This window comes from Crinia signifera, chromosome 1, assembly GCF_055691185.1.
Source record: "Crinia signifera chromosome 1, ASM5569118v1, whole genome shotgun sequence".
NCBI lineage: Eukaryota > Metazoa > Chordata > Amphibia > Anura > Myobatrachidae > Crinia > Crinia signifera.
The window spans coordinates 58,180,169-58,647,668 of NC_139217.1; the positions used below are offsets into that span (position 1 = coordinate 58,180,169).

A 467,500-nucleotide genomic window follows, 5' to 3' on the forward strand; every position below is an offset into this window, starting at 1 on the left:
GTCAAATGTCGTGAAGGGGTTAAATTGGGGCTAGCTGAGCAGTCCTACTAAACAGCAGCAATAGTGGAAATACTCACACTATTTTTAGTCTTTAATAACGTCCGGATTATTTAGCGCTGGTCTCCCCTTTTTTTTCTTTTTTGTTGCAGAAGCAGCTGGAGAAATTGAAGGAGGAGATAAAGCATTGTGATTCCGCAAAGTACAGTATGTAGATCTTGTGGATGAAGCCCTTTATACGCTTTGCCAGGATAAGAGGGTGGCCAGTCTTTTAAAGTCAGAGGAATACATTCCTGCCACCATGCTCGATCCTCAATTTAAAGCATATGTTGTGTGTCTGTTTCCAGTGGACACAAGTCTACGGCGGTGCAAAAACCTGCTGGTCAGGAGATTGTCATCTGAAGTGGACCGTGACATGGGCCCTTATTCTGATCTGTGCGGCCAGATCAGAATATGCGGCCAGGACCGTGCAGGTGAATCCCCGCCTTCCATACGGATCGCCACCTCCGTCCGTACGCGGATATGTGGCGGTCCGCATGAAAGTGGACGGGGATACGCCTCCTCCATCTTGGGAGCAGCCCCTGCATTCGATGGTCGCCGACCATCGAATGCAGGGCCGCACGCTCCACCAGCTCCCGCCACCCTAGACCACACGGACACTTGTCCGTATGAAATCATGTATGGGGGCGGGCAGCTGACATCCGGCGATGTCAGATGCCCGCCCCCTACACATGCGTCACGGCTTTATTACCATGCATACGCCCAGCATTTGCATGGGAACGCCCATGAAATGCGGGGCGTATGCATAGGGTAATGAGGCTAAGTAGCCCCTCACGCCCCTCTCCGCCCCCTGTGCGGCGTCTAAAAAAAACGTACGGCGAAACCGCTTGCACATGCGCAGAGTGACCTCTGCACATGCGCAGACGAAAAACATCGGCGGTACGACCGCAAGCGGTAAACACCGCACCAACCAGAATAAGGGCCATGGTGACAGCTCCTCCTTAATTTTCTCCCATACCTGTGGCTGCGAGGAAACAGCTCAAATTTCCTGCCCGACCTGCTGGCGATGATGCAGGTCAGGCAGGAGCAATTTTGGACATCTGGTCTGGACTAAAGGACCTGCCAACAATTGCTGACATGTCTACTGTCGTTCCATACGATGCTATCACCATTGAAAAAATGGTGGAGGATTACTTTGGTGACATCATCCAAATAGACATGACAGATAGTCTGTACCTGTATTGGCATGAACAAAAGCATTTTGGACAAACTAACTATATTTTACCCCACCATTGTGTACTCTGACGTTTTTAGTGTAGCCGGGCTTCTTCCACAAAATGTGGACAAGATGATGATCATCAAAATTAATTATCACTTTTTCAACAAAGACCAGCAATTGCCTCAAGAGACTAAAGAGGGACCTGTCATGGTGGATTCCAGAGGGGACGAATTGATAATCTGTGAGGATGAGAATGTAGGTACTAAAGGGGGTGAGGAATCGGAGGAGGAGGAGGAGGACATCATCTTGCCTCTATAGAGCCGGTGTGTACAGGGAGAGATGATTTGCTTCTTTATTTGTGGGGGCCCAAACAAACCAATCATTTCAGCCACAGTCGTGTGGCAGACCCTGTCGCTGAAATTATTGGTTTGTTAAAGACAGTGTGCATGTCCTGTTCACACAACATAAGGGTGGGAGGGCCCAAGGACAATTATTTTGTGTGTTGCTTACCATAGTCATCAAGCTACCTAGGTGCAACCTATTGGCCTAAAAACAACATTGTGAGGTGTGAGGTGTTCAGGATAGACTGGAAATTAGTGGAAATTAATGTTATTGAGGTTAATAATAGCGTAGGAGCAAAAAAATAAAAAAATTCTGCGATTTTAGCGATTTTTTTGGCCAGATATACAGATCCACATTTCACTAAATGTGGCCGGTGCACATCCCTAGTTTTTATCACTTTACATCCACTGATTGCTTACGTTAACAAATGTAGACCATCCCATGTAGTACGAGCATTAGGATGTTAAATTTGGCTTTTTCATGGTCTATGTTTAAATTACTGTAATACACTATATATGAATTATTTATCTTTTTGGTTAACCATTTGAGTGGAATATCTACATAACTGATACTCATTGGAACAAGTCAAATCCATCATTCCAGCACATGGGGATCCTACGGTGATATGTTTTGCATATTGCACACACCGGGTGTTGTGGTGGCACTCATACTACATTAGGAACCTTTAGCAGCTTATCTTAGCACAAGAGTGTCTTATTTTCTATCTTTTGCAATACTCTGTTCTAACAAAACATCCCCTTGATACTATATTCTGTATTAATGTAAACACAGATTCCAAGGGAGGAAAGGAGAGGGAAAGATATACTCTGGGTGGGGGCACTCTTACCTCACAGATAGCGGTAGAGCTATTATTGCATCAGTTAAAATGTAACTTTTATTGACATTTATTAAAAATAATTTGGAACCGTAGTTTTATATCCCTGTCTCTTACAGCGCTGTGCAAAAATTATGGTAAGTAGTATCTGTCAGACATTTAGGGTGACATTCTATGGGATGAGATTTGTGTTTTTTGGCGTTAAATAGTAAACAAAATGGCGCTATCGCATTTTTCCATCAAATCGCCAATTTAATAGGATGCGCTAAGGGACTGAAATCGCATATTATGTGCGTTAACGCATGCAGACCAAAAGTGCGAGATTAATTCGCATTTATATCGCATCCAGATGTTTTCGTACAGAAAAGTATACAATTCGCTTATTTAATGCAATGCGCTTTCTCAAATCGCACTTTTTAGGTGTCTAATAATCGCACTTATTTCAGACCAGGGCCCTTATTCTGATCGGTGCGGATATTCCCGAATTCTTACGGTGCGGTCCGCACGCCACGGTGTGCTGCCGCGTGCGGCCATCGTCCGTAGAAACGCCCACGTGTCCTCCGCATTCGGACGGACTCACTCTTTAAGAACAGGGCGTGTTTACGGACGAAATACAAACCATACGTGTGCGGGTGAAACACTCCGATTCTGCACGGTATTACAGAGTATGCACGGGAATCCCGCGTCCAAACGGATGGCAAGCGGTGCTTCCGCACGGAAGCGGTGTATTTACGCCAAACTACAAACTATTATGTCTATTCTGCAATACATCACATGACCCACTTATTCAATTACCTATCCTCATACAAAAATGCCTGTTTGGAATTGGAATCAATTAGATGCCAATATATCCTTACAAGCATGCCTAACACATGCATTGCACACATTAACCCTTACAGCAATTGAAGTGCAATGGTTTGTATTAGACCCTGTGTAAAATATTATAAACAATCTACACATATACTGTTTAATGTGCAAATAAAACCAACAACTTTGACCTTGCATAAAACATTTATTGATTTGAAAATTTAACATTTAAATATAAAAGGAAAAAATTATAAATTATAACAGTAAATCTCGGAGGTCCTGTAGGTCGGCTATTAGGAGCCGCAAATGGTGGCCCATCCGCAGGAGGGCCCCACGAACCCCCTCATCTGCCGGTGTTGTGGCATCTGTGGGCATGTGAAAGGGGCAAAAATTAGTCATGATATTCATGCATACATTTCACATACTGCTACATAAATTGCAGAAATGCTAGGTGACATGTGTATATATATATATATATATATATATATATATCTATCTATCTATCTATATATATATATATATATGTAGAGAGATAGAGACACACATAGATAAATAGATATGACACATACATATATACATACATGCAAACTTATTTACTACATACTGTGTTTTTGTCCCTCTACCCTTTACTCTGCAGAAGACATAACAGTCATAGTGTTTCTTCTCATTCACAACCCACCCATGACTAACCAATGACAAGCATGTCATGGCCTCCGTCAATAAGAACTTGTCACAATCTCCTCAGTCTAAGTTCAGTGATGGTTCGTGGCATGGGAGTTATGCAAATGTCAGGAATGCACAGTACACATCCTCCAAATCATAATTCAGTCTAAACCAACCTACAATTCTGTGAGGGCAAAAAAACAATCTGAACTACAGGGGGTGTTTAGGTAGAGGAGGCTCCAGGGACACTGGCAATTTGTGACTCCATTCCAAGGTAGGCCGGCCCATACTCCATTTATAGCATACATCATATAGTTTATAAATAACATTCAACAAAAAGATACATTCCACTATATGATGGGTCTGAATCGACGCTTGCAGCAGGTGAATTTAATCCACAAATGATACACTCATCCCTTTAGTCCAGGATCCTGTTTAACTACAACGGTTATGTGGCAGTCAAAATGGAGCTCCAAGCCATCCCACAAACCTGTGTAATTCAGAGGTGTCCTGGATGAAAGGGATGCCTTGGACACCCCATCTAACCCGTACCTGTATCTGTAGCTACCCACTTTGGGTTCTGTATTAATAGTATTCTAACAAAATTTACCATCACCAGTGCTACATAACAAATACCAGTACAACTACTTCATGAATGATGCATTATGTATACATACCGATTTGTTGGGCCTCCGGCGCCTCACACGCCTCCTCCCCCTCGGATTCGGCCAACTCCGGGGCAACCGTGGCCTCCTCAGCCCCCTCCTCCGCCACCTCCTCCGCCACCATCAGCTCCTCCACCTCCTCCTCCGCCACCACCTCCTCCTCCGCCACCACCACCTCCTCCACCACCACCACCTCCTCCACCTCCTCCACCTCCTACTCCGCCACCAACACCTCCTCCACCTCCTCCTCCGCCACCAACTCCTCTTCCACCTCCTCCACCACCACCTCCTCAGGCACCTCCTCCTCCTCCACCACCTCCTCCACCACATACTCCTCCTCCACCATCTCCTCCACCTCCTCCACCATCTCCTCCACCTCCTCCACCATCTGCTCCTCCTCCTCCTCCACTTGCTCCTCCTCCACCATCGGCGGCACCTCCTCATCAGGCTCTTGCCCCTCCTCCTCGGCCTGGCCTGCCTCGGCCTGTTCACGTGCCTGTCGTGCTCTGGCTCGTGCTGTGTGGAAGAAACCAAAATCATGGTCAATGTAGGGTCATTGGGGCACATGTATTAATCCATAACAAGACATACATGGAAGGGTGATAATGTTGGCAAACGATGTTTGAAAGTAGCTCCTTACTGTTAATGGACTCCAAAGTGTGACATTTAAGTTATTATGTGATTGTTAGTAATTTGTTCAATCATTACAACCCTGGCATTTATCAATGTTTAACACATATTAGATCTGGCACATTGTATGCATCAGAATCATGAATGCTATGTAATTACATATAAAAGGCACATGACTGCATGTTAACCAGGAAGAAGCACACATAACAGTCTATGGTCTTTTAAACCCATGGACACCCACTTATCATGAGACAATTGTTATAGTTTATATATGCTATGATGTCAGTGCGAAATTTCATAGCTAAAATACTCACAATCAGCTATCTCCGTCCTAATCTGGTGGAGAAGCTGGGGCTGGCGCCTGCGGAGGTCTGACCACCGCCTCTCTAGCTGGCCGATGGTCCTCCGCACCCGAGTGCGGGCGAAAATGCGGCGCCCTGCCGCAGCATAGGCCCGCCGCTTCTGGCCATTTGTTATGAACGGCCCTGCACGGCCCAGCCTTGTCTCCATGACGGAGACCAGAGCCCTCAGTTCCGCAGGCGAAAACGGCTCTGCCCTGCGTGTCTCCGCCATGTTAACAATGGCATCAATCAACCAATCATGTGGTGGCATTGGTTTATCACAGTTATTTCTGTTAATAACTTTATTGTTCATCTTGACATGAACAGCGTCTCTGCGCCAACACAAATGGTGACAAATTCGCATGCCTTCAAAACGGTAGTGCTGATGTATGGCAATGAACAAATCTGATATATATAAAACACAGTGTGTATGCACTTTGCAAATCCAATAACGCCTCGCTCCGCCAAGCAACGCGTGCTATAGCTTAGCAACGCATAGCTGTACTTAGCATTACTTACTCTATGCATCTATGTGTATGCGTACATTTATGTTTAAAAGACACATACACATACTTGCAGGTATCCTGAGTCCAGCATTATACACCAGCGCTGGCTGCCTGCCTGCCTGCCTGCCTGCCTGGCTGCCTGGCTGCCTGCCTGCCTGCCTGCCTGGCTGCTCCTTGAAATTTTTAAACATGTTCATAAATTCCAATATCATATATATATATATATATATATATATATATATATATATATATATATATATATATATATATCTGCAAACAAATCAAACATCAACACAGAAAAAAGTCCCCACCACATTAGAGAATAAATCAATGTACTCACCAGACATCAGGGATAGTATCAACTACAATAATGAAGATATAACAAACACATAAGATCCCTTGCACAAGGTATAATAATGAGCACCTATATTGTACTTCCACCAAAACTAAGCACATATGATAAATATCTACAATTTCTTTGCCATTAGGAGGGCAGGCTGGCTAATTGTCGTTTTGTAACACTGACAACTAACACACTGTACTTATTTGAAGGGGTGATTTTTACACCAATTGGTGTGTTCTGGTCAACTATATAAAATGTACCTGAAGAATCTTTGCGCCACAGAGTCCCGCAGCTGGTATCCCCTCCGGCATTCAGGGGCGCGGGATGGGCGCATGGGCGGATCTTGCGGCTCAGATGGAACCTCCCACTCATCAAAGGGTATCTCACGCCGCACAGCAATGTTATGGAAAAATACACACAGGCCCACGATCCTCGACACCATTTCAGGCGCATACTGTAAGTCCCCACCAGTGCGGTGGAGCACTCTAAATCGACCCTTTAAAAGGCCAATTGAGCGCTCCACCACTTGCCTGGTGGCAACATGCGCCCCATTGAATGCCTCCTGTGGGCCCGGTGCTGGGGAGCTGTACGGCGTAAGTAGCCAGGGCGTACATGGGTAACCGGAGTCACCCAGAACCCACGCATCACGGCCTTCCAGCTCTTGTAGTCTTTGCCATATCCCGGTTTGTCGGATGACATGAGAGTCATGGGCACTTCCGGGAAACTTCGAGTTGAAGGCGAGAATTTCCATGGATGGGCCACATACCACCATCACGTTCAGTGAGTGGAACAATTTGCGGTTCCTATATATCTTCTCACTTCGAGATGGAGGCACAAATGGTACATGGGTGCCATCCACAGCCCCTATCACATTAGGGAAGCCAGCAATTTGATGGAAGGCCTGCTGGCTTCTGCGCAGGGTCTCGGTGGCAAATGTCATGGCCATGAAGTGCCCCTTGCGCCTGAACATGGCCAACGTCACACGCCTCAGGATTCGGCAGAAGGCCGGCTGAGATATTCCAGCAAGTACTGCCACTACTTGTTGGAATGATCCTGAGGCGCAGAAATGCAACACCGCCAGCAGCTGTGTGTGAGGCGGAATTGCTGTCGTGATCCCGTGTAGAGGTTCCAGATCACTCTCAATTAACGAGAGCAGATCCAGAATGACATGTGGCGGTAACCGGTACCTAGTAAGTACCTCATCATCGGGCATACCAAACAGAGTCACCCGTGTGCGATAGATTCTAGCACGTCCTGGCCTCCTTGGGCGACGAGTGGGGAGAGCCGCAAGTGCCCTTAGCCTCCTTTCCATGAATGCCATCATTGCTTCAGCAACCTAGAAAGAAATGAACATAAATAATGATGCACCTATGCACATAATGGCCATATCCGACAACAAATAGATTTGTAGGCTTCAATACGTACAATAGATGGCCGCCCCGTCAAATAGCGAAGATCCATTTGACTCTATAATGATGTAACAATAATATGAACTCAATACACACCGTCCTAAACACACAGATGCTTACAACATCGAACTACTAAACACTACTTGAGTATCAAAGGTGTCTGCATTTGTTGCCGACATCATGTACTCTGACACATTTCACCTATTGCTGGGACATGTTGTCCTGCAATAGATGGACACACACAGGTTTAAGACCTGTGATTGAAATAGTGAACATGTGACATGTTGCTATAATGCTACAAACACTTTGCTGGCCCAACAATCTGTAGTCAGTGAGGCAATGGTGCATACATTCATACACTTACATTGTTAATGGATATCATATCTACAAGGACCATGGAAGAGCTTACCTTAGACCCTGACAAGTACAGATCTGGAGACAAATGATTCTAGCAGCAATTCACTATTTATAGGCCTCTCACATGTGTTGTCTATAACAGTAGTGATGAGTATTGCATGACTTGTGGCCTGGATTTTCTAAGGGATTGGGCTACTTTTAGATTGCAATCAAAATCAACAATACCACAGTAGTCATGAACCAAATGTCATGTCATGCTACCAAATAGCATGTATATTGTGCGATAGTCACAGGTGTATCCGAAGATTCTATGCAATGTTAGAATTGGTGACCAATATTTCATGTAGAAGTTTCGCCAGGTTTTACACAATGGAATTTCCGCAACGTATGCGGTGCGAAAAAACCACGCCGTACGCAGGCGGCCGTTATGCTCGAGCACGGAACGCAGCTGCCGCTGATGTACGCCAAACAGGATACACAAACAGTATATAAAGGTGTATTAGAATGTGACAAAGTTGCTGCTAACATGTCTGGATCCTAATCAGAGGTGGACCAAGAGTTGCAGCTACTTTTTGACAAGATGGACTCCAGCACCTCCTATGTGCCACTGCACATGCAGGCAGTGGGAAATGCTGAGGCTGCTGGCCCTTCTCCAGCAGGGCAACCTGCACCTGGCCCTTCTCCAGCAGGGCAACCTGCACCTGGCCCTTCTCCAGCAGGGCAACCTGCACCTGGCCCTTCTCCAGCAGGGCAACCTGCACCTGGCCCTTCTACAGCAGGGCAACCTGCACCTGGCCCTTCTCCAGCAGGGCAACCTGCACCTGGCCCTTCTACAGCAGGGCAACCTGCAGCTGCCTCATATGCAGCCTCAGCAGAATCCTTTGGAACACAACCGGGGACTTCACAAGATACTACCATGGGCAGCACTTCAAGTACAGCGCCACGTGCCAGTGGGCGTGGGCATGGACGTGGCAAGGGGAAAAAGAGGCCAACAGAGGAACCAAGTTCCCGAAATAAGGCATATGAAGCACAGGAGCTTGCCATCCTGGTTCCGCGAGCACGTGATTGGATTGAGTGTCCACCGGAGAGGCTGACACACACACGCAGATGGAAGATTTGGGAAGACATAACGGCAGAGATTAATGAAGTGGCGCCACAAGTTCGTGAGGCGGAGCATGTCAAGAAGAGGCAAGTTGTTTTGTGATACATGTGCCCAGTAATAGACAAGTAATGTTTGAATTAATGCTCAGATGGATTTGGCAAATGGCCGGTGAGGTTGGTACGATACACAGACATGATTGCCATGTTATTTAGTTGAGAGTTAGAGTAGGGTGAGTGTGAATGTGTATTGTAACGGTTGATATCATAGTTGAATGTAATGTCATGTTTTTGACATGAAGCACATGTCGTAATATGTAGCACAGAGCAATGGCTGCAACATCAAACATCTTGAGTGACATGTATTAATATGTCAACTTACATTGCAGGTGGCACGACTTCAAAACCAACCTGAAGAGGAAGATGACCAAGCGGTGGGAACACAGCCAGAGATCTGGGGCCGGGCCCATGCCATCAGGGCTAGAGTTCACCCCCCTGGAGTTGATGGCCGAGAGCTGTGTAGCAGTTGAGGAGGTCAGGGGGGTGAGCACGATGGATAGCGAGGCCCCAGCTGAAGTGTTTGCGTCTTTTCTGGAAGGTAAATATTTGTCATGCCATAAGCTTGTGCAAGTAATTATCTTAGAATGTGTCCTAATTGTGTTTCTCATTTTCAACAGACACCCCACTCACTGCTTGGTGAACAGTCTTCTCAGGAGGTGGAGGAGTCCGTGCCACCTGGCCCCAGTGGTAGCCGTGTGCAGCAGCAGCCATCGGCCCAAGCCGATTATGCCAGCTTGGCCCAGATGCTTGGGGACATTAACCAGCAGGGAGAGTTGGCATCAGAACAGATGCGTAGGACCGAGGAGATCATGGCGAGCTTGGTCAGCACCCAGCAGTCCATCGCTGGGAGCATGCAGTCCATGGCTGAGGCGCATCAGGCCATGGTTCAGGCGCATCAGGCCATGGCTGCAAGTGCTCAGGTGCTGGCCGAGCAAGCCACGCGTCAAAATGATCTCCTCCTCCACCATAATGAGCTTATGGTGGAGCTAGTTAACAGCAATAGGGTCCTAATGTCATCTGTTTCTGGTGCATTACCACCTGCAACACTCCCTGCTGGCAGGAGGGGTAGACCATCCACCCCCTCACCAGCATCTGCTCCACCTGCCCCAGCATCTGGCCGTGGCCGAAGAGCTGCTGCACAGGCCAAGGAGCCTACCAAGGGCAAACGTGCTCGCAAATGAACTTGTGGCTGCATTAATCTCCACCGTTATGTGGTCCCAACTCTTTCATTGTGCTGTGTGTGTCAGCTTCTTGTGTCCAATCACGTGCTGAGGGTAACCAGATGAGCCCTTGCTTCATATGTCATTTTTGGTTCCCCTGTTGCCCTCTTTTGCCTGCCATTACTGTCAGCTGTACTTGAAGTGATGTTGCTAAGTCCCCGGTTGTGTTCCAAATGATTCTGCTGTGGCTATGAATGTGTGCAATTATTATTTTTTTGGATTATAAGTTATTTTGGTACATTCCTGCCATGGTTTTTGGTATTAATTTTTTTTTTTGTTTTTAATTGCTTCACAGTTTCATTGTGTGTGAAATGTCTTTAAATAAATTTCTTTACTTTATCAAAATTGTGTGGTTTAATTAGTACATGTAGAATACACATGTGTATTGATAGGATTAATATTCAGTGATGTCCATTCTTAGCAGTTTAAAAGTGTGGGACAAGTACAGCATATGTGTGTGTTTAGTAAAGGTTCCTTGAAGCAGCAATGGTTTCAATTAAAGCACTGACAAGCGTCCTATTAGTGAGTAATGAGTAAAGGAGTCGATTGTATTGGGTTCAGGTGTTAATGCTTGTAGTCATTAGGCGTTCCGTTCGGCTACCGCAAGACCGAGTGGTTTCCGCAAAGTAATACTTGACTTATGGACACCGCACATTTCTATCGGTTTTGGTCGCGTGCATTCGGAGTGCTATCCGAATGTACGCCCCCCAACATAAGTGTACTCCCCCGTGTCCGCCCATGTTTCCTCCCAGTTTTTCCCACTTTGAAACTACGCCCATGTCTCATTCCGCATGACGCCCATAATACGCCCATATTTCAAGACTGATTGCGGGGCACCGTTTTGTACGGGATTTGCACGAACAGGTACGGAGTCAATGCGTGGCACATGCGCGTGGCGTTCTCCACGCATGCGCAGACGCCGTAAAGACGCTATCCGAAAGTATGCGGAAAAGTACGCATCAATCAGAATAAGGGCCCAGGTTCTGTTTGGCGATTTGGCCCAGAACTCATTTTGGTCAAGTGCACACATGGTTAATTTCACCACAGGTGCCCTCATTTTCACTCACAAACACCCCTACATAAACCCCAACATGATTAAGGACACCTGTGAGGGTTTGAGACATGGAGATTTTGCAGAGTGGTTTGGAGTTGCTTATCTGTGATGTGGCCCATTTGGAGGAGCTGCGCAGGAGGGAGGAAGCTGCGTGCCAGATCCAGGTAGCCCCCCGACTACTGCGTACCCCAAGTATGTATCGTGCTCGGCTGTACCTGGACTCCCTCTCGGATCAACAGGTTGTGGGGATGTTTAGGCTGAACCGCATTAACCTGTTGGACTTATATGAGCAGGTGAGAGATGATTTGGACCCTTTGGGGGGAGGCAACTATGCAGTGTCTGGGCTGCACAAATTAATGTGTGCCCTCTACTATTTGACCACAGGCTCCACTCAGTCTGTGACCTCATGGGCCTTGGGGGTATCACAGGCCACTTTCTCTAAGCATTTTACTCAAGTGTTACTTGCTTTAAAGAAGTTGTGGCGCACATACATCAGATTCCCCAGTTCTGAGCTGGAGTGGCAGGACCACAAGTTGTCTTTCTATAGACTCTCAGCATTCCCTCACGTGCTGGGAGATATAGACTGTACACACATTGGGATTAGGGCACCGCACGTGCAGGGCCACGTCTACGTCAATAGGCGTGGGCGGCACTCCCTGAACGTGCAGGTTGTATCCAATGCTCACTTGAAAATCCTGAGTGTTGTCGCAGGCTTTCCTAGGAACTGCCATGACGCCTATATTCTGAGACACTCAGCCCTCTGGAACAGATTTACCAACCACCAAATGCCAGAGGGCTGGCTACTAGGTAAGGACCTTTTTCATATGACCCTGTCTGTCCTTATTTGTATCTGCTCTAATGTGTGTGTTTTCTGTTTCACAAGCATATTGCTCTTCTAACAGTGTGTCCTGTTTCAAAGAAACACATACCTTACCATATAAGGCAATCACTTCCTATCTGTGTTTTAGGTGACTCAGGATATGGGTGTGTTTCCAGGCTCATGACACCTTTGCGCTCCCCAGAGGGCCCTGCACAGCACCGGTATAATGAAGCCCATATTGCAACCCGCAATGTGGTGGAGCGCACATTTGGCGTTTTGAAGAGTCGATTCCGGTGTTTGGACAGGTCATCGGGTACACTGCTTTACCACCCTGCCAAAGTAGTGATGATCATCCAGGCTTGCTGCATGCTGCACAACATAGCCCTGTCCCAACCTGCCTATGTGGAGGAGGAACATGCAGCAGTCGTGCAGGAAGGCCAACCTACCACACCTCGGGTAGTGAGGGGTACGCAGAGGGGGAATCTGGTGCGCACACACATCATCAGCCGTTACTTTTCTGGTAAGCACATGTGCCCTGTACTCCAAAATGTTACTTTGCTGTAAGTGTACTCATAAACAAATTTGTGACCAATGCCATCTGTTTCCACCCACATTTAGCCTAATACACAGAGGCCAACAGATGCAGCTGGTGGTGCTGACCTATCCCTTGCTGTTATCAAGCTTGTAAGTACATTTGATACATGTATGAATGACGTTTTCAGTAAAACATGGCTCACTGGTGTTGTGGAACTACACGTGCCAGCATGCCCTGACACACTATAACCATTACAGTCCAAACCATGAGTGTCAGAGCTTGCTGGAATATGTAGTTCCACAACCTTTCACGGGCCAGGAGTTACCCCACACTACTTTAGTGCAATCCCATAGTCATATACCATTACAATATGTTATAATTCACACAATAATTGGTTTAAAAGTAATACACAAACACAATGGTATGCGGTTAGACCAGGGGTTTCCAATCTTTTTCGAATCGCGGCACCCTGGAGTATCAGAATTTTTCCACGGCACCCTTAGTCCAAAATATATGTATATATGAAACTAAGTAGATTGTGTTTATGTGATTCTTAGGTTCAGTTATGTGGTAAAGGGCAGGATTTGCTTCTGTTTGTACACATATTTTATGATTGGCAGCCACCAGCACTGGTTTTGTCCATAAATAATTGATCATAAATAATTTGAATTGGTTCTTGACAACCAACCCGTGGCACCCCTGCAAGTGTCCCGAGGCACTCCAGGGAGCCACGGCACACAGTTTGGGAACCACTGGGTTAGACATTTTACTTCAGGCTCCTTTGTCACACGCAATCTGCATTTTTGCAGGTGAAACATAAAAACTGTGGGGGCATGTTACAAGATGTTTTGGATATTACAAAAATAACAAACATATGAGCTACCTTCTCCCAGCATCAGGCAACCCTACACCACTTCTAGAACCTGCACCAAGCCCATCACGGGTCCTAATACTCCGACGGGGTGGGGAAGTGGGGGAGCCACTTATTGGGGTGCTGGATACACTGCTGAGGGTTGATGCTGCGCCACCTCCAACATTGGCTTCCAGCTGCTGTAGTTGGGCCTGCATACCTATTAAGGCATTGGTCTGCGCTGTGCATGATTGGCTTAGTGCAGCTATACTTTGCGCAAGGCTGCCAATATGGCTATTCTGTTCCCTTACAGCAGAAGTTAGATCTGCAAAACGGGTGTCAATGCTGTTAGCAATGCGCACATGAGTGCCTACACCTACCCGTACACTACGTGCAATTTTGCGTAATTGAAGAAACGTGTCACGCATGTACCCCTGGATGTTACCTATTTGCAGGCTTTGGGAGGCCATGAATTCTATCTGTTTGTCCTTGAAATTGACCAAGGAGTTAGCTACTTGGGAAGCAGAAGCTGCTGTATGGGGTGTGTTGGTGGGTGGGTTGGGAGACACCCCACTTGGGGGAAGATCACTCTGTGATGAGGTCTGTATTTCTTCCTCTGCCGCAAAGGTCTCCACGGGTTCAAGAATGATGTCCATTTCGTCTAACACCATTATTTAAGAATCTGTTTGGTCTGTCCCTAGTTGTATAGTACCTGTGCATACAGATGAAGAGGTAAGTACTGATGCATATATAGCCAAGACTGTCGTCTATACTGTTTTAGAAAGGGCTTGAGATGCTGGACGCACATACCAAGGGGTGTTATGTACTTACACATGTACCACGATACAGCATGTAACATTGACATTAATAATAAGTCACATGCCTAGCTCAGATTACATTCCTTTCCGTTGCAATGTAGCAGCAGGAGATGAATGTAGTGTGAGATATTGTTGATGTGACATGGGTGTGTGTACTGTATGTGTCATGGCGTGTTTTTTGTTCATTTACCTGCTTCCACAGATTCTGCAGCAACGGGCCTTCTTTTCTTGGATGCCGCAGCACTTCGGGATGGACAATCTGTGCAAGGAAAGATGGGCAGCCATTATGGACCTTACAATGGTTAAGCATTTTCATAAACCATGCATTCAAATGACAATAATGGACAATACTTCCTTTGGATAAGGACTACATTATTTATTCCCCCCAATTTTTTATATTTTTCACAATATTATTTTTTAAATTTATTATTAAATTAGTGGCCACATGACAACTATTAGATAATCTGTGGTATGTAGTCATGGCAGGTAAACCACCAGTACACCTCTGTGTTTTTTGCCACATACATGTTAGGCTGCAAGAAAGAATGTTACAGTGTTGATCAATATGAGCAGTTGTGGAACTACAAGGCCCAGCATTATCAGCAATTTGAAAGTAGGAGCAGGCAATTTCTTGTGCATGACCTTGCTGGGCTATGTAGTTCCACAGCAGCACTTTACTTAGCATAGCAATTCTAGTGAACATTACAGTTAGAAAGCATTTGCATGTATGTTTAAGTTTGCATGTGGTCACACTTACCAGCTATGGATGGCGTTTGCGGCCTATCGGTATCCGTCACGTGCATGCCAGGCAGCAGTAGCGCACGCAGGGGGGGTTTCTGGGTACCCAGAAACCCCCCCAGGAGTCTAAGGGCCCTCAGCTGAAAGCTGTGGGTGCCCTCTTTCCATGGGTATAAGAATTGTAAAAATCGGCCCTTGGGAACCAGAGATATCTGACTTCAAAGCAGTGGTCCCCATCCAAGTCTGTTAATTGTTATTCCGAGTCAGATATTTCAGTTTCTGTCTGACAGAGTTTTTCTGAGGGTATATTCCAAAAGCTGGGACTCTTCCCCTTTGATGAACACTAGTAGCTTGTCTCTACTGTTCCCAGAACCAGAGATATCAGCCTTCCAGCAGCTGGTTACTGCTCCAGCGCCACACACCTGGTATGTAGTATTATATACTCATTGGCGGATTGCTCTGCCTCCTGAAATCTGATCTCCTAGTCCCCAATACCATTTGGTAGGTGGGATTCTCTAGTTTTTAATTCCATTAAAATCTAAGAAATCTATTTCCGGGAATTGGAGATATCTGCAGTCAAGCAAGCTGTCCTCTCACCAGAAAATTATGAATAATAAGCCCACTCCCCTATACACCCCTCCTCTGCATATTAAATATCCTCTACCACCCTGGAAGTTATGTATCAATGCCCCTTCATTCACCCCAATGCCCCCTTCTCCCACCCCATCTCCCACCATCTGTGCAGTAAAGGGGTAATTAGTGGAAATTACTTATCCAGGCCCTACATGCTGAGCGGTTGATATAATACCCCCTACCACCCACAGGACATCAAAGCTTCCCCCACCCCTACCGCTGGAGGACCGGTAGGGGCCCCAATACATTGCTATGCCCACGGGTAATACACTGCTGTTGACGCCCCTGTATGTATGTATGTATATATAGATATTTTTTTTAATTATTTATATACATTTGGTCTATCTATAATACTTTAACTGACCCGGCATATACTGGGTCACCTAAGTGTCCATCTCCGTGCTTTGCTCCGCCCCTCTGGAAACCCCCTTCTGAAAATCCTGCGTTTGCCACTGGGCAGGACCTCAGGGGGTATGATGCGCTTCAACTTCACCTCATAGGACGTGTAGCAGACAGTGGTGGGGCTTCCTCCGCCAGTCTTGGTGGACTCCTCCAACTCCATGGCCATTTTACTTTTCAACTGCCTTTTGATGTCGTTGAATCTCTTTTTTACATTGCGGACCAGGCGCTTGTGCTGACTCACAGCGTTCACCGCCTGGGTGATGTCCTTCCACATAGCCCTTTTGCGCTGTGCAGTGGTCTTGTGGTGACTTTTCCCCAGTAACCGGTCAAACACTGGCATGATAGCCCGGACAAGTGCAGCATAGGAGAATCTGACCTTTCGGCCACTTTTGGTGCGGCCAGCTTCCACCTCCTCCTCCTCATTTTCTACTCCAGCCATGTACCCCTCCTCCTCCATGCCAGTGTCTTCCTCCTCCTCACCTCCATCTTCCTCCACCTCTGACATGTGGCCCTCCTGCAGCTGCTGTGGGGTATGGTCAAGGTCCTGGCTGTAGGATGGGGATGCCAGCGGATCCTCCACCTCCTCCTGCTGGGGCTGGACGCCCAGGGCCTGGTGTGGGGCTGCCCTTGCTGTGGCCATGCTGCCTGCCACACTGCTGGCTCTCCCACTTGTCTGGCTGTCTCCATGCTCCTTACTTCCTATCAAAGAGTGAAATGGCGCCAATGCCCCTTTATATAGGGGGTGTGATGCATAATGGAGGCGACAGAGGTGGGCCAATAGGTTGGGGGGTTCTTAGGGGCCGTACACACCAGGACGATTTGGCATAAAAACCTCCGATTTCGATGGGTCGTACGAGCGTTTGCTATAGATTGGTGCAAAATCTTTTGTTTTAAGCCCACAATTCCGATCCGATGCGCGTACCCGCCGGTCGTAGGTCGGATTGAAGATCCTACCTACTGCAGTAAAGATCTGTCAATCCGACCTCAGATTGGGGGCTGATTGTATGCAGATTGCGAGATGATCGTGTGCACTTGCCTCGTCAGACCGTCGTCAGATCCTGCTTGTTTATACTCATTTCCTGGTCACTCCCTCCGCAGCCATTTTGTGAGACTCGTGGATGGTACAGGATAGCAGTGACGGAGGATCCTGGAGCACAGCCAAATTGAAGACAGGTATTTGGACCTTCCCTACCCACCAATGCATTTGCTGCCCACCAATGCATTAGCTGCCCACCAATGCATTAGCTGCCCACCGCTGCCCACCAATGCATTAGCTGCCCACCGCTGGCCACCAATGCATTAGCTGCCCACCGCTGCCCACCAATGCATTAGCTGCCCACCGCTGCCCACCAATGCATTAGCTGCCCACCGCTGCCCACCAATGCATTAGCTGCCCACCGCTGCCCACCAATGCATTAGCTGCCCACCAATGCATTAGCTGCCCACCGCTGGCCACCAATGCATTAGCTGCCCACCGCTGGCCACCAATGCATTAGCTGCCCACCGCTGGCCACCAATGCATTAGCTGCCCACCGCTGGCCACCAATGCATTAGCTGCCCACCGCTGGCCACCAATGCATTAGCTGCCCACCGCTGCCCACCAATGCATTAGCTGCCCACCGCTGGCCACCAATGCATTAGCTGCCCACCGCTGGCCACCAATGCATTAGCTGCCCACCAATGCCCACCAATTCATTAGCTGCCCACCAATGCATTAGCTGCGCACCAATTACCCCCCAGTGCATTTGATGCCCACCAATGCAGTGCAGTGATATATCTGTGTGTGTCACTCCCTCCGCAGGCATTTTGTGAGACTCGTCGATGGTACAGGATAGCAGTGACGGAGGATCCTGGAGCACAGCCAAATTGAAGACAGGTATTTGGACCTTCCCTACCCACCAATGCATTAGCTGCCCACCAATGCATTAGCTGCCCACCAATGCATTAGCTGCCCACCACTGCCCACCAATGCATTAGCTGCCCACCAATGCATTAGCTGCCCGCCAATGCCCACCAATTCATTAGCTGCCCACCAATGCATTAGCTGCGCACCAATTCCCCCCCAGTGCATTTGATGCCCACCAATGCAGTGCAGTGATATATCTGTGTGTGTAAATGGTAAATAGCAAAACCACAGCAGGTCATGCTGGAATGTGTAGTTCAACTAAAGCAGGAGTGTCAAGGTTGGCCAACACTGGAATAGATGAAGCTGTGTACACTATCACCTTGTTTACAATAAAAAGGAAACTGGTTGGTGAAACTTAAAACTTTATTGTGATATTAACAAAAGTGAACCTGAAATAAAAGAAGTGTCTTAACAATATATAAACTATAATCATTTAATAATTTTTTTTATCTATTTTCTTATAGACATGTCTCAGGCTCTGGCAAAGGAGCGTGACTTCGTCGAAGCATTTATCGACAAATACAGGGAGTACGAATGTCTTTGGAAGACGAAGTCCAAAGACTACAGTAACAAAATAAAAAGAGCAAATGCCCTGGATGAGTTGGCCAATTTCAGCCGTTCATATCACCCTGAAGCCAATGCGGAGTGGGTGCGGAAAAAAATCCAAGATCTCCGCACTGTGTTCCTAAAAGAGCATAAGAAAATGCAGACCACCAAGAGATCTGGTGCCGGAGCCGGCGACGTGTATGAGACCTCCTTGTGGTACTACAATCTCTTAACCTTCACCCTGAGTCAGGAGGCACAGAGGACCGGACTGTACCTCATGGTGGAGAGTGAGGGGGATGAGGTGTTGCAGACTGTGGATGAAAGTTCCCAACCATTGTCGGTAAGTACAGACCCGGTATTGACACATGTCCTTCCTCATTATTTTTTTGGGCCCGGAGAATAGGTTCAGTCCACACATGTCTTAAATGTGGTTCTCCTGCCAATGGACAGCACCCACTCCATTAAAATAGTCCTTGTACTGGTCTCTAACCTGCATGGCGCGTGTAGTCCCCCTATACTGTTGCGCCGGCGTTTCCACAGAGGATATCTGCACTACCTCCTTTGGCTCCTCTGGGACCTCTGGTGGTGCTGGTCCTGTAGGCCTTTGTGGTCTTTCCTTGCGGCGCAGTAAATTGTGCAGGACACAGCACGCCATGACGACCCAGTCTATTTTGTCCACCCTCAGGTTGATGGCAGTATGGAAAATGCGGAAACGGCTTGCCAGGATACCAAACGCACTCTCCACAAGCCGCCGTGCCCTGGAAAGCCTGTAGTTGAAAATTCTTTTGTCGTGGTCCAGGCCCCTTTTGGCATATGGCTTCATGATGTGCTCATGAAGGGCAAATGCCTCGTCTGCCACGAACACAAAATTGAGCCCATGTTTGGTTTCCTGGACCGACGGCAAGTGAAGAGTGTTGGAGGTGAGCCTCTGGTAGAACTTGGTATCCTTCAAAGTTCCACCATCCGAAGCACGCCCATTCCTGCCAACATCCAGGAAGATGAACTCGTAGTTCGCATTAACCACAGCCATTAGAACGATACTAAAGTATCCCTTGTAATTGAAGTAGTAGGAACCACTCTGTGCAGGCTGGTTGATGCGGACGTGTTTGCCATCAATGGCTCCTCCACAATTTGGGAAATTCCATGTCTCTTCAAACTCTGCAGCGATGTTTTGCCAATCCTTCACGCTGGTAGGGAACTGTAGAAATAATAAATAAACTTGATTAATAAATTGAACTTTGTATTTGTTTCCACAGCAACACAGTGCAGAGACAGAACATTCACCGACCCTGGACCTGTCTGGATTGTCGGAGTCTCCAGGAACATCGCAAGGAATATCCACTACACCCACACCGCCACAACAGGCCTGTAAAAAATCGCGCCGCAAGGAAAAGAAAATAGACAACCCAGAGGAGGAATTACTGATACGGGCCGAACAGGTTCTACGTAGGCCTCCCGACCGATTTGATGCTTTCGGGAAATATTTGTCTGACGGCTTACGCCAGCTGAGTCCAACCCAGCAAATGGCCTTTGAACGCATAAGCAGCGAGCTATTGTTTTTTGGCCGTTTAGACCGCCTTACATTTGAATGCAACATAGCTGGCCTTCTTCCTTGCCAACAACCACCAGGGCCTACTCCCCCAGCACCCTTACCAGTCCCTTCCACTTTGCCAAATCAATCTCCACCTGTCCAAGCATCCTCCGCACAACCTTCAACTCCAGCCCGCTATACCCACCTGTACACCTCATTATTGCCTGAGTTCACAGGAGAGCAGGACCCTCCGGTTTTACGCGAATTGTAAAACCAATTCTTGCCCTGTTGGTATGGAGCAGTATGACACATGATGCATGAGGCGCAGATAAAGCCCATGCACACGTGGCGCATGGTGCGGAGCAATGGGGCCGGGACCACTGCTTCTGCACTATGCACCGCGTGTGCATGAAGGTACTTTGATTATCTGCGCCACAAGCACTGTGTGTTCTACTGCTCCGTACCTCTAGTGAGTGCGGCAGTAGGTTTTAAAGCTCAGTTTGTTACAAAATTTTTGACTTGTTATAGCACTTTGGTCTATTTTTATATTATGCGTACCTAATGTTTCTAAAATGACACTTTTGCCATCTGCACATGCATGGAGCAGTATGACACATGATGCTTGTGGCGCAGATAAAGCCCATGCTCACGTGGCGCATGGTGCGGAGCAATGGGGCCGGGACCACTGCTTCTGCACTATGCACCGCGTGTGCATGAAGGTACTTTGATTATCTGCGCCACAAGCACTGTGTGTTCTACTGCTCCGTACCTCTAGTGAGTGCGGCAGTAGGTTTTAAAGCTCAGTTTGTTACAAAATTTTTGACTTGTTATAGCACTTTGGTCTATTTTTATATTATGCGTACCTAATGTTTCTAAAATGACACTTTTGCCATTTGCACATGCATGGAGCAGTATGACACATGATGCTTGTGGCGCAGATAAAGCCCATGCTCACGTGGCGCATGGTGCGGAGCAATGGGGCCGGGACCACTGCTTCTGCACTATGCACCGCGTGTGCATGAAGGTACTTTGATTATCTGCGCCACAAGCACTGTGTGTTCTATTGCTCGGTACCTCTAGTGAGTGCGGCAGTAGGTTTTAAAGCTCAGTTTGTTACAAAATTTTTGACTTGTTATAGCACTTTGGTCTATTTTTATATTATGCGTACCTAATGTTTCTAAAATGACACTTTTGCCATTTGCACATGCATGGAGCAGTATGACACATGATGCTTGTGGCGCAGATAAAGCCCATGCTCACGTGGCGCATGGTGCGGAGCAATGGGGCCGGGACCACTGCTTCTGCACTATGCACCGCGTGTGCATGAAGGTACTTTGATTATCTGCGCCACAAGCACTGTGTGTTCTACTGCTCCGTACCTCAAGGCAGAAAAGTGAAATTTTTATATATTTTTGGACATGTTATTGCACTTTGGAACAGTTTGCAGTTATGCGTATCAATGGGTTCTATTTTTGTACCATTTGTATTTAATCCAAAAAGAAGGAAAACTAAAAATGTGTGGATGTCAAAGTTTGATTTATTTTAATAAAACATTATATGTTTTCACTACAAGTGTGTGGTGTATTTTTCCTTACCTTGCAATACTCGTGCTGCAGTACCTTCACGATTGCTTTGCAGGTCTCGGGGATGATGAGGCCCAAAGCTTGCGGGGAGATGAGGGATCCAAACTTCAGGTCAGCCAGAGACCGTCCTGTAGCCAGAAACCTCAGGGTCACCACTAGCCGCTCCTCAGCAGGTATAGCCATGCGATACTTGGTATCTTGCTTCTGGATGTGGGGGGTGACGAGACGCAGCAACTCATGGAAGGTGGCATCATCCAAACGTAAGAAATTCCTATAATCATTGGGATTATTCTCACGAATTTCCAGGAGCAGTGGCATGTGAGAACGAGCCTGACGGCTCAGCAGCCACTGCTTGGTCCAGCATGACCTAGCTCTTCTACGCTGGGCCCTCAGCTGCCTCACCCTGAGCACAGCATAGGAAAGCAGAAAATCTTGCTGGTAAGAATCCATCACTGCAGACTGCATAATGGACACAGGAAAAGCACACTTTGTAATGCCAGGCAAAAACAAAGCAGAGCAAACAGCTATGTACAGCGTTCAGCAGGTATACACCAAGCCTCACTAGTCACAAAGCACAAATGCACAGATCTAAAATGGCTGCTGTTATTTGTACCCCACAACTAGTCCTGCCCATTATTTAAATTTCAAAAACGACAGTCACTGTGCACACACGATTCACCAAAACGACAGTCGGACGACCATCGCAAACGACTCGCGATCGTTTGACGATCGTAAGTAAAAAAATACACCATCTTATGCAAATCGTGAGTCTGGGCCCGGGGGGGCGCTCCCGAGAAGTTCACAGCAAATCGGTTCACGATCGACGCACGATCGTGATCGTTCTGGTGTGTACGAGGCCTTAGTCATGCAGAGACAGTTTTGTAAATCGCACTCCAGTTGGTCAAAAACTCGCACATGACCGGCGGAAGAATTCGCACTTTTTTGTTACTTAAAATTGCACCACTTCGCCGCAACTCGCACCTCTTTGCACTTTTCAGCCCCCAAAGCGCATCCCATTAAATATGCAAATTATTATTAAAAAATGTGATTTGAAAAAGGGCGAATAGCGGCGATGTGGTGCGCTAAAATAACATGCGCATTTATCACATCCCATAGAATGTCACCCTTAATGTCTGGCAGCTGTGGAAAGAAAGGGTGATTTTATACATATAGACCTGTTGTGATCCTCATACATCCCAGGGTTTCTACCACTGTATGGGTAATAGCATTGGGAATAATAATCATTGGTCACATGTAAAAAATCAGACAAAAAGATGAAAAATACGATGAAATTTTTTTTTTTTTAAAACAATATGAATTTCTTTCCTAGACAGGTATGACCGATTGTGCAGGCGGGTCTTGTGGTAAATTAACAGTGTATGGGCACCTTTTCCATTTAATTGGACACTATGGTAAATTAAACATTATGTGGTAATTAAAGCCGGGCTAGGTGCAATACAATTGGAGGAAACGTGATCACATGATAACACGGTGATCCTTTAAAGATCTTCTACAGAGGAGAGTGGCTTATCTTGAAAAAAGGGTGCAGTCGGCACCAGAAACGCGTTGATTGAAGCTACTCTGCCGGGACCTGGCTGCTACAGAACCGCAAAGCTACGAGAGGACGGCTCACTTGTGTCTGCAGCACAACTCACCTAATCCCCGTCAGCGGCATGCTCCGGCTCCCGGCTACAGAACTTTTAAACCTTTTTTATCTTTGTTTGCTGTGCCAATAAATCCTTTGTGAAGGAGGAACAGTATGTTTGGCGTATCAAAGAAACCTTTTGAGGAACGCGAGAACGTAATTTAATGTAAGTGTCTGATTTGATTCACCTTACAAGCTGTCTGGTTACGTGTCTAGCAGTGGATAAAGAAACCTTTTAGTGCACGCGGGGCTGAACTTTAATGTAAGTTCTGCCTTTTTACATTGTGAGCTGAATGTTTTCTGAACAACTAGGAGTATCCACATCCAGAAACTACGGGGGACATTTACCAAAATGGATTCGTAGAAAAAAGGTGTATTCGTAGGGAGAAATACACCTTTTTTTTACGAATTTGTATTTTCGGGATTTACAATCCCAAAAATACAACAATTCGTAGTCCTAAAGATGGAACATTCGTATTTGTAGTTACAAATACGAATGCCCTACACCATCGATAGGATACGACAGAAATCACCATTCAAAAGAATGGTGGTTTCTGATTTACTAAGCAGCCGTACTGACAATACGGCTGCTTAGTGGTGTGAAACACCCACGCAAATACGACAGGAAAATAGAACACCATTTTCCTGTTCTATTTGCGTTTTAGCCTGCACGGATCAGTCAGATCCGTGCAGGCTACAGTGTAAAAAAATAGAAAAAATAAATAAATAAAAAAAAAAAACGGCGTGGGGTCCCCCCCACAGCCATAACCAGCACCAGGCTGAAGGAGCCGGGGCCGGTAATTAAAAATCAGGGAGCCCGACAAATAGGGGTTCCCCGATTTTTAACAACCAGCCCCAGGCTCCAGGTCCGGGGCTGGTTCCCAAAATACGGGGGACAAAATGAGTAGGGGTCCCCCGTATTTTAAGAACCAGCCCCAGGCACAACCAGCCGGCAGGGTAATGTCACAGCCGGGGGACACTTATAATATAAGGTCCCGCGGCCAAAACATTCTCCCTACCGACCAGTCAGCCTGGCCAGGGGCCCTGGGGGAGTGGGGACCCCCCCAATGAAGGGGTCCCCCCCCTCCAGGACTTACCTGACCAGGCTGAAGCCTGGTGCTGTCCTCGATGCCCCTGGGCGGTGGGCATCGAGCTGATAAATGTTGTAAAAAATAGATAAACCATTGTTTTTTACTGTGGCACTACAAGTGCCAGCAAGCCTCCCCAGCAAGCTGGGACTTGGAGAACCACAAGTCCCAGCCTGCTGGGCATTAAAGGGCCCGCTGGCACTTGTAGTTCTACAGTTAAAAAAATAGTGCACAAAACACACTGACACACTTTTAAAATAAAACTTTATTACACACAAAGCCCACACATACTAATACTTACCTATCTTCTCTCCGTAGGTAGCCCTGATGTCCTGTGTCGGCGTCTTCTGGTCCTGTGTCGTCTTCTTCCTCCATGTCGACGTCGCTGTCGGCGATGGTGTCCCCGTCCGGATCCGAAGAAATCCATTTGGGAAGCTGTGGAAGGAAACCATACTCACCTGTCCCAGCGCGACGTAGTCCAGGTAAGGGTCTTTGCAAAAAAATAAACCGAAAACCCCGAAACCAAACCGGACACGACGGAGACGCACGGTGTGTTTGTTTACATCGTGCGGCTCCGCCTCCCGAATGCCGCTATTGGCCGCCTTGCGGCCTAGCGGCCAATAGCGGCATTCGGGAGGCGGAGCCGCACGATGTAAACAAACACACCGTGCGTCTCCGTCGTGTCCGGTTTGGTTTCGGGGTTTTCGGTTTATTTTTTTGCAAAGACCCTTACCTGGACTACGTCGCGCTGGGACAGGTGAGTATGGTTTCCTTCCACAGCTTCCCAAATGGATTTCTTCGGATCCGGACGGGGACACCATCGCCGACAGCGACGTCGACATGGAGGAAGAAGACGACACAGGACCAGAAGACGCCGACACAGGACATCAGGGCTACCTACGGAGAGAAGATAGGTAAGTATTAGTATGTGTGGGCTTTGTGTGTAATAAAGTTTTATTTTAAAAGTGTGTCAGTGTGTTTTGTGCACTATTTTTTTAACTGTAGAACTACAAGTGCCAGCGGGCCCTTTAATGCCCAGCAGGCTGGGACTTGTGGTTCTCCAAGTCCCAGCTTGCTGGGGAGGCTTGCTGGCACTTGTAGTGCCACAGTAAAAAACAATGGTTTATCTATTTTTTACAACATTTATCAGCTCGATGCCCACCGCCCAGGGGCATCGAGGACAGCACCAGGCTTCAGCCTGGTCAGGTAAGTCCTGGAGGGGGGGGACCCCTTCATTGGGGGGGTCCCCACTCCCCCAGGGCCCCTGGCCAGGCTGACTGGTCGGTAGGGAGAATGTTTTGGCCGCGGGACCTTATATTATAAGTGTCCCCCGGCTGTGACATTACCCTGCCGGCTGGTTGTGCCTGGGGCTGGTTCTTAAAATACGGGGGACCCCTACTCATTTTGTCCCCCGTATTTTGGGAACCAGCCCCGGACCTGGAGCCTGGGGCTGGTTGTTAAAAATCGGGGAACCCCTATTTGTCGGGCTCCCTGATTTTTAATTACCGGCCCCGGCTCCTTCAGCCTGGTGCTGGTTATGGCTGTGGGGGGGACCCCACGCCGTTTTTTTTTTTAATTTATTTATTTTTCTATTTTTTTTTACACCTTGCAGCCTGCACGGATCTGACTTGATCCGTGCAGACTGCTAGAAATAATTCGTATTAGCGGCCGTATATACGGCTGCTAATACGAATCATTACACCATCGGAGGGTTACAAAGCAGTCGTATCTGACTGCTTTGTAAATCCCCCTCCGGAACACGACTTTGCATACGACTTAAACAGTCGTATGCAGTCGTAGGGAAACAACCAATACGAAAAACTAGGTTTTTCATATTGGTAAATTTCCCCCTACATGTGAGTTTCTGCACGGAGTTCTCTGCAGGAGAGGGATGAAGCAATTGTTATAACGTGCATCCAGCATAAAGAATTGCGGCATCATATCCCCAGGAGACCTCGAGCGCTGATATATCTCATTCTTTGTAACTTGTGGTAATCCTAGGTCTCAAAAAACCTCCGGTACTATAAACAGTCAGTAATCGCTTACATAGCAGAGACAAGCCTATAATAAATTGGTTTTATATTATAATGGTGCCCAAATGATGTGGGGACATAAGCATATTACCATAAGGAGAATACCCACAGATATCAACTGATAATTGGGACTGCTAACTAATTAATAAATGGACAATAAATGTTTCTATAACAAAAACCATTCAGAATTGCAAACAAGCGTATCCTGACTTACAAAGACTGTCACTGCGCAACTATAATGACAACAAACGGTCTGAATGTTACTGTGGACCTCCGTTCGTAAAAGCCATGTAAACACAACCCAGAGCTATAGAAAGCACTATTGGCCGATACAACCAAGCCCCCACTCCTCAATGGCTAATTACAGCAGCCCTGGCAGTGGATAGATACAGCCATCAATCAGCAGACTCAGCACCTGATAGGCTACAGAGTACCATATCTCATAGGGTTCACACAGCCACACCTCCCGTGAACAAGCGCCTAGCGAAACGTACGTCGGGGACAGGCCGATCACGTGGTGCACACAAGTGCAAATCTGTGTTTACATTAATACGGCTCATACTCAGGGGGCACCACTGGTGGTCCAAAGAACAGACACAATAAATTTAATATGTGTCTAGGACCCATGTTTCCATTATAGGATCACACACCAGCTTCTCACAGATACAAAACATTGTAATTATATCAAAGACCACAGTGGAATACAGCCACTGACCAGTGCGGACTATACTCTCAAATATCCCCTTCCCTTTCCCCCTTTGAATAAAAACCGTACTATATTCTATAACCTGAAGTAATTATGAAGGTTTCATTTCATGCACTCCATTGAGTTTGGGAAATGTAAAACACCCCATCTGAGCAGTGTATTCCCCACAGATACAGTAGCTGGGAGAACTACATCTCCCATCATTTCCTTAGCCTCCCAGCAGCCCCTGAGACCCCCCACCCCAATGGGAAGATGGAGGAGAGACCACTTTGTGCCGCAAAGACCATTGGACACAATTAAAAACCTTGCAATCAGGTGTTTTTAATTAACTACTGCAGGTATCAGGAACATGCATACACGTTGTAATCCAAAACTGCACATGACCAATGCAATGTCTTTTAATAAAGTAAGCCTTTCACACCAGCCTACATTCCCGGGTTGAGACCTGGAACAACCCGGTACTAGCGCTGGTGTAAAAGATTACTGTGCTAATTTGCCGGCAATCCAACCCTGCTACGTAGCAGGGTTGTTCCTGGGGTAGGGTGTATTTACCCGGGTTGACGGTCCTGTCCGGTCGGTAATCCACGCAGGCGGCAGGCGCAAATGATGGTACAGGCAGTAGATGATGATGACGCAGCTCTCCGGCGGCAGTGAGGGTGCCGGAGAGCTGCGTCATCTTCATCCGCCGCCTGTTCCGTCATTTGCGCCGCCGCCTGTGTGGATCCCCGGCCTGCACAGAGGACAAGCAACCGGGGTGAGTATTCTCAGCAACTCCTGCCCACCTCCGCCGCTGTCTGCCCGACACCATCCCATCGACTGCCCGCCTCCTCCCCACCTCCTGCCGGCCTCCTTCCCGCCCCCTTCACACACCAGAAAATGCAGGGACTTTTCTGGTGTAAAAGGGGCCAACCCGGGAATGGTCCGGCATGATTCCCGGGCCATATTCCCGGGTGAGTCCCTGCATTTTCTGGTGTGAAAGGGGTATAAACAAATGTGCGTGGCGTTGGAGATTGAATGCTTGATTTTTAAATAAATCATTGCGTGTTTTTTATCATACCACTGGGGCATGTCTGACTTTTTTAATAGTGTCCAATTAAATGGAAAAGGTGCCCATACACTGTACAATTATTGTATGCAATTTGGACTAGATTGCATCGCATCGCATTGCATAGGTTTTGCACTGCAATGAAATGAGATGAGATCTAATACAAAAAGTATGTGCAGCACATACTTTTTTTAACTGTGCGATGAGATGTGCGACGGGAGTGCGCATCTCATTGCACCCAACAATGTACCGTGTATGGGCACCTTTACAGTGGATGAGACCATTTTGTATGTCCAATCATTTTTGTCCCTTCAAAGAACATTAAAAGGATCTTAGGAGTGTGGGCAGGTCCGTGTCATGTCATGACGTTACGTGGTAGTCACGCAATGCACCTCTGGGAATGTTTTGGACAGCCAGGATATCTTTTTGGAACCCCTTAGGACCAGCTGGGCCCTAGCCAGATGCCTAGGTTGCATCGTGGAAAATCTGGGTAATCCAAAATTGAGTACAATGATTTTTGCAGGCAAAGCCTTGCGTCCAGTTGTATACCCTCAATTGTATTTAAGCTGATCGTTCTTGGTGTATCTATAGTTAGTTAATATATCATCTAATATATTATATAAAGGTCTGCATTTTACATTGCATTATGAGCAAGATCTACTCCAATTCTAAAACAATAATGTTCATCATCCAAATCCCTATATTCAACTGTAATGTGCTCACTTCATACAGTATTAAGCCTTCATTTACCTTTAAAGCAATGTTGTGACAGCAACATATTAGCGTAGCGAATTAAATAATAGTAATTACATCAAGCATACGGCGTAGGAAAGCCTGGCTGCTCACCTGCATGCCAGAGTATGGATATTTTCTCATCAGGACACACTTCTATAATGCAGCTGAACACATCAGCCGGTCCTGGACACAAAGCCGCTATTTATTGTGTTCATAATGTCCACATTATACTTCAGCTGCTGTAAACTGGTATTTACTGTTCCACACCGCAGCTGAAGGTTACCTTCACCTACTCAAGCTGTAATGCTAAGGGGGACATTTACTAAAGCTTCTAAAAATGAAAAGAGGTCGTGTTGCCCATAGCAACCAATCAGAATCTATCATTATCTAGGATGCAATTGAGAAATGAGAGACAGAATCGCATTGGTTGTTATAGGAAACGTCATCTCTTTTCAGTTTTAGAAGCTAGAGGGGCAGATATATTAAGCCTAAACAAGAGATAAATGCAAGGGTGATAAGGAGAAATAAATGTCCAGCCAATCAGCTCCTTGCTGACTTTTTTCTAACAAAGGTTGTAACGTGGCAGTTAGCAGGTGATTGGCTGGGCATTTATCTCTCCTTATCACCCTGGCATTTATCTCTTGTTAAAGCTTAATACATCTGTCCCTTAGTCAATTTTAGAGATGTGCAGGTTGTGATTTACTCTGATATACTCTGATTTCAAAGCAGGATCTTATTGGCTATCCCAAATCACATGAGAGTTGTTGACAGTTGATAGCCAATAAGATCCTGCTTTGAAATCAGAGTAAATCAGAGCCTGCATCCTTGGTGTCATAAACGGCTGCAAAAACTGAAATTAGCAGTTCAATACACCAGAGATGCCAATATAACTCAAAACCACCAAAAGCTGCATACATTGAAATGATTTGTGAAAGAATAGAACAATACTTTTGCATACCTCCCTGTCCCGATTTTCGCTGGGCAGTCCTCTTTTTGGGGGGATTGTTCTTCATCCCTCCCGGGGGCCGGCACTGTCCCGCGGAATGTTTTTGTGAAACATCGGGCATGATTCAGACCTGATCGCACAGCTGCAAATTCGCCAATTACAAATAGATTGCACATACTGTACGTACAGCCCGTAGAACGTTTGATAAGGATCAATGTCTAGAACAGCCATGGGGTACCTGTGGCTCTCCGGCTGTTGTGAGACGACAAGTCCCAGCATAGAAAGAAAATTGGACAGCGCTCGGATTTCACAGAGGTATAAAATAATATAAGTACGGCTAGATAAATAGGACATTTATTATAAAAATAATAAAGGGTAAAAATGCATGCATGGCTTATGTTAACTATATTGAGAATTGGTGGATAAATGAAACTCCACACATGATTTTAGAAACACACCTCAATTTTACCTGATAAGGGTCCTCACTGAGGAACAGAAGCCCCAGAATAATGTCCAGCAATAAGGAGATGCCCAGGAAGAATGAATGTTAGTATAACCGTTATTAGTAGGCAAGTTGGCATAGAAGCATACCCTCCAACATGACCCATTCCATTAGGTACAAAATGCTCTGTTCCTGGACTTCCCTGCCAGTGGCAAAGTTGGATAGTAGGGAAATGAAAAGGACCCTTTTTCCCATAGAATCCTATGTTAAAATGGACTCAGTCCATTTTAACATTGAATCCTATGGAAAAATCGGGTCCATCGCATCGCATGCGATTTGTTCGCATGCGATGGACCCGATTTTTTAATTGGGCGTCCAGATACTACATAAGTACCGAAATTTGTAAAAAAAATAGGTGTATTTGTATCCAGAAATACACTTATTTTTGACATTTACTATCCCGAAAATACGGCTATTTGTATTGATAGCACATCAATACGACTACGAATTGCCGTATCTTCGGGATAGTAAATGTAAAAAATGAGTGTATTTCTGGATACAAATACACCTATTTTTTTACAAATTTCCTTTAGTAAATTTTCCCCTTAATATGTAGTGGACATTACTGTGTGGGGCATAATATGTAATAGGCATTATGATGTGGGCATAATATGCAATGGGCATTATGGTGTGGGGTGTAATATGTAATGGGCATTACGATGTGTGGCTTAATATGTAATGGGCATTACAGTGTACTGTATAATATGTAATGGGTATTACGGTGCGTGGCATAATATGTAATGGGAATTTTGTCATGTCGTTTTTTTATTTGTTAAAAATACATTTGCTCGCGTCATACGTGTGGCCAAAATATCTGACTAAAATATTTTGTGTAACAATAGATGGTTGCGGTTGTGGGGCTTCCTATTTTGTCAGTCCCAGGCCCCACAATTTCTGATGGCAGCCCTCCCTATACTGCATGAAAACAGCACCCATTCTGGGCCATATAATTGTCTACTATAAGGCTACATGATAACAGCACTTACCAATATATCTAAGATGAGAGCCAGCCCAGAGGTGAAACTCTGGGAGACAATGGAGTCATCTGCCGCCGGGCTCCTGCTCCCAAGGGGGCACCTCTCTCTTGCGAGTTTGAGTCAGTTAACTGAAAGCCGTCGATATCGCTTCTGTGGCTGACTCCCCCTCCTTACATCCTTTTTGCAAGTGTCACACCCTATATTAGAACCCATGACACCTTACTGATTGAGCTACTTGGGGGGCACCAATATTTATCTTGCCTCTGGGCAACTGGAATGAACTTACACCATTGAGCCAGCCTGTCAGGAGTTATCCATAAATCCTTCTTGTGTCACTACAAGAACCAGCATGCCCTTCAAACGCAGGTCCCATCAAATGCCTCTTGCACATATGTAAAATAATGCCTTTTGGTTCAGTAATCTAATATGTACAATACAATTTATACACACACTGTACCGTACAGCTGCTGACTTTTACATCGAATCGTTTCACAAATTCAAGACTGCACAGAATTACTTTTCACTTTGTCAGCATCTTGGGGACCACACATCCAGAGATGCCTAAAGATGTGACAGGTCCCTGGTAAATTACAAATTACAGCCCCCAGATTTTGTCCTCGAGAAGTAGTTTGGAATATAAATTTGCTCAGAGAACGTGGCCCCAGCCAGTGCAAGAGGCTGGAAGCTACTTCGTGAAGCAATGGCTTGACATTCTTAAACTGATGAGACGGACCTCTGTGCACGCAATCTGTGCCCTGCGGCAGCCAGTCTAAAGGGAAACTCTTTTGGTCTTCAGCTGAAATAAATATAAAATATGTGGACAGGGAATGAAATTATTCTGCTTATTTCTATAAGATACCAAACCCTGACAGAAACATCTGCTAAGGCTTGTAAATGTTAATTTGCGATTCATAGGATAATATATACAGTCTAAGAAAGGAAAGGGCACCAAGACCAAGCCATAGGCAGGAACGTTTTGCTTAGTAGAAAACACAAATTAAAATATAATATATAACAGCGTATTTGATTTAAAGCTATTTCATCCGGGCGGCTCATGGGGGGGGGGGGGGTTGGAAAGCCATACACTGCTGGGATACTGTACATCACAGTAGTGTATGGCCATATAACTGAATTCTAATTATTATTACATAACGGAAGCATTTAAGAGGATGTTTAATAAAAGTTAAATATTTGTATCATATGTACAATAACACAAGAGTGTTCCAACAAGCAGAGTCTATTTTAATCTTCATTGCATTCAGTTAATCTGTTTTCGACTATGGGCAGCACCACCAACCAGAAATACATGTTGGTTGTACAATTATACCCTAACCAGTTACCAGCCCGTCAAAATGACAAAACAACATACAGTAACAGTAACATCAGTGCCTGCAGCTGTGCTCACCTGAATGGAGCAGGGCCATCTTTCCCATTGGGATTAATTGGCAGTTGCTCAGGGGCCAAAGGATTGTAGGGGCCCACCCCATTGGGGAAGATGACCCTGCCCTGGGGAACGGTGGCAGGCGGCATGGATATGGGCAGCAGGGTGGCAGGGAGCTTGATGTGGCGATCCAGGCGGTGTGTGGAGGCAGATCCGGGTGGGGCGTGTGGAGGCAGATCTGGGCCTGCTGATTTTTAAAATACTGGACGGACGCTGATTGGCCGGATGCTCTGCCATTCAGTGTTTGGCCAGTCTTTTCAAAATCTACCCGGTAAATAGCACTACATCAGGGTCTGAGTCGCTGCAGCCTGGATGGATGCCGCTGACAGCCGGTGCACGGATCTGCCTCCACACGCCGCCTGGATCTGCCTCCACACACTGCCCGGATCTGCCTCCACCCGCCCCTGCCCGGATCGCTACATCAAGCTCCCAACTCCCCGGTGCTGCTGCACATAGGCTGGTGGAGGGGGGTTGTGAGGAGGGGGGTTGTGAGGAGGGGGGGCCCTCAAATTATTTTGCCCAGGGGCCCACTGTATTGTTAAGGTGGCCCTGAATGGAGCAGCACTTAAGTTTATCCCATAGTAGTAAAGAGCAGTGTTAAGGTGTCCATACACTTTTGCCTATACACATTTAAGCCAATTTCACCCGATCCCGATAGATTGGGCCGAGAAATTGGCCCAAATCGGTTGTGTTTGACACTCCATCTTCACTGCCTCGCCAACCATTGGCTGAGAGAGAGAGAGCATTCTCTGCCAATCAGCAATTTTTTTTTTTAACTCTGCCGATGCTGTCTGCAGTGCCCGCTCAGCACATATACATCTCCCTGACACTCCTGGACCCCGACGCAGCCCAGGTTTTTTTTTTTATTCTCCTGTCCCCGCAGCTCCTCCATCCCCATGCATGGGATGAAATGCATGCGATTTATCCCATGTAAAAAATGGCCAAAATTGCCAAATCATTAATGAGCTCTACTGGGGAGCTGAGGAGAAATTAGGTATGACTTTTGGGGGCCTTTAGCCTTTTATTATATACTGTAGGATGATGGTTCTAGTTTTCCATGCAGAATATCCCCATAGCTTAGAGAAAATGCAACACACAAGTCATTTCTGCTTCTATATCCTGTGAAGAATAAACAATCTAATTGAAGGTCAGTCTTGAAGAGCTAGCCGTGTATGTTATATGCTATCTTACACCTACAGTACATATAATGTGTACTACATAATGCAGTTTAAGTCAGCGCTAGAGGTGAACTAAAACATAGCCACTGACTCGCATTGTATTATCAGCTGAAAAGAGCATTTCCGAAGGCTTTTTCTTTGTGTAGATTTAGATACATAGGCCCTTATTCTGGTCCGTTCGCATGCACCAGAATCTTCGCAAGGGCATAGATGGTTGCATATGCTCATGTGCTGGGTCATTTCTGTGCATGTGCATAAGCCAAGTGCGTGTGTCCACTGCGAACAGTATGGGGGTTGTGGGGCGAGAGGCGGGCCGGCCCATTAGCATATGGGAACACCCAGCGTTTCATGGGCGTTCCTATAAGAAAGCTGGGTATTCTCATGCGAATTGGCCGATAACGTGGGTGTGGGGGGGCGGGCATCACTGGATGTCAGCTGCCCACCCCCTTCCTCCAGAGCGTCTGCGCCTATATAAGTGACCTTCACCATTATTCGATGGTCGCCGACATTCAAATGATGTGGGAGGGCTCCAAGGCTGCGAATGGATGTTACTGTGTAACAACCATTCGCAGGTTCCATGAGCGAATTGCCCTTGTGAATAGGTAGCGGCTGGGCCACCATTCGCAAGGCGGGGTTTGGTGGTCTCGCAAGGCTACGAATTTGAATCAACCAGAATAATCCCCATAATGCACATTGCATAAAAAGTAACTGGTCATTTGCCATTGTGTAGGGGCACACACAGTTTGTCACATAACATGGGAGTTTGCACCTATGATTTTGGCCTGCATTATACAGAAAATGGCCTCTTTGTTCCGGTATGCGGTCAGAGGTTGACATTGTCTAGATTGACCACTATTGGTCAACAGGCAGAAGGTTAACATACTGTATGAAAAATGTCAATATTATGACTGTTGACACTGTGATTGTCAACAAGGTGACTGTATCCTTTCCAAATAAGGCCAGCTACCATATGGCTCATTATAATCAGTGGTCCAGCTTCATTTAGTTATTTGACAGGGAACAACAAAATAAAGTATGACATTTTCAATTCTGAAATGTTAATCAGTCGACGCACATGATGGACCAATGACAAGTCTCGTTTCAAAATGCAATGAAGTTGTGATAACAATGATAGCAGTAATTACTTTAATAGAGTGGAAACATGAAATGGCTAAATACACAAAAAAGTGCAGTTATAAACAGAACACAGATGAGTACTTTATAATTAGAAACCTTTTAGAACATTTAATATTGCATGTTATTTATTCAATGAAGCATAACCCTATTGTTATACTATAATGGTACAGTAAATAGAAAATATTTTGGGATGTACTTTCTGGAAACTGTAAAGAAAACAGCATTTGCTAAAAATCCTAACTGTGAGAACACTGGTACATGTGTTTCTTGGTGTAGGTTCAGCTCTTAATGCATCGTGTATGCGCACATTATTTTAAATGATGTCGCTCATTTTGGCTCTTCGTGATACCATTTCAAATAGAACCCAGTGTGTATGTTACAAATGGTGAACTATGTGGGCTCCTGTTTATTGTTAATGAAACACCCCTCCTCCATCATCGTCTACTATATCATCAATTTACGGAGTGGGGTCCCGATGGCATCACTGACATCACTTGTTAACAATATCATTCAGTGTATATGCATATTATCCTTCACCCAGGAGTCACAAGGATATTACTTGGTAGCAAATCACATAGGGGCAAACCACCACTGAATAATAGTCTATCATGCAAACATGAGTTTGCATGGCTAGTACTTACCCTGTAGCTGCACTCTTCTTATGTGATATCATGACACAAATATAGGGTTGGGGGTCGCCCTGTTTTGCCCTGAGGGATAGATTTATTAAGCTCGGTGAAGTGAAAAAGTGTCCGGTTTTTATCACCGGCCAATCAGCTCCCACCTGTCATTTTTCAAACCAAGCCTGCAACTTCACGGGTAGGAGCTGATAGGCAGGTGATAAATACCAGACAGTTTATCACTTCACTGAGCTTAATAAATCTGCCCCATAGTTTTACTGTTTACAAGAAAGGTCTACTGTATGCTCATCTTTACCAGTAGTATGCATTATCCAGTAGTATGTAGAAAAGGTGTATATACCCCTTTTATACCAAAATCTTGGGTTTAGCCCCAGTCAAGGAACACAGGGGGATGACATTCTCGTTGCCCGGGGGGGGGGGGGGGATTACATGCTCATTGCTGGGGGAAGGGGGAATGGAGTTTTCTGAAGAATGGTTCATCCTGCCGACAACTTATTCTGGCATTTATAATCAAAACTAGGTGATTCATCGCGCCCTCCGGGCGCTCTTCACACCGTCGTGAGGGGCTTCGCCCCATTTGAAGTGGAAATATATGTGAGTGTGAGATGTAGTGTAATTTGGTGAATAATGTTCTTGTAGTGAATTTGAGTGACAGCATAAATGTTTAGAAATGAAAGTGCATATAATTGCAAAGGTGGTGTCGTCTGTGATAGTGTTATGAATGAATATTGTTTGTTGTTGATGGAAAAGTTAACTAATGTAGATGTAGGAAATATGTATTGAAATAGAAATGTCTTATAAGATAAATGTGAGAATAGGTTGAACATTGTGAAGCATTTATTGTAAACATTGTAAAAAGAGTGGAAAGTGCATATATATAAATAAAGTTAGTAAAGTCACAACCTACTACGACATGTTACATTTGGAAAATGTCATGAAAAACCACATTTTTTGTAAATTGTCTATTGTTTAAAAGTAGTTGTCCTTGTTCTTCATTTGGAGTAATGTGGACTTTGACTTGATTTGGTTGTCTTGATCTTGATAAAGCTACGTAAAGTTGACCATGAGAGAAGACTGAAGTTTGAAGATGAATTCCAACGTGATTGAATGTTTGTCCTTGGGATTTGTTAATAGTGATTGCATAGGCTGGAATGATTGGAAATTGGCGTCGTTTTAGGATAAATGGCAATGTGGTATCTGTTGGAGCCAAATCAATGCGAGGAATAAAGACAATGTCACCTTTGTTGCAATCGGATATAATTTTAGTAGTTATGAAGTGAGGTGCTAAGTTTTCAATAATTAATCGTGTCCCATTACACAATCCTTTTTTTGGGTTAAGGTTGCGAAGTAGCATGACAATAACTCCCTTTTTTAACAGTAAGATATGTGGAGGCATTCCCGAAGGAGTTTGCTCATGTAGAAATTCCAGGGGGAAGTTTAAAGTGTCGTTGGGGTCTTCACTTACAACGGAGTCGGCGCTGTAATAAATTTGTGGAATTCCAGGTATTAAACCAATAATGTTCCGATTCATTTCAAGTGTGTGGGCATTTGTTGGAGCAAGAATGACTCTTTTAGAAAGGTCTTCTACGGACATGTTTTGTACATTGTTAAAAATGGTATTAATGAGATTGTCTGTAGTTAGCATATGTTGTGGGATTTCAATGATATTTGTTTGTGATATTTCTGGTATTGCTGGTATAGTTCCCATTCCAACTTGTAAAAGCCATGTATTATGTTCTAGTTGTCCTTCACTGCGCATGTTTGTAGTGAGAGTTAGATGCCTGAAATGTTGCCATAGGTGACTGGCTTTTATGCAGCATTCAATAATATCAGTTTGTGTTCCTCTTGGCACAACAGGAAGTGTCTGTCTAAAATCTCCTCCTAATACAATAATTTTGTTTCCAAATGGTTTGGTGTTGTTCATAATTTCCTGTAGAAGTGTGTCAATGCATCGAAGACCATGTTTGGGGAGCATAGTTATTTCATCAATGAGAATGATAACTGCTTTCCGTAATAGTTCAGCTTCTGGGGACGTTAGTCTCATGCAAGAAACGGATGTATCAAGTAGTGGGACAGGTAGCTTAAATCCACTGTGCACAGTGCGTCCACCTTTGAGTAAAGTAGCTGCAATTCCTGTGGTAGCAAACGGCAATATGATGTTACCTTGACCTCGTATATATGCAATGAGCGTAGTGTATAGGAATGTTTTTCCGGAACCTCCTGGCCCATCAACATAAAAGCAGTGGTTGTGACTGTATTCATTATGTACTGCCATGACTATGGTGTTGAAAGCAGCTAACTGTTGATTGTTAAGCATTGCAATGTTGTGATTAGCTAAATTTTGTTCTTCAAGGATATTATATGTTTGTTCTTGTGGTGCATTTCCGGTGGGAATTGGCAAGCCAAGCAGTTCACATGACAATCCATGTTGTTGTAAAATGGAGTTAATATGGTGGAGTGCTTTACTTTGGGCTATGTGTTGTGTGGTATTGTGCTGATAGTCAAGAGTGAACTGAATAAGGTGATCTTCCCACAACCGAAGTGGTTCAGCAGGCTGACAAAAGCAACATATGTAGGCGAACATTTCTCGTAACTGTTTTGGCATAATGTATGTGGCTGCATCTGTTAAAGAGTTATGCCATTCGTTATCTGAGGCCAGAAGTCCATGTGCTAAAGCAGCAGCTTTAAAGGATTCACAAACAACACCATTGACAGTTTTCAATGCTTGGAAACTGATAGCCCCAGGAACATGTAGCAGTAACATGCGAAGGTAAAAGCGCTCTTCATTTTTTATACTAACGGTAAACATGCGTGCAACAATTTTGTCTCCACCGCGTTTTCTGGGTTGCCAATTGCCATGTGTGAAAATGTAGTAATGTGGAATTTCTGAGTACAGCCATTGTTGTGCATGGTTTGAATTTGCATTTAGGTTAAACCATGCTTCAAGTTTGGTTTGTGTAGTTTGTGCAGCAGAAAGTGCTTTTATTTCCTGACCTGGTTGAAATATGATTGTTTGCTGGTTGGGGAGATGTATTGGAAGTCTGATGACTGTGTGAGAGCGATCATGCATTAATGATTCTCGTAATCGCCAAATAGCTTCTGGTGGGCTGACATAGCGACAGTCAATAAAATTGGTAATTTCATTGTAGTGAAGTTCTGCTTCGCCATTTGGTGTAATGGCCACATTAGCACAATCAAAGCCTTTAAATATGTATTTGTATATGTACTTAATAGCTGTGAGTGATGTGCATATTTCCACATTGATGTGAGCATTGTACTTGAGTGATAAGTATGGATTGTACGGTACCACATTTTGGTTTGACATAAGGTTACCTCTAACTTGTACTTGTTCGCCAGGTCGACGTTGGTAAAGAGGATAGGCATTAATGTTTAAAGTGGTTTCAGTAATAAATGGCTTAGGAAAAAGCTTTGAACATTTTCCATCTTTCATGCAGGGTGCACGTGGATATTGTGTGCCGCATGGACCATGTAGCATACAACGTGTGATAATGTTGCGCAAGACAGGATTGTCTTTTGATGGAATTTCTGCTGACACTAACTGATTGATTTTGGAGACTGTGTTAATTTTGTCCTCTGGTCTTAGTGTAAGAAGTATGTGTGCATGTGGTAGTCCCCTTTTTTGGAATTCGATGGTATATACAAAAGCTTTGGCTTGTCCAAACACTGCATGCTTTGTTATATCCTTGATAAGAGAATGTAGCTTAATTTGAAAAACACGTGCTACCAAGTCTGGTCGATCTGAAGTTTGTTCGCCGGCTCGTAAATTCTCTTTAATTTCCGTCCAAGTTGGATTAGCAGTGAAGGTAACAAAAACATCTGGAGCTCCCCACTTAGAAAAAATAGACATAGCGTCACAGCAACGCTCTCGCATGTGTCTTGGTGATCCTTCAAAGGTTGATGGCAAAATGACAGGCACACCAGGTTGCATGTCACAATTATCAGCCATGTTTGCAAGGTGATCTGCAAGTCCCTGATACTGTTCAGCTCGTAAACGTTTTTGATTAAGACGAATGTAGTTTAATCTATTTGCCTCCACTTGAAGGTATGAATCAACTAACCACTGTTGAGTCAATTTGCCAGCAGACATGATGGGACTGAATTGTTGACGAATGGCTGTTAAGGCGGCCTTGTACTGTAACATGGAAACATTTTTGTTTACTGGATTAAGTTTAGCTGTATTGTATGACTCACATTGCCAATTTGGTTGCCATCCTGGTTCTCCATAGGGGAAAAGAAGTGCATATGTCATTGGATCCATGTTTGGGCTTAAAATATTTAAATTGATAAAAGGTTGGTTTGGATTGTCTGGGTTTTTTGGATATATGCGGATATCTCGTTTGAATGGTGGCTCACCATCGTCATTGACAAAGATCATAGCTACTTCGTTGGAGGTGGGTGTGTTGTATCGTCTTGAATCAGATTGTCGATCACGTCTTAGCGCCATGCTTATTACTGGAATGGTTTCTCCTTTTTCTGCGGCAATTGTCATTTGTTGAGTTTCAACTTGACGCATTAGGTGATAACTTTGTGCAAGTCGATTGTATTGTCTAAAAAAGCGATCAATTTGGTCCATGATATTGTGTCGACAATCCTGATTGGCTGTATGAAGGTCACGAACGTTGGTTGCTTGTGTGCTGCCCAGAACGTATAGTTGTGCAAACTTTGGAGTTTCATTATTAATTGGTTGTAGGTGTGAAGTACGATGATATGTTTGTCCTTGAACTTTAAAAACATATGGTCCGTTACCTGGCAAAGTGACAATGTTGGCTCCCATAGATGCAAAGGAAAGAGCACTATTGTACGACCGAATTTTGTCTTTGAAATGAAGATAATCAGGGCAAAGTGGATTGGATAGTAAGTTGGTTAAAAAATCTGGATAGTGTAACTCTTGTCCATTAATGTCTTGTGGCGTAGGTAATTTAACTTTTCCCTTTTGGCAACAGTGAGTAAATTTTCCATCGGATGGGCGCTCAGCTATAAAATTAAAAGAACCACAAAACTGGCACATAATGTTAAATGGTCCGCAAGAATGTGGTGTCACTTGTTGTTCATGAAACATTGGTAAATGTGTGGTTGTTGTAGTATTTAGTGTGTGAAGTTGACCGGTTTCTTTGTCAGTATGTAACTGTGTTGATGTACTTGGTAATGATGTATTAGAAAGGGATGTAAGTTGATGAATATGTGTGGTTACATCTTGGTTCGGTTTGCAAGGTGGTAACTTTACAGTTGTAAGTAAATGTTGCGGACATAGGTCATTGTTAATCAGCGGAAGTTGCTCTTGTAGCATTGTCAGTTGAGGAACATTGTGTTGTTGAGATTGTGCAAGCACGTCCGTTTGAAGTACAGTTGTTCCTTCCATGTTGTGTTGGACTATGGGTATTTTGGTTTGTGCATTAACGATGTGAGTCATTTGACTGTGCTGAATAGTATTTTGTGTGCGTTTTAGTTTGCTGGAAAGAGCTTTAGCAGCTCGTAGTTTGTTTAGAGACTCTTGGCTTTGCCTAGATAACCATCTTTGGTAGCGTTGGGCACTTTTAGTTTTGTTTGTCGTTGTTGGTGATGCGAGTTGTGGATTATTTGGTGTTAAATCTTGTTTGGTTTTTGAAACTGGGAGATGTTGTGTTCCAAGTAAATTTTGTTGACATTGTACAGTAATAATGTCCGGCAGTTGCTGTTGTAGTGATGGTTGTTGAGTAAGTGTATGTGGCTGACATTGTGGATGCACAGTTTGTTGAATGTAGGTTTTTTCTGCAGTTTGGGGTTGGACTATGGGTTGGTGCACTTGTGCAGTGAACATTTCAGGCATTTGACTTTGTTGTAATTTTTGTTGTTTGCGTTTGTTTGTCATGAAAAGAGCATTAGCATCTCGCATTTTGTTTCGCGACTCTTGACTTAGCTTAGATACCCATTGTGCTTTGCGTTTTGCATTAGGTGATTTGGTAGTAGTTGTTGATGTATTGACATTGCATGTAATTGGTTGAATTTCTTCTGTTAAATGTGTGTTTGTTTCAGAAACTGGTAGCTGGTCGGTTGGAAGTAACTGTTGTTGACATTGTAGACTGATAATGTGAGGCAGTTGATGTTGTAGCTTAGTTTGTTGGGAAAGTGTATGTGGCTGACACTTTGGATGAAAGGTTTGTGGAATGGTAATTGTTTGCTCTGTTTGTGGTGGGAGTATGGCTTGGTGCCCTTGTGTATTGACGATTTCATGCGCTTCACTTTGATGTAATTTTTCTTGTGTGCGTATGCGTTTCATCGAAAGAGCATTTTCTGTTCGAATTTTGTTGCGTGACTCTTGACTTTGTCTAGCTAACCATCTTGCTTGGCGTGTTGCATTTTGTGTTGTGGTAGTATTAATTGTAGATGTATTTACATAGCATGTAAGTTGTTGAAGATTTGATGGAACATCCTGGTTAGTTAGTGAAAGTGGTTGATTTGGTGTTGGAAGTTTAGATTGGTGACATTGTGCATTGATAATTAGAGGTAGTTGATGTTGTAGTGTTGTTTGTTCAGTAGGTGTCTGACAGAGAGGATGTTCATTTGGGTCAATGGAGCCTGTGTCCTCTGTTTGGCATTGAACTCTGCGTTGCTGCACTTCTGCATTGCTGATTGTAGCTTCTTGAGTTGTATTCAAAGTTTGTTGTGTGCGTTTTCTTCTCATTGAAAGAGCTTTAGCAGCTTTAATTTTGTTAAGCGACTCTTGGCTTTGCTTAGCTAACCATCTTGCTTGGCGTTGTGCATGTTGTTGTTTTTGTTGTAATAGTGGTTTTTTTTTGGAGTCCATAGCGATGTTGTTTTCCTTGAAAAGTCATTGTGTTATTTGCAATAGTAGACAGTGATAACAGAAACTGGGTAACAACAGACAGACTTGGAGGTAGGAGGGCCCTGCTGCAAGCTTACAATCTATAGGGCTAATACAAATGAGTATTGGGAGGGCACTTGTGTATGTGTGCTAGTGCACAGCTCTTTCTATGGTTGTTTGTGGAGTTTGAAAGTAAGGGGTTAGTGATGGGTTCATAGTTTCCCGTATACAGCTTCTGTATTGCCTTGGAGTTTGACCAGCACAGTCACTGAGAGCTGGTGTGTGATAGTGTTGCAGCATTATTAGAGAAAGGAGTTGCTGCTTGATATGTTAGCAGGTGTATAGCAGCATTAGGGCGTCTGGCAGGCACTAATACCGATGGTTGAATACGGTTTATGTTGCACATAGTGTAGGATGCTAAATGCATGGAGAGAGGAGCTAGCGTTATAGCTAGCAACATGAGCACAGTAAGGTATGTGATGGCTGGTGGGAGGGATGTGAATATGTGTTTGTGGGTGGTCATTGTATTGTTGGGTGTGTGCGTAGTTGTGAGTATTGGAGACATAGATGGGTGAGTGTGTGTGTGTGTGTACTTATGAGTTTGTTAGGCATGGATGGGTGTGTGTGTGGTTGTGTGTACGTGTGAGTATTGGAGGCAGGTATGGGTGAGTGTGTGTGTGTGTGTGTACATGTGAGTATCATATGCATGGATGGGTGTGTGTGAGTGTGTTTACTTGTTAGTACTGGAGGCATGGATGTGTGAGTGTGTGTTTACTTGTGAGTATGGTAGGCATGGATAGTGTGTACGTGTGAGTATTGGAGGCATGTATGGTTGAGTGTGTGTGTGTGAGTGCACTTGTCAGAATTGTAGGCATGGATGTGTGTGTGTGTGTGTACGTGTGAGTATTGGAGGCATAGATGGGTGAGTGTGTGTTTAGTTGTGAGTATGGTAGGCATGGATGGGTGTGTGTGTGTGTAGTAGTGTGTATTGAAAGCATGGTGTGTGTAATATAGGCATGGACGTGTGTGTGTACTTGTGAGTATTGGAGGCATGGATATGTGTGTGTAGTTGTGAGAATAGTAGGCATGGATATGTGTGTGTGTGTATTTGTGAGTATTGGAGACATGGATGGGTGTGTGTGTGTGTAGTGGTGAATATTGGAGTCATGGATGTGTGTGTGTGTGGTTGTGAGTATAGGAGGCATGGATAGGTGTGTGTGTGTTTATTTGTGAGTATGGTAGTCATGGATGGGTGTGAGTGTGAGTAGTAGTGAGTATTGAAAGCATGGATGTGTGTGTAATATCGGCTTGGACGTGTGTGTGTACTTGTGAGTATTGGAGGCATGGATATGTGTGTGTGTGTGTGTGTGTGTAGTTGTGAGATTTGGAGGGATGGATATGTGTGGGTGTGTGTGTGTGTGTATTTGTGAGTATTGGAGGCATGGATGGGTGTGTGAGTGTGTAGTTGTGAGTATTGCAGGGCAGGTTGTGTGTTTGTGTAGTTGTGAGTATGGTAGGCAAGGAGGTTTTTTTTGTTTTCGGAGTATTGCAGGCATTGAGGTGTGTGTGTGTGTGTGTGTGTGTGTGTGTGTGTAATTGTGAGTATAGTAGGGAAGGATGTGTGTTTGTGTGGGTGTGTGTGCGCATGTTTGTGAGTATAGGAGGCATGTAAGGATGTGTGTGTGTGTGTGTGGATGTGAGTACTGAAGGCATGGATGTGTGTGTGTGTGTGTGTGTGTGTGTGTGTGTGTGGTAGTGTGATTTTGGGGCATGGATGTGTGTGTGAGTGTGTAGTTGTGAGTATTGTTGGCATAGGTTGGGTGTGTGTGTGGTTGTGATTATTGGATGGCTGGGTGTTTGTGTGTGGTGTAGTTGTGAGTATTGGAGTCATAGATGTGTGTGTGGTTTACAATGACGTTGCTGCAACAGTGTGCAAACATAGTGAAGTGTAGTGTGTTATAGTGTGAGTATTGAAGGGACATTAAAGGAAAATTGAAAATTATAAGACATATGTTGAAGTGTGGAAAGTATGTGTCCTGAATGTAGCCATTGATGTGTGTGTGTGTGTGTGTGTGTGTGTGTGTTTATAGTGTAATTTTGGAGGTATGGATGGGTGTGTGTATTACAGTGTGTAGTGGTGAGTATTGGACACATGGATGTGTGTGTGTGTGTGTGTGTGTGTAATTGTGAGTATTGTAGCCATGTAGGGGTGTGTGTTTGTGTGTAGTAGTATTGAGTATTACAGGCATGGATGTGTGTGTGAGTGTGTGTGTAGTTGTGAGTATTGGAGGCATGGATGTGTGTGTGAGAAGTTGTGAATATTGGAGGGATGGTTGCTTGTGTGGGTGGATGTAGATGTGAGTATTGGAAGGATGGATGTGAGTGTGATTAATTGTGGGTATTGTAGGCATGCATGTATAGGTGTGTGTGTGTGTAGTTGTGAGTATTGTAGGCATGGCTGGGTGTGTGCAGTTGTGAGTCTTGGATGAATGGATGTGTGTGTAGTTGTGAGTATTGCAGTTATGGATGGGTGTGTGTGTGTGGGTATAGTTGTGAGTATAGCAGGCATGGATGTGTGAGTGCGTAGGTGTGAGTATTGGAGGCATGGATGGGTGTGTGTGTATTTGTGAGTATAGGAGGCATGGATGGGTGTGTGTGTAGTTGTGATTTATGGAGGGATAGATGTGTGAGTATTGTAGGCATGCATAGGTGGGTGTGTGTAGTTGTGAGTATTAGGGGCATGGATGGGTGGGTGTGTGTGTAGTTGTAAGTATTAGTGGCATGGATGGGTGTGTGTGTATTGTGTATTTTTGGAGGCATGGATGGTTGTGTGTTTATGTGTGTGTAGTGGTGAGTATTGCACACATGGATGGATGTGTGTGTAATTGAGTATTGTAGCTATGTTGAGGTGGGTGGGTGTAGTTGTGAGTATTGGAGGCATGAATGGGTGTGTGTGTGTGTAGAGAGTATTGGAGGCATGTATGTGAGTGTATTTGTGAGTATTGGAGGCATGGATGGGTGTGTGAGTAGTTGTGAATATAGGAGGGATGTATGAGTGTGTGGGTGTATGTAGATGTGAGTATTGGAGGCATGGATGGGTGTGTGTGTGTGTGTGTGAAATTGTGAGTACTGTAGGCATGCATAGGTGTGTGTGTGTGTGTGTGTAGATGAGTGTGGTTGGCATGTGTGTGTGTAATTGTGTGGATTGTAGGCATGCATAGGTGGGTGTGTGTAGTTGGCATGGCTGTGTGTGTGTGTGTGTGTGTATTTGTGAGTATTGTAGGCATGGATGAGTGTGCATTTGAGTATGTAGTTGTGAGTATGGGAGGCATGGATGGTTGTGTGTAGTTGTGAGTATAGGAGGTATGGATGGGTGTGTGTGTATTTGTGAGTATTGGATAGATGTGTGTGTGTGTGTGTGTGTGTGTGTGTAGTATTGAGTATTGTAAGCATGGATGGATGTGTGTTTAGTTGTGAGTATTGGAGGTATGGATGTGTGTGTGTGTGTGTGTGTGTGTAGTGAGTATTGGAGGCATGGATGGGTGTGTGAGTAGTTGTGAGTATTGGAGGCATGGATGGTTGTGTGTGAGTGTGTGTGTGTAATTGTGAGTATTGTAGGCATGCATTGGTGGGTGTGTGTAGTTGTGAGTGTGTTAGGCATGGCTGTGTGTGTGTGTGTGTGTGTGTGTGTGTGTGTGTGTGTGTAGTAGTGAGTATTGTAGCCCTGAATGGCATTTTGTAGTATTGAGTATTACAGGGCTGGACGGGTGTTTGTATGTGTGTAGTTGTGAGTATTGGAGGGCTGGATGGGTGTGAGTGAGTGTGTGTGTGTGTGTTTGTGAGTAATGGCGGCATAGATGGGAGTGTGAGTAGTGGATGCATGGATGGGTGTCTGTAGTTGTGAGTAATCGAGGCATGGCTGGGTGTGTGTGTGTGTGTGTGTGTGTCGTGGTAGTTGTGAGTCTTGCAGGTCTGGATATGTGTGTGTGTGTGTAGTTGTGAGTATTTTAGGCACGGATGGTTGAGTGTGTAGTTGTGAGTATAGGAGGGATGGAAGGGTGTGTGTGTGGTTGTGAGTATTTGAGGGATGGATGTGTGTGTGTGTGTGTGTGTGTGCGGTTGTGAGTATTGTAGGCATGGATGGGTGTGTGTGGTTGTTAGTATTGGAGGGATGGAAGTGTTTGTGGGTGGGTGTAGATGTGAGTATTTGAAGCATGGATGTGTGTGTGTGAGTGTGTAGTTGTGACTATTGGAGGCATGGATGTGTGTGTGTGTCGTTGTGAGTATAGGAGGCATAGATGGGTGTGTGTAGTTGTGATTATTGGAGGGATGTATGGATGTGTGTGTGTGTGTTAGTATTAGTTAGTATTGTAGGCATGGATGTGTGTGTGAGTGTGTGTAGATGTGAGTATTGTAGGCATGGATGTGTGTGTATTTGTGAGTATTGTAGTCATGGATGGGTGTGTGTGTGTAGTTGTGAGTATTGGAGGGATGTGTGTGTGTTTGTTTGTAGTTGTGATTATTGTAGGGATGTGTGTGTGTGTGTAGTAGAGAGTATTGTAGGCATGGATATGTGTGTGTGTGTGTGTGTAGTAGAGAGTATTGTAGGCATGGATGGATGTGTGAGTGTGTGTAGTTGTGAGTATTGGATGGATGTGTGTGTAGTATTTTTGAGTATTGGAGGCACGGATGTGTGAGTGTGTGTAGTTGTGAGTATTGGATGGATGTGTGTGTAGTATTTTTGAGTATAGGAGGCATGGATGGGTGTGTGTGTGTGGTTGTGAGTATTTGAGTGATGGATGTGTGTGTGTGTGTGTGTGTGAGTGTAGTATTGAGTATTGTAGGCATGGATGTGTGTGAGTGTGTGTAGATGTGAGTATTGTAGGCATGGAAGTGTGTGTGTAGTTGTGAGTATTGTAGTCATGGATGGGTGTGTGTGTAGTTGTGAGTATTGGAGGGATGTGTGTGTGTTTGTGTGTAGTTGTGATTATTGGATGGATGTGTGTGTAGTAGAGAGTATTGTAGGCATGGATGTGTGTGGGTGTGTGTGTGTGTAGTAGAGAGTATTGTAGGCATGGATGGAAGTGTGAGTGTGTAGTTGTGAGTATTGGATGGGTGTTTGTGTGTATTATTTTTGACTATTTGCGGCACGTATGGGTGAGTGTGTAGTTGTGAGTATAGGAGGCATGGATGGGTGTGTGTGGTTGTGAGTATTTGAGGGATGGATGTGTGTGTGTGTGTGAGTGTAGTTGTGAGTATTGTAGGCATGGTTGTTTGTGTGTGGTTGGTAGTATTGGAGGAACGGATGGGTTTGTGTGAGTGTGTAGATGTGAGTATTGGAAGCATGGATGTGTGTGTGTGTAGTTGTTAGTTTTGTAGGCATGGATGGGTGTGTGTCATTGTGAGTAATGTAGGGATGGATGTGTGTGTGTGTGTGTGTGTGTGTGTGTAAAAAGCATGTTGTTGTGTTAGTGGTTAAAGTAACTAAAGATTACTGTGTAATACAGATTTGTGAAGGCACCTTGAAGCAAATGTCAAATGGTAAGACATACTGTATATAGAAGTGTTTAAATTGATTAGTGAGTATTGGAGGTATGGATGGGTGTGTTTGTTTGTGTGTGTGTGAGTGTGTATTTTGTAATTTTTGAGGCATGTCTGGATGGGTGTGTGTGTGTGTGTGTAGTGTTTGTTTTAGGATGCATGGATGGGGGTGTGTATGTGTATGATCAAGTGTTGTAGACATGCAGGGGTGTGTGTAGTTGTGAGTGTGGTCGGCCTGGCTGGGTGTGTGTGTGGTGTTTGCATGTTGTGTGTGTTTGTTGTTGAGAGTATTGGTGGCATAGATGTGTGTGTGTGTGTGTGTGTGTGGTTTTAAATCATGTTGGTGTGTTAGTGGTGTTGAAAGAGGTGTGACAATATAGTGTGATCTGCAATGTTTAAGGGAGGAATGTTGTATAAGAAGAGCCGTTTGTAGTGTACTGGTATGGGGTAGTTTTGAGATTTGGAGTCATGGATGGGTGTGTAGGTGTGAGTATTGGAGGCATGGATGTTTGTGTATTTGTGTGTGTGTATACGTGTGTATAGTTGAGAGTATTGTAGTTATGGATGGGTGTGTTTGTACTTGTTAGTATTGCAGGCACAGATGTGAGTGTGTGGTTGATGATGTAGGTGGTGTGTCAGTGGGCAGACCTTGTAAAGTCTGAGTTTGTAAGGGTTATGTAAGCAATTGTCAATATTGAAACTCATAACTGGAAGTGTGTAAAAGTATAGGAGTTGTGAAATGTTAATGTGAGTATAGTTTGGTTAGAAGAGATGTTGTTAGTGCAGTTGTATGGGGTGGTTGTGATTATGGTAGGCATGGATGGGTGTATGTGTGTGGACTTGAGAGTATTGTAGGCATTGGTGTGTGTGTGTGGAGGCATAGATGTGAGTGTGTATTTGACAATGACGTTGGTTTATTAGTGGGTAAATGTAGGAAAGTGTGCTGTGTTACACTGTGTGATTTGAAGGGACCTTGAATGGGAAAGTAGTTGTGAGTATTGGCGGCATGGCTGGGTGGGTGTGTGTGTGTGTGTACTTGGTAGTATTGTAGGCATGGATGGGTATATGTATGTGTGTAGTTGTGAGTATTGTATGCGGGGATGGGTGTGTGGTTGTGTGTACTTGGATGTTTGTGTGTGTGTATTTGTGAGTATTAGAGGCATGGAGGTGTGTGTGTGTGTTTTGGTTTGAGTATTGGAGGTATGGATGGGTGTGTTGTGAGTATGGTGTGTTGTGTGCCAGGAAGTAGCTCGTGCCATGAAATGGAAGTTAGTTGTGTTAGTAGATTAGTTGTTAGTGTAGTGGTATGGGGTGTTAGTTAGTACTTACAGTTGGGTGCGGTACAGTTGTGTTTGACGGCAGGCGTCAGGTGAATTTGGCAGGAGGCGGCAGCAGGTCGTACAGGGTTTAGTTTATTTGCAGCAGGTTGGTGACGTAGTTGAAGAAACCTTAAATCAAAAATAATTATTAGAAGATACAAATGGATGAGTGTGTTGTGAGTATGCAATACACAAGCAATGGGAATTTCCAAGTCTCTGGCGCAAAAGATGTTACAACTCTTCAAGTGTCTTCACAATTTTCAACCGTTTTTTTCCTCAAAAAAGGGTAAAGAAAAAGGGGAATCAATAATGTTTTTCTAACCACAATGTCAATATCACAGCATATAAGGAAATTGCATAGATGGGCGTACCCCAACTCACGGTAAGTTGGGTAATGTACAGATACGTAGCGGTTTCTTTATCCTCAAGGTTTTTCTTTCTTCTCCTTTTTCTTTTTTGCAATATTCCTTCTTTCTTCAAAATTATTCTCCGCTCAGTGAGGTGATGTATGGAAAAGATGAGGAGTCCGGGTTAGTATAGAAGCCAGAAGAATAGTATAACACCCCGTGTGGTTAGAAGAGGAAATGTGATCGTACCTTACTCACCAGAAAGTGGAGCAAGATACTCCTATAAAGGTATCTTTTCTTAATGTGACTGAATATAGTAAATGGTGCGTACCGCACTTACGTGAAGAACAGGTGAATATATGCCCGTAGCGTGTTCTTGTCTCGGTCCTGATATCGTTGTGGAAACCGGTATATTTATTCTCCGAAGTGATGTGATTAAAGTGAAGAAAAAAAGGTATTAGTGTCTCAATAATTATAAATGTCAACTATACCTCTATGAACAGGTAAGTATCAAGTGGATGGAGGGTACTAGAAGCGTACCGTGACTCACACTATGATGTGTGGGAGGATTCCCATAAAGGTATCTTTTTTAAAGAGGGAAAGATTTCTCCACCTTTAATATTGATATATATCAGTGGATAGAAGGGATGCGTACCAAAAACTTACACCAGTGTAAGCCTTGAACCACCTATCAAGGTTTCTTTCATTTCTCCCCGGATAGTGATCCGTGTGGAATGGTAAGTGACAAAACCAATAGCAATAAGTGGTGCGTACCGCACTTACTGAGGAAGTGGTTGGTATATGCCCGTAGCGTGTTCTTGTCCTGGTTCCGATGCTGATGTCGGAACCGATGTTTCTCTCACCGCGGATTTATTTTGTGAAAAAAATATATATGAAGATGTGATTAGGGCCAAGAAAATAATAAATTCAAACAATGCCCCTATGGGGGACTGGTGAGTACGGAGTGCCTTTAAGAATTGATGAAGGTACTAATAGCGTACCGTGACTCACACTGTGGTATATCAATAAATTCCCAAAAAGGTATCTTTTACACCATCTATAATGCTCATATATACCGAAGGATTGAAGATGTGCGTACCCAAACTTACACGAGTGTAAGTGATGAACCACCTATAATGGTTTCTTTTATCCAGAGGGATGATCCGTATATAGCAACAGTATCCAAGATAGATGATTTTCTTAGTAAAAAAGTTCTTTATTATACAGTAGCAAAAATCGATAAAAGATCCTCCATCCCAACAATGGAAGGATATACACAAGTCAAAAATATCCCAAAGCAATATCCACAATAGAAAAAAAATTAAAAAATATAAAAAATTGAAAAAATTATAAAAATAAAAATACATACAGTACATCCGAAGTGCATCCAGAAAAAAAGAGGTGATGGCTGCTCACTCTCCACAGAACTCGTCGACGCGTTTCGGTGTCAAAGGACACCTTTTTCAAGACATGTCTGTGGAGGGTGAGTGTCCATCTTTTATACCATGAGCAGCCAATCATGTTTAGACAGGAAGTGTGAATATTACTGATTTAACTTCCTGTTGCTAATATAACATGCATAATGTTTTATAAACATATTTGAATTGATATACATACATATCATATACAATCAGAAATAACATTTGTTAAAAACTAAGAAGAATGAATAAAAAACAGAGGAAATGTATCCATCGTCGCCATGACAACCGGCTTTGTTCTTTTCTGGGCAGCGTGTATTTTCCGGCTGGAAGATGGTTTGTAAAGTCCCCGCTTGAATGGTGACATAGTGGATAATAAGAAAACGAAGTGGATAATAAAAAACGAAGCTTTCGCTGTGTTTAAGCACATATAAATGCTCCTTCCATGCTAAATATGTGTACTTCCGGGTATGCGTTGTTTGACACGCAAACAACGGAAGCCGCAGTGGATCATACTGGACCGCATCGCTGGCTATGTATGTTACGTCACTGACCCTCTTGTCTTTAATGGTCAGACAGATTCCTACGGAAGCCCAGCGGTGTCATGCGCAGTGACTAGAAGAAGTTGGACCGCATAACGCGGAAGAGAAGGAATGATGCGGCTCACGTAGTGGAGTCCTCGCTTGACATGCGCAGTGGTTGAACCGCATAATGCAGGAATAGAGAAGTTATGCGGCTCACATACTCAGAATGGTAACCTCGTTGTCATAGCGACGTATAGATCTAGAATAGTGAACAATAATGAGCCATTATTAGTACATTATCATACATTGTTAACAAGGAACTAGCAAGGAACTCAATGAGCTTATGGAAATAATGAAATATATAGGGTATACATCGACAAAAGTGGTGTGGCCTGAACAGCAGACAACGGGGAGAGGTGGCGTTCACAGAAACCACTTCAACTCGAAGTCGCTGTTCAGACCACTAGGCAATAGAGTTTTACAATTATAAATGAGATTCATCTCAGTTTTTGCCAGGGAGGGAGTATTGTCGTTGTTTCTTATATTTTTGTTTACCACTTTCAGGCCACAAAAAGATATTATTTCTGCAGGGGAACAATTATGCACGCTTTTAAAATGGGCTGATAATGCATGACATTCTAAGCCTTTTCTGATGTTTCTAATATGTTCCCCTAGCCTTATTTTAAGTGCTCTTGTGGTCCGGCCAATATAATGTTTATTGCAGCTGCATTTAATGGTGTATACAACATTTTTTATATTGCATGTGATAAAATCTTTTATGTCCATCTTGAAACCGTTGATCTCATAATTTGTGATTTTGCTGTTACCATCACTTTTAATATTTTTACAACCAATGCAGCTGCCGCAACGAAAAAAACCTTTCGAACTGATTCTTGATATGGAGGGCTTATTAACAAAATTGCTTCTAACAAGATTAGATCGAATATTGGGAGCCTTACGATAAATGTGTTTTGGCACATTAGGTATTATATTCTTCAGGACAGGATCACCAAGTAGGACATTCCAGTGTTTTTTGAATATTTTTTCGATTTTTCTATATTCCTCCGTATATGTGGAGACAAAAGCTAATGCGTGAGTGTTATTTTGGATTTTCTTTTTCCTCATAAGTTTGTTCATGTTTGCTTTTTCTCTTAGTGGTTCAATCTCGTTTTCCAATTTCTGATTGTCATAACCACAGGTTATGAATTTAGTTTTCATTTCCATAGATTGCTCTGCAAAAATTTTATCATCGGAGCAATTACGCCTAAGGCGTTGGAACTGGCCCTTGGGTATGGATTTAAGCCATTGGCTGTGGTGACAACTAGAGGCTGGTATATAAGTACCGGAGTCAGTGGGTTTTCTGAAGTTTTTATGTTTCAAAATGCCCTCTTCAATATACACCGTAATATCAAGAAAGTTGATGCTCTTGTCATCCACTTCAAATGTTAATTTTATATTGCGGTCATTGTTGTTTAATAGATCACAAAAGATTTTGAGAGTTTCTCTATCTCCCTCCCAAATAAAGAAGATATCGTCGATGTACCTGGCGAAGGACACCAGATTCGCCTCGAATGGGTTGTTGGCCCAGATGGTGTTGAGCTCCCATGCCCCCATAAATAAATTGGCATAACTCGGGGCGAATCTGGTGCCCATCGCCGTCCCATTGCGCTGGATATAAAAATTCTCATTAAAGAGAAAGAAGTTATTCTGTAAAATGAACGCAATGCCATTCAGGATAAATTCCTTCCAAAACTTATAGGGAAGAAAATCGGGATAGGTCAAATCCCCCCATCTATAATCTTAAAAACAGATATAGTCCCTTGCCACAGGAAGATTCTCTAATGGAAAATCTGGATCCATGCTATTCCTCTTTTTTAGAGATGAGCCGAACCTCATCCCCGAACAGATAACACCGCCCCACCAACATAGAGGAAAAAGAGGGGGAGTCAGGAAAATAAAGAAATCCAAACCTTACAAAAATAAGAGAATAAAGAAATCAAAAACCCCAGCCACTATTTCTGATGTAAATGTCAGCCAGGATAATTGCAAACAGGTTACCACGAAAATTTTCAACCTGAGCTCTCATGACTTATCTCAGGATGAACTAAATCTCTTACAAAAGGGTTTGAAATATGCACCCACCAATCACGTCAATAATTTTGATCTATATATTGACTTACAGCGCTTCTCTAGGAAATTAGCTCTAAAAAAATTCTTTTATAAAAATGAAGAACTAAACGATCCCCTAGAAGAGGAAGATACCATCATCCCTAGATTTAAACCTAAATCTATTTTCTTTCCACAACACTGCAAAGGCCCATATGTAGAAACGTTTACCACGTTAATACTGGAAGACGTAAAATCCATAAAAATTGAAAAAAACAAATCCAATCTCACTTCAAAAGAAAAATTGGCTATGAAAAGTTTAAAGGAAAACAAAAAAATCATAGTAAAGCCAGCAGATAAGGGGGGGGGGATCGTAATTTTAGACATTGAAAAATATGAGGCAGAAATAATAAGACAGTTGGAAGACAAACACACATATAGAAAACTCAGAGGGGACCCTACTACTAGCACCCTCCAAAAGCTAGAAGAGCTTATTAAAGCAGCTTTGGGTAAAAATGTCATAACTCCGGGGGAAGCGAAATTTCTTCTTAACGATAAACCCACCACCCCGGTTATTTATGTCTTACCCAAGGTGCACAAAAGCCTTATTGATCCCCCCGGTAGACCTATAATCTCTGGGGTGGAATCCATCACCAGTAACCTCTCGATGTTTGTCGACCACCACCTCCAACCGCTAGTCCTTTTAAACAAGTCTCATCTAAAAGATACTGGCGATTTCCTCAAACTTATTGAATCGATTACATGGCGGGACAACTTTCTTCTCGTAACAGCCGATGTAGGTTCCCTGTATACCATAATAGAGCATGATATTGGAATACAGAGTTCCAAACACTTCCTCTCTTTAACGGATAAACCTCAAGATCTACAGGAATTTATCCTGAATGGCATTGCGTTCATTTTACAGAATAACTTCTTTCTCTTTAATGAGAATTTTTATATCCAGCGCAATGGGACGGCGATGGGCACCAGATTCGCCCCGAGTTATGCCAATTTATTTATGGGGGCATGGGAGCTCAACACCATCTGGGCCAACAACCCATTCGAGGCGAATCTGGTGTCCTTCGCCAGGTACATCGACGATATCTTCTTTATTTGGGAGGGAGATAGAGAAACTCTCAAAATCTTTTGTGATCTATTAAACAACAATGACCGCAATATAAAATTAACATTTGAAGTGGATGACAAGAGCATCAACTTTCTTGATATTACGGTGTATATTGAAGAGGGCATTTTGAAACATAAAAACTTCAGAAAACCCACTGACTCCGGTACTTATATACCAGCCTCTAGTTGTCACCACAGCCAATGGCTTAAATCCATACCCAAGGGCCAGTTCCAACGCCTTAGGCGTAATTGCTCCGATGATAAAATTTTTGCAGAGCAATCTATGGAAATGAAAACTAAATTCATAACCTGTGGTTATGACAATCAGAAATTGGAAAACGAGATTGAACCACTAAGAGAAAAAGCAAACATGAACAAACTTATGAGGAAAAAGAAAATCCAAAATAACACTCACGCATTAGCTTTTGTCTCCACATATACGGAGGAATATAGAAAAATCGAAAAAATATTCAAAAAACACTGGAAGGTCCTACTTTGTGATCCTGTCCTGAAGAATATAATACCTAATGTGCCAAAACACATTTATCGTAAGGCTCCCAATATTCGATCTAATCTTGTTAGAAGCAATTTTGTTAATAAGCCCTCCATATCAAGAATCAGTTCGAAAGGTTTTTTTCGTTGCGGCAGCTGCATTGGTTGTAAAAATATTAAAAGTGATGGTAACAGCAAAATCACAAATTATGAGATCAACGGTTTCAAGATGGACATAAAAGATTTTATCACATGCAATATAAAAAATGTTGTATACACCATTAAATGCAGCTGCAATAAACATTATATTGGCCGGACCACAAGAGCACTTAAAATAAGGCTAGGGGAACATATTAGAAACATCAGAAAAGGCTTAGAATGTCATGCATTATCAGCCCATTTTAAAAGCGTGCATAATTGTTCCCCTGCAGAAATAATATCTTTTTGTGGCCTGAAAGTGGTAAACAAAAATATAAGAAACAACGACAATACTCCCTCCCTGGCAAAAACTGAGATGAATCTCATTTATAATTGTAAAACTTTATTGCCTAGTGGTCTGAACAGCGACTTCGAGTTGAAGTGGTTTCTGTGAACGCCACCTCTCCCCGTTGTCTGCTGTTCAGGCCACACCACTTTTGTCGATGTATACCCTATATATTTCATTATTTCCATAAGCTCATTGAGTTCCTTGCTAGTTCCTTGTTAACAATGTATGATAATGTACTAATAATGGCTCATTATTGTTCACTATTCTAGATCTATACGTCGCTATGACAACGAGGTTACCATTCTGAGTATGTGAGCCGCATAACTTCTCTATTCCTGCATTATGCGGTTCAACCACTGCGCATGTCAAGCGAGGACTCCACTACGTGAGCCGCATCATTCCTTCTCTTCCGCGTTATGCGGTCCAACTTCTTCTAGTCACTGCGCATGACACCGCTGGGCTTCCGTAGGAATCTGTCTGACCATTAAAGACAAGAGGGTCAGTGACGTAACATACATAGCCAGCGATGCGGTCCAGTATGATCCACTGCGGCTTCCGTTGTTTGCGTGTCAAACAACGCATACCCGGAAGTACACATATTTAGCATGGAAGGAGCATTTATATGTGCTTAAACACAGCGAAAGCTTCGTTTTTTATTATCCACTTCGTTTTCTTATTATCCACTATGTCACCATTCAAGCGGGGACTTTACAAACCATCTTCCAGCCGGAAAATACACGCTGCCCAGAAAAGAACAAAGCCGGTTGTCATGGCGACGATGGATACATTTCCTCTGTTTTTTATTCATTCTTCTTAGTTTTTAACAAATGTTATTTCTGATTGTATATGATATGTATGTATATCAATTCAAATATGTTTATAAAACATTATGCATGTTATATTAGCAACAGGAAGTTAAATCAGTAATATTCACACTTCCTGTCTAAACATGATTGGCTGCTCATGGTATAAAAGATGGACACTCACCCTCCACAGACATGTCTTGAAAAAGGTGTCCTTTGACACCGAAACGCGTCGACGAGTTCTGTGGAGAGTGAGCAGCCATCACCTCTTTTTTTCTGGATGCACTTCGGATGTACTGTATGTATTTTTATTTTTATAATTTTTTCAATTTTTTCAATTTTTTAATTTTTTTTCTATTGTGGATATTGCTTTGGGATATTTTTGACTTGTGTATATCCTTCCATTGTTGGGATGGAGGATCTTTTATCGATTTTTGCTACTGTATAATAAAGAACTTTTTTACTAAGAAAATCATCTATCTTGGATACTGTTGCTATATACGGATCATCCCTCTGGATAAAAGAAACCATTATAGGTGGTTCATCACTTACACTCGTGTAAGTTTGGGTACGCACATCTTCAATCCTTCGGTATATATGAGCATTATAGATGGTGTAAAAGATACCTTTTTGGGAATTTATTGATATACCACAGTGTGAGTCACGGTACGCTATTAGTACCTTCATCAATTCTTAAAGGCACTCCGTACTCACCAGTCCCCCATAGGGGCATTGTTTGAATTTATTATTTTCTTGGCCCTAATCACATCTTCATATATATTTTTTTCACAAAATAAATCCGCGGTGAGAGAAACATCGGTTCCGACATCAGCATCGGAACCAGGACAAGAACACGCTACGGGCATATACCAACCACTTCCTCAGTAAGTGCGGTACGCACCACTTATTGCTATTGGTTTTGTCACTTACCATTCCACACGGATCACTATCCGGGGAGAAATGAAAGAAACCTTGATAGGTGGTTCAAGGCTTACACTGGTGTAAGTTTTTGGTACGCATCCCTTCTATCCACTGATATATATCAATATTAAAGGTGGAGAAATCTTTCCCTCTTTAAAAAAGATACCTTTATGGGAATCCTCCCACACATCATAGTGTGAGTCACGGTACGCTTCTAGTACCCTCCATCCACTTGATACTTACCTGTTCATAGAGGTATAGTTGACATTTATAATTATTGAGACACTAATACCTTTTTTTCTTCACTTTAATCACATCACTTCGGAGAATAAATATACCGGTTTCCACAACGATATCAGGACCGAGACAAGAACACGCTACGGGCATATATTCACCTGTTCTTCACGTAAGTGCGGTACGCACCATTTACTATATTCAGTCACATTAAGAAAAGATACCTTTATAGGAGTATCTTGCTCCACTTTCTGGTGAGTAAGGTACGATCACATTTCCTCTTCTAACCACACGGGGTGTTATACTATTCTTCTGGCTTCTATACTAACCCGGACTCCTCATCTTTTCCATACATCACCTCACTGAGCGGAGAATAATTTTGAAGAAAGAAGGAATATTGCAAAAAAGAAAAAGGAGAAGAAAGAAAAACCTTGAGGATAAAGAAACCGCTACGTATCTGTACATTACCCAACTTACCGTGAGTTGGGGTACGCCCATCTATGCAATTTCCTTATATGCTGTGATATTGACATTGTGGTTAGAAAAACATTATTGATTCCCCTTTTTCTTTACCCTTTTTTGAGGAAAAAAACGGTTGAAAATTGTGAAGACACTTGAAGAGTTGTAATATCTTTTGCGCCAGAGACTTGGAAATTCCCATTGCTTGTGTATTGTGTGAATTGGTGGGTTATTGGGTGATAACCAGGGAAAAGTACAGACCTCCGGGCAGCAGTGCGCCAGTTCAGGTCATATCTTAAATCTTTGTTTAGTGTTGTGAGTATGGTTTGCTGGTTGGCACGCAGCAGGAACTGGGCTAAAATGGAAGCTAGGTGTGTTTGTAGATGACGTAGTGGTGTAGTGGTATGTGGTGTTAGGTAGTACTTACAGATGGGTGGGGTAGAGTTGTGTTCTGTGGGCGGCGTCAGGTGAAATGTGCAGGAGGTCGTATAGGGTGGCGTAGGTGGCAGGCTCGGACTGGCCCGGGGGGGAGCCGGGGAATTCCCCGGTGGGCCCCTTTGATTTATGACCCCGCCCACTTTAAAAGCAGGGCGGGGCCTAATGCTAATTATCATATGCCGCAGGATAGTCAATAGCTTTCCGCTATGCTACTAGCGGATGACTCACCCATTCTGGAGCCCAAACGGTTCCACTTCCGTCCGCTGCGCTCACTTTGCCCAGCTGTCTGTCCTTTCCTGACCCGCAGTGCATCGCAGTGGCTGTCTGAGGCGGGAGTCCGGATAGAGGGTGATGCAGGTCACACATCTGCGCAATTGCCGGTCCCCAGCCGGGTCCCGTTGTCTCCCCGCCGGTTCCCCGAGTTTCTCTCTGCCAGATCTCTCTGCTGGCTGCCGCGCACTGAAGAAAGCAGCCAGTCTTTCACTGGGGCCTCAGCCCCTGTGCTGGCTGTCATCAAAGCAGCTAACAGTGTGCAGGTAATGTACGGGGCTAAAGTCCTCCAGCTGTAGACCTAGCGGTATTTCTGTGCTGGCAAGCTTTTTAATGCAGTATTGACGCTGTTTAGTTTGTAAATTTAATGAAGAGTTTGGATTATTGCAGTTGGTTTGCTTCCACCTATTCACTGACCAGAATCTGAGAGACGGGGAGACATTGCTCTGAGGAGGTCAAAATGACTACTATGGAATGGTGGCTATCTCTAGCCAATATAAAGCTCCACTATGTCATCTTGTTCAGAGCATAAATATGTACAGCAAGATTAAATTCAGGAAAAGGAAGATCCACAATGTATTGTAGGTGGATAATGTGAGATTTCAGTATGCGCCCACTTGTTATAGCCACCAAGCCTTAATCCCCAGTGGCCCCTGTGCTGGCTGTCACTAAAGCAGCTAAGAGTGTGCCCCTGCCACCCCAGGCACTAGCACGGCAATGACCGCTGTGACCCTGGGGGATTTGTACACATTGGGTATGTTTAAAATTTCTGCTGGGGTCCTCACTAGTGCAGGCAGCGTGCTCAAGCCTGAGCTTGAGCACTGAGCATGAAACCCCTGGCATAGACCATGTAACCCCTGGCACTGAGCATGTTACCCCTGGCACTGTGCATGTATCCCCTGGCACTGTGCATGTATCCGCCTGGCACTGAGTATGTAACCCCTGGCACTGTGCATGTAACTCCTGGCATCAACCATGTAACCCCTGGCAAAGCGCATGAAACCCCTGGCATCGAGCATATAAACCCTTGCAAAGAGCAAGAAAGCCCGAGCAATGAGCATGTAGGTATGCGGCACTTATGTGGCATAATATGTAATGGGCATTACAGTTGTGGCGTAATGTGTAATGAGCATTACGGTGTGTGTCATAATGTGTAATGAGCATTATGGTGTACATAAACCCCTGCCCCACAAAGCCATGCCCTAAATTTTTGTGGCGTGCCTTCGGCACGCACTGTTCAATTTCTTTGGGGTTTAGGTTGTCTTGGATTGTGGGGCATAATTTGAATTAGGGGTTATATTATATGGTCTATATTATTTTATTCATGTGTGTGGGATAGGCTGTAAATGTAAAGCTTGCAGGGGCTGCCAAACACCCTAGAACCCTGGTTTTGACATATATGGGGGAAGGGGGGGAGGCAGGGTAGTGAGTTCCACCACCTCTCCAGGACCACTTTAAGCACTGGGCATGCCTCTATGGTCAAGAGGCCACACCCCTTCAGCCAGGAGGCCACACCCCTTAAAGCAAATGACCACGCCCCTCAGTGGGCCCCTGTGAGTGCATTTCCCTGGTGGGCCCTTTATACCCCAGTCCGACACTGGTAGGTGGTAGAGGGTGGTGGTTTTAGGCAGCAGGTTGTGGAGTTTGTTGAGGGGCCCTTAAAGCAAAATCTAATATTAGAAGACACGAATCGAAGTGTTCAAAAGTAGTAAATGCTGCAGCTACCGGCGTGAGATTCATTAATGGGTGTGTGTGTGTGTGTATGTGTGTAGGCGTGAGTTTTGGAGGCATGGAGTGGTGTATGTAAGTGTAAGTGTAGCAAGCATATGTGTGTGTGTAGCTGTGATTATTGGAGGCATACATTGGTGCATGAGTGTCCAGATATCGGTTAGTGTACTGTGGTAGACCGTGATGGTTGAAAGTGGCTGATGTGTGGTACAGTTGTAAACCCTGCATGGCCGTACCAGATATGGGAGGTGTGTGATGAGAGGTGTGTTGGAAGTGGTGTACTGGGGTGCTGGTTGGCTGGGGTGAGCTGGGTTTTGATTGTGTATTAGTATCGGGTGTTGGCTAGTACTTACAGATGGTTGAAGAAAAGATGTTGTGTGTCACTGGGAGTCTGGGAAAGTTGAGTTGTACGGCATCAGGGCCCGGCGAGTGTTGCTTGTTGGGATCAGATTCTGGTGGGTGTTGTTTAACATCAGATGGTGGTGGTTGTTGTTTGGCTGCTGCATGTTTGAGAGAATGGAAATAAATGTGGGAAGGGGGTTGTGGGGGTGGGGGTTTGGATGGGGTTATTTGGCAGAGGTGTACAGTGGGCTTCCAGATGGGTGTGGTTGAGATGTGGTGTGGCAATGGTGGCCTGGTAAAGTTGAGTTGTGTGGCATTAGGTCCTGGAGGGTGTTGCTTGTTGGCATCAGATACTGGTGTGTGTTGTTTGGCTGCTGCAGGTTTGAGCGAATGTAAAGAAAAGTGTGAAGGTGGTTGGTGGGGGGAGGGGTGGGGTGTAATTGAGCTGAAGTGGACATTGGACTTCCCTGCCCTTGTCCCCGTGCCCCGCGCTGCCACTGTCAGCCTCTATGATGGTGTTAGAAGACCTGAATTGAAGTGTTCAAAGGGAATAAAGGCTGCAGCTACTGCCGTGAGATGCATTGATGGGTGTGTGTGTGTAGGTGTGAGTTTTTGAGGCATGGATGTGCGTGTGTGTAGGTGTGTTTATTGGAGGCATATGTTGGTGCATGAGTGGGCAGACATAGGTGACTGTAGTGTGTTAGACCGTGATGTGTGAAAGGGCATGAAGTGTGGTAAAGTAGTAAAAGTGGTGTACTGGGGTGCTGGGTGCCTGGGCTGAACTGGAACGGAGCTGTGTTTGGAGTTGGTGTATTGGTATGTTGTGGTGGGTAGTACTTACAGATGGGTGTGGTAGAGATGTGTTGTGGCACAGGTTGTCTTGGAACTTGGAGTTGTGTGTGCTCCGGTCCTGTAGGGTGTTGTTTGTTGGCATAAGATGCAGGTGGGTCTTGTTCGTTTGCTGCAGGTTTGAGAGAAAAAAAAAAAAATTGTGAAAGGGGTTGTGGGTGTTGGGGGTTTTGGGGGGGGGGGTGGTGTTGTGGTTATTTTGTAGAGGTGCACAGTGGACTTGTAGATGGGTGTGGTAGCGATGTGGTGTGGTCCAGGTGGTCTTTGAAAGTCGAGTTGTGTGGCATCAGTTCCAGGAGGGTGTCGGTTGTTGGCATCAGATCTTGGTGGGTGGTGTTTTGCGGCTGGAGGTTTGAGAAAAAAATATTAAAGGTGGTTGTGGGTGGGTGTAGGAAAATCTGTGTTAGGTGTGAGCGTGTGGCCCGGGATACCTTGCTGTAATGGGAATTTTTGTTGTGTGTGTGTGTGTGTGTCTCAGCTAGGAGTGGACCGCTTTAGCTGGGAGTGTGAGTCAGCGGGTACCCTGGAAAGGTTTGCTGAGAGTGGCAGGCAGCGTTGTGTGGCTGGGAGGTGGCGTGTATGTCTCAGCTAGGAGCGGACAGCTTTTGCTGGGAGGGTGAGGCAGCGTGTCCCCTGGGAGGGCTTGCTGAGAGTGGCAGGCAGCGGTGGGTGGCTGTGGGGGGGTTGTGCTTGCGTTGTGTAGACGTGGGGCTGGCTGTGTGTGGCAGGTGGTGGTGAGGGGGGTTGCGCGGTGTGTTGAGGCAGCGGGTTCCCTGGGAGGCCTAGCTGAGAGCGTTAATCACCGTCTGGGAGCCAGCGTTTGAGTGTGACCTGGGAGTGGACAACGTTAGTTAGGAGCGTGAGTCAGTGTGTCCCCTAGGCGGCAGGTAGCGTTGGGGGGGTTGGGGGGGGTGTGTGTGTGCGTTGTGTAGACATGGGTCTGGCTAGGTTGGGCGGCTGGTGGGGAGGGGGGTTGGGAGGCAGCGTTTGTGTCTTACCTGGGAGCGGACAGACTTCGGTGTGAGCGTCAGGCAGCGGGTCCCCTGGCCGGCAGGTAGCGTTGTTTGGCTGGGAGTCAGCTGGGAGTGTCAGGCAGCGGGTCCCCTGGGAGGCAGGTAGCGGTGTCCGGGTGGGATCCTTCTGGGAGCGGTAGGCAGCGGGTCTGGTGGGTGGTGTTTGGCGGCTTCAGGGTTGAGAAAAAAAAATTAAAGGTGGTTGTGGGGGGGGGTGTAGGTAAATCTGTGTTAGGTGTGAGCGTGTGGGCCGGGATCCCTTGCTGTAATGTGAATTTTTGGTGTGTGTGTGTGTGTCTCAGCTAGGAGCGGTCCGCTTTAGCTGGGAGTGTGAGGCAGCGTGTACCCTGGAAAGGTTTGCTGAGAGTGGCAGGCAGCGGTGGGTGGCTGGGAGGCAACGTGTGTGTTTAAGCTAGGAGCGGAGATTTTTTGCTGGGAGGGTGAGGCAGCGGGTCCCCTGGGAGGGCTTGCTGAGAGTGGCAGGCAGCGGTGTGTGGCTGGGAGCCAGGGTGTGTGTTGAGGGGGGGGGTGGGGGTGTGGGGGGGTTGTGCTTGCGTTGTGTAGACGTGGGGCTGGCTGTGTGTGGCAGGTGGTGGGGAGGGGGGTTGCGCGGTGTGTTGATGCAGGGGGTTCCCTGGGAGGCCTAGCTGAGAGTGTTAGTCACCGGCTGGGAGCCAGCGTTTGAGTCTGACCTGGGAGTGGACAACGTTAGTTTGGAGCATGAGTTAGTGGATCTCCTGGGCGGCAGGTAGCGTTGGGGGGGTTGGGTGGGGTGTGTGTGCGTTGTGTAGACATGGGGCTGGCTAGGTTGGGCGGCTAGTGGGGAGGGGGGTTGGGAGGCAGCGTTTGTGTCTTACCTGGGAGCGGACAGAGTTGGGTGTGAGCGTCAGGCAGCGGGTCCCCTGGGCGGCAGGTAGCGTTGTTTGGCTGGGAGTTAGCTGGGAGTGTCAGGCAGCGGGTCCCCTGTGAGGCAGGTAGCGGTGTCCGGGTGGGATCCTTCTGGGAGCGTTAGGCAGCGGGTCTGGTGGGTGGTGTTTGGCGGCTGCAGGTTTGATCAAAAAATTATTAAAGGTGGTTGTGGGGGGGTGTAGGAAAATGTGTGTTAGGTGTGAGCGTGTGCCCCGGGATCCCTTGCTGTAATGTGAATTTTTGGTGTGTGTGTGTTTCTCAGCTAGGAGCGGACTGCTTTAGCTGGGAGTGTGAGGCAGCGGGTACCCTTGAAAGGTTTGCTGAGAGTGGCAGGCAGCGGTGGGTGGCTGGGAGGCAGCGTGTGTGTCTCAGCTAGGAGCGGACAGCTTTTGGTGGGAGGGTGAGGCAGCGTGTCCCCTGGGAGGGCTTGCTGAGAGTGGCAGGCAGCGGTGTGTGGCTGGGAGCCAGGGTGTGTGTTGAGGGGGGGGGGGTGGGGGTGAGGGGGGGTTGTGCTTGCGTTGTGTAGACGTGGGGCTGGCTGTGTGTGGCAGGTGGTGTGGAGGGGGGTTGCGCGGTGTGTTGAGGCAGCGGGTTCCCTGGGAGGCCTAGCTGAGAGCGTTAGTCACCGTCTGGGAGCCAGCGTTTGAGTCTGACCTGGGAGTGTACAACGTTAGTTTGGAGCGTGAGTCAGTGGGTACCCTGGGCGGCAGGTAGTGTTGGGGGGGTTGGGTGGGGTGTGTGTGCATTGTGTAGACATGGGGCTGGCTAGGTTGGGCGGCTAGTGGGGAGGGGGGTTGGGAGGCAGCGTTTGTGTCTTACCTGGGAGCGGACAGAGTTTGGTGTGAGCGTCAGGCAGCGGGTCCCCTGGGCGGCAGGTAGCGTTGTTTGGCTGGGAGTCAGCTGGGAGTGTGAGGCAGCGGGTCCCCTGGGAGGCAGGTAGCGGTGTCCGGGTGGGATCCTTCTGGGAGCGTTAGGCAGCAGGTCCCTTGGGCGGCAGGTAGCGGTGTCTGGGTGGTAGGCAGGTGGGAGAGTCAGGCAGCGGGTCCCATGGAGCGTCTGGTAGTGAAGTCTGGCTGGGAGCCAACTCTCATCATTAGGCAGTGGGTCCCTTGGGTGGCAGGTAGGGGTTTCTGGCTAGAAGGCTGAGTGTGCTTCTCAGGTGGGCGACAGGCAGCTTCTGTTAGGCAGGCAGCGTGGCTGTAGATCCGTGCAGGTGTGTGACCTGAGTGGGATAATGGTGGGAAGGGGAGGTGACGTTGGGGGATGCGTGTGGGGCACTGGGCGCATCCCCATTGGTGGCGGGGAGGCGCTAGGCTGTTGTGTTTGCCTGGGGGGGTGGCTGCCGGACTATCTTCATGTCCTCCCCCCTCGTCGGGCGACACAGATCTGCGTGTCGTGGGGGCGTGGTTATTTTAGCTGCCGTAGCCAGTGGCAGAAGGGGGCCTGATGCTGGAGGCTTTTGTAATGAGTGCCGCAGCCGGTGTCCGGCCGTCGCCCGACACAGGTCTGCGTGTCGGGGGGCGGGCTAGCCGGTGAGCGCTGCGGCAGAAGGGGGGGCGTGCAGGTGTTGTCTGTCCGTCCGCCGCTGATGGTTGGTGATGCCTCAGCGCTGCGTGTCGGTGGGCGGGGTTAGCGTAGCCTGGGGCTAGCCGGTGAGCGCTGCGGCAGAAGGGGGGCGTGCAGGCGTTGTCTGTCCGGGCGCCGCTGAGGGTTGGTGATGCCACAGCGCTGCGTGTGGGGGGGCGGGGTTAGCGTAGCCTGGGGCTAGCCGGTGAGCGCACCGGCAGAAGGGGGGGCGTGCAGGCGTAGTCCGTTCGTCCGCCGCTGTGTCAGAAGGGTTGGTGATGCCACAGCGCTGCGTGTCGGGGGGCGGGGTTAGCGTAGCCTGGGACCGCTGTGGGTGAAGTGGGGGGTGTTGTTGTGAATGGGTTAGATGCAGAAGGGGGGCGGGCGTTGTGGTATTATTGGTGGGTTGTCAGGTGTGAGTCAGAAGGGGGTGCGGGCTAAATGTCCGGTGGGGGGGTCTATGAGGGGGAGGCTGTGTGCGCAAGGTGTGTAGATGCCCTATGGGCGGTCCGGGGATGATTGTGTTGGGGGAGGGGTTGTGGGTGGTGAGCAGCCGTGGATAGAGTTAGTGGGCAGGCATAGGGAGTGTTGGCCGAGGAGGGGTGTGTGCTTGTGGAGAGCATGTACGACGGAAGTGCCTTGCTTCTGCAGTGTGGCTGACGGTGGATGGGCCTGTCAATCACCCCTGAAACCCCGCCCACCGTTTGCCACACTGCGTTGTCTGACAGATCTGGCCAAATATATAAGAGATAGTCACTGTCCTCATGTCCATCAATGTCAAGGAAAGTAATAGTTGATAGCAGACCATGAACACTTTACCAGTAAAGAACCAATGCAGTTTATAGTCTTGGTCTATACACACTAGAAGATTTTAATTTTAAAAGACTTTGCCAAAATCTCTGAAAGATATATCTTTTACCAAAGTAGTGCGTACACACTGAGCTACTTTCCCCAAAGAGCAAGAGATTTTCAGAAAATGCTTTGCTTAAAATCTTTCATTATAAGGCTATTTACATAATGGGCAGGGTTTGAATTCCAATGTATTTATGTATTATGCTGGTATTAACCAGCAAACCACTGCCCACCAATGTATTTATGTATTATGCTGGTATTAACCAGCAAACCACTGCCCACCAATGTATTTATGTATTATGCTGGTATTAACCAGCAAACCACTGCCCACCATTGTATTTATGTATTATGCTGGTATTAACCAGCAATCCACTGCCCACCAATGTAAAAAAAAAAAAAAAGTGAGCTGGTAATGTATGCATCACTGGTATACGTTACTAGTGCCACTGCCCACCAATTTAAAATAAAAACAAGCTGGTAACGTATACATCGCTGGCCTGCACCATCAATGTATATGTTACAACTCATTTATTTACACTGGTGGGCAGTGGCACTAGTAACGTATATATCGCTGGCCTGTACCAGCGATGCATACATTACTAGCTCTTTTTTTTTTTTTTACATTGGTGGGCAGTGGTTTGCTGGTTAATACCAGCACAATACATAAATACATTGGTGGCCAGTGGTTTGCTGGTTAATACCAGCAAAATACATTGGTGGCAGTGTACTTACTTTGTAGGAGCGCAGCAGCTCTTCTCAAGGAGCGGCACTGTCAGTGGACGGACGGAGCGACCAGGAGCAGGGCGGGTGAGTTATGACTGGGGGAGGCAGCGGGGGAGTGCAGCGGCGCCTACTTGGACGGGAGAGCAGGTCAGAGGGAGGGAGCGGGGGGAGGGTGAAATTGCTGCGGCACCTTAGAAACAGCAGGGAAGGGGACGGGGCCCTCTTCTGGCGCTATCACGCACGCACACAGCCAGCACTGTCACAGGCAGCGGGGGCCCCGTCGCTATCTTTATTCAATACTCCCGCGAGCCAGGAGCTCGCGGCCGGCAGCCAATCAGGAGCGGCATTACTGGGATTGGTGGCCGCTCCTGATTGGCCGGTATTGACAGGGACGGAGCTGCTTGTTTTATACAGTGATTATACAGCCGGGCAGCGTACAGCCCTTTTCTGCCCGGCTGTCATTTCTTTAAATTGCGGCGGTCGGCGGTCTAATGGGTGGTCCGGTGCACCCCCGGACCACCCCCTATGGATACTTCTACATGTTTGAGATCATTATGTCTTCAGTACTGGAGTACACTGGAGTCTTATGCTGCCCATACATATGTGCGATTGCATTCGATTCGATCTCGGGTTCGATTTCCCTTGAAGCTCACCATTCGATAAATCGCATGAAATTTGCATTTTAGTGCATTTGATTTTGCATTAGATCATACGATTTATCGAATGTACCGTTCGATAAAAAAATTTGGTATTGGAAAGTATACAGCATATAAAGTGGGCAGTGTTTTTTTTTTTAATATTAAAAACATTGGTGGCATTGGTGTAGCCTGCCTAAAATGGGGGGCAGTATAATGGTGTGCACATGTGCCCTGTACTTGCAGTGGTGCAGCATGAAAGTATGCAGCATATAAAGTGGGCAGTGTTGTTTATTAATTAATAAAAACATTGTTGTTCAGTGGTGTAGCATGCCTACCTTTTCCCCATCAGCATGGGAGCCCAGCAGCGTGCATCCAGCCTCCTCTCCAGTCATGTGCACTCTGGGTCGAAGAGGAGTGGCCAGGAAGTGTCCAGAACTCTTCAAGAATCGCACGTCGCCATTTAGAAAAATCGCATGCGCGCAAAACAGCATTCCACCACACGTACAATTCGAGAAATATTAAGTGTAGTACATAAGACCGTGAGACGCAACATTCGAGCGGCGTGCCCGCGCATCGCGTCGAATGGTACACATTTTGTGCATACAATCATTCGATTTATCGGCCAGATGCGGTCGAAATCGAAGGATTGTATGCGATATCTAACATATGTATGGGCAGCATAACTGTATGTCTCAGTAAATCTTCAACACCTTAAGCAACTGTGAACATCGCAAAGTGAAGTAATAGTTGGGGTAGATGTATGAAACAGTGATAAGGAAGCAGAAGTGATAAAGTGCCTGGTACTTTATCACCGGCCAATCAGCTCCTTACTGTTAAGTTACAGGCTGGGTGATAAAGTACCAGGCACTTTATCACTTCTCCTCCCTTATCACTGCTACGCACATACATCTACCCCTCTGAATGTCTTGGTTGCAGAATCAGAATACAGATTTCAAAAGCGTAACCATGTATGATTAACAGTTTGTTTAAATTTTAAAAATTAAACTGCAATAAGTGCTTCATAGTTGAAATGTATCAATCTGTATATTAAGCCAATCCTTAATTATACACATGAATTGCCGTCTGTGTTTTGTTTCTAGGCATTAATAGTATAAATCAGAGATTCATGTTGCGATAAACGATGTGTTCCTTTTCTTTGGCGCAGTACCCGAGAAATTGTTCTTAGTGAAAATAACATATCTAGTACCATTATAAAATTCAAAAGGATTGTTTTATAATAGGATACAAATTATCATTGCGCATTTCATTTGTCTCCCGAGTCCTTACATGAAAATGACTAACCTACTTTTAACCATCAAGTGGAAACAGTATTATTAGTGGCCTGGAGCTGTGTTTGGCATCTTAGAACAGGGATTTTGTACACTGACGTTCTGCAAGCTTTGCTACGGGGCTTAGCTTCTGTTCCAATACTGACAGTGATATATGCTTCACCTGCACAATACGCGGCATTACAGGTCATGTACACACCAGGCAAAATGAGTCCCAGTTGTGCTATGGCTTTTGCACCCACTGAAGGACTTGATTTTTAAATGTCCTTGTTTGGAGGTGGCAGTGAAAAGGTCTTGGCTTATTTCCGGATGGGTTTCTGCCTATTTTTTCAAGAACATCTATAGGTGTAAATGGACTAATTCAGATGTCCTCTTTCTATTTTGATCTGGGACCCCATCATACAATAAAAATAATTACGGGACCCCAGCAAGTTACTGCAGAAGGTCATCACATCACATGTGTAGTCAGCACCAGCATGGTGGAGGCACAAAATGATGTGACGAGTCTAACATAACAGACAAACAGCTTTTCCAGACTCCTCGGATCACTGACTGAGATTAGAAAAGTCATCAGCCTGATGGTCAGCCACATGGAGTCGCGACCCCATGCTGAGAAGGTCGTGACCCACTTTAGGGTCAGGACCCACAGTTTGAGAACCGCTGGACTAATTTAATTAAATAATATTCGGTACTTGTGTACTTTCACGGCTCCCATCGCATACCATCGCATGCCATATGTAGTGGCATGCGATGGCATGCGATGGGATGCGATTTTTGCAGTTTTTAAGCATTTTTATTTTAAAAATTGCGATCTGTTAAAAAATGCGATTTTTAACAGAAATGCATCCAAATGCATTGAAATTAGTACCAAACATGTTCAATGGCCACCAAATGTCATTTTTGAGGCTGTACCACCCCCACTATCAACGCGAACCCGAAGCGTGGCGAGCGGCGGCGGTACGCGTCCTACGACCTTTTCATACCCCCACTATCCACCTCGGCGTGGAGTTGAGAATAGAAGCGTGGCGAGCGCAGCGAGCCCCGCCAGGGGACGCGGACACCTGTGAAGCCAGCGAGGGGACACGGACACCTGTGAAGCCCGCGAGGGGACGCGTATACCTGTGAAGGTATCCGTGTCCGCTCGCCACGCTTCGGGCTCGGTGGCTCGCTGCACTCGCCAAACTTTCTATTCTCAACTCCACGCCGACATGGATAGTGGGGGTATGAAAAGGTCGTAGGACGCGTACCGCTGCGCTCGCCACGCTTCGGGTTCGCGTTGATAGTGGGGGTGGTACAGCCTCAAAAATGACATTTGGGGGCCATTGAACATGTTTGATACTAATTTCAATGCATTTGGATGCATTTCTGTTAAAAATCGCATGCGATGCGGTTTTTTTACTATGTGATGGACATCGTTGGAGCCAGGATTGTACACAAGTACCTAATATTCATGTGTAAAAATAACACATTGAATAAAGTTACATTTTTCATCTTACTCTCAGGATTATGTTGACACATAAATGAGACCAGTGGTAGAGTTGGAGAATACTGCTAAAGTTTTTATTAATATGAGGTAGGAGGCTGGTCTTTAAGATCATGTGCAGAATATGGAGTACTAACATAGGGGGAATTAAACACTGAATTCGGCCCATTACGATGGTTGGGGGGGTCTACGCATCCCCTTATTTGTGCATGTGCAGAACCCAGTACCGAATGGCTTTGGCGAGTTACACAATCGCTGAGCCGTTCTTTGCGGGGAGGGAGCCGTGGTGGTGGAAACGGTGCTGGACCATGGGAACGCCCAGCATTTTATGGGTCGATGCCTGCCAGGGCCGTGTGGCTGACATCTCACGACGTCAGTGCCCTTCTCTTCTTCGGCGGACACAGACTGACTGACTTTTATTTCTGAAGGCAGGAGAAATTCTTTGATGGTTTGCGACCATTAAATGATTTCTCCTGCTAGCAGAGGCATGCGAGGGGATGTGTTACTGAACACATCCCTTCTCTTGGTACCAAGCAGATTCAGCAGGGGTAGGCGGGCACTTGGCGGGACAGCATTTCAGTGCTCGGTAAGCAGCGAACTTTGCTGCTTACCGTGCCAATAAGAATTAGGCCCATAGTGTGCATGGGCATCCACCCAGCAGACACAATTTGTGTGCCTAGGGGCGGCCTGACCCCTAAATTCGCCCCTGGAGGGGCCTTGTCCTTTCCTTAATAGAGAGAGAGTAATTTTGACAGATTGCAATGTGAGCAAAATGTTGGCAGATTTTTGTTCATTCTTTTAACATGTGGTCAATGATCAATCATACATCTTAATTCAATCTGGGCCCGATATTAGTGGCCAAAATCACATTTCACCATGTGATAATACTGTTTTATAGAGTACACGAAAGGAGCCAGTCCCGCTTATGTGTGCAAAGTGAATCAGGGGTCTCTCCAACTATGCAGTCTACTGACCGAGGCAGTGGCCATTCCTGGGGAGGGTTCTGGAGAAATCCTCCTCTGGTAAATTTTGAAATGTGAAGCACAGGGCCTCCAGCAGCACCATGCCTTCTTCAGATGGTGATATCTGCAGGAATCAAACTAGAGAATTCTTCACATTCCAGAGCTTGGTATATTTCACAGCATTGCATCCCCAAAAACTATGGAGGCTGCGGCTGCTGTTGGAAGTGTGTCCGATTAGTGGTGTGGAAATACAGCAAAGTGTATATTAGCTTTTGGTTTGTTAGGACATTATAAATGCAAATTCTATAATGTTTTGTACAGTCATTGGATTTCTGAAACTAAAAATGCTGTTATCTGATTTCCCTTTTTTTTTTATAGATTCAATTTAGTGTAGTGGGAACATAATCTTCCCCCATCCCAGGGCGGTTAGTTGGAGCTTATGGTTATTAAAAGTAATATGGTTTCCCAGCCAGGGGCAATTTAAGAGAGTATAAGGCCCATCTGCAGCCTCTTCCATCCGGGCCACCTCCTCTCTGCCTGCAGCGCTGTGGAATCTGAACACTACAGTGCTCAGACCCTTCTACACATATGCAGATCTCTAGAAAAATGGCGTGGCAGCCATGTTTCCGGTGATTTCCGCAGAGCTGCTGCCGGCATACTGGGACTCTGTTGGGGTTAACCCTTTGAGTGCCAGCATCTCTGTGAGAGATGCGTAAAAATGTATACTAAAAATAATAGCATTTCTCGCATTTGTTATATAAATTCAAATAATGTAGTGTAAAAAAAAGATTATATTTCCTATGTAAGATAAACATTACAGGACAATTTTTACACCTATTTCGACAAATTCAATTGGCACTCAAAGGGTTAAGTATTAAAAATAAAATGGGTGTGCAGTGTGGCGCACTGCACATACTGCATCCATTAGAAATATGCCACTGTTCCCAGAATTAACAGAGTTAAACTCAGGGAGGCCATCAGGAATTTTGGTACCCGGGACTCATTTCCAGTCCGGGCCCCCCCTCCTCACTTGACTTACCGTAACCCGGCTCCTGCTCCCACATCTCCTCTTCCGCTGAGCTGCAGCCCAGAGGTCCTGTAGTGCAGGCTTCTTCAACTCAGGATGCCGGCAGCCAATTAAAATGCAGCACCGGCTGGTGAGCCTGATTGGCTGCCGGTACACAAGCTCTGATTGGCTCAAAAGCTGTTGCAGCATTTTAATTGGTCGCCGGCATCCTGGGTTGAATAAGCATGAGCTCCAGGACCTGCTCTGTTCAGCGCACTGAGCGCAGTGCAGTGGAGGCAGTCGGGGTGGTTGCGGTCGGCAAAATGAGCTACCAACAGCACCCCCCTATTGGCAGCCCTGGTTAAACTTACAAATATTTGATCAGAGTAAGCGATAAAAGTCTGTTGTTTGTCAGACAACAACAACATTAAGCTGTTTGCTGTTTTTTTAAATTGTAATAACTAAAAGGTTTGTTTTCAACATAAATCCTAAAAATATCTTAAGAGGGGGAGGGGGGGGGGGTGTGAAAATTAGGAGAGACTTTCGTCAGCCCCTCCAATGAAGAGGCCGGCTCCAACTGTATATCCATTTAGACACAAGTGAAAGTCGTAAATAATAGTCGTCATTATACCATTGAATCAGGTCCTGTATGTTTAACAATGTCCTAAGAAGTTTTGCACCAGAATATAGGACATTTTATAGCACTGACCAGATCTAAAATAAAAACAATTCTTTTATTTAAAAAAAAAAATGACCTGGGGATTATAAGAACATCAAAAAAATATTGTCATTGCTATAATTCTTCTTGCAGGATGTAACCATCATCATCCAAACTTTACACAACTTATGGGACTTGCAATAAAGTTAATGATACCCAACGCATTTCACATCTGAGTCATTCTCTGCATCTCCAGATTGTTTTGGTCACTGCTGGGCACGCAAGAGTCATTATGCTCTAACTGTTCAACCGTCTTCTCTTTGCTTGAACGCTTCTCCAGTTCCATCGGTGCCGAAGAGGTTTTATTTATTTTGGCAAACGCTTGGTCAATTTCACTGAAAGACTTGTTCTTCGTCTCGGGCAATATGAAATAGAGATAGAGGGCACCTGCCAAGCAGATCGCAGCAAACAGCAGGAAGCAGTAGCTGTCCAAACCACTCTAGAAAGACGGGGATGAAAGCAATTTAGAACAGGGAAGGTTTTGTATGTAAAAGTATTGTCAAAAAGCTTTATTTTATTTTTTTCAAGCATACTCAACATCTACAAGAATGGCAAGTTCAGTAGGTCTATCAATGTAAAATGTAACATACTCTATACAGTGATACTGTAGGAGCTTATACAGAGTTGGATGGAAAATGGGCGTAACCGACTCCAAAACTGTGTACGCAAAAATAATGTATTTTCTCCCATATTCAGGGCTATATACTAATCAAAATACATCCTTCAGCAGTATACAGAGATAGAATAAGGTGCTGGGGGCAACTGTGGGCAAGTGCCTACAAGCCCCACTCTTTGGGGCCCCATTTCCCCAACTAGGGCGCACTGCTGCGCTGTGGCATTGTATAGTCCCTAAGTGAGGGCAGGCTGGATATGCTCAGGGGGCCAGTGCTCTGCACAAGCTATGGCACTGCTATGAGAGCTGCTGCTGATGGGCTGGCAGTGGTGGTTGGAGATGAGCAGAATCAGTCCTCAAGGTGCCCGAGACTTTTCCCTACACAGGAGTCAATCTTGTAGAACCTGCAATGCTGTGGCCTCATGGAGAAGCAGGGGGGAGTTGGTACAGTCAGGGGTGGCAGAGGAGTGACAAGAGGGAGCAGTGGGGGTGGACTTCCCTGTTTTAAATGCCCTGCCCCCCTACTCCACAAAGGCTTAATGTGCGTTTCATTACCAGGTGGCAGAAGGTCATCACATCTGTCCCTGTATAATTCCTTGACAACCTACTGGATATCCCAATCCTGGTCTACTAGATGAGGAATTATTAATACCACTCTGTAATTGGTCTTTTATTACCTCTGCCATTAGCAGCTCATTCTTTGTATTTATCAATAAACTCAACTGAAATAGAAGTTACAGCCACAATAATAAAAAAAAAAACGGTACTTGTGAGTTATCCGGGCGTCCGATTTTGTACTTACGATTTGCATGCGATTTGCATGCGATATCGCATACGATATCGCATACGATATCGGATCCGATTTGCGATTTACATGCGATTTACATGCGATTTAGCATGCGATTTGCATCAGATTTGCTATTCATTTCATTACCCCACTATCCCCAAAGTGTGTCTATCAACGTGAACCCGAAGCGTGGCGAGCGCAGCGAGCCCGCGAGGGGCGGCGGTACGCATCCTCCGACCTTTTCATGCCCTACTATCCACTAGGGCGTGGAGTGAGAATAGAATAGTGTGGCGAGCGCAGCGAGCCACCGAGCCCGAAGCGTGGCGAGCGCAGCGAGCCCCGCGAGGGGACGCGGACACCTGTGAAGCCCGCAAGGGCACGCGGATACCTGTGAAGGTGTCCGCGTCCCCTCGCGGGGCTCGCTGCGCTCGCCACGCTTCGGGCTCGGTGGCTCGCTGCGCTCGCCACACTGTTCTATTCTCACTCCACGCCCTAGTGGATAGTAGGGCATGAAAAGGTCGGAGGACGCGTACCGCCGCCCCTCGCGGGCTCGCTGCGCTCGCCACGCTTCGGGTTCACGTTGATAGACACACTTTGGGGATAGTGGGGTAATGAAATGAATAGCAAATCGGTACTTGTGAGGCTCCCGATTTTGTATTTACGATTTGCATGCGATTTGCATGCGATATCGCATACGATATCGCATACGATATCGGATCCAAAATCGGACGCCCGGATAACTCACAAGTACCAAAAAAACACTCTACACATTTACACAGTGATTGGCTCAGACAATAGTAATGTGTGAGTACAACGTGAAGAGTGATCTTGGTCAACACAGGTTTGAGATTTGTCACAGATGTCAATTAGGACACAACAAGGGCCAGCTAATGAGTGGATGAATCTCCCCAGCATGATGGGACACATCTCTGACTAATTAGATGTCCTTACACAGAGCCAGATTAAGGGTGTGTGTGAGTGTGTGTGTGTGGGGGGAGGGGGGGCCTCAGGGGGTCAGAAACTGGGCACCCCTCTATCTAGGGCCCCCTGTGGTCGACAATTGCACACATACACTACATATATATACATACCTCCAGTACATATATAAATGCATACTCACATACATACATGCATACAGTACATACTGTACATAAATACATACATACAAAAATAAAATTCTGTTTTTAAACAAGACGTAAAAATGCAGTTTACTACTTGTTGATTTTCATGTCGGTTTTTTTTTTCCACACTGTTAGTTGCATTTACACTCCATTTTTCTGTGTGGGAAGGTGAGGAATTTATTATTCTCAGGTAAAGATATCAGAACTTGCTTCAGAATCCCTCACCAAAAACATTTTGCAAAGTCTGCAAGACTTGCACCTAGGGCGTGATTCAGAGTTAGGGGGGATGCTCTAACATCCGCGCCCCCTTACAAACATAATTATTGCATATGCTCTAACATATGCGATAATTATCACAAAAGACAGCTCTTGCTGTCTTTTGCGTTGACCCGGTGATGAGCGGCGGGACCCGGCGGCTCCCCGATCCCTCTCTTACCCGGCTGCTGCCTGCTGCAGGGGGGGCTGGCTTTCCTCCTCCCTGCACCCGGAAGAGGATCATAGTGCAGGGAGGAGGAGGTCACAGGTCCGGGCAGCACAGCTCTGTGCTACCCGGACACAGGTGAGGGGGGGTCGGTAGTGGGGCGGCGGGGGTTCGGTGCGGTAACCCGGCGGGGGATGCTTAGAGCAGCCCAACATGCGGTAAAAACCCAGATAACAGGGTTTTTACCGCATTTTTAGTTGACAGAATCTCCCCCTTAATCCTTAAATGGAGAATTTGCAAATCAATCAATTATCAACGACGAATAATCAATGATGGCGGATGCATACCGGATGTATTGCACAGCACAAGAGGAAATAGCGTCAGCAAATGTGTATGGATCGTAAACACAATGTGGCCAGACTTTGGCTGACAGGAAGCCACATGTAGGGGGTGGAAACCTGCTGTTTTCTTGATGTGTTCGAAAAACCGCAGTCATGCCTATGCGTTGTCAGGGAATGTCTGTGATGATCGTCTCAGCCACAGATTAGTGAAAGTCTCTGCCCTACTCGCATTGGCACAGACTGCAGAAACCTTTCAAGGTTGTGGAACTGTGGATGGATTTGTGAGTCGATGTACCGCTGAGAATTGCCACAAAGCTTGGCTGTGCTGCATATGTATCAGTCAGTTTACAGTACCCCAGGAATCATGAGGTTGGCTGCACGCACAATTGTTGTGAGACAATTTGTGATGTGGATGAACACGATGTGTGGTATTGGAATGGCACATTGCACTGAACTGAATCACATGCTACAACATTTTGCATCGATTTCCTGCGGTGGCTCCCATTCTGCTGAGTCCCATTCCCCACCACCGGGTCCTGCTCTCCACCACAATCCAGGGACCCAGTGCCTGTAGAACGCAGTGAAAGGCATTGGGCCAGGTGCATGTATCAGTGATGGTACTGTGCATGTGCATACCCCTGACATTTAAGGGCTGCACGGCGAGGCAGGGAGTGGTTTTCTGCAGGAAGCAAACTCTCTGCCTATAGCAGCCTGGACTGGCAGTCCTGGAGGGAGGGAACACCTCTTAATGGGACTGCCTTACTGCCTTGCCAGTCACAGTGAACCCAATTCAGTCTCACGGACTGCGTCTAAATTAACTAAGGGTGAGCAAGGTGGCGGATTTTACTGAGGGTGGCTGGAGTCCTGCAGCCTATAGGTAAAAACTGCCACTGTTTATTACTTTTCAATAAAGGTTTGAGGTATCTGCAGACTTTATTGCATTTATTTTCATTGGGATATTTCATTTTTGTGTTGGGATAAAATTCCTAAATAATACGAATCTCTGCTTAAACCAATGCTCTTCCCCATAGGGGTCACAAGAAGAGTGCGAAGAGGGAGGGGTGTGACAACAAAATCTGACTCCTCCATAATGTCCAGGAACCAGGTGTTCCCATGTTCCAGTTTGACATTATTGTGTATATGGGGTTCCCAGGAGACCATGGCCACTTCCTGGGAGGCCACACCGCCTTTGCGGGTGTGGGTGGAGTGATTATTTATGTATCGGCTGTCTACACCACTGACTGCTCTTTTTATTTTCAAAAACATTCCATAATATGATGTGTAAAATTTAAAATAAAATTGACCCAATTGATCATTGTTCTGATTATAAATGTACCAACAAAAAAAAAAGGTATTTACATAAGAGAATGTCATATTAAGTAATTGCAGAGGTCATTAACACAGTATCTCAAGACAATAATTAATATGACAGTGCCTGCAGGAATTTACAAACATTTACAAACATTTGTCTGCAAAACTGAAATATCCAATCCATTGTACTTGTTCAAAAGGTCATGCGTTTTATCGGGAGGTTATAGAAGGACAGACAGTACATTTTTTTTTTTTTTGCCAAGGGCTGAAAGTGTTCTCTGAGCTATGGCATACAATGACAAATAATACCAGTACTTGGCTTTTAAATGTTGTAATCATTTCTGAAGAATCCTATCAGTAATGCACTTAGAAGACTTTCCCTGTAATTTATCCCTCCTAACAGCGCTCAATTTGTGACATTGTGCACAACTACCATTTCCTCCTGGTTTGTGAGGTCATGTATCTATTTTTAGTGTATTTTTGAATAACGCATTTCACCATATGGATTCTGGTAACTGGGAGAAAGCACTTTATAACTGTTTTCTAATGGGCGGAGCTGAGGGAAGCGGGCTGTTCTCTGCAAAATGCAATACTGACAGGGTTGCGGTTCAACCGATCTACAGTCAAAATAAAATCAAAGGGGCAAACGCAGGATTTCTAGAGGGGGATTAACATGCAATCCACAATCTCCCACTCTGCGGAACATTCTAGAAAAAGTGGTCCTCTTGTGCAGCAAAAAGAAAAACCTACATAAACCCTGACCATGTGTATATATATATATATATATATATATATATATATATATATATATATATATATGGAAGGTATGGTGAGAAACCCAGCGCCTAACTAGACTTATATGATAATTTCTATGCAATAAGTTCGTACATGTATCAAGTAATTTGATTTAAAAGAAAGGTTTTTTTTTATTTAATTAATATACAGGTCTACACAAAGGGCAGTATTCAATGAGAAAAATTCTCTGTGTTTTATGGCGAGTTTGTGCTTTTCTTGCGTTGGATGGAGACTTTTGCTCTCAAAAAGCGAGCAACCCTATTCAACGTGCACTTCTCGCCGTCTTTCTAAGTGATTTTCGCCGTGTCTCTCCGTGTAGCAATTCTCCATCTTTTCATGGAGAAGTGGAATATGAACTTTTACAATAAAAGGTTTTTTGTTTTAATTTTGGTGTAAAAAAATCAGGAATTTTAATCTGTGAAAGGGCATGCTATTTTTATTCATGTGCTTATAGCACATGAATATATATTTAATTTTAAACAATATATATATATATATATTTTTTTTTACACAGAGCAGCCAGCAGGGGGCCGAGAGCCGAGCCGCTCATTAGATATTCATATATTCACTGCATCCGATCATTACATATGCACGATCGGGTGCAGTGAATACCCGGCCCCCTGTTGGCTCTCCAGGGGGGGGGGGGCAGCCTGTGCTGCCTGGCTCCCGGGGAGCCTACCTCCCCCCCACATACGTTCTGGGGCAGGCAGGGAGACTTCCATCTCCCTGCCTGCCACCGTCCTCGGGCTCCCTGCGGCGTCACCTCATACGCCGGATTGGCTGATACTCGCCGCGAGGGGCGGCGAGTATCAGTCACATTGAATAGTGTATAAAGTGCCGTGACGGAGAGTCTCCAAACATGGAGAATCTCCGCAAAAACACGGCGAGTGCATGGCGAGTGAAAAAAAACGCTCGCCATGCACGGAGAATAATCACATTGAATACTGCCCAAAGTATACATTTTTTTTTGTAAAAAAAAAATATATACATACAGTTAATTCAGGTAGGGGGGGAGGGGCGGGTACAGGGAACAGAAGGCAGTTTGGGTAAGTATATAAAAACAACCAAAATATATGCTAATACGCTGTTACAAATAAAAACTGCAATGAGTACTTAGCTCTGTAAAAGAAAGATAGTTTTTTAGAAGACCTTTTTTACTGATTAGGAACTAGGAGGCACAGCATCAGTTCCGGGGCTAAATAGCACCTTCCTGGTAAAAGGTATTTATATCTCGTTTGTACACTGACACACTTGCTTCTGAGGAAAATTCTTAATGAATTGAAACGTTAAGCTACAAGCCCTGAGTTTGTTTCTTTCTTTTACTACCCGTGAGTGCCACCATCTATCTCCTTCTGCATACAAGCCTACACAGGGAGGCACCCGGGGCGACAAGTTGTAGTTAGGGGTGAGTGCCGATATTCTGGACTATTTTATATATATATATATATATATATATATATATATATGGGTGACAATTGTAAGATGGCGCCCTTATTATGACCTCAGCAATTGGATCAATAATGCCTTGTAAACAAACTTTAAAACAAGTCCAAAGTTTATAAACATTTATTAAAAAGTCTCTTATTCCACAACAATGTAGGTGGCTTTTCTAGACTATTAAAAGGTTCACAATATTTCTTTTATTTCAGGATAGCAAACAAAACGTACCCAACGCATTTCGTCCCTACGTGGGACTTCATCAGGGTTCGCGGATGTCATTATAATCAATTCCAACGATTTTCGTAGAGGGAGTGTCTACAATGAGTTGGTTTCTTTGTTCAAGGGTACTCTACTGCTTTTTTCACTCATAGGTCAGCGTAAGAGCCTCACAATTTTCACACATAGATACACCTTAATTAGGTTAATATATTAACAGCTCTGTTTCGTTTGAAATGGACCAGCTGGACCGTTTCTCCAAGATCTGCCGGGGTTCCCAAATAGACTGCTATGTCTGTTAGGGCAATGTTGGAAATTAATATAAAACCTCAATACAGAGTCTGGGATTAATCAGAATACAGTTCCTACTGTAGCCCACTCCTACAGAGCCTTCCCACTGAGCACATCTCCTGAAGGCGAGAACTGTACCCTGATTAATCCCAGACTCTGTATTAAAGTTTTATATTAATTTCCAACATTGCCCTAACAGACATAGCAGTCTATTTGGGAACCCCGGCAGATCTTGGAGAAATGGTACAGCTGGTCCATTTCAAACGAAACAGAGCTGTTAATATATTAACCTAATTAAGGTGTATCTATGTGTGGAAATTGTGAGGCTCTTACGCTGAACTATGAGTGAAAAAAGCGGTAGAGTACCCTTGAACAAATTCTTTATAAGGACCTAACAAAGAAACCAACTCAATGTAGACACTCCCCCTACGAAAATCATTGGAATTGATTATAATGACATCCGCGAACCCCTGATGAAGTCCCACGTAGGGAATGAAACACGTTGGGAACGTTTTGTTTGCTATCTTGAAATAAAATAAATATTGTGAACCTTTTAATAGTCTGGAAAAGCCACCTACATTGTTGTGGAATAAGAGAATTTTTAATAAATGTTTATAAACTTTGGACTTTACTTTACGTGTTTTAAAGTTTGATTACAAGGCATTATTGATCCAATTGCTGAGGTTATAATAAGGGCACCATCTTACACTTGTCACCCATACTCTCACTACTTATCCCTATCCAACTGGGGATCTTGTAAGTCAGGCAGCCCTAACATAGTAACCAAAAAACATGTGGCGCGAAACAAGAGTCTTCTCTCTCTATCTATCTATCTATCTATCTATCTATCTATCTATATATATATATATATACACATTATAGTAATAATATTTAACAATATCAATGGCCTATAGCAGTGGTTCCAAAACTGTGTGCCGTAGCACCCTGGGGTGCCTTGAGGTACTTGCAGGGGTGCCCCGAGTTGATGGTCCAGGACCAATTCAAGTTATATATGTCCAAAATAGTAGTCAAATTATGGACAAACAGAAGTGAATCATGTCCATTACCACATAACTGATCCTAAGGATGAGATATTAACACAATTTATTTAACTTAATATTTGTTTCTGAATTTCCCAAGGAGAAACCATTAGCCTAGGGGTGCCACAAAAAAAATTCAGATGCTTCGTGGTGCTGTGATTCAAAAACATTTGGGAACCTCTGGCCTATAGTATACAGTAGGCCAGAGGTGGGCAACCCTGTCCTCAAGATCTACCAACAGTTCATGTATATCAGGCAACTTGTGGATCTATAGTAGGAATGAATGCAGCAGGTTTGAAAATGTGATAGTAATGACCACAGCTGTGCACCAGCTAGGTGATTTGGGTCATGTGACAGTAATGACTACAGCTGTGCATTTGCTAGGGGATTTGGGTCATGTGACAGCAATGACCACAACTGTGCACCAACTAGGTGTTTGGGTCATGTGACAGTTAGTAATGACTAAAGCTGTGCACCATCTAGGTCAGTGGTCACCAACCCAAAAATACCAGTAGCTCGCAGCAGCGATCCAGGTGGCTCGACCACTATCCACTCTGTGCTCGCCACCGATGAGAGGCTAGTGGGACAGCGGAGCACAGCACCACAGGCTTCCCCCACCCCTCCGTCGGCTCTCGTCCAGTTCAAATGCAGTGCGGCTCCTGAACCAATCAGAGCTCGCGTACCAACAGCCATGGTGATTGGCTGCCAGTCCGCAAGTTCCGATTGGCTGACGAGTCTGCGCCATATTTGAAATGGCCGAAATAACCTGATGCATGGTGCCCTGCTCTTGCTCCACTACCACAGAGCAGATGCTGCTACAAACTAGCACCCAGTGCTGTGCGGGTGCCGCCTAACTGACTGATAACAGGATGCTCCTCCTGGAAAAGTATGGGGGCGGGGTTGTGATGTCACTCTAATGTCCAACCCATTATTCCGCCCACCCCCTGCCCATATTCAGCCTATCATCTCCTCCTGCTCATATCTGGCTGCGGCTGTCCATCTCCAATCTCCTGCCTATACCCAGCTGCCCATCTCCTCCTACCCAGCCCCTTCCTATCCCCCCTACCCATCTCATCCTGCTCATACCCAGCCTCCCATCTCCCTCCCATCCTGCCCAAACCCAGCCTCCCATCTCATGCTCATAACCAGCCTCCCATCTTCCCCTGCCCATACCCAGCCTCCCATATCCTCCTGCCCATACCCAGCCTCCCATCTTCTCCTGCCCATACCCAGCCTCCCATCTCCTGCTCCTACCCAGCCTCCCATCTACTCCTGCCCATACCCAATGACCAAGTCTGAATAACCCCCTATGACAGCTTCCTGTTTGGAGAAAAACAGGAAAATCATATACAGAGAAGGTCATCCATTGCTGAATTGTATGTGTAGTTGTGTGAAGTGAACGACCTGTCAGGGGCTCAGGAAATGCTGTTCAGGTGGAAGGAAAAATTATTTAATTAAATTTCAAGAAATTCAAGAAGTTAATGACCCAGATCGGCAAAGAAATTGAAAAAGAGAAGAGATTGGACATTACCAACAGCCAGCAAATCAAAGCCCTGCAAAAGCAAACACAAAGACGTTTTGGCATTAGTATGCACAACCCCCAGACCTGAATATTACTGAAAATCTGTTAACCAACCTCAAGCATGCAGCGCAAACCTCCGTTTCTACCCCCCCCCAATGCAGGACCCAATCACACACATGTGTAAATCACTCTTTGAAAAAGCTCACATTGGAGCGAAACGCATTAGAGGATCCTGGCACCCGTGGAGAGGAGTTACTTTTCTTTGTGAAGTCCACCATTGTTGTCCTGTGCGCTTTTACTCACGGCAAATTCCACCAGAGACATCGATTACAAGGGCGGCTATTACACGGATATTGAATTCCAGCTCTGTTGTCATCATCAACTGTGCAGCGGGTGAGAGACGCAACACAGTACGCCCCACGGACACACCGCACTAGCCGGAGGTGAGACCACCCACTGCTGCGGGTGAGAGACGCAGCAGTACCGGACTGACATCACACTGCTGGTTTTCAGGTGGTTCTCTTACCCGGCACTTCATCTTGTATTCACCGCAAAGGAGCAGGTAGCAGTACTGGGGCAGTGAAGACCTCACGGAATCGTCCCTCAGTCTCCCTGCATTTCCAATCTTGCTACAAAATAATTACTGGAGTCCGTGAGTATCATATACGTGGAAACATTATCCCTGCTTAATAGCCAAATACGCTTGAAGATTCATTAGTTTATTGGCAACTTGGTGGACAACCATACATCTGTATATGGAATTTTAATAACAAAATCCCGGGGACATTTATTTTTATCATATACATTTTTTATATATATTTTTCATATTTTTCATTTTTAGATATATTTTTTATTTTTATTTATTTCATTAATTATGTTATAGCTATCATATAAACAAACAAAAATAGGTGGCCACCTAAATTATATGAGCATTGTTTATTTATTTATTTAATATTCATCAATATCATATATCATGTGAAAATTGTTTATTGTACTTTTGATATATATTTTTTTACAAATCATTAAATAATTATTGATTAAAAACTGTGTGGAACGGTGATTCAGCCATATTGCACTCTATATAACATTAGCGCAGACACTGGGATTTTTGTTCTTTTTGAATGTGTAAATCACTATGTTGCTACAGGAGTCACAGCAGCGACCGGACCGGAAGTTGCCCAATTTTGCATACAACTGTATAAATAAATCATCTATAAACACATATCCCTGGCAGGACTATGAGGTCAACTGATGTCAAGTCCATACACAACAATACTTTTTAAATTGCAGGAAAAACTCTTTGCAAGTAATTTACTATTACCAGAGACCTCTGTCCGCCCTAGCCTAATTGGTTTTTGCACAGTGTGCGTGATCTAATGTGAGGTCAGTGACCTGGGATTTAGAAGAAGAGGATTCCATCCAGAAAAATATGAGGAAGGATGAGGAGTATATTTAACCACATCGAGCCTATAGATGTGTCCTTATACATATGTAATTAATCAGCACTGTCTCCTCGTGCATCCTACTTACAGTGGTGCTAAAAAGGGGTGGTGAGAGGTTTTTTTTTACCGGGTCCTGAGTCTGATGGAGGGGACCGGGTCCCACGCCCCCATTGTAGGGAGCTGGGCAGTGGGGAGAGAGATGACAGGCTGCCGTTGCAGCACAGCCTCTCTCCCCAGCCCAGCACACACTGCACACTTACTAGGTAAATTGATATATATATATATATATATATATATATATATTATATTAGGTGACAGTTATTGTTGCCAACTTTTGATGGATGTTTTATTTTTTATCATTGTGATGCGCTGTTCATGTGGTTGTCCGGCTGCATAACTAGGGGGAGGAGGGGTTTACCTTCTGGGTCCAGGAGGACCTGCAGGAAGGTAAGCCAGGGGGAGGGGGGTCGACGGAGGTGGCGGGTTTGCGGCGGGCGGCGATAGAAGGCCATAGGCTTTTATAGGGTATCCCCACCCAAAAGGTGGGGTTACCCTGCCCTGCGATAGGGGGGGGGGGGGGTTACCACATTTTTAGCTTAGTACATCCTGCCCAGGGTGAGGGGGATTTAGGAAGAGAGTGGGGAAGAGAAAGTGAAAGGGGTAGAGAGGAAAGAGAGAGGGGAGAGGATAGAGAGAAGGGGTAAAAGTGTGTGGTTGGTCAGAGAGATAGAAAGAGAGAGGGTGTGAACAGGCTTTTTGAAAATCCTTTGTTTTATCTTAAAACTTTAGCGCATGTAATCTAATGAGGCATGATGCGTTTTAATAATAGAACACACTCAGAGGTTTGATATCACCCACAACGTAATTATCTCCTGTTTTGTAATAGAAAATGAAGCAGATTGTGCACATAAATAACATGTGGAGAGGAGGGATGCACTAACAGGCTCTGCAGTGCCGGGGCACACCGGTCATTTCTCTATACTTGGTAACTAATAATGATTACATGTGCAGTTGTCCCCATTACTCGCCTTGATTTATTACATACTTACCTACCAGATAATTATCTCTTGCTGGTTAAAAATAGAATAAAATTCCAGAAGGGCATAGGCGCTATTAAAGAAAAAATACAATTTAAAGACAGGTTGATCCTATTAGTAACGGTGCAAAATAGCCATTCTCTCTGACAAGTGGAAGATTCTTGGGGGAATTTGTCCTTGTGTTATATTGACCATGTGTAGCCTTTCATATCTCTTGTTATCTTGTATCTGACTATCTGTACGTGCATTGTATGTTAAATTGCCCATGCAAGTTGCTGTTCTGCTGGCAATCAGGTCATTTTCACCCATTAATTGCATGAATAGGCCTAAATAGATCCCACATCCTGACCAATATCTGATACAAATTATAAATATGAACAGTTACTTAAAAATGTGATTGGATAATAGAATTATGAGTGTACAGTATGAACATTCTTATTTATGATCTCATTTGGAGTTGGACCTAAATGCAAGTTGCAACTTAAATATAGCAGCCAGACTAACAAAGGCCCTTATTCAGATCTGATCGCAGTACAAATTTGTTCTCAAAATGGCCTAAACCATTTGCACTGCAGGTGGGGCAGATGTAACATGTGCAGAAGGGAGAGTTGGATGTGTGTGAGTTATTTTTCTTCTGTGCAGGGTAAATACTGGCTGCATTATTTTTACACTGCAATTTAGATTTCAGATTCAACACACCTCACCCAAATCTAACTCTCTCTGCACATGTTTCATCTGCCCCACCTGCAGTGCACATGGTTTTGGCCATTTTGAGAACAATTTTTTACTGCGATCAGCTCTGAATAAGGGCCAAAGTGTAACCGATTTTTTTCAAAATAAATGTAATAAAATATTGGTAAGATAAGGCAGACTATGTAATTAGTAGTATAGACAGAAAAGAAGAGTAACAGTTGGTACAAATGGTGTCATCAAATTCGCAGATGACACCACTATCATCGGCCTAATCAAGGATGGTGTCTAGACCGCTTACAGGCATGCAGTGGAGAAGCTGACACAGTGGTGCAGCAGCAACAACCGTGATCTAAACCCCACCAAAACAGTTGAGATGGTGGTCGACTACAGGAAAAAAACAAATGCACTGGTCCCACTAACAATAGCCAACGCAGTGGTGTCACGGGTTGAATCCTTCAAATTCCTAGGGACAACCATGTGCAGCGACCTAAGATGGGGATTAAACATAACCACAAACATCAAAAAGGCCCAACAGCGCCTGTTCTTCCTGAGGCAACTCAGGAAATTCAACATCCCACAGGAGCTGCTGTGCGTATTCTACACCGCCATCGTGGAGTCTGTCTTATGTTCCTCGATCACAATCTGGTACGGTGGTGCAAGCGAGAACGACAAACAAAAACTGCAGAGGGTAGTGAAGGCTGCGGAAAGGATCATAGGGACCTCTCCACCACATCTACTGTGGCCCAGCTAACAAGTTCATGTTGAGGCTCTCCCAAGCCTCAAACCTCTTCTACTGTCCCAACCAGTGCCTGCTCAGTCAGCAGCAGCAAAACTTTGCATTATGGGCCTTGGCATTGTCAAATGCTTATTTAAAACTGGAACCTTAGCTTTTAGATAAGCAGCTTGCTCATATATTTGGAGAATTTACCATCAGCTATTTGTTCAAGGTGGAATATTAGAAACTCATATTACAGAGCAATAGATTAATTAAAACTTATTTACTGACAAAAAGTTTGAATAAAAGAGCTATAAACTTTTACAGAAACATACAATTTTAAACAATTATAATATCATATGTGATATAGTACATTACGTCCTTGCTTAAATGGTGCACTTAAGAGAACAAAAGCACTTTGCAGACAATTGTCAACAATAATAATTGTCTTTTACAGCTCAAAACCTTGACCCGTTCTGTAGGATGTACACTAAAGTACTGTGATGCCCTTTTGTAAGCAACAAAATGTTATGCCGATCTCTTCCAAACAAGCAACCTTGCTCGCTCAACCCTTCTTAATAAGCTTTTTCCTGTCTTTAAAATCTTAATACTGAGACCCCTAAATGAATGATGACTAGCCATACTTTGTAACTGTTAACCCCTTCCTGACACAGCATGTTTTTGCCTTCCTGACAGAGCCCTTTTTTTCAAATCTGACATGTATCACTTAAGTGGGGATAACTTTTTTTTGCTTTTACTTATCCCAGTGATTTTGAGATTGTTTTCTCGTGACACATTGTACTTCAAATTAGTGGTAAATTTGGGTCGATACAGTCTGTGTTTTTTTGTGAAAAATACCAAAATGTCGTAAAAAAATGGAAAATTTAGCAATTTGCAAAATGTAAAATTTTCTGCTTGTGAGACAAATAATCATACCACTCAAAATAGTTAATAACTAACATAGACCATATGTCTACTTTATGTTTCCATCATTATTTCAACTTCCTTTTAATTTTTTTGGACACTAGGAGGCTTACAATATGAATAGCAAATTCTCAAATTTTCAAGAAAATTTCAAACACTGATTTTTTTAGGGACCAGTTCAGTTCTGATGTGACTTTGAGGGACTTGTATGTGAGACACCCCCATAAATGATGCCATTTCAAAAACTGCACCCCTCACAGTATTCAAAACAGCATTTTGGAAGTTTGTTAACCCTTTAGGTGTTTCACAGGAATTAAAACAAAGTGTAGGTGAAATTTCAAAATTTCTTTTTTTTTTGCAGATTTGCAATTTTAATACATTTTTCTAAGGAACACCGTAGATTTTACTAGAGAAATGTGACTAAAAATTGATTCCCCCAATTCTTTTGTTTTCATAAATATCCTATATGTGGCCCTAGTGTGCACGTTGACCAAACTACAGGCTTCATAATAGAAGGAGCACCTACTTGATTTTGGAGCCTCCTTTTTATGAGATTATTTTTTAGGCACCATGTAGGTTTCTAGGCACCATAAGATGCTAAAATTTAGGAACCCCCCCACAAGTGACCCCATTTTGCAAACTACACCCCTCAGGGAATTCATCTAGGGGTATAGTGTACATTTCAAACCCCCAGGGGTTTCACCAATTGTGGTACAACTGGGCAGTGAAAATGAAAAATTAAATTTTTTACACAAAAATGCAGTTCTGGCTCAAAATTTTTCATTTTCACAAGGAATGAAGGAGACAAAGCACCCCAAAATCTGTGCCCCAATTTCTCCAGAGTACGGCAATGCCTCACATGTGACCAAAAAATACCATTTGGGTGCATGGCAGGACTCAGAAGGGAAGGAGTGATTTTGGGATTTTGCAGCTCAGATTCTGGTGGAATGTTGGTGGGTGCTATGTCGCATTAGCAAGACCCCCCAAGCACCAGTACAGTGGAACCCCCCCACAAGTGACCCCATTTTGCAAACTACACCCCTCAGGGAATTCATCTAGGGGTATAGTGTACATTTCATACCCCCAGGGGTTTCACCAATTTTGATACAACTGGGCTGTGCAAATGAAAAATTACATTTTTTACACAAAAATGCAGTTCTGGCTCAAAATTTTTCATTTTCACAAGGAATGAAGGAGACAAAGCACCTCAAAATCTGTGCCCCAATTTCTCCCGAGTACGGCAATGCCTCACATGTGACCAAAAAATACCATTTGGGTGCATGGCAGGACTCAGAAGGGAAGGAGTGATTTTGGGATTTTGCAGCTCAGATTCTGGTGGAATGTTGGTGGGTGCTATGTCGCATTAGCAAGACCCCCCAAGCACCAATACAGTGGAACCCCCCCACAAGTGACCCCATTTTGCAAACTACACCCCTCAGGGAATTCATCTAGGGGTATAGTGTACATTTCATACCCCCAGGGGTTTCACCAATTTTGATACAACTGGGCTGTGCAAATGAAAAATTACATTTTTTACACAAAAATGCAGTTCTGGTTTAAAATTTTTCATTTTCACAAGGAATGAAGGAGACAAAGCACCCCAAAATCTGTGCCCCAATTTCTCCCGAGTACGGCAATGCCTCACATGTGACCAAAAAATACCATTTGGGTGCATGGCAGGACTCAGAAGGGAAGGAGTGATTTTTGGATTTTGCAGCTCAGATTCTGGTGGAATGCTGGTGGGTGCTATGTCGCATTAGCAAGACCCCCCAAGCACCAATACAGTGGAACCCCCCCACAAGTGACCCCATTTTGCAAACTACATCCCTCAGGGAATTCATCTAGGGGTATAGTGTACATTTCATACCCCCAGGGGTTTCACCAATTTTGATACAACTGGGCTGTGCAAATGAAAAATTACATTTTTTAACACAAAAATGCAGTTCTGGCTCAAAATTTTTCATTTTCACAAGGAATGAAGGAGACAAAGCACCCCAAAATCTGTGCCCCAATTTCTCCCGAGTACGGCAATGCCTCATGTGTGACCAAAAAGTGGCAGGACTCAGAAGGGAAGGAGTGATATTTGGATTTTGCAGCACAAATTCTGGTGGAATGCTGGTGGGTGCTATGTCGCATTAGCAAGACCCCCAAAGCACCAATACAGTGGAACCCCCCCACAAGTGACCCCATTTTGCAAACTACACCCCTCAGGGAATTCATCTAGGGGTATAGTGTACATTTCATACCCCCAGGGGTTTCACCAATTTTGATACAACTGGGCTGTGCAAATGAAAAATTACATTTTTTAACACAAAAATGCAGTTCTGGCTCAAAATTTTTCATTTTCACAAGGAATGAAGGAGACAAAGCACCCCAAAATCTGTGCCCCAATTTCTCCCGAGTACGGCAATGCCTCATGTGTGACCAAAAAGTGGCAGGACTCAGAAGGGAAGAAGTGATATTTGGATTTTGCAGCACAAATTCTGGTGGAATGTTGGTGGGTGCTATGTCGCATTAGCAAGACCCCCAAAGCACCAATACAGTGGAACCCCCCCACAAGTGACCCCATTTTGCAAACTACACCCCTCAGGGAATTCATCTAGGGGTATAGTGTACATTTCAAACCCCCAGGGGTTTCACCAATTTTGATACAACTGGGCAGTGAAAATGAAAAATTACATTTTTTTACACAAAAATGCAGTTCTGGCTCAAAATTTTTCATTTTCAGAAGGTATGAAGGAGAAAAAGCACCCCTAAATCTGTGCCCCAATTTCTCCCGAGTACGGCAATGCCTCACATGTGACCAAAAAATACCAGTTGGGTGCATGGCAGGACTCAGAAGGGAAGGAGTGATTTTTGGATTTTGCGGCTCAGATTCTGGTGGAATGAATGGTGGGTGCTATGTGGCATTAGCAAGACCCCCGAAGCACGGTGAAATTATGAACCTAATAATCCATAGATGTGTGGTATATTTTAAAACACTCCTTTATACATAGGCCGGGTTTGTCGGGGCAAGTGTCACACTGGAAAATAGTTTGCTTTCTTATTCCCTTTTTATAGCAAACTTTGCACCTTTTTTGTGTCCTGCCCTTTTTTCCAGTGGAGGGGATTTCATCAGGAAAATGCTGCCCTGGTACAATACGGGGGCCAGTACTAGAAGTACTGGGGCCCTCTGCCTGCTGGTTCCCAAATATTAGGCCCTTTATGACTTCCTCTTGAAAGTGCATAAATGTCCCCCTCTGGCCGGTAGAACGGAATAGCACGTAAGCGTTATACAGTGCCATCTGGATGATATACACGGCCAGCTTCTTGTACCAGATTTTTGTTTTCCGCAGGGCACTGTACGGCTTCAGTACCTGATCTGAAAGATCCACTCCGCCCATGTACCTATTGTAATCCAGGATACAATTAGGTTTTGAGGTGTGGGTACTGGTACCTCGTACAGGGACGGAGGTGGTACTGTCTCCGTGAATTGTTGTCAGTATAAGGACATCCCTCTTGTCCTTATATTTGACCAACAACATATTTTCGGTGCATATTCCCATGCTTTCACCCCTTCTCATTACTTGGGCAATGTGCGTTTTTGGGAGGCCTCTTTGGTTCTTGCGCACAGTACCGCAAGCTGCTGTACCTCTTGAACCAAGGGCCTTAAACAGGGGGATGCTAGTGTAAAAGTTATCCACATAGAGGTGATAACCTTTATCCAGGAAGGGGTGCACTAAATCCCAGACAATTTTTCCACTAACACCTACGAGGGAGGGGGGGCATTCTGGCGGTTCAATTCTTGAATCCTTCCCTTCATATACCCTAAACATGTGGGTGTACCCTGAGGTGCTTTCACACAGCTTATACATTTTTATGCCATACCTTGCCCTCTTACTGGGAAGGTACTGGCGGAATTTAACCCTTCCTTTAAAATGTATAAGGGACTCGTCAATACAAATAAATTTTTCAGGGATGTACATCTCTGCAAATTTGGCACTGAAATGATCAATGACCGGCCTGACTTTGAATAGCCGGTCAAAGGTGGGATCATCTCTGGGTGGGCACTGTGCATTATCGTTGTAATGCAAAAATTTAAGGATCATCTCAAAACGAGCCCGAGTCATGGCCATACGGTAAAATGGGGTGCTGTACAGAACATCTGTACTCCAATATTGCCTAATTTCTGGCTTTTTTACTATGCCCATATGAAACACCAGACCCCAAAACGTCATCATCTCTACTGCATGTACAGGGGTCCACCTAGCAAATGATGACGTGGGGTTTTGAGCAATAAACTGCTGGGCATATAAATTAGTTTGGTCCACCATTAAATTTATAAAATCATCAGAGAAAAATAATTTGAAAAAGTCAATTTCTCTGAGACCTGTGGAATCAAATTGGATTCCTGGCATGGCCAAAAACTCAGGAACCTGGGGCTCAAAATTGTCTGGTGGTGGGGTCCATACGAGATCAATTATTGGGGGGGGGTCTCAGCTGCTCTACGGGGGCGTCTTTGAGGGGGTCCCTCATCACCAGAGGAGGAAGAGGAGCTTAAGACGAATCCTTCAAATTCCCCGCTTGCCTCACTGGCTGTGTCAGAGTCAGAGGCAAGCATGGCATATGCCTCCTCCGCTGAACACATTCTTCTGGATGACTGGGATGACATTTGGGATGACATTTGGGATGCCATTTTTATTTTTGTGTTACTGGTAGTGAAATGTTTCAACACGTGTATAGTGTAGGGGGGGTACAAACTTTATTTCAACCCGGGGGGTATGTAGTGTGTAGTGTGTATGTAGTGCAGAAAAAAAAATACTTTATACAATAAAAAAAAAAAAAATTGAAGGGGTTAAAAAAAAAAAATTTAAGGGGTTAAAAAAAAAAAAAAAAGGTCCTGCGCCAAAAATTTAGCACAGATGTTGGTCAGTAACGTCCGTCACTGAACAGCGATCAAAGGCAACAGGAATTTGATCAAAAAAAAAAAAATAGATCAACCCTGTGCCGAAAAAGCTGATCAGTGATGTACGTCACTGATCAGCGCACAGTGGCCACAGGACACCCACAAAATCACAGTGTGTGTAAAAAAAAAATTAAAAAAAGACCCCACAGCACCCTCAAAAAAAAAAAAGGTGATCAGTGATGCGACACTGATTACCAGTGAGGGGCAGCAGGTGCACAACCTTTGGTGCAACTGACAGTGCAACTGGCAGCAACTGACAGGTATATATATAAAAAAAAAAAACCTCTGCACCCCCAAAAAGTTGCTGATCACCTCAGATATAGTGATCAGCACAAAAGGCGGGGGCAGCAGACACAAAATATAGCACTCTCTATCACTCTCTGTCACTATCTCTCTCTATCTCTCTATCTCTCACTATCTATCACTCTATGACACTGCAGCAGCAGCACTGACAGTTATATATATGAAAAATAACCCCTGCACCCCCAAAAAGTTGCTGGGGGTGCACAAAAGGGGGGCAGCAGACACAAAATATAGCAGTCTCTATCACTCTCTGTCACTATCTCTCTCTATCTCTCTATCTCTCTATCTCTCACTATCTATCACTCTATGACACTGCAGCAGCAGCACTGACAGGTATATATATATATAAAAAAAAAACCTGCGCCCCCAAAAAGTTGCTGATCAGTTAATTTATACTGATCAGCACAAAAGGGGGGGCAGCAGTCAGTTATATAAAAAATATATAGCACAATCTGTCACTATCTCTCTATCTCTCTCTATCTCTCTCTATCTCTCTATCTATAACTCTATCACACTGCAGCAGCACAAAATATAGCACTCTCTGTCACTAGCCCTCTCTATCTCTCTCTATCTCTCTCTCTCTATCTCTCTATCTATAACTCGATGACACTGCAGCAGCACAACACAGCACAACACAGCACAGGAAGTCACAAGAAGTAGCAAGATCCAGGCAGTGATCAGGTAAGTATTTTGCAAGGTTTAGGTCAGTATACTGCGGCAGCTAGGCACGGTGACCGCACTGCACGCAATTTCAGACCGGAATGGCGTCTGCAGTGCAGTCACCGTTAGTTTAAACCCCCCTCCATGGCTGTGATTGGTTCGTCGGTCCGACGAACCAATCACGGCCTTTGGGGGCGGGCGGGGTGAGGTGGGGTGACACCAGTGTCACCCTTACACCCCGCGGTGATTGGTGCTGTACTTTACAGCACCAATCACCTCCGATCCCTGTGTCACCGGCGAACGTTATTCGCCGGTGACACAGAAAACGCTGTGAATGGCTGTTCACACTGAACAGCCAATCACAGCGATCGCCGACGGGGGGGCGGCATCGCAGCCCCCCCTGGGCATGCAGGGACATGTCTGCTGTCAGGGACAGCAGACATGTTTAAACTGTCACCGCGTCTATAGACGCGGTGGCAGTTAAATGGCATGACGTACATTTATGCCATGTGTCGGGAAGTACTTCCCGACCATGACGTAAATGTACGTCAAATGTCGGGAAGGGGTTAAAACAGAAATGAACGCATTAATAATTCTTTGATATAATTACACTCTGTTTTCTTAAATACTGTTATTATTGCTGCAGATGGCATTAGCTTGTTGCACAAGGTACTAGCCACAGCATATGAGGGCTACCCTTTGCGCTAAGCAGCAGGAGTTTGTCAGAAGCAGAAACCATTTTGTCAACTATGACTTAATATAACAATAGTGAAGCGCCCTGATATTGGGATGAATTTAAATGTTATACATCATACCATCCAATGGTGTGGAATGTCCATAAATCTCCAAAGTCCAGTTGACATAAAAAGCAAAAAAAAATACAGAATGAAAGAAATTAGTCCCACATTCAATTAGGCCCAATATTCAATTTGGGAACAAGTGTCCAAAAAAGGGGATGTCTAGATTTCCTCTTGTCTAGCCAGGTGTTCTTTTTAGCTTTAGGGTTCACCACGTGCTCTCCAAAAGATGTAGACTTACATTTGCTTACATAAAACAAATATGTGACAAAACCTATCAAGGTATCTTTTACTGTAAATACATGTCCACGTTACAAGGAAGTCTCAGAGGGGTGCTCACATGTATGCTTACTTGAATAAAGCAGGTGATCCTCTCATCAAGGTATCTTTTACATCCAACGAGGTAAAAAATGAATCTCCCATCCAGTGGTGCAGAAAAACTTTTTATTTTACACAGCAACCACACTCACAAAAAAGAATTAAAAAGAATGCCCTCCTTTGCACCTTGTCTGTCTCCGGGAGAGTGTGTTATTATTGACCCGGGCTATCTCACCAGATCTAGAACAAGGGCATCGGATAAGAACAGCTTTAAAATACAAACGGAGGTACCCCACCAACGCGTTTCGACCTGCTGGTCTTTTTCAAGGTGGTACCTCTGACATACCCAGGTCAGGTATATATACCCTCCTGGTAATCTCCTCCCTTTTCCCTCAATAAAACATGAATAGGCATTATACATTCGACATATTTAAAAAACTCCTATATCCTGGATGTAGCTACATAAATATTACTCTTCCACGTGGGCAAAATCATATTTTATATAATGTAAGATACGATTATTTGGTATTTAATTTGATTGCTACCGGAAGTCCATATATGGTACCTCTCCTACCCGGTACCTTGTATAAATAGTAAGCCATCCGTGGGTCCTGGTGTGAGGAGTATAAAACATACACTATTCCGCAACTGCCGGTGACGCTGGTTCATGACGTCACTTACATCCGGCGGTGCGGCGAGTTTCTATGTCCCTCGTCGCAAGCGGCAGCCATGGAGAGATTCCCCTGGCTGTCTTACTGCTCGGGGAAGTATAGTGACGGGTTCCTACTGATTGGAACGCACCGGGATGTTGGTTTCCGGTATTTGATACGCAAAAACAGGATGTCATGTTTGCGTTTCATAAATTTGAAACGCAAAACCCGGAAGTGTCTTGAAATCGGGGATAAATGTATGAATCCCTTTAAAACCAGCAATTCTTAAGACCTAGATAATTGCCTACAATATGAGAGCCCAAGTGACCGGTTACTAAAGGGATTTAAAATGCATATGATGATATTAAGAGAACCATAACTTGATGAACATAATAATAGTTTTAAAAAGACCATAGTTTGATAAAATCAGCATGATAATCAATATAAAACTTTTTTTTTTTTTTTTTTTTTTTTCATAAATATTTATAACAAATCTACACAAGTTTATAAAAACCACTTCATCTCAAAATCCCCGTTTAACCCCTTTGGGGTCAGGGTTCCCAGATTATAAATGAACTTCATCTCGGTTTGGGCTAGAAGAGATTCACTACCTCTCTGTCTCCAATTTCCTACCACTTTTTTGATCCCAATCACAGACTTTATCTCTCCCAATTTACAATCATGTTTATTTTTGAAGTGTTCAGATAGATGGTGGCCTACCAGGCCCTTTTTGATATTCCTCACATGTTCGCTCCATCTTTCTCTGAGGGTTCTGCTGGTTTTTCCAACATATTGGAGTCCACATTTGCATTCTATGAGGTAAATGCAATTTTTGGTATTACATGTGATGAACTCCTTTATGTTGTACTTTGTATTATTTGATGAAGATGCAAAATCTGTCACTTTCATTGGAGTCCCTTTGTGGGCTTTGCACATGGCACAGGTCCCACATCTGTGGAAGCCCTTCGTATTAATTCTCCCTGTTTTTGGTTCAGGGGCTGCACTTTTAATTATTTTGGTCCTTAGGTTGTCTGCCTTCCTGTATATAAAACGGGGACGTTCCCCTATACATTCTTTCAAAAGGGGATCTTTTTGGAGGATGTGCCAGTGGCGTCTCATTATTTTCTCTGTTTCTTTGTATTGGTTATTAAATTTTGAAATGAATGGTATGGAGGAAGTTTTTTTCTTAGTTTTCTCTTTATAGATTAACATGGTATTCCTTTCTTTTTGTTTTAGATCTTCAATTTTTTTATCTATTTTTTTCCGCTTCGTATCCCTTTTCTACAAAAAGTGTTTTCATCCTTTTAGCTTGCTCTTCAAAAACCTCAGCTTCTGAACAATTTCTTCTGATCCTGGTTAGTTGACCTGCTGGTATATTATTGAGCCATTTTGGATGGTGGTTACTATGGATTGAAATGTAGTTATTATTATCTGTTGGCTTGGTGTAATTTTTAGTTTCCAGGTGATTTTCTTTGATGTAGACACATAGATCTAAAAAGTGTATCTCTTCTTTACTTTTTGTGAATGTTAACCTTATATTATATGGATTCGTGTTCAGTAAATCACAAAAAGAATTTAAAGCCTCCTCTTCCCCTTCCTATATGAAAAAAATATCGTCTATAAAACGTTTCCAGATCTTGATGTTAGGTAGAGATGGGTTGTTGGTCCATACCGCTTGATCTTCCCACCATCCCATGAACATATTAGCGTAGGATGGTGCAAATTTTGTGCCCATAGCGGTGCCTTTTATTTGTTTATAAAATCTCTCTTTAAACCAGAAAAAATTGTGGCTAAGAATGAAGTTTATAGATTCCTTTAGGAATGCTATTTTCTCCTTATCCATTTTGGTTTTTAAAAGAAAGTATTCTACCGCCTTTATTCCTATGTCATGTTCTATTATGGAGTATAAAGAGGTCACGTCTGCAGTTACCATGAAGTAGTTATCTTTCCACTGTATTTCTTTTAGACAGTTTAACATGTCTATGGTGTCTTTTAGATATGATTTTATTTTCACTACTTCTGGTTGAAGCATATAATCCACAAATTGGGATAGGTTAGCTGTGATGGAATTGGTTCCGGCGACTATAGGTCTTCCTGGGGGATTTTCAAGATCCTTATGGATTTTTGGTAAAATGTATAAAACTGGAAAAGAGGGATTTGAATTGATGATAAAACCAGCCTCCTTCTCAGTGATGGTGCGATTTCCTTGAAACTTTCCAATAAGTAGTTTTAGATCTTTGTCAATCTTCAAACTTGGATCTCCCCGTAGGAGACTATAAGTGTTCCGGTCATTTAATTGACGCAAGACTTCCTTATCATAGTCATGTTTATTCATGACCACGACACTCCCCCCTTTGTCGGCCGGTTTTATAATTAATTCCTTGTTCTCTTGTAGTGATGTTAGGGCTTCTCTTTTCTTCTTTCCAAAGTTAGGTTTCTTTGGCCAGCTTGGTTTGATTTTTTCTAAGTCATCACACACCATTTTGTGGAAAGTTTCTACCAGGTGTCCCCTTGCAAAGGTGGGATTGAAGGTCGACTTAGATTTGAAAATACTTGTCATGTCTACTTCATCGGTTTCATCTTCATTTCCATTCTCATTTCTTTTATTGTTAAAAAATCTTTTTAGTGACAGGTTCCTAGTGAATTTATGGATGTCGACATATGTGCCGAATTTATCTATTCTATTGTCTGTGGCAAATTTGAGACCGTGATTTAGGACCGCTGTTTCTTCCAGGGTGAGTGGATGTTGGCTTAGGTTAAAAATTCTATTGTCCTTCTTTTTATTATCTGTTTCCAGAATTTCCTCATTTGATTCCCCTATATTAATGATTTTGGTTTTGGGGATGCCTCCCCTTTTGCCTCTTTTCCTCTTCTTTAAACGTTTGGTTATTCTGGTTTCCTTCTGATTCGGGTTCTTTCTAAAAAAGATCCATGTGTATTTCCTCTTGGTGTCCCGACAGATTGGTCTCTACGCCATTCATCCCTTACTATTAGATGGTTTCGGCCTTTCGGTATTCTATAATCGGTTCCTCTTTTTCTTGTCTCATTTGAGTGGCTCCAATTTTCTCCTCTGTCGATTTTTTTATTATTATTATTCCATCTCCGATTTTGATTTTCATGAAATTTATTTTTGAAATTATGATGGTATGTTTTTTCCCTATATTTGGGGATTTCCTGATGTCTTCGCCAATCCTCTAGATCTCTGAACTTTCTGTAGGGTGTTCTCTTTTCTCTATGTTCCTTCCTTTCCTTTTGCCCTTGGAAAGTTTTTCGTCCCTTCCTTTCATATCTTCCGGTTTCTCGTTTGTCCTCCTGGATATAACTTTTTCCTCTTTCACAGTCACAACTGGGTTCTCTATCCTCATCAATTTGGGATACGAAGCGGAAAAAATAGATAAAAAAAAATTGAAGATCTAAAACAAAAAGAAAGGAATACCATGTTAATCTATAAAGAGAAAACTAAGAAAAAAACTTCCTCCATACCATTCATTTCAAAATTTAATAACCAATACAAAGAAACAGAGAAAATAATGAGACGCCACTGGCACATCCTCCAAAAAGATCCCCTTTTGAAAGAATGTATAGGGGAACGTCCCCGTTTTATATACAGGAAGGCAGACAACCTAAGGACCAAAATAATTAAAAGTGCAGCCCCTGAACCAAAAACAGGGAGAATTAATACGAAGGGCTTCCACAGATGTGGGACCTGTGCCATGTGCAAAGCCCACAAAGGGACTCCAATGAAAGTGACAGATTTTGCATCTTCATCAAATAATACAAAGTACAACATAAAGGAGTTCATCACATGTAATACCAAAAATTGCATTTACCTCATAGAATGCAAATGTGGACTCCAATATGTTGGAAAAACCAGCAGAACCCTCAGAGAAAGATGGAGCGAACATGTGAGGAATATCAAAAAGGGCCTGGTAGGCCACCATCTATCTGAACACTTCAAAAATAAACATGATTGTAAATTGGGAGAGATAAAGTCTGTGATTGGGATCAAAAAAGTGGTAGGAAATTGGAGACAGAGAGGTAGTGAATCTCTTCTAGCCCAAACCGAGATGAAGTTCATTTATAATCTGGGAACCCTGACCCCAAAGGGGTTAAACGGGGATTTTGAGATGAAGTGGTTTTTATAAACTTGTGTAGATTTGTTATAAATATTTATGAAAAAAAAAAAAAAAAAAAAAAGTTTTATATTGATTATCATGCTGATTTTATCAAACTATGGTCTTTTTAAAACTATTATTATGTTCATCAAGTTATGGTTCTCTTAATATCATCATATGCATTTTAAATCCCTTTAGTAACCGGTCACTTGGGCTCTCATATTGTAGGCAATTATCTAGGTCTTAAGAATTGCTGGTTTTAAAGGGATTCATACATTTATCCCCGATTTCAAGACACTTCCGGGTTTTGCGTTTCAAATTTATGAAACGCAAACATGACATCCTGTTTTTGCGTATCAAATACCGGAAACCAACATCCCGGTGCGTTCCAATCAGTAGGAACCCGTCACTATACTTCCCCGAACAGTAAGACAGCCAGGGGAATCTCTCCATGGCTGCCGCTTGCGACGAGGGACATAGAAACTCGCCGCACCGCCGGATGTAAGTGACGTCATGAACCAGCGTCACCGGCAGTTGCGGAATAGTGTATGTTTTATACTCCTCACACCAGGACCCACGGATGGCTTACTATTTATACAAGGTACCGGGTAGGAGAGGTACCATATATGGACTTCCGGTAGCAATCAAATTAAATACCAAATAATCGTATCTTACATTATATAAAATATGATTTTGCCCACGTGGAAGAGTAATATTTATGTAGCTACATCCAGGATATAGGAGTTTTTTAAATATGTCGAATGTATAATGCCTATTCATGTTTTATTGAGGGAAAAGGGAGGAGATTACCAGGAGGGTATATATACCTGACCTGGGTATGTCAGAGGTACCACCTTGAAAAAGACCAGCAGGTCGAAACGCGTTGGTGGGGTACCTCCGTTTGTATTTTAAAGCTGTTCTTATCCGATGCCCTTGTTCTAGATCTGGTGAGATAGCCCGGGTCAATAATAACACACTCTCCCGGAGACAGACAAGGTGCAAAGGAGGGCATTCTTTTTAATTCTTTTTTGTGAGTGTGGTTGCTGTGTAAAATAAAAAGTTTTTCTGCACCACTGGATGGGAGATTCATTTTTTACCTCGTTGGATGTAAAAGATACCTTGATGAGAGGATCACCTGCTTTATTCAAGTAAGCATACATGTGAGCACCCCTCTGAGACTTCCTTGTAACGTGGACATGTATTTACAGTAAAAGATACCTTGATAGGTTTTGTCACATATTTGTTTTATGTAAGCAAATGTAAGTCTACATCTTTTGGAGAGCACGTGGTGAACCCTAAAGCTAAAAAGAACACCTGGCTAGACAAGAGGAAATCTAGACATCCCCTTTTTTGGACACTTGTTCCCAAATTGAATATTGGGCCTAATTGAATGTGGGACTAATTTCTTTCATTCTGTATTTTTTTTTGCTTTTTATGTCAACTGGACTTTGGAGATTTATGGACATTCCACACCATTGGATGGTATGATGTATAACATTTAAATTCATCCCAATATCAGGGCGCTTCACTATTATTGTCACTTTTTGTCTTTATATTGTATAGCCTGGTGGGTAATATCAGGTTATAGTGTTAAGCTGACCTATTTCTGCGCCACAACGGTATAACCCTTTTTTACATTGTATGACTTAATATAAAACCATTACAAAATGGCTGAAGATTCAGAATAGTGCTGGAAAAGTGATTTCTTATAGAAAGTTGTTTTGATTTTAAAAGTTTAAGAATGCAATGTTGACAGTACAGTGGAGGAGGGCAGACAGTCAGGGTGAGATTTAATAGGATGAGAGATTCAGAAAGTGAGAGATTTGGTGAGAAATCTCCAGTTTTTTTAAAGCTTCAATCATTTACACTACAAAACCAGTTTGATTTTGCAATGTAAATGATTGCAGCTTTAAAAAAACTGGATATTTCTCACAAAATCTCTCACTTTCTGAATCTCTCATCCCATTAAATCTCACCATCAGTCTTCACCAAGGGCATAACTACCATGGGTGCAAGTGGTGCAGCTGCTATGGGGCCCAGAGCTTAAGGGGGCCCATCTTTACTGTCTTAGTAATATGTTTTATATACATGTATCACCATCAGTTACTAAATAGGGGGCCCTTAAAAACTTTTGCTATGGGGCCTACGAATATCCAGTTACACCCCTGGTCTTCACGTTCATGTCAACAATATCAGAAACCACCTGATAAGAGGGCCACCCATGCGTAGACCCCAAGGCCACTGATTCTTTCCCTAGTAACAAGGAAGGTGGCTGAAGGGTGAATTGTGACACTATATTTGAAAGCAAAGCTTGCCAATAAGACTTAAGATTAATGAATTGATTAATGTGAGTAAAGTTTAAATATCAGAGCTAGAGAGGGAAGAGGCAGGCAGTGGAGGAAGAACAGGCAAGCACAGGGGCTGGCGATAACTACGAAAGACATTTAATGGCTGATCACTCCCCTTGATAGGTTTCCATTTTGATTTGATCTAGAATTATTGTTTAAGTACTGTATTAGCTAATCAATTTCATGTTTCTTGTGTTAGTCTGCATTTGCAAATACCTGTAATCAAGCTATCTTTCAAGTAAAGCTTTGTCATTCATTATTTTCAAGTTTGTGTTAGCGTGCAATTATTTCAGCATTTGCCGTTATATTTAAGGTTTAGAAAGTAATTATATATAATTATGGTTTATCATAACATAATATAATTAAATGGGATTCAAGGATTGGGGAACTATTCATTAACAGGGGCCGAAGCATTGAGGTGACCGAAAGATGAAAACAAAAGGAGTAGACTAGATGGGTCAAGTGGTTCTTATCTGCTGTCAAAATCTATAGGTGACATTTAATGGAATGAGATATCTCAACTTATTCAACTTTTAGTAAAAAAAAATGGCTGAAATCATACGTTTTTCTGGAATCGCAAAATTGCACTTAACCACTTTGGTTAAATCCCTAGAAATTTCCCAGGCTTGCCACTGCTTAATAGGTGTGCAACAGTGGTGCCTCCAGCTGTGCACCACTGAAGCACCACCACTAAGGCACCCCTCTGTCGCTCCCCCCCCCCCCCAGATTTTCACTTCCGACCAGTGCAGCAGGCCCCGCTCAAGAAATTTTGGGGTTGTTGGGAGTGCTCGGGAGTTAGAGCACCCGAGTCCCCCCGAGCCACCCCGAACATCCTCCTGTGCTTGGAGCCATAGACTGGGATTCAGGCACCACACATAAGGGGGTACGTCTTTGTCAATATGTGATGCTAACCTGGTTGCAGGCTACCTCGGGAACTGCCATGATGCCTATACCCTGTGTCACTCTGGCCTTTGGGACCGCTTCCAGTAGTGCACCATGCCCAAGGGCTGGCTACTTGGTAAGCACATTTTCACTTTATATTAATGTGTTTGCCTCTGTCTATAGTGTAAGCCAAAACACTAGTATACTGGTGTGCTTCTGTAGTAAGGATTGCTTTAAATCATGTACATGTCAGTTATATTCCAAGTGGCATGTTGCTAAGGGTAACCAATGTGAGTGGCCACCTTTTCAACTAGAAAATTACACCAGATATAAAAAACATTATGCTGGCTTAGCCTCTAGCAACATTCCATGTGAAACTGTAAGTAAATGAGCTATTCTTGAGCTACAGACATATTAGGGTTAATATTTAAAGTAACATTAGTTAATTAATCAGTACTTGTGTGGTTACATTAAAGGACTTTTACAAACAATAGTGTGATGTTACCTTCCAAACATATCAATACACTCTAACAGCACAATTATCAATTATGTTGTCTAGGTGACTCGGGATATGGGTGTCTCCCTTGGCTCATGACACCTCTGCGTAACCCACAAGGCCCTGCACAGCACTGTTACAATGATACACATATTGCCACCAGCAATGTTGTGGAATGCACCTTTGGCGTACTGAAACATTAATTTTGTCTATTCCTCAAAACTTTGGAAGCTCAAATAACATGGAAAACCATCATTTATTTTATTTTACAATAAAAAATATTACTATACTGAAAAACAATAGTGATGTTTCTTATTAGATGATGGTGGATACTCCCTGCTGTCAACAAGTTTCTGTCATGTGTTTTTTGTATATAATTCAGACATATAAAAGACAAATGTAGTCTGTTCATATTGTGATACGCATTGCAATCAATAAACTATGTTCAAGAAATATATATATTGCTAATTTCTACATTTACAATAGTGTGCATTGTGTTTTTTGACAATATCAGCAGTGGAACTGCATTACCAAGCATGGCCACAAAAATATTTGTAACATTATCTTTACATGAGGCTACCAGCTACCTTGCTGGGATCTGTAGTGCCACAGCAGCACTATATTGTATAAAACATACCAACAAAGCATAACACATTTTTCAATTACAATGCTTATCTGTTTGTGCAAACAGTGGCGTAACTATAGTGCTGCAGACCCCGCAATGGCAGGGAGGCGCTGGCTAAGTGTGGGCGCCAGGGGTCTGCAGGCGCTATTGTTACGCCCCCCCTCACCCGGGTACGCTGCCCGTACCTGGGCAACGTGAAGCGACACCGCTGCAGTGTCCAGGAACTGAAGCGCTGAGAGCACTGCAGACGCCGCACCAGGACCCCCAGCACCCTTCAGTTCCCATCGCCACCGTACCCAGACGCTGGGGTACCACCTCCCCTCCCCATACATATATCTGTCCCAGCAAAGGTGGTTTGGGGCACCAACATTTTCCTGGAGTGTGGGGGGGGGGGGCGCATTGCTTGTTGTTACACCACTGTGTGTAAATATGACAACACTTACCCGGTTGTGGTGGTGATGCCCAGGGGCAGATTGGAAACTAAAAGTGGCCCGGGAAAAAATTGTAGTAATAACCTCACGCGAGCAGCACCAATGTAAATAAAAGTGGAGCCAGCACATCACTATACCTGGGTGAAAGCTGTTGGTTTCAATATACTTGGCAGTTTAGTGATCCCCAGATTGTTAAAAGCCGTTGTGACAAACCACAAACCTCAACATTTCAAATCATATCCAACTCCCCCCACTGAGACAGAAAACAGACTCCAATACCTGCATCAAGCAAAAAACAACTTATCACCATAACCCCCTGAATATACTGTAATAACCATCCCCAATCCTCCCCAGTGCAGCCCAAACACACCACAGAAACTGTGACACCACCAGAAAGCAGCGACTCCTGTCCCTTTAACAGATGTCACAATGGATATAGATTGGCGCCCGCCTTAGATCAGTATGTGCAGTATCAAGTGCTCTGCTCTGAGAACTGGCAAATGTTGCGTGTGTGGAATATAGGAGTGGGACACGGCCACTACTCTGGGCAGGACCAAATCATAAAAATAAGTGACTGGCTTATAAGTGGCCTCGACGATGTGTCAGCCTACCGGGAATCTTCCCTGTAAGGTCTATGGGCAATCCGCCCCGGTGATTCTGGCCTGTCTGTGTCGGCAATGTGTAGGCCGGGAAGGACCTCTGGTGGGATGACTCTCTTCAATTTCTCCTCATACTGTAGGCTGTGTAGGTAACTTTCACAATGGTTCCGCCCCCTGGGAGACTGGCCTCTTCTTTTCTGTTGCCATTTTTGTTTTGAGGATCCTTAAAGCGCTTCTTGACATTGCGCACTTTGCGTTTATGGTTGCTAACGGCATTCATAGCCCCAGAAATCTCTTCCCACATTTGCCACTTGCGCAGCATATTAGTGTGCGCATTATCTTTCCCAAGAAGATGGTTAAAAAGGGGCACAATGGCTCTGATAAGGGCAGAATCGTCTTCATACGAAAAGCACACATTGGAAGTGAGTTCTGTGGTAGAGCCAGGGTCACCCTTCATCTCTTCCTCGCCCTCCTCCTCCTCTGTGGCCTCCACATCCTCATCCTGGCCACCATCACCCTCCTCCTCCTGCCAGTCCTCAGACATGTCTGCCTCCTCGTGCTCTTCCCCACGGTGTGTGGCAAACAGGTCCTTCTGCGTGCTGCTGTAGCTGGCTCCTCCTCCTGCTGTGGCTGCTCCTCCTGCCTTCTCCCTGGCACTGCCCATCTTGGCACCATGCTGGCTCTGTCACTGCTGGTCTCTCTCATTCGTTTTCCACCTCTCTCACTACCTTTCAAAGGTCAAAATGTCACCGGATCCCTTTATATACAGTATGTGTATCATTTTTCGTTTTTACATGAGGACCCTAGATTTAGTAACTGCCTCAGCTGAAGGGGCGTGGTTGTGTTTTTATGGGAATTAATGGGGCTGTTAATGAAGAGCAGAACAAATAAAATCATTTTATTGGTTACTGGGAATTGCATCACTTTTTTTCTGAACACAAATTTTCTCCTTTACTCCAGCATAATGGATTATTGTCATCCACATATAGATCTATGATGAATCAGATAACGTACAACACAGAACGGATTCGCTTTGTGGGTCATTTACCATTTTATTTAATGAGCTGTTCTACGTGGATCTTAGATCATTGAAATTGAACAATAGGCAAGTGTACTCTGTATACCAGTATAATACACAGGCCAGAACTGTCTTCCTAGCTGTAGTGACATAACACAAAGATGAGCCATAAACTAGTTAATGCATTTTAATGAATCTCTGTGAAGGGAATATAAATGCTTGTAAGCAAGGATGACATTACAAAGGGGAAATCGGGTGTTACTAAAGGTGGCCATACATCAGAAAGACCTGCTTACAATCATGATTGTGTCCAACTTTCCCTTCAATGCCCCGGCAGTCCTTGGTGGTTCTTGGAAACACAATGTACTCACAATCCCTCATACAATCTGTCATACAATAAAGCTGCTGCATGAGTGTATGATGGAAGCTTCGTTTAAATAGGGGGCTGGCCTACTAGGATCAAAATGATACGAGTACCAAAAATTCCTGTATTTTTTAAATTCTTTTTCATTTACAGGTTGCCAGCAACTACCAATCTGCACACATCTGCTGTGCTACTCCATGATTAAATAGCACGAATGCAGCAATCCTCTGAAAACTGTTTTCAGAGTATTGACAGAATTGAGCAAATGCACATCCACCGCTCTCTTCAGCTGCCCGCCCGTCTGCCGCTTGGAAACTTCAGAGGCTCCCAGTGTCTTCACTGCCACGGGCTGCCCGGAAGCCACACCTCTCTTCTCTGCTAGTCAAATGACCCCGGTTGTATGAGCCTCCATCCCCCCCCCCAGGGCTGGCATGGCACGATTGTGTGCACATGATGTGCACACAATCTGCATACAATCCCTTGTCATTGCATGATTGGGTGCAATGTCTTTCAGGTGTATGGGGCCTTAGGATCGCTGTATCTCCCATGAAGTTAACAGTGTAATTGCTTACACTGCAACTCAAGGCCCTCACACATTAGTCCGACTTGTCAAGGACAAGTCAGACCTGATTGTCCCGGCAGCTCCCCGGGAGGGGTCACACACGATTAGGCACTACATGTGCCAAGTTTTGCATGCGATAATTCGCATATATATATTGCACAATTTACACGGTCATTTGATGAAATCAATTAACATAGTGTATAATGATCCAATACAACAGCAGGTCCAACGCGTTTCGTCAATTACGTGACTTCAGCATGCTTGATTTCATCAAATGACCGTGTAAATTGTGTATCTTTTATATGCCGTGTTGTAGGCTTTTATTAAATATTTGATATACTGAGGAAAAGTTGTGTACTTTCACCCTTAGCGCACTCTGTTTCTGCTTTGTATCTCTATCTGTTCTGGGTCCCGGCTAACAGGGGACTCTCAGAGTTGCTGCTGTCCATTACTAAGGCACGGATTTTAGGTACCTTTTGTTCTTTCTATATATATATATATATATATATATATATATATATATATATATATATATATATATATATATATATATATATATATATATATATATATTCATGTCTAGTGTCCATTTGTTTATCTCTGAAACACTGCCATCTGTTGGCAGAGAGTGAAGCTACGTACATCCCTTTCTCTCTCACACATGCACAAGCATAGAGGCACTCACAAGGTAGCAGACTAGTTTTCGAAGCATTTGCTTTGAGCGTGGTTACTAGTCTATGATAATAATCAATGTTTTAATAAAGTCATTATTTTTATTTATCTATTATTGTAATAGGTATAGTACATAAATGAGACATCAATTAACAAAAAGTCTTGTTTATATTTATCAATTAAATGTATTTGTAAAAAAGAAGGATCAATCTGAATATTTGGATTTGGTGCTAAAAAACGGTCAAAGAATTAAACAATAAAGTATATAATCAGGCATTCACAATATACATACAAAACAAGGTATTTATCTGGCACTTGGATAATATTGCTTTCATGATTTCATCCATGACCTTCAACAGAGAAATACAATAAAAATCCAACGGCAGAATTCATGTTTAGAGCAAAGTTTCAGAACTATAATTCTAATGAAAGAATTACATTTTTGGAAGCGCTACGATGTATTTGTTCAGGTTGCAGGCTCGAGGAGAGTGCCTAACATTTATTTCCTTACTACTAAAAAACACACGGACCCTCAATCCATATATTTAATTTATTTATAAGTGCAACCTGAAAAAAAAATAATTATAACATCACTATATATATATATATATATATATATATATATATATATATATATATATATATATATATATATATATATGGCTAAATCCTCCTCACCAAGATGAAGTACCTCCAGTGACCACTAGAGCCCACTTGACGAACCAAAATTACTCCGTAACAGAAAGTGAAACCAAAATGATATGTTTCAAACTTCCTAGATATGGAGAGAGGGAGCTGTGAAGACAGAGGGCAGTATTCAATGAGAAAAATTTGCCGTGTTTTATGGCGAGTTTGTGCTATTTTCGCGTTGGAAGGAGCATTTTGCTCTCCAAAAGTGAACCACCCTATTCAATGTGATATTTTCGCCGTCTTTTTCAGTGATTTTCGCCGTGTCTCTCCGTGTAGCAATTCTCCATCTTTTCATGGAGAGCTGGAATGTGAACTTTTAAACTAAAAGTTTTTTTTTTTTTTTTTATTTTGGTGTCAAAAAATCAGGATTTTTTTCTGTGAAGGGGCATGTTATTTTTATTCATGTGCTTATAGCTTATATAAATATGTATTTAATTTAAAAAATATATTTTTTTTGTAATTTTTTTTTTTTTTACACAGAGCAGCCAGCAGGGGGGCGGAGCTCTCAATCCGCTTATTAGATATTCATATATTCACTGCACCCAATCATTACATATGCACGATCGGGTGCAGTGAATACTGGGTCCCCCGCTGGCTATAGGGGGGGGGGCAGCTTGTGCTGCCTGGGTCCCGGGGAGCCCTCCTCCCCTCCACATATGTTCTGAGGCAGCCAGGGAGACTTTTATCTCCCTGGCTGCCACCGTCCCCCGGCTCCCTGCCAGCTCCCTGCCGCGGACGCTCGTCCGCTGCAGGGGTTAAGACTCGCCGCGAGTGGCGGCGAGTCTTAACCACATTGAATAGTGGGAGCAGGAGTGGCAGCGAGCCCTCCGGAACAGGGCGAGTGCATGGCGAGAGAAAAAATCTCTCGCCATGTACGGAGAATTTTTCTCATTGAATACTGCCCAGTGATTGGAGGTAGGGCTTTTAACTAGTGGCAATAATAAAAACACAAATTAAATTATTTAATTGTGTTTATAAAAAAAAAATATGTATTCAATTGAATTATACACAATGTCATAAAATAGCTGCTCATCCAACAGCAGAGGATTTACTGTTACACAGCTAAAGTGTAATAGTGTTAAACAGTATTAATGCCAACAGTTAAAATATGTTTTAAAAATTGTAATAAAAAACAAATTAAGGTGAATTTTCCTTTTTAAACTTCAATTGTTTTAGATATTTTCAAGTGCAATCTCTTATATTGCATGCCCTTAAACTATACCTTTTTGGCAGATACAGTATCCTTTTTTTATGGCCTGTGTCTTTCTTTAGTCACCAACTGCCCATTGTAAGTATGGGAAAGGGGGGCTTGGCCTTTATCAGTGGCCATGCCCCCTTTCCAAATATGTACCAGTTTTTGCTCTTCAAATGTTGGAGGGTATAATATTGCTAACAGGGAAGGATTTAAGTAACAGGCCACCCATAGGCACAACCCCCCTGTACCTGCTGATGTATAGTCGTCACAGTACAGGTCTGGGAGAGGCACCCTGTCCTGTCCTCCTCCCCAGTGCTGGAGATGTCACTGCTGCCACTTCAGCTGGTGCTCCAGTCACTTCCACAGTGCTGCTGAGATATGGAGAAGCACCCCCCGTGTTTCACGGACGGAATTTCCTCAACCCCCCTCCTGCGATTCGCGTATCCCCCCCCCGCATTTCACGGACCCCAACGCCCCCCCCCCCCCCCCGCCCGCAACCCCTCTCCTGCGATTTACGGACCCCTGCGACCCCCCCTCCCGCAATTCGCGGACCCCCCCTCCTGCGATTCGTGGACCCCCACGAGAAGGGGGGATGCCATGCCGCACCAGCAGGTGCCAATCCGGCCCGATTGCTAATAGTAGATTTCTGAATACAGGATATTCAGGGGAAATGATAACAGCCGCAATAAATTAAATAACACTTGAGATTGAGTCTTTAGAATTATTAGGAATTAAAAGCTAAGAAATAGAATTCTTTCTTTTATTTTAGAAGATATTTAACAGCACAATGTCCTTAAGATACTGTCATGAAAATATTCTATAAATGCATGTGGTTGTAGGTCTTTTACTGACAGTTAAAATGAAGATTGTTTTTAAAAAGACAAGAAAATAATAAAATAGACTACAGTTAAAAATGGTGTTATCACATTGGAATATGACAAACTATGGTCATTCCAACTAGTAATGTCACTCAAAGAGAGTTAAGTATGCAACAATGTCTGTTTATAACTGCTGACATGACATCTCACAGTGAAAGGTAATATTATTTTAACCTAAATGTTGCAGAAAATATTAGTGGGTGGGTGAAGACATAGACAGAGAGTGATAGATAGAAAGAGAGAAAGGGAAGGGAGCTAGAGAGGGGTGGGGGGGAGGGGATGGAAGAAGAGACAGAGGGAGTGAGAGTGAGAAAGTAACAGGGTTTTTGCAGTTCCTTTGTTTTATCTTAAAATAGAGATGATAAATAGACAGATTACATCTGCTAATAGGAAGGTAATTTAACTTTAACCTAAATAATATTTGCTGGACAGAGATTTAAATAGGTAGGAATGGTATAGAAATACAGTAGAGTTAGAAAAATATACTATTTAACTGTATCTGCTAATATGACATATAAAGTAGATGATAACAAAATGTTATGTGAATGCATGCAGGTTTCATTTCATCATCTCATTAGGCTAATCATGTGACTGGTAACATCATCAAGAGCCTTTGTGATGTCACCCAGCTTTGGAAGAAATGTCACTACTTGGTACAGGAATGTCAGGTAACTACTACATCTGTTGGTATGACATCTTACAGTGAAAGAAAAGCTCATTTTACCTAAATGTTATGTGCAAAGAATGTTAGTTAGATAAATAGATAGATGATACACAAATACAGTAAAATGCAATATATTGTTCTACTCTATCATCTGATATGACATGTTACAGTGAGATCTCGCACATTTTATCGCTCCGGTGCTCGCGCCCTCTAAAATTTGTTTGGGGGGAGTGGGCATCTTGCCCCACTTTGCAACACCCCTGATGTCCAGCAAGCGAGACTTGATTCACCCAAAAAAAGAGACTGGGCTGCAGGACAAGGAGGTGGGGCCTTGAATGGAGGCAGCATGGCTAAGTGCCACACCCTCTGTTTTTGTCATTTTAGGGGCATGCCCAGCAGTGCCTGAGGAGCTGGGCAGCCCACACGTTCCTCTCCCTGCACTTATAGCATAGCATCTATTCCGTGAACACTGGTTGTCCAACCAGTGCCCTTACTAGCAGAACATTGCAACCCACAGGTGGGACAGTGTCCAAATAGCTGGGCTGTCTCGCTGTTATCAGGACAATTGGGGTGTATGGTTTATACGTGAGCCTATGTATATGAGAGGTTCCTGTATTTTAAGTGCAATTCAGTGGTGCTTACAGCATATATGGCCATGTAGGAGTTGCAGCTGGCCTACAAGTGTTAAGGTTTTGATCAAAATATGAACCAGTTACTATTTCATTTAGTTAAATACACAAATAAAAAAGTTGTTCTCCTGTAATGTATTTACATATGACAAAACTGCCCTGTGAAATAAAGGATTCCCGCACCAGGGTCATATTACCGAAAAACAATGTAAAGGAGAGATATATATACATACTTGCCTGCTTTTAAAGTCTCCTCTCCGGGAGAACCCCGGAGAGGAGAATGTCAGCAGCACTTCTGTGGGCAGGGCCTGATGTAGACATCATCAAGCCCCACCCCCAGTAATGTAAATCCTGCAATTTGCGGGTCTTCGGGGGCAGAGCTAAAGGGGCACAATTTACATATTTAGCCCTGCCCCTCCCTGAAAAGCGGCAAAGTGCAGCAATTTATCGCTGCTTCCGGAGAGATGCAAGGGGGGGGGTGTCCGGCGGTATTGGGGAGGGTTGCCCACCTTTCTGGGGTGCCGGGAGGGGGACCCGATTTTCAGGAGCCTCCCGGCCATTCCGGGAGGGTAGGCAACCCTGGTGGGCATACTTTCTACATCTATCTAGTCTCAAAGTATCAGTTGCAATTGGTGATGTCCAATGGTTTCAAATATACCAAATTAATCAAAAGAGAGCAAGGGAAACCCATTAGTACAGGACGCACTTATCCCTCCACAGAATAAGTGGTTAAAATCCATGCAAACTAACTGCCCTGCATCTGATACGATAGGGAAGAACGAGCATTGCCACATTTGTTATATATGCATACATTCATTTATAGCGAGAGAGAGAGAGAGAGAGAGTATGTTAATACATCTAATTATTCCCAGCGAACCATGCCTGCCTGTTGTTGTCACTTGTGGATAATACCCTTTTTACACCGCCGAAAAATCCGGGTCAGCGGCAGGTCAGACCCGGATCTTCGGCGGTGTAAATCCCTAACGCCGTGTCCCTTTACACGGGACTTCTATCCAGGTCCTGACCTGGGTAGAACACGGCTAGGACCTGGGTAGAGGGCGGTGTAAATGGGAACGCAGGGTCGGATGACCCGGCTCCCATTTACATGAATGGGGAATGTCCAACCTGCGGACCGCAGCGTCCGCAGGTTGGACGGGTTGTCAGCTTGACACTGACAGCCGGCGCTGCTGTCTGCTATACCCTGCAGACAGCAGCGGTGGCGGGGGAGGGAGTTGAATGGATGCCTGTGTGCGGCATCCATTCACCTCCTGTGCGACGGCGGGGGGGTGCGCGCTGGGACTGGGGTCAGCCTAGCAGCTTACCTTAGTGCTGGGCTGCCCCCAGCAGCGTTCCGGTCCGGCGGCGGCGGTGATTGGCGCTTGGAGATGACATCATCCTGTCATCTCCAAGCACCGGGAGGGGAGGAGGGGGGGTGCGGGCCGGGCTGTCCGCCCGGTGTAAATTGCACTAAACGCCGGGTCGCACCCGGCTTGAACCTGGGTCTAAAAAAGCCGGGTGCGACCCGGCGTTTTGGTGTAAAAGGGGTACAGTTCGAGTATCCCGTATCCGAATATCCGTTATCCAAATTATTCCGAAAACCATACATTCCAGAAAGTGAAAATTTTTTTTTTTTTTTGCTAAAAACTCACTGGGGACATTTGTAACAGCATCACTGGGGACATGATATGTAACTGGCACTATATATGTGCAAGACAATGATTGCTTGGCATTCAAATTCAGTGCTGAGATAGTACACACATTTTGTTTCACGTTTTGAAACCTTGTTTTTTGAACAAATAAAATATATTTGTGTGTATTTTATGTGGTAATAAAATATATTTGTGTGTATATTATGTGTTTATACAGCATAAATGCAAGATACTTCAAAATACATCATTAAAATATTAAAATATTCCGAAATACGGAATAATCAGTTATCCAAAATTCTCCTGGTCCCGAGCATTTTGGATAAGGGATACTCAACCTGTATTAGTCATCCTACGCACAAGCACAGTTAAAGTACAATACTCTGTAAAAATTACTTTCTAAAAGCTATCTTTATTTCCTATTTGCTTTCAGAACACATGAGTACAATATAGCAACCTTGAAGGTGGAAGAAACTCAGTCACACACCTTATTATCTGTAATTGAGTTGAGGACCAATATATATATATTTTTTTTTTTCGGGACATAAATTATGTTTACGTTAAACAAAAGAGATGGAGTAATGTTTTGTCCTCTAATCAGCCATTTTGTCTGAGTTACACCGATTACCTTCAGCCATTTGTCATCATAAATGTGAAAAAAGACCTTTGTTTTGTACAAAGTGAGAGCTAAAGGATTTTTATCAAATAATAGATACTGGTCTGAGCCATGTAACTGCCAGATAGAGGATCTGCAGAGGTCGCTGCTATCATTAAACAGAGGTCACACAGGATATTTACCACTCAATACAGTTCTAATGGCCTGATTTCTATCTGCTTAAAGTTGTATAAGGTACAGTACAGCAGCATACCTCCCAACAGTCCTGATTTTAGCGGGACAGTCCCGATTATCAGGGCCTGTCCCGCTGTCCCTCCCGCGGTTGGCAGCATCCCGTGGTGAGGGGGGGCTGTTGGGAGTCCCCCCTGTCGGCTGCTAAGCAGCGGGGAATAAACATGCACACAGCGTCTATTCCCGTAGGCAGGGGGCATGGCTAGAGGCTCACAGAGCCTCTGGGTCATGCCCCCATAGCGTCAAAATGGGGGCGTGGCCTCGCGGGAGAGCCACAAGTATAGGCCACGCACCCAAATTAGGCCACGCCTCCCGGATTTTCCGAGGTGCCTGCGGCGCGCAGCAGCTGCGTCACGCAGCAGCTGCGTCGCGCAGCAGCTGCGTCCCTCCTCGGACTTTTCCAAAGTTGGAAGGTATGCAGCAGGGTTTCCTTCTTCCTGGCTGCCCTCCAGTTCAGTGAGGCACCGGGGGCAGTGCCACTAACAGGGTGGGATGGGGGCAGGGCGGCTGGCGGATGATCAGTGTGGGGGCATGGCCAACTCAATTGGGTCCTCTTGGCCATGCCCCCGGGAGGCTTGCCTACCTTTCCGGGAGGGCAGGAGGTTGACCCAATTTCCAGGACCCTCCCAGGTGGCAACCCTGTGTTACAGTGACAAAACTTATGGGGCCTACACACAGGCTGACTGCTGAGCGATCTGAGCAATGTCAATAGCTCAGCACACAGCTCTGCACAGCAATCTGTCAGGGCCAGTGTTCTACGGTGAGTTTTTTTGTCTTCTTTTGGTGAGTTTTTTTGTCTTCTTTTGACCCTGATTCGATTGAACTCCCCTTGAAAAATATCCACTAAGCTGGATCGAAAAATTAGAGTTTTTTCTGACAGCTACATTTGGTATGTTTTTTCAAATTTTTTCACTTTTTCTTTCATTCCATTTCTTTGCGCTGCTGATCTCACCATGCAGGAGAGGAATAGCTGTGTGTGATGCCCCCTCTCTGCTCGACCCACTCGGCACAGAGAGGCGCCGGACCTGCCGCAAGTCCAGTGGCTCTCTCTGTGCGCCGATCGGGAGGTGGTGCTTAAACCTTATGCCATCGCCCCCCCCGCACTGACCCCCGCGGGGGGCCAATGGCATATATATCATGTATGACTTGAAAAAAGTTGTGTAAATACAACTGAAACGTTGTCGCAGTATCCAATGTTGTTGGTGTGTTACTACTATGAAGTTCTGAGTGCGGCACCTTCTATGCACTCGGTTCTAATCTCCATGTGGGCACCTGTCAAATCTGCTGTTTATCATTGGGAGTGCCGGACCTTTGAATTCTATATATATAGATATATCTATATATATCAGGGTTACCTACCCTCCCAGAATGGCCGGGAGGCTCCCGTAAATCGGGTCCTTCTTCTGGGCCCCTGGAAAAGTGGCCAACCCTCCCGAATACCGGCGGTACCCCCCAAATTACCCTGGCCGCAGTGGTAAATTACAGCGATTCAAGGCATTTCGAGGGGAAGGGGCTGGGCTAAAGATGCAAATCGCATCATTTAGCCCCGCCCCTTCCCCGAAGACCCGCAAATTGCAGGATTTGCCGTACTGGTCGGGGGGGAGGGGGGGCTTGATGACATCTACATCATGCCCCCAGAAGTGCTGCTAACAGTATTCTCTCCGGGCTTCTCCTATAGAGTAGGCCTTTAAAGTAGGCAACCCTGAACCCTAATATACATACATACTGTACATACATAAATACTGTACATACATACATGTATACATACAGAGGGGTATTAATACTTTTGCATTTCTGCGTATGTGCTTGAGCTGGGTGAGCACACCCACTGCAAACAGTGGGATTGCTGGGTGCACGCACCCAGGACAGCGGGTGGAGGGGCGGAGAGGGGCGTGGGGTGGTGGGCAGCCCCATTACCATATGGGAACGCCCAGCATTTCAGAGCTGGTTGCAGTTTTGTGAAATGTAGACGTTAGGCTGCAGGGGATACCCAGCACAGACAATTTATTTTACCATCATAGTTTGTATTGGAAAATGTCAATGTGTGCCCTGTTTAGCATAACATTAGCCATAAAACCGCATGGTACCGCTCTTTAATGAAAGATAATTACATTTCACTAGAAAAGATGGCTTTGTGTCACCCCCTCAGTAAGTCATATTTACCTGGACTAACGGAAAGAGAAGACCAACAGCAAAGTTACTGATCCAATTGACGGAGCCCGCGATCATAAATGCTGAGGGACGCTGAGACTGTTGGAAAAACTCTGCGACCAGGATGAAGGGAATCCCACCTTAAACAAGACAAAAATATGCCGTCAATAGAACTCCAAATCAGATACAACTGTGGTCATGTGGGAAATAGAGCAGAGTACCTGGAACATAGGAGGCATGAGCAAGTGCCTTATATCTAGGGGTGAATTATTTACTAAAGAGGAAGTGTTGTCCATAGCAACCAATCAGATCATCTCTATTGCATCCTAGAACATGATAGATAGTGGTTGATGGGTTGCTATCCTCTTTTTTTTATTTTGAAAAGCTTTAGTAAAATGAACTCCTAGAATCAGACTGGCTCTTAGCGGTAATGCTGGAATCCGCTGCCAGTCTGTGTTTGCCGGAATAATATATGTGGCTAACTACTCCTCGCCTCTAAAAGGGGAAGTATCGCCACTGACTATTACTCAGAAAGTGAAAGCAAGTTTTGCAGGGACACTGATCTGTTTCAAACTTGCTGGGTATGGAGAGAGGGAGCTGTAAAAACAGGGGGAGATTCTCTAAACTAAAAATGCGGTAAAAATCCTGTTATCTGTATTTTTACCGCATTTTGGGATGATCTAAGCATCCCCTGCCAGGTTACCGCGACGGGGGCATCGCCAGAAAAATCTGGCGATGCCCCATAGAAGCCTATGGGTTTCTAACACGACCCCTCCACCACCCCGCACCGACCCCCGCCGCCCCGCACCGACCCCCCCCCTCACCTGTGTCCTCCTCCTCCCTGCACTATGATCCTCTTCTGGGTGCAGGGAGGAGGAGAGCCAGCCCGCCCGCCGCCGCAGCAGCAGCACAGTGCCGGGTAAGGGGGGGGGAGCTGCCGGTTCCCGGTGGGACCCGCTGACTCACCGCAAAGGACAGCTCTTAACGCAAGAGCTGTCCTTTGCCATAATTATCGCATATGTTACAGCATATGCAATAATTATGTATGCGGTAGCCGGTGGTAGGGGTCGGTAAGGGGGCGCAGATGTTAGAGCATCCCCCCAGAGACTGGAGGTAGAAGCAGAAAGGACTGGAGGTGGGTTGGAGAGTTTTGGGGTTAAAAACTGTCACAGCTCAAACTGAAAAAAAAATTGCAGAAGCCATCATCTTTTAACTAGTATATACAGTATATGTTAGTATTATAGTTCTTATAATTCGAGCAGTTAATACAAGCAGTCTGTAAAACAAGGGTATTGTTAGTATTTTCATTTGTTTAATTAAAATACTTTATAACTATTTATTTGCAATTACAGAACAAAGTCTGGGAAGCCGATCAAAATATAGTAATGTGAAAAATATGTGATATTTTCTTTACAGTTAAGGCTCTGTATAGATGCCAACTGTCTGCAAGTTCCAGCATCTATGCCAGATTGGAAAGAACTGGCCCTTGGAAGTTTTAACATAGAATTTGATGGCAGATAAGAACCACTTGGGCCATCTTGTCCTTGGAACGACTCCACAATAATATCCCTTGTGGTACCCTCTATTTCTAGGGCTAAAGATGGTACCAAATCTGTATTCTATTGCCACATTCCGCAAACATGACATGCTGGGGGTTGTAGTGCTCCGATATCCCCTGAGACAGCCTACTTATTACCATTTCAATGTTGATAGCCTAAAAAAATAAATAACTGGATACGGTTATGCTAGCTCAAAAATAATACGTTCACTCAAATGGTAGAAATGTAATTAAAATGTAAACAAGATAAACGCACATGATACAAATCCAATCTACAGAAAGGTCACTGCTAGCACTACCAGTACTACAGTATCAATAGGGTTGACCGCCCCTCCACACCAGAAAAAATGTAGGTGTGGGTGAAAGTTTCCCCATGTAATGCCGCAAACCTGTAGAAGATTTAAAAAATATATATATTTTCACCTTTTTTTTTGTACAAATGAAACTAAAAGTTAAAATCAAAAATGTTGTTAAAATATTATGGCGATTTGTAGATATTCTATCATTGCAATAATCCTTGAGATAAAAACTACCACCTATTTTTAGTAAATTGGCCAAAAAAGAACGGTCAGAAAAATTAGATTTGTTTACATTAAAAATAAGACATCTTCAGGCCCCATACATTATGCGACTTCCTACGGGAGAAGTTGCATCCAATTCCCCATGAATTGGGACCCTCCCATATGGCAGGATCGCATGCGGCCCTTCTGCATGCAATGTATCACATGCGTTGCTCTCTGCCGCCGGGAGGGGAACAAACCCGGAGATCATACTTATTAACAGTTTCTTATATAGCGCACACATATTCCGCAGCGCTTTACAGAGAATATTTGAACATTCACATCCATCCCCGCCCCAGTGGAGCTTACAATCTATATTCCCTACCACATGTACACACACACACACATTCTAGGGTTCATTTGTTGGGAGCCAATTAGCCTACCAGTATATTTTTGGATTGTGGGAGGAAACCTGAGTACCTGGAGGAAACCCACGCAAGCACGGGGAGAATATACAAACTTTGCACAGTTAGCACCATGGTGGGAATCGAACCATTACACCATCCATACTGCCCATACTTGCAGAACATATGATCTCGTTCCATCACAACTGACACATGCTGATTTCTCATCCCGATCCACTTGAATTGGGTGGAATCAGGCCAAAATCACATAGCCTTTAGAGTTGAACTAAATAAAATATAGAATTATAAATGGGGGTATATGCAAAAGAGTCCAAGTTTGCCGGGAATCCAGGGTACCTGCCGATCATGGATGTTTCAATCGGATGCGCAATCATGTACAAGGCAAAACCAACCCTTGTAAATGATTGCCGCTTTAAAAAAAGTTCAAGCTCTGCTGGCATTCTGCACATCCGGCAAACTTGGATGCTATTACATATATGCCCCATTAGGTCTATACAAAGATATATCAATCTCCCTCTCTCTCTCTCTCTCTCTCTCTCTCTCTCTCTCTCCATAGCCATACAGAGGACAATAATTCATCAATCATTATTGCAACATGCTTTAACTGTTAGTACAGGAGGTGTTCTTTACTATAAGGCTAGACAACAAGGTTACAACAAATATGTCTGTAAGTTGAACACATAGGGTGACATTCTATGGGATGAGATTTCTGTTTTTTGGCATTAATTAGTAAACAAAATGGCGACATCGCATTTTTCCGTCAAATCGCCTATTTAATAGGATGCGCTAAGGGACTGAAATCGCATATTATGTGCGTTAAAGCATGCGGACCAAAAGTGCGTGATAAATTCGCAATTATATCGCATCCAGATGTTTTCGTACAGAAAAGTATACAAATCGCTTATTTAATGCAATGCGTTTTTGCAAATCGCACTTTTTAGGTGTCTAATAATCGCACTTATTTCAGACCAGGTTCTGTTTGGCGATTTGGCCCAGAACTCACTTTGGTCAAGTGCACACATGGTTAATTTCAGCACAGGTGCCCTCATTTTTACTCAGAAACACCCCTACATAAACCCCAACATCATTAAGGACACCTGTGAGGGTTTGAGACATGGAGATTTTGCAGAGTGGTTTGGAGTTGCTTATTTGTGATGTGACCCATTTGGAGGAGCTGCGCAGGAGGGAGGAAGCTGCGCGCCAGATCTAGGTAGCCCCCCGACTACTGTGTACCCCACGTATGTATCGTGCTCGGCTGTACCTGGACTCCCTCTCGGATCAACAGGTTGTGGGGATGTTTAGGCTGAACCGCATTAACCTGTTGGACTTATATGAGCAGGTGAGAGATGATTTGGACCCTTTTGGGGGTGGCAACTATGCAGTGTCTGGCTGCACAAATTAATGTGTGCCCTCTACTATTTGGCCACAGGCTCCACTCAGTCTGTGACCTCATGGTCCTTGGGGGTATCACAGGCCACTTTCTCTAAGCATTTTACTCAAGTGTTGCTTGCTTTAAAGAAGTTGTGGCGCACATACATCAGATTCCCCAATTCTGAGTTGGAGTGGCAGGACCACAAGTTGGCTTTCTATAGACTCTCAGCATTCCCTCACGTGCTGGGAGCTATAGACTGCACACACATTGGGATTAGGGCACCGCACGTGCGGGGCCACGTCTACGTCAATAGGCGTGGGCGGCACTCCCTGAACGTGCAGGTTGTTTCCAATGCTCACCTCAAAATCCTGAGTGTTGTTGCAGGCTTTCCTGGGAACTGCCATGACGCCTATATTCTGAGACACTCAGCCCTCTGGAACCGATTTACCGACCACCAAATGCCAGAGGGCTGGCTACTAGGTAAGTACCTTTTTACATATTACCCTGTCTGTTCTTATTTGTACCTGCTCTAATGTGTGTGTTTCCTGTTTCACAAGCATATTGTTCTTCTACCAGTGTCTCCTGTTTGCAAAAAGCACATACCTTACCATATAAGGCAATCACTTCCTATCTGTGTTTTAGGTGACTCAGGATATGGGTGTGTTTCCTGGCTCATGACACCTTTGCGCTCCCCAGAGGGCCCTGCACAGCACCGGTATAATGAAGCCCATATTGCAACCCGCAATGTGGTGGAGCGCACATTTGGCGTTTTGAAGAGTCGATTCCGGTGTTTGGACCGGTCATCGGGTACGCTGCTTTACCACCCTGCAAAAGTAGTGATGATCGTCCAGGCTTGCTGCATGTTGCACAACATAGCCCTGTCCCAACATGCCTATGTGGAGGAGGAACATGCAGCAGTCGTGCAGGAAGCCCAACCTACCACACCTCGGGTAGTGAGGGGTACGCAGAGGGGGGATCTGGTGCGCACACACATCATCAGCCGTTACTTTTCTGGTAAGCACATGTGCCCTGTATTCCAAAATGTACCTTTGCTGTAAGTGTACTCATAAACAAATTATTTACCAATACCATCTGTTTCCACCCACATTTAGCCTAATACACAGAGCCCAACGGATGCAGCTGGTGGTGCTGACCTATCCCTTGCTGGTATCAAGCTTGTAAGTACAATTGATACATGTATGAATGAAGTTTGCTGTAAAACATGGCTCACTGGTGTTGTGGAACTACACGTGCCAGCATTCCCTGACACACTATAACCATTATAGTCCAAACCATGAGTGTCAGAGCTTGCTGGAATATGTAGTTTCACAACCTTTGACGGGCCAGGAGTTACCCAACACTACTTTACAGCAATCCCATTGTCATATACCATTACACTATGTCATAATTCACACAACAATTGGTTCATAAATAATACACTGACAAAATGGGATGCGGTTAGACATTTTTACTGCAGTATACTATGTCAGAAGCAATCTGCATTTTTGTCAGTAAAACATTAAAACTGTCGGGGGATGTAACAAGATGTATTGCATATTAGATGCAAATTACAAAAGTAACAAAAATATGACCTATCTTCTCCCACCATCAGGCCACCCTACACCACTTCTTGAACCTGCACCCAGGCCACCACGGATCCTAATACTCCGACGGGGTGGGGAAGTGGGGGAGCCACTTATTGGGGTGCTAGATACACTACTGAGAGTTGATGCTGCTGCACCTACGACATTGCCTTCCAGCTGCTGTAGTTGGGCCTGCATACCTATTAAGGCATTGGTCTGCGCTGTGCATGATTGGCTTAGTGCAGCTATACTTTGCGCAAGGCTGCCAATATGGCTATTCTGTTCCCTCACAGCAGAAGTTAGATCTGCAAAACGGGTGTCAATGCTATTAGCAATGTGCACATGAGTACCTACACCTACCCGTACACTACGTGCAATTTTTCGTAATTGAAGAAACGTGTCACGCATGTACCCCTGGATGTTACCTATTTGCAGGCTTTGGGAGGCCATAAATTCTATTTGTTTCTCCTTGAAATTGACCAAGGAGTTAGCTACTTGGGATGCAGAAGCTGCTGTATGGGGTGTGTTTGTGGGTGGGGGTGGGTTGGGAGACACCCCACTTGGGGGAAGATCACTCTGTGATGAGGTCTGTATTTCCTCCTCTGCCGCAAAGGTCTCCACGGGTTCAAGAATTATGTCCATTTCGTCCAACACCATCATCGAAGAATCTGTTTGATGTGTTCCTAGTTGTATAGTACCTGTGGATACAGATGAGGAGGTAAGTACTGATGCATATATAGGCCAGACCCTCTTCAGTACTGTTTTAGAAAGGGCTTGAGATGTTGGACGCACATACCTCGGGGTCTTATGTACTTACACATGTACCCCGATACAGCATGTAACATTGACATTAATAATAAGTGAGATGGCTAGGTCAGATTACATTCATTTCCGTTGCAATGTAGCAGCAGGAGATGAATGTAGTGTGACATATTGTGGATGTGACATGGGTGTGTGTACTGTATGTGTAATGGCGTGTTTTTTGTTCATTTACCTGCTTCCACAGATTCTGCAGCAACGGGCCTTCTTGTCTTGGATGCATGAGCACTTCGGGACGGACAATCTGTGAAAGGAAAGATGGGCAGCCATTATGTACCTTGCAATGGATAAGCATTTACAGCAAACATGCATTGAAATGACATTAATGGACAATACTTCCTTTGGTTAAGGACTACATTATTTAGTCCCCACATTATTTGACATCTGTTTTTTACCTGATTATTTTGTTAGAGTATTATTAAAATATTGGACACATTACAACTGTTGGATAATCTGTGGTATGTAGGCATGGCAGCTAAACCACCAGTACACCTATGTGTTTTTGGCCACATACATGTTAGGCTGCTAGAAAGAATGTTACAGTGTTGATCAATATCAGCAGTTGTGGAACTACAAGGCCCAGCATTATGAGCAATTTGAAAGTAGGAGCAGGCAATTTATTGTGCATGACCTTGCTGGGCTATGTAGTTCCACAGCAGCAATTTACTTAGCATAACAATTCATGTGAACATTACAGTTTGAAAACATTTGCATGTATGTTTAAGATTGCATGTGGTCACACTTACCAGCTCTGGATGGCGTTTGCAGCCTATCGGTATCCGCGACGTGCATGCCAGGCAGGACCTCAGGGGGTATGGTTCTTTTGAGCTTGACCTCATAGGACGTGTAGCAGACAGTGGTGGGGCTTCCTCCGCCAGTCTTGGTGGCCTTCTCCAACTCCATGGCCATTTTACTTTTCAGCTGCCTTTTGATGTCATTGAATCTCTTCTTGACATTTCTGACCAGGTGCTTGTGCTGACTTAAAGCGTTCACCGCCTGGGTAATGTCCTTCCACATAGCCCTTTTCCGCTGTGCTGTGGTCTTGTGGTGAGTTTTCCCAAGTAACCGGTCAAACACAGGCATGATAGCCCGGACAAGCGCAGCATTTTCCTCGTAGGAAAATCTGACCTTTCGGCCAGCTTCTACCTCCTCCTCCTCCTCATTTTTTACTCCAGCCATGTACCCCTCCTCCTCCATGCCAGTGTCTTCCTCCTCCACACCTCCATCTTCCTCCACCTCTGACATGTGGCCCTCCTGCAGCTGCTGTGGGGTATGGTCAAGGTCTTGGATATAGGATGGGGATGCCAGCGGATCCTCCACCTCCTCCTGCTGGGGCTGGAGGCCCAGGGCCTGGTCTGGGGCTGGCCTTGCTGTGGAAATGCTGCCTGCCACACTGCTGGCTCTCCCACTTGGCTGGCTGCTGCCACTGCTCCCTCTGCCACTTCTCACTCTGCCACTGCTCCCTCTGCCACTCCTCACTCTGCCACTGCTCCCTCTGCCACTCCTCACTCTGCCACCAACACCTCTTCCTCTACTCACACTGCCACTGCTCCTCTCCATGCTCCTTACTTCCGATCAAAGAGTGAAATGGCGCCAGTGCCCCTTTATATAGGGGGTGTGATGCATAATAGAGGGGACAGAGGTGGGCCAATAGGTTGGGGGGTTCTTAGTCATGCGGAGACAGTTTTGTAAATCTCACTCCGGTTGGTCCAAAACTCGCACATGACCGGCGTAGTAAATCGCACTTTTTTGTGACTTAAATTCGCACCACTTCGCCGCAATTCGCACCACTTCGCACTTTTCAGCCTCCAAAGCGCATTCCATTAAATATGCGAATTAATACAAAAAAATGCGATTTGAAAAAGGGCGAATAGCGGCGATGTGGTGCGATATAAAAACATGCGCATTTATCTCAATCCATAGAATGTCACCCATACTGTAGATTCCAACTTTTTAACTGCCCCTTTTGAGAGGGGCAGCTATGTGGGTAGATAGAAGGTGCTGTGCATGTAAATGAGTGGTGTGATCGGGCTTAAAATGCGAAATTGATAAAGGTAGCTCCGCCCCATCCACATTCTGTAACATACCACACTGTCTAAACAATTCAGAATAGATTGCATCAACGCCTATCCAGAAGTCACAGTGGACAACCTCTTAGGAGAATTTCCCACTCTTCCGGATGACCAGGAAAGCCATCCAAGAAACTCCTGGACATTCCAGAGAATAGGCAAACACGGTTTAATGAGAAGAAAATGTTATTGATCTAGCAAACATAAGACAATTTCTATTGTTGTGGTCAGAACAATTGAATTTTATAAAAGATTTAATCTGAGGGAACTTTTTTTTTTATATAGTTATGAAACAATATCCAGTGGACAAAAATAAAAGTACTGTAGTAGTTTATTAAAATATCTTAATTTATATAAAAAAAAAAAGATTTATATATGTGTTTTGTGATAAAGGGTAAAGCAACTTAATTCAGACAAACCGAAATGGGGAAAAAAAGAAAAGTTTACAGTGACAACTACAGTATATATAAATTATAAAATACCTTTACCCACTTACTGAATAACCACTTATGCCCCTTTCAGACTGCACTTTGTAAACGGTATATTGCCGTTTTTTTACCGTTTTAAAACGGTAATCTGTGCGGTCTGAAAGGTGCAGATCCAATTAACCGGTTTGAAAATACCGTTTTTTCAAACCGGTTAAAATGCAGGGTCCTACCCGTTTCAGACCTGGTATTTTGGGATCAAAATCGGGTCTGAAACGGTATTTAGGACCCAGCCAATGAGCTGGGTCCTAAATTCAGAGCAGCGAATATTTAATGAGCACTCATTAAATATTTGCAGCACTGGAGCCGCCCCCCGCCGCCCCCCCGCGCGTGTCGCCCCCCCGCGCATGTGTCGACACCCCCCCACGTGGCGCGTGTGTCGACACTCGCCGTGCAGCCGGTGCCTTCGTTGTGGATCCCGGCAGTGAAGTATGGTGTATGGTGAAGAAAAGTGACTTTCGGAAAATGGCTGCCCCCATACGAAAGACAGTTTTTTAAAACTGGTTTTCCTATGGGGCAGCCATTTTCTGAAAGACGCTTTTTTTCATAAGTGCTTCCCCGACCAACTGCAGTGCCGGATCATGCAACGGAGGTACCGGCTGCACAGGGGGGGGGGGGTTGTTAGCCCTGGGGTGGGGGGGATTTGGGGGTGTTAACCCCCGGGGGAGGGGGGGCGGGGCGGCGCGCGCTGAAGACTGGCTTTGACCCTGTTTTTGGAAAGTTTCCAAAAACGGGTCTGCCAGTGTCAAAAAAACCGCACTTAAACGGTAATATACCGTTTAAGAGATGCGGTGTGAAAGGGGTTTTACCTGGCAGACCCGTTTTTGGAAACGTTTCCAAATACAGGGTCAAAGCCAGTTTTGCGGTCTGAAAGCAGCATTAGTGGTTTCCTAAATTTCACTTCCTTTTCACAAGTATTAGGACTGAGTAGAATTTTGTTAATTAGATGTGCAAAAAATTTGAATATATATTTATATATACACCACTCGTATATATACTATCTGCGTCATTGTGCCGTGTTTTATTTTTAAACCAGGTTCACTTTTTTTTTATGTCTGCAAAATATTTGTGCTGCTCAGTTTGTACTGTATGTTAATTCAGCACCGGCTGTTTTATAGAATAATAAGCAGACTCACTACAGTACTACAGTAACACAATATATTCATAGTTTGCAAAAGGTTAAAGTTGGTTATTTGTGTATTATTATTTCCTTGTGCTTAATGTGCAAACAGCACATATCCAAAAGTGATAATATATCATCTAGAAACTCATTACAAATATTCATCCCTTTGCTCCCATACTTTACTGCAGTGTTACATATTCTCCATGTGTTTAATTACATCTCTACGCAATAGTGGCAGATCTGTAATGGGTGCAGGGAATGTGGTGTAACGGGTGCTCCCCTATGCCCGTGCCAGAGGTAAGAGTGTATGTGGAGCACATGGGTCTAGGGATGGCTATCGTTGCCTTTGCCATCGATGGTTGCCATATAGATGGTGGCAATAGTGCAACTGGCCATCGATAGTGTCAGACTATGCAATAGTTTGTACATATTGATGGTCATCCATTTTCTTTGACTGAGTGGCCTGTTGGCCAATCAAAACACAGGGGTGGGGCTTCCTGGTTGTAAGAGGCAGAGCTATCCTCTGTAACCCAGGCTTCTTGGGGGAAAAGTTTTGCACTCTTCTAGAAAGTGTATCTAAATATTAAGCCTTGTGGCTATGGTAAAATAGACTCCTAAACAGAAAGAAAGAGAGAAAGAAAGAAAGAAAGAAAGAAAGAAAGAAAGAAAGAAAGAAAGAAAGATGCCCCAATGATGCAGATGTCTTTTCATCCCTTCACTGGTACTCCTGAGAATTTTCCAGGTTATTCTCCAGTGCCCAGTCTGGCAAACCTCCTGAGATCAGCTTCATCCGCTGCCCCACTCCTGCTGCCCAGCCATGCCACCTTCCTCTGACTGTGTGTGGCATGTCACGCCGCACACAGACGAGTTGCCGGGGGCAGGGCCAGGCAGGGCTGATGGAATGCTCAGTGGTGCTGCCAGGCCCCGGGAAACTCAGTGGGGGTGGGGGGGTTAGAGAGCGCTACCCCAAAAAAACTTGCCCAATAGGGAGCGCTCTTTAAAAAAAAAAACACGGTACTCTTTACCTAGAAGGGCGCCCACGATTTTGATCGTGGGCATCGTAAGGAAAAAAAAAATTGCGTCGGTCGCATCAGATGCGACCAAAAAATCGCATGCGATGCGACCGACGTGATGACCGTGATTTCCCATAGGGAACAATGTAAAATGTCCCAATTAACCCAATTTCCCATAGGGAACAATGTTAAATGTCCCAATTGACCCGATTTTCCATAGGGAAAAATGTTAAATGGCCCACAGAGGCCAAATATGCACCCTGAAGTGTGAAATTGCCCCCCCAATTGTTAACGCCACCCCACGATCAATGTCAACCTGAAGCGTGGTGAGCACAGCGAGCCCGCGAGGGGCGGCGGTACTCGTCCTCCGACCTTTTCATACCCCCACTATCCACGTCGGCGTGGAGTTGAGAATAGAAAGTGTGGTGAGCGCAGCGAGCCACCGAGCCCCGCGAGGGGACGCGGACACCTTCACAGGTATACGCAACCCCTTGCGGGCTTCACAGGTGTCCGCGTCCCCTCGCGGGGCTCGCTGCGCTCGTCACGATTCGGGCTCGGTGGCGCTTTGCGCTCGCCACACTTTCTATTCTCAACTCCACGCCGACATGGATAGTGGGGGTATGAAAAGGTCGGAGGACGCGTACCGCCGCCGCTCGCCACGCTTCGGGTTGACGTTGATCGTGGGGTGGCGTTAACAATTGGGGGGGCCATTTCACACTTCAGGGTGCCTATTTGGCCTCTGTGGGCCATTTAACATTGTTCCCTATGGACAATCGGGTCAATTGGGACATTTAACATTGTTCCCTATGGACAATCGGGTCAATTGGGACATTTTACATTGTTCCCTATGGTAAATCGCGTCGGTCGCATCGCATGCGATTTTTTAGTGCATGCGATGCCCGCGATGGGCGCCCTTCTAGGTAAAGAGTACCAAAAACACCACTGAGGGGGTTAAGTTGCATTGAAAAAAGCACAATTCATTCTATATTGTTTTGTTTTTATTGTTTAGGATAAGGAACTAAGAGGTAGATTTATTAAGCTCGGTGAAGTGATAAAGTGTCTGGTTTTTATCACCGGCCAATCAGCTCCTAACTGTGAAGTTACAGGCTTGGTTTGAAAAATGACAGGTAGGAGCTGATTGGCCGGTGATAAAAACCGGACACTTTTTCACTTCACCGAGCTTAATAAATCTATCCCTCAGGGCAAAACAAGGCGACCCCCAACCCTTGCATATTTGTGTCATCATATCAAATAAGAAGAGTGCAGCTACAAGGTACAGTAAGTACTAGCCATGTACAATCATGTTTGCATGATAGACTATTCAGTGGTGGTTTTGTCCATAGTAATAAATCAGATTATGTCTATCATCTCTCTAGTGCAGTCTAGAAAAGGATAGTTAAAATTAAATTGGTTGCTAGGGGAACCCTACCACTTGTGTGCTTTAGAAGCTTCTGTAACTCTACCTCTCTGGGTCTATCATTCATGCAGCTGTTTACTATGCGTTCACTTTGCATTCAGTAAAAATAAGACAAAGCTCAATGCCACCCGATACAGGCAAATCTAATCAATTACCCTAATTTAAGATTTCACAGTTTCCAGCCACAGAAAATAGGAAGTCCAGAAATCGTTCCTATAAAGTAACTCTTAATTAAGGCAGTTATATATTCATTGAGATCTATATACATATCCAACTAAATAGCTGGATTATCATTAACCTAATGGAATGCTATAGACGTTTTCCGTCTGATAGACTTGACAAGATGATTGCAATTGAGTGATTTCTATTTAATGTATAAGCTGAAGTTGTCAGGATTATTATAATAGACATCGCTATCAAAGTGCACATTAAGTACAGACTGGTGGTTCTGCGCCTCTCCGGAGATATTTCATCTTGACGTATTTTCTGCAATACAATCCTTTTGAAGGCACTAAGGAAGGAATTTACTAAATTCTGGCATGGTTAACAAATCAGCAGTTCAAATCTAGGCAAAATGCAAAATCTACTTATTACATGTCAATTATGAGTGCAAAGTCACATGGGTGACATGCTTGAAACGGCTGCACACTTACAACCGGCCACCTTGGGCACTAGAGCTGACTAGTGTGGATATTTACTGACGGACACGTATAACAAATGCAGTGACTATTTTGCAGTGAATGTAGTTGCTTACGCCATGTTGAAGTAGTAACCATTTTAGGCAAGAATGATACATATATTGGAATATACTGAATTGAGGATGCGGTTTGATAGTCGCATGCAAGCCTGAAATTTTCCTCTGAATTTGGTGAAATCCGTTGTTAAGAAATGAAAGCCGGCTTTGTTTTTTTAATACAACATCAGTCCGTCTCCATGGTTGCACAGGCTTATCTGGCAATACAGTACAAATAACATGCCCATACTGTACAGCGGTGCCACATACTGTATGCCAATATACCAGACTTTCCACCACCACCCCTGAATTGGTGCCAGCAACCCAGCAAGAAGTGTGAGTTGCCCTTTTTGGGGCATAAATGCCGGCCGGGGACTTTTCCGGCATCCCGCCATGTTAATACGATGTTGGCAGTGGGAAACACTATCTACAGATTGGCATTGCGCTATAGAAGCCTATGGCCTTCTATCGCGCCTCCCTGTTGTGAGGGATCTAAGCAGATCCCTCTCCAGCATCTCCTGCAGCACGTGTGTCACCCAACACTCCAGGTCCTAAACTCGGAAGTGATGTTATGGCAAAGGACGGCTTTGACAAAATATTCCGGTATACAGCTTAGCAAACGCTGATAAGCATGCGGAGAGTGGCATATTGCGATGCTTGCTGCATTCCATCCAGGGTCAAAATCTGCTGTGAAATTACAGTGCAAATAATCCAACTTTTTTTTTTAGATGCAAATATTCCAATCAAAAGTAATACAAGATGTCTAGAATCTTGGAAATAAAAAAATCATTAGATACAGTACAAGAATGATACACAGACACTGTGCAGCAGCAGCAGCAACTATTTTTATTAATATCCGTACATATTTATATAGCGTCACAAGGAGGTTCCCGCAGCACCTTACATAACATATAGGCAGAAACCGTGCAGTACAATAGGATAAAAACTATATAACCACTGTTGCACATAAGTCTCACACCCACGGCAATCCCCTTTGGATAGCACTGCCCCGCTATATCTCCCATGGGCTGCAATGTCCTACTCTACTGCAAGGCAGCACACCTTTTCTGGAGAGTAGCTCAGGCATCAGGGCCTTCATAAAAATTTGTGGGGTCCGGGACTGTCAAAATAGACAGGCCTCCCTTGATTCTGCTGCACAACTCCACCCCCTATGTGATGTTACATGTGGTAGCATCACACATAGGTGAAGCATTGCAGACCTGCAGGAACAAGGGCTTGTTTTAAGAAGTCCTCCCTGCGTTTTGACCCACTATTGTTGTGCACCCTGGTGCAGCTCTCCAGGTAGGAGTCAAGGGTGGGCCTGCCTCACTGTCTGGGCCTGGGACTCTCTGCAGAGAACCCCTGATGGTAACCATGCCAGGCATGCACAAGGGGTCCGTATTCCAATTTCACATATGTTGGCTTGGGGTGCAAAAAGCCTATTTTGGTTAAAAGTCAGATCTGATTGCAAGTCAAATGCAAAGTTTCCCCTCAGCTTTTGAGCAAAAATGGGAAATGGCTTCTCCTTCCTATTGCTTATTTTCTGTTACTCTTACTGAAAGGCGAATGTTTAAAATTTTATAAAAAATATACAGAAATAGTTGTCTGTTCTTTTATGCGTTGTTGTATCTAGCCAGAAAAGACACATTAAATATATAGCCTGATTCAAACCCACTCGCTAGGCAGGGTAAGCACCGCCATGACGACTGACATGCCTGCATCCCCAGGGGAACGTCCAGCATTTCCATGGCGATGCCCATAAAATGTTGGGTGTTCCCCTGATGACGCCCTTCCCGGCCCCCTCCGTCCCCTCCCCTATCCGTGCAAATGCTTTGGCGAGTGTGATATGCACAGGGGGTCTACAAATGCGCAGACCCCCCACACCCAGCGGAACGGGGACGGATCGGCCCCTTCTGATCAAATCAGAATATAACCTACTATCTTGGAATCTCACTCACTTAAAAGCCTCTGTAACAACATTTGTGATATATAGCCAATAGGAAACAATAGGCTACAGAGGCCAACTGGTAAATCTGGAAGCATCTTCCCACATAGAAAATAGGAATCACAGCAAATTCAGAAGATACTTAATATTTGCAGTTAACCCCCTTAAAGGGGGTGTTTTGGGGGATTAAGCTGCAAAATATACAATGATAAATGAGCCCCACATTGTCATAGCATAATCTTTAACCCCTTCACTGGCACTCCCGAGAAATTTCTGGGCTATGCTAAAGTGCCCAGTTTGACAAACCCGGAAAATTCTTGGGGTTACCACTGTCTGTCTCTTAGTGCCAGGCAGCGACGCTGAGCTGAGCGCTAAACTCAGCTACAGCTGCTGACTGACCCCGCCTCCTCCCCCCGGTTGCGTGCTGCGTGGCTTGCTAACATCATGCCACGCACAGCTGGGTTGCCGGGGGGCCGGACTGAGCAGCGGCTGATGTAGTGCTCAGCGGCGCTGGCTGGTCCTGGGAGAGACATTGGTGGGGGTTTTTTAGGGAATGCTCCCAAAAAAATCTCACCCTCCCTAAAAAAAAAACACCACTGAAGGGGTTAATACTCTGTATTTTGGTCATGCTTCTATTATTAACATTCTGTATCCTGATGGACGTTACCATCTTTCCTCTGCAGCGCCAGTGTGTCCCTGGTACAAAATCCCATCTAGATTTCACTTCACTAGACAATCGATTCCCAGAGTGTACAGGGACATTAATAAAAGTGTCTTTAGTGTCCTGAAAAATGCTTAACCTCGAAAATGTGGACAAGTGGAACTGGGCAAACTAAGGACTACATGATTGTGACCACTGGGTCAACAGCAGCAGCACCAGCTCCGGCACCCGGTAATTTATTCAGTGTAAAAGGGTCAACGCGGGTCTTAAACCCTGGGTCGCCGACCCTGCTTTTTGCCAGGTTGGCTGCACCCTCAAAATGACCCCACACTCAAAATGCTGAGTAATTGCTGGGTCACAGGTCTAAATGGGGTATTACTTGCAGCAATAATGGCTTCTCCTTCCTATTGCTTGTTTTCTGTTGCCTCTGGATCACATTGATCTCTAGTACTACATGCAAAATATGTTTTGTTTAGTTAAAGAACCTCCACGTTTCCGTTCAGCCCAAACTCGATAGCTTTTCTTTCTTCTGTATAATGGAATTTCACTTTTGTTCACGAACCAATATATACAAAGCATTCTGAACTGTATGTACCATTACCTTAGAGAAGTATGCGCTCTGACTGAAAGGCGAATATTTCACATTTAATTAAAATAAACAGAAATAATTGTCTGTTCTTTTATGCAATGTTTGTTGGTCTCTAGCCAGAAAATACTCATTAAATACAGAGCCTGATTCAAACCCACTCGCTAGGCAGGGCCTAGCGAGCGAGTAAGCACTGCTTACACCCAGGAGAACGTCCAGCATTTTCATGGGGGCGCCCATAAAATGTTGGGTTTTCGCCTGATGACGCCCCTGCCTGCCCGTTTTTCTTTGCATTATGTGCTCTTTGGAGCCTAGTCCCTAAAACTGCCACCCTGTCTGCCACTCTTAACTAGGCCACATGTTTGTGCCACCTACTTGTGTCGCTTAGCATAATCATCCAGCTACCTTGGTACAATAGGACTATAGAACTGGACAATAGAACTAATTAGAATTATTAGAAGAGTCACGTGGTGCTACCTATGAGGATCTGCCTGGTGGATCCCAAAAATTCACCCCAAATAGTTAAAGTGGTACAAAGTGGGTAAAGGGAACTACTACTGGGCGCTCCCCTTCGATCGAACACAGGGTATTTAGAGGAAAGGGTGGAGTGGTATAAATTACTACTTTCCTTTTCTCCAGTTTTTCATTCCTCGCATATACAGTATTGGATGGTAGCCAGACACGGTTATATGAAAAAATGGAGAAGATGGAAAAAAAATTGCAATGTGAAGTACTGCAAATATTGTAGTATCCAATCAATTACGTTTAAATGAGTAATTGGTTGTGTACCAAACTCACAGATGAATGGGGTGGCATACCCGTACTCACGTCGTGATAAGATGACTGAAGCTCATCAAGGTTCTTGCTCCATTGATATTCTCTGCAGACCCATACACTGAGGCTGGTTATAGCTTCAGCTTCCTGTGACTAGCTTCCAGCTTCTTGTTCACAACTTCCAGTTACCAGTTTCTTGCTTACGGTTTCCAGCAGTCTTGTCAGTTTGGTCCATCTGGCGCCTAATGTTCCCAGCCGGCTTTCGTTTGCATGCAGCCAGCATGCAGTCAGCATCCAGCTTCCATCCTAGCTAATCTTCTGCTTTTCTTCAGGTTCCACTTGCTCATGACTTCTTTGGTTCATCTGCTTCTGGTATCGCTCATTGTCAGTCCTGGTCCAGTTCTGGGTAATCTTAAATTCTCCACGCTGGAGACCCGGTTTAATTTCTATACCATTTTATCCTGTTGTTATTTGGTGGACTGTGTTTTTCTTTATTCAGATAGTCCGTGCTGGCCCCTATCCCTCTGGGATCTCCTTAGTCCGTCGCAGGTCTGCGCCATTTGTTTATATTTACCCCAGCGGGGTGATTTCCTGTTTATGGTATTTCTCTGTATCTTTGTGTGGTTTTGCTGTGCATTTGTGTGGTGTAATATCGTGTTTTGTGTGGTTTCATTTTCTTATGTATGCAACGAGGTTGCCCATGGTATGCGACTTGGTTGCTTCTGTGTTTTGCTCCCTGGTTTGTCTGTTGTTGGCGGTGTGCCGTTAGTTTTATATTCCAGTCAGGTCCCTTTAGTTAGTTTATCCTCTTGGTCATTTCTTTCCAGATTACCAGAGTACCTTGTAAATTCGCAAGACCTGGTGGCACCAGAGTTAAGGGGGACTTAATCTGCCAAACGTGGCTATTTTAGGCGAAGTCCTAGTTTCCGCAGATATCCACCATCTTCTAAGAGGGGCCAACATAGGCAGAGTAGGGTGCACCATGGCCATCCTAAACAGCGGTTACGGCTGTGGGTTCACACCCAAACACCATAACAACATGAATCTGGTGCACATCCCTAATTTAAACCATTATACCACAATCACTCACTATTTGTATTTACAACATGTTACTGTGCTTTTATTATTTTTAAATATTCTAGTAGATTTCAGCAGCTGTTATGAGCCTGTATGAGCCATGGTATTGCATGTTTAGTTCTGGTTGGCTGAACTCATTATCACATCTCAGTTACAAGTGTGAATTCCAATAATTGTATGCTTGGTGCTTGGGGTCTGTCGAGTGCATACAGCTTCCCTGGTACTTGTGTAGTTTCACGGCGCCAGTATGGCGCCGTGCGTCTGAGTCCCCTTGCGGGGCTCGCTTTGCTCTCCCAAGCTGCGGGCTCGGTGGCTCGCTGCGCTCGCCACGCTATTTAAAATCAACTCCATGCCAACATGGATAGTGGGGGTATGAACTATCCATGTTGGCATGGAGTTAAGTTACTTTTTTTAACACAGTTTGTGGCGAGCGTAGAACCCAGAAGTAGCTGGCGCCGTGAAACTACACAAGTACCGCTTCCCTATCTGCAGGATACTGTTTGTCACATGCAGCATTGTATATATGGGCCCTGATTCTGAGCTGGGAATAAAGGGCCTGATCTCTATTTGTATGCAGTGATGATATTCACACAACTGAGTGATTATAGGAAGATTGCACATGTGATGTGATCACACTGGTACAGTACTCACGCAATGCCACTTGCAGTGAGGACATATTTGCTGAGTGACTGACAGGAAAGGACGACTTAGGTGAGGTAATGGGGAGTGCCAGCAGAAACACAGACATGCCATGGCCATTTTCCGTGTGTGTTTCTGCCTTCAGCTGCAGTCTTGTACATAGAGAAACAGAGTGCCAGTATAGCTATAGGCTGCGTGACCATAGACTCACTCAGGGAGTTGATATTACTTGTCACTGCATCGATGCTGTGTATGAGCTCGCAATTGCTGAAGAGCTTGCACTTATTTTCCAATGGGTGTCTGTAGTCATTTCTGGGTGGCCAAATCACTTAGCAAATATGTAAGTGGAAAAATGGCAGCTGCATAGGCTTTTGTGTACAAATTGGAATCAGGCCCAAAGTAATGCCCTATACATGCTATACGGTATCAGGTCCCTGGGTCAACAATGCCTAGTGCAAGTCACTAGGTCAACCACTAATGGTTGAGATTGACTAGGTAGACACCTGAAAATGGTTGACAGAAGGTTGACACAAGCTTAAGGTTGACATGGGCATGGTCGAAAAAAGTTGTTTTTTTATTTTGGTTTAGACCAACTTGGATTATACTTTACTATCCAAGTTGGTATAGAGTGAGAATATAACAGTGTGCCCAAAGCACAGAGGACACGGTACACTTATACGGTGTCCATGTCAACATAGACACACAAAAAAGGCGACAATTTTTTGTCAACCTTTTTCAGCTTCGACTATGTCCATGTCGACATTCAGCTTGTGATGACATGGTATGGTATGTTCAGGTGTCAACCTAGTCACTGTTGACCATTAGCCATCAAGATCTACGTACTCATGTACTCACCTTTTCCAAATAACCAAGTTAGTACACAGCTGCAGTCATTACTAACGGTCATGTTTTCAAACATGCTGCTGTTATGATCATGGGTGTGAACCCCAAAGCCATGATCGCTGTTAAGTATGGTCACAGCGATCTCCTATTCTACCCCAGTTGTGTTTCCCCAGGGACAACCAGATCCTGCGGTGCTAGGCTTCACCTATAATAGACACATCTAAAAGGGCGAATTAGGAACGACCCAACTCTGGTGCCACCAGGTCTTCCATGGTACAAGGATCTGGAAACCCCTGGAGGTAGGCAAGAGGAGAACTAACTAAAGGGCTACCTGCAAAAAATAAATAAACTAAATAAATAAAACTAAATGACTAGCTACCTCATTGCAAACAACCGAAAATCCTGCGACCTCATCGCAAACAACTGAATAACCGGTGACCTCGTCACAAACAACTGAATGACCTGCAACCTCATCGCAAACAACTGAGGAACCAGCAACCAGGCACGAGAAATGTGCGCTGAATAATCTCAGGGGATATAGACTCGCAATATATAAGATAAATACGCTCCACCAAAGTGCAATAATAAAATATACCAAACCATAAACACACCACACACATAATATGACAACAACCTGTGGAAAACGGGTAACTCACTGACTGATGAACAAGTCAGTGGGTGAAATCAGCAGCAGGAGGCAGAGGCGATGAAACCACAATTGGCGTGGAAAAGGCGAATGACCGGAGCCTGCAGAGGTAGCTGACAAGCAGCTATGAGCTGTAGCAGATGCTATCACCAGCATCTGCAGCCAGGCCTGACTTCCTTAAAAGGAAGTTACTGGCCAAACCATAGTGGCCAAACAGACCAGCATCCCAGCCCTCTAATAACAGCACCTGCTGTGTCTTGGCTGCTTAGTAAAAGCCGATTCCCCCCAGCATCCTCGGTCACTGGGCAACTGACTGGAGAGGAGACCCGGCGGCAGAAGTGATGCACCGGGATGGTTGCCTAGCGGACCTGGCTCCGCCTGAGCCCTCAACCGACTTCAAGATTCCGGGGACCTGGTTGCCTGAAATACATGAACTAGTAGACCTAGTAGACCTTAAGGACAGGTGTGGCCACTCCTGCCCTATAGTATAATCCACTAAACATCCCACATTGAACTACAGTAGTCAAAATTGAACTGCATGTTCCGCCGATGGAGAGGGGTGGGGGGGGGGGAGGTTTGCAAATTAGCAACCATGTGATCAGGTGTAATCAGGACTGAAGGCCTGAATTAGGACCTTATACTTAGTCAGTATTTACAAGAAACAGAATGATGTGCTGAAACAAATGATTACATGCGATGCTGTGCTGAGATCTTTGTATGTCATTAGTGATTGATTTATAATTCGTAATTGATTAAGCTAAAAAAGAAATTCTGTAAATGGTTAAATTGACAACTTGTGTGTTTAAACACGTTTGGTGATGAGTCATCTTTGAAAGGAGTCATTATAATTAATTTCACTTCTTTATAAACTTATCTTTGGCTTAGTTCAGGGGCTCACCACAAAGTGTATCAGAAATATAGATGCTGATTCAGAGGTGGAAAGAGACAGAAAGCTGTCAGTCCAAAGTTTCTTTCCATCTGTGCACTGCCTGGAGCCTGCAGATTCTCTTAGGCCTGTGGTAGCCAACTCCAGTCCTCGAGAGCTACCAACAGTTAATGTTTTCCAGATCTCCTCACAGAGGGCCTTATTTTGGTTCACTCCTTCTGGCAAATTCCTTCTTAGATGAACAAAATCATGTGCACTGCAGGTGATGCAGATGTTACTTGTGCAGAGAGAGTTAGATTTGGGTTGGGTTTTACTACAAAGTGAGATCTATATAGCAGTGTAAATATAAAGCAGTCAGTATTATCCCTGCACAGAAACAAAATAACTCACCCAAATCGAACTCTCTCTGCACATTTTACATCTACCCCCCTGCAGTGAATATGGTTTTGTTCATCTAAGAAGGAATTTGCCAGAATGTGTGAACTGGAATAAGGCCCATAATCACAAGTGAAGTAATTAGCTCCACCTTGGGACCTTTTAAAATGTGTTAGTGAATAATGAGGGCACCTTTGCATCAGCTAGGTTGTCTGGAAATTGTGAACTGTTGGCAGCTCTCGAGGACTGGAGTTGGCTACCACTGCCTTAGGCCTATGCTGGTTGCTCAGCCTGCCACAGCTTTCACCTAAGGTTCTTTCTTGCTGCACCTGGTGATGATATCATCTCTCCTGTTGGTGTTAATTCCATCTGCACAAGTGGACGATCCAGTGCTACCTCTGTCCTTTTTGGCTCTTTCCCCTGTGTCTTTTTCAAGTCATCTGGATTCAGCTATTATCATTGTTCTTCCAAAGGTAAAGCATTTCAGAGACTTCCGGTTCCGGCATGGAGATGTGAGCTAATCTTCTCCTGCAGCTCCGTTACCCACTCCGACCAGAGCGGCTGAAACCCTGTCAGAGACACGCAGATCCCACTCCCGATCTTCTCATCCACTACCCGTCGACATGGACAGATTCCTAGGCTCAGCTCCGGCGGTGAAACCCTCTCCGGCGCCGCAGGATAAACGGAGGGGTGAACACAATATGGCGCCCAATGCAGACAACGCCCAGGAAACACCTGTAGCAGAAAATGCTATTGCAGGGATAACCACAGACCTTGATGGCGCTAAAGATTGCTCAGGTGCATCACTCTTTTCCTATGACGATTTAACATCAGCTATCCAGGCCACACTGTCTCCTCAGTGTCTGACATTACCACTCAGATAGACAGATTGTCTCATCGGCTCACAGCAGCAGAGACACATATAGGGAATAACACTGATGATATTACTGCTATACAGAAGGTGGTCCAGAGGCTTGAGACTGATAATAAACATTTCACTGAAAGCCTTGAAAATATTGAGAAATTATTGAGAACAGAACACGACGTAATAGCTTGAGGCTTACAGGATTACCGGAATCGATAAAAGGTTCTCAACTCGACCATTTTATCCGAAATACACTACCCAGCCTTCTTCATATGACATCACAGTGCTCTGACATTGTGATAGACCGTGTGCACAGAATGGGTTCTTTTAATTCTCAAGTGCAGACCAAACCGAGAGTTGTCATTGCAAGATTTTGAACTATTTACACAGGAAAGCTATATGGGCTGCGTCACAGAAAAATAATCCTATTACATGGGAGGGCCATACACTCCGCATTTTTCAGGACTTTTCTATTGAAGCATCAAAAAACAGACGTGCCTTCTCCCCAATATGCTCCTCTCTGGTAAAAGCTCATTGTAAATTTCATATGCTGTTCCCTGCGTGTTTGAGAATCTTTTCAGGACCCAGCTTTCATGATTTCCATACTCCTAATTAAGCAGAAGAATTCCTTGCAAAATAATCTGTCCGTCCGACAGAAGAGGATATTGCGGATATTCCTGTTGGATGAGAATGAGTTGGTATATTCTGAAAGTCCTTGTTAGGGACAAATACTGGACTCGGACTGTCCATGTCCTTTTCGGATTTTTCTTTCTGGTTCGGGATAGTTATTCTCTTTGATGGTTGAGAAGAGTGTTTAAGTATCGCTTCTGATATTGGTCATCACAAAAAAATATATATTATCTCATTTGAATGTTTCTGACGTTATTGTTGCTGTTCCTTAAATACTCTGGTCTTGAGGGTTGATGGAGCTGAGCTGTTGTAATTTGCTTTATTTAACTTTCTGGTATCTGATGTGTGGCTCATGATGGACCGGATATCAGATTTTATTAGGAAGTCCATTTCTGCTGCTTATTGCTTAAGTTTTTTTTAATTCTTGTATTTTTGTCTGGTGTTATCCTTATGTGTCTCCCTGCTCTCCTTAGAGATTAATATGATTTACTGTCTGTTTTATGTCATAAATGTCAATTAAAGTAGGTTTGTTTAATATTAGAGGAATACATTCTCCGGGTAAGAGGAGAAAACTCCTCACATTCCCATCTGATTCCAGCTGAAGTTAAAAAACTTCAGATGATGAATTGGGTTGTCCTGGGTTCGGCCTCTCTGAACTCTAAATCATGCGGTGTAACCATTTTGGCTAAAAAGTGTTGGATGTAAAGGTGTCATCGGTTAGCTCGGATCCTAGCGGCAGGTTTCTTATCATTAAAATTGTACTTGCAGGTACCTCACTAACTCTTTGCAATGTCTATGCACCTACCCAATACAAAAAGTCATTTTTTTTGTTAAACTATTAGCAAAATTATATATGTATGACTCTACAACCTTAATAGTATGTGGCGATTTGGTATTGTCACCTGTTTTGGACAGATATCCTGTGACTAAGCGAATAACGCCACTCCCAAAATTGGAGTTCTTTACTTTGATAAATCACTTAACCTGATAGATTCATGGAGAGCCCATAACCCTATTGAAAAATAATTTACATGTTTGTCACAGAGGGCAGGATGTATTAAAATACATCGCCGCCCTTCGCCTGGCAGCTGCCCTAGCATCGGGTTGCGGTGACGGAGACCCCCACGATACCTTTGATGTGGTCTGTGGGGGTCTCCGTCACATCCCGGCGGCTGCCAGTGTCCCCCTGCGTCTCCTCCTCCCCCCTGCAGCCGGATGTCCTCCCGGCTGTGACACCTGCTGGGGGAGGAGGAGATCAGGAGGACGGGAGGGGGGGGCGCGCGGACGGCGATAGAAGCCCATAGGGGCAGACGGGTGATGGTAAATAGGAAAATGCGGTAAAACCCCCGTTTTACCACATTTTCCCTTTAATACATCCCGCCCTTAAGCTGGGTACACATCTATACAATCCCTGTTTTCTTGCGACCGTTCGACCGACCGTAGACACGTTGGACTGTCCACAAACAACAGCCGATAAGCGCGTACACACCTGTACAATTTTACTTGCGACCTCCGATGTACTCCCGTCCAAACAGTCGCAAGAAAAAGATTGTACCACTGTACACACTCTCTCGATTGTCATTGCATGATGGTGCACCCCTGTTGCACAGGTACTTGTAGTGCCACGTAAAAAGATGTAGTCAGCCGGCAGGGTGACTAGAGACAGACATACAGCAAATAGCCGGGTTGCGCGTCTAGATGTAGTCAGCCGGCAGGGTGACTAGGGATAGACATACGGCAAATAGCTGGGGTGTGCGTCTAGATGTAGTCAGCCGGCTGACTACATCTAGACGCGCACCCCGGCTATTTGCCGTATGTCTGTCTCTAGTCACCCTGCCGGCTGACTACAACTAGACATCCAGATACACCGTTCTTCAAAGCGGTTTGCCGGACTTAACTTTTTACGTGGCACTACAAGTACCTGTGCAGCAGGGGTGTTAACCATCATGCAATGACAATCGAGAGAGTGACTACAGGCTGTGCTGTAGGAGAGATCATGCAGCTATGGAATGTATGGTCGCCAGAATGTCCAGCATATCGATCGAACGTGCGTACACACTGCACTTTTGTTCTGATATGGACCTGGCCGGTCGGATGAAAATTAAACAGCAATGAACCTTCGACCGACCGAGTATGGATGGACAAGACCATTTTTTGTCCGTTTATCGCTCGTACGGGACACCGTACACACCTATACAATTGAACGGCCGTCCGACCCAGAACGGAAGAACGCCCCGACTATTGTATGTATGTGTACCCAGCTTTACTCATAATACTTGGTCCAGAATTGATTATGTCCTTGAACCTTTGTTTTCAAAAGTAATCTCTTCTTTTATTTTCTCTCCCACGTTATCAAATCATGGATGGATTTCCATTAAATTACACCTCAGGCAGTCTACTAATGTAAAACCTGTATGGAGATTCCCTTCACACTTGGCTTAGTCTCAAGACTTATGTGAAAAAATTTCCACGATGTGGAATCAATATCGTGTCGATAATGCTGAATATGAAAGGAATAATCCTGTTACATTTTGGCAGGCAGCGAAAGCTGTTCTACGAGGTGAGATCATTGCATATGTTTTGAGACTTAGGAAAAATCAGACTGCTAAGTATACTAATCTACAATCTGATTTAACCATTTCTTTTCAAAATTTAAAATTGTCTCCAACCCCAGAAAATAGAGCAACATACCAAATGGCTTAAATACAATTTAATGAATATCTTCAAATATCTGGGGATAAATATTTATTTAATGTGAATTCTAAGTTCTACAAGTTTGGTAATAGAGTGGGTAAATTGCTTATGAACCTTCTCCAAGGTTCTAGACAACGTATGACGATCCAACCTTTGCTGAGAGAAGATGGCTCTCTGACTGCTAATGATAAACAGATAGCTGATATTATGAAAAAATATTATGAGAACCTTTACTTTCCCCCACGGGCTCTCTCAAGCGAATCTACAGGAAATATTGCGAATCCCTCAACCTCTATGGACGTTCCTCCCCCTCTGTCCTACTGGGAAACTTTAGCCTTGCCTCAAGGTCCTAATTCAATCTCAGACACTTTTATTACCCCAATTACTGTTGAAGTCGAGTGGGCGATTGGGAAGCCAAAATTGGCCAAAGCTCCAGGCCCTGATGGCTACTCGAATTAATTCTTTAAATTGATGTCGTCAAATATAGCGGAACCGTTGGTTTCCCCTCTGATCACTTTTCAGAAGTCATTATAAAGGCTTTCCAAAGGCTGGCCGTAATTTGAACCTACCGGGATGTTACAGGTCAATCTCTCTTCTGAACATCGATTATACATTTTACCAACAAAGGGAATTGCGGGGCTCGCTTTGCTCGCCCATGCTGCGGGCTCGGTGGCTCGCTACGCTATCTAAAATCAACTCCATGCCAACATGGATAGTGGGGGTATGAACTATCCATGTTAGCAGGGAGTTAAGTTACTTTATATTAGATAGTTTATGGTGAGCGTAAAACCCAGTAGCAGCATTTGTTCCACATACAACCCCCCCCCTTTCCTACCTTACCTGTCTTTGTGATTATGTTCATGTTTGTTTGCCGTCTTTAGCCATATTTTGAAAAATATTCTTTTGATGAATATGCATGTGTAAGGTTACTTTACCAGTTGTATTGTATACTTAAAAAAAAAAGTCCAAGTTGTCTTTATTCTTCCAAATATTCTATCTCCGAGACTATGCTCTAAGTTTGAGCTATTATGATTAAAGTTCTAATTACGATTTTCTATTGCAAGTCAAAGGAATTGTTGCTCTAGTTCCTATTACTCCTTGTTGTTATTGATTATTCTTAGTCCTGAAGTTTAAGGCTGTTATTACTCCAAGTTCTTGCATTGTATATTTCTAAGTTGGTTTGTAATCTTTATGAACAAGCATTACATAAAACCTGCAAGCTTTAACCTCAAGTCGTCTGTCTCCATTACTCCTGCTGCATCACCAATTCCATCAAACACTACAGCTGTGACACCGCCACTCACTGTTCACTGATGAGTCACATAGTCACTGGACTGCACGATGCTTAATCATTCACCTATCCAATCAGATATTGGGGGCGGCATGGCAATAGAGACCAGTCAGTGCTGCATTTCCTTCTATACTAGAAGCAGCCATTTTCCCTGAGAGTCTTCCATAAAATGACCTCCCTGTCTCAACTCGGCACACTGGGGACAATTTGGAAAGAAGCATGTGTCATAGCTCCTGACACAATGTAGCTGATTGATCGGACAGAGGAAGAGGACTGACGGGGACAGAGGTTCCAGTTGGGGGTTAAGCAGCAGTTGCAGCAATTAATGAGCTGCTGGCCGTGAGCCGTTACAAAGAACCATTTCTTTTCTGTGAGCCGAACTGTTCAGAGCCACTCAAGGAAAAAAGCTGAGATGACCAACTCTACTTAAATTACATAAATCTAATGCCCACTATGCTTCATGTGCGTAGAACAACCTTATATAAAACCGTACACATATCAAAGACAGAGAGACACATCATTTTGGAAGTAAAATATTAGTTATTTAAAAATACATTGAAAAATGTCCAAGATCAATACAACACAAAATACACCCTATCAGTGAAGAGGTTCCTGGGTACTACACTAACCTGCCTACAGCCTCCATATTAATTCACATCCATCTCATTGAAATCTGCCAGGACAGGGTGAACTTGAGTTTCTGGCTGTGACTGTAGCGGGCAAGGGTGGGTGCAAGGAACTAGAACTTGGGTGGTGTTAAGGGCACTGAGGGCAAAGAAAGTGTGGAGGAGTTGGCAGATATCCAGAGCAGAGGCGTGGAATTTAACCCTCCGTCGGTCTTCAACAGGGATGGGATATGGACTTCACAACTGCCAACGTGTAGGTCGCAGCCCTGTCTGACTACAAATGTAAACAGACACTTCAGGAAATTAATGGTGGATAATCGGTTGGAGAACCGATGGTTCTGGAGACAGACTTGAGTATTGGCTTGGGAATCAATGGCTGGAGGTCGTTTAGAGAACCAAGGGTCTTGATGCTGGCCTGAAAACCAATGTTCATGGGATTGGCCTGAGAACCGATGTTCACAAGATGGGCTTGGGAACCGATGTTAACAGGATCGGCCTGGGAACCGATGGTTTGGAGTATTGGCCTGGGAGCCGATGGTTTGGAGTACAGGCCTGTTCTGCAGAACAGGACAGCAGATAATCCTAATGGAGCACTGGAGCTGGATTCTTATGAGCAGAATTAGTAAGCAGCAGGTGGGTATGCTGATCTGCAGGGGAAGCAGCAAGCACTGGTAACCTTACAGGGAAACAGGTAACAGAACTGGAGCCTAAACTAAAGCTTCAGGAAGCGATGAGTTTTTCAAGGCACTGGAGGATTCTGGAGCCCCCTAATATCCCACAAGTGGCAGATGATTGGACGTCCAGGCACATGACTGTAGCAGGATACAGGATTGAACCAAGGATTACACAGAGCAATAGTTTGAGGTAGGCAACTGATTGTCTCCAGCATAATGGTGCCCAGTATGCAGACAAACAGTTAGCAGTTAGTCTATGATTACTGCAGCAATCAGGAGTTCCCACTTGTGCACAATCAGCGAGGAATATGATGATTCAGTCCCAGCAGCTATGGTCCCCAAAACAACGCTGTGATACATACATGAAATAAGTCAGGTTCGTGACACAAACCTTCTGTTTTAATTAATGCTGAATGATGTATTTGTGTAAGTTAATGGTCAATCTCCTGTATCATATTGGGGGGAGTCAGGGCAGCCGAGAGGGGGGGGGGGGAGCGGGTACTAATTACCTGGGCCCAGGCTTGCTGGAGGGGCCCCGCAGGTAACCTGGTCCGACCCCTCCCTTCCCCCTCCATCCCTCCCGGGTAGCAACAGCAGCACACACTTCTACAGCATGTGCTGTGCTGACAGCAGGCTCAGCATGAGTGTCTCACTGACAGCGTGAGAGGTCATGCTGAGCCTGCTGTCAGCACAGTACATGCTGTAGGTGTGTGCTCCTCCTGAGATGACAGTTTTTATAGTTTTCTTTCACCCTCCTCTAAAAATGTTGGGATGTGGCCTAAGTGTGGGAGGTGCCCACACTTAGACCACGCCCCCAAAATTTTACCGGGGCCCATCATTCCTCTCGGCTGCCCTGGGAAGAGTGGTGACAGTTGACCCCCTGGGAGACCTGATCCCTCGTTACAATCTTGCACTAGAAGAAGTGATTATTGAATTTTGTGATTTTCCGAAAAGGAAAGAACAGAGACAAGCAACTCAACAACATTTGGACTGACTAGTGTCAGTTGTACACAGTGGCGACTCCTGCCTTTAGGCTTAAAGGGGGCTGCAATTTCCTGGGTACTGCTCATTGCAAACAGTCATTCATTATTTGCAGGTTATTAGTTTGATTTGCGCTGTACAAGTGTTTGTACGCAATTACTGTAATTAAATTATGTACTCATATGCACATAAACACAGGTACAGACTTTTATAAATACACACTTTTAATAACTTTAATATTAATTAAAGTATACTCTTAATAAAGATCTACACACAAATATTATTAAAATAAAATAAACTTCCATGCACCTCTCTTGCAATGCATACCTTCCTTCAGCTGCATCACACTGACTCACTGAAGTCTGGGCATGCTCACTGCATAGGATTTGCTTCTGCTGGGCTGCACAGGCAGCAGCCCATAGAAGCACTGTAGCTCTGGAGATGTGCACAGAATGGTTTCCTGCTAGAAAGCTATGGCTGTCATCGCTCCATGTACTGGCAGCCCAAGAAGGGGAGGAGTTTCTAGCTCTGTGGCTCTGTGTATGATGAGCAGTAGCAGCTTCCAATAGTAGGAATCTACTACATGCTGAACGCCTCCCCACAGGGTTGGGCTGTTGCTATGTCTGCAATGCTGCTTCATGGAGCCTGGTGAGAGAAGGTTACCAGCGTGTCAGACAGCCAGCAAGCACCAGCGCTCCGGAGGTGGGGGGGGGGGGGGGCAGGGAAAAGCACCGGAGCTCAGGTAATGTCTGTCTGTGTCTCTGGTGTTGGGATTTTGACTGGAGGGGCTGCAGCCCTGCAGCCCTAGAGCAGGAGCCTCCTCTGGTTGTACACATGTTTTGCGCAATATTTAATTTTCTTTTCTAGGAACTTTTTTGTCTGCATTATAATTTATCTGGAGATGATAGATATTCACGGAAAATAGATGTGACCCTCACCAGCCCTCTCTCTTTCCTATATTCTCTCTCCTTTAAGGGGCCTTTCTTTCTCACTATCCCTCTCTTTTCCTGACCACCCCTCTCACCTCTCTTTCCCCAGCACCACTTCTTCTGCCTCCCTAACTGGCATTGTAGGGACAGAAGCACAGGGAGGGGGGGTTCGCCAAATCCCAGTATGCAGGGGAGGCCTGCTAGCACTTGTAGTTCACCTGTATAAAGCAACGTGATGTATGATTGTTTTAACCCCATTAGGCTGGCGTCCAATGGCCAGGGACGCTGGTGACAGCCCCGGATTCAGCCACGGTGCTCATGATACGGCCGGGGACCTTATGTAATAAGTTTCCCCTGGCTGTGGCATGACACCGCAGGCTATGGGGAGCACGGTGCTGGTTTCAAAATATGGGGGACCCCCAGATTTTTTGTCCCCCAGATTTTTGGAACCAGGACCGGTCCAAGAGTCCGGGGATGGTTTCGGAAATACGGGGAACCCCTACACTTTTTGTCTCCCCATATTTTTGGAACCAGGTCCGGTTCAAAGAGCCCGGGGCTGGTTATGGTCAAGAGGGGGGACCTCACCACCAGCAGCAGAACACAACTTGGGACAGAGGCTTCTCGCAGCCGATACAGACCCTGTTGCTTTGCCTGAAATGCAACTATGATACACGCTGATTGAGTGCCCTGGTGATTTGAACTACCCCTGTGAGACGTGCCGCACCTGCTGACTTTCACCCTGCTTACCCCGCAACACGAACTCTACAGACAGCTGAGTGCGATACTCTTGCTTGCCCCATATCATCTTCTGTGGATGACAGGCATGGTGCAAACATGGGGAAAAGGGGAATAGGGTGGTTTTACCTATGCACTAATACCCACCAATAGTTGTTTTATAGATAAATATCATCAATAAAGTATCCACGTTTTTTGTAAATGGATGTGCCTCAGCACAGAGATAAACTGTGTGGAGGTGCTCCCCAGAGAGTAAGGTAAAGTCAGAACAGAGAAAAGCAAAGTACTCTCTTTGTTTGGGGGCACACTTTTGTTAAAACTTAACGTTTAATTATTAATCATTAAAAAGGTAATTTTTTCATGATATCGGACATACATAAAACATAATAGAGTATATTCGCTAACTCACCCACAGCATAGAGGTGTCCTCTAGTAATTTCCTTACCATTACCGCAAAAATATAACAGTCTCGCTTTATTGATATTAATCAAACCAGGGAATGTGACCAACAATATTAGTCAAACCCTGGGTAGGCAGACAATATTGTTTATATAAGGCGGGGATTTTGAACAAGGAACCCTTCTTTTATGTATATATGTTACGTGTGTCATGTATGTCCGATATCATGAAAAAATTACCTTTTTAATGATTAATAATTAAACGTTAAGTTTTAACAAAAGTGTGCCCCCAAACAAAGAGAGTACTTTGCTTTTCTCTGTGGAGACAGGCATGGACCAGTAATTGTAAAGGCTGCCACCCATCCACGCCGCATATGTTATTTAAGCCACGGACATCTTACCATCTATGAGCATACTAACGGCTACCAACAGTGCACTGACTCTAAGCCGGACATTGTCGGGACCTGAAGATAGAGTAACAGTGCTCCCACTATAAACTCTATAGTTGAAGTTCCGGCTTCTACAATTATCCATTGAGCTTTAACTATTCTGCCTTGAAGAAGGATCGTATAAGGATTTAAGCTTCATATGGGGAATTGAATCACTATACTAAAGACCTATCACCTTACATTAGCCTTCAGCAGTGGCTGTTTTATTATACATTATTTGATGTTTTATTAATGTGTTATACCCCCGGGAGGATATCATTTAAATATTATTCTGTATTTGTTTTTTTTTCCGTGTGTATTTATTGTTCTACTTTTATATTGATATAAAGGAACATATTATTATTGGTTGCGTATTTCTGGCGCCCACCTTAGATGAGCATTTGAAACATCAGGTATTCTGCTCTGGGAACCAGGAAAAGTGCATTGGCCTACCGGGAATCTTCCCTGTAAGGTCTATGGTCAATCTGCCCCTGGTTATCACTGCATACTGTACTGTACTGTACACTGTACTGTACATCTCTGTATACTGCACATCAGTGCATACTGTACTCTTCATCACTGATACTGTACATCACTACACACTTTACTGTACATCACTGTATACTGTACTGTACATCTCTGTATACTGCACATCAGTGCATACTGTACTCTTCATCACTGATACTGTACATCACTGTATACTGTACATCACTGCACACGTTATTGTACATCACTGCATACTGTACATCACTGCATACTGTACTCTTCATCACTGATACTGTACATCACTGTATACTGTACATCACTGCACATGTTATTGTACATCACTGCATACTGTACATCACTGCATACTGTACTCTTCATCACTGATACTGTACATCATTGTTTACTGTACATCACTGCACACTTTACTGTACATCACTGTATACTGTACATCAATATATACTGTACTGTACATCACTGTATACTGTACTCTTCATCACTGATACTGTACATCACTACACACTTTACTGTACATCACTGTATACTGTACTGTACATCTCTGTATACTGCACATCAGTGCATACTGTACTCTTCATCACTGATACTGTACATCACTGTATACTGTACATCACTGCACACGTTATTGTACATCACTGCATACTGTACATCACTGCATACTGTACTCTTCATCACTGTATACTGTACTGTACATCTCTGTATACTGCACATCAGTGCATACTGTACTCTTCATCACTGATACTGTACATCACTGTATACTGTACATCACTGCACACGTTATTGTACATCACTGCATACTGTACATCACTGCATACTGTACTCTTCATCACTGATACTGTACATCACTGTATACTGTACATCAATGCATACTGTCCTGTACATCACTGTCACGTGTATTAGTCATAGAGTTGACAAGAGGAAGGTCGACATGCATTAAGTTTGACATGTCTGAAGGTCAACATGGGGTAGGTCGACAGGGTCATTAGGTTAACACAAGCATTAGGTCAACATGGGCAAGGTCGACAGTTAAAAAGTCGACAAGGGGTTTTTCACTTTTTTTATCCCGAATGTCGACACAGTCGACATGGACACTAAAAAAAAGTGCACCCCATCCCCTGCGCTTGCCATGCTTTGGGCAAATATTTTATTCTCCAACTGCACCCTAGTGGATGGTAGGGCATGAAATACCACCTGTCGGCACATGTCGGCTCAAAAAAGTGAAAATACCATGTCGAACTTTTGACTGTCGACCTAGCCCATGTGTCGACCTAATGACCATGTCGACCTTCCTCTTGTTAACCTAGTGATCGTATACCCCACTGTCACTATATACTGTACCAGTGGCGGATTCAGGGGGGGGGGCACCTGGGCACGTGCCCCCCCTGTCATTTCATTGTAGCTGAGGACCAGGGCTTTCCAACGAGCCCAGCCCCGTGTCTCTAGCCCCCTGGGAACCGGAGATATCCCCTGGCAAAGCTGTAACATTTTTCCCTCATAGGATAATATGGGACCCGTCAATTCCGACCCCCACCCAGTTCTGACGGCTGCCAGTCCCCCCCCTGGCATCACAGAAGCTTGTGGCTCATTCAATTCCAAATCGCTGGGCCTTCAATATGATACCAGGCTGGTCAATCGGTTCCAGAGATATTGCGTGTAAACCAATTTTTTTTATTTTTGAAATGTAATTTCATGGCTGTTCATGTTCTTTGAGGGCAGATTACTCTGGAACCAAACATTACAGTTTCACTGGACCAAAATCATTCAAAACCCACTCAAAAGTTCTTCAATATGATACTTGTCTCATGTAAATGGGTCAGTTGGTTCCGAAGATATAGCCGGTTAAATGAGATAACTGGTTAAAGGGGGAGGGGTGGTTTTCTCTCCCGCTTACACCAGAATATGCAGGGACTAGGCTGGTGTAAAAGGGGCCAACCCGGGAATGTATTTTCTGGTGTGAAAGGGGTATTATTTCAAATAGCCGGGACCTGAATACAGCCAGACTCTGCCACTGTCAGTGGCTATCACTTCTGCCTGCGGCTGTCCCCCATTTACTGCGAGCATGTATTCCCCCTTGGCAATAAGCATGTAATCCCACAAGGCAACGAGCATGGAACCTCTGGCAATGAGCATGGAACCCTTGGCAATGAGCATGTAGATAAGCAGCACTTATGTAGCATAATTTTTAATAGGCATTATGGTGTTTGGCATAATACATAATGGACATAATGGCGTGTAACTTAACGTCTAATGGACATTATGGTGTAAATGTTTAATGCACGCCTTTGTTGGAAATGTCCATGTTTATGAAGCGTATTGTGAATTTTGGCTTAATCCATGTGGCATTATGTGAATTCTGGCTCAATCCGTGTTGCATTATGTGAATTTTGACACAATCCATGTGGCATTATGTGAATTTTGGCTCAATCCGTGTGTTATTGTGTGAATTTTGGCTCAATCCATGTGGCATTATGTGAATTTTGACTCAATCCATGTGGCATTATTTCAATTTGGCTCAATCCCTGTGGCATTATGTGAATTTTGGCTCAATCCATTTGTCATCATGTGTAAGTATAATGGGGTCTAGTATTTTGTTGCATAATGTGTAGAAGTTGTATATGGTGTTGTACACTACACTCAAGGACACACACCCTTTTCCGGAGCACGCCTTTGGCGCGCGCACAACTACATCCTTCAATTTTGTCGCCATGGTCGGCCTGTGTACTTTAAATGCCAGGGCCTATTTTTAATCCCATTCTCTCTCTCTGCCGCTCTCTTAGCATGTACACTGGCACCACTAACACCGCCCCTCCCCCACCTAAACCCTCTTTAATCATGGTGCCCCCCCTGTCATTTTATCCTGGATCCGCCCCTGTACTGTACTATACTTTTTATTACTGTATACTGTACATTGCTGTCTAATGTACTTTACAATATACTGTATACTTTATGCATCATTTCTGGATCTTGCGTCTGGTTAGTGTTCAATGTGTCAAACGCTTTTTGCAAACCGATTCCTTTAAAAAACTCTGACATTATATAAGATGCTATAAGAGCGCTGTCTTGTAGACATAAAAAGCCATATAACCATAGTGGCAACAGAGAGGTGACACAAGTTAAAGCTTCCTACTGCAGGGGGATCTCATCTTAAAAGCAAATGAACCCAGATCTCCTTGCATGGTGCCCACTTTGAAGTGTTCCTGCAAAAATATTTTCTTTCATACCTCCTAGCTATTTGCTCTTTGAAGAGAGTCTTCGGAAATAATTTATTTTGTGACATTACGCCATTCACTTTCACAGAAACTTGTGTTGTATTTATTCTCCTTCTTTGAACTCTATTTGTGACCATTATAACATTGTAAAAAAATAAAATAAAATAATTACAAGAATAAGTGCTATTAAATCCGATTTCCTGATGTCTGATTATGAACATTTCGAGCAGTGCTCTGTGGGGTTCTGCATCTCATGCTCCGTTTAAATGCACAGAACAATCCATTTATTTTATCGCGCATTCTGTGTGGCGATGGCGGCTCTGTTATGTAGTTTGGGCTGCAACTATGCAATGTAATTATTCTCTCTGTGTGTAATTGCTCTTTTTGTGAAGAGACAATTTACACAGGTGGTGAAAAAGAGCATTATTCTTATTGGCCAAACAAATGGTTTCAATGGTAGAAGCACAAAACTACAGGGGTTATTAATATTAATTCAAAGTAAAAACATAGTAGATGAAGTAAAAGTATCTCATTTTTAATTTTTAGTAGGAAATTGAGGGGGTTATTCAGACCTGATTGCGCGGCCAGATGATTATCGAATGACTGGGCATGCGTATGGCTCGCAGTATGCATGCACGATGCCATCTTGCGATAAAATCCAGCGTCTTTTTTTTTTAATCGATGACGGTATGCAAGTTGATTGACAGGAAGCCGGCGGTATAAAAGGATCCCTGTAAAAAAGCCTGGGTCCAGTGACCTGGCCTTTCAACCTTGATAGCTTGTAGGGTTGGACACGACAAGGAACCTGGTTATAGGGCAGTGTAAACAGGTAACAACTGTCATTCGACTCGGGTCCTTTTTAAAACCCAAGGAGAGCCGGCTCACTAGTGCTTGGAGATGATGAAATTGCCAAGAACCAGCAGAGGAGATAACACTTCACATGTACAGGATGCAGTGTGATCAGAGCCTATACTGGGTCCAACTCAGCTTGGAACCATGGGGCAGATGTATTAAGCTTTAACAAGATATAAATCCAAGGGTGATAAGGAGAGATAAACATCCAGCCAATCACCTGCTAACTGCCATGTTACAGGCTGTGTTTGAAAAATGTCAGTAAGGAGCTGATTGGCTAGACGTTTATCTCTCATTGGGGCCACATGTATCATGGAGAGTGATAAACAACCAGCCAATCAGCTCCTACCTGTCATTTTTCAAAACCAGACTATAACATGACAGGTAGGAGCTGATTGGCTGGCAGTTTATCACTCTTCATTTTATCACTTTGTGAAGATTGATACATCTGGCCCATTATCACCCTTGCTATTATCTCTTGTTAAGGCTTAATACATCTGCCCCCATGTTCCAAGTTCTAAGTCAGACCCAGGGTTTTGGTCAAAAAGAGATATATTTCCATTTTTCAAATATTCTCCTCCTTTCATAAATACCCCTTTCACACTAAAATCCCGGAACCAACCCAGGTTGGAACCGACATGGTTCCAACCCGGGTCAGACCTCCGTCACAGGTTTTTCCAGGGTGCATTGTTATCCATACTGCTGGCACTTTGAGATGACATCTGAAGAGCTGGGGGTCCGACCCTTCCATTGATCTAAATGGGACCCGGATACTGCTCCTTAACACAGGACTTTCCTGTGATCAGGAATGCCAATGCAGCATAAGCAAAACCAATGGGAAGGGATCCAATTTAAAAAAAAAAATTTGATCTGTAAATAAAATTCTCTATGTACAGTACTGTAAATGTAATTTTTACAGTACCTTTTTTTTCCAAAGGAAACGTATATTAGAGGCTGTAGTGGGGGAAAGTTCCCGACAACCAATGTGAGGAAGAGGTTTTGCAAACAAATAAGCTTTATTTCCAGCTGGAATGCCTAAAATTACGATATAAAGGGTGAGATTTAATAGGATGAGAGATTCAGAAAGTGAGAGATTTTGGAAGAAATCTCGAGTTTTTTTAAAGCAGCAATCATTTACACTGCAAGATCAGTTTGATTTTAAAGTGTAAATGATTGCCGCTTTAAAAAAACCCTGGAGATTTCATCCCAAATCTCTCACTTTCTGAATCTCTCATCCTATTAAATCTCACCCAAAGTATCTATAAAAAGCCATTTAACTTCAAAATGGAGGTTAAGACCCCCCCCACCCCCACCACCCCCTGGGTTCAATGTGTTAAAATCAGAAATACATTTATTTTCTTCCTGTGCTAAATTGGTTGCAAGATTTCTATTTATGATGTTGGTTGATACTCTTTAGATGACCTTTCCATTTGACCTTTTATATATCCTATTAATTTATTGTGTCAAACTAATGTGCCATGTTTCAGTAATTTTATTGGGTCATTATTTATTTCATTTTGAGGGAAATTTTTGGCCTATCTCTATATGGTCATCCACCTATCTAACCACCTAAAAAACGGAACCATATTCATTTAGGCTGTTATGAAGGAGGGAGCTGTCATGGATTACTGCTTCCGTTGGAAGTGCAAAACCCAGAAATGGGGCATCTGATTTGAAGTGCCACACATTACCGGAAGTTCGGACCAGAAGTAAGGTCTAGTAAGCACAGATGTACGGGGGCAGGATGGCAGATGATTGGAGATTGGCCATCATACCTGTCAAATGTGGACTCTGGTTGGAGGACAGAAGTACTTATACCGCAGACTTGTTAACGTGAAACACTCTCCTTGATAAAGACCACAGTGGTGGTTGAAAGGGCGTTTGGAGCAGAGACTGTGGTGTTTTGTATGGATCTGGACTTTTGACCTTCACTCCTGATGCTGACAGTGAGGGTGCCGGATGACTGCCCAACAATTGGGATCCGTACAGTCAGTATACCGATGTTGGAATCCCGACTGCCGGTGGTCCGACAGGGGGATCCCGACTGACAGGGGCTATTCTCCCTTGTGGAGGTCAGCAAGGGGCTTCTATGTCCTCGCCCCCCTGTTGGATCACCGGCACTCGGGATTCCGATGTCAGTGCACTGACTGACGGAATCCTGATTGTCGGGCAGTCATACCACACTCGACGGCGAATCTTGGGTTGTATCACCGTTATGTTAGGCGAGATTGAGAACTGAAGCTACTCCAGTTCTCCCACCTCTATGGTAATTGTCCACATTCCCTACACTCCCCAGCCTCATTGTTTTCATCCTATGTGTTTTTTATTAAATGGTATTATACTATAGACTACTTTTCCTCATTTTTTGGGTTCACCTTGAGCAACCATTTGCCCACATATCCTGGGTATGATCTCCAGACAGGACCCCTTATAACATATGGTTGTTTTCTGCGGTTATGTGAGGCGGAGAATAGGATCCATTCCTCTTCTAGGAGGAAAGTGCGGTATTCATTAAGTGTTTTTATACCACCTAGATGTTCTGACTGTGCGGTCGAAGAAGAGGGTCGTCTTATAACCACACAAGGATGTACAGTTATTGTTAAAGTGACAGTGAAGGGAACACTCTCACACACTGTCTCTTTGCATTATTTTATATGGTGCGGGGTCACCACTTTGGGTGCAGCGACCATAGGCAGCTTTTGCGCACTTTGCAGATTTTCTCTATCCTTCTGCAACCTAATTGTTGCACTTATCTGATTGGCTAGTGAAGATGCCATGTTTATTTTTTATTAACAGTTAGTTATATAGCACACACATATTCCGCAGCGCAATACAGAGTATAGTTGAACACTCACATCAGTCCCTGCCCCAGTGGAGTTTACAATCTATATTCCCTACCACATGTACACGCACACAGACATTCTAGGGTTAATTTTGTTGGAAGCCAATTGACCTACCAGTATATTTTTGGATTGTGGGAGGAAACTGGAGTACCCAGAGGAAACCCACACAAGCACGGGGAGAATATACAAACTCTGCACAGTTAGGGCCAAGGTGGGTATTGAACCCATGACCTCAGTGCTGTGATGCAGTAATGCTAACCACTACACCATCCGTGATGCCCATGTTGTACCACAGTTCCATGTGCATTGGTGGCAGTCTAAGCACACTTAAATGAAAAAACTGAAATATCATAAGCAGCGGTGGCTCTTACCTCTGAGTAGGGGGCCTGTCGTGGAACGCAGTAGCTTCTTTGGTCATGTGCATGCGCCGGCCCCCAGCTTCTATGGGCTGCTTTTGCAGCAGCTCCCAGAGGCATATTCCGGGTCCCAGGTCCGGCGCATTTGCAGTATCGTCCTCGTACTTTGCATGCACGGAACCCGTTTTTTTATGTGCTGCCGATCAGCAGCCCATGTAGAGGCATCCTGGAGGGAGGGGACACCTCCCAATTGGACTGCCTTGGGTGACTGGCAGGTCGGACTTCCAACAGGAAGTAACTGCCAGTCAGAGTGAAGCCAGAGCAGTCTCACAGACTGCATCTGGGTTCACTTAGGCAGGGAACAATGGCAGATTTTAACTGGTTTTTACCTTAGGTAAAAAACTGTGAATGATCATAAAATAATTTATAGCTGTGTCTCAATTTTTTTGACTTTTCATAAACAAACCCCAGAATATTATCAATCAACACCCAACAATGAATTCATTCATGAAATTATAAAAAATACATTACTGTACAAACCAAAATAGCAATTACCCTGTATTATCGGGGCCTTAGTAATGTATGTGATTTATTATTTATCATACACTGTGTATATATATATATATATATATATATATATATATATATATATATATAATTTTATATCATTTGTAAAGTTCCTGAAAATATTTATTTGTGCCCTTTATGGTCTAAAAAGAATGACTAATTTTTTTCTTAAAGTGAATTTAAAACCGTTTGTGTTTATTTTTTTAAAGCCCAATTCCAGGACTCAGCTTACTTTGCATAACAGGCAGATTTCCTACTCCACTTATCTTACAGTAATTTCATTACTTTTCCATTTTTTGTGCCTGAAGAAGGCATTTTGCTACTACAAAGTAATGACTGCGTGATACGTTCAGTTCAGAACTAAAATATATTGCTAGGATATTTTATTTTACTGAATTAAATGAGCTTCATCATCTGCCTTCAGAATTCTGTGATGTTTGCAGCAGTCAGCTTGAGTTAATGATGAAATTCCCCGACTCTTGCTGCTATAGTGGATGCTGAATCTGATATTCTCCCAATTGCTTCCAATCAAATTAAGCTGTTCCACTGTATATCATTTCTCCAGGCATTACCAGAGCGAGCTGAATTTTTATATTTTTAATGGGTGCACTCACAAGGACACTCAGCTTGTCCTTGCTTGCGGACCTGACCAACAATCGTCTTTCAGAGGATTTTGCCTGGGAAATAATATCATCAAGCTTCAACTTTCATTGAATTTTGATATACAGACATACGTCAATAAGATTTTGTAAATAGGGTAATATATTTTAAATCAGTAGCATTTAGTATGTAAAAGGTTGATCTCCCTATCCCTTTATTTATGTACATTGGAGATTTAACCGTGATCTACAACCCTAGAGAAAGCAGTCATTAACCCTTTTAGTGCCAAAGTCGCTGTGAGTGATCCTCAAAATATTCGCTTAAATTGCCAGCGTTTCTCACAGCGGCTGTTTTTTTTAGTATATATAAATACAGCCAAGTAGATAAATATTGCACCCAAAAAAAGACCAAGTCGCTTTGATGCCGCGGTGGCATTTTTAACGGATATTTTGAGGATCTTTCACAGTACCGTTTGCACTCTAAGGCAGGGGTGGGAAATCCTTCGGGGGCCATTTATAAAAAATTCTCTTTTTCCCAAAATACTGGTGACAAAATGAGTTGGAGTCCCCCATATTTTGTATATCAGCACTGGGCCCAAACAGCCATCAGGGTAATGGAACAACCATGGGACGCTATTTATGCAAGGTCCCGCACCCAAAGCATCAACCTGTGGCTGATCAGCCCGAGTCAGGACACTGGGGGAGTGGGGACCACCCAATAAAGGGTTCCCCCCTCCAGGGGAACCGCCCATGTTAAACTTTAACATATGGCGGAAACTATAGTTACTATAGTAAGTTTAGTAAGTTTTTCTGGGGCTGTCCTGCATCCCACCATTCTGATATCCTGTCATAGTCCTAGGGGGCATGGCCAGCAGCTCACAGCGTGATGGCCATGCGACCACAGCGGCCAAAACAGTCCCCGTGGCCACGAGGCCAAGCACTTAGAATTCAGGCGCACACCTCCGGTGCACACAGTCGTCCCTCCTTAATTCTGGGCAAATCTGGGAGGTATGCATTGTGTAATGTGTACCCACATCTCACAGAGTGTCCAGTCACTCACAAAATTAACCCCTTACATGCTTTTGTAACTTATATTAATATTCTGATACCGGGACCAGAGAAAAAAAACATTTTGTATGCAGGTACAGTCGCATTACACACAGAACATAGGCATGCTGCATATCATTTTAATCAGCAGCAGCTGTTTGTGCATCCTATGTGCATCTCATATTGAAAAATGTTCAACAATGACATGTCAACCTTTTTGTATATCAACTTTTTCCTTGTGTTGACCTGTTTGCAGTGTGCATGTCAACTTTTTGGGGTCAACCTAGAAATAGTTTACCTACACATTGTTCATCTGCTATACCACACCCCCTGTATTGCCAATGCAAAAAGGCTTGTTTTGTAATTTTAGGTACTGGGTATGCGCGAGTCAATAAGGTTGTGCATGACCAATATGCACGTTCCCTGATAGTGCATACTGTGATTATTTACAGCAGCTCATGATTTCTCCTGCCTTCGGTAATAAAAGTCAGTCTGAATGGACTTTTACTGTATTACAGCTGCCGAAAAGGGGGCGGGCACAAACGTCATGTGACATCAGATGTCCTGCCACGAGGAGGAATCGGGCCGCCTGCATTTCCAGGGGAATGTCCAGCGTTTTTATAGGGACACCCATTAAATGTTGGCCGTTCCCCTGATGCCTGACCCGGGACAGTTCACGTTTCCCAGGTCACCTAACATGGACACAGGTGTAGCCATAACTCATTTGTACATTTTAAAAGATTCTCAAGAGGGGCTAATTATTTCACTTGTGGTGTTGTGAGGAGACCTGGAAAATATGAACTGTTTCAGGTCCTGAGGATGGAGTTTGTGAATCACTGGTATGATGGGATCCTTACGTTTTGCCATCAGTCAGAATGTTATTGTAAATGCACAAACGACTCAAAACATTCTTGCCCTTCAGAGCAGTAATATTATTACAAGGCTGTTGAATTACAGTAGCATCATACAGATTACAGGGTGATACAAAGCATTAATATGTTTACTGAGCTACATAATAAAATGCAATATCAATTTATGTTTGTTTTTTGTTTGTTTCTTAGTCCATATGGACATACCCAGCACATACCCAGGATCAGGGCCACTGAGAGGCATACCAGGCCCCGGTAAAATTTTGGGGGTGTGCCCTAATCACGGGGGCTTGGTCACCTACCGTGATTAGGCCATGCCCCCAAAATATTTAGGGGGTGAAAAAAACAGTCTACAGTTGAGGGGGATTGTTGGTATTGTCTCCCCCCCCCCCCCCCCCTCAGTAGCAGCACACACCTACAGCATGTTCTGTGCTGACAGCAAGCTCACTCTGTCAGTGAGACGCTCATGCTGAGTCTACTGTCAGCACACCACATGCTGTATGTGTGTGTGTGCTGCCGACTTGGAGGGATGGAGGAGGGTAGAGACTAGTTCCCATGCAGTATTGGTTACAGGATGTGACGTTCAGTGAGGGCGGAAGTTGTTAGATGCCCTCACAACGTTTTTTAATTTATGTGTAATTCATGTAGGTCTCGGTTATTTTGTTTTATTTTTGCAGCATTGTACCCTCGCGGGTTCGCTACACTCGCACGCTTCGGGCACGGTGGCTCGCTTCGCTCGCCACAGATTTATATTCCCCCTCCAGGTATACGTGGACCCAGGGCATGATGGGAAAATTACCAAAACTGCATGGGATCTAGACACTACCGATGGGGGAGGAAGGGGTTGGACCAGGGCCCCCGTCAGGCCCCTCCAGCAAGCCCGGGCCCAGGTAAATAGTACCCCACCCTCTCTGCAGCCCTGCCCAGGACTTGTTTTCAAAGTCACAGCATGTCAGTCATTTGGGGTGAAGATAAGAACTGTTTTACAGGACATTTCATCCCACTGGGTACACGTACTGGGGCCAGGGTCCAGGGCCGTCTTTCCCATTGGGCACGATGGGCACATGCCCAGGGTCCCTAGGACCTAGGGGCCCAACCCAATGGGATAGACGTGGGGGTCTGGGCTGTGGGGTTCAGGCGCATACCCTTAGGTTCCGGACGGCTGGCTCGCCGGTCTTCCGGCAGCATGACCCATGAGGGGGAGTTGCTGGCCAAGACTACAATTCCCTAGGTGCCCTGCGGGGGGACTCAGCACCTACTGATGAGCAACCCTCCTGCTATCACGTGCAGCTGGGAGAAAGTCAAGGTAGGAATTTGCGGGGGGGATGCCGCCGCGGGGAGGCTGCTGCGGGGTTCCTCCCGGCAAACTACTTCACAGGGAGTGAAGGCTGCCAGGGGGGGGGTGTTTTCCTGGCAAACTAATTCACAGGGGGGGAAGGCTGCCGGGGGAGGCTGCAGGCGGGGTCCTCCCGGCAAACTAATTAATGGAGGGGGGGCAGTGAATAAGTTTGCCCGGGGGGCCCTCACTAATATTAAGACGGACCTGGCAGGGTCTGCATCTTGCAATTCCCGATTTTCTTTCCCAGCAAAGGAGTTCCGGCAGTCACTGTGAGAGAACTTATTCTCAGTCAGATGGGCAATTCTCATTCTAGACCTATTTTATCCTGTGTTAGTTTGTATTGTGGTGTTATCAGTACTAGAATTTCATTTGCTATTGTAAGTTGTTTAGAGAGGGGTTAATGAAAAGCATTTATTTACAAGGGTGGTAACAAATGTGTGACTTCCTCGTAATTCTCCCAAGCACCTGTTTCCATGACTATGTGCTGCATCGAGAGCCCACTTTTCTGCAAGGAAACATTGTCTGTGCCCCCTCACAATATTAATCACTACCAATGAATTCATGCATCACTTCTGCTGCTAACGTCTGATTAAATGGCGTTCTAGACTCATTTATAGCACTGAGGCTGCATGCAGAACGATAGGACAGCTCAGCCAACGTGCTGCAGAAGCTGTATGAAGTGCAGAGGTCAGACTCGTTTCACCCACAGTGTACAGTACTTCCACTGTAAGGACGACCTCAGATGCCCCCTGTAAGATAAAGGGCAAAGATTGCAAATGATTCAAGTAGATGAAAAGATTCTGATGGAAAAGTAAGGCAATGCTAGTGTGGCGTTCGGTTCCTGTGCAATAATGTGTTCCCCTCATAAGCAGGATTATGTTTTGTTCATAATAAAACACCATGATTGTTCCAGAAACATTAATACAAATTTCCGACACAACGAAGCCGCACACCGGGAGAGTAAGTCATTAAAACCGCACGGTAGGCTCTACATTTAAATAATAAAGACCAAAAATATAATAGCACGGTGAAAATAAATCAATACAACAAACCAACCTACTTATCTTGCAAGCAGCATGAGTTCAAAGGAATTATAGAAATGTTATTGCGATATTTTAGTAAAGTCACCAGTGTCTAATATGTACTGACCAGAGTAAGCTTCAACAGGAAGTTCAAAGCAGCCTTTAGCACGTATTGTATGAAGTCCTCTTACCCGACCGTGGAAGGGTCCTAGCGATAACAGTGTAACTTGGGTGATTAAACCTGTCATGGGGTTAAGCTTAGAGTGCAATCATGGGTTTAGCCATAGAGGGTATAGGGGTGCCTTTGCTGTGAGGTCGGGAGACTTAGGTGTCCACAGAAGTGGTGCAAAGAGTGGGGGTAGGTGTTACTAATAACGTGGGTCTAGGTTTGGTGGAGGGGACCAGTTGGACCAGCAGCTCTTCTCAATCCACACATGCTGTGGTGTGCTGGGCTGCCGTGTGGCCAATTTCTTTGTATTTTATTTAAAGGGTGCATTGCCACGCCTTCTGCTATTAGGTCATGCCCACTGAAAAGTACCTGGGCCCGGCCAAGCTCTCTACTGCCCTGGTCCCCAGACCTAGATTATATTGCCGTCTACTGTACCAAGTTCTTAGAAATGCCTGGTAAGTAATTGGGTCTGGCCTGTTGCCTGCCATGAAAAGGGGGCTCCTATAAATATCACCCATATAGGTGGTGGTCTCTGTCTTTACCTGACCTTACTCCTTTACACCGTCCCAAGCACAGCAGAGTAATCAGTGAGCCCGTCACCGTTAAGGCTTCCCCTTGATTACAATCCATCTTGCTATTAGGCAGATGTACTAAACCTTGGAGAGTGATGAAGTAGAAAGAAATAAAACAGCCTGTAACATGGCAGTATGAAGCTGACTAGCTTATTCTTTATCTCTCTGTACTTAGACTCTCTTTACAGCTTAGTACATCTGCCCCTATATATTATATCCATTTTATTATAGGTTATATTCATTATCATGTACATACTGTATTGTATCCATTTCACTATATACTATGGCCCTTATTCTGATCGGTGCGGCCGGATCCGATTATGCGGCCAGGACCGTGCGTGCGAAACCCCGCCTTCCATACGGATCGCCAACTCCGTCCGTACGTGGTAAGAAGCTGGCCGAACGGACCGCACGTGTATTTTACACGGAATACGCCTCCTCCATCTAAGGGAACCTCCCCCATCATTCGATGGTCGCAGACCATCGAATGCAGGACCGAGTGGTCCACCAGCTCCCGCAACCTCAGACCACACGGACATTTTTCCGTGCAAAAGCAGGGATCTGGGCGGGCAGCTGACATCCGGCGATGTCATATGTCCGCCCCCTACACGTGCGTCACGGCCGCATTACCATACGTACGCCCAGCGTTTGCATGGGAACGCCCATGAAACGCGGGGCGTATGCATATGGTAATGAGCCCAAATAGCCCTTCACGCCCCTCTCCACCCCCTGTTCGGAGTGTTCACATATCATGCGGGATTTGGCCGTACGCCCCGCTCGCACATGCGCAGAGACGTCTCTGCACATGCGCAGACACAAAACATCGGCGGGCCGAACGCACGCGGATATATCCGCACCGACCAGAATAAGGGCCTATGTTATTGTATATGACTAGTAAAATAATATACCATATGCCATTTACAAAAAAGTGGTTTTAATGAATTGCATGACCTATCCTACTATTAAACACCACAATATAGGGGTTAATCCTATTGTACGTGGAGGGTGAGAAGTGTCATTGACGCCAGGGGCGCCGGCTTACGTTTTTGCCGGTGGGTGCTCGTGGGTGCCCCCCAGTCCTGGATGGAGGTAGGCATGGGGTCCTGGCAGTGCAGCAGCAGGGTCCCAGCAGCAGATATGCCGTCAGCAGCAGGGTCCCTGCGGAAGATGGGAACTAGCAGCGGTATTAATACCGCTACTAGTTCCCATCTGCTGCAGGGACCCCCGCTGCTGACTGCATATCTGCTGCAGGGACCCCGCTGCGGCGCTGCCAGTATCCCTGACGGCGAGCAGCGGGTGAGCATCCTGCAGTGGCCCGTGGGTGCTCACTTTCCATGGGTGCTCGGGCCCCGGAGCACCCACGGTTTCGTCACCTATGATTGACGCAGCATTTAAACGCCAGCAACAGCACTCGAACTTGCACCCTTCGCAGACTGGGAAGTGTTCAGCGCAGAGAAGTAACTCTGGGAGGCAATGGAGTTATCTGCTGCCGGGCTCCTGCTCCAAAGGGGGCACCTCTCCTCTCCTGCGAGTTTGATTCAGTCAATATTGCTTCTGTGGCTGACTCCCCCTCCCAGCATCATTTTTGCAAATGCCACACCCTGTATTAGAAGCCATGACCTACTGGAGACAGACACCTTACTGAATGAGCTATTTGGGGGTGGGCACCAATATTTATCTTGCCTCCAGGCAACTGGGACGAACTTACGCCACTGGTTCAGAGTCCTATCGGAAAGTGAGCATTTTGTGGGCCGCTGTAGAAAGTGGCCACTGCCTCAGAGGCAGAACTCTGGGAGGCAATGAAGTCATCTGCCGCCGGGCTCCTGTTCCCAAGGGGGCACCTCTCCTCCCCTGCAATTTTAAATTCATTAATTGAAAGCCATTGATATCACTTCTGAGTTCTGAAATATGTGTCGTCCCCCCCTCTCTCTCTCTCTTATATATATATATATATATATATATATATATATATATATATACTAGGTGATTCATCGCGCCCTACGGGCGCTCTTCACACCGTCGTAAGGGGCTGCGCCCCCTTAATTTGTGAACGTTTGTATATGAGAAATATGGTTAGAATTGTATGAAAGATGCCCTGTATTGCAACTTAGGTGTCCGCGAATCGCGGGAGGGGGGGGTCGCGGAGGGTGCCGCGAATTGCAGGAGGGGGGTCGCGGGGGGGTGCAGCGAATTGCAGGAGGGGGGGTGGATGCTGCGAATCGCGGGAGGGGAGGGATTGCAGAGAATCGCGGGAGGGGGGTCGCGGGGTGGGTTGCCGCAAATCGCGGGAGGGGGGTTACGGGGGCGGGGGTTGCGGCGAATCATGGTAGGGGGGGTCGCGGGGGATGTGCCGTGAATCACGGGAGGGGGGGTTACGGGGTGGGGTGCCGAGAATCGCGGGGGATGTGTGTGTGCCGTGAATCGCGGGAGTGGGGGTTGCGGGGGGGGTGGGGGGGTGTGACGCGAATCGCCACAAGAAAAAATCAACACAGAAAGGTCAACACATGTAAATGTTGACATAAGTGTGGCACTTCATTGGTGTCCATGTCGACACATGAGAATGAATATGAAAACATTCAAAAAATGAAAAAAAAAACTTCAAAAACTCATGTCAACCTTTTTCATTGTCGACCATAGCCATGTCAGTGTTTTCCATGTGCAATTTAATTCTGGAGCTGCCGCGAATCACGGTGGGTGCCGCGAATTGCGGGAGGGGGGGGTCGCGGGGTTGGGTGCCGCGAATCGCGGGAGGGCGGGGTTCACAGGGGTTCCGGTGGGGGGGTTGCCGCGAATTGCGGGAGGTGGGGGGTCACGGGGGGTGCCGCGAATCGCGGGAGGGGGGTTTGCGGGGGGTGTGACGCGAATCGCCACAAGAAAAACTCAACACAGAAAGGTCAACACATGTAAATGTTGACATAACTGTGCCACTTCATTGGTGTCCATGTTGACACATGACAATGAATATGAAAACATTAAAAAAATGAAATAAATCTTCAAAAACTCATGTCAACCTTTTTCATTGTCGACCATAGCCGTGCCAGTGTTTTGCATGTGCCATTTAATCCTGGGGCTGCCGCCAATCGCGGGGGGTGCCGCGAATTGCGGGAGGGGGGGTCGCGGGGGTGGGTGCCGCGAATCACGGGAGGGCGGGGTTCACAGGGGTTCCGGTGGGGGGTTGCCGCGAATTGCGGGAGGTGGGGGGTCACGGGGGGTGCCGCGAATCGCGGGAGGGGGGGTTGCGGGGGGTGTGACGCGAATCGCCACAAGAAAAAATCAACACAGAAAGGTCAACACATGTAAATGTTGACATAAGTGTGCCACTTCATTGGTGTCCATGTCGACACATGACAATGAATATGAAAAAATTAAAAAAATTAAAAATAAATCTTCAAAAACTCATGTCAACCTTTTTCATTGTCGACCATAGCCATGTCAGTGTTTTGCATGTGCCATTTAATCCTGGGGCTGCTGCGAATTGCGGGGGGGGGGGGGGGTGCCGCGAATCGCGGGAGGGGGGTCGCAGGGGGGGTGCCGCCAATCGTGCAAGGGGGGGGTCGCGGGGGGTCCTTTTTGCCGCGAATCGCGGGAGGGAGGTCGCGGGGGGGTGTTTTTTCCGCGAATCGGGGGGGGGGGGGTCACGGGGGAGGGTTTGCCGCGATTCGCGAGAAGGGGGGGTCGCGGGGTGGTGGTTATGCCGCGAATTGTGGGAGGGGTCGTGGGGGGGTTCTTTTTGCAGCGAATCGCGGGAGGGGGGGTCGCGGGGGTGTTTTTGCTGCGAATCGCGGTGGGGGGGTCGCGGGGGAGCGGGTATTTTTGCCGCAAATCGCGGGAGGAGGCGCGGGGGGGGGGTTTGCCGCAAATCGCGGGAGGGGGGCGCTCACCTGGTGGCTGTGGAGTAGCAGTGCTGGGCAACATGGGAAGGCAGTGGGTGTCTGGCACTGTCTGTGGGCTCACTGGGCTGGTTCTCTGTCACATACCTCCCAACATGACCCTCTCCAGGAGGGACACAATGCTCTGTTTCTAGACTTCCCCTTAATGTATGATTGCCATCACCTGTTTTAAACTGGTTAATTTCTCAGAAAGGTGTTCAGCACAGATGAAGGTAATCACACATTAAGAGGAAAGTCCAGGAACAGAGCGTTATAGACACAGACACCCACTTTGAGTGACAGATGTAGCCAAATATATAGGAGATACTGTATACAGGGGGGTGGGGGGGAGCAATACACATCTTGCCTCCGGGCAACTGGGACGAACTTACGCCACTGCACTGCCACAATAATCATTCCAGACAATAGGATTGACCCTGTTCGTTTTTGTATTTAACAGTAAAGTATCTCCATTATCTGGTATGAGCCTTTGAATAGGCACCTTGATCAATGCTACTGTTTATTGCCAGACATAAAGGCTATTAGTGATAAATAGTTTTTGTACATACTGTATTTTCAAGCAATTGACGTCTACTGTTATGAAAAGCCTATTTACTGATAAACAATATGAAAGGGAATGAAGGAATAAGAGGTCTATTTTTTTTATGGGTTTCCAATGACCCTTTTACACTACTATATTACATAAAACTTCTTCATAATACACACGCTGTTTTTTCAAGGTTCTTTTTCCTTTGATATAAATGCCATCATTTTCTCGGTTAAACAGTGTACGGAATGCATATTAGCCCTATTTCCCTTCGGGGGAGGGAGGAGTGGGGAGGGAGGAGGTAATCTCTCAGGTGGAGTTGTGCAATCCTAGGTCCTATATCCTAATTCAATGAGGCTGCAACAGATCTCCAAAAAACACTATTTGGACCAGTTGCGGGACAGGACCCTGTGTCTTTTGGGAGCAGACCGCTCAGGTATGGGGGGAGGGGGGGCAGTGGCGGCTATTTGACATCATCCACAGCCGCCGCAACCTGAAACATGGCCGGCCCTGCGTCATGGAGCAGCCAGTGATGTACGAGTTCTCGGCTCTAAGATTACTGCAGACATTGGGCCAGATTCTCTAAGCTTCAAAAGTGATAAAATGGAGAGTGATAAACAGCCAGCCAATCAGCTCCTATCTTACATTTTTTAAACACAGTCTGTGGCAGGTAGGAGCTGATTGGCTGGCTGTTTATCACTCTCCATGCTACCACTTTTGAAGCTTAGAGAATCTGGCCCATTGTGTGCAGAGGTCAATGGCTAAGTGTACGTTTATGTCTCAGTAAGAATAAGCAAATAGATTATAGAAAATTGAAGTGTTGAGCAATTACCGCTATCATGGATGCTGAAAAAGATCAGCTAAACAGTTTATCCAGGGTATGTAGCATGCTAGATTTTATTTATTTATATAAAGGGGGTTATGTATAAAAACTTTTTTAAGAGTATAAGTTAAGGTATTGAGATCACTAGGATTCTGGCTTTCCTTTTATAGCATGTACTAGAACACAGGTTATCAAAGTTGGTCCTCAGGACTACACACAGTGCATGTTTTGAAGGTCTCCTCACAGAATCAAGTAAAATAATATGCTCCACCTGTGGATCTTTTAAAATGTGTCAGCCAGTAATGTATGTGCCTGTCAGATGACCTGCAAAACTGACCTGAGCTGTGTGGGGGGTCCTGAGGACCGAGTCTGGGAACCACTGTACTAGATAAATATTAGCTGGAAGATTATTGGTTGCTAAGGGCAACGTGTCCACTTGTCATCTTTAGATAAACCTCCTTCTAATAAGATAATTACTAACAGATCAGGCACAAAGTATCAATCAATTAATTAGTCTCTCTATATGTATCACAAATAATAATTAAAGAGTACTTAGGTTTGGTATAGATGTGCAGTTCTCAGAAACAATAATCAAGAAAAATAAAACTAATTAAAGAGAGTGCATATATACCAATTAATATAAATATTTTGTAAGAGTATATCAATAATTAAAAATACATTTAATATTAATATCTTTAATAAAACACATATATTGCAACTTATTGTACCCCTTGAGCATTGTCCATTTATCTAAACATTTTATTTGCAATGTCAAGAATCATATATGCATAAATGTCAGAGTTTTTTCAAAGCACAGATTATGACCAGTACTCAGTGGGTCAATATATATCCAAAGTAGCTGTATTCGTACTTGAATTGATTTGTTTCCAAAACAAGATATGTCGCCACTTGTATTTTACCCTAAAGGTTTAATTAAGTTTCTGCGGACAATATTGTAGTTGTAGTTCCACGCAGGTTTAAGTGAGTCTCGTCATTGATTACAAAGGACACTAACCCGGAGCTTATCGGGTCCTAGGGCGAACTGTCCAGCAGTGTAGATGTTCAAGGCGCCGTCTGCATAGAGTGGTCCTCAGCGGGGCACGTCAGGAGTCTGACGGGCACCAGATAAGATGTAGATCTGCGTGAGCCGCCTGCAGTGCGCAGCCCTCAGCGCCGCAAGGTCAGAAGGCCTTCTGAGGAAACCATCAGATTTTCAAGATGGAGAAACGCGTCAAGGATAGAACGTGCCCCCCTTGCGTTGTCCAGGACTGCATTTGCCACCCTTGATAATACCCACAGAAGCACGGAGTGTTAAATCCACTTGTTGCGGTACCCATGCCACACCACTGATCCGGCAGCGTGACTCCAGCGTCCATACCAGCATCCAGCGCCCGTTGGGAGACTGACGAACAGCGCTGAGGGATGCGCACTGCAGATGGCTCACGGAGATCTACATCTTATCTGGTGCCCATCAGACTTCTGACAGGTGGCGCCGAGGACCACTCTGTGCAGACGGCGCCTTGAACATCTACACTGCTGGACAGTTACCACCAGGACCCGGTTACTGTCCTTTGTAATAAGTGTTATGAGACTCACTATAACCTGCGTGGAACTACAACTACAATATTGTCCGCACAAACTTAATTAAACCTTTAGGGTAAAATACAAGTGGCAACATATCTTGTTTTGAAAACAAATCAGTTCAAGCACGAATACAGCTACCTTATACCCCATTCACACCAGCCTAAATTCCCGGGTTAATTCCGGGAACAACCCGGTACTAGCGCTGGTGTGAAAGGTTCCCGGGACAAAATCCCGGGCAAAATTTAACCCGGCTAGGTACCAGGGTTGTTCCCGGGTTCAACCCGGGGACCTGGCTGGTGTGAAAGGTACAGGGTATACTTACCCGGGTTGCCGTATCCTCCGTGTCCTGTCCGTCAGGAATTCATGCAGGCGGCGGGCGCAAATGACGAGACAGCCGGTGGATGATGATGACGCAGCTCTCCGGCGGCAGTGAGGACGCCGGAGAGCTGCGTCATCTTCATCCGCAGCCTGTCCCGTCATTTGCGCCGCCGCCTGTGTGGATCACTGGCCTGCACGGAGGACCAGCAACCGGGGTGAGTATTCTCCCCACCTCCGCCGCCATCCCGCCGACTGCCCGCCTCCTCCCCACCTCCTGCCGGCCTCCTTTCCGCCCCCTTCTCACACCAGAAAATGCAGGGACAATGGGTCCAAACCCGGGAATGTCCCTGTTTGTCCCGGGAACTGAATTCCTGGGTTTGTCCCTGCATTTCTGGTGTGAATGAGGTATAAATGGATATATTTACCCACTGAGTACTGTTCATAATCTGTGCTTTGAAAAAAAACTCAGACAAAATGTTTATATAAATGGACAATGCTCAAGGGGTACAAGAAGTTGCAATAGATGTGTTTTATTAAAGTCACTGATATTAAATGTATTTTTTAATTATTGATACTTTTACAATAAATTTATATTAATTGGTATATATGTGTTATCCTTCTAACAAGCCCTTAAACTTCATGGACATTTTAAATTTGGGTTGAGTCATTTAATTTAAATATGTGTAGTCCTTTAAATCCACTAACTAAAAGCTTTTCCCTCCCATCTCGTGGTCTGTTGCTGAGTTATAAAATATCCCCATGCGATCACTGTTTTCTGATAGGATGTGAAAATGACACAAAAACTGTTAAATCTATGTTTCTGAAAAGGGAAAACATACAAATCCACACGATAATAATTCTGATGGCAAACTAGGTCAATGTGTTGCTTTTAGCTAAACCCTTTATCCTGCAGAGATGCTGATTTAGATTTTGCCCTGTGACATACATACACAATTCTGCTCACACAAAATATCTGATGATGGAAGGAATAAACTAATCAATTATACATTTAAGAGACTAACAAATAACGATCGGAAGAGAACAATAGAATGCGAAAATTCTAAAGAACGGATTCATTATATACAGAAAGAAAGTGGCGATGAAGTAATAAACTATTATTATTCTCAAGTATTTGTATAATTTTAACAACAAAAAATGATAATTTCTTGAAATCTGCAAAAAACTGCAATTGGCGATTATCTTTGCCCCCAAGGGATGATGAAAATATTTTTGACCAAGGTGGTTGGAAAACCTGTAAATTATTCCTGCCACCTGTAGTACACATACGGTACTTATGTAATATCTGGGCTCCCGTTTTTCTTATGAGACCGCGTCCACTCGCCACGCTTCGGGCACGGTGGCTCGCTGCGCTCGCCACACTATATAAAATCAACTCCATGCGTAGTTGGATAGTAAGGGTATGAAAAAATGGGTGCATTTAACATGGGAGCCCAGATAATACATAAGTACCACACATACAAACTAGGGGTGAAATTTAATAGGATGGGAGATTCAGAAAGTGAGAGATTTGGTAAGAAATCTCCATTATTTTTTTAAAGCGGCAATCATTTTCACTGCAAAACAAGTTTGATTTTGCAGTGTAAAGGATTGTCGCTTTAAAAAAACTGGAGATATCTTACCAAATCTCTCACTTTCCAAATCTCTCATTCTATTAAATTTCACCCAAGGGATGGATCAGAGAAAGATAGTTAGCAATCATTAATGGCGTAAATCTCACAGTCCAATGGATTTCTTTACATATACTGTAAGACAATCTACCAGTCCTATAGTTATGCCCTGGAAACTGCCAAACACACATATTTCCAAACTCTCATTTCTGCTCAAGCTTCTAACCCAAAACGTATTTTTAATACATTTAAATCCCTTCTCAACCCTCCCTCAACCAAGCCACCAGCCACTATCCATGCACAAGATTTTGCTTCCTACTTCAGGGATAAGATTGACAAGATCAGAGATGAATTGGTACGCTCCAACTCAGTTGGTGATATGCTCAATTCCACACCTGAGCCCTCTGGCGCATTTACTTCATTTGATCCCATGAATGAAGATGAAGTATCAGCACTTTTCTATTCCTCCCACTCTACTACCTCTCCTCTTGATCCTATGCCCTCATAAATAAGTAAATCTGTCTCCTGTGCTCATCCCAATTTTAACTAAAATCTGTAACCTCTCTTTCTCTAGTCGTGTCTTTCCTTCATTGTTCAAACACGCAGTTATTACTCAGATTCTGAAAAGACAGAATTCTGATCCAAGCTCTCTTTCAAACTACCGTCCCATTTCTTAACTTCCATGCACCTCCAAGCTACTTGAAAGACTTGCCTACACTCACCTCACACACTTTTTTAACTCGCAGAACTTACTGGACCCGCTTCAGTCAGGCTTTCATGCCCAACACTCCACAGAGACAGCACTGACTAAAGTTGTGAATGATCTGGTTACTGCTAAGTCTAAAGGCCACTATTCACTACTAATTATTCTAGACCTCTCTGCTGCTTTTGACACTGTTGACCACACACTTCTCATACAAACACTACAATCCCTAAGTCTTTAAGACACAGCCCTCTCTTGGTTCTCATCCTACCTATCTAACCGCTCCTTCATACATACATATCTAATTCTCCTTTAGTGTTCATTTCCCTGATTCTACCTCCTCTTCGCTACCTCTTTCAGTTGGAGTACCTCAGGGTTCAGGCTCAGTTTTAGTCCTCTGCTTTTCTCAATCTATACCTCATCTCCTGGCAAACTAATCAGCTCTTTTGGATTTCAGTATCATCTGTATGCGGACCTATCCTCCCCGGACCTGTCCCCATCTGTATTGAGCCGTGTCTCTGAATGCCTTTCTGCTGTTTCATCCTGGATGTCATCTCGCCACCTCAAACTTAATATCTAAAAAACAGAATTAATTATATTTCCGCCAATAAATAGTAGTTACCAACCTGATATCTCTATTGCTGTTGAGAAGATGACAATCACTCCTACCTCTCAAGCTCGCTGCCTAGGTGTTATCCTTGACTCTGAACTTTTCTTTGTACCCCACATTCAATCTGTCTCAAAATCATGCCACATGCACCTAAAAAACATATTTAAAATTCGCCCTTACCTTACACAAGACACTGCAAAAACTCTAATCCCTGCTCTCATTATCTCACGCATTGATTATTGCAATAGTCTCCTTAATGGCCTTCCCCAATACAGACTCTCACCACTACAGTCCATTATGAATGCAGCTGCAAGGCTAATCTTCCTAGCTAGACGTTCATCATCTGCAAAGCTACTCTGTCAGTCACTCCATTGGTTACCTGTATTCTACTGTACTCAATACAAAATTATTTTACTTACACACAAAGCCATAAACCAAACTACACCAACATACATCTTCCAACACGACCTCTACGCTCCTCCGAAGATCTGCGTCTCTCATCCCCACTCATTACTCCCTCCCATTCCCGATTGCAAGACTTTCTTCGGGCTGCACCCACTCTGTGAATTGCCCTCCCAAGCACAATAAGACTCTCCCCCGTCTCCAAACCTATAAGTGTTCCCTAAAAACTCATCTCTTCAGGCAAGCTTATCAAATTCCAGAACAAGTCACAGAACCTTGCATTCTGGTGGAATCGATGCAATAAAGAATACAGTATCTATCCTAATGTATTAATACCTATTTCCCTATATATATTGTAAGCTTGTGATTGTAAATACCCTGTTTGTTGTATCACTGTCTTCTTTGTAAAGCGCAACGGAATATGAAGAAACTGTTTATAAATAATAATAAATAATAATAAATTAATTAATGTTCCCTACTCGATGATTATGGTTTTTCCATTGGATGTTGCATTTTCTACATGCGTTTTCTACATATTATAAAAAGGCTTGTTGCGATGGTTTCAACACACCACTCCTCAAGGGCCATCTTTCCTAACACAAACAAAACCATTGAGTACCCAAGTGGGCCGTGGTGCTGAAGGGGCATGGGCACGCCCCATGGTAGTGACTTCCCATGCACCCTTTAGTCTCCAAAGAGGCTCAAACTGGGCGTAGTTATGCAGTTTTCTTAATATATTTATTAAATGTATACATTTATTTACACCTAGTTATTAGCACAGTTACACAATATATTTGTGTGGTTATAATGAAGGTCGTGCTGCATGTACAGGATCTGTAGCAGTGCACTCACCTCTGATATTGGCTGTGCGTGATTCAGAGGGTGGCTGATTAGCTTCACAGGCCGAGAGGAATGAGAACCTCTTGTAATGCTTCATTTCATCGATAAATGTCCTTTTCTGCAGTAAATCAGCTTAAGGACTCATTGCAGGCTTTGTGGCTTGATCACAAGAGGCGATATTAACACTAGGATAAAAGTGGTCTACACTTCAGTCATTCTTAATTAACCTGTGTCATGACTAACGGTACAGTACTGGGAATGCAGGGATGAACTGGTTATTATCTTCTACGGAGCGGTGTAGAGGAGACGCGGTAACCGTGCACTTCTTATATCACCACTTTATCTATTACAGGGGGCATGTTTAATGGTAGTAACACTACTGCTGAGGGATTCTATGGGTTTGGATGGAATTTGGAAAGGCGATCACATAAAATACCTGTAAACTAATAAAAAAAATAACCCTTCGCCTCAGCTCATTATAAATTAACGATAATAATTGATAGTCATAATGAAATAAATCTGGTGCCCAATCACCTGCGTGGGCTAACTAATTGCGAATACCCCTTTTTTCACTAGCAAAAATAAGCTGGGATTTTGCATGGGGATGTGCATCAACCCGGGTTATTTGCTAGTAGAAACACATCCGAAAGAAAAATCCCGGGTCAAGTGTCCCGGCAATCCAACCCGGGTAAATATTTGAGTTGGACCCGGAATGCTCCCGGATCCAAGGGCAGTGGAAACAGGTGATCTGGAATGATGCGATATGGGTCCTATTCACTGCAATGTAAAAGCTGCCGATGGGAGAGGCTCGCATCTCCCAATGCTGCCCGGCCCCGCCTCCTGATGACGTCACCCGCCCAGCAATATGTCAGGTTGGGACACTAGTGGAAAAAAAGGTTTGCAAGCCAGGTCGCACCCGGGTGCAAAATCCCAGGTGCAACCCGGCTTGTTTAGTGGAAGGGTGACGGACGGCTCCCCGACAGTCGGGATTCCGACAGTCAATACTCCGACGTCGGAATCCCGACTGCTCCCTTGTGGGGGTCCACGACCCCCATAGAGGGAGAATAAAATAGGTGGCGAGCACAGCTCGCCACCGTGCCCGCAGCGTGGCGAGTGCAGCGAGCCCGCAAGGGGCTTCATTGTGCTCCCCACGCTGTGCAGTCGGGATTCCGACGTCTGACTAATGACTGTCGGAATCCCGACTGTCGGGTAATTATAACACACCCTAGTGGAAAAGGGGTATAAATAAATGACTAGATTCACCCTTTTCTATAGCTAACACTACATAGGTCCATGATTCCAGTGATAGTGTAATGCCTGGACTTTTGGTTTGGAGATATCAGGATGTAGTGACTTGGTGATTTACCATTACTTATGATTTGAACGCAGAAGGCCAATTGCCACACTTATCACTAAATTAAGCCTTTGTCTGCAAATTGCCCTTTGCGACATCTCCACCTGTAGTTTCCTTCCCCTGATGTATCATCTTAGGTACCTCGATGGCTGTGGAACACAAATTAGCTGGCAAGACAGCTTGCCAAAGCCCCCCAAACCTTGCTCTGTAGGAATACCCAGTGTCCTCCTTCACAAAGTCAGGGACAATATGTTTAGGATTCAGAACCATTACTGCTGACGTCTATGTTCACATGGAAGACCATGTAACAGGACATTGCCAACCATTTCTCCTGCATTCTCTGAAAGATACCGCAAATACTACGTAAGACGTCAATTCAGAGTTGAATGTACGGCTGTTGCAGAGTACAGTCTATTCCCACTGCATCTGGTCAAGAACTGATGATGTGCAAGCACGGACATTGATGAGATGCACTCACTTCAGTCACATTACCTCTAACTGGGCTGAAACAGGGTGTTGAAAATGCTGTGCTGTTAGGTTAATGTTCCTTTAAGAGTGATAACACCATGAGTGAATACACAAAAACAGCAACAAGACTGTTTCAGAAAAATATAACAAATTAATTAATTCGTTGAAAAAGTCCTTTTGGAGGGCGAAACGCGTTACAAGCTATCCCCCAGCGACTGGAGACATATTTCTACACCAGCCCGACAGAATAGGACGACCGGACTCATATTGCCATTTTTTTGCAAAATCTATGGTCTTTCCGAAAAATGGCTCCACAACCTAGCCGTATAAAGCCGCAGCTCAGTCATTTAATGGAGAATGCCAGCAGGAGCATTTGATCCACGTGGGTGAGAGACATGCTGTGATCGGAGTTCTAACCACCGACAGCGTAGGTGCGAGGCAGGCTGGCCGCACTTGTCTGCTAAATATTCCAACAAACTCCTCACGGCGGGACACTCCGGTACTCACAAGCAGAAGGACATTCCTGCATAGAGGTATAGGTGAGATACATAATTAGCACACACCAACCTCTAAATTATCTGCATTGATATAGAAGAACTGTCCATCTGTGAGCTATTTTCCATTTTAAAAACTCTATGTTGTGAAGTGCCGTGGCCCGGCATCACTACGGGTACAGCCCGGAAAATTTATTCTTATATATAAACACCATCTTTATTTTGAAAAAAAAAAAAAACTTTGGATGCTGGATAAGACAAAATATAGTTATTACTAACAAAGCTCATTCATATGCAAATTCCATTGTCTAATGGTCTTTAATATATGCACATTGTAATTATTTATGATTCTATTGGTATAAATTATGTGTAATTGATTTAAATTGTTTGTAGGTGGCCGCCTATTTCATTAAGATTTTTTTATATATGTCCAAATTAATTAATTTGTTTTATTTTTCTGAAACAGTCTCCATCTTTGCTGTTTATGTGTATTCACTAATGGGGTGAGATTTAATAGGATGAGAGATTCAGAAAGTGAGAGATTTTGTGAGAAATCTCCAGTTTTTTTAAAGCGGCAATCATTTACACTGCAAAACCAGTTTGATTTTGCTGTGTAAATGATTGCCGCTTTAAAAAAAACTGGAGATTTCTCACAAAATCTCTCACTTTCTGAATCTCTCATCCTATTAAATCTCACCCACGGTGTTATCACTCTTAAAGGAACATTAACCTAACAGCGCAGCATTTTCGACCCTCGGGGGTATACTTGTTTCACCTTGTGTGGAGTCCGGACCCAGAATTTCTGGTTCCGGACCCAATACAACTCATATGCTCAGACACTTGAGCATATAGAAAATCTGCAGCACACATATATTTAAAAATTAATGGTTATCCCCATTAGTGTTGTTACTATAGATATATCAGCTCCTGATCTGGTCACTGAAATTCAGTGACCAAATATTTGTTGTGAAACGGGGTGTTCTCATGTTCTGTAGGTAGAGTTCAAGCGGAAATGTGAGCTATGTAGAGTTATCCAGAAGTGTTACAGTATTTCACATGTTTATGTGTATGTTTTGCACCTGGAATATTGTGGACAATTATTGTAGTATATTTATATAGCAGCAATATATTATGTTGCACTTTGTAATTAGAGCTGGCACAAGTGTGCACTGCTGCTTTATTCCTGTGGCCACAAATCTGGAACAATTGTAGACCAAGTGGGATGTACTATGCATCAAGTGATTGCACATGTCACTAAAGGTTTCTATAAACATCATTGGTGAACTTGCAACCCAGAATGCCACATGTGCCTCTTCTAATATTGTGGGGAGGGGAACTCAAGCATGTGGTTCTTCCCCGATCCCCTTGGAGAAGTTGCACAGTGTATGGGGGGGGGGGCTTAACACTGAAAATCTCTAGTAGTGCAGAGATTATCTGCAGCAAGGGAGATTGATCCTTATGCCCCCTGACATACACATTACTGTGCTCAGAATCTGGAGGATGGGGAGGTAAGTGACACTGGAGGAAGGGTAATTCCAATATTGGAAAGTGGGACAAATCAGCTGGCACTGTGAGGAGTAATGCTATGATGGCCCAGAAAGGAGTATGGGAAATGGGAAGGATGGATAATACTTGACAGAAGGCACTAAGGGGCAGTGCCAGAATGAGACAATGGGGACTATGGACACCAGGCCACCAGAGGTGTTTTTCCACAAGGCAACCATGATGACATCACACAGACCTTCCCACAATCCCAATCCATTTGATGGACTATTTGGACACACAAAATGATCTCATCCACTGTATGTGGACAGTCAGTTTACTCCACATGTGACACAGGTAGTAAGCCAATTTCCATAAGACCTGGAGCCTGATTCAGATTTGTCGATCAGATTTGTCGATCACAGAGCTGAGCATTTATCGGTAGACTATGCAAGCACCAAGGTACTCTAACAATGCCATCTGCAATTATCAGCAAAAATATAGTGCTATGCATTGTTTTAGGGAGTATGACCCCCAAACTGGTATCTTGCTTACAGCTGGAGCCCCTGTCAACTTTGTTCCTTAGGTCGTGGCTCACCATGGCTAGCCATGGCTATCCTATTGTTCTCAGCAGCAATACAATACATAGAACAACACAGTAGGGGATTAGCATAGTAATCCTATGACTTAATCCAATTAACAGGCTCAATGAGGAGGGCTCCATCTGTAGGTCCCATTGAGGTCTATATCCACCTCTGTAGGCCACTGGTGATCTAGATCAGTGGTCAGGGAACTTGGTCCGCATTACCCCATGCAGTGCATGTTTTGCAGGTCTCCTCACAGAATCACAAGTGAAATAATTAACTCCACCTGCGGACCTTATAATATGTGTCTGTGAGTAATTAGCAAACCTGTGCACCTGCTGGGTTACCAGCAAAACATGCACTGCGTGGGGTAATGAGGACCGAGTCCCCTGACCACTGCTCTAGATGCTATTGGGGATCTTTTTTCACAGAGAAATCTATTGCCACTGACTGAGCTGATTAACAAGTTTAAAGTAAAACAGGTCTGCCTAAAGCCGTTACATACATTTAATAAATAAGTATATATCGCATTTCTGAATTTGGTTCACATGTTTTAAAATGTGTTGCAAGAATATGTTGACCTATGTTATTACGAAACACAATTTGAAGCACACATTTCAAAGCTTAATTTAACTGTTTCATATATAAGTTTTCAAAATGACAACAGAGGTATTAAGACTTTCTAACCCAGTGTGTAGTCATGGGAACAGTACCCATATACACTAATTAGGTTTGCAGAAATTCCGTTTGTCTTTAAAAAAAAAACAACTATACACTATAAACTAAATGCCGACTATAGCTTGAGACATGAGACTTTAGGAAAATCTCAAGCTTTCATCTCACAAAGCGCACCTATTGGGAATCTAAGAGACGATCAACTCGCACGGCTTTGTAGTGCTGCCTATAAGGATTGTGGGATATATCAAATGAAAAACACTTCTTTATCATCAAACCAGCAAAGGGTTAGGCTATATTGAATACTTATGGGGGATTGAGGTTTTAAAAAGAGCAATAGCATAGAAATACTGTAACAAAGAAAGTGAAATGTGGTTGAGGTGGGAAACTTTATGACTTCGAGAAACAGCAAAACAAGATTTATGTTCTACCCCTTTCATACCAAGCTTCTGACCTGGCTTGGCGTGAGAGGGTCTACCGGCGTTGTACTACTCACAAATCTGACATGGGTTTCTTCAGGGTCAAATCCAGGGGCAACCAGGTAGCTTGTAGTGTGCATGGCGTCACCTGGATTATTCAACCTGGGCCATGCTAAATGGACCAGAGACTTGGATCACAATGACATCATCTCCAAGCCCCGGCAAATCAGGCAGATTGAATTTATAGACTACAATTCATAAATGCTACCTCAAAGCAGATAGGTTGCTATGGGCATCCGATCTTCTCCACTGGTCCAAGTCTCCACTCTAGTTACTGCTTGATACATCTACCTCATTGTCTCATGAGGTTCCAAGCAATCCTGACTACACACCGGTGGTCGTCACTTTGTCAAGCATGCTTGGACAACAATAGTGTCAGTAGCAGCGACATCATTCTGCCCAAGATCCACTAAAAAACCTTTAAGCCTATATGCATCTTTTGGGGTTGAATTGGATTGGCACAGGTATTGGACAATGGATGGAATAAGGTAGTGACCAACATATACACCGTTGCTCTATTATACAATTTTAGGCAAGGGTCGATGGTTGGTGGTGCTCCCAAATGGAGTTCAAATGTTGAACTAGAAGAAAAAACTCTAGAGACGACTTAAAGGGAACCCGCCAAGGTTTTTTGGGGCCCTTTAAGTCGTCTCTAGACTTTTTTCTTCCAAGCCTATCTGCATGTAAGGATTTTTCTACTGTATATTGCCATATATGAATAAAAATTTTTTTTTTTTTCTCACCAGCCTCACAAGCAGATTGCAGATAAATGAATTTGTCTAAGGGTGCAAAAAAAGTCTAATGTGCCCTCTACTAAGTAAGATTCTCGTATACAGCCAATATAGGTTGATACATTAACAGTAAAAAGATAGATACAGTAGGTTGACCCCCAAATACATGACATGTAAAAAGTTTAACAAGTTAAAGGTAAACAGTGCTAAAGATCAAGGTTCCAAAAGTCACCAGCTTCAAATGGTCAACATGACAACGGCCAACATTTTTTTTTAATTACATTTTTTCATTATTAACCATCTACGTTGACTATGATTGGGAAGAGTAAACTGTGCCAAGCAATGCGGGAGCAGAGGGAGGCACTTTGCCTGAAGCATGGCAAGTGAAGTGACCTTTTTCATATTTACCATTTGGGGTAGACTGGTATTCGAGTACTTGTCAAAAGAACAGATGCACCAGTGAAAGATGCACCAATCTGTCCAATCCATCTTCTGCATCCTGCCTTTAATAGAACACTGGCTTGTGGTGGCACAAATAGAATGGCTTCTCAATAAGCAATACAATGAACCATAGAATAGCGTCGGCCTCTATGACATCACTAATATGTGTGTGTTGGGGGAGGTGAAAGGTCAGCACAGGTGAGTCAATATGTGTTTGTCAGCACGTGGTTATTGACTGCAAAGGGAGAGGACCCGTCTGCAGTCTCTGCTGTGGGCCCCCTCCTTTCTGACAGCAAGTAGACTCTGGCATTGTGCCAGAGTCTACAAAACTTGCGCAGGTCTCCGAGAACATTGTGCCAACACCAACTGCCATTGAGTCAGTATGGAATGGCAGTTGGTGGCCAGTGGCGTAACTATAATTTTTTCTCCCCCCTGCCAAAAAGTTTGTGGCGCCCCCCCCCCTCCAGGCTCCTCTCCAGCATGTTTCCCTAGCATGTCACGTGATGATGTCACACGCATAACGGAGAAGCTGAAGCAGGAGGGAGGCAGAGAGACCAGCAGACACTGCTGCTTCCCTTGGCTCCGAGGCATCCCAGGCCACCCCAGCACGCCAATCCGCCCGCCCATCCTGTACACAGTAGCCAATAGCCGGCTCTGTGTACAGTCAATTGAATCAGTGGGGGAATCTGTCATCTCTGCCATGGCCCCACCCGCGCTGCGGCTGACTCGCCTCCAGTGCCACCCCAGCACGCCAATCCGCCCGCCCATCCTGTACACAGTAGCCAATAGCCGGCTCTGTGTACAGTCAATTGAATCAGTGGGGGAATCTGTCATCTCTGCCATGGCCCCACCCGCGCTGCGGCTGTCTCGCCTCCAGTGCTCAGTCAGTGGGCAGTGGCAGGCAGCAGCATATCAATGCATCGAGTGGGTGCCGGAGCCCACACAGACCCTGCTGCTGCTTGCTCCCCCAAGCGGATGCTGGGGCTGCCTTACAGTAGTTACGCCACTGTTGGTGGCAGTTGTAGTTCCCTATTTGAATTTTGAACTGTGCTGCAACCCCACCTCTGGATCCTCCCCTGGGTAAGTATAATATATGGGTGCAGGGTGTGCGGTGTGGGCCCCCCTGGACCCAGGGGCCGCACGCATCGATCCATTTATAGAAACAAAAATACATTTTAGGGCAGGGCTGGGCAACACCGGCCCTCCAGATGTTTATGAACTACACATCCCAGCATGCCTTGCATCAGTTTCAGCATGGCCACATAGCAAAACTAATGCAAAGCATCCTGGGATGTGTAGTTCACTAACATCTGGAGGGCCGGTGTTGCCCAGCCCTGTTTTAGGGGAAAAGAATGAAGCTCTGCACTGAGAACAAGTGGACTGTATATAAAAGATTTATTCTGATCTGTTTCTTTGAAACATTTTTAGCAGATCTATTTGCTAACTTAAACATATAGATACATTTCTGATACAATTATAACATGTTTTGTGCTACAGAATCAATCTGCACCTCGTTTACAATGAAAGGTATTTTTTTAAAGAAAAAGCATAATAAAAGGAAGAAGAAAAAATAAGTAAATTAATTATATAATCCTAGAATGTCTGTGTGTTCGTGTACATGTGGTAGGGAATATAGATGGTAAGCTCCACTGGGGCAGGAACTGATTTGAATGTTCAAATATGCTCTGTACAGCGCTGTGGAATATGCACTATATAAATAACTGGTAATAAATAATAAATTAATGTTACAATGTAAGGGGAGCAAATATTTTGTAATATATATATATATATATATATATATATATATATTTTTTTTTTTTCCTTTGGCTGCAGGGTACATAACAGTAGACCAATGTTCCCTCTAATTTTATGAACCCTGTGTGCGGCAAAAGATTTTGGCTGTGCAACTTTGTAAGGAAATTTACATTTTTGTGCGTCACATACAATGTTCCCTCTAATTTGACAAAGGCTGTGTGCGGCAAAATATTTTGGCTGTGCAACTTTGGAAGGAAATTTCAATTTTTGTGCGTCACTTATATATCTGGAAAATGGCGTTCAGCATTTGTGTTAACTTTCAATGTTTAATATCATTTTGAAGTAAACATTCAAAACACAGCACACAATGTAGTTAATTGGTGAAACACACATTAATTGAGTCCACAACTGCAAAAATGGACCACTGCTACTTTGTGCGCTCTGTTGTAATGTCTGTGCGCACGCTCATCGAGTTGTGTGCGCGCGCACGTGCGCACAGCTTAGAGGGAACACTGGTCACATATATAACTGGAAAATGACGTTCAGCATTTGTGTAAACTTTACTCCAAAAATATATTAAACATTCAAAACACAGCGCACAATGTAGTTAATGGGTGAAACACACATTAATTGAGTCCACAACTGCAAAAATGGACCACTGCTGCTTTGTGCGCTCTGTTGTAATTTCTGTGCGCACGCTCGTCAAATTGTGTGCACGCGCGCACAGCTTAGAGGGAACACTGCAGTGGACTGTTTATTTTTCACTGCAATTTAGATATTTAGGGCCTTATTCTAGTTCACTCTGTATGACAAAATCCTTCTTAGATGGACAAAACCATGTGCACTGCAGGTGGGACAGATGTAACTTGTGCAGAGAGAATTAGATTTGGGTGGGGTTTTACTTCAAAGTGAGATCTATATTGCAGTGTAAAAATAAAGCAGTCAGTATTTTCTCTGCACAGAAACAAAATAACTCACCCAAATCTAATTATATCTGCACAATTTACATCTGCCCCCCTGCAGTGCACATGGTTTTGTCCATCTATTGTAAAGCGCAATGGGATCTGCTGCGCTATATAAGAAACTGTAAATAAATAAAATAAATAAATCTAAGAAGGATTTTGTAAGAAAGAGTGAACTAGAATAAGGCCTTTAGTCTGGACACCCCACTCTCACAGTTACTTATTTTGCTGTGGTCTCGGAACTCAGCCACAGGTACAGTGCAGTATGTAACAGTCCAAAACTGCAAATCTCCTGTTACTGTATGTCCCCGCTTCCCTTAGTCTTTCTGCCCTCAGGAGAGTAGACATTTCGGATTAAAGTGGACGCCAGCCGTATCGAAAATAATGAGGCCCTGATGGATAGAGGCCTTCCTGGATTTCCTGAGCGGAAGGCAACGCAGGTCTCCTTAATTACTCTGTTATATGCAGTTGTGTAAACCAGCTATCTTATTTGCATTGCACATGTGCAGGTGGAGTGCATTGAGTGACTGCCCACTCTAATGAGCAACTTCTAACCATGTGCAATTAGTAACAATGTCATAGTTATCGCTTCAGTATATGCAGTCACCAAACAGCAGTAACTGTCAATGCAAATAAGGAAAGTATCATTCATCTCCTGTATAGTCGTTAACAAGCCCATTATTTATTATCTTTTTCCTAAGGAGCCGTTTACTGTCTGCGCTGTAACACAATAAATATACACTCCCATTGGATGCCTGTTTCTTTAGGCTTGTTTGCATCTTGAGCATCTGAAACACTGAGCAATTAATGGTGACTTCTGGGAGTTTGTGGATTTGTACATGTTTTTATTGTATTGTTATTGTAATCATTTTTACACTATACTTTAATAATAATCGACGTAATGCTGTAGGTCACAATCATTAGCAGGAGAAAAAACGGTACAAATATATTGTATATTGTTTTCGCATCGCTATTGCTGGCTCTGACCTGGGACCGGCACTTTTGCTTAAAACACACAGATTACATGACTAGGTGAAGGGTTATATAAACCAATAGGCTGCAGCCTAGGGCGCCAGGACTGGAGGGAGGGGCTTGCAGGTACAAGCCGAAGAATGAAATTAATTTAATCCATGCTTTTTAGCTAATACCTGTCCTGATATACTGTTTGGCTAAAGTTTCTAAGGTGACTGCCAGATGGCTTTGCCAGTGTAACTTACTGATGGAACCATTCCTTTATGTATATTGTGCTACAGCACCAGCTGGGCAGCCTAAGGCCAAAGTCTCCTTCATATACCACAAGGATAAGATCACTTAGAAATGTCCTTATTTTTGACAGAAAAGCATTTTTCTTTTTCCAATGAGGATAACATTAAATTAATCAAAAATACACTCTATACATTGTTAATGTGGTAAATGACTATATTAGCTGCAAACATCTGGTTTTTAAAGGAATATCTACATAGGTGTATAGAGGCCCATTTCCAGCAACCATCACTCCTGCGTTCTAATGGTACAGATGCTTCATCTGTACCATTAGAACACAGGAGTGATGGTCTTTCATCATTGCAGGGGCTGGCAGTGAATTTGCCATGCGTCAGCCCCCGCCAGACTTCGTAAGGGGACGCGGTGCACGAGATGCGCGTGCGTCCCCTACAATGGAGCTCCCCCCGCCGCCGGTCCCCACCATGTTCCCCCACCCCCCCCCAACCTTGCCCGTCTCCCTGAAGCGGAGATGAGCAGGGTCCCCATATTATTGTGCCTAGTGGTACGGCAGCGCAATAAGTAGTACAGCTTGGTGTATGGTGTTACTGGATGAGTGCAGTACCAGCAATCATCCACCAGATGTCACTTTTTAAAATCACCAATGCGCATGCGTCAGATGTCTAATGCAAAGCTATAGCGAAAGAATCCGGAATGCGTGTGCATGCTAAGTCCGTTGAGATGCATTGTAGCACAAGAACTACTTTACTGTAAATTACTGTACTGTTCTGTATGTTACATAGACACTTTTTTCCAAACATACTATTACATAGACAAGAGTCTCATTACGCTATTTATAATAAGCTATGGGGATAAGAGAGCGAGTAAACAGTACTTTAGCAGAGAATGGGGCAGGCGTGCTTGGGAGACGCAAACACAACTGCAGATCCATACTGTAGGTTCTACTTGTGTAAGGGCACTGCTGTCAGTGCCTCTCATTACGCTACACTGGTTAAACATAGATTTATGCTACAGTAGGAATGTCATACAGTACAAGCAGGCCAGGCTCGAGCACCGAGGGGGTTAACAAAATGGCTACCGGATTCTTCATGGGAGCCCACAACTATGGAGCTAGCAATGGTATAGGCTCCACTTGTGTATGTACACTGCTCTACGTGCATCTCATTACGCATCACTGGTTAAACACAGAATTACGCTACAGCATAAATTACATACAGCTCGAGCAGGCCAGACTCATGCACTGAGCGGGTTAACAAAATGGCTGTTGAGCGTGAAGCAGGGCTTTGTGGAAGCCCACATGTATGGAGTGAGCAATGGCATAGGTTTCACATGTTTCACATGTCTAAGGGGAATGCTGAAGCTGCTCTCATGCTATTTAACACAAAGGGGCTGCTGACAAAGGCACAGATGCTGCAATGATCAACCCGCAGCTACGGTCCCCTACCCGCACCGCTGTCCAGGTTTGGGTGCACATGCTGTGCAACAGGGAGCTGAGCACCTGGCAGGAGCTGACCCATCTGAGCCAGGATTGCTCACCGTCACCTCCCTGCTGTCAGGCAATGGCGCCCTGGAAGCCAGAAGTCCCTGCAAGCTGGGTGGACAATTGGAGTGGACCCCACCCATGGTTTCTTGCCTCTTCCCTTGCCGGTGTTACACAAACTAATAATCAGTCTTTCATATGGTACCAGTCTTGGGTCTCCAGTACGAAGAAGATAACAAGTATCTGATGGTGCGCCATAGTTTCTGTGCCACGCCCATAAAAGATATGAAATAAAAAAGGGTGTGGATGACGGCGCTATGAATACTGTATATGTGACAACGTATACACACAATTTAATAATTAAACAAAATGAATAAACATAAATGAATAAATAAAAGCAATATTAAAATAGGTGACTGTGTAGCTCAGTCTTTTTGTATATTTATATAATCACCCATAGGTCATTGGACCTGTTGCAGGTATGTGTCCGTTCCTGGTGGTGCCACATGACAATAATAATGGGCAATAAAGATATATAATAAATAAAGAAAATACCATAACCGATATTGCATATATCTATATTAGTGCCGCCCTACAGATATATGCAATATCGGTTACGGTATTATCTTTATGTATTATATATTTATATAATATGTTTTTATACATTGTCACAGCGCACCCTTTTTTCTTTGAGTATCCAGGACTCCTAGAGCCGGACACATTTTTCTCATAAACTATAATGGGCCCATTAATTCAGACCCACCATGGGTTCTGATGCTTGCCGTTAGCCTTGTAGTTGACCTTTAAAATCTGTGAGAGGTTTTTTTTTCCCCACTCTGTATATACAGTAGGGATACCAGTATGTATAGGTGTGTGTGCAGGTCCTTAAGTGCAGCTTCATTACTGCCCCACCAAAGCAGCTGCAGTAGAGCTGTCTGAAGCATCCTGAAGTGCAGATCTCCCTGCCCCCTTGGTGACATCACATGCTCTGGGGTGTGTTGTCAGCACTGGATATCAAATTGCTCTGGTACAGTGTGGTGTACTGCAGATCACAAATGGAATTTTTTAGAACCGTGTTTTCAAAGAACAGAAAGCAGGAATCTCTCCTAGTGTATACTCACTGATTCCTTTTGATATACCAAAACACTGAAGAACTATAAAACTGGTGTTCCTGACTGCTTTAGCGAAGGCAAGATATGTAATAGGCAAGTCATGTTGGAGAACGCACTATGAACAATGATCAGATGTCTGGGTGGGCCTCTGACATCAGCGATGAACACTACCGGCCCGATTCTTGAGCAGATTAGTGGAAGCCCTAGACTGGCAAAAAAAACTGCTCGATGGTTTGGTTTTTGCGAATGGATCTGTGAAAATATGGTTATTTGCGATGAATTCGCAATTATTCAAGGGCCGTCTTTTTCTCTGTCCGGGCAGCGGCTTTCCGCTTGCAGTCCATCGCAAATTCTCCGATTAGCCATCCATGCTGAAACAGGCCCCATGTTATTACAGCTTTATAAAGAAACTTTTGAGCACTCTTACTTCTTGCTGAGAAATGACTAATTGCAAAAAGACTACAAGAGACAAGATGGAACTAATCTATCTCTCTGTATAATGGGAAAAGGGATTTGGGGACTGAATGAGTCACCGCTGGCTCACAGACATAGCCGATAAGACCTCACGTACATTGAAGTTCCCAGTACAAGATTTCCCCAGAAAGCAGAATATACATGTTGTTGATGCACCGATTCTAACTTTATCACGGGGGTCTGGTAAAATGTTCTCAAGCATACTTTATAGGTACATTGGCGGATTTGAAGGGTTTTCAAGATAAATTTGAACTGCCAGACTTTGATTTTAAAAATATCTACAAGGCAAACACTGGCTTCAGTCCTACGATCACAAAGCAAATTGCATGCCTGTCCCTTTTGGAGTGTTATGTGAGAAAATAAATATTGCACCAGAGTTTGGGTCTAACTACTGTGAGAAAGACGTTTACATTCCGTTTCCTGCAGTGTCAGGAGAGTGATACATTGAAATCACAAAAGCTACCGGCTGCACTAAGCTCCAAGAATCCTGGCAAGCTTACGTTACCAGCTACTGTAGGCTTAGCAGACCATGTTCTCCAGTATAAATCTGTGTCAGAGACAATGCTTCCTCCTAGCTATTAGGCATTTATTTGCTGGTCAGGCACCAGTTTCTAGCAATGGATTTAGAACTAAAATGGCTCAGGAGAACTTTCTAGAAATGGCCACACATGGGCAGTGTCAAATCAAATGTAAGAGGAACCAAAACCAAAATAGGAAGGATTAATACATCAGAAAGGGCGGGATGTTCTAACATCTGCAGCCCAGCTCCGCCACCCTTCGCCACCCATAATTATCGCATATGCTCTAAAATATGCAATAATTAATTTAATTTGCGGTGAGTAGGGTTGCCACCTCAGGCAGAGCTGCCCACAGGTGAGGGGGGGGGTGGTCGGTGCGGGGCGGCGGGGGTCGTGCGGGGCGGCCGTGGGTTGCGGTAGAAGCCCATAGGCTGCTGGCAATAACCCCCATCATGGTAACTTGGTGGGGGATGTTTAAAGCATCCCAAAATAACGGGGTTTTTACCGCATTTTAGAGAATCTAATTACCATTACTCTATACAATTCCAAGAATACAGGCATTGCACAGCAGGGAATGCTACAATGACAGACCAAATTTCCAGGAGGCTGGAGCAGTCACCCAATTTTCAGGAGTCTCCTGGAAATTGCTGAAGAGTAGGCCAGTAGGCCATGGATGGACTACACCGCGGAATACACCAATTATCTTATCGGAGCCTGTGTCCTGACAGTACAGCTTACTCTATCACTTCATTGCCAGGATCAGACCGTGTCACTCATGTGCAAATAACTTACAATGGCCTTCACAGAGGAAATAAAAGATCCTGCTCCAGCCAGGCTTTCCACATAGGCAGTGTCGGACTAGGGCAGGAAGGGCCAACCGGAGAAAACAGTTACAGGGCCCATGTTTAGGGGTGTCGACAGTCTCCAGAGGGGGTGTGGCCAGCTGGCTAACCATCAGAGCCAGATGTATCAAGCTTCATAAAATGGAGAGTGATAAACAACCAACCAATCAGCTCCTAGCTGTCATTTTTCAAACCCAGCCTGTAACATGACAGGTAGAAGCTGATTGGCTGGTTGTTTATCACTCTCGATTGTATCACTTTTTTGAAGCTTAATACATCTGGCCTTTAGAGAGCAAATAGTATAGTGAAGTAAATACTGCTAGTGCATACATGCTAATGTACCAGATTGATAATGGCAAGGCACTGTAGAAAAATGCTTGTTTCTGTATCGTCAGTCTGAAATTTACCAGTAACGACAAAATCATTCCCTCAACTGTACCGTACACCACCTTGAGTGGAGTGTAAACAGGTAGGAATGCATGGATTTCCCCTGTATCTGCCTTAGTAGTAAATATGTATACATAATTAAAATAAAAGGAAACGTTATAGTTTACAACGTTTTTATTATTATAATACATTCTGAGGGCTTACACCCAATCAATAAAAATAATTGGTACTCTTTACCTAGAACAGCGCCCATCGCGACCATCGTATGCACTAAAAAACGGGTGCGATGCGATGACCGCGATTTCCCATAGGGATCAATGTTAAAAGTCAGATTGGACGCGATTTTAGTGTTCAATGCCTCAATGCCCGCGATTTTTCCATAGGAAACAATGTTAAATGGGCCACAGAGCCCAAATAGTCACCCTAAAGTCTGAAATGGCCCCCACAATTGTTAACGCCACCCCACGATCAACGTCAACCCGAAGCGTGGCGAGCGCAGCGAGCCCACGAGGGGCGGCGGTACGCGTCCTCCGACCTTTTCATACCCCCACTATCCACGTCGGCGTGGAGTTGAGAATAGAATAGTGTGGCGAGCGCAGCGAGCCACCGAGCCCGAAGGTGGTGAGCGCAGCGAGCCCCGCGAGGGGACGCGGATACCTTCACAGGTAAACGCGTCCCTTCGCGGGCTTCACAGGTATCCGCGTCCCCTCGCCACGCTTCGGGCTCGGTGGCTCGCTGCGCTCGCCACACTATTCTATTCTCAACTCCACGCCGACGTGGATAGTGGGGGTATGAAAAGGTCGGAGGACGCGTACCGCCGCCCCTCGCGGGCTCGCTGCGCTCGCCACGCTTCGGGTTCACGTTGATCGTGGGGTGGCGTTAAAAATTGTGGGGGCCATTAAAGACTTCAGGGGGACTATTAGGGCTCTGTGGCCCATTTAACATTGTTTCCAATGTAAAAATCGCGGCCATTGAGGCATTTAACACTAAAATCGCGTCCAATCTGACTTTTAACATTGATCCCTATGGGAAAATCGCGGGCATCGCGTCGCACCCGTTTTTTATGTGCATACGATGACCACGATGCCCGCGATTTTTTACCCCCGACGCCCGCGATGCCAATCGCGGGCGCCGTTCTAGGTAAAGAGTACCAAATAATTAATATGAGCATAGGGGGCAGCCATTACTGCAGGGTTGCCTACCCTCCCGGAATGGGCAGGAGGGTCCTGGAAATCAGGCCCCCCTCCCGGCCCTCCGGAAAGAAGGGCAACCCTCCCCCGCAAAGCCGCCCGGCTCCCGCCCCCCCCAAACACACCCCCGCCGGCACCCGTGACCCCCCCCCCCTCGAAGGGGGGGGGGGGTGTTCCGCAGGTCAAATGACGCGAATTGCGACATTTTAGCCCCGCCCACTGCCATGCGATGCCTTTAAAATTGCATTGCATGGCGGTGGGCGTGGCTAAAATGACAAGTGCTCTGGCTACGCCCACAAACAAGTAGCCACAAGTGTGGCTCCGCCCGCATCCCACCCCTTTTCACTCCCCACAGCCCCGCCCCCCCCGAGCTGGCTGCCCTCTCCCGGAAAGGGCAGCCAGAAAGTAGGTAAGTATGCATTACTGTTGTGCCTGGGGGGGGGTCCAGATTCCTAAATCTGCCTTTAATCTTATAAAAACTGTATTATGCCATCTAACCACCACAAGTTCTGGGAAGCTAAGATTCCAGAACTTGTTAAATAGTTTAGTTCTGCCTCAAACATGCAGAAATAGCTGTTTTATAAATACATTCCTTAGGGGGACAAACACTATATCCAGGGGCGTAACTAGATATTCATAGGCCCCATAGCAAAAGTTTGTAAGGGCCCCCTATTTAGCAACTGATAGTGATAAATGTATGTAAAACATATTACTTAGACGGTAAAGATGGGCCGCCTTAAGCTATGGGCCCCATTGCACCTATGGTAGTTACGACCTTGACTATATCAAAGAGTGAAGACGTTGCCCATAGCAACCAAACACCTTCTACCACTGCTAGTACAAAATGATAGGTAGAACCTGATTGGATGCTGTATGTGCCTTCTCTGCCCATCCTCTTTTGGTTTGTTATATCGACCCCTAAGGAGCAGATGTACTAAGCCTTGGAAAGTGATATACTGGAGAGAGATAAAGTACCACCCAATCAGCTCATAACTACAATGATACAGGCTGTGTTTCAAAAATGACAGGAGCTGATTGGTTAACAGTTTACCACTCTCTATGGCTTAATTACATGGGTCTTCAAACTGCGGCCCTCCATATGTTGTGAAACTACAAATCCCAGCATGCTTTGCCACAGTTTTAACACTCCCTTATAGCAAAACTGTGGCAAGGCATGCTGGGATTTGTAGTTTCACAACATCTGGAGGGCCGCAGTTTGAAGACCCATGGCCTTAGTACATCTGCCCATAAATCTTTAAATGTACATCCTTATTCCTTTCTCCGACTAAGCCTTCCAGTGACCGTTTGACCCATACATCGGTGCATAGGGTTCCCAGTTACAGCTTATTAATAATTACGTTCAGCCTTACTCACAAACTATGTTAATTTTTGTCCTAATCTTACTCTGACTGCAGAACCATTCAGATAAAAATAACTCCGCCAGTATTGTAATCCCCCGTATAAAGCTGCCTGGCAGAGCCAGTCTAATCCCCAGTATTATCACTGGAAAACATAGAGCCTGATAACCCTTCATCTACTGGAGGCACTTCAAAAGAGATTGGGATTCAGCCGGCGTAAGCACCTGTTACACCATTATTACACCATGCTGTAGTCTTTCTTTGTTTGCAAGGAGGGTTTTAGCAATCAGCACAAAGGTGTGGAAACAAAATTAATTCATCTTCTACCTTCTGTGTGCAATTGGTTTCCTCAACTCTTGTACACAGAAGAACGTCTGTTAGGTACACTCTGTTATAAAGTGTATCCACCCAACAATTGCAAGGACATACAGTATCTAGAGCAGGCATGTCGAAACTACACATCCCAGCATGCCTTGCCATAGTTTTAGCATTCCCTAATAGCAAAGCTGTGGCAAGGCATGATGGGACTTGTAATTTTAGTTTCACAACAGCAGGAGGGCCATAGTTGGGACATGCCTGATCTAGACGAAGCAACACCAGTGACTACAAGAGAGGGGTGAATTGAGAGGATTTTTGGCAGTGACAAATCTTCTTGACCTAAAAATGTTATTGTTTTAATGCAGAGATGATAGGCGGAGATATATCAGGGGTATGGGTAAAAACCGGACAGGACTCCAGTGCCTGTCCGGGGGAGACCTGTCCGGGGGGGACGGGGGGGGGGACGGACAGCTCGCTCCTGGACAGGCACTCCAAAGAGAGGAGGAGGGAGAGAATAAAGCTTCCCTGTATGGTCCGGGGATGTAGCAAAACCCGGGATGGTCCGGACCACAAGGGGAGGCTGTAATTTCCCCTTCCCCATGTCCCTGGTGAAGGCTATTACAGGCATCCCCCCATGGATGGGACACCCCCGGACCGGACACAACAAGGTCTGGAATGCAGAATTTGATGTCCGGTCCGGCATGTTGGGGTCTTGTCCGGTTTCCAGTTTTCACTTAGTCCTATATATCAGCAACAAAGGGATACTGAAATCTATATATAGTATACAAAACCACATTATCAGTGCAATTATTATTATTATAATTTTATTTATAAGGCGCCACAAGTGTTTCGCAGCGCCGTACAAAGGAACAATACAGGGAGACAAAACTTGGCATAACATTGAATAAATAACAAAAATACAGTACAAATACAGAGCGCCACAGATCAGTACACATTACAGCTTAAATATAAGTAGTGAGGACTCAATCAACATACAACAAGAGGCTTGAGGCCAATGATGGAGATGGGTATGCGGATGAAGATGGTCACTGAGAGTTGGAGTATAGGAGAGCTGTGAGTGACATGTGAAAAGAAGAGGGCTTTGACAACAGGAGGGAAGAGGGCCCTGCTCGGAGGAGCTTACAATCTAGTAGGAAGGGGAGACAGACAGATTACAAGAGGTGCAAGCGAGTGGGTGGTGGTTAGATAGCAGGATGTAAAAAGGCAAGGGGTCGGTGAACCAGCTGGTTTATGCAGTGGAAGGGTACGCTTTGATGAATAGGTGAGTTTTCAGTGCCCGTTTGATGCTTTGCAAGGTCGGGGAGAGTCTAATGGAGCGAGGGAGTGCGTTCCACTGAAGGGGTGCAGCACGGGCAAAGTCCTGTACTCTAGCATGGGAAGCAGTGAACAGGGTGGAGGAGAGACGACAGTCGTCAGCCGACCGTAGAAGGCGGGAGGGTGTATGAATGAAGATGAGGTTAGAGATATATGGAGCAATGGAATTAGAGATGGCCCTGTATGTGAGTGTGAGGTGTTTGAAGAGGATTCTGTAGGGGAATGGAAGCCAGTGCAGATTTTGTTGAAGGGGAGTGGCAGAATTAGAGCGGCCAAGTGCAATACACAATAACATGTGAATGAGCCTCATGAGCTAACAATCTTAAGGAAAAACAGAGACATAAGCCACAAGGTTGGAGTTTCAAAAAGGAAACATCATTAGTTTTATGTTTTATGAAATAACCTGGAAAGAATTCATAATACAGATGTTCTACTACTGGTGCTGCTCCATTGCAGCCACTGACTGTATGATATCCCAGACTCCCCTGCTCTCCTCTGTCCCATTCTGCTCTCAGATCTTGTGTTTCAGAGCAGAGAGTACTCAGAACAGTCGCTGTAATATATGATATTGGTGACACCGATAAGGGGAATGCTGGAGGATTCAGTGATGTGTATACTGGGTACTTAAGCAGTATTTATGAACCCATCACTCACATTATTAATACTGCAATGCAATGGGGAGGATTAAGAAATGTTTAATGGTGACAGTAGTAAATCATACTGGCAGTCCACTGAAATAGAGGATTTGACGGGTTCACTTTAAAGCTACAGTACATCTCTGCCCCAAGTGATTTAAAACTTTTTAGTCAAATCACAGTGTATCGTCTAGGTCAAATATCATGTCATAACTGAAGTAGAACAGATATTAAATAGGTTCTAGATTTCAACGTATTTGATTTTCCCTTTCTCTCCCCCAAAGTAACCTATTTTCCTGGTTTACAAAGACAGTAACTTCCTAATTGTATATACATTCCAGCTATGTCAGCCACAGCGGCAGGGCTGGAATACAGAGGGAGTAGGGGGGAACAGGACACACACTGGCCCCCTATATAGCTCCTGCCAACACTGGAATGTACTACATCATATGTGGAGCTGATTTATGGCGCTGTTGGCGGTTAGCGATAGTCTGCGTATGTGTACAACCTGTAGTGCGCATGGGCGAGGCCAACCTGATTGGCTCCTGATCGCGATATTTAGGGGGAGGAGCCACAGAACATAAACAAAGCTTTCTGCGGCTCTTTTCAGTTCCTTAAGGGATCGCGACCTGCCGTTTTTTTGTTTTGGCAAGTACCCGAGAAGCCTACATGGATTGAAGAGGACGTGATCTACGCTGGAGGACCCTGGTGAGTATGGTTACCTTCCACAGGTACCCTATATGGATCACTACAGGACTAGTGGACAGAGGGATAACTACTTATGTGTCAGGATAGGTAAGTATCAGAATGTATGGGATCCCCTTCCCCGCCGCCACTGCTTTGCAGCTTACCGTGTCAATTATAATCACCCTAAAAGTCGCCATTAGCGGCGAGACATGGGGATCTGTCTGACTTTTGTCTAGTATTGTTACAATTACATTCCCTGAAATAATAAATAATTCCAGGCACGAATAATAAACATCTGGAAATCAGGGAATGTTGGACATGTAGGCAGGGCAGCCGAGAGGAATGCCAGGCCCAGAAAATTTTTTGGGGGTGTGGCCTAAATGTGGGAGATATGGCCACCTCCCGCACTTAGGCCACCCCCCCAAAATGTTTAGAGGAAGGTGAAGGATAACTCTAAACTCAGCAGCAGCAGCACCCTCTTCAGGGCCCCTCTAGCAAGCCTGGGCCCGGGTAAATAGTACCCACTCCCCCCCCCCCCTCGGCTGCCCTGCATGTAGGATACACATACACTTTCTCTGCAGTTCAAGTTTTGTCTTATTGCTGCAATTAAATTACTGTAAGTTCCTTTTAAATCACTTGGGCCCTTATTCAGATCTGTGCGGCCGGAGCCGCATACGGTGCTCCGGCCGCACAAACCAATCCCCGCCCACAATACGGATCGCCACGGCCGTCCGTACACGGACGGCTGGCGATCCGCATGAAAATGGTGGGGCGTACGCCTCCACCATGGTGGGAGCTGCCCCCTGCATTCGATGGTCTGCGACCATCGAAGGCAGGGCCGCACGCCCCACCAGCTCCCGCAAGCTGAGACCACACGGACAATGGTCCGTGTGAAAGCTTGTATGGGGGCGGAGAACTGACATCCGGCGATGTCAGCTTTCCGCCCCCATCACTGGCGTCATAGCCTCATTACCATGCATACGCCCCGCGTTTGCATGGGAACGCCCATGAAACGCGGGGCGTATGCATAGGGAAATGAGGGTATGAAGCCCCTCACGCCCCTATACGCCCCCTTTGCGGCGTAGAAACTTTATGTGCGGCGATTTCGCCTGCACATGCGCAGATTGACCTCTGCGCATGTGCAGAGTGAAAACATCGGCGGTACGGCCGCACGTGGGCCGTACCGCTCAGTTCAGAATAAGGGCCTTAATGAGAACAATTTAATTCAGCCAATTAGAACAATATATGCTCACGATTCTCAGCAACACAATGTGAATGACATTAAACAAGTTTTAACATTTCAGGTCAAAATAATAACAACATGTGGCAAAAAGAAATGTAAATCAGACAAATGCTTACAAAGCAGCATAATTAGCTGTCCTAGTAATTAACAATAGATCTGCTTACAGTATATCAGTAGTCCAAGCACAACAGTGCAAATAAGTCTTACCTGGTCCAATGCAAAACGCAGCAATTACGCCGAGAATACACACAATGCTACAGTAAGGAAGCCACGATGCGCGGTCCTGTAAGTAACACAGATCACAAATCAACTGAATAAATATTGGCGTAAGAGGAGAAAAACACAAAAGGCAATGGGCAAGATGTACTAAGCCCTAAAAAGTGATAAACCAGAGAGTGGTAAGCCTGGCATGACATGGCAGGTAGTAGCTGATTGCCTGGTGTTTTATCACTCTCTATTTTATCACTTTTCAAGCTTAGTACATCTGGCCCGATATCATAGCATGACTGCAAACTCCTACAAAGTCAAGTTACTCATACATAAACCTGCAAGGCTCATAGATTCGCTATCTCTAACCCTTTTCTGTGGATTCCGGTAGAATGGTCGACAATAATCTAAAATGTCACCCTGTGAAATGTCAACATTTGGAGGATACCGATGGTTAGGTATAGGCGCTGCCTGAATGGTTAGTGGGTAGACACTAAGGGGAAGGGATAGGCAATAGGAGGTGGGCTAGTAATTAGGCTGCCGAGGGGGGAGGTGGGGATAGGCACTAGAGGGAAGGGATAGGCACTAGGGGGGAGGGAATGTGATTAGGCTGCAGGGAGGGGGTTAGTGATAGGCACTAGGAGGAAGGTTAGGGATAGGCACTAGGGGGAAGGGATAGGCACTAGGGGGAGGGGATTAATAATAGGCACTAGGAGGAAGGTTAGGGATAGGCACTAGGGGGAAGGGATAGGCACTAGGGGGAGGGGGTTAGTTATAGGCACTAGGAGGAAGGTTAGGGATAGGCACTAGGGGGAAGGTTAGGGATATGGTTAGTGGTTAGGCTGTAGGGGTGGGAGGCTACTAGGGATCAGGGCCGGCGCCACCACTAGGCAGCTCTAGGCATTTGCCTAGGGCGCCGGCACCTGGAGGGCGGCAGTTCGCCCCTCACCCCCTGCACTGTGGTACCTGCGTAAAAAAAACTTCTGTCCCCGGCGTCCCTGCTGAGTGCTGGTGTAGGGGTGTCCGTGCCGCCGGGGGAGCCTGCGGCGCTGTTATCGTGTATACGCTTGTCGCGCCCGGCGGGGTCCCTACAGAGCATAGAAAATAACGCCGCGCGCATAGCGCTAGTTATTTTCTATGCACTGTAGGGACCCCGCCGGGCGCGACAAGCGTATACACGATAACAGCGCCGCAGGCTCCCCCGGCGGCACGGACACCCCTACACCAGCACTCAGCAGGGACGCCGGGGACAGAAGTTTTTTTTACGCAGGTACCAACCAAGACCCCCCCCCCCCCGGCACCGGGGCGCCCCCACCCCGACTCGCCTGGGGCGCTCCGGTGCCTTGCACCGGCCCTGCTAGGGATAGACACTAGGAGGAAGGTTAGGGATAGGCTCTAGGGGGAGGGAATGTGATTAGGCTGCAGGGAGGGGGTTAGTGATAGGCACTAGGGGGAGGGTTAGGGATAGTCACTAGGAGGAAGGTTAGTGATATGGTTAGTGGTTAGGCTGTAGGGGTGGGAGGCTACTAGGGATAGACACTAGGAGGAAGGTTAGGGATAGGCATTAGGGGGAGGGTTAGGGATAGGCACTAGAAAGAAGGTTAGGGATATGGTTAGTGGTTAGGCTGTAGGGGTGGGAGGCTACTAGGGATAGACACTAGGAGGAAGGTTAGGGATAGGCATTAGGGGGAGGGTTAGGGATAGGCACTAGGAAGAAGGTTAGGGATATTGTTAGTGGTTAGGCTGTAGGGGTGGGAGGCTACTAGGGATAGACACTAGGAGGAAGGTTAGGGATAGGCACTAGGGGGAGGGAATGTGGTTAGGCTGCAGGGAGGGGGTTAGTGATAGGCACTAGGGGGAAAGGATAGACACTAGGAGGTGGGCTAGTGGTTAGGCTGCAGAGGGGGGAGTTGGGAGGCACTAGGGGGGTTTAGTGATTAGGCTGTGGGGAGGAGGTTAGTGATAGGCCCTAAGGGAAGGTTAGGGATATGCACTAGGAGGAGGGTTAGTGGTTAGGCTGTTGGGGTGGGAGGCTACTAGGGATAGACCCTAGGAGGGAGGTTAGGGATAGACACTAAGGCGAAGGGATAGGCACTAGGGGGTTAGTGGTTACACTGCAGTGGGTTAGGGATATGCACTAGGGGGAGGGGTTAGACAGAAGGGTTGGGAGGTTAGAGATAGGCACTAGGGGCGGGGTTAGACAGAAGGGTGGGGAGGTTAGAGATAGCCACTAGGGGGAGGTTAGGGATAGGGACAAGGGGAAGGTTAGGCACTAGGTAGATCAGTAGAGGTATGGATTACGGATAGGTGGATAAATATTGGGACCTGGAAGCAAGTGTGCGCCAGAAGTGTCTCTCACAGCATGGCCAGGACCCAGGAAGCCCCTGCTGCCACAGGTAAGAAATCATAAGAAATTTACAAGGTCCCGACCCCTCCCCCTCGCCGCTCCGACCCCGCCTTTCTCCCTGAAGCAGAGATGGGCAGGGACCCGCTGCGCCACCGTCGAGAGACTGGGATGCGCGTTCGTGTGAGACGCACGTGCGCCCCAGTCAGATGGAGCGCCTCTCCGCTTAATGTCACCACATATTACTACACACGCGCAATACAAGAAAGTACATTATGTGGGCTATATCCAGCTGTATATCAAGCCTTAAATGTATACATATTCTAGTGGTTCATGTTTACTGGTTCTCCTATTTTTTGACCAGACTAGACTGTGCCTATTTGCCATATTTAGTAAAAGTGGTTAATAAATTAAGAATTATCTTAAGTTGTATTAAAATGCAATAAAAGAATACGTCTGTTTGAAGTCGTTCAGGACTAAATTGGGGTGTGGCGTGTGATGGGGTGAGGCAGGTGAGGCAGAACCTTTCCTGTAGAAATAAGTTGGTTTGAAAAAAAAGTTGGTTATAGGGATATTGAGTGCACTGCCATGTCTAACTTTTGCCATTGTCTATCTAATGCATGTCTAACTTTTGTCAATGTCTAATGCATGTCTAACTATTGGCAATGTCTATCTAATGCATGTCTAACTTTTGGCAATGTCTAACTAATGCATGTCTAACCTTTGATGTTGACCTATTCACTGTCTGACTAAACATTGTCTGCCAGTCATCTGGAACCCAGTATCTAAATCATTTAAGCCCCGTACACATGATGAGAATATTGGCTAATGGCCAATTTTGACTAAGCAAGTTTGGGTACTTGTTTCCTAGCACGGCCACACCGATTTACATCGGGGTGGTCGTGTCGGAAAAATCGGGCTGATCGCATCGCATGCGATTTGGTCGCATGCGATGCGATCGACGCGACCGACCGATTTTGGACCCGATTTTTTTTTTTTATGAAATGTAAATCGGGTCCCTGGGACCCGATTTTACATTGAATTCAATGTAAAATATTCCCAACCCCCCCAAATGTCCCGGCGTACACCCCACCCCACGATAGACGCCAACCCGAAGCGTGGCGAACGCAGCGAGCCCGCGAGGGGCGGCGGTGCGCGTCCTCCGACCTTTTCATTCCCCTACTATCCACGTCGGCGTGGAGTTGAGAATAGAATAGTGTGGCGAGCGCAGCGAGCCACCGAGCCCGAAGCGTGGCGAGCGCAGCGAGCCCTGCGAGGGGACGCGTATAACTTCACAGGTATACGCGTCCCCTCGCGGGGCTCGCTGCGCTCGCCACGCTTCGGGCTCGGTGGCTCGCTGCGCTCGCCACACTATTCTATTCTCACTCCACGCCGACGTGGATAGTAGGGGAATGAAAAGGTCGGAGGACGCGCACCGCCGCCCCTCGCGGGCTCGCTGCGCTCGCCACGCTTCGGGTTGGCGTCTATCGTGGGGTGACGACGGGGACATCTATAATTGGTCATATTGGCCCATTTTACATTTTTCACATTTTTTCAAGATTTCAATGTTAAAAAATATTTTAACATTGAAGGCTATGGAAAAATCGGGGGCATCGCGTCGGGACCATTGTTAATGGTCCCGACCGACGCGATGCCCCCGATATTTTACCTTTCCCGACACGATTTCAATGTTAAAATATTTTTTAACATTGAAGCCTATGGGGAAATCGGGGGCATCGCGTCGGTCGCGTCGGGACCATTGTTAATGGTCCCGACCGACGCGATGCCCCCGATATTGTGCCTAGCCGGCTAAATGGACCTGATTTCAAAGGAAATCGGGTCCATCGGGGGTAATCGTGTACCTTAAGTTAAGGTACACGATTACCCCCGATTGTGGCCGTGCTAGGAAACAAGTACCCAAGTTTGACTAGATACACAAAAGAATTTAGGTAGATGCACAGGAGATTTTGGGCGGGATGCTCTAACATCCGTGCCCGCCCTTCGCTGACATAATTATCACATATGCTCTAACATATGCGATAATTATGGCAAAGGACAGCTCTTGCGTTAAGAGCTGTCCTTTGTGGTGAGTCAGCGGGGGTCCGTGTGGGGCGGCGGTGGCTCGCGGTAGAAGCCCATAGGCTTCTAAGGGGCATCTCCAGCTTTTGATGGCGATGCCCCTCCTCGCGGTAACACGGCGGGGGATCTTTAGCGCATCCCACAATGCGGTAAAAACCCTATAGCAGGGTTTTTACCGCATTTTTAGTTCAGAGAATCCCGCTCTTTGACTGAAAGATTTTGTCTAACTAATGTTAGTCTATGATCTAGTTAAATTTCCCTTACCTGCACAATCTGCTAGGAGATACTGACTAACGCTGGGAACCAAAATCTTGCAATGTATGGGAGAAAATGTCAATCGATCAGTTGCTCCCAAACACTGGGAAATGGATAAAAAGGATTGTTTGATTTAATCTAATAAAATAAACGACTTAAACCAATGTATCTGAATTACTAGTTTATGTTTTCCTGCATTTGAGAGCAAATGATTGAGTATCATATGCTCCCATACAGATTTTTGTTCCCACCAGATAGATTGGACAGATAAATCTGTAGGTTTATACCCAGCATTAGCGTTGGTAACTAAGCAGGAGAAAAACTGGTAGATTTTGGCTAACCTTCTAGGAGATTTTGACTATCTAGTCAAAATATGCCAAAATCTCAGTGTGTGTACACCCCTTAACAAACCAACCAGATGAAGAACAGCATGGTAATTTTCCAAGTGGTAAAGATAAGTGGTTACAAATGCACTTATTTATCTGCCCCCATTCATTGGTGCATTCCCACATGAAAACACACAAGTACCCCTAGCTATGGCAATAAATGTATGTTAATATAAATATAAAATGCTCACCTGGAAAGTCAGAGATAAAGTCAATATTGTGAAAAACACCGCCATCAGCCCAAAGCCTCCAATCAGAAGAATCCTCCGGCCAAGTTTTTCCACTGTCATACCCTGGTTTACAAGAGAGACGGCACATATTACCGATAAATGATGTACAAGTACATAGTAAATAAAGACAGTTGCATCAGGGGTCAGGACACAAAGTAATCATTAGGTGCCATTGATCGGAGTAAGTAGCAAAAAATTGTTAAACACACACATACACAGAGTTATTTTTAAAAATATATCACAGAGCATATCTATCTCCTAACAGGAGAAACAAGATTGGGTTATCTAATAATAGTAATTGTTTGAAATGCGGGATGGCTGGAGCGGATCTGGTCCATCGTCTCTGGAGTTGCCTTGAGGTCTACCTTTTTTGGAAGAACGTAGAACGGTTTATCCAAACCTATATACAGAGCGACTTCCATATATCAGCGCAATGGGCCATTTTAAAGTATTGAACCTGGCGATGGGACAACCAGGAGCAGAAAGGCTAAGAATAAAGTAATGATGGCTATATCCGCCACTGCAAAAAAAAATATTCTGCAGATGTGGATTCAGCCTCAGCCCCCTTCTATGAAACTGTTTTTGGATAAATTATACAATGTATTTTTGATGGATTGGGTGGAAGCTTCCACACAAAAAGTGAGAAACCAAGAGAGGTTTCTTGAGAACTGGGGAGATTTTATACAAACTCTATCCCCCCAAGTTCAAGAGAAAATTCAGACCTGTTTCTTGCTAGTTGAATGGAGGCAACAAAAGGAGGTTGGGGGACAAATATAAATTTATACTGCTCTGAAGATTGAGAATAAGAGGATGAAATGATATTCCCGGGGACCCGGGGGCTATCTCGCCATGTCCTGTCTATAAAAATAAAATAAAAAATGTGTATAAATATCTAATCTTCTTATTTAATCTAGAAGTGAATATGTATCTTAAAATGTATTGTCCTTCCTCTTTTTTTTTTGCTATTTTTCTTTTTTCTTCGATGTATATTGATATAATATTATATATCGGCAATAAAAAATATAATAAAAAAAAAAAAACACATACGCCTATACTGTATGTATGTACCGGGCATAATGCCATTAACAAAACCTATACTTTTGTATCATATTGACAATATGTTCAAATTCTGAAAGTATAATCATGTGACTGGCCCAACATCGGATAAGATGCTACACAATGTCATGATATAATTAAGCAGATGCAGGGCCAGTGACTGGGGGGGGGGGGGGGGGCATAAAGCAACATCCATATGGGGCCATGGCCTTGTGAGGGGCCCCAAGGTTCTTAGGGATTCAGGGACTGTAAGCATGGCTGCAGCAGTGCAGTGCCTAGCAATGGTTTTAAAAAGGTACCAGCCACCCACCTGCCAGCCTGCACAGTTTTCTGGAAAGGAACTTTCTCGAACCCCCTCTCCAATAAATCCCCTGGGTCTGGTCACCTGTCTGGCTCCCTGTACTACTGAATTTGATGACATCAAGGGACACACCGCAAATTGCATTATGCTGCGCACTGCCACCTGCCCTTCCCTGTTCTGTCCCTGTATTGCCGATGATCTACCCACCTAGGGGGAGCATGACTATAAGAGAAACACAGGCAGCATGGGCTACAGCCTGAATAGTGGCATTGGTGGCACCAGGGAAGTGCATTGGAAGTGCCGTCATTCAGCCGGTCTCATAAATGAACAGACAGTTATTCAGTTTGGGCAGCATGGATGGTGTAATGGTTAGCACTACTGCCTCACAGCACTGAGGTCATGAATTTGATTCCTACCATGGCCCTAACTGTGCAGAGTTTGTATATTCTCCCGGTGCTTGCGTGGGTTTCTTTCGGGTACTCCGGTTTCCTCCCACAATCCAAAAATATACTGGTAGGTCAATTGGCTCCCAACCACATGTACATGTGTGCATGTACATGTGGTAGAGAATATAGATTGTAAGCTCCACTGGGGCAGGGACTGATGTGAATGTTCAAATATTCTCGCTGAGGAATATGTGTGTGCTATATAAGAAACTGTTAATAAATAATTAATAATAATTATAAAAAAACACAGATAAAACAAATATTCTCTATGCAATATAAATTTAATATTTAATAACAGATTTTTATTATATTGCATAGTTAATATTAATTATCAGTGTTCCTTTGTAATAATAAAAAAAAGTTTTAAATATGCAATGTAATAAAAATCATATAGCAGTGTACCCGGACCCAAGATTTCTGAGCAGGGGTCCAGCGGCACCAGTAGTATCTTGAGGATGCTAGGCTTGGCTGATCATAGATGCAGAGTGCTGTTCCAGGCCCCCTATAAGCCAGTAAGTAAGGGCTAAGGGACAGAAATAGTGTTTGCCTCGTACTGTGCAGCGGCACTGGTAGTAAACCCCTAGTTACAGACAAGCTTAATATTTACTATAAATAATTAGCCTAAATACCAGAGTGGACATTTTCATATCTGGATGAATAGGACTTCCATATTATAACACATAGAGATTATGATGTGTGCCCCCCAAACTGGGCCACACTGCATCACACCACAGAGGACCACTGAGTACCGCCAGGGTGAGGAAGTGATCGCTGGCACCCGCACCACAAGCACACTGGTGTGACCTATCGGAGCAGTAGCCAGGTGCTGTGTAATAAAATGCTGGAGCAACAAGTCTGCGGGACCAGGCATTCCAGCACCATCAACTCCAGGCAAGAAACACCAGCACCATCAACTCAAGGTCAGTTCCCCCTTCAAACTGTCTGCCTCTTCTCAAGCCCAGTTACCCCTACCGTTACTGACTCCCCCATCCCAGTGTCTCCCCTCCTGCCAGCCCAGTTTCTACCCCCTTCCCTCTCCAACCAGCCCTCTGCATAGGGTTACCAACTCATCCCTTTAATCCGGGACACATATTAATTACACAGGTTCTGTGGCTGTTTAAAACCAGGTGAAATGGAGTCTTGAGGTGTGGCAGTTTAAAACCAGGTGAAAGCCAGCCACAGAACCTTTGTAATTAATATGTGTCCCGGATTAAAAGGATGAGTTGGCAACCCTACCTCTGCACCTTGAAACTTTCCCCATATGGGTCCTGTCACAGCTTCCCCCTCTCCTATTTAGCTCAGTATCCCCCTTCTACAGCCTAGTATCCCCCTTCTCACCCCTATCTCACTGTCTGTCCCTCTTTCCAGTGACCTCACCATCTCACTGATCACCTATCCCAAAATCTCCACCCTTCCATTAAGAAATTAACACGCGGCAAGCAGTGGGCGCAGTGGCGTCAACAGGAATAATGAATAAGGTGAGAGAAAAGGATGAATGTTAGGTGTCCGCTGCAAGTTTAATCCTCACTCCATGAATTGTACTGGTGGAGCCATGGAGAGGACTGAAGGGTTCCGGACATCTGGCTTTATACATCTGAAGGTCCAAGAAATAATATAGGGCCTTATTTTGGTTCATTCTTTCTGACAAAATCCTTCTTAGATGGGCAAAACCATGTGCACTGCAGGTGGGGCAGGTGTTACTTGTGCAGAGAGAATTAGATTTGGGTGGGGTTTTACTTCAAAGTGAGATCTATATTGCAGTGTAAAAATAAAGCAGTCAGTATTTTCCCTGCACAGAAACAAAATTACTCACCCAAATCTAATTCTCTCTGCACATGTTACATCTGGCCCCCTGCAGTGCACATGGTTTTGTCCATCTAAGAAGGATTTTGTCAGAAAGAATGAACCAAAATAAGGCCCATAGTTCCGTGAAGACAAAAAGATCCCCAACTTATTAATAGAGCGGTGGCATCTACTGAGCTTGTGCTGGCTACAGTATGCTCAGCAGAGATCCTGCTATAGTGGGAGAGAGGGGGCGTGTCAATCGGCCTCTTATTCATATCCCGCCATCCACTCAGCCATACACCATTCCCCTACTGTCATATAATCCCAGCAAGCTCTGGTAGCATTTGCAGTGGCATGGGTTCCCTACCTGTGGTTTGATGTCAAGCATGCACTTGGCCTGTCACAGATGGCAATGAGCCAAATACCACAGAAAGTATGGTGTGAAACCGAACCACAGTGCATGTCTGGTAAGCAACCCATACATATCATCCTGATGGGAGGAGCTTCCAACTGAGCCCCAGCTGCCAATCCTGCCTTCAGTGACCGCGCATGCCTGGCACATAGGTATGAGACATTTGGTTTTACACTGACCTGATTCATCGTGATCAGACTCACAAAGGTACAGGACATGCGCCCACATATTTGCCCGCTTAGGGCTGTAGTTTTACTAAAGGTCAGTTTTAAATGATTATCGATTTCAAATCCATTGATCCAAAATCAATGTGTTTCCAGAGCTAAAACACGTTTGATAACATATAAATAAAAAATCTTCGTTAGTAAATGAGAGCTTTAGCCCCTGGACCGCAACATTGATTTAACCGTGTCCTATAGTATATAGCAAGAATCTAGCCATTTTTTCTTTTACATTATTTATTATTTTTCTATTACAGACAAAGATGATGACACTCCACCAGGCTCTGTTCCCATTATTGTGATGAAGTGCAGTTTTTTACATCACTTTCTGTGACAGTTGTGATTTGAAATCTCCCATGCTGAATCTTCAATTATGAATCTCTGACACAAATCTCTCTGTCTGTGGCTCATTATCTGAGAGAGAGAAATCTCTCGTGCTGAATCTCCCGTTATGAATCTCTGGCACAAATCTCTGCATATGTAGGGCCCTTAACTCTCTCTGTACATGTTACATCAGCCCCACCTGCAGTGCATATGCTTTTGTCCATTAGAAAGTGATTCTGCCTTTCCGAGTGAACCAGAATAACCCCCCAGTATACTTTTCAAGTGTGGAAAAAAACTGTAGTACCCAGATGTAAATCACAAAGGTACAGGGAGAATATATTGTACATAAATTATCAGACAGCAATTTGCGGTCTGCAAAGAAATAAAATCAGCCTTGACTGTCATTCAAATGTCATTCATCTAATTAGGATGAGGCTATAATTATATAATTTTTGTTGTACAAAGAACAATAACCACGCAAATGTCAATTTATAACAGATTGCTGAAGCTTGAATTAATTCATTGACAGTGTTACACATTTACTAGGCACTAGAGAAAGAAAAAATATTCTTGGAGATGGATGTGTAGTAGAAAATCAACGGAGCGGAAATAAGGAAACTGAATTCTATATGAATAATACATAAAGGGGCAAATCAAGACAAACATAAGGCACAGAGCAAAATGTATTTTGTTTGCTTCTTTTATGTCCACAACATACAGGATATGGTCATTTGGTCTACAGCAACTAGGTCTACAAGCATTGGGTCGACATGCAGCAATGTTGACATGGGTCTATGTCGACATGGGTCAAGGTCACCATGGGTTTAGGTCGACAGGTCATTAGGTCGAAACAAGCATTAGTTCGACATGGGCAAGATCGACTGTCAAAAGGTTGACATGGGATTTTTCACTGTTTTTTGAGCCGACATGTCGACGCTGGGATGTGTAGTTCAACAACAGCTGGAGGGCCAAATGTTCTAAAACTATAGGAGAAATTTGCTATGATCGTATTTTATACATCAGTTACTTACTATCAGTATCAGTTCACGTGTCCTTAAGTCCTGTGCTGGTCAGCTGTGTGGGATAGTAGCGGCCATCTTCAATCTAAGCTTGGAGCAAGGGAGGGTTCCGATGCTGTGGAAAACCTCGTGTGTGGTACCTGTGCCAAAGTCATCACGTCCTAAGGACTTCAATGACTACAGGCCGGTGGCGTTGACATCTCAGCTGATGAAGTCCCTGGAGAGGCTGGTCCTTGGCTATCTTCGACCTCTAGTGAGATCTTCTATGGACCCATTGCAGTTTGCTTATCAGCCTGGAATTGGTGTGGATGATGCTGTCATACATCTGATGCAGAGGGCCCTGCCTCATCTGGAGAGAGCTGGGGCCACCGTGAGAATAATGTTCTTTGACTTCTCCAGTGCTTTTAATACCATTCAGCCCATGCTCCTGGGGGAGAAAATGGTTGACTCGGGGGTGGATCATCATCTAATCACCTGGATCCTGGATTACCTTACAAACCGTCCACAGTATGTGAGGACCAAGGAGTGCCAGTCCGATACTATTATCTGTAGTACAGGGGCGCCGCAGGGAACAGTTTTGGCACCATTTCTCTTTACTCTCTATACTGCAGATTTCACATACAATTCATCAACCTGTCATCTACAGAAGTTCTCTGATGACTCTGCTATTGTGGGCCTTATCGTGGATGGGGACGATAGGGAGTACAGAGAACTTGTGCAGAACTTTGCTACCTGGTGTGTGGGGAACCATCTTCAACTCAATACGAGGAAGACTAGGGAGTTGGTAGTTGATTTCAGGAAACGTCAGCATACCCCCCCAACTCCTGTGAGCATTCAGGTAATGGATATTGAGATCGTAAGAACTTACAAGTATCTGGGTTTTCACCTTAACAATAAACTGGACTGGTCTGATAATTCTGCTGCTCTGTATAGGAAGGGGCAGAGTAGACTTTATCTGCTGAGGAGACTGAGATCCTTTGGAGTGCAGGGAGCGCTCCTGAAGACCTTCTTCAACTGTGTAGTGGCATCGGCCATATTCTATGGAGTGGTCTGCTGGGGTAGCAGTGTTTCAACAGCCGACAGTAAGAGACTAAACAGACTGGTAAGGAAGGCCAGTTCTGTCCTAGGAATGCCTTTGGATTCTGTAGAGGTTGTGGGTGAGAGGAGAATGATCAACAAGATGACATCATTATTGGATAATGCTTCACACCCGCTCAAAAACGTTTTGACAGATCTGTGTAGCACTTTCAGTGATAGGTTGCTTCACCCTCGATGCTCAACGGAGAGATATCGCAGATCGTTCCTTCCGGCTGCAATTAGAATGTACAACTGTCATGGTCTGAAGAAGACCTGCATGTTCCTAGATTCTTGAGTTATATTGTTTGGATCTTATCTTATTATGTGTGTTCTTATTATTATTATGCTACTACTCTTATCTGTACTTGAACCTTGCTGTAACACTGAAATTTCTCCATTGTGAGACGAATAAAGGGATTCTATTCTATTCTACTAATGGTGAAATGTATACGAATTCTATTTTTTACGTATGTATTTTTAGGATGTTCTACAGAATACGAATGAATACAGCCGTAAAACCCCTATTTATTTCAATGGTATTGGCAAATATTGTTAGATCTATGCAGGTTTCTCAGTGTAAAAAAAATTAAAATGGCTATAACCATCCCCGGGCCCATTGAACCAGTCCTGGTTTTAGAAATTCAGGGGTAAAAAAATTGGGTTTCCCTTGTATTTCTAAAACCAGCACCAGGCTTATGGTCCTGAGCACACCCCAAAATGACATCCAAGGCCACACCCCTTTTTCTCGGAACAGTGGCGCCTACCGCATGGAAGGTCTCACTTCTGAGAATTGCAACAGGCCCGCCATCAGGGGGGACTATGGGGACTCCAGTCCTGGGCCCAGACAAATGTGGGGGCCGCACTGGCTCCTTTTGCCAATCGCAGCGTAGTGCTGTTCACTGTCACTGCGGCAGAGGAGAAAGGCGGAGCAGATCTGCTATACGCATGGGGCGAGATGTACAATCGCATATGTACATCTCGCCGGTTTAATCATGTCTAGCATCTCTACGTAAATAGTTATTTTTCAACAGCATTACCCAAAATAGAATCATGGCAGCAAATGGATTGTTGTTGACTTGCTATTGAGACTCTGAAAGCCTATTAAAAAGTTTTCCCTTTGCACAGCTGAATCTCTTTCCGTAACTTTGGGACAGTGTGCTGATGGGATATCATACATTACGTAGGAATTTACCAATCAATGCTGCACATTTTTGTATAGCAAGAGACTCATTTACAATTTCACACGAATGCTCATGCAGGAAATCAAGTCCGCAAAAATAACTCATAAACAGGAAACACATTTTATATCCTACATAAGCGGTACGCAATGTGCGGCACTCCAACTGCTGTGGAACCGTACGTCTCAGCAGGCCCTGCCACAGTTTTAGCATACCCTAACATAAAAACTCTGGCAGGGCATGCAGTTATTTGTAGTTCGACAGCAGCTGGAGGTGAGCCAAGGGACTCGCCCATCAGAACACCCAGCGTTTCATGGCATTCCTATAAAAATGCTGGGCGTTCCCATGGAAATCAGCCGGTGATGTGGGCACCAGGGGCGGGAAGATGACATCACCGGATGCTCTGAGCAACCTTAGATGAGCACATGCCTTCCACATCATTCGATGATCGTCGACCATCGAATGATGTTGGTGTGCCCGCGCAGGCTGCGAATGGATGTCAAAAATCCATTTGCGGCCAGCAAATGGATGGCGGCCAGGCCACCATTTGCAAGGCAGGGTTTTGGTGGACCTTCCGAATCAACCAGAATAAGCCCCCAAGTCCCAGAGAGCCCGCCCTGCTGGAAAAATGCTTCCCCCGTCGGCCATAACCACTTGCAACCATGCAAGGGGATGTGTAATGAAAACACATCCCCTCGCATGTGGCCGCAGCAGGAGAAATCATTAGATGAGTAGAGTTATACTTGTGGGCTCCAGGATGAAGACATGGTGGAAGGATGATGTAATGTGTTGTCAGCCACCTGCCCCCGGCATACTGCATCATGGCCGCATTTACGTGGCAATGCCCAACACCACCACCACCCCCGTCCCACCCCCAATAGGGACGGCGGAGACAGCCTTGGCTTCAGCCCATGCATGGGTTAAGTGAGGGGGTCCACACTCCCCCAGGCAGAGGCATAACTATAGCACTGCAGCCCCCACCACCGCGGGGGGGCGCTGTGCATGTGGGGGCGCCAGGGGCTGCGGTGCTATAGTTAAACCCCCCCTCAATCCCCCGCAGACTTACCTATCGCGCTGGTCCCGGCGGCTCCGTTCTTCTGCTGAGGACCATCACAAAATGGCCGCCCCCATATAGCACACTGTTCTCTGAAACTGTCTGCTGTATGGGGGCGGCCATTTTCTGGTGGTCCTCAGCAGAAGAACGGAGCCGCTGGGACCAGCGCGATAGGTAAGGCTGTGGGGGATTTAGGGGGGTTTGCATGGGCGGCGGGGCGGTGGGGTAGGGGTGCTTGGCGGGGCGGCGACGGGGGGGGTCCCCCCTAACGGCGGGGGGGGGGGGGGGTGCCCAAAACGTAGCTACGCCACTGCCCCCAGGTATCCCGTCCAGAGCTGACCAGCTACGGTGCGCATTGTAAAGCCGGGGGATCTTACGTAAAAAGTGTCCCCCAGCTGTGGCATGACACTACAGGCTTTTGGAGCCCGGTGCTGGTTCCAAAATATGGTGGACCCCTATGCTTTTTGTCCCCTGTATTTCAGGTCTGGCTCAATTTTTTTTTTTTTTTTACTTTTACACATTTTTTTAATACAGATCTCACTGATCTGCACATGGTTCTGTCAAATTCGCAAGTCAGAACCTGGCCTATTTTTTTTGCGATTTTTGGTAACGTTTAACCAAAAATCGCACCCTATGACTGAGTTGTACAGTTTATAATGGGAAAACATCTGCATGCGAATTTAAGTGTAAAAAAAAAAATGTGATTTTCATGGCAAAAAATGTGATTTGTACCACAAGTTGCATCCTATTAAATTTTCAGAAAACGTGCAAATTCTGACTTTTTTGTGAAAAATTTAAATTCTAAAATTCGTACTGTATTATATATTGCCTTACATGTATAATGAGTAATATGATTTTAGTAATACCGTGTTTCCTCGATATCAACCAAAAACACCACAGGGCTTATTTTCGGGGTAGGGCTTATTTTAATAAACATTGACACCATGCCCCCAGTCCTCCATCTTTAACACGACCCCAGTTCTCCTTGTTAAACATGCCCCAGTCCTCCTTTAGATATCGGTAACATACCATCACAGTCACCAACAATCAAGAACTTTCCAGTTCTTCTTTGCTGCGCCCCAGCTCCGTGCTGTGCTGCAACCACGCGATGTGCGCTGTGACGTCACGCGCCGCCCCCGTAGTGCATCCCTGGGACCGGGAGCAGAAGCGGCTTCAGTAGAAGCCTGTGCAGTACAAACACTGCGGAGGTGTTAGCAAAATAACACATCAATAAATAAATATCTCAAATGCAAATTAATTGTGGACTGAGGTCTCAATAGAGACCGGAATACAGTGTTGAGTGTAACCATCAAACAAAAATCTTGATTCAGTGACTTGATACATTATTCTATTGTGTGGCCATTTGATCTGTAATGTACTATATCCAGTATCCAGCATCGTGTGTTAATAAACTTGTCAACTGTCAACATCAAAGCTGTTCAGAGCTACCTAACATCCTAAGACATTCGCAATGATTATATCATTTACATTGTCTGAGCTCTGTGGGAAAATCACCTGTCTCAAAGCGACACACTTTTCAGCTGAGGCTGTTACCGCATCAACAAACATTCTACTTCCTATTTCCTTACAGTCTGACATCAGGGTTCCTGTCAGCATGCCGCGTGTGTGGCTTCAGTTTGGATTAGTATAGCATAAACATTTAATCATTCATGAGATTACAGGACAGCCCATCATAATATGGAATGTCTAGCAGAATGTGACAGAAAAGTATGTAGCTGTGATTCTATTTGGTTATACGGGGCCTTATTTATTAATAAAAATACTATGAGATCATACAGTATATCTACTAAAGAGAATGGCAGCACCTGATTGGTTGCTCTGGGTAGCTGCACAATGGTGTAGTTTTGTATTAAATATGCCATAAAATGACTTTCCACAAAATCATTATTAATTATGTATCAGTATAAAATAGTTTGGCACTTGGAAGTTTTAGTTGTTGAAGCTTGTTCCTTCGTATTTATGGGGCCCATTTGACATTGGGTTTTAGCTATTTAAAACCCATTATGTATGATAAATGGTGTTCTAGCTAACCAGCTTCTAATGCTGGCTACACACAAGCTCGTTCTGGCCCTGTCAGGGTACTGGGGAATTCACTAGTAGGTCAAGCTGATTTATGACCCTGCCCTTTTTTTAGGGGGTGGGTTCAGACACAAACCTTCAATAAGTTTTAATGCCGCCGGGCAGTGAGTGGTGGATGACTGACGCGGCAGAGGCAGTGACAGATTAAGGTCTTAATGGGCCTGGAGCTGAATGATCAAGGGCCTATTATGCGCAATAATAGGGGTTGTGGCCAGCACCTAATAATGTGGGGGGCGTGACCAGTGTTCTGGTTGGGTGGTCTGCTCATGGGTGTGTCTATATTTGTGTAAATACTTTCAACTAATTTCAAATTCCAACACTCACAGGATGCAGGGAGCTATATTGCCGGGTGCCCATCCGCATGATGCCGATGTCCTAAGATTACTTATACTGTACATGCCTCTTACACATTATGCCACATGGAATGAGCCAAAATTCCCACTGACTGAGTCAAAATTCACATTAAGCCACACAGATTAATGCAAAATTCACATTTTGCCAAATGGATTGAGCCAAAATACACACTATACCAAATGGACTGAGCCAAAATTCACAATATGCTTCTCAAACAGGGACATTGCGCGCCACTGCTGCCATGTAATCCTACATGGCAGCAGAGAGACCCCCCCCCCTTTAACCGGCTATATTGTTTAACCGGCTATATCTTCGGAACCAACAGACCCATTTACATGGGATTAGAATCATATTGAAGAGGTGGGCTTCGAATGATTTTGGTCACATGAAACTGGGCCATTTGGTTCCAGAGAAATCTGCCCTTAGAAAACATGAACAGCCATGAAATTACATTTCATAAATAAAATAATAATATCTCTGGCACCAATTAACCTACAGTATATGAACCAGCCTGGTATCATATTGAAGGCCCAGCGATTTGGGTTCTAATGAGATCAACTTCAAGCTTCTGTGACGCCAGGGAGGGGACTGGCAGCTGTCGGAATTGGGTGCGCGTTGGAATTAGCGGGTCCCATGTTATCCTATGGTGAAATCGTTCCAGCTTTGCCCGGTGGTATCTCCGGTTCCCGGGGAGCTAACGACGCAGGGCTGGGCTCGTTGGATAGCCCCAGTCCTTATCTACAAAATGCCTATTTGGAGAGTGGGCCTGGAGCTGTAGCTCCATCAGGCCTATTGTTAATCCAGCCCTGGGCCGAGGTTGCAAGCTGGACATTCTTTGGCTCTGCTCCCAGAGGACTACATTCATCCAGTAGGCCATTACCCTCCCAGTCCGACACTGGCCATACAAATGATATATCTGCAGATGGTGGTTGTTCATACACATTGGCCAATATATAATAAGATCAAGGACTCCCGTTAGCTGGGACTACTGCCCATACCAGCTCCTGCTGCTGTGACTTCTGCTGATGGCTTCCATTAGTCACCCATGATACACCCCACCTACCCCCCCCCCCCACCCACACACACACACACACATACACACCTGCTCACACACATCAGACCAGTGACTAGTGATTGCTGCTGGTCATCTGATTCTCTTTGCACTTTGCAGCACCCCTTTACTGCACTGGGGGTCACGTAATAGTGCAGAAGGACCCAATGACCATCAGCCCTCACCAGAGCACGGTCCTTGGCTCTAGACTACTACAGTATTTTTTATTTTATTTACAGTGAGCAGATGGCCAGTCCCTGCACAGCTGTCTCTGCATTTGGCCAGAGAACCATAACATGCATTCATCTCTGGCATTAGTAATACCTGGTGATGGGAACCAGTGATGCTATGGTTAATTGTGGAGGTAGAGTAAATCAGTATAACGTACATCCATCTCTGGCATTAGTTATACTGCTGATGTTTATTGTGTAAGCAGTGTGTATCCTGAGATAAAATCTTGTTATTTATTTTTTTATCGCTGGTGGTACACAAGTTGATTGACAGAAGGCTGGCATTTGTGGGTGGTCCGCTCTCTGTCAAGAAAGTGTCAATAAAAATGTCCCACCTCTGTGCAAATACAGCCAAATTGTGGACTTTTTCCTGCAATGGGGTCGGTCCTAGTGACACAATTAGATCTTCCCCATGCACCGGAGTCTCCTCTTCGGGCGTCTCACAAAAGGAATACTGTCAATGTAAGTATGCCCAAGGCTCTCTTCCCTGCACTGTTTGGATGCCAAGAGCATGTGCATGGCATCTATTCAGTGATCGCTGCCTTACAGAGCAGCGGTAATCAAGTAAGACAGTGACTGGCAGATGAATCCTTATACAGAGAATCCCAACAGGGGTCTGGTAAGTATACTTACCTCCTCCCTCTGCCCCCTAATCCTCCCTCCCTGCAGCCTAACCCCAACCCTTTCCCCATGTAGCCCAGCCCTAATCCCCCTTTGAAGTGCATAACAATCCCTTCCTACAACCTAACCCTAACCCTCACCATCCCCGCATCCTAACCTAACAAACCCCTTAGTACCTAAACCTATCCCTGCCCAACCCCCGAGGCCTAACTCTAACCCGTACTGACAAACAGATGGATCAGCTCCCGTTGGAGCTGCTTCTAGCAATACAATCGCCATTCACCAGCCTTTGCCAGCCAACGGAAGGGGGCGCACGGACGAGATGCTCACATGCCCCGTTCTATTGGAGCCCTCCGCTGCCCTCTGCAGCTCTCCTGCAGCCCCTCCCCCCCCAGCTCCACCAATCCCTGCCTGTCTCCCTGATGCAAAGACGGGCAGGGAAAGTGCTCCCCGCCGCCGTGTTGACGGGCATCTAACTAACTGCATACTGTACCATTTTTATGTGTCATTAAAGCTAGGAAATAGACTGTTGTTAAACACGACGTTACACTGGAATAAGATGCTTGTAGGACTCTCTGGCCTTAAAGATACCAGTTTGACATCAAAATGTATTCTCTTTGTGTCTGCATGGAACTTATAATTTCTAATTTAGGAACACAATAAGGTTGCATGCTGTACTAAAAGGCATGGAGCGATTGATAAAGGTTGGCAGACATGCACTGAACTGTGTAATATGCTTTCAGGATATTGCCTTAGTTACACAAATGATGCTCACGTTAGCTTCTACCTAATCTGACAAGTTAGTAGAATTGGGAAAACATTGAATTCCATAACAGATATTTTTTGTTTAACAATGTTTAGTAATGATGAGTCCCCCTACTCCGCAGTCAGCATTCAGGCTGCACAGCCCACACTTACTCAGCGTCTCTCCACGACAGCGGGGTCTGCGGGGCCTTTGTTACGCCACTGGTAAAGATGAGTCCCCCTACTCCGCAGTCAGCATCTAGACTGCACAGTCCACAGCCATTTATAGTAAGCTAATTAGACAGGCTCCCTTCTAAATATAATAACCAAATAGTTTTACTGGTCTCCCTAGATATTGGCAATCAGAGCAATATTGCAGTTTAGTAATTGCAGTGATTGAAAGTAATGGAACTCTCAGGGTCACTTTGCAACTATAAAAGTGGAAGTTCCACACAATTAATAACACATTGTTCACACTCCACCACCACTTTCTGGGCTGGAGGAGGGAGCTTAGGGAGTTTACACTGGATAAGAAGTTCTGCATTGATTGCACAGAAGGAGGAATACTACTTGTAGAGGAAAGATTATATAATTACAGTAGGTTTAAAACTTTCTAAATTCCTCCGTGATGAAGGAGGGATCATAAATAGGTTTGCCCGAACGCATTTTAATTGACAAAACATTATTTTGTGATAGTTTAGTACATATTCTAGTTGCCAAAATTCTATCAGCCTTGTCACCAAAAACCCCAAAAAGAAAACAATACTACCAAACATCTATACAATTAGTGCACATTGTTACCTAAGACGAGAGTCAACCTCTGGCCATAAACAATAAATAGACCCTAGTAGTGCACTCCAGCTAGAAGAACCATAGGCCACCTCTGGCCGGAAACAGTATTACAGACCTTAATACCATATATAAGTCAGCTGTGATATATTAAATTAAGTGAGTACATATAACTACACATTTATATATAGTTTATATAAATACCCTTTCTTTGCAATAGCACACAAATTCTAAAGAGGGTTTCTAAATGTGTCAAATAGTAATAAAAAAAAGACATCTAAAAAACACTTGAAGAATACTTGGGAATGAGATATACTGTAGAGCAACCTCATTAGTTAGTAATAATGACAATTCATTTTTATTAGTCATGTTAAAATAGTTTTTCACAGAGAAGAAGAGTGTGAAAGCTGTGAAGAAAAATAAAAATAGTAAATGTGCTGGATGGGCCTAATTTAGGAGAAGTCATACGTACGAGATGAGAGTTGTGTCTAATAAATGGTCTCTCAGGTGGTCTGTTAAGCCAGCACACACAGAGCAATATGATTGCTGAGCAATATTGGCTTAATATAGTATATTGCTCAGCATCCCGATTCCATCAGCGACCAGAGATGGTCGCTGATGAAAACAAGAAACTCTGCCTGTGAAAGCCGCTGGTCACAGGAGCATGCTGGTGCTGGCCCCACTATTGCGCTCCCGTCGACCATTGCCCGGTAAACACGGTGATATGGTTGCTCCGCGATTATGGCTGAAATCGCCCCGTGTGTATGGGGCTTTATAGCTTCAGTTCTAAATGGCAGTCCTCTACGCTTCCAAGAATTAATGATTCTATCCTTGCTTCCTATATCACAATGGTAAGTAAATATCACTAGGTAGGTACATAGGCGCCAACAGGTCAGTTGGGCCCCGGTAAAATGAAGGGGCCTGCAAGGGGGTGTGGTCACTGGGGAGGCATGCCCCTTTGAAAGAAAAAAACGAAAACAAAAAAATTTGTTTGGATGAGTGGGCGTGGGTGAAAGTGCAGGCAGCATTGCACACCACCACAGGGAGAAAAGTCAGCCTGCCGCTGCAGCTGCATCTCTCCCCAGCTGAGCACACAGCACTGAGCAGCTTGTGCTGAGCCGGGGACAGAAGCTGTGCTGAAGCAGCATCCTGTAATCTCTCTCCCATTGTCTGGCTGCTTGCAACTGGGGAGGGGGTGAGCGGGACCCGGGCCCATCCAGCAGACCTGGACCCGGGAAAAAGTAACTACCCCCTCCCTCTCGGCGCCACTGGGTAGGTATAAGGCTACACAATGTGTAGGAGCTTATGTAACCAAGAATGAATTGTGCTTTCCTTGCTTGCAATATCTGAATCTGCATACCAAATAATGGGGCAGATGTATTAAGCCTGGGGAAGTTTTGATAAATTGTCCGGTGATATCACAGTAGCCAGTCAGACCCTAACTGTCATTTGTCAAACTTGCCATGTAACTTGGTAGTTAGGAGCCTATTGGCTGGTACATTATCACCTTCCCCTTTATAATTTCACCAAAACATCACATTCTTTATGCAGATACAGTCACACTTACAGTACATAGAATATAGATGTTTGTTACATATCATTTTAATCAGCAGAAGCTGCTTGTGCATCCAATTCACATAAAATGCATTTGATGGTAAATGCCCATAAGATGCATTTAAAGGTGCTGAAACCAATTTATTCAGTTGAAGTGGAGTTTATCAGGCCGGTATGTATGGGAACATGCTTAGTTTTTATTTTATTTTTGGGTACTTGTGTATTAGCACGGCGCCCGTTATGTAGTTAGCATAGCGGCGCTGTCAGAATCAGCGTAGTGTTCTCGCACCCAGCGTAGTTAGCGTACCTGTTAGATTCGGTGTAGTGTTCCCGCGGCCAGCATAGTCAGCGTCCCTGTCAGATTCGGCGTACTGTTCCCGCGGTCAGGGTTACGCAGTTACCGTAGTCAGTTAGAGGGGAAGGGGAAGTGACTGCGTAATGGCTGCAGAACCTGTTACAATGTTTAACCCTAACACATGTTGTCATTACTGTGTCAGAACGTACGATATGGCAAGTGTGAATGTGTTCCTGAAACACCCCCACTATCCACGCCAGCCCAAAACATGGTGAGTGCAGCGAGCCCCACAATGGGACGCGATATGCGTCCTCCCGACCTTTTCATACCTCCACTAACCACGTCGGCGTGGAGTTGATTTTCTAAAGTGTGGCGAGGGCAGTGTGCAACCAAGCCCAAAGTGTGGCGAGCTCAATGAGCCCCATGAGGGGACGCGGATTACTTCACATGTGTTCCGCGTCCCCTCGCGGGCTCACTGTGCTCGCCACACTTCGGGCTCGGTGGCTCGCAGTGCTCGCCACACTTTATAGGATCAACTCCACGCCGACGTGGATAGTGCGGGTATGAAAAGGTCGGAGGATGCGTAACGCGTCCCCTCAAGGGGCTCGCTGCGCTTGCCAACCTTCAGGCTGGCGTGGATAGTGTGGGTTTAAAAAGGAGGCATTTCTCAGTATGTAACATGGAGCACTAGCAAATGCTTCCTTTATTGTACATAAGACGCACTTGCGCCCGCATACGCCCTTTGTACAGGAGACGCACGTGCGACTGAACCCCTAACCCAGTCGGCAGGGTTGCTGTACCCTGCCGCAATAATTTCTGAGATGCAGGAGCATCTGAGATGCACCTGCATCTCAGACAGCTGGATCGCCTTTCCGCCGGCGCCCGCATAATCCCCTCTCCGCCGGCATCCACCAGCGCAGGGGATCTGGCGGTTACCGGCGCTGTGTGAGAGGTGCTCACTAGGCTTGCCATGGACAATGGAGACAGAGCCATGGACGCCAGGGACAGAGCTATGGACGCCGGGGACAGAACCGGGCTGCCGCGGAGTCCCTACGCTAACTGCGCTAGGCAGCCGTTAGGCTACGCTGACAGCGTAGCTTAGGCTACTCTGAAAACGTAGCGTAGCCGGGCACCGTACTATTACACAAGTACCTATTTTTGTGTTTACATTCTCTACATACTGTGTTTTTTCATGTCGTAACATGCCAGTCTCAGTAGTACAGCCAACAGCTGACAATAAGTATTAAGTAGCGCAGAAATGAGACATAATCGAGTTTCATATAGGCAACAGGAAGAGTATTACCGCTTATGTAATCAGGCATATAACACTTACAATAATGTAAGCACTCCTTTTTGATCACATCAAAACATGAAAGCTGCGGGTTTTCCACAGAGCTGCAAAGATGATAATTACAGTAAGAAAAGTCAAAATTAATTTTACAGACTACACTACATAAACTGTGCTTAATGAGCCCATCTAGGGAACTGGCATTATTATTTCATCTCAGACGGCTACATTAGTGCTCTCAAAATGTCTGGTAGTAATCTAAAACTTTTCTTTATGAATACTGACCAATTAAATCTCCTGAATGTAATGTACAAGAAGTTGGCAAGACAGACGAGATAATGGCTGTCACTGTAAAAACTTGCCTGAGGCGTTGTATTAATTGTATCTACAGATGTATCAATCTACTGTGGCAAATGTAACTTCAGAGATTTAAAAGAGAAAAAAAAAAAAACATTAATTTGACAATAAGTGTTATCATTTGTGTTCTGAGCAGAATTACCAGTCCCACCCCAAGCACAAAACAAAGCAGAATGAAATTGCAGTGTTGCAGCTCTGGAGAATGCAGAATACACAAGTATAGTAGCTGCAATTAGAAGCCAATGGAGTGAATTCAACTGGCGCAAAAAAACCTTGTGACCAGTTTTGGATTACCGTGGATATACTGTATACGCGCTCCCGATACCAATGCCTTTGTATTTTTATAAAATATGCAAATGGGGTTTAATATCTGGAAACTCTGCTGCGGGTTAAAAGAAAAACCACACCGGTCCAGTGGTCTCACTCGGGAGGGGGCTGTTGGGAGTAGAGGTGGCTGCTGGGAGATGTATGCACTAGGGCGGCACCTGCTGGGGGGTGGCAAGGTACCCCCCCTCACAGGTCGCAATTTGCCGGAAGGGGTTGCAAATTGCGGAAGACGGGAAGGGAAGGGCATGGCCTGGCTCCCCCGCTCAGCCTTGTACTCACCCATCCTTCCCTGCTCAGCTACCTGTCCACATTGCACAGGGGGTGTGGATAAGGGGGGTATGGGGCAGTGTAATAACACAGTGACCTACCTGAGCCAAAGCAGTATGAACGCTGGCTGCTGCTCGGTGGCCGCCCTGACTGTGCCGCAGAGCCACTCCCATGCACAATCCTCACCTCTATCATCCATATCTCGCTCCCTTTCTCTCTCTCTCTCGCTCTCCTTCCATTTCTCTCTCAGAATGGGGGGGGAGGGGCAGCAAAAATTGTGGTGCCTAGGGGTGGTCTGACACTTAAATCCGGCCCTGGATTTATGGTTAGGTCTAAATTCAAGTGGGCTAAGGGAACTTGCCCTGTGACAGGGGATGAGAGGGGTCGGAGAGAGGAGGAGCAAGATCGGAACAAGGGACCCAAAATGACCCTCGTGGGCTTGCTTCCTTTGCCGCACTTCGGGCGCGGTGGCTTGCTCCGCTTCGCTCACCACATGGTTACTAAAGGCAATCAGTGGTGGCGTAGATATTGAAGGAGTAAATCCTCTGGCCTTGCATCTCCCCTGGGGCGTGAAAGGTCCTTCAGCCCACTACAATTTAGCAACTACCCTGGATGTATGTCACACACTCCAGGCGTCAGGCGCACACTCACTCATTCATACAGACACACTCACGCTCTATCTGCCCTTTCTGACATCTTCTAGTGGTCTGCAGGAGCTCTGTGATCTCCCCACATTCAGCAGCCAATACATTTCTCTGCTCTGCTTGTAGAAATCTAAGGGCCTGACTCAGACCTGTACTCTAGGTTGGTAAATGCTGCCCGCCGCTCGTCTGACTGCCCGCCCCTCCTCCGCACTAATCCCCACAGTTGCATGCAAGGGGAGGTGTAGGCATCCCCTCGCATGCATCCACAGGGGCGAAAAATCCTTTGAAGGTTGCGGACCATTGAATGATTATTTTCCTGTTCGCAGATAAGAGATGGCCAAATTCGGGGCAGGCATCTACACACCTGCGTTCACAGGAGAACATCCAGCATTTTTATGGGCTCGCCCATAAAGCACTGAGTGTTTCCCCTACCCGTCCCCTTCACTCTCCTCACAGTACAAACACCTCAGCAAGTGTGATACCCACCGAAGGCCTTTGCACAAGGGGTTTATACATGCGCATCTTCGTGCATGTGCAGATCCCCACCACCATCTGAGGGTCAGAATCACCCCCTAAGGGTATGGATCTTTGCAGAGCATTTACTCATTCTCCTGCTGAAAGCTGTGCCGGGGAGTTGAGAATGAGGAGAGAGATCTTCACAGATCCCTTTTTCTCCCCTTCTCCACTGCCGACACCGTGACATGGGCACTTTGATAACAGCTGAGCCTGTGTCAATTTCTGGTCAGGCCAGCCTATGGAGGTAGTATTGGGAGCCAACGGCTCGTCGACTGTGACATGCATAAATGCGCATGCGCAAACCCCAAACAAACATCGGGGAAAAGGCCGAATTCAGCCTGCTTTGAGTCTGAATCAGCCCCATAGTGCTTGTAATAGAGGAAAAATTATGATTCAAGTGCACTGTATGAAACCTGACATCAGAGGAGGAGTTGGGGCCCTCAGGTACTGGGGCCCACCAGGGATTTTCCCTTTACCCCTGTTGACCAGTTAAACCCTGACAGTATGGCTATTCCAAGCCAATAATTTGTCCCTAACAGACGTTAGAATTACATACCTCCCAACAGTCCCGATTTTAGCGGGACAGTCCCGATTATCAGGGCCTGTCCCGCTGTCCCACCCGCGGGCGGCAGTGTCCCGCGGTGTGGGGTGGCTGTTGGGAGTCCCCCCCTGTCAGCTGCTAAGCAGCGGGGAATAAACGCTGTGCGCATGGGGGCTGGGGGCATGGCTAGAGGCTCACAGAGCCTCTGGGTCATGCCCCCATAGCGGCAAAATGGGGGCGTGGCCTCGCGGGAGAGCCGTGAGTATAGGCCACGCCCCGAATTAGACCACGCCCCCCCCTCAAAAATTTCGGCGCGCCCACGGCACGCAGCAGCAGCGTCCCGACTGCTGAACGCGCAAAGTTGGGAGGTATGGAATTAAGAGTTAAAAACATACAAGTTACAACAAAGAAAGAGCGTAGCTTTTCTTTATCCAAGGACCACAATGACTTTTATGAGCAAAATAGCTACAAATATTTCCTTAGAGACATAACAAGAGTTCACAGACGGCAGACTGTTCTCCTCAGAAACAATGACATGCTGTGTATTGTACGCAAGAGTAAATAAAGAATGACTTTCACGAACTTTTGCTGAGTTGTGGCAGGAAACTTCTGAGAAACCATGACACATATGTCAGTCCAGGGAAAGGAATACAATACAGTGATTCGTTTGTTGGAGTATCTTTATTTGCATTAAACATTTATTTATTACCAGTTATTTATATAGTGCACACATAGGGGGTTATTTTGGTTGATTCGCAAGGCTGCAAATGCGCAGCCTTGCGAGTCCACCAAACCCCGCCTTGCGAATGCCAGGCCGCCGACTCCCCCCCACGCAGCGTGGGTTTGCCTGCACAGGTTGCGAATGGATGTTTAGCATAAACATCAATTTGCATGTTGCAGGGAACACCCACATCTTTCAATGGTTGCCGATCATCGAAAGACGTGGAAGGTGCACGCAGTGACTTTCTAGTCACTTCTATATGTGTGTGCACGCTGGAACGGTTATAGGAGCGGGCAGCTGACATGTGTGTGCACGCTGGAACGGTTATAGGAGCGGGCATCCGGTGATGTCAGCTGCATGCCCCCTGCACCTGCGTCACGGCCTCATTACCATGAGAATGCCCAGCGTGTGGCTGCTCAGTAATGGGGCTGCCCAGCACCCCCGTCCTTCTCCACACCCCGCACAACTTGTTGGGTGCGTGCACCCAGCGAACCGAAAGTTTGCCATAGGTGCACACACCCTACGTCTGAACATGCGCAGAAACATGCACAGACCCACAACATCAGTCCTCCGTGTGAAAGCACGGAGGACCAAACGGATCAGAATAAGGGCCATATTCCGCAGCGTTGTACAGTGGAGCTTACAATCTATAGTCCCTAACACATGTCCACATGCACACATTCATTCTAGGGTAAATTTTGTTGAGAGCTAATTGACCAGTATATTTTTGGATTGTGGGAGGAAACCGGAGTACCCGGAGGAAACCCACGCAAGTACGGGGAGAATATACAAACTCCGCACAGTTAGGGCCATGAGGGGAATCAAACCCATGACCTCAGTGCTGTGAGGCAGTACAGTTTGTGCTCCTGCATAGTCGATATGTATACTCATCTGTATGCGTCTTGTAGTGTGTCCACCCCTAGCTGTATACTTGCATCAGATTGCATTTGAACCGAGCTACGTGTGGTGAAGGTCATATGCAAAGAAATATGGTTATCTGAGGATGCGGTCAATTTACCTATAATCAAAATACTCACGGTCAAAATACCGACAAGGTCAAAATACCGACAAGGTCATAATACCGAAATTATTTTTTTTCATTCAAACCGACTTGTACATACTTTACCATCCCAGTGGACATGGAGGAGGAATATAATAGCGCAGCGAAGCACCATGCCCGAAGCACGGGGTTCATGTCGACCTATGTCAACATACAGACCCCAAAAAAATGAAAAACATGTCTAATTTTTGACCTTTCTATATTTTAGAGGTAGGTATTTGGACCATGTCGGTATTATTACCTTGTTGGTATTTTGACCGTCGGGATTTTGATTGTAGGTAAATCAATCTAGATGGAAATGGTTCTCACAAGAACCCCCAATTAACGCCACTTGCCCCTTCAATAGTAAATGAAGGTGTAAATGAATTTTGTTACCTTTCAGCCATTCAGAGGTGGACTTGCTCTTGGTTCATTGTTTTGCTATAGAACATAACCCAATTAAGCTTGAGCTTCAGATGAAGATATGGTTTTCTCCCTTAAATTTTTCCGGTACAGAGCAGAATTTATGATTCCATCAATTATAGGAAATCACCCATGTCCTGAAGCCATAAAGCATCCATTCACCATTACACTACCACCACCATGTTTGTCTGTTCTTGATGTTCTTATTGTGGAATGCCTTGTTAGCTTTACACCAGATTAAACAGAACCCATTTCTTTCAAAAAGATCCATTTTTGAATCTTCTGTCCTCAGAACATTAGACCAAAAGGCTTGGGGGATATCCACATGTTTTTTATTGGCAATTGTAAGGAACAAGCCTTTATGTTCCTCTCAACCTAGCAGTGATTTTCACCTTAAAGCTCTCTCCCATGGATACCATTTTTTTCTCATTCCCTAAGTTATAGTGAAGTCATGACACTTTAACTGGGTAAGGCCTTTCGTTCCTTATATGTTCATCTGGGATCTTTTGGGTCTTCCAAGATGAGTCATCAATGTGTTCTTCGAGGAAAGTGTGTGATATTTAGATTCAACAGGACTGGCAGTAATCAAGCATAATTGAGTCTAGTCTAATTCAACCCAATGAAAATTTAATTTAGTTAATTGGTTGAATGAGAAAAGGGGAAAAACTTATTTAGACCATATATGCAAAGGGCTCGCATTTAGATCTGCATTGGATGTGTTAAAACTGATATCTAAAGTGTACAAATTAAGCTATTTAATATTAGTGGACAACATTCAAAAGCAGCTGCTATGTACCCTGCACAGAAATAATATCAATTTATTTGTTCCTGTTGCACGGCAACAGGGTTTGATACAGATACAAAGTTACTTGTTTTTGTTGCTTTACTTCCAAACAGGCCCAGAGTCACAGTACAGGTTTGGATGCACAATAGCAGAAATGAAAAAGATGTTCCTGGGCGGTGACTGGGAGGTAATAGGGGTGGTGCTTGGAGAGACTTATGGGAGTGTCTCCAGCATGTTGTAGGTGAGTTTCTGAAAGCAGTTGCATACACAGGCGCTCAACCACTCACACTGTATGCCATAGGGCTATTGCAGTTTGCGATGGTGCGAACAAGGCTGGCGTTTAAAGATAACCAACACAATTAAGAAGTGCACATTGGGACACACATATGTGCACAAGGGAAGAATTTGTAGATGCACTACCACCAGTAAGTCTGTCTCCGAATCAGGCTCTTTATGTGTTTCACTCAAGCTAGTTCAAAAATTTCAAAAGGAATCATCATCATCATCAATTTCAAGTGCAGATTTTATTATGAACACCTACTGTAGGCATAAAATAATTTTATCCTATTTTGGAATTGGGGATAAATGCAGAAGCAAGAACAACAAAGTATTTACTTGTATTTTTTTTTTTTTTAAATGCACCTTTGCCTTTCATTCAATTTATATAGTAAATTATAAAAAACTTTTTGCCCATGTTGGGCATTATTTGTCGTCTTAGAAGTAGCAAAAAATAAAACCCTCAATGTTGTGTTCAGAAAGGAGGAGGTGATATTTGTGGGGGTGTACAAATAAATGATACTTTATAGATGTTAGAATACATGAACAGCACAAAATGCAAAATCGTGGGGTGAGAAAAGCCTCAGCAAAAAACGGGTTAAACATAGTATTTAGATTAAAATACGTTTTTTTACGCTAGCGGTATTTTTAATTTGCTTTGTACAGTGAGACTGCTATAGTAAAATGAAAAACAGCATAAATGGTTTCAATGACAATCATATAGAATTATCTAAATGTCTATAAGAACCCCTGACCTCGAAACCTACTGTACAATATTAACAAAAGGGTCTGGAGTCCATTCATTGTAAATAAAATAGTCACTGCTTCTAGGTAGCAACGTCATATACACAGACACAGCCGTTATTACGCAATTATTCTATCTAGAATTGTATACTGCTTCCTGTGGGTAATACAGATAAAGAGAAGCAAATCCTTTACTATTGTTATCCTTCTACTTTACACCATGGGGTACATTATATTAGGAAGGGACACAGAAAATACTGTGATTTATACCATTTCAAAATTCTACTTACAGATACAACAGATGCCAATATCTCAATGCCCCCTGTGGACAGGGTAATGTAGGGAATTGTCTGAGGCTGGATTCCGGCTTCTTTAAAGATACTGGTGGTGTAAAACCAAATCTGAAAGGTAACAGAGTAGATGGATCAAACAGATCACTTTCTTCAGAAGCTACATTTACTAGATTACCATAATTGTTAATATGACAATGTACTATACGTCATCGTCTCAACATTTCATCCAGGTACACATGCTAAATGAGTCTGCTGTGCGTTGGGAACTCGACCCTGTCGATTTTCTTGTGTTGACCTGTTGATCTGATGATCTGTTGATCAACGACTGTTGATCTGATGGCTGTTTCCAAGTCAAACCACGCTCCATCCTAGGGCAGTGGAGATTGGGTACTGTGAAAGGGTGGCATCTATAATTAGGCACAAGAAGTTTGCACCTGCGAGTAAGTGCAGCAGTATGTTGCACTTATGGAACCGTTGGCACTCATTGAAAATCTGCAAGCCCAGCAGTACAAGAGGCCACTTGAGGTCAAGTTCCGGTGCCACTGCTGGCATGTAAGTGCCACTGAAAAAGAAACTCGCACCCACTGCAAGCAGATCACACCTAATTGCAGGCCTTAGTGGTCCTGGACAGATGGTGGAACTCATATCTCTCTGCAAAGTAGAAATATTAGGAGAGATGGCAGAAGGGGGTGCTGGACGCGTTCCCGACAGTCGGGATCCCGACAGTCATTTACCCGACGTCGGGATCCTGACTGTCAAAACGCCAACAGCCAGGTGCCCGACGGCCACCTACTATTTTCCCTCGTGGGGGTCCACGACCCCCATAGAAGGAGAATAGACTAGGTGGCTCGCGTTCGCCCTGCTGTCTGAGTCTGGACAGTCGGGATCCCGACGTTGGGCTAATGACTGTCGGGATCCTAACTGTCGGAACCCCAAACCACACCTGGCAGAAGGTACAGACTGCACTGATAGATTGAATTCCAGGGGTAAATGGAGAATTCAAAACGAGAATTGAGGAGAGAATAAAATATGGGGTCAGAAACAAATGAATTACAGAAGAAACAAATGACTGCTGGTGGGGTGGGGTGGTGGAAGAGTGGGTAAGGAATAGAGAAAGGTGGGAGGAGAACAGATATGAGCGAGAAAAATAAATAGAATTCATAACAGGCTCAGCTCCAGAACTTTGAAATATTCCGTTTCACTCAGTAATGCTTTTGGCAGAGATATGAGCAGCAATCTGTATTTGTTTTACTTCATACATACTTTAATATAACAGGTGTGAAAAAACTCAAGCTGGGCCGACAGAAGAAAAAAAACACCTTGCTCATCAAACGCCATTATAATGTAAATCATTTTGATTTGAAAGCAGAGCTGGGAGAAGGAGACAGTGCAGGATGAGGATTTCATAGAATGTGCAGAACATGAAGAATTTTAGGGGTATACTAAAGGCTGATTGTGGTCGATTTTTGGTTGATGGATTTAACCTTAATCAATTATGGACTTTAGGGGCTAGAACATATATTTACATGTTAAATGAATATACAAATTAATCTGCCAGTAAATGTGTGCTTTAGCCCTAGAAGTCCAACATCAATAAAGATCGATTTTAAATCAACCAAATTCAACCAATATCGACCAATTGTGGGGCAGATGTATTATCCGTCGTTATGGGGGAGAAGGGTATCAGCGCACGTTATGTGCACTGATACCGCTTCTCCCCCATGTGTGATAGAGCCGGGATGCGGTAATGGACAGGGGCGCTATGCTCCCCTGTCCATATCGGCGCTGCTATCAAAATGATAGCAGGCCGAATGTATGAACGGTCAGCATCGCTGCCCGTTCCGCACGAAGCCTGCTTTGGCTTCGCCAGCATCAGGCTGGCGAAGCCCTATCTAAACAGCAGGGACAGCGCTGTCCCTGCTGTTAGGTCTGGGCTGCGCTGGGGATCTCGCGTGAACAGCGAGATCCCGCGCATGCCCAGTGCGGCCGGCCGGGGGACAGGAGAGTATTAACTGATGCGCTATCTCCAGAAAGGGACATCGCCGGAGGGGGGAGTTAACGCTCCCCCGCTTCGGCAGACAAGATGTTAATACATCTTGTCGATCTCCCTTCCTGCTTCGCCTCGCTATTGAGGCGAAGCAGGAAGTATCATAGCGGCGCTTATCGCGCCGCTATGATACATCTGACCCATTGACCTTTAATAAATATACCACCTACTTTAGAAACAGTCAGTAGGGAAAGTTAGGAACAGTTCCAAAGGCATAAATCCACTAGAACAGGTCAAGCAAATCAGGGACGGATCAATGGGAAACTTAAGGTGCCCATACATTTGTCCGATTTGGGACGATTTTGCCAGATCCAGACGGATCCGGCCGAGAAATCTGCCCAAATCGGATGTGTTTGACATGTCATCCAACCCAATGCGTGAGTTCAATCTGTCATATTAGACCCATCAGCGGCACATCGCTGGTGCTTTTAAGCACCCATGATGTGTTGATCTGATCCCTAGGTGTGTGACAGCGATGAAGCACCGCCAATCAGCGTCCAGCCAGTCTTCTCAAAATGTTTTCAATATTCAGCAGCGCTTCCCGCTCCACCGCCCGGCAAATAGCGCTACTTAGTTCCCATCTGCCGCACAGACCTCGCTGACTGACTGCTCAGGGCCATAGGGATCCCGATGGCTGCCCGGCACCACACGGGGTCCTGCGCTGCACGGACCCCACTAATAAATCACATGCAATTTATTGCTTGTATTTTAGCACATCAAGTGCCAAATCATAAGCGAGCCTCCCAGGGAGCTGCCGGGGGGCACTCAAGGGCAAACTAGTGTATGGGGGCCTTAAGATCATTGATAAAATTCACGCTATACGCTACTTATCCAGAGAAGTGTCCTTCATCCCAACACTATAACAACCTAATTAAGGATCTGCCTGTAGCTGTTCCACAGAGCACCCTTATAGCTCAGCAATGCCCCCTGATCCTTCCATGAGGAAAGTGACATTTACAGTGGGTGTGGATTAGCTCACAGACAATGTATAGGTAGACGTGACATAAAAAAGTTGATAGGCACTAGGTCGAAAGTAGAAAAAGGTTGACATGGAAACGATTCACACATGAAAAGGTCAACGTGAATTTTTTCCCTTTTTTTTGGTGTCAGTGTTGACACTTGAGCACGTAGACCCCCAAGTAGTGCAGCACATACCATGCTTTGGTCATGGTGCCTCATTCCATTACCGCTGCTTTCGGCACACTTTATCGTTCCCAGTCAGATTCAAAATGGATGGAAAAACATGAAAGAGTCCAAACACTTGACCTTTTGCTTACGTAGACCTTTCGTCAATGTTAACTTAGTGGGGTACGGGTCATTGGGCCGACCCATTTTAGGTCGACATGCATTGAGTCGACCAATCAAGGTTGACATGGCTTTGGTCGACACATGAAATAAGTCAACATTGATAAGGCCGACATGAATCTTTCTTTTTTGTCCCAAATGTCGACATGGACACCGTCAAAGTGTACTGCTGAACTCACCCTGATTTATGCACAGTGCACACAACTCTATTCTCCGTCCACGTCCTAGTGGACCGCAGGGAATGAAATACCGCCTGTCGGCACATGTCGGCTCAGCAAAAAAAAAAAAACCACAAAAACCTCATTGCAATATTAATGCTTGCATCGACCTTCCAAACCTGTCTATGTATCACATTGTTACTTACAGCATTGAGGCCACAGAGCTGATAACAAGCCATTGTCACAATAACGGTTATGAGCTGCCATCTGACTGAGCGCGTCTTGAAAAGTTCAACTACAGACACCAAGTTCGTGTTCCGCTGTATCCTGGTCTCGGCCAGCACTTCTTCTATATCCTGAGAAACATCTTTTCTTCCAAGGAATGTTCGAAAAGCTGAAAAGGTAAGACAGCTCTTAACGTCAATGGCAAAAATCACAACATTGCTTTAGGGTAATATAAGTCCATGAATTGCAACATGCTGTGCAGATAACTAAGGTACAGTGTCTATTTGGGGCAGCACGAATGGTGTAATGTTTAGCATTACTGCCTCACAGCGCTGAGGTCATGGGTACGATTCTCACCATGGCTCTAACTGTGTGGAGTTTGTACATTCTCCCAGTGCTTGCGTGGGTTTACTCCGGGTACTCCGGTTTCCTCCTACAATCCAAAAATATACTGGTAGGCTACTTGGCTTCCAGCAGAAAAAATAACCCTAGAATGTCTGTGTGTGCGTGTACTTGTGGTTGGGAATATAGATTGTAAGCTCCACTGGGGCAGGGACTGATGTGATTGTTCAATGATACTCTGTAAAGCGCTGCAGAATATGTGTGCGCTATATATAAGAAACTGTTAATAAATAAATAATAATTAATACTAATAGAGATGTGTGAGTTTGGCTTTCTGAAAACCAAACATTTCTGAATTTTGGATATCCAAGTACTTCCAAGCTCAGACTTTTCCTGCCAGACTCAAATTCCAAAACGAGGCATAAACCATTTGTACTGGCATTGTGTTTTGGATTATATAAAATCCTGACCCCATTTTTGAAGGCATCAGTACAATTTGAGAGTGTAAAGTTAGTAGAGGTAGGGACATTAGCCATTTAGACACATCTCTGTAACATAATCTACAAAATCTCAAAAGTCCTGTAAAATAAGCAGTCCAGTATCAAATAACATCAGCTTAGACGTGCACATGCAATTTCCACTGTCATAACCTTCATGATCAACCTCCTTATTAATGATCGTAAGTATTCCTTCTGAAAAATCTGTTTGTGGCGTTCCAAGTAAACCAAGCACTTCAGCCACAAAAAGTGTCAATCCCTGTTGCTGAACTACTTGGTTTATAAAAATGTACATGTCCTTTTTAAATTAATATACAGATAGAACAATAATTGATAATAGTTGTGCGATTAGACCACAGTGTGACTACAATCAGTGCATATAATAAGTGGGCAAACATCCACAATACTCAAGATGATAACAGAAAGTAAACAAATATACACAAGTAGCTCTCGAATAGTGTCCAAAAAATTAGAAGTAATGAGCCCGATGCAAGGTGCTTATAAACATGGAAAATAGCAGCCAAATAGGTTTTTCTTGCAGTCCTCCAATATTGTAAATTGTGACTCCAAACAATGCAGCAATAGAGATCTATAGAAAGACAATCTCCCAAATCATATAACCCACAGGATATCATATGCAGGTAGACTTGGAGAAACAAAGGATACTGTAGTGCAGATAACCTTTGTAACAAATAAAAATGTAATATTCAATTGCACTTACAATATTGTGACATAGATAAAAGTACCGTGCTTCAGCACAATTGCTCAGCACACATTGCGGTGCACCACGATGCTCTTTGCTGAGCGATTGTTCTGAGCGGGGCTTTGCCTATTGTTTATATAGGCAAAACCCTGCATGATGTTTCGGTCCGATAATGACACGTGGGATCACACTTCGCCATAGCTCGGTGGCATACACATGAAGCAAACCATGTTCCTTTTATAAATGATCTGATAAGATCGCTTAGAAAAGGGGCTGAAATCGCTCAGTGAGTATGCCCCTTATGACAAATACTCGGGCAACACAGTAACGGGCCAGATTAAAAGCAAAGTGTCCACATCCAGGCTCCAATCCAGATGTCTGGTTCACAGAAACACCTAAACGGCTGGTATAAGTTCCACTCTGGGGGGGGGGTGGCAAATGTCCAACACAAGTCCACGCTTTTCGGTATACACCTTCATCAGAAGCACAATCGAAACACTGATCGCAAGCAGGGCTCCCCTGGTTTACCGCTGATTCCCAGGTGCCCTGCTGCACCTGGGAATCAGCTTAATGCATAAGGAGGAGAGGTCAGTGTGCTGCGTCACTTCTGTAACCTCACTCCCGCCCCCAACTGAAATCATGCTCAGAGACAGTATGTGGGATGGAATCATTGGCCATGTTTATTTACAACACATTACTCACAATTGCAAGGTAGGGACAGCTTCTGCCGAATGCTGCTTCCCCCCAGCTTTGGCAATTTAACCCCCTCACTCCCCCCTGCTCCACCCATCTGGCTGGCCGGAGCTTCAAGTGTGAAAAGGGGGTCAGGCATACCGGCCTGCCCCCTGACCTTCCCACCATCCAGACTTCACTGCCCACCCCCTATGCCTCTCTGTCGCCATCTTGGCTTCCCTGTGCTCCCTTTATACAGTTAAATAACCCCCCGCCAAATAGGAGTCCAGGGGGCAGACTTAAGTGTATAATGCATTATTTCCCAGGCCACCGTGATCAGCTCTGCAATCCCCAGGGTTTTAGAAAGTGGAGTAGTGGCTGGTAGATCAGGAAGTGGTGTATGTAGAAAGTCTGTGGCTTGTAGTTCTCTGAGCACCTTCGTGTTCTGGCAGACATCAGTATGCATGCTGGCACTTGTGGTTCTGCAATGACATTATGCCCAAGAAAGGCATCCACCGTTTATGTAAATAATGCCCCACCACCTGAAGAGGCAGTCTGCTGTACTTACACTGTATACAGTATTTAGCATACTTGCGGAGACTGTAAGCAGCACTTATAGGGTCGGAGACTGGTGAAGACATCATTAAGCCCCACCCCAAGTAATGCAAATCCCGCAATTCGCAGATTTTCGATGAGAGGGTTAGGCTAAAGGGGCACGATTTGCATATTTAGCCCCGCCTCCTCCTTCCAAAAAGCCGCAAACTGCGGTAATGTAACGCTGCTGCCGGGGAGATGCTGGGGGTCCGGCGTAATCAGGACGGTTGGGGCGGGAGGGAGACCCGGGCCATTATAGGAGGGTAGGCAACCCTGATATTTAGTTGCATTTATTTAAAAAAGGAGAAATACAAAACACACACTAGGCCGCAATTTTGTAACCTTATTTGATTGTGACCTCGTCTAATTGCCCATAATGTGCCTGTGCTGAAGCATTGAACACCAAGCAACAGTAAATATTAGGATAACTGTATATTTTATACAGTACAGTACAATTATATTTTAGCAACAAGACTTGGCAGCAAATTAACCAGAAAAATATTCTAAAGCAAAGGCAATGTCACTTGGAAAAAGTCGACTACAAAGTATTGGCCTACTTTCATTCCTAACCCCTCTGGAATTGAGCAGGATCAGAGGACACTTTAATGAAAAGTCTGCCGTAGAATTACAGCAGAGCAGGTCTGGTCTCTGTGGAGGAAATCTGTGCTGACACTGTGACATCTATAAAGAGAATCGGTAACTCCATTAAGAAGGAATCAAAATTGCCATACATTAAACATTAAGGTATAGGACAGGATTCAGTATTGCAATGCAGGAGCTATATTGGTTGCAGGGAGTCCCATTGCTATTTGACCTTAATGGTCCCCTGACCAAAGTTAAATAGTTGCATACTAGTTTCCAAGATTTATCTACTGTACCAAGCAATTGGGTCTGACCAAGCCTGTTGTGGGGTTTTTACCGCATTTCCCATTGTACTTAACCCCGCTTATTAGGGTTTTCACTGTGGAAGGAACCGGCAGCAAAAGCTGGCGATACCCTTTAGAAGCCAATGAGTGATTGGCAGCACTGTCTGTGGGACCCATCGCGGATCACTCCCAGTATTTCCGTGGCTGCCATGATCACTCTGCCTAACCCTAACATTAGTTCCCTGAAGCCTAACCCAACCCCCCCCCCTGCAGCCTAACCTTAAATCCTCCCTATAGTGCATAAATATAACCCCCCCCCCCCCTTCCCCAGCCGCATGCTAGCACTGCCTGCATACTTACCGGTCAACATCTAAGTGCCAGGACGTTAGCATTGGTATACTGACCTCTGGCATCCTGACCTTCGGGATACTGACCGCATCCCAATGAAACATTGCTGTTCTTTATCCTGCTAAACTCAGCGTGACCCTAGATGGCCATTGATATTTGAAGAACCCCAGGCAACTAGATAACATTTCATATAAAGTATCTCAGCAAATCATAACACGTATGAGTCACCAGCAGACCGTGTATGAGCATCCATTTAATCTCCAGCTCATCTCTACAGTTATTATGCTACAAACATCCAACAATGACTTCCGTTGAAAAACAGAAAGTGCTGCTGTAAATGATAAGAAAGGGATCTGTTTTGCAAATGTTTAACACAGATTAATAATCCCTGTTATCTACTGATACAGACATTTCAGGGCTGATTCTGAGTTTTTAGCAAAGCAAAAAATCAGGAGTTAAGGGGTGTACACACGGAGCCATTTTTGCTAGTGAGCGATTCTAAGCGATTTTGTCTATGGGCGATTTTGACTTTTTTTTTTTACATTAAGGGGGAAATTTACTAAAGGAAATTTGTAAAAAAATAGGTGTATTTGGGGCAGATGTATTAACATCCAGTTTACGTTTTTGAATTTTCGTTTCCCACTTCTCCTGCCTTAATGTGGAGAAGTGGGCACCCTTTTCCCCCTAATGTATTATCATGTAGTTAGTCATTACCGATAATCGTTATCACTCCTCTGATCTGTATTTTCTTTTTCTTTTACGTCTCTATTTGACGTCTGCTTCCCCCTGCACTGCGCATGTGAGGCTTTAGAAAGCTTTTGATTGGCTGTATCAGTGAGCTCAGTCAACTGTCTTAAATGCACAGTGGAGTTCATAGCGTTGGAGCATGTACGTCTTCTCATAGTAGCATTCTGCATCCTCGGGTAAGAGCAGCTCCAGCAGTCTTCGGCGGCTGCAATGCTCTTCAGTGTAGACCAGGTCCCAGAACACGATGAGGGCAGCTCCTCCGAGATGCCCTCCCAGGATGGTGCTCCGGGATATAGCAGGGGGCTTGCACAGAGACCTACTGGTGAATGTGCTCCGGGTGCTGCACAGCCTAGCTGCTCTGCTCCCCACCCACCTTCTCCTCCTACCTACGCATCCTGCACTCTGCCGAAACTTTAAAACTTCATTGTCTTTATTACGTCTATCTGCTATCAGCTTCCCCCGGCCGCTGCTGCTGCATCCCGCCCCCCCTTGCCCGCATCATCTCCTACCCTTTCCCCCTGACACGGTAGGTGTCACAGCAGCTGCCCCCATCCCCCTGCCTGCGGCAGCTGCCCCCGTCCCCCTGCCTGTGGCAGCCGCCCCCGCCCCTGTCTCGTCCCCCCCTTCCCCTGTTCCCTGTGGCAGCCGCTCTTTTTTTTATTTATTTTTTAATTAAGTTGTTTTTATTCAACAAAGTAATCAGTGCACAATTGTACAGTAAGTAGGTATTGCATTAAACAATTGTAATCATCAAGGAACCAAACAAGGGTTAATAAACGAAAGTTTTTCAACCGTGTCCATGTTTGAGTCTCTTATTGCCTCATTGTTGATATTCGCTTAAGTAGGCATTAGCACTGCACACATTATGCAAATGAGTTGTCCAGTTATTGATTTACTTTTTCCCCCTATAAACTTAACCCCATACCCTTGAGGTAGGGTAACACCCCCCCTCCCCCCCCCCCCCCCAAAAAAAAGAGAACAAAAAAATATATATATATATATATATATATATATAAGATACAATCAAAAGTATTAAGGGTGCATTACTACTAACAGGTTGTTCGCTTAAGATGTAGGCTAAACGGAGAGTTGAGCTACTCAGACCAGAGGAAGGAAAGGATGGGTCAGCAGTGGATCCGCGTGTTGCGTGAGTTAGTGTGCAGCTGGATCCTGCTGGGGATCAGTGGACAGGGCAAATCTTGAGGAAGTCCATCTATTCCACTTAGCTATATAGGGGGCAAGTGAGCCCCTAGACTTGTAAGTGAATCTCTCATGTCCTGAAACCTCGTTGACCAGAGCCCGCCAGTTGTATAGAAATTTTTACATTTATGTAGTAGAAATTGACCGGAAACAACAAGTGGAGTGATGGTATCTGCTCACTTATACAGTGTCCTCCATTTGGTGGCAAGCTGGAATTATGCCGCTGGATGTTTGGGAGTATCCACCAGACACAAGGTGGGAAGGAATTCCTGGGGGGGAGCAAAGTGAATCCGTGGGTGATGATACACCTGGAGCAAGTGGGTCCAATCAGGGTAAAAGAGTCCACACTTGGGGTCCTGGGAGTGAAGGACAAGCAGTCTTTCTGACGCGTTTCACTGCCAACTGCAGCTTTACCAAATAATTGTGTGTAAACCATTTTCTTAGCGCTGCTCACACGCCTAGGGCGTGACTGGTATTGTTGTTTTCTTTTCTGGTGGGGACTGACTATCCCCTCTATCGAGCAGCAGCTAACCCATAGAAGGACAGATCGTGTCAAGCGCCTGATTATTCCTTCGAATTATTCCTTGGAAACTTCTTTCCTTTGTTCATTGCCCAGCAATGCCGAGCATTTCATGGGCGTTCCCATGGGCTGGGGGTTCGTAGCTGACATCAGCAGATATCAGCTGCACAGCCGCTTCTTGTACAGGGACCCATAGCTCTAAGCCACCAGAGAGGTGTCATATATCTGCGAGCGATTGCAAAATCATTAGATAGTTGGTGACTATCGAATGATATTGCCCTTGAGTGCACGGCTGTAAATGGATGTTTATGCTAAACATCCATTTGCAGGCATGCAGGGAAATCGGCATGTGGGGGTGTGGGCGCAGGCGTTTGTGCGGGCACCATGTAGAGGACCCACAAAGCTGCAATTTCACAGCTTTGCAGGTCAACCCGGAATCACCCCCCATAGTGCATACACACTAGGCGATATGCACAGAAATATCTTTAAGTATATCCTTTTCCTGCATATGCGTAGGCACCTTATGATTTGATTTTACAAGCAGGACGCAAGCAAAAGTCCAAAACAGTATAGGACGAGGAAAACAGAGGTAGAAAATAGAAAGTTTGTGCTTATGGGGGGTTATTCTGGTTCATTCTTTCTGGCAAATTCCTTCTTAGATGGACAAAACCATGTGCACTGCAGGGGGCAGATGTAAAATGTGCAGAGAGAATTAGATTTGGGTGAGTTATTTTGTTTCTGTGCAGGGTAAATACTGGCTGCTTTATTTTTACACTGCAATATAGATCTCACTTTGAAGTAAAACCCCACCCAAATCTAATTCTCTCTGCACAAGTAACATCTGCCCCACCTGCATTGCACATGGTTTTGTCCATTTGAGAAGGAATTTGCCAGAAGGAGTGAACCAGAATAACCGCCTATGTTACTAATGAACTGAAACTACAGCACAACCTGGGGAGCTCATTCCAAATTCAGTCACAAATTGCACACATGTCATCAGATAATTACCGTTCAGCATTAAACAAGTGCGCTTGATGTAGAGAGAAAAACAAATAGCTCTTAAGTTTGTTATTTCTCATTGAGCGGTAGCACGCTTCACTGGATTGTCCTATAGACAGCCAATTGCAGAGGACACCGACAGAAAGAAAATAAATTGCACAGTCTAGCAGAGAACACGAGACAACAGAGAATAGGAAGACATAAAGGGAAATTCAGGTAATAACAGTAAATGATGCTCATATTCCAATGCTGGGGTAAGTGAGGAGAGCGGCTATGGTTTAGCTGCGGAGAACGATGCTGATATTTTATTCATTTTTTCCAGCAGCAACTTCAAGGGGAGTAGGACAAGGTGACTGGCACTCACTTTTCATGGGGGAATAAAAGTGTCCTGCGACTCCCGAAACATGGAAGGAGCATGGAAACGAGTGTATGCAGCACTGAAATTGCACATAACAAGATCAAAGCTGCCAAATACAAACAGAGTGTGCGTGTTAATTATTTTTTTCAATACCTTTTTCAAAGTAGGAATGTAATGAGTAGAGAAACGTATTAGCGATTTCCATGTACATGGAAGAGAGCAGGCTTTTCGTTTCTGTCATTATCTTTGAACACAGAAGAGTTACATTAATTAGGTTGTCACCAGGTGTGCTGTGCTGCAGTTTAAGGGATAAGAAATAGTTCCCTAGGAATTACAGTAGGGGCTGGAAGGGGGGGGGGGGGGACAGAGCGGAAGAAAGGTAGACAGCCCTGATTAGAATTATATTTTGCCATTGTAGGATGACAAGTGCCTTCAATAATGACAATAGCTGGTATATAATATGATCGATAGAGCTCCCACCACATCAATGTAAGGGACAAAGCAGAGCTACTGCATTTGTCATGTGGGAGCATCTTCTTCTACCAAGTTTGCTGTGTGTGTGTGGATCTGAGCCCTCAAACATTGCAATAGACCAGAGAGTAGCTGCCAGGAGGAAGAGACAGGAGCCTTAACATAAGGTGGGAGAATGTGAGCTTAGAAAGTGCAGTACTGGTTCTATTATATCTGTGTATTTATTTATATATTCATTATGGCATGTGTAACCTTCTCCTGACCACTTCTCTTATTTAAATGTTTGAAACAGCCTGAACTATAGACCATCCGTACTGTTAAATATTAGTACTGTGTTCCATACAGTATCCAGTGTATAAAAAGACCAATATTCAGGGCTTTACCACTCCCCCAAACTCCCGTACTTACTCCAATGCGAGGCAGAGTGGGAGACTTTGGATTACATTTGGAAACCCCCTTTAAAAATCTTGCTTTTCCACTGAAGACCACTAGTATAGGAGCCAATAGAGGTCAGTTATTATGCACCTTTTCAGGTTGGAGCCACTGGATCATAGTATAAAGCAGAGGTTCCTAAATATGGTTCTCAAGGCACCCGAAGGGTCCGTTGTAAGTATATCTGCGGCTCAGTACAGATTTTTTAAATCAAATTAACGGAGGTATACTTGCTGCCCCTATCAGCCTCTTCCTGTCACTCACTATTTTCCCTGTCCCACTCTGCCTCCCCCTTTCTCTCCCTTTCAACCACTGATGTGTTGGATATTGTGAACTTCGGTTGACCCAAATTAGAGTTTTGCACCTGGGCTTACCACTCACAAGTTCTGCCACTGATATTTGATTACCTACCTGGAAGGGGTGCGAACAGGAGGGAGGAGGTTCCAGCTCCTAGGAACTTAGGGGTAAATTTACTAAAGCTTCTAAAAATGAAAAGAGGTGATGTTGCCCATACAACCAATCAGAATTTATCTATTAATTTCTGGAAATGATAGACAAAGTCTGATTGGTTGCTATGGCAATATCAAAACAAACAAATCCCTAGGTCTGGACGGGATTGATCCTAGGGTTCTAATGGAATTAAGGGATGAATTAGCAAACCCTCTGTATTCCACTTTTGAGAACTAATTTTCATCTGGTAAGGTGCCTAAGGACTGGAGAATTGGAGAATAGCAGAGGTAGTACCAATATTCAAAAAAGGAAAAAAGGGATGACCCAGCAAATTATAGACCAGTGAGTTTAACAGCAATAGTGGGTAAATTATATGAGGGAATTTTAAGGGATGGTATCAAAAAACATTTAGAGCGCCATAGTATAATTAGTATTAACCAACATGGGTTTATGAAAAATCACTTGTGCCAAGCAAATGTTTTAAGCTTTCATGAGAAAGTCAGCAAAAACTTAGACAATGGAAATGCTGTAGACATGGTCTCCCTGGATTTTGCTAAGGCTTTTGATACCGTGCCACATACAGTAAGAGATTGATAAATAAAATGGAAGATTTGGAACTAGGGGTAAAGGTTTCTAGATGCGTAGGAAAGTGGTTGCGGAATAGAGACCAGAGAGTGCCACAGGGCCCCTTTTATTTAACATATTTAATGATATTGGTTGGGTATACTCAGCAAAGTTACCATCTTTGCTGATGACACAAAACTGAGCAGAGTAATTAGAACAATCACAGATGTCTCCGCACTTCAGAACGATCTTAATAAACTAAAAGAGTGGGCAAAAAAGTGGAAAATGCAGTTCAATGTGGATAAATGCAAGGTTATGCATCTTGGGAGACATAACCAGTGTGCTAGTTATAACCTAAGTGGGGTTGCTTTGGGTATATCAGAACTGGAAAAGAATCTAGGAGTCCAAATTGATAATAAACTTGGAAGTAGTGCTCAATGTCATGTAGCAACAAATAAGGTCAACAGGTACTAGCATGTACAGTATAAGAAAGGAGACTAGGGATTAAAATATAATTATGCCACTGTACAAAGCATTGGTTAGACTGCATCTAGAATATGGAGTACAAATCTGAGCATCGCTTTATAAAAAGGACATCATAGAACTGGAAAAAGTCCAAAGAAGAGCAATAAAGCTAATAAAGGTAATGAAGAATTTAAACCATGAAGACAGATTGAACAAATTGGGATTATTTACACTGGAAAAAGAGACTTTAAAGGGAAGACATGCTGTGGTGTGGGCAGACACAATTAATATGTCTAAAATAAGGTTGGACAAACATCTATTGGGTAAAAACATCCAATAACAATCATAATCTTTCTTTAAATAAATCAGAATACACAATGTATAAAAAGAGATGTAGCAAATAGATCTCACATACACTAACTAGGGTTGAACTCGATGGACACAGTCTTTATTTGGTTTTAACTACTATGTAACATCATACCTCCCAACATGACCCATTCCATTAAGGACAAAATGTTCTGTTCCTGGACTTCTTTGCCAGTGGCTATTGCAAAAATGGAGCTGTGACATAGTCCAAAATTGACATAGGGGTGTGGCACCAACTGCCACTGAGTCCTGGACTGTAATGTTTGCCAATGTTTGGAGTGGCAGTCAGACCAACTCCCCTATTTGAATTTTAGACTCCACCACAGCCCCTCCTCTGCCACTGGCAAAGAAGGCCAGGAACAGAGCATTGTGTCCCTCCTGAAATGGGTCTTGTTTGGAGGTATGTCACCTCTTTTTATTTTTAGAAACTTTAGTAAATGTACCCATTACAATCTTTATATATACTCTGAAGAGATGATGAGGTCGTCTTTCTCTTTCCACCATTGGTGAAACAGTTGGATAAAGAAGGAGAAGGCTGTGTGTGTGCTACAACAAAATGGCAGTCACTGTCCAGCGTATGGCTAGGTCAGAGATGCATGTACTATAACTGCTTTGTGGCTTAAAGTTCGATGTAAGTAAAGTTTATCACAGGCCTCTCAGTCGGAATAGTACATGACCTCTGTAGCACGGTGGACAAGGGTTTTGTTTTTACAATCTTCCTTAAATTGTTTTCCTAAAGTTGGCAAGAAAAGTGTAGATTCCAGACCCTGGGAAATTGGTGATGTATGAGCTGGGTGACACCTTTAGAGGTAGAGTATGAGTATTCACAGGCCCCCAAGATATTCCAGAAAGTAGATGACCATTGGATTCTACAGCGCGAGGTGTCATGGAGAAATATGTCGCCACCACCCTGGACCAGGCCAAACAAAGGGTTACAAAAGCCTATGAGATCACTGACAAAGTAACAATTGTCCTGGCACCAGTACAACAAGCAAATCATTGAGAAATATGAACACATCGAGGCAAAAAAGACACACAGGCATTCTAAATATATACAGTTACCTAACTAACTGAGATGGCCGTCAGCAGTTAATAATTATAGAAATAATTGCACTTCTTCAAGCGGATAAAAGAAAGAAAAAAAGCCAAGGGCCATTTTAATCCTTGTCAAATCTTATTCTTAATCAAAACTGTGGCATAGCAAATACAGTATGGCTCTTTTCTATTTCCTCCTGACTTCTGCCGCTCCTGAATGTCAAGTGAAAGATAAAAGATGAATTGAGTCTATTTCATCAATCAGGGAGAGAACTTGAAGGATGCAAATGAAGGATGAAATGGGTAAACACGGCAGAGGCTATTAGCTGCGGGTACACTAAGGACAGCTCATTTCTGGCTGGTTGACCAAACCCTTTACTGGCTTTCATCCATTACAGGGCAATACACACAGTGACTAGGTGCATGTTGTCATGTGCGATATATACCGTACATAATCCTCATTTGTTCAGCAATAGCCCACAGGCAACAACAAGAGCTTCATCCAGCCACATTCAGAGGACACAATGCGAGTGCTTGCACCGCTGAGTGATCTTTTACTACTATCCATTTGCAAATACTCCAGAACCCCACACAGCGCATGCTGTTCCCTTATTTTACGCAGAGGCCGTTCTTGCATACTAAGTCACTTGCAATAGAGGTTGCGGCGCATGACTATGGGCATTCTTTGGCAGTAACTAGGAGACACAGGTGTCACTATGGGGGTGCATGAGGTGAGCACCACACCCAGGTGTCACCATTGATAGGGGTGATACCAAAGTGCTGACTCCTCCATAGCGAGGTTTAGCCAGATGCTGCACTGTAACATTATTTGCAGCGCCAGGCGGCTGCCATTGACAATGAGCCGGCACTGCAGCCAAAGGGGGTTATTTTGGTTCACTCTTTCTGACAAAATCCTTCTTAGATGGACAAAACCATGTGCACTGCAGGGGGGCAGATGTAAAATATGCAAAGAGAATTAGATTTGGGTGACTTATTTTTTTCTGTGCAGGGAATATACTGACTGATTTATTTTTACACTGCAATATAGATCTCACTTTGAAGTAAAACCCCACCCAAATCTAATTCTCTCTGCACAAGTAACATCTGCCCCACCTGCATGGTTTTGTCCATCTAAGAAGGATTTTGTCAGAAAGAGTGAAACAATATAACCCCCATAGTCCCAAAAGGACCCCATTCCTGAAAAGCCACTCCCCGTTTTGTCATTTGCCCCACCCCAGTATGCGCCTTCTGGGAGGTGGTCTGAAGTGTTCACCAAAAAAAAAGGCCACCTCATGGCCCATTTATGGGAGTGTTATGGTTGTGTCATTGAACAAGGCTGTATTTACAAACACAAATCCGCAGCCACAGAGCCTGGTGCAAATAAAAGTCCCTAAACCAGTGGTTCCCAAACTGTGTGCCTACGCACCCTGGGGTGTCTCAGAACACTTGCAGGGGTGCCTTGGGTTGGTGGACCAAGATCAATTCATACTAGTTATGGTCAATGTACCAGGCAATACCTGTGCTGTTGGCTGCCAATCATAATATATGTGGACAAACAGAAGCAAATCCTGTCCCTCACCACATAACTGTGACATATAAACACAATGTACTTAATTTAATTTTTTTTTCTCTGAATTTCTCGATAAGAAGCATTTGGCCTAGGGGTGCCTTGAAAATATTTTGATGCTCTAGGGTGCCGTGATTCAAAACTGTTTGGGAACCACTGCCCTAAACATGCTGCTCTAAGTACCTTTTTATCATTTCAGTAAGATCCCTCCAGAAAATATACTTACCTTAGCTAAGCTACGGAAATTTGGGCGAAATGTGCACCTTTACACAATGCATTGTAATGAATGTCCTTGTAAGGCCTTCTTGCCCCTGTTGATTTCTGCTTCCTGTAATACTCTAGGGAATAATAGACACCACACTGATCCATCCAGAAACTCCTCTTTTTTTGTGTTCCACAAGGATGGCCATCCATGGTTGTCATAGATGGTACCATCGATGGGTAACCTCGATGGTGTGAAACCATCAGCAAGGGAACCATGTATGGTTTCATCCATTGATGGCCACCCCTGCTTTACAATACAGAAGGTTGTGAGCCAATAAGAGCCTAGGGGTGGAGATTAAAATAAAAAAAAAAAAACATTTTCTTCTGCATCATCTAGTTCTCCCCCATCGATGGCAAAAGTCTTCAACATTGGTCATAGTTTATCGATAATTTTGAATCACCGATGGTCATCTCTTGTATTGAGGCCACTACTAGGAAGTAAAACTCCCAAAAGGCAGGTGCCACTTAATGGAAAGGCTGCATTATATTGAATGCTGGCCTAGTTGCTCCACGTGGGAGTTTAGGTGACAAATCCACTGAAATGGTGCTAAAAAAGCATTACAAGATTATGCAAATAAAGCATTTATGATATTTTCATTGTGCAGAGAAGAATAATGCGCACTTGTCATTTCTCACAAGCGTTGCCATGACAACAGCAATAGATAAACTGGATATTTACATGTCTGTGACACATCCCATTAGTAGTGGCATACTGTACCTTTCTCTGCTTTCTCTGTGTCTTGTTTCTGTAGCAGGAGGTATCTAGGACTTTCTGGGAAGAACGGTAATAGTACTAGTTGTATCACTGAAGGGATCAGAATAAATCCAAACAAGCAGGGCCACCTGGACTCCTGAAACATGGAAAAGGCAGGTTTATGCAGCGTACAGACAACGTCTGCTATATCCCCTGTAGCCAGAACAGAGAGGTTCTAGCATATTGCAGAGACTGGGGATGGTCTAACCAATATATACAACTGCATACCTCCCAACTGTCCCGATTTTCACGGGAGCGCCCCTCCCCCCCTCCAAAGACTGTTAGTGTCCCGCGGTAGGAGCATTTGGTAGTGCCCCCTGCGCGGGGCGCAGTTCAGCAGAGCAGCTGGCCATGCCACAGTGGAGAAAACAGGGGGCGTGGACTCCTGGGAGCGCCATGAGTATAGGCCATGCCCCCAAATTTTTCAGGACTGACAAGCTGGGAGGTATGTAACTGTGCAGCATATAAAATACAAGAACATCACTTAAACATGTATAACTTATACTGATTCAGAGGTGGATGCAAAATTGGCCTCGTTAACATCAGCGTCTTTATGCATACGCAGCTACAAAGTCGTCGTCCCCCCCCCCCCTGCGTACATCTGTGTTACCAAATGTGCAAGGACACTAACTTCTGAAGTTTGAGCACACTGTAATAGCGGTTTGTTCATCTTCTTATACAGTAGGTCACCATCGGTTACACTATTTAAACTTGCACCAGGCAGGTGTAGTTTCTCCATCCATGGGGGTTATTCAGACCAAACGATATTTTAAGCGATATCACAAATGTTGCCCCTTTTGAGCGATATCATTTGTAATGTGGCTTAGAGTGTAAGCTACATGGGTGTGGTATAACACCCCGACAGTCATTAGCCCAACGTCGGAATCCCGACAGCCAAGACTCAGACAGTGGGGGGGGGGGGGGAGCACAACGAAGCTGCGGGCACAGTGGCTTTTTGCACCCGCCACCTATTTTATTCTCACTCTATGGGGGTCGTGGACCCCCACGAGGGAGAATCCCCACTGCCCATGTGTCAGGCTTTTAGCAGTTGGGATTCCGACATCAGGGTAATGACTGTCGTAATCCCAACTGCCAATGAGTCCTCCAGCACCCAGCTACATATGACATAGGATGCAACATGGCCCTCGAAATTGCTCCCGCCTCATGCATATGCACGCACCACCGTTCATCGCAGACTGCATCGCCAAGTGTGTACGAAGCTTTAGAGTAGAGAATTGCAATAGAGCTAGTTACCCACAAAACATGACTTATGCCAGTGATATATGCAGCAGCTGCAGCAGGGACCTGACGTTGTACAGGCATCAGCAAAGGAAATACACAATTACTGCATGTCCCTAATTAACTATTTGCTCCCATCTGTAATTCTGTATATGCAGGATGACGGAGGACATCGTTATCGAGCAGCAGCAGGTACCATTGACGAAATGGAGCATATACACTAAGCCAGCGGTTCTCAAACTGTGGGTCCTGACCTCAAAGTGGGTCCCGACCTTCTCAGCATGGGGTCATGACTCCATGTTGCTGACCATCAGGCTGATGACTTTTCTAATCTCAGTCAGTGATTCAGGGAGTCTGATAGATCTGCTGAATTGTCTGTAATTTAGACTCCACCCATCAGTTTGTGCCTCCACAATGCTGCAATTAGGGTGGCCAATCCCGAGATCGGGATCGACGGGATCCCGGGATTTGGCCCCAAAATGTCCGGGATTTCAATCCCGGGATTGGAGTATTCAATCCCGGGATTTTGGGATTAGACTGCGCATGCCCCCGTCCCGGCGTGCGGCCTGCGCAGCATGATTAAGTCACGCTGCGCAGGCCGAAGCACTACACCCCCACCGTCGGATCCGCTAGCCGCTGAGCCTCTCCCAGCCACCTGCCTCGTCACCGAAGCCGCCTGCTCCCCCCGCTCACCAAAAGTAAGTGTGTGGCCCCGGCACCTGCTTGCCGCCAGGCCACCCACGTCATGCACCGCTGCCACCTTCCCCCCTCCCCAAAAATGTTCTTTAAGGCATGCCAATCCCGGGATTAAGCATTTTTCAATCTGGATTCCAGGGATTGAAAAAATGCCCCGGGATTGGCATCCCTAGCTGCCATGTATGTGCTGTCTGCTGACTACACATGTGATGTGATGACCTTCTGCAGTAACTTGCTGGGGTTCTGTAATTATTTTTTTGTCTGATGGGGTCCCAGAGCAAAATAGTTTGAGGACCGCTGCACTAAGCAATATTCTAAAGAATATCGCTCAGAAGGAGTTAAAAAAGCAACATACTGTAGAAAACAGGAAAATGGGCGCTGTACAAAAAATGATGAAAAGTGACATTATTCCCTTTGTATTAACCCCTTCCTGACAGAGCCAGTTTTTGCGTTCCTGACAGAGCCCTTTTTTTCAAATCTGACATGTCTCACTTAAGTGGGGATAACTTTTTTTTGCTTTTACTTATCCCAGTGATTTTGAGATTGTTTTTTCGTGACACATTGTACTTCAAATTAGTGGTAAATTTGGGTCGATACAGTCTGTGTTTTTTTGTGAAAAATACCAAAATATCGTGAAAAAATGGAAAATTTAGCGATTTGCAAAATGTTAAATTTTCTGCTTGTGAGACAAATAATCTTACCACTCAAAATAGTGAATAACTAACATAGGCCATATGTCTACTTTATGTTGACATCATTATTTCAACTTCCTTTTAATTTTTTGGGACACTAGGAGGCTTACAATATGAATAGCAAATTCTCAAATTTTCAAGAAAATTTCAAACACTGATTTTTTTAGGGACCAGTTCAGTTCTGATGTAACTTTGAGGGACTTGTATGTGAGACACCCCCATAAATGATGCCATTTCAAAAACTGCACCCCTCACAGTATTCAAAACAGCATTTTGGAAGTTTGTTAACCCTTTAGGTGTTTCACAGGAATTAAAACAAAGTGTAGGTGAAATTTCAAAATTTCTTTTTTTTTGCAGATTTGCAATTTTAATACATTTTTATAAGGAACACAGTACATTTTACTAGAGAAATGTGACTAAAAATTGATTCCCCCAATTCTTTTGTTTTCATAAATATCCTATATGTGGCCCTAGTGTGCACGGTGACCAAACCACAGGCTTCATAATAGAAGGAGCACCTACTTGATTTTGGAGCCTCCTTTTTATGAGATTATTTTTTAGGCACCATGTAGGTTTCAAGGCACCATAAGATGCTAAAAGTTAGGAACCCCCCCACAAGTGACCCCATTTTGCAAACTACACCCCTCAGGGAATTCATCTAGGGGTATAGTGTACATTTCAAACCCCCAGGGGTTTCACCAATTGTGGTACAACTGGGCAGTGAAAATGAAAAATTATTTTTTTTACACAAAAATGCAGTTCTGGCTCCAAATTTGTCATTTTCAGAAGGTATGAAGGAGACAAAGCACCCCAAAATCTGTGCCCCAATTTCTCCCGAGTACGGCAATGCCTCACATGTGACCAAAAAATACCAGTTGGGTGCATGGCAGGACTCAGAAGGGAAGGAGTGATTTTTGGATTTTGCAGCTCAGATTCTGGTGGAATTTTGGTGGGTGCTATGTCGCATTAGCAAGACCCCCCAAGCACCAATACAGTGGAACCCCCCCACAAGTCACCCCATTTTGCAAACTACACCCCTCAGGGAATTCATCTAGGGGTATAGTGTACATTTCAAACCCCCAGGGGTTTCACCAATTTTGATACAAGTGGGCAGTGAAAATGAAAAATTACATTTTTTTACACAAAAATGCAGTTCTGGCTCAAAATTTTTCATTTTCAGAAGGTATGAAGGAGAAAAAGCACCCCAAAATCTGTGCCCCAATTTCTCCCGAGTACGGCAATGCCTCACATGTGACCAAAAAATACCAGTTGGGTGCATGGCAGGACTCAGAAGGGAAGGAGTGATTTTTGGATTTTGCAGCACAGATTCTGGTGGAATGAATGGTGGGTGCTATGTTGCACCAATACAGTGGAACCCCCCCACAAGTCACCCCATTTTGCAAAGTACACCCCTCAGGGAATTCATCTATGGGTATAGTGTACATTTCAAACCCCCAGGGGTTTCACCAATTTTGATACAAGTGGGCAGTGAAAATGAAAAATTACATTTTTTTACACAAAAATGCAGTTCTGGCTCAAAATTTTTCATTTTCAGAAGGTATGAAGGAGAAAAAGCACCCCAAAATATGTGCCCCAATTTCTCCCGAGTACGGCAATGCCTCACATGTGACCAAAAAATACCAGTTGGGTGCATGGCAGGACTCAGAACGGAAGGAGTGATTTTTGGATTTTGCGGCTCAGATTCTGGTGGAATTTTGGTGGGTGCTATGTCGCATTAGCAAGACCCCCCAAGCACCAATACAGTGGAACCCCCCCACAAGTCACCCCATTTTGAAAACTACACCCCTCAGGGAATTCATCTAGGGGTATAGTGTACATTTCAAACCCCCAGGGGTTTCACCAATTTTGATACAAGTGGGCAGTGAAAATGAAAAATTACATTTTTTTACACAAAAATGCAGTTCTGGCTCAAAATTTTTCATTTTCAGAAGGTATGAAGGAGAAAAAGCACCCCAAAATATGTGCCCCAATTTCTCCCGAGTACGGCAATGCCTCACATGTGACCAAAAAATACCAGTTGGGTGCATGGCAGGACTCAGAACGGAAGGAGTGATTTTTGGATTTTGCGGCTCAGATTCTGGTGGAATTTTGGTGGGTGCTATGTCGCATTAGCAAGACCCCCCAAGCACCAATACAGTGGAACCCCCCCACAAGTCACCCCATTTTGAAAACTACACCCCTCAGGGAATTCATCTAGGGGTATAGTGTACATTTCAAACCCCCAGGGGTTTCACCAATTTTGATACAAGTGGGCAGTGAAAATGAAAAATTACATTTTTTTACACAAAAATGCAGTTCTGGCTCAAAATTTTTCATTTTCAGAAGGTATGAAGGAGAAAAAGCACCCCAAAATCTGTGCCCCAATTTCTCCCGAGTACGGCAATGCCTCACATGTGACCAAAAAATACCAGTTGGGTGCATGGCAGGACTCAGAAGGGAAGGAGTGATTTTTGGATTTTGCAGCACAGATTCTGGTGGAATGAATGGTGGGTGCTATGTTGCACCAATACAGTGGAACCCCCCCACAAGTCACCCCATTTTGCAAAGTACACCCCTCAGGGAATTCATCTAGGGGTATAGTGTACATTTCAAACCCCCAGGGGTTTCACCAATTTTGATACAAGTGGGCAGTGAAAATGAAAAATTACATTTTTTTACACAAAAATGCAGTTCTGGCTCAAAATTTTTCATTTTCAGAAGGTATGAAGGAGAAAAAGCACCCCAAAATATGTGCCCCAATTTCTCCCGAGTACGGCAATGCCTCACATGTGACCAAAAAATACCAGTTGGGTGCATGGCAGGACTCAGAACGGAAGGAGTGATTTTTGGATTTTGCGGCTCAGATTCTGGTGGAATTTTGGTGGGTGCTATGTCGCATTAGCAAGACCCCCCAAGCACCAATACAGTGGAACCCCCCCACAAGTGACCCCATTTTGCAAACTACACCCCTCAGGGAATTCATCTAGGGGTATAGTGTACATTTCAAACCCCCAGGGGTTTCACCAATTTTGATACAAGTGGGCAGTGAACATGAAAAATTACATTTTTTACACAAAAATGCAGTTCTGGCTCAAAATTTTTCATTTTCAGAAGGTATGAAGGAGAAAAAGCACCCCAAAATCTGTGCCCCAATTTCTCCCGAGTACGGCAATGCCTCACATGTGACCAAAAAATACCAGTTGGGTGCATGGCAGGACTCAAAAGGGAAGGAGTGATTTTTGGATTTTGCAGCTCAGATTCTGGTGGAATTTTGGTGGGTGCTATGTCGCATTAGCAAGACCCCCCAAGCACCAATACAGTGGAACCCCCCCACAAGTGACCCCATTTTGCAAACTACACCCCTCAGGGAATTCATCTAGGGGTATAGTGTACATTTCAAACCCCCAGGGGTTTCACCAATTTTGATACAAGTGGGCAGTGAAAAAGAAAAATTACATTTTTTACACAAAAATGCAGTTCTGGCTCAAAATTTTTCATTTTCAGAAGGTATGAAGGAGAAAAAGCACCCCAAAATCTGTGCCCCAATTTCTCCCGAGTACGGCAATGCCTCACATGTGACCAAAAAATACCAGTTGGGTGCATGGCAGGACTCAGAAGGGAAGGAGTGATTTTTGGATTTTGCAGCACATATTCTGGTGGAATGAATGGTGGGTGCTATGTTGCACCAATACAGTGGAACCCCCCCACAAGTCACCCCATTTTGCAAACTACACCCCTCAGGGAATTCATCTAGGGGTATAGTGTACATTTAAAACCCCCAGGGGTTTCACCAATTTTGATACAAGTGGGCAGTGAAAATGAAAAATTACATTTTTTTACACAAAAATGCAGTTCTGGCTCAAAATTTTTCATTTTCAGAAGGTATGAAGGAGAAAAAGCACCCCAAAATATGTGCCCCAATTTCTCCCGAGTACGGCAATGCCTCATGTGTGACCAAAAAGTGGCAGGACTCAGAAGGGAAGGAGTGATATTTGGATTTTGCAGCACAAATTCTGGTGGAATGATGGTGGGTGCTATGTCGCATTAGCAAGACCCCCAAAGCACCAATACAGTGGAACCCCCCCACAAGTGACCCCATTTTGCAAACTACACCCCTCAGGGAATTCATCTAGGGGTATAGTGTACATTTCAAACCCCCAGGGGTTTCACCAATTTTGATACAAGTGGGCAGTGAACATGAAAAATTACATTTTTTTACACAAAAATGCAGTTCTGGCTCAAAATTTTTCATTTTCACAAGGAATGAAGGAGACAAAGCACCCCAAAATATGTGCCCCAATTTCTCCCGAGTACGGCAATGCCTCACATGTGACCAAAAAATACCAGTTGGGTGCATGGCAGGACTCAGAAGGGAAGGAGTGATTTTTGGATTTTGCGGCTCAGATTCTGGTGGAATGAATGGTGGGTGCTATGTGGCATTAGCAAGACCCCCGAAGCACGGTGAAATTATGAACCTAATATTCCATAGATGTGTGGTATATTTTAAAACACTCCTTTATACATAGGCCGGGTTTGTCGGGGCAAGTGTCACACTGGAAAATAGTTTGCTTTCTTATTCCCTTTTTATAGCAAACTTTGCACCTTTTTTGTGTCCTGCCCTTTTTTCCAGTGGAGGGGATTTCATCAGGAAAATGCTGCCCTGGTACAATACGGGGGCCAGTACTAGAAGTACTGGGGCCCTCTGCCTGCTGGTTCCCAAATATTAGGCCCTTTATGACTTCCTCTTGAAAGTGCATAAATGTCCCCCTCTGGCCGGTAGAACGGAATAGCACGTAAGCGTTATACAGTGCCATCTGGATGATATACACGGCCACCTTCTTGTACCAGATTTTTGTTTTCCGCAGGGCACTGTACGGCTTCAGTACCTGATCTGAAAGATCCACTCCGCCCATGTACCTATTGTAATCCAGGATACAATTAGGTTTTGAGGTGTGGGTACTGGTACCTCGTACAGGGACGGAGGTGGTACTGTCTCCGTGAATTGTTGTCAGTATAAGGACATCCCTCTTGTCCTTATATTTGACCAACAACATATTTTCGGTGCATATTCCCCTGCTTTCACCCCTTCTCATTACTTGGGCAATGTGCGTTTTTGGGAGGCCTCTTTGGTTCTTGCGCACAGTACCGCAAGCTGCTGTACCTCTTGAACCAAGGGCCTTAAACAGGGGGATGCTGGTGTAAAAGTTATCCACATAGAGGTGATAACCTTTATCCAGGAAGGGGTGCACTAAATCCCAGACAATTTTCCCACTAACACCTACGAGGGAGGGGGGGCATTCTGGCGGTTGAATTCTTGAATCCTTCCCTTCATAAACCCTAAACCTGTGGGTGTACCCTGAGGTGCTTTCACACAGTTTATACATTTTTATGCCATACCTTGCCCTCTTACTGGGAAGGTACTGGCGGAATTTAACCCTTCCTTTAAAATGTATAAGGGACTCGTCGATACAAATAAATTTTTCTGGGATGTACACCTCTTCAAATTTGGCACTGAAATGATCAATGACCGGCCTGACTTTGAATAGCCGGTCAAAGGTGGGATCATCTCTGGGTGGGCACTGTGCATTATCGGTGTAATGTATAAATTTAAGAATTGTCTCAAATCGAGTCCGGGGCATGGCCATACGGTAAAATGGAGTACTGTACAGAACATCTGTACTCCAATATTGCCTAATTTCTGGCTTTTTTACTATGCCCATATGAAACACCAGACCCAGAAACGTCATCATCTCTACTGCATCTACAGGGGTCCACCTAGCAAATGATGACGTGGGGTTTTGAGCAATAAACTGCTGGGCATATAAATTAGTTTGGTCCACCATTAAATTTATAAAATCATCAGAGAAAAATAATTTGAAAAAGTCAATTTCTCTGAGACCTGTGGAATCAAATTGGATTCCTGGCATGGCCAAAAACTCAGGAACCTGGGGCTCAAAATTGTCTGGTGGTGGGGTCCATACGAGATCAATTATTGGGGGGGGGGTCTCAGCTGATCTACGGGGGCGTCTTTGAGGGGGTCCCTCATCACCAGAGGAGGAAGAGGAGCTTAAGGTGAATCCTTCAAATTCCCCGCTTGCATCACTGCCTGTGTCAGAGTCAGAGGCAAGCATGGCATATGCCTCCTCCACTGAATACATTCTCCTGGATGACTGGGAGGACATTTGGGAGGACATTTGGGAGGACATTTGGGATGCCATTTTTATTTTTGTGTTACAGGTAGTGAAATGTTTCAACACGTGTATAGTGTAGGGGGGGGTACAAACTTTATTTCAACCCGGGGGGTATGTAGGTTGTAGTGTGTATGTAGTGTGCAGGAAAAAAAAATACTTTATACAAAAAAAAAAATGGAGGGGTTAAAAAAAAAAAAAAATTGAAGGGGTTAAAAAAAAAATTGAAGGGGTTAAAAAAAAAAATTGAAGGGGTTAAAAAAAAAAAAAAAAAAGGTCCTGCGCCAAAAATTGAGCACAGATGTTGGTCAGTAACGTCTGTCACTGAACAGCGCTCAAAGGCAACAGGAATTTGATCAAAAAAAAAAATATATAGATCAACCCTGTGCCGAAAAAGATGATCAGTGATGTACGTCACTGATCAGCGCACAGCGGCCACAGGACACCCACAAAATCACAGTGTGTGTAAAAAAAAAATTAAAAAAAGACCCCACAGCACACACACAAAAAAAAAAGGTGATCAGTGATGCGACACTGATTACCAGTGAGGTGCAGCAGGTGCACAACCTTTGGTGCAACTGACAGGTATATATAAAAAAAAAAAAACCTCTGTACCCCCAAAAAAGTTGCTGATCACCTCAGATATAGTGATCAGCACAAAAGGCGGGGGCAGCAGCCAAAAAATTTAGCACTCTCTATCACTCTCTGTCACTATCTCTCTCTATCTCTCTATCTCTCACTATCTATCACTCTATGACACTGCAGCAGCAGCACTGACAGGTATATCTATATATAAAAAAAAACCTGCGCCCCCAAAAAGTTGCTGATCAGTTAATTTATACTGATCAGCACAAAAGGAGGGGGCAGCAGTCAGTTATATCAAAAATATATAGCACAATCTGTCACTATCTCTCTCTATCTCTCTCTCTCTATCTCTCTCTATCTCTCTATAACTATCACACTGCAGCAGCACAAAATATAGCACTCTGTCACTAGGCCTCTCTATCTATCCCTCTCTCTCTATCTCTCTCTCTCTATCTATAACTATATCACACTGCAGCAGCACAAAATATAGCACTCTCTGACACTATCTCTCTCTCTATCTCTCTCTATCTCTCTCTATCTCTCTATAACTATCACACTGCAGCAGCACAAAATATAGCACTCTGTCACTAGGCCTCTCTATCTATCTCTCTCTCTCTATCTCTCTCTCTCTATCTATAACTAGATCACACTGCAGCAGCACAAAATATAGCACTCTCTGACACTATCTCTCTCTCTATCTCTCTCTATCTCTCTCTATCTCTCTCTATCTCTCTCTATCTCTCTCTATCTCTCTCTATCTCTCTATCTATCTCTCTCTATCTATCTCTCTCTATCTAGCTAGTACACTGCAGCAGCACAATTTCACAGGAAGGCACAAGTAGTAACAGGATCCAGGAAGCAGTGATGAAGCAGCGATCAGGTAAGTATGGAGCAAGCTATGGAGCAAGGTTCTGGTCAGTATGGCGGCAGGGAGGTACGGTGACCGCACTGCACGCTATTCCAGACCGGAATGGCGTCTGCAGTGCAGTCACCGTTAGTTTAAATCCCCCTCCTTGGCTGTGATTGGTCCGTCGGTCCGACGAACCAATCACGGCCTTTGGGGGCGGGCGGGGTGCGGTGGGGTGACACCAGTGTCACCCTTACACCCCGCGGTGATTGGTGCTGTACTTTACAGCACCAATCACCTCTGATCCCGTGTCACCGGCGAACGTTATTCGCCGGTGACACAGGAAAACGCTGTAATTGGCTGTTCACACTGAACAGCCAATCACAGCGATCGCCGACGGGGGGGCGGCATCGCAGCCCCCCCTGGGCATGCACGGACATGTCTGCTGTCAGGGACAGCAGACATGTTGAAACTGTCACCGCGTCTATAGACGCGGTGACAGTTAAATGCCATGACGTACATTTACGCCATGTGTCGGGAAGTACTTCCCGACCATGACGTAAATGTACGTCAAATGTCGGAAAGGGGTTAACAGAATATTTTGTAAAGCTTCCCTTCAATTATCCTTTCATCTGTATAGCATTTTATGCCAAGGTAAGGGCTGTTGATAGGATTTTTGCAAATGACATAATCACAAGCTGGTACTTAAGTATAAAGCAACAAGAAATTTAAATAAACGGTTGACCCAGAGATTTCTACCATGCACCAACTAGTAATTATGCTAACCGTGCTTTTATGTTTCAAAACTCTGGGTTTGTTAAATATCAACCTGAGCTTTTGAAGCATCTTTTAGGAACATGAATCTTTTTTTAAAGCGGCAACTATTTATAAGGCATAGTTTTGTCTTGTGAATGATTGTCGCTTTAAAAAAAATATCCACGTTCTTTCTGAAAGTCATATTGTGCTTGTTTTTGTATTCTATATGAACACAAATTGTACTCATTTTCTTTACATTTCCAAAAATCTTGAGATTCTGAATGTTACTACTGCAAAATCCTTTTATTTATTCACGCCTCTATAAGAATTCAGGAGGTGCTCTTTTATCTATTTCTCATCCTCAGCATCTGCTGTAAAGATACCAGATAATGGAAATTTTCTTTGCTGTAGAAAAAAATCTACAGCAAAGAAATAAAAAGCATAAAACATTTATTAAAAGCATCATGTCATTCGCAATTAAATAGGACAGCCATTCTAGATTCCCCAGTGAGATAAAATCTCTTGTTCAGTTCAATGGGCAATGCATTTCACTTGATGCATAAATTCAATTGATATGAATGGGAAAAGCTCCAGTGAATAAATATTGGGCCGGATTCAGTCCTAGACCAATCAGACTTAGACCATTCGCAGGTCCACCCCTCCCGCACAATGACCAACACAATGATATTGCAGTTTGAAACCTAAAGCTGGAAACACACTTACAGTTTTATCTGTCCATTCTGTCTGTTGGGAACAAAAATCTGGTACTGTATGGGAGCAAATGACCATTCAAACTACCAATAAACCATTCCGTCCCAAAAGCTGGAAAATGGACAAAAATGATTGCTTGGATACATTTGTTAAAATAAATGTTTTTAACCAATTTGTCTGATTAACTATTGTCTGTTTTCCAGTGTTGGGAGCAAAATTTGATTGGCAGAATGGCAACGGTTACAGAGACGAAGTGCCGATGCGCATTTCACTCTGTTGGCTTTTTCAAGGCTTAACCTAGGTATCCAGCGTGCCCAGCACTAGCTTTATTTAAGGGATACATCCTCCCGTGGGAGTTGTTTTCAGGAGCCAATGGGCACAGTGCGATGCGATTTTCCTTAGTTCATTTTTAGTGCCCGTGGATCGCATTGCATCGCATGCCATTTGCGGTATAATGTGATGCAGGCTGAGTAAATAGCATGCAATTTTGCGTGCGATGCGATTTAGCAAAACACCACTAGTGTACATGTCTATGTGATGCAATGGGATTTACCAAACCCCCACTATCCACATCACCCAGAAGTGTGGCGAGCGCAGCGAGCCCCACGTGGGGACGCGGGTATGCGTCCTCCTGACCTTTTCATACCCCCACTAACCACGTCAGCGTGGAGTTGATTTTCTAAAGTGTGGCGAGTGCAGGGGATGCAGAATACATGTAACATTGTCCACGGTCGCTCGCCACGCTTCGGGCATGGTGGCTCGCTGCACTCGCACACTTTAGAGAATCAACTCCACGCCGACATGGGCCCTTATTCTGCTTGGTGCGGTCAGAGCCGCACACGGGGCTCCGACCGCACAAACCAAGGGCCGCCCACCGGACGGATCGCCACGGCCGTCCGTACACGGACGGCTGGCGATCCGCACAAAAATGGTGGAGGCTACGCCTCCACCATGGTGGGAGCTGCCCCCTGCCTTCGATGGTCGACGACCATCGAAGGCAGGCCCGCACGCCGCGGCAGCTCCCGCAAGCTCAGACCACACGGACAATCGTCCGTGTGGGAGCTTGTAAGGGGGCTGAAAGCTGACATCCGGCGACGTCAGCTTTCCGCCCCCATGTCATGGTAATGAGGGCGTCATGCCCTCATTACCATGCATACGCCCCGCGTTTTCATGGGAACGCCCATGAAACGCGGGGCGTACACATAGGGAAATGAGGGGCTGAAGCCCCTCACGCCCCTATACGCCCCCTTTGCGGCGGACGAAATCCGTCTGCGGCGAAGGGGGCTGCACATGCGCAGAATGACCTCTGCGCATGTGCAGACCACAAACATCGGCGGTACGGCCGCACGCGGGCCGTACCGTGCCGATCTGAATAAGGGCCATGGATAGTGGGGGTATGAAAAGGTCGGGAGGATGCATAACCGCGTAGGCTCGCCACACTTCGGGGTGACGTGGATAGTGGGGGTGTGCATGGGTGCTTTTAAAATGCTTTTAAATCTCATCGCATGGGTGCTTATACAATGAAAAAACGCATCACACCGCAAGTGGCATGCGATGCGATGCGATCCGCGGGTAGGGGTTCACTAAACTTTAACTAAGGAAAATCGCATCGCATAGCACCGCAAAATTGCATGCGGTGCGATGCGATTTTACTACTCAGAAAAGCCCAGTAAGCAAATAGCTTAGCGGGCACCCTGCAAATAGACAAGTACCATTAATTTTAATAACTACTAATAAATATATTACACACTGTCATTTTAAGTCCCATGAGACTGTGTGGATGAGGAGCGCATCCTAGTAAAACTGATTTTCTTTTCTTTGCCTGTTGTATTGTATATTCTAAATCAGTAGAGAGCACCCTAAGTCAGTGGGGGAAAGTATATATAGTATTCCCCTCTGGCTGGTATTTTCCCATCCATAACCAAATAATTTCCATAAAATATATGGTGCGGGTCCTCTGCCCTCTTTTCACCTGGTGTGTAGCATAGTGTCAGGGGCATTATAGTGTGTGGTATAATGTGTAATACGCATTACGGTTTGTGGCAGTTTGTGTCAGGGGCATTGTGGTGTGTGAAATAATGTGTAATAAGCATTAGCTTTAGTTTAGCTTTAGCAATAGACTACTGCTAGGAAAAACTGGATATGTGTTTAAATGTTGAGTGACATCTTCACAATAAATGATTATATTGTTTCACAAGAAATAAATGGTGAGCATGAACTTGGAGGTGCTAGTGCCATAGGAGTTAAGAACAAAATATTTACATTAAGATTAAGATAATTCCTAAATATACATTGGAGGACAGCAGAGTCTACTTGGGAGAATGTATTAAAATAAATAAAACTATTTTATCTTTACAAGTGAGATTTATGGAGTGGGAATTAGTAAAAGATCATGTGTCTGTAAAGCAGGGAGAATATGACAGAAACATTTTTTTGTGCAGATTTATACTCAGCAAATAAAACAGAGATAAGGAGATAGACATGTTGCATGATAAGGACAAGCATACTAGTTCATATATGATGGCATTTATATTGTCCTACAGCTGGTACCATGTGTAATATGGGATTATTCAAGAACACTATTGCCTTATATACAGGACTACAGACAGAATTAGTAACCACCAGTGCTATTTTTCAGCAGGAACCAGCAGGAACTCAGTTCCTGAACCTCTAATTAAAAATGATGTCATCAGGAACTGGGTTCCTGAACCTGCTCTGGGTCAAAATGTACTTTCCATAAGATAAGTTTTATTTTAAAGTCACCTGTGAGTTCCTTTGTTTCTAAATACAATATATAAATCTTTCTTTCTCTCCCTCTTTCTTTCCTATCGTTATATTTTTATTTAATTGATCCACCCCCAGACCTGGAGTTCCTGAACCTATTTTTCCAGAAAAATAGTACTGGTAACCACCATACACTACGGACAGCATTAGTGACTCTTATACCCATAGTTGCCTACCCTCCTGCTTTTAGTGTGAGTCTCCCGCGTTTTGAATCTTTTTCCCGGTCCCCCGGAAAGCCCCGCCATCCTCCCGGTTTTTCTGCCTTCTTGCTGAAAAATTGGACTGCGCATGTGCAAGTCCCAAAGTGCCGGGGGGCGGGTGCTAGTTACCAGCGCAACGTCATTACATACCTGGCGTCATGGCAATGCTGTCCTGTGTGACGGTCACCGCGGAGACTGGCAGCATGAAGTGGAGAGTGTGAGCGGCAACGGTAGGAGCGGTGAGTGGCAGCCACTGCAGGGCTCTGTTAGACTGGCAGCACGGAGAGCGGAAGCGACAGCATTAGTGGCTGGAGCAGCAGCAGTGAGTACTGCTTGCAATCTCATTTGGTTAGTCCCACCCACGGCTCCGCCTCCTTTTGTGCAATAGCCGCTGGCCCCGCCCCCTACTTGCTGCAGCTGGCAACCCCGCTTAAACCACAAACAGCATAAGTGACTACCTTATACTACAGACAGCATTAGTAAACACCATACACTGTAGTACAGACAGCATTAGTTACCACTATATACTACTCACAGCATTAGTAAACACCATATACTACAGACAGCATCAGTGACTGTCTTATTCTACAGACAGCATTAGTAACCACCATATACTGTACTACAGACAGTTAGTATTAGTAACCACCATATACTACAGACAGCATTAGTAACCACCATATACTACAGACAGCATAAGTAACCACCATATACTACAGACAGCATAAGTAACCACCATATACTACAGACAGCATTAGTAACCACCATATACTACAGACAGCATTAGTAACCACCATATACTACAGACAGCATTAGTAACCACCATATACTACAGACAGCATTAGTAACCACCAATATATACTACAGACAGTATTAGTACTAACCACCATATACTACAGACAGCATTAGTAACCACCATATACTACAGGCAGCATTAATAACCACTATATACTACAGACAGCATTAGTAACAACCATATACTACAGACAGCATCAGTGACTGCCTTATTCTACAGACAGCATTAGTAACCACCATATACTACAGACAGCATTAGTAACCACCATATACTACAGGCAGCATTAGTAACCACCATATACTACAGACAGCATTAGTAACCACCATATACTACAGACAGCATTAGTAACCACCATATACTACAGACACCATTAGTAACCACCATATACTACAGACAGCATTAGTAACCACCATATACTACAGACAGCATAAGTAACAACCATATACTACAGACAGCATCAGTGACTGCCTTATTCTACAGACAGCATTAGTAACCACCATATACTACAGACAGCATTAGTAACCACCATATACTACAGACAGCATAAGTAACAACCATATACTACAGACAGCATCAGTGACTGCCTTATTCTACAGACAGCATTAGTAACCACCATATACTACAGACAGCATCAGTGACTGCCTTATTCTACAGACAGCATTAGTAACCACCATATACTACAGACAGTATTAGTACTAATCACCATATACTACAGACAGCATTGGTAACCACCATATACTACAGACAGCATTAGTAACCACCATATACTACAGACAGCATCAGTGACTGCCTTATTCTACAGACAGCATTAGTAACCACCATATACTACAAACAGCATTAGTAACTACCATATACTACAGACAGCATAAGTAACCACCATATACTACAGACAGCATTAGTAACCACCAATATATACTACAGACAGTATTAGTACTAACCACCATATACTACAGACAGCATTAGTAACCACCATATACTACAGGCAGCATTAATAACCACTATATACTACAGACAGCATTAGTAACAACCATATACTACAGACAGCATCAGTGACTGCCTTATTCTACAGACAGCATTAGTAACCACCATATACTACAGACAGCATTAGTAACCACCATATACTACAGGCAGCATTAGTAACCACCATATACTACAGACAGCATTAGTAACCACCATATACTACAGACAGCATTAGTAACCACCATATACTACAGACACCATTAGTAACCACCATATACTACAGACAGCATTAGTAACCACCATATACTACAGACAGCATAAGTAACAACCATATACTACAGACAGCATCAGTGACTGCCTTATTCTACAGACAGCATTAGTAACCACCATATACTACAGACAGCATTAGTAACCACCATATACTACAGACAGCATAAGTAACAACCATATACTACAGACAGCATCAGTGACTGCCTTATTCTACAGACAGCATTAGTAACCACCATATACTACAGACAGCATCAGTGACTGCCTTATTCTACAGACAGCATTAGTAACCACCATATACTACAGACAGTATTAGTACTAACCACCATATACTACAGACAGCATTGGTAACCACCATATACTACAGACAGCATTAGTAACCACCATATACTACAGACAGCATCAGTGACTGCCTTATTCTACAGACAGCATTAGTAACCACCATATACTACAAACAGCATTAGTAACTACCATATACTACAGACAGCATTAGTAACCACCATATACTACAGACAGCATTAGTAAACACCATATACTACAGACAGTATTAGTAACCAGCATATACTACAGACAGCATTGGTAACAACCATATACTACAGACAGTATTAGTAACCACCATATACTACGGACAGCATTAGTAACCACTATATACTACGGACAGCATTAGTAACCACCATATACTACAGACAGTATTAGTAACCACCATATACTACAGACAGCATTAGTAACCACCATATACTACAGACAGTATTAGTAACCACCATATACTACAGACAGTATTAGTAACCACCATATACTACAGACAGCATTAGTAACCACCATATACTACAGACAGCATTGGTAACAACCATATACTACGGACAGCATTAGTAACCACCATATACTACGGACAGCATTAGTAACCACCATATACTACAGACAGTATAAGTAACCACCATATACTACAGACAGTATTAGTAACCACCATATACTACAGACAGTTTTAGTACTAACCACCATATACTACAGACAGCATAAGTAACCACCATATACCACAGACAGTATTAGTAACCAGCATATACTACAGACAGCATTGGTAACAACCATATACTACAGACAGTATTAGTAACCACCATATACTACGGACAGCATTAGTAACCACTATATACTACGGACAGCATTAGTAACCACCATATACTACGGACAGCATTAGTAACCACCATATACTACAGACAGCATTAGTAACCACCATTTACTACAGACAGCATTAGTAACCACCATATACTACAGACAGCATTAGTAACCACCATATACTACGGACAGCATTAGTAACCACCATATACTACAGACAGCATTAGTAACCACCATATACTACAGACAGTATTAGTAACCACCATATACTACAGATAGTATTAGTAACCACCATATACTACAGACAGCATTAGTAACCACCATATACTACAGACAGCATTGGTAACAACCATATACTACAGACAGTATTAGTACCCACCATATACTATGGACAGCATCAGTAACCACCATATACTACAGACAGTATTATTAACCACCATATACTACAGACAGTATTAGTAACCAAACCACCATATACTACAGACAGCATTAGTAACCACCATATACTACAGACAGTATTAGTAACCACCATATACTACAGACAGCATTGGTAACCACCAAACATCGCTAAGCAGACTCTCCCCGTGTGTATGGGGCTTAACTCCAGTAAGCACCACTGGTAACACAGAGGTATTGCAGGCTGGATTGATAATAAGGACAGCATCCTACTAACAAGGGTGCATCTGGACCCTCAGTGACCACTAGCCAGAGGCCGACTAAGACCTCATGGCAAGATATCGGTTTGGGACCTGCCTCCGTCCAATAGCATTATATTTATGCTGATTGCCAGCAGCATTGATAGAGAACCCTCATAGAGAACCCTGCCGAAAAATTGGGTCCCCCCCCCTGGCCCCCCCAGAAAGGAGGACATCCCTCCCGGATTCTGAGAGACCCCCCGCTCCGCCCCCTGAGGAGCAGGCAGTGCTAAAATGTCATAATTGCTTCATTTTATCCCCGCAAAATGGCCAGGATATCTTTATCGGGCCTCTTGGGACTTCCCGGGCCCTATCCATGGGCCTAGGTTGCCTTGTGGAAAATCCGCCTCTGCCACCGGCTCATTGAAACATCTGGCTATGCATAGGTGCTGATTCTGTGGGTGCTCAAGGGCCCGAGCACCCACAGGAATTAATGAGCACCCACGTGACCGTAACTCGAGAGTCCCAATGCCGGGCCACTGTAGAGCCTTTCAACAGGCTTGAGCACCCACCAGCAAAAACTTAAATCGGCACCTCTGTGGCTATGTCCTCCACAATAACAAATATGTCTGACAATGATTCCAATGATTTTAGTGACATTATAAGGTACTGAAGCAATTTGGAGTTTAAAAAACAATGCATTTATGATACATGAGCTGAATATCACAGAAATTGGCTTAGACTTAGGTTGACTGCATAACTGGCCACATGATCCAGTGAGAATTGAGCATACAGTGGGAGAAATTTACTAAGATGGCAGTTCCACTTCAGATGGAATGTTGCTATGGGAATCCAATCAGAATCTACTTATTTATTTAACACCTTCTAGAAAATAATAGATAGTATATGATTGGTTGTCCATAGCAATTCCCATCTTAGTAAATTCCCCCCCATAGTTACCAACATGCCTGGCCCTAGGAGCTAATAGTGGCATCATTGTCAGTGGTTCCTGCTGCCGGCATAGTCGTTTCAGCAAGTTGCCCGTACACATAGGCAGATATATCCCGATATGCGGTATCTGCAAGATATACTGTATTAGCAATGGATGATATGATTTGTCTGTGAGCAACGTCTTTCACAGGCTTATTGGCTGTATGCCTGATCTGATGATCCAGATGATATATCGTTTGTTGTCAGTGCGAGCGATATATCAGAAAATGTTTACCCAATTTCTGTAAAGAATGGATTGATAGTAAGGTGACAATCCTCTTGCAGCGCATATTGGACCTTATTCTGGATATCCCTGCACACACGCAAATGGATGTTTAGCATAAACATCCATTCGCAGCCTTGCGTGCGGGGACAACATTATTCGATGGTCGCCGACCATCGAATGATTTTGGAAGCGCTCGCAGATCTAAGACACCTATCTTCGGTGTCTTAGATCTGCAGGCTTCCTGTATGGGAATAGGGCGGGCAGCTGACATCGCCAAATTACCATGGCAATGCCCAGCGTTTTCATGGGAACGGCCATGAAACGCTGGGCGTTCCCATGGGTTCAGCCCCTCTCCGCCGCCCCATGCTCCCCACCTGCACTGCTAGATGCAAACGGGAAGGCGAATAATCAACTTGCCATGCCCACTCGCACCAAGCGGCTGCACATGCACATACAAACCATCGATCCCCTGTGCGAACAGACTAGAATAAGGTCCATTGCCCATACTATTGTGCTTTCATCTGAGCCTGTTGCTGCTTGTCTTGTTATATATGACTGTTACCACAATGCTCAAGTACAGACAATCCCACACCGGTAGTTACAACAGACAGCGGCGTCTCAGCAGGCTGCCTCGTGGATAAGCTCACTGCCTGGGGCTGGGATGATTCCCACATTAGCATTTTTTTTATGCGCTACTAAATGACTTGTTTTCATCATGTCACAATTCTAGCACCTACTCAAGTTCCTGACATGAAGTCAATTATGGCTCAGTTTAATTTGATGTCTGGGGTGACAGACTCCATTCTAAATCAGTTATTGTCACAGTGGATGATTTAACCTTTCACATATTTTGACAAATGACTCCTACCAATTATTGCTTAATTGACAATGCAGATACGGATGTGACTTTTCTCAGAGCAGCATCATCATCATCCTGTCTATTTATGACAGCATATATGCATTGTTTTTGTATTGATAAAATCCAGTAGGTGTACAGCAAAAATACTTTGGTGGCCTATTTCATATTATAGGCTGCACTGTGAGCACCATTACTTAACACTGGTACTGTAAATGCTGATTGGCTGCAGTGCGCAACACATGACGTAACACTGGGAAACACTGATTGGCTGCACTATGTGCACTATAATAAATCCTTTTCATTTGGTAGATGTTATTACACTAAATACGCAGCGCTATAGCATGAAAGCTTTGGCATTACCATTACATTAATGTGGATAAACAGAACAATGGCTGGTTATATGACATACATAATAAATCTTATTTAGTACTGAAGTACAAAGATACAACTGTACAACAACATGTAGACACCATACCCTCCAACATGGCCCATTCCATTAGGTACAAAATGCTCTGTTTCTGGACTTCCCTGTGGCAGTTGCAGAGGTGGAGCTGCAGCACAGTCCAATATTCAAAAAAAACATCACTGTCCTGGACTCATTGACAGTTGATGTGACCCCCTCTTTGAATTTTGGTCTGTGCTGGAGTTCAACCTCTGTAACTGCCACTGGCAGGGAAGTCCAGGAACAGAGCATTTTGTACCTAATGGAATGGGTCATGTTGGAGGGTATGAGACACCCCGTGCGTTCTAGTGCAAGTTAGGTAATAAATGGAAATATCTGTGTTGGGTTGTTACACAGATAGGGGCTTATTCTTAGAATGACACAGGCATCCATGTGTGCAACTTTTGCCAGTCATTAACTCAATCCTACATTACCAGGGAAGTCCAGGAACTGAGCATTTTCTCCCTCATAGAGAGGGTCAGGTAGGCAAGTAAGGATACAGCACATCACTACAATAGTTGTGGACTCCTTCCAAGAAAAGTATTCCTCCACCAATGAAATTGCGGTAGTTTAACCCATGCCATGCGGGACTACGTTTAATCTTTAAATAACTATTATCAGTATTGAATTGGTTGCTTATACGGAGGCCATTATACTGTAGGAACGGATTAAATAGAAATACATTTCCCAGAACATAATGTTTATAATATGTGGTGACTTGATTCTAATACATTTTTATCTATGTCATTTTCCCTATTGGTTTATGCAGTCAGTGCTACTTTTTCACTTATGAACAAGGCTGAAGAAGCTACTAGATGAGCTGGCACTGCATGTAAATAAGCTCTGCAGGTAACGTGGCTGAAGTATGATTTGCACACAAACACCAGTGCACAAACACAAGCACGACCATACTTACCTACTGTTAAAAAGAGAAGCCCGGAGTGGAGACTGGCAGCAGCACTTCGGGGGGAGGGGGGGGGGGCTGCTGCAGATATCATCAAGCCTCACCCCCAGTACTGCAAATCCTGCAATTAGCAGGTCTTGGGATGCAATTTGCATCTTTAGCCCCGCCCCTTCACTGGAAAGCCATGAATTGCATCAATTTAACACTGCATACTGGAAAGATGCTGGGGGGTCCAGAGGTATCCGGGAGGGTGGCCCACCTTTCCGGCTGGGGGGGGGGGGGGTGTTGATGGGTGACCCAATTTTCGTGAGCATCCTGGCCATTCTGGGAGGGTAGGCAACCCTGGCCAAGACAAGGAGTATCAAAAGTTTGGAGAAACCCGAAGGTCAGGCCAGATAATCAATCCGGATTAAGCAGACACCCAGCGACAGCTACACCCTAATGTGATGCAAATGCCCCCTTATAAAAAGTCCCTTATAGATACTGATCACAGACAGCTGGTAAATGGTGATCCAAGAACAGAGGCGTTTTTAGAGAGGAAGAAGCCTGTGCACAGCCTCTCCGATACCTGCTGCGATCCCTCCTGCAGCACTGCCGGCCGCCTCCCCCATAGGTTTCTATGGGGGATGCAAAGCTGCCCGATGTATCAACATAGGGCAGCAGCGCATTGCATCCCCAGGCTACTGCCATTCTGAGATGGCGATAGCCCATTGTAGTCTATTAGCTACACACGGGGGACCAGCACTAACCGTGCATGCGCAGACCCCCCGGAGCACGGCTCAGCACATCACAGGGGCAGGCTCCTTTCGGATGATACATCCCGCTGTTAGGATCGCAGTTTACCATGCGATCCTAGGTGGTAATAGTACGCCCAGATCGCACTGTAAATGCGTTCATTGATAAATGGGCCCCTTAGCCAGGCAAAAAAGGAAACCTTAGGGGAGTATTCTGAGGAACTTATTATAATGCCATTATCCAGAATCAGTCTGTGGGCGGACAAGTAGGTATGACATATTTGTGACATCTGTTCTCTCACAAGGAGATATTTAGCTGGAGTTGTGTGGTTGGGGTTATTCAGACCTGATTGCACGGCTGCAAATTTGCAGCACGCAAACTTGTCGGCTGTGCATGTCTATGGTTTGTACTACGCAAGCTTGAGGCCATCCTCCGATAAAATCTTGCTTTTTTCAATCGCTGGCCGTACGAAAGTTGATGGACAGTCCTTACCTGATCGCAGGGCTCAGCAAATTAGCAGCATGGTGATCATGTCTGAATAATAACCCCCAACATGTGACACATAACACAGCCAAAAGATTATGTTCTAATAGAATGTAAATCATCTTTCTGGAAATGCTAAGTGCATTAGTCATGCTATACAAATAACCTCAGTTCTCTAATAACTTTGTTACAGTAAGTGAGATTTGCGGCATTGCTTCTTTGGGGAAGGGAGAAAGAAAACCGAGGGATGATTAAGCGGTGACATAAACTACCGAAGGAATCTGAGCTGTCTGCACATTAGGTTTGTGTGATGACAGGGTGTGATGACAAGATCAGGATAGCCAATTAGGGATCAGGGGAGGAGTTCCTTGAGCTAGGAATAGGCAGGAAGTCAGGTGATCTGCCTCTCTGGTCGGATTTTCCTCACCCTCCCTCCCTAACTTTCTAACTTTTTGGTGGCAGCAAAGAACGGTCCTTGTTTAAAAATGTCGCTAGCCCATGCCCCTTGGACAGGGGGTGGGCTGCACCATCTGCACGGGTGGGTCGCGAGGGGAGAGTTGGACACCAACGATGTATGAATGGTGTGTTGTGACCTTACCCCTCTCTCTCTTTTCTATGACCGTTCTTTAGGGCCGCCACCCCTTTTATAGTTATAGCTGTCAACTAATAAATTTGACATCATATATTTGAAACGCCAACACTCATGTCTGTCTCGTTATTTTAGTGTTAAGTTAGTTTAAGGTTTTAGATAAGTTTATTAAAGTGTGGGGCATAACGATTTCCGATGGTAAGTTTATGAGATATCATATATATCAAGCAAAAGTGTTCTTCAAGATTGAATAACAAACTATAGTTATTACCTGTCTTCATTTTAATATATTAGGACAATAATATCCATAATATCACTGATTGATGCAGAGTCATATCAGGTGACATTATACCAGTGATCTAGCAATCTGGACATTTGAGTTGAGTTAAACAAAATCATTAGTCCCATTTCTTACCTGTCCAAATATCTCTGGCAGACCCAACACTTGACCGGTGAAGACTCCCACACAAATCAGTATTGCAGTGATCTGACCCAGCGACCCACGGATTCTCTTCGGTGAAATCTCATTAAGATACATCGGGAGAGTGCTGAGCGCTATTCCTGGAACAAGATTAAATATATACATTTTTAAATTTCTCTTCTACAGTGTAAATCGTTCTAACAACAAAATGTGTCATATACTGTATGGTAATATATATATTTACAATGTGTAAGCAAATTAGGGGTATACAACAACAACAACAACAAGAGAGGCTCCAGCTGTCATTTCAATTCATATTGAAAGTAGAGATGTGCGGCGGCCACTTTTTCGGGTTTTGGTTTTGGTTTTGGATCTCCCTTCGTGTTTTGGATCTGGATTGGTTTTGGCAAAACCACCCTTGTGGGTTTTGGTTTTGGTTTTGGATCTGGATTTTTATGAAAAAATGCTAAAAATGGCTAAAATAACAGAATTTGGGCCTGTTTTTGCCCCTAAAGTATTATTAACCTCAATAACATTAGTTTCCACTTATTTCTAGTCAATTTTGATCACTTAACAGCTTACAAAATTGTTTTTATTTACTGTAGTTGGGCCAAAAGGGTATACCGAGGTAGCTGGATGACTAAGCTAAGCGACAGCAGTCGGCATCACATACATGTGAACCTTACACTTCCAACCTGGCAGAGTGGCACTGCAGGGGCAGACAGGGTGGCAGTTTAATAAACTATCCCAAAAAAAGAGAAATGCTCCAAAGAGCAAATACAAAGAGGTATCGGCCTTGTCATGACTGGTGGTAGCAGCTTCAGCACTTCTATCAGGTTGCTGATCTCCCACTATTTCCTCCTCCATCATCCTCCAAAAATGTGTTTTTATTTTATTTATTACTTTTATTTATTTTTCTTACTTTACACAGACTGTCACACTGGACACGGTCCCTTGGACACTGGACACTGCCCCTGGACACAGCCCCTGGACACTGCCCCTGGACACTGGACACAGCCCGTCACCCTGGACACAGCCTCTGGATACAGCTCTTGTACACTGGACACAGCCCGTCACCCTGGACACAGCCCCTGGACAATGGACACAGCCTCTGGACACAGCTCTTGTACACTGGACACAGCCATCACACTGGACACAGCCCCTGGACAATGGACACAGCAGTCACACTGGACACAGCCTCTGGACACAGCTCCTGTACACTGGACATAGCCTTCACACTGGACACAGCCCGTCACCCTGGACACAGCCCCTGGACAATGGACACAGCCCGTTACCCTGGACACAGCCCCTGGACAATGGACATAGCCCGTTACCCTGGACACAGCCCCTGGACACGGCCCCTGGACAAGGGACACAGCCTCTGGACACCACCCGGGACACAGCTCCTGTACACTGGACACAGCCGTCACACTGGACACTGCCCCTGGACACAGGGCACAGCTCCTGTATACTGGACACAACCCCTGTACACTGGACACAACCCCTGGACACAGCCCCTGTACACTGGACACAGCCCCTGTCACACTGGACACTGGATATATGTAGTCACACTGGTCAATGGATATATGTCACACTGGACACTGGATATATGTCGTCACACTGGACACAGGATATATGTCGTCACACTGGACACAGGATACTGTATATGTCGTCACTCTGGACACAGGATATATGTCGTCACACTGGACACAGGATATATGTCGTCACACTGGACACTGGATATATGTCACGCTGGACACAGGATATATGCCGGCACACATTACATGTCACACTGGACACAGGATATATGTTGTGACTTGTGACACTGGACACTGGATATATTGTCGTCACACTGGACACTGGAAAGATGTCGTCACACTGGACACAGGATATATGTCGTCACACTGGACACAGGATATGTCGTCAGTCGTCACACAGGACAGGACACAGGATATATGTCGTGAGTGACTCGTGACACTGGACAATGGATAAGAAATAGGCCGTCACACTGGACACAGCCCCTTGTATTACTGCAGCCCCTGTACACAGTGTACTACTCAGCAGCACTGCAGCCCCTGCGTGTGAGCACTGCAGCACTGAGTTAGTTAAATCACAAAAAACACAGGGTTCAGGGCTAAATAAATCACAACACAGGGCTTAGGGCTAAATAAATCATAACAGGGCACGGGCCACAGGACAGCCCCTGGACAGTGGACACTGCAGCCCCTGCGTGTGAGCACTGCAGCACCTAGTTAGTTAAATCACACTGTAGGGCTCAGGCCTATAAACAGTCACTGACTCTCAAGTCTACAACACAGGGCAGTGAGGGCAGGTCACGGAGCACAGCACGGAGCACAGCACAGGGCAGTGAGGGCAGGTCACGGAGCACAGCACGGAGCACATGGCACGGAGCACAGCACAGGGCAGTGAGGGCACAGGTCAGGTCACGGAGCACATGGCACAGAGCACAGCACGGAGCACACGGAGCTTCCCAACCACCCTCTTCCCTCTCCAAGATTGGAGTGAAGATCGCGGGGCGCGCGTGCGTCTTTTATAAGATCCCGCGAGAATCCGACAGCGCGATGATGACGTTCGGCCTCGTTATTGGTCCGGAATTCAGGCGGGAACTCCCGAGCCGGCTCGGATCTGGCCCGGATCCCCGATATTCGGATCTGTCGGATCTCGGGAATCCGGACCCGCTCATCTCTAATTGAAAGATATATGTCCTCAAGTACTTTTACTAAAGCTTCTAAAAATGGAAAGGGGTGATGTTGTCCATAGCAACCAATGAGAATCTGAGTATCAATTTTTTATTGCATCCTAGAAAATGATAGAATCAAAATGGTGAGGAAAACAGGAGGCATGGCTTGAGGAAGCAGCATTCCAGCAAAGCCATGCCTCCTTCATACAAGGCCACGTCCTCTTCCCGTCTCTGGTGCGGCACCGACGTGCAGGAGTTCCAACTTCAGATGCCAAAATGTGCGGCGGTATGTATTTACTATATGTTGATTTTTCATTTACTAACAGAAGTATTTTTATATTTAATTTTAAATGTTAATAAAATGTGTGATCTACCTCTGAAATCCCAACATCAATATCAAGTATCATTTTATAATCGGTCTGAAAACGATCAAAATCTACAAAAACTGCTTCTTTTTTTTACAAAAGCGGATTATAGAGTAGACTACCAGAGACCTGTGCATGCTCAGAGTCTACTGTGCAGGTACTTGGGTCAAATGCATGATCAGGGTACTATATAATTATATATCCTCCCTTATGGACCCGTGACCCGTCACATATGCCATTTTCCAGCCCCATTCCGATAATATTCAGATAATTTTGAAAAGGTTATGGAGTTTGCTTGCGAAAATCAACATAGCTTCAGATGTCACTGGTTTTCAGAGCCCCACTCATTGAAATACGAAGGAGGTTCCTTCCACACAGTGCCACCTTTGACTGTGTGCAGTAGTGTTAGGCAGGGTCACCGAGAGGGGGGGTCTGGGGGTACTTGAGTCCCGGGCCCCAGGCAGAAATGGGGCACGAGACCGAGTGCCAGCGCCCATGCAGGGCTGGACTGACTGTTACGCCGCTGGGGTTTAGATGTCACTGTGTCAACCATCAGAGGAACCTGCTGCAGGTAGGATCTGAAGAACGACCATACTCCTGGGTGCGGGCCACCATCGGAAGAAACACTGATGACCCGCTCACGATGTGCATCATCAGCGGGTCATCCTGGTGTGTACCCCACATAACTCTACTATAATACTGAGTGGCCTGTTTATCAAGAAGTTTTAGCTTTCTAAACCTCATTGCGTATGATTGGTGCTCCATCCAATCAGTTTGGAATTGATTGGCTGGAGCACCAGTTATCATGTAACGAGTTTTAAGTAGCTAAAAATCATTGAGAAACGGGCCCCTGAATGGCTTTGTGATGAATTTGTGAAGTCAGCGAGATGTGTTTTCAGATCATCTTGTGCTTTTAAAAATAAAAAAAGACCAAAAATGCTTTTCGAAAACCGTCTATTATTATATTGTGCAAAAATGATACATGTGTTTAGTTATCCACCATAAAATGGATTGAAAAGAAAATACCTCCATCAAGTCCCATTATAAAGCGACCAATTATGACCATTTCAGGAATTCCTGCGAGATTTGCTAACGACATCAATAAGGACGCTACAATTGCAAACAGATTGTTCAGGAGTAATGTTCTTTTTCTGCAATACATATAAACAGAACAATGATGAGAACATAATACCTAGCTCGATAGTCTCGAACACCTATTTATTAAAAAGTCCATATGATTACAGTCTCAGAGGCATAGCTGCAGATTCTCAGCGAGATAACTCGTCCCTTCCAAAGACATTATATTCAGCTAGAGTTTTTGGCTGAGATTATTTTATTCCCTGCTGAAAATGTCATCTTTATATAAACGCAATGGTCCAGAAGTATCAAGCTTCGAAAGTGATAACATGGAGAGTGATAAACAACCAGCCAATCAGCTCCTAACTGCCATGTCACAGGCTGGGTTTGAAAAATGAAAGGTAGGAGCTGATTGGCCGGTTGTTTATCATTCTCCATTTGATCACTTTTTGAAGCTTAGTGCATCCGGCCCAATATTACATATACAGATGGAACAGCACTCAATGGAGCTGTTCCTGGCCATATAATCGCCATTCACCGCCCCACACCAGCTGATGGAAGGTGGCGTCCCCGCCGCCGGTCCCCTGCACTTCCTCACAGCTCCCCGCAGCCCCTACCAACTGCCTACACTCCCTGCCCATCTCCCTGAAGCGGAGAAGGGCAGGGAAGCCGCACCACCACCACCTTGATGACGGGGACGCGTTCCCATGTGAGACTCTCGCGTGTCCCCTTCAAATGGAGCTCCTGTCCGCCGGCCTGAGCCAGCTCAGGATATCTGGCTATCCTGCAGGTTGGCGGACAGTCGCTCCATCTGTATAAGGAGAATTACATTTTCTAAAATGAATGATCACATTCTGAAAGAAACCCATAATGTACAGATAAAATACACAAACGCCTTTAACAAATAACTTGATTTTAACTTACGTACATGAACAATTCTTTTTCCCCAAATTCAGATTTTATGTCTAGTAAATAAATCAGAGGGCTATGGGACCTTGATGAAATTTGGGCATTTTAAGCAATCCTTTTGAACACAGATTCCTTAATTAATAGGAACAATAAAAGTTCCAATTTGATCAGCTTTGGGGCTGTGGAGCACATCCTGCCTCATAGCATAATGCGCTACAAGGCTACATCATCAGTGAGCGCACACAGTGCAAGCACCACAAGGGGGGAGAAGGAAGGGGGGGGGGCAGCGAGGTGGGTAATCAATGGGTGTTCTCATGTAAACAAAGATCAATTAGGATATTTTAAAACAAATGCAGCTCATGTGTTCAATGCAGCTCTCTAGAAGCAATTTGGAAGCATAACTTGTGCATCTGGTATAGGGCCCCTGATTCTGTGTATGCCCATTTGGCTGCCAACTCTGAATTAGCCACTATGGGGGGCAGGGCATAAAGTGGTCATGTAGAGGTGGGGGAACGCATTTCTTTATGCCACCTAATTACACCCCATCCCCTCCCCCCATTAGGCAGAGACAGGGCCAGTGGTAGGGATTTTGCCACCCGCCTGCAAACTAGAATGCTTTCCTGTAAGAATTACTGTGCAGGGCCAATGTGGAGGGTAAAATGTTCCACCTCACCATTAGAGGTGGTTCCACCCCGTTCCCCCTCACTTTTACCCCTGATTGGGGGCATTAAAACACTGCAGTCGTATATTCAATGCTGCTGTTTCCGACAGCATTGAAGGCAGTTTCCAACAAAACAAGTCGTATCTGTTTTGTCGGAAACGGGCGCGGATTGCCAAATTCATGGCAGTTTTTCCAACAATCTGCAGCCGTTTTTCGCAGATTTGTGGACAGTTGATGCATTGAATACTGACTGTCGAGTTCCTGCCACAAGGAATGAAAAACAGCCCGAAATCAGACTGTTGCATATGATATGATTTGATATGATTGAATGTAGAAAAGATGTTGCATGCTGTAGTGTGTATATATGTGTTATTAAGTGATTCATCAGTGTGACCACCCCATCCTACACTGTAATATATATGCTTTGTATGCTTTCTACCATACATTTTTGCTCACTTATGAACTGCCTAATCATTAATTAAATATACTATTGGTACTTGTGTATTTTGACGGCGCCCACGAAATCGGCCGAAAATCGGCCGAAAATCGCATGGAAAAATCGGATGCGATTTTGCGGCCGATTTTTGGCCGATTTCCGGACGATTTCCGGACGATTTGCATGCTGTTCCATCATTGCACACCCCCGATTTCCATCGTAGTGCATCGCATGCAATATAGTGGCATGTGATGCATGCCATGCGATGCATGTGAAGCGATTTGATTTGTAATTGTACAATCACCCTGATGGGTGCTTACAATGTTAAATGCACCGCCATTGTTAATGCCACCCCCACTATCAACGCCAACCCAAAGCGTGGCGAGCGTAGCGAGCCCACTAGGGGCGGCGGTACGCGTCCTCCGACCTTTTCATACCCCCACTATCCACGTCGGCGTGGAGTTGATATTAGATAGTGTGGCGAGCGCAGCGAGCCACCGAGCCCGAAGCGTGGCGAGCGCAGCGCGCCCCGCGAGGGGACGCGGAATACATGTAAAGTAGTCCGCGTCCCCTCGCAGGGCACGCTACGCTCGCCACGCTTCGGGCTCGGTGGCTCGCTGCGCTCACCACACTATCTAAAATCAACTCCACGCCGACGTGGATAGTGGGGGTATGAAAAGGTCGGAGGAAGCATACCGCCGCCCCTCACGGGCTCGCTGCGCTCGCCACGCTTTGGGTTGGCATTGATAGTGGGGGTGGCATTAACAATGGGGGTGCATTTAACATTGCGAATAACATCGCATCGCATGCCACTTGCTGGCATGCGTTGCTATGCGATATTCAATTGTACAATCAGGGGCATTTTTCCGAAAATCACATCGCATAGTACCTGGGGGTGTGCAAGGATGGAATAACATGCAAATCAGCAGGAAATGGCCGAAAATCGGCAAAAAATCGGACGCAAATCGGACGCAAATCGGACGCAAAATCGCATCGCAGATCAAATCGGCCCAAAATCGGCAGAAAATCGGCCGCAAATTTACATGAAATCGGGCGCCGTTGTAATACACAAGTACCATACTATTTCTTGATTTGGAGTTAATGAACAAAAAATGGACACCTTCAATAACCATGTCATTTCTCAGCCATGCTGTGTATGTCTCATATCTGGCCTGCACTGGATTCATTTACAAGTCAGCGTGTTCTCTACTTAACATATGGGCTCTGCTGGCTGATACTGGCACTGAGAAGCTGCTCTTACTGCAGTTTACTTGTTGCGTATGCAGAGGCGTAGGGAGGGCGGAGCCACCGGAGCTCATGCTCCGGGCGCTGATTGATGGAATGGCGCCGCCGGCCCGCCCCCCCTCCGCAAATGATCCATGGAAGTGTATACACTAACGTAACGGCGGCAGCGTGTGCCGACGCCTGCCTCCTGCCCTGCTGCTGCTGCTGCTCGGTCCGGCTTCCGGGCAGCGCAGCAGCACTCCAGAGTCACCAGCAGTGGGGTAATTAAGCTGCCAGTGCCTCAGCCCCTGCGGTGGCCTGGGGAAGGCAGTGCCAGCATGTATTGAGGGGAGCACAAGCCGTCCGACACTTGTCTGTGGCTGTGCAGGGAAGTACCTCCCTAAATCTATTCCTCTAACCTGGTTGCTGGTGCGCCCGGCTCTCACTTCTGCCGCCGGTGGAGTCCCGAGTTCCCCCTTGCCCGGCGCCTATGTGAGGTGCTCCCAGCTCCAAGTCCTGCAGCCACCGGAGTCCCGCTGCCGGCACTGCAGTCCCACTGTCTCTGCTGTCGTCTCCCTGCGAGACGCCCATGTGGTGTGCGCCCAGCTCCCAGTCCTGATGCCGCTGGAGTCCCCCTGCCCGGCGCCTATGTGGTGTGTGTCCGGCTCCAAGTCCTGCTGCCGGCACTGCAGTCCCGCTGTCTCCGCTGTCGTCTCCCTACCAGACGCCCCCAAGGGGTGCGCTCGGCTCACAGTCCCGCCGCTGCTGGAGTCCAGCATTACTGTTCCAGGGTCCAGCATCATTATCTGCAAACCCTCTTATCCTCCCTGTTATTGCTGCTAGGCCACACTCAGGAGGCCAGAGAGCAGTATAATCAGTTCTGGCTGCTCCCCTAGACATTGTACTCCTTCATCCCTGCTCCTGGTTCCACACATAGTGTGCCATTGAGTCCTTACCCTCCCCTCATGCACGCAGAGCCATCATATTTGGTGAGTAATCTGTGATTCCTCTGTGTATATATATATATATATATATATATATATATATATATATGTGTAAGCTGCATTACAGCATGTGGCGTATAGTCTAGGGTGCATTACAATGTGTGGTGTACAGTGTAAGGGGCATTATGTGTGTGGTTTATAGTGTAGAGGGCATTATGGTGTGTGGCATATAGAGAAAGGGGCATTATGAGGGGGGAGGGGGCTCCAGAAACTTTTCTGGCTGGGGGTAGTAAAATTTATAGTTACGCCACTGGTCACCAGCCTTGAGGAGAAGGATTTCTGCTGCCGCCCTGTTATCTACAGTATATATTGGTTCAAGGTGGATTTTTTTTTTTTTTTAACTTTTACAGCTAATTAATAATGTTCGTAAACATAGTAATAAACGAGGTTTGGGGGATTCGTGGGGCAAGGGGGAGGGGAGGGGTTAGATTCCATTACAGTGTCTTATAAAGTGCAGCAGATTCCGTTACATTGTCTTATATAGCGCAGCAGATTCCGTTACAGTGTCTTATATAGCGCAGCAGATTCCGTTAGTGTCTTATATAGTGCAGCAGATTCCGTTACAGCGTCTTATATAGCGCAGCAGATTCCGTTACAGTGTCTTATATAGCACAGCAGATTCCGTTACAGTGTCTTATATAGCGCAGCAGATTCCGTTACAGCATCTTATATAGCGCAGCAGATTCCGTTACAGTGTATTATATAGCGCAGCAGATTCCGTTACAGCGTCTTATATAGCGCAGCAGATCCCGTTACAGTGTATTATATAGCGCAGCAGATCCCATTACAGGGTCTTATATATTTCAAATGTAACATGCCAACACATGTTAGCCACGCCCCCAATTCATTACCGGGAGGAGGGGCGCAAAATATGCCCTTGCTCCGGGCACCATGGCACCTAGCTACACCGCTGTGCGTATGGGATCTTTCTTATCCATAACAAACCAATTTTTTTTCATAATGAAAATTGGTAAACTGGGAACCCTAAATTAAGGCATGTGTGTTTTACCAAACGATCCATTATTACGGTGGAGGTGTAATTGCAATACGTGTCCTGTTGGGGCAGGAGACACAACTAAGTCTATATGTCACAGGAAGAGGAGAGGGCTGGAGAGATGGAAGCTGTTTTTTAGATTAGATTAGATTAGATTCATTTATTGTTATTGCCCCTATTAGGACAACAAAATTCAGTTTTTACATCCAATCGTAATCCAGCACATAGACAATACATAATACATACACAGTTATACAATTCATACGTAAAAAATATAAGATAGCATACCATACACTAAGACAATACTCCCTAAAATCCATCCTCCTAAAAACCCAGCAAGTCAAGCCCATCTAACCAACCTAGCTGCTATTCAGTGCTAAAATAGCTGAAGGGAAGAAACTATTCCTTAATCTAGCGGTCCTATTCCTGAAACATCTAAAGCGTTTGCCAGACGGCAACATCGTAAATAAGCCCTGCGCAGGGTGTGTAGGATCCCTAACGATTTTATTTGCTCGACGCAAACATCGCTTCCTCTGGATTGCTTCCACCGATGGTAGCGTGGTCCCCACAATCCATTCTGCCATTTTAACAACCCGCTGCAACTTCTTGCGCTCCTGCACTGTGTGTCAGCGCAGGCGGTTTTTGTGTTCCCGGCTGTGACCGTGGTGGACCAGTGGAGGGCGCTGGATAGTTGAACGCAGGAGGTTTGATATGAGACATACACGGGGGGATCAGGGTACTGCGAACCAGAGTGTTGGCGGAGACCAGGAACAGGGGCGCGGAGTCTAACCTGCCAGCGGTATTCACCAGGGAGCCCCGCAAGGAGCTTTGGACTTAGCTGCGTCTGACAGGCAGGTCGCGGCCCCCTGCCCTGGCCCTCTGGACGCAGGCTGGCGTGATGACACTTGAACGTGGAGAGTCCCACGAGAGAGGTGCAATCGGGGAATTACTGGGAGGTGTCGACTTGTGATGTCGACCGTGGTGTCAACAGATGAGGGAAGGCCCCAGGGTACTTGCTGGAAGTATAGGACGAGATGATAAAGTCACTATGAGCACAGCAGGGAGTAGACAACCCCGGAGTCGACAGAGTCTGTCGGCAGTTTTCAGGACAAGGTGGAAAAGTCACTGATGGGCTGAAAAGCCAAATGATGTTTGTAGCGGAACACCGGCTACTCAACTGCAGGGATGGAATCGCAGGAGTCTTCTGGAGATGGAGAGAACCAGGTAAGTATCGCAGGTGCAGGTGTACGCTGGAGATTGAGACACAGGAGAACCTGGAGATCTCGGAGCCTTGGAAACTTCTCTGACACAGGAGATTCTGGGAACAGGTAAGCAATTGTTCAAGGCAAGGAATGAAGGCCCAGGGCCTGAGTTATATCCCCCTTGCCTTTCTGTGATTGGCTGCCAGCCGCAGCACTAATCAACACTGGGGAAAGACAGACACACCTGATTACTGCACAGGTGTGTGTGGGTTCAGGGATCAGGCTGCAGAACTCAGGGAAGTTCACTGGAGACTTAATCAGTGGGAATGCAGGGCAGCTGCAACAGCAGCAGCTAGGAGCAAACAGGCATAGAAACCTCAGAAACTGACTGAACCAAGTCAGGTTCATGACAGTACCCCCTCCTTTAGGGGTGGACTCCGAACACCCCAATGAACTTGGTAGGAGAGCTAAGAACTCTCAACTGAGTTTTCCACAGATTTTCTCAGTCTCCATCTTCGGAACAAGTGGACCATCCATCATCGATGGAAACTGAATTTATCGGAGTATCATCTTGGAGAAAAACATGGTCGTGAAGGATAGGACCTCCCTGGAAAGGAATTTCATGCTGTATACACTCTGGACAGGATGCCACACATTCTTTGATGTCTTCTCTAATCTGTGGACATCTATCGGAGCGTTGCAGAATCTCGAGGGTGTTTTGGGCACCGGGATGACCGGAGAACGAAGATTTATGAGCCCCTGACAACAGTCTTGAACGGAATTCAGGGGGCACAAATGTCTTTATACTCTGAGGGTCAGGACGGTACAAGATTTTATCATAGGGCTTGTTTTGTCTGAGCTGACACATAACCTCTTTTACTGGAGGACGATGGGTTTCGATGTCTCTGGGATCAATACAAGGTCGGAGACCACCTTTTTTCTTCGCAGAACAAACCCCAATACCAGCAGGAGAATTGGAAGGTTGGACGAATCTCTTTTGAAGAGTCTTTCTATTGCAAGATGGCAGGACCTGATTCTTAGGGACTGATACCGGGTAGATACGGCCTGTCGGAGGATTTTCCCTTGAGAGCAAATTGATGGAACAATCCCTCTCCCAATAAGGTGGCAAGGTATCGACAGGCTGCGCATCTATATGGTCTCTGTAGGTGTCAGGCTGACCAGGAAATGGTGCGACATGCGTGGAACAGGTTGGCAGCGCCGGAATAGTACAATGCTGATGACAAAGCTGATGACAATATGGACTCCAATGCTTCAACTGTAAAGTGGACCAGTTGATACTAGGGTTATGGAGTCGGAGCCATGGAAGCGCCAGCACAATGTCATAGGATGCTTTGGGAATCACAAAGAATTTTATTAATTCTTGATGCAAAGTACCAATTTTTAGGAGGACAGGTTCAGTACGGAAACGAACCTCACTGCCAGGAATCTTGCTGCCATCCATCGCTGTAACAGAGATAGGCGGAGATATGGGTACCAGAGGAATTTTCAGCTTGGAGACAAGGTCATAAGAGATGAAGTTTCCACCTGACCCGGAATCTGCTAGGGCAGAACTGGGTATGGGTCCGGCTGGAGTCTCGAGGGACACTGAAAGGACAAAGTCATTATCATGAGGAGATTTCACAAGTTTACCCAACCTGACTTCTCCATTACAGGTCAGGCCTTGGCGTCCTCCTGAATGCTCAGGACAGGCATCAATGAAATGATTGGAAGCAGCACAATATATACACAATCTATTGCGCTGCCTGCGGGCACGTTCGACAGGAGTCAGGCGTGATCTACCAATTTGCATGGGTTCTTCACGGTCAGGAGACACAGAACGTGATTCAGGAATCTCTCTGGGAATTAACTTCTTTTGTTTTTCAAGACCTCTCTCACGGAGGCGTAAATCAATCTTGACACATTGGGAGATAAGGTCTTCCAACCGATCTGGAAGATCCCGGGTTGCCAGCTCATCCTTGATGCGATCTGATACTCCTAACCAGAACGCAGCTGTCAAGGCTTCATTGTTCCACAGTAACTCGGATGCCAAAGTCTGAAAGTGGACCACATATTGCCCCATGGGCCGAGATCCTTGTTTGACCTGAAGGATATCTGTGGAAGCAGAGGCTGAGCGACCTGGTTTATCAAAAATACGGCGAAAAGTCTGGATAAACATGTCATAGTCTGCAAGGAGAGGATCAGACTTCTCCCACAGCGGTGATACCCACTCGAGAGCAGATCCGGAAAGCAATGAGACGATATATGCAATCTTTATTCTAGCTGTGGGGAAGTTGTGAGGTAACAGTTCAAATTGAATTTGACATGATTAATGAATCCCCTGCAGGTTTTGGAATCACCGGCGTATTTGCTTGGTACCGGCAATTGGAGACTGGAATGGGAAGCGGGTGGTAAAAAATTTTGGACAGTCGACACATGAGTTGACAATGACTGCTGCATTGTATCCAATCGACTGGATACCTCTTGAAGATATTTTATCACTCGCTGCTGAGTGGCTTCTTGAGTCTCTATCCGAGCGGTAACATTTTGGATGACCGCTGGTCCCACACTGGGGTCTTGAGCCGAGTCCATCGGCCTTGAACAAACTGTCAGCGCAGGCGGTTTTTGTGTTCCCGGCTGTGACCGTGGTGGACCAGTGGAGGGCGCTGGATAGTTGAACGCAGGAGGTTTGATATGAGACATACACGGGGGGGATCAGGGTACTGCGAACCAGAGTGTTGGCGGAGACCAGGAACAGGGGCGCGGAGTCTAACCTGCCAGCGGTATTCACCAGGGAGCCCCGCAAGGAGCTTTGGACTTAGCTGCGTCTGACAGGCAGGTCGCGGCCCCCTGCCCTGGCCCTCTGGACGCAGGCTGGCGTGATGACACTTGAACGTGGAGAGTCCCACGAGAGAGGTGCAATCGGGGAATTACTGGGAGGTGTCGACTTGTGATGTCGACCGTGGTGTCAACAGATGAGGGAAGGCCCCAGGGTACTTGCTGGAAGTATAGGACGAGATGATAAAGTCACTATGAGCACAGCAGGGAGTAGACAACCCCGGAGTCGACAGAGTCTGTCGGCAGTTTTCAGGACAAGGTGGAAAAGTCACTGATGGGCTGAAAAGCCAAATGATGTTTGTAGCGGAACACCGGCTACTCAACTGCAGGGATGGAATCGCAGGAGTCTTCTGGAGATGGAGAGAACCAGGTAAGTATCGCAGGTGCAGGTGTACGCTGGAGATTGAGACACAGGAGAACCTGGAGATCTCGGAGCCTTGGAAACTTCTCTGACACAGGAGATTCTGGGAACAGGTAAGCAATTGTTCAAGGCAAGGAATGAAGGCCCAGGGCCTGAGTTATATCCCCCTTGCCTTTCTGTGATTGGCTGCCAGCCGCAGCACTAATCAACACTGGGGAAAGACAGACACACCTGATTACTGCACAGGTGTGTGTGGGTCAGGGATCAGGCTGCAGAACTCAGGGAAGTTCACTGGAGACTTAATCAGTGGGAATGCAGGGCAGCTGCAACAGCAGCAGCTAGGAGCAAACAGGCATAGAAACCTCAGAAACTGACTGAACCAAGTCAGGTTCATGACACTGTGCAATTACCATACCAAACTGTAACACAGTTGGTACTGATACTTCCTATAGCACAGCGATAAAAATTCGTCAATATTCCTCCCGCCAATTTTTGTCTCTTTAACATTCTCAGGAAAAAGAGTCGTTGATGGGCCTTCCTCACCAAGCTCTCAGTATTAGTTGACCAAGAAAGATCCTCTGAGATGCTAGTACCCAAAAACTTAAAGCTTTTAACCCTCTCTACCTCCGACCCTTCTATCTGAATAGGCCTTGCATGCTCAGTCTTATTTTTCCTAAAATCAACAATAATCTCCTTCGTTTTTTTAGCATTAAGCAACAGATTATTGATATCGCACCAAGCGACAAGAGACCATACCTCCTCCCTATATGCTATTTCATCATTGTCAGTTATGAGACCAATTAATGTTGTATCGTCTGCAAATTTAATAATGGTATTAGACGGATGAGCTGATCTACAATCCCAAGTAAACACCGAGTACAAAAACGGACTCAATACACAGCCCTGAGGCACCCCTGTATTCAATACTAACGGTGAATCTAACAACCTGCGGTCTGTTAGTCAAAAAGTCCGCAATCCAATTACACATACAGCTATTGATGCCCAACCCGGATAATTTATTAACCAACCTGGCTGGGATCACTGTATTAAATTCTGAGACACCGTTGAGAAGATTGTTTTCTGAGATCTACTAAATAGCCAAGTAATATATGTATACCATGTCCTCTGAATGCCGACTGTAGGGTTGGGTATGGGTCATTAGGTCAACAGTGTCTAAGTCAATAATTTGGTTGACCACTACTGGTGGACAGGCATTAGATAGACCCATGAAAAACATGGTTGACATGTAAAAGGTCAACATGTGTTTTTCATATTTCTTGCGTCTGTGTCAACATAGGTCGAGAAGGACACCGTTTAAGTGTGCCGCGTCTCTTTGCATGGCAAGTGCTCGGCTCACTATTTTATTCTCACTGTATGCCTGCTGGGGTGGTTAAGTATGAACAGGTCAATTTAAAAATAAAAATCATGAGAAATTCATGTCGACCTTTTGACCATGTCAACGTTTTGACCATGTTGACTCTTTTCAAGAGTCGACCTAATGCCTGTCGACCAATAGTGTTCGACCTATTGACTGTCAACCTTCACACTTTTGACCTGATGACTGCGTACCCTATTCCTATTCAGGGTGCAGACCCTCAAATGTAAAACTATTGATGACTTTGGGGGGAGGCTTTTGCTGGTTAACTAGGTATGGGTCATTGGGTAAGACCAATATTAGGTCGACATGCATTGAGTCGACATGCAAAAAGTCAACATGGTTGGAAGGTCGACACAAGCATTAGGTCGACAACAGCTAGGTCGATAGTCAAAAGGTCAACAGGAGTTTTTTACTTTTTATCCTGAATGTCGACATGGTTGACATGGACGCCATCAAAGTGTACCTCGCAGCACTCGCCATGCTTCAGGATCACTATTCTAATCTCCCTCCACTCCCTAATGGGCGGTAGGGCATGAAATACCACCTGTCAGCACATGTCGGCTCAAAGAAGAGTGAAAAACCCATGTCAACATTTTGACGGTTGACCTAGCCATTGTCGACCTAATGCTTGTGTCAATCTTCCAACCATGTTGAATTTAGGCATGTCAACATATATCATGTGTTGACCTAAGGTACGTCAACCTTCACCGGTCAACCCAATGCATGTCGACCTTATTGACCGTATACCGTTAAACTTCCACTGTACTTTCTGTGTAGCATTTATATTTGGATATAATACAGTACACACAAGTGAAGCATTTAAAGCTTATTGCATCTGCTTTATGCCAAGCTGTGAATTGCAGTGAAGGGTAATTTGAGCGTTCTATACTGTATGACAAAACCATCTGCTCTCTTTCCAAGAGGGGGATTGTTACTTTGCACAAGCAGCAAAAATAATTTTGGTCAACCAGAATTTTTTTAAAAGAAGAGGATATGCAAAGGTCGCCATGGACACCCCACCCACGCTTATATTTTATGGATGTTTAGAATATAACATATATGGTGGTACTCCTTTAGAGTTTAGATTATATATGAGAGAACGGAAATAAAGAAACTCTTTTGCTGGGGCAGTACTTTCTTTAGATCATGAAAAAATATAAAAATATTTTATTATAATTGGATAAAAGGACATACATAACATATAACACAAAAAGACATACAGGGGTAAATTTACTAAGATGAATCCATAGAAAAAAATTTGTATTATCATAGGAAAATATGATTTTTTGTGGCGTATTCGGATTTTTGGAATTTACTATGCCAAAAATACGAATTTTCCTATTCGTATTGATGGGACATTTGTATTTGTATTTACAAATATAAATGAATACACCATCGATACAATACGACAGGAATCACCATTCAAAAGAATGGTGATTCCTGATTTACTAAGCGGCCATATTGAAAATATGCATAAAAATATGGCGTAAAACGGCCGCGAATGGCCGGCCAAATATGGCAGGAAAATACACTTAATTTTCCTGTCGTATTTGGCTTTAGCCTGCATGGATCAGTCAGATCCGTGCGGGCTTCAGTGTAAAAATAATATAGAAAAATAAATAAATAAAAAAACAGCGTGGGGTCCCCCCCCCCCATAGCCGTAACCAGCACCAGGCTGAAAGAGCCGGGCTGGTAATAAAAAAATCAGGAAACTCGGGGGGCGTGGCCAAGCTGCCGAACTGAGAGGACGCAGCTCTCCACCTCTGGGGCCAAAAATGACTACCTAGAGTCCTTCCCCTTACCTCTCGAGCCCCAGAACATCTTACCCCTTCTCTCCCCACCTGTGTAGTGGAGCTGGGGGACACTCCGGGAGTCCCTGCGGGTTGCGGCCTACACGCCGGGGTGAAGCCGGGGACTTGATTTCTGAGACGCCCGCGGCGCTGTTCCCGGGGTGACAACTGGTGGGCGGGGGTGCCTGCTGCGGTGGCGGCTCCCTCTTGAGGAGACAGACCCCCGCTAGTTGTCCGGAGGCCGGGGGCTGCCCTGAGGTCTCTCCAGGACCTGCTGTGGCGCCGCTGGAGAGCCTCTCTTTACGGGACCTTCTGCTGCAGTGGTGTGGCGGCCATCTTGACAAAGGAGCCCAAGGCCTGCTGTGACTCCATTCCTGACTCTTCGTCTTTCCATCCTGACACACAAGGGCACAGTAAGTGGATCTGGAGACCATACTGCCACTTGACTTAGTCTGTGAGAAGTGGGGGACCGGCTGGAGTCTGAGCCTAATTATTCCTGACTGGCGCTTCATTTCAATCCTAGTGAGTAGATACCCCTAATCTGCCCTGCTCCCCAAGTGTATAAACCAGACTGACTCTGGTGGTGGTGTAGAACGGTGGGGCTGCAGAATTGACGGGATCTGCCAGAGCCAGTGACAATTTTAACAAAGGGTTAACTAATTCCCTTTCTTCCTATTATAATCTTACAGCCTTTATTTTAATTCCTGTCTTGGAGCGCCACCGTAATAATACTTCAAGTTGGCAGTTTATTCCTAGTTATATACCTGTTACCTGTTCTTGGACCAAATAGTGCAGGTTGGCCCTCAGGACAAGCATGATATATTAACCACCTCTACTTGCAGGCCATGACGCCCTAGCCACCCATGCAATATGGGGAGGTGTGGATGCTGACCCCCCCTCTGGGCTCACACTACCTAGAATCCTTTGAGATGCGCTCCTAAATTGACAAGACTATTCACTCACCGCTGATCCATATTTTATTTACTGATGGGGAAGACTAAGAAGGGCCTGCAGACGCCGGTGTCCAAATATCCAAGTGTCAGCCAACCACAAACCAACATAGTCCATTACCTCAAACAAAGTACTGATACTACCGCCGAAGATACTCAAACATTTTCGGAATCATCACAGTCTCCAAAAGATCCTCACTGTATGGATCCTTCACCAAACCCCACCTCAGCATCGAATTCAGAAGTCACGCTAACTGAGGTCTTAACGTACCTTCGCACCCTGCCGACCAAAGCAGATCTCCCATCCAAAAAGGTCTTCCTTGTCCTGGAACAATCACTGCGAGAAACGATCAAGCTGGAAATATCTGCGCTTCAATCTGAACTAAACCAGACAACCCAACGAGTCTCCGAATTAGAAGACCATACCGGGGATATTGTAACCTACCAGGACAAGCTCTACGAAATTTCCTTCATGCATGCCCAGGAACTAAAACTCCTTCAACGCCGCCTCAATGACCTCGACAACAGAGGGAGGAGGGATAACCTGCGGATACGCGGCCTCTCAGAGGACATCCAGTGCCCTGGCCTAGTAGATGCCCTCACAAAAATCATTAATGAAATAACGAATGCCGCGCCTGACAACTCCATTCTCTTTGACCAAGTGCATTGCACCCTACATCCCCGAGGGCTGCAATCTGAAAAGCCCAGAGTCGTCATCCGTCGGCTACACTACCACAAAGAGCGTGAGGATATCCTGAACAAAGTTCGGAAGTTGGAGGCCATTGAACTTAATGGTGAAAGAATTCAAATATTGCCAGACCTTTCTTGGAGCACCCTGCAGCAAAGGCGTCTGCTTAAGCCCCTAACAGATCTACTGAAACACAAAACATTTGATTTAGATGGGGCTTTCCACTAAGCATTCAGGCTTCTAACGAGGGTAAACAAGTGACCCTGCAAAATTCAGACGATTTAGATCCATTCTGTACGGCACTTGGTTTAACCAAACCACATCTTGCTGATTGGATTCACCAAACATCTTGTTTGGACCCTCCTCGTCCCCCGACCGGCCACGTGCAGTGGCAAACAGTGGGTAAAAGAGCCCACTCTGCCTCATCTCAGAGCAGTCCAACCTGATACCTGCTCCCTTTTGATAGACTGCCCCACAGATAACAAAGAGGAGGGTTTGTCATAATTGTAAAAGTATTACACTGTCGGTTTTACTTGACGTTTGACGATGTTCTTTAGATTCATTTAATAATTCTGACATCCTGTGGAGTTTTTACTCCTCACATTTAAATGTTGAATTGTTATTACACTGTTTGCCCGCACTCCTAGGCCCCTAGATCCCACCTATTGTTTAGAAGGTGGCCTGAATGTCTCTGGAGATGATTAACACTAGTTTTAAAAGTATTAATTGTTGATCTCCCTTTCCTAACGAACTATTCCTGGTATTCTTATACCCCAATAGTATAGAGTTACTAGTTTATCAATCTCTGTTGGCCTTAGGCCGTAATCTGAAGATTTATTTATTTATTAACAGTTTCTTATATAGCGCAGCATATTCCGTTGCGCTTTACAAATGGGACAGTGATACAACAAAACAGTGTATTTACAGACAGTCAAAAGGTAGGAGGGCCCTGCTCGCAAGCTTACAATCTAAAGGGAAATAGGCATTGATACATAAGGGTAGATACTGTGTTCTTTATTGCATCGATTCAACCAGAATGCAAGGTTCTATGACTGGTTCTGGAATTTGATAAGCTTGCCTGAAGAGATGAGTTTTTAGGGAACGCTTATGGGTTTGGAGACTGGAGGAGAGTCTTATTGTGCTTGGGAGGGCATTCCACAGAGTGGTTGCAGCCCAAAGAAAGTCCTGCAGTCGGGAATGGGAGCGAGTAATGAGTGTGGATGAGAGACGCAGATCTTGGGAGGAGCGTAGAGGTCGTGTTGGATGATATTTTGAGATAAGAGAAGATAACAAATATCCAAGACTACATGTTTCAGTAGCTATAGAGTAAAGTTCCCTCAATACTGCCTGATTCCCCTCGTTTACTCTCACTTTACTTTATCCTCCCCAACGACTAACCTCTTGGCAGTAAGGTACACATTAGGAGTATTGCTCAAAAGAGATTTCCTCTTAAAGATTACCACAGTCTGCAGAGATGAATAGTTCTTGTAGTACGTTGCGCTTGATATAATGATTCTTCTTACCTTAATATGTATGCAAAACTTAATGGATTCATAATTTTCCTAAACCTAAACTAGAGTCCGGTTGGTGGTTGCGCGCACCAACCCCAGTTAGGGTGTACCACATATTCCTTGGATCGTGAGGCACCGTACTGGTTCCAAAAGTGGTTTAAAATTTTTCGTGTTATATGTTTGTAATTTATCTAACTTTTATGATGTCTCTTTTTTCCCCTTTCTTTTTGCTGCACCCTCCATCTTTCTTTCCTCTACACCCCCGCTTAAGGATCACCCCATTTGTGCTTGTCCTGACGTGACTTGGATGCACTTTATGCAAGTATCTTCCCAACAGCTCTGACATGACTCCGGCCAACGCCACATCCCTTAACTTATGCTCATTGAATGTAAAAGGCCTTAATATACCTGAGAAAAGGTCAACACTACTTAGGGAACTCAGGTCCAAAAAGATAGATGTGGCTCTCCTACAGGAAACACACTTCAAATTGAGAGCCTCGCCTAGATTGAGCAGCCATTATTACCCCCTAACATATTGTAGTAACAAACCGATGGGTAAAACCTTGGGGGTTGCCATATTGCTTTCTTTTAGGTTACATCCATTAGACATCTCACATCACATCTTAGTGGAAGGACTAAGTGCTTTAATGCTCATTCTTCTCTCAAAAATATACATTTGTTAACGTCTACTTCCCTAATATTAAACAACGGCAATTTTTTGGAAAGGTCTTGCACCTTATTGAGGGAGGGTTGTCTTGTGTTGGGAGAAGATTTCAACTGGTCGCTAGACCCCCTCATAGACTGCAATCCAGTCCCAAACTCCCCCCGCATACGAGATCATCGTAAAATCAAACAGCTGCTGCATGACCACCAGGGTACACCATTCCTCAGTAAAAGATTATACTTATTTCTCAGCCCCACATTCTGTATACTCATGGCTGGATTACTTCCCTATAGACCATCAGTACTTATATCACTTTATAAATAGTGAAATTGGACAGATCACCTGGTCTGACCATGCTCCTGTCTATGCCATACCTTCCTCCCCTCTACGCCGGTGGTCCTGAGATGTCCCTGCGGTCTGATCTATAAATTGTTTAATATATTGTAACTTTTGTAACAATCCACTATGTTACACAGGAGTAAGTGAGATTGGGTCTATCAAACTGGATACAAGGAAACTCAGATGTTAGGAACCATGATTAATGGTTCAGTTCTGTTTTGTGTTCTGTTCAGTTTGTGTTTAGCATTTGACTCTCTGGTGGCCTCCAGTGGTAGGTCTGTGCCATTACAGCTCAATATTCTGTGAACTTAATTTATTCACAAGTTTGAAAGGTAAAGAGCTCGTTATCACAGCTTGGAGCTGCCTGGATCTCTCCCATGTGAAACTAATCACTTGAGCCATTCTTAAGGCATTCTCTCTAGCTCTGCCCTGCCAGTGATTGCTTCAGTTCCTGAGTCCTAGCTTCCTGTTCCTTTTGCAGGTAGCTGCTAGTTCCTGTTTCCTGCTGGCCTCTGTCAGGTTACAGCTCTGGTAGGAGCTCACCAGCCATCTGCTGGTCTTTAGTTCATTTCTCCCTGCACTCAGCCCAGTGTGCAGCCTTCCTAGCCTGTGGCAGTTCCAGCCTGCTTACTTTCAGTAGCAGAATCCTGTCTCTCTGCTCCAGCCTGTCCCAGCCTGAGCCGTACCATCCTGAGCTGCTGGATGTTCCACGGTCCTCCTACACCTGTTCCAGGTCATGTAAGTGCTCCAGTGGAGCCTGGTTTTGTTCCTTTATTTATAAAGTCCTGGCAAGCTGCCATATTCCTTCCCTGAATCAGTGCCTGTCAGTGCCAGGGAATTCTTCCCTGTGGTGGTTCCCTGTCTCTTCAGCTGGTTCCTGGTCTCGTGAGTACCCCTGCTAGGTGCCTGGATTATTTCCTTATTACTTGTGGCTCTCCTGAGCATATCTTTATTTACCCACCCTCTGCTTGGTGTGCAAGGGTGTCCTTTCAACCGTATGCTGTAACCGTATTTCCTTTTGCTGGGGTGCTAACTTCTGGTGCCTTATTCTGTGTTCAGTGCGTATTGTTCGTGGTGTGCTTTTTGGTGTGGTGTAATTTATTCTTGTATGTGCAACGCGGTCGCTGGTGGTTGGTGACTATGTCGCTGGCGCAATTAGCTGCATTAGTCAGTTTGGGCAAGTTGCCTTCTTTCTTATTTTTCCAGTCAGGTGTTTTAGTCAGTTCTCCTTTTGGCTGTACCCTTGGGGGGTCGCTGACTCTTTGTCCCCACATAACACCTGGTTGCATCGGAGCTGTAGCGGGCCTAACTCGCTACTTCAAACGTGGCGACTACAGCCGAAGCCTAGCATCCACAGGAGTCAGTCACCTCACCTTGGGGGGTCAACAGAGTCAGTGTAGGACATTGCCGTGGCTGTCCTAAACAGCAGTCACGGCTGCGGGTTCACACCCGAAACCATAACATCAGAAAGAGTGAAATTATAAAGAAGACATTATTTTATCCAATTATAATAACATATTTTAATATTTTTTCATGATCTAAAGAAATAAGTAGTGCCCCAGAAAAGGAGTTTCTTTGTTTCCGTTCTCTCATTCCATAACTCCCATGTACCCATCCTAATATGAAACACACAGGACCCATTCACTTACCTCCCTAGACGGTTCACCATTGGTATCACAATCAGGGCCCCTACAAGACCTCCAATGGCAAAGATTGATACAGTAACAGACCACAGTATAGAGATAGAACCGCTGCTCATTGGCTGGTTGTATCTCGATGACCAGCTTTCATTGTAGAATTGACGTATGTACTGCAAAGAAATATAAAACATTAAATAAAGGACACATTGCCGAGGTCAGACAGGACCCGGCTCTAGAAAATCTAGGGGTGAAAATTTAACTTTTAATTTCTGTTTATCGGGGAGATATTTCAAAGCTTGGAGAGTGATAAAGCAGGGAGGGATAAAGTACCAACCAGCTCCTGTCATTTTTCAAACACAGCCTGTAACATGTCAGAAGCTGATTGTTTAGGACTTTATCTCTCTCCAAACTTTCATATATCTAACCATATATAATTTTCAGACAAATTAGAATAATATATCTATATTTCTAATTTGTTAAGAAAAAAATTAAACTGTTGTTTCCCTGAGTAGATCTTTTTTCACATGGTAACCCCTATTACACGGATTAATTAATTGAACCTGATTAGTGAGAAAACAGATAAGTGAGTCACCTCTTTTTGTAAATCCAATGTGCTATCCCTTGAGATCCCACTTAGGGACATATGTACTAAGCTTGAAAAGTGATAAGATGTTGAGGAACTACACATCCCAGGATGCTTTGCTTTAGTTTTGCTATGTGGCCATGCTGAAACTGATGCAAGGCATGCTGGGATGTGTAGTTCCTCAACATCTGGAGGGCCGCAATTGCCCAGCCCTGCACTATAGCCTAATGGGTACCGGATGACTCACCAACAGTCGGGATTCCGCTGGTGGTTTCTCCGACATCAGAATTCTGACTGTTAGAAGCCTGACAGTTGGAATCCCAACTTATATGGGCTATTTTCCCTTGTGGGAGTCCCACAGCGTGGCGAGCACAATGAGCCCTCTAGGGGCTTCAATGCGCTTGGCCGTCCCAGTCTGGCTCCTGACAGTAAGTTATACCATACCTAGCCTAATTACCTATATCTATATATGCAACCATCATGGCTCTGAGACATCATCAGTAGTGCCAGACAGTGGGCCTGGAAGGTGGTGTGGACCCGGTGGGCAGTGGCGGCAGCAGCAGCGTGGGAATCGCCAACAGGTATTTATATGTGTATTTTGTCTGTAATGTTTTTTATCTTGAAAATGGTTGATTCAACCAAAATGTCGATCAGAGATGCAGTCTCCTGAGCTTTTACCTTCATTTTCAAGCCCTGAGAGTGCCATCCTTCCAGTGCTGTGTGTGTGTATGGATGGATAGATATACTGTACATACATACATACATACATACATACATACATACATATATACAACACAGTATTGCAGGTCCCCACAGGTTCCCGGAACAAGCACGTCACTGCAGCGTAGTGTGAGCTGTTTGAGCAGTCCACAGAGAGTGATTCAAAAGAGCTCATTTTATTTCATTATAGCTATTTATGGATAAAAGCTGTTGTACACATGACAAGTCCAAATCAATGAGAGACATTGAGAAGTTTAAGAACCTCTGGGCTATAGAGATAACATATTTAGCATTTTGTTTGTTAAGCATTACAAAGTCTAGTATTGATAATGAAAATGGGCAAAGGTTCAATTGATTTCGTCACATGGGAATTGTTTTTGTGTTCGCACTTGATTGTTGGAAAAGAGTAACGAATGGCCTGCCAACAGTACTGCTAGCAATGTAGGTTTTGTAGACGCCTCTGCACGGGTATTTGAGGCACACATTGGTTCCTCCATATATGGTAACTGAATTAGTAAATAACAAAAAAGTAAATCAATGTTGAGATAAAAGATGCAATTTCTGATCTCATTGAAATAACAGAAAATATATAAATTTTATTTAAAATTTGATATTGTACTACTAAGCTACTAGGGATACATTTATACCCCTTTAACACTGCACAAACAAACTGGGTCCGACCTGGGTTATTGCTGGGCGACCCGGGTCACTGTGCAGTGTGAAAGGGCCTGTGTCCCGAAACCTGGCAATCTGGCCTGGGTTAAATGAAGGGTTTTACCCGGGTCAGACCCAGGTTACTGGGCAGTGTGAATGGGTAACCCAGGTCCCGTTCACATGATACAAAAGAGGGAGCATCAGCTCCAAGCGCTGCCTTCTCCCCCACCCCCGATGACACAGACACTCTGCCCCCCCATGACATTAGCGACCCGATTTATTGGTGGGGAACCATTGTTTTTTGATGGCAAAACTGTCTAATGGTAATGTTTAACCATTGATGATTATCACGGTATCCGGATAATAAGTCAACAGCCAATAGATCCCACCTTATGACTGACATGTATATGGTTGACAGGTTCAAATGGTAAATTTGACAAAGGTCAACATGAGTTTTGGGGATTTTTTTGTTTATATTTATTTTGCCATTCAAGTGAACTATGATTGGCAATGGTAAACTCCTTACCTGGAGCATGGAGAGTGAAGCATTTCTATAAGGGGACACACTACAATATTATCATGTGATCATACCAATAATTCGACTCTCAAATAATATATGTCGACCTTTTCATTGTGTTACTGGAAGAAAAAAAGGACTCTCTTTGTTTGGGCACTCTTAAAACATAATGAATGTTAATCTTGTATAAGAAATAAAGATTACAATAACCTGTAGTAACGTGTTAATGACTATACAACAGTAGAGGCAAAATGAAGCAAGTCCTCAAACGAGCGATAGGTTGTTATGGTGGTATTGGGGTCATCCCCAATGCTTTTGGATTATATTAAGACTTAACTTTTATTTTTATACACTTTAAAATGAGATCGCACACACACATATATAACGACACCCAGACAAACTGTAACCAAGATCTTTATTTTTGCTTTCCTGTCTTTGTATGTATTTTTTTGTCTCATGGTCTTCTCAACATAATATGGTGGTACTTATTAATAATAATAATAATAATAATGGTACTTGTTTCCTAGCACGGCCACACCGATTCAGATCGGGGTGGTCGTGTCGGAAAAATCGGGTCGATCGCATCGCATGCGATTTGGTCGCATGCGATGCGATCGACGCGACCGACCGATTTTTGACCCGATTTTTTTCATTGAATCCAATGTAAATTGGGTCCCTGGGACCCAATTTTACATTGGATTCAATGAAAAAAATTCCCAACCCCCCCAAATTTAAGCGCGTTAACCCCAGGCCACGATAGACGCCAACCCGAAGCGTGGCGAGCGCAGCGAGCCCGCGAGGGGCGGCGGTACGCGTCCTCCGACCTTTTCATGCCCTACTATCCACGTCGGCGTGGAGTGAGAATAGAATAGTGTGGCGAGCGCAGCGAGCCACCGAACCCGAAGCGTGGCGAGCGCAGCGCGCCCCGCGAGGGGACGCGGATACCTTCACAGGTAAACGCGTCCCTTCGCGGGCTTCACAGGTGTCCGCGTCGCCACGGACACCTGTGAAGCCCGCAAGGGGACGCGTATAACTGTGAAGGTATCCGCGTCCCCTCGCGGGGCTCGCTGCGCTCGCCGCGCTTCGGGCTCGGTGGCTCGCTGCGCTCGCCACACTATTCTATTCTCACTCCACGCCGACGTGGATAGTAGGGCATGAAAAGGTCGGAGGACGCGTACCGCAGCCCCTCGCGGGCTCGCTGCGCTCGCCACGCTTCGGGTTGGCGTCTATCGTGGGGTGACGACGGGGACATCTATAATGTGAAATGGGTCATATTGGCCCATTTCACATTTTTTCACATTTTTACAGCATTTCAATGTTAAAAAAATTTTTAACATTGAATCCTATGCAAAAATCGGGTGCATCGCGTCGCATCGCGTCGGGACCAATGTTAATGGTCCCGACCGACGCGATGCCCCCGATATTTTACCTTTCCCGACAAGATTTCAATGTTAAAATTTTTTTTAACATTGAAGTCTATGGAAATATCGGGGGCATCGCGTCGGTCGCGTCGGGACCAATGTTAATGGTCCCGACCGACGCGATGCCCCCGATATTGTCTCCTAGCCGGCTAAATGGACCTGATTTCAAAAGAAATCGGGTCCATCGGGGGTAATCGTGTCCCTTAATTAAGGGACACGATTACTTGAGATTGTGGCCGTGCTAGGAAACAAGTACCATAATAATAATAATAATAATCAGTGGCGTAATTAGGGCTCCGCAGCCCTAGCGGCAGTGGGGGGAGCCAGCACCACAGGAGCGCAGGAGCCCCGCCGATGCTGGCGCTCTTCTGCTGCAGCATACAGCTCTGTGTGATGTTAGGGGACTTGGGGGAGGAGAAGGTATACTTCCTGTTGCGTTATCCCCATCAGGCATCCTGTCATCCTGAGCCAGGCACGCAGTACCTCCCTTCCACAGGCCAACACCGCCAATGATCAGGTGTCCCACGGAAGGTTAGAGAAGGGGCGTGGCTTAGTGTCTGATAGAGCAGACGTGCGCCTCTGGAGCTCAAGGCTGGCCCGCTCTTTTGCAGATGTTTACATGGCTTTTGTCTGTCCACCTGCCGCCCCTACTGCTGCTAGACCCAGCAGTGCCATCCGTTTCCTGGGCACCTGTGTAGGCCTCTCCTGCAGGACCCCACGCAGGACCACATACAGCTGAGGAAGCGGTCTGGAATGCAGCAGAAGCTCTCTAACCCCTTGGGGACACTTCTGCTGCCTGGCCCTATAGAGCCCGTAGCCCCTGGCACTGTTAGTACCGCTTAGAAGCCTAACTTTAACTATAAACCCCTACAGCCTAACCTTAATTATACACTCCCAACCCCCACATCCTAGCTCTATCTATACACCCCACCACCACCCCCGCAGCCTAACTAACTATATACCCCGCACCCCCATAGCCTAACTAACTATACACCCCCCACAGCCTAACTCTAACTACACACCTCCCTGTAGCCCAACCATAACTATACGCCTGCACCCCCACAGCCTAACTAACTATACACCTCCCACAGCCTATAACTCCAGCCATTCAAGACCCACCTGCAGCCTATAACTCTAACCACACAGACCCCAAAGCCTATAACTCTAACCACACACACCGCAGCCTATAACACTAACCATACACACACACCCCACAGCCTATAACCCTAACCATACACACATCCTGCAGCCTATAACCCTAACCAGACACAGTGTAAGGACTCTGGAGGGTACCGCCAAACTTGACCCCTAACTCTATTGCCTCTCCTCGCAGATGATGGATACGTGCGGTGCTAGGCTTCACCAATAACCGCCACGTTCGACGGAGCTGGTTATGCCGGCTCCGCCCTCGATGCAGTCTGGTCTTATGTGGGACAACGTGTCCGCCAACGCGTGAAGAGTGCAAGAGAAAAAGCTAACTAAAGGGACACAAAGGATGGGGTACCCCCAGAGTCTACCCAAATGCAGAGTGACAACCCCTAAGTGTAACAATGCACAGTGGTAGTGCAATAAACAATACGGGCGCAACAATGCACAGAGGTGGTATAATATACAATACTGGTGCAACAATGCACAGAGGTGATATAATACACAGTACAGGTGCAACAATGCACAGATGTGGTATAATACACAGTACAGGCGCAACATTGCAGAAAGGTGGTATAATACACAATACTGGGGCAACAATGCACAGAGGTGGTATAATACACAATCTAAAAGTAGACTGCAGGGAGAACCCCTGACTTATATGGGAAGCAGTAGAACCACAAATGAGATCTCCAACTACAGCAGCACAGGCACTGAATCGAAGGACTGGGGAACTCGGACAGGAACCAGGAACATACCACTGAGACAAGTGCAAGGCAGGGTCCAGGACGCTCAGCAGGAGTGCTAGCTGGAGTACACCGGACTGTAGCAGGATACCAACAAGGCTGAGACAAGGCTAGCAAGAACTCCCCATAGGAAATAGGAGCTCAGACCAACATACTAGCACACAGAATAGGGAACTAGGGACTATAACTGGCGATGTGGTACAAACCAGGATGCCTTATCAAGGGCTCAGGTAATCAACACAGCTGTGACCTCCATCCCAGCAAGGTGAACAAGATCACACTAGTGCATAAATTATCCACAGACGACTGGGCTGAAATGGCACAGACACCAGAGAGTCGATTACCAACACAGACTTAAAATGATCCATGACAGACAAGACAGATATGAGTCATAAGTGATGACTCCTAACACACATACCCCACCGCCTATAACCCTAACCATACACACACACACCCCGCAGCCTATAACCCTAACCAGACACACCCCGCAGCCTATAACCCTAACCATACACACACACACACACTGCAGCCTATAACCCTAACCAGACACCCCCCCGCAGCCTAAAACCCTAACCAGACACACATACTGCAGTCTATAACCCTAACCATACACACACACCCCGCAGCCTATAACCCTAACCACACACACCCCACAGCCTATAACCCTAACCATACACACACACCCCGAAGCCTATAACCCTAAGTAGGCACAACCCCAACACCCTATAACCCTAACATACACACACACACCCCGAAGCCTATAACCCTAAGTAGGCACGCACCCCGCAGCCTATAACCCTAACCATACACCCCCCCCCCCAGCCTATAACACCCCCCCAGCCTATAACCCTAACATACACACACCCCGCAGCCTATAACCATAAGTAGGCACACACCCCGCAGCCTATAACCCTAACCACACACACGCCGCAGCCTATAACCCTAACCATACACACCCCCCAGCCTACAACCCTAACCATACACACACCCCAGCCTATAACCCTAACTATACACACACACCCCGCAGCCTATAACCCTAACCATACACACACCCAGCAGCCTGTAACCCTAACCATACACACACACCGCAGCCTATAACACTAACCATACACACACCCTGCAGCCTATAACACTAACCATACACACACCCTGCAGCCTATAACACTAACCATACACACACCCTGCAGCCTATAACACTAACCATACACACACCCTGCAGCCTATAACACTAACCATACACACACCCCGCAGCCTATAACCCTAACCATACACACACACCCCGCAGCCTATAACCCTAACCATACACACACACCCCGCAGCCTATAACCCTAACCATACACACACACCCCGCAGCCTATAACCCTAACCATACACACACACATCCCGCAGCCTATAACACTAATCATACACTCACACCCCACAGCTTATAACCCTAACCATACACACACACCCCACAGCCTATAACCCTAACCATACACACACACCCACAGCCTATAACCCTAACCACACACACACCCCGCAGCCTATAACCCTAACCATACACACACACACACACACCTCACAGCCTATAACCCTAACCACACACACACACACCTCACAGCCTATAACCCTAACCACAAAGGAAGAAAATCTTCGGTCGTACTGGAAATATATGATCATTATCAGTTGTTCAACTTACCTATTGGGAAACATGGGGACTCAGGTCCATATAATGATAAGGTGTGCTACCACTAGACAATAGAAAAGTTAATTCAGAGGGAAACAGAAGAATGTCTATGGGCGGTGCACAAAGGGATTCGGTATGAAATCCCGACAGTTAAAATCCCAACAGGGTCGAAATCCCGAATGGGTCATAATATCGACAAGGATAAAATCCCGACATTTAAAATCCCGACAAGGACAAAATCCCGACATTTAAAATCCTGACAGGGTCAAAATACCGACATATAGAATGTACAGGTGAAACAGTCAACATGACTTTCCGTTGACAGGTCGCGAGGTCGACATGGGTTTTTTCAGGTTTTTTTTTAACCAAATGTCGACACAGTCGACATGGACACAGTTGGAGGTGAACCGCAGCCCCTTGCATAGCTCGCTTTGCTCGCAATGCTTCGGGCACGGTGCCTCGCTGCACTCAGCACACTATTTTGTTCTCCCACCACGCCCTAGTGGATGGTAGGGCATAAAATACCGCCTGTCGGCACATGTCGGGTCAAAAAACAGTGAAAAAACCCATGTCGACCTCGCGACCTGTCGACAGAAAGTCATGTTGACTTTTTCACCTGTTCATTCTATATGTCGGTATTTTGACCCTGTCGGGATTTAAATGTTGGGATTTTGTCCTTGTCGGGATTTTGTGCTTGTCGGTATTATGACCCATTCGGGATTTTGACCGTCTGGATTTTGACTGCATCCCGCACAAAGAAAGGTTAATAAAATGTAACTTTTATTAATTTGACAAATTAAAATACTGCGAGAATGTAAAAGTAAACACATAACATATAAAGACTTGAAAAGGCAAATCTAAAACGGATATAACATTCCTAACGTGGCGGGGTTCATGCGTTTCTGTTCTTTTAATACAATTGAAGATTTAAAGAATGCGTGGTGCGTGAAAATGAAAGAATAACTGATGTAAACAGTGATGTATTACACTTGTTACATACACTGCCAATGAATTACAATGTCTCCAATGGTTGTGCTTTGTTGGAGATGATTATCTGTATAATGTTTGCTACTGTGGGAACCGTGTCCCTAGTTCTCAGCACTAATCGAATAAATAACTGCTGTCACCATCTTCAGCACACCTAGAAGAGACTTTATCCCTCACTATGTACATATTCACTGCCTTATCCCATTTAGATATAACATCATATATCTATCAATTCCCACTCCTCCGCACTTCATTACATCTATAAACCTTAGGTCTTATATCTAACAATTTCACATCCCCCGTAGGGTGGCCAGCATATAGGGCCGCTAGCATAAATCTAATTATACTCGTGTTTCATCATTGTAATAATCATTTTTCTCCATGATAAATTATGAGAATTGACATCTAATAATCATGTTCAACTAAGCTGCATGCCGACAATATACACCAGTATATTTATATGGAGTCCCAAGCCCCGCGTTACAAATACATTTTATGACAAAAATATTTGTCTTCCAAAACAATTATATATTTATATACTCCAAAAAGATTGAAGAGGCCATATGCCAATAGGATTAGGGGACACACCCCGACCTCATGAATATTGATGAAAGGATGGTATTTCAGCAGCTTCCAGACGTCTGCCCGGTTGGCCTTGAGAAAGCTCACTACGAAACGCGCATCTGCGTTTCACGCGAGAGCGGGGGCATTCTGGGTCAAGTTCTGATTATTTTGATTGCATTTTGAATGTTTAGCTTAACTTGCCTAGCTTCAGTGATGCGCCAATCTCTTCCCTCCAGTCACGGCAGTCCGCCGCATGCCACATAGCGATGGCAGATGCCTGCATTGATTTGATTGGGACACATAGATTGAGACACGCTGTGGTGCACACTACACCTTGAACAGCGTGACATACAGGCTACAGCTGTACGGTAGCAGTAAACCTGAGCTGATCACTTACACAGGGGAGATACAGTAGCGCCGCTCAAGGCGCAAGGCATAGCAATACATTTTAATAGCTTGGCGAATCGCAGTTGTGTCTCTGGATGAGTGCAATACCAGTGATCATCCACCAGATGTCACTTTTCGAAATCTTCACTGAGCATGTGTGAAGTGTGTGCTGCAGCGCGTGCATGACTGCAGTGACTTCAGTATTAAAAAGCTCTGTAGCGCAGGAACTACTACTGTACTGTCCAGTAATATACATAATATATCATTACTGTCTCAGATGTATGATATGGCAGTTGTGAATGGTTTCTTTAAACACCTACACTATCCACGGCAGCCGAAAGCATGGTGAGTGCAGTGAGCCCCCCGTGGGGACGTGTTTCGCGTCCTCCCAACTTGTTCATACCCCATTTTCCACGTCGGCGTTGAGTTGATTTTATAAAGTGTGGCGAGCGCAGCGAGCGGATGTGCAATACATGTAAAGTAATCCGCTCACCACGCTTCAGACTCAGAGAATCGCTGTGCTCGCCAAACTTTATAAAATCAACTCCATGCCGACGTGAATAATGGGGGTATGAACAAGTCGGCAGGACGCGTAACGCGTCCCCTCCCGAGGCTCGCTGTGCACGCCACGCTTCAGGCTGGAGTGGATAGTGGAGGTTTCAAGTGGAGGCATTTGCCAATATGTAACATGGAACACTGGCAAATGCCTCCTTTATTGTACATGAGAAGCACTTGTGGCTGCACCCCTCTTTGTGCAGGAGACGCACGTGCTACCAAACCCCCAGGGTTGCTGTACTCTGCCGCAATACTTACTGAGACGCAGGAGGGTCTCAGACAAATGGAGCGCCTCTCTGCTGGCGCCTGCATGATCCCCTCTTTGTCGGCATCCGCCAGCGGAGAGAGGATCATGTGGGCACTGTGTGAGAGGTGCTCACTAGGCTTGCCAGGGATGCTGGGGACCGAGCTGCAGCTCCCGGGGACAGTACGGTGACTACGCTAGGCAGCCGTTGGGCTACACCGACAACGTAGCTTAGGCGGCCGCCGCGAAACTACACAAGTAAGGCAGCAGGTGGGCTACGCTGATAACGTAGCTTCAAGCGTAACGTAGGCTGCCGCCGTGAAAGTACACAAGTACCATAAATCCTGCCGCCCTATAAAGCTTTCCTTGCTTCTGCACGAGCACGGACGCTAATGTGTCTAATTGTTTTGTTCAATACTGTACTGTATTGTAGGTGCTAGCATGCATCTGTGCTATACAGTACATTAAAGTCCAGTTTGCCTGAGTTTCGTATTCATAAAGGGACCATCACCGGTGATATAGATTGCTGGTATAATCAGTGGCAACCATAGCACTGTTGGAGAAACCCGAGTCTCGGGAGCATCTGGACGATTGTGATTAGCGCTGTTGGAGGTAAAGTAATATATTCAGCTCAAGTCAACCCCTGCCTCCCTTGGGGTACTGGGTACTTGTGTATTTTGGCAGCGCCCATCACATCATATACCATAACGCATGCGATGGTATGCGATGCGATTTCGTGCCATAGTGTACGATGGCATACAATTTTCAAATTGTATGCCATTGTACATGGCATACAATGCCATACGATGCGATTAAAAATTGTATAAGCACCCTAATGGGTGCTTATACAATGTTAAATGCACCCCCACGCCACCCCCCCACTATAAACGTGAACCCGAAGTGTGGCGAGCGCAGCGAGCCCACGGGGGGCGGCGGTTCGCGTCCTATGACCTTTTCATACCCCCACTATCCACGTCGGCGTGGAGTTAAGAATAGAAAGTGTGGCGAGCGCAGCGAGCCACCGAGCCCGAAGCGCGGCGAGCGAGGCGAGCCCAGCGAGGGGACGCGGATACCTTCACAGGTATCCGCGTCCCCTGGCGGGCTTCACAGGTGTCCGCATGGCGAGCCACGCGAGGGGACGCGGACACCTGTGAAGCCTGCCAGGGGACGCGGATACCTGTGAAGGTATCTGCGTCCCCTCGCGGGGCACGCTACGCTCGCCACGCTTCGGGCTGGGTGGCTCGCTGCGCTCGCCACACTTTCTATTCTCAACTCCACGCCGACGTGGATAGTGGGGGTATGAAAAGGTCGTAGGACACGTACCGCCGCCCCGCGCGGGCTCGCTGCGCTCGCCACGCTTTGGGTTCACGTTTATAGTGGGGGGGGGTGGCGTGGGGGTGCATTTAACATTGTAAGCACCCATTAGGGTGCTCAAAAGCACCCTTTAGGGTGCTTATACGATTTTTCATCGCATAGGGGTCAAAATCGTATCGCATGGTATGCGATGCGATACATTCATCGTACGATGCTGAAATCGGGCGCCGCCAAAATACACAAGTACCGATACTGTAATGCAATGAATGAGGCTGATTCAGTTCATCTGGGTCGCCATGTGTAAAATGCGTAAAAGACAGTAGGAATGGAACAAAAAAGGTTTTATGGAAACAGGTTCTTTTATGTACAGTATGTCTAGTTTTATTAGATATCACTTTCCAAAATATTTCATAAAAAAAAACACTGTAGTCGAACATGGGTTTCCAGCATACAGAGCGGCGCAGCTATCCACTACACTACACCAACCGGTGTAGAGTCTGTAGAGTGCTGGTATAATCAGAGGCAACCGTAGGGCTGTTGGAGAAACACGAGTCGTGGGAGCATCTGAGACAATTGTGATTAGTGCTGGAGGTAAAGTACTGTAATGTACAGTATTCAGCTCAAGTCGATTTCCGCCTCCCATAGTTGTTTTTTACTACACTAATGTCACAATGGCCCTTATTCTGATCGGTGCGGCCCGTTAAGAAATATGCGGTGATGTCCGTCTTGGCGAATCCCCGCCTTCCATACGGATCGCCACCTCCGTCCGTATGCGGATATGTGGCGGTCCGCATGAATGTGGACGGGGATACGCCTCCTCCATGGTGGGAGCAGCCCCTGCATTCGATGGTCGCCGAACATCGAATGCAGGGCCGCACGCTCCACCAGGTCCCGCAACACAAGACCACACGGACACTTGTCCGTGTGAAATCTTGTATGGGGGCGGGCAGCTGACATCCGGCGATGTCAGATGCCCGCCCCGTACCCACGCGTCACGGCCTCATTACCATGCATACGCCCCGTGTTTGCATGGGAACGCCCATGAAACGCGGGGCGTATGCATAGGGTAATGAGGATAAGTAGCCCCTCACGCCCCTCTACGCCCCCTGTGCGGCGTATAAAGAATCCATGCGGCGAAATCGCCTGCACATGCGCAGAGTGACCTCTGCACATGCGCAGACGATAAACATCGGCGGACCAAACGCAAGCGGGAATATCCGCACCGATCAGAATAAGGGCCAATGTTTTACACCGCTTTAATGCCCCAATGTTCAGAATATTTTATTGTAAGCATGCTCCGTTCTGCGAATGGCGGGGTTCCATCGGTACAGTATATCACCCCGATGATAGATTGATGGAACATTAGCCACCCAGTGGTGGCAGTTTGTATTGCATGGTGTGCGCCCACACCCCTTGGCGGATGTGAGAGCACAAGAAGAAAAGTGCAGTGCCAAACCTTTGCCACGGCGAGGTGGCGGCAATAATGAGAGGCGCTACATCAGTAGGATGTTTCTTACCCCTGGTGTCCGTCAGCTCAATAGGACATAGCGCCTTAGCCAGCATTTTATACTTCATGGCTTCACCACTGCCAACAGGGTGACAGGAGCAGCCAGGACGCTGCCCGCACCTAGTCTCCCTGTTCATTGTTATTTATTAGTGCTGATATGTAGGGACACAGTTCCCACAGTAGCAAATATTGGAGCCTACTCTGATTCCTTTGGTCCTCTGTGCGTTCGCACGGAGGATCGATGTTTAGTGTCTGTTCACTTGTGCAGACACAAGGTGCTTGCACCCACAGCAAACTTTCGGTTCCCCAGGTGCACGCACCCTAGACGGTGTGCGGGGTGCGGCGAATGGTCCATGGGCATTCCCATGAGAACGCTGGGCGTTTTCATGGTAATAAGGCTGTGACGGACATGTGGGGGGGTGGGCAGCTGATATCACCGGATGTCATCTGCCCGCCTTGTCCCCGCCCGCCCTGTCCTTGCACATATATTAGTCACTCTGAACTGCGTGTACGGGAGAAATCATTCGATGGTCGGCGACCATCGAATGATTTCTCCCCGCCTGCGAATGGATGATTATGTAAATCATCCATTCGCAGTCGTGCGGGGGGCATGGCGTGCGAGGGTGGGCAGCCGGCACTGCGGGTGGAGGGTGGCGTCTGATGGACTTGCAAGGCTGCAATTTTTTCTTAATAAGCTTGGAGCCTTATGTGTGCCGTCTACTTTCCTGCAACCGTATAGAATGGACTCACCCTTAAGGAGGTAACCCAGATTTGGGACACCGGAGTGCAGGGGAAGATTGTGTGTGTGTGTGTGTGTGTGTGTGTATATATATATATTTATTTATATATATATATATATATATATATATATATAGTAGGCTTGTTCAGCTCGGCACTCCTTTGTGTCAGCAGCATCTGCCTGGGTGCCCTCCGGCAAATGTATGTAGATTGCGGCGAAGGATTCAATCGGCGGCACTCCCAGGATCTTTTTAAAGTGCTTTAATAGTGCTCCAACGTTTCGGGAATAACCCCGTTTTCAAGGAAAAAACAACAGTGAATGTGTACAATGTAAGTCCTACCTTAAATACCTATGGAAGGAGTGGTGCAAGTGAAGTCCGTCCGTGTTCCGCCCCCAGCTGTATTTCCGGGCTGTGCAGTGTTTCCGGCGCTTGAATGACGCTGGTCTGCCTTGTTTACTGGTTGCTAGGTAACCGTGCGGCTCGGCATAATTCTGTCATATATTTGTAAATGCGCCCATTTGTTATGCTGGCTGGCGGCCACGGAGGGACCTATAAAATAAAACATAAAGTGTGAATAATTTGAACATAGTGCTTGTTACAGACTTAGATAATAAACTGTGACTGTGGAAAAAATTCAAATAAGTAATAAACATAGACATGAAATTTCCGCTGCCGTACACACTGTGCAATTTACATATATTTTAAATGTATTTTAAAGCAATCGCTCATTTTACTTATGAAATTTAAGGTTATTTAGTATAATACCAGCAGCGATGCTAGATGGTGAGAACTGGATATTATTATACTGTTAGATGGATTCAAGGGACAGGGTTAGATGAATATATTCCAGGTTAGTCTCTCATTTAGTCCCTTGGGGTTACATGTGTCTAACAGATATATCCATTTCATCTCTCGTTGTAGTAGGATCCCTGCTCGGTCTCCTCCTCTCAATCTGTGCGGAATATGATCTATAATCATATGCTGTAGATCAGTTACAGTATGTCCTTTTTCCAAGAAATGGCGGGCCACCGGTTGGTCAGATTTTTTCTTTGCAATTGCTGCTTTAATTGCTGATCTGTGCTGTGCCATTCTTTCACGTACTGTGCATGTGGTTTTACCCACATACATTACTTTGCACGGGCATGTTATTATATATACCACATGGGTTGACAGGCAATTTAGAACATGTCGGATTTTGTATTCCTTTTTTCCTGATGAGTCTAGAAATGAGTTGCCGGTTGTCATGTTACTACACGTCGTGCACTTTAAACATTTGTAGCAACCTGGCTTGCGCTTTAGGAAGCCAGATGCTTGTGTGGGAGATAGAAAACTGGATATGTCGGTGTGCACTAGATGGTCCTTTATATTTTTTCCTCTTGTGTAGCAAACCATTGGTATTTTATTTTTCATGATGGGTAATGTTGTGTCAGTCTTTACTATGGGCCAAAGGGCTCTTGATGCCCGTGGTAGGACGGCACTTGATGTGTTATATTTGGATACCCATGGTATGGTTTTGTCTTTAGTTTTCTTTTGATGAATAAGAAGGTCTTCACGTGTCATGTTCAACACCTCAGCCTTTTGTTCGTCCAGTCTTTTCGTGTTATATCCCCTCTCCATAAATTTGTTTGTTAATTTGTTCAGCTCGTCAGATAACTTGCTTTTATCGCTCGTTATCCGTGCCGTGCGGATCATTTGTGATCTCGGTAACCCGTTAATTAATGGTTTTGGGTGATGGCTGTTGTAACGGAGGAGGGTGTTTTTGTCGGTGGGTTTTGTGTACACCGAGGTGTGTAACTTCCCATTACATATACTAACAGTGACATCCAGATAGTTTATCGACGTGTTAGAGTATTGATGTGTAACTCGTATGGGCGATGACCTTGTATTGATGCTGGCTATTAATGCTTGCAGTTGTTCCACTCCGCCTGTCCATAAAAAGAATAGATCGTCGATGAATCTACAGTAAGCCCTGATGTTTGATGACACTGTTGGATCTGTAAAAAACATTTGGTGCTCTTCAGAAAACATAAAGGTGTTTGCAAATGATGGAGACACGTTACTACCCATGGAACATCCATTAAGCTGTAAATAAAAATTGTTGTCAAACATAAAATAGTTTCGTTTCAATGTAAGTTCCAGTAGTTTTAGGAATAATTGAATGTCCAAGCTTGAGAACTTCTCCTTGGTGAGGAAATCTTGCATGGTCAACAGGCCTGCCCCATGGGGTATGGTGGTATATAAACTGCACACATCTAAGACTACCAGGTAGGTACTATTGGGTATGGGTCCCACTTGATTTAATTTGTTTAGGAAATCCGTTGTATCTTGTATATACGTACTTTGTTTTTTTATTAACGGCTGTAATAGGCCGTCTAGAAATATGGAGACTGGCTGGTAAAGTGAATTTTGGGCCGATATTATGGGGCGCCCAGGTGGCTTGACTAGGTCCTTATGTACCTTGGGTACCGTGTATAGTATGGGTACTACCGGATTTTCCTGGCTCAGGGCTATTTTCAACTTTGTGGAAATTTGATGGTCTTCATAAGCTTGTTGCAACACTGTGTCTAATTCTCTTTTATATTGTTGCGTAGGATCTGACGGTAGTCGTTGGTAGGTGTTAGGGTCTGCGAGTTGTTGCAGGATTTCAGTGCGGTAGTATTCGATGTCCAAAACTACTATTGCCCCGCCTTTGTCTGCGGGGCGTATTACTACATCTCTGTATGTGCTCAAGTTCTTTAATGCCATCCATTCGCTTTTGGTCAGATTGTAATGATTGTTCTTTTTTGCAGTGTTGTAACGAATCACTGATTCATCCATTAGCCGGGTGTAAGTTTTTAAAGATGAGTTCTGTGAAGACGGGTCAAACTGTGATTTATGTCTGGTATTGATAAAGTGCTGATGTGGATCTGTACTAACAGGATCTGGTTGGTGTTGGAAATGTTCTTGTAATCTCAATTTTCGCGAGAAGCGATAAAGGTCCTTCTTCCACTCAAATTCATTAAATCCCGTTGTAGAGACGAATGTTAGTCCTTTATCAAGTACCCTTTGTTCAGTAGTTGTTAGTTGTCTTTTGGAGAGATTATAGATCATTGTGGCATTTTCGCCTTTCGGGCTGTGTAGTCTCTTGTTCTGGCCTCCCCTGCGGGTTGTTGGCCTTTGCCTTTTTGGGCGCGTGGGGGCTTGGCCCTTGCCCCTAAAGGGACGTCTGATACTATAGCTGCTCCTTCTGAATCTAATTGTCCATTATCTGTATCGCTGTTGGATGACATGCGTGGATTGATTCTCGTTTCACGTCGTCTTCTCCAGCCTTGTGTTGATTTCGGTGTGTAATTGCGGGTTGTGTCACTCCCCGTTAGCCAACGGTATACACTATTGTGGGCGTAGTCCTCTTTTACTGTTTGAAATTTATTTCTTTTAAATTTTATCAGATCTTTGCGATAATTATCTATTTGTGTCTTTAATTTGGCCATCCAATCCTGTGATGTGTCCTGTGCAAAGGTTGATCCATGTTCACGTTCAAATGTGGCAATTTGTTCTTTGGTTTTAGCAAGCTCCATACCGGCTTCCTCGATGACCAATATCATGAGGTCCAGACTACATTTATTGAGGATGCTTGTCCATTTTTTGCAAAATTCTGGATTATGCCGTCCTATTGTGGGGGCATTCCTAACGCGGAATCCCCTTGGTATTAGTCGCTCTCTGTAATAGTCAAAGAGCGTGATTCCGTGTAATAAATAGTCGACCTCTCTGCGCTTGTATTTATATAGCTGGCGGTATAGTTCTTCTGTACCTTCAGGTGCATCCAGAGTCGATAGGTTACCCTGAAAAAGGGCTTTATCCGCCTCCTCATCTGTGTAGCCGAAGATACTGCCACGTTCAAGCTGGATTCCACTGCACGCTGCTTGTGCGTTGAATTGGGCCAATATTGGTGACTCCATGCTGTGGGTCATTCTGTGTGTAGGCTGCGGCAAAAAGTGCAAAGCGTGATAAAGTGCTGCAGTGCTGTGTGAAGCAGAAAGTGCTATGGTGCTTCCAAGTGCTTCTGTGCAAGCTTCTGTTGATTTTAAAACTTTTCACTCACTCTGGGTAAGAAGGTGAGACTTGGTTTTAAAGTGACGGGTGCCTTAGCTCAGGAGCGGGGGTTTTGACTCCCCGCAAAATGGATAGTAGGCTTGTTCAGCTCGGCACTCCTTTGTGTCAGCAGCATCTGCCTGGGTGCCCTCCGGCAAATGTATGTAGATTGCGGCGAAGGATTCAATCGGCGGCACTCCCAGGATCTTTTTAAAGTGCTTTAATAGTGCTCCAACGTTTCGGGAATAACCCCGTTTTCAAGGAAAAAACAACAGTGAATGTGTACAATGTAAGTCCTACCTTAAATACCTATGGAAGGAGTGGTGCAAGTGAAGTCCGTCCGTGTTCCGCCCCCAGCTGTATTTCCGGGCTGTGCAGTGTTTCCGGCGCTTGAATGACGCTGGTCTGCCTTGTTTACTGGTTGCTAGGTAACCGTGCGGCTCGGCATAATTCTGTCATATATTTGTAAATGCGCCCATTTGTTATGCGCCCATTTGTTGTGTGTCAGTGTGTTTTGTGTACTATTTTTTTAACTGTGGAACTACAAGTGCCAGCGGGCCCTTTAATGCCCAGCAGGCTGGGACTTGCGGTTCTCCAAGTCCCAGCTTGCTGGGAAGGCTTGCTGGCACTTGTAGTGCCACAGTAAAAAACAATAGTTTAATCTTTTTTTTTACACCATAATCAGCCCGATGCCCACCGCCCAGGGGCATCGGGGACAGTACCAGGCTTCAGCCTGGTCAGGTAAGTCCTGGAGGGGGGGGACCCCTTCATTGGGGGGGTCCCCACTCCCCCAGGGCCCCTGGCCAGGCTGACCGGTCAGGGGGTTAATGTTTTGGCCGCGGGACCTTATATCATAAGTGTCCCCCGGCTGTGACATTACCCTGCTGGCTGGTTGTGCCTGGGACTGGTTCTTGAAATACGGGGACCCCTAGTCATTTTGTCCCCCGTATTTTGGGAACCAGCCCCGGACCTGGAGCCTGGGGCTGGTTGTTAAAAATCGGGGAACCCCTATTTGTCGGGTTCCCTGATTTTTAATTACCGGCCCCGGCTCCTTCAGCCTGGTGCTGGTTACAGCTGTGGGGGGGACCCCACGCCGTTTTTTTTTAAAAATGTATTTAATTTTTCTATTTTTTTACACCGAAGCCTGCACGGATCTGACTGATCCGTGCAGGCTAAAACGCAAATAGAACAGGAAAATGGTGTTCTATTTTTCTGTCGTATTTGCGTGGGTGTTTCACACCACTTAGCAGCCGTATTATCAGTACGGCTGCTTAGTACATCAGGAACCACCATTCTTTTGAATGGTGATTTCTGTCGTATTGTATCAATGGTGTAGGACATTCGTATTTGTAAATACAAATACAAATGTTCCATCTTTAGGAATACGAATTGTTGTATTTTTGGGATTGTAAATCCCGAAAATACAAATTCGTAAAAAAAAGGTGTATTTCTCCCTACGAATACACCTTTTTTCTACGAATCCATTTTGGTAAATGTCCCCCTGAATATAAAAATCTCTATGAAAAAGTCCCCTGGAGTGACACGTCTATCTTTCACCGTATTTCCACTCCTACTCGTTGGCACCCGGGGCAGCTGATTATTTGGAAACGTGAGTGCCGGTTCGATTTTCTCATATATATATATATATATATATATATATAGTTAATAAACTGAAACATTGTCAGATGAGGTAGTCATCTCCTTTATTCTACCTGTTTTGTTAGTCCGAGTGTCGCACCTCTATCTTGGCTATATATATATATATATATATATATATATATATATATATATATATATATATATATATATAGAAAAGGGGGGGGTACTGTATAGCGCGTCTACCCAGAATGTTCTGATTTATAATAATCCGGTAAGGATTTCTAGCGAAGTATCTTCTTCGAATACCACAGTCCTGTGTACAGGTGGCTGCTAGGTTTCTCCGTAAAATGTTTGTTGTGACGTCTCAAATGTGAACTGGAAAAGAAGGGGGGCGAGAAACAGCGCTCTCTAGTGTGATATCTGGGTCACCAAGTTTTAGGTGAATAAATTATTAAGCGTACCGTGAGGATAGTAATATAGTGCTCATCAATATGTGATGTTTAGGAACTCCTGTCCTTGGGATTACCAGGATGTTTGCCCGGAAAACAATTCAGCCTCTCAGCAATAGTGTCCCATGGGTTCATATAGGGTCCAAGTGCATCAGTGCCACGTGATAGGTATATATATAAGGAAGAAACTCCAATTATAATTCAAAAGGAGTTTATTTTTTAAAAGTGAACAAAGTGAACATAAAACAAGAAAAATAGCTTACATGAAGGTACTGTAGTAGAACACAGACCGCTCTCAACGCGTTTCGTCGCTTACTGCCTGTAAAAACGGCTGGACTTCATCAGGAGAGTATAATAACCTGTACCAAAGAAGGTGTATTTATAGTATGGCTAATTGTGGATCGCAAACACCGGTGAAACTTCCGGGTTCGGAAATACGCAGTACTGCACATGCGCGAGATTCTTATACTATCGCGCAGCTTCCTTTGTTAATGCTTGCAGTCATAGATGTTTACGTATTCCCGCAGCATCACGGCTATGGGAGTTTACCTGCGCATGTGCGAGGTTCCCACTAGCCCATGGTGCCGCGGTGATAGAGATGGGTGACGTAGGCGCGAGATTTCTCTAGGTCTCGCGAGTCTACGCATCGCGTCAGGGACCTGCGCTCCGTGCGCACGCACAGTGTAGTTCTATCTGGAATGAAGTATTTACTTCATTGGTGTGTGTTGGTACGCATATGAAAATGGTTTATCACGTCCTCTAAGAATTCTGCGCTTGCGCACTGATCATGGCTGTTATTTACCTGTGAACAGCCAATAATACTAGAAAACAGCGCTCGGATTTGTGCCAATTGCTGCATGGGATAGAGCATATCTATTACCCTCTATCAGATACAATATTAATTTAGCAATATGACACTTTCTTTTATCGTCTATATAAGTTACATATTGTAAATATAAATATATTAAAAAAGTATTAGCCAATAAAATTAACGATTAATATGTATATAATAAAATACAGTAAAAACATACCTACATATAATCGTAATGAGAATACCAGTTTTTAGGAATATATTATAGTAAAAATGGAATAAGTGAATTACACAGCAATATTCATGTTTATATATGTACAAATATACATATAAAGAATATGATAATGGGATATTATTGCACGTTGTTATAAATTGGAAGGAAGATACATATCAAGAAAACGGGGGGGTTTTACATATCAAAAGAGAGAAAAAGATGTAAAAACATATGCATATACACAGTAGTGATTGTTAAAAGGTATACATGGAGGGGATCAGGTAAAATTCTATAGAAAAGCCGTTAATTCAAATGCCTCATTTAACCCATGTGGAGCCATGGTGTTCAAAGTAAACTTAATTCACTTATTCCATTTTTACTATAACATATTCCTAAAAACTGGTATTCTCATTACGATTATATGTAGGTATGTTTTTACTGTATTTTATTATATACATATTAATCGTTAATTTTATTGGCTAATACTTTTTTAATATATTTATATTTACAATATGTAACTTATATAGACGATAAAAGAAAGTGTCATATTGCTAAATTAATATTGTATCTGATAGAGGGTAATAGATATGCTCTATCCCATGCAGCAATTGGCACAAATCCGAGCGCTGTTTTCTAGTATTATTGGCTGTTCACAGGTAAATAACAGCCATGATCAGTGCGCAAGCGCAGAATTCTTAGAGGACGTGATAAACCAATTTCATATGCGTACCAACACACACCAATGAAGTAAATACTTCATTCCAGATAGAACTACACTGTGCGTGCGCACGGAGCGCAGGTCCCTGACGCGATGCGTAGACTCGCGAGACCTAGAGAAATCTCGCGCCTACGTCACCCATCTCTATCACCGCGGCACCATGGGCTAGTGGGAACCTCGCACATGCGCAGGTAAACTCCCATAGCCGTGATGCTGCGGGAATACGTAAACATCTATGACTGCAAGCATTAACAAAGGAAGCTGCGCGATAGTATAAGAATCTCGCGCATGCGCAGTACTGCGTATTTCCGAACCCGGAAGTTTCACCGGTGTTTGCGATCCACAATTAGCCATACTATAAATACACCTTCTTTGGTACAGGTTATTATACTCTCCTGATGAAGTCCAGCCGTTTTTACAGGCAGTAAGCGACGAAACGCGTTGAGAGCGGTCTGTGTTCTACTACAGTACCTTCATGTAAGCTATTTTTCTTGTTTTATGTTCACTTTGTTTACTTTTAAAAAATAAACTCCTTTTGAATTATAATTGGAGTTTCTTCCTTATATATATACCTATCACGTGGCACTGATGCACTTGGACCCTATATGAACCCATGGGACACTATTGCTGAGAGGCTGAATTGTTTTCCGGGCAAACATCCTGGTAATCCCAAGGACAGGAGTTCCTAAACATCACATATTGATGAGCACTATATTACTATCCTCACGGTACGCTTAATAATTTATTCACCTAAAACTTGGTGACCCAGATATCACACTAGAGAGCGCTGTTTCTCGCCCCCCTTCTTTTCCAGTTCACATTTGAGACGTCACAACAAACGTTTTACGGAGAAACCTAGCAGCCACCTGTACACAGGACTGTGGTATTCGAAGAAGATACTTCGCTAGAAATCCTTACCGGATTATTATAAATCAGAACATTCTGGGTAGACGCGCTATACAGTACCCCCCCCCCTTTTCTATCTATTACTGTTGTTGTTCTGACTGTGAGCAGCTCCCCTATCCCTGTGTTGTGATATATTTTTGAAAAATGTTTAGGTCACATACACTAGGGGGTCTTAGATCTGATTTATGTTCAAAAATTTTCAATGAGGAAAATACCAAAGAAACCATCCCCACACATGGTACTTTAGATGACAGCTTCTGGGACTTAGAAAAGATCCTGACTAAAGAGATACGCACATGGTGGGATGTTGCCATCATGGAGCAATATCTCAAAGTAAACAGGATTCCCAGGGGCCTAAGAATCACTAAAAAACCAACTTTTGGTCTAAATAATGATTCTTTTATAAAGGAATGGGAGCAAATATTACACTCTTGCTCCACACGCCTCATGCAACTTATAATCGCAGAGAAGAAGGCGGAACTTATCGCCTTAGAGACCGAAATTAAACAAAGGGAGGTTAATATGGAACCCCACAAAAATAGCGCAGATTTTAAAGAAAACCTAATAGTTTTAAATAAGAAACTAGAAGTAGTAGAAACAGACGTAACCAAAACCAAAGAAAAGAAATTTTTAAGAGATAAATTAGACTACCAGAACAAAAAGATTTTTAATTGGGACAATAAAAGTGAATCCACAGCATATAAAAAACCATACAAACCCAAACAGAATGAATGGTCTAGAGTTCCATCCAGACCTAGGTATAGACAGAAACATTATACACAATCGCCTAGATACAACCCAATTCCACAGAGAAATAGATTCACAGCCCTTAATAGATTGGAATCGGATGACAATTCAGATTGTCCAACCCCTAATTTCACTCCACACCCTCGGGACAGGTACACAAAATACCTGTTCAAAGAAACAGTGAAAATAGCGTCCCCCTTAAAACGAAAAACAGGGGAAGACGGGGCACAAGAGGAGGAGGGAAACATACAGAAAAAAAGAAACCTCAAATACCAGTAGATAATACTACACTAAGAGAGAAGGGCATTTTCAACTTATCAAAACAAACCCTAACAGAGACAGATGCTAAATTACTTAGTAAAGGTATGTCATTTGCACCGACTGCTAAACACAACAATTTCCAAATGTACTTGGATCTAAATAAATTCACCAGGCAATTAACGCTTAAACGCCATTTCATAAGAAAGGATATGAATATCATTAAAAATTATGAACATGAAAAATCCAAATCAGGACTCAAACCTCCATCCAAATACTATCCCTTGGAGTCCAGGAGCACTCAGATAGAAACATTCCACGAAATGGTTAAAAAAGATCTGTGTCATTTGGATAGTCAACCAGTCAAGAATCCCAATCTAACTAATTTTGAAAGAGAATCTTTAAAAAAATGGAAAAGCAATGAAAACGTAGTCATCAAACAGGCTGATAAGGGCGGAGGCCTAGTAATACAGGACCGCCAGGACTACGAAAAAGAGGTTTTTAGACTACTGGGGGATTCTATCTCCTATAGAAAGCTAGAATCTGATCCAACTAATGAATTCGTAGAAGAACTGAGAATCATTCTAGTAGCGGCGCTACATAAAAAAATAATAGACAAGGATGAATACCAATTTTTAATAAAAAATAACCCAATTATACCCACATTTTATTGCCTGCCAAAGGTACATAAAAAACTTGATAATCCACCAGGTCGCCCCATTGTGGCGGGCATCGATTCATTATCTTCAGGATGCTCACAATACGTAGAGGTATTTTTGAATAAATATGTTAAAAACCTAAGATCTTATGTAAAAGACACCACTAAAATTTTACAAATCATTAAGGATGTTGAATGGAGAGAGGGATTTAAATGGGTGACAATTGACGTACAGTCTTTGTACACATCAATCCCACATGAAAAAGGAATAGCCAGTTGTCGTGAATTCCTTGATGAAGATCCCAACATGACCCATACCCAAAAAGAATTTATTTGCACATTAACCCAATTCATTTTAAGCAGAAATTATTTTAAATTTTTAGACACATTTTATCTGCAAGCGGTTGGTACCGCAATGGGTACAGTTTTCGCTCCCAGTTTCGCGAATCTCCATATGGGTAGCTGGGAGCATAAATATATTTATGGTGATCATGCTTTTAAATCTAATATTATCATGTTTTATAGGTATATTGATGACATTATTTTAATATGGGACGGCACCAAAGAACTGTTTTTAGATTTTATGAAATACATTGAAATCAATGAATATAATCTCTCCTTCACTTTTAAGATTGACGACACAGAAATTGAGTACCTTGATCTGGTTTTAAACAGCAGTGACACAATGGTAACTACGAGTAACTTTATAAAAACCGTAGATACAAATAGTTATGTACATTTTAATAGTGGGCACGCCAAAAGATGGAAAACAAATATTCCTCTATCTCAGTTCTCAAGAATACGTAGGAACTGTAGTTCCACAATAGAATTTGACAAACAACTAATGGTGTACACAAATAGATTTAAAGAAAGGGGTTACCCTGACGCATTACTTACTGAAGCAACTGAAAAAATCAAAACTGTAGATCGTGACAACCTCTTACAGTATAAAGATCCAAAGCCACCAACAGACAATAACTGTATATTTGTAACACAGTATAACGAAAAAGAACATCTAATAAGGAAAGTTATTTATAAACATTGGGAGATCCTTAAGACTGATCCTGTCCTGAATAGTGTCCTACCAGAAAAACCCCTTATTGCCTTTCGTAAAGCAAAGAATTTAAAAGATGAAATTGCACCTAGTCTCCTGAGGCCAACAAGTGATAGCAGTCCCAACTGGCTACAGAAGACTAAAGGTTTTTTTAAATGCACGAACTGTATTATTTGTAAATATGTGAGCCCTGTTAATCATGAATTTAAAAATTACGATGACACAAAATCTTTTAAAATCAATAACTTAATGAACTGTATGACAACCTGGGTCATTTACCAATTGGAATGCTCATGCAAATTGAAGTATATTGGTAAAACCAAACGAAACCTTAAACTAAGGATCCAAGAGCATGTTAGAGCAATCAAAAACAAACTTGAAAATCATTCTGTCCCAAAGCACTTTCTCAGAGTACATAACTCCAATCCTGCACATTTGCACTTTAAGGCGATTGAACATGTTAAATTAGGACCCAGAGGGGGAGATCTAGAAAAGTTACTCTCACAAAGAGAGATGTATTGGATGTTTACTTTGAACACCATGGCTCCACATGGGTTAAATGAGGCATTTGAATTAACGGCTTTTCTATAGAATTTTACCTGATCCCCTCCATGTATACCTTTTAACAATCACTACTGTGTATATGCATATGTTTTTACATCTTTTTCTCTCTTTTGATATGTAAAACCCCCCCGTTTTCTTGATATGTATCTTCCTTCCAATTTATAACAACGTGCAATAATATCCCATTATCATATTCTTTATATGTATATTTGTACATATATACACATGAATATTGTTGTGTAATTCACTTATTCCATTTTTACTATAACATATTCCTAAAAACTGGTATTCTCATTACGATTATATGTAGGTATGTTTTTACTGTATTTTATTATATACATATTAATCGTTAATTTTATTGGCTAATACTTTTTTAATATATTTATATTTACAATATGTAACTTATATAGACGATAAAAGAAAGTGTCATATTGCTAAATTAATATTGTATCTGATAGAGGGTAATAGATATGCTCTATCCCATGCAGCAATTGGCACAAATCCGAGCGCTGTTTTCTAGTATTATTGGCTGTTCACAGGTAAATAACAGCCATGATCAGTGCGCAAGCGCAGAATTCTTAGAGGATGTGATAAACCAAATTCATATGCGTACCAACACACACCAATGAAGTAAATACTTCATTCCAGATAGAACTACACTGTGCGTGCGCACGGAGCGCAGGTCCCTGACGCGATGCGTAGACTCGCGAGACCTAGAGAAATCTCGCGCCTACGTCACCCATCTCTATCACCGCGGCACCATGGGCTAGTGGGAACCTCGCACATGCGCAGGTAAACTCCCATAGCCGTGATGCTGCGGGAATACGTAAACATCTATGACTGCAAGCATTAACAAAGGAAGCTGCGCGATAGTATAAGAATCTCGCGCATGCGCAGTACTGCGTATTTCCGAACCCGGAAGTTTCACCGGTGTTTGCGATCCACAATTAGCCATACTATAAATACACCTTCTTTGGTACAGGTTATTATACTCTCCTGATGAAGTCCAGCCGTTTTTACAGGCAGTAAGCGACGAAACGCGTTGAGAGCGGTCTGTGTTCTACTACAGTACCTTCATGTAAGCTATTTTTCTTGTTTTATGTTCACTTTGTTCACTTTTAAAAAATAAACTCCTTTTGAATTATAATTGGAGTTTCTTCCTTATATATATACCTATCACGTGGCACTGATGCACTTGGACCCTATATGAACCCATGGGACACTATTGCTGAGAGGCTGAATTGTTTTCCGGGCAAACATCCTGGTAATCCCAAGGACAGGAGTTCCTAAACATCACATATTGATGAGCACTATATTACTATCCTCACGGTACGCTTAATAATTTATTCACCTAAAACTTGGTGACCCAGATATCACACTAGAGAGCGCTGTTTCTCGCCCCCCTTCTTTTCCATATATATATATATATATATATATATATGCCATTGCACACTTTGGCTGGAGGGAGTGTGCATATATATCATCCCATGCTCTCAGTGCTGGTGATACATGGTCCGCACTGCAGCCCAAAGTCTGCAGCCGCCGCTGGAGGGTAAGTATATCTGCAGCTTCTATTTTCTTTCTTTTCTGTGCCAGGCCCTTGCATATGCCAACCTCTTTGCCATTTTCCACCCTAAACCCCATTGCTAAACCCTTTGCATTTTTCCTATGCCAGCTCCCCTGCCTTTTCCAGGCATATATAATTAGTTAAAAGTATTAACACAAATAGAGACACACCCATGAGCAGACCACCCAACCAGAACACTGGTCACGCCCCCCACATTATTAGGTGCTGGCCACAACCCCTATTATTGCACATAATAGGCCCTTGATAATTTTCAGCTCCAGGTCCATTTAGATAGACCTTAATCTGGCACTGATTATACAGCAGTGTATGTAACAAGTATAATTTATCACTGTTTACATCAGTGAATCTTTCATTTTCACGCACCACACAATCTTTAAATCTTTAATTGTATTAAAAGAACAGAAACGCATGAACCACGTCAGGATTGTTATATCCTTTTTAGATTTATTTTTTCAAATCTTTATATGTTATGTGTTTACTTTTATATTCTCGCAGTATTTTAATTTGACAAATTAATAAAAGTTATATTTTATTAACCCTTCTTTGTGCACCACCCATAGACATTCTTCTGTTTCCCCCTGAATATAACCCTAACCAGACACACACACCTCGCAGCCTGTAACCCTAACCAGACACACACACCGCACAGACTATAACCCTAACCATACACACACACCCCGCAGCCTATAACCCTAACCAGACACACACCCCACAGCTTTACATAATGGGTAAGAGGCATTACAGTGTTGTGTGTATTCTATAAGTGGCATTATGGTGTGTGGTGCATAGTGTAAGGTACATTATGGTGTGTGGTGTGTAGTGTAGCGGCAATTCAGTATGTGTTGTATAGTGTAAGTGGCATTAAGTTGCGTTGCATAATGTATAAGGTTCAGTATAAGGGGGGGGGCAGAAAATATTTTGGCTGGGGGGAGAAAAATGTATAGTTACGCCACTAATAATAATAATAATAATAATAAAAAGGTGCATTTGTACTGAACTGTTGCACACTCTTACAGTATACTGCACTGTTGCACACTCTTACAGTATACTGCACTGTTGCACACTCTTTTATACTGCACTGTTGCACACTCTTTTATACTGCATCGTAGCACGCTCTTACAGTATACTGCACTGTTGCACACTCTTTTATTCTGCACCGTTGCACACTTTTTATACTGCATCGTAGTACACTCTTACAGTATAGTGCACTGTTGCACACTCTTATACTGCACTGTTGCACACTCTTTTATACTGCATCATAGCACGCTCTTTTATACTGCACTGTTGCACACTCTTTTATACTGCACAATATGCACACTCTTACAGTATACTGCACTGTTGCACACTCTTATACTGCACTGTTGCACACTCTTTTATACTGCATCATAGCACACTCTTACAGTATACTTCACTGTTGCACACTCTTTTATACTACACTGTTGCACACTCTTTTATACTGCATCACTGCACCATAGCACACTCTTATATACTGCCCTGTTGCACACTTTTTATACTGCATCATAGCACACTCTTTTATACTGCACAATGGCAGACTCTTTATACTGCGCATTAGCACACTCTCATACTACATCATAGCATACTCTTTATATAGCATTACTGCACACTCTTTTATACCGCACCATAGCACACTCTTTTATACTGCATCCTAGCATACTCTTTTACACTGCACTGTTGCACACTATTTTATACTGCACTGTGGCACACTGTTTATACTGCACTGTTCCAAACTATTTTATACTGCACTATGGCAGACTCTTTATACTGCAGTTGCATACCTCCCAACTGTCCCGCTTGCCGCGGGAACGGCCTGATATTCGGGGACATTCCCGCGTCCCATCTGGGGCCGCCATTGTCCCGAGCTGGGGGGGGGGGCAGTTGGGAGTTCCCCCCAGCCTGACAAGAATAGACGTCTATTCGGGGCGCGGCCGGAGACCACGTCCCCTTTTCAAAGGCCACACCCCTTTTCGGGAGCTTGCGTGGCTTCGGCGCGCGGGAGTCCCGATCCCCACCTTCAAAAAGTTGGGAGGTATGCTGTTGCACACTCTTATACTACACTGTTACACTCTTTTATACTGCATCATAGTACACTCTTTTATACGGCACTGTTACACTCTTTTATACTGCATCATAGTACACTCTTTTATACTGCACTGCGGCACACTCTTTTATACTGCACTGTGGCACACTCTTTTATACTGCACTGTGGCACACTCTTTTATACTGCACTGTGGCACACTCTTTTATACTGCATTGTTGCCTTAAAGACTACACAACATCAGTACAGAATTATCTCTTCTTATTTAATAGAAGAGCTGTTGCTTTATGATTACATGAAATATTTTCACCCCTGCTGTGCTATAAATACTGGGTACTTACTGGTGAAGGTGCATTTACAACAGATAAATTATAGCCATAGAGGAAGGAGGATCCCACCGCACCAACGAGAGACGCCATGACAAGATTTAATGTGAAATCCTAGATGAAAAGAGAATTATGTAAATGCCACAAAATAATTAAAAAAAAAACATTAGCAGCATCAGATCTACAGTAGGCTGTGAAAATATTAAAAACTAAACAAATCTAGAAAAGGCTAAAATTGAATATTACTTTAAAAAATGAAATATAATTATGAGACTTAAGCTGTGTACACATGGGGGCGATAGGGGCTGAAATCGCTGGAAATAGCAGGCGACCATATTGCCCCGGCGATAAATCGCCGGATGCGCGCTCCCGTTTCCAGCCCCATTCTAATCGCTGGTCGCAGGAACTTGCTCCTGCGACTAGCTGATTACCTCTGCGGCACCGCCGGCAGAGGTTCCCTTTCATCAGCAACCATCTCTGGTCGCTGATGAAAAGGAGAAACTGAGCAATATATCTCCCCCGTGTGTACGGGGCTTTAGGATGACATTTAATAGGATGCAATTTTTAGTAAGGTTCTAAAATCACACCACATCGCATTTTATGAAGAAATTCACTATTTAATGGAATGCGAATCGAGGCATGAAAAATGTGATGTGAATCGATAAAGGGGGTGATTCTGATTTAATCGGTTCTCCACGCGTTCGCAGCTGTGGCTGACACAGACATAGGATTATCAGTCAGCCTTGATCCAGAAGCAAAACAAAACCTTCAATGTGTCACTGCTCAGGGGGGTTTGTCCTTAACCATGGGTAGGACTCTCAAACACAGACTTAAGGGTGCGAGGGCTGTGTGCTGTGTCCCCGTGTGACCTCACTCCCAACCCCAACCGAAATCATACTCAGAGACAGTGCGTGGGATTGAATCATTGGCCACAGTTTATTTACCACACCTTAATTACCTTTGCAGGGTAGGGACAGAGAACGGTGGGCAAGGCAAGAAACCTGTCAATGACCTTCATTGACTTAAACCGCGGGGCGTGCCCCCCGCCTACGCTGTAGGCCCTTGGCTACGCCCCTTACCTGTGAGCCAGCCCCCGCGGATCACCCGTTGGCTGGCGCGCAGCCGGTTGGCCTGCCGTCGACAGCTAGAGCCTGGCGTGCGGCCCGACCGAGGGTGAATCTGCAAACCTCAGCTGGCTCCTCCTGTCCCGATGCCTTGCAAACTGCTTCTTCCCGCCCTGCGACATGCTTACAATGCTCAACTGTGACAATATTGCATAACATTAAAAACATTTCCCTTTATAGCTGGTTACCCAACCACCACTCAACACTTTCTTGAATACAATACATTCCCCTTAAAACACCAATGTATTCATACATGATCACGTTAATTCCCTTGTTACCATTATCACTTTCTTTCTTAATTTTTTTATTTTTTTTTAATTTGTATTTTTTATTATTTTTAATTTTTTTTTTTTATTTTTTTTTTTTTTTTTTTATTCAATAATACAATAATACAGTACATATCACACCATTACATATCACCTCATTACATACCACACAACTTAAATGCCTGCTCCCTTATGGGTCCCGGACCCTATAAATACTAGATGGGATGGGTGGGTGGGGTCTGTGTCCTGGCTCTGCTTGTGCTGAATGCTGCCTCCCCCACTGGCCTGACTATTTAAACCCCTCCCGGCCAGGCTCCCCCCTGCTCTCTCTGACTGGCTGGCCGGATCGCCAGGTGTGAAAGGAGGGGGTCAGGCCTACCTGCCTGCCCCCTGACCTTCCCTTCGTTCGGACTTGGTCCGCCACTGCCCCGCCCCCCTATGCCGCTCCGGGCGCCATTTTGGCTGCCTGCGCTCCCTTTAGGATACTACAGGGCTGTAACCAGGGGAGAAGGGGTAGGGGGACCCGGGCGATGGACTAGGGAGACATTTGGGCACTGGCCATCGGCACTCTTAGCCAGCCGCCCACCGTTCACCGTTCACTGCTCAAGGTCCCAGTCAGGTGCAGCAGAACTTTCCATTCTCTTCCTCTCCTCCCCATGTCACACAGTGCATGTGACACGGGAGGGGGAAGAGTCGGTGGGTGGAGTTGCTGACAGGACAGGGTCAGGGAGCGGAGGCCACTCTGTGTGCACTGAAAGGTGCCTTATGCAGTGCCGCTGCCAGTGGGTGTGATAAGTGAGTGCTACTGGTCCTTATATTATTGATATAATTATTATGTGTGTCTGTGTACTTTAACAATAATAAGGTTTGCACCAAATTACTGCAGTGTCCCGGGCACCAGGAAACCTAGTTTGGGCCCTGAATACTATACCTGCTTTTATCATTGTCATTCAATGGTAGCAGAGCATGGAGCCTATTGTTTACAATGATGCCATACCCATTGCCAAAGGGCATGCAGTCAGGAGTATTTGCATTATGGTGCCAACAATGGATGCTACATACTCTATTAAAAAAAATGTGATGCATTGGTTTCCTCCACTGACCATCGGACCAAAGTATGAGCTACATACAGTACTGTATCTGATGATGAGTACAAGCTATCGTTAGTACAAGCTATCAGGTCAGGTTAGTTTTGTCTTGCAAATGATTGCCACTTTAAAAATAGTGGCATTTTCCCACAAAGTCGCAGACCTCCAGTGTCACAAATCTAAATGATTTCAGGCATATTCCGATAACCAGCTCAGTGGCTTACATATTGTCCTGCAGTCTTCTAGAGTTTCTCTCAGTCTTCTTTTCAGTTCTATCTAGACTCCAGCTTCAAGGCTGCTTAATCCCTAGGGTTAAGTCCTGTATACACGATGGGAGCCCCATGCTGAGCGATGTGCATATATCACTCAGCACACATCGAAGGTACACATGCTATGCAGGGCCGGATTAAGCCTTCAGGGGGCCCGGGTCACTTTAGACAGGGCAAACTGCAAAGGAGAATATTACACTGACAAAACACTGAGTAAAGGCAGTATAAACTTGGTCAATGGGTAACTGAGTAGGGGGGATTAATATCTAAAATACCACATGAAAAGCCTGTGTTTGTCCCTCTGTATCTTACTCTGTAGTAGCCCTGACAGGCTCAGTCCTGCCTCTAATTAAAAACCCTCCCATGATGGGGCCGCTGCTCCTCCATGGGCCTGAGAAGCATATCATGAGCTCCACCAAGCAGAGCTCAGCACAATCTTGCATTTGTGCTTGGTTGCAAAGGTCATGCAGGCTCTCTTGTGTACAGTCCTGTTATGCTGTCACTGTCATTGCTGCTCCCCTGGGTGCAACCCACAGAGTTATCTCTGACTGCCAGTGTCATTTCTATCAAATGCCCCACAATCGCTGGTGCCATCCCAGTGTAAGTTGCCTGTACAACTGGTAATGCTCTGCATCCCAGCATTTCTGTATAGCCGGTACTGCTCTGCATCTCAGTATTCCTGTATAGCTGGTACTGCTCCTTATCCCAGCATTCCTGTATAGCTGGTACTGCTCCTTATCCCAGCATTCCTTTATAGCTGGTACTGCTCCATTGCAAGAGCTATATCAGACCTACTAGTTGTTGCCCAAGATCTCCATACCAGCCACACAGGCCTGTCCATATTCGTAAACCAGCTCATGAGTGAATAGCAAAAACGGGGATGGTTGTAAAACAACACAAATGGGCGCTGTAGGGGATTGTGATGTGGAGCAGCTACTAAACAAGGGATCGAGAGTCCCTTAGAAGGAAACAAAAAAGATATACAAAATAGTAAAGCTGACAATTAAAATATAAAAATGTAATGACAATAAAAGGTACACAATAAAACGATTATAATGATCAGCAATTATAATAATAATCAGCATGAGCACCAGCGTCTGCAATAGGTAAACTGCTTATATTGGATCCATTCCTAGTATGCCGCCAAATTCTATCCAGAGAAGGCAAACAGCGCCCATTTGTGTTGTTTTACAACCATCCCCGTTTTTGCTATTCAATCTTGAGTTTTTTTTGGGCAGCAGTTATGGGTTGTTTTGTGAAATTTGAGGAAAGAATGAACAGGAGGCAACTTTATTTTTCAAAATGGGATACCCCTCTAGAAGGGGATCCCAGAAATGTTGATTTTAATCTTAAAGATGATTTTTATGAACTTGAAGATTTGTTAAAATTGGAAATGCTACACTGGCTAGACAGTGTTAACCTTCAAAAATATGTTGATAAGAAAATGATTCCACGAGGTTTAAGACTGTTCAAACCATCAATTTTTCAGGGTGATACCCGCTATCAGGAAGAGTGGGAGAAATTATTAGACACATGCTCCCTGTGCCTTATGGAACTAGTGATTAAATTTAGAAAAGAAAAAACTAAAAAAGCTGAAACAGATATTGAGACCCTAAGAACTAAACTTGAACCCTCGACTAACACCAGGGAATTCAAAGAGAGAGATGATTTAGTAACAGATAGAGTGTCAAAGTTTGAACAAACATTGATAGAAACAAAATGTAAAAAATTTAAAAGAGATCTCGAAGATTACCAGACTGGGGCAGTGAGGACCTATAGAACTAATAATAGAAAACCCCAGATAGATAGGCCGTCCCAACCAGATAGACCGGTTAACTATAGACATGCCCCAAGAACTGAATACAATAAACCCCTTAGGTGTTCTAGTCAGAATGGGCATAGGGAAAGATCTAGACCCCAAAGAACGTCCTACTCTAATCAAACAAATAGTGATACACAATATGAAAGAGGGCCTAAGTATCACAACATCTCGGATCAAGGCGCAAGACCTAAAGAGCTGTCCTCATTAAATAGAGAAAAAGACACCCAAGATCATGAGGTTTTTTTAGATTCACAAACGAGAAGGAAACAACACAGCCCCCTCCTAAAAAGAGATCCACAATTAGGGACCCCCAAAAAGACGAAGAAATTCAAGCTACGAGGAAGAAGGGGTGGCAGACAGATACAACACAAAAGGTGGAAGATAATAAATAAAAACAAAAATAAGACCAAACAATCAACCATCTTTAACCTTTCCTCTAAAAAATTAACCAAAACAGAGATTTCTCTCCTAAATCGTGGTTTAAAATTTGCACCGTCAAAAAATCCAAATATCTTTGATCTCTTTGTAGAGCTTAATAGATATGTGAGGACTCTTCTTTCGCAAACGTTATTTTGCAAAGAAAAATCTAAATAGGAATAATGATCATGAATCCACACCCATTTTACTCGATTCTGAAGATAGACAAGCTCTAGAGGATCTTGCTGACCTTCTAGAGGAATCTCACTCTCCCAAAAAGAAAAAACTATTCGACATGAAACAACCCTTTAAATTACAATCTGAATTCTTTCCTATAAAAACTAAAGGAAGTAGTGTCGAGAGTTTCTATAGAACAACCCTCAGTGACTTCAAAAAGTTATGTGAAAAGACTCAGAAGAACCCAGATAAAACATCTAATCTCAATAGGTGGGAACTCAAAGCCCTTAAAAAACTAACTAAAGATTCCTCTTAGTAATTAAGGAAGCTGACAGGGGGGGGGGGGGGGCTTGTTATTCAGGATCGTGCTGATTATGTACTTGAGGCAAATCGACAACTGGAAAATACCAACTTCTATTCCAAATTAAACAAAGATCCGACTGCTCCCTTCCGGGTGCTGGATGGGTTCCCGACAGTCGGGATCCCGACAAGTCAGTTACCCGACGTCGGCATCCCGACTGTCAAAACGCCGGCAGCCGGGTGACCGACGGCCAACCGCTATTTTCCCTCGTGGGGGTCCACGACCCCCATAGAGGGAGAACAGAATAGGTGGCTCGCGTAGCGAGCCACCGTGCCCGCAGCGTGGCGAGCGCAGCGAGCCCGCAAGGGGCTTTTTAGCACTCGCCATGCTGTCTGACTCCGGGCAGTCGGGATCCCAATGTCGGGATAATGACTGTCGGGATCCCGACTGTCGGAGTCCCATACCACACCCCTCCCTTCCAGACTGAGTTATGCAGTTTGCTTGAGGATGCTCTAACTGATGATGTTATCTCCAAACAGGAATTTTGTTTTCTTTATAATGAGCACCCCCTTACTCCCATCTACTATCACTTACCCAAAATTCACAAGTCACTCTCCTCACCTCCTGGGCGTCCTATTATTTCAGGTATTGATTCACTTTCTTCCAACCTTTCATTTTATGTGGATTCCTACCTACAACCCAGAGTCTCCTCCCTCAGGTCTCACATTAAAGATTCTACCCACTTTTTGCAATTAATTCAGAAGATTGAATGGAAAGATTCTTATGCTTTTCTCACATTAGATGTACAAAGTCTGTACACTAATATACCTCACCAGTTGGGCGTTCAGACAATTACCAATAAACTATCTGAAGATGGAAACCTGAGGGAGAGACATCAAAAGTTTCTCACTGATTGTATTTTATTTATCCTCCAGCACAATTATTTTTTATTTAATGACACTTTTTATCTACAGGTGATGGGGACGGCCATGGGGACTAGGTTCGCGCCGAGCTATGCTAACCTCTACATGGGGGAGGTTGAGGACTCCCACATCTGGGCGGGGGCCCTTTGGTGCGAACCTGGTCCTCTATGGCCGTTATATAGACGATCTATTTATCATTTGGGAAGGGGATCACGATTCAGCACTTTTGTTTGTAGATCACCTTAATAAAAACGAATATAATTTGACTTTCACCCACACATACCACAAACATTGAATTGACTATTTGGACTTAACCCTTGAGATTCAGGATAACATGAATGTAACTAGCACATTCTTTAAAGAAGTCAGCACAAACCAATATCTTCATTTCCACAGCTCCCACCACCCCACGTGGAAAAAGAATATCCCTAAAGGACAGTTTCTCCGTTTACGGAGAAACTGTTCTAAGGATACCACCTTTAATGATCAAGCCAAAATATTGACAGATGCCTTTGATCACTATAAATATCCCAAACACATTGTAAATAAAGCCCATACAGAGGTTTCCACAGTTGAACGAACTGACCTCTTGAAAGATAAACCCAAGAAAAATGACAATGGCAATAGAGAGATTGCCTTTATCTCTAAATACAATGATTCCTGTTTTGCTATAAAAAATATCGTTAAGAAAAATCATAACATTCTGAAAGGTGATCGATGGTTATATGACATTTTACCAGAGGAACCAGTTTTCATCTTTAAGAAAAATACCTCTCTTAAAAACATATTGGCCCCGAGTTTTCTAAAACCAATTAAATCTGCAAATGAACCAAATTTGGTTTCCCAAACTTGGCTAGGACCCAAACCAAAGGGGTTCTTTCAATGTTGTCAGACTCGATGCCTTACCTGCCAATATGTTGATAGGAGAACTTTACAGATTGAAATTGAGGGCGATAAGCTCTATGATATTAGAAGCTTTATTAACTGCAATTCCAGCTACGTTATTTACGTTCTTATCTGTGAATGTGGTTTGAGATATGTGGGAAGGACCACGCGTCCTCTCAAACAAAGGTTCTTAGAGCACCGCAGAAACATATTAAATAAAGTCTATACACACAGTGTATCGAAACATTTCTTAGAGAGACACTCCAGTGATCCTAGTAAAATACGACTAATAGGTGTGGAACATGTACCCAGAACCACTAGGGGAGGAGACCGCTTTAAAACACTTTGTAAGAGAGAAGTGTTCTGGATGTACCAGATGAACTCTATCTTTCCCAGTGGCCTTAATGAGGCAGTAGAGCTGAACAGTGTGATTTGAGATCCCACATTTATATATATGGCCTCTGTTCATTTTATTCTACTCTCCTCTTTTTGATTATGCAAATTTGATAATGTCTTGAGTATACCTATTTACAATTACTTCACTAAATCAAACATCACCCAGATACAAAACAATGTTTTATTCAACAAATGATATATATTGTACATTATGCAGTATATAATTTATATTGTACATCATGCGATATATGGTTATTTCAATGATTAAAGTTCATTGTACATTGTGCAGTATGAATATTCATATAGTTATTCTTATTGTATAGATCTACAAGTTCCTACTGAATATAGATGCCGTATGATCAATTGTATTATATAGATTCCCAAAGGTTTTTTCAATGTTTTCTTCAAATGTATTCTCACTTTGGGCCACAAGATGTCACTATTTAGATACCTGACACTTCACTTTATGGAACGCATATAACTCCCAAATCACGTGAAGTCCTCACGTATTCTCCCGAGTTACTCACACTTAGAAAATCAAAGTACGCGCTATTGGTGCGCCCAAGTGCCGCGGCACTTACGCGTTCACCTAATCATGTCTAAACTAACGCGATACCTAGTACCCGGATGTCCGGATCACCACTTTCACAACGAGGCTTGACACGCACGCCGCTAATAGAGCGGCTCTGCTTAATAGTATAGCCCGTCAGATACCCCATGTGATCGCTCCGGCCCACGTGCTTACCAATCTCCACCCTGTACATACAGATAGTGGTAGATGCTCAAATTAGTTCAGTAAAACTTTTCAGGTGCATGCAAGGGAGGGGTTAATACTTAGTAAGTAACAATCTCCACCCTGATTGGATCTTGCTCTATTTGTTTATATCACTATAGTAATAGGCTCAACCACGTAATGGGGGTTTACCCCAATCTAACCAATGATAGCACAATGAACTTTGAACTATGTAACAAATGTTAACATGAATTAGAGTATTTTAAATATTTTTATGTATATTTTGACACATTATGGATACTTATTGCCTCCTTGTTCATTCTCATATACCTCTTTTGTTTTTTATGAATGATTGAAACCATTATTGTTGCTGAATCAGGTGCACTTAGTTTCTCATTATGAATAGGGTATATAAACCCTCATCCACCATTCAGTATTATCCTTTGATAAAGCTACTTTTATGTAGCGAAACGCGTCAGAGGTTACCACACCAGCCTACTACCTGCCATTTACTGCCTATCTACTAATTTGGACCCAGACCAGCCGCCACCGGAGTACTATTTCAAACTACAAATATCCGCTTGTTTGGAAATCCTGGGGAATCCCCCCTCACCAAGTGATGGACTTTGCAGAACGCAATCCTGAAAGGAATAATACCTCATTTGGACTATCACTGCGGTAAATATATTCAACATTACTCTATAAGGAGACTTTGTTTGCCTTCTCTGGATAGAATTTGGCGGCATACTAGGAATGGATCCAATATAAGCAGTTTACCTATTGCAGATGCTGGTGCTCATGCTGATTATTATTATAATTGCTGATAATTATAATTGTTTTATTGTGTACCTTTTATTGTCATTAAATTTTTATATTTTAATTGTCAGCGCTACTATTTTCTATATATCTTTTCAGCTCATGAGTGACACCCAGAAACTCGCAGGCTGTTACATGTAGCCCGTCATCTGTATCATTTTTAGCTAAACAGGACAATTACGCAAATCTTTGTTTTGACAGGAATAGATTTATTTACCGGATTTGTGTCGCCCACGAGGTGAATAGTTTTCCAAAGTAAACCTTGTATTTTGTACAAATTCTCACATGAGCAAATAGTTTCTGCAAAGTTGGAGATTCTCCTGAACTTAGCAATACAAAGTTTGCAAAACATTTTGTCCCTGTCACCCTGGAAATAAATAAAACAAAAAAAATCAATCTGCTAAGTGAACCATAAAACCTGCTCCTCTCTCTCCTCTGGTGCAAATATAGATAGGCTGATGCTGAGTGAGTTCTAGGTTTGCCTCCAGGGGCCAGTGCTACCATTAGGCAGCTTTACGCAACTGGCTAGCGTGCTGGGATTTGGGGGCGCCACCAAGTCTGCTTCTATCATACATCAATGAAGTCTATGAGGAAGACATACTTGTTGTACTTTGTGCAGGTGGGGGCTGTGGATCTTCTAAGGCACCACCTCCGTACTTTCACTTTAGGGGCTCAAAAGTGGGTATTGGTGGCAGTGTGGGGCGGGGGGTCAGTAGGTTGCAGTTTATCACCTGTACATGACCATAACAGTGTAACTTACAGTATGCCTGCTTGTGCCTAGATGGGACGAGTTTAAATGGGTGCAAGGTGTGCTGTGCACATGGGCCCATACCACACACGCTGTACCCAAATATTACTATATACTTACCCCTCCAGAGCCCCAATGTGCTGGGTGCAGCAGTAAAAAATCACCAGAAATATGGCGTAGCGGTGAATTTCCAGTGATTTGTTCTTGAGCAATAGGGATGTCCCTGGAACAAGGAGCCGGCAACCATGTTACCAGAGACCTGCACAAAGTCAGAGTCTAGAGCCCTGCCAGAGAGCAGGGAGTCTGCATAGAGACTGTACTTGGGTACTCTCTTCTCTTAGAACGCCCCAAACAATTCCCTGACTCTCATTGCTTTCTCCACAAATTAGATCTTCTTCTAATAATAATAATAACACATTTATTTAATTATTTATTATTTGCATATATAAGATGGGGAGTTGTTCCTGCTGTATGAAAAGGGTTTTTTTTTTGTACATGTTAATTAATGTCTAATAGCAAATGCAGTTTTTGCATATGAGATAAATGTGTTAACATGGTCCCAGGTGGGGTGTAATGTATGTGTCAGTGATGTGTGATGGACATTAACCGCACAAGCTACGGTTGCTGAATGGATCACATCTCTTGAACATCTTGTATCCAACACTCAATGGGCCGAACTAAGCATTGATCGCTATTAGAGAAATTGTGCATGCAAATGACAAATAAATGTCTGTAGGCACAGCAGTCACAGTTTGATTGACAGGATGTCAGTGTTTAGGGGCGGAATCATGGCATTTTCTGGGCATGTTTGTGAAAACGCAGGTGTTCCAAGGAGTTTTTAAGGGGGGCCTCTGACGTGAGCAATTGTGGCACCCCACTGCAGTGGTGCCCCCCTACTAAAGTATAGCCAGCGCTGTTTGACTGGGGCAGGAAGGGGTTAAGCAAAAGACCCAGCCGGTGCCCCAGCTCCCTTTCACGTGAAAGGAGCCTGTCATGGCCCTGATTGGCTGCCCCAGCAGCGCGAAGAGGGGAGTTCAGGGGTCAGCCCTGGAGGACGGCGTGTAAGCAGAGTCAGGAAGTGGAGGACTCATGTGTGCGTGTGAGGGAGAAGAGGAGCAGCGTCTTGAGTTTCGGGGCCCCGCACACTCGCCTATACCTCTTTAAAGGGGATAAAAACTTAGATACAGCACTGGGGTTTTTTCTGAAAATAATTTATTACGATAAATCGGAGTATATATTTAATGAATAAAAATATCACACATTGTACATATGAGAATTCTCATGGAATAAACTTGTATATAAAAAAAGAGTTAAAAAGGATCGTTGGTAAAATATGATAAAGAATATAAATATTCCAGCTAGCATTCAATGTTGTGGAGGATTATTTTTGTGTCCAAATCAACACCGGTAGGTATATATTTACCAGGCAATATTGATGTCCTTGTTTGGAGAAGAATTTAGAGTCCCGTAGATTACCCAGCGATGGATTCCCAAACGTCACGCAATGGTGGAATAATGCAGTTCTTAAGGTATGGTAATTGGTGACTGCAGAGTGTAACTCAATGTAGGGATCCAAAAGTGGCGATGTAAACTGGTCCGGATGGAGTCTGGTAAGGAATTCCAAGGATTTATTGCTGGACGAGGTGTGAGATGGAATACTCTCCAATATCAAGCTGGAACAGGAATGCTATGGCTCAACGCGTTTCAGCGTGTTGAAGTGACAGTCTTATCTTTATTGAGATCATCCTTTCTCAGATCATCTTCTTTAAATTTGTTCTATTGCAATATCTTTCTGAAGTCATTATGCTACATCATCTCATACGCAGCAGGTGTGTGTTATTATCTTTTGGTAAGAGATGGTGAATCACCACTGCAGCCCGGCCATTGACTAACACTGATGTGGTCATTCACTATTGGATTCTGACAGGAATATTTATATGTCTTTTTCTTGTTTGATATTGCACAAATACTTGAAAAGCATTGCAAGCTCTCATTAATAAATATTCATTGCTGCTAGCCGTGGTTGCCCTCTTTTCTTTGTGGGTCCTTCCTGGGGCGTCCCCTCTCCTGCCTCCAGTGTCTGTCGTCAACTAACAAGGGCCGTGAAGAAATTCAGAGTCGATTGCCGTCACCCGACCCAGGTACGTCATCGTTCGGTCCACAGTTTCAGGGGCTCCTGTCACACAATGACCACTTCCAACCTGTTTCTTTAGCAGATTTTGTGAAAGCCCTAGACTTACTCGGAAGGGAAGTACTCTTTAATGTTCCGGTTTTTAATAAAAAGGATCTGCGAATGCATTCACAATTTTTCAGTGGCCGTTTATTCTTAACTTTTTGATCACAGTCAACTGCTTTTTTGCAGCTTAGATATCCATGCTGGTAAGGTCCAAAGTGCCTTGAAGTTTTTTATTTTTTATTTAATAAAATCTTTTTCAGAAACAACTGGTAGCACTCCCCACTGGACAAGTTTTTTTGGGGGGAGCGCTCCCTAAAAAACACACCACTGTCTCTCCCACTGCCCGGACCTACCCCCAGCAACCTGGCTGTGTGTGGCGTGATGTTACCAGGTCACGTCACACATGGCCAGGGAGAGGAGGCGAGGCCGTGCAGCCGGAGCCCTGCAGCGGCTGAAGCTAAGTTCAGTGATCAGCTCAGTGGCGCTGCCCGGAGCTAAGCAGTGGAGACAGCGGCAATCCCAAGAATTTTCCGGGATTGGCAGTCTGGGCACTGAAGCACAGCCCAGACAATCCTCGGGAGGGCCAGGGAAAGGGTTAAGACCGCAATCCTGGGTCTAGCCCTTGTCACTGAACATGGGTTCATGCTCTGCCACATTGGCGTGAAACTCATTCACACCCTTAGTTACCTACCCTCCTGCATCCTGCTGGAGACTCTCTGATATAACAGCAATCTCCCTCTCTCCCTGATTAGTCTAGCAATCTCCCTCATGTCACCTAGCCCACATTACACTGTTACATTTTTGGTGAAAAAAAGGAATGAGAGACAGATACATTTACATTGAATCATCAGCACCATTTCCCAGCACTTTACCAAGTATAGTAACTCGTACTAACAGCTTTGGGGCTCATCTACATTTGGATATAAGTCATTTTAAAAGATTCCCCTCAGATGTAGCAGTACACACCCATGCTTCTAGGTGTCACTTTCACAATCTCTTTTCACAATCTCTCCATAAATGGAACTAGACACGCCCTCTGGGTGGAACATGATACTCCCCCCTCCATGGGGCTCTGTGTAAAATTCTACTGCCAACTATAATCTCCCTGAAACTAGCTTTCAAAAGTAGGTAAGTATGCTGAACCTGGGATATCACCAGGAATTTTGGACCTATAGGTGCTTGGAGATCCAAGCGCTGGAGAGCCAGTTCTCCAAAGGGTTTGTACAGGACCAGATGACCCAGGTTACCTATTCACACTGCCCCGTAACCCTTGTCCTTCCTTGACCCGGGTAGCTACTGTGGTTAAAACGCCAGGTTACAGAAAAAGATAAATAGAGCAGTCAGGCCGTATTTCTCCATATCTTCCTAAGTGGTTACCATACTTGTGATACATCTCTATTCTATATATAAAGTTATGAGCCATCAAGGTTCCAAAACAAAACCAATAGAACATTGACAGTTGAAGATCTGTAAAGTAAACTGTCATTGTTTGAATTGTTCCTGTTAAACTGACTGTATCCTAAGGCTATGCTGGAGAGTTGCTAGAGGCTTCTGAATGTGAATAGTAAGCAGTAGGAAAGCTACGAATGACTAATTGTGACACATAGAAAAGGAGAGACGTTCCCAATGCGGGTGACTTACCAGCTTTTTGAAGCTACAACTTTTGTAGGTGTATTGAGCAGTGAATGGGAAAAGGTTGACACGACTTAAGTCAACACATGAAATAGGTCAACAGGGCTAAGATGGGCATGGTTGGAAGGTCAACACAAGCATTAGGTCCACAATGGGGAGGTCAACAGTCAAAAAGTCGGCATGAGTTTTTCAAATTTTTTTAACCAAATGTTGACAAACTGTGATGTAGCACCGCGTCCCCTTGCATGGCTCACTGCGCACGCCAAGCTGACATCCAGTATTTCATACCCTACCATCCACTAAGGCACGGAGGGAGAATATAATAGTGTGCCGAGCGCAGTGAGGGGACGCGGTACACTGAGACGGTGGCCATATCGACATACGTGGAATTCGGGACAAAAAAAAGTGAAAAACTCACATCGACCTTTTGACTGTCAACCTTCCCATTCTCTAATTAATGCTCATGTCTACCTTCTGACCCTGTCGACCTTAGCCATGTTGACCTATTTTATGTGTCGACCTAAGCCCTTTTGACATTTAGTGGTCGATCTACAGTATTGTATTTGACCTTCATAGTGTCGACCCTGATAATACCAGCAGATGAGTGGCCGGGCCAGCGATGATTCAGGAGCGGGCACCAGCACTCACCGCTCATCGCTGCTCCGCACACACTGGGCGGCTTTCCAGCTTTCCTATCATGCTTTACCGCCCAGCCTCCTGCTCTCATGCACCCTTACGGCCTCCCAGTGGGAGAACACACTGACTCAGGGGCACCGTCCTGTACTCCTGCGCTGGCACGCCGGATGCTCACCCACTGGCTGGAGCTGCACAGTGTCCCCCACCCTCCTCTTCACCAGCGCAAAGACTTTAGTCCCCCTCATACCCACACACCCCTATCACTACCAGCTTCCTGCTCTCCTGAACCATAACTTCCACCACTGGGGAGTCGCTGACGCTGTGTTGCCCACATGCCCCTATCATGCCTCATAGCCCAGCCTCTTGCTCTCATGGACACTAACTCCCACCCAGTAGGAGGAGACACTGACTGAGGGCCACCATCCTGTACTCCTGTACTGCCACGCTGGACCCTCACCCACTGGCAGTGGCTGCACAGTATCTCCCACCCTCCTCTTTAGTCCGCCTTATGCCCACACACCCCTATCACTACCCAGCCTCCTGTTTTCCTGTGTCGTGACCTCCGCCTGTGGGGAGCCGCTGACTCAAAACACCCTACTATACAATTGCACACACAAACACACACCTAAACAACACGCACGCACACCCCCCCACACACACACACACACACACACACAAATGTCACTGTACCCTCCACACTATCAATGTACATCTTACTCTGTAACCATTTTTTAATTAAACAAAACAATACACACCCCCTTCCAAATCATATGCTCTCTATTTAACACATTTCACCTATAACTCAAGTTGCAATACAGGCATCTTATATACAATTCTAAACATATTTCTCACAATACAAACGTTCACAAATTAAGTGGGCGCAGCCCCTTACGACGGTGTGAAGAGCACCCGTAGGGCGCGATAAATCACCTAGTTTAAGAATAACAACACATGATAACAAGAACATCACTCATTGTTAACTCTGCCCTTAAATATCACAGTCGTGTATTTGTTTTTTATTCTCATCTGGTAGAAGGCAGAGTATATAATAGAAGCAGCGTTCTGGAATGTACAGTGTGTACAGTATATGATGCTAGAGTAATAAAACAAGTATTCAGAAAGTCACTCTAGGCCAATGTACGATCCATAGAGTTAGCTAATAAAAGCTTGGTCAATAAATGTAAATAGTTCAAAGGCCACATTTGAGAACACAGCAGTTATTTATTTTGTCTATAAGGAAGTGTATGAAGCCTTCGGGGAAACAACTAGGCCCTGGTGTTTCCCAACTTCAATAGATATTATGTACGTAGAAACCTGTATTAATTGTTCTAGAAGCCTTTGAGTGCCAAGTGAATTTGCCACAATTGGTATGAATGGTACCTTATATAGGAAATATATATTTTTTACACAACATTTTTTATTTGAATTTATATAACAAATGTGAGCGACGCTGGCATTTTTAGTCGATATTTTGCATATCTCCCACAGAGCTGTTGGCACTCAAAGGAAAATGTTATCAGGAATTCACTCCTAAGTGCTGAATTAATCCATCCACACTGAGAAGTCCAAAGTCTCAATTCTCCAAGCACCCCAATCTTCTAAGCACTATACAGTATATTGCTTAACAATATGGGATGTGTGTTGTGACACTAATATGTGCATACGCACTGTCTCCCCCCCCCCCCCCCAACAGGCCCTTCTGGGCGTGCGCAAAATCTAGCTCCTCCCACAAGATCTCCTATGCAGTCCAGAGCCAGCAGCAGGGACAGTGCTGCACCTGCTATGGGATAGGGCATTGCCATCCTGCAGCTGTCGAAGTCAATGGCTGCAGGAGGCGGAACGGTCAGCGCTGTTGACTGTTCATACAATTGCCCTGCATATCTACATGATATGTTTTAGATAGGAGTACCAATATGACCATAGTCCCCCGTCATTTAACATGTGCATGCATTGCTTCGACCACTGAAGGTCAACAGGGCGTATGTTGACACCTTAAAAATGTCGACATGGTTTTAGGTCGACAGGGTCATAGGGTGGACACAAGCATTAGGTCGATAATTAACTTTAATGTAGCAGCTGCATGTAAGTAAATTGCACGTCCGCTGTAACCCTGCGCTCATAGGTGTTGCAATCACAATCCTAAATGCATTTTGAAAAGTAAATCTGGATTGCATGCACATCTCAATCAGGGCTGGAGATACTTCCAGTTATAAGACGCATTTAGCGCTTTTATAGACTTGGGCACAACAGGTGTACAGTACATTAACCCTGCTACAAGTTCCGCATTGTCACATCGGCTATTTCTGCTCGGTATTCATTCCACTGCAAACTGATAGCCCCAGAAACTGGGTCATTACTGTGATTGTTCGCTTACCTCTGAAAAAGCCATCGTCGTGGTATAACATTAGGGGAGCTATCAGTGCAGCTGGGTTCCCGTGATTACAGTCCACACGGTGTATGGCCATTTACATTTCTTTTACTGTCAATTTATGTTGCTCAAACCAGGTAACCACAGTGGTGAAAGGGTATTATATTCAGTATTCATTGTTCTAACAGTGAGGGGCTCGTACGTATTGTCTATGCTGCTGGGACATAACATTTGTTATCCATTCTCTTTGCATTGTTTTATGTGTTCCACAGATCTAGATGTACTGCTCCCATGTCCGTTATTAAAGTAAACATACCTTTATGTGTTCCACAGATCTAGATGTACTGCTCCCATGTCCGTTATTAAAGTAAACATACCAAGGGGGCTTCTACGTACTGTAAGTCTCTGTGTTAGTGTGGTGCGGTAAAGAGGGTGGAGCCTGTAAGTGGTCTCCCTAGTCACTCCTGGGCGGGCAGAGTCCCCTCACCATGAGTGACATTTGTGCGGTGGCACTAGAAAGTAGTGTTCATCATTTACCTTTTTAGATTTTACTTCTTTCATCTTTACGGGGACTTCCATGTTAGCATTTTCTTTTTCCTATTAAAAACAAGAAGAGGATTATTCAGTTTTTCTGTAGGCAAAACGCAAATGTGTATACATACAGCAAAGATCCTGTTTCTCAATCTCGCGTGCAGCAGTTTGCCACGTTGACATCACAGTTTTGAATTCAGGGCCCAATTCTATAATGATTGGCTTATTCGCTCCTGGGACCGATGTTTTGGCCCTGCACATGTGTATATGCTAATATAGGCATGTGCAGGGCCGCTGTGCGGGCAACTTTGGCGTCTTGCACAGTGTTCGAGGCGTTCGCAAAGGGGGGGGGTTGGAGGCAGTCAGGGGGATTGCACATGGGGACGCCCAGCGTTCCACCAAAAATGGTGGGTGCGCCCCACTGAATGCAGGCATCCCGAAGCCTGTACGGAGCGGGAGCCTGGTGTCACATGACGTCAGTGCATGCCCCATTCTCCACCGTGTTCTACACAACGAAAAGGTCACCCTAGACTGACATATATTTACAGACGAGTCAGAAATCATACGATGGTCGGCGACCATCGAATTTTTGGCCCATACACTCCCCTGCGAAAACATCGATTCACATTGCGGTGGGGATGGACGCAGGGGGACGGGCCTACGGTCGGCCGGCAGGCGGCATTACAGGGCTCGCTATGCAGCGAACCTTAATGAATTAGGTCCTTAATTCACTCACCTTAAATTCATAAATATTAGGGATCTGGTTCATGAATTGAGCAATTCACTTAAGATTGTACCCCACTTTATAGACCCCCATTTCTCTGCAAGTCCTAATCTATCACCCTAAATTACAATATGCTACCTGGCTTAAAGCTCACCTGCCAACTAACTCGCGGCTTTTAAAGGTGAGATAGTCACTTAAGCTGAGTACACATTAGCAGATATATCTACAGATGGACCGGCCAGCGTGTTCTACGCACGCACACACACTGCCCGATCCCTCGGGACTGACATCCCAAATGGATGAGTGCATTTGCATGTACCCACCCACTGAGCTGTCAATCACCGGCGGCTCCCAGCATTGGCTGTACGAACGGTCAGCGGATCACCTGTACTCACAGCACAGGCACAGCCAACACAATATATCTGTGAATGACCCCATTCATGTATATATCAATGGTAGACACTGAACTATGGTGCATCGATATATATTGGCCTTTCATTCGAACAAATGATATATCGGCCAGTGTGTACGCACCGTAACCCAGCTCCTGAATTACGAGCTGCGGATACAGATCTAAAGGAAACAGCTGATACAGGTTACTTTAAAATAAATGAGCTTTCATAGGGCTGCATGAGAAAGCTGTGATCACAAAAAGGTTAATAAAAATGAACCTTAAAACCTCAATATACACACACACACACACCAAAGTCTACCGCACTCGGCATTCCTAAGAGTGGGGTGCACTCCTGCAGCTGCTGTTCCCAAGTTATACAAAAGGATTTTTAGTTCCTGAATTGTACAATACATGCAAGCTTGCAGCCCATGTACACACGTTTAAATGCATGTGTTCACAGACCGCTGCATATATATATATATATATATATATATATATATATATATATATATTTCAGTCATTACACATTGTTAAGGGTTCTTTCTATGGAGAGGGTTTTGGAAAGTGGAGACGTAAGACCACCTACCATTTGACTGACTCCATTTTCCTGTTTCATTGTGCAATGTGCCCTTGTCTTGTTTTTCGAAATGCTAAAAGAAATCTATGACCTGAAAAGACATACAGTAATTATTCCTTAATAATCTTTAAACACATCACATTTTACTCGCTTCAATGTTATAGTATATTAAACTTCCCACCATCCAATGAATGCACATTCTTCCCTGTTCCGTTACCCTGTGGAAAAAATGATTTATGGTTTTTTTTTAACAAACTTTAATGTTGGAGACCATTTTGATGACTACAGCTGGTTTGAAACCAAAAAATCAGGGAATTCGACCCCTATTTCTGATGAAAGACAAATTTCAGTGTATGCAGTAACTATACCTGTTCCCAGGTGAGTCTTCAAGTAGGATGTAATTGGGGGCCAGATTCTGTAAGCTTCAAAAGTGATAAAATGAAGAGTGATAAACAGCCAGCCAATCAGCTCCTACCTGTCATGTCACAGACTGTGTTTGAAAAATGTCAGGCAGGTGCTGATTGGCTGGCTGTTTATCAGTCTTCATTTTATCACTTTTGAAGCTTAGAGCATCTGGCCCAGGGTCCATTACAAGGTGCGAGTCCCACAATGAAAAAGCCTGCAAGATTCTATGCTCAAGGCTTTTACAATGTGCTATGTAGGGCAATTATTTTTTACTAGGAAACTCGCACCCTATGTCCTAATGCGACTTTCATTACGAGGCGCGATTTTTGATAGAACCATGCTCGGATCAGAGAGATCCTTGCATGCTTCCTAACAGAAGCATGCACGGACCAGAGAGTTACCATGAATGTGTGAAACAAAATGTTTTTGCTGGGAAAATTTATTTTTTCCAGGAGACGGTGCACTTACAACCCTGAAGGTTTTTGTGATGAAATGTAATAGGGTGCAATATTTAGACATGTGGTTGGTCAAAAACAGGCAAATTCACACATTTCCAAAAATTTGCGCAAGAAATAACGTGGAAATTGCGGTAAATTTTGCATGTTTTTACCTGTTTAAAAAATTGCACATTGAAAATCGCATCCAGTTGTTTTCTCATTTAAAAACAAAAACAAAACATGTTGACATTTTACAGTGAAGTTTTTCTCTAAATTATTTAATGTGTATTAGATTGTCCAATGTACTACTTGTAGTTTAGAGGTCAGATGGGGATATATAGGTTCAATAAGATGGGCACTATATAGATTCTTATCTTATTAATGATTTAGAGAAAGGGCATTACGATTACTACATTACCAATACTGCAAGAGGTTATCACTACTGGAACTCAATAAAAATGACTGGCATTGCTGTTGTGCCAGAACTGTCTGTAGTTCGGTAAACACTGTTGTTCACTTCTAATTTCGACTTTTGGAAGTCGTAAACAGAAATGTTTATGTTCACTGTTGGCGGGACACAGCAGTAATAGGCAATGAGCATTTTTGCTAGTGTGTAACTGAATATTCCCAGTTTCGCTAAGCTTGATGTGTAATAAATAGAAATTCTAATGTTTTGGGGCAGGATTTAAAGGGGTTAGGGAGAGGTGGTGGAACTTGTTTCTCTCCGCTGCCATTATTTTCCCTCCCTCATTAGACAGATACAGGGCCAGTGGTAGGTTTTTATCACCCCACCTGAAAACTGTAATGATTTTCTGCTAGAATTACTGTGAAGTGTCAAGGTGGACGTTGAACTAGATCCACCTCACCATTACAGTTCCACCCTGTTCCCCCCATTCTCCCCTTACTCCCTGGTTTGGGGTTATTTACATGTGGTTTAGGTATCTATCGCTGTGGTTACATCTAAACCAGTTGTACTCCATCTGTAAATAAAGGGACCTAAGAACAAATTGCTTCAGAAAATGCACCAGATATTATTAGTAAGTAGGGGACCAATGTTACCCAATGCTTATTAAACACCTGTTAATTAATACCCCTTTCAGACAAAAAAGTCTGAAAATCCCAGAATATACACGGCATTTCAAATGTGTCATTTTGCCGGGAGGAACCTGACCCCCCTTCACACAGAAGAACAAATCACCGGGTTGAAAATTTCTACCCGGTAATTTTCTGAATAACACGGGTATTTCTTCTATGTGAAAGGGTCAACACGGGTCATAAATCCCGTGTCCTCGACCCTGGTCAATTCCAGGGTTGGAGACACGGGATTTACGACACAGAAAAAGGACCCGTGTATTTAATGAAATTCCCGATGGAACTGCTTCACCCAGGTATTTCATTTTCTGTGTAAGATGCAGTGACTAGCATTGTGACATAAAAACATATTTATTTTTTAATTAAGTATTACAAAAAAATACAATTTAAGGTTTTGAAAGAATAAATTATTTTGACCCCAGCAATAGTTTTAACTAGAGATGTTCGGATTTACTCGTATTACAGCACCTAATTGGGTATCGCCTCTTACGTGTTTTGGAAAGCTGTGAGATAAATCCAGACTTTCCCAGATATGACGAAAAGAACCGAGTAATGCCAAAGGTGCAACCTATAGTATAAGCAAACACTTACAAAAGATGCACAAAAATATAGATTTATTTACAAAGATGGGATTTCTACTGAAAATGGGATGCTACCAATCAGAATCTACTTCTTATTGAACACCTTTTAGAAGATAATACAGTAGATAGAATCTGATTGGTTGCCTATAGCAACATCCCATCTTCAATAGAAATCCAATCTTAGTAAATAATACCCATAGAAACTAACGGCAATTAGAAAAACGAACACCTGACCTAACTTACATTTTTATGTTTTATTTAGTATTAACAATTATTTAAGGAACCAGGAACACCAATAGGAAACGTACTCAAACACTGAGGGGTTACTATAAATTTACCCCCTCCCCCAGCCAAAAAAGTTTCTGTTTTCCCCCTCCTGCCAAACAGATTTCTTCCCCCCTAAGTCGTTTTGTTAAAACAAACAGGGACGATTGCCAACACCCCCATAGACAGTTTAAAACCAAAGAATGCATTTGTGCCTTAGATGTGTGCATTCCAAAAAGGAGGTGTGGCTTTTTTTACTGCAACAGACATGGGGCCAGATGTACTAGGCTTACAAAAAGGGAAAAAATGTAATAAACAACCAGCCAATCAGCACCTAACTGTCATGTCACAGGCTGTGTCTGAAAGATGAGAGGAGCTGATTGGTTGGTTATCACTCTCCATGTTATCACTTTTCAAGGCTTAGTACATCTTGCCAATGGTTTTGCAGGAAAATACCTTATACACCAGTTCAGCAACCTGCACACCCAGAGATTGGCCACCATAGGAAAACAAAACTCCTGATTCATACCCCTTACATTAGTTTGCATTTTTCCTACTTATAGTAATGCCCCTTACATATTATGCCACCCACTGTAATGCCCCTTACACATTATGCCACACAACATAATGTCCCTTACACATTATGCCACACACCATAATGCTCCTTACACATTATGCCAAACACCGTAATGCCCCTGTATTCCTGCTTACGCACATAATGCCAGTAGTAGTAGTGCCCCTTACACAAGACCACTAGTAGTGTCCCTTACACAATGCCCCCAATAGTGCCAATTACAAATAATGTCCTCAAAAGTGCCACTTACACTATGTCCCCAGTACTGCTCATCGTCTAGTCCAGCATGGCATCCGCAGCCATCACCGCTGCTGCTGAATCCACTATGACTTGGAGAGGAGGATATCAGGGCAAAATGGATGCTACTTCATTCACGTCATTCACACAGTAGTGTCCCTTATTCACATTACACAACATGAAGTGTCCCTTATTCATATTGCGCCATACAGTAGTACCCCTTTACCTTAATCACGTTACGCCTACTGTAGCTCCACCTCTGCCAAGAATGCATGCCCTTAGGCATTCGCATACAGATGGAGCCGGCCTGGTTCTTGCAGGGGCTGGCAATTATATTGCCAGCCCCTGCCAGCCACCAGCTCCCACCAGGGGGCACGTGCGCATGAGACGGTCGTGCACCCCGTGGCAACAGAGCTCCCAGCCACGGTCTGCAACCTCCCCTGCCGACATCGTCGATCCCCATCACCACCCGACCCCCCCCCCACAACCCTGCCCATCTCCCCGAAGCGGAGATAGGCAGGGTCCTACTGCCCAGCCACCGAGAGACTGGGATTAGCATGCGCATCCCAGTTTGATGGACGACCTCTCCGCCAGCTCTCGCCAGCAGGGAAGTTCTGGGTAGAGCCGAGCAAGAATGAGAGGGGCTCCATCTGTATAGCCGGCTCTAGACAGTGGTTGCGAACACAAATGTCAAATTAATTTAACATATAATACATTAAATGGCAATGTCATATATATATATATATATATATATATATATACACACTAGTAAGCTACTCTGCTACCTTGATTGTGATTGCCTCTGTGTTTCGGCATGTGTTAAGCCCCGTACACACGGGGGAGATATATTGCTCAGTTTCTCCTTTTCCTCAGTGACCAGAGATGGTTGCTGATGAAAGGGAACCTCTGCCGGGGGAGCCGCAGAGGTAATCAGCTGGTCGCAGCTGCAACCAGCTTTTAGAACGGGGCTGAAAACGGGAGCGCGCACCCGGCGATTTATCGCCGGGGCACACTCCCATCACTGGCAATATGGTCGCCAGTGACCATATTTCCAGCGATTTCAGCCCCTATCGCCCCCGTGTGTACACAGCTTTAGAGAGAAAACAGATGTAGTTTTACTCGCTGCCAACAGATGTCAGTGTTTCAGAGACACACAATCAGACAGTAGACATATACAGTATATAAATATATAGATATTCACGGTATGTAATGCATATACAAAAACAGACGTTAAACTGTACAGTATATATCATAAGTGTCGAATCAGAATGAAGCTGTCTATCGGATTTGGATTTTTTCCCTCTTAGATACTTTTCCTTTGTTCCTCATCTACCATGACAATTAGATGATTAGGAAATACTGCCTTTTTCAAATAATGAAACCCCTAGATATAAAGTACAACTTTTGATTTGTTTGTGCCTTTGTAGATACTGTTTGTCTAGTTCTGGGGTAGCCAACTACAGTCATCGAGAGCTACCAAAAGTGCATGTTTTCCAGGTCTCCTCACATAATCACAAGTGAAGTAATTAGTTCCACCTGTGGATCTTTTCAAATGTGTCAGTCAGTAATGAGTGCACCTGTGCAGCAGCTACGTTGTCTGGAAAATGTGAACTGTTGGTAGCTCTCGAGGACTGGAGTTGGCTGGTCTAGTTCAATTTTTCCTAAAATCAGTCCTCAGGACCCCACACGGTGCACGTTTTCCAGGTCTCCTCAGAGATTCACAAGTGAAATAATTAGCTCCATCTGTGGATCTTTTAAAATGTATCCGTGCACCTGTGCACCTGCTGGGTGATCTGTTAGGGGTCCTTGAGGACCAAGTTGTTGAATGTGGTCTGTGTGTAAGGGGTCAGATGTATCAAGCTTCAAAAAGTGCTAAAATGGAGAGTGATAAACAACCAGCCAATCAGCTCCTAACTGTCATGTTACAGGCTGGGTTTGAAAAATGACAGGTAGGAGGTGATTGGCTGGTTGTTTAATCACTCTCCACTTTATCACGTTTTGAAGCTTAGTGCATCTGGTCCTAAGTTCCAGACAAAACACATTATTACTGCTTTTCAGCTTAAGTAATAATATTGGGTACTTGTTTCCTAGCACGGCGCCACCAGTTTTGATTGTATTGATCGGGTCGGAAAAATCGCGTCCATCGCATGCCAACCAAATCGCATGTGATGCGACCAACGCGATCGACTCGATTTTTACATTGGAATCAATGTAAAATGGTCCCTGAGACCCGATTTTACATTGATTTCAAAGTAAAAAGCCCCAAAACCCCCCATTTTAATAGCAAACCCCCCCCCCCTGATGGTTGAAATGGCCCCCCATTGTTAACACCACCCCACTATTGACGCAAACCCGAAGCGTGGCGAGCGCAGCGAGCCCGCGAGGGGCAGCGGTACGTGTCCTCCGACCTTTTCATACCCCCACTATCCACGTCGGCGTGGAGTCGACTTTATATAGTGTGGCGAGCGCAGCAAGCCACCGTGCCCGAAGCGTGGCGTGCGCCGCGAGCCCCGCGAGGGGACGCGCATAACTTCACAGGTATACGCGTCCGCTCGCCACGCTTCGGGCTCGGTGGCTCGCCACACTATATAGAATCAACTCCACGCCGACGTGGATAGTGGGGGTATGAAAAGGTCGGAGGACACGTACCGCCGCCCCTCGCAGGCTCGCTGTGCTCGCCACGCTTCTGGTTGGCGTCAATAGTGGGGTGGTGTTAACAATGGGGGGACATTAACCATACTTTCTAACCCTATTCAATGAGAAATTGGCCATAATGGCCCATTTCCCATTGTTCCCTATGTAAAACCGGGTTGATCAACCCGATTTTCACTTTAAAAATAATTTAACATTATTCTCTATGGGAAAATCGGGTTCATCGCGTCGCGGCCCATTATAATGTAGGCAGGTATGATATAGACCCCTGTGTCTATATCAGGGACCCGATCGCGATGGACCCGATCAACGCGATTTTCTAATTGAACATTATTCTCTTTGGGAAAATCATGTTTATCGCGTCGTGGCACATTATAATGGCCCGCGATGGACCCGATCAACGCGATTTTGTCTTTCACCGGCAAATACACTGGTGATTGACATAAAATCGGGTCCACCGGGTTGATCGCATGCCTTAAGTACTTTAAACTTAAGGCATGCGATCAACCCGACGGGCGCCGTGCTAGGAAACAAGTACCTAATATTGTTCTATTATACACTTCTATTATACACTTCTTATTGAGTCTGTTTAATGTGAGCCGGATCACGTGAGAACAATATCCAAGTCTAAAAATAATACAGAAGTAATGAGTAGCTGAGCGGCCAATGTACTTCAAAAAAGGATTGCTAATTAATTAGTTCTGTATTCTTGAAAGAGCATAATACGTTTGATTTATAAACATGAGAACTTAATTAGTAGGTTCTAATTCAATGTTTCCGAGGATAATATTGCGGATTTATCTGGTATTACTGCAAAAACTTCTGAGTGCCTTCCACGTAGGCTGGAAAAGTTTGTTCTACAAAAAAAAAAAGTGACCGTAGTAACTGAAAAGTTGTATATGTAATATCTGATATGTTATATGAACACACTTTGTATATTCAACACAGAGGGCCTGATTCAGGGGTCCTGGTCTGGTGCTGTGTCTCCTATAGAAGCAGATCTGAGTGCACAATGCAAATACTGCCGGTGTCTCAGATCCACTGGCTGTGTTCGAAGATGCACCTTTAGATCAATACTGTCACAGCATTGTGACCATCAGACATTAGGACAACACACTGGTTGTTCAGGACCGCTGATGTTGCCATTAAATCTGCACTCAAAGACACAAGGGTCTATATCATACCTGCCTACTTTTTTTCACTCCAGGTGAATCCTGGAGAGGAGGCCAGATATTACATGTTAGGGGGGCTGGACGAGGCTGACATCACCAAGCCCCGCCCCCATGACAATCAACCACAGCAATTTGTGGGTCTGTGGATTGGGGGAGGGGCTAAAATGGCGCAAACTGACACGGTTTGCATCATTTTAGTCCCGCCTCCTCCCTGCGGACCTGCAAAACCAGGAGCGATAAGGGAGACTTGCCCACCTTCATGAAGGGCCGGGAGGGGGACCCGATTTTAATGAGCCACCCGATCATTCTGAGTGGCTAGTCAAGTATGGTCTATGTACCGAGCCTTGGAAAGAGATTTATTTTTTAAATTTTATTATTACCAGTTCCTTTATAGAGCACACATATTCCGCAGCGCTTTACAGAGAATAGTTGAACACTCACATCAGTCCCTGCCCCGGTGGAGCTTACAATCTATGTTCCCTACCACATGCACACGCACACACAGACATTCACTATTGCGTTAATTTTGTTGGAAGCCAATTAGCCTACCAGTATATTTTTGGATTGTGAGAGGAAACCGGAGTACCCGGAGGAAACCCACTCAAGCAGCAGGGAGAATATACAAACTCTGCACAGTTTGGGCCATGGTGGGAATTGAACCCATGACCTCAGCGCTGTGAGGCAGTAATGCTAACCATTACACCATTGATGTTGCCCCAAGATAAATTTCCAGCTAATCGGCCCCTAACTTCCATGTGACATGCTGTTTAAAATCTGACAGTTAGGAGCTGGTTGGTTGGTGCTTTATCTATATCCACTTTATCTCTCTAAAACGGCTTAGTACCTAGACCCCACAGACACTGGCTATGGCACATGTCCATACTGAGCAAGAGCCCCTTCCCCGCCATGAAACGCAAGCAGTCTTTGGCCCCTAATTGTGCTGAAGCCATGTAACAGTATATGATAGAAAAGATAGTAACCCCAAGCGGCGCCACAGGTGGAATAAAGATTGTATTTAGCAACCTTATTAAAAAGTGGTAATAGGAGAAAAACAATAATAAATTATACTTCCATAAACAATGGGTATGGGTCCTCCTTAATATTCACAACACCTCTCAGTCATTTTTCAATAGATGTATCTCTCCAACATATGTGAAAGAGAAGGAAGGCTCGGAATAGTGAAGCCAGTTTAATACATCAACCATATAAAACATACAAGCAGGTAATAAAAACTTGGATAAAAACGACAGACACTGGATGGATCATAGGGACAATTACCATATAAAGTATCAGAACTGGGTTTTAAGCAGCTCATGCGCTCAGTATCACAGTATAATCACCAGTCCGGTGCCCGGGTGACTGGTCTGGCGACAGCTGCGACTGGTCCAAAAGTTCCTATGTCCTCCGTCTCTGGTCCACGTGCCACACAAACCGCCAACGTGTTTCGACCGTCTCGCATGGGGTCTTTGTCAAGGTGGGCAGATTGTGTGGCACGTGGACCAGAGACGGAGGACATAGGAACTTTTGGACCAGTCGCAGCTGTCGCCAGACCAGTCACCCGGGCACCGGACTGGTGATTATACTGTGATACTGAGCGCATGAGCTACTTAAAACCCAGTTCTGATACTTTATATGGTAATTGTCCCTATGATCCATCCAGCGTCTGGAGTTTTTAACCAAGTTTTTATTACCTGCTTGTATGTTTTATATGATTGATGTATTAAACTGTTCCTTCCGATATGGCATAATTGATACATACTTCACTATATTACATTTATGACGAACCATCCACAACTAACTAGGTTATAAAAATCTACAGAAATTCTGCAAGTGAAAAAAAAAAATCTGATTTTATTTTTCAGATTTTCTCCTGCATTCTCCTGCACAAGTGGATGGGTTGTGAATATTTCAGTTCCATCAGAAATCACTCAAAGTGGAAAAAACACTGTATTCATATTAAAATAGAGATATATACATCAATTAATTTAAAAATAACTGAATATGACAGATTGTGAGCTGCAAATCTATTCATCCCCAGCTGTCGTGGTTCTAGATTTCTTACTTTACCTGAATCTCACCTGTGCTGGGCAAGATGCCAGTGAGTCGTGTGGGAGGAAAATGACTACATTGAGCATCCCACTGGAATATCTCCCTCCCCACTCCACTCATTGTATGAGAAATAAAAACACCTGTTGCAAAAACTATGGTATTTGCTTGGAACAGTATCTGCTAATGTTGCAGAGTGGATTGCTGCATCATTACATGCCAAGTGCTGATATTAAGTGCAAAGGTCATCTAGCTTCTTCATATTATCTTAACACACCTCTGACGTAGTTATGGATTCCTGCACACTAGCAAAACTCAGTATAAAGCTGCAGGGATGTCCCCTTCCCCCTGGCTACAAGTGGCACTTATGGCTCCCAAACCTGCAAAGCCTGCCAAAAACCAACACACCCCATCAAATGAGCCTTGCCACCTACCCACACCACCTTCCCACCCAAGTACCAAATCAACGTGACCCATAATACAGCAGCTGAACACACCCCTGTCTGCTGTACCACACATAATCCGCAGCTGCTACTGCCCTGGATTGGTCTTGGCTCAAGGCACTTAAAGCCTCTACTCGCCCTTCAGCCTGCCTACACAGTTCGTTTGGGCTAACCCCACAAAGGGACTGTACACTACAGTGGTGTGCCCTCTCCGGGGTGACTTGAGGGAGGTGGACTTGTACAGTACCTAATTTAATCCTGCTCTGTATCAGGGACATCACCCACATTCCCGCTGAAGTGCCATATGATACAATAAATAATTACAGCCCTGGGATCATTACATCTTGTAAGTTATGACACCTGTGTGTTATGAGAGAAAAGGGTGGGAGAGGGAGATAGGGGGTGTCAGAGAGAGGAGAGAGACACACAAAGATTGGGGGAAAAGGGAGACAGACATGGGAAACTGGGGTACAGACAAATGAGAAAATGCCAGACACAAGATAATGATATAAATGTGTATTTATCCTGACTCTCAATTTTTCAGCACAGGAAGAAGGATTTATAATTGAATAGCCACTACCTGTGTTGTAGGGAATTTTTAAGGCAATTAGCAGAGATTGGGAGTGAAATTAGCAGAGGATGGAGTGGGTCAAAGGAGGTAGGGCCCCACAGGAAGTAGGGACCAATGTGGGTTCCCCTGTGGGCCACTCCGACACTGGCCCTTAAACATTGGTATGCTGGAAGCATAATACATTTAACTACAAGGCTCTGGACGGTGGGAGGAAATCAGATCACTCAGAGGAAACCAGTGTAAAGGGGTCTATACACGGAGAACGTTTAACAGGAGATTTTGACTAGATAGTCAAAATCTCCTAGAAGGTTAGCCAAAATCTCTCCTGCTTAGTCAATATTGTCTAGCAGAAATTGCTTAGCATTGATTGACTGTGCGGGCAAGGCAATTTTTAGTAGATCAGAAGGTGCCCATACACGCACCGATATGTGTGCTGTGCCTTTTGTACTTTATTTGTGCCGTGCGATTTTGGCACTTGTAGAGGGATGCGATGTGATGTGATGTACTGTACTTTGCGGGTGCGATGCGATGCGATTTTAGCCACTTTTTTTTTTAAAGTTAATAGGTACTAATGGACATCGCATCGCATGTACTCCTGTACTGATGCGATACAATGAAATGAAGCACAAAAAGTACTGCCTGCAGATACTTTTTGTGCTTTACAATATTGTACCTGCGGGAATGCGCATCGCATCGCATCCCCTCAGGTACACGGAGCGATTGTCGCACATGCGATGCGTTTTGTACTTTAAAACACATACTTTAAAAGTACAAAACACATGCGATAACCGCAACGTGTATCGGCAGCTATAGACTATCATTGCTTAGACAAAATTGCTTAGTCAAAATCTCCAGTGCATCTAGCCAAAATCTCTCCCAAAATTGCTTAGTCAAAATTGTAAATTAGTCAAAATGTCACAGTGTGTACACCCCTTAAATTTGGAGAACATTTAAAATCTACAGCTTCTAGTACTGTATAACAACTTCAACTAGAAGAGAAAAAAAAAAACTACAACAGATCTAATAATAATTAACAGTTTAGATTTAAAAATGTAGCTCTATCGACCATGATGGATTTCCTTTTAAACATTATATATTTTTACGATGTATACAGTATGTGATAAGGTTCTATAGCAGCTATGTACTCACCACAACACAGAGCTCCAGCTCCTTCTTAGTACAGGAGTGAAATCACTAGAAGGGGCCAAACTCCACTATCTTATCATTTACAAAGCATGCATCACATGCTCATGGATAATATCATTTAGTCGTTATTGCATACAGAACCTTAATTAGTTATTGAATGCAAGCTATTGTACCAACTTGATTAGGGAGGAAGTATATATTTATTAAAAAACATAAATTCATCAATTAAAAAAGATTGCATATACAAACATGACATACAACATGTAATAATTGCTATCTTATGCAAAGCTGGGTATGGTTTTAAAAGTCTGTGTAGACAGAGGCTTAAGTTGGAAAATGAGTGTTCATTATAACACAGAGGCTTTTTTCATCATTATAGAGGCTATTATAGTTACCAGTCCATATGGCCGTGTGCTTTGAATGCAATCTTTGCAAGATTAGCTGTAAGATCACAACTGGACTTCCTCCCTTTATCTGAGCCGAGTTGGAATTATTTGTAATCCTTATGGATGGTCTACCTCTTTGCAGAGGGACCGGCTCCAGGTGGTGTCCGTCCAGTTGGTGAATCTGCTTGTATAATGAATTTTAGGGCTGAATACCACTGCAGCAGCGGCACTGGGCTGTTTTCCGGGCTTGACGCTTGGCTCCCAATACACGTTTCTCCGCCTAATGTTATCTCAGCGGACCCAGCTGATGAAGCCGCTGAGATAACATTAGGCGGAGAAACGCGTATTGGGAGCCAAGCGTCAAGCCCGGAAAACAGCCCAGTGCCGCTGCTGCAGTGGTATTCAGCCCTAAAATTCATTATACAAGCAGATTCACCAACTGGACGGACACCACCTGGAGCCGGTCCCTCTGCAAAGAGGTAGACCATCCATAAGGATTACAAATAATTCCAACTCGGCTCAGATAAAGGGCCAGATTCTCTATGTTTCAAAAGTGATAAAATGGAGAGTGATAAACAGCCAGCCAATCAGCTTCTACCTGCCATGTCACAGACTGTGTTTGAAAAATGTCAGACAGGAGCTGATTGGCTGGCTCTTTATCACTCTCCATTTTATCACTTTTGAAGCTTAGAGAATCTGGCCCAAAGGGAGGAAGTCCAGTTGTGATCTTACAGCTAATCTTGCAAAGATTGCATTCAAAGCACACGGCCATATGGACTGGTAACTATAATAGCCTCTATAATGATGAAAAAAGCCTCTGTGTTATAATGAACACTCATTTTCCAACTTAAGCCTCTGTCTACACAGACTTTTAAAACCATACCCAGCTTTGCATAAGATAGCAATTATTACATGTTGTATGTTGTATGTCATGTTTGTATATGAAATCTTTTTTAATTGATGAATTTATGTTTTTTAACCCCTTCCTGACAGAGCCAGTTTTTGCGTTCCTGACAGAGCCCTTTTTTTCAAATCTGACATGTATCACTTAAGTGGGGATAACTTTTTTTGCTTTTACTTATCCCAGTGATTTTGAGATTGTTTTTTCGTGACACATTGTACTTCAAATTAGTGGTAAATTTGGGTCGATACAGTCTGTGTTTTTTTGTGAAAAATACCAAAATGTCGTAAAAAAATGGAAAATTTAGCAATTTGCAAAATGTTAAATTTTCTGCTTGTGAGACAAATAATCATACCACTCAAAATAGTTAATAACTAACATAGACCATATGTCTACTTTATGTTTCCATCATTATTTCAACTTCCTTTTAATTTTTTTGGACACTAGGAGGCTTACAATATGAATAGCAAATTCTCAAATTTTCAAGAAAATTTCAAACACTGATTTTTTTAGGGACCAGTTCAGTTCTGATGTGACTTTGAGGGACTTGTATGTGAGACACCCCCATAAATGATACCATTTCAAAAACTGCACCCCTCACAGTATTCAAAACAGCATTTTGGAAGTTTGTTAACCCTTTAGGTGTTTCACAGGAATTAAAACAAAGTGTAGGTGAAATTTCAAAATTTCATTTTTTTTGCAGATTTGCAATTTTAATACATTTTGCATTAGTACATTTTACTAGAGAAATGTGACTAAAAATTGATTCCCCCAATTCTTTTGTTTTCATAAATATCCTATATGTGGCCCTAGTGTGCACGTTGACCAAACCACAGGCTTCATAATAGAAGGAGCACCTACTTGATTTTGGAGCCTCCTTTTTATGAGATTATTTTTTAGGCACCATGTAGGTTTCTAGGCACCATAAGATGCTAAAATTTAGGAACCCCCCCACAAGTGACCCCATTTTGCAAACTACACCCCTCAGGGAATTCATCTAGGGGTATAGTGTACATTTCAAACCCCCAGGGGTTTCACCAATTGTGGTACAACTGGGCAGTGAAAATGAAAAATTAAATTTTTTACACAAAAATGCAGTTCTGGCTCAAAATTTTTCATTTTCAGAAGGTATGAAGGAGAAAAAGCACCCCACAATCTGTGCCCCAATTTCTCCCGAGTACGGCAATGCCTCACATGTGACCAAAAAATACCATTTGGGTGCATGGCAGGACTCAGAAAGGAAGGAGTGATTTTTGGATTTTGCAGCTCAGATTCTGGTGGAATGTTGGTGGGTGCTATGTTGCATTAGCAAGACCCCCCAAGCACCAATACAGTGGAACCCCCCCACAAGTGACCCCATTTTGCAAACTACACCCCTCAGGGAATTCATCTAGGGGTATAGTGTACATTTCAAACCCCCAGGGGTTTCACCAATTTTGATACAACTGGGCAGTGAAAATGAAAAATTAAATTTTTTTACACAAAAATGCAGTTCTGGCTCAAAATTTTTCATTTTCAGAAGGTATGAAGGAGAAAAAGCACCCCAAAATCTGTGCCCCAATTTCTCCCGAGTATGGCAATGCCTCATATGTGACCAAAAAATACCATTTGGGTGCATGGCAGGACTCAGAAAGGAAGGAGTGATTTTTGGTGGTGGAATGTTGGTGGGTGCTATGTCGCATTAGCAAGACCCCCAAAGCACCAATACAGTGGAACCCCCCCACAAGTGACCCCATTTTGCAAACTACACCCCTCAGGGAATTCATCTAGGGGTATAGTGTACATTTCAAACCCCCAGGGGTTTCACCAATTTTGATACAACTGGGCAGTGAAAATGAAAAATTAAATTTTTTTACACAAAAATGCAGTTCTGGCTCAAAATTTTTCATTTTCAGAAGGTATGAAGGAGAAAAAGCACCCCAAAATCTGTGCCCCAATTTCTCCCGAGTACGGCAATGCCTCACATGTGACCAAAAAATACCATTTGGGTGCATGGCAGGACTCAGAAGGGAAGGAGTGATTTTTGGATTTTGCAGCTCAGATTCTGGTGGAATTTTGGTGGGTGCTATGTCGCATTAGCAAGACCCCCCAAGCACCAATACAGTGGAACCCCCCCACAAGTGACCCCATTTTGCAAACTAAACCCCTCAGGGAATTCATCTAGGGGTATAGTGTACATTTCAAACCCCCAGGGGTTTCAACAATTTTGATACAACTGGGCTGTGCAAATGCAAAATTACATTTTTTACACAAAAATGCAGTTCTGGCTCAAAATTTTTCATTTTCACAAGGAATGAAGGAGACAAAGCACCCCAAAATCTGTGCCCCAATTTCTCCCGAGTACGGCAATGCCTCACATGTGACCAAAAAATACCATTTGGGTGCATGGCAGGACTCAGAAAGGAAGGAGTGATTTTTGGATTTTGCAGCTCAGATTCTGGTGGAATGTTGGTGGGTGCTATGTTGCATTAGCAAGACCCCCCAAGCACCAATACAGTGGAACCCCCCCCCACAAGTGACCCCATTTTGCAAACTACACCCCTCAGGGAATTCATCTAGGGGTATAGTGTACATTTCAAACCCCCAGGGGTTTCACCAATTTTGATACAACTGGGCAGTGAAAATGAAAAATTACATTTTTTTACACAAAAATGCAGTTCTGGCTCAAAATTTTTCATTTTCATAAGGTATGAAGGAGAAAAAGCACCCCAAAATCTGTGCCCCAATTTCTCTCGAGTATGGCAATGCCTCATATGTGACCAAAAAATACCAGTTGGGTGCATGGCAGGACTCAGAAGGGAAGGAGTGATTTTTGGTGGTGGAATGTTGGTGGGTGCTATGCCGCATTAGCAAGACCCCCAAAGCACCAATACAGTGGAACCCCCCCCACAAGTGACCCCATTTTGCAAACTACACCCCTCAGGGAATTCATCTAGGGGTATAGTGTACATTTCAAACCCCCAGGGGTTTCACCAATTTTGATACAACTGGGCAGTGAAAATGAAAAATTAAATTTTTTTACACAAAAATGCAGTTCTGGCTCAAAATTTTTCATTTTCAGAAGGTATGAAGGAGAAAAAGCACCCCAAAATCTGTGCCCCAATTTCTCCCGAGTATGGCAATGCCTCATATGTGACCAAAAAATACCATTTGGGTGCATGGCAGGACTCAGAAAGGAAGGAGTGATTTTTGGTGGTGGAATGTTGGTGGGTGCTATGTCGCATTAGCAAGACCCCCAAAGCACCAATACAGTGGAACCCCCCCACAAGTGACCCCATTTTGCAAACTACACCCCTCAGGGAATTCATCTAGGGGTATAGTGTACATTTCAAACCCCCAGGGGTTTCACCAATTTTGATACAACTGGGCAGTGAAAATGAAAAATTTAATTTTTTTACACAAAAATGCAGTTCTGGCTCAAAATTTTTCATTTTCAGAAGGTATGAAGGAGAAAAAGCACCCCAAAATCTGTGCCCCAATTTCTCCCGAGTACGGCAATGCCTCACATGTGACCAAAAAATACCATTTGGGTGCATGGCAGGACTCAGAAGGGAAGGAGTGATTTTTGGATTTTGCAGCTCAGATTCTGGTGGAATTTTGGTGGGTGCTATGTCGCATTAGCAAGACCCCCCAAGCACCAATACAGTGGAACCCCCCCACAAGTGACCCCATTTTGCAAACTAAACCCCTCAAGGAATTCATCTAGGGGTATAGTGTACATTTCAAACCCCCAGGGGTTTCACCAATTTTGATACAACTGGGCTGTGCAAATGCAAAATTACATTTTTTACACAAAAATGCAGTTCTGGCTCAAAATTTTTCATTTTCACAAGGAATGAAGGAGACAAAGCACCCCAAAATCTGTGCCCCAATTTCTCCCGAGTACGGCAATGCCTCACATGTGACCAAAAAATACCATTTGGGTGCATGGCAGGACTCAGAAAGGAAGGAGTGATTTTTGGATTTTGCAGCTCAGATTCTGGTGGAATGTTGGTGGGTGCTATGTTGCATTAGCAAGACCCCCCAAGCACCAATACAGTGGAACCCCCCCCCCCACAAGTGACCCCATTTAGCAAACTACACCCCTCAGGGAATTCATCTAGGGGTATAGTGTACATTTCAAACCCCCAGGGGTTTCACCAATTTTGATACAACTGGGCAGTGAAAATGAAAAATTACATTTTTTTACACAAAAATGCAGTTCTGGCTCAAAATTTTTCATTTTCATAAGGTATGAAGGAGAAAAAGCACCCCAAAATCTGTGCCCCAATTTCTCTCGAGTATGGCAATGCCTCATATGTGACCAAAAAATACCAGTTGGGTGCATGGCAGGACTCAGAAGGGAAGGAGTGATTTTTGGTGGTGGAATGTTGGTGGGTGCTATGCCGCATTAGCAAGACCCCCTAAGCACCAATACAGTGGAACCCCCCCACAAGTGACCCCATTTTGCAAACTACACCCCTCAGGGAATTCATCTAGGGGTATAGTGTACATTTCAAACCCCCAGGGGTTTCACCAATTTTGATACAACTGGGCAGTGAAAATGAAAAATTACATTTTTTTACACAAAAATGCAGTTCTGGCTCAAAATTTTTCATTTTCAGAAGGTATGAAGGAGAAAAAGCACCCCAAAATCTGTGCCCCAATTTCTCCCGAGTACGGCAATGCCTCACATGTGACCAAAAAATACCATTTGGGTGCATGGCAGGACTCAGAAGGGAAGGAGTGATTTTTGGATTTTGCAGCTCAGATTCTGGTGGAATTTTGGTGGGTGCTATGTCGCATTAGCAAGACCCCCCAAGCACCAATACAGTGGAACCCCCCCACAAGTGACCCCATTTTGCAAACTACACCCCTCAGGGAATTCATCTAGGGGTATAGTGTACATTTCAAACCCCCAGGGGTTTCACCAATTTTGATACAACTGGGCTGTGCAAATGCAAAATTAAATTTTTTACACAAAAATGCAGTTCTGGCTCAAAATTTTTCATTTTCAGAAGGTATGAAGGAGAAAAAGCACCCCACAATCTGTGCCCCAATTTCTCCCGAGTACGGCAATGCCTCACATGTGACCAAAAAATACCATTTGGGTGCATGGCAGGACTCAGAAAGGAAGGAGTGATTTTTGGATTTTGCAGCTCAGATTCTGGTGGAATGTTGGTGGGTGCTATGTTGCATTAGCAAGACCCCCCAAGCACCAATACAGTGGAACCCCCCCACAAGTGACCCCATTTTGCAAACTACACCCCTCAGGGAATTCATCTAGGGGTATAGTGTACATTTCAAACCCCCAGGGGTTTCACCAATTTTGATACAACTGGGCAGTGAAAATGAAAAATTAAATTTTTTTACACAAAAATGCAGTTCTGGCTCAAAATTTTTCATTTTCAGAAGGTATGAAGGAGAAAAAGCACCCCAAAATCTGTGCCCCAATTTCTCCCGAGTATGGCAATGCCTCATATGTGACCAAAAAATACCATTTGGGTGCATGGCAGGACTCAGAAAGGAAGGAGTGATTTTTGGTGGTGGAATGTTGGTGGGTGCTATGTCGCATTAGCAAGACCCCCAAAGCACCAATACAGTGGAACCCCCCCACAAGTGACCCCATTTTGCAAACTACACCCCTCAGGGAATTCATCTAGGGGTATAGTGTACATTTCAAACCCCCAGGGGTTTCACCAATTTTGATACAACTGGGCAGTGAAAATGAAAAATTAAATTTTTTTACACAAAAATGCAGTTCTGGCTCAAAATTTTTCATTTTCAGAAGGTATGAAGGAGAAAAAGCACCCCAAAATCTGTGCCCCAATTTCTCCCGAGTACGGCAATGCCTCATTTGTGACCAAAAAGTGGCAGGACTCAGAAGGGAAGGAGTGATATTTGGATTTTGCAGCACAAATTCTGGTGGAATGTTGGTGGGTGCTATGTCGCATTAGCAAGACCCCCAAAGCACCAATACAGTGGAACCCCCCCACAAGTGACCCCATTTTGCAAACTACACCCCTCAGGGAATTCATCTAGGGGTATAGTGTACATTTCAAACCCCCAGGGGTTTCACCAATTTTGATACAAATGGGCAGTGAAAATGAAAAATTACATTTTTTACACAAAAATGCAGTTCTGGCTCAAAATTTTTCATTTTCAGAAGGTATGAAGGAGAAAAAGCACCCCAAAATCTGTGCCCCAATTTCTCCCGAGTACGGCAATGCCTCATGTGTGACCAAAAAGTGGCAGGACTCAGAAGGGAAGGAGTGATATTTGGATTTTGCAGCACAAATTCTGGTGGAATGTTGGTGGGTGCTATGTCGCATTAGCAAGACCCCCAAAGCACCAATACAGTGGAACCCCCCCACAAGTGACCCCATTTTGCAAACTACACCCCTCAGGGAATTCATCTAGGGGTATAGTGTACATTTCAAACCCCCAGGGGTTTCACCAATTTTGATACAACTGGGCAGTGAAAATGAAAAATTACATTTTTTACACAAAAATGCAGTTCTGGCTCAAAATTTTTCATTTTCAGAAGGTATGAAGGAGAAAAAGCACCCCAAAATCTGTGCCCCAATTTCTCCCGAGTACGGCAATGCCTCATGTGTGACCAAAAAGTGGCAGGACTCAGAAGGGAAGGAGTGATATTTGGATTTTGCAGCACAAATTCTGGTGGAATGTTGGTGGGTGCTATGTCGCATTAGCAAGATCCCCAAAGCACCAATACAGTGGAACCCCCCACAAGTGACCCCATTTTGCAAACTACACCCCTCAGGGAATTCATCTAGGGGTATAGTGTACATTTCAAACCCCCAGGGGTTTCACCAATTTTGATACAACTGGGCAGTGAAAATGAAAAATTACATTTTTTTACACAAAAATGCAGTTCTGGCTCAAAATTTTTCATTTTCAGAAGGTATGAAGGAGAAAAAGCACCCCAAAATCTGTGCCCCAATTTCTCCCGAGTACGACAATGCCTCACATGTGACCGAAAAATACCAGTTGGGTGCATGGCAGGACTCAGAAGGGAAGGAGTGATTTTTGGATTTTGCGGCTCAGATTCTGGTGGAATGAATGGTGGGTGCTATGTGGCATTAGCAAGACCCCCGAAGCACGGTGAAATTATGAACCTAATAATCCATAGATGTGTGGTATATTTTAAAACACTCCTTTATACATAGGCCGGGTTTGTCGGGGCAAGTGTCACACTGGAAAATAGTTTGCTTTCTTATTCCCTTTTTATAGCAAACTTTGCACCTTTTTTGTGTCCTGCCCTTTTTTCCAGTGGAGGGGATTTTATCAGGAAAATGCTGCCCTGGTACAATACGGGGGCCAGTACTAGAAGTACTGGGGCCCTCTGCCTGCTGGTTCCCAAATATTAGGCCCTTTATGACTTCCTCTTGAAAGTGCATAAATGTCCCCCTCTGGCCGGTAGAACGGAATAGCACGTAAGCGTTATACAGTGCCATCTGGATGATATACACGGCCAGCTTCTTGTACCAGATTTTTGTTTTCCGCAGGGCACTGTACGGCTTCAGTACATGATCTGAAAGATCCACTCCGCCCATGTACTTATTGTAATCCAGGATACAATTAGGTTTGGAGGTGTGGGTACTGGTACCTAGAACAGGGACGGAGGTGGTACTGTCTCCGTGAATTGTTGTCAGTATAAGGACATCCCTCTTGTCCTTATATTTGACCAACAACATATTTTCGGTGCATATTCCCCTGCTTTCACCCCTTCTCATTACTTGGGCAATGTGCGTTTTTGGGAGGCCTCTTTGGTTCTTGCGCACAGTACCGCAAGCTGCTGTACCTCTTGAACCAAGGGCCTTAAACAGGGGGATGCTGGTGTAAAAGTTATCCACATAGAGGTGATAACCTTTATCCAGGAAGGGGTGCACTAAATCCCAGACAATTTTTCCACTAACACCTACGAGGGAGGGGGGGCATTCTGGCGGTTCAATTCTTGAATCCTTCCCTTCATATACCCTAAACCTGTGGGTGTACCCTGAGGTGCTTTCACACAGCTTATACATTTTTATGCCATACCTTGCCCTCTTACTGGGAAGGTACTGGCGGAATTTAACCCTTCCTTTAAAATGTATAAGGGACTCGTCAATACAAATACATTTTTCAGGGATGTACATCTCTGCAAATTTGGCACTGAAATGATCAATGACCGGCCTGACTTTGAATAGCCGGTCAAAGGTGGGATCATCTCTGGGAGGGCACTGTGCATTATCGTTGTAATGCAAAAATTTAAGGATCGTCTCAAATCGAGCCCGGGGCATGGCCATACGGTAAAATGGGGTGCTGTACAGAACATCTGTACTCCAATATTGCCTAATTTCTGGCTTTTTTACTATGCCCATATGAAACACCAGACCCCAAAACGTCATCATCTCTACTGCATCTACAGGGGTCTACCTAGCAAATGATGACGTGGGGTTTTGAGCAATAAACTGCTGGGCATATAAATTAGTTTGGTCCACCATTAAATTTATAAAATCATCAGAGAAAAATAATTTGAAAAAGTCAATTTCTCTGAGACCTGTGGAATCAAATTGGATTCCTGGCATGGCCAAAAACTCAGGAACCTGGGGCTCAAAATTGTCTGGTGGTGGGGTCCATACGAGATCAATTATTGGGGGGGTCTCAGCTGCTCTACGGGGGCGTCTTTGAGGGGGTCCCTCATCACCAGAGGAGGAAGAGGAGCTTAAGACAAATCCTTCAAATTCCCCGCTTGTATCACTGGCTGTGTCAGAGTCAGAGGCAAGCATGGCATATGCCTCCTCCGCTGAATACATTCTTCTGGATGACTGGGATGACATTTGGGATGACATTTGGGATGACATTTGGGATGCCATTTTTATTTTTGTGTTACTGGTAGTGAAATGTTTCAACACGTGTATAGTGTAGGGGGGGGTACAAACTTTATTTCAACCCGGGGGGTATGTAGTGTGTAGTGTGTATGTAGTGCAGAAAAAAAAAAAATACTTTATACAGGAATTTGATCCCAATAAAAAAAAAAAAATTGAAGGGGTTAAAAAAAAAAAAAAAAAAAAGGTCCTGCGCCAAAAATTGAGCACAGATGTTGGTCAGTAACGTCCGTCACTGAACAGCGCTCAAAGGCAACAGGAATTTGATAAAAAAAAAAAAAATAGATCAACCCTGTGCCGAAAAAGCTGATCAGTGATGTACGTCACTGATCAGCGCACAGTGGCCACAGGACACCCACAAAATCACAGTGTGTGTAAAAAAAAAATTAAAAAAAGACCCCACAGCACTCTCAAAAAAAAAAAAGGTGATCAGTGATGCGACACTGATTACCAGTGAGGGGCAGCAGGTGCACAACCTTTGGTGCAACTGACAGTGCAACTGGCAGCAACTGACAGGTATATATAAAAAAAAAAAACCCTGCGCCCCCAAAAAGTTGCTGATCAGCACAGATATACTGATCAGCACAAAAGGGGGGGTAGCAGACACAAAATATACACTCTCTATCACTCTGTCACTATCTCTCTCTATCTCTCACTATCTATCACTATCTATCACTATCTATCACTATCTATCACTATCTATCACTCTAGGACACTGCAGCAGCAGCACTGACAGTTATATGTATAAAAAAAACCTGCACCCTCAAAAAGGGGGGGTAGCAGACACAAAATATACACTCTCTATCACTCTCTGTCACTATCTCTCTCTATCTCTCTATCTCTCACTATCTATCACTATCTATCACTCTATGACACTGCAGCAGCAGCACTGACAGTTATATATATAAAAAAAAACCTGCACCCCCAAAAAGGGGGGGTAGCAGACACAAATCTCTCTATCTCTCACTATCTATCACTATCTATCACTATCTATCACTATCTATCACTCTATGACACTGCAGCAGCAGCACTGACAGTTATTTATATATAAAAAAAACCTGCACCCCCAAAAAGGGGGGGTAGCAGACACAAAATATAGCTCTCTCTGTCACTATCTCTCTATCTCTCTCTATCTCTCTCTCTATCTCTCTATCACACTGCAGCAGCAGCAGGAAGTCCCAAGAAGTCAGATCCAGGAAGCGTCCAGCACGCTACAAGCAGTGATCAGGTGATCAGGTAAGGTATTTGCAAGGATCAGGTAAGTATTAGCAAGGATCAGGTCAGTATCACGGCAGATAGGCACGGTGACCGCTCTGCACGCTATTCCAGACCGGAATGGCGTCTGCAGCGCAGTCACCGTTAGTTTAAATGTCGCGCCTTGGCTGTGATTGGCTGTCGGTCCGACGGACCAATCACAGCCTTGGGGGCAGGTGGGGTGAGGGTGGGGTGAGGTGTCATCGTCACCGATGACCCCCTCATGCCCCCTGACGCCCGGCGGTGATTGACACCTGTGTTACCGAGCGTCTGATTCTCTGGTAACACAGGAAACCGCTGTGAATGGCTGTTCACACTGAACAGCCAATCACAGCGATCGCCGACGGGGGGGCGGCATCGCAGCCCCCCCTGGGCATGCAGGGACATGTCTGCTGTCAGGGACAGCAGACATCGTCCCTCTGTCACTGCGTCTCTAGACGCAGTGACAGTTTAAAGTCATGACGTACATTTATGCCATGTGTCGGGAAGTACATCCCGGCCATGACGTAAATGTACGTCAAATGTCGGGAAGGGGTTAATAAATATATACTATCTAATCCAGACATCTGACTGGGTAAATTATTTTTGGCTAAGCAGCGCCACCTAGGTGTACCAGCGTATTGCTGGATACCCCAAAAACCCACACTTCTTGATCCATAAGAGGTACACAATTCCTCTGAATAGGAGGCTGCAGCTTGGCTAAAAAGGTTATCATCCTCATATATCTGTAGGAAAACCAGCGCTTTTGTAGTGACCCTAGTGGTCACAAAAGTATTGTTTGATTAGGGAGGATGAATGCTCAGAGCAGCGCATGCGGCAAATCGAACTCTCTCTGCAAGTAACATCTACACCACCTACAGTGCACATGGTTTTGTCCATCTAAGAAGGAATTTGCCAGAAAGAGTGAACCAGAATAACCCCCATGAAGTATTAGCAATATAAGGGAACCCGTGCAACAAGGTGTACAGAATATGTCTATAGTGGCTGTGTTTCGTAGTGGCTGCCATGATTTACTGGGTGCCAGATGACTCACCAACAGTCAGGATTCAAATGGTTGTTTCTCTGAAATCGGAATCCCGACTTCAGGAGCATGGCAGTTGGATCCCCGACTTACACGGGCTATTTTACCCATAGAGGGAGAATAGAATAGGTGGCGATCACAGCTCACCGAGCCCGCAAGGGGCTTGTATGCACTCGCCATCCTGTCCAGCTCCTGACAGTCAGGATTCCAATGTCGATAAAATGACCGTCGGAATCGAGACTGTCGGAAACTCATACCATACCCGATATACGAGGTAATGGAGACAATCAGGGGATAAAGTGGGGGGAACCCCACCTCTTCTAAAGTGAAGAAGAACCACTAAGATGAGCAGGGTCTATGCTTACTGAAGACAGGTGAGAGGGGGCTGGGGGGACTCAGAGGTGGGGAACTGCTGGAGGGACACAGGGCATCGACCTGCTGAGGAACATGGGGGGGGGATATAGATATCAGTGTGAAGTACAAACCTTGGTACTTATGTAATATCTGGACTCCCATTTTTCTTATGAGACCGCGTCCCCTCGCGGGGCTCGCTGCTCTCACCACGCTTCGGGCACGGTGGCTCGCTGCGCTCGCCACACTATATATAATCAACTCCATGCGTAGTTGGATAGAAGGGGTATGAAAAAATGGGGTGCATTTAACATGGGAGTCCAGATAATACATAAGTACCCAAACCTTACCCAAATTTGTGTGGATTATTAGGTTGACAGGGTGTAGGTTTACAGTCAATTGGTCGTCAGGCAAAATGTCAACACACATTAAAGAAAATCAGCATGCTATATGTCGACATAGATTAAAGGCTGATGGGAATGGGAAATGTTGACACGAGACGAATCAGCACATTGGCTCCCCCTTGGTCCTCCCATTTGTGCTCATTAGTAGGCAGCCGAGGGGGTGCTGGGGGTCTAAGATGATGCAGGAGACTTGTGCAGCTTTCCAGGTCGCTGGGAGAGTCACTCGATTTTCAGAAGCCTTTTCGGGAGGGCAGGCAAGTATGATTCTGCACTTCTTCCAGTCACCAGTCTCTAGTATTGCAAATGGAAACCATAACAGAGGGTTTTGGTCTTTATTATGGTTATTAATGCCTAAATTACACTCCAATGTGTATAATCTCTACATAATATTGTCCACTCTTGTATACAGTTTGCTGAAGGATATATAGTACAGCAGGGTTGCCTACTTTTAAAGTCTCCTCTCCGGGAGACACCCAGATAGAAGACATTCAACAGCACTCCTGGGGGCCCCTCCCCCCTCGGAAAGCAGTAATTTACCACTGCGGCTAGGGAGATTTTGGGGGATGCCGCCGGTATGCAGGAGGGTTGCTCACCTTTCCAGGGGGCCGGGAGGGGGACGCATTTTTCGGGAGCCTCCGGGCCATTCCAGGAGGGTAGGCAACCCTGAAATACAGTACTGTGCATAAGTTTTAGGCAGGTGTAGACAAAATGCTGCAAAGCCTGCTGGTCATTATCATTGGTTGCACACAGCTCCACCCCAGAAGACAACAATCAGAATAAAATGTTGCGGCCCCCCTGCTCAGAACAATGCCTATGCGGGAACGCCCTATTGTAGACCTCTAACACTCATTCAGTGGAGATGTAACTGAGGCACATGTGATTTTGTACGTGTCCTGGTTGTGTACAGTTAGTTTTGGCACAAGCAAAGAGCAACTTAAGCCAGGCAAATGGGCTCTGCATCGGACCATCTACACTATTCAGATGTTTTTTTTTTTCCTGTCCAGGATATTGGGGGTTATTAAGACCAGGGGCAAGATGCTCTAACATCCACCGCCCTACTTCACATTCTTAATAATCGCATATGCTCTAACATATGTGATTATTAACACAAGGGACAGTTCTTGCGGTAAGAGCTGTCTCTTGTGATGCGGCTCAGGGCATGCTGGGAGGGAACCGTGACAGATCCCTCACACAGTGCTGCGGTAAGAAGCCCATAGGCTCTTCAATGAATCACAAGCTTTTGCTGGCGATTCCCTCCGTAGCGCTGCCACTGCGGAGGGGGGTTAGAGCATGCAGAAATGCGGTAAAAACCCAGATAACAGGGTTTTTACTGCATTTCTGGTTTAGAGCATCCTGCTCCTGATCAATTATCTAATTTGCATAGAAACAGGCTACTCGGGCTGAAGCCGACATCACACAACTTCCCTGAAAACGCCTGTGCACACCTGCGTTTTCCTTGACACTCCCAGACAATGGCCGGCCTCCCCCCTAAACCCTGGATCCTGTCAATCAACTTGCGTCCGGCCAGCGATTACTAAAAAGGCTGAGTTTTATCCCAGAACGACCTTGCGCATGGGTACTACGGACCGCATGCAAGCGCAGTTGATCCATAATCTCATGGGCTGCGAATTCACAGCCTTGTAATCATGTGTGAATAACCCCCATTGGCAGCAAACACTTTGTGATACTGACACTCCCTGTAGTACATTATATGACTGTTACAAGTTATTATTTTTATTATTATTCATATTATTTACTACTACTACTACTAATAATATAAAATCAAACCATAGTTGCCTACTCTCCTGTAGGAGACTTCCTGAAATAGCAGCAATCTCCCTCTCTCCCTCATTAGTCTAGCAATCTCCCTCATGTCACCTAGCCCACATTACATTGTTACATTTTGGGAGGGGGAATGAGAGCTAGATACAGTTACATTGAATCATCAGCACCATTTCACCAGCACATTACCAAGTACAGTAGCTCTTACTAACTGCTTTGGGGCTCATCTACATTTGGATCTAAGTAATTTTAAAAGTTACCTCTCAGATGTAGTCATACACAGCCACGCTTCTAGGTGCCACGTTCACAATTTTTCCATATATGGAACTAGACACGCCCTTTGGGTGGAGCATGACACGCCCCCTCAATGGGGTTCTGTGCAAAATTCTACTACCAACTATAATCTCCCTGAAACTAAAAGAAGGCAAGTATGAAACAAACTCTTCCTCTTAAGTTTGGAATAGACACACTTTTGCAGAGAATTATTTTTATATATATTTTTCCCTTGTACTGCAAGTCTCCCCATGGCTACTGTACTTCTTACTTCTCTGCCTCACCCTGCAGCTGGCCAAACTGTACTGCACATATACTGTATAGCAGATGGAGATTACACTGGCTGCAGGTGCATGTTCAGTTTACTAATGCCCAGTAGGTGGAGCAGTGACTTTCAGGGGTGCTACATACCCTGTTTCCCCAATAATAAGCCCTACCCTTATTTCTGGACAACGGTCCAAAATAAGGCCTAGCCAGAAAATAAGCCCTAGCTAAATCCCCATTTTGCCCAGTCCCTGTGCTAAACTTCCAGCTCCAACCCCCCCCCCCCCCCCCCCCCCCCCCGCATGAAATGGATGCTGCGGCTACGGTAGCAGCCCTGGTACCGCTGAAGCCCCTGCTGGCATCAGTGGTCCCAGGGATGCATCACTCATGTGACGTCACTGCGCACCTCAAGGACTGAGCAGCGTCTGTACACAGGTGGGAGCGGAGTGACTGTGCGGCGTCTGTACACAGGCGGGAGCGGAGTGACTGAGCGGCGGAAAGGCTGAGTGGCTGAAAAACGCAGAAGGAAAGGAAATCGGCAGTTGTGCTTAAACTATAAGGTTATTGAGGGGCATGATGTGGATAAAAGCAGGACTGAGGGGCTTAAATAAGCCCTACCCCGAAAATAAGCCCTATGGTGTTTTTTGGGACTGAAAAAAAAAAAAAAGAAGAAGTGGGAGAAATTTACTAAGCTGTGTATTCTACTTCTTATTTATTTAGCACCCTCTAAAAGATAGTAGACATAATCTGATTGGTTGCCCATAGCATAGCATAGAATACACATCTTAGTAAATGGTACTTGTGTATTATCACGGTGCCCATCGCATTGCATCGCATACCACTAAATAGGGTATGCGATGGTATGCAATTTCCGCATGAAAAAGCCCAAATGTACAATTAAATGGCATGTGATTTTTAATTGTACAAGCACCCTGATGGGTGCATACAATGTTAAATGCCCCCAGAATTTTAAATGCCCCACCATTGTCAACGCGACCCCCACTATCAACGGCAACCCGAAGCGTGAGGGGTGGCGGTACGCGTCCTCCGACCTTTTCATACCCCCACTATCCACATCGGCGTGGAGTTTAGATAGTGTGGCGAGCGCAGCGAGGGGACGCGGAAGACATGTGCGATCGCCACACTATCTGAAAAGAACTTCACGCCGACGTGGATAGTGGGGGTATGAAAAGGTCAGAGGACGCGTACCGCCGCCCCTTGCGGGCTCGCTGCACTCCCTACGCTTTGGGTTGACGTTGATAGTGGGGGTGGCATTGACAATGGGGGGTGCATTTATGATTGTAAGCACCCATCAGGGTGCTTGTACAATTAAAAATCGCATCTGATCGCATTGCATGCCGCTATATTGCATATGATGTGATGTGCTGCAGTACGATCAACAACGTGGGCGCCGTGATAATACACAAGTACCTAGTCAATTTCCCCCAGTGTCTTATTATTGGGAAAACACAGTAAACTGCATTTTTTTTAAAGTCCATTTTCCTTCAGCAGACACCTGTTCACCCTCAGCAAGTACACATAACCTATAAGTAGTGTAATGCTGCCCTCTGCTGGTAGTAGCATGTAACTGACTCTGGATCTTTTAGTTGTCAAGCAAAACATCACACACATCGACATTCTTTTGACATAAGCATAAACGTATATCAAGAAAGATCAATTCTATTATAAAAGATATACATTATGCTATTCAGAGACCTTTTATATGTTCTGCACATCCATACACACATATGTACTGTGTCCATGTGTGTGCCTTCTGGCTATTGCTTCTGTGATTTTATTCACATACCGCTACAAGTCCTTCCCTGGTGTACAGCTGTCTGTATGAGATGCCTGGTGCACTGTCGCATGCCTTTATGAGAGGCCTGGTTCATGGTCGTGCGCCTGTATAAGATCTGTGGTGTACGGGCCTGGTGTGCAGCTGGCGTTTGTATAAGATGCTCGGTGTACAGTCACATGCCTGTATTAGATGGCCGGGGCACAGTTGCGAGCCTGTATGAGATGCCTGGCCACGTGGGTGTGAATCATTTGGTCTACAAAAACTAGGTCGACAAGCATTGGGTCGACACCACTAGGTCGACATGCAGCAAGGTCGACATGGATCTATGTTGACATGGAACAAAGTCGACATGAGTCTTGGTCGACATGGGTCTAGGTCAACAGGGTCATTAGGTCGACACAAGCATTAGGTCAACATGGGCAAAGTCGACAGTCAAAAGGTCAAAATGTTGTTTTCGCCCCGAATGTCGACACTATCGACATGGACACAGTTTGAATTGCACTGCATCCACATGCATCACTCGCCATGCTTTAGGCATGGTGCCTCGCTACGCTAGGCATACTAATTTATTCTACCACCACGCCCTAGTGGATGGTAGGGCATGAAATACCGCCAGCTCCCCTTGCACTGACTGTGGGGTGAGCCGGCTCCCCTTCCACTGACTGCAGGGTGAACCGGCTTCCTCCTCGCCCACTGTCACTGCACTATAAATGTTCTCTGCCCCATTGGCTGTATGCGTCTCCTTGGAGATGCTTTCAGCCAATCAGGGGAAGCCCAGCCCTATAGCGCAGTGACAGTGGACGAGGAGGAAGCCAGTTCACCCCGCAGTCAGTGAAGGGGGAACCGGCTCACCCCGCAGTCAGTGAAGGGGGAACCGGCTCACCCCGCAGTCAGTGAAGGGGGAACCGGCTCACCCCGCAGTCAGTGGAAGGGGAACCGGCTCACCCCGCAGTCAGTGGAAGGGGAATCGGCTCACCCCGCAGTCAGTGAGCATACATGGTGCCCATAGCCTGTAATTGTGATATAAATTAAAAAGAATAGAATAAAGGTATTATTCACCTCTAACATAGCCATGTCCTGCACCAGGTAATACTCCTTTTATTTATCATATGCTTTTAATCCTAGTATACAGTGACTCAACATGGCATGTCACAAATTTGGCATGCGGTGGACAAGCCCATACTAATGGCCATTACTATGCTAATAACATCAAATGCAATATAGCAAGATATTAAAAGGTCTAGCATATATATTTAGTGTGCACCTGCAAACTCCTCCTCCTGCTTGCTGCACTACAAGTCTCAGCAGGTAGCACCTCATATGTCCAGGGTGTGCAGTTTAGGGCCCCTCCCCCTATGTCCCAAATTTGTAAGAATTCTATTGAATTTCTAATTAATTTCCAAAAATGCGCCCTCAATGAAGAATTTGAGATAGATTATAAATAATAGTACTCAAGCTGTGAGAGGTTTGCAGTGAGAACTCCTACAATTTATATAAATAAGGGTCCTTGAAGAGTCTGAAATGTATTGGAAAAAATGGTACATGGATGTCCCTGATTGTGTGCCATGGCACCCTGGATTGGTGGTCCAGGAGCAATTTAAAATATTTATGGTCTATCTAACAAGCATGCAGTTATAATCCCAGCGGTCGGAATCCCGGCGTTCAAAATCCCGACACTTTCTCCCTCTGTTGGTGTCCACGACACCCATAGAGGGAGAATAAATTAGTATGCCGAGCGTAGCGAGGCACCGTGCCCGCTGCGTGGTGAGCGATCCATGCTCCCCCCCCCTTGTCTGGATTTCGGCGGTTGGGATTCCAGCGTCGGGATTTTGAACGCCGGGATTCCAACTGCCGGGATTTAGAACCAATCCCATCTAACCGGCCAAACCAGTGCTAGTGGCTTCCAATCATAAAATAGGAGGACAAACAGAAGTAAAATGTGTCCCTCATCACATAATTGAACCAAGGAATGAAATATAAACACAATTTACTCAATTAATGTTTTTTTCTTCTTCTAAATTTCCCAATAAGAAACTTTTGTCCTATGGCCTAAATCCTAATACACTCGGATGCTGACATTCAAAAAAGTTCAGGAACCACTGTGATAGGGTTTAAAGGCAGAAGAAAGCACATTCCTGTTTGAATATCCGCCTCTCTCTGAGCCTTGTACTAGAATATTTCTTTCTATAACCCTCTTTTTTTTTTAAAGAATAGGATTAGATGGTAGGAAAAAAAACATCGGATTATACTCACCGATAATTCCTTTTCTTCTTAGAGACCATGGCAGCCTTCACATTAGGATTTCATTCCTTCTCCTTGTAATTAGACAGGTTACTTTTTTCCCCAGGGACCTCTCCCCTTCCGGTATAAATCTCTTCTCCTCCCATTCCCTGGTGTCTTTTCGAGTGTCTCCTTCCATCTTCCTGGGAAAAAGAACACAAGGGAGGGCAAATAATGGCTGCCATGGTCTCTAAGAAGAAAAGGAATTATCGGTGACTATAATCCAATATATATATAGGAAATACCAAAGCATTAATAAAAAGGGACACAATTCACGGTCTATTAGATTTAATTATGAAAAATACTGTGTAAAACCTGACCCCCAAACTGGGGTATGCATACATCTAACTCATAATGCTTCGAGAAGGTATGTATTGAGGACCAAGTGGCAGCGTCACACAAATCTTTGACCGATGCCTTCGCCTTCAAAGCCCTAGTGGAGTGTGCCGTTTCGATTGCCGGAACTTCTTTGCCTTCCAATTTGTACACAAATGTTATAACTTCTCTTATCCATCTTGCAATGGTTTGTGTGGTAGGAGTCAGCCCTTTTCGAACTCCTTCTGGGATCACAAACAAGATTCTTGACTTCCTAATGTCTTCCATCTTTTGTAGATAAATGGTAATACTTCTTACCACATCTAACTTGTGTAATGATTCTTCTTCCTCATTCTTGGGATTAGGATAAAACGTAAGTAAAGAAATCTCTTGATTGAGATGGAACTCAGAGATGACTTTGGGATTGAAATGCGATTGGTTCTTAAAACTGTTCTTCCTGTCAATATCTTCAAGTAAGGCTCCTCCGCCCAAAGAGCCTGTAACTCACTCACTCTTCTTGCGGTTGTTATGGCAACCAGAAATACCGTCTTCCAGGATAAATAGTTCAGCGAAGTTTCAGATAATGGTTCAAAGGGTGTTTCATCATAGCTGTCAAGACTAAATTCAGATCCCATGAAGCCACTAAAAATCTAATTGGAGGTCTCATTCTTTTGATTGCATTACAGAATCTGATTATGAGTTGTTCTTCTGCCAGTTTTCTTTCGAACAGAACGCTTAATGCTGAAATTTGCACCTTCAAATGTAGAATCGACCAGACCATCAGTAAACCCCTTGCAAAGAAATTGTAATACATCTGCAGCTGGTACTTCATGAATTGATTGCAATGATCCTCTCCAATTGATAAATGTACTCCATATTCTGTAATAAATTACCGACTATACTTTCTTTCTTGCTTGTAGTAAAATCAAAACTACTTGATCCGACAGACCTTTCTGTTTCAGGGAGTTCCTCTCAATCTCCATGCCATCAAAGCTAAGGTAGCTGGATCTGGGTGTAATATTTGTTCTTGCATTAATAGATTCGGTATCACCGGTGAGGTCCAAGGCCCTTGTACTGCCAACCTCTGAACTGTTGTAAACCAGGCTCTTCGTGGCCAAAAGGGAAGAAGGTACTTGTGTAGTTTCACGGCGCCACTGTCTGTTTACTGTTTCTGTGAAATTGGCAGCTTGCCAAGTTTACGCTTTCTTAGTAAATTGGCAGCTTGCCCAGCAGTATCTTTACATTTACTTTGAAAAATTTGGCAGCTTTCCAGCTAAATAGACAGATATTATAACCAAGCGCAGGGCACTAATTATAGTCCTAGGCTGCCGCTTATAAGGGATACTCAACCCTTAGGAAAGACAACAATCAAAGAAAAACAGTGTAAGTGGCGCTTTAAGGACTACAATTCAAGTATCAAAATATGGTTTATTTTTATATAAAAAACAATAAATACAATGTACAGTACCACCGGCCGGCAGAAAATATAATTATCCCAACATATATAGACAAAAATTATTTTTTAAAAAACACATTACTGCATAATCAAATAGCTCCTCCACAATTAAAGTATTCCAGCTAATAGACCCAGCTGGGTTTTTTTCCTTTTAGAGGCTCTTTTTAGCCTTAGATGAGGTTTTGCATAGAATACTAATGGAAATAATGTCCTGTTTATTTCAGGGAGAATAAGTAATAATCTTATCCAGCATCAAGCAATTAATGGTAAGCAGGTTAGTCAGTCATACTTTAGGATTTTAGTTAGTCTTTTTAGACCAGGAGGCAACTTTAAAACAAGCTGTTTAGTGCTCACTCATTCAGCAAATTAATAGAGAATGGTTTCAATACTTATGCTCCGTTGGACCCAGGCAGGAGGGTTTGGATTTGTACTCCACTTGGGGCAAGATGCGGCTCACCTGGAGCGGGTCCCTGGCTGCTGATCTTTCCAATTTGCGCAGCCCTCTCAGGGACTCCCGGCTCTGGTGTTAGTGTCCCCGTTTAAAATGGTAGGGGCAAGGTGCGGCTCACCTGGAGCGGGTCCCCGGCTGCTGGTCTTCCCGTATTGTGCAGCCTTTTCAAGGACTCCCAGCTCCGGCGTTAATTTCCCCGGGTCGAGTGGTAGCAGTAGTCGGAAGTGACGGTAGGATGGATGACGCGTTTCCCCGCCTTCAATACGTCAGCGGCTTCATCAGATAATTTGTTGGATTCATTCTCCGTCTATTTATTTGCACAATGTCCCGCCCAACTGGGCGTGTACTAATTACGTCGCTGGTTCTCCCAGCTCCCTTATTTGCTGTGCATGTAATATTTGTAAATCCAAGACCAAGCCTCGATTTCGGCTCCGTTCACTATATTGCTCAAAGAGCTTCCTTGTTTACATGCGGCTCAAGCCTCCATTTCAAATTGCAGTGAATAACTTTATTGTATCTCCGTTCGACATTACTATATATATATAATAGCAGCATTACCTATCATACATACATATCTATGGGTTACAGACACTTGATCCCATATATTCGCCATGTCATAACTAAAATTACAGACTTAGTTCACATATAGGGAAACTATATTTTTTTAAAATAAAAGAAACATATAAATTAAAAATAGAAAAATTGAATAAAAATTAAATAAAAATAAGAGATATGAAATATAGATAATAAATAGTAAACATAATCTATTAAATATAAAAAAAATCGGTACTTATGTAGTATCTGGGCTGCCGATTTTTTGATTGTATGCCTTAAGTTAAGGCATACAATCAGATGCGATGCGATGCGATATCGCATCGCATCGCATCCGATATCGGATGCGATATCGGATGCGATGACCCGATTTTTCCATAGGAATCAATGTTAAAATGATTCCTATGGAAAAATGGGTCCTTTTCATACCCCTACTATCCAAGTGGGCATGGAGTTGGATATAAACCTGTGGCGAGCGTAGCGAGCCACCGAGCCCGAAGCGTGGCGAGCGAAGCGAGCCCCGCGAGGGGACGGTATTTGTCCCCTCGCGGGGCTCGCTTCGCTCGCCACGCTTCGGGCTCGGTGGCTCGCTACGCTCGCCACAGGTTTATATCCAACTCCATGCCCACTTGGATAGTAGGGGTATGAAAAGGACCCATTTTTCCCATTGAATTCCATGTTAAAATGGACTCAGTCCATTTTAACATTGATTCCTATGGAAAAATCGGGTCATCGCATCGCATCGCATCGCATCGAATCGCATGGTCGCATGCGATGCGATGCGATCTCCCGATCCGACCCGATTTAGAAATCGGCAGCCCAGATACTACATAAGTACCAAAAAATCTTTTATATAAAAATATATATATATATATAAAAAAAAATAATACATATATAAATATAAGAAAGTATTGTATATATTTGAGATTGGGTAGATAGTAATAACTAAACACCTCCAGTGAGGTATATAAAAGACATATATATGTGACTGTCAGAAAGTTTTTTTCATACGTATATTAAATCCAAGGACTCGTAGACCACAGACGTTAATTTAGCACTAACAGTACTTCTTAATGTTCAATTATAGCTCTCTAAAACAAGGGAACCATAACCAAATTATTTCATACCTGACATATTGCCAGACCTAAAGTAAAAGGAGGGGGGGGGGGGGGGGGAACAAGGAGAGAGAGATGAGGGGAGAGCAAAAAAGGAAGGGGGAATATTCTGGAATGCATTCAGTAAACCAAGAACAGGGGAGACCCATTAAAGAGGAGGATTACAACCAAGGGAGAAGTGTTTGATCTTCTCGAAGGGGGGATGGCCGTCATGATACACTGTTTATATTTCAAATACCATTTTTTTCAAATATTATTTAGTTCGATCGTGTCGTTGAGGCCTCTGGGTACCATTGTTCCCTACTGCAAGATCCAGTAGGCCTCTCTCCTACACAGTAAACCAAAGCGGTCACCTACCCTTTTTGTAGGTTTAATATATTCTATGGCTTTAACTCGTATATTTTTTTGTCCTATGATTCTGACAAAGGGAAATATGTTTGGATAGAGGGTGGGTTCTAACACCGGCTATTATATTTCTTTTATGTTCCATGAAACGTGTATGTAGACACCTTGTGGTGCGGCCCACATATTGAAGGCCGCAACCACAGTCTATAAGATACACCACATATGTATGTTTGCACCCTATAAACTCTTTTATTTTATATACACTTTTGTTGGAAAAAGAGACAAATTCGACACTTTTTTGTTTCTCACTATGTAGACAAGTATAGCATTTACTATTTCCACATTTGTGGTACCCCTTTGGGAGATCGGTAAGCCAGTTTTTACCTCCACTAATATTTTCCTTATTGGTTTCTGATTCTTGTCCTCCAAAATGACTTCGTACCAGTTTTGTTTTCAGATTTTCCCCTTTTCTGAATATTACTCTGTCATTTTTATTTAGAGCTTCTTTTAAGAGGTCGTCTTGTTTTAAGATAATCATGTTTTTACTGATTATTTGTTGGATTTGATGGGCACAATTATTGTATTGGGTTACAAATGACAGTTTTTTCTCTTTATTTGTTATATTTTCACTTTTTTTCTTTTTCTTTTCTTTTTAGAAAATCTATCACATGGGGACCAGATTCGCTCCGAGCTTTGCGAACCTATACATGGGCACCTTTGAGGAGGAACATGTGTGGGGGAGCGAGCTCGGGGGGGGGGTCTGGTCCTCTATGGCAGATATATAGATGATTTGTTTATAGTTTGGGATGGGGACGAATATTCACTTAATCATTTCACTGATAGTTTAAATGTAAATAATTATGGTTTAAAATTTACCTGAAACTAGAAACAGAAACGTATGTAAAACCGGTCGATCAGAGCCGTTATCTAAAATATGATAGTGCACACGCAAAAACATGGATAAACAATATTCCAAAAAGCCAAATGATTCGGATAAAAAGAAATTGCTCCTCCGAGGAAGCTTTCTATAGACAAACACAAAACATAATGGGGACCTTTTTGGAACAGGGCTATCCTGACAGCCTTGTCCAAAAGGCAAAAACTGAAGTCGAAAAAATTGAAAGAAAAAGACTTCTTGTGGATAAAACATCTAAAAAGAAAAAAAGTGAAAATATAACAAATAAAGAGAAAAAACTGTCATTTGTAACCCAATACAATAATTGTGCCCATCAAATCCAACAAATAATCAGTAAAAACATGATTATCTTAAAACAATACGACCTCTTAAAAGAAGCTCTAAATAAAAATGACAGAGTAATATTCAGAAAAGGGGAAAATCTGAAAACAAAACTGGTACGAAGTCATTTTGGAGGACAAGAATCAGAAACCAATAAGGAAAATATTAGTGGAGGTAAAAACTGGCTTACCAATCTCCCAAAGGGGTACCACAAATGTGGAAATAGTAAATGCTATACTTGTCTACATAGTGAGAAACAAAAAAGTGTCGAATTTGTCTCTTTTTCCAACAAAAGTGTATATAAAATAAAAGAGTTTATAGCAGGCTTGTCCAACCCGCGGCCCGCGGGCCGCATGCGGCCCAGGTCGGGTAGTAATGCGGCCCAGTGCATTTTATAGAAATTCTAAATATAAATTATAGGGCAACTCCGCCCGCAGCAGCGTCTCCGTGCTGGCCGCGGCACTGTGCCCAAAGTAAAGATGGCCGTGGCCAGCATCGAGTTCTCCCAAACCTAAAATGGCCGCGGGAGCGCTGGTGTGCATGCGCTGGTGCACTCAGCTGCTCCCGCGGTCCGAAGGACGTCTGTGCTGGTGCTTCCCCCACGTGATTCATCCCAGCAGCGCGCAGGGCTGGATGATGATCTGATGGGTGGCGGCGGCGGCGGCGGCAGGAGCAGGCAGCCAGGCCAGCGGTGACTTCTCATACCCCCACTACCATCAGCTGTGGTGAGTAATCACTACAGGGGGCATTATGAATATAAGTGGCATTACCAGGGGGCATTATATTCATAATGCCCCCTGGTAATGCCACTTATATTCATAATGCCCCCTGGTAATGCCACTTATATTCATAATGCCCCCTGGTAATGCCACTTATATTCATAATGCCCCCTGGTAATGCCAGGGGGCATTATGAATATAAGTGGCATTACCAGGGGGCATTATGAATATAAGTGGCATTACCAGGGGGCATTATGAATATAAGTGGCATTGCCAGGGGGCATTATGAATATAAGTGTGAATATGCCCCACACACCTTGATGATTATTAATTAATGAGCATCAAGGTGTGGGGCATATGTTTAATGGGCATCATTTGTGTGGCATATGTTTAATGAGCATCAATGTGTGGGGCATATGTATAAAGGAGCTTCACGCTGTGGGGCATTTGTATAATGGAGCTTCACATTGTGGGGCATATGTATAATGGAGCATCACGGTGTGGCATATGTATAATGGAGCATCACGGTGTGGCATATGTATAATAGTGCATCACGGTGTGGCATATGTATAATGGTGCATCACGGTGTGGGACATATAGATAATGGTGCATGACAGTGTGTGTGGTATATGTATAATGGAGCTTAATGTGGGGCATATGTATAGTGGGGCATGTGTGTCACCTGGCACTGTGGGGGCATGTGTGTCACCTGGCACTGTGGGGGCATGTGTGTCACCTGGCACTGTGGGGGCATATGGCACTGTGGGGGCATATGGCACTGTGGGGGCATATGTGTCATATGGCACTGTGGGGGCATGTGTGTCATATGGCACTGTGGGGGCATATGTGTCATATGGCACTTTGGGGGCATATGTGTCATATGGCACTGTGTGGGCATATGTGTCACCTGGCACTGTGGGGGCATATGTGTTATCTGGCACCCTGTGTCAGAATGTGAATTTTTACTCATTCCCTGTGTCAGAATGTGTATTTCAGCTTATTTTCTGTGTCACAATGTGAATTTTGGCTTATTCTGTGTGTCACAATGTGAATTTTTACTCATTCCCTGTGTCACATTGTGAATTTCGGCTTATTCCCTGTGTCAGAAAGTGAATTTCGGCTTATTCTCTGTGTTAGAATGTGAATTTCGGCTTATTCTCTGTGTCAGAATGTGAGAAACAATGTCAAACATCTCACTAACTTCATTTCCAATTAAGTTTAATATGTTAACTATGTTGTCTATGTTTTTTTTGGATGATCAGGTATCGTTACTGTTATTTTATTTTATGTGCGGCCCAAACCAAATTTTCATCTTCTAATGTGGCCCAGGGAAGGTGAAAGGTTGGACACCCCTGGTTTATAGGGTGCAAACATACATATGTGGTGTATCTTATAGACTGTGGTTGCGGCCTTCAATATGTGGGCCGCACCACAAGGTGTCTACATACACGTTTCATGGAACATAAAAGAAATATAATAGCCGGTGTTAGAACCCACCCTCTATCCAAACATATTTCCCTTTGTCAGAATCATAGCACAAAAAATATACGAGTTAAAGCCATAGAATATATTAAACCTACAAAAAGGGGAGGTGACCACTTTGGTTTACTGTGTAGGAGAGAGGCCTACTGGATCTTCCAGTTGGGAACAATGGTACCCAGAGGCCTCAACGACACGATCGAACTAAATAATATTTGAAATAAATGGTATTTGAAATATACACAGTGTATCATGACGGCCATCCCCCCTTCGAGAAGATCAAACACTTCTCCCTTGGTTGTAATCCTCCTCTTTAATGGGTCTCCCCTGTTCTTGGTTTACTGAATGCATTCCAGAATATTCCCCCTTCCTTTTTTGCTCTCCCCTCATCTCTCTCTCCTTGTTTCCCCCCCCCCCCCTCTATTTACTTTAGGTCTGGCAATATGTCAGGTATGAAATAATTTGGTTATGGTTCCCTTGTTTTAGAGAGCTATAATTGAACATTAAGAAGTACTGTTAGTGCTAAATTAACGTCTGTGGTCTACGAGTCCTTGGATTTAATATACGTATGAAAAAAACTTTCTGTCAGTCACATATATATGTCTTTTATATACCTCACTGGAGGTGTTTAGTTATTACTATCTACCCAATCTCAAATATATACAATACTTTCTTATATTTATATATGTATTATTTTTTTTTATATATATAAATATTTTTATATAAAAGAAAATTTTTATATTTAATAGATTATGTTTACTATTTATTATCTATATTTCATATCTCTTATTTTTATTTAATTTTTATTCAATTTTTCTATTTTTAATTTATATGTTTCTTTTATTTTTTAAAAATATAGTTTCCCTATATGTGAACTAAGTCTGTAATTTTAGTTATGACATGGCGAATATATGGGATCAAGTGTCTGTAACCCATAGATATGTATGTATGATAGGTAATGCTGCTATCATATATATATATATATCTATTTATATATAGTAATATCGAACGGAGAAACAATAAAGTTATTCACTGCAATTTGAAATGGAGGCTTGAGCCGCATGTAAACAAGGAAGCTCTTTGAGCAATATAGTGAACGGAGCCGAAATCGAGGCTTGGTCTTGGATTTACAAATATTACATGCACAGCAAATAAGGGAGCTGGGAGAACCAGCGACGTAATTAGTACACGCTCAGTTGGGCGGGACATTGTGCAAATAAATAGACGGAGAATGAGTCCAACAAATTATCTGATGAAGCCGCTGACGTATTGAAGGCGGGGAAACGCGTCATCCATCCTACCGTCACTTCCGACTACTGCTACCACTCGAGCCGGGGAAATTAACGCCGGAGCTGGGAGTCCTTGAAAAGGGGGAAGGGTAAAGCTCATGTAGTTTGCACCAACAAGAGCTTCCAAGGGGCGCAGTTGTGTTCTAGCACAATAATCAATCAATTTCAATAAAAATTATTATTTTTTTATTTTTAAAAGATAATAACAATATCCAAAAAACGAAGTGCACTTCAATAATAAACAGGACAATACAAGACATACAACATATAAACAAACAGAGGCTATTAATTAGCTATATATCCGGCATGAGGCTTAAATTAATCTGGCATCCTTTAGAGAACAGGCATCTGCAATATACAGTATACATAGTTACCAGTCCCGAAGTAGTGAGAATAACTGCTGTTTGGGGAACTCCAATCTTCTTATATGGACAGTCCAACCTCTGATTCTATGGAGGTATTCCCCTAGTATGTGGGGGATAGGGAGGAGATTCCTCAAATTTCCAGCAGTGGACGTTTTTTCCCCCCCTCTCTGTTATAGGGCTTTCTCCGACAGTTTTCACAGCAGTCTCTGGGTATAAGTATACATGCAGGTGCAAAGGTTTCTGGCACAGCAACAAAACGCGTTTCTCCGCCTAAACAGACATCAGCGGCTTCCTCAGTTGTGACAACTGAGGAAGCCGCTGATGTCTGTTTAGGCGGAGAAACGCGTTTTGTTGCTGTGCCAGAAACCTTTGCACCTGCATGTATACTTATACCCAGAGACTGCTGTGGAAACTGCCGGAGAAAGCCCTATAACAGAGAGGGGGGGGAAAAACGGCCACTGATGGAAATTTGAGGAATCGCCTCCCTATCCCCCACATACTAGGGGAATACCTCCATAGAATCAGAGGTTGGACTGTCCATATAAGGAGATTGGAGTTCCCCAAACAGCAGTTATTCTCACTACTTCGGGATGGGATGCAGTTAAGATCCCGGTGGTCGGGATCCCGGCGTTCAGAAGCCCGACGCCGGAATCCCGACCGCCGAAATGCCGACACTTTCTCCCTCCTGGGGTGTTCACAACACCCCTGGAGGGAGAATAAAATAGCGTGCCGAGCGTAGCGAGGCACCGGGCCCGCTGCATGGCGAGCGCAGCGAGCCCGCAAGGGGGGGTGATCCACGTCCCCCCCTTGTCGGCATTTCGGCTGTCGGGATTCCGGCGTCGGGATTCTGAACGCCGGGATCCCGACCGCCGGGATTCAATACTGAATCCCTTCGGGACTGGTAACTATGTATATATTGCAGATGCCTGTTCTCTAAAGGATGCCAGATTAATTTAAGCCTCATGCCGGATATATAGCTAATTAATAGCCTCTGTTTGTTTATATGTTGTATGTCTTGTATTGTCCTGTTTATTATTGAAGTGCACTTCGTTTTTTGGATATTGTTATTATCTTTTAAAAATAAAAAAATAATAATTTATATTGAAATTGATTGATTATTGTGCTAGAACACAACTGCGCCCCTTGGAAGCTCTTGTTGGTGCAAACTACATGAGCTTTACCCTTCCCTGTTTCGTTTGAGGTACACATCCTCTAACAAGGGGCTGCAAAGGTGTATAGCAGCAAGGGATCTTGGATACATAATACCAGCGCTTCTACTCTAGCCCTTGGGCTAATTGTTGTTTTTCTAGTCCTTGAAAAGGCTGCACAATACGGGAAGACCAGCAGCCGGGGACCCGCTCCAGGTGAGCCGCACCTTGCCCCTACCATTTGAGACGGGGACACTAACACCAGAGCCAGGAGTCCCTGAGAGGGCTGCGCAAATTGGAAAGATCAGCAGCCAGGGACCTGCTCCAGGTGAGCCGCATCTTGCCCCAAGTGGAGTACAAATCCAAACCCTCCTGCCTGGGTCCAACGGAGCATAAGTATTGAAACCATTCTCTATTAATTTGCTGAATGAGTGAGCACTAAACAGCTTGTTTTAAAGTTGCCTGGTCTAAAAAGACTAACTAAAATCCTAAAGTATGACTGACTAACCTGTTTACCATTAATTGCTTGATGCTGGATAAGATTATTACTTATTCTCCCTGAAATAAACAGGACATTATTTCCATTAGTATTCTATGCAAAACCTCATCTAAGGCTAAAAAGAGCCTCTAAAAGGAAAAAAACCCAGCTGGGTCTATTAGCTGGAATACTTTAATTGTGGAGGAGCTATTTGATTATGCAGTAATGTGTTTTTTAAAAAATAATTTTTGTCTATATATGTTGGGATAATTATATTTTCTGCCGGCCGGTGGTACTGTACATTGTATTTATTGTTTTTTATATAAAAATAAACCATATTTTGATACTTGAATTGTAGTCCTTAAAGCGCCGCTTACACTGTTTTTCTTTAGCTTTCCAGCTAGCGCGCGGGCTCAGTCAGTGTGTACTTAAAGTATGAAACTTCATCCCGAAGCACGGCGAACGGATGTTTTACGCTTCCGACCAACCTTTTCATACCCCCACTATCCACGTCAGCGTGGAGTCGATTTAATATAGTGTGGCGAGCGCAGCGAGCCACCGAGCCCGAAGCACGGCGAGCGGACGCGGAATACATGTGAAGTTATCCACGTCCCCTCGCCACACTATATAAAAATCAACTCCACGCCAACGTGGATAGTGGGGGTATGAAACGGTCGGTTGGATGCGTACCGCGTACGCTCGCCACGCTTCGGGCTTGGTAGTTTAAGGGATTTGCCTCCAGTAAGCCTGTGAATTAGTTCGTCTAATTTAGTCCCAAATAAAAAGGCACCTTCAAATGGTAATGACACTAACCGGTTCTTTGAATTGGAATCAGCAGACCAGGCTCTAAGCCACAGAACCCTTCTTGTAGCCACTCCAGCTGACATAGCTCTACCTGCAAATGTTGTGACATCTAAAGAAGCTTCACATAAAAATTCAACTGATTTCGGAATGACTTCCAAACTCTTTCAAATATACTGCCTAGAAATCTTCTCCTCAATATCAGTGTGGAGTGTAGTGCACCACATTCTTAATGCTCTAGATACAGACGCCACGGATACTCCTGCTTTTAAGGATACTGCTGTAGAGAAATGTAATTTCCTTAAAGAGTTCTCCATTCTCTGATCACTTGAATCTTTAAATGAGGCACCGTCCTCCAATGGTAGTGTTGTGCGAGATGTAACCTCCGCTACTGCTGCGTCTACTTTTGGTAGACCACACCATTTAATAAAGTCATCATCTTTGATTGGATACACTCGGAACAATTTACAGTTTTTTCTCCAAACGATACTAATCACATCCTTATAACACGGTGCACAGGGAAAGATCTGCCTTTTTTTGGATCTATCCTCAAATAATACATCTGCACCTTCCACTGGTGTCACTGGATCTTTATAATTCATAGTCGTGTATATATTTTTCAGAATAAATTCAATTGTATCAAAATTAAATGCTCTAGTATCTTCCTTAATTTCACCAGGCTCATCAGAAGAATCCTGCACTTCATATGTGTCATCTGAAGAATTAGCGTTGTCATAAGAAAACCCTGCTTGGTCTCTAGATCTTAGACCCCTGCAGTTCCATAAATTCATCCTTTGATACAAAAGACTGTTTCATCAAGTCCTTCAACATTTTTGAGTGACTGTCACCGGCTGCAGGCTTAAGTTTAAATTCCTCACATAAGGTTTTGCCTTGTACAGAGTCAAACATCTTGTTACAAGCCATACAACATAGTTTGCTATGTTTCTTTTTAACAGTCTTCTTCCTAGCTCCAGAAGGCACACTATGGAATAAGAAGAAAGCCTGTTACTATACTGAAATAATAATAATAGTCTGTCCTTCTTAACAAAAAACATACAGGGCTCACCTCACAGGGGCACTATCCTCTCTAGGGAGGGGGAAGGCAGATACATCTTGCAATAACATGCATAAGGTACCATAAGGTATGCTCATAGAATGCGCAGCCTATACATGATTATGTAAGGAACCAGAGTCCTACCTTTACCAAGGAACTAGCCCGTACGCAGATCCTTCAGGTCACTGCTCCGTATGTCTCCATTTGGCTTTTTAAATATCAGCAGAGCGCGCCTGGGAAGCGTGCAGACGCTGAAATGCACCTCCGCGCGGTGCATTGTGGAGGATGTAGTCTCTACCGCCCGAAAGCGGAAAATGCGCTATACCTTCTGGACGCAGAGTCCAGACTGAGATAACAGCCGCGCCGTGCGGAAGTGCGTGACCCCGCCGCCGGCGCTATGCATCCTGGTCAGTGTAGTCCCTTACACGTGCTTCCTGCTCGCACAAGCAGTGATACCGCATCCCTGGGGCTGCCAGACTGCCGAAAGCACAAGACCAGTTTACATAAAATATATGGAGACTTATAGATCACAAGCTCCCATACTGGATCACATGGACAGTACTCTACAAGAGCCACACTCTTCCATGTTGCTTCAATACCCAAAGTGACCACCTGTATCTAGGAAGTGAGCCCAAAATAAAAGTAACCTCTCCTGCCTCTAGCTAAACAAGGAGACAGGAAAAAAAAAGACACCAGGGAATGGGAGGAGCAGGGATTTATACCGGAAGGGGAGGTCCCTGGGAAAAAAGTAACCGGTCTAATTACAAGGAGAAGGGATGAAATCCCAATGTGAAGGCTGCCATGGGATCATAGAAGAAAATAGTATTTGTCAACAGAAATATAATTTTTTTAATGCTAAAAACTCAAGCATTTTAAATCACAAAGCCCTCACTTTTCATCAAAGCGATTATAATTGCAGAATTTTAAGATATTTTGTTCTCTAGAAGACAAATTGGGGACACATTTTTGGGGTCAGATCTCAGGGAACCAATAACTATTTGCAAGAACGTACATGAAACCACAAAATGTTTGATAAAGGGTGCTACACTCCAACTTATCCAGTTGCCTTGACAGCATACCGTCAGGTACACTATGAGTGATATATTCATTATCCAGGCTCAGGCTGATCCTGAGGCACCAGAATGGGACTATATGGGAGATTGAAATATCTGCTGTCACCCCAAGCCTCTGCTCCTGGGTAATATTTCTATTATTAGTGGCTCACAGAAAGAGTCGAATTATACTCACCGATAATTCCTTTTTCTTCCTAGAGATCCCATGGCAGCCATACATTGGGATATTCCCTTCCCCCACTAGAACAGACAGGATTGGTTTCTCTTGGGACTGCCCACCTTGGGTATAATGGACCCCTCCTCCACCTCCCCTGAGTGTCTCCGTCTCATGGTCCCTAGAGAAAACACATCAGAAACACAAGGGAGGATAATCAGTGGCTGCCATGGGATCTCTAGGAAGAAAAAGGAATTATCGGTGAGTATAATTCGACTCTTTCTTCTACGATCCCCATGGCAGCCATACATTGGGACATACCCAAGACAATAAACGGGAGGGTAATATGCATGAAAAATAATTTATTATAAAGAGGCATTCAGGAAACCGCCTCTTGAAGTACATGCTTCCCAAAGTGGGCAAGAGAAACAAAGTGCATAATGATTCACAAAGGTGTGTACTGACGACCAGGTAGCTGCTTTACATATCTCAGTCACCGACGCCTTGGCCTTATTTGCCCAGGAAGTAGATACTGCCCGTGTGGAATGTGCCTGTACAATAGGAGGTACTTTCTTGCCTTCCTGTTTGTAGGCTGTCACGATAGTCTCTCTTATCCATCTGGATATAGTCTGCTTCCCAGGTTCCTTTCCTTTCCTGACACCTTCTGGAATAACGAACAGATGTTTGGTTGACCTAAAGTCTTTAGTTCTTTCCAGATAAATGGAGATCACTCGGACAAGATCCAACGTATGCCAGGCTTGTTGTTCCTCATTCTCAGGTTTAGGATATTAATTGGGCAGGATGATTTCCTGATTGAGGTGGAAGGTTGATACCACTTTTGGGACAAATTCTGTCAGGGAAGATAACAAGATAAGGTTCTTCGATCCATAGAGCTTGTAGCTCACTCACTCTTCTAGCAGAGGTAACTGCTACTAAGAATACGGTTTTCCAGGTTAAGAGTTTTACCGAACATTCCGTTAGAGGCTCGAACGGATATTTAGCTAGGACCGAAAGCATCAGGTTTAGATCCCACGGTGCCACTATAGCTTTGACTGGTGGCCGAATCCGTTTCATAGCTCTGTTAAATCTCTTTATCAGTCTTTCTTCTGCCAAAGGTCTATCTAATAGTACCCCCAGTGTTGATATTTGTGATTTAATTGTGGCTGGAGCAAGACCAATTTGGAAGCCTTCATAAAGAAACTGTAACACTCTATCCGTTGCTATGGAAGAGAAGTCACCACTGAAATGACCCCAATCAATAAATTTGATCCATGTCTTGTAATAAGCTAGAGAAGAGATGTCCTTTCTAGCTTTCAGCATCATTTCCATAACTTGGGAGGACAAGTTATGACGTTTCAGTATCTTCCGTTCAATCTCCATGCCTTTAGCGATAATTTCGTGGGCTCTGGATGATAAACCGGACCCTGATGTAGCAGATCCACTCTGTCGGGCAGAGGCCAAGGTTCTTGTATTGCCATCTTCAGAACATTGACGAACCAGGGTCTTCTTGGCCAGTAAGGTAGTATTGCTATCACCTCTACCTGGTCTTCTCTCTTCTTTTTCAGGACCTTTGCTATCATAGGGAAGGGAGGAAATATGTATCCTAGCTTGAAGTTCCATTTCACTGAAAGAGAATCTATTGCTAGGGCCTGCGGATGAAATGATTTTGAAAAGAAGCTGTTCACCTTCTTGTTCCCAAAGCTTGCCATCAGGTCTATTTCTGGGATGCCAAATCTTCTTTCTATTTGAGAGAATACTTCTTGGTTTAACTCCCACTCTCCTCTCCTGGGGACACTACTTCCCGACTCAGGAAGTCTGCCAGGGTATTCCTTCTTCCTGGAATATACACCGCTGTCATCGATCTTAGGTTGTGTTCTGCCCAACACATTATCTTTTCTGACATGCGCATCAGTTTTACACTCCTTGTGCCCCCCTGATGATTTATATGGGAAACCACGGTAACATTGTCCGACATAACTCTTAGATGGGAATTGCTGATTTCTCCTTCTAGACAACATATTGCTTCCCACACCGCTTGTAACTCTCTCATGTTTGATGAGTTCTTTGCTTCTTCTATCGTCCATGTACCCTGGACCGATCTCCTTCGATATGGACTCCCCATCCGAAGAGACTGGCGTCTGTGGTCAACATTCGAAACACCGGTTCTTTTAGGCTGGTTTTCCTGCTCTCTAGCCCCTGTAGCCACCATAGCAGATCCTTCTTTACTTCCTGACGTAATGAGATCAGGTGTTGATCGCCATACCCTCTTTTTTGTAGAGGAATGAGTAGCCATTGGAGTTTCCTCATTCTCCATTGAGCCCAAGGAATGATTTTGATGCAAGACGCCATCATACCTAGTAATTGGGTGGCGATAATCAGAGGAAACCTCTCCCTTTGCAGTAATAGATTGACTAGGTCTTGTATCTTTCTGCATCTCTCTGAAGAAAGGGAAATTGAGAACCGCTGAGTGTCTATCATAGCTCCTAAAAACTGTATTCTCTGTACAGGTACCAGCTGACTGTTCTCTTTGTTTACGACCCAACCTAGAAACTGCAACAGGTTTATGGTCATATTCACATTGGCCTCTGCTTCTGTTAACGATTCTCCTGCAATCAGTAGGTCGTCCAAGTAGGGCCATACTTGAATCTTCTGCATCCTTAATGCTGCAATCACTGTTACCAACACTTTGGTAAAAACTCTTGGTAAAGTTTTCAGCCCAAATGGTAGACAAGTAAACTGAAAATGGTAATTGGCCACCGAAAACCTCAGGAATTTTCTGTACCATCGATTGATCGGAATATGGTAATAAGCATCCTTTAGATCTATCGATGCGAGGTAATCTTCCCTCTTTATCCCCATCACAATAGAACTCAAGGTCTCCATCTTGAACTTTATCTGTCTTATATATACATTCAACTCCCTCAAATCCAGAATAGTTCTGAATGTACCATTCGGTTTCCGTACCAGGAATAGATTTGAATCTGTCTTATATATACATTCAACTCCCTCAAATCCAGAATAGTTCTGAATGTACCATTCGGTTTCCGTACCAGGAATAGATTTGAATAGAAACCCTTTCTGTGTTCCTTCTCTGGTACTATCTCTATGGCCTCTGTCTGTAGGAGTTGATCTATTTTTAAGAACAGTGCTTTTCTCTCTTCTGAAAGTTCTATGCAGTAGCCTTGCTGAATTATGTTCAACACCCAGGTGTCCTTTATCATCCTTTTCCAATTTACTGTGAACAGCATTAGTCTGGCCCCAATCTTCTCCTTCTGTAGATAGTCATAATTTTCCCTTCTGGCCCCAATCTTTATCTGGTTGGTATCTGCCACGAAAATTCTGTCGAAAGGACTGCCTAGAGTTATTAGCATTCCCTCTTTTGTAATATGTTTTGCCTGGGCGGTAAGTCTTTGCCTCTCTATAGGCCTGTTTAGATGAAGTAGGAAAATTGAAGCGATTTCTTTTCTCTTGAGGTAACCGAACCGATTTTCCCCCTGAAATCCTCTATATCATAGTATCTAGTCTGGAACCGAAGAGAAACTTGCCTTCAAAGGGTAAATTTGTGAGTTTATTCTTCGAATTAGCATCTGCGTTCCAAGGCTTAAGCCACAGAGCTCTTCGTCCCGTTACCCCTGCTGCCATAGCTTTAGCTGCAAAGGACACCCCGTCCAGTGAGGCCTCACACATATAAATCGATGGCTTTCTGCATAACTTCTAAGTTCTTTAGTAGATATTGCTTCGATATTTTCTCCTCCACATCTGTTCTCAAGTTGGAGGCCCAAAGTCGAACAGCCCTAGCTACTGAAGCCATTGCCACGTTGGTCTTCAGGGAGCCTGCGGAGGCTGAATGTACTTTACGAAAATAATTTTCAATTTTTCTGTCCATGGCATCCTTAAATGCCGCAGCATCCTCAACAGGTATAGTAGATTTTGATATGATTTCCGCCACCACTGCATCTACCTTGGGCATGGTGCACCACCCAAGTAGTTCTTCATCTTTAAACGGGTACATTTTTTCTACCCTATTCCCCAAGGTAAACCTCTTATCGATGTTGGTCCATTCCTTGTTTATCATATCTCTCACCACCTTGTTAACCGGAAAGGTTCTCCCTTTTTTATTTCTATCTTCATACAAGGGGTCTCTGGTTTCAGAGGTGGATGCCGTTTCCCTGAAATTCATGGCTTTGTATATGTTTTTTAGCAGGTTCTCTACAAACTCTAAATTAAATGATCTGACATCCTCTAGTTCACCAGATTCTTCTGAAGACTCCTTATCTTCACACTCAAACTCATCTGAGGAATCTTCCTCTGGTGTAAACTCAGCTTGCACTCTAGACCTCTTAACAGACTGACTCTGTGCAAATTCATTCTTTGAGACAAAATTTTGTTTCTTCCAAGACATTAACTCTTTAAGCATTTCAGAATGTTCCGGCTTTTTAGCCACTTTTGACTGTGCCATTTCACATAATTCACACAACGATTTCTTCTGACTTGAAGCAAACGTCTGATCACATTTCATGCACACCGATTCTGTAAAATTTTTCTTTGCTGTCCTCTTCTTATGTACAGGAGAGACAGGCACACTAAAATGCAGAGAAACTACACTCAATATCTAACTCAGAAAAAAAAACAATACTGATGCCCAAAACCAAAGGGCTTACCTCACTGGGGCATCATCTGGCTTCTGGGGAGAAGGCGCTTCCATGATAAACAATCCAGCGTTTTCCAAACAGTGTGCACAACTGAACGCCATAACCTGAGCCATTACCGGCTATTTAACTGTTTCCTGATGGTCCTCCGTGTTCAGGATGGCCGAACGGAACCAAATTAACAGCCCAGTGTTTCCGGCGGGGCTGAATTTAGAGACGCACCTCCGGCGTCTGTGAGCGGAAGTGACGCGTTACCGGCACTTCCGCCCCTTCTGCCTTAACTTCTAGCGTGTGCAGCTGCGGCTTTCCAGCGGGGCTGCCGCTCTATTCCCTCAGCAGACCTGTTTCCTCCGGACACCACCCGGCGTCTGTGCCACGGTCCTAAAACCAGGTAAACTGCCATGGCAGAATACAGAGTGCAAGGAGACGAATGTAGCTGATCTCCTGCACCTTCTTCTCCCCGGGGAGCCACCCCATTCAGCTCCGTGCTGGTCCGAGGTAACCCTGTTTAAACAAAATTAATCTGTCCTACTCTGTCTACTTCTAAATGGAGACAGGAAAAAAGATGCAAGGGAAGTGGAGGAGGGGTCCATTATACCCAAGGTGGGCGGTCCCAAGAGAAACCAATCCTGTCTGTTCTAGTGGGGGAAGGGAATATCCCAATGTATGGCTGCCATGGGGATCGTAGAAGAAAACCCAAATAATCCCCAAAGCAGCACTTTAGATGGATTTTGATCTGCGTTTGCACTTTACATAGTATAATCCACAGCTACTTCCCCTCCCCCCCCCCCCCCCAAAGTATTTTTTCAAAATAAGGAGGTTTCTTCATAAATCCAGACGTCTGTTAAGGTGCATACACAAGGACCAATTTGACATACAATGTGGGCATTCCCGATTGATTGGAACAACCAAACGTTCCGTGTTTATGAACGATATCGATGACGATGCGCTTGTTATGAGAGGTCTATTATCTTTTATGCAGGAAGATCATAGACCAATCTTTTGCCATGTGCTCAATCATTTCATCATTTGCATGATGAACGTTTGGTAAAAGCTGATTGATTGGCTCCCCTCCACTCATCAACAGGCCCTACACACTGGGCGACTTTCATGCTGAAAGCCGCGCAAACGAGAAAACCGAGCGGCTTTTACGTGAAAGTCGCCCAGTGTATATAGGCCTTTAAAAGTGATTGTGAAATAAGCCTGGGAAACCTCAGTAAGTACATAAGTCTGTTTATGGCTCAGGACTCAAACTAGTTAGACATAAGGCCAGTTATCCAGTGTGTGCGATATTGGTGCATACAGTAAATTCATTAGATTTTCAATTCTGTTAATTTAGGCATATTAGTTATACCAGTTGCAGAAGCTTGGTATCGGATTGCCACAACATCGCCCACATTCCTGTAGGCGACAGACTGGCTAATCATTACATCAGTATTTGTACAATGCCTGAGCAGTAGATTGAGCAATGTACATGGGACTGCTGACTCCATTGCAAACACAAACCTCTGCCATTGTAACATAATACACTGTATTGTGCTGTAAGAAAACAACGGAAACAATAATGAGGGATAATAGTCTGAGACACAAACAAATACCTTGATCAGAAACAGCGGTCTCGAATAGTGAAAGTCTGAATCCCTTCCGAGGCTTGGCTTAGGTCTACGGGACACACCTCAGAACACATTAAGATGATTTACTTAGGCAAAGAATTATGGATTGAATGTGTCTGCTGGTGTGTGATTGGGCAGAGCTATTTGGCAGCACAGATAAGACTTCAGAGTATGTGCCAATGTGATCTCACTGTAGACCAGGGCTGGGCAATTGTGGCCCTCCAGATGTTGATGAACTACACATCCTAGGATGCTTTGCATTAGTTTTGCTATGTTGCCATGCTGAAACTGATGCAAGGCATGCTGGGATGTGTAGTTAGCGAACATCTGGAGGGCTGCAATTGCCCAGCCCTGCTGTAGACTATCTCAGCATACTATTAAACCACAAGTATTGGGTGACATGACTGCTGCCCAGCTGGATACAATTCTGCAGAGAGTCTCTTTTGTGAATTTGCACGGAGCAGGCTCCACACACACACACACACACACACACACACACACACACACACACATATAGATTAGTTGAACGGACCGGCACTCTATCCCTCAGATGGTTGCGCTACAGTGCCTTCCAACACATGTAGTAGCTGTAGAAGAAACAATGGCGGCACTTGCAGACTTGTAATAATGAAATATTTTATATCACATCACAAAAAGGTGTCCGACGTTTCAAGAACACCTTTCTGGGTACTTGTTTCCTATCTGGGCGCCCGCTAAGTTAATTGCGCACCATGCTATTCTCCGTAGAGAAATCTGATCGCATCGTACACATACACGATATTGAACGATGCGATGCGATGCGATTTCCCATAGGAAACAATGTTAAAATGGCTCAATTTAGCCAAATTATCATAGGAACAATAGTAAATGGGCCAAAAACACACCTGAACATTGAAATGTCCCCCCAAAAGTAGTTGACGCCACCCCGCCATCAACGTGAACCCGAAGCGTGGCGAGCGCAGCGAGCCCGCGAGGGGCGGCGGTACGCGTCCTCCGACCTTTTCATGCCCTACTATCCACTAGGGCGTGGAGTGAGAATAGAATAGCGTGGCGAGCGCAGCGAGCCCCGCGAGGGGACGCGGATACCTTCACAGGTAAACGCGTCCCTTTGCGGGCTTCCCAGGTGTCCGCGTCGCCATGGACACCTGGGAAGCCCGCGAGGGGACGCGTATAACTGTGAAGGTATCCGCGTCCGCTCGCCACGCTTCGGGCTCGGTGGCACGCTGCGCTCGCCACACTAATCTATTCTCACTCCACGCCCTAGTGGATAGTAGGGCATGAAAAGGTCGGAGGACGCGTACCGCTGCGCTCGCCACGCTTCGGGTTCACGTTGATGGCGGGGTGGCGTCAACTACTTTTGGGGGGACATTTCAATGTTCAGGGGTGTTTTTGGCCCATTTACTATTGTTCCTATGATAATTTGGCTAAATTGAGCCATTTCACATTGTTTCCTATGGGAAATCGAATCGGATCGCATCGCATCGTTCAATATCGTGTATGTGTACGATGCGATGCGATCCGATTTCATTACGGTGCCGTACGTAGAAAACCTGGGCGCCCAGATAGGAAACAAGTACCCCTTTCTGCACCTTGAAAACGGGGGCACTCCCCGAAACGTCTGACACCTTTTTGCACCTTTTTGTGATGTGATATAATATTTCGTTATTACAAGTCTGCAAGTGCCGCCATTGTTTCTTCTACAGAATATATATATATATATATATATTTATTTATAGGCATTGCATCACCTCTCAGGCGAGTCTCCACTTGACTACAAAGAATGTAAATTGGGCTATTATTGGCGTTAGTCCATAGGTAAAGTACAAAGAGACTCATTGGAATTGTTGTGCAAATTCACTTTCAGATACGTTTTAACCCTAATGTGGAGCTGGTGCAAGTGCTCACAGATAATACCAATGGCTACCAAGCTACACATATGGCGAGTCTGCTGGGTTTAGACATTTTAACAACTCTGCGGTCAGGAAAATATACCCATTTCCCCAGAGCATTAGTGTGCCTGCCCATGCTGTAGGGAACATAGGATTGTAAGTACCATTGTAGCAGGGAGGAATAAGAATGACTGAAATAATCTCAGAGCAGGGGTTTCCACGCTCAGGCTGAAAGTATCCCACAGACAGCCCAGCCCAAGAAGCCACGCCTCATTTTCAGGTCCGCACAGAGCAGCCTGCCTGGGAGTCCCGACGTGACAGATAGGTATGAGTAAAGGTCCAGGTTTGAAGTATATCTATGGGTAGGCATAGTTGGTTAAATCATGTTGACTGAGGTACTAATCAAGTCACCTTTGGCCAAGCATAAATAGACTTAAATCATGGTCCATTAGTGCTCATTTAGGAAAGTTTGTGTACCATTGTTGTTACAAAGAGCCCCGGAACATGTATAAAATAAATAGGTTGTTCAATTAGTGATTCCCACACACAGGCCTCAAGGCAACTTAATAGTTCAGGTATTAAAGCTACCCATGCTTAAACACAGGTATTCTTTGGTAGCCAGTGCAATATACACAGCCCATTTTCCAACATTGACCATGCCGAATCAGGTGTACCTCCACATCAGCTAGAGGTCCACATGTTAAATATGGGTGCCGGGTGACCTCCCGACAATTATAATCCCGACTGTTAAAACACTGACAGTCAAGATCCAGAAGAGGTTATTCTCAAACTCGCAGGGGGCTTTGTTGCGCTTGCCCTACTATCTGAGTCCAGGCAGTTAGGAGTCAGACATTGGAATAATGACTGTCACAGTGCTATACCTCTCCCACTAAATACCCTATGCAGTGAATTCTGAGTGTTTCAATGACCGCCTGGGATATGTATTGTATTACATACTGCATAATATCAGCATGCAAAGTGACAGTTCACCAATGTAATAATTCAAAATATAAAAGTACAAGTGAATAACATTTTGTTTGCATTTGAAAAGCAGATAAAGATTTGAATTCATATACACAGCTCACTTTGATAAATCCCCCCCCCCTCCCAATAGGAATACAATGCTTGAAGAGGGATAAGGTAGACAAAGATAATGTTCCAATCAATCAGCTCCTAGAAGTGATGTTACAGGCCGTTGATTGGTTGGTACTGGTATCTGACTTGGGACCCGGTTGGTTATCTAACAATCCAGTTTGACAACTGTGCTGGTTTACAAAGCAATTCAACGTCAAACAAGACTTTGACTCTGTGAATGTTTGCATTGTAGGGGCCCACCCTGCAGCCATTACTACACTGGTTATCTACCGGGCTGGATTTGCCACCAAATGTTTATATAGGAAGTACAACAAAAGGATACAATAAAAGCTCAGCCTGAAAAATATTAGGTGAATACAGATAAAATAAAGCAGCGCAGCAAGAGGACGTGAGCAAACCAATAAGTTATTCTGAATTCTCCGCACAAAAGTCCTCTGTTCATGGCTGGTGGAAATGAGGTTTGGAATGGTTAACATGGAGTTATAGGGCAGTGGTGGCAAAATGACAGGCGTGTCATGGCATATATCTACGATCATGTACATACAATGACATGGCACCAGCGTCACTACTAGGGTGTCCACTCTGTGTGGTCATAGGGCAACCCTTAGATTTGAGGTTCTTTATGATCGCCTATAAGCTGCGCAAGTGTACACAACTGCGACGGAGTTTGCAATGCCTGCGGTTGGAGCCTTTTTCCAGAGCCTAGAATATTACATTCAAAACATGAATTAGGCCCTATGTGTGGGGAAACAAGGGGGAGTTAGCATTCGGTGGCGTTAACATTTTTCATTCCAGCTCATTGGACATGGTTTAGGGGTCATTCAGACCGGATCGCTATAACGTGATTTTGCAGAGCCCAGTGATCAGATGCCACCACTTAAGAGTGAAAACCCACACTGGGCATTGCTGCAAATGGCTTGGGCAAAGATCACTGTACAGCTGTAAATCCATATGTATCTCACGCACCATTGAATGATTTGTAGCATGCTCAGTTAAGCAACACGAAAACCCTAGCAAAGGTCTTTTGATGACAGAGAGAAGCAGCACCCACACAGCAGCATAGGCACATAGTGGCAGCACAGGATAGCAGTTTACTGTACACATCTTTGGATGGTGAAGAAGCGATGTCATTTCCAGTGTTACCAGCCAATTCCAAGACCTGTGATTAAGCGCTGGGCATTTCTCAGCAAGTCAGCCGTATAACATGCCCATTATCGCCATCTGTAAGTGTACAATTACTGGAATGGTTAATAACCAGTTTTGTTCTAATCAGAAACAGATGTAGGCCTTGCACACAGATGTTCACACAGGTTTATCTAAAGCCTATTAAAGCATTTTGATACTTGTAATCCCATAAAAATAACAGCACAAAACCATTTCTGGACTAGCACTCGCTTCCCATCCCCGCCAGTGATCAGAAGACCATAGACACTCTCCTTACACTTCCCCTGCAACAACATGTCCTACACTGGTGACCGCAAAAGGTTTGTATTGATAACAGTTTCTCCAACATCTGCACAAGCAACACTTTCTATTCACGCCCCCCCCCCCCCCAACAAGACAGCAATTCGTTGAAGTACTACACATTAACCCCAATATTAAAAAAAAAAAAACCACACAAAACACAATCTGTACATAAAAATTGTTTATTTTTTCCTTGTCTACCCCAGTCATCATTATTGGAGTATTTAATTTTTTTTTTATTTTTTTTTGTTTTTTTCTTTGTTTGAGGCAACAGTTTTGTGGGACAAGCAGAGCAACAAGACAGTAGCTGCACACCAGGATTTTTTAAAAATAGATCACAATTTGTGTCACCATGACAGCCGATACAACAACGTCCTGTAATAGAAAAAAAACAAACAAACCAGAAGTCTGCACTTCCTCATGCGGTTACGGAGAACGCACACATACACTGTCGCTCCACGAGAGGCCGAGATCCGTCTGCAACCATCCGGCGAGTGCTACAGTTATTTGGCTGTTGCCTCTGGAATGTAGATCACAACATCAGGTATGCGAGAGCTCAATGACTAAAGCTTTTAAAAGTACATGTGTTAGAGAGAAAGAGAAAGAGACAGCACCACTTCCGGTGAGAATGTGGCTCAATCACCACGGAGCATATAACAGAAATATATATATATTTTTTAATAGAATTTCCAATTGCAGTAGTCCTAGCCATAACATGCCGGTACATGATCCGTGCTCATTTGTAGGTGATTGTCCACTGTTTGACACAAGCATCATGGGACACTGTAGCCAACGTGTGCTCATCCAACCAAGCCAGCCCGCTCACGTGGTGTAGCCGATGGGTATCTGCAGGAGTAAAGGATTCATATGATACAATGATCTCTGAAAACACCACGCCGAGTTCTGCCAACATTCTATTGTCACAGTCATTTTCTACCGAATTAAAAAAATAATCCTATTAAAAGCAGCGTTGTGGCAGCAGGAGCCAGCACGCGTGGCTGAGAGGATGTGATCTTTATTTGGTTAGGGATTAACGTGCAAACTATCTCATTAAGCACCAAGGCAGAAAGTTCTGTCTGATCTACAACGGACCTCATTGTGAAGATTGCATCTAGGCACAAATGTAAAATGCAGCCGGGAAAAAATATATAGGGCAGATTGCTTTTTGCCTCCTAAGCAGAGTTGGGTATGACATACTGCAATGTCGACAGGGTTTTTTTCACCCAAATGTCGACACAGTCTACATGGACACTGGATTAGGTGCACCGCGTCACCTCACCATGCTTCGGGCACGGTGCCTCACTGCGCACAGCACACTATTTTATTCTCCCACCATGCCCTAGTGGATGGTCGGGCGTGAAATACCGCCTGTCGGCACAAAAAGGTGAAAAACACCCATGTCGACCCAACAGTGTTGACTTAATGACTGTCGACCATCTTTAGGTCGAACAACCGGCCGTATCCTGCAGAGCTTGATGCAAAACAAGGATGGGACACTAAAGGAAGCAAGTGCACCACCACCCTACACCTACAAGGAGAAGATTTACTGTATTTTTGACCACAGGATGCAAAAGTCGCAAAGGACACAAATACCATTTTTCTTAATGTCCACACTATTATACTCTTACATACCAGTGTTTTTTTCCCCATCCCAAACAGCGCACAGGACACCCATTTTACTGCATAAGTGGGTGTTACCAAGACATGTTTGGTAAACCAGATGCAGCCAACAGAAGCCAAGAGCAGGGTATGATTGCTCTCAACACAGCATTTTGTTGACGCACCCCTACAACGCTCAATCCTTGTTTCATTGACAGGGACGCAAAGGAAGGCGCGTGTGTGTGTAAACCAGTGAGCTGATACTGCCCAGATAACCCAAAAGTAAAAGCGTGCAAAAGTTTCAGACGGACTCTCACTGCTGATTGAAAAAAAGGTAAATGTAAAAATTCTGCTTTTGGCCACTAGAGGGAGACTCGAGTTCTGAGAACATGATATCGCCTCATTTCACTCAATCTAGTCACTAAAGAACGGAGCCCGATGCGAGGCCAAAAAAAAAAAAAAATATTCGGGAAAACTTTGGACTTATAGTATCGGGTGGGGTGCCGGACGGCTCCCCGACAGTCATTCCTCCGACATCGGAATCCCGACTGCTCCCTCGTGGGGGTCCACGACCCCCACAGAGGTAGACAGCGTGGCGAGTGCAGCGAGCCCGCAAGGGGCTTCATTGCGCTCCCCACGCTGTGCAGTCGGGATTCCGACGTCTGAGTAACGACTGTCGGAATCCCGACTGTCGGGGAAATATGCCACACCCATCGGGTGACCGGGTAATTCATCATATTAGGACGCAACATTGCAGCCAACATTGAACACAATAGATCTTCACGAAAATCCATTGCAGTATATTGAAATGAATGTGCATTTCCTTTTAATTAACATCTACATACCGATCTAAGCTACTTTGCAGTATAAAATTGAAAAGGAAAAAAAATAAAAATAGGAATATAAACATACCTGGCATTTTAAGACGTTTATCTGAATCGCTCAACGTCCAAACAATAACCATCATATCCATCCCACCGGTGGCAAAGTGCTCATTGTCGGGTGACCAGGCCACACAGACCACTTTTGCGTGGTGGCCATAAAAGCGGTACTTCTCCTGTTTGATAGTGAGAAGAGAAAGCAAGGTTTAGTTTGTAATTAGCTGCAGCAATGTCACTGGCAGGGCCTGATTGAGATCCCATGGGCGGGACAATGCTCATGGGCCTATACTGAAAAGGAGAAGAGGTGTAAAAATAGTAAAAAAATAAAAAAAAATGGTTACAAAATTATATCATTTTTCTACCAGATGTGCACAGTTTCTACTGGAGAAATGCTGTGTACACACGGTGAGATTTGACATTAGATTTTGACTATATGGTCAAAATTGTATGCAGATCACAAGACAGCACAAATCAAAACCCGGATAGACAGGGCAGCAATGACTATATAATGCAAATCTAGTGCAGGTTGTATGAATTGTATGTAAATAGTACAGTTAGCAAAGATTGCATAGCACTCGAATCTTAAGTCGAATAGCAAGGGAATCTCACCGTGTGTACACACCATAAGATTTGCTGGGTGTAACATTTTCCCCTTTTCACTGCCTGCTTATTATTATTATGTTTCTTATATAGCGCATACATATTCCGCAGCGCTGTGCAGAGTATAGTTGAACACTCACATCAGTCCCTGCCCCAGTGGAGCTTACAATCTATATTCCCTACCACCTGTACACGCACACACAGAGACATTTCTAGGGTTCATTTTGTTGGGAGCCAATTAGCCTACCAGTATATTTTTTGATTGTGGGAGGAAACCGAGCACCCGGAGGAAATCCACGCAAGTACGGGGAGAATATACAAACTCTGCACAGTTAGAGCCATGGTGAGAATAGAACCCATGACCTCAGCGCTGTGAGGCAGTAATGGTAACCATTACACCATCCTTAGTGGATGCTTGCAAATAACGGTCACGATTTAAAGACCACCAGCAGGTGAACAGTGTGAGTTCACAACTCTCATTTTTCAGGGCACATGTGAGGCCTTGTAAATGGCAGGACTTTTTTGTTTCCATATAACTCTGAAACGAAGCAAACAATTACAATATCATTGTGCAGGAGTAAGAGTGTTCATTTGGTATAGGATGTGCCCTGCTCGTACAACGGCATCATAGAAATGAGGTGCAGATTTATTAAGCTTGGAGAAGAGATAAACTGGAGATAAAGCGGAGAAAAGGTAAAAGGAGATAAAGCACCAGCCAATCAGCTGTGTTTGAAAAAGACAGCTGGGAGTTGATTGGCTGGTGCTTTATCTCCTTTTACCTTTTCTCCGCTTTATCTCCAGTTTATCTCTTCTCCAAGCTCAAGAAATCTGCCCCTGAGTCACTTGTAAAAGTCACCCTACTATTAAGATATAAATGGCCACCTGGGAATCATATTGCCTTGGTGATGGGACTATTTTTATGTAATGGCCTGGAGCTGGAGCTCTGCCTGTCCCATTGTTTATCTGGTCCTGCTCACAAATGTATCTGCTGGGTGAAGCCGGCTCTGGCATAGTCATAGTGGGGTTTATCATCTAAGGGAAGCTGGAGGATCAGTTCTGCCTGATGCCAATATGGGTGGACTTAGGATATGTGGATGTCTTACATATACTGGAGAACCTACTTGCTTTTAATTATAAATAACTCAAAATGTAGGTAAACCTAGATAAACGTGGCTATTTATAAAGATCAGAGTGCATTGCAGTGTGTGTAAATAGCCCCTGATTCAGACCTGATCACTGGGCTCCAAAGAGTCGCAGCACATCGATCAGTTAGACATCGCCCCACCAGAGAGAAAACCCGCCTATGTGCACTAATGCGCAAATATGGGGGAAATCCATTTGCAAATCACTCACCACCGACTGCATCCCCTGCCCATGTGCAGTGGCCGCGTAGCTTAGTACTTACTTGGCACGGTGATGCAAAAGAGAGTAGTTCGGGGCCGGAGCAGACAATCTGTTTTCCATTAAATGCCTGCTGGGAATCGCCTGCACTTTCTTCGACCCTCACAGAAAACAGCCGGGTGCCAGCCCCCAAACAGCGGCTGTCAATCATCTTGTGAACCAAGCCAGCAATGAGTAGCCATCAGTGGGGCTTTGTTCGCAGGATGGCCTGGCGCAAGCACAAGGGTCTAAATCGGACCTAAATGTAATAACCTCGGCACTCCGTGCGACTTTTTGAAAGCGCCAATCACTTACAAGTCAATACCAGATTGACTTTGCCTTGTATATGATTTCTGGTTAGTGCATTCCTAGGACACACTTGCATAGTAGTGACTTAATACCCAACGTGCTTGTGGTTATCACAGGATCCAATACACCTATTACAAAGTAAAACTATGCTCACAATACAAAGCAAATCCATGCAATCCGATCTATAGTAAACGACAAGATAGGTCCTCCCAAGAGAATATTGTTAATGCAGCAGAGATCGGTACTCTTTACCTAGAAGGGCGCCCACGATTTTGATCGTGGGCATCGTTAGTAAAAAATATCACGGCCATCGCATGCACTAAAAAAAAAAAAAAAAAAAAAAAAAAAAGCGACCGACGCGATGCCCGCAATTTCCCATAGGGAACAATGTTAAATGTCCCAATTGACCCGATTTTCCTGTTAAATGTCTCAATTGACCCGATTTTTCCATAGAAAACAATGTTAAATGTCCCAGAGAGGCCAAATAGGCACCCTGAAGTGTAAAATGGCCCCCACAATTGTTAACGCCACCCCACGATCAACGTGAACTCGAAGCGTGGCGAGCCCGCGAGGGGCGGCGGTACGCGTCCTACGACCTTTTCATACCCCCACTATCCACGTCGGCGTGGAGTTGAGAATAGAAAGTGTGGCGAGCCCCGCGAGCGGACGCGGACAGCTGTGAAGCCCGCGAGGGGACGCGTATACCTGTGAAGGTGTCCGCGTCCCCTCGCGGGGCTCGCCACACTTTCTATTCTCAACTCCACGCCGACGTGGATAGTGGGGGTATGAAAAGGTCATAGGACGCGTACTGGCCGCCCCTCGCGGGCTCGCTGCGCTCGCCACGCTTCGGGTTTACGTTGATCGTGGGGTGGCGTTAACAATTGTGGGTGCCATTTCACACTTCAGGGTGCCTATTTAGCCTCTCTGGGCCATTTAACATTGTTTCCTATGGAAAAAAATCAGGTCAATTGAGACATTGAACAGGAAAATCGGGTCAATTGGGACATTTAACATTGTTCCCTATGGGAAATCGCGGGCATCGAGTCGGTCGCATCGCATGCGGTTTTTTAGTGCATGCGATGCCCGCCCTTCTAGGTAAAGAGTACCCAGAGATCTCATGGGGATAATGATACCCCTTATTGGTAACACTGAGGTCCCAAAAGCAATAAGATGCTAAAACCTCCTATTGCTTTCGGGACCTCAGTGTTACCAATAAGGGGTATCATTATCCCCAGGAGATCTCTGCTGCATTAAAAATACTCCCTTGGACCCATCTTGTCATTTTAATTGCCTGGACTTATTTTGAGTCCCCACATTTCACTGCAGCTCAAAATAGTAAAAAGTTACCTGGTTTACACATATAGGGCCTATCTAGCGCACAGCCACCAACTTTGGTTCTCGATTACAGAGAACAGAAAACCTTGGCTTAACAACAATGTTCAATCCAACAATCTGCTGTAACGTGAGCTCTGGCATCCACTTACGGAGGTAGCATATCCATCGGCGACGTCGAAGACTGTGACCCCTCTGTTCACATCAGTAGCAGCTAGATAGGCACCATCATTGGAATAGGCAAGGCTGGTCACCACCGCATTGACAGGCAGGGATTTGCCCTCATCCTTCAGGGTGTTGCCTTGAATGGAATATAGATGGATGTTTCCGTCCTTATAAAGAAACATAAGCAAACACATGAACGCCAAGTCCAATGGAATAATGATACAATATTGTAACTTGGGAGGAAAAAGGTGAACCGTAGTAATGTTACGGCACAGCCACAGACTTCGTTACTGCACAGTTATCTATAGAGTTCTGTGTGTACAGTAGTAGCAGTAAAACATAGGTATCAAGTCTGCCAACACTGGTATCTATTTCTCTACTGAACCTCAAGTGTGGCTGCCAAGGAAAAATGTATGTTAGATTATTATAGATAGGCCACAGTGCCACCTTGTGGCCTATGTTTGTCATTAACCAGCAGAACCTTTTTATCTGCCTACAGTACAGACAGCTGCTACACCTGTATAACCTGCATTCAGTACTTTGCCCTCTGACCATCAGATAATACTAACTATATTGGTAACATTACATATCATTTGGGAGCATTCTATAGAAGCAGGAAAGTAAACAGAGGTAAAACTGGTCAGCAGTGATTAATAATACTAATACTCAGTTATATGCAGATTTTGCCTGAACCAGAAAATACAAATAATAATTCTAATAATGTAAAAGACTGTCCATTCACCCCATATACTCACACCAATCATGCACTACACAAGGTGGCAGCAGTAATAAGAATACCCAGAATCCTTCCTGCCAATAGGCATGCAAGTAGAAGAAGTGACAATACATGTAAGAGACCACACGATCCTTACCGCTCCTCCAACAGCCACAATGGCAGATCCTTTGTGAATTGCCACCACCTCTGGCTCATAGTCAAGAGAGTCCAACACAAAAACCTTTTTCTTGTCTTTCAGCAGGACAATCTGTGAGACAGGAGGAAGAAGGCGTTCAGCGTCAGAATCACTGTATCTGCAGAAACCATGTTAGTCTGACTGAGGAGTGACACACACACATTATATTCATCTATTTGGTCAGATGAAAACTAGAGCACAGCCAGCTAAAATTTCATAAGTGTTCAGCTGGCCTTATCTCAGACCAGTGGTTCCCAAACTTGATCCTCAAGGAGCACACACACTGGCAGACATATCAGGCTTTCGATTGATGTATCGCTGGAGCATCGGCCAGTGTGTACCAGCAATATATCTATGAACTGTGTCGTTCACAGAAACACCGTCAGTCGCCAAACACTTAGTGTAGTGTACCTGGCCAATGCAGATGGTCACAGCGTGTCCCTTAGTGTCAACATCGATGCTCTTTGGCTGGACATCCAACTTCACGGCATCCTGAGGACTAAAGAGAAAAAAAAAATAATAATAATTCAGATGATCCTGCTGTGGGATGGAGAATTTATATAGACAAAACATTGATTCCCCTCCACAACCCCACACTCCGGCTTTGATTTTGGCCAAATATTAATGCGGTTCCGTCTATTCGAGGCCCTCCAGCTCAGCCAGGACCTGCACTAGGGAGACCATCATCTTGGGTAGCATCATTTTTGCCAACTGAGGTCAGAACGTAAACAGTTAATTTAATATAATATTAATCATTCAATAAAGAGGCCCCTGAATGAAAAGTAGCTAGTGGTACACATTAGCATCCAAGGCACCAATATGAAGAGACGGTCATTAAATGTTATTTGAGGAAATGGTATTTTGGCAGTGGAGGGTTGTCACAGGACTAGTCTGCATTCCTACACATAAATACGCTCGCTGTTCAAGAAGATATTGATAAGAGGTATGATCAGTAATCAGTAGCACCCCTAACAATTCCAGTGGATGGGGGGGGTGAATAAGGGAATTTTTGCACTGACTAAGTGTCCATTGTCGATTATGATGCAGGACCCCCCCCGTTCTCATTTAGAACTTTTAAAAATATATCCGCCCATGTTCCCGGGGACATTTGGGTGCAGGATAGGAGGTGTGGGCCTTCCATGCTTTCCTCTGGTTGATCAATTCCTTCTCAATCTACAGTCTCGATATGCAACACCAAATAATAGGGTGTAATGTCCCCGTCATACCAAAATCAGACAACCCCGGGTAGAAATACACACCGATCAGGGTATATGTAGCGGTTTGTGGAGGGGGACAGAGCAGGTTTATGAAGCGTTAAGAGTCAAACTGAACAAGCTTTATTCCTGTGCTTCTTGTTAAATTTCCATATCAATGGATGACTGAACCCACTTAATACAGTAGGATAGGAATTGCCAGGGGTTGGTACTACTATGCTAGTGGGTAATATAAATAACACAGGGTCTAAAATAAGTGGCACGGCATGGGCAACCAAAACAATGATCTCCACCAACCTGTATGTTCCGGCAGTAACATTAGTGTATCGTACAGTGTCGTCCATGCTGCAAGTAACCAGCTGGTTACAGCCGTCTAAGGCCATGCTGGACACCTGGTTGGTATGGCCTTTGCCACTGAAGGTGTCATCCTCTCCCGTCCCAGCATCAAAATAATGTATTCAGTAACATTAAGGAAAACAATCATGAATGGGACTATTTAGTGAACGGAAAAGAATTACACCAGAGAGGATATGGCTAGAACATTGGTTCCCAAATGGTGTGCCTAGGCACCCTGGGGTGCTGTGAGGCTCTTGGTGGCATTATTTATGGTCAAAGTGATTGGCAGCCATCAGCACTGGGTAACATGTGGACAATCTGAAGCAAAACACTGTCCATCCTCATACAGCAGAGATTCCCAAACGGGGTCCTCAAGGCACCCCAATGGTCCAGGTTTTAGGTATATCCCTGACTCAGCACAGATGGTTAAATCAGACTGAGTTACTAATTAAATCACCTGTGGCCAAGCATGGATATACTTAATACCTGGACCGTTGGGGTGCCTTGAGGACCGCGTTTGGGAACCTATGCCATACAGTATAACTGACCCCAAAGAGGACAGATAAGCACAAGTTACTTACATTTACTTTTTTCCAAAGGTATTAATATTAAAAAATATCTATTTTTTAATTACCTTGGCGGGATACCAACAAAAAAAAAAAAAAAAAAGGAAGAGGGGGGGGGGGGGGGGCAGCTGATAATGTTTTTGTTTTTTTTTCATATGGGGGTTTTACACCTACCCCATCCCGTGTCCATAGGCCCCCCAAAGTAAAATGACTCAGCAATAAGTCAGCACCAATGCAGAGGTCGGTACGAAATGTTCTGTATTTAACACATTTCTATTTCTGGAGAATAGTAAAAGTTTTGACTGACATTCAAAGAGGACGAGTCCGAATTTATGTAAATCGGACCAACAGCACAACCCACTTACAGCAAAGATCCTGACGTCTACAAAGCTCCGAGAAAGAAAAATAAATGAATAATGCAAGAATAGAGATGCAGAAAAACATCTCTATTTATACATTCATTCTTAACAAAAACCTATAAAAAAGTAAGAATCACACAGCCTACATCCTCTTATAGCAATAATTACCCAACAAATGTCTGGATGACCAGAAGAAAAGGCTACTTGCAGAGACTTAGCAGTTACTAAGCTCCTGTTCGGTCATGCAAGACTCAATGTACAGGTCTGCTTGCACGACAGGGTGCATGAGAAGCAATAAGCAGGGGGAAAATAAAGGATATTGATATGTCCATCATGGCTGCCAGTGTAAATGGTGGATCGGCCATCATTGTTGCGTACGGTCAGGCACTGGATTGACTTGCTGTGTCCCTGTAGGAGAAGAACAAAATTAAAATTACACATCACCAGAGCACAACATTCAGTCGGAGGGTGCCTAGAACAGGTGTCTGGTATCTTTGGGAGCAGATCTGGATCACAGATTGTGCCACAGAGCAGACACCAAGGACTCACAATGGCCACATCCAGTCCTGGCTGGTGACCGACAGTCTACCAACAGGTGAGAATCATTACTAAGGGGTAAATATAATACAGGCGTGAGAATGGACATCATCTTTTACAAAGCAAAGTTAAGTGGAGTTTGCCTTGTGAAAGGATTGCCGCTTTAAAAATTACAGAAATCTCACATTCTGGCTTCTCGCACCCTATTTCAGGGTTGCATAAAAAATAATAATAATAATAATAATTTAAAATAGGATTTTCTTATTAAATGATTTTGTTAAGCAAGCAGTTTATTTTTAGATGTTGACACCTTGTTTTAGTAATACATGACCAATTTTTGAAGTGAGAACAGTAATCAAACGAAAACAGAAACAGAACACACACACACACACACACACACACACACACACACACTAAGCAGTTGCTTCAAGAATTAGGCTCTGAATTTCACTCAGTTGTTTGAGTCTGAGAATGTGGACAAAGACATGTAAATGTTTGACTCAGTTGCCCTCAACAGAAAAAAAGGGATCTATAGCATGCAACCACCTTAGCTGCTTTTTTATTTCCAAATCTGTTGCGGGATTTAGATTGTACAGAACCGTATGTATTTATTAAAAAAAAATAAAAAAAATCACACCCCCCAACATACTGCAAATGGTTTCATGGATGCACGAAAGATGATGACGATGATTATTGGCATGAACAAACTCGAAACACCTATATACATACACACAGAAGAACCCCACTCCAATCTCCAAATAGTCTTTAGGTGACCCTCTTATCTCTTATATGTTCATATGGATCGATGCCTTTAGATTAGGTATGGAGGTGCTACCCACTGCTTTGATATAGACTTAAAATATCCATACAAGAAGAAGTAAGCAGTAGTATGGCAGCACTGAGAGTCTTATGATAACAAACAAAACATAACATTACATTACTTTTGATAACATTGTGACATTAAAATAAAAAATGGCCACTGCCTATATTCAGTATAATCGCAGGTAATCTATTCCCGGTGTCCTATGTATATCCTACTGTATGATCTTTTAGTTGCACACTGCGTGGCTCCTGTCTATAGTGCATACACACGGATCAATTATGGTTTCGATTTGATTAGACTTGGCCAATTCTGAAATTTTTTCTATTCCTTTTCAATTGTCACTATTTTCTATACAATGTGCTATTCGATCTCAGTGTTCCTGATCCTTCAGGCGAGAGATTGAAATAGAATTGAATGCAGCAAACAAATTAGATTTGCAAGATCTACTATTAGATTTCCTCTTGCCAAGATTTTTTTTCTATTCGATTTCCACTACAAGGGAGCACGCATTGGGATTGAATGCTAATAAAAGCATTTGATTTCGATTAGATTTTGATTCTATAAGCAAAATCGAATAGAAATATAGTGCATATCTCACCGTGTGTACTTGCTATTATAGTGGGTACATACGGTTCAATGTGGAATTAGATTTGCAGTTCGATTTCTACTAGATAGTCTTGCCAGGCAAGACTTTTTTCTTTTGGATTTCCACTTAAACGTGAACTTGCATTAGGATCGGATCTGCATAGAATGCTGCTAAAAGCATTGGATGTGCATTAGATTTAGGGGGATATTCAATCGCCGTCGAGCATCTCCCGTGGGGGAGATGCTCGACGGGCCCTATTCAATGCTGTCTTCCCCGACAGCATTGAACAGGGTTTCCTGGCAGAACGAGCCCGACATCTCTAGCTGTCGGGCTCGTTCTGCCGAGAACAGCCGGGAAGTGACGAGCTGCCGGCTGCATCTCGTCACTTCCCGGCCGCAACTCGCGGCCACGCCCCCTTCTGGTCCCACTGCAGGCGGGACATTGAATCCCGCCTGCATGTTCTCGGTCGAGCTGACCGAGAACGGGACTGGGTCACGGCAGGCGAGCAAGCTCGTCTGCCGTGACCCGAAGATATAATACCCCCCTTAGATTCTGCTTCTATAAGCAAAATCAAATAGAAATATAGTGCATAGCTTACCCTGTGTACCCACTATTAGACCGGAAATTCTACAGACCTATGAATAGACTTGTTTTGATCAATAGTGTTTCAGTCTTCTCAATAAAGGGCGGTATTCAATGCTCCCGATTAACAGTTTTTATTTTCGGTGAATCGGGCTGTTTTCACTCCTTGCGGTGAATCTTTTTTCACTGAAAATCTGATTCACAGAGAGTGTAATCATTGCTAGATTGGAGAACATGCTTTCAGCATGATTTAGATTCACCATTTTGCATTTGACATCTTTTTAAGGTGAACTGGAATGTGATATTTTAAAATAAAAGTTTTTTTTTTTTTGGTGTTTAAAAAAAAAAAAAAAAAAAAAAAAAAAAAAAAAAAAAAAAACAACAACATTCGCCAGCAGGGGACGGGAAGCCGCTCATTACAGAAGCATATGCGGGACCGGTGCAGCAGCTCCCTACCCCACATCCCCTGCTAGCTACCCTGGGGGTGGGGGGCTGGGAGGGAGGCTGCCTGTGTCCCAGGAGTCCTCCCCCACACATTCTGGGGCAGGGAGGGAGGCTTCCATCTCCCTGCCTGCGGCCGTTCCCAGGCTCTCTGCGGCATTCCCAATTAATTAATTAACCCTGAATAGGTTCCTTATTGCACCATAGAATACTATTATACTGAGCCAACGATCGTTTCACATATGCTTTATCAAGGAGGAGCCACGCAGTGGGGATACGGTCGGTTGGTCGACATACTGCAAAGTCGATAGGACATTAGGTCGACACAAGCATTAGTTTGACAGTCAGAAGATCGACATGGGTTTTTTTACCGTTTTCAGAGTGGATATGTGCTGACAGGCGGTATTCATGCACTACCATCAACTAGGGCGTGGTGGGATAATTAATTCCCGAAGCATGGCCAGCGCAGCAAGCCATACGAGGGGACGCGATGCACTTAATCCTGTGTCCATGTCGACATTTGGGTAAAAAAAGAAAAAAAAAAAAAAAAACTGAAAAAGCCCATGTAGACCTTTTGTCACTTCTTTTATGGGCGGTTTGAAGTCTATACACCTACACGTCTAACTCTTTCTAGGCAACAGTTGTAGTTTATTTTTAACGTTTTGATTGAAACCATGATTTAAAATTGTGCAACCCTGTTACATTGACCCCCCCCCATTTACCTGCAGTAGCACCTCAAGATATAAATATAATACACCAGGTAAATTCTTCTATTATATTCTCATTCTATCAATACATGCCCAGACTTCTGCAAGTATGGAATGTTTTGACAGGATATCAGAATAAATCAGCTCAATGAACTCACTGCCATATGGTCCCCTCACTGCAGAACATCCTTGCAGCAGTATAGTCCGTTTACTGGGATAGGGTCACTAGGTCTACAAGCATTAGGTCGACACAAGCCTTTTCCCTGTTTGTGAGCCAACAGGCGGTATTTCATGCCCTACCATTCACTAGACCAGTGATGGCTAACCTTGACACTCCAGCTGTTGAACTACACAACCCAGCATGCCCTGCATCAGTTTTAGCATGGCCAAATAGCAAAACTGTAGCAGGGCATGCTGGGATGTGTAGTTCAACCACATTTGGAGTGTCAAGGTTAGCCATCACTGCACTAAGGTGTGGTGAGAGAATAAAATAATGTGCAGAGAGTAGCGAGGCACCGTGCCCGTATCATGGCGAGCGCAGCTAAAAATTAAAAACCCCTGCTGATCTAATGACCCTGTCGACCTAGATCCAATGATCCATACCCAGTTTACGCTGGTTAAATAAAAATATATCTGTTGCTCTCAAGCACAATAGGGAAGGTAAAATTATTACGTAGAACACAAATGCTAACGAAATGCTGATTTAAGAATTATTTCTGTGGGTTTTTTTTTTTTTTTAAATAGTCTAAAAAACGTGCCCACACACTGTAGCGATTTTTTTGCGCCAGACACTGTGGGGCAGAAGCAGGTCTCCCATGGACACAGGCAGCAGAAGCTGCCCCCCGGGAGAGCTGGCAGGGGACTGGGGTAGGGAGCCGCTGCACTGCTCTCGCTCGGCATATGGAATGAGCGGGAGCAGTGAATATATGAATATCTAATGAGTGGCTCTCGGTTACCTGCTGGTGAATGTGTAAAAAAAAAAAAATAATTATATAATATATATATATATATATATATATATATATATATATATATATATATATATATATATATACATACACACACACACACACACATACACATACTTCAAGCACATGAATAAAAATAGCATGCCCCTTCACAGGAAAAACATTCAGAGTTTTTAAAAAAACTTTTCAGTTCACCTAAATAAGATGTCGAATGCAAAACAGTGAATCATGGTAAAAGTCAGGGAGAAAGCAGTTCTCCATCCTAGCATTGAATTCACTCTCGGCAAACCCCAGTGAAAACCCCATTGAAATACTCCAGCGAATTGTAGCAAGCATGAAACGGAGAACTGGCCGGCATTCACTGGTCGCTTTTGGCGAACAGTGAACATTGAATAGGGTGAATCAGATTTCCGAAAAAGATTCACCGCAAGAAGTGAAAACAGCCCCATTCACCCCCCAAAAAAACCGGTGAATCAGGAGCATTGAATACTGTCCAATCTTGTAAAAACACATGACATATACACAAATATATTTTATTTGTGCATAAAACAAGGTTTCAAAACATGAAAAACAACGTTTGTGTACAATCTCAGGTACTGAATCTGAATGCCAAGCAATCATTTTCTTGCACATATATAGTGCCAGTTACATATCATGCCCCCAGTAGTGCTTTTAGCAAGAAGTTTTTTATTTCACTTTCTGGAATGTATGGTTTTCGAAATAATTTGGATAACGGATATTTGGATAATGGATACTCAACCTGTAATAACAAACAGATGTTTTTTTTTTGTTATACCGTACCTTGACCACACGTATAGGTCTGTCTGGATTATTCTTGTCCAAATAATTGATGTAACCAGACAGGGACACACTCAGCAAGTAATCCTTCTGCCACAAGCATCCCAGTTGCTGATCCAGAGTATCCGCTCCCAGGTTAAACGTGGTGAGTGCCGAGTTGGCCCCCACATCCCAGAGTTTTGCAGTTTTGTCCCCGGAAGCAGAAAGAAGATGGGTGCTGTCAGCACTCCAGCTAATCTGCAGAACAACAGAACAGATTCATTATAGTGGGAAGCCACATACAACTGGTTTAGCTGCAACATAAAAAGGATCATAAACTGCATAGAAACCTGTTACCCCACAATTGGTTACCTTTAACTATATCTAGCCATACTTAATGAGCTGTGATATTTCAGAGACCCTTGTTCTCCCCTCTCTTATGTGACACGCCCTGCGGTGCTTACATCTGTAATGCACCACATGTGATGTTGCGATGGGCAATTAAATTAGGATCTACTTCTTATTTATTTAGCACCCTCTAGAAGATAGTAGACAGGATCTGATTGGTTGCCCATAACAACATCACGTGAAGTAGAAAATGTCCCCCATATTCCCTCATTGCAGCACATGTTCCAGTAGAGAATTGCGGCCACTAGGTGGCGTAAGATCACGTCGCAGCAATAGCAGCGATGCGTGGTGAAATGCAAATGATGGACCCTAGCACTATGGGGGTTAGTCTGGTTCTCTCGCAAAGGCACAATCACACTCTAATGGATAAAAGCCCTGTGCACTGTAGCTGGGGCCCCTAAATCGATAGTAATTTGGACAATTGCGGGTGTACAAATTGGGAGTTTGACCGTAAGGTATCGACAGCTTTGTGTGTTAATCTAAGAACTACATTACAGTGTACATGGAAAAACATGCAATGGATTTTTTTTGGGGGGGGAAATAAAGAAGTGACCTTAATGAAAAATCAGTTATCTAAAAATCAAATAAACCCACCCACCCCAAACATAAAATAAAAAATTACCGCGTAAACTCCTCCGCCATGGGCATTTCCTCCACCAAGTTGAGTGATTTTCTCACCAGTTTTTCCATCATAAAGGAAAATCTAAATAAAAAAAAAAAAGTTAATTTGTGTCACATCAGCATAATAATAAAAAAAAAAAAAAAAAAAAAGAAGGAAGGAGTATATTTTAAGTTATGGGGGTTTCAAATAAACAAACATTTTGCATTGAAGATTACTGCCGGTGTAATGGTGTGTACACACGGTCAGATGTGCCTTAAGATAACATCCATGATCCGATCAGATCGGATTGTGGGTAGTATCTTAAGGCACATCCGATTTGCATACAAGTCTGACTCTTTTCCCAGAGAGGTGGTAACGGCTGGTTCATTAAATGCGTTCAAGGCAAAGTTGGACAAACATTTACTGGAGAAAAACATCCATGGGTACAAATAATTTTAGAACCTACCAAATCAGCAATGGATATCTATACCAGGTTGAACTAGATGGACGCAAGTCTTTTTTCAGCCTTACCTACTATGTAACACACACACATACAGTGCAAATCTGCACTATATAGTCAAGGCAGACAAAACTTTCTGCCTTGCGATACGTGAACGCGCATCAGAATCGGATTGGGATCGCAAGGGTTAAAACCCTTGCGATCTGCATCCGATTTGATGTTGACTATATCAACATTGGAAGGCAAAGTACCATGTGTACACACCATAAGTCCTGCAATAAAATATGGCCATTTACAATCTAATTTGGCAGCAAGTGTCAGATTTGGTGGTGGTTTAAATTGTGGAATCTACACCATCAGCCATAACATTGAAAACGGACATGTGAGGAACACGGACGCTCTCATTACAATGGCACCCGACAAGGGGTGGGATATACCAGGCAGTAAGTGAATTCAGTTCTTCAGGTTGATGTATTGGATGCAGCATAAATGGGCAAGCGTATGGGTTTTAGTTACGGTCACAAGGGCCAAATTGTGCCGACTAGACAAGTGGGTCAGAGCATTTCCAAGAAGGCAGGTACTGAGGGGTGTTCCTGGTATGCAGCGGTTAGAAACAGCAACAGGGCTTGTGGGCGCCTAATGCGGGGTACACACCAGGACGACCCGCTCACGATGCACATCGTGAGCGGGTCGTCAGAAACTCTGACACTCACGATGACGCGGGGGGCACGACCCGCTCACGGTGTGCACCGTGAGTGGGTCCCGGTAGTATAGTAGTTATTCAGATCCTACCTGCTGCAGGTAGGATCTGAATAATGACCATCCTGCGGGACCGCGCATCAGATCGGTATTGGTCCACACCAGGACAGAAAAGGGCCCAATCACCACAAATCTACATCCAATCGGTCGGAATTGGATCTAGATTGATGGGATCGGACCCTTGTCATCCTGGTGTGTACCCAGCATTAGGCTCACTGATGTGCCTAGGTAGGGGAGAACAGGCTGCCTGGTCCGATCCCATAGCTACTGTAACACAGATTGAAAAAGGTAATGCTGGCTATGGTAGAAAGGTGTCAGAACACACAAAGCATTGCAGCATAGCCACAGTCAACATCTGGAATATGCAATGGATGGTGAAGGCCAGGTCTAATGAATGTTTTCGTTTAAATCATGTAAACAGCCTGATACGGGTGCGTCATTTACCTGGGGAAGTGATGGCACCAGGATGCACTATGGGAAAAAGCAAGTCGGTGGAGGAAATGATCTACAGGGAAACCTTGGATTCTGGAATTTGTAGGGATACTACAATGGTGCATACCTCCTACCTAAACATTGTTGCAGACCAACTACACCCTTTCATGGGAACAGTAATCTCAGGTAGCAATGGCATCATTGAGCAGGATATTACACCCTGTCAAAATCTCATTACAATACAGTGTCTTTGTGGGTACACTGAAAGGACAAGTCAAAGCCATGGAGGCCCCACCTCCCAACTTACTTCTGCGGACATCTTGGTGGCAGATGCCACAGAACACCTTCAGAGGTCTTGTGTAGTCCATGCCTCCGGCTACCAGAGTTGGATTGGTGGCATATGGGGGACTTACGCAAGATTAGTCCGGGGCTTTAAAGGTTAGGACTGATTGCTGTATATTTGTTTTCATGAAAACAGGGAGATTGGTAAAAACACTAAAAGGAATTGCCTCAAGTTACCCAATACTTTCCCCATAACCTACCTGACCATCGGCACTTGCAGTCGCAAACCTGTTGCCATCAGGTGAAAAGCGAACACAGTTCACAAATCGGTTGTGGTCCTGCAATTATAAAACAAATGTTACTTCCAGAACACATTTGCAAGTTGCATAGCAATCAGAGCATAGGCCTAGAACCAATATAAAAAAAAAAAAAAAATTATATAATAATAAATTGTTTATATGGGTTTGCCATCGATGGAAAATAACTAGTTGGTCTCCATTGATTTTTTTTTTTTTTTATAATTCTCCCGAAGGTGGAGGGGCACGGAGCACAGTTCACTCCTGACACCTGTGAAGCCACGCCCCAATGTTCTGATTGGACCAAAGAAAATAGGATCACCATTGATTGTCAAAAAAATTGATTGTCATACATTAGATATTATAACCGTTTGTACCATCGCCAGCAGTGGCAACCACAAAAGCAATTCCCTTTAATAATTAAAAGGGATATCAAATAACCTGAAAAAAGTACAGTACATTCCATTATCCTGATTTCTATGACACCATCACACTGTGTGCCCTGTATAATTGCGGTCAGGCTGTATAAATCGGAGATGGCGTGTAAGGAAGCCTCCAGTGGAAAGCTAATAATGAACTGACACATGATTCCTGCTCATCTTTCAGTGGAAGTATCGTTTGCAACACTTGTCACACTTTGGTAGATTACAAGGAAAGTGAATCAAGTGTACACCAACTACTGATAATACATCTGCTTATTAAATGTGCTAATAAATCCATTAATGATAACGTACCCCCACAACGCACACACAGTCTTATTTAATAGAAGCAGTGCACACAGGAGACTATAATCCATCACAACCAGACATTACCAGTAGTCTAGCAGATGCCTAAATAGTTAATAAGTCTTAACCCCTTGAGTGCCAACATCTGTGGAATGTGCAAAATAACCACTAAAAATGCCAGAGTCACTCACATTTATTATATAAATTCAAATAAAATAAAAAAAAATGAAAAAAAAAAAAAAAAAAAAAAAAAAAAAAAGGATTTCCTATATAAAAAGGTAAACATTACGACGAATCAATTTGTTGGCTTGGCGATATTCACGCCTATTTTGACAAATTCACTTGGCACTCAAAGGGTCAAGCTGGGCATAACTAGGAGACCCCTGAGCAGAGCAATAGCCTGGGAGGTCAACATACAGTACACCGTGTGTGGTTGTTTTAGCACACGATGCATTGCATGCGATCCCCAGCCAAGCACGTGATGCGGCAGACCCTACATGCAGAATGTAAGAACCAGTAACTCCGATGTGGGCACACATGACCGCACATCGGAACTCATGTCACATTCATGCAATTTGGACGTTATTTTTAATGCGATTTATCTGGGAACAGAGAATCCGGTTATGTAATATATTACAGAAAGGAGCCAGACACCGCTCAGTACCAATTAAGGGGGAACAGCTGAGACTTGGGGCTCGTTCATACACACATTGGGAAAACAGCAAAAGCGTTACACAAATGTCTAATTGCTTTTCCCAACAGACTACTGTATGGGTAGTGTGCATTACTGAATAAGAATTAGGGCGTGCGGTGCTCTTAAATATTTAACGCAGCACTGAAGTTTGGTGGGAAAGCCACAATTAACGCTTATTTGTCCGATTTTTACTGTGCTCTTCAAGTATTTATTAAAGTGTGAGAACACAATGTAAGAAAACAGGCCTTCGCTACAGGCTCATGCTGGGCATTTAAAGAGGAAGGACAAAAGCGGGCCTCTATGTTGTACGTTTGCCTAACCAGAACAATACACTTAAATGAAAAGTGACAGATAATGAGGTCTGGCTCTGTCACTTCAATATGTTCACCATGCACTGACATACCATGTCTTTCTAGGACGCAAAAACATTAGATACAAATCGTAAGAGAAGTGGGCGATGCCTTTTGTAGAACACATAACAAATACTTTATCGATCTGAGGCTTTCTACACACAACTAATATCATGCATTCTTAAAAACAAGGAAAACTATTTAAACATTAATAGTAAAAACTAAATAATTTAAGTCAATGGTTCCCAATGACATACTAAGATGTGATTATCCGTGCCTTGTGAACTGCCCACTTGCAAAAAAAAAAGGAAAAAAGGGAGTGCAACATCAAACGCAGAATCCATAGCAACAGATATGGTCCCTACAGGCAAATTTGTTTTTGGAATTAAATCAGTTTCTAGCGGCTTTGAGGCCGTGCATGCAAACGGGGATGGAGCAAAATTAGAGAAACCTGCATAAAACCCCTCTCTTCAAAATAGCATTACTGGAGAAAAAAAATAAAAAAATCAAATTCAAAAATTAAATGAGAACCTCAGCTTGAAAATCTGCAGGCTTTAGGCAAACAGACAGTTTCCTGCAATATGCTTAACCCTGGATGGATTTCCACTTGTTATGTGGTTTAAATACAGAAGATAATTGATCACTCTGCTTAGTACACAATACTTAGAGAGAACCCAGGCTTATACATGGACATTGCAATGCAGAGAGTGACACAGTCAGGAGTAGAAGACTCACACTAATTGTAAACTTGAATTTGAAAGGTGGTCCCTCGAAGAAAGCGGCACAGCTGTCATCGCTGCCCGTTATCAGGCGATAGGGCCGTGTCTGTTTGATGTCCACCGAGTTGATCACTTTGTTGTGCCCGATGATTTCACCAACTGAGGAGCCGGTATCCCAAAGAAAGACGGCACCATACCTAAGAGAGGGGGAGGGGGGGATTAATAGAAGAACGCATATGATGAAAGGGACATTTACACCTGGTCAATATTTGTAAATCACTTTATCAGGTCATTAACCTTTGGTCCTTCCACTACTTATTACTGCAGCTAATGGAATAGGTTTCGGTCAGCTAGGCTACACTGTATATCTACCACAATGAACCATGCAGGGACTGTTAGTGCCTGCAGCAGGGGTGTGAGCGTTGGCAAAGTCTGAATTGAACCGATTACCCAATATTTTATAAGGATACATTAATTGGTCTTCACCTTATACGGATTCAGACACCGAATATCAGCATCATCAGCAGACTAGCTGCTTTGCATAAAAGGTGTGTGAAAATAGAGATACACACACACACACATTCTCTATAGAATGTAGTGTTTTGTCAAAAGAAGGGGACACCCCAACTATGAATAATTACTGCTATTAAAGGGATGACAGTTGACAAGTCTAGTGTTCATTCTAGCACCCTGCAACTTGTGAAATACTTACAGTTCCTACTCCCTGCCTGGGGTGTCGCTGTCTACTCTGGTTTTTCTACCACAGTCTAGTTGGTATCTCACAATTGAGAGACCAACCAGATTGTGGTAGAAACACTACAGCAGACAGCGACACCCCAGGCAAGGAGGAGCAGCAAGGATTTCACAAGTTGCAGGGTGCTAGAATGATCCCTACAAGTCCAAAGCAGACTCTTTCTATAGGCCAGTGGTTCTCACACATGGTAATCAAGGCACCCTAACAGTTCAGCTTTTAGGGTTCTCCCTTGTACACAGATGGTATAAATCAAAAACGGACTGAAACTAATTAAGTCACCTGCGTCAATAAATGGATATCTGTTGGGGTGCCTTGAAGTAGTGTTTGGGAGCCCCTGCTAAAGGCTATTACTTCTGAGTGAAGAGATTCTTTAATAGGGCTTCATGCGGAACGTGTACAATGTAAATAAGATCGGGTTATATAACAGTTTGCCACTAAGATATCAGGAATCTGTAATTACAGCTGTAGGATTCACATTCTGCCATCCTCATGGTAACATCTAAGTTTTTCCCGGCAGCCTGTCAGATCTCCGCGTTCCTGTCCCCGCTTTGCATAATGAGTATTGTACAGAAATCAAAGGCGCAACTCATAGAACAGGCCAACGACAAATGCAAAGTGCACACCCAGTCAGCCACATGCTGAGATGAAATTGTATATAACACGCTGCATTTCGAAAAACAAACTGCGATATTGGATAGTGAGGGGGGGGGGGGGAGTAGGAGATTTTACAAAAAATGGTTATGCTATATAGAAACGTTGGATCAACAACTACAACAACAAATACGAGTACTCCTGGAAGAGTAAAAAAAAAAAAATATACAAGTAATAAATAGGATAATCTAAAGCAAATTAATGATGTAGGATCAAATAGGGATAGAGGAGACTTGGGGATATTGAAGGAATAACGATAATTTTAGGGGGAGAGAGACAAGGTGACGATGTGGAAAAATGATATAAGTACTATACAGTATGGAAGAAGGGGTGGGGGTGGGGGGAAAGGGAGGAGGGATGAATGTTTTTTTTTGTATGTAAAAAGGGATGTATATGTATTTTGTATATTGTGTAAAAATGGTATAAAACTCTAATAAAGATAATTTAAAAAAAAAAAAAAAACAGAGCTCACTTACTGATATTACATTGGAAATGCAGCCAGCGAATAGGTCGTTTATGCTAGAATCAGTTAGGGAAATGTAATATTACGGCTAATGGGAAAAGAAGCCAGACGTTTGCATACCGTCCAAAAGGGATGGATTCCGTTTTATGGCATATATTCTAGCAGTCAAATAACACTATTATACGCCAGACATATTGTTACTGAAGACAACTATACATATAACACTTTGAACAGAGAACCTCCTGCCATCAGCACTACAGCAAATGTGGTATACAAGTCAGACATTCAGCATATCGACGCGAGAATGCCAACCTGGCCTCAATATCCTCTATGTCCAAAAGTCCACCCGTCAACATACACTGTTATAAAAAGGTAGACCATAGACAAAATGAGAACGTCAACTACACTAGAACCCAACCATGGATACACAAAATGGTTATTGCTGGTCTTAAGGTTTTAGCAGCTAATCCTCAGATGTGTTTACATATACCTTTCCTAATAGGTCCCATATGTTGGCCAATGGACTCTGCGACTTAGATACTTGTAAACCCGCAAGGTTTGCCTAAGGACACAGCTGTACCCAAAGCAAAAATAAAATAAAATCCCCTGCACACATAAAATAGGCAAGGAAAGGAGGTGAACATCCTACAGAAGAGAAAACGCAGATATCTCCATTACATATGGTACCATATCAAGATACCTGTTTTGGTGGCAATAGGCCATATTGTCCAACAGCTCCAAAATTGAAATGCCTGCAAGAGTGTTCATTAGATGGGGAGAGATAGAGAGTCACACCCGAGAAGGTTAAACTTGAGCATAAGTAAGGTTATAGATCTGGGGAGCATGCAGCGACGACAAGAGAAATTCTCTCTAGAAGATAGCAGCAATCATTTGGATATTATCTGGTTCCCGATTTATGCAGAGAGCGGCTTGTGCAGTGTGGGAGCAATTTCCAGCTGATAAAAAGCACAAACAACCTGCTGTAGGAGGTAATGAGAACATACATCCCATAATAGTACCAAAACACATTTACCATATAGGCTGGGGTGGAACAACAAGGATACAGATATAGGACATTGTACCACAAGTTATAAACATTAATACTGTATGTGCTAAAATTGTACAACTGACAAGGCGCACAACTGAATTGGCAAATATCTGCCCAGAAAGGACAAAATAACTTCCTACATATCTGAATAATACCCCTTTCAGACAGAAAAGTCTGAAAATCCCGGCAAATACACGGCATTTCAAATGCCATGTCAATTTGTTGGGAGCAGCCTGACCCCCCTTCACACAGAAGAACAAAATTACCGGGTTGAAAATTTCTACCTGGTAATTTGCTGAATAACACGGGTATTTCTTCTGTGTGAAAGGGTCAACACGGGTCATAAATCCCGTGTCCTCGACCCTGGTCATTTCCCGGGTCGGAGACACGGGATTTACGACACGGGTGTGCCCTTTCACACAGAAAAAGGACCCGTGTATTTAATGAAATTCCCGGGTGGAACTGCTTCACCCGGGTATTCATTTTCTGTGTGAAAGGGGTACAAATGTTCAAACTGCCAAGTGATGGTGGAGGAACCATGCTCTGAAGCAGATTTCCTCCATTTGAAAGGTCACCTTACAGCGCTGGCCTTTCACTTTCTAAACAGTCACACTTTAAAGAACCTCATCTTTCAGGCTTGAAGGGATGCAGTCAACAAGCAAAAGGTTGACAGACAAATTGGTCGAACACTAATGGTTGACATGGACAAAGGGTAGTCATGGTCAAAAAGGTCAACATGGGTTTTTCTTTTAAATGGACTTGAACGTGAAAAAAAGGTTGACATGAGATTTTAGGAGTATTTTTTAAACCGACTTGATCATACTTTACCACCCCAGTGGGCATAAAGTAGTGTGCCGAGCGCAGGGCTGCTCTGTGCCCGAAGAATGGAGAGCGCAGCGAGCCATGCAAGGGTCTGCGGTAAACATATACGTTTCTTACACACCATCAAAGCCCTCACTCATACAAAACCTCATCTCCCTTTACATTGCCACCTGATGACTTCATTGCACTAGAATACCGCCACCTGATTACGGTGAGCCATTCCCGCCTTCACCCATGGTGCTCTTTATTTCTGGAATGCTCTCCCTCGCAGCCCCTACATTTCTTAACAAATTGCCAAACACGCACTCAAGAACCACTTCATCAAACTTACCGGTCACCTCTGTCAACCCCAACTGTGCCACCACACTAGAATGTGTGCTCTCACAACAGGCCCCCTCCCCTCTTGTACTTCAGCTACACCATACTCCCAACAATGGCACAGAACCCTGATGCAGCCATGTTCATATACCATGTACTTGCCCTACATTGTCTTGTTCTACAAGTCTTTGTTTTCTGGATTTGCGCTGTAGAGTCATACAAAACACAATAATAAAAATGTACAGGCCGGCATAGACACAGATACAAAACCTACAGTATGCATGGACTACCCTTCCCTGATAGGGATTTATTTTGTGTAGTCAACTAAATGCCTTTATAGCGGAGAGAATGCTGCTCCAGGTGTACATAGCAAACACCAAACACAATTGGGCCATCTACAATAGGTGAAAAGCAAACAGAAGTATTCATGAATGAGGCGATGGACAAACAGTATTGCTGGCAGGCACTACAATAGGCGAGAGACTAGTACAGCGCAAAGCCATTCAGCAAAGGACCCTCAGATGAATTCCTCTGGGAACCATTAAAGGATCATCCTCCCATTTCCAGACCTCAGCCAGAAACTTAATTAAAATCCCCTCAGTCTTACTTCTGTTCACCGAACACTGCAAAATAAAGCTAGGAAGGTTTTCCAAACACGCCTGTTACTACAGACAGGCATATACCCAACACGATGCCATTGCCAGACTGGTCTGCACCCACAGCCATCAGGCCTAGCAACCTGCCTGCTTACCCAGTATGCATAATACATGGAAGCAACTCAAACATTGCCTGTAGAATTAGGTTTATACATATGCGCTAATGCTAGAATACACTATGAAACTTGCAAGACATTATTAAACGGGAATGCAGCGATGTGCCGTTGCTGAGAAAACGGCGTCTGACCCCACACCCATTGCAGCAGGTGTCAGTCCCAACTCACACAAGTTTACCGTAACGCAGGCATGTCCAAACTATGGCCCTCCAGCTGTTGTGAAATTTCACATCCCAGCATGCCTTGCAATAGTTTAACATTCCCTAATAGCAAAACTGTGGCAAGGGATGCTGGGATGTGTAGTGTCACAACAGTTGGAGGGCCATAGTTTGGACATGCCTGCCGTAACGTATGCCTGCCGTAATGATATACACCTGCAAAATCACAGATAAAGAAGGGTGGACCTTATAGTGTACTGATATAGCAAGTCATTTTTAACCAAAAGTGTCTGCTGCATGAAAGCTTCGTGACTGTAGAGCATGGGTCTTCAAACTGTGGCCCTCCAGATGTTGTGAAACTACATGTCCCAGCATGCATTGCCACATTTTTTCCTATAAGAGCATGCCAAAAATTGTCAGGGCATGCTGGGACATGTAGTTCCACAACATCTGGAGGGCCGCAGTTTGAAGACCCATGCTGTAGAGTATGATATAATCAGCGTTAAATGCCACCGACTGCTGCAACCTGTACAGGACTATTCACTGCCATTTGTGGACAAACTAACAAGGGCCTTTACCTGGCTGTAGATACGTAGAAGGCATACATAGTCTTACCTAGAGCAAATAGAAGCACGCAACTAAATCACTATAATATGTAGTCGTACTTTCTCCAGTTCAGCATTCAACTGGAGGCAAGTTCTCCTGGTAGAACCTCTCTGCTACTAATCTCCCAGGAGTACAGATCCATTACATAGGAGCACTCTAAAACACACCAGGGGACCGATCATCCATTAACCCAACATACACAATGTTTATGAGCTGATTGCACTGGAACACAAAAGATTAGTAGACTCAGTTTCCACTGAAATCTAGGATCGCTGCACACAGATTGCTGCGGTCTTACTCCCATTCTAAACCACCATTAACCCTGCACAACAGCATCTAGAGCAAATACATCTTTTCCAAGGTGGAACAGATATACATTATTCCCCAGCGCATAAAAGGTTAATGCTTGCAGGGAAGGTGGCAAGGAGGAATATTAGCTTGATCAAGTTTCACAACATTATTTATCCAAGGAAAGATCGGTCCTTTCCTGTGTTCCTCTAACCTTTCCAACGCCCACGTACAGCATTATACAGTACAGAGACATTTAAACACTATTCCTCAAATGAATCACCGGGGGTACACTGCATTGCTTTGCCGAGTCTCCAAAGCATTTCAGCTTGTGCAGTCGTGACAGATTAATATCAAGGCAGGTGGTACAGCCTGACACATGCCACAGCTAGTTACATAGGAATCAGGGTAGATTGCTAAACATACATTGCATTTCTGTACCATGCCGGAGATTACAGGCACATACCTATATTGCATACCAATAATGTTTAATCAGACTGTAAACCGAAATTGCATACCAATAATGTTTAATCAGACTGTAAACAGAAAAAGAGATTTAAAAAACCACACACACACACACACACACACACACACACTTGTTGGAAACCTATTGCCAGAGTTAATTTTTAGGACAGTAAAAGGGGGGTTTACTGTGATTTTTTTACTTTGGGCAATCCAATTAGAGAACATTTTTAGCAAAAGACAGACAGGTGTCGTGGACAAACAGCCTTTGGGGTTTATTGAATTAGCCTTGGGGGATGAAATAGCCTGTGGTAAATTACATGGGGTAACCGAATTCCCCCCCACAGCCATTTTGAGCTACCCACAAAGAGACATTTTCAGTGCATCCACAATATATTGTTTGATAATAATATACTCTTTAAAATCCAATAACTAGGTTTAATCCAATCCTCCACTTCTTAAGGTGCCCATACACGGTACAATATCCTCTGTGCGTTCTGAACTAGATTGCATGGGATGCGATCGGGACCTAGTTCAAACAGCATGGGATGCACAGACTTTATGTGCTGTGCAATGGGATGCTGCGGCAGCGCGCATCGCACAGCACCACTGTACTGTGTATATGCACCTTTATAGTGCTGCATCAGTGCAGAAATGCCTTGCGGACCATGGCCCCGCCCACAGACCTCCCACACATGGGTCATCAGCTCACAAAGACTGCACCAGGCTCCTCCCATGCATATGCCAGCAGCACACAACCTAAACACAGGCAGCCCCTCCCCGACGACTGACCACTTAATACAAACAGGTTATGGATTACTAGGCAACCTATATTTTGCTGTTGCGTACAAACTGGGCCTCTATACCAGTCCATATAAAAGACGACTGGATGTTAGCGGATGGTAAGCTTGTGCACAAGCTATAAACAATGTACAGAGACAAATGTAACAGACTGAAATACTACACAACCCATGTGTTTTAATGTCACATTCAGCCAAAACAGCCTATTCTTATGTGTAACAACTTACGTGTCTCGTCCTTCTCCAACCACTGAAACTCTCTTGCTGTCTTCTGTCCAAGCGATGTCTTTAACCTTCCCTGCAAACGGCTGATACTCATACTTCAGCAGGTGCTCCTTCTGCGTGGTGTCCCAGATCCTCACCTTCCCGGTGATATCTAGCAAACATTACGGGTTACTACAAACAGCAGACATTTGTCGAAAGTAAAATCAACTTATATGATGTTCATAAATTTCTTCTTCCAGAAGCCCAACAGAGGTTTGATTTCTTTTGGCAGAAACATTGGCAGTCACCGTAGGTCCACACTGCCGGGATTACTCAAAACGGAGCCTCGCAGAGATTAAGTAGCTTCAAAAATAAAATGTATTACTGTGATTGCACATACTTTTATGACCCGCAACAAGCAGCAGGGGAAGGATCTAGAGCAGACTAAACTCTTGTTTCGTGGTATTTGAATTGTTACACCACAATACGTTAGGGGGAGACAGACAGCATCTCTCTAATCAGAAGCGCTGGGCAGGTATTTTATTTCTATAAGCCAGGAACCTTCGGCCCTCCAGCTGTTGTTGAACTACACATCCCAGCATGCCTCGCTACAGTTTTGCTATTTTGGCCATACTAATACTGTTAATGCTTGTGTCGACCGTCCGACCCGGTCAGCCTATTTATTTCATGTGTCGAACTAATGTATCTCGACCTTCATAGTGTCAACCTAATAACCGTATCCCCTCCCTGCAGTCTGTATCTGATACTATAAAGTATATTTATGCAACGTGAAAGTAACCTACCTCCAGATGCAATGTAATATCCACTGGGAGCGTATTTGGCAACAACCACCTGGTGAGTATGCTCTGTGTAGACGTCAGCGATGGCTGGGTTCTGCAATGAGACCACAAGGGAATCAGGCACCCACAATCCAACACATTAGGTAATGTAGCTAGGCAACGCCAGGTGCGCTGATCAGTACGGATCGGTTAGCCGTGCATGAGAATAAGACTGATGAATCAGAACACACGGCAAAGCTAAAATGAAACAATACTCATAATGAATTCCCCATTTCCATATGTACTTTCCTTTTTTTTTTTTTTTTCCTAGAACGTTACATAAAAGATAAGAATGTTATATTCAGTTGCCATGTGATACCCAGCTGTGCAGAGGCCTAAAATATATGTAAGATCTGCCAAAACCGAGCACAGAAAAATCATTGTGCACATAACAGCAGTGCGCCAGATCTATAGACAGATCTGAGACAGAACCGAACATGGGGATTTATCTGCTAAAAGGTTCTAAAAAAAAAAAAAAAAAAAAAGAGATCTTGCTAATTGAAACCAATCGGATGTTTGATTGGATGAATTGTAGAAACAAACATCACTTTGCAACACATTAACAATGTGCTTCACACTGTATATATATATATGTAAGAACCAGAGGATTTAAAATCAGTAGCTACAGATGTAGTCATTTTATGGCTCCTGTAACTGACAACATCGGGAGCGGCCCTGACTCACCTCTGTTACACACAACCCACAGGCAGTAAAATCAAGCAGAACTCCAGCACTATAGATCAATCGATGATTTGTAACCTCAGTGACCATTGCCGGTGAGCCCTGAGCACTCGTGTTCCTACTTGTCAGCGTTCCAATCCATCCTTTCCTAGACATCCCCACAAGCCGCTCATGTGCTGGTTAGGGAAAGTAGCTAGCAAATTCCTTACTATTCTAACCACAAGACATTCCCCTTCACCACCGCCTACAGCAGTAATATTGCAATTATTTGTATTTATCCAAGACATACAAGTAAGCATAACAAAATTAGTGAAACGGTGAACATTCGGGTTTATTACTCATGATGGCTTTATTTTATTAAAAAGACACAGAACTTCCCTAAAAAAAGGTTTTTTTTTTTTTTTAAAGGGACTAAATATTCTGTGTATATAAATTCCCTGGCAGATTTGACATGCAGGATCCAGACATTGGGGCAGATGTATTAAGCTTGAACAAGAGATAAATGCAAGGGTGATAAGGAGAGATAAACGTCCAGCCAATCACCTGCTAACTGCCATGTTACAGGCTGTGTTTGAAAAAAGTCAGTAAGGAGGTGATTGGCTGGACGTTTATCTCTCCCGATCACCCTTGCATTAATCTCTTGTTAAGGCTTAATACATCTGCCCCTTTTATATCTATAGGCAATAGAGCGACATGAGTTTTTTCCTGATTTTTTTTATTTAACTTTTTCATAATTTATGACCCACATGCAGGATTATTGGGAAGCTCGGCGTGTGAATCAGTACAAGAATAAGGAGTCCACGTGAAGGCAAAAATTGACATGCTAAAATCTCATGTCAACCAGCGATCCCATGATCTACACAGACTTATTGCATGACATGGATTATTTACATTTGCCTTGTGGCTGTTTTTTTTCTTACAAGAGCAACCAAGATAATTGCAGACTAGACCTTTGACCCTACAAGAGCTGTACACTGACATTCAACATTACATTTGCATTCATTTAACATTAGGGGGGAGGACTATAAATACAAATGTCTGAATAGATGCCTTCAATGAATTAGTTAATTCACATTAATGTACAACATCCTGCATCCTTCATTGCTATGTGTAGTCAGTGACTAAAGGCCCCCATACACTAGGGCGACATACACGGGGGAGCTTGATTAGATTGGCACTTGATGTGCCATTTTTTACATGTGATAAATCGTCTCGATTTATCACATGTAAAAAACCCGGGGAGCAGGGGGGGGGGGGGGGGGGGGGGCTACAGAGGTGGGAGCTGGTGGGAGCAGGGGGGCTGGGGACGCTGCGGGGGACAGGCAGCGGCTGTGCGGCGAGGCGGTAGAGGGAGCAGGGGGGCTGGGGACGCTGCGGGGGACACGTCTGTGTCCTCCGCTGCTGGGGACGCTGCGGGGGACAGCGTCTGTGCGGCGAGGCGGTAGAGGGAGCAGGGGGGGTTGGGGACGCTGCGGGGGACACAGGCGGCATAGAGCCGGCGGGAGCTGTCAGTGCTAGAAAAAAAAGCCTATACAATGAATGGGCAGCCTGTGATTGGCTGAGCGCTCTCTCAGCCAATTGCTGACTGGCTGAGAGAGCGCTCAGCCAATCACAGGCCGCCCATGCATTGTATGGGCTTTTTTTTTTTTTTTTTTTTATTCAATACTGACAGCTCCCGCCGGCTCCCCCTGCCCGGCTCTATGCCGCCTGTGTCCCCCTCAGCGTCCCCACCCCCCCCTGCTCCCTCTACTGCCTCGCCGCCCCACTAGGTCCCAAGGGACATCAAAACTAGCCGATTTTGGTCCGATTTCGGCCAGATCCGACTGATCTGGCTGAAATCTGACCAAAATCGGCTAGTGTATGGGGGCCTTAAGGCCCTTATTCAGATCTGATCGCAGTACAAATTTGTTCTCAAAATAGGCAAAACCATATGCACTGCAGGTGGGGCAGATGTAACAAGTGCAGAGAGAGTTAAATTTGGGTGGGGTGTGTTGAAACTGAAGTCTAAAATGCAGTGTAAAAATAATGCAACCAGTATTTACCCTGCACAGAAACAAAATAACGCAAACAAATCTAACTCTCTTTGCACATGTTACATCTGCCCCACCTGCAGTGCACATGGTTTTGCCCATTTTAAGAACAAATGTGTACTGCGATCAGATCTGAATAAGGGCCTAAATACAGGAACACTTAAACACACTAGAAGCGCAAACTGTTCTGCTTCACTTGAGTTAGTCTGCATCACATTAGTTAAAAAAAAAAATGCAAAACAGGGCTCAGCATTCGGGACAGAGAACAAGTCTATGTTTAGTGGATGACAGCGCGACATACAGATCCAGTGATGCCGTACCTCTATATTCCGGATGATCACACATTTCCCATTGGTGTACAGGAAGTTGTTGCCCTTTGGGTCTCCTCCAAGGACCTTCGCCACTCCTCTTTCCATCTGAGGAAGGCAGGCAAAGACATTTTCTAAAGCAAAAGAGGGTGGAAAAACCCACGTAAGTCACACACACCAGCCTATTATGTGCATTACTGAAGTTATGCTGTAAAATACATTTACATTAATGAGTAGAGACGTGGACACTCCTACCAATTACAGACCATGCCGCCACAAGTGGATGTATAACATTGCCACCAGCAGGACCTATATCTGGTCTTCCCAGTACGCAACTTGCCTGAGCTGAATAAACTACTGTATGTAAAGGAATCACACACAGTAGGCACATTTATCCGCTGAACCAATAGCAGCAAAAGGGCAGATAACCAGTGTCTGAAGCCCCCTTATAGAGCTACATATGGAGAGAAACCAATGCATGGATGTTTCTAGAATTGCAGTTACATTGGTTGCCGCAGTGCAAAACAACATGCATGCTTCTCAGGAGCAAGGTATTCATACAGTTATAAATATGGGGGTGTGGGGAGTTCACACCCTAATTCAAAATATATATCTTATTTTTATACAACAGCATGCAGCTCCAGGGCCGGATTGTGTGGGTATAATTTCCGCAGTAGTTCCGGTAACAAATCTCTGACTCATACAAGTGCATGTGATAACATCCAGGGAAAGGGAGCAACCTAATCACCGGCTCCAGGACCTGACTGCCAACACCCATCCATCCTGGAAGCCTGGAGGCTCTTTCTGCTGATCTATCAGTCTGACATAGCAAAAAGGAGAGAGAGGGACAAGGACTAGAATTGCTCCATTGGGTGCCTCCACTGCAGTCAGACAGTGTCAACCATGTTGTCATGCACACCCCATATAGAGGTGCATAGGAAAAGGGGAAGAGATGGCCTACTGTAAGCAGTATACGCACAAGGGGACCTGAAATGAATGGTCTCAAAGACTCATTGAGCATAACTGTGAATATGGGGCAGATTTATTAAGCTTGGAGAAGAGATAAACTGGAGATAAAGCGGAGAAAAGGTAAAAGGAGATAAAGCACCAGCCAATCAGCTGTGTTTGAAAAAGACAGTTGGGAGCTGATTGGCTGGTGCTTTATCTCCTTTTACCTTTTCTCCGCTTTATCTCCAGTTTATCTCTTCTCCAAGCTTAATAAATCTGCCCCTAAATGAGTAGTTATGGGCCTTGCATACACAGTGTTCACTGTATACATACATTGTGCCATCTACAATCAAAGTGGATAGAGCTATAGCTGGGCTTTAAACACACACACACATATATATATATATATATATATATATATATATATATATATATACATATATATATATATATACATATATATATATATATACATATATATATATATATACATATATATATATATATATATATATATATATATATATACACATACACACACACACACACACACACACACACACAGAGGCCATAGACCTCCACTATGTGGCACAGGGCAGTGTGAGACTCAGCTGCTGCAGCACTGACTCAAGCTAAGGAGGGAGGGAGCAGCTGCAACAGGCTGAGGGAATGGAGGAGAAACTAAATGAGAAGTAATGCTGTACGTGCAGAGCTGTGCTGCAGCAGAGCAGGATAGGTCCCCCCCTGTGGAGCTGCCAAAGCACCCTACATCCATGATGCAATCCGTATTTACAGGCTACACGTCCATTATACATTCTACATTATACATTCTCTATATACATCCATGATACATTCCCTATATACAGTTTACACGTACATGGTGTATGCCATCTGCCCCGTGCTGCCCTCCCTGATGGATGCATGCCTGGCACATACATGGGCAGAGTCAGCACCAAACGAATGAATGAGCCGAGGCGGCAGGGAGGAGGGGGTGACAGCCCGGCCGGCCGGCCTGCCTGTGTGCCAGAGCTGCGGACACTTACTGATCTCGTACGGCATCTTCTCCCCGGTGTGTGTACGCAGGGCCCGGCGGTGCGATCACTGCTCTCAGCCTCCTGTCTCCCGGCTCCTGATGCTGCAGCCGCCCAGCGATTCAAACCCGGAAGCCGAGGACTAGCTGACACCGCGGCGATGTCTCCCTGTGGCTGTGACCATATATGGCCATCAGTGAGCGCTCCTGCTCCACCAGCAGCAGCAGCGCCGTGCCCGCTCCCTCCCCGCACGACCGCCTCCGGCAAGCACAGGCTCCGCCCCAAGTCCGCCCTGACGCGTGACATCAACGAGGCGCCCGCCGCCATCTTTACTCTGGGCTAGGCTTATTAAGGATAATGTCATTGCTGCTCTTCTGTTCTTCAGTGACCAACAGGACCTTTACACTGACACGATGGACCGGACAGTTTAACGGCAATTGTTAAGATATAAGTGGTACCTAAGCAAATGGCGGGTAATTGTTGTTTTCCCCACTTTAAAGATGGCCGCCCGGAAGTCACGCTCATCTCATGGAAGGCGCTGTGGGCGGTCTGAGACTAGCGCCCTCGCCCTCTCTCTGGGTTAGGCGGGCGGGGTGTATGGTGTGTTTTGAGGGGAGGGCGCCACAGGGCAGTATTTTTGGGTAACGCCTCATGTCAGAGTGTCACAGTCACTGAGATGAGGGGCTGGAGCGGTGTGACGTTGCTGTGAGCTCAGAGTTAAATGTGGCCGGTCATTGATGTTATAGGTGTCTCATAATATTACCTAGTTATCTGCTAAAAGGGAACCAAACTTGGTGATGCTACAGCCTAGCATTATATCCATATTTGGTCAGATTTGCAGAGTTCCTATTTATGGGCCATGGGCCTGATTCAGGGTTGATCCCTGTTGTGCACATTCGCAATCCATTCGATAAATGAATTCCTGCGCATGCTTATAGATTGTATCGTGCATGTGCGAGTCCAAATAGCGACCAAATTAGAGAACAGATTTAATCACAATCCTGTCATAAATTTGAGTTCAGTATGACCTACAACCAGTCAATATCCCGACATCATTATACCAACAATGGAATTCCAACCGCCGGTATGCCGCCAGGGAGGGGAGGGCAAAACAAACCCTTGCGGGCTCACGTTCGCCACGCTACAAGTTCTATTTTCCATCAATGGAATAGCGCCTGTTGTTCGGGATCCGAATCGGGCAGTTGTATAGTCTGTATTTTGGCGTCAGGATCCTAACAGGCAACACTTCATCCGACACCCATTTGACAGGAATACGTCATTTGGGGCTGGTAACCGGACATTTTTTGGGAGTGACAGAAAAATACAGGCATGCCCAGGCATTTTCAGGGATGGTGTGTGACATCAGCTCTGGCCTCGATCAGCCTGTTTCTGTCACAGCATAGTGGAAGGGTCAGACTTACATTGGGATAGACTGGGAAAACCATTTCATGGTGAGTGAATTGAGAATGGATTTGCAGTAAATAGTGAGCGTTTCGCAATTCTCTCGCAGATTTGCACAGGGCGGGTTTTCTTTCTGTTTGGGCAGTGGCTATCTACGCGCAGGCATTTGCAAATAAGTGGTCAGGTCTGAATCAGGCCCCTAATTCAGGACCGTTTGCAATTTTCCAATAATCGTAGACTGCAATTTTTGGAGACCTGTGTACATGCGCCAGTGTGTGAACGCAAACTGAGCACCTTGTGTTCACAGTTTAAGTTCCGTTGGGGTTGGGGACAGTGGGACCAAGCGTTTTCTTTGAGCAACCCGGAAATGCAGGCATGTATGGGCCACTTCGGGAGAGGGCCGTGGTGTCTTCACACGCAGCCGCTTCTACTAGGGATGGCCATCGGTGCAGCCGCCATTGATGGCAATATAGCAACAAGCCATTATTAGTAACAAACTAGGTGATGGATGACCATTGATAGGTTTACCTATCGGTGGTCATACATTTTGACTGACTGGCCTGTGGGCCAATCAGAATGTGGGGGTGGGGCTTCAGGGTTGTCAGATGGCAAAGCTATGCTGCCTGTCCTGGCACCTTGAAAAAAAAAAATACATCAGTTTTGCTGTGCCATTGGTGGAGGGAAACCATCTGGTTCTCCCTCATTGATGGCAAAAGTATTCAACATCGACCATAAACCATCAATAATTTAGAATAATTGATGGTCGATGGCCATCCCTAGCTGCAACCCTAAACATGTCCAGGCTGCAAAGACAAGGCGAAGCTGATGATGTGCAAGCGTTCGCTGTGTAGCAAAGCACTTGCCCTTTAGTGATATGCCCTCAAAATTTAGCAAAACTGCAACTGAGTCTGAATCAGGCCCTATGGAAGTTTAAGATCTTCTTATTGCTTGTATTAAAAAGCACTGTATAAAAATAACTCTCTCTCTCTCTCTACATGTATGTATAGATAGATAGATAGATAACGAGAATAGAGAGTGCTAATGTATTTTACCATCTTCCATTATCCCTGCCACCTAGCATTTTGCTAGGTGGCAGGGCTGGATGTGGCTGATGAATATTTTGAAATGACTGGTCAGACACTGATTGGCTGAGAAAATTCTCTCAGCCAATCTACATCCGGCCAGTCATTTCAAAATATTCAGTAGCCGCCGCCGTTGCTTGGATGGACCCCGCTGCCCGCAACTATGAGCTGCCCACCCCCCACCACTAGGAGCTGCCCACCGCACGGGGAGTGAGGTCCCAGGTCAGGTGGCCTGACGGCCAGCAGGTCTGACCACTAGCTTGGGTCAGATGCACACTAGACATCAAACTGAGCCGATTTCGGCTGATTTCATGGCACGATTCATCGGAATGATTTGAATTCCCCCTTTAATTGCTAAAATGTAAAATATAACAATACCTATTTTGGTACTTGTTTCCTAGAACGGCCACAATCGTGAGGGATCGTGGCTCTTAATTAAGGGACACGATCCTCCCGATGTGGCCGATTTTTTACTAATTTTTCACTTTGATTGACAGAAATCGGGTCAATCGGTCGGTCGCGACCAATTAAAATCGGCCGCGATGCGACCGACCGATTGACCCGATTTTTCCATAGACTTCAATGTTAAAAAATCTTTTAACATTGAAATCGGTCGGTCTTGTGCCATTATAATGGCACAAGATGAGATGGACTTGATTAAGTCCATCTCACATAGGGAAAAATGATAAAAAAGGTGAAATGGGTCAATAGGACCCATTTCACATTTTTTATGTGCCCGCCATGACCCCACGATAGACGTGAACCCGAAGCGTGGCGAGCGCAGCGAGCCCGCGAGGGGCGGCGGTACGCGTCCTCCGACCTTTTCATTCCCCTACTATCCACTAGGGCGTGGAGTGAGAATATAATAGTGTGGCGAGCGCAGCGAGCCACCGAGCCCGAAGCGTGGCGAGCGCAGCGAGCCCCGCGAGGGGACGCGTATACCTGTGAAGTTATACGCGTCCCATCGCGGGGCTCGCTGCGCTCGCCACGCTTCGGGCTCGGTGGCTCGCTGCGCTCGCCACACTATTATATTCTCACTCCACGCCCTAGTGGATAGTAGGGGAATGAAAAGGTCGGAGGACGCGTACCGCCGCCCCTCGCGGGCTCGCTGCGCTCGCCACGCTTCGGGTTCACGTCTATCGTGGGGTCTAGCCCACTTACTAACATTTGGGGGGGCAATTCCAAAAAATCGGGTGAAAAAAAATAAAAAATCGGGTGAAAAATCGGTCGATCGCATCGCATGCGACCAAATCGCATGCGATGCGACCGACCGATTTTTTATCTTCCGACCACAACGATCTAAATCGTTGTGGCCGTTCTAGGAAACAAGTACCCCTATTTTAATTTTCAACACATAAAGTGTTAAATATACTAAAAATATTGTTTCAACTCCCGAGCAAACGATATAGCACATACACACTGAACGATAATGTTAACAATATCATTCAGTAACGTCACTTGACCCTCTGCCGAACATGCAGTTGTTAATGATATAGTCAGATTTGCATGTTCAGGTGACAGCGGGGATCGTAAACGACCATTTGGTTCATGCATTGTTATCAATATAGTGCATTCACACTAGATGAAATGCGCACACTCACCACCACGCTCGTGCATTGAAGTTGCAGCTCATTCAAAAGCATTAACTGGCGCATGGCGCAGCATGCCATGGGTGTGACTTGCTGCACCAAAGGGCACTAGCGGCATTATCACAGCGCTGGTGAGTGCGGCTATATCTTTATATCATTAACAATACCGTTATCATGCATATCGTTAACGATTTATCGTGTATACTTACTTTTAGGGATGGCCATCAATTATTCAAAATCATCGATGGTTTATGGTCGATGTCGAATACTTTTGCAATCAGTGGGGGAGAATCATATGGTTTCCCTCCACAGCAAAACCAATGTTTTGCTTTTTTTCCCCCAAAGTGCCAGGACACTGAGCATAGCTCCGCCACCCGGCACCCACAAAGCCCAGCCCACATGTTTTGATTGGCCCACAGGCCAATCAGTGAAACACAATGGATGACCATCATATTTAACCATATGTAAAACTATTGATGGTCATTCATTGCATAATTTTACAGTATCGATGGCCGGTTGCACTTTTGCCATCGATGGCAAAGGCAACAATGACCATCCCTACTTACTTCTAGGAAGAGGATAAAATATGATGCATACAGTTTACCAATAAAATAAAAACAGGAATGATCTTGTAATAGTTAAATAGTTAAATAGTTAAATTCTGAAAACTCTCCGTAGACTATAAGAGACTGTAATTGCATGTTATTATACAATAACTGGTAGTTTACAGTCTTCGTGTAATGTCATACCTTGCCTGTTTCTCATCTTGCATTCTAACCTATTCCATTTTGTCTGTTATGTTAAAAATAGTTTTTTTATATCATCCATACAAATATCACTTTCAAGTACAGCATGGAAAATAAAATAAGCGGGGGGGGGGGGGTGTTAGTCTAAACATAGACATGCTGGGTGAGATTTAATAGGATGAGATATTCAGAAAGTGAGAGATTGAGAGATTTTGGAAGAAATCTCCAGTTTTTTTAAAGCGGCAATCATTTACACTGCGAAATCAAACTGGTTTTGCAGTGTAAATGATTGCTGCTTTAAAAAAAACTGGAGATTTCTTCCCAAATCTCTCACTTTCTGAATATCTCATCCTATTAAATCTCACCCGCTGTATAACAAATTCATGCTAGGGTCCATCACCACTGACTTCATAGTATACAGGAAAATAATACATTAGCTTGCTTTACATCACAGGCATCCAAACATAAAGAAAACGACTTTGCTAGCTACAAAATATTTTCTCACAGTGGTCTTGAAGCCATTAGTATAATAACCAGTAAAACTAATAAATATCTTGAAACAAACAAATTTTTTGTAATTTTTGGACCTCGGTTTTAAACCTGTCATAAGATGTGAACAATGGAAGTGTTATTTCCACACATCTGTGCCCCATATTAATAATATAGTAGTGCCTACCATTCATACCATGCCTCAAAACAATGCCCACGATTCATTATATGCCAGACAGCAGTTCCACTCATTCATATGCCAGATAGCAGTGGCCCCAATTCATATGCCAGATAGCAGTGGCCCCAATTCATATGCCACATAGCAGTGCCTCCAATTCATTTGGCACATAGCAGTGGCCCCAATTCATACGCTACAAAGAAGTGGCCCCAGTATATAATATTTCACACATACGTGCCCCAAATTCATAATATGCCACACAGCATTGCCCTTACTTCATAGTATGCCACACAGCAGTTCCTCCTACTCATATGCCACAAAAAAACAACAGTGCTCCAATTCATTATGCTAGAGAACAGTGTTCTCAGTTCATAAGATGCTAATTTGTTCCCCAAATTCTTAATATGCCACACAGTAATGCTTCCCATTCAAACTATGCCACAAAGCAGTTTCCCAATGAAATATGCAAAACAAATTTTTACCTCCCAACCATCCTGATCTCAGTGTGACAGATTATATTTTTGAAGATGATAAAAGTATTTTCCTTTATTTTTTCGATTTTTCTTCTAAAATCTTATTCTTATTGTTCCCTCTCATTGATCTGGGTCTTTCTTACCTTTTTGGTCCTCTCTTAATGTCCCCTTAAAAAAAACTTGTTTTTGGTTACCCACTTTCTCTTCCTCCCCCATATCTCCTTTCAGTAATATCTTTGTCTGGTCCATTGCCTTTATTCTCTGTTTCTCTGATTCTCTTTACCAGAGCTTATTTCCTTTCTCTACTTCTTTTCATGTCCATAATTGATTATTTATATTTTCAAGTCTTTCTTGCCAACAGTTAATAACAGGGTATAGGCTAGTGTGAATAATATTACATGTTCTATAATATTTTGGGGGGTATGCAATCCCGGATCACGACTGTCGCTCCATCCCAACAGCCGTGATCCTGGCCCGTTTTGCAGTTTGCCCGACAGCAAATCGACAGGCGGGATTCAATGTCTCGCCTGCCGAACGGCAAAAATGGGGCATGTCCGCATAAACGGCCGTGGATTGTCGAGATATGGCTGGGATCGAGACAATCCACGGCTGTTATCGGCGGAACGGGCCTGACAGTTTTTAAAGTCAGGCTCGTTCTGCCGTGATGTCTCTTCAATGCTGTTGGTAAAAACAACATTGAATAGGCACCCGCCGCTATCCCAATCCCCCCCCCCCCATCGGAAATAGCTGCAGAGGATTGCATACCCCCCTTTGTCCGTTATCAAATGATAAATTAATAAATAAAACAAATTGTATTTTGTAAAATATCAGATTATTTAGGCTTGCGGGGAAATGTAATAGGGTCTGAGTTTGCGGAGTTCCGGTAATTTGTCCATAATTACCCTGGTTGGATTTGCCTTTTTCACTGATTGATGCTTTACAAATATGGGCAATCTCGATCTAAAATCCAGACTGCCACAAACTCGAACCCTACTATAATTGGCCACCAATATTTTGAGTGATTTTCATAGCATGTGCTGTTTGGTTAGTTAATGTGAGGTTCAGTTCTAAATAAAGAAAACAACGTTATACTGTATTGTAAGATGGCTGTGGTTCTATGTGGCATCTGCAATTTGGTGAGTGAACCCTTTTTGAAGAAGATCACTGAGGAAATTGTCCATGAGATCTCTGGCCCTGAAGAGCTGATGTTGACTGTCTCTCAGGACTGGTCAACTAGGAGCTTAAAATTTGCATGCTTAATGTTATTTATAGGAAAACTTTAATTTCTTAAAAATCTAAGTTGAATTCAGATTTGATTGTAGCCAAATTCATATTTAAAACTTGCGGTTTTAGCGAGATCTTGCGCATGCCCAGAAAGCCAGCCGAGGGGGGGGGGGAGCCGCGAGTGCGCATGCGCGGGGCACCGGGGGAGCCGATAAGGAGAGCCGTTCACGCTGGGCATAACGGCTCTCCTTATAGGCTTTGGGGGGTTAATACATCTGCCTATAACGTGTGCCCGCTTCTCCACGTTATGCTGGGGAAGCGGGACTCGTTATTTAAAAAACGTTATAGACAAGATCCCACTATGTAATTAGCATGTTACCAAAATACTTATCTAAAGCTAGGTACACATTAGTCGATATATCTGCAGATCAATTGATCTGCAGATATATCCACAGATGGATCAGGCAGCCCGTTTTCCATACACACTGCCCGATCTTTTGTGATCAAAACCGGGCGAGCACGTTTGCATTTGCCCACCCAGTGAGCTGTCAATCACTGGAGCCTGACTGTACGAGGGGTCGACAGATCACCTGTACACACAGAATGATATCTTTAGATATATTGGCCAATGTGATCAATCTGGGAATGATACCATTCACAGATAAATCGATGGTGCACCCTGGCCGATGGTTTGTAGATATATATCAATCGAACAGCTGGTATATATCGGCCAGTGTGTTCGCACCTTTAGTTTTAAAAAGTGTGTTTTGAAAGTACTTGGGATAAGACAGTAGTTAGCTTCGGTAATATATTAGTCTGTCCTCTCTTTACTTACATCATATGAGAGTGGGCTGTGGAAAAAGCTTTTGAATTATGCTGTAAAATTTTAAAAATTGTCAGATCGTTTGGGGGCACATTTGAGTTATAAGCTGTCAGACTTTCCATGCCAGTCCCAGGCACAGTTTGTATAAAGTACAATGTATGTCACTACCTTCTGGCTTTACTCCTTTTTACTGTAAAGTGTAAACTGTTTTTGCAACATATATAGTAAGTTACTAAGGGCCTGATTCTAATTTGGAAGTAAAGCAATAAAAAAAAAGGAACTGAAGGACACCATGGGGCCCATTCAGACCACTTCGTAATGGGCCAAATTTGCCCCCGTCCCCGAGGAGAGAACGGCTTTTTTGAGTTTCACACTTGCTGGGCCGTTTGCTCCAGGAGGGGCGGTAATGGGACGGCCAGGTGGTAGCAGCCGGGTAATGCCCAGCATTTTATGAGCGCCCCCATAAAAATGATCTGCGTTCCCCTGTGCCTCCCGTACGTGGTGATGCCTGCTTGGGGTGGGTGGCTGTCGTCACATGACATCAGCACCCAACCCGAATTCGGAGGACAGCGTCTTAATAAACAGTCAGTCCAGGCTGACTTTTAATTACGAATGGCAGAAAATAAATTTGATGGTGAGCGAGAGAGAGAGAGAGCAGGACAGTTGGGAGGTATGGAGCTGATTGGCTTGTCGTTTATCACTCTCCAATTTATCACTTTTTGAAGCTTGATACTTTACATCTGGCCCATTATGTAAAACATTCCTTAAACATATGAAACATGCTTTGCTGGGACATACATTTCAGGACCTGTTCTTCCATTTTAAATAAATTATAATCTGTATTTAGCAATGTGCATCAAAATGGAGAAGCTGGTAATGCCATAAATCCTGCTATATTATATCTTACTGTATACTGACCTATAATGTTCAACTGTTGCATTACATGTGGTATACTATATATACTGTAGCTGTACTTGGATTTCTGTGCTGAGATTCTTTTTGCAGTATAAACATGCTGCTAGTGACAGAACAGGTCATACTTGCCTACTTTTGAAAACTGTTTTCAGGGAGCTTTTGGCCCTTATTCTGGTTCACTCGCAAAGGCAAATTCCTTCTCAAATAGAAAAAACCATGTGCACTGCAGGTGAGGTAGATGTAACTTGTTTTTCCCCACTTGTTCAAACTTTACCATCCACATGTAAAGTAACTTGTGCCAAGCCCAGCATAGTGAGCCCACGTGGGTACAGATTTACACTAATTTGGCTTTTATCTGGGCAACATTAAAAAAAAAAAACGTCAGCCATTTGTGTTTTGACAATTTCCATTGCGACCTATTACTTGTGACAAGTCTTTGTGCCTGTTGACCTTTTCAGGTGCATGTTGACCATATAACCATGTGACTACTGACCTGATGATTCACACGCGGTTTCATGTATGAATATTACAACATACTTACCTAGCCCGGAGAGGAGACGCAGAGGCATCGTGTCGGGAGGGCGGGGAGGAAGTGATGTAACCAAGCCCCTCCCCATGTTATGCAAATGCCACAATGTGTGGTCTTTGGATAGGAGGCTGGGCGACAATGTCATAATTATGTGATTTGTGTTTTAGCCCCGCCCCTTCCCGAAAAGCCACAAGTCCCACCATTTGCCTCAGCTGTGAAGGGGCAAGATGTGGCTCCAGGGAGCATGCAGGAGACTTGCCCACCTTCTTGCTGGAAGGGCCACACAATTTCCGGGAGCCTCCCAGCAATTCCGGGAGGGTAGGAAAGTATGCATTATGTGCACATAAAGGCATATCATTATGTCTGCTGTGCACTTTTGGCTCATGTGGCTGTAAATATGCAGTGGTGCAAGTAGAAAAAAATGTCTTAGTGGTACTGTGCTGCGCGCCGAAGGCGTGTGCAAAAATGGGTGTGGTTAGGGGTGTGGTCATATGACACGAGGGGGAGTGGCTACATGACAAAACTTTTGAAGACATGGAGATTGTGAAGGATGTAGTTAGATGGTGATGTAGTTGGTGGGTGATGGAGATAGCGGGAGACAGGGAGATAGAGGGTCATGGAGATAGGTGACGGAGATAGTTGCGTATGTAGCTTGTGGGCGACAGAGATAGTAGGTGACAGGGAGGCAGTGTGTGATGGAAATAGGGGGCGACAGGCAGATAAGTGGGTGATGTAGCTAGTGTGTGAAAGGGACACTGTGGGTTATGTTCCTAGTAGGTGACAGAGATAGTGGACGACATGGACATAGTGGGTGAGGTAGCTAGTGGGTGACAGGGACATAGTGGGTGAGGTAGCTAGTGGGTGACAGGGACATAGTGGGTGAGGTAGCTAGTGGGTGACAGGGACATAGTGGGTGAGGTAGCTAGTGGGTGACAGGGACATAGAAACAGGAAGATATTGGGTGACAGACTGGGGGGGCATTGGATGAAAGCTTTGAGTTGGGACATTGATAACTATACATTTACTTACTCAGGGTGAGATGGGCTTGCTCTCTCTGCAGGCAGGGGCAGGGCTCAGCTGTCTCTGCATCCGCAGCCGCCTGGCCATGATCTCCGGTGGCACCGCCTCATCAGCAGAGCAGACAGAGTCCCAGGCAATCATCCATCGTTGTCAAATATATTTTATTAAAGATAATTCATTGAATACAAATAAATAGCAAGTAATTCATTTATACAAATGTTCAAATTCAGAAGTAATATTTTTAGAGCACATTAGACCCAAAATATTTACTTATTAAATACATTAAAATAAAAGCTTATCTGTTTAGTAGCTTATAATAATTCATGTCTATACTCTAAATGTATATAGTTTTCTTTTATTTCAGAAGACTCCATCTTATATATATATGTATATATATAGACTCTAAAATATATATACAGATTAAAATAAATGAAAAAAAAAAATAAAAAAAAAAAAAAAAAAAAATTGAAGAGAGAAGGATGAAAGAGAAGGAAAGGATAGGGAAAGGGAACCAACCCGGTTGGCATATGTTAATCATTCATAGATATTTGAGAATATTATTATCAATTTAATGAAACATTGGGGGGACATTGAAATATGTGGTCCATGGGCTCCATATTTTAATAAATTTTGAAGACGAGCCTTTCAAAATGCTGGTTATATACTCCATTGAATGAATATACCATATTTTGTCAGTTATTTCTGCCAAAGTTGGTAATTTCGATGATTTCCAGTGGCTAGCAATACAAGTTCTAGTCGCCAGAACTATATGCATGAATAATTTGTTTTGTGCATGACTAGCTCCTGGGATGTTCATGGAAAGAAGATAATACCCAGCCTTGAAAGGAATTTGAATTGATAAAACAGAGACAGCCAAAAGAGCTATATTTTTCCAGAGTGGAATTAAAACTGGGCAATCCCACCATGTATGAAGAAATGTTCCTTCCATACATTTACACCTCCAACAGATAGAGCTAATTTCAGAATTCATTTTGTTAAGCTTAACCGGGACATAATACCATCTGTAATATAATACGCATTTTCTTTTAGTCTTACACAAATAGAGCTACTCGAGACATTTTTGTAAATTTCAGACCAATCTTCATTCTCTAGAGACTCTCCCAGATCCTTTTCCCACGCGATCTCATGTAAATCTCTAGTGTTAGATCCCTGCTGCAATAACAATGGATACAATGTTGATATAAGACCTTTAGTGGTTGTATTATAATAAATTAACCTTTCAGTTGGGGTCAAACTTCTGGTGGTGATTTGTTGATTTACTGAGAAATGAAAATATCTAATTTGTAGATATTGGTAAAAAATTTTATGAGGAATTGAGCGAGAAGTTTGGATTTCCGCAAATGTTGGAAATTTAGCAGTTTGCGTAATATCATTAAGAAATCTAATTCCACTTTGCCACCAAGGATCAAAAGACTTTGTCTTATATCCAGGAGTAAAGTTGGGATTGTCGGACAGCGGTATCAAAGGACTAGGCAACGGGGCAATGTTGTAAAGTCTATTACACATATCCCATATTTCTAAACTTAAAGAAATCATCCATCCAGGAAGCAGAGGGGACTGGAGGAGCCGGGGACTGTCCACTGCAGGGAAGTAGTGGAACACAGCGGCGCTGGCAGCAGCCTCATTAATCTGTGCAAACCTGCACAGTGACATGCCGGGATTTTGTTATGGCGGAAACACCATAACTCCCCCGCAGTCTCTCACATCACCTGCCTCAGTCATTCCCAGGCCAGCTATCCAGCTTTGATCATCCGGATTCCGGCGGTGCCCCTGACAGCCAGCCTCCGATCTTGCTCTGGTGGGCGGGGCAGCGAGGAGGCGGCTGCTGTTAAGGGCGTTCTGGCGTCATGAGTGACAGTGTGAGCGAGGCGAGCCTGGGCCGCCCGTGCTGCCGCCGTGCCTCGGCTTAAAATCACTGCGCAAACCTGCGCATGCGCAGTGACATGCCGGGATTTTGTTATGGCGGTACGGGGTACCGGCGCAATATGTTATAGCGGTACGCCGTACCACCCCGTACCGCCACACTTTCACCCCTGTAAATATGGAAGTCTCAGTTTTCTTTTATAGTTATTCAAATTGTGTTCAAATTCTGCAACATTATCAGGTTACTGCACCCCTGACCTCTTACGAGACATTTTATGTGTCACAGATCTGCTTATTAAAGCTTACCTGACTTGTGATTCTGCTCTGTGTCTTAAGCTTTGTTCACACGGAGCAATATGATCGCTGGCAATATATTGCTAGCAATCATACTTGCCTACCTGACTCTCTCAATGCGGGAGAAAATGCTCAGTTCCTGGACTTCCCTGGTAATGTATGATTGCCATCACCTGTGGTGAAACACCTTTACCTAGCTCCCACAGGTGATGGCAATCATACATTACCAGGGAAATCCAGAAACAGAGCATTTTCTCCCGCATGGAGAGGGTCAGGTAGACAAGTATGCTAGCAATATATTACTCAGCTCAGCAATCATATTGCTCAGTGTTTTCCGTTTTCATCAGTGACCAGAGATGGTCGCTGATGAAAATGACACACTGCCGGGAGAAAAGGCAGGGGAAGTCGCTGGTCGGAGGAGCATGCTCTTCCGAACACTAGGGGACTGAAAACAGGCGCGACCATATTGCCAGCGATTTTATGTGTGTACGCACCTTAAGTCTGACTCAGTTCATGCTGCCAGTCAGTCTGTGCATTGCTGGCTCATTGATTGTGCACCTGTTGGAAACCCAGACTGAAGCTGGAATCACCTGTAACCCTTTGCTCTCCTGTTCTCTGTGGCTCACTTGTTTAGTTCAGACTGAAGTCTTCTGGATTCATGCCTCAGATTGCAGATTGCCCTCTGTCATTTCTTCCAATCAATACAAGGCAGGGGGGTTAAATATCTTACTCACAGATGCAGAACAGCCTTCAGCAACTTGTCTTCCTGCTGCATGTTCCGTTTGCTCTTTGCTGTTCAAGCTTACTTCCTTGAGTCCCTGCAAGATTCTTCAGTGTTTGGACTGAAGCTGGGCTGGTGCAACTTCTAAGTTGCAGTGATAAGGTGTCTGTCCAGTCTTGTACCTACCAGTCCTTTTTTTGTGCCAATCATTTTCATTTAACCTTTAACCCTGTCGACCTTTTGTACCTGTTGACCTTCTCACCTCATTGACCTTTTTCTACTTGTCAACCTTTTGAATGTCGACCTTATTTTGTCAACCTATTGATCTTTTTATGCACCACACAGAAGAGAAGAAGTGTCTTGAATAAGATCATGTTTCATATATTCACTTGGAGATATCACAGAGTGTCACAAGCCGCCGTCCGGGACCCCCAGCACCCGGACGGACGGCAGGAGCTGGGCGGCACAGGGAGGCTGGGGACGCTGCCGAGCTGCGCTCCAGGCCTCGTTCTAGAGCCGGGCGTCGGGGCGTTGCTAGGCAACGTCCCCGAACTTCCGCCCGGCCACGCGTGACGCGTGACGTCACGCAGGCGCCGGGATTTGAATAAAAAGCCGGCGTCTGCTGGGCACAGACGCCGGCTATAGCGTTTCTTATGCTCCCCCCGGTTCCTGGAGTATCTTTGGGTTTCCCTCGTACTTCCAGTGTCTTCTGCGTCAGCAGTCTCTGTGTCAGCGCTCCCAGTGTCTCCTGCGTCAGCAGTCTCTGTGTCAGCACTTCCAGTGTCTCCTGCGTCAGCAGTCTCTGTGTCAGCACTTCCAGTGTCTCCTGCGTCAGCAGTCTCTGTGTCAGCGCTTCCTGTGTCTCCTGCGTCAGCAGTCTCGGTGTCATCGCCTCCTGTGTCTCTTGTGTCAACGATTTCTGTGTCGACGTCTCCTCAGTCCTGTGTTCAAGGTTCCTGTCCCTATACGGAGTCCACGAGTATTCCACCTTCTCCTTCGCTGCGTGGGTCACGTAAGTGCTCCTGTGGAGCCGTGGTACTTCTTGATTCTCTACTGTGGCCCGCCGTGGCCGTACCCCTCCGTGGGACTGTTTTCTCTTGTGTCGGAGTTACGGGTTATTCTTGTCTTCTATTTTTCTCCCTATCTTGTTCCCTAGTCTCCGTCAGGTAGGGGTTCCCCTTTCCTCTCTGCATCCTGCTTTGGGGAATATCCGTGTCCTGTTTTTGTGGTTCGGTGGATTCCCTATCTCCTGTTGGGTTTGCGACTCGGTCGCATCGTCCCGTCCTTGGCCTGGTGCCGGTTAGTTAGGGGTTCTTCCAGTTAGGCCCATTAGTTAGGTTGCCTTTTGAGATACCCCCTGGCGATCGCTCACCCCTTGTCTCCACGTAACACCTGGCTGCATCGGGGTCAGAGCCGGCGTAACTGGCTCTTTCGAACGCGGCGGCTACAGGCGAAGCCTAGCACTACCGCAGGGGTATTCCATCTGCCCGGGGGACTCAACAGAGTTAGTGTAGGTTTCGCTGTGGCCGTCCTAAACAGCGGTCCCAGCTACGGGCTCACGCCTGACCTTCCACCTCCAGTCATTCGTCAAAATCACGTGGTGCCTCGCCAGGCAGCGTAACATTATAGCCGGCCAAAAGAAACTGACTGAATGGTGGTTGCGTCAGAGGTGTCACCCATATTTCTTTTGTCCCCGTAGTATTTTCAGTGTTTCAGGAAATTATGAATCCATCAGCACAGGCATTTTCAGATCAGATTCAGGGGTTAACCCAGATGGTGCGAGATCTGACCCTAAAGGTAGCTTCCCAAGAGCAGAGGCTGCGTCCTCCAGACCTCGGTACCCCGGAACCAAAAATGAATTTGCCTGAGCGATTTTCAGGCGATCGCAGGTCATTTTTTAACTTCCGGGAGAGTTGCAAACTATACTTCCGGCTTCGGCCACGTTCAACCGGGTCTGAGGCTCAGCGGGTAGGCCTGGTTATATCTCTGCTACAAGGGGATCCTCAAACCTGGGCCTTTGGCTTGCCTTCGGATAGTCCGGCTTTGTCTTCGGTGGACAATTTTTTCAGTTCCTTGGGTCTGCTATATGATGACCCAGACAGGGAGGCCTCTGCAGAAACACATCTTCGGGCCCTTAAGCAGGGTAGGGATCCAGCAGAGGTTTACTGTACTGAGTTCCGCCGCTGGTCTAACGACTGCGGGTGGAACGACCCTGCACTACGCAGTCAGTTCCGTTGCGGTTTGTCTGACGGGATTAAAGACTGCCTAATTCAATACCCCACTCCCACTTCTCTTGATAAACTTATGGAGTTATCCATCCGGATTGACCGTCGCCTCCGGGAGCGGAGGTCGGAACGGGGTTCCAAGATTCAGCCGGTTCCGTTTGTGTCGGCAATCCCAGAGGAGGGTGAGGAGCCGATGCAAGTTGGTGCGTCTCGAATCTCTCCAGAGGAGAGAACCCGCTGAATGAACACGGGCCTTTGCCTGTATTGCGGGAATAAAGGGCATATCCTCCGCAATTGCCCCAACTGCCCCAACAGGCCAGTAAAAGCTCGGGCCAAGTGAACGAAGAGAGGGTTCACTTAGGCCTCCAGCTTTTTTCCTCTCTAAACTCTTTACTAGTTCCGGGGACTGTGTGCTATCAAGGGGTTAAGTTTTCCGGGTCAGTCTTCATTGATAGTGGTGCGGCTGGGAACTTTTTAGACATCTCGACAGCCCAAAGTTTGGGCATTCCACATGTCAAGCTCCCTAGACCCATTACGTTACGGGGTTTGGATGGTAGTGTCCTCTCTAACGGGACAATTTCCTTACAGACACCTCCCCTGCAGCTGTCTGTTGGGCTGTTTCATCAAGAGGAAATTTCCTTTTTGCTCACATCCTGTCCAGCGGTTCCCATCGTACTTGGGTTTCCATGGTTAAAAAGGCACAACCCTATCATTGATTGGAACCAAGGGGAGATTGCTCGGTGGAGTTCCACCTGTTGTGAGCACTGTTTAAACATCTCATTACCCCTGGCCTCTGTATCACTCCCGGAGGTTCCATATCCTTATCGGGACTTCACGGATGTTTTCTCCAAGGGAAAAGCGGATGTCTTACCACCGCATCGTTCTTATGACTGCGCGATCCAGTTAGTCCCCAATGCCCCTTTACCCAAGGGCAGATTATATGCCTTGTCTGCTCCAGAGACGAAGGCTATGGAGGACTACATTCAGGAGAACCTCACTAAGGGATTTATTCGGCCATCCAAATCCCCCCTCAGTGCCGGCTTCTTTTTTGTGGCCAAGAAGGACGGTACGTTGAGACCGTGCATTGACTTCCGTGCACTCAACAAGATCACGGTGAAGAACACCTATCCTCTTCCCCTTATCACGGTACTATTCGACCAACTACGGTCCGCAACTATCTTTTCCAAAATTGATCTTCGAGGCGCTTATAATCTTATAAGAATTAAGAAGGGAGATGAGTGGAAGACGGCTTTTAGTACTCAGACAGGGCACTACGAGTACCTGGTAATGCCCTTCGGCCTATCCAACGCCCCGGCCGTCTTTCAGGACTTGATCAACGACGTCCTCCGTGATTTTCTGGGAAAATTTGTGGTCGTTTATCTGGACGACATTTTAATTTTCTCCCAAGACCTAGCTTCGCACCGGTCTCAGGTCCGTCAAGTCTTGTTGAAGCTGCGGGAGAATTCCTTATTCGCCAAGCTGGAGAAATGCGAATTTGAGGTGTCTCAGGTATCCTTTTTAGGGTACATAATTTCCGCTCGAGGTTTCCAAATGGATCCCAAGAAGGTACAAGCCGTGGTGGAGTGGGTTAGACCCACAAATTTGAAAGCGATCCAGCGCTTTCTTGGATTCGCCAACTATTACAGGCGTTTCATACATTCATTTTCCACCATTGTAGCCCCACTGGTAGCTTTGACCAAAAAGGGAGCTGATCCTTCGCTGTGGACCTCCCAGGTAGAGCAGGCTTTCGAGACCCTGAAACAGGCCTTTGTCACGGCTCCGATTCTCAGGCATCCCAATCCTGAATTACCTTTCATAGTGGAGGTAGATGCTTCCGAAGTGGGGGCTGGGGCAGTTCTGTCCCAAAGAGATCCGGAGTCTCTTGTTTTACACCCATGCGCCTATATGTCCAGGAAATTCTCACAAGCTGAGTCCAACTACGATGTTGGTAATAGAGAATTACTGGCTGTCAAGTGGGCCTTCGATGAGTGGCGACATTGGCTGGAGGGTGCCCCCCATCAGGTTCTTGTTTTGACCGACCACAAGAACCTTCAGTATATTGAATCTGCCAAGAGGTTGAACGCCCGGCAAGCCCGCTGGGCCCTCTTTTTCACGCGCTTTAATTTCATTATCTCCTATCGACCTGGGTCAAGAAATGCTCGAGCGGATGCTCTCTCTCGATGTTTTATTTCGCAACATGAGAGCAGATTCAATCAAGGTCCTATCGTCTCGCCTTCCTGTATTTATGCAGGCGTTAGCCAGACTTTGGAGGGACTTCTTCGTCAGGCACAGGGTCAGGCGCCAGCCCAAACTCCTGAAAACAGGTTATTTGTTCCCCCATCTCTGAGACGCAAGGTGCTTGTTGAATGTCATGATTCCAAGATTGCCGGTCACCCAGGGGTGTCTAAGACGCTGGCCCTGCTCTCTCGGGCGGTTTGGTGGCCAGGTATGGCTCGGAATTCCAAGGACTTTGTTTTATCTTGCCCGGTTTGTGCCCAGCATAAAGTTCCGCGGGCACGACCAGTGGGAGAGTTAATGCCTCTGTCTACTCCTACCAGGCCTTGGTCCCACTTGGCCATGGATTTTATTGTTGAACTGCCAGTCTCTTCTCATTGTCGAGTCATCTGGGTGGTCATCGACAGATTTTCTAAGATGGCCCATTTTGTGGCCCTTAGGCAGTTACCCTCTGCCAAGGAGCTGGTCACCTTGTTTTTACAGCATATCTTCAGACTGCACGGGTTACCCACGGATATTGTATCGGACCGAGGCCCTCAGTTTGTGGCACAATTTTGGAGACTGTTTTGTTCCGCCCTAAAGGTTAAAACCAGCCTCACTTCCGCATTCCACCCACAGGCTAATGGGCAAACGGAACGGTTGAATCAGTCCCTCAAACAATATCTTAGATGTTTTGTTTCCAAGTTGCAAGACGATTGGGTGAACGTTTTGCCGTTAGCTGAATTTGCGTATAACAACGCATATCATTCGGCTTCTAAAACATCGCCCTTCTTCTCAGTCTTTGGGTTCCATCCACGAGCCAATTCTCTGGGACCAGAAGCCTCCAGGTCCTCTTCTTCGGCTGCCACTCGGCTCAGAGTCATTTGGAGGAAGGTTCACATGGCGCTGAAGGAAGCTGCATTTAAGGCGAAAGTATTTGCGGATAAAATCAGACGTCCTTGCCGTTTTAAGGTTGGTGACAGGGTGTGGCTCTCCGCCCGGAATATCAAGCTTCACCAACCCTCGGCAAGGTTGGGACCTCGGTTCATCGGCCCATTTCGGATCATTAAGAGAGTTAATCCAGTAGCATTTCGGCTCTCGCTACCTAAGTCTCTCAAAATTACGAATACTTTCCATGCTTCTCTTCTTAAACCGGTGACCTTTTCGAGGAAGTTTCCACGCAAAACCAGGAGCGGTGCCACCCCAGTGATGGTGCGTGGTCAGCCAGAATTCAGAGTTGAGAAGATTCTGGACTCCAAGTTTGTGAGAGGGTCTTTGAAGTTCCTCGTACATTGGAGGGGTTTCGGTCCCGAAGAGAGATCGTGGGTTCCTGATAAGGATCTACATTCGCCCAATCTCAAGAGGTCTTTTTTCCGACAGTTTCCACACAAGCCCGGTGGTAAGGGGTTGTTAACCCCTCCTCAAGGGGGGGGTACTGTCACAAGCCGCCGTCCGGGACCCCCAGCACCCGGACGGACGGCAGGAGCTGGGCGGCACAGGGAGGCTGGGGACGCTGCCGAGCTGCGCTCCAGGCCTCGTTCTAGAGCCGGGCGTCGGGGCGTTGCTAGGCAACGTCCCCGAACTTCCGCCCGGCCACGCGTGACGCGTGACGTCACGCAGGCGCCGGGATTTGAATAAAAAGCCGGCGTCTGCTGGGCACAGACGCCGGCTATAGCGTTTCTTATGCTCCCCCCGGTTCCTGGAGTATCTTTGGGTTTCCCTCGTACTTCCAGTGTCTCCTGCGTCAGCAGTCTCTGTGTCAGCGCTCCCAGTGTCTCCTGCGTCAGCAGTCTCTGTGTCAGCACTTCCAGTGTCTCCTGCGTCAGCAGTCTCTGTGTCAGCACTTCCAGTGTCTCCTGCGTCAGCAGTCTCTGTGTCAGCGCTTCCTGTGTCTCCTGCGTCAGCAGTCTCGGTGTCATCGCCTCCTGTGTCTCTTGTGTCAACGATTTCTGTGTCGACGTCTCCTCAGTCCTGTGTTCAAGGTTCCTGTCCCTATACGGAGTCCACGAGTATTCCACCTTCTCCTTCGCTGCGTGGGTCACGTAAGTGCTCCTGTGGAGCCGTGGTACTTCTTGATTCTCTACTGTGGCCCGCCGTGGCCGTACCCCTCCGTGGGACTGTTTTCTCTTGTGTCGGAGTTACGGGTTATTCTTGTCTTCTATTTTTCTCCCTATCTTGTTCCCTAGTCTCCGTCAGGTAGGGGTTCCCCTTTCCTCTCTGCATCCTGCTTTGGGGAATATCCGTGTCCTGTTTTTGTGGTTCGGTGGATTCCCTATCTCCTGTTGGGTTTGCGACTCGGTCGCATCGTCCCGTCCTTGGCCTGGTGCCGGTTAGTTAGGGGTTCTTCCAGTTAGGCCCATTAGTTAGGTTGCCTTTTGAGATACCCCCTGGCGATCGCTCACCCCTTGTCTCCACGTAACACCTGGCTGCATCGGGGTCAGAGCCGGCGTAACTGGCTCTTTCGAACGCGGCGGCTACAGGCGAAGCCTAGCACTACCGCAGGGGTATTCCATCTGCCCGGGGGACTCAACAGAGTTAGTGTAGGTTTCGCTGTGGCCGTCCTAAACAGCGGTCCCAGCTACGGGCTCACGCCTGACCTTCCACCTCCAGTCATTCGTCAAAATCACGTGGTGCCTCGCCAGGCAGCGTAACACAGAGAATACATTAGTACAGCACAAATGATAATAAAATAATAGTGAAAATACTGTGTTAAAATATCTTATGTGGTGAGACTTGTATCTCTAGTTTTAAGGAACAATTGAGAAACTGCATTTGTAGGTATGGCCACCAAAAGACAACAGCTACCACAACCTAAATACCTGAGCTCCAACAGAAAGTATTGTGTTGTAGTAATTTATGTATATAGAGATGTTTATACAAAGGGTTCTATGTCAATACCCCTGACGCAATATATGTCATACCAGAAATGTTTAATATGTATGCAGTATACAACTCTGTTTTTTAAAGGAAGAGGATCATTCACCTTCAATGGTGTCAATAATTTTAACTCTTTAATATTGTGGCTTGGCACAGGAGCAAATCATGGCCAACACCAAATTCCTTATTTTTTTACAGATGTGCGGCGGCCACTTTTTCGGGTTTTGGTTTTGGATCTGGATCTCCCTTCGTGTTTTGGATCTGGATTGGTTTTGGCAAAATCACCCTTGCGGGTTTTGGTTTTGGTTTTGGATCTGGATTTTTATGAAAAAATGCTAAAAATGGCTAAAATAACAGAATTTGGGCCTGTTTTTGCCTCTGAAGTATTACTGACCTCAACAACATTAGTTTCCACTCATTTCTAGTCAATTTTGATCACTTCACAGCTTACAATATTGTTTTCATTTACTGTAGTTGGGCCAAAAGGGTATACCGGTAGCTGGATGACTAAGCTAAGCGACAGCAGTGGGCATCACATACATGTGGACCTTACACTTCCAACCTGGCACATCTTGGAAGCAGAGCAGCACTGCAGGGGCAGACAGGATGGCAGTTTAATAAACTACCCCAAAAAAAGAGAACTGCTCCAAAGAGCAAAAAATACAAAGAGGTGCAAGATTAAATTGTCCTTATTTCCTTTGTTTGATTGTACTACCAGAAGGGCTACCATCATTCTGAGACGCTGTACCATCAGTCAGAAACAAAGGCCAAGGCCTTAGCCTTTCCTTTCCACTGCGTGTGGTGAATGGCATATTGCCAATTTTATGCTTCTCTGTAGAGGCCATAATAGATCACCCCAACGGGATTTTCGGGAGGCCCGACCCCGCCCCAATCATTGGGAGATCAATTACCCCCCACTACAACAGGGGACACCAAAAAGACAGAGAGAAAGAAGTTTAGAGGAAACAGAGGAGGGGTACAATCAAAGAAAGACCACCAGAAAAGACTAGCCAAACAGAACAAAACACCAGATTGTGACAAATTAAAACACAAAAATGTTTTTAATTTTTCTTCCAAAAATCTCAGTGAGAATGAATTATCTTTGTTGGCAAAGGGTCTGAAATACGTTCCATCAAGCAATCCTAACATCTTTGAACTATATGTGGAGCTAAATAGATATATTCGGACCCTTTGCCGAAAAAGATACTTCGCAAATAAAGATACATCTAAAAACGCAGATGCATCATTTCCAATTGTGCTAGATGCATCTGATGACCCTGCATTGGTGACTTTACAGGAACTATTACGAGAAAACCAATCTGAATCAGATGATGAATTGCCAATTAAAATATATGATACCAAATTCAAGGTTTTCAAACGGAAATCAGAATTTTTTCCCATCACCTCCAAAAGTGCCAATATAGAAACTTTTTACAAAGTAACATTGGAGGACTTTAAGAACCTCTGCAGACTGGAATCGGGGAAAGAAAATACCCACAATTCCAATCTGACCAGAGAAGAGAAAAGAGCCTTAAAATCCCTTACTAGGGACACATCAATTATTATAAAGGAGGCAGATAAAGGAGGGGGTCTGGTTGTCCAAGATAGGAAAGACTATGTTCAGGAGGCATCTTCCCAACTCAATAATCAGGATTTTTATAAAACACTAAAAACAGACCCTACTGATATTTTCCAAATAGAGCTCAAAAACATATTAGATGAGGCTTTAGCCCAGAATATCATCACCAAAGAAACATGGCAATTTTTGTTCACTACCCACCCTATCACACCCACTTATTATCACCTCCCCAAAATTCACAAATCACTCACCTCACCCCCTGGTCGTCCTATAATTTCAGGTATTGGGTCCCTCACCACTAATTTGTCACATTATGTGGACTTCTTCTTACAACCTCTTGTTCCTGTGCTCAGGTCGCATCTCAAGGACACAACTCATTTCCTTTAAAAAATTCAAACCATCACCTGGAAGGAGTCCTATGCCTTTATGACCTTGGATGTCAAGGCCTTATACACTAATATACCACACGATCTTGGCATTTTCCATCTTGCCAATAAATTAGAGAGAGATAGCGACCTGACACAGGAACAACAGTCTTTTATTATTTCATCGATTTCTTTCATTCTTACTCACAACTATTTTCTGTTTTCCAATACACATTATTTACAGGTGATGGGGACGGCCATGGGCACCAGGTTTGCGCCGAGCTATGCCAACCTATACATGGGCGAGTTCGAGGACACCCATGTGTGGGGCGGCGAGTTCGGTGCGAACCTGGTGTTCTATGGCCGTTATATAGATGATCTGTTTATAATTTGGGATGGGGACTACCAAACAGCACAACTTTTCGTCACTTCACTTAATCACAATAAATTTAATCTATCTTTCACTTCACACTTTAATCCCACCCACATTGAGTTTTTGGACATATCCCTGAACATAGCCAACTCTACCATTACCACTTCAAATTACACCAAAACTGTGGATACGCATTCATATCAACATTACAAAAGCTCCCACCATAAACCTTGGAAGATTAATATACCCAAGGGACAATTAATGCGGATCCGCCGCAACTGTTCAACTTTAGACTTGTTCAATGAACAAGCTATAGACATCATTACCTCTTTTAAAGAAAGAGGATACCCAGACCCCCTCCTACAAGAAGCCCTCAACGAGGTCCGCAAAATGAGAAGAGGAGACCTCCTAGTTCCTAGAACCAAAAAACAACAGGATCAACCCTATGAAATGGCATTCATCTGTAAATATAACACGGCACACTACCAAATTAGACAAACAATTAACAAGAACTATGGTATATTGAAACATGATAGGATCCTGAAAGACCTTTTGCCCAATAAAGCCACCATTATTTATAAAAAAAATAAGTCTTTAAAAACTATATTGGCTCCCAGCCATCTAAAGACAACAGGTGAAGAAAAAACAGAGAATCCGAGCACTGACTCGTGGCTGATCTCTAGACCTGCGGGGTACTATAAATGTGGCAAGAATCGCTGTACTACATGTGATTTTTCCGCTAATAGAACTCTACAAGTACTAACCGAAGATGAACCTATCCTAATAAGAAATTTTATCAATTGTGAGACCAAATTTACCATATATTTACTAATTTGCCCATGCAACTTGAAATATGTGGGGCGGACCACACGCCCACTAAAAATTCGCTTCATGGAGCATCGTCGCAATATTATTAAGGGCATAACCAATCACAGTCTCTCTAGACATTTCCTTCAGTTCCATAAAAGTAACCCCAAAGGTTTACAACTTATCGGCCTTGAACATATCCCCCCCTCCTTGAGGGGAGGGGATAGGTACAAGACCCTCTGCCGTCAAGAGGTCTTTTGGACCTTTAAACTAAATAGTCTACATCCGGATGGCCTCAATGAGGCTCTGGAGTTAAACAGTGTAATATGATTACTACCTAGTCCCTTCACTTCTCGCCATTCCTTCCCCTATCCCACTTATTTTTCCTTCTGCGGACCATATTCCCTCCGATTAATGAACATTCTGTGCTACATAGGACGATATATACCATCTTATTACTTAGGTCTCTCACCACAATTCATTTTATTTATGTGCATGATGCTTAATTGCATAGGTCACATATTGAATATATCACCATTGTGGAGAACCCCTCGAGATAATCATATCTATACATAAAATATGTATTAATAAGCCAACAATGGCAATATACAGCTCTTTGTTCTATATCTGTAGACAAATTTATATTGAATTTACTATGTTTCTATATATATTATACACTATGCATATAGGATAGGTCTCTCATTCTTTATAATGTCTTTTTACCCATTATACTCTTTCCTTATAAACAAATAAATGAATAAATAAACAAATAGTATTATTATCTCTACTATATGATTATTCATGTACACCCAGGTTTATTATTATTATTATTATTATTATCAATTTCCCTTTTTTTTTAAATATATTTATTTATGTATCTGTTTAGTAATACCTCTCTCCTCCTTTTTCCTTTAATATTTATTATCGTTTCACAATGTATCTATTTTTATATGCAAAAAACCATTAAGCTCTCACTCCCTATCGTATTATAATGCCAACCAATACACATATTGTACTGGAATTTCCGCCATCCAAAGACGTCATTTCCGGCTAATACTGATGTAAAAACATCCATCACCGCGCGATACCCCTGATTCCAATCAGAGCTATCCAGGCACTTCCGCCAATCATATGTAACTCAGCCAGCCGGAAATACGGAAGCCGGACACCTCCACTGACCCCGGAGGCTGAGTCTGACTTCACCCAGATACTTCCGCCAACCATACGTATTGTCGCCAACCGGAAGTATGGGGGTCGCATGCCTCCATGAACCACGGAGCGCAGACTATAAGCATAATCCATTTGGCAAAATCTGCCTAATGGATACTGACCACATCCCTGTCTATAACGCTATCTATCCCTATATATAACGCTATCTGTTTTGCAGTATTGAACTCAATTAAGAATGAATATTAATATCATCTCTGGGACCATGTGATCGGTTCCGATCATGTGACAAGGTCACATGACCATCACACTATTTTTTAATCATCTTTTTTGTCTTTACTGTGTACAATATTAGTTTTCTGCACATTCCTCCTGTGCATACCTACCACATTGTTTATTCTGAATGTACTTGATGTATGTTTTTAATAGTATTTAATGTAATGATTATCCCAGCTCCCACACCTGCAAACATGGGAACAATCAATTCAGGGTATAAATATAAGGTCCCTGGACAGGACCTCATACCCCAGCTCCTGATGAAGACGTGAGACAGCGTCGAAACGCGTTGAGCAGCTTCCAGCATCACTCCACTGCACTTTATTGCTCCTTTGCACCAGACCAGGACTGCACTAAGACCCCGCACTTATTTCCGGACCAGTTTTTGAATTTACTCCAGGACGTCCACCTTCCAGCAGCCATTTGCAAAACCATGCTTGGTATACCTATACCATAAGGACTGCCTATTCAACCTTTATCTGACACCTGGACTCCACTGGGCATTTTATCCGGATTGGGACATTTCTCATGCAGTTACATCACCTACGAGACCGTTCACATCCTCTTGTCTCCCCCTGGTAACTATTAATGTGCTGGTGCATATATTGTGGAGTTTTATTCTCATCAGAGAGCCTCTGTCTTATCATTGTTTTTATTATATAATTCTATTATATATGTTTTTATGAGAGCTCTCATTTCATTATTAGTGTTTTTGTATTAATAAATGTTATAATTATGTACATGTGGTAGTGTACATTTCTTTCAGTTAAACCTAGCGCTGTACACCACTCTTTCTTTCTGTAGGTAACTTTACCTGTTTGGATTTTTATGGACCTTTGTAAAATGACATTTCTGCTTTGATTTCACATGGCCTCTAGGCCTTTAACCATCGGCCTTGTCATGACTGGTGGTAGCAGCTTCAGCACTTCTATCAGGTTGCTGATCTCCCACTATTTCCTCCTCCATCATCCTCCAAAAATGTGTTTTTATTTTATTTATTACTTTTATTTATTTCTAAATAAATACTGGACACAGCCTGTCACACTGGACACAGCCCCTGGACACTGCCCCTGGACAAAGCCCATCACCCTGGACACAGCCCCTGGACAATGGACACCGCCTCTAGACACCGCCCTTGGACACAGCTCCTGTACACTGGACACAGCCATCACACTGGACACTGCCCCTGTACACTGGACACAGCCTGTCACCCTGGACACAGCCCCTGGACAATGGACACAGCCCCTGCACACTGCCCCTGGACACAGCTCCTGTACACTGGACACAGCCGTCACACTGGACACTGCCCCTGGATACTGGACACAGCCCGTCACCCTGGACACAGCCCCTGGACAATGGACACAGCCTCTGGGCACCGCCCCTGGACACAGCCATCACACTGGACACTGGACACAGCCCGTCACCCTGGACACAGCCTCTGGACAATAGACACAGCCTCTGGACACAGCTCCTGTACACTGGACACAGCCTTTAACCATCGACCTTGTCATGACTGGTGGTAGCAGGTTCAGCACTTCTATCAGGTTGCTAATCTCCCACTATTTCCTCCTCCATCATCCTCCAAAAATGTGTTTTTATTTTATTTATTACTTTTATTTATTTCTCTTACTTTACACTGGACACAGCCTGTCACACTGGACACAGCCCCTGGACACTGCCCCTGGACACAGCCCGTCACCCTGGACACAGCCCCTGGACAATGGACACCGCCTCTAGACACCGCCCCTGTACACCTCCTGTACACTGGACACAGCCATCACACTGGACACTGCCCCTGGATACTGGACACAGCCTGTCACCCTGGACACAGCCCCTGGACACAGCCTCTGGACACAGCCCCTGGACAATGGACACAGCCCATGCACACTGCCCCTGGACACAGCCGTCACACTGGACATTGCCCCTGGATACTGGACACAGCCGCTGGACACAGCCCCTGGACAATGGACACAGCCTCTGGACACCGCCCCTGGACACAGCTCCTGTACACTGGACACAGCCGTCGCACTGGACACTATCCCTGGACGCAGCCCCTGGACAATGGACACCGCCCCTGGACACAGCTCCTGTACACTGGACACAGCCGTCACACTGGACACTGCCCCTGGACACTGGATACAGTCTGTCACCCTGGACACAGCCCCTGGACAATGGACACAGCCTCTGGACACAGCTGCTGTACACTGGACACAGCCATCACACTGGACACTGCCCCTGGACACTGGACACAGGCCGTCACCCTGGACACAGCCCATGGTTGGCATGTATTTTTCAAAAAAAAGCTAAAGGTATTTTTCAAAAATTAGCTAAAGGTTTTGTGCATGGGAGTGGGGTAGTGTTGCAGCTTCACCTATCTGCCAATGTGACAATGATTAATGGTGCTGAGCATGGGGAGCCAAGGCACACTGATTGCACAAGTGTGCTGTGCATTACTGGGAGTTGACTAAGTCCCATGACACTTTTCACCAGAGGGCAGAGGCTGAGAGGTTTGTGCTGAGCTCTGATTGGTGGAGCTCATTACATGCTTCTCAGGTCCATGGAAAACAGCAGCAGCAGCTTAGTCATGGGAGGGTTTTTAATCAGAGGCAGCACTAGGACTGTGAGGTCTCCTCCAGAGTAAGGGGCAGAGGGACAAACACAGGCTTTTCATGTGGTATGTATGTATGTATGTATGTATGTGTGTGTGTGTGTGTCTATATATATATACATGGACAATGGACAACGCCCCTGGACACAGCTCCTGTACACTGGACACAGCCGTCACAATGGACACATCCTCTGGACACAGCCCATCACCCTGGACACAGCCCCTGGACAATGGACACAGCCCGTCACCCTGGACACAGCCCCTGGACAATGGACACAGCCTCTGGACACCACCCCGGGACACAGCTCCTGTACACTGGACACAGCCGTCACACTGGACACTGCCCCTGGACACTGGACACAGCCCCTGTACATAGCCCCTGTACACTGTACACAACCCCTGTACACTGGACACAACCCCTGTACACAGACCCTGTACACTGGACACAACCCCTGTACACTTGACACAGCCCCTGTCACACTGGACACAGGCCCTGTCACACTGGACACAACCCCTGTACACAGCCCCTGTACACTGGACACAGCCCCTGTACACTGGACACAACCCCTGTACACAGGACACAACCCCTGTACACTGGACACAGACCCTGTCACACTCTACACAGGCCCTGTCACACTGGACACAAGCCCTGCCACACTGAACACAGCCCCTGTACAGCCCCTTGTACACTGGCCACTGCAGCCCCTGTACACTGGAGTTGTGTACAGCAGCCCCTGCAGACCCTAATTGAGTGAGCAGCAGCAAACAAAATAATATATTATTATTATAGCACAGCACACAGCACAGAGCACAACCACCCTCTTCCCTCTCCTATGCTGGAGTAAAGATGGCGGGGCGCGCGTGTGTCTTATATAGAATCCAGATCCCGCTAAAAATCCGACAGCACGATGATGACGTTTTGCCTCGTTTTCGGTCCGGAATTAGGCGGGAACTCCCGAGTCCGCTTGGATCACGCCTCGCATCGCAATGTTCGGGTGGGTTCGGATCTCAGAGAACCGGACCCGCTCATCTCTATATTTTTCCTTAGGAATTCTGAGTATGGTCTGAATCATATATTGGGAAAGGTATATACCTTACAACAGTCATGACAAGATGTACTGTGTATGTAAAAGTAATTTAAGCATTGCTTTAGGAACTGTATAACTCTTTGAAGCATAATTTGCAGTTATTATAAAGAATCCATTTTGCATGCCCCAATAAAGGAAGCATGAAGCAAATCATTTACATTCTGTAAGGACACAGAACTCCCTTGAAATATAAGATCATCTAGGTTAGTGGTTCCCAAAGTAAAAGTAAATTGTAATTTTTTTTTTATCCCATCTTTGGGTCAGTTATGTGGTAATGGACAAGATTCACTTCTGTTTGTCCACTATTTGCCTATTACATTAGCCATAAATAATTTGAATTAGTCATGGAACCACTGATCTAAGTCATTCTTCAGCACACCATGTTCTCCGGTGGCAATTTTGTCCAGGTGCTATTCTGCTGCAATTTACAGAGTATATTTGAACATTCACATAAGTCCCTGCCCCAAAGGAGCTTACAATCTATGTACACTACCACATGAACATGCACACACATTCGTTCTAGGGTAAATTTTCTGTTGGGAGCCAATTAACCTACCAGTATATTTTTGGATTATGGGAGGAAACTGGAGTACCCAGAGTAAACCCAAGCAAGCATAGGGAGAATGTACAAACTCTGCACAGGTAGTGTCAGCAGCGCTGACAATCTCGCTGCTGCGGCACCGCCACCCGGGCAGCGCGCTCACTTCCGCCCGGCGGCTGCCAGGCAGGTGAGGTCACGTCCGCCCGGCCGCGGCGCATCACTTCCGCCCGGCCAGGAGACGATAATGTAGTACAGGCCGCGGCGCCCGGCGGTTGCTTAGCAACCAGGGGACGCCGGGCGGCGCGCGCTCGGCCACCTGAGAATAATATATAATTATGGGGGCCGGATCAGGCGGCGGCGGCTGGTTGGCCAGAGGATCCCTTTTAAGGGATCTGGCTCAGCTCAGCCCCGCCGGTGATATTGTTTCTCACAGAGTGCTTGCTACACTCTGCTGTCCCGGTCCTCCAGTGCCTTCAAACAGTGTCCAGTCTCCTGGTCGCTTTCGGTGTCACGTCTTGGTTCCGTCTCCGTCCGGTCCTGGTCCAGTCAGGTTCCTGTCGGGGTCCAGTCCACGTCTGGTTCCTCGTTGTTCAGCGCCGTTTCCATCTTGCCCTGACCAGTCTTCTCCGGTGTGCACGTTACCATCCAGTGCTGCCAGTGGGTCGGGTCGAGTCTGGTCACGTAAGTGCTCCAGTGGAGCCTGGTTCCGTAGTTCTTTATTTGTTGCGGGCAAGCTGCCCTTATCCTCTGTTTGTTTTATTATCTTAGTCCGTATCCTGCTCGCCGTGCATAGGAGAGACCCACGGCTGTGGGTTCTCGCCTGCTTTGGGGTACCGTTGTTATTATCTGGGTACCATCTGGTATTGGCGTGTTTTGTGTGGTGGCACCCCGTTATTATTTGCATTGCGCCTGTGACTCTGTCACCCTCCCCGTCCTTGGCCTGGTGCCGTTAGACAGGGTGTCCTATTCAGTTAGGGCCTTATAGTCAGATTCTCCTTTTGGTCCGGTCCCTGACAGTCGCCGTGGGCTTGTCCCAACATAAAACCTGGTTGCATCGGGGTTGGAGCAGGCTTAACCTGCTCCCTCGAACGCGGCGACTAAAGGAGAAGCCTAGCATCTTGCAGCCTGCGGTCACTTGCCCGGGACGGCCAACAGAGTTAGTGTAGGGCTTTGCCGTGGCCGTTCTAAACAGCGGTCCCGGCTGAGGGCTCAGCCCACCACCAGTCGCTGTATACACCTACGCACGTTACATTATCACCGGCCAAACAGATTATATAAATCTCATTTATATAATATACCTGTTTTGTCCGTGGGTGTTAGTGGTTGTGCGGAGCCCTCATTATGAATCCTACCTCCCCTTCGTTAGACGCCCAGGTTGCGGGTCTAACGCAAATGGTTCAGGAATTGTCACTCCGGGTAACAAATCAGGAGAGAGGGTCTCGTTCTCCCCCGGTAGTGACACCTGAACCAAAAATGAATATGCCTGACCGGTTCTCTGGTAATAGAAAGGAGTTTTTTAACTTCAGAGAGAATTGTAGGTTATACTTTCGACTCCGACCTAAATCTTCTGGGTCGGAGGCTCAAAGGGTGAGCTTGGTTATCTCCTGGTTGCAGGGTGACCCACAGACATGGGCTTTTGGTTTGCCCTCGGATAGTCCTGTGTTGGCCTCGGTGGATAACTTCTTTAAGTCCTTGGGTTTGCTTTATGATGACCCTGATAGAGAGGCGTCTGCAGAGTCTCACTTACGGGCATTAAAGCAAGGAAAAGATCCCGTCGAAGTGTATTGCACTGAGTTCCGCCGGTGGGCGAATGATTGTGGGTGGAACGATCCAGCTCTGCGTAGCCAGTTCCGGTGTGGACTGTCGGATACCATCAAAGATAGTTTGATCCAATACCCGGTGCCTGGCTCGCTAGATAAACTCATGGAGTTGTCTATCAAGATAGACCGTCGGCTCCGTGAACGCAGAGCCGAAAGATCTTCACTTCCTCGTCCTATCCCATTTGTCATGGATTCCTCGGAGGATGTCGAGGAACCCATGCAATTGGGGTCCATCCGGATTACCCCTGAGGAGAGAGCTCGTAGGATTGGGGCTGGTCTTTGTCTGTACTGTGGACGTAGGGGTCACCATTACCGCTCTTGTCCAAACAAGGCAGTTAAAGGTCAGGCCAAGTAAATGAGGAGGAGATTCACTTGGGCCTGAAACTGTTCTCCTCCCAGAACTCCCTATTGATTCCCACTACCCTTACATATGGGGAGATTAGTTTTGATTGTTCTGCTTTTGTTGATAGTGGTGCAGCCGGCAATTTTTTGGATGCCGCCTTAGCCGAGAGACTCGGTATCCCCGCCATTTCTTTAGGACAACGTATTATCATGCGAGGCCTAGATGGTAGTTCATTGCCCAATGGGGAGATTTATTTTCATACTCCCAACCTGCAGCTCACTGTCGGCTCTCTGCATAAAGAGGAAATTTCATTTCTTTTGGTTTCTTGTCCTGCTGTACCGCTGGTCTTGGGACACCCTTGGTTAGTCCAGCATAGCCCGCAGATTAATTGGAAGACAGGGGACATTGTTCAGTGGAACCCCACTTGTTTTGGTTCATGTATCAATACCTCTTTTCTTCAGGCCTGTGTCACTGTCTGCTGTCCCTGCGGCATACTCTGACTTTGTAGACGTTTTTTCCAAGGGTAAGGCAGATAAGCTGCCGCCCCATCGTCCATACGATTGCGCTATCCAGCTTATCCCAGACGCCCCCTTGCCTAAGGGGAGGCTTTACTCCTTATCCATTCCAGAGACCAAGGCCATGAATGAGTACATTCAGGAGAGTTTGGAGAAGGGATTTATTCGGCCGTCAAAATCGCCACTTAGCGCTGGATTCTTCTTTGTGGCCAAGAAGGACGGGTCCCTGCGTCCTTGTATTGATTTCCGGGCTTTAAATAAAATCACGGTGAAAAATGCGTACCCGCTCCCTCTTATTTCTGTTTTCTTTGACCAATTGAGGTCCGCCACTGTGTTTTCTAAAATTGACCTAAGAGGGGCGTACAACCTCATACGAATAAAAGCAGGGGATGAGTGGAAGACGGCATTTAGCACGCATTCTGGGCAATACGAGTATTTAGTTATGCCCTTCGGGCTATCCAACGCCCCTGCCGTGTTTCAAGATTTTATTAACGATGTCTTACGGGATTTTCTGGGGAGTTTCGTGGTCGTCTACTTGGATGACATCCTCATTTATTCCAAAGATCTTGATTCACATAGGGCCCAAGTAAGGCAGGTTCTGCAAAAATTACGAGAAAATTGTTTATTTGCCAAACTTGAAAAATGCGAGTTTGAGGTATCCCAAATCTCATTCCTTGGGTATATAATTTCGGCTGAGGGCTTCAGCATGGATCCCAAGAAGCTTCAGGCGGTAGTTGATTGGGTACAGCCTACCAATCTTAAGGCAGTCCAAAGGTTTCTTGGGTTTGCCAATTACTATCGACGCTTCATCCATTCCTTTTCATCCATTGTAGCTCCCCTGGTTGCCATGACCAAAAAAGGGTCGGATCCAGGTAATTGGTCTGTACAAGCCAAACAGGCCTTTCAAACCCTCAAACAAGCATTTGTTTCTGCGCCTATCCTCAGACATCCTGACCCGGATCGTCCCTTTGTGGTGGAGGTGGATGCCTCCGAAGTAGGAACAGGAGCAGTACTATCACAAAACAACCCTAAAACCCAGATTCTTCACCCTTGCGCGTATATGTCTAGAAAATTCTCTGCGGCTGAAACCAACTATGACGTTGGTGATAGAGAGTTATTAGCCATCAAGTGGGCCTTCGATGAATGGAGGCATTGGCTAGAAGGTGCTAATCATCAAGTGTTGGTGTTAACTGACCACAAAAACCTGCAATATATTGAAGCTGCTAAGCGACTTAATGCCTGGCATGCTCGCTGGGCTTTATTTTTTACACGCTTCAATTTTCTTATTACTTATAGACCCGGTCCAAGGAATGTTCGAGCGGATGCGCTCTCACGGTGCTTCATTCCGCAACATTCAAGTCAGGAGACGGCCGCCCCCATTCTTCCTGCCTCTTGTATACTGGCTGGTCTCAGTTTGACCCTAGAGGGGCTTATTCGTCAGGCCCAGGGCCACGCTCCAGCCCAGACTCCTAGGGGTCGTTTATTTGTCCCTGAGACACTTAGGTGGAGAGTGCTTACTGACTTTCATGATAATAAGACTGCTGGACATCCGGGGGTCCATAAGACCATGGACTTATTGACCCGTGTAGTATGGTGGCCAGGTATGTTCAGGGATGTCAAAGAATTTGTGCAGTCATGTCTTATTTGTGCCAGACATAAAGTGCCCCGGTCTAGGCCCTTTGGCGAGCTCTTGCCTTTATCCATTCCGTCAAGGCCATGGTCACACATTGCCATGGATTTCGTGGTAGGCTTGCCAGTGTCAGCCGGCTGTCAAACCATCTGGGAAATCATTGACAGGTTTTCCAAAATGGCACACTTTGTGGCCTTGAAGCAATTGCCTTCGGCCAGAGAATTGGCTTCATTGTTTTTGCGGCATATCTTCAGGCTACATGGATTGCCCACTGACATTGTTTCCGACAGGGGTCCACAATTTGTGGCACAGTTCTGGAGTATATTCTGTGCCTCTCTCAAGATCAAACTGAGCCTGACTTCAGCTTTTCACCCTCAGTCCAACGGACAAACTGAACGGCTGAATCAGTCTTTGAAGCAGTACTTGCGATGTTTCATCTCTAAGTTACAAAACGATTGGGTAGAATATCTCCCCATAGCCGAATTTGCATACAACAATGCGGTACATTCTGCTTCTAAAGTTTCGCCTTTTTTCGCAGTCTATGGTTATCATCCTCAGGCAAATTCTTTTTCTCAGGCTTCGCCCTCAACTCCATCCAGGGTCTTTCGTTTTAAGTCCACATGGAAAAAGATTCATGACTCCCTGAAGGAAACAGCTTTCAAAGAGAAGAGGTTTGCGGATAAATCTAGACGTCCTTGTCCGTTCAAAGTTGGTGATTGGGTATGGTTGTCGACCCGGAATATCAAATTACACCAACCTTCTGCAAGATTTGGGCCAAGGTTCATTGGTCCATATAAGATTGTTAAAAGGGTTAATCCGGTTGCATTCCGGTTGCTGCTTCCTAAGTCCCTCAGGATTGCAAAAACCTTTCATGCTTCTCTATTAAAGCCTGTCTTCTTTTCCTGCAAATTTCCTCGTAAAATCATCAGAGGAGTTCCTTCTGTGGACATACAGGGGCAACAGGAGTTCCTGGTTGAAAGAATTTTAGACTCCAAATTTGTCCGTGGTTCCGTTCACTTTTTAGTCCACTGGAAGGGGTTTGGGCCTTAAGAAAGGTCATGGGTCCCCGATAGGGATGTCCATGCTCAAAGCCTTAAGAAAAAGTTCTTTCGGGAGTTTCCCCATAAGCCTGGGGGTAGAGGGTTTAAAAACTCTCCTCAAGGGGGGGGTACTGTCAGCAGCGCTGACAATCTCGCTGCTGCAGCACCGCCGCAGCAGCGTCCCGACACCCGGCCAGCGCGCTCACTTCCACCCGGCGGCTGCCAGGCAGGTGAGGTCACGTCCGCCCGGCCGCGGCGCATCACTTCCGCCCGGCCGGGAGACGATAATGTAGTACAGGCCGCGGCGCCCGGCGGTTGCTTAGCAACCAGGGGACGCCGGGCGGCGCGTGCTCGGCCACCTGAGAATAATATATAATTATGGGGGCCGGATCAGGCGGCGGCGGCTGGTTGGCCAGAGGATCCCTTTTAAGGGATCTGGCTCAGCTCAGCCCCGCCGGTGATATTGTTTCCCACAGAGTGCTTGCTACACTCTGCTGTCCCGGTCCTCCAGTGCCTTCAAACAGTGTCCAGTCTCCTGGTCGCTTTCGGTGTCACGTCTTGGTTCCGTCTCCGTCCGGTCCTGGTCCAGTCAGGTTCCTGTCGGGGTCCAGTCCACGTCTGGTTCCTCGTTGTTCAGCGCCGTTTCCATCTTGCCCTGACCAGTCTTCTCCGGTGTGCACGTTACCATCCAGTGCTGCCAGTGGGTCGGGTCGAGTCTGGTCACGTAAGTGCTCCAGTAGAGCCTGGTTCCGTAGTTCTTTATTTGTTGCGGGCAAGCTGCCCTTATCCTCTGTTTGTTTTATTATCTTAGTCCGTATCCTGCTCGCCGTGCATAGGAGAGACCCACGGCTGTGGGTTCTCGCCTGCTTTGGGGTACCGTTGTTATTATCTGGGTACCATCTGGTATTGGCGTGTTTTGTGTGGTGGCACCCCGTTATTATTTGCATTGCGCCTGTGACTCTGTCACCCTCCCCGTCCTTGGCCTGGTGCCGTTAGACAGGGTGTCCTATTCAGTTAGGGCCTTATAGTCAGATTCTCCTTTTGGTCCGGTCCCTGACAGTCGCCGTGGGCTTGTCCCAACATAAAACCTGGTTGCATCGGGGTTGGAGCAGGCTTAACCTGCTCCCTCGAACGCGGCGACTAAAGGAGAAGCCTAGCATCTTGCAGCCTGCGGTCACTTGCCCGGGACGGCCAACAGAATTAGTGTAGGGCTTTGCCGTGGCCGTTCTAAACAGCGGTCCCGGCTGAGGGTTTAGCCCACCACCAGTCGCTGTATACACCTACGCACGTTACAGTTAGAGCCATGGTGGGAATCGAATCCATGAACTCATTGCTGTGAGACAGTAATGCTAACCATTACACCAGTGATTACCAAACTGCCCTACAGCATCAAAATGTTTTCATGGTACCCCTAGGCCAAGAGTTCCTTAATGAGAAAATTAGAAAACAGTATAAAATTAAGTAAATTTTGTTTATATGTTATCCTTATGTCCAGTTATATGGTGAGGGACAGGATTTGCTTCTGATTGCCAACCACATGCACTGGTTTTTCTTGTTACATTGACCATAAATAATATGAATTGGTCCTGGACCTCCAACCCAAGGCACCCCTGCAAGTGTCCTAATGCACCCAGTGTGCCACAGCACAGAGTTTGGGAACCACTGCATTACACCACCTGTGCTGTCCTACAAAGTATTAAAGCATTGTGTTCCAAGCTGTACATATTATTACCTAACATCTTCACATGTTCAATATATATATATATATATATATATATATATATATATATATATATATATATATATATTACAGACAATTAGAAATGGAATTATTAATCATGTATAGTATAATTTGTTAGTTTCTATTTACTCATCAACTCAATCATTTTATGTCAACTTTCACATTGCCATCATTGCCGCTGCTGACAGTACCCCCCCCCTTGAGGAGAGTTTTTAAACCCTCTACCCCCAGGCTTATGGGGAAACTCCCGAAAGAACTTTTTCTTAAGGCTTTGAGCATGGACATCCCTATCGGGGACCCATGATGAAAGGGACCTACAACACATAGAGATTTACCGAGCGTTCTGAGCCATGCTAGATTGCTCAGAATGCTCGGCAGGATCGCTCAGAACAAAGTGATGTGTCAGCACTGTGTGCTGAGCAATGTTACTAGATATATCGTGCATGCAGGATATTAATCGCTGGGTGATGGCGCATTCGCTACCACTATGGCCCCTACACATGGAGTGACATAGCTTAGAAAATGCCCCTACATTGCTCCGTGCGTAGGACCCATTAGAATCTTTAGCTTTAAATGTTAAAATAATTATTTAGGAATAAAATGAATATTTAGATGATTCTTGAGACTAATTTTACCTTAAAATAATTAAATTAAATAGAAAACAAAGTAGCAAAAATAAAATTGGTCAACTGGGCTGTATTTAACCCCTTCACGACATTTGACGTATATATACGTCATGGTCGGGAAGTACTTCCCGACACATGACGTATATATACGTCATGACTTCTAACTGTCACTGCGTCTAGAGACGCAGTGACAGTTAGGTGATGTCTGCTGTCCCTGACAGCAGACATCCCCCCTCGCCGCCCAGGGGGGGCAGGGGTGCCCCCCCCGGTCGGCGATCGCTGTGATTGGCTGTTCAAATCTGAACAGCCATTCACAGCGTTTCCTGTGTTACCGGCGGCTAAGCCGCTCGGTAACACAGGGATTCACTGGTGATCGGTGCTGTCAAGTACAGCACCGATCACCACCGATGTGCAGCCCCCCCTCGAACCCGCCGGGCACTCACCCGGCAGCAGCAGCAGCTCCCCCGGCTCCCCCGGAGCGTCTGGAGCGCACGCAGCGCTGCCCTCCTCCCCCCTCCCCCCCGCAGCAGCAGCAGCAGCATCAAGCTGCAGAAAAAGTAAAAAATTAAATATATGCACTGAAAAAATATATTTATATATATATATATATATATATATACACACACATATATATATATAT

The 467,500-nt window shown here is 44.6% G+C and overlaps 3 protein-coding genes and 1 long non-coding RNA gene across 4 annotated transcripts; 2 read left to right on the top strand and 2 right to left on the bottom strand.

Moving 5' to 3' along the window:
- Window positions 1–17,145: 17,145 nt before the first annotated feature.
- On the top strand, window positions 17,146–18,800 carry LOC146027031 (uncharacterized). Its single transcript, XR_014454650.1, has 3 exons — window positions 17,146–17,515; window positions 18,144–18,218; window positions 18,713–18,800. It is a non-coding gene; the product is annotated as an uncharacterized LOC146027031 (long non-coding RNA).
- A 124-nt stretch (window positions 18,801–18,924) lies between these two features.
- On the top strand, window positions 18,925–20,873 carry LOC146026924 (uncharacterized). The gene is made up of 2 exons (XM_083157992.1): window positions 18,925–19,134; window positions 20,051–20,873. Exons 1-2 carry the CDS (start codon window positions 18,952–18,954, stop codon window positions 20,594–20,596), a joined length of 729 nt encoding a protein of 242 aa, XP_083014118.1. The 5' UTR covers window positions 18,925–18,951; the 3' UTR covers window positions 20,597–20,873.
- Window positions 20,874–73,364: 52,491 nt separating this feature from the next.
- Window positions 73,365–351,469, bottom strand: SLC2A9 (solute carrier family 2 member 9). The gene is made up of 14 exons (XM_083157786.1): window positions 351,354–351,469; window positions 339,740–339,821; window positions 338,042–338,101; window positions 320,743–320,841; window positions 290,967–291,127; window positions 272,321–272,445; window positions 268,223–268,368; window positions 244,081–244,213; window positions 229,884–230,071; window positions 226,165–226,275; window positions 201,298–201,399; window positions 196,043–196,118; window positions 116,574–116,701; window positions 73,365–73,806 (listed from the first exon to the last, which is right to left on the bottom strand). Exons 2-14 carry the CDS (start codon window positions 339,767–339,769, stop codon window positions 73,534–73,536), a joined length of 1,632 nt encoding a protein of 543 aa, XP_083013912.1. The 5' UTR covers window positions 339,770–339,821; window positions 351,354–351,469; the 3' UTR covers window positions 73,365–73,533.
- A 44,372-nt stretch (window positions 351,470–395,841) lies between these two features.
- Window positions 395,842–429,904, bottom strand: WDR1 (WD repeat domain 1). Its single transcript, XM_083157661.1, has 15 exons — window positions 429,670–429,904; window positions 427,691–427,812; window positions 424,624–424,714; window positions 423,845–423,992; window positions 416,491–416,671; window positions 413,951–414,028; window positions 411,779–411,859; window positions 410,773–411,006; window positions 405,646–405,735; window positions 404,364–404,518; window positions 403,264–403,351; window positions 402,814–402,924; window positions 401,929–402,108; window positions 398,187–398,331; window positions 395,842–396,521 (listed from the first exon to the last, which is right to left on the bottom strand). Exons 1-15 carry the CDS (start codon window positions 429,683–429,685, stop codon window positions 396,412–396,414), a joined length of 1,830 nt encoding a protein of 609 aa, XP_083013787.1. The 5' UTR covers window positions 429,686–429,904; the 3' UTR covers window positions 395,842–396,411.
- Between the last annotated feature and the right edge of the window lie 37,596 nt (window positions 429,905–467,500).

Bases quoted from the DNA above. Each gene is read 5' to 3' on its own strand.
- LOC146026924 (XM_083157992.1), top strand. From the start codon at position 18,952: ATGCAGACCACCAAGAGATCTGGTGCCGGAGCCGGCGACGTGTATGAG. The intron at 19,135-20,050 runs GTAAGTACAGAC...TTGTTTCCACAG, and splicing joins AAAGTTCCCAACCATTGTCG to CAACACAGTGCAGAGACAGA.
- SLC2A9 (XM_083157786.1), bottom strand. From the start codon at position 339,769: ATGAAACAGGAAAATGGAGTCAGTCAAATG. The intron at 272,446-290,966 runs GTAAGTGAATGG...TATGTATTGCAG, and splicing joins ATGGTGAACCGTCTAGGGAG to AAAAAGAACATTACTCCTGA. The intron at 116,702-196,042 runs GTAAGACTTATT...GTCTTGTTTAAG, and splicing joins TGCGTTTTGCATTGGACCAG to GTGGGATTCCCTTCATCCTG.
- WDR1 (XM_083157661.1), bottom strand. The intron at 404,519-405,645 runs ATCCTTTATTTT...TACTGAATACAT, and splicing joins GCCATGATGGACATATCAAT to TATTTTGATGCTGGGACGGG. The intron at 402,925-403,263 runs GTACACTACACT...CCTGTCTCACAG, and splicing joins TGACCATCTGCATTGGCCAG to ATTGTCCTGCTGAAAGACAA.